The sequence below is a fragment of the Prionailurus viverrinus genome, chromosome E1 (assembly GCF_022837055.1).
Source record: "Prionailurus viverrinus isolate Anna chromosome E1, UM_Priviv_1.0, whole genome shotgun sequence".
Classification (NCBI taxonomy): Eukaryota; Metazoa; Chordata; class Mammalia; order Carnivora; family Felidae; genus Prionailurus; species Prionailurus viverrinus.
The window spans coordinates 22,631,783-23,202,227 of NC_062574.1; the positions used below are offsets into that span (position 1 = coordinate 22,631,783).

Below are 570,445 nucleotides of genomic sequence, written 5' to 3' on the forward strand. Positions count from 1 at the left end.
GGCAGCTCTCCCCACATCTGGACGGTATCATGCTTGGTCAGGCTGGCCTCCTTGACCTGTCCTGAATTTGTTCTCTCCATCTCCACTATTACACTTTGGACTGAGTCACCGTAGTTGCCTACAAAACCTCTTCACTTGCCTCTCTGTTTCCACTCTTGCCTCTTCCGATGTATCCTCCACACTGCCACTGGGGTGACGTTTTCCAACCAAAAATCTGGTCTGTCACTCTCCACCCTAAAACCCTACAATGTCTCCCATAATAAGCAGGACAAAAGTCAAACTCCTTATGATGGCCCACTCAGCCTTACTTACCTCTCCAGCCACTCCTCTCTCTCTCTCTCTCTCTCTCTCTCTCTCTCTCTCTCAATTTTCTCTCTCTCTTTTTAATGTTTATTTATTTTTGAGAGAGAGAGAGAGCACAAGTTGGGGAGGGACAGAGAGAGAGGGAGACACAGATTCTGAAGCAGGCTCCAGGCTCTGAGCTGTCAGCACAGAGTTTGATGTGGGGCTTGAGCTCGTGAACCGTGAGATCATGACCTGAGCCGAAGCCTGACGCTTAATCAACTGAGCCACCCAGACACCCCACTCCTCTCTCTTTAAGATTAAATTCTTCTGGCTTTTGCTTAGTTCTTCTAAGGTATGACCCTTCTTACATCGGTGCCTTTGTACGTGCAGACTTCTCTGCCTGGAACTTTGATGGGCAGAGTTGTGTCCCTCCTCCCCAAATTCATATGTGGAAGCCCTAACCCCCAAGGTGACTGTATTTGGAGAGAAGGCCTATATGAGAGTAATAAAGGTTAAATGAGGTCATCAGGGTAGGGCCCTAGTCTGATAGGACTGGTGTCCTCAGAAGGAAGAGATACCAGATATTATCTCTCTCTCTCTCCTCCTTTCCCCTCTCCTCACATGGAGAAGAAGCCATATGAAGACACAGTGAAAAGGTGGACATCTACAAGCCAGGAAGAGAAGCCTCACCAGAAACCAATGTTGGTGGCACCTTGATCTTAAACTTCTAGACTCCAGAACTGTGGAAAAATACATTTCACTTATTCAAGCCATCCCACCTGAGGTGTTTTTTTTTTTAAGTTTATTTATTTATTTTGAGAGAGAGTGAGAGACAGAGAGAGTGCAGGAGTGGGAGAGGAGCAAAAGGAGAGGGAGAGAGAGAATCCCAAGCAGGCTCCACCCTCAGTGCTGAGCCTGATGCAGGGCTCAATCTCATGACCTCCAGATCACGACCTGAGCCAAAATCAAGAGTCAGCCCTTAAGGTACTGGGCCACCCAGGCGCCTCCTGCCTGTGGTATTTTGTTATAGCAGCCTGAGCAGCTGAAGACAGGGACAATTCCTCATTCTTCAAGTCTTGCCTGAAATATACATGCATTCATTCAACAAATGTCTCTGCCAAACATTGTTCTAGGAACTCTACATATATTAACTCATTTAATCATTCACTCAGGAAGCTTTCTCTGAAACAATGCCATGTTTCCCTATTATGTGTTTTCTCAACATCCTGGTATTCTTTGTATTTAGGAATCACAGATCCATGGAATTATTTCATCCATTTATTCATTGAATATGGTTGAGCACCTACTATGTACGCACTGTGATAGCCACGTGAAATATGTAAGTGAACAAAATAGACAAAAATCCTTGCCCTCATGAGTGGTCTCTGCTTTCACTGTCATTCACAGTTCCTGCTACATAGTGGATGCTTACGAATTGACATGGAGTGAATTACTGAATCAGGATTTGAATCTAAGATTCCTAGGACCTAAAGTCAGAGAACCTCAGTTTTCTGCCAGTGGCAGGATCCTTTATCCCATTGCTTCATTACTACAAGAGCACTTGCCCCACAAAGGGGCCCAGGGTTTAGGACACCATGATGGCAGGGAATCCCTTCTTCCATTCATTCCTTCATTCATTTATTCAGTCAACAAACCTGCAACAGACAAATATGCATCAGAGCTGGGCCTTGGGTCCAGCAGGACAGTAGAACCTGTCCACAGTCATAGCTGTGTGTCCAAGGTTACCGATCAAAGAGCAGAATCTTCAGTGCGTTTCTCTGCCATGGTCAGGTAGGTTTGAAGATGTATGGGGGGAGGGGGCAGAATTGTGATAAGTGAAGAAAAGCATCAACAGGAAGACACTATTCATTCATTCATTCATTCATTCATTCATTCATTCAGGAAGCCCGCGTTGGGCACTCACTCTGGCAGCCTCTGTGCCAGGGTAACTCAAACTGCAATGAGATGCTGTCTTTACCCTGTGGGAGGGAGCTCACAGCCTAGGCTTGGAGACACTGGGAGGTGAGAGAGTTCTGAGTCCAAGTAGGAACAGACTCAAATTTGTCTCAGAAACCCTCAGTCAGATGAGAAGAAACAAGTCCTGCCCCAGGGGAGACCTGTTTTGTTCTTCCTTCTTGTCCCAGGAAGACCCTCTTTTGATGAGGGAGACTCAGCTGATCCCAGGAGAGGTCCCAGGTAGATGGGGGGGGGGGGTAATGGTCCTCGGGCTCAGGGAATTCCAGACTGACCTAGCTCTGACCAAGAAGAAGCCTATAGTCTAGTGGGGGACATTAAGAGCCCACCCTCTCTGTCTACTGGGAGGGTAGGCTGAATGCATCCACTCCACACGGATGGGGGACACAGGAGAAGGCATGCAAACCAAAACAAAGCACCCATTTCCACTAAACTTGAACTAGTAAGCCCCTCTGTCTTTCAGAAAAGGAGGGAGATTTCAACAATGAGTACTGGAGGGGTTGGGGAGTTGTGGGCAAGTGGAAGAGAGGGAGGAACTCTCCTCCCTCCAGAAGGGCATTTCTGGAAGTCTCCAGTTGGTCCTGGACCTGGGCAGCTGCTCTAAGTCTGCCAGCCCCTCAGCTGTCACTCTGCTCCCAAAATAGCAGTGATTGGGGGAAGGGAGGGGAGATTGTTTATCAGGGATGGAGGGGGAGAAGGGGCATTATAGCTGTGTCTCCCTCCCTTCTGGATCTTTCTCTGCTCTTTGTGGTATGAATGCCTGAGTCCAGGACTGCCCCTGAGTAGGACGCTGGGGCATAGGTTAGTCAGCACTTCCAGGTGACTAATGACTATCCACTCTGGGGAGGAGAAAGGCCCTGAGTATCAATGACAGACTCCAGGGACACCTGACCCTGTGGCCAAATATGGTCCGGAGCTACTGGCAGGGGCGATAAAACCTCTTGGGTGGGGGAGGGAGGCAGATTAAGGCTTGGTGGCCAGGGGGTGGCTCACAAGGGAGCTCAGCCGAACAGCATCACAGGAGGACAGACCAGGAGCACCGTCCTCTGAGAAAGTGAGCCCGCGTGGAGAGTTCCTCAGACCGGGGAGGGAGAAGAGGGACTGAGAAGAACTTTCAAGGCTTGCAGTGAGAATTCAGGCCTCCGGCGTGGTGGCTTCACCCGCCCAGCTGGGAGGGAAGGAGAGGGAGGCACGGGGGCTCTAAGATTCCTTCAGCCATGCTATTCTGCAAGCAGGTGCTATCATGTCCTTCTGAGCAATGGATTTGGGGGTGATAGGCATGGGTCCTTTCCAGGCGGAACCCTCACCTTCCATCCCAGTAGAAGGAGGCCCTGGAGCTCCAGACCTCAGGCCAGGAGTCTGGAGTGGGGGACTGGCCAGACTGAGCTGCTCCTGTCCTGACAGATGGCAGAGGCAGAAGCAGCGCAGCTGAAGGAGGAAGGGAACCGGCATTTCCAGCTCCAGGACTATAAGGCTGCAACAAAGAGCTACAGCCAGGCCCTGAAGCTGACCAAGGACAAGGCCCTGCTGGCCACGCTCTATCGGAATCGGGCAGCCTGTGGCCTGAAAACGGTCTGGAGCGGGCAGGGCGGGAGGCTGAGGGCCAGCACTCAGAGGCAGGGGTGAAGGCAGCCCCCCATCTTGCTGGGTATCAGACCCTTAAGCCCCCTTGTCCCAGCCCTTTCTGCTGGAGCCCTCAGGGCAGAGAAGGGCACCTCCCACTGCTTTCCTGGGCCCACTGCCTGACCCACTCCTTTGGGAGACAGAAATTCCTCCAGTTGGGAATCAGCCTAATGGGAACTGGCATCACGCCAGGGGCTTTTTCCATGTTATTTCGCAGCATCTTACTAACAGTCCCGTGAGTCAGTTGCTGTTGTCATGCCCATATAGCAGATAAAACAAACTCAGGGCCCGGGGGGCTTAGTAACTCACCAAGATCTCCCAGGTCATTAGTAGCAGAGCCTGGATTCAAACCCAAGTTTGCCTAATGTCAGAGCTCATCTGCTCTCCCATGCCCAGCCGGGGGTCCGCCCTTGGTTCCCTGACAGCCAGCAGCTCCCCAGCAAACCCTGTCTGGTTGTCTCTGCGTTGGGCCTGCATTAACCCCGGCTGCTTCCCCTTCTCCATTTCTCAGGAAAGCTATGTTCAGGCGGCGTCAGATGCCTCGAGAGGTGAGTTCCCTTTCCCCAACCACTCCCCCATCCCCAACTCCAGCATCCCTGTTTTGTCTAAGAGGCTCTTTGTCAATTGAAGAAATGACAGATTGTGGAAACTCCATCCTAGGCATTGTAGGCGGGGCTTCGGATGTCCAGAGAAGGCATCCCTAAATGGCATTTTTGCAACTTGAATTATATATTAAATCATAGGTTGAGGGAAATTAAAAATTTTTTTCAAAAAAAAATTTTTAATATTTGGTTTTGAGAGAGAGAGTCAGAGCGTGAGTGGTGGAGGGGCAGAGAGAGAGGGAGACACAGAATCCAAAGCAGACTCCAGGCTCCGAGCCATCAGCACAGAGCCCGACGCAGGGCTTGAACTCCTGGACCGCGAGATCATGACCTGAGCTGAAGTTGGACGTTCAGCCGACTGAGCCACCCAGGCGTCTCTTAAATTTTTTTTTAATGTTTATTTATTTTTGAGAGAGAGAGAAAAAGAGAGAGAGAGAGAGAGAGAGAGAGAGAGGTGCAAACCAGGAGGGGCAGAGAGGGCAGACAGAATCTTAAGCAGGATCCAAGCTCTGAGCTGTCAGCACAGAGCCCGATGTGGGGCTCAAACCCACGAACTGTGTGATCATGACCTGAGCCAAAGTTGGATGCCTAACTGACTGAGCCACCCAGGTGCCCCTTGGGAGATTCTTTTATTAAAAGATGTTTCCAGAAATCCTCGTGTCTTGGTAATGACACACCCTCCGTTGTAAATTAGGGTATGCTCATCCTGGGGCTCCCCAGTGGTTCTGGGCATCAGCCCATTCCACTCTGTGGGATCAGGCTTCCTGAGAGGAGGAGGGAGGCAGTAGCCCATTGCACAGAGACTAGGGAGAGAAGAACATTAAAACAAAGCAGGGGCGCCTGGGTGGCGCAGTCGGTTAAGCGTCCGACTTCAGCCAGGTCACGATCTCGCGGTCTGTGAGTTCGAGCCCCGCGTCGGGCTCTGGGCTGATGGCTCAGAGCCTGGAGCCTGTTTCAGATTCTGTGTCTCCCTCTCTCTCTGCCCCTCCCCTGTTCATGCTCTGTCTCTGTCCCAAAAATAAATAAACGTTGAAAAAAAAAAATTTAAAAAAAAAAAAAAATAAAACAAAGCAAACCTTTAAATGTAACTAATTTCAACTTGCGCTTAAGTCAATGTTGACTTAAGTGCATTGTCAAAATGGGAAGTCTTTTCTTGGCTGCAAGTGTTGGGTTTTGATCTGGGCACCATTCTTTTAGGAGAAACAGAGACAGTGTGAAGTGAGCTCAGAAGGAAGGGAACCAGCTGGAGATGGGCCTGGAAATACACCCTGTGAAGAGCAGTTGAGGGACGTGGCAACATTTAGCCCAGAGAAAGCAATTCCCAGGTGGGATGGAGAGCTGCCTTCAAACACCTAAAAGGCTGTCACAAGGAAGAAGGATCGGATTTCATCTCAGGGTTTCCAGGGCTGAACTTAGGATAAGAGGGCAAAGTTACAGGGAGATATATTTCAGGTCTGAAGAGGGGAGGGCTTTCTTGATGGAGCTGCCTGGCTGCCTTGAGAAGGAGGGAGCTCCCCATTGCTGGAGGTATGCAAGTATCCATTGGATGCGTGCTTGGCTGGGATCATGATGTAGCAGAGACTGAAATATCAGGAGCTAGACGCGATGACCCTTAACCTCCCTTGAGACTATGATTCTTACTGCCTCCCTCACAAAGAGGGAGCCTGGGGCCAGATAGTCCACATGGGTGGATAATCTCCAATGAAGACACAGTGGCCCTGGAATTGGGGACAGTGGCAGGGGAGGGAGGAAGGCGATCTGCAGCCCAGGACCCTGAGGCCCCATCTCCCTCATTAGCTATTGACATCAACTCCTCGGACATCAAGGCTCTCTATCGGCGGTGCCAGGCGCTGGAGCATCTGGGGAAGTTGGACCAGGCCTTCAAGGACGTGCAGCGCTGTGCCACCCTCGAGCCACGGAACCAAAACTTCCAGGAGACACTGAGGAGGCTCAACACCAGTATCCAGGAGAAGGTGAGCCGGACCCCTACCCACAAGCCTTGGCTGCCTCCCCCCACTCCTAGTGGATGAGTTAGGGAAGCAGGACACCAGAGCAGGTCTAACCCTACCTCCACACTCTTGGGTGGAGTGAATGCATGGCACAGGCAGGTGCCAGAGAACAGCCGAGCAGAGGCACCCATCTTTGAGTGATCGGAGATGCTTGTTCCAGGAGACAAGCCAGCCAGGACTAGAACACGGGTCTTTTAAATTCCAGATGGAGGCTTTAAAAAGAAATTGTAACTTAGTATGTATGCGACATGATCTTCTCTTTCTAGGAGGACAAAAGCAGTACTGAGGGTAAGGTACTGCTGGATGATAGAGCCAGTAGGGAAATCTTTTCTAGGAAAACGAAGTGGGATGGAGGAGAACTAGGATCAGAGATGAGAAATTCTACACCCTAGTCCTGGCTTAGTTGCCAATTTTCTAAGGGATCCCTTGGGGTGTCAGTTCCTCCTCTGTAAGAGCAGGAGAGTAACTGATCACTAAGCTCCTTGCTCCAAGACTCAACGACTCCTCTGTGTCTGGGGCAGCCCCATGGTGGGACCACAGTACACTTCCAGAGTGCAGACTCAGGGGCTGAGTAAACACAAAACTGAGGAGTGACCAGAGAGGGGGTGACAAATGAGAGACCCACTGGGAGGAAATGAGCCCCGATGGAAATAGGCAGGACTGTGGAGGAGCAAAGCAAAGTGGTGGGAGGTACGGAAGGAGCTGGCAAATGGTGGGAGTGGGGCAGTGGGGTGGTGGGTGATCAGTTAGGTCATTTTATGGTAGATTCAGAGCACTGGGGTTAGGGGTGGGGGTGTGAGGGATGAGACAGCCAAGCATAATGGTTAAAAAAAATTTTTTTAATGTTTATTTTTTTGAGGGAGAGAGACAGAGCATGATCAGGGGAGAGGCAGAGAGAGAGAGAGAGAGAGAGAGAGAGAGAGAGGCAGAATCTGAAGCAGTCTCCAGGCTCTGAGCTGTCAGCACAGAGTCTGATGTGGGGCTTGAACCCACAAACCACGAGATCATGACCTGAGCTGAAGTCGGCTGCTTAACTGACAGAGCCACCCAGGTGCCCCCAAATGTAGTGGTTTTAAATTGAGTGAAGAGGTGCTTGAAAACTGCTTCAGGTTTCTGATCTTAGAAATCGAGTTCTATTTTAGCCCATTTTTAAAGTATGTGATAGCTAATTATTTACTAGACTGCAAAATTTGGGTGATGATCCAAGCCCTCCAAGTTAGCATAGCAAACTTAACTAGACTGTAAGCTTTGTGGAGTGAGGACTTGATTTTGTTCACCATTCTATCCCCAGCATCTGCAACAGTATCTGGCATGTAGTAGTTATTCAGTAAGGTTTGTTGAATGAAGGAATGAATGAATGAATGAATGAAAGAAAAAGAAAGAAAGAAAGAGAAAAAGGAAGAAAGAAAGAAAAAGAAAGAAAGAAAGAGAAAAAGGAAGAAAGAAAGAAAGAAAGAAAGAAAGAAAAAGAAAGAAAGAAAGAAAGAAAGAAAGAAAGAAAGATAGTGTAGGGGCCCAGAGTAGATACCGTAATATTTACTGAGCCGCCTGGAACGTGGACCCCTGCCTACCTCCTTCCCCACTCCCTCCTTTCTCCTCAGCTTCGTGTGCAGTTCTCCACAGACTCAAGGGTACAGAAAATGTTCGAGATCCTCCTGGATGAAAACAGTGAAGCGGACAAGCTGGAGAAGGTGAGTGCGGGACAACAAGCCGGCCACCAGAGGGCGCACTCGGGACCCCTCCCCCCTCCCCCCCTCCCCCCCCTCCCCCCCCTCCCCCCCCCTCCTCCCCCGCCTCGGCCGATCTTCCGCTGCTGGCCCCACCGGATCTCAAGACAGTAACGCCTTGACCGGTCAGTCGCAGAGGAAGAGGAGGGCGTCTCCTTGAAGAACGTGGACACAAACGGGCCAAAGGTTAAGCACTTTAGAAAGCACCTGGCTATAAGGGCCAGGACTAGGGTGAGACCAATGAGGGCAGGGTTGGAGTTTTAAATTTTTGAGATTTTGTTCACTATGATTTTTTTTTTTTGCATTGCATTGCATTGATTTTGATATTTTAAAATATTGCATTAGATGTTACTCACCTTGATTGCCGAGGTTTTCGGTGTCCCTGTAAATGGTGCACCCAAGGCAAGTGCCTCACTTGCCATACCCAGGTTTCCACCCTGAGAGCTGTTGAAAACAACATGTTAAAATAATGTTCTAGTCCATTATAAAATATTGTAAAAGGTCATCCTGAAATATGAGAATAGTTGCTCGTAATACCATCCTCTTAGCCAAATTTGTTGCCTTTTTTTTTTTTTTTAATGTTCCCTTCTGGTTTTTCTTCAGGGGGAAAAAATTGAACATCTGAATGGTTTTTGTTATTTGTTTATTTGAGAGAGAGAGAGCTGAGTGTGAGTGGGGGAGAGGGGAAGAGACAGAGAAAATCTTTAAGCAGGCTCCATACCCAGCACAGGGTCCGAAGCGGGACTCAATCCCACGACCCTGGGATCACGACCTCAGCTGAAATTAAGAGTCAGATAGATGCTCAATCAACTGAGCCACCCAGGTGCCCCTGAATATTTTATAGTTATAAGAATTGGGCAGACAATGCGTGGAGAATTTTTGTTAGTTTTATGATCAATAAGTCCATGTAACATGCAAATACCTTTTATAACAAACTGATGTGAGGACTTAATGAGTTGCTACAGATAAATGCACTTGGCGAGTAAATGCACTTGGCGAGTACACAGCCCTTGACTGGTAGAGTGTTAGTGGTCCTGATGGTACTTGCCCGGGAGTCTCTAATCAGCCTCATACCCAGCGTCCCACTCCCTCTCTCTTTGCTCACCTTCTCCTTCTCTCTCATGAGTTCTTCCCCTAACTCCAGGGTTTCAGGTTTTGCTGAGGCCTCCTCCCCTGATCTGGGGCCATTTAAGGTATATGTATCCTCCTCAAGGTTTTAGGGTGGGAGGACACTGGAGAACTTTCTAGCTCAACTGCCTAATTTTGCGGTCTGGGACCCAGAGAGGTACCATGACTTGCCCAAGGTCACACAGCTAGCATACAGCAGAATCAGTCCTCATACCCAGGACCCTAGAGACCCCTCTCCTCCGCTGTCTGCCCACCAACCACCACCTCCCTGAGAACGCCTGTAACTTCAGATTGCCCAGAACAGGTAAACAAGCAAACCCAAAATGCTGAAACCATATTCAAGGGAAAAATTTTAAAAGAAAACAATTCACTTCTCTTAAAAGGTAAACCGTGGCATATTCATAATTTTCAGGGTTTATTTGGGCAAAATTGATTCAAGTGGGGTAGCAGCAAAACAGGAAGTGGTTAGGAGCATTGTACCTACAGGAGCCAGGGGAAAGGCTTCTAGAAAGACATGGGTGGAAAGAAAGCAATGCAATTATTTGATTGGCTATAGCTTAAGCAGTTACATTATTTGGGAAAGCCTAGTTGGCTGTGATTGACTGTTCTTAAGTTTCGATTTCTTAACCTTGAGACATTACAGGCTTCCATTTGGGTTTGCTTACATTAGCTACTAGGGCATTAATGCCACTCAGTCTAATGGCCTTCTTGTTTAAATCATTTAAGACTTCAATACCTTGGTTTAGTACTTATCCGTAAGCATACATACACGGTTTTGTTTAATGTAAGTGCAATCAGAGTGAACCTACTTCCTAATGTTTTTTCCAAGTTGCTGGGTGATCTCGTTTATGGCTTTGTGGCTACAGTATATCTCATCAAGTTGGGCTGTATGTCAGTTACTTTGTTTCTTCTGTTGTGTCATGTTCCTAGGCTAGGTATCTGGGAGCAGGATTGTAGGGGAAGAACCCAGTATAAAGATGTTTTGGAAACCAAGTCCTTAACCAGCCCCTGCACTTGGCCCCTGCCTGGGGCCTTGGCAGCCAAACCTCCCCCCCCCCCCCCATCGTGTCCTCCCTCCTCAGGCTGCCAACAACCTCATCGTCCTGGGGCGTGAAGAAGCAGGGGCTGAGAGGATCTTCCAGAACAACGGAGTGGCCCTGCTGCTGCAGCTTGTGGACACCAAGAGGCCCGAGCTGGTGCTAGCGGCTGTGCGGACCCTGTCGGGCATGTGCAGTGGCCACCGAGCTAGGGTGAGGGCCTGGGTGTGGCACAGGTGGCTGCCAGCCAGAAGATCTGGAGGGCGACATGTGGACAGTTAGTGGGTGGCATAAATAGACCCAGATGCCAAGTGGAGAGTGTCCCCCCACCTCCCGCCATCCTCAATTGTATGGTCCCGGATCAACAGAGATTGATCCTCTGCATTTCCCTTTGAGCTGGAAATGCATTTATGCAAAGATAAGGCTAGTGAAAGTTTATGAGGAAGAGCTGAATGCAAAGGTTATGACAGTTTACATTGTATCGTCCTAAGTCTTCCAAAGCCCATGTATATTTTACGCGTAAAGCACATCTCAACCTAGACTCACCACATTGCAAGTGCTCAACGGCCCCATGTGGCAAAGTGGCTACTATATTGGACCGCCCAGGCTTAAACCTCTGGAAAGGGGCCTGGCTTGTGTCAAGAGCCTGCCTAGACCATGGGCGCCGTGAGGTGTGGCTGCCTGGGCTTAATTCCCTACTGCAGGGGCATGGTGGGGATGGGTGTCACCCACTTCCTAACCTGCATGGCAGCTGGAAGAGAGGGGCAGGCAGCTGACTCATTCTTGCTGGGGGTATAGGCCACAGTGATTCTCCATGCCGTCCGGATAGACAGAATCTGTAGCCTCATGGCCGTGGAGAACGAGGAGATGTCTCTGGCCGTCTGCAACCTGCTCCAGGCTGTCATCGACTCTCTGTCAGGAGAGGACAAACGAGAACATCAAGGGAAGGAGGAAGCGCTGGTCTTAGGTAGGAGGCATTCTTCAGGTTTTTTTCCACAGGGGTGGGGGCCAGGGAGAGTCGGTTGCCACCTTAGACGGGTCATTCCCTGTAGGTGGAGGTGGCCTGGTTTTATTTTTATATTTATTTTCTAATTAAAAGAGTGTTAGAGGCATAGGAGCATCATTTTCAATAACTGAAAGGTGGAAGCAACTCAAGTGTCCATGTGCGGGTGAATGGATAAATAAAATGTGGTACGTCCACATAACGGAATAGTATTCAGCCTTAAAAAGGAAGGAAATTCTGACATGTGCTACAACATGGATGAACCTTGAGGACGTTATGCTAGGTGAAATAAGCCAGTGACAAAAAGATAAGTACTGTTTGATTCCACTTATGTGAGGTATCTAGAGTAGCCCAAATCATGGAGACGGAGTGCCTGGGTGGCTCGGTTGGTTAAACTTCTGACTTGGGCTCAGGTCATGATCTTGCAGTTTGCAGTTTGCATTTTGATCTTGCAGTTTGAGCCCCACGTCCAGACAATGCCTCCCTGCCTGCCTCCCTCCCTGCCTGCTTCCCTCCCTGCCTCCCTTCTTGACTACCTCCCTCCCTGCCTCCCTGCTTCCCTCCCTCCCTGTCTGCCTCCCTGTCTGCCTCCCTGCCTGCCTTCTTCCCTCCCTTCCTTCCTGCCTGCCTCCCTCCCTGCCTGCCTGCCTGCCTCCCTCCCTGCCTGCCTGCCTGCCTTCCTCCCTCCCTGCCTGCCTCCCTCCCTGCCTGCCTCCCTCCCTGCCTCCCTGTCTCCCTGTCTCCCTGCCTCCCTCCTGCCTCCCTCCCTGCCTGCCTTGCTCCCTCCCTGCCTCCCTGCCTCCCTGCCTCCCTCCCTGCCTGCTTCCCTCCCTGCTTGCCTCCCTCCCTCCCTGCCTGCCTCCCCTCCCTTCATCCCTGCCTCCCTGCCTCCCTGTCTCCCTGCCTCCCTGCCTGCCTCCCTCCCTGCCTGCCTTCCTCCCTCCCTGCCTGCCTCCCTCCCTGCCTCCCTATCTCCCTGCCTCCCTGCCTCCCTCCCTGCCTGCTTCCCTCCCTGTTTGCCTCCCTCCCTCCCTGCCTCCCTGCCTCCCTCCCTGCCTCCCTGCCTCCCTGTCTCCTTGCCTCCCTGCCTGCCTCCCTCCCTGCCTGCCTCCCTCCCTGCCTCCCTTCTTGACTACCTCCTTCCCTGCCTCCCTGCTTCCCTCCCTCCCTGTCTGCCTCCCTGTCTGCCTCCCTGCCTGCCTTCTTCCCTCCCTTCCTTCCTGCCTGCCTCCCTCCCTGCCTGCCTGCCTGCCTCCCTCCCTGCCTGCCTCCCTCCCTGCCTGCCTCCCTCCCTGCCTCCCTGTCTCCCTGTCTCCCTGCCTCCCTGCCTCCCTCCTGCCTCCCTCCCTGCCTGCCTTCCTCCCTCCCTGCCTCCCTGCCTCCCTGCCTCCCTCCCTGCCTGCTTCCCTCCCTGCTTGCCTCCCTCCCTCCCTGCCTGCCTCCCCTCCCTGCGTCCCTGCCTCCCTGCCTCCCTGTCTCCCTGCCTCCCTGCCTGCCTCCCTCCCTGCCTGCCTTCCTCCCTCCCTGCCTCCCTGCCTCTCTGCCTCCCTATCTCCCTACCTCCCTGCCTCCCTTCCTGCCTGCTTCCCTCCCTGTTTGCCTCCCTCCCTCCCTGCCTGCCTCCCTCCCTGCCTGCCTCCCTCCCTGCCTCCCTGCCTCCCTGTCTCCTTGCCTCCCTGCCTGCCTCCCTCCCTGCCTGCCTCCCTCCCTGCCTCCCTCCCTGCCTGCCTCCCTCCCTGCCTGCCTCCCTGCCTCCCTGCCTCCCTCCTGCCTCCCTCCCTGCCTGCCTTCCTCCCTCCCTGCCTCCCTGTCTCCCTGCCTCCCTGCCTGCCTCCCTCCCTGCCTGCCTCCCTCCCTGCCTGCCTTCCTCCCTCCCTGCCTCCCTGTCTCCCTGCCTCCCTGCCTCCCTGCCTGCCTCACTGCCTTCCTACCTCCCTGCCTCCCTGCCTGCCTCCCTCCCTGCCAGCCTTCCTCCCTCTCTGCCTCCCTGCCTCCTTGCCTCCCTCCCTGCCTGCCTGCCTCCCTCCCTGCCTGCCTTCCTCCCTGCCTCCCTCCCTCCCTGCCTGCCTTCCTGCCTGTTTGGGATCCAACCTAGAATGAGGACAAAAATCCCTAAGATGCAGGGAAGTCAGACAGGGCAAAAGCAAGAAAAAGCATTTATCTTTTAATCCCCCAGCAGGTGGGGAAGACCTGGCATCCCTTCTGAGGCTTGAATGCAGGCTCCCAGCATGCCTGAATCTACAGGGAGTAAGATGTCTGTAAGAAGTATAAATTTCTTGTCTGGAAAGCATTTTGTTAAATCAGTTTATAAAGAGCTACATGAAGTGTCCCTGGCTCTCTGCCAGTCATGCCTTGGAATAAAGAACTTTCTAAGAACCAGAGCTATTCAAGGATGGCATGGGCTGTTATAAAAGTCAGTGTGCGCAGTGGCTGGATGGCCACTGGGGGGTAATGTTTAGGGATTTGTCTCCTTTTTGGGGGGTGAGATGGGCAATTCTATACTCTCCTGGGAAATTCCAACATCCGGGATTCAGGGGATTCCATATTTCCAGAGTCCTTCTAGAAGCCTCTGCCGTTCTTGGTCCTATAGACCTGAGATTCCCTACTCTCTATTTACCCCATCCTCTCCTTCCTTAGATACCAAGAAGGACCTAAAGCAGATAACCAACCACCTGCTTGACATGCTGGTCAGTAAGAAGGTGTCTGGCCAGGGCAGGGACCAGGCCATGAACCTGCTCAATAAGAACGTCCCCAGGAAGGACCTCGCCATTCACGACAACTCACGCACCCTCTATGTGGTGGATAACGGTGAGGAGGTGGGAGGGTCTGGGGCTCACTCCAGCCTTTCACGTGGGCACCAGAGTACCTGGCACTGAGCAGACGGCAGAAGAGGTGTGGCCCTTGTCTGGGAGAAGTCTTCAGTCCCAACTGAAAAGCCAGGAAAAGGCATTAGCAGTTAGAACCCACCAGCAGGCTGGTGGGGATACCGATCAAGACTGGGCTCTTAATTTGGGGCCTGAACACACCCGAAAACAGCTGGGCAGAGTTACCTGACAAGCGGGGGCAATGCCAAAAGCAAACAGGACCCCACCAACCATAGGATAACGTTCCTGAAGCCCTTGGTTGGCAAAATACTTCATAGGCCTTCTGGAAGGGAGAATTGGCATCTACTGTCCCATATATAGGTTCTAGCAGATGGCCATTATATGTGTCAGCTCCCGGGCGGGGGGGTTACCCTTCTCCCAAGTCAACTTTAATTGTTCAGGAATCACACCATGGCTTTATCATCTACTGTGACGAACTCCCACAGGTTGGATGACATATAGACCATCCTTTGATCTACAAGGTTCAAATTAGCTTTCACCGGCTTGTCATGTATCCTCTTGTGATATTGTGCTTCCCTGTTTGGTTTGCACAGATCTCAGCAAAGTGCACTTTAACAAATGACTCTAGTGCTTAAACCTTCTCCCTCAACACTTCCCCTCCCCTTCCCAGTTCTGGTCTTTTCTGCATCCATTACAAAGGGTGAACAGCAGACCTCTTTCTCTCAGCGAGAGGACCTGCGTCCAACCACAAGCTAATGGGTAGGGCAGGTGGGAAGCAATATTTGTTATTCCAGGCACCAAAATAAGTAGCTCTTGGGTAAACAGAACATGGATGTACAAATCCTGTCACACTAGTGAAAAGATGCCTTGTTGAGGTTGTGTGTTGTACAAGCTGGTCTGGGAGACTTGCCTTGGGAACCATCAGGACATCCAGCCGAAAGTGAGCGTTTGGGTTCAGGGAAGGGCAATGATGGATGAGGAAGAGGTCCAGAGTGTCCTAGAGGAAGAGGAATGAGATGCTCAAAGCATGTGTGGGAATGGAAGGGAAGCATGGGGGATGGGCATTGGGGAGGTGGTGGGAAGTGAAGCCGGTGCATTCAGTGGCTCTCTTTGAGAGCCGGGCTGGGAGTTTGGGTTGGTTCATCAACTGCTTCCCATGACTCCCCAGCCCTGCCGGTGCTTTTGTGCAGGTGGTAAAGTATGCAGGGCAGAAAACATACTGCTGACATTTTTTTTAAGTTTATTTATTTTGAGAGAGAACGTGCATGCATGCACACACAGGGCAGAGAGAGAGAGAGAGAGAGAGAGAGAGTCCAAGCAGGCTCCACGCTCAGCACAGAGCCCAATCTGAGGCCTGATCTCACAACAGTGAGATCATGACCTGAGCTGAAATCCAGAGCCAGATGCTTAACCAACTGAGCCACCCAGGTGCCCTTGAGCACTTTTAATTCCCTCCTAACATCCAGAGTTTCACGCCTCCCAGCATCTACCTCTTCCCCCTTATCTGCACCAGCTAAGGTCTGACGAACTCCTAGCCACTCCTAAAACCTGGCTCCAAAGTCAAGCTCTCAGTTATCCCAGAGGCAGCATAACATAACTGTTAATATCGTGGGCGTTGAAATCAGACGTTGCTGGGAGAGCACCGTTACAATGTCACTTGCCAGCTGCAAGTTGCTTTTGGGCAACTTAGTTGACTTCTTCATGCCCTGGTTTTCTGCTCTGAAAAATGGGAATTATGATTTCTAACCAGTAGTTTTTTGTTAGGATTAAACGGGGTAATGTGTATGAAGCTCTCGGCATATAGCAAGTGCTCAAAATAATTTACAACTCTTTGTTGGAGCAAATCACCCCATCTGCAGTGTTAACCACTCTGTCTTTATCACACCTGCTGTCCTCATTACACCTTACTATAATCTTTATGTGACTGTTCCTTATTGCGTTTTGAACTTTTTGAGAAGAGGATTGTGTCCTTTATTTCAGTATTCAGTGCCTAAAAATTGTCCGTTGATTTATCCACTTATTCATTCATTTATTCAACAAATACGCAATGATCGAATTAACCTGATGGGTAATAGGAAGTCACTGAAGATTCTTCCACAGAAGAGAGAAGAGATAGCGATCATAAATAGCGAATGTAGCAATTACTAAATAAATAAAATGATGTGTCTGGATTGGCCCCAAATGGTTACCATACATCACCTCACTGAGTCCTCAAACTCTCTGTGGTAGGTAGCAGTGTTCCCATTTTACAGAAACTGAGACCTGGGGAAGAGAGAATATCAAATAGTATTTGAGGAAGGCTATACCATCGAATGTTAACACTGGTACTCAGTCCTCTGAGATCAACTACCACAGTGGGAGGTGGATTGCTTACCTAGGGGCAGAGTTAGGTGTAGAGCCCGGGCCTCTTGGCCCCATTTCAGTGCCCTTCACTCTGGATAAGCCATGTGCTGTGTAAAGGCAGGCTGGAGAGAAGCTGGCGTTAAGACAACCGAATGAGAGGGTGTGTTTGTGAGGAGAGACCCAGCAGGAAGCTGACACTTGCCATCATCTGCCCTGCAGGCCTGAGGAAGATCTTGAAGGTGGTGGGGCAGGTTCCAGATCTGCCATCCTGCCTGCCTCTGACTGACAACACCCGCATGCTGGCCTCTATCCTCATCAACAAGCTCTACGATGACCTGCGCTGTGACCCAGAGCGTGATCACTTCCGCAAGATCTGTGAGGAGTACATCACGTGAGTCTCCTGGACGCCCCGCGGGGTCAGGCTCTGTATTAGTTATCAATGGCTGTGTAACAAATCACCCCAACACGGAGCAGCTTAAAATAACATCAACTGTTTATTATCTTACAGTTTGACAGCAGTTTGGGAGTGGGTAGGCTGGGTGGGTCTGGCTGTGGGGCTCTCACAAACTTACAGTCACATGTCCTGGGCTGCAGTCATCTGAAGGCTTGACTGAGGCTGGAAGATCTGCTTCCAAGGTGGTGCACTCATATGGATGGCATGTTGGTGCCGCTTGTTGGCGGGAGGCCTCGGTTCCTCCCCGTGTGGACCTCCCTGTGTCATTACCACGTGGTAGCTGGTTTCCCCTAGAGTGAGTGATTCTAGAGGCCGAAGCGGCGATGTCTTCTATCACCTAGCTTCAGAAGTCACACACGATCACTTCCACCACATTCTATGCATGAGAAGCAAGTCATTAAGGATGGTCTACATTTAAGAGGGGGGGAATTTGGCTCTACCTTTTGCACAGAAGAGTGTCAAATATTTTGGGGCTTATTTTAAACCTACCACAAGCTCCTGTGGTTGAAGGAACAAATGTCCGCTCATCAAGGAGGGAGCGAGACTGGGCTCTGTCAGGTTTAAGCGCCGTGTGGCCTTGCAGAGACTAGACAGGAGCCTGGGACTCTCAACAGTGGAATTCCGGGTCTCCCCACTGTCACTCAACCATCATTGTGACTCAGATGCTCTCTCTGCGTCTCCGTTTTTTTTTTTTCTGTGTGCCCTCTCCCATTCCCTCCCACTGCTACGCGGTCTTTTAACCCTTTATTCCAATGATCCTCAGACTTGTAGATTATTCAGATTTCTGGGACCCTACTTGACTCAGTAGTCTGGGATGTGGCTCAGGAAGTTACATGTTTAAAAAGTATCCCAGGTGAGCCTTGGGAGAGCGGAGCCACTCTGCTTTTCCTTTCTCCCCTCCCGGGGTTGGCACAGTTCTCCTCTAAAGGGCTGGAGGAAATATTTTATATTTGCTGGGATGTGCAGCCCTCTAGTGTATACTTAAAAAAAAAAAAAACCCTTTAAACCACGAAAACCATGCTCAGCCTCCCGGACTTGGCCAAGCAGCCGAGGTTTGCCAGCTCCTGCTCAATCCTGTCGCTTCACCTGACCCCCAAATGTTTCCCTGAAAGCTCTTCAGGGCTTCTCTGGTCTTTCTCTACCTCAGCTTCAGCTTTGGCAGCTAACTTCTTGAGTCTCTCATGAGGTCCCAAATTGAGTTCCAGTAACTGTCACCCAGCCAGACCTTGTGAGGGCAGAGGATTTTGAAGGAGGGCCCCTCCCAGCCAGAGGCCTGTGGAATGTTGCCTCTGCACAGGCCTGCCCCTGGACCAGCCACCAGCCCCTGGACCAGTCATGGAGGTTGAGTGAGTCTCTGAGGCGCCTGAAGAGACCTCCCCTCGCCCCCCAGCACAAAGGGTGTAATCCCTACCCTGCTCTGTCAGGGGCCGGGGTGAGTGGAACCAGCACAGAGGGCAGACCTGACTGATTGTGAAAGGCTCTGGCTTCCCTGGCGCTGAGTGGAGACAGGAGGTACAGGATGCAGAATGTCAGAACCGGAGGGGCTCTCGGAGCTTCCAAAGCTGCCTTCTCTCCGACAGGGACTTGCTCAGGTCATCCAGCCTCGCAGAGGCAGATGTGGGACCAGAGCCCGGGTCTCCAACTCCTGCTTGATCTGAGGTTCTCCTGCCTAGTCCGGGTCGCCCTCTTTCTTTCATTTGTAACAGCTGCATTTCCACTGTGCCCGTCTGCCCTGATCCCTCCCATCAAACCAACCGTAGCAGATCACCAAAAGATCAGAGGACTTGTCATGAGTGACATCCCCATGCGGAGATTCTCCCACAGGGTAGATGGTCGTAGATTCCAAAAGCAAGGCAGAAGCCTCACCCACTGGGGGAAGGGACCGGGACCAGATGGGGGAGTCACCACCTCTGGCTACTGCGTGACTTGGTCACATCGCAGAGTGATGCAGCATGCCGGCCTCCACGGTAGGGCCTTTTGTGTTGTTGTGGCTGCTGTTCTGTCCCACTAGACGGCCCAGCTGCTGGGAAGCCTGTTGACTGACAGCTGTCACCCGCAACCTTTCCTGGGGACTTGCCTCAGCTGCGGACAGCCGCGTCACCCTTCCCAGGGTGGCCAGCATCCAATGACTTGTCCCTCCCCCCCCCCAACTAGAAACAGCCTGGGTGTGTGTCCCAGCTGTAGCACTCATTACAGGCGGAGGCTGTCTGGTGACTGAGTCGCAACCTAGTGTGTCCCAATGCTCAGTCTTGCTTCCTTCCCTTCTCCCCCATGAGCTGATCCCAAGAACTCCCCCTAATAAACTTCTCACATGTCAATCCCCATCCCTCTGAGTGTGCTTCTTGGGGGACACAGCCCATGTCACATCTGTTATATCACTTGTCCTCATCATAACTCTGATAAGTAGTAAGACGACTACTGTCCGTTTATGGGTCAGGAAGCTGAGCTTCCGTGGATTGCCCAAGGTCACCTGGCACACGAGTGGTGGATCCGGGTTGTGAATTCAAGTCTGTCTGCCCCTCAGATCCCACACTCTTCCCACCCACCTTCAGCCAGTTCTCTTAACTACCTTCCCTCTATTTTAGGAGCAAGTTTGACCCCCAGGACATGGACAAGAACGTGATTGCCATTCAGACAGTGTCGGGGATCCTGCAAGGCCCCTTTGACCTGGGCAATCAGCTGCTGGGACTGAAAGGTGTGATGGAGATGATGGTAGCCCTGTGTGGCTCGGAGCGTGAGGTAGACCAGCTGGTGGCCGTGGAGGCCCTCATCCATGCCTCCACCAAGCTCAGCCGCGCCACCTTCATCATCACCAATGGCGTATCGCTGCTCAAAGAGATCTACAAGACCACCAAAAACGAGAAGATCAAGATCCGCACACTGGTGGTGAGTGTTGGTAGCAGGCTTCGTGCCGGGGCACCAGGGGCACCAAGATGAGCGAGGGGTGGCCCCATCCGTGAGAAGACCGTGCAGTAGGGGGCGCTCAGCCCTATCCATGGGCCCCCGCAGAGCAGGGTGATAAGTAGGAGGCTGTGAGAATGGAGATTCAGGCGGGTGGGCGCTGCTATTTACCCCTGGGGACCTTTGCCTCCATGCTTTTCAACAACGCTGACACCGAGGAGCTTCTGTCCAACCAGTATTTTCAGAGCAAACTCTAAAAAGTCAGTTTGTTTCCTTAATCAGTTTCTAGGTGGCACAGATGACAGTCTTCACTTTTTCCAATTTCATTTAACAGAAAGTATTTTCGTGGGTCTTTTACTTTGCTTGTAAACAATTACAGTGAGGATCGGAGTCATTGATGTTTTGTGGTGGTTGTTTGTATCAGTTTTTAAAACAAGCTGGTTATAGCTTCTGCCACCGTGAGTTTTCTCTTACGGAAGGCCTGTTTTCCCAATAAGAGTGCAGTTTCTCCCTGAGGAAATTCTGCACGTCTGAGTTTGTTACATACAAGGTCTGTCTGCCAATATCTTTCACCATTGCAGTTTCTGATGAGATTAGTATTGTCTTGTGCTCATTTTGCAAGACAACAGACACAGAGCCATCTGTGGGGTCAAAATGGTGGTGGAAAGGGGCAGAGTAAAAACTCCAGCTTTTGGGAACATCTGCCCTATCCTGGAAGCCTCAGGGAAGGCATCTTGGAAGAGGTGACCCCTGAGCTGAGGTTTGTAGTATGCACAGAGGTTTATCGAGGCAAAGAAAAAGGGGCAAAGGGACGAGTTTGAGCAAGGCCTTGTCCCCAAGTGTCTCTGATTCTACCAGCGTGTCCCTTCCTCCCCAGGGGCTCTGTAAGCTCGGCTCTGCAGGCGGTACAGACTATGGCCTCAGGCAGTTTGCTGAAGGGTCGACAGAGAAGCTGGCCAAACAGTGTCGCAAGTAAGGGGGTCCCATTTCCCTGGGCCCGCCATCTCCTCTCTGGGGTGTGCTCTAGTGGGGCCACATTGTGAAACGCTCCTCACCTGCTACCCACTAACCTGAAATGGCTCCACCATCTTGACCGGAGCCATGGCACTCTTCCCCAGCGCTCTTCCTCCCCGATTTCCAGGTGGCTGTGCAATGCGTCCATAGATACCCGGACCCGGCGATGGGCAGTGGAGGGCCTGGCCTACCTCACGCTGGATGCTGACGTGAAAGACGACTTTGTCCAGGACATCCCTGCCCTGCAGGCCATGTTTGAGCTGGCCAAGGCAAGCGTGGCCCTGACCTCTGGCCTCAGGAAAGGTCTACTGGATTCAGGCTCACAGGGTCCTCCCCTGAGCCTGGGAAATTGGACTCCTGTGTCTTTATCCTGGCCCTGCCCCTACTGCCCACGTAAACCAGATTGGTTATTTCCCTCTGTCTGGCCCTCATTTTACCTGACCATAAAATGGGCTCATGATTCTTTGTGGCTGCCAGGCAGTGGGAAGATGAATAAGAGGACGGTGAGGTCCTGAGGGACTGAGAGCCAGTGGCTAACCCTTTCTGGGACCCTCCCTCCTTCCCAGCGCTGGGCCAATCCCTGGCTCTTTTCCACCACCAAAGGGAGAAGGAAGTTATCACCAGGGCCAGACCAGAGGAGTCTAGCCCCCACCCCATCCCATGGCAAAGCGTGTTGGACTGGGCTTTTGAAAGAGGCACAGAGTACCAAAAGGGTGCCCATTTGTGCTCCCAGGGGTGCTGTTGCAGGTGCAAGAGAATTTCTGCCCACCCTGCTTGAGTAGAGCTGGTTCCTCCTCCCTCTGTGCCGCCTGCTTGCCTCCAAGCTGGGCAGCACCAGCCATATTCCTCCCAAGCCAACTCACCAACCAGGCCAGGGGACCGTCTTGGAAGCAGAGATTTGTTCTAAAGTTTCCTTTCTGCCTTTCCCCTCCTTCCCGTCACCCGGTAACTCCAGACCACAGACAAGACTATCCTGTATTCTGTGGCCACCACCCTGGTGAACTGCACCAACAGCTATGATGTCAAGGAGGTAATCCCCGAGCTGGTGCAGCTCGCCAAGTTCTCCAAGCAGCATGTGCCTGAGGAGCACCCTAAGGTGAGGATAGGGATGATGCTGGAGGGTCACCAGGCCAGCTTAGAGGTGGAACCGAAGGACAGTGATGTCTGGGTGCTGTGTGTATGTGCTGGGGAGGATTTGGCACAGGACACAAATAATTTGAAGATGATCATGGCAAATCTCTCCCATTAGGTGACGCTCATTTCCCCCGTACTTAAAAAAAATTTTTTAATGTTTATTTTTGAGAGAGAGACAGAGAGAGAGAGAGAGTGCACGCGCGAGCACGAGCGGGGGAGGAGCAGAGAGAGAGGGAGCCACAAAATCTGAAACAAACTCCAGGCTCTGAGCTGTCAGCACAGAGCCTGACGTGGGGCTCGAAGTCACAAACCGCGAGATCATGACCTGAGCCTAAGCCGAAGCTCAACCGACTGAGCCACCCAGGCGCCCCTCCCCCTTACTTTTAATGTTCTATGGGGAGTGGGGAGTGAGGATCCAACCATTAGTCTGAAAAACCAAATGGAGCTACGATGAACATTTTGCAATTTATGTTGCTGGTTTCATGAACATCAGACCGTGTATTTCATGTTTCCAACAATTACAGAAATTTTGTTTCCTGGGATATCTGGCTTTGGGGATCTGGGTGTTAAGTAGAAATAATGGACAGGGGAGAGAGGCCCGTCAGCGGTAGCCCAGATGTTACAAAATCTCCTTGGGGCCCTCCCCAGTGATTCCCTGCACTCAAGGGTATGCTTTGTACATGGTTTGAATATGAACGTATAGATATTTTCAGCCAGTAAAAGATTTAGATTTTTGTAAATCTGTCAGCACAGAGCTCAATGTGGGGGTTGAACCCACAGACCGTGAGATCGTGACCAGGGCCGAAACCAAGAGTCGGACATTCAACTAAATGAGTCACTCAGGTGCCCCCTCCTTGCTTCCCTCTTATTGAGACCCTCATGATTATGCTGGGCCTACCCAGATAATCCAAGATTATCTCCCTGTCTCAAGATCCTTGATTTAATCACAGCTGCAGAGTCCTTTTTGCCATGTAAGGTAATATTCACAGGTTCTGGGGATTCGGATGTGGACATCTTTGGAGGTCATTATTCAGCCTGCCATAAGCAGTCAGAAATGCACCACCTTTAGTTCCAACGTAGATTGGCCTGGTGCCTGGGCTCTTTCCCCATTGCTACCCTTTTGTCTCCCCAGGACAAGAAGGACTTTATAGACATGCGTGTGAAGCGGCTTTTGAAGGCTGGTGTCACCTCTGCCCTGGCCTGCATGGTGAAAGCAGACAGTGCCATTCTCACCGACCAGACCAAAGAGCTGCTGGCCAGGTGGGGCTGCAGTGGGCCAGGGCTGGGGTCTGAGGGAGCTGGGGGTGAGAGGCTGGGCAGGGAGATAGAGATAGCAGGGAAGTCAATGAGGGAATGAGCCATTGGAGGGATCTGGAAAGGAGACGGAGGAGATCGACATTGAAGAGTGATGTGGCAGGGCAGGTCATCCCAGGTGGAGGTTTGCATTAGGAGGAAAGAGGTCACTGTCTATCCTGGTTAGCTGCCTCCAAGGCCCTGAGTGGGACCTGCTATTCCAAAGATGGGGAGGCAGACAGACTCACAGGTACAATACGATGCATCGGGTGCCATGATGGGGCAAATACAAAGGGTTGGTTGGAGAACAAGCAGTGGCACCCACCAGCCAGCTGGAGGGGAGGTGGGAGGGCAGCCAGGATAGGCCTCTTGGAGGATGTGGTAACTCAATGGAACCACGAGGTGAGAAAAGGAGCCACCTAAGTTCCAGGGAGGAAGAGTTCTAGGCAGAGGGGACGGAGGGAGAAGGAGTCAGTGAGATGAGATTCTCCTGCAGCATGTCTGGAGCATGGAGAGCACAGGAGGGAGCCATGCTAGTAGGACCAGAGAGGGGGATGAGGGTCAGATCACAGAGGTCCTGGGCTGCATCTGCACTGAAGAGTTTCTCCTGGTTGATGGGCAGCAGGGAGCCATTTGTTGCCTTCCCAAATAGGGATGGGGGCTCTTTGCTGCCTCACTTGGCTTTACTTTCTCCCCAGCTCCTTACATCCATGGCAGTATCTTGCCAAGCTGCCTAATGATGGGGCAGGTGCAGCACTTTCCAGGGCTTCACTGGGTCTGACTGGCTGGCCTGCTGATGCCTGGGAAAGGTTCACATGATGTGTCCTTTATCCTTGCCCTACAGGGTATTCCTGGCACTGTGTGATAACCCAAAAGACCGAGGAACCATTGTGGCTCAAGGTGGTGGCAAGGTAATTGGTGGGATAAGGTTCTTGCCATCCTAAAAGATGATCCACTGGGGAGGAGCAACGGTGTGTGTGTGTGTGTGTGTGTGTGTGTGTGTGTGCTCTTTGCCTGGTCCAAAAATAAAATATGCTTGCTCCAACCTAACCTCCTTGGAACACTGTCATTCAAGTATCTGTCCTGTCTGTGCTTATGGTCCCAAATCAACTTCTGCCTGATTTTACAGTGTGTCATGGGATTTACTGTGGAATCCCATTCATGCTCCTTGCTATGGGAAGGAAGCAAGGTACAGATACACAGACCGTGGATGTTGCTGTAGAAGACTTGTCTTTGGGTCCTTGCTTGTCCCCTTTTTAGCTGGATAACTTTGGGCAAATGACTGTCTCCCTGAGCCCCAGTTTCCTCATCTGTAAAATGGGAGGGGGGATCACACATTCACTCTGCAGAATGTCACAAGGATTACAGAAATACTCTTAAAGTATTGGTTCATAGTACGTGCTCAGTAAGTGTCTGCCGTGATGATTAGGTTTGACTTAGTCAGGAAGTAAAAAGTCAGTGTGTCGATCTGTTTATTTTTCCAAAAACAAACAGTATGGATGGGGAATGTGGGGAAAGACACCAAAGTGTGCTGGGAGGCAAGGGGAGCCATCCATGGTTACATATTTAATCGTTTTCTGTGATGCTCAAGGGTTGTTTATGTTGTAGAGTCTTCCTGAACTCCTTTTTTTTTTAAGTTTATTTATTTTGAGAGAAAGAGAGAGAGAGGCAGAGAGGGAAATCTCAGACAGCCTCTGCACTGTCAATGGGGCTTGATCTCATGAACCATGAGATCATGACCTGAGCCAAGACCAAGAGTCAGACACTTAACTGACTGAGTCAACCAGGCGCCCCTAGTTGTCCTGAACTTCTAATGGAATAGGCAGACAGCAGCTAGAGGAAGAGGATGGGGAGAGAGGTCTCTGGATGTCTGTGACCAAAGAGTGACCATGCCCTCTCTTGCAGGCACTGCTTCCCCTGGCTTTGGAGGGCACAGATGTGGGCAAGGTGAAGGCAGCCCATGCCCTGGCAAAGATCGCCGCCGTGTCCAATCCAGACATCGCCTTCCCAGGGGAGCGGGTGGGTGCTGGTGCCGGGGCAGCGGAGGGGTGGGGGAAGGGGGCATTGGGAGAAGTCTCCTTTGTTCCTAGGGGCCTTTGCACCCTACCCCAGGCCTGGGAGGGGGCATGGTGTTGTCACAGAGAGGACAATGAGTTGGAGGTGCATGGCTCTGCCTCTGACTAATGGGACTGTCCTCTTGGAAACTCAGTTATCTCATCTGCAAAGTAAGGAAAGTAATCCTGCCTCTCAGGGTCATTGTGAAGCCTGAGTCAGACAGTGGGCGGGAAAGGAATTTGGAAATTCTAAAGCCCAGGTTCTATTGATGTTTGGGTCTGGGGGAACGTGGTCTCCACCCAACTCACTCCTTGACCCCTCCACACAGGTGTATGAGGTGGTGCGTCCCCTCGTGAGTCTCCTGGACACACAGCGGGATGGGCTCCAGAACTACGAGGCTCTCCTGGGCCTCACCAATCTGTCTGGGCGAAGTGACAGACTCCGGTGAGTAGGGTGGGGAGAGAGCAGCGCGGAGAGATGTGCCCCTTGCAGGGTTTGGTGGAAATTTCGTGTACACACCCTGTGTACTTTCCTCTGAGGACAGGATTGAAGGCAATGGGCAGAAACAACAGTGGGAGGGTTTCGAGTTAGCACATAGTGAATGTAGGAAGGCAAAGGATATTATTTCTTTCTGATGGAAGTAGTAAAAAAAGATATCCAGATGGATGGGTGGGGGTAAAACAGATTCCTTCTTGGGAGCCAAGGAGACGGTAGAGAGCTTTGGGTTGAGATTCTTTCAGTTGGTTGCAAGTGGCAGAAAACTCAACTCAGAATGGTTTAAGCATAGAGGGGATTTAAGGACTCATGTAAATAAAAAGCCTGGGGTGACCAGAAGCAGGTGCAGCTTGATACAAGGGTTACAAAGCTTCCCCACCTCCCCACTTTTTCTTTACCACTTTCCCTACTTTTCCCACGTTCCTACTTCTGTCCACTTCTGCCTGTGTTGTCTTAATTATCAAATGGGCTCTTCCCCTCGATTGTGATCACAAGGGTTGCTCCAGACCTCACATCTTCTGGGCTTCATAGCCAGCAGGAGAGAGAGAAAGACTCTCTTCTGCACCAATAATACAGAAGAATCTCCAGCCTGGTGACATGTTTACCCCAGACCCCATTGCTATGGCCAGGGTGTTATGCTGTCATTTAGCTTATGCCCTTTGGTGCCTCTCCTGGAGCTGGGGGTGGGATCGATGTTGTCCAAACCCTGATGAGGGCGTGGGAGGGAACCACCAGCAGGGTGGAGTGGCCCTTGGATGGCCCAAAACTCCAAATGCTCACTCCAGAGGACTCAGTCGCCTCCCTTCCTCCACCTCTCAAACCCTAGGCAGAAGATCTTTAAGGAGAAGGCCATGCCAGACATTGAGAATTACATGTTTGAGAATCACGACCAGCTGAGGCAGGCGGCCACTGAATGCATGTGCAACATGGTATTGAACAAGGAGGTGAGGCGGACTCAGGATGGGAATGGGGCAGGTGAACCCAGGAACCCCTCAATCTCTCCCAGATTGCAGTCCTCTTCCCTGTAGGGACTCTGATTGGAATATATGAACCAAGGAGACAAAGAAAAACACACAAAGTAGTATTATTCCTAGCTGGGGCTTTGACCCCACAGTTTGGGCCAGCTAAGGTGGAAGGAACCATTTCCCTAAGTTATTTATGTCAGAATAATCTCATAACAGAGAAGAATACAAGACCAGGGTCTTTTAGAGATCAAAAGAGGCTAGACCACTTACATTTATTGAAGCTCCACATATATATAAAAAAATGAGAGAAAACACAGTTGTACAAACAACTTTAGAATATTTTAAATGTTAACAGTTTAATGAACTATTGCTGTTTCTATGGAAATTGCAATGCACTATAACTGTGTTCTTCACAGAGTAATTACAGGATTTATAAAAAATAAAATGAATTCAGAACATGCCAATGGCTTCATGGTCCAGTAATGGAGACCAATTATAACCATATGGTAAATGAATGCCTTCTTTCCATCCTGCCAGAGTACTGCTATGCCTGTAGGGATAACCTCATCAGAGGTAACAGTAGGGCCAAAGTCTGAGGCCCTTCATGAACATGAGGGCCAGGCCATGCGTGAGACCCCTGTTTTCCCTTGATTCTTAACTCAGGTCTTGGATCTTCCCACTGGTATACTAGGAAAACCCAACCCATGAAAGCCTGTTGAAGTAAAAAATAAATTTTTTTTCAATATATGAAATTTATTGTCAAATTGGTTTCCATACAACACCCAGTGCTCATCCCAAAAGGTGCCCTCCTCAATACCCATCACCCACCCTTCCCTCCCTCCCACCCCCCATCAACCCTCAGTTTGTTCTCAGTTTTTAAGAGTCTCTTATGCTTTGGCTCTCTCCCACTCTAACCTCCTTTTTTTTTTTCCTTCCCCTCCTCCATGGGTTTCTGTTAAGTTTCTCAGGATCCACATAAGAGTGAAAACATATGGTATCTGTCTTTCTCTGTATGGCTTATTTCACTTAGCATCACACTCTCCAGTTCCATCCACGTTGCTACAAAGGGCCATATTTCGTTCTTTCTCATTGCCATGTAGTACTCCATTGTGTATATAAACCACAATTTCTTTATCCATTCATCAGTTGATGGACATTTAGGCTCTTTCCATAATTTGACTATTGTTAAGAGTGCTGCTATAAACATTGGGGTACAAGTGCCCCTATGCATCAGTACTCCTGTATCCCTTGGGTAAATACCTAGCAGTGCTATTGCTGGGTCATAGGGTAGGTCTATTTTTAATTTTCTGAGGAACCTCCACACTGCTTTCCAGAGTGGCTGCACCAATTTGCATTCCCACCAACAGTGCAAGAGGGTTCCCGTTTCTCCACATCCTCTCCAGCATCTATAGTCTCCTGATTTGTTCATTTTGGCCACTCTGGCGTGAGGTGATACCTGAGTGTGGTTTTGATTTGTATTTCCCTGATAAGGAGTGACGTTGAGCATCTTTTCATGTGCCTGTTGGCCATCCGGATGTCTTCTTTAGAGAAGTGTCTATTCATGTTTTCTGCCCATTTCTTCACTGGGTTATTTGTTTTTCGGGTGTGGAGTTTGGTGAGCTCTTTATAGATTTTGGATACTAGCCCTTTGTCCGATATGTCATTTGCAAATATCTTTTCCCATTCCGTTGGTTGCCTTTTAGTTTTGTTGGTTGTTTCCGTTGCTGTGCAGAAGCTTTTTATCTTCATAAGGTCCCAGTAATTCATTTTTGCTTTTAATTCCCTTGCCTTTGGGGATGTGTCGAGTAAGAGATTGCTACGGCTGAGGTCAGAGAGGTCTTTTCCTGCTTTCTCCTCTAGGGTTTTGATGGTTTCCTGTCTCACATTCAGGTCCTTTATCCTTTTTGAGTTTATTTTTGTGAATGGTGTGAGAAAGTGGTCTAGTTTCAACCTTCTGCATGTTGCTGTCCAGTTCTCCCAGCACCATTTGTTAAAGAGACTGTCTTTTTTCCATTGGATGTTCTTTCCTGCTTTGTCAAAAATGAGTTGGCCATACGTTTGTGGGACTAGTTCTGGGGTTTCTATTCTATTCCATTGGTCTATGTGTCTGTTTTTGTGCCAATACCATGCTGTCTTGATGATGACAGCTTTGTAGTAGAGGCTAAAGTCTGGGATTGTGATGCCTCCTGCTTTGGTCGTCTTCTTCAAAATTACTTTGGCTATTCGGGGCCTTTTGTGGTTCCATATGAATTTTAGAATTGCTTGTTCTAGTTTCGAGAAGAATGCTGGTGCAATTTTGATTGAGATTGCATTGAATGTGTAGATGGCTTTAGGTAGTATTGACATTTTGACAATATTTATTCTTCCAATCCATGAGCAGGGAATGTCTTTCCATTTCTTTATATCTTCTTCAATTACCTTCATAAGCTTTCTATAGTTTTCAGCATACAGATCTTTTACATCTTTGGTTAGATTTATTCCTAGGTATTTTATGCTTCTTGGTGCAATTGTGAATGGGATCAGTTTCTTTATTTGTCTTTCTGTTGCTTCATTGTTAGTGTATAAGAATGCAACTGATTTGTGTACATTGATTTTGTATCCTGCAACTTTGCTGAATTCATGTATCAGTTCTAGCAGACTTTTGGTGGAGTCTATCGGATTTTCCATGTATAATATCATGTCATCTGCAAAAAGCGAAAGCTTGACTTCATCTTTGCCAATTTTGATGCTTTGATTTCCTTTTGTTGTCTGATTGCTGATGCTAGAACTTCCAACACTATGTTAAACAACAGCGGTGAGAGTGGGCATCCCTGTCGTGTTCCTGATCTCAGGGAAAAAGCTCTCAGTTTTTCCCCATTGAGGATGATGTTAGCTGTGTGCTTTTCATAAATGGCTTTTATGATGTTTAAGTATGTTCCTTCTATCCCGACTTTCTCAAGGGTTTTTATTAAGAAAGGGTGCTGGATTTTGTCAAAGGCCTTTTCTGCATCGATTGGCAGGATCATATGGTTCTTATCTTTTCTTTTATTAATGTGATGTATCACGTTGATTGATTTGTGAATGTTGAACCAGCCCTGCATCCCAGGAATGAATCCCACTTGATCATGGTGAATAATTCTTTTTATATGCTGTTGAATTCGATTTGCTAGGATCTTATTGAGAATTTTTGCATCCATATTCATCAGGGATATTGGCCTGTAGTTCTCTTTTTTTTACTGGGTCTCTGTCTGGTTTAGGAATCAAAGTAATACTGGCTTCATAGAATGAGTCTGGAAGTTTTCCTTCCCTTCCTATTTCTTGGAATAGCTTGAGAAGGATAAGTGTTATCTCTGCTTTAAACGTCTGGTAGAACTCCCCTGGGAAGCCATCTGGTCCTGGACTCTTATTTGTTGGGAGATTTTTGATAACCGATTCAACTTCTTCGCTGGTTATGGGTCTGTTCAAGCTTTCTATTTCCTCCTGATTGAGTTTTGGAAGAGTGTGGGTGTTCAGGAATTTGTCCATTTCTTCCAGGCTGTCCAATTTGTTGGCATATAATTTTTCATAGTATTCCCTGATAATTGTTTGTATCTCTGAGGGATTGGTTGTAATAATTCCATTTTCATTCATGATTTTATCCATTTGGGTCATCTCCCTTTTCTTTTTGAGAAGACTGGCTAGAGGTTTGTCAATTTTGTTTATTTTTTCAAAAAACCAACTCTTGGTTTCGTTGATCTGCTCTACAGTTTTTTTAGATTCTATATTGTTTATTTCTGCTCTGATCTTTATTATTTCTCTTCTTCTGCTGGGTTTAGGCTGCCTTTGCTGTTCTGCTTCTAGTTCCTTTAGGTGTGCTGTTAGATTTTGTATTTGGGATTTTTCTTGTTTCTTGAGATAGGCCTGGATTGCGATGTATTTTCCTCTCAGGACTGCCTTCGCTGCATCCCAAAGCGTTTGGATTGTTGTATTTTCATTTTCATTTGTTTGCATATATTTTTTAATTTCTTCTCTAATTGCCTGGTTGACCCACTCATTCTTTAGTAGGGTGTTCTTTAACCTCCATGCTTTTGGAGGTTTTCCAGACTTTTTCCTGTGGTTGATTTCAAGCTTCATAGCATTGTGGTCTGAAAGTATGCATGGTATAATTTCAATTCTTGTATACTTATGAAGGGCTGTTTTGTGACCCAGTATATGATCTATCTTGGAGAATGTTCCATTTGCACTCGAGAAGAAAGTATATTCTGTTGCTTTGGGATGCAGTTCTAAATATATCTGTCAAGTCCATCTGATTCAATGTATCATTCAGGGCCCTTGTTTCTTTATTGACCATATGTCTAGATGATCTATCCATTTCTGTAAGTGGAGTGTTCTGTAAGTGTATGTCTGTATGATTTATGCTTGTAGCGATGTCTCTGGTACTTTGTCTCACAGGATCCCCCTTAGGAACTCTTGTAGGGCTGGTTTAGTGGTGACGAATTCCTTCAGTTTTTGTTTGTTTGGGAAGACCTTTGTCTCTCCTTCTATTCTAAATGACAGACTTGCTGGATAAAGGATTCTCGGCTGCATATTTTTCCTGTTTAGCACACTGAAAATCTCGTGCCAATTCTTTCTGGCCTGCCAAGTTTCAAAAGAGAGATCAGTCACGAGTCTTATAGGTCTCCCTTTATATGTGAGGGCACGTTTACCCCTTGCTGCTTTCAGAATTTTCTCTTTATCCTTGTATTTTGCCAGTTTCACTATGATATGTCGTGCAGAAGATCGATTCAAGTTATGTCTGAAGGGAGTTCTCTGTGCCTCTTGGATTTCAATGCCTTTTTCCTTCCCCAGTTCAGGGAAGTTCTCAGCTATTATTTCTTCAAGTACCCCTTCAGCACCTTTCCCTCTCTCTTCCTCCTCTGGGATACCAATTATGCGTATATTATTTCTTTTTAGTGTATCACTTAATTCTCTAATTTTCCCCTCATACTCCTGGATTTTTTTATCTCTCTTTTTCTCAGCTTCCTCTTTTTCCATAACTTTATCTTCTAGTTCACCTATTCTCTCCTCTGCCTCTTCAATCCGAGCCGTCGTCGTTTCCATTTTGTTTTGCATTTCATTTAAAGCATTTTTCAGCTCCTCCTGACTGTTCCTTAGTCCCTTGATCTCTGTAGCAAGAGATTCTCTGCTGTCCTCTATACTGTTTTCAAGCCCAGCAATTAATTTTATGACTATTATTCTAAATTCACTTTCTGTTATATTATTTAAATCCTTTTTGATCAGTTCATTAACTGTTGTTATTTCTTGGAGATTCTTCTGAGGGGAATTCTTCCGTTTGGTCATTTTGGATAGTCCCTGGAGTGGTGCAGACCTGCAGGGCACTTCCCCTGTGCTGTGGTGTATAACTGGAGTTGGTGGGCGGGGCTGCAGTCCGACCTGATGTCTGCCCCCAGCCCACCGCTGGGGCCACAGTCAGACTGGTGTGTGCCTTCTCTTCCCCTCTCCTAGGGGCGGGATTCACTGTGGGGTGGCGTGGCCCGTCTGGGCTACTTGCACACTGCCAGGCTTGTGATGCTGGGGATCTGGCGTATTAGCTGGGGTGGGTAGGCAAGGTGCACGGGGGCAGGAGGGGCAGGCTTAGCTCGCTTCTCCTTAGGTGATCCACTTCAGGAGGGGCCCTGTGGCAGCGGGAGGGAGTCAGATCCGCTGCTGGAGGTTTGGCTCCGCAGAAGCACAGCGTAGGGTGTTTGCGCAGAGCGAGCAAGTTCCCTGGCAGGAACTGGTTCCCTTTGGGATTTTGGCTGGGGGATGGGCGAGGGAGATGGCGCTGGCGAGAGCCTTTGTTCCCCGCCAAACAGCTCTGTCCTCCCGGGGCTCAGCAGCTCTCCCTCCCTTTGTCCTCCAGCCTTCCCGCTTTCCAAGCAGAGCTGTTGTTCACTTATGACCTCCCAGATGCTAAGTCCCGCTTGCTGTCGGAACACACTCCGCCCGGCCCCTCTGCTTTTGCCAGCCAGACTCGGGGGCTCTGCTTGGCTGGCGGGCCGCCCCTCCACCCTGGCTCTCTCCCGCCAGTCCGTGCAGAGCGCGCCGCCTCTCTGCCCTTCCTACCCTCGTCCGTGGGCCTCTCGTCTGTGCTTGGCTCCGGAGACTCCGTTCTTCTAGTCTTCTGGTGGTTTTCTGGGTTAGTTAGGCAGGTGTAGGTGGAATCTAAGTGATCAGCAGGTCACGCGGTGAGCCCAGCGTCCTCCTACACGGCCATCTCAAAAAATAAATTTTTAAAAAGCTAAACGGGGGGGCGCCTGGGTGGCTCAGTTGGTTAAGCGTCTGACTTCGGCTCAGGTCATGATCTCGCAGTCCTTGAGTTCGAGCCCCACGTCGGGCTCTGTGATGGCAGCTCAGAGCTTGGAGCCTGTTTCAGATTCTGTGTCTCCCTCTCTCTCTGACCCTCCCCCGTTCATGCTCTGTCTCTCTCTGTCTCAAAAATAAATAAACGTTAAAAAAAAATTTAAAGCTAAACAGGATCCACCAGGGAGCTGGCCTAAGGCTGGCCTGGAGGGCTGGCAGCCATGTTGGAGAAAAGAGTGTATCCAAAGAAAGTCGGGGGAGGGAGAGTGGGGGAGAAGGAATAGGCTTCCCCTGGGAACATCAGCTGCTGTGACACCCCAAAATCAAAATATACAGTGCTCCCACCAAGAGAGAAATTCATTTCTCACTCACCTCATTTCTTGCTTACATTTGGATCTGCTGGCTTGCTTCTAAGCAATGACTTGGGATCAGGCTTCTTTGACCATCGAGAACTAGCCCCCCAACTGAAAAAGAACTGTCTCCCTCTCTGCCCTCTGGGAGTGGTCTCCATTTGAACAGGGAGTGAGCCTCTGGGAAAGGCACCTGTGGTACTCCACCATGGTGGCCTGAAGTGACACGTATCACTTCCTCTCACATTCCCTCACGAGCACTGGCTTATGGCCACATCGGTGGGGAATATAGCTGCTTCCAATCACCACTGTGCCCCACGAGAGGGGACTGCAGTGACTATCTCTGCCATACTCTCGCCTCTGAGGACCTCTGCCCCAGCTTCAGTGAGATGCGGGTCATAACCTGGGCAGCTGTGACTGACCTTAGACCCCTTTCAGAGCTCTACCTCTAGGAAACCTGACCCGACAAAATACCCTTAAATTTGACCAACTGGATTTTACTGTGGAGCAGACGGTGGGGGGGCCAGTGAGCTCTGAGACATATCAGGGCTCTGAGCCCCAGGAGGCTCTTCTGGCTTTAGGGCCCTTGGGAAGCTCATCCTTCACCCATTGAATGGTACAGCAGCTCTTGCTCTGTCCCCTGCCCTTGCCAAGCCCCTGTACCTTCCGGGACTGCAAAGCCATTTTATGGCAGACCCCGAAGGCCCATCTGTTGTGGGAGAAACATTCCAGGCTTCCCCAAAGGGAAGTGAAACACGACTCTTTGGGCAACACCTACCATCCAGGAGCCTGTGCCCTTTCCCCTGATGTGGATAGCCAAGTGCAAACAGAGATGGCGGCACACACTCTATGGGGGAATCCCTTAGTCTCTTTAACCTTTTAGCTGGAGGAGTTTATTGCCCCTTTCTCCAGTTAATCAGAGAAGACTTCCTGGGGGAGGTGGCATGGGTGAGCTGCTCAAAGGAAAGCTCCAAAGGATCTTAGGTCAGAGAACACGGCTTCCAATGCCTCTTTCCCTCTTCACGCTGGCAGGTGGGGGCGTTTTTTCGTTTTTTCTCTGAGCCCTGTACCTGCCTCCCACAGGTACAGGAGAGGTTCCTGGCCGATGGGAATGACCGGCTGAAGCTGGTGGTGCTGCTCTGTGGAGAGGACGATGAGAAGGTGCAGAACGCGGCCGCAGGGGCGCTGGCCATGCTGACAGCAGCACATAAGAAACTGTGCCTCAAGATGACCCAAGTGGTGAGAGCAGGCCCTGGGGGTGGAAAGGGGACTGTCTTGTGTGGTCCTCTATGGGGAGGCCGGCCTCTGTGGTAACACTTCCCAGGCCCCTGGGTACCTGTTCCTACAACCTAAGAAGGAGCGTCTATACCGTCTGGCCCCCTACCTCCATGGCTGGGACTCCCAGGTGTGCTAACTCAGGTCCCTCCCACTGTACCTCCACCCACTGCCTTTGGTGGTGCTTACAGCTCATTAGTTCAGAACGATGACAAGGATGGCCACAACACTAACTACTGTGGGGGAGCCCCTGAGCTCCCCGAGAGGAGCATGGATGTGGTTGGGGTGCCACAGGGAGCTGGCGGTTGGGCAAAGAGATGGCAGATTCTCTCACGTGAACGCGGTGATCAGATCCTTCGGTGGGACTGTGGCCATCTCAGCAAAGTGGTATAAACACAGCTGCAGACCCGGCCACACTAGGTGCAGATGTCTTTAGCCCACCACACAACCTAGTTTGTAGGCGTCATCTCCACTGAAGGCAAAAACTGTAAACGTCTTGGTTCAAATGTACTCAAGTCTGCTTTAAAGGAAGGCTCTTTTAGACAGTTTGTGGTGGTGGTGGTGGTGGTGGTGTGTGTGTGTGTGTTCCACAGGCGCTTATGCTGCCTGGCACCAGGGAAGGGTCTCTCAGCTGGATGGAGCTCATCCTGGTTGGTCCTTGGGCTTTAGCATTTCCCCATAAGGCAAGTTTCTCAGAACTGAGAGGTGTGTGAGTCACCTGGAGGGCTGGTGAAAACGCTTTCCCTAGATATTCTGCATCAGTAGATGAGAGATGGGGTGCCTCCAGCCTGAGGACCACACTTTGAAACCGCTGCCCCGAGGTGGCCTCTGCTGGAGTCACTGGTCACACAACATCTGTCAACAGGCTCCCACAGGGTGCTCTGCGACTCGCCCGCTTACTGTGCTGCAGACACTCCTCTAAATGTTTACATCGATTAAGTTGTTCCATCCTTCCAACAGCCCTGTGTGGTGGATATGGTTATTATTATCCCCATTTACCGGTGAGGAACACTGAGTGCAGAAAAGTAACCCACTCAAGATCACATCGCCGGGTAGTTGGGAAGGGATTGGAATCCTTCAAGATTGCTGACCCTCTCCCGGCCACTTCTTCCTTCCGAAATCTTGGCTTCATTTCTGTGCCCGGGGAGCACTGGCACCGGACCTGTTATCAGTTACCCATCAGCATTCAACCTTCCCCCTGAACTCTACCGCAGCTAGCTGAATTTTCCTTTCCTTTCCTTGTGGTGCGCTCGGTGCAGAGTTTACCAAAATCTGCTTAGAAGCCGAAGAGCCTGTCCTTTCCCCCTGTGCCCGTCTCCCCATCTGTGAGTGGTGCCTGTGGGAAGCTGCCCCCATTGACAAACGGAGGGTGAGGTAATAAGTATACGAGGAAGCAAAGGGGAAATCCTTGGACTACTGCATAAAATCATAATCCCCATCCACGCCTCCTTGTTGAGCATTTTACTGTGCTCCGGCCACCATGCTAAGCAATTTCTTGCACCATATCACTGCATCAGAACAATGTGAAGAAGTAGGTATATTAGATGACAGAGGGGCTCTCGAGACTTGGAAAGGTTCAGAACTTACCTAAGGTCACATTTGGTTAAGTGGTTGAGCTGGGACCTGAACATTGATCTCTCTGACTCCAAGACCCATACCAATAAGTCTCCTACTCTGCTGCTCATGTGTGTCTGTTGAAGGTTGTAAAGTCAAGCCTCCTGGTTCTATGCTTAGCTCCAACTCTGTCTTCTGGGCCGATCAGAATGGTCTGGAGTCCTGTCTTCCCCACGCACAGTAGTTGGGTTGCTTCACAACCGGGAGTGGAGGAGAGAGATAGAGGAGGGATGGTGGAGTGCAAGCCCAGGGCATGCCTGGTGGTCATATCTCTAAGGGCACTGGGTTAGCAAGGGGTGCCTGGGTGGCTCAGTTGGGTTAAGCATCCAACTTCAGCTCAGGTCATGATCTCACAGTTCATGGGTTCAAACCCTGCGTTGGGCTTTGTGTTGACGGCTCAGAGCCTGGAGCTTGTTTCAGATTCTTGCATCTCCCTCTCTCTCTGCACCTCACCTGCTCACTCTCTCCTTCAAAAATAAATAAACATATATAAAAAAAGAAAATATTGCATTCTTAGCAACTATAAGAATATTTGTGGTAAGTTATGCATTGTTCTGAAAAAATTAAGAAGCCTATGTAACGACCTGGTTCATGCAAATATGAGCCAGAGGAGAAAAGCAGACAAAAACTAAAATTTATGCCTGGGTGGCTCAGTCAGTTGAGCGTCCAACTTCAGCTCATGTCATGATCTCATAGCTCGTGAGTTCGAGCCCCACATCGTGGTCCATGCTGACAGCTCGGAGCCTGAAGCCTGCTTCGGATTCTGTGTCTCCCTCTCTCTCTGTCCCTAACCCACTCACATTCTGTTTCTGCCTCTCTCAAAAATGAATAAACATTAAAAAAAAAATAAGGGCACCTGGGTTGGCAAGAAGCAGTCATTGCCCATGTGCTCAAGGCTAGAATTCTCCTTTCTGAACACTCTCCATCCCCATTCTAATTAGGCATGCAGGGGGCCTGTCCCTTTGCTTCTCAGATGCTTAAGAAAATAAATGAATGGGTGGATGTTCATTCTCTACTATTCCCAGATGTGTGACCATAGCTAAGTTACTTCCACTTCCTAGACCTCAGTTCCCCTACTTATAAAATGAAATGGATTGGACTATGTCAAGTTCCTTTTAGTTTTCTAATTCTTGCCATGGCTCTGGTAAGGAGATGGGCATCAGCCACCTAGTCCCGAGGGGCTCAGATAGGCATAAACGGAGTCCCAACAGATAACCAGACATGTGCTTGTCCTTTCAGAGCCCAGAATCTGGGCCTTACCAGTGCCTTCGGTTTATCTTGTCCCAAATATCCAGTCTCTGTGCCTCCACTGATTCCTCCAATCCTTCTTTATCCACAACTCCCCTCCAGACAACTCAGTGGTTGGAGATCCTCCAGCGGCTTTGCCTGCACGACCGGCTGTCAGTCCAACACCGGGGCCTGGTCATTGCCTACAACCTGCTGGCAGCAGATGCTGAGCTGGCCAAGAAGCTGGTGGAGAGTGAACTGCTGGAGATCCTGACTGTAGTGGGCAAACAAGAGCCAGACGAGAAGAGGGCAGAAGTGGTTCAGACAGCCCGGGAATGTCTCATCAAGTGCATGGATTATGGCTTCATTAAACCAGTGTCTTAGACAGGGGCCCACAGGGCTGCTAGGGCTGGTTCTGTACTATGAAGAGTCCTAAGCTGAGAACTCCTGGGGTGTCAGTTCAGCTAGGGATCATAGCAGTGACAATGAAGTCTCCATATAAAAGAAAAGACTTGACTGTTTCTTGAGTTGTCAATCTTCCTCTTTTCCCTAGGGAAGTTTGGATGTTTCACTGGCTGTCTTGCTCCCTGTCTTTTACATCTGTCGTGTTCCAAAAATTCCTAGAATGATTTTCATCAGTGATTGGGAAGACAAGTTGGATAATTCTTTCTGTACCCATTCCCAAAGCCAAGATAATAGGCTGAATTCTTTGTATTTTGGAAAATGGATTGTGTGGTAAGGTAGGACCTAATGGGTGTGTGAATATAAAGGTTTAGTGCTGATCTATCTGGAAGTCGAGCTGTGCTGGTTTTCATAGCCTGTCTCGCATATGTTTGAGTAAGACTGCCTAGAATTGCATGTTTTAGCTGCAGTGCCCAGCCCCATGCCCAGTCCCATCACTCAGCTGTGATGGAAATACAGTTTATGTTCAACAGCCTGATATGCATTTTTGCAATTTGCTTGGGAAAACCATCCCAGCAAGATGGGCATAATGAGTACAAATAAGATAAACTCAGAGTACTTTAAGAAAAGAAAGTTGAGGGGCGCCTGGGTGGCGCAGTCGGTTAGGCGTCCGACTTCAGCCAGGTCACGATCTCGCAGTCCGTGAGTTCGAGCCCCGCGTCGGGCTCTGGGCTGATGGCTCAGAGCCTGGAGCCTGCTTCCGATTCTGTGTCTCCCTCTCTCTCTGCCCCTCCCCCGTTCATGCTCTGTCTCTCTCTGTCCCAAAAATAAATAAAAAAAAAAAAAAAAAAAAAAAAACGTTGAAAGAAAAGAAAGTTGATTGGCTCGTATAGCTTGTTTATCTAGGAAAAGTTTGACATTGTTAGATCCAGGGTTTAAATGTTGTCACCAACATTACTTTCTGTGTGGGTATCTTTCTCTCTCTCTCATACTCCCCCCCCCCCCCCCCATATCTTGGCTTTGATTTCCTCTGGGTTGACCTTATTTTCTGGCAGGCTCTCTCCATGTGGTAGGAAAGATATTCCCAGAAGCTCCAGACTTACATACTTATAGTTCCTAATTATGGGAGAGAAGAGAGAGGATCATTCTCAATGACCCAGCAAAACTCCCAGGGATGACTCTAATATGTCTAGCGTGCATCACATTTCCATTTATTGCATTAACAGAATAGAGAAGAAAAATGATATGGTTATCTGAATAGATGCAGGAAAAACATTTGATAAAATTAAACAATTTGTGATAAAAGTTTTCAATAAACTAAAAGTAGGAGACTTCCTTAATCGGACAAAGATCACAGAAACTCTACAGCCAGTGTCCTAGCTCATGATCTCCCTGAGATGAATGAGACAATACTTGCTATTACCAATTTTATTCAACCTTGTGCTGGAGGTTTTAACTAGGGTGATAAAGCAAAAAAGGGAAATAAAAAGCATAAAGATTGAACAATCAAGAAATAGAACTTTCAACTTACTCACACAGCAGGATTATACATGAATGCAACCTGAAAATATCTACAGGTAAGCTTTTAGAAATAATAAATTAATTTAGATACAAGGTCAATTTACAAGTCAATTGTGTTTCTGAATACCTGTACCAAGCAATGAGAAAATTGAAATTTAAAAGACAGTGCAATTTATAATAACATAAAACACATCATGGGGCTCCCGGTTGGCTCAGTCAGTTAAGCATCCGACTTCGGCTGAGCTCATGATCTCACCATTTGTGGGTTCGAGCCCCGCATCAGACTCTGTGCTGACAGCTCACAGCCTGGAGCCTTCTTCAGATTCTGTGTCTCTCTCTCTCTCTCCTCTGTCTCTCTGCCCCTCCCCCACTCATGCTCTGTCCTTCTCTCTCAAAAATAAATAAACATTAAAAAAACCCAACATATCAGATGCCTAGGAATGAATCATGGGAAAGATTTTGAAGGACTCTGTGCAGAAAACTTTAAAGTATTATTGAGAGAAAAAATGAAAGTCAACCTATGAGAGATATTACCATGATCATGGATTAGATGACTCAACATTATAGAGATGCAAATTCTCCCCAAATTTATATATATATATATATATATATATATATATATATTCTGTGAAATACCAATCAAAGTTTGAGTCTTTTGGGGAATGGAGACTGATAAATTGTTTTAAAAACATATATACTTACACACACACACACACACACACACACACAGAGTCAAGAATAGTAATGATTATCTTGAAGAAGAATAAAATTGGAGCCAACTACTTGAACAGTTACTTCATAAAAGAGGCCAATACATATATAGTAAGATGCTCAATCTTACCAGACATCAGGCAAATGGAAAATAAAATTATTATGAGAAACCACAGTAGACACATCACAATGGCTAATATTTAAAACACTGACAGGGACACCTGACTAGCTCAATCAGAAGAGCATGCAACTCTTGATTTCTAGGTTGTGGGTTCAAGTCCCACCTTGGGTGTAGAGATTATTTAAATAAATAAATAAACAAACTTTTAAAAATGTGCAAAAACAACCACCGGCAAAATCAAGCGCCAGTGAAACTGTGGAGTAACTGGAACTCTTATCCATTGTGGGTGGGCATGCAAATTGCTACAGCCACTTAGGAAAATGGCATTTGACAGTATCCTCTAAAAGCACAAGCACAGTCAGCATCTCATAAGTACGCAGCCAACAGAAAGATGTGCACCAAGAAAACGTGTATAACCATAACACTTTTCATAGCCCCCTAAGTGTAAGTAACCCCAATGTCCACAGAAAATGGATACATTGGCATACACCAATGCACACCAATGTAAGTGAACAAACTATTGCTGCCTACAATGTGATGGTAACTGACATAATACTCAGTGAAAGAAGCTGGACCTCCCAGAGTCTACTGTATAGGACATAATATGGGTTCAGAACCAGGCAAAACTAGCCTACGATCTTAAAAAGTCAATTTAGTGTTTACTTGCAGGGAGAAAGGAGTGGCTAGTGAGGGGGTGTGGCACAGAGAGTCTCTGGGTGTGTCCCAGGTCTGGGTGGGTGTGTCCCAGGTCTGGGTGGGTGTGTCCCAGGTCTGGGTATGTTCGCTTTCATCAACCTTATTATTTGTGCATTTTTCTGTATAACGCTGTGTTTTTAAAGAGTTTTAAAGAAGTGAATAATGTATTTCTGTTAGAGTGTGAGGATTACATAAAATAATGGATCCAAAGCACCTGGTTCTTTGTATATGAGTAGTCAGTATTAATTAATTAATTCCCTTCCTTTAGTCTGTTTGATAGTCCCTGCTCCTTATGGGCCAGTTGGAGTGTGATACCAGGATGAGCTCCCTCATTCGTGGATCTCTACTTCCACAGGTCACTTGCGGGGAATGGGGACATGGTTCCTATTTGCAAATCCTCCCAAGGAATGGCGGCCGTCTGTCCCCAGTGTGTTTAGGCAACGTAAGGGTTCTGGTCAGGAAAGCGGGCGGTGGTGAAATGGAGAAAGTTCTGTACACCGAGGTTCCGAGGCAGATTGGCCCGAGGGCGCCTGTGAGAGCAGCAGCTGGAGCCAGGGTTGGATTAAACCGCCCAGGAACCCCCACTATGTGTGTAGTCCCCAGGACACGCGGGTTCAATCATCTCTCCACGCGGCCTGCTCTGGAGCCCCTCGTCTTCTTGGGCATGTTGGAGTCCCGGCAGGGCGCGTGGCGCGGAACCTGGAACCACGCTAGTGCCCAGAGAATACGAGCTCGACTTTGTTTTCCCTGAACCCCAACACCAGCGCCTTTCACCATCGATAGCCAAATCCTAGCTCTCTGCCTTTGACTCGTATGCTTTAAGAATGTCAGCAATACGACAAAAAGGGGAAGGGTGTGCGTTTGCAGAATCAGAGGCGTGATTTCCTACCTCCTTCTCCTCCACGTCGCCCACACTCACTCCCTTCCCCGGGGAGGGGACAGGGCGCACACATCTGGGCAAGTCAAATAGGAACCCACCTGCTGGAAGCATCCTATGGGGGTGGGGGCGCAGGAGCCGGAGCGGGGAGGCCACTCGGGCCCACCCGCCATAGCCACCTGTTGTCCTTCCAGGCGCGGATGCCCGGATCGGGCAGATGCTGTTGTAGCTCGGTGCCCCCACCTCCGTGCCACCCTAGTCGGCGGCGTGCCCCAGGAATACAAGGAGCGGACACAGGCGGGGGGAGGCTGGAGCACGCTGGTGCCTCCTCGGAGACGCCTACGCGGTGGGAGGCGAGGGGGTAGGGAGGTTCTTCCAGCAGCTTGGCTCAGGTCCTTAAAGCCTCGCCTCTCCCCATCCCTCAGGGGTCTGGTCCGCTCCCGATCACCGTCAGCAGGACGCGGACCATTGCAGCGGGCGCTGGCCCGCGCGCTCCTCTCCGGGCCCGGCGTGGTCGCTTCTCGGCTCCAGCCTCTGCAGAGACTTCCCTAGAAAGACGAGCGTGGCGGTCTCAAGGCCGGGGTGACGTGGGCTGCGGGCGGGTGGGGCGGGTGGAGAGGGAGCGAAGCCAGACGCCACCAACCTGCGCGCACGGGGAAGCACAGAGCACACAGAGAGGAGGGGTCTCTGGGGCGCTAGAGAGGCAGTGGCAGCCTGGTGTGACAGCGAAGGCCCCTTTGCACGGACAGGTCCAAGGACGCTCAGTCGGACGCGAGTCTCCAGAGTTCCTGAACGTCCCTCTTCCCCCAGGTTCTGAGAGCAGGCAGAGGCGTGGAGAGGGAGTTCCCAAGGCACCAGCTGTGGTGCAGACATGCGGATAGCTTACACAGTACTCTCCTTTACGATTGAACAATCTATAAAGGGGACACAGAAAGGGAAACGCCCCAGTACAGTAAAACACTAAGCCACAAAGAGGCGAAGACGTCTATCACCTCCCTTGTCTATAGGGTTCTGCCAATAGACTGACCTTTGGGGTTCCAAGATGGGTGGGCTGCTTCCCTCTCGATATTGAAGTCCAAACCGGAAGCCATGGAAATACCAAGGTAATCGATTTCCTCATAGCCAGTACATTCTTTCATAAAATGTGAAAGATTTCAGAGGCAACAGCCACACCATAAGCCAAGATTCTGGGATCCAAGTGAGGTGGTTGCGCCTTGAGTCTCCAGTACAAGCAGGTTCCTGAGATTATTTTACAAAGCGTTGTGTTTCCAATGATTGCCTTTGATCCACCGTCTTGAAAGCATGTGCGCAGGGCGGGAGCTGGGCTAGCTCACAGAGCCTGTGTATCCCAACCCAAAGATCAAGGAGACTGCTGTGGGTACAGTCCCAGAGGTTGAGGCCTTCGTGAAAAAAGACTTCCTTGGCCCTCTATTTGTGGTGGGTATGGGAGCTAGAAAGGAATCCCCTAGGGCAGAACCTGAGGCAGAGGAAAAGTGGGCTAAGGCTGTCCGGGGGAGTCTGGGAAGGGAAACAGCTGCCTAGCACCGTCTTTAGGATTGATTGGACTGTTCAGAGGGAGTTGGTAGCTGTTTAAAAAAACAAAACAAAACAGGGATGCCTGGGTGACTCAGTCGGTTAGGCGTCCTACGTCGGCTCAGGTCATGATGTTGGGGTTGGTGGGTTCGAGCCCCACGTTGGGCTCTGTGCTGACAGCTCAGAGTCTGGAGCCTGCTTCAGATTCTGTGTCTCCCTCTCTCTCTCTCTGCCCCTCCCCTGCTTGTGCTCTCTCTCTCTCTCTCTCAAAAAAAAAAAAAAATTAAAAAAACAAAACAAAATAGGCACCTGGGTGGCTCAGCTGTTCAAACTTCTGACTCTTGATTTCTGCTGAGATCTCACAGGTTCCTGAGCCCCTCATTGGGCTCTGCGCTGACCACACGTAGAGCCTGCTAGGGATTGTCCCTTTCTCTCCCCCTTTTCCCCCCTCACGCTCTCTCTGTCTCTCTCAAAATAAATAAATAAACTTAAAAAAAAAAAAGCTTGTGGTACAGACCCCAGGACACCTATGCACCCACCCCAAAAGCATAGTTCCTGTGACATTCTGCCTTCCACTAAGTTTGGGGATTTCACACCAACAAATCTAAAGGGTTGTCAGGTTCTTGTTTTTGTCTTTAAGTTTGTTTATTTATTTTGAGAGAGAGCAAGCGTGCAGAGGAGGGGCAGAGAGAAAGAGAAACCCAAGCAGGCTCGAACCATCAGCACAGACCCACAAACCATGAGATGGGTCGGGGTGGAGGGGGGGGTGGTGAAATCAAGAGTAGGAAGCTCAAGGGACTGAGCCACCTGGAGGTCCCAGGTTCTTATGAAAGCCTCTGGCTGTAATGTAGATGGCAGTAGTTGGTGGATGAGTCATAACCCATGTGGTAGCCACATGGCCACCAGTGATGATGAAGTTACTGCAGCACGGTTTTTTACTCGACGTACAACAAGGAAGTATAAATACTCTTACACAAATACTCAGCACAAGGGGAACAGCACCCTGGAGTTTCTTGGGGGTGGAGTGTTCCCAGCACTCGAAGGCCAGCCCCCTGGCATGACAGCAGTTCCTGGGTAAGAAGTGTTAATTTAAAGGAAACACAAACTCCCAAACTCAAGAAACTAAGCAGAAGCCTAGGTTATTATCGCCCGGAGTGGCGTGGGGGAGAACAGAGAAAAGCTCTTCTTCCTTCTTCCGTCTTGAAAAAGCAACTTTGTAAGTGTCCAGCGCTGCCAGGAGAACAGGTGTGGCGAGATAGGAGGGAAGATGGCGGCGTAGGAGGACGCTGGGCTCACCGCGTGACCTGCTGATCACTTAGATTCCATCTACACCTGCCTAAATAACCCAGAAAACCGCCAGAGGATTAGCAGAACGGAGTCGCAGGAGCCAAACGCAGACGAGAGGCCCACGGAAGAGGGTAGGAAGGGCGGCGAGGCGGTGCGCGCTCCACGGACTGGCGGGAGGGAGCCGGGGCGGAGGGGCGGCTCGCCGGCCAAGCAGAGCCCCCGAGTCTGCCTTGCAAAAGAGGAGGGGCCGGGCGGACTGTGTTCCGACAGCAAGCGCGACTTAGCGTCTGGGAGGTCATAAGTGAACAGCTCTGCTCGGAAAGCGGGAAGGCTGGAGGACAAAGGGAGGGAGAGCTGCTGAGCCCCCGGACGACAGAGCTCAGTTTGGTGGGGAACAAAGGCACTCGCCAGCGCCATCTCCTCCGCCCATCCCCCAGCCAAAATCCCAAAGAGAACCAGTTCCTGTCAGGGAACTTGCTCGCTCCGCGCAAACACCCAACTCTGCGCTTCTGCGGAGCCAACCCTCCGGCGGCAGATCTGACTCCCTCCCGCTGCCACAGGGCCCCTCCTGAAGTGGATCACCTAAGGAGAAGCGAGCTAAGCCTGCCCCTCCTGCCCCCGTGCACCTTGCCTACCCACCCCAGCTAATACGCCAGATCCCCAGCATCACAAGCCTGGCAGTGTGCAAGTAGCCCAGACAGGCCACGCCACCCCACAGTGAATCCAGCCCCCAGGAGAGGGGAAGAGAAGGCACACACCAGTCTGACTGTGGCCCCAGCGGTGGGCTGGGGGCAGACATCAGGTCTGACTGCGGCTCCGCCCACCAACTCCAGTTATACACCACAGCACAGGGGAAGTGCCCTGCAGGTCCTCACCACACCAGGGACTATCCAAAATGACCAAGCGCAAGAATTCCCCTCAGAAGAATCTCCAGGAAATAACAACAGCTAATGAGCTGATCAAAAAGGATTTAAATAATATAACAGAAAGTGAATTTAGAATAATAGTCATAAAATTAATCGCTGGGCTTGAAAACAGTATACAGGACAGCAGAGAATCTCTTGCTACAGAGATCAAGGGACTAAGGAGCAGTCACGAGGAGCTGAAAAACGCTTTAAACGAAATGCATAACAAAATGGAAACCACCACGGCTCGGCTTGAAGAGGCAGAGGAGAGAATAGGTGAACTAGAAGATAAAGTTATGGAAAAAGAGGAAGCTGAGAAAAAGAGATAAAAAAATCCAGGAGTATGAGGGGAAAATTAGAGAACTAAGTGATACACTAAAAAGAAATAATATACGCATAATTGGTATCCCAGAAGAGGAAGAGAGAGGGAAAGGTGCTGAAGGGGTACTTGAAGAAATAATAGCTGAGAACTTCCCTGAACTGGGGAAGGAAAAAGGCATTGAAATCCAAGAGGCACAGAGAACTCCCTTCAGATGTAACTTGAATCGATCTTCTGCACGACATATCATAGTGAAACTGGCAAAATACAAAGATAAAGAGAAAATTCTGAAAGCAGCAAGGGGTAAACGTGCCCTCACATATAAAGGGAGATCTATAAGACTCGTGACTGATCTCTCTTTTGAAACTTGGCAGGCCAGAAAGAATTGGCACGAGATTTTCAGGGTGCTAGACAGAAAAAATATGCAGCCGAGAATCCTTTATCCAGCAAGTCTGTCATTTAGAATAGAAGGAGAGATAAAGGTTTTTTCAAACAAACAAAAACTGAAGGAATTTGTCACCACTAAACCAGCCCTACAAGAGATCCTAAGGGGGACCCTGTGAGACAAAGTACCAGAGACATCACTACAAGCATAAAACATACAGACATCACAATGACTCTAAACCTGTATCTTTCTATAATAACACTGAATGTAAATGGATTAAATGCACCAACCAAAAGACATAGGGTATCAGAATGGATAAAAAAACAAGAACCATCTATTTGCTGTCTACAAGAGACTCATTTTAGACCTGAGGACACCTTTAGATTGAGAGTGAGGGGATGGAGAACTATTTATCATGCGACTGGAAGCCAAAAGAAAGCTGGAGTAGCCATACTTATATCGGTCAAACTAGACTTTAAATTAAAGGCTGTAACAAGAGATGAAGAAGGACATTATATAATAGTTACAGGGTCTATCCATCAGGAAGAGCTAACAATTATAAATGTCTATGCGCTGAATACCGGAGCCCCCAAATATATAAAACAATTACTCATAAACATAAGCAACCTTATTGATAAGAATGTGGTAATTTCAGGGGACTTTAACACTCCACTTACAGAAATGGATAGATCATCTAGACACACGGTCAATAAAGAAACAAGGGCCCTGAATGAGACATTGGATCAGATGGACTTGACAGATATATTTAGAACTGCATCCCAAAGCAACAGAATATACTTTCTTCTCGAGTGCACATGGAACATTCTCCAAGATAGATCATATACTAGGTCACAAAACAGCCCTTCATAAGTTTACAAGAATTGAAATTATACCATGCATACTTTCAGACCACAATGCTATGAAGCTTGAAATCAACCACAGAAAAAAGTCTGGAAAACCTCCAAAAGCATGGAGGTTAAAGAACACCCTACTAAAGAATGAGTGGGTCAACCAGGCAATTAGAGAAGAAATTAAAAAATGTATGGAAACAAACGAAAATGAAAATACAACAATCCAAACGCTTTGGGACGCAGCGAAGGCAGTCCTGAGAGGAAAATACATTGCAATCCAGGCCTATCTCAAGAAACAAGAAAAATCCCAAATACAAAATCTAACAGCACACCTAAAGGAACTAGAAGCAGAACAGCAAAGGCAGCCTAAACCCAGCAGAAGAAGAGAAATAATAAAGATCAGAGCAGAAATAAACAATATAGAATCTAAAAAAAAAAACTGTAGAGCAGATCAACGAAACCAAGAGTTGGTTTTTTGAAAAAATAAACAAAATTGACAAACCTCTAGCCAGGCTTCTCAAAAAGAAAAAGGAGATGACCCAAGTAGATAAAATCATGAATGAAAATGGAATTATCACAACCAATCCCTCAGAGATACAAACAATTATCAGGGAATACTATGAAAAATTATATGCCAACAAATTGGACAACCTGGAAGAAATGGACAAATTCCTGAACACCCACACTCTTCCAAAACTCAATCAGGAGGAAATAGAAAGCTTGAACAGACCCATAACCAGCGAAGAAATTGAATCGGTTATCAAAAATCTCCCAACAAATAAGAGTCCAGAACCAGATGGCTTCCCAGGGGAGTTCTACCAGATGTTTAAAGCAGAGATAATACCCATCCTTCTCAAGCTATTCCAAGAAATAGAAAGGGAAGGAAAACTCCCAGACTCATTCTATGAAGCCAGTATTACTTTGATTCCTAAACCAGACAGAGACCCAGTAAAAAAAGAGAACTACAGGCCACTATCCCTGATGAATATGGATGCAAAAATTCTCAATAAGATACTAGCAATTCGAATTCAACGGCATATAAAAAGAATTATCGGGTCGGCGGCAAGATGGCGGCTTAGGAGGACGCTGGGCTCACCGCACGTCCTGCTGATCACTTAGATTCCATCTACATCTGCCTAAATAACCCAGAAAACCGCCAGAGGATTAGCAGAACGGAGTCGCCGGAGCCAAACGCAGACGAGAGGCCCAGGGAAGAGGGTAGGAAGGGCGGCGAGGCGGTGCGCGCTCCACGGACTGGCGGGAGGGAGCCGGGGCGGAGGGGCGGCTCGCCGGCCAAGCACAGCCACCGAGTCTGGCTTGCAAAAGCGGAGGGGCCTGACGGACTGTGTTCCCACAACAAGCGCGACTTAGCGTCTGGGAGGTCATAAGTTAACAGCTCTGCTCGGAAAGCGGGAAGGCTGGAGGACAAAGGGAGGGAGAGCTGCTGAGCCCCCTGACAACAGAGCTCAGTTTGGTGGGGAACAAAGGCGCTCGCCAGCGCCATCTCCCCCGCCCATCCCCCAGCCGAAATCCCAAAGAGAACCTGTTCCTGCCGGGGAACTTGCTCGCTCCGCGCAAACACCCAACTCTGCGCTTCGGCGGAGCCAAACCTCCGGCAGCGGATCTGACTCCCTCCCGCTGCCACAGGGCCCCTCCTGAAGTGGATCACCTAAGGTGAAGCGATCTAAGCCTGCCCCTCCTGCCCCCGAGCACCTTGCCTACCCACCCCAGCTAATACGCCAGATCCCCAGCATCACAAGCCTGGCACGGTGCAAGTAGCCCAGACGAGCCACACCACCCCACAGTGAATCCCGCCCCTAGGAGAGGGGAAGAGAAGGCACACACCAGTCTGACCGTGGCCCCAGCGGTGGGCTGGGGACAGACATCAGGTCTGACTGCGGCCCCGCCCACCAACTCTAGTTATACACTACAGCACAGGGGAAGTGCCCTGCAGGTCCGCACCACTCCAGGGACTATCCAAAATGACCAAGCGGAAGAACTCCCCTCAGAAGAATCTCCAGGAAATAACAACAGCTAATGAGCTGATGAAAAAGGATTTAAATAATATAACAGAAAGTGAATTTAGAAAAATAGTCATAAAATTAATCGCTGGGCTTGAAAACAGTATACAGGACAGCAGAGAATCTCTTGCTACAGAGATCAAGGGACTAAGGAACAGTCACGAGGAGCTGAAAAACGCTTTAAACGAAATGCATAACAAAATGGAAACCACCACAGCTCGGCTTGAAGAGGCAGAGGAGAGAATAGGTGAACTAGAAGATAAAGTTATGGAAAAAGAGGAAGCTGAGAAAAAGAGAGATAAAAAAATCCAGGAGTATGAGGGGAAAATTAGAGAACTAAGTGATACACTAAAAAGAAATAATATACGCATAATTGGTATCCCAGAGGAGGAAGAGAGAGGGAAAGGTGCTGAAGGGGTACTTGAAGAAATCATAGCTGAGAACTTCCCTGAACTGGGGAAGGAAAAAGGCATTGAAATCCAAGAGGCACAGAGAACTCCCTTCAGACGTAACTTGAATCGATCTTCTGCACGACATATCATAGTGAAACTGGCAAAATACAAGGATAAAGAGAAAATTCTGAAAGCAGCAAGGGGTAAACGTGCCCTCACATATAAAGGGAGACCTATAAGACTCGTGACTGATCTCTCTTTTGAAACTTGGCAGGCCAGAAAGAATTGGCACGAGATTTTCAGGGTGCTAGACAGAAAAAATATGCAGCCGAGAATCCTTTATCCAGCAAGTCTGTCATTTAGAATAGAAGGAGAGATAAAGGTCTTCCCAAACAAACAAAAACTGAAGGAATTTGTCACCACTAAACCAGCCCTACAAGAGATCCTAAGGGGGACCCTGTGAGACAAAGTCCCAGAGACATCACTACAAGCATAAAACATACAGACATCACAATGACTCTAAACCCGTATCTTTCTATAATAACACTGAATGTAAATGGATTAAATGCGCCAACCAAAAGACATAGGGTATCAGAATGGATAAAAAAACAAGACCCATCTATTTGCTGTCTACAAGAGACTCATTTTAGACCTGAGGACACCTTTAGATTGAGAGTGAGGGGATGGAGAACTATTTATCATGCGACTGGAAGCCAAAAGAAAGCTGGAGTAGCCATACTTATATCAGACAAACTAGACTTTAAATTAAAGGCTGTAACAAGAGATGAAGAAGGACATTATATAATAGTTACAGGGTCTATCCATCAGGAAGAGCTAACAATTATAAATGTCTATGCACCGAATACCGGAGCCCCCAAATATATAAAACAATTACTCATAAACATAAGCAACCTTATTGATAAGAATGTGGTAATTGCAGGGGACTTTAATACACCACTTACAGAAATGGATAGATCATCTAGAAACACGGTCAATAAAGAAACTAGGGCCCTGAATGAGACATTGGATCAGATGGACTTGACAGATATATTTAGAACTCTGCATCCCAAAGCAACAGAATATACTTTCTTCTCGAGTGCACATGGAACATTCTCCAAGACAGATCATATACTGGGTCACAAAACAGCCCTTCATAAGTTTACAAGAATTGAAATTATACCATGCTTACTTTCAGACCACAATGCTATGAAGCTTGAAATCAACCACAGAAAAAAGTCTGGAAAACCTCCAAAAGCATGGAGGTTAAAGAACACCCTACTAACGAATGAGTGGGTCAACCAGGCAATTAGAGAAGAATTTAAAAAATATATGGAAACAAATGAAAATGAAAATACAACAATCCAAACGCTTTGGGACGCAGCAAAGGCAGTCCTGAGAGGAAAATACATTGCAATCCAGGCCTATCTCAAGAAACAAGAAAAATCCCAAATACAAAATCTAACAGCACACCTAAAGGAACTAGAAGCAGAACAGCAAAGGCAGCCTAAGCCCAGCAGAAGAAGAGAAATAATAAAGATCAGGGCAGAAATAAACAATATAGAAACTAAAAAAACTGTAGAGCAGATCAACGAAACCAAGAGTTGGTTTTTTGAAAAAATAAACAAAATTGACAAACCTCTAGCCAGGCTTCTCAAAAAGAAAAGGGAGATGACCCAAATAGATAAAATCATGAATGAAAATGGAATTATTACAACCAATCCCTCAGAGATACAAACAATTATCAGGGAATACTATGAAAAATTATATGCCAACAAACTGGACAACCTGGAAGAAATGGACAAATTCCTGAACAACCACACTCTTCCAAAACTCAATCAGGAGGAAATAGAAAGCTTGAACAGACCCATAACCAGCGAAGAAATTGAATCGGTTATCAAAAATCTCCCAACAAATAAGAGTCCAGGACCAGATGGCTTCCCAGGGGAGTTCTACCAGACGTTTAAAGCAGAGATAATACCTATCCTTCTCAAGCTATTCCAAGAAATAGAAAGGGAAGGAAAACTTCCAGACTCATTCTATGAAGCCAGTATTACTTTGATTCCTAAACCAGACAGAGACCCAGTAAAAAAAGAGAACTACAGGCCACTATCCCTGATGAATATGGATGCAAAAATTCTCAATAAGGTACTAGCAAATCGAATTCAACAGCATATAAAAAGAATTATTCACCATGATCAAGTGGGATTCATTCCTGGGATGCAGGGCTGGTTCAACATTCGCAAATCAATCAACGTGATACATCACATTAACAAAAAAAAAGAGAAGAACCATATGATCCTGTCAATCGATGCAGAAAAGGCCTTCGACAAAATCCAGCACCCTTTCTTAATAAAAACCCTTGAGAAAGTCGGGATAGAAGGAACATACTTAAAGATCATAAAAGCCATTTATGAAAAGCCCACAGCTAACATCATCCTCAACGGGGAAAAACTGAGAGCTTTTTCCCTGAGATCAGGAACACGACAAGGATGCCCACTCTCACCGCTGCTGTTTAACATAGTGCTGGAAGTTCTAGCATCAGCAATCAGACAACAAAAGGAAATCAAAGGCATCAAAATTGGCAAAGATGAAGTCAAGCTTTCGCTTTTTGCAGATGACATGATATTATACATGGAAAATCCGATAGACTCCACCAAAAGTCTGCTAGAACTGATACAGGAATTCAGCAAAGTTGCAGGATACAAAATCAATGTACAGAAATCAGTTGCATTCTTATACACTAACAAGGAAGCAACAGAAAGACAAATAAAGAAACTGATCCCATTCACAATTGCACCAAGAAGCATAAAATACCTAGGAATAAATCTAACCAAAGATGTAAAGGATCTGTATGCTGAAAATTATAGAAAGCTTATGAAGGAAATTGAAGAAGATTTAAAGAAATGGAAAGACATCCCCTGCTCATGGATTGGAAAAATAAATATTGTCAAAATGTCAATACTACCCAAAGCTATCTACACATTCAATGCAATCCCAATCAAAATTGCACCAGCATTCTTCTCGAAACTAGAACAAGCAATCCTAAAATTCATATGGAACCACAAAAGGCCCCGAATAGCCAAAGGAATTTTGAAGAAGAAGACCAAAGCAGGAGGCATCACAATCCCAGACTTTAGCCTCTACTACAAAGCTGTCATCATCAAGACAGCATGGTATTGGCACCAAAACAGACACATAGACCAATGGAATAGAATAGAAACCCCAGAACTAGACCCACAAACGTATGGCCAACTCATCTTTGACAAAGCAGGAAAGAACATCCAATGGAAAAAAGACAGCCTCTTTAACAAATGGTGCTGGGAGAACTGGACAGCAACATGCAGAAGGTTGAAACTAGACCACTTTCTCACACCATTCACAAAAATAAACTCAAAATGGATAAAGGACCTAAATGTGAGACAGGAAACCATCAAAACCTTAGAGGAGAAAGCAGGAAAAGACCTCTCTGACCTCAGCCGTAGCAATCTCTTACTGGACACATCCCCAAAGGCAAGGGAATTAAAAGCAAAAGTGAATTACTGGGACCTTATGAAGATAAAAAGCTTCTGCACAGCCAAGGAAACAACCAACAAAACTAAAAGGCAACCAACGGAATGGGAAAAGATATTCGCAAATGACATATCGGACAAAGGGCTAGTATCCAAAATCTATAAAGAGCTCACCAAACTCCACACCCGAAAAACAAATAACCCAGTGAAGAAATGGGCAGAAAACATGAATAGACACTTCTCTAAAGAAGACATCCGGATGGCCAACAGGCACATGAAAAGATGTTCAGCGTCGCTCCTTATCAGGGAAATACAAATCAAAACCACACTCAGGTATCACCTCACGCCAGTCAGAGTGGCCAAAATGAACAAATCCGGAGACTATAGATGCTGGAGAGGATGTGGAGAAACGGGAACCCTCTTGCACTGTTGGTGGGAATGCAAATTGGTGCAGCCGCTCTGGAAAGCAGTGTGGAGGTTCCTCAGAAAATTAAAAATAGACCTACCCTATGACCCAGCAATAGCACTGCTAGGAATTTATCCAAGGGATACAGGAGCACTGATGCATAGGGCCACGTGTACCCCAATGTTCATAGCAGCACTCTCAACAATAGCCAAATTATGGAAAGAGCCTAAATGTCCATCAACTGATGAATGGATAAAGAAATTGTGGTTTATATACACAATGGAATATTACGTGGCAATGAGAAAAAATGAAATATGGCCTTTCGTAGCAACGTGGATGGAACTGGAGAGTGTGATGCTAAGTGAAATAAGCCATACAGAGAAAGACAGATACCATATGGTTTCACTCTTATGTGGATCCTGAGAAACTTCACAGGAACCCATGGGGGAGGGGAAGGAAAAAAAAAAAAAAGAGGTTAGAATGGGAGAGAGCCAAAGCAGAAGAGACTTAAAAACTGAGAACAAACTGAGGGTTGATGGGGGGTGGGAGGGAGGAGAGGGTGGGTGATGGGTATTGAGGAGGGCACCTTTTGGGATGAGCACTGGGTGTTGTATGGAAACCAATTTGTCAATAAATTTCATAAAAAAATTAAAAAATAAAAAAATAAAAAGAATTATCCACCACGATCAAGTGGGATTCATTCCTTGGATGCAGGGCTGGTTCAACATTCACAAATCAATCAACGTGATACATCACATTAACAAAAAAAAAGAGAAGAACCATATGATCCTGCCAATCGATGCAGAAAAGGCCTTTGACAAAATCCAGCACCCTTTCTTAATAAAAACCCTTGAGAAAGTCGGGATAGAAGGAACATACTTAAACATCATAAAAGCCATTTATGAAAAGCACACAGCTAACATCATCCTCAATGGGGAAAAACTGAGAGCTTTTTCCCTGAGATCAGGAACACGACAGGGATGCCCACTCTCACCGCTGTTGTTTAACATAGTGCTGGAAGTTCTAGCATCAGCAATCAGACAACAAAAGGAAATCAAAGGCATCAAAATTGGCAAAGATGGAGTCAAGCTTTCGCTTTTTGCAGATGACATGATATTATACATGGAAAATCCGATAGACTCCACCAAAAGTCTGCTAGAACTGATACATGAATTCAGCAAAGTTGCAGGATACAAAATCGATGTACAGAAATCAGTTGCATTCTTATACACTAACAATGAAGCAACAGAAAGACAAATAAAGAAACTGATCCCATTCACAATTGCACCAAGAAGCATAAAATACCTAGGAATAAATCTAACCAAAGATGTAAAGGATCTGTATGCTGAAAACTATAGAAAGCTTATGAAGGAAATTGAAGAAGATTTAAAGAAATGGAAAGACATTCCCTGCTCATGGATTGGAAGAATAAATATTGTCAAAATGTCAATACTACCCAAAGCTATCTACACATTCAATGCAATCCCAATCAAAATTGCACCAGCATTCTTCTTGAAACTAGAACAAGCAATTCTAAAATTCATATGGAACCACAAAAGGCCCCGAATAGCCAAAGTAGTTTTGAAGAAGAAGACCAAAGCAGGAGGCATCACAATCCCAGACTTTAGCCTCTACTACAAAGCTGTCATCATCAAGACAGCATGGTATTGGCACAAAAACAGACACATAGACCAATGGAATAGAATAGAAACCCCAGAACTAGACCCACAAATGTATGGCCAACTCATTTTTGACAAAGCAGGAAAGAACATCCAATGGAAAAAAGACAGTCTCTTTAACAAATGGTGCTTGGAGAACTGGACAGCAACATGCAGAAGGTTGAAACTAGACCACTTTCTCACACCATTCACAAAAATAAACTCAAAATGGATAAAGGACCTGAATGTGAGACAGGAAACCATCAAAACCCTAGAGGAGAAAGCAGGAAAAGACCTCTCTGACCTCAGCCGTAGCAATCTCTTACTCGACACATCCCCAAAGGCAAGGGAATTAAAAGCAAAAATGAATTACTGGGACCTTATGAAGATAAAAAGCTTCTGCACAGCAACGGAAACAACCAACAAAACTAAAAGGCAACCAACGGAATGGGAAAAGATATTTGCAAATGACATATCAGACAAAGGGCTAGTATCCAAAATCTATAAAGAGCTCACCAAACTCCACACCCGAAAAACAAATAACCCAGTGAAGAAATGGGCAGAAAACATGAATAGACACTTCTCTAAAGAAGACATCCGGATGGCCAACAGGCACATGAAAAGATGTTCAGCGTCGCTCCTTATCAGGGAAATACAAATCAAAACCACACTCAGATATCACCTCACGCCAGTCAGAGTGGCCAAAATGAACAAATCCGGAGACTATAGATGCTGGAGAGGATGTGGAGAAACGGGAACCCTCTTGCACTGTTGGTGGGAATGCAAATTGGTGCAGCCGCTCTGGAAAGCAGTGTGGAGGTTCCTCAGAAAATTAAAAATAGACCTACCCTATGACCCAGCAATAGCACTGCTAGGAATTTATCCAAGGGATACAGGAGCACTGATGCATAGGGCCACGTGTACCCCAATGTTCATAGCAGCACTCTCAACAATAGCCAAATTATGGAAAGAGCCTAAATGTCCATCAACTGATGAATGGATAAAGAAATTGTGGTTTATATACACAATGGAATATTACGTGGCAATGAGAAAAAATGAAATATGGCCTTTCGTAGCAACGTGGATGGAACTGGAGAGTGTGATGCTAAGTGAAATAAGCCATACAGAGAAAGACAGATACCATATGGTTTCACTCTTATGTGGATCCTGAGAAACTTCACAGGAACCCATGGGGGAGGGGAAGGAAAAAAAAAAAAAAGAGGTTAGAATGGGAGAGAGCCAAAGCAGAAGAGACTTAAAAACTGAGAACAAACTGAGGGTTGATGGGGGGTGGGAGGGAGGAGAGGGTGGGTGATGGGTATTGAGGAGGGCACCTTTTGGGATGAGCACTGGGTGTTGTATGGAAACCAATTTGTCAATAAATTTCATAAAAAAATTAAAAAATAAAAAAATAAAAAGAATTATCCACCACGATCAAGTGGGATTCATTCCTTGGATGCAGGGCTGGTTCAACATTCACAAATCAATCAACGTGATACATCACATTAACAAAAAAAAAGAGAAGAACCATATGATCCTGCCAATCGATGCAGAAAAGGCCTTTGACAAAATCCAGCACCCTTTCTTAATAAAAACCCTTGAGAAAGTCGGGATAGAAGGAACATACTTAAACATCATAAAAGCCATTTATGAAAAGCACACAGCTAACATCATCCTCAATGGGGAAAAACTGAGAGCTTTTTCCCTGAGATCAGGAACACGACAGGGATGCCCACTCTCACCGCTGTTGTTTAACATAGTGCTGGAAGTTCTAGCATCAGCAATCAGACAACAAAAGGAAATCAAAGGCATCAAAATTGGCAAAGATGGAGTCAAGCTTTCGCTTTTTGCAGATGACATGATATTATACATGGAAAATCCGATAGACTCCACCAAAAGTCTGCTAGAACTGATACATGAATTCAGCAAAGTTGCAGGATACAAAATCGATGTACAGAAATCAGTTGCATTCTTATACACTAACAATGAAGCAACAGAAAGACAAATAAAGAAACTGATCCCATTCACAATTGCACCAAGAAGCATAAAATACCTAGGAATAAATCTAACCAAAGATGTAAAGGATCTGTATGCTGAAAACTATAGAAAGCTTATGAAGGAAATTGAAGAAGATTTAAAGAAATGGAAAGACATTCCCTGCTCATGGATTGGAAGAATAAATATTGTCAAAATGTCAATACTACCCAAAGCTATCTACACATTCAATGCAATCCCAATCAAAATTGCACCAGCATTCTTCTTGAAACTAGAACAAGCAATTCTAAAATTCATATGGAACCACAAAAGGCCCCGAATAGCCAAAGTAGTTTTGAAGAAGAAGACCAAAGCAGGAGGCATCACAATCCCAGACTTTAGCCTCTACTACAAAGCTGTCATCATCAAGACAGCATGGTATTGGCACAAAAACAGACACATAGACCAATGGAATAGAATAGAAACCCCAGAACTAGACCCACAAATGTATGGCCAACTCATTTTTGACAAAGCAGGAAAGAACATCCAATGGAAAAAAGACAGTCTCTTTAACAAATGGTGCTTGGAGAACTGGACAGCAACATGCAGAAGGTTGAAACTAGACCACTTTCTCACACCATTCACAAAAATAAACTCAAAATGGATAAAGGACCTGAATGTGAGACAGGAAACCATCAAAACCCTAGAGGAGAAAGCAGGAAAAGACCTCTCTGACCTCAGCCGTAGCAATCTCTTACTCGACACATCCCCAAAGGCAAGGGAATTAAAAGCAAAAATGAATTACTGGGACCTTATGAAGATAAAAAGCTTCTGCACAGCAACGGAAACAACCAACAAAACTAAAAGGCAACCAACGGAATGGGAAAAGATATTTGCAAATGACATATCAGACAAAGGGCTAGTATCCAAAATCTATAAAGAGCTCACCAAACTCCACACCCGAAAAACAAATAACCCAGTGAAGAAATGGGCAGAAAACATGAATAGACACTTCTCTAAAGAAGACATCCGGATGGCCAACAGGCACATGAAAAGATGTTCAGCGTCGCTCCTTATCAGGGAAATACAAATCAAAACCACACTCAGATATCACCTCACGCCAGTCAGAGTGGCCAAAATGAACAAATCAGGAGACTATAGATGCTGGAGAGGATGTGGAGAAACGGGAACCCCCTTGCACTGTTGGTGGGAATGCAAATTGGTGCAGCCACTCTGGAAAGCAGTGTGGAGGTTCCTCAGAAAATTAAAAATAGACCTACCCTATGACCCAGCAATAGCACTGCTAGGAATTTATCCAAGGGATACAGGAGTACTGATGCATAGGGGCACTTGTACCCCAATGTTCATAGCAGCACTCTCAACAATAGCCAAATTATGGAAAGAGCCTAAATGTCCATCAACTGATGAATGGATAAAGAAATTGTGGTTTATATACACAATGGAATACTACGTGGCAATGAGAAAAATGAAATATGGCCTTTTGTAGCAACGTGGATGGAACTGGAGAGTGAGATGCTAAGTGAAATAAGCCATACAGAGAAAGACAGATACCATATGGTTTCACTCTTATGTGGATCCTGAGAAACTTAACAGGAACCCATGGGGGAGGGGAAGGAAAAAAAAAAAGAGGTTAGAGTGGGAGAGAGCCAAAGCATAAGAGACTGTTAAAAACTGAGAACAAACTGAGGGTTGATGGGGGGTGGGGGGGAGGGGAGGGTGGGTGATGGGTATTGAGGAGGGCACCTTTTGGGATGAGCACTGGGTGTTGTATGGAAACCAATTTGACAATAAATTTCATATATTAAATAAATAAATAAATAAATAAATAAATAAGAAAAAAAAAGAAAACAGGTGTGGCTACCAATGTTATCACAGTTGTCCATCATTGAGTTACACAACACAGCAGGATAGCAGACTTTCTAGCAGTTCGCCATTTACTTGATTTACTTTCAACCGACCTGGCACAGTCTCCAAGTCCAGGTGTTTAAACAATTCTCCTTTGCCAGAAGGGCATTTGGAAAGACAGCTTTACCCAGCTGAGTCATACCTGATTTTCTGCAGCTTTTAAAATTTTTAAAAAATGTTTATATAAGAGAGAGAGAGAGCGCACACGAGCGCACATGAGTGGGGAAGGGCAGAGAGAAGGAGACAAAGAATCTGCAGTAGGCTCCAGGCTCTGAGCTGCCAGCACAGAGCCTGACGCCGGGCTTGAACCCACGAACCTGAGATCGTGACCTGGGCCGAAGTCCGACGCTCAACTGACTGAGCCACCCAGGCGCCCCTCTGCAGCTTTTATAAAGGGATATTATCTACTGGATTCCACTCCTGAAATCATCATTGCAGTATATGCTAACTAACTTGGATGTAAATGAAAATAAATAAATAAATAAATAAATAAATAAATAAATAAATAAATAAATACTTTAAATTGCTTTGTGGTTTGTTTTTTTTTTTTTCAACGTTTATTTATTTTTGGGACAGAGAGAGACAAAGCATGAACGGGGGAGGGGCAGAGAGAGAGGGAGACACAGGCTCCAGGCTCTGAGCCATCAGCCCAGAGCCCGATGCGGGGCTCGAACTCATGGACCGCAAGATCGTGACCTGGCTGAAGTCGGACGCTTAACCGACTGCGCCACCCAGGCGCCCCTGCTTTGTGTTTTAAAAGAGCATATTTTTATCTCTGAATTTCAAAAGGCTCTATACATTTAATTAAGTCTCAAATGTATCTAATACATATTAACCATAAGCCATATGTGAAAATGTATTGTTCTGTAGGCATGTATTAGATATATATTAAAAAGAAAATGTCTTTATTTTTTAATCTAGTCAAACAAGTTAAAATGCCTATGCCTCTACATTCATCATCATCTTAAAGAAAATCTTCTTGTAGGATTGACTTTTAGTTATGTAAGTTTGAGGTAGTAACTTTTGAAAAAAGAACATGTTTCTCTACCATCATTATAAATGGAGTTAAAGATGCTCTGGATTAACAGAAGGAAGAGATAGCACAAGCAAGTGGGAGTTTTATTTTTATTTTTTTAATGTTTATTTATTTATTTTTGAGAGACAGTGAGAGAGAGAGAGAGAGAGAGAGAGAGAGAGAGAGCACAGGCAGGGGGAGGGGCAGAGAGAGAGGGAGACATAGAATCCAAAGCAGGCTCCAGGCTCTGAGCTGTCAGCATAGAGCCTGACGTGAGGCTTGAACTCACGAACCTCGAGATCATGACCTGAGCCAAAGTTGGACACTTAACCAACTGAACCACCCAGGTCCCCTATTTTTTTTTTAAAGGGACATTTTCTGCTTATTCACTGACTGTAATTTTCAGGGCCAAGCACTGCAGTTTGACTGGTTGCTTTGGAAAGAAACAAATGCCCAATCCAAGAAACTAAAAACCTAGAATATGCAAGAAGTTCAGAATGGCATTATTATTATTGGGACTGTTGAGTGTGTGGCCTTTTACATTCAAGAATATGGGACTAGGGGCACCTGGGTGGCTCAGTTAGTTAAGTGTCAAACTCTTGGTCTCAGCTCAGGTCACGGTCTCACAGTTGGTGAGTTCGAGCCCTGTATCGGGCTCTGGGCTGACAACACAGAGTGTGCCTGGGATTCTCTCTCTGCCCCTTCCCTGCTCACTCACTCTCTCCCTGTCAAAATAAATAAACTTTAAAAAATTTAAAAAAAAAGAATATGGGACTATAAAACATATCACATAGAGACCCAGTTTATATGGAAAAAGGCGCTCCATAATAGCAGACAACACGTTTCCTACTACTTTCCAGATAATTATATTATAATAAGAATGCTTATGAATTTAAAAAATCAGAGTTACTGTAGACGCACACAGCTGGTTGGTCAAATAGTTCTATGAGGCTTGGTTTAAAATTAGCTGTTTCCTGCCCCACCCCTCTTCCTGCTGCCCAATGGCGACCACTTCAATATTTCTTTTGTATATACCTCTGTTTCCAAATTGTGCAGTTTTCGGCTTCATATAGATATTATCTATTTGCTTCTGAAAGATTTAGTTCAATTACACTCCCTCCCTAGCTTCCTGTCCCCACCTCCTGCCAATATGGTTTCTATCACCATTTGGGGTTAGAAGAATATTCAGTGTTTACCTTGTTATGAATTCTCTATTCACAGCTGGGCTAGGTGATATACTGAGTCTCTTTTATTTCCTGTACAATTTTCTGCTTTGCTTGGAATTTACCATCATTTTGCTTTTTGTTTGTCTAGTTTTCTACACATGTAACACTAATATATCTCCAAATCCTCTGCCTCAAGTGAGGAAACATTTTGGTCTTGTTGTTAATCATGTGAAATGTAAATACATTAAGTATACCATCAATAAACATCAATTCAAATTTCATGTCTTCAGGACATATTGCCCTTGGATCCTGACTGGGGGCTTTCTAGGGCCACCGCTCAGCTGTCATCCTGGGCTCTCCCTTCCCCTGTGTCCCCTGTTGTGTTTTGTTTTTTTCTTTTTCTTTCCCCCAGAGTTAGATCCTCGTATTCCCGATGGAACTGCTTGCAGGAGTATATTGTGGGAACAGGTCCAGGGCAATGAATGCTTGGGGCACCAAAGTTTCCCTGCTCCACCGTGAACATGGCACAGGGTTTTATAACGACCTGTTATGAGGATTGGTGTAGCTTCCCTCTTTTCCGAGGCTAGATATTGGCAGCAGCGGGCTGGTTGTCTTGCATAGATATTTTTTGGCCCTGAAGAATGATTAGTAAAGATGATGTACGTCTTTTGCCAACCCTTGCTGTCAATCCAGAGATCCGGGAACTCCTAAAGCTCACCTCTGCCATCAGTCTGGTTGTTCAGATAACTAGTGATGGAGTTTCCTCCTCAGGCTCTATGAGCTGCTCAGTGCAGAGAACTCCCTGCTTGGAGTGCTGTGCCAATATCTGGAGTTGCAGATCTTCTCTCTTCGCGTCTCCTGCACTCAGCAGCCTTAGCCCTTCTTCACAAATACTGAGGTCTGCTGGTGTGCCTACTGGCATTTCATTTTTCACTCTCGCTTTAGGGCAATTTTCTTTCTTTCTTTTTTCTTTTTTAACGTTTATTTCTTTATTTTGAGGGGGGAGGACAGAGAGAGGAAGAGGGAGACAGAATCCCAAGCAGGCTTTGCACATCATCGCAGAGCCCGATGTGGAGCTGGAACTTCATGAACCATGAGATCATGGCCTGAGACAAAACCAAGAGTTGGATGCTTAACCAATGGAGCCACCCAGGCGCCCCCTGGGCAATTTTCAATAAGAGAGTAGAGACATCTTTGCAGTGGTATCTTAGAGTTGCCTCTTCCATAAGCAGCAAAAAGAAAGGTTAAAAAATCCACCATGATTTAATTGTTGACTTGCAAAAACAAAAAAAAAATTTTTTTTTAGAAAAAAAGACCAGATAGATTACATCATACTGCTAACAGTTTGTAGGTGATAAATCTATGTTACCCCCTCCTCCATTGTTTATCCAGAATTAAACAAAAAAATCGGAACATTGACAGCGTAGATTTGCCAGTGGCAGAAAATAAAATGAACTGGAAAATGTAAGTAACTGAGTGTTAAAACCTTTTGATTTTGAACTAATTTAGACAGAGAAAAGTTGTAAAAATAGTACCAAGCTCCTTATAGCTCTCACTCTGATCCCCTAATATGAACATCTTAAAAAATCATAGTAGAATAAGTAAGAATAGATATGCTATTATTAACATTGGTACATTATTATTAATTAAATTACAGACATTATTGAAATTTCACCAATTTTTCCACTAATATCCTGGTGTGTGTGTGTGTGTGTGTGTGTGTGTGCGTGTGTGTGTGCGTGTGTGTGTGTGTGTGTGTGTGTGTGTGTTTGTGTTTAAGAAAAGGAAAAAGTGAGACTCTGGAAAGGAGTGGTTTGCTTTTTTAATTTTAATTTTTTTCTCCAACTGGAGCTCATATTATCCGGATGATCCTTCTGCATCTATTCTCTATATCTTTTAACTTTCCTTTATATTTTCTATTTCTTTATCCTTCCCTGCTTGTTTCTGTAAGAGGTCCTGAATCTAATGCTGTAACTCAGGAATCAGTATTTTATCTCTGTCCATTCTGTGATTGATCTTATCTCCTAGGTTCTTTATTATATTGCCCACTATATTTTCCATACCTAATGGTTTCCCTTGGTTCTAATTTCCAGCCTCCTTTCATATGTCTTTTTATTTATTTATTAAAGTTTATTTCTTTATTTTGAGAGAGACAGAGACACGTGAGTAAGGCAGGGGCAGAGAGAGAGGGAGGGAGGGAGAGAGAGAGAGAGAGAGAGAGAAAGAGAGAGAGAATCCCAAGCAGGCTCTGCACCATAAGCTCACAGCCCGATGTGGGGCTCAAACTCACAGAACTGCGAGATTATGACCTGAGCTGAAACCAAGAGTTGGACACTTAACTGACTGAGCCACCCAGGCGCCCCTCATATGTCTTTTTAAATAATGTTTGTTTAGTTTTGAGGTGGGGGGGGGGAGAGAGAGAGAGAGAGAGAGAGAGAGAGAGAGAGAGAGAATGGGAGTGGGGAGGGGCAGGGAGAGATGAAGACAGAGGATCCGAAGTGGGGTCTGCACTGATAGCAGAGATCCCAATGCTGGGCTTGTACTCATGAACTCTGAGATCATGATCTGAGCCAAAGTTGGATGCTTAAGTGACTGAGCCACCCAGGCACCCCTCTCCTTTCATATTTTTAATGTCTTAACTCTTCCGGTATATTTATTACATTTATTTCAAAATCTTGGTCCATTCTTGGTCTGCTTCCTATGATATCTAACCCATTTTGTTGACTCCCTCATTAAGGAGTTTGGCACAAGGGTGTGTTGTGACTTTGGCGAGGGAGCTCAGGTTCCCCTGGAGGTACCAGACGGTCTGTGCTGGGGCAGCTCCAAGAGCCAGACCCTAGTTTACATCAACTGGATGAACTCAAAGAGAGTGAAGGAAACGAGCATTCGTGTGAACAGAACCAGACACCAGAAAATCACAGTTAAACACTTCAATTTAGTACCACTCCCCCAAGCACAGCCACTCTTCAGCTCAGGGCTCTGACCTTCAGTAGCCCAGAAAGAATCACATAGGGGAGGCACTTCCTATTTAGTACATCGTTCACTCTGAGGGTTTGGAGGAGGGGGAAGGTAATGAAGGGCTGAAGTTAGACACTCCCTAACCCATCATCCTGGCTGCCCTGATTTTATCACTGTGACTCCTGCATCATTGCTCCTGGAGAGCGTGTGTATGGGGTGGGTAGAGGAGGCAGAGTAGAATCCAAATCTCTCTCCTCTCTCTCTTTCTGTCCCTCTCTCTTATCTATCATCAATCATCTATCATCTATTTAATCTTTTTTCCCTCTAATTACCTTCTACTGTTATGACTCCTCTACCTCGGGGTTCAGCTACCTTTACACACACACACACACACACACACACACACACACGTAGGTTCAAAATAGTCTTCTCCCAGAGGTTGCTCACAGACTTTTCCTAGTTCATTCTAGGATCCATGATGCTTCTCTCTATAATTCCTCCAGGGTTGACCTTGATGGTTGGAGGCAGAAGCTGGTGCTAAATTACCATCTTGGCAGGAACTCTAGAAATCATATGATATTTTGAAGAGTTAAAAAAAATTCTCTTCAAACTCTAAAAGGCTAATGTTCCTAAAAACATTTTGGTAAGCTGATTTTTTTTTCTTTCTGTACTGCTTCATCTGAGTTCTTAATTTTTTATTAAATTAATCTGGGTTTTGTTCATGCTTTGAACATCACTCCATTTACTTTTTCAAAATTCTTTGTTTCTACTTGGATAACAAAATCCCTAACTCTTTATTTTTAAAAATAAAAATTACTGAGGCACCTGGGTGGCTCAGCTGGTTAATCATCTGACTTCGGCTCAGGTCATGATCTCATGAGTTCGAGCCCCAAGTTGGGCTCTGTGCTGACAGCTCAGATCCTGGAGCCTAGTTAAGATTCTGTGTCTCTCTTTCTCTCTGCCCCTCTACTGTTCATGCTCACTCACTCTCTCTCTGTCTCTCTTTCTCTCTCTCAAAAAATAAATAAACATTAAAAAATTACTTATGATCAAATTGGTAATTTTCCTTTAGGCCTAAAAGGATAAGAGATGGCGATAGAGTCAGCTGAGTTTCTTCTGATAAAATAAAAGACACAAGACCTTTTATACATAGAAGAGAGTTTCCAGTATGTGGTTTTTGTTTGTTTGTTTGTTTTGGCAATGAACTGAAATGATATGTGCTTAAATTAGAAGTTCCAACACACAAGGAAAAAATTTTAAAGCTGTGAAGTTTAGATGTTCCAACTGGGACTTTTTCTAAAGAATCTTTGAATATCCCTTAGGATACAAGGTGGTCGCAAATGTAACTTTTCATGAAGGGGGTCTCTATCAGACAAGGATATGATTGTGACTTCTCTGGCATTCAGTTTCATGTAGACTCTGAGAATAATTCACCCACCATGATACCCTGACACCCACTACCCTCTTCTTCCAGGCTGGTGGAGGTCACTGATGACTTAGGGTTTAGCCATTACTTTGACACTCCTTTGTGTCAAGGACAGCTCCTTTGACACTGTTGACTCACCTGACCTTGAAACATGCCCTCTTCCCTGGACTTCCTTGATACGGTGCGAGCTCCCTCTGTCTTTGTGTCTCTGTCTTGTCTCTGTCTGTCTCTGTCCCCTCACCCTTTTCCTCTCCCTCTTCTGCTCTATGTTCTGGGCGTTCATTCTAAGTCTTCTTTGCAGGCTATTTTGAAATTTTCACTTCATTTCCTTTTCCCATGATGGGAATATTTCTCAGCCCTTGTTTGAAAGAGGATATTCTCTTCTCATTTCTTACATGGTCTTCCTGGGTCATTTTTCCATCTCCATTTCTCCAGATTTTGTATCTGTATCTCCATCCTCGGCCTTCCTCTTGAACTCTACACTCATAAGTGTTTAAGTCTCTCTATCTCCTTTTACCACATCCACTCACTCACAGCATCCTGTTCATTTTTTTTTATTGTGGTAAAAAACAAAAATGAACCACATAACATAACATTTACCTTTTTTTTTTTTAAGTAGGCTCCATGCGAATATGGGGGCTTGAACTCGTGACCCTGAGATCATGAGTTGCATGTTCTACTGACTGGGCCAGCCAGTCACCCCAACATTTACCATTTTTGAACCTACAGTTCAGTAGTGGTGAGTATATTCACATCACTGTGAAACAGATCACAGCTTTTTCATCTTGTAAAACTGAAACTCTGTACCCTTAAAACAATGCCTCCACATTCCTCCCTCCCCCAGCCCCTGGCAACCAGCATTCTACTTTCTGGCTTTATGAATCTGACTACTGTAGATATCTTGCATAAGTGGGATCACACAGTATTTGTCTTTTTGTGACTAGCTTATTGCACTTTACAGTAATGTCCTCAAGGTTCATCATGTAACACAACTGTCTTCATTTTTAGAGGCCGAATAGAAATCCACTGTGTATGTAGACCACATTTTGTTTATCGGTTCAACCGTTGATGGACCCTTGGGTCACTTCCATTTCCTGGGTATTGTGAATAGTGCTGCTGTGATCATGTGTGTGCAAATATCTCTTCGAGGTCCTACTTTCAATTCTTACAGATAAATATCCAAAAGTGGGATTGCTGGATGATAGTACAGTTCTATTTTTAACTTTTTGAGGAAACTACACAATGCTTTCCATACGGCTGCACCATTTTACAATCCCATACAATGCAGAAGTGTTTCTCCTCATCCTCACCAACACTTGTTATTCCTGTTTTTTTGCTGCTGTTGTTTTTCTTATAGTGGTTATCCTAATTGGTGTGAGGTGGTACTTCATTGTGGGTTTGATTTACATTTCTCTGAAAATTAGTGATATTGAACATCTTTTCAATATGCTTGTTGGCCATTTGTATATCGTCTTTTTCCAAAGATGACATACACATCAAGTCCTTTGCCCATTTTTGAATTGGGTTATTTGGTTTTCTGGTGGTTGAGTCATAGAAGTTCTCTATACATTCTGGATATTAACCTTTTACCAGATGTATGATTTGCAAACATTTTCTCCCATTCTGTAGGCTGCCTTTTCACTCTCTTGATTGTGCCCTTTGACGTTTTAAAGTTTGATGCAATCCCATGTGTACATTTTTGCTTTCGTTTCTGTTCTGTTTATTTTGTTCCCTAAATATTTCCCACATCTGTGCAAATGGCTTCCCACTGCCACTACTCTAGTCCAGACCACCATCTCACTACTAAATGCTCAAATGCTTCCTGTGCCTTCAGTCTTCCTTCCCTACATCTTCCCCAACCCCAAGTTAATAATATGACACTTAAAAACCTTAAAACCTTACATGAAAAGGTTTCAGACCTAAAAACCTTCATAAATGCATAAACCATGACCTCAGAACCTGTTGGTCTGACAAACAACTGGACCTAATTAAATCAAGAACAGAGAACTCCAAATAAAAAGCTTCTGCATAGCGAAGGAAACAATCAGCAAAACTAAAAGGCAACTGACAGAATGGGAGAAGATATTTGCAAATGACACATCAGATAAAGGGTTAGTATCTAAAATCTACAAAGAACTTATCAAACTCAACAACCAAAAAACAAATAATCCAGTGAAGAAATGGGCAAAAGACATGAATAGACACTTCTCCAAAGAAGACATCCAGATGGCCAACTGACACATGAAAAAATGCTCAACGTCACTCATCATCAGGGAAATCCAAATCAAAACCACAATGAGATACCACCTGACACCTGTCAGATGGCTCACATTAACAACTCAGGCAACAACAGATGTTGGCGAGGATGTGGAGAAAGAGGATCTCTTTTGCATTGTTGGTGGGAACGCAAGCTGGTGCAGCCATTCTGGAAAACAGTATGGAGGTGCCTCAAAAAACTAAAAATAGAACTACCCTATGACCCAGCAATTGCACTACTAGGCATTTATCCAAGGGATACAGGTGTGCTGTTTCGAAGGGACACATGCACCCCCATGTTTATAGCAGCACTATCAACAATAGCCAAAGTATGGAAAGAGCCCAACTGTCCATCGATGGATGAATGGATAAAGAAAATGTGATATATATATATATATATATATACATATATACACAGTGGAGTATTACTCAGCAATCAAAAAGAATGAAATCTTGCCATTTGCAACTATGTGGATGGAACTGGAGGGTATTATGCTAAGTGAAATTAGTCAGTCAGAGAAAGACAAAAATCATATGACTTCACTCATATGAGGACTTTAAGAGATAAAACAGGTGAACACAAGGGAAGGGAAACAAAAATAATATAAAAATGGGGGGGGACAAAATAAAAGAGACTCATAAATATGGAGAACAAACTGAGGGTTGCTGGAGGGGTTGTGGGAGGGGGGGATGGGCTCAATGGGTAAGGGCCATTAAGGAATCTACTGAAATCATTGCTTCACTATATACTAACTAATTTGGATGTAAATTTTAAAAAATAAAAAATAAAGTTAAAAAATAAAAAAAAAGAACAGAGAACTCCATCTTTTTTTTTTTTATTTTTTAATTTAGAGAGAGAGCACGAGCAAGTTGGGGAGAGGGGCAGAGGGAGAGACAGAAAGAATACTGAGCAGGCTCCATGATCAGCATACAGCCCTACATGGGGAGATCCCACAGCCCTGAATTATGAACTGAAGTGAAATCAAGAGCTGGACACTTAATAAACTGAGCCATCCAGGTGTTCCAAGAGACTCCCATCTTGAAGAAATGAATTGTTTTTACACTAATGTTCACCAAATACTATTAGATCTCTGATGACAGAATCAGACCTGGCACATAGTAGCTATTGAATAGATTGCTGTTGAATGAATTAAGTGACTCAGAAAATGGTTTTTGAACATTCCTAACATTGTTGTCACTAAGTCAGTAATTATGTACTGAATCGTTATGTGCAGAGCCTCATGCTGTTTCTCTTCCCCAGAGCCTCTTGCAGTTTCTGTTCCCAAGAACCTTACAATCCATTCAACAAATATTTAGTGAGCACCTACTGTGTGCCAGTTCCTGTGGCAATGATGGGAGTATAGTATGGTATGATACAGATATGATACTTTGTTTCTGGAGCTTTTGATTCAGTAGGGAAGACACCCATAAAAGCAATTATGTAAATAATTATCCAACTAGAGTTGCTATAAGGGCTCTTAATGAAAAGCACTCTTAATGAAAAGCATTCCTGCTTAATGAAAAGCAGGAATCTGTGAGAACATAGGATTAGGGATAGTGGAGGTAGAAAGGAGCAGGTTGAGGGGATAAGATATATACACAGATACTAGTATAGCAAAAGAATGTGATCTGTGCCACAAGTCAAGCAGAGCACGAATGCGACTTAGAGAAAGTCCAATCCTATGATTGGGAAATGTGTTTAATATCCAAAGGAACCATTCTTTCATGGTGAATCCTGGGGCATGCAGCAAAGTTATGCAGCAAAGACAGCAGTCTAGGCAAGGAAAGAGATACATGTTTGCCAAACTTCCTCTAGATTCTCCCAGCATCACTTAGGGGCTTCTCAGAAATGCAGAATCTCAGAACTGACTCCAAAACTACTTAATCAGAATCTGCATTTTTAACAAAATTCCTCAGTGGTTCATACAGACTTTACAGATACCAGGATAAATGAAGACATCCTGTCAGGGGACTGTGACACATTTTGCACCTCCATCAACAAAAGGAAATTCTACAGTTGAGCACCATACCACCAAGGTCATTTGTCTTTTTTTTTTTTAATGTTTTTATTTATTTTTGAGACAGAGAGAGACAGAGTATGAGCAGGGGAGGGGCAGAGAGAGAGGGAGACCCAGAATCCGAAGCAGGCTCCAGGCTCCGAGCTGTCAGCACAGAGCCCCACGTGGGGCTCGAACCCGCGGACTGTGAGATCATGACCTGAGCCGAAGTCGGACGCTTAACCGACTGAGCCACCCAGGCACCCCATTTCTCTTATCTTTAATGGGTATGGCGCAACCAGGAAGTGCATTGGCTAGGTAGTCAGTTACCTTATTACTTTTTGCTTGTATGTGCCTCACTTTTAAAAATTTACGAGGGATGCTTGGGTGGCTCAGTTGGTTGAATGCCTGACTTCAGCTCCGGTCATGATCTCACAGTTGGTGAGTTCGAGCCCCGCGCCAGGCTTTGCGCTGACAGCTCAAAGCCTGGAGCCTACTTCAGATTCTGTCTGTCTGTCTGTCTGTCTCTCTCTCTCTCTGCCCCTCCCCCCACACACACACTCTCTCTCTCTCTCCCCTCTCAAAAATCAATAAACATTAAAAATCTTTTTAATTTACCTTAAAATGAGTATACCTTATTTTTGGCATGGTTTTAAGTTCATGGCAGAATTGATCAGAAAATACAGAGAGTTCCCATATACCTCCTATCACTACACACACACACATACAACCTCTCCTGCTGTGGGTATCCCGCACCACAGTGCACACTTGTTACACCCAATGAACCTACATGTATGTACACATCATGATCACCCAAAGTCCACAGTTTATATCGGGGTGCCCTCTTGGTGTTGTATAATTCATGGGTCTGGACAAATGTATAATGACCTGCGTCCACCATTATAGTATCGTACAGAGTAGTTTTGTAGCAGGATTCTCACACAGACAGTCATGACACCAAGGCTTTTTAATTTCCAGGAAGCAACTTTATTCGTGCTGGCACCGCTCAGTTGGGTTGGTAAGGGAACTGAGGCCCGGGCGTGGCATAGTTTTTATACATTTTCTTTTTTTTTTTTTTTTTGTCTCCCATATATGGTAACACACACAAACATGCAGTCTGTTTAAGTAGTCTCAGTTTACAAGGTCATGAGGGATGTTGTTATGCTGGCACGTAGCCAGGTTACCTTGAAGTTTTCTCTCCTTTGTTTTCCCTCTCTCCTTAGGGAGGGGACCCTACCACAGTTTCACTGACCTAAGAATCATCTGAGGTCATTTCTTGATCTAACAGGTACAGCACATACAGGAAGTCATTCTTTAGGTAAAGTCAGTTTCTATCTCAGAAAGAATCTGAAAGCGCCTCTAGCTGTTGCAGAGCCTGACCCTGTTTTGTTTTGTTTCAAAACATCAGAGTAGGGGCACCTGGCTGGCTAAGTGGAAGGCATGGCTCTTGATCTTGGGGTCAGGACTCAAACCCCATGTTGGGCATAAAGCTACTTAAAATAATAACAAACACCAAATGTGTGTATACACACACACACACACACACACACACACACATTTAAAAACCCTCAGAGTAAAATCAAGTATGTGAGCTCAGAGGCAGAGAGAGGGCCAGGGAAGGGAGAGCCCATTTCAGACTCAATGCCTTGTGTCTCCTTATAAGCTTGGTCCTTTTTGCTCGTCCACTTCCTTCCACTGGTGTTTCCAACTCAATACTGCCTTAGAATTATATTCTTCTCCCTGAAGCAGTTGGTAATTTAAGCCCCAGTCACCTCCAATCCAATCTTGGATCTAATCAATTTCACTTGCTTTGGCTTTTTAAAAATCAGTTTAAAAATGAATACTTCACTATTGAGTGAATCTCTTCACACTTGACCTGGTGCAAGTGGAATCAGCTGATAAAGTATTTTCTATGAATTTTCATTGCATTCTCTGCGAGGCGTGTCTGTACTATTTACAGTTGAAGAGGGAGAAACTCGAAGAAATCAGGTAATTTCCCCAAGGCTTCAGTGTCAGAAACAGTCTGAGTCCACAGACCATGGTTTTTCCACTGCACCAAGCCGTTAAGTGCTTGCAGATTGCATTTGAAAGAGCCCCTAGGTAGGCTTGTAAATCATGTATTGACTGAAGACACTAATTGACATAATGCCTTTCTTTCCCTTGCAGAGAGAGTGGTGTGGAAGACAAGTGATCAGACCCAAATGCTACCTAGCCATTCTAGGGCAAAACAACTGTGATGGTTAGTTACAAAGTAGATTTAAGAGAATACAGACAATACATAATTCAAGGCCTCAAACAGGAAACCAATATATATTGGGAAGCCTGGATGGCTCCGTCTGTTAAGCCTCTGACTCTTGATTGTAGCTTAGGCCATGATCTCATGGTTTGCGAGATCAAGCCCCGTGTACTGTTTGGGATTCTCTCTCCGCCTTCCCTCTGCCCCTACACTGTTGATGCTCGCTCTCTCTCAAAATAAATAAATAAACTTTTTTTTTTAAAAAAGGAAACTAATATACATGGTTCATGTTGATTAATGAATTCTGAGCCAATTTTCTACTAAAATCTCAACTGTAACAGACCATTAAAACTTACCTACAGGGATGAGCACTGGATGTCGTATGGAAACAATCTGCAATAAATTATATTTAATATAAAAAAACTTATTTACAAACTTTTCATTGGAGCTGAATCTAATTCCAGCTCAACTGTTTTTAAAGTTTTAACATGAGGATGAGCTGATACAATGCCAAAAGTGATCAAGTTTATACTTTAATACTAAGCCCCCTGGAAGTCTGGTCATAACTCTCTGAGACAATAGTAACCAATGTTTTTTCCCCAGTAAAAAAAGTAATAAAATTGGTATAGTCCTGATGTGAAGCATCTCTGCACCTTCATGGAAACATACAATGGCTACAAAATAATGTTTTTATTCAGAACTGGATGATGTGTGTGTGCGCGTGCGTGTGTGTGTGTGTGTGCATGTGTGTGTGTGCGTGTGTGTGTGTGTGTGTGTGTGTTTCAAAATTAACTGGGGTAGGGGCACCTGGGTAGCTCAGTCGGTTAAGCATCCGACTTGATTTCCATGGGGTCGTGATCCTGGGGTCATGGGATTGAGCCCCCTGTTAGGCTCTGTGCTGAGCATGGAACCTGCCTGTAGTTCTCTCTTTCTCCGTCTGACTTTGCCCCTCCCCCGCTCACACACGTGCGTCTTTCTCTCAAAAAAATTAATTAAAGTAAATATAAAAAACACAAAATTGGGGTGCCTGGGTGGCTCAGTCGGTTAAGAGGCCGACTTCGGCTCAGGTCATGATCTCGCGGTCCGTGAGTTCGAGCCCCGCATCCGGCTCTGTGCTGACAGCTCAGAGCCTGAAGCCTGTTTCAGATTCTGTGTCTCCCTCTCTCTGACCCTCCCCCGTTCATGCTCTGTCTCTCTCTGCCTCAAAGATAAATAAACATTTTTAAAAAATTTTTTTTAAAAAAGGAAAAAACACAAAATTAACTGGGGCATATTACTATCTCTTCTAAAAATGTGTTTTTGTAGTTTTGTGGAAGGTAGAAGGAATTGTGGAAATATTCAGATGAACACAAAAGTAGAGATAATAATACAGTGAACACCCTTGCACCCATCACTCAGCTTCAACAATTACCCTTTTTTCCAATCATCTTATTTCCACTCAGTTTCATTTTCTAGATGATCTTAAAGCAAATCCTAGACAGCATATTATTTTACTTATAAACATTTCAGCATATATCTCTATCAGATAAGGACCTTTAAAAAGGTATGAGCACCATGCCATTATCACATTTAACAAAATTGCTAATAATTTCTTATTATAATCTAATACCCAGTCAGCCACGGTCAGAGTTCCCTGATCGTCACAGGTTTTTGTTTGCTTGGTTGGTTTTTTACGTTTTGTTGTTGTTGAAGTCAGGATCCAAACAAGGTCCACACGATGCGTTTAGTTGACAGGTGACTTAAGTCTCTCATAATCAACACCATTAAGCCCCCTCTTTCCTCCCCTGTGATCTGTTAAAAAAAAAAATCCAGTTCACTTCTCCCATTGAACTTCTCACATTAACAGTTCAGGTGATTGCCTCTTTGTGGTGCCATTGAATTTCTTCCCGCGTGCCTGTGTTTTGTCTCAGACCCGGAAGATTGACCATTTAGGCTCGGTTATGTGTGTGTGCTGGGAGGAAGGGGTGAATCGCTAGGATACCTCATAAGTGGTGCTGCATATCTGCCAATGTACATAATGTCTCATCATAACATTCAGATTGGTGAGCAGGTTGGGTCTCCCTGGGCCAAAATCAAGGCATCAGGAGGACGGCAGTTCTCTCTGGAGGTCTAGAGGAGAATCCATTTTCCGGCTTTGCCAGCTCCTAGAGGCCTCCAGTGTTCCCTGGCTCTCAACCCCCTTCCATCTTCAAAACCAGCAGTGGCTGGTCAAGTCTTTGTCACCTTGCATCACTCTGACATGGATTCTTCTGTCTCCTTCCACTTGTAAGGCCCCTTGTGATTACAGTGAGCCCTCCCAGATAATGCAGGAGATTCTCTTTATTTTAAGGTCAGTTGGTTAGCAACCTTAATTGTCTCTACAATCTTCATTCCCCATGTCATGGAGCATAATCTCTAAGGTCCTGGGGATTAGGGTGCAGACATCTTTGGTAGGCTGTTATCCTGCCCACCATACTCATTCTCAGTGAGCTAAAGACCTGAGGGAGGGGACAGAGAGAACATTCTGAGCCACTTTCCCACACTTCCAAGAGCAAATGGAGCATTGGACTCATACCGACTGGGCACCTTTGGGGAAAGCATAATCACCCACTGGGACAGGAACATCAGGATGGTCTTGGAATTCAGGGTCAGTGCTGAGAACCCACAGAACTGAGATCCCCCCCCCCCACACACAGTCTTCTCTGCTGTGTGTGATTTGTATAAACACTTGTAAAGGATGCCTCATCTCTCCTCCAAGTACACTTGTTTCGGTGAGGTTTCCACCCCACTTTGTCAAATGGCAAACACCATTCTTAAAAAGTCTTAAGCATGTTTATATAAAATGTATCTTTAAAAATTTGTTGTTTATTGCAAAAAAGTAAAAAGGAAGAAGGTGGCAATGTATCTTTGCCCGAAGAGTGAATATTATAAACAAGTTGCTTGGGTTTGAAAGAAAGACTGTGGAAACACTGATGAGGCTCTGTGCTAAAACTCATGGCTGCTATGACTGTCAGTCCCCCTAGTAAAAGTCTGACCAGCCACAGTGTCACTGAGCATGGACCCCAGCATCAATCTCCCTGGGTCTCTCATGGAGAAGGCTGAATTGGGTTTATATGGACCAACCTCATGTGCTGGCAGATGTCGCCAACACATGACAGTGATACTCTGACTTTAATGCAGTATTTCTCTTTCCATGAGAGACTGCCTGAACCTTCTAAGGTGATATGTCTCTTCAATCCCTTCTAAGATGCTATGTCCCTTCTCATTAGGTTGCTCCCTGCTTAGCTCGTTGAAGGAAAAAAAAATATATAAAGTTTGCCTTAACCTAGTGTGTGTGTGTGTGTGTGTGTGTGTGTGTGTGACCAATAGTGGCTCTTGGCATTGCTTGCTCGAGCAAACCCGAGTTTTACTTTTAATCTTCAGTAAATACTAAGAATAAATCACATTCTGCCCTCGCCCACCTCCTACCCAAAAACAAACAAGCAAACATGCAAGCTTGCTAGAGGGGCAACATTTCATCAAAGCACGACTCCCTTTTCCCAGACCTTCCAGAAGCTTCCAGAGTGTAGGACGGGGAGGGGGCAGTAGAAAGGAAGATGCCGTGCTGTGGCAATTATGACCCCAAAGTGGGTGGAAGCTGAGGTCTTTTGCAGGAAAAGTTGAGGAGACCTGGATAATGTGGAGACCAAAGGGGATGGATGGAAAGGTGGAAAGGAAGGATCCAGTTATACAGCAGTGAAATGAATGATCTAGATACGTGGATACATCTTTCAAACGAAATGTTAAGGAGTTGGAAGCAAGTTCTGCAGAATATATACAATATGCTACTATCTGCGCGTGCTCGCTGTGTGAAACAATTTCACGTATGAGTGACATATGCACATGTAATAAAAGTACAGAGAATTGTATGAGTGTAGTAACTTCAAATCTAGAAAATCATCTTGGGTATCAGGTGAGTAGGGGACAGGTGGGATGAGGGAATGAGCAAGAGGTACACAAAACTATTGCTGATGTTTTCTCATTTAGCTGGGTGGTGAATACATGAGTGTTCAATGTATTATTATTTTCGTACTTTCCATACACCTTAGATATTTGACAATACGTTTAAAAATCAAAAAGCAGAACCCCAGAGATGACTACAGGTGGTGTCCTCTAGACTGTTCTCTTCGCTTTGGTTTTCTGGTAACTGGTCAGCATCCTTGTCTCCCTGGCCTGCCCCAGGTTCTACAGAGTCTCCTGCCAGGAGTGACCACATCCTTTCTGAGCATGGATTTGTTTGTTTTCGGTTTATTTATTTAGTTTAATAATCTACAATTATAAATTATAAAGTCCCAATGTGGGACTCAATCCCATGACCCTAAGATCAAGAGTCTCAGGCTCCTCCCACTGAGCCAGCCAGGCGCCCCAGCTGCACGGATTTGAACGCGCTTGGGCAATGAGGCAGACTCATCAGAAACCTGTAGTCCTACATTGACATTTTTCCAGCCCATTAGCTCAAAGCTGCGGACTCTCCCCGTGCCCAAGGGTCTGGTTGGAGCTCATCCCTGCACCGGTCTTGAGAAGTGAGCGCGACAGCGAGCGCCCAAGGGGCCAGACTGCCACAGCCCAGACCCTGCCTGCCCCAGGCACCATAGTTGGCCTCAGTTTCCTTAGCCCCACATCCACTGAGACCTGGAGCTCCCGGGGAGAAGGTAGGAGAGTGTTTGCTGGAAGGACTCCAGCGGTCCTTTGGGCTGGACTCGGGAGTTGGAAGTGAGGAGATGGGGAAACAAACATCTGTTTACCAGAAATTTAAGAGGCTCGAGGAAGACAGAAGGAGGTCACTCAGGAGAGGGGCAGTTGGGAGTCAAGACGGAACTGAATGCTCCAGGGGCCCCCAAATGCTACTTACGCCCCTGGGGGCGCGGACTCGGATCAGTTCCCAGGCAGCTGACTCCTCGTCCCCTTCCCCCGGCTGCGCCGTTCCTTGGATGCCCCGAAGGGCGGTGCGCGCGGCCGGGTCCCGTTCCCCCCGGGAGCGCGGCACGGAGCCAGACCCTTCGTGAGAGCGCCCAGAACACGTTCGTAATAAAATTAGGATGAACGCCCTAAAAACTGACGGTGTCGCGTAAGACCTGGGTGTGAAGTCTGCAGGAGCAGACGAATCCAAAAGACAATTTCTGTTTTCTTTCACCAAAATGCCATCGCCGGAGCCCTCCGGGGTCCCCCCAAACGGCGACACCCGCGGCCAGTCTCGGGTCCCGGTCATCACCCCTTTACAAATTAAAACACCAGCAGAAGGAGGCCGAATGCAACTTCTCGCCTTGGGGAGGAGGCGAGGGCGGGGACGGGGCGGGGGAAGCGAGAAAGCGGAAGCTTAATTTTCTGTTTCCCGCTAAACCACCTCCTCAGTACCCTAGGACAGAGCTCGAGGCTGGTCGGGGCTAGTCGAGCTGGAATCCTGGGGCTGCAGGCCTTTCGAGGAAACACCTGCGGAGCGCGCCGCCAGAGCCTGAGAGGTAGGGGGGAAGGGCTGGAGCGGGGTGGGGGAGGACTGGAGGGAGCGAGGTTGTTCCCGAAACTCCGTCCCTGTTGGCGGGGGGGACCTGCCAGCTTCAAAAAATTAATCAGAAAACAGAGAAGCAACAAAAAAGATCCCCCTTTCCCTCCCCCCAAACCCCACGTGTATCCACCAAAAGTAACCAAGGTTGTTGTCCTTGCAGAACCGGGTTCCCAGGTACGCAGAATTGGGACTGTTGGTTTGTCCCACTCTCTCCCGCGCGGGGCTCCTCCCCGTGAGGTATTGCCTAGTTCCCCTGGTGTAAAGCGGGCGCCTTGCAGTCAAAATCCTGGTTGCGGACTTGGGAGGTTCCGTCGCATTCTGCCGGAGGGAGGCGCTCTGCAGAGGAGAAACCTTGGCGGGTAAGGCGTCTCCCGCGCTCCTTTGCACAAATCCAGCAAGAGCTGGGCTTCTTTCCCTCCCCAGGTCTGCGCCCGTCTCCCGAGCTCCCCTGCGCTCCTTTCCCGCTCGGGAGCTTTTGCCCTGCAGTCGGTAGCAACTTCCAACGACAGGCGCACAGTGAGAGATCGGGGAGCCGGGAGGCTGGGAACGCCGAGCGAACAGGGGAGGAGCGGGAGGCGCGCAGCGTCACAGCCTAGGTCTTACCACGCTGAGCTTGATAAAATTTCCCACTGTTCAGGAGCACGAAGAACTTTAGAGGTAAGAACCACATCAGTTACCGGGGCTCCTGAAAGTGAAGCCAGCGAGGTTGTGGCCCGGGAACAAGATAGGGTCAGTGTTCATTGTATTACAAGAAGCTGCGTTCCCAGGATGCCTGTAAGCCCCTGGCTTGCAAGGTCAGTCTTCAAACAGTAACGGCGTGGGGCAGGGTAGGAGGACTCCCAGGGCAGTCCACAAAGCCCTGTATCCCCCAACAAGTGGCTAAAAGAACTCCCGTGGATTCTGTCCAGAGAGGCTAAGCTGCGGTGAATGACTCCATTCCCCATTTGCACATGACTGTCATAGGACGCAGAAGGGACTCCTTGCAGTGGAGTGCCTAAGAGAGGGGGATGCCTAACGGTGCCCCCCCGCCCACTGATGGCAGGTCTCAGAGCGAAGCCTCTACAAGGAGATGGCGGTTCTGGCTAATGTTGGCGAGGCTATGGCTGCCTTGAAAAGAGAAACTGGTTCCTCTTCAGTCTGCAGGGGGCAGAGGTGAGAGCTCCTATGGCCAGATGAGCCGCTAAGCGTGATAACGTTCCTGTGTCAGAAGTGTTCCTTAAAATGTCACAAGACTCCTCTTTTGTTTAAAGAAGAAGATGAAAAATCACTTTAAAAAATTAGAAGAAAAAAGAAGGGGACACCTGGGTGGCTCAGTCGCTTGAGCATCCTTTTTTGGCCCAGGTCATGATCTCACTGTTGGTGGGTTCGAGCCCTGCATCGGGCTCTGTGCTGACAGCTCAGAGCCTGGAGCCTGCTTCAGATTCTGTGTCTCCCTCTCTCTGGTCACGCTCTGTCTCTCTCCCTCTCAAAAATAATAAACATTTTAAAAAATTTAAAAAAAAGAAAATGGACAATCACAAGTTTTAGTACCTTTTGCGAATCAAAGAAGAGTGAAATGTGATGATAGCCTCCTGGTCGGAATACGAAATGCACAGGTGTTTATGCCTACCAGAAAACAGAAGTGGGGCACCTGGGTGGTTCAGTTGGTTAAGCCAACAACCCTTGATTTCGGCTCAGGTCATGATCCCAGGGTTGTGGAATCCAGCCCTGCAGCTGGCTCAGCGCTGAGCCTGGAACCTGATTGAAATTCTCTCTCTGCCCCTCTCCCCCGTGTGCTTTCTCTCTCTAAAATAAAATAAAACTAAACTTAAAAAAAAAAGAAAGAAAGAAAGAAAGAAAGAAAGAAAGAAAACAGTAATCAATTGCAGTATTATTGTCATAGCAACAGGACGTTAAGTTTACAACCATTCATAGTTATAGTATCCCTCAAGGCTAATGCACATGATCATAGGCCAGAGCAACAGTCTCTGAAGACCAGGCGTCTTAAGAGGATTCCTTTGCTAGGGGAAAAAAAAAATCAAGGGGAATTTTATGAAATGGAATACTTCCTGCTTTTATGCACCCGTAATGGAAGGGACAGCATTTTCTCTTATTTTGCTGAGGTAATTTTCACTGGCAATTAGGAGTCCCTGCTGTTTTCCATGCCAAACACTAGATTTCCACTGAGAAGGGAGTTGGCAGGCCTGAAAAGTGTAAATTCACAATTTGCAAGGGAAAAGACAGGGTGGGGTGGTGGTTACTAGCGAATGAATATGGGGCATGCCAAGGTGTCCTTTTGGAGTATGCACGATTTGGGGCTTCAATACCCTAGTCCTATCAAAGGTTTAGTTTCTATGAAAAAATATTAGTAATAACAGGCACATCAATTTCTACTGGTTTTTGAGCTAAGTATATTATAACAAAATATGTTTTACTTTGTTTTCACCATCATTCATACATGTAATTTTTTTAAGTTTATTTACTTATTGGAGAGAAGAGAGAGAGCATGGGGAGGAGCAGAGAGAGAGAGAGAGAGAGAGAGAGAGAGAATCCCAAGCAGGCTCTGCGCTGACAGGGCACTAACTGATCTCACTGAGAGATCTTGATCTGAGCTGAAATCAAGAGTTGGATATTTAACTGACTGAGCCACCCAGGTGCCCCTCAGATATGTAATTTTTAATAGCTTTATTGGGGTGTTGTTGACACGAAATAAACTACACATATATATTTTTAAGTAAAGCTCTACACCCAACGTGGGGCATGAACTCAGACCCCAAGAACAAAAACATGTTCTACTAACTAAGCAGTCCGGTGCCCCTCAACTGCACATATTTAAAGTGTACAAGCTGGGGCACCTGGGTGGTTCAGTCAGTTAAACATCTGACTCTTGATTTCAGCTCAGGTCACGATCTCACAGTTGGTGAGTTCTAGCCCCGTGTCGGGCTCTGGGTGACAGCATGGAACGTGCTTGGGATTCTCTCTCTCTCTCCCTCCTCCTCTCTCCCTCTCGCCCCCTCTCTCTGCCCCTCCCCCACTGTTATGTACATTCAGCACAGGTCTTTGTATGGAAATATGTTTTCATTTTTCATGGGTAAATACTTAGGTGTGAAATGGCTGAGTCATATGGTAAGTGTGTGAAACTATCAAAGTCTTTTCTAAAATGGTTGTATTTATGTTCCAGCCAGGAGTGTGCAAGAGTTCCCTTTTCTCCATATGCTTGCCGACACCTTGTATGGTTAGTCATTTTAGCTATTCTGATAAGTGAGTAGTGCTATCTCAGTGGAGTTTTATTTGCCATTTCCTAATAACATGATGTTGAACAATATTTCATGTACTTATTTGCTCTTCATATATCTTCTTTGGTGAAATATCTGTTCAAATCTTTTATCCATCAAAAAAATTTTTAAAAAAATTTTAATATTTTTATTTTATTTTTGAGAGAGAGAGACAGAGTGCGAGTCGGGGAGGGGCAGAGAGCGAGGGAAACAGAATGTGAAGCAGGCTCCAAGCTCTGAGCTGTCAATGCAGAGCCTGACGCGGGGCTTGAACTATTGGACTGCAAGATCATGACCTGAGCCCAAGTTGGATGCCCAACTGACTGAGCCACTCAGGTGCCCCTAAAAAAATGTTTTTAAATGTTTATTTCCTTTTGAGAGAGAGAGCGAGGGAGGGGGTAGAGAGAATCCCAAGCAGGCTCTGCTCTGAGAGCTGCAAGCCCGATAAGGGGCTCAAACTTACAAATGGTGAGATCGTGACCTGACCTGAGACCAAGAGTTGGATGCTTAACCAACTGAGCTACCCAGGCACCCCATTGTACTTTAAAAAATTTTTTTAATATAATTCATTTTCAAGTTAGCTAACATACAGTATATACAGTGTGCTCTTGGTTTCAGGGGTAGATTCCCGTAATTTGTTACTTATATACAAAACCCAGTGCTCATCCTAACAAGTGCCTATCTCAATGCCCATCATCCATTTTCTCCTCTCCCCCGCCACCCCCATTAATCCTCCATTTGTTCTCTGTATTGGGTTTGCTTCCCTCTGTTTGAAATTATTTTCCCCCTTCCGTTCCCCCATGGCCTTCTGTTAAGTTTCTCAAGTTCCACATATGAGTGAAAACATATGATATCTGTCTTTCTTTGACTGACTTACTTCACTTAGCATAATACCCTCCAGTCCCATCCACGTTGTTGCATCCATTCTCCATTTTTAAATCGGGTTGTTTTCTTATTATTGTCTTTCAAGAATTCTGTATCTAATCTAGATACAAGTGATCAGATATATCATTTGGAAATATTTTCTTCTGGTCAGGGGCTTGTATTTTCATTCTCTTAACAGGTGTCTTGCAAAAAGGTGTTCTTGAAGTCCAACATATTCATTTTTTCTTTTATGTACTGTACATTTAGTGACATCTCTAAAAAAATGTCTACCAAGCCCAAGGTAAAAATATTTTCTCCGATGTTGTCCTCCAGAGGTTTTGAGGTCAAGAGACTGAACATACAAATGGACACTGGCCAGACCATATATGAACACAGAACTCTTGACCCACAATGCTGGAGCAACTACCTCCAGAAGCTAAACCACAGCCCATGCAGCGAAAGTGCTCAGGACTTGGTTAACAACTCCCAGATTCCCTGGTGTGTGGCCCCACTTCTAACTCAGAAGGAACCAAAGAAAGCTAAACAGGCTTCCAAACCAGTCACACAAGATGTGCCATTTCTAGTAAGCTCACTTCCAGCTTCCCTAGAAAAACAACTTCAAATCAGGGCTTACCCGGGCGAGTGCCTCCCCCCTCCTCTCTCACTATAAAGCTTCCCCAGTCCCCTGCCTGCCTCTGAGTCTCTGCCATCGCAAGTGGCTGACTCCCTTGTCACAGTGCACTCTGAATAAATAGCCTCTCATTATTCCCATTTGGGCAGTCTTCATTTATTTCCACATAGTTTCACGTTTTACATTTAGACCTGTGACACATTTTAAATAAATTTTTGTAAACGGCACCAAATATGAATTGAGGTTCATTTCTGTTGTATGTGGATATCCAATTGTTCCAGTCCTCTTTGTTAAAAAAGTAATTACACTTTCTCCACTCGGCATCTTTGTTGTCCATATATATGTGGGTCTATTTCCAGACCCTTTCTTCCATGAATCTGTTTGTCTTTATACTGGTTCCACACTGTCTTGTTTACTATAACTGTATTATAAGGCTTGAAATCATTTAATGTTAGTATTTCCATTTTATTCTTCTTTTAGAGAGATTTAAGTTTAAAATATCTTATGTATTTCCAGTGTTCTTTCTTGCTTCGTGTATATTCATTTTCCAACTAGTATCATTTTCCTGCTGCCTGAAGGCTGGCTTTTGCATTTCTTACATTGGAGTTCTACTACAAATAAATCCTTTCAGCTTTTATCAGTTTGAGAAAGTTTTTATATCACCTTCTTTTTTGATTAATTTTTAAAATTGAAATGAAACTCATATAATAAAAATTAATCATTTATTTTATATTTTCTTTAAAATTTTGATGTTTATTTATTTTTGAGAGACAGAGCATGAGCGGGGGAGGGGCAGAGTGAGAGGGGGGACACAGAATCCAAAGCAGGGTCTAGGCTCTGAGCTCTTAGCACAGAGCCCGATGTGGGGCTTGAACTCATGAACTGCAAGATCATGACCTGAGCTGAAGTCAGATGCTTAACCGACTAGGCCACCCAGGTGCCCTAGAATTAATCATTTTAAAGTGAACAAATCAGCAGCATTTAGGACATTCACAGTATTGTACAACCGCCACCTCCGTCGACCTTCAAAATATTTTCATCACACCCAGATAAAACCTCATTGAACGACTATGCACCAGCCCCCTCTTCCTCTAGCACTTGGCAATCAACCCTCTTTCTGTTTCAATGACTTTATCCATTCTGTGTATTTCTCATAAATGAAATTTTACAATATGTGACTGTCTTAGTTCAGGCTGCTATGACAAAAATACCATAGACTGGGTGGCTTAAACAGTGAATATGTATTCATCACAATTCTGGAGGCTAGGAAGTCCAAGATCAAGGTATTGGCTGATCTGGTCTGGTGAGGAAAATTCCTGGTTTGCAGATAACTGCCATGGTGGAGAGAACAGAGAGAGAGGAAGCAAGCTCTCTTGTACTTCTTCTTATCATGGCACTAGACTCATCATTAGGGTTCCACCCTCATGGCCTAATTACCTCCACAGAGTTCACAGCAGCTAAGACCATCCCCATGGGGATTAGGGTTTCAACATATGAATTCTGGGGGGGATATAAATATACGGTCCATAGAGTGACCTTTTGTGTCTTGCTTCTTTCACTTAGGATAATGTTTTCAAGGTTCTCCCATGTTGAAGCATGTGTCAGTACTTAACTCCTTTTTATGGCTGAATACTATTCTATTGTATGGTTTGTAGCACATTTTGTTTATCCATTCATGTGTTGATGGCCACTTGAGTTGTTTCCACCTTTTGGCCTTTGTGAATAGTTCTGGTATGAACATTTATGACTTGTTTGAGCCTAAAGGATTTGCTGGATCAGATGCTAATTCTATGTTTAACTTTTGTTGTTTTTGTTGTTTTAGAGAGAGAGGGTGAATGGGGGAGGGGCAGAGTGAGATAGATAGATGATAGATAGATAGATAGATAGATAGATAGATAGATAGAAAGAAAGATAGATAGATATGTAGAGAATCTTAACCTCGATCCCCTGACCCTGGGATCATGACCTGAGCTGAAATCAAGAGTTGGACACTCAACCAACTGAGCCACGCAGGTGCCTCTACATTTAACTTTTTAAAGACTCTTCAAACTGCTTTTCACAATGACTGCTTCCTTTTTACATTCCAGCAGCAGTGTTATGTGATTCCTGTTTCTCTACCTCCTCACCAATACTTGTTATTTTCCTTCTATCATCATCATCATCATCATCATCATCTTCATCACCACCACCACCACCATCCTGATAGGTGTGAAGTGGTATCTCATTGTGGTTTGGGTTTGTGTGTGCCTAATGACTAATGGTGTTGAGCATCTTTTCATATGCTTATTGGCAATTTGTAAATCTTCTTTGGAGAAACATCTATTCAAGTCCTTTGTCCATTTAAAAAATTGGATTGTTTGTCTTTTTGTTGTTAACTTAATTTTTGAAAAACATTTTCACTGGGTATAGAACTCTAGGTTCATAGTTTGTTTTTCTTTCACTGGTTTAAAGACGTTTATCCATTATCTTGTTTTGTTTCTGAAAAAGAACAAAACAAAACAACAACAACAAAAAATCCTAATGTCATCCTTTGTCCTTCTGTGTGTATAATGTATCTTTTTCCTCTGGTTGCTTTTAAGATTTTTCTCATAATCATTGGTTTTGGTCAATTAAATGAAGATGCACTTTGGTATTGTTTTCTTTGTATTTTTAGTGCTTGGAGCTTGTTGAATATTGTGGATCTTGATCTTAATTTTTTACAAGTTACACCAAATTTGGAAAATTTTCAGCCATTTTTTATTTTAAAATGTTTTTCTTATTTTAGAGAGGAGAGTGATCTAGTCCCTGGTACTCTATTCTGTCTGGGAGTGGGAGTCTCATGTGTGTAGTTTTGAGACTCATAGTTTCATAAGACATAATAAGAAAATCAGTGGCCTCTTACCCTCTACTCTGCCCCCTTTTTCTGCTCTCTAGGCATCCTCTTGCCTCTTTGGCTTTTTTGTTCAGGATTACTTATATATTTCTAAACAACATGCTTATGTTTACACACCTCCCCCCCCCCCACCTTAAATGCTGTCTGTTTCTGGAGATAATGACCTCCCTCCTCCACATTTCACAACCCCTTTTCTCCCTACATCCTGCCAGTATGATTACGTCATCATTTCCGGTCAGAACAATATTCAGGGTTGATAATATTATGACTGTCATTTTGTTTATAGCTATGCCATGTAATCAGTTACAGGTATGGTTTTTGATACTAGTTTTCATTTTGTTCTTAGAGTTATTGTCTTATGTTTGTATTTACATGTTTTCCCAAGTCCCTATTACTAATTCAGCCCCAAACTCTCTACCTCTTCAGCTGACTAACACATGAAGCATCCCATTGGTTGTATAGTGTCCATCCACTGAAGCCTGAAGGCATCTTGTTCCCATTTTGGATAGTGATCCTCTAGGCCTGCCCCACAGCTGTCGTTCTGGGGTCCCATCCAGAGGATTGTGTTGGCTTCTTTTCTTTTAATTTAAATTTTAGTTAGTCAGCATACAGTGCAATATTGGTTTCAGGGGTAGAATTCATCACTTACATACAACATGCAGTGCTCATCACAGGTGCCCTGCTTAATCTCCATCACCCATCTAGCCCATCTCCTACTCATCTGCCTCCATCAACCCTCAGTTTGTTCTCTACAGTTAAGGGTCTCTTGTGGTTTGTTTCTCTCTCTTCTCTTCCCCTCCTTCCCATATGTTCTTCTGTTTTTTTCCTTAAATTCCACATCTGAGGGAAATCATAGGTATTTGTCTTTCAATGATTGACTTATTTCACTTAGCGTAATACATTCTAGCTCCATCTACGACATTGCAAATGGCAAGAGTTCATTCTTTTTGATGGCTGAGTAATATTCCATTACATATATGTATACATATATATTTAATTTTTTTTTTTACTGTTTATTCATTTTTTTGATAGAGACAGAGAGTGAGTGGGGGAGGGGAAGAGAGAGAGGGAGACAGAATCTGAAGCAAGCTCCAGGCTCTGAACTAACAGCACAGAGCCCGACATGGGGCTTGAACTCATGGACCATGAGATCATGACCTGAGCTGAAGTCGGACACAACCGACTGAGCCACCCAGACGCCCCTATATATATATATATATATATATATATATATATATATATATATATATCTTCTTAATCCGTTCATCAGCTGATGGACATTTGGGCTCTCTCCATAGTTTGGCTATTGTTGATCATATTGCTATAAACATTGGGGTGCATGTAGCCCTTCAAATCTGTATTTTTGTATCCTTTGGGTAAATACCTAATAGTGCAATTGCTGGATCATAGGGTAGTTCTATATTTAGTTTCTTGAGGAAACTCCCTACTGTTCTCCAGTGTGGCTGCACTAGTTTGCATTGCTACCAACAGTGCAAGAGGGTTCCCCTTTCTCCACATCCTCGCCAACACCTGTTGTATCTTGTTAATTTTAGTCATTCTGACAGGAGTGAGTTGCTATCTCATCATGGTTTTGATTTGTATTTCCCTGATGATGTTTCCCTGATGATGAGTGATGTTGAGCATCTTTTCATGTGTCTGTTAGCCATCTGTGTGTCTTCTTTGGAAAAAGGTCTATTCATGTCTTCTGCCCATTTCTTAACTGGGGTTGTTTGTATTTTGGGGGTTGGGTTTGATAAGTTCTTTACAGATTTTGAGTACTAACCGTTTATCAGGTATGTCATTTGTAAATTTCTTATCCCATTTGGTAGGCTGCCTTTTAGTTTTGTTGATTGTTTCCTTCGCTGTGCAGAAGCTTTTTATCTTGGTGAAATCCTGATAGTTCATGTTTGGTTTTGTTGCCCTTATCTCCAGCAATGTGTCTAGTAAGAAGATGCTACAGTTGTGGTCAAAGACGTTGCTGCCTGTGTTCTCCTCTAGAATTTTTATGTTTTCCTGTTTCACATTTAGGACTTTCATCCATTTTTAATTTATTTTTGTTTATGGTGTAAGAAGTTTCATTCTACTGCATGCTGCCATCCAATTTTCCCAGCACCATTTGTTGAAGAGATTGTCTTTTTTTTCCATTGGATATTCTTTGCTGCTTTCTCGAAGGTGAGTTGACCATATAGTTGTGGGTTCATTTCTGGGTTTTCTATTCTGTTCCATTAATCTATGTGTCTGTTTTTGTGCCAGTACCATACTGTCTTGATGACTATAGCTTTGCAGTACAGCTTGAAATCCAGAATCGTGATACCTCCAGCTTTAATTTTCTTTTTCAGGATTGCTTTGGCTATTTGGGGTCTTTTGTGGTTCCACAAATTTTAGGACTTTTTGTTCTAGCTCTATGAAAAATGCTGTTGGTATTTGGATAGGGACTACAATAAATGTGTAGATTACTTTGGGTAGTATAGACATTTTCACAATGTTTGTTCTTCCAATCCATTAGCATGGATTACTTTTCCATTTCTTTGTGTCCCCTTCAAATTCTTTCATTAGTGTTCTATAGTTTTCAGAGTATGGATTGTGTTTTCTTCTCTCTCTCGGGTTCTGTCTTTGGTTTCCTGCAACCTGTTTTTAAGGAAGGAAGCTGGATGAGGAGATAGCAGGACATCTTGGTTCACAAAGAACTGTCTTTTGATGGAGACCTGTGTAATTATATGTGAGTTGGTCTAGTCACTCCTTATTTTTACTCAACTGCTACCAAAGAGTTAAAGATAAGCAGCTGCAGAAATGTGCATCCCTCACACTGCCCTTCCATCATGAGGTGTGGTTATCAAGATGGTGTGTGCACACTTTCACTCAGCTTTACCTCTTCTGAGATTCCCTGTTGTCACTTAAAGTTTAGGAAATGCCAAAAGCCCACCTCAACCTGCCAGCTGGGTTGATCCAAACAGTCAATAATTTGTCCGTTTCTAATAAATTATGTATGTGTGTGTATATGTATATACTTACATATATGTATATACTTACACATATGTATATACTTACATATGTATATACTTATATATGTATATGTATATACTTACATATATGTAAAACTTACATATATATATGTAAGTTTTCATGAGATGAGAACTTTTTGAACGAGGGAAAGCTTAAAGATCTGTTCCATAGCAACAATCCAAGAATAGCCCAGTCTCAGTGAGAGGAGAAGGAGCACCGAGAAAATCAATACACATCAGCACACCCCTGGGACACCACTGACAGTGAAAACTTTCTGGTTGCATTGCAGCCCCCGTCCTCATGTATCTTTGCACAATTTCTACTTTTCTGCAGGTGATCTGGGAGACTTTGCCACTCAGAGATTATGGCACAAACAGTTACTAAAATCACAGCATCAAAATAGGCTCTTGATCATTTCTCAGTGGCAGTGGGCTTCCAGTAGACTTAGCTCCTCCCCTTGGCCTCTGCACTTATTTCATGCACGAAAGTGGCTTCAAACTCTGTGTGCATAAATGAAGTGACCAACTTCAGAAGAGTGGCCTCAAAGTGTCAGTTTTCCCACCTCCCCTATGCTTGTCCTCTTCTAATCGTTCTGTCTTCCTGTTTCTTATATTTCAGGGTAGGAAAAGGACCTGTGCTGAGAAGATGAGTCTCAAGGTTGATTTGGAAACAAACTTTGCTGAATGTGTCTTAAATGCAGGAAAGATCATCCTTGGGGATACACAAAGGAAAGAAATGAATCCTGAATTGCGGAAAAAACAGAGGGAAAACATCTTGAAAGCAATATGTGCTCTGCTGAATTCTGGTGGCGGAGTGGTCAAGGCTGAGATTGAGAACAAAGACTACAATTATGAAATCCATGGAGTAGGCCTGATGATGCCTTCAATTTTTAAAGACTATTTAGATGAGATGCAGCAGGGAGAACTCTTTTTGATTTTTGTGAGATCCTGGAACGCAGATGCCTCTGGTGTACGAATCGCTACCTTGTGCTCCAATTTGCACTATAGATACAGAGCATCTACTGATGTCATGGATTCTAAGGAAGCATTGGCATTCCTCAAAGGGAAAACTCAGACTCTTAGGAATACTGATTCCAGTTCATTAAGTCCACACAAAGTTCAGGTTGGTGTGCGAAACGAGTATAACATAAGGGCCTCAGCTGCTGCTGTATTCGCTAGAACTCAGCTTCAGTACCTAGAAAAGCTCAACTTTACTAATTCCCTCCACGTTGAATTTAAAATGTTCTCAACAGAGGAGTCACAGTGCTTTCACGAGAGTCTCCCCAGTTGTGTTTCTGCATTTGCAAACACTGAAGGAGGGTATATATTTTTTGGTGTGCATGATGAGACCCATGAAGTCATTGGATGTGAAAAGGAGAAAATAGATTTTGACATGTTGAAGGCTTGTATTGATTCCTGTATTAGGAATCTCCCTGTCCATCATTTCTGTACACAGAAGCATGAGATAAAATATGCTGTCAAATTCCTTGAAGTACACAATCAGGGGATCCTCCATGGATATGTCTGTGCAGTCAAGGTGGAACAATTTTGCTGTGCAGTGTTTTCCAAGATGCCCAGTTCCTGGCAGGTGAAGGACAATTGTGTGAAACAGCTGGACACGAAGCAATGGATAGCTTGGATGATGGAAGCCGACCCAGGTCAGGGAGCAGAATCCACAATGATTATAATGTTCATTTGGGGGGACAGAAGGGGAGAGGTGAGGAGGGAGGAACTAGGGTATTATTTCAAGATCTAGGCAAAGAAAAGTACTGTCTTAATTGCACATGCCTGATTTGTGATTTCCGATAGATACAGTTGGTAGGTCACTGCACTTCACTCCCTCTGCCTATCTTGAATACCCTGCATTCAGCAAAAAGATGTTGCCCTGGGCTAATAGACCTACTAGAGGTTGGTGCAGGGGGCTGTCTGACCTAGTAATTTTTATTTTCACTCCCTTTCTTGTGTTCATTTTGAAGTCTCTTCTTTACCTTTCTGAATATGAACTCCTTTAATTATTCAGGAAATTCTTTTTCACGTGCACATATGTGTCATCTTTAACCCAACCATCACTTTTCCCTGCCTTTCCGTTCTTGGTCCCTGGAATAAATATTCTCCCTTTCTCATCGCCCCTCTTCCATTCTGAACCCAAACACAACTAGTCCATGGCTAGCTCTCTCCTTTCCTACTTTTCCTTTTCAAAGTGAACATGTGCTACTCACCAAGAATGATAAGCCAGAGTAGTATTGGTGATGTACATCCCACTTGGAAAAAGAAAGTCCAAGATGAAATGAGACAAAATAAATTAATGGTAACATCTTCAAAAGTCCACAAAAATAAAGAACATTTCAGAGTCTTCTCAGAAATATGTATCCATTGAACTTTATTCCTTCTTTTTAAAAAATTTTTATTTATTTATTTTGAGAGGGATAGAGAGAGCACATGAGCGGGGGAGAGAGGTGAGGTGGGGAGGGGGAGAGAGAGAGAGAGAGAGAGAGAGAGAGAGAGAGAGAGAGAGAGAGAATCTCAAGCAGGCTCCATGCTCAGTGTGAAGCCTAATGTGGGGCTCAATCTCATGACCATGAGATCATGGCCTGAGTCGAAATCAAGAGTTGGATGCTTAACCAGCTGAGTCACCCAGCACCCCAAACCTTATATACTTTCTAATTGTATTTTTAAAATGTAAGCATTCTAAAAAATAAAACATGAGTTTCAATAGAATACAATTAAATGAAAACTATTGCTCCATGTAGTACCTCACCCTGCCCAAGATATCAATAAACTTTCTTGAGTTGACTCAGAATGTATACACAAGGATCTGTGGGCCAAGGCTTTGGGTTCTAAGACAAAGTGAAAGACTACAACATAGCTTAGCTATAATTTGGAGTCTGCATTTTTGCATATTGAACTGTTACTTCTTACTTCCTAAGATCTTTCCAGATTTTCTGAGATGGTCCTTGCATTGAGTTTGTCATCCACTACACCCCGCAGCAGGACTGTGTGCACTCATAAGAATTTTGAATGTCTGGAAGCACAGCAAAAACGTATCTTTCCAGGTAATTCATGTCTGGTTGCTTTGGAACATGTTGGTTGTTCATTCATATGAAAAAAACCCTGGACTCCTATTTATATTATAGAAAAAAAAATCAATTCCAGAAGGTTTAAGGACTTAAATGTCAGAAACAAACCGTTGAAACTTTAGTAGATGTACACAAATAATTTTGCATCATTGAGGTAGGACAGGATTTCCTACACTAGACCTAAAAATATTAACCTTAAACAAGAAGATTGATAAATTTCACCACACTAAAATTAAGAACTTATGTTACTCAAAAGATACCTTAAAGAGAGTGAAAGAATCCATGACAAACTTGAAGAAGATTATGAAATTCATGCAGTTGACAAAGAACTGGTATCAAGAATATACAAAGAATTTACAAAACTTGTTAAAAGCACAAACCACCTCGTAGACAAATACACAGTAGTTATAAAGATGTATTTCTCCGAAAAGGAAACACGCATGTCCAATAAACTTAGGAAGGGCTGTTCAAGCTATCAGGATGAGTGAAACGCACTTCAAAACCACAAGTAGATACCATCCTACACTATTTAATTGAAATAACAGATGTTGGAGACGTTCTGGGTAATCAGAATCTTTTTTTTTTTAGCGAGATACAGAAAGAACGTGAGGGGGGAGAAGAGCAAAGGGAGAGAGAGAATCCCAAGCAGGCTCCATGCTCAGCACGTAGCCCAGTGCGGGGCTCAGTCCCACCACCCTGGGATCATGACCCAAGCAGAAATCAAGAGTTGGATGCTCAACCAATTGAGACACTCCAGCCCCCTAATCAGAATTTTTGTACATTGCTGCTATGAATTAAATTGGGTTAGGGGCGCCTGGGTGGCGCAGTCGGTTAAGCATCTGACTTCAGCCAGGTCACGATCTCGCAGTCCGTGAGTTCGAGCCCCGCGTCAGGCTCTGGGATGATGGCTCAGAGCCTGGAGCCTGTTTCCCATTCTGTGTCTCCCTCTCTCTCTTCCCCTCCCCCGTTCATGCTCTGTCTCTCTCTGTCCTAAAAATAAATAAACGTTGAAAAAAAAATTTTTTTTAAATAAAAAATAAATTGGGTTAATCCCTTTAGACTAAATTGGTCATTTGGATATTATACCAGTCAGTAACTTTTTCTAGTTTCTAGGGAAGCATGTGTACATATGCATCAAGAGATGTCTAAAATTGGAGCGATCCCCGTGACTGCTCTAGGTTACTATTTGTATTGTAGTATATTCACCTAGTGGAATACTATTCAGCAGTGAAAATGAATGTACTACAAATATATGCAAGCATAAGGCTGAATCTGAGTGACATAAGTATATCTTGTCATGACTTTACTCATAGATTGACCCAATTCTTTTATTGATTGTGTAGTGTTTCCTAGTATTCCTAAACATAGATGTTACTAATTTTAGCTGCTTTTATTGTAAAATATACTCTATGTACAGAAAGTACGTTGGGTGTAGAGATTACTTAACTAAATTTAAACTTTAAAAAAGAATAATTAGTACGCAGCAAAACCTGTGTAACCACCACCTAGGTCAAAAAATAGAACTTTGCAAACTACCCTGCTACCACTTCTTTAACCAGTCCTTTCTTTGATGGAATTTTATATGACACCTAATTTTTTTCTATTTTCAACAATGCTACAATATACATTTTTCTAAAAATGCCTTGAGGTGTTCCTTAAAGATAAATTCCAAGTAGTAACAATTGCTGGTACCCTTCGGTGAACGTTGCCAAATCGTAATTCAAAACATAGACCAGAATCCACCAAATGGTATTATCATGGCATTTCTCTTCTAGAAGAAGCTTGGAATCATTTTGTTCCACCTAAAAGAAAAGGACATGTGGAGATTATTTTGATGGCAACCACATGAAATTGATAAATGACTTTGGGAAGAATTGTCATTTTTACAACAGTGAATTTCCTCATAGGTGAACATGGGATGTTTGGCCATTTATTAAATTCTTCTTTTACTATATTTCATCAAACCCAAGGAAACAATATTGTATTATTATTTTATTTACCACGAATAAAGAAAATATTGCCAATTAAATTAGAAGATGTATCTTGATTTCAGAGATATTAAAGTACACTTATAATCAGTGAAATAGGTTACATCTCTTGATTGTTTCGGTTGTATCTGTATTGTTGCTATATATGTCAAATTTTATTCCTAGAATGATAAGTCAGCCAGAGAAAGACAAATACCATATGACTTCACTCCTATGTGGAATTTAAGCAAGAAAGCAAACAAAGAAAAAAAAAAGAGGCAAACCAAAAAACAGACTCTTAACTATAGAGAAAAACTGGTGACTATGAGAGGGGAGGGGTGGGGGGTGGGTGGAATAGGTGATGGGCATTAAGAGTCACTTATCATGATAAGCATTGAGTAATGTATAGAATTGCGAAATCAATGTATTGCACACCCGAAACTAGTGTAATACTATATTCTAACTACCCTAAATTAAAAAGTTTAAATTTATTACTAGAAGGAGATCCTTATATGATAATAATTTCTGATTGTGAATTGCTGGCATTTAGGAAAGCTCTTAGCTTTAAAATATACATTATACCATTTCCAAACATTTTACTTAATAATCGTATTAATGTAAAACCAAAGGTAGTTTTGAACTAACCTTTCCTATGTTTATATATTATTCCTTTACTTAGTTGAAATCGTTGCTCAATAATTTGTAAATGATGTTAAATTAAAATAGGAGGAGGAGGAGCCCTTAGTTTAGTCCATTGTATAGAAAATAACTTTAGTATTTGTCTGAGCCCAGACCAATGGTACTGGCGTGTCCAGATTACTTCCTGGCTACTTGATGTACCACAGGTATCTTAAACTGAACGTTTCCAAAATCAGTCTTCCATGCTGACAATCTTCTACTTGTTCTGTATATTCTGAATATTAATCTGTATGAAGTATTCTTTTTCTGCCATTTCTTCCACATTGTGTCTATGAATTGGAGAGTCCATACTCCATCCAGCCAATCACAGAAATCTGGATTCATGCTTGTGTCTTCCATCTACCCTGAATTTAAAATTTAAATTTTGTGTTTATTTTTTTCCTGGGGAGAAGGTTCATAGATTTTGTTAGAGTTCCGATTTGGGCTTGTGATGCCAAAAGTTTCAAGAACCCTTTTTATACATATGAAACACCTAAATCTCTTTTTAAAAAATACTTATAAAAATTAATTTTTAAAATTTACATATATAAAATGGGCTTTTTTCTTAAAGAATTCTAAAGGTTTTTAAAGGTATAGATTCAAGTAACCACCACCAAAGTAAAGACACAGAATAGTTCCATCACCCAAAAAAGGCCCCTTCATTCTGCCCCTTTGTGGTCAGAATTCTCCAATCCCTAACCCTTAGCAGCTGTTGATCTATTTTTCATCCCTATAATTTTGCCTTTCACAAAATGTCATGTAGGACACCTCATATAGTTTATAACCAATGATAGGTGTTTCTTCCTGATTTATGGAGACCTAATTGGCATATAACATCATCTATATAAGGCGTACAGCATGGGTTTTTTCCCCCTATTTTTAAAAAAATCTTTCATTTTTTAAAGTAATCTCTACACCCCACACGAGGCTCAAACTCACACCCCCAAGATCGAGTTGCATGCTCCACCACCTGAGCCAGCTGGGAGCCCCCAAAATGATTTTTTTCAAACCTGTACATATTACACAATGATGACCACAATAAAGTTAGCTAACATACCCATCACTTCACATAATTACCATACGTGTGTGTGTGTGTGTGTGTGTGTGTGTGTGTGTGTGTGTGTTGAGAACATCTACGTTCTCTCTTAGCAACTTTCACATATATCACACAGTATTGTTAACCCTAGTCAGCGTTGCCAGGTGCTAAGATGGCACCATAAGGCCTTTTTCTCCATCCTCATTTCCTCCTTTGTGCCTTTCACTTTAGACATCACAACACAAACTTCTTGGAGGTGCTTGCATGAGTTTCTTGTCTTGTGCTTTACTCATGAGTCCCCTGTTGCCTATCTCTCCATTCTCGCATCCTTCAGAGGGCTAACTCACAGCCATCCCTTAAGCAGCTCCGGTGTCTCCTTCTTCAGAAAGACTTCCACATTTTCTTTTTTCCTGAGGGCTCCCTCTCCTTGATGATTGCATAATGCTCTGTGCACTTCTTGCCCATTGCATTTACCACTTTGTATAATTATTGTTTGTCTCTGTTATGCCAGTCACTTATCATCTCCATTGGACTGGGAATTGTTTTATTTCCTATCACTAATGCATCCTTATGCTGACACGTGGTTGGGCCCAAATGTGGATTGAATCTATTACGGATAATGATGATTCTAGCTTGTTTGCAGATTCTCGAATTTATTCCAATTCTTTTCCTGTTTAGTATTACCAGACAGAATGGTGTATACACCAGAAAGCGTCTACAAGGAGCTGTTCTCAACACATAAAGGACTCAAAAACTTAATAAATAAGGAAATGTGCTCTTTCTCTCAAGGAATATTGATATTCTCTCGAAGCTGGGCTGTGGACGTGGGTCTGCAAGAGAAGCAGGGAGTCATCTGCGATGCTCTTCTGCTTTCCCAGAACAACACCCCACGCCTCTACACTATCCTCAGCGAGTGGGACCCAAGCTGGAAGGGCTACTCTAGGAAAGTCGCCCGCGTCTTAAAACAGATGCTGGTGAACACAGGTGGCTACACTGGGAAATTGTGTATCACTCCCTTGATCTTCCTACTGAATCCTGATAATACAGCAACGACTCTTCATGATTTGGATTTGCAAATTTACCCCAACTCCTATAACCTTAGGACCACCCAGCACATGGAAGCTCTGTTACGGTCCCTTGTGATAGTCTTGCTCGGATTCCGATCTTTCTTAAGTGAAGAGATGGGCTCTGAGGTTTTCAGCCTCCTCACAGATAAACAGTATGAGTTGCTTTCAAAGAACATTCGCATGACTAGAGAACTGTTTGTTCATGGCTTACCTGGATCAGGGAAGACCATCCTGGCTCTTAGGATAATGGAGAAGATCAGGAATGTGTTTCACTGTCAACCAGATGATATTCTTTACATCTGTGAAAATCAGCCTCTGAAGAATTTTGTGAGGTATGCAGCCTAACTATAATGATTTTTTAAAAATAATTTTGGCTGGTGTGGTTTTAAGTTCGCATGTGAAAAGTCATATTGCAATGACTAGGTCCAGATGTGTTTAAGAGTATAATTGGCTTCCTTTGTTTGAGTGGGGTAACTTGACTGTGTTTCTCTACATTTTCAGCCAGAGACATGTCTGCCAGGCAGTGACCCGGAAAACCTTCATGAAAAATGACTTCCAAAAGATTAAGCACATCATCATCGATGAAGCTCAGAATTTTCGCACTGAGGATGGAGACTGGTATGAGAAGGCAAAAGCCATCACTCAGAGAAAAAAGGATTGCCCAGGAATTCTCTGGATCTTTCTAGACTACTTTCAGACTACCCACTTGAGCTGCAGTGGCCTCCCTGCTCTCACAGCCCAGTATCCAAGAGAAGAGCTCACCAGAGTGATCCGTAATGCAGATCCAATAGCCAAATACCTACAAGAAGTAATGCAGGAGGTCAGAGAAAATCCTCCATGTAACATCCCGCCTGCGTCCCTGGAGATGGTTCATAAAGCTGAATGGGCTCAGGGTATTCCGGGCTACGTGGAGATTATGGAGTACTTGGACATGGAAGATATGGTGTTCCAAGTAGCAAAGAAATGCCACTTTCTCTTTAGGAATGGTTATTCTCCCAAGGACGTTGCTGTGCTTTTCAGCAAAGCAAGTGAAGTGGAAATATATAAAGATAAGCTTCTAAGAGCAATGAGGAAAAGAAATACATCTCAGCTCGATGGGGAATCTGATCTTTTAGTACAGATCCAAGATGCATCGGATATCATGGCCAATCACATTGTGTTGGACAGTGTCCGTCGATTTTCAGGCCTGGAAAGAAACATCGTGTTTGGGTTCAACCTAACAGCTGAGCCAGATATTTTCCATAATCTTCTGCTCTGTCTGGCTTCCAGGGCAAAGAAACATCTCTATATTCTGAAGGTTCCTATTTGACAGGAAGATCCCAGGCTAAGAAACAATTAGGTAGCTCTCATCTCTAGTTAACCATGAAACTATTTGATCTAAACATTGAATTATAGAGTATTTTATGAGCACTCACTCTGAGCCATGTACTCTCCTAGGTGCTGGGGATCAGGGGTAGGGTATCAAACTAGGCAGACAAGATTTCTTCTTTAGGGCAGAGGTAAATCACAGACAAGTAAACAAATACAAGTACAAGACATTTCAGATAGGGGCACCTGGTTGGCTCAGTTAAGTCTCCAACTGTTGATTTTGGCTCAGGTCATGTTGTCATGGTTTGTGAGATGGAGCCCTCCTGTCAGGCTCCATGATGACAGAACAGAGCGTGCTTGGGATTCTCTCTCTCCCTCTCTCTGCCCCTACCTCATGTTTGCTCTCCCCCACTCCTCTCTTTCAAAATAAATAAATAAATATAAAAAAAGAAATTTCAGATAGTAATTAGGGTCATCAGAATAGTAATTAGAGGGCCCTGAGATGCAGACATGGTGTGTGTGTGTGTGTGTGTGTGTGTGTGTGTGTGTGTGTGTGTGAACACGTAGGCAGGTATAGAGGGAAGAGCTGGTTATTCATGGTGGCTGAGGAAGCACTCAATGAGGGAAGGAGTCACAGGAATATCTCTGAGCCATATGTGCCAGGCAGACTCAGATATTGTGACTTTTAAAAAAATATTTTCACTATTTTCAATACAGCAATGGTGCAGAAATGCTTGATATCATTCATGTACTGGGAGAGTATGAAGGACACAGAGAGGTCATGTGTCTGGCCTTTTATGGGCCAGGAATGGTTGTGGAATATTTCAAAATATAAGATCAGAAAGTACAAACTGCAATTTTTTAGAAACCACATTACATGATTCTTTTCCATTAAGTTTTTTTTTTTTAATGTTTATTTATTTTTCAGAGAGAGAGAGAGAGAGCACAGGCTAGGGGCAGAGAGAGAGCAACACACAGCATCTGAAGCAGGCTCCAGGGTCTGAACTGCCAGCACAGAGCCCAATGCAGGGCTTGAACTAGTGAACTGTGAGATTGTGACCTGAGCTGAGGTCCACTGCTTAACCAGCTGAGCCAACCAGGCATCCCTATGCCTTTCCATTTTTATTCTGTTAGTGATGGTAGTAATGCTGATCACTATCTTTGAAAACATTTTGTGTGCCTTTTGGTTATTTGGGATCTTGAGTCCTTAGCTCTGCTTTAATATTATTCCCGTGGAGAAAATAGGTTATTGCATGAACCTATTCCCCAGGGAGACACAATTCCCCAGAGAGACACATTGTATTTTATTTCTTTTTTTTTTTAATTTTTTTCAATGTTTATTTATTTTTGGGACAGAGAGAGACAGAGCATGAACGGGGGAGGGGCAGAGAGAGAGGGAGACACAGAATCAGAAACAGGCTCCAGGCTCTGAGCCATCAGCCTAGAGCCCGACGCGGGGCCCGAACTCACGGACCGCGAGATCGTGACATGGCTGAAGTCGGACGCTTAACCGACTGCGCCACCCAGGCGCCCCTGTATTTTATTTCTTAATTTTAAAATAAAAGGGCCTTAAGAAGATGAATGTACTGGACTTAAAAGGTCCATTTTGCTTTTAATTTAATCTAATAGCCAATGAAATTATAAAGTAAATATACAATATCTTTATTCTGCAGAATCTTGAGGATTTCAGCTAGTTTCTCAAAGGCTATTGCTATAGAAGAATTTAGGAAGTCTTTAAATTCAATGAAACAAGCCTTGAAAGACAAAGTGATGAAGCAGCCAAAAGAGACAAAGAGGGATCTTGCTAAGGACACAGATTGTGAAACAATACAGAATAAAAAATAAATTAGAAGCAACAAGAAATTGAAAACCCCGTTCCTGACATAGAGGAAGTCTTGAGATAATCACACAAATGGAGAGAAATTAGACAAATATTACTGTAGTTATCAAGGAGATCTATCTAGAGTGTGAGGATCCAGTAAGAATGGATGTGGAGTAGAAAAATCAATAAGTGGAACAATAAAATGTTCTAAGATATAATTTGGGAAAATTATAAAATATATCTTCAGATTGAAAGATTTCTTAACAATCAGCAGACAAATCCAATTGTCTGATCCTTCTGGCTTCTGATTTCTCTGGAGCAATATTCAAAGCAACAAGACAATGGGCATGCTGTATTTCAATTACATTTGATCTCTTTTATTGGCTTATTGGTTCTAACTCTTTGTATTGTTATTTTAGTGGTAGCTTTAGGGTTTACAGGATGTATCTTTAACTTATCACAGTCTTCTTTCAAGTGATATGATACCATTTCATGTGATGTATCAGAACTTTACAACACTATCCTTCCATTTCTCTCCAGGCTTTGTGCTTTGTCCAGATACATTGTACTTCTATAAAAACCATAATATGTTGATGTTATTTTGCCTTAAACAGCCACTTGTCCTTTAAAGAAGGTTAAATCGGGGCGCCTGGGTGGCGCAGTCGGTTGAGCGTCCGACTTCAGCCAGGTCACGATCTCGCGGTCCGTGAGTTCGAGCCCCGCGTCGGGCTCTGGGCTGATGGCTCAGAGCCTGGAGCTGTTCCCGATTCTGTGTCTCCCTCTCTCTCTGCCCCTCCCCCGTTCATGCTCTGTCTCTCTCTGTCCCAAAAATAAATAAACGTTGAAAAAAAAAATTAAAGAAGTTTAAATAATATGAAAAAAAATTCCTTATCCTTACCCATGCCATTACCATTCCTGGTGGTGTTCATTCCTTTGTGTCTTGCATCATATTCCTTCTGCTCAAAGGAATTTCTTTAACAGTTTTTATAGTGTAGGTGAGTTATTGATAAATTTGTTCAAATTGTGTACACATGGAAAAAGTACTTCACCTCTGCTTTTGAAACATAGCTTTGTTGGATAGAGGCCTAGGTTGGTAGTTTTGTCTTTCAGTAACTTACATATATTCCTTCATTGTCTTTCATCTTACATCATTTCCAAAAATACGCTGTAATCCGCATCTTTGTTCCTCTGTACACAATATGGTATTTTCTCTGACTTAAGATTTTCTCTTTAGTCTTGGTTTAAGCAATTTAATTATAATAATGTTTGGTAGTTAATAAATTTCTTGGTGAAGGAGCCAAAATGGCACATGGAAGTTTTTTTGTGTGTCTCACATCCATGAAATACAGCCAGACCAACACTAAACCATCCTACACACCTAGAAAACTGAGGATTAACACAATAATCTGCACAATCTGAACCACAGAATTCAGCAGGTATGTGGCGCAGAGAGGTGAACTGGGGGAAAGAGAAGCCACGGAGGGCAGGGAGCCACTTTTGCATGCAGAAAGAGGACAGAGATGGGGTGGGAGAAGAATACGGGAAAAGCACTCCCCTCCCTCCGAAAGCAGCTGGAGAGAAAGTGGAAAAGTGGAAACAACCGCAGGGACTGAACAAAAAAGGGAGAAAAGAGAGGGTTTAAATTCTATTAAGATACTAAAAACAGGGGTAGTGCAGAGCCTGAAACTCTGCCACTCAATACCTGGTGTTGCTGTCATGGGAAGGGCAAATCCCCAGGAGCAGAGAGCAAGGTCCTCAGGGTCATCAGGCCTCATGGAGGAGAGGTGGTTCTCCTGATGGAAGGACATATGGTAGATGTAGGGTAGCCAACCCACAGGCAAAGTTCCCAGTGGACCCCAGAGAACAACCACATTCAGTGGTGCTGGAACAAGGATGTTAAATGGCAAGTCTGGTGCCAGATGTGTGTTGTGATGTACCATAATCCCTGAATCGCTGCCACTCCACAATCACGTGAACTTTCTCTGGGGTGGGTTGGCACCCAGCCACAATCTCTGGGCATCAGCAGCAGCATGGTCTTGAGAATGTTCCCGGGGACAGGTGGGCACCTGGCCCTTGCTCAGTGAGACCCTCCCCCCAAAGGTCTGAGCGGGTCAAGACTGCAGTCCCTCAGAAGTGAGGGGATGGGAAACAGCTGCATCTGAGATAAAACTCAGGAGGGATGTGCTGCCTGGCAAGCTTATGGCTTAGTCATGGACAGTAAAAGTGGGGAGCGGATGGAAGCTGGAGACAAAGGAGGGATATGCGATTGCTGGTCAGAGCACAGAGTTCTAATAGTAGAGACTGGGAAGCTGGGTGATGCCATTTTCACCCCTCCCATGCATGTGCATACACACCCTTAGACTCCACAACAATCTACCCCAGTAAGCTAAGCAGCACCATCTGGTGGAGAATGGAGCCATTACAGTAAGCCCTGCCCATCTGGGCCAACCTCACTATTCAGGAACACCACAAGTCTCTCCATCCTTTCATTTTATTCTATTTCATTGTATTCATTATTTTTCAAATTTCTAATCATTTTCCTTTTTTCCTTTCTTTTCTCATCTTTCCCTTTTTTCTGTAATCAAGCTCCTTTCAACAACCAAACCAGAACACACCTAGGATATAGCATCCTTTATTTGATTTTTTTATGCGTTTTTAATTTTTTAATTTTAATTTTTTTAACTTATTAATTCCTTTTCTTCTTTCAAGATGACAAAATGAAGGAATTCAGCCCAAAAGAAAGAACAGGAAGAAATGACAGCCAGGGTCTTAACACAGATACAAGCAAGATGTCTGAACAAGAATTTAGAATTTTAATAATACTAGCTGGGGTTGAAAACAGATTAGAATTCCTTTCTTCGGAGATAAAACTGAGGATGAAATAAAAAATGCTATAAGTGAACTGTAATCTCGAATGGATGCCACAGTGGCAAGGACAGATGAGGCAGAGCAGTGAATCTGAGATATAGAGGACAAACTTATGGAGAACAATGAAGCATAAAAAAAGAGGGAGACTAAGGCAAAAGAGCACGATTTAGGAATTAGAGAAATCAGCAACTCATTAAAAAGGAACAACATCATAATCACAGGGGTCCCAGAAGATGAAGAAAGCAAAGGGTGTAGAAGGATTAAGTGAGTAAATCCTAGCAGAAAACTTTCCTAATCTGGGGAAGACACAGACATCAAAATCCAGAAAGCACAGAGGACTCCCATTAGATTCAACAAAAGCTGACCATCAACAAGGCATATCATAGTCAAATTCACAAAATACTCAGGCAAGGAAAGACTCATGAAAGCAGGAAGGGAAAAAAGCCTTTAACCTACAAGGGAAGACAGATCAGGTTTGCAGCAGACCTATCCACAGAAACATGGCAGGCCATAAATGAGTGGCAGGATATTGTCAATGTGCTGAATTGGAAAAATATGCAGGCAAGAATTCTTTATCCAGCAAGGCTGCCATTCAAACTAGAAGGAGAGATAAAAAGTTTCCCAGACAAACAGAAATTGAAGGAGTTCATAACCACTAAACCCACCCTGCAAGAGATTTTAAGGGGGACTCTTTAAGGGGAGAAAAGACAAGGAAGAAAGACCAAAAACCACAAGACTAGAAAGGACCAGAGAACACCACCAGAAACTCCACCTCTACAGGCAACATAATGGCAATAAATTCATATCTTCCAATACTCACTCTAAATGTCAATGGACTAAATGCTCCAATTAAAAGACATAGGGTAACAGAATGGATAAAAAATGCTGTTTACAAGAGACCTACTTTAGACCTAAAGATACCTTCAGATTGAAAGTAAGGGGATGATCATGCTAATGGTCACCAAAAGAAAGCCGAAGTAGCCATACTTACATCAGACAATCTAGACTTTAAAATAAAGACTGTATCAAGAAATGGAGAAGGGCATTATATCATAATTAGGGGTTCTATCCACCAAGAAGTACTAACAATTGAAAACATTTATGCGCCAAATGTGGTAGCACCCAAATACATAAATCAATTAATAACAAACATAAAGAAACTCATTGGTAATAATACCATAATAGTAGGGGACTTCAACACCCCACTCACAGCAATGGACAGGTCATCTAATCAAAACATCAACAAGGAAACAATGGCTTTGAATGACACACTGAACCATATGGACTTAACAGATATATTCAGAACATTTCATCCTAAAGCAGCATAATATACATTCTTCTCCAGTGCACATGGAACGTTGTCCAGAATAGACCACATACTGGGACACAAATCAGCCCTCAGCAAGTACAAAAAGATTGAGATCATACCGTGCATATTTTCAGGCTACAACACTATGAAATTCGAAATCAACCACAAGAAAAAATTGGGAAGGTAACAAATGCTTGGAGACTAAAGAACATCATACTAAAGAATGAATGGGCTAACCAAGAAGTTAAAGAGGAAATTAAAAAGTATATGGAATTCAATGAAAATAATAATTTTCACAACCCAAAACCTCTGGGATGCAGCAAAGACCATCATAAGAGGAAAGTATATAGCAATCCAGGCCTTTCTAAAGAAGGATGAAAGATCTCAGATACACAACCTAACCTTATGCCTTAAGGAGCTGGAAAAAGAACAGGAAATAAAACCTCAAACCAGCAGAAGACAGGAAATAATAAATATTAGAGCAGAAATCAGTGCTATTGAAACAAAAACAAAACCAGTAGAACAGAGAAAAAGCTGGTCCTTTGAAAGAAATAACAAAATTGATAAATTCCTAGCCACTTTGGTCAAAAAGAAAAAGGAAAGGACCCAAATAAATAAAATCAAGAATGAAAGAAGAGGGATCATAACCAACACAACAGAAATACAAACAATAAGAGAATATTAAGAGCAATTATACACCAATAAAATGGGCAATCTGGAAGAAATGGGCAAATTCCTAGAAACATATAAACTACCAAAACTTAAACAGGAAGAAATAGAAAATTTGGACTGATGCATAACCAGTAAAGAAATCAAGTTAGTAGTCAAAGACATCCCAAAAAACAAGAGTCCAAGGGCCAGATGGCTTTCCAGAGGAATTCTACCAAACATTTAAAGAAGAGTTAAAAACCTATTCTCTTGAAGCTGTTCCTAAAAACAGAAATGGAAGGAAAACTTCCAAACTCTTTCTATGAAGCCAGCATTACCTTGATTCCAAAGCCAGACAAAGACCCCCACTAAAAAGAACTATAGACCAATTTCCCTGATGAACATGGACACAAAAACCTCAACAGGACACTAGCCAACTGAATCAGTTAAGAAAATTATTCACCACGACCAAGTAGGATTTATACCTGGGATACAGGGCTGGTTCAATATCTGCAAAACAATAAATGTGATACAGCACATCAATAAAAGAAAGGACAAGAGCCACATGATCCTCTCAATACATGCAGAGAAAGCATTTGGCAAATACAACATCCTTTTGTGATAAAACCTTCAAAAAAGTAGGGATAGAAGGATCATACCTCAAGATCATAAAAGCCATATATGAAAGACCCACCACTAATATCATCCTCAATGGGGAAAAACTGAGAACTTTCCCCCTAAGGTCAGGAACAAGACAAGGATGTCCACTCTCGCCACTGTTATTCAATATAGTATTGGAAGTCTTAGCCTCAGCAATCAGACAACACAAAGAAATAACGGGCATCCAAATTGGCCAGGAGGAGGTCAAACTTTCACTCTTCGCAGATGACATGATACTGTATATGGAAAACCCAAAAGATTCCACCAAAAAGCTGCTATAACCGATCCATGAATTCAGCAAAGTGGCAGGATATAAAACCAATGCACAGAAATTGCTTGCATTCCTATACACCAATACGAAGCAACAGAAACAGAAATCAAGGAATCGATCCCATTTACAATTGTACCAAAAACCATAAAATACCTAGGAATATATATAACCAAAGAGGTGAAAAATCTATACACTGAAACCTATAGAAAGTTTATGAAAGAAACGGAAGAAGACACAAAAAATGGAAAAATATTCCATGCTCCTGGATAGGAAGAACAAATATTGTTAAAATGCCAATACTACCCAAAGCAATCTACATATTCAATGCAATACCTATCAAAAGAACACCAGCATTCTTCACAGAGCTAGAACAAACAATCCTAAAATTTGTATGGAAACAGAAAGACCCCAAATAGCCACAGCAATCTTGAAAAAGATTGGAAAGGGCTTGAAAAAGCTGGAGGCATTACAATCCCAGGCTTCAGTATGTATTACAAAGCTGTAGTCATCAAGACAGTATGATACTGGCACATAAACAGACACTCACATCAATGGAACAGAATAGAGAACCCGCATATGGACCCAGAAAGGTATGGCCAACTAATCTTTGACAAAGCAGGAAAGAATATCCAATGGAATAAAGGCAGTCTCTTCAGCAAGTGGTGCTGGGAAAACTGGACAGCGACATGTAGAATAATGAACCTCAACCACTTTCTTATACCACACACGAAAATAAACTCAAAATGGATGAAAGACCTAAACGTAAGACAGGAAGCCATCAAAATCCTCAAGGAGAGGGCAGGCAAAAACTTCTTTGACCTTGGCCACAGCAACTTCTTACTCAACATGTCTCCAGAGGCAAGGGAAACAAAAGCAAAAATGAACTATTGGGACCTTGGCTAAATAAAAAGCTTCTGCTTTACAAAGAAAAGCTTCCTATTTACAAAGGAAATAATCAGCAAAACTAAAAGGCAACTGAAGGAATGGGAGAAGATATTTGCAAATGACGTATCACATAAAGGGTTAGTATCCAAAATCTAGAAAGAACTTACCAAACTCAACAACCAAAAAACAAATAATCCAGCGAAGAAATGGGCAAAAGACATGAATAGACACTTCTCCAAAGAAGACACCCTGATGGTCAACCGACACATGAAAAAATGCTCAACATCACTCAGCATCAGGGAAATCCAAATCAAAACCACAATGAGATACCACCTGACACCTGTCAGAATGGCTCACATTAACAACTCAGGCAACAACAGATGTTGGCGAGGATGTGGAGCAAGAGGATCTCTTTTGCACTGCTGGTGGGAATGCAAACTGGTGCAGCCATTCTGGAAAACAGAATGGAGGTTCCTCAAAAAATTAAAGATAGAACTACCCTATGAGCCAGCAATTGCACTACTAGGTATTTATCCAGGGATACAGATATCCTGTTTCAAAGGGACACATGCACTCTAATGTGTATAGCAGCACTATCAACAATATCCAAAGTATGGAAAGACCCCAAATGTCCATCGATAGATGAATGGATCAAGAAAATGTGGTATAGGGGGCACCTGAGTGGCTTAGTCAATTGAGTGTCCGACTTTGGCTTAGGTCACAATCTCGTGGTTCATGAGTTCAAACCCCATGTCAGGCTCTGTACTGCCAGCTCAGAGCCTGGAGCCTTCTTTGGATTCTGTGTCTCCCTCTCTCTCTGCCCCTCTCCTGCTCGCACTCTGTCTCTCTCTCCCTCAAAATAAATAAAACATTGAAAAAATTAAAAAGAAAAGAAAATGTGGTGTATATATATATATATATATATATACACAATGGAGTATTAGTAATCCAAAAGTATGAAATCTTGCCATTTGCAACTATGTGGATGGAACTAAAGGGTATTATGCTAAATGAAAGTTGTCCGTCAGAGAAAGACAAATATCATATGACTTCACTCATATGAGGACTTTAAGATACAAAACAGATGAACATAAGGGAAGGGAAGCAAAAATAATATAAAAACACGATGGGACAAAACATAAGAGACTCTTAAATATAGAGAACAAACAGATAGTTGCTGGAGGGGTTGTGGGAAGGGCGATGGGGCTAAATGGGTAAGGGGCTTAAGGAATCTAGTCCTGAAATCATTGTTGCACCATGTGCTAACTGACTTGGATGTAAATTATAAAAAGTAAATAAATTATAGAAAAAAATAAAATATTACTATGTAGTCACACTCAAAAATAAGTAATGCACCTCTCTCTGGACCAAAAAAAAAAAAAAAACAACAAACAAACCAAAAAACAAAAAAACCCACAACAACCCATAAGGCATTTGCAGAAGGAGGAAAGAGGGGGTAAACTATAGTAACGAACAGTGGCTGACACTACCACAAGGCCAGGTAAGCCTTGTTGCAAACTCAGGGTTGAATCTCCAAGCCAGAAATTGTTGCTGGAAGGCTGAGGCCAATTCTGTCTGGTCCCCACTTGGTTAGACCTAGGCCTAGAACTTAAATAGCTATACTCAGGCTTTCTCGCTGTTGGCACTATTGGAAATTTGGGCTGGATAATTCTTTGCTGTGGGGGGCTTTCCTGGGGATTATAACATGTTTAGCCGCAACTTACCCACCCCCCAGTTACAATAAGCAGAAACATCTCTAGACATTGCCAAGTGTTCTCTGGGGGGCAAAAGCACTGCCACCATACCTCCTTTGACTAAAATAGTTTCCAGAAGTGTGGGCAGAATATGCAAGTCAAACAAGTAACATACTACAGTCAAGATTCAGAACGTTAAAGATCTTTTTAATCCAAAAGAGAAAAGACTTGGGATCATTTGCTAAAAGAAGAATGAAGTTTATAGTACTTATTTCATTAGAAGACTGGATGCAAAAAGAATATGAGCAGTAGGTTCAAACTGCTATGGAACAACAATTTTGAACCTAGACTTCTCTCCCCAAATTATCATTCAAGGTTGAAGGCACAATAAATACATCTTCAGACTTGCAACAACTGGGGATTTTTTTTTTTTTATCAGTCATGGCCCATATCTGAAAGGGATACTGAAGAATGTACCCAGCACAAGAAAAATGAACTAAGGAGAAGGTTGTGGTTTTAAGAAAGAAGGGTGAACAAGGAAATCCAACATGGCCGAGAGGTAGGGGGACCCGATGTTCCCTGGCCCCTCAAACACAGCAGTGTTGATTGAGGCCCAAGGACTTTGAATTCCAAGAGTCCAGGCTGCAGAGTGACAAAGACATCTCCAGGTGCCCACAGGGACAACCTGGTGGGCCATAGGTGCGTGATCACAAACTGGGAGAGATAAAACTGGCCATGGAGGCACAGATGGTAGGGATCCCCTTGTGTGGAGAGACAAAGGGAAGAGAAAGAGTGGCTGCGGAAGCATAGGACTGTATCTGGACAAGAGAAAAACCACATACTGGGATGGACAAAGATCCAGTCTCCAACTGCGGAGTTTTCTCTGGACTGGGGCTTGGTGCCCTGTTTGTGCACCAGGGGAAAGGGGAGCCAGCCCGGTCTTGGTAACTAGTTCAGGGGTGTAGTCCACAGTGGGAGAAAGCAATCCTCTCCCTCAAGTGCTGTGGGAAGAAGGTATATAACCACTTAAAGGACAAAGACCCCGCCTGAGCCCGCCAGCCAGAGGCCATATATCGGTGGTGGGGAGCAGCACTTCCCCAGAACCAGGGCGCACAGAGCAGGACCCTTTAGGACTTGGGGGTTTAAATTCCAGCTGACAGCCAGGGAGGTGCAGGAGTCGTGGGAGCGGAACAAACCACCTCATTCCCACTCCTGGCACTGCAAGGACAGCCTGAACAGAGTGGTTTGGGACAGCCGGTCCGGGGAGGAGAGACTGGGGTGTTGCCATTTTTCTCCCCATCACCAACAAGGTGGGGCTTCAGGGAACAGACAGTGGGCCCACAGTGGAGGTAGGACCTGCCTACACCAATCCACGCCCCTTCACACCTGGTAACTGGTATCTAGAGGAGTGGGATTGACATTGATGAACCAGACAGCCCCTCCTCCAGATCAGTGCTGCCATCGATTCCAAGTTACCCAGCAGTTTTGCATTTCCTGATTTAATTCTTGGACAATTCTTAATATATATTCATATATATATAATATATATATATGTATATATTTTTTTTCCTTCCTTTTCTCCTTATTTCTTCCCTCTGCTAGTCTGGTTACTCTGCTTGTTGGGTTGTACTCTGCTTGTTGGTTTGTTTAAGCAGACATATTTACTCTATTCTCTTTATACCTATTCTATAACCCCTTTATTTTCCTCTTTCTCTCTCTGGATTAAGTCATATAGTTTCTCTGGTCAATTTTTATTCTTTCCTTTTCTCCACTCCTGTCATTTCTCTCTTTGTATGGGATATAGCCTCTTCCATTAACAATGCCCCCACTCCATCATTCTGCTGTAGCTGGTGTTTTTGCTTTTTCTGTTTTTGGTTTGTTTTCTTTTCCAGAGCTACATCAACGAACAAATCAAAGTACACCTGGTGGATGGTCCAAAACATAACTACAAGGAGGGAGATAAAGCAACCAGTGTCACAACAACAGAGAGCAAGTAACACACTCCAAAAAATGCGTCCTGAAGAGCCAGGGCCTGGACAGTGTAAGAAAGAAGGTAACATATAAATCAGTAAAACATAAAGTTAATCTATGTGTATTATTTTCTAATTGCCAAATAATTCAATAGCCTTCATATACGCAAACTACATCTATTAGAATATATAATGAAAGGAAAAAATCCTATAGTAATTCCAAAAAAGGATCAATTAAAAATAACTGCAGGAGGAAATATACAAACTCCCTAGGAATAAAGCCATCATATGAAACTGAAGAACCCAAAAGAGAACTCGAACTGATGAAAAGCAGACTGTTTTTGGATAAGAAGACTCAAAACCATAAATATATCCATTTTCACCAAGTAATCTATAAATTCAATGTCATTCCAGTAAAATACTAATAGATCCTTCCCTGAAGCATCATAATGATTTTATAGTCATTGAAAGATAAAAAGCAAGAATATCCAGGAAAAATTCTAAAACAGAAGAAATCTAAGGGTAATCAGCATTACCAAATGTTAAAGCATATTATAAAGCTACAGTGATTAAAACAATGTGGTTCTGCTGTTTGGCAGGTCAATGGAAGAGACTAGAATGTCCAAAAATGAATTCAAATATGCGTGGGAATGTAGCAAATGCTAAAGGTGGTGTTTAGAAGAGCTGGGAAAGAATGGATTATTCAATAAATGATGTTAAATGACTTGGGGACCTATCTGAAAAACGCTAAGTTTGTGTCGTACTTCACACCAAAATAAATTTCAGATGGACTCCTACTTACCTATGGAATATGGAATCACAGATGTACATGGAGAAAAAGTAGGACATTTATCTTTAAATGTTAGTGTAGGGAAGGACTGAATAGGGCCATCAATCAGAAATAATCAGAGAACACGTTTGACTATTTTTGTAAACAAATATTGATTATTTTAGAGGCGCCTGGCTGGCTCAGTCAGAAGAGCATGTGATTCTTGATCTTGGGGCCATGAGTTCGAGCCCCACATTGGGTATAGAGATTAGAAATAAATACATTTTAAACAAATATATTGACTATTTTAAACAGAATTATCTTTGTAGCAAAAACACCACAACTAGGTCAAGAAACAAACAACTGGGAAGGTATTTGCAATGAAATTCAAAGACAAATAGTTAACTCCTTATTTTTAAAAAAGTGTCTTCAAATTAAAGAGAAAAATAAACTCTAAGCTCCTAAAAGGAAAACGGGCAAAGGATGTGAATGTGGAACACAGAAAAGAGATTTAAAACAATTCCGTGACATCTGGAAACTTCAGTCATGATATAAAAGTATCAATTAAAAACTACAAGACAGGGGAGCCTGGGTGTCCCAGTCAATTGAGCATCCAACGCTTGAGTTCAGCTCTGGCCACGATCACATGGTTCATGAGCCCACACTGAGCTCTGTGATGAGAGCGCAGAACCTGCTTGGGATTCTCTCTCTCTTCCTCTCTGTCTCTCACTGCCCCTCCCCCACTGGCACACGCGCGCACACATACACACACACACACACACACGCTTGCTCTCTCTCAAAAAACTAATAAAAAAACCACAAGCCATTACTCATTTTCACTCATTAGGTTGAAAAATCATTGAATTCAAACCTAATGGTTTTACTGTTTGACGGGGGAAAGCCTTATCACTCATTGCCATAAAGTAGTACAACTTCTATCAAGAATCTGGTAAAAGCTCAGAAAATTTTTAATGTTCAAATCCCTTTATCTAGCAATTCCTCTTTTAGGAATTTATTCTACATAATGTTCAAACATGTGTGAAATGATTTCTGTACAGTTAATTGAAGTTCGCTGTATTTCATTTCTTTTTTTTTTTAAGTAGGCTCCACGCCCAATGTGGGGCTTGACTTCAAAACCCTGAGATCTAGAGTCACATGCTCTAGCAACTGAGCCAGCTCAGCGCCCCAAGTTCACTTTATTTCTAATAGCAGAAGACGGCAAAATAATAGATACCTATCTTACAGGATCAACTTGATTAACTTATGGCATATCAACACACTATAATACTATGAAGCTATACAGAACCAGAGATCTCTATATGTATTAACAAGATCAATTCTATATTTCATGTTGAACAAAGCAACATGTTGAAAAATGCCTCCCTTTTGCCTATAGAATTGGTAAAGTATGTGCTTGTAAATGCATTAAATATCTTTTCAGGCATACTAAGAAATTGGTAATAGTGTTTGGCTCTAAGAAAGGACAAATGAGCATCAGTGAGACACAGTTGAGTAAACAACAGTTTTTGCATTGTGTGGCTTTTGGATGTTTTTTAAAAGTTTATTTATTTTGAGAGAGAGAGAGAGAGCACAAGTGGAGAAGGGGCAGATGGAGAGTGAGAATCCCAAGCAGGCTCCGCACCACCAGGGTAGAGTCAAATGTGGGGCTCGAACTCATGAACCCACGAGATTGTGACCTGAGCCAAAGGCAGCAGCTTAACTGACTGAGCCACCCAGGCGTCCGGCTTTTTTTCATACAAATGTAACAATTTTGGGTATATACTGATGTGATTTTGCCCTGTGTGTTTGTGTTTGTGTTTGTGTGTATGTCTGTGTTAATTTTTGATGTAACAGTATTCGGACTTACTTTCTTAGTTTTATATAGGGAGTGGGGAGGGATAAATTTGGAAAAATACAAAAAGTTAAAAAATAATATAATAAAGCTTTCCCAACTAGGATTTGTAAGTATTAACATTTTTTTCATAATTGCTTCAATCTTTAAAAAAAAATTTTAATGTTTATTTTTGAGACAGAGAGAGAACATGAACAGGGGAGGGTCAGAGAGAGAGGGAGACACAAAATCTGAAGCAGGCTCCAAGCTCCACGCTGTCAGCACAGAGCCGGACATGGGACTTGAACTCACGGACCGTGAGATCATGACCTGAGCCGAAGTCCGACGCTCAACTGACTGAGCCACAAGGCACCCCTCAATATTTATTTTTAATAAAAGAAATAAAATGCCTTCACAAACTTTGAATTCCTCTTTCTTCTCTTTTCCATCTAATTTCTCCCCTCTTTCCCCAGCAGCAAAAGCCATCGTGATTTCAGTGGGCATCCTTTGAAGCTGTTAATAGTTTTACATATGCACATGGTGGCGCCATTCACTCAGGAGTGGTGGAGGATGAAGGAAGGTGGAGGGCAAGGCTCTGGGAAATCATGTGACTGTGGCATTTAGGCTCTGTGGGAACAATAATAATTATAAAAATTGAAGAGGAGAGTGGCTTTTTCCTTTTCTATTTTTATTTTTAATTTAATTAATTCATTTCTGTCTTTATTTTTAATTAATTGATTTTTAAATTCACATCCCAGTTAGTTAGCATCTATGCAACAATGATTTCAGGAGTAGATTCCTTAATGTTCCTTACCCATATAGCCCATCCTCTCTCCCACAACCCCTCCAGCAACCCTCTGTTTGTTCTCTATATTTGAGTCTCTTATGCTTTGTCCCCCTTCCTGTTTTGGTATTATTTTTGCCTCCCTTCCCTTATGTTCATCTGTTTTGAATCTTAAAGTCCTCATATGAGTGAAATCATATGATATTTGTCTTTCTCTGACTAACTTCGCTTACCATAATACCCTCTAGTTCCATCCACGTAGTTAAAAATGGCAAGATTTCATTCTTTCTGATGGCTGAGTAAAACTCCATTGTATATAGATACCACATCTTTGTCCATTCATCCATCGATGGATTTTTGGGCTCTTTCCATACTTTGGCTATTGACGATAGTGTTGCTATACACATTGGGATGCATGTGCCCCTTCAAAACAGCATACCTGTATCCCTTGGATAAATACCTAGTAGTGCAATTGCTTGGTTGTAGAGTAGTTCTATTTTTAATTTTTATTTTTTTTAATTTTTTTTAACGTTTTATTTCTTTTTGAGACAGAGAGAGACACAGCATGAACGGGGAAGGGGCAGAGAGAGAGGGAGACACAGAATCGGAAGCAGGCTCCAGGCTCTGAGCCATCAGCCCAGAGCCCAACGCGGGGCTCGAACTCGCAGACCGCGAGATCGTGACCTGAGCTGAAGTCGGATGCTTAACCGACTGAGCCACCCAGGCGCCCCTCTATTTTTAATTTTTAAAGGACTCTCCATACTGTTTTCCAGAAACAATCAGCAATATGGATGAATTTGCATTCCCACCAGCAGTGCAAAAGAGATCCTCTTGCTCCACATCCTCGCCAACATCTGTTGTGGCCTGAGTTGTTAATGTGAGCCATTCTAACAGGTGTGAGGTGGTATCTTATCGTGGTTTTGATTTGGATTTCCCTGATGCTGAGTGATGTTGAGCATTTTTTCATGTGTCGGTTGACCATCAGGATGTCTTCTTTGGAGAAGTGTCTATTCATATCTTTTGCCCATTTCTTCGCTGGATTATTTGTTTTTTGGTTGTTGAGTTTGATAAGTTCTTTCTTGATTTTGGATACTAACCCTTTAAGTGATACGTCATTTGCAAATATCTTCTCCCATTCCTTCAGTTGCCTTTTAGTTTTGCTGATTGTTTCCTTTGTTGTGCAGAAGCTTTTTATTTAGCCAAGGTCCCAATAGTTCATTTTTGCTTTTGTTTCCCTTGCCTCTGGAGACATGTTGAGTAAGAAGTTGCTGTGGCCAAGGTCAAAGAGGTTTTTGCCTGCCTTCTCCTTGAGGATTTTGATGGCTTCCTGTCTTACGTTTAGGTCTTCCATCCATTTTGAGTTTATTTTTGTGTGTGGTGTAAGAAAGTGGTACAGGTTCATTTTTCTGCATATCGCTGTCCAGTTTTCCCAGTACCATTTGCTTAATAGACTGTCCTTATTGCATTGGATATTCTTTCCTGCTTTGTCAAAGATTAGTTGGCCATAGGTTTGTGGGTCCATTTCTGGGTTCTCTATTTTGTTCCCCTGATCTGAGTGTCTGTTTTTATGCCATTAAAATTTTTTTTAATGTTTATTTATTTTTGAGAGAAACAGAGTGCCAGCGGAGAGGGGCAGAGAGAGAGGGAAACACAGAAACCTAAGCAAGCTCTGGGCTCTGAGCTGTCAGCACAGAGCCCAACTTGGGGCTTGAACCCAGAATCATGACCTGAGCAGAAGTCTGTCCCTTAAGCAACTGAGCCACCCAGGAACCCCTGTTATTTATTTATTTATTTATTTATTTAACTCCAGATTAGTTGACATATAGTGCAATAATGGCTTCAGGAGTAGAATTTAGTGATTCATCACTTCCATATAAACCCAGTGTTCATCCCAACATCCCATTTATGCTCCTCGCCCCCCCTCCTCCCCTCCAGGAACCGGCAGTTTGTTCCCTGTATTTTACAGTCTCTTATGGTTTGCCTCCCTCTGTTTTTATCTTATTTTTGCTTCCCTTCCCCTTCTGTTTTGTTTCTTAAATTTTTCCTAGGAGTGAAATCATATAGTACTTGCCTTTCTCTGACTGACTTATTTGGCTTAGCATTATATACTCTAGTTCCACCCACGTTGAGGAAGCAATGTTATTTAAAAAGATGTGTGACTCTGGGGCATCTGGGTGTCTTAGATGAGCACTCCACTCTTGATCTCGGTCTTGGGCTTGTCAATTCGAGCCCCACGTTGAGTGAAGAGATTACTTAAAAAAAAAAAAAGATGCGTGTGACTATCTGAGAGGCAGCAGGAGATTTCTCCTTTTCTATTTGCTTCCCTGTATTTTCTATGTTGTGTATGGTAAGAATAAAGGCCAGTAAAAAAACAAAACAAAGAAAGAGTTGGCGAGGCTGGCGCTACCTTCCCTGTCTCAGTGTTCCTGACCTGCAGGCAGAGGTCCCGTGCGCATCCGCATTTGCCTGGTGGGTTTGGCCCTTCCCGCCCTTGGGCGGCTGGTGGAAATTTGCAGAGCCTGCAGTCTGTTAGCCAATGGACCTTCCAGGCTTGCCCTGCGAGTGAAGTGAGCCACACTGAGCTTTAGTACCAGTGTTATTTGTTTCACGAATCTGCCAAGTGTCAGGCTCCTGGCGGGGTGATTCTACACGGACCTTTCAAGCCCTCCTCGCATTCCCTCCCCTAAAAACTCAGATGTGTCTGTCTGGAGAAGGGATGATGAGATCTGCCTTGAATGCTCAGAGAGGAGGAAGGGGTGAGGAAGGGGCTGCTTCGAGGAGGCAGATTCGGGCACACACATCCCTCCGGGTGTAAGGAGCACCTTGGGGCCCTGTGAGATGATTAGTCCAGACCAGACTCCAATGGCTTCTCCCAGGGGATACAGCACTCCAACCACTTTGCTTGTCCCAGGTCCCCTTTTTGTGGTATTGTGGTAATCAAGTTTCTTCAGCTCAACACAGCCAAGACTTGTCACCAGAACCCACAGCCTTTGAAATGCACGGAAGTTATGTTTTAAAACGAGATCTGGGAGGAACGCCTGGGTGGCTCAGGCGACTAGGTGCCAGACTTTATTTTGGCTCAGGTCATGATCTATCTCACAGTTGGTGAGTTCTAGCCCCTGGTGGGGCTCTGCACTGATAGTGCGGAGACCGCTTGGGACTCTCTCTACTGTCTCTCTGCGCCTCTCCCGCGCGCGCTCTCTCTCTAAAGAAGTAAATAAACATAAAAATATAATAAAAAAAAAACAGAATCAGAGAGAAAGAAAGAGAGAGGGAGAGGGCTGGGGGATTGGGGACGGATAGACAGACAGAAAGAGATGCCTGAGGAACCCTCAGCTAGTGAAGTCTCCCTACCCTCAGTTGCAGACCTGTGAGAGAAGCTCCAGATGATGCCAATCCCAACTTTCAAGCCACCCCAAGCTGAAAGTGAATGAAGCAGAGACAAGTGTTCCCCTCTCTGGCCCGTCCACATTCCAGACCCTCTGGATCCATGACTATAAAGAATGGTTATTTATGCAACTTGAATTTCAGGATAATTGGTTATAAACCTATAGTGACTGGTACAATACCATGTATATTCTTCTCCGACCCTTTTTTCAGGTTGCCTTTTCCCATCATTATGTTCCTGAGATTCATATTCAGTAGGGAGGTGCACCTAACATTTTGAACCCAAGTAGCATCTCCCAGATCCATATTGTGTCACAGAATGTATACACGTTCTCCTTCTCTAAGGACTTTCTAAAGTCCTTTGGTATCTTTAGACTTTTACATTTCTTTCAATCATTATAGTTTTTACAATTTTTTGGTTACAGTGCTGCAAATATCTATACATCAGTTTAGATACAATGACATCTCCATGAGATTATGATTTCCAACCCATCAACATAATATAGGTCTCCATATTTATTTACATTTTCTGCAATGTCTTACAATGCAGTTATAGACAATTTTCTGTAAAGATCTTACAATCTTTTGCTAGATATTCCTGTGTCCTTAATTTTCAAAGCAGTTTTAGGTGGTATCTTTAAAAAATCGTTTTTTCCTACCTGTTTGATAATATAACTACAATTGCTTCCCACTCATAGATCTCTGGTTCCAACAAATTGACATGTTTTCTCATTGTACTATGATTTCTGCACTTTTTACCATAGCCAGTCAAATCATCTTCCTTTCAAAACTTTATGCCTTTTAAGAATTGATTCTTACCCAAATGGATTAGCTATGACCTCTAAAGAAACAGAAAATAGAAGTAATGATAGTAGTCACTTTAATTATGTTTTTGACCTTAAGGGGACATCTCTGGGTTTGTTCCACTATGGAAAATGTTTGCTGTATGTTTCGTTGTAAATCCTCTTTGTCCATTTCCAAAAGTTTGCTAATATTTCTTATTTGGTAAGAGTTTTTATCATGAATGTGTATTGAACATTTTTTTCCATGAAACCATTAAAAATTTTTTTCCACATAGTTAACTTCACACCAGCTACAAAAATCATGAAGTGAAGAAGCAGTCATGAAACTGCAAATTCAAAGCCACTGGAGTGATAAGCAGGTTTCCCAGAGGATGGTTAGAACAATGATCCACAATATCATGAATTCATATTTCAGTAGTAAACATGGCATGTATTTAAAATAACAAATATAGAACAGCAGTAGAGAAACTATAGCATAAACAGCATGAAGTATATATATTTGTTAAGACAGATGACATTTCTAGGCACAGTTTTAGGCAGTAAAGAGGACAGAGACACATAGGTTAGTGTGCATGGGTCTCCACAAAAATAGAATCTGCATAAATTGCATTGTTAGCCATACAATTATATGTCACTTACCAGTCAGTCCCTTGCATGTTTAATAAAACACAGCTACATGGTAATCCATATGTATCCTTTACATTTCAAAGGGACGCCAGGGTGGTGCAGTGGGTTGAGGGACCTACTTTGCTCATGTCATGATCTCAGGATCCTTGGGTTTGAACTCCCCCTCGGGCTCTTTACTGACACCTCAGAGCCTGAAGCTGCTTCAGATTCTGTCTCCCTCTCTCTCTGCCCCTTCCCCATTCACGCTCTGTCTCTGTCTCTCAAAAATAAATAAACGTTGAAAAAAATTGGCTTCAAAATTGTTCTTGAAAATCTTTTAAAAAATGAGAAAATAAAATTTACATGTTGAACTTAGAAACAGCTAAATGATTGTACAGGAAATCTAATTAACTAGCCCTGCGGAGTACTTTATGCTCTATGTGTGTATGTGTATATTTCTCTCTCAAATGAACAATGGATTTGTAGTTAATAGTTGTGCTTGTAAGAAAGCATCAAACAAACCTAAAGCTGCAAACACATAATGTTTTTTTAATGTCTATTTTGAGGGAGAGAGAGAGAGAGAAAGAGAGGGAGAGAGAGAGAATGAGCAGGGGAGGGGCAGAGAGAGAGGGATAGGGGATCCCAAGCAGGCTCTGTGCTGACAGAAGATTGCCTGATGCTGGGCTCAAAGTCAGGAACTGTGAGATCATGACCTGAGCCCAAGTCTGACACTTAACCTGGATGACTGAGCCACTCAAGTGCCCCAAGACATAATGTTAATGTAGGTGAAAATTCTCTTGTGTTTAATGAATGAGTACTGAACTTTATCAAAACCTTCTTCATCATCTACTCAAATGATCATATGATTTTTCTCTTTTGATTTCACATGAATTACACTGATTGATATTCTAATGCTAGAATCAACAGTAAATTCCTAATTTAAGCCATCCTGGTCATGATGTATTATCATTTTACATACTGATGGATTTGGTTTGCTAAACTTTTGTTTAGAATTTTCTCATTTAGGTGATGATGCTCTACAATTGTTTTTTTCATGCTTTACCTCTCCAATTGGTTATTAAGGTTCTAGTAGCCTCACAAAATCAATTAGGGAATGTTTTCTCTATTCTCTTCCAGAGTGGCAAGGTCATCAAAGGCAGAGGCTGGGGAACTGTTCCAGATTAAAGGAGAATTAAAAACAAGTAAACTAGGGGCGCCTGGGTGGCGCAGTCGGTTAAGCGTCCGACTTCAGCCAGGTCACGATCTCGCGGTCTGTGAGTTCGAGCCCCGCGTCGGGCTCTGGGCTGATGGCTCAGAGACTGGAGCCTGTTTCCGATTCTGTGTCTCCCTCTCTCTCTGCCCCTCCCCCGTTCATGCTCTGTCTCTCTCTGTCCCAAAAATAAATAAACGTTGAAAAAAAAATTTAACAACAACAAAAAAACAAAAAACAAGTAAACTAAATGTAATGCATGATCCTAGATTGAATCCTAGACCAGAATTTTTTTCTTTTGCCGTGCAGCATTTATTGGACAAGGATAAAATTCAAATAAGGTCTACAGATTACATAACAGCATTGTATCAGCATTAATTTCTGCTTTTTAATATTGTACTGTGAGTATCCTTAGTTTTAAGAATTACCTGCTGACATGTTAGAGGTGAAAGACTCTCATGTCTACAACTCATTTTCAAATGTTCCAAAAATTGGCAGTAGGAGGAGACACAGGGACAAGGAGAGAGAAGGCCATCAGGATAATCTATGGTCCATGGACTCTGGTCACAGTGACATCTAGTAACTTAATTTAAATGTTCACCTCTCACTATGTACAAACCTTTACAAGTTTTGTTATAGGTAGGACCTGATGTTCCTTGCAAGTTGGGAAATAAAAGAAGAAACCTTTCTTCATGAGATGCAGAGGTGTATGGAGGGGACAAAGCTTGGAAAGGTGTCATGTCAATCCAGGCTGTCCCCGCAGAGGTCTTAGTACAACAGTGCAGAGCAGAAAGAGATAGGAGACTACCAAAAGAGATCTGTAGAATGTGGAAGCATTTCTGGCATTCTCAGAACTCTTAATGGAGGGAAAGTAGATAAAAGACCAAACCTTCTGTATTTACGCACAATGAGAGCTCAGTCTTAGTTGGGCATGAGGGATCTCAGAGCTGCAGAATAATTTTTTCTGCTGCAAAGTAAAAGACAATAAACCAAATACTTTGTCCCTCTCTTCACTTTGTGTCAAATCTAGAGGAAAGAGAGAGTAAAAACAGGGTCAGGTAGATTCCCCAGTGTGTGAAGGGAAACCTCATCCTGGTTTTCAGAACTACATGAAATACATTGTAAATGTGATCCATGCCTTGAAGAGGGAAGCAGATACGAAGGGATGAGATTGTCACAGCCTTATACAAGGGAGAATAAAAGGAGGTTGTAGCAAAGTGGGATGTGGTAGACATGGGAATGCATCACGCAACCCCCCTTCAAGGAAAGACAGAGGGCCATCAGCACAGATTCACAGAGGGCCATCAGCACAGCCTCTAAATGCCACCTCCTGGAAGACTGGCCTCAGTTGGGGGTGAGCCGCATTGTCTGTGGTCATGAGCAACTCCTAGGCTCACAACTCTCACCTGGCTCCTGGAAAATGAGATATGTGACAACATAAAGGCCCAGCCATTCAGCTCAACGCAAGACAACTCTGTTGGGCACAATTCACTCCACGGCATCTGCCGAGTTGGCTGAGGTGGTGAGAGCTGCATCACAGTTCACCTTTTTTCTCTGCGCAATTCTGCTTCCTTCTGTTTTTTCTTTTCATTGTTTCCATCTGTCCTACACATCTTGCACCTGAAACTTGATCTCAGCATCTGTTTCTGGAGAATTCAGCCTGCAGCATGGGCAGACTCTGTAGCCACAGGAAAAAGAAATAGTGTGGCAGACATAGCGGATTATGGACATAGATATTTTCCTCCCTGGAGTGAGAGAGACAAGGAAGACAGGACCCTGGTTTAGCATGAAGGGAGGTGAGGAGAAGGTTGGCATAGGTTTGGATGTTGGTTCTGATGCTTTCAAAGAAATCCCAAATAGACAATGGCATAAAGAGAGCAGAAGCTTATTTCTCATAGAAAAGTTGAAAAATGGTGGGTTAGCGCTCCTCTGAGAAGTCATCAAAATCCAAGACTCCTTCCATCCTGTTGCTCTGCCTCACTCCACATGCTTCACGTTCTAATCAATTAGGCTATGTTGTGGTACAGGGGCACATCCTCTCCCAATCTCAATGGCTCACCTGTTGTTTCTTGCCTATAGCGCATGTCTACTGGGGGTTCCCATTGGCTTGGCTCCACATCCTCCTCATGTGGAGATCCAGGCTGCCAGAAGATCCCCTGGGATATCACCAGGGTTCCGCCAGAAGGAAACAAGAGCAAGGAGAAGTAGCACACATCCCTTCTATTGGCATTTAATTGGCCACAGCAAATTATATGACCAGGCTTGATTCCAATGGGCCAATAAATGTAATCCTGACCGAGGGAGGGGCAAAAAACATTTTGGAAATATATACAAAATATCACATATATGTGCCCACAAAGATTCACTTCTCTCTCTTTCCAATTCAAGATATAGCCCCACCACCACCACCTTTAAGGAAACAACTCAAAAATTACATCCTAATGGGATGTCCCATCATAGACAATGCCCAGATCCTGTGATAGTCGGGATAGGACTATCACTGGATGTCTATGAATTAGACATACAAATTAATATATATATTCTATACAATGTGGAACAGTAATGGGACAACCCCAACCTCTCCCCCCAATGTAGACAGGGGGAGAATGGGAAGGACAGAATAGTCACTGGTGCACAGAAATTCTTAAATCCTCAAGGGGAGACTTTGTAGGGACCCCTTTCCTAGTGTTGGGAGTGTTCCCTAATCAGTTTTACTCCCAGTAGGTGGTTCCTCCACGCATTTTTCCCTGTGGTACCTCGTTTCACCCTTATGGTTCCTTCTTTTCCATCACCTTCTTCAGCCACATTTAAAATGGGAATTGGGAGTCACACCCTCTTTGGATGCTGAGCAACTTTCTCCACACACCACTTGCCCACAGAATGGGTCTAATGGGTTCTTTTAAGTCTCAAAGAGTCAGGGTTTTTATTTTTTCAGCCAAGATTAGGGCTCTTTGGCAATTTAGCTCTGTCAACAATATTTTGTTGTTTGAATCTCTTTGACCTCATTCACTCCCTGTGCCAATACCTACATTGCTTTTTGAGTTACACTTCTCTCTGTAGATATAATTACATATATTACCTTGAACTTCACAGCTTTCCATAGGAGACCGTGCATTCAGGCTCTTTTCTCTGAGCCATTTGGTCCACTGAAAGGATTTGTTTGCTGTCAACTAAGTTGACTCAGAGGCTTCAGTCAGAGGCTTAATGGCCACTTCCATCTTTACCAACCCCAGAAGCGTCTCAGATTTCTTTATTAGTTGGAGATGAGACACATTTGCAACTGTCTACCTCCAAATGTCCATAAATGTCTATATTCTCTATTTTCTTTCCTTCTTGCTTGTAACAAAGTAAAACAAGTAAATGCTTTCCTAAGCACACTAGGGTTTTTTTCCATCTCTGTTAAGTTATTCAAGAGCAACCAAGGAGAATTACTAACACCTGTTTCCTGATCTCTTACCCAAAGTGCAGAGACCTACTTAACCCATTATCTTTATTCTAAGGTATTGAAGATGACTGTTTTATCAAATATTTAACTATTACATGACATAGGTTGCCATCTTCCCAGGCTGCAGTCATACTTTTTCACTGCACACAGCTTGGGCCTGGAAACGAAGCCACATATTTTAGTGTTTTGTTGTTGTTTTGCAGGATTCCCCCTAAGCACCAATTTCTGTATCAGTCTGAGCAAGCCAGGTTTTGCTGTAGTAACTAATTATCCCAAAAGTTTCAGTGATTTAAAACACCAAAAGGAAATTTGGCTGTATACTTCCTTTTTTTTTTTTTTTTATGCCCAAACTCATCAAATTCTATGCTTTAAACACGTGCAGTTTAACGTTTGTTAATTATCCCTCAAGACAGCTGTCTTTTAAAAGCAAACATATGAAGAAATAGACCGTGGGCTCCCTGTGGGTGACTCTCGCTGAAGGTGAGATCCTCCCTTTGAGATTGACGCACCCAGAACCCCCAAAGCCAAGTCCACCCCAATCCCCACCCAACGCATCGCCCTGGGCGTCGGGGACCTGACACTCGCGCCACCCGCAAGTCCTGTCCCTCCCCGCGCCCCCTGTGGTTCCACTGCCGGCTGGGTGGGGACGCAGGAGCCGCACCGCTGCGGAATCCCCGACCGCACCTGCTCCCTCGGCAGGCTGGGACCCCGCGGGCTGGGACTCGCGCAGCCGCACAGATTGGTGTGCGGGAGGGGAAGAACCGGCCGCACAGCAGCCGGGAGTGCTTTTAAATTCCCCGCGGAGAAACAGAGGCGGGGCCTGAGGTCCCGCCCTTTTCTGAAAGCTCAGATTCCGCCAAGTGCGGTAGCCCTAGGTCGCCTCCCCCTCGGAGTGGCTGCCACCGCAGGCGAGGGGCAGCCACGCAAACTGAGGGTCAGTCCCGGAAACTGAGGCTCAGATCAGGAAAGAGACCGGACGGCACCACGAGTGGCCACCCCGGGGAGGATGAAGGTAAGAATGATTCTTACAGGGGCACGTGGGTGGCTCAGAGGTTAAGCGTGGGACTGGGCTCGGTCAAGATCTCTGGGCTCAGGGTGGGTGGGTTCCAGCCCCGCCTGGGACTGTGCGCTGACTGTGCGGAGCCTGCTTGGATTTTCTCTCTCTCCCTCTCTCTCTGCGCCTCCCTCTCTCGTGCTCTCTCTCTCTCAAGATAAATAAAAAAAAATTTTTTTAAAGAATGATTCGTTACATTTTTATTATGAAATATTTCAGATGTACAAAAAGGCTACGGTCACCTGTGTACTATGACCCGTCCTAAAAAAGGATACATTACTACAGCTGAAGAGTCCTGTATATTCCCTCCACGCCTCTTTTCCACCCTCCCTCCCCTCCCCTCTGAAGACCATCTCCCCTCCTCTCCCTCCCTCTCCTTTCTCAATTCACAAGCCATCCTTCTTATTCAGGGGAGATAGTATCTGACCTAGTAGCCTAGTGTAGTTATTTTGGAAGTTCCAAAGCGATCCAAACGTCTGGCACGTGACTTCCTTGCTTCTTGAGTTCACCCCACGGAAAATCAAGGACAAGATACATAATCCATTTGTATGCTTCAACTCCATGAAACAGTTTTATCAAAGGGGACACCTTGGGGCTCCTGGGTGGCTCAGTGGGTTAAAGCATCAGACTTCAGTTCAGGTCATGATCTCACAGTTCGTGAGTTCCAGCCCCTAGTGGGTCTCTGTGCTGACAGCTCAGAGCCTGGAGCCTGCTTCCATTTCTGTGTTTCCCTCTCTCTCTGTCCCCCCCCCCCCATTCTCTGTCTCTCTGTGTCTCTCAAAAATGCATAAATATTTTAAAAAATTAAAAAGATTCTGTGTCTCCCTCTCTCTCTCTCTCTCTCTCTGCCCTTCCCCTGCTTGTGCTCTCTCTCAAAAATAAACATTGAATTTTTAAAAAAAAATTAAAAGAAACAAAACAAAAGGGATACCTTAATTAGAAGCATTACATCAAATTCTCTTGCATTTATTTTACCAAATGATACTAAAGTCTTCTAAATCTCCACCGAAGTATTAGTAAGACAGAGTTGGAGGGTTTGGGTAAAAATGGCTGAATATTTAGCTTCGATATGCAGGACTGAGAAGGACCAGGGTCTGTGCTCCCGGCTGCACAGCAAACCGACTTTCAGCCTGCCCACAGTGTTGCTTAACCTGTACAGGAATCCACAGAACACGGCCCAAACCACGGACCGACTGCACTGTCACAGGAGTGACGTGCAGGCACTAGAACCCTAGGATGACTTCTCGGAGGAAGTGTTCCCGGAGCTGCAGGAGAAGTAGGCAGAGATGGAAGAGATAAATGTGTGCTGAGGGGCAGGGGGAGGGGGCCACCTCAAGGGCTATGTCCAGGCGAAGTTTCCACGGCTAGAGGACGAGGCAGCACAGACAATAACCGCTGGTTCAACTGGCTGCCCATGCTTCATGGGGAGCTGTCTCCTGTCAACGACTTCCTGGGAGTCTCCCTGTGGGCAGTATGGGGGCAGGGGGGCATGTGCCCACAGTGGCTTCTGCAACTTCAGGCACCTGTGGCCCACCCAGCTCCCAGAACCTGTATGGGAGGGGACCCAGGCACAGACTAGCCTTGAGACCATCCCAAGACCAGTGCCTAAGTCTGAACTCCCAAACCAGCTGGAACTCCAAACCCCTGGACCCAAGATCAATCTGGATCTCCAATCCAGAGATCAGTCCCTGTGTACCTGTCCTGATACCACCCAGGAACTCTGGCCCCCCTCAAGGTCCCATACTGACCACTGTGCCTGAGAAAGAAACGGATAAGTGCATGGCTGCTTCTGAAACTGGCTGCCTTGATCTCCACCCCTAATAGGACAAATGTTCCTGGCCCTCCTGAGAGCTCCCTTAACTCCCCCACGCCACCCTCCCCAGCTCCAGGGCTCCAGGATGTAATCTGTTCAACACAGGGAACTTCTCTTACCATCCCTCTCCCAGTTCCGTACTGATGGTTTAAAAAAAGAGGATTAGTAAAGAAGACATTCTCAAATTTTTAAAGTGCTACTAATTTCTGGCCTAAAGTTCATTTAAATATATTGTCTCCTTATCAGCAATAAGATCATACTTCCAAAGTCAGATTTTCCTATTTCTCAATTCAAAAGTTTTTAGAGAGAGAAATGCTTTACATTAGATGGAATGTTGTTTAAATTTTATTCTTGTTTCTACATTTGTGTCTACATCATGTAGTAACATTTTGTTTCTGTATTTCTTGTTTCTACATCATGTTTATTCTATTCTGAGTGTAGTACTTACCTTTAAATATTTTTTCTCAATTTTAACTTTTTTCAAGTAGAAAACATTATAAAATTCAGGCTTCTGAAGATTAAATTAGCTAATGCATTTAATGTATTTGTGTAAGTTTCAGAGAGTCATGTTTATAGGGTGACCAGTGAGCTTATCTCCTTATTTTCTCCATGCCTGCTGAGTGTTTCTTAAAGGGTTGACATATTTAAAGGATTGGAGATTTTGGCTTAATTTCCTTTTTTTTTTCTTCCTGGAAATCTTAGAGTCCCCTCTATTAGATTCATATAAGCACTTAGTAATATGTCAAAACTGACCAATATAGGACCACAGGATTTGAGGATATTCATGCCTCTTTATTTTCTAATATCTTCTGAAGCTAGGCTATTTTCAAAGGAAACTACTTCCCTTAGCTTTCCTTAGCATATCCTTAGCACTTTGCAAGGAACAAACAGCTTTCTCAACTATAATACTTCATTTCAGAAATGTTGGGGTCCCCACTGGGGCATAGAATTCCCCAGGATTCCTGATTGCATTTATCAGTTCCCTAGCAGTATAGGAAAACTCAGTCCATCAGGTCTCAATATTCTTAAAGCAAGACACTCCCTCACTTTGATCAAATTAAATGTGGCAATACTGAAGGGGATAGAAATATACTCGGAAGAAACTATATACTGTATGATTCCAACCATTCTGGGAAAGGCAAAATAATGGAGATAGTGAAAAGATCAATGGTTGTTCACAGTTTGGGAGGAGGGAGTGCTATGGGGAAGAAGAGGTGGGATACAGGGATTTTTAGGACAGTGAAACTGTTCTGCATGATACTCTAATGGTGGATACGTGTCATTATACCTCTGTCAAAACCCCACAGAATGTCCAGCACAGAGAGCGGACCCTAATGTAAACTATGGACCTTACTTAGCAATAATGAATCAATATTGGCTCAGCCCTTATAAAAAATGTACCACACTAAGGCAAGGTGTTATTAATAGGGGAAACTGGAAGGGGAGCAAGGAGACATATGGGAACTCTTGGTACTTTCTGCTCAATACTTTCCTAGAACTACTTTGAAACATAATGTATTAATTTTGAAAGCTCCAGGTAGAGGGGCACCTGGGTGACTCAGTCAGTTAAGCATCCATCTGTGACTCAGGTCATGATCTCACAGATGGTGATTTCCAGCTTAGGGTGGGGCTCTGTGCTGACAGCTCAGTCTGGAGCTTGCTTCAGATTCTGTGTCTCCCTCTCTCTCTGCCCCTCCCTCACTCCTGCTCTCTCTCTCTCTCTCTGTGGAAAATAAAGCAAACTTTAAATGTTTTTAATAAATAAATATTTAAAAATATAGAAAAATTAAAATATAAAACTCCAGTTGGAAAAAGAACAGGAGATATGAAGAGACATTTCATCAAAGAAGATGTACATGGCAAATAAACACATGAAAAGACATTCAATATCACCAGCCATTGGGAAATGCAAATTAATGCCACAGTTGGCTATCACTGTGCACCTATACAAATGGCTAAGGTAAGCAGCATCAGCACTAACAGCTAGTGAAGGCACAGAGGAACCGGATCTCTCATACATCACTCATGGGAATGTGAAATGGTACAACCACTCGGGACAAGGCTCTTTGTTTGAAAACTGTGCATTTATTTATTTATTTATTTATGAGAGAAAGAGAGGAGTGCATGCGGAATGAGGGAGGGACAGAGAAAGAGAGACAGAGGGAGACAGTGAATCCAAAGCAGGCTCTGAGCTGTCAGCAGGGAGTCTGATGCAGGACACGAACTCACAAACTGCAAGATCATGACCTGAGCTGAAATCAGATGCTCAACTGACTAAGCCACCGAGGTGGCCCTAGAAAAGTTTCTGGAAAAATGAAATATGGGCTTACCATAGAACCCAGCAATGGCACTCCTGGGTATTTATCCCAGAGAAATGAAAATCTATGCCCACCCGAACCCTGTGCATAATTCTTTACAGCAGCTCTACCTGTAATAGATTCAAGCTAGAAGGAATCAAAGTGTCCCTCAATAGGTGAATAGTTCAACAAAGTCTGGTGCATCCATACCATGAAATACCACACAGAAGTAAAAAGGTGAGAAGTCACATACTTTATGAATCAGTTCATATAACATTCTTGAAATTGCACACTTCTAGAGACAGAAAAAAGATGAGTGGTTCAGGGTTTAGCGATGGTGGGACAGGGAGATGGATGTATATGAGTATCAAGGAGTAGCATAAGGGAGATCTTTGTGGTGGAATTGTTCTTGATGAGGGCAGTAGGTACCCAAATTCACAATAAACCTATACCATTGTACCAGTGGCAATTTCCTGGTGTGGCACATTGAACTATAACGACAGAAGATGTAACTATTGGAAGAATCTAAAAGGCACACAGGACCTCTCTCCACGATCTCTGAAACTTCCTGTGAATATGTAGTTATTTCCAAATAAAAAGTTCTTTTAAAGACAAGTATAAGCGGAAAGGATATATTTGCAACACAGAAATGATGGTATTAGCATCAGAATATACAAGGAATGCCTACAAATAAAAAGATTAAAACAAGCAATCCAATAGGAGCATGGGAAAAGATTTGAACAAACTGCAGAGGAAACACAACTGGCCAATGAATATAAGAGAAGATGCTCAGCCTCGGAGGAATTGGAGAAATGGAAGGGAAGACTGAGGAGTTGTCATTTTATTCCCTTCAGATTGGCAAACGTTTGTAAACCCGGCAACATGAAATGTTGACCAAGATGTAGGGAAGTTGGAACCCTGATTCATTACGGGTAGCAGTATAAAATGGTGCAACATTGTGGAGAGAAGTTGGAAGTAAACTCAACATGTACATAAGCTTTGACCCATCAGTTACACACTTTGGTTTATACTTTTCCTGTTGGTTTATACCTTAGTAAAAAAAAAAAAAAAAAACCCACACATGTCAATATTGTGCACGTAGAGACAAGAGCAGTCATTTTAGCACTGTGTGGAACACCAAATTTTGGAAATAGCTTAACCATCCATCAATAATATACAATATATATACAATAATATTTATTGGGGGAATATTAGGAATGCGTTTAAGAGAATAAACTAGGGGCGCCTGGGTGGCTCGGTCGGTTAAGCGTCCGACTTTGGCTCAGGTCATGATCTCACGGTCCGTGAGTTCAAGCCCCACGTCGGGCTCTGTGCTGACAGCTCGGAGCCTGGAGCCTGTTTCAGATTCTGTGTCTCCCTCTCTCTCTGCCCCTCCTCTGTTCATGCTCTGCCTCTCTGTGTCTCAAAAATAAACGTTAAAAAAAAAGAGAGAGAATAAACTATAACACACACATTGACATAGATGTGAGAAACAATATTGAGTTCAATCGAGTCTCAGAACTGTACATATGGAATTGTAGCTTTTTTTTGCTGGGGGAGAGAGAGAGTGGAGGAGAGGGGCAGAGGGAGAGAGAGCCTCTCTCTCTAAGGCAGGCTCCACACTGATCTTGGAGCCGAGGCTCAGTGCGGAGCCTTGTGGGCTCCACCTGGGGCTCACCAAGGGGTTCACCAAGGAGCTCGATCCCACAACCTGGGATCACGACCTGAGCCAAAATCAGGAGTTGGATGCACAACTGACCGAGCCACCCAGGCGCCCCAGATTATGCCATTTATCTCAGCCTAACGTGCACATGCGACAATGTTCATATCACTCCTGGATATGTGTATGTAAAACAGCGTGTTAAAAACGCGATAAAGGGGCGCCTGGGTGGCTCAGTCAGTGGAGCATCCGACTTTGGCTCAGGTCATGATCTCACAGTTCATGAGTTTGAGCCCCTCATCGGGCTCTGTGCTGGCAGCTCAGAGCCTGGAGCCTGCTTCGGATTCTGTGTCTCCCTCTCTCTCTGCCCCTTCCCAGTTCATGCTCTGTCTCTGTCTCTCAAAGGTGAATAAACGTTAAAAAAAATAATTTAAAAAAGGTGATAAAGACATGAAGTAAACTCAGAATATTCGTTACCTTTGAGAGGAGAGAAACATGAAACTGGAGATGGAAGGCAAAGAGAACCTCACATTTATCCACAATATTTTATTTTTCAAATTTTAAAAAGGCTTGAAGTAACTATGGTAAAATGCCAACAGTTGTCCATTTGGGGCAAGAGGGTAACAAAAGGCGGGTAATGAAAGAAGTGTTTGTTACAATACCTTTGTACTTACAGGAGTTTATCTTCCTTGCTCTTATGAAACATACACCACACAAACTCAAAGTGGGATTATCCCAGAATACAAGATGGTACAAGAAAACCATTAATAATATAAAATATCACATGAACAATTAATAGAAGTCAAAATTGTCTCACGTACAAAAATCTGTTTGATAATATTCAGAAGGTGTTCTAGAAAAGCATTATTTTAGAATAGTAACAGGAAATTTTTTTTTTTTTTTTTTTTACTTTGAGAAAGATTTGAGGCAACATCTGTCTACACACACAAACACACACACACCTCTGACCCTGGTGACAAGGGCTTGGGGTGTGGCAGCCAGAGTGAGTGTGTGTGTGTATGAATGAACATATGCAGGTTGGAAATGGTGATGTGAGGAGGGGTCCATGGTGAGGGGAAGTAGGGTTATGAGAGAGACTGAGAAAATACAATCCACAAAGAAACAAAAAACAGGCACAGGACAGAGGAGACCCACACCCTCATACTGGCTCTGACTGTTCCCCAGCATCTTGCTATGCTGTCTTGTATTTCACAAAGACCCAAGTCAGAAAAGTTATGGTCCAGGGAGCCAGGGTTGATAAGTCAGTTAAATGTACGACTTCAGCTGAGGACATGATCTCAGGGTTCGTGAGTTCCAGGCCCCCATAAGGGCTCTCTGCTGTCAGTTCTGAGCCTGCTTTGGATCCTCTGTCTCCCTCTCTCTCTGTCCCTCCCCCACCCATCCTCTCCCTGTCCCCTCCAAATAAATAAACATTTAAAAAATTTTTTTAATATATGAAATTTATTGTCAAATTGGTTTCCATACAACACCCAGTGCTCATCCCAAAAGATGCCCTCTCTTCAATGCCCATCACCTACCCTCCCCTTCCTCCCACCCCCCATCAACCCTCAGTTTGTTCTCAGTTTTTAAGAGTTTCCCATTTTTAAATTTTTAAAAATGTTTATTTACTTTTGAAAGAGAGACAGACAAAGCGGGAGCAGGGGAGGGGGAGAGAGAGAGGGAAAAACAGAATCTGAAGCAGCAGGCTCCAGGCTCTGAGTTGTCAGCACAAGCCCGATGTGGGGCTCAAACCCACAAACCGTGAGATCATGACCTGAACTGAAGTTGGACACTTAACCGACTGAGCCACCAAGGCGCCCCCACATGAAACTATTTTTTACTGTTTATTTTTTTGAGAGAGAGAAAGAGAGAGTGTGTGCAAGCAGTGGAGGGGCAGAGAGAGAGGGGGAGAGAGAGAGAATCTGCACTGTCAGCTCAGAGCCTGATACAGGGCTCCAATTCCAGACCATGAGATCATGATCTGAGCCCAAATCAAGAGTTTGCTGCTTAACCAACTGAGCCACCCAGGCACCGCCCCCCCCACATCAAACTATTATTAAGGAGGAACTCCTGGGAAGTGGAATTGGAGACGAAGAAGATAGGGAGAGAGGAATTATTGTTTTGTCAAATAAGCCTGAGTTACTCGGGAAATGTGTCATGCAATAAAGAAAAGCAATGCTGGGGGCACCTGGGTGGCTCAGTTGGGTGAGCATCTGACTTTGGCTCAGGTCATGATCTGACAGTGAGTTCCAGTCCCGCATCTGGCTCTCTGCTGTCAGCGCAGAACCTGCTTCTGATCCTCTGTCCTCCTGTCTCTCTGCCCCTACCCTGCTTGCCCTCTCTCTCTCAAAAATAAACATTAGAAAAAAAGAAGAAGAAAGAAAGAAGAGTGATGCTAGAGCCAGTTAGGGAATCAAGCAGTGCATCTCACTGACTTTCTCACTTAATTTTTCTAGTAGGCTCTGTAATTCCAACAGTCGTAGTTAAGTCCCGTTGAACTTTCTCCTGGATTTCCTTTTCTTGATTGGGCTCCTAATGCTGCTGATAATAGATTTGATTATGGTTTTTTTACTTACCACTCTGATCTGCCACTTCCTTCCACAACCCGCATAAGTTACAGTTCCTTTGAGCTCTGGTTTGCTTGGTTTCTTTTGGGTGTCCATTTTAGAGATTGCAAGAATATTATAACATGGATTTAGCAATCATTTTTTTAACACTGAGAAAAGGTGTTGTGCACTAGAGGGAATTGAGTTTGAGATGTCACGAGCCAGATAATTAATTCCCAATCTTAGCTGCTCATTGGAAACTTTCACACCTTTTAAAAAAAAATGCAGATTCAAGAGCTCCTCCCCCAGACATGTGGAATCCAACAATGAATCAATGAGTCAATAGTACTTTAAAGGTGATTCTACGGTCAGTGAGGCTTCGTTGTTTTGGTTTTTTTTTTTTTTAATGAAATTTTCTTTTACTAGACTCCCATTTCCTTTTTTAAAAAAAATTTAATGTTTATTTATTTTTGAGAGAGAGATACAGAGCATGAGTGTGGGAGGGTCAGAGAGAGGGAAACACAGAATCCTAAGCAGGCTCCAGGCTCTGAGCTGTCAGCACAGAGCCAGGGGTGGGGCCCAAACTCAGAAACCTTGATATTATGACCCTATCTGAGGTCTGATGCTCAACCAACTGAGCCACACAGGCGCCCCTCCCATTTCTTCTTTTTTTTTTTAAGTTTATTTTCAGAAAGAGAGAGAGCATGAGCAGGGCAGGGACAAACAGAGAGAGTGGAGAGAGAGAATCCCAAGTAGGTTGGGCACTGCGAGCACAGAGCCCAAGCAGGGCTCATTCCCACAAACTGTGATATAATGAACCCAGGTGAAATCGAGGGTAGGATGCTTAACCGACTGGGCCACCCAGGCACCCCCCCAGACTCCCATTTCCTATCTCTCATTACCACAGTCTACTGGCTCACTATTCATAGTGGATTGCTATAGAAATTACTAGTATTAGTAATGAGTATTAGATTGTCACAAAAACCCAATTTGTACCAAATCTGGCCAGTGTCATTACTTCATGATATTGCCTACATGTGGCAAGCAGAGGGGTAGTTATCTGATTGAGAAAAGTAATACAATACACAAATTAGCTTAGAGTCACAGCATTTCAAAAAATCATGCTTGAGAAGTATCCACTGAGAAAAACCCACGAGAGCCCAGGGGATGTCTTAATAGCTACTGCTCACAGAGGCTGCTAAGTGTTGTGCCAAAACCTGTCCCAATAAGCATTTCTAGTACCCCCTCAGCCCTAGGAAGAAACTAAGCTTCCGAAGGGTTAAGTAACATTGTTGATAAAGTAATTTCTCATAATCACCTAATCACCATCTGACCGTGTGGCCTGGCTCTGAGAATTTAGCGGCGGTTCAATAGCTACTGTCTGTTGACTCTTGGGTTTGTACCAAGCACATGAAACAAAGCATTTAATCTTTACAACAACCATCTGAGGGATATACTGTTGTTTTTTTCCATTTTATACAGAAAATTCGGTTAAGCTGCCCAGATTACATTTGGGTGCTTGAGTCTGAAATTTGAACCTTGTCATGTCTGACTCTGAAACCCACGCAAGTGCACTAGTTACATTTGGGGAAATAAAGATATGTAAGTGACCATCCTTACTCTCAAGGAGCTCCCAGTCTGATTGGAAGAGAAAGGTGTATACATCTATTTCAGGACAGAAAGAACAGACTTGGAGAAGGGGTCAATAGTTCTCAACCCTGGTAGCATATAAGAATCATCTGGACGACTTTTAATAAATACCGATGCTCAAGCCCATGCCTGGAGATGCTTATTTAATTGGTTGGGTGTTTGCCCTGATCGCTGGTATATTTTAAGGCCCCTTTGCCCCCGTACAAACGATTTTCAGGAGTAGCCAGGGCTGAGAACCACTGAGTTAGACCTTCTACTTTAAGCCAGAGTGAGTTATTGAAGTAGACTAAGAACTGATAGACTCTCAAAGTCAATATATAAAACAATTATTTTTATTTGTATTGTTTTATTTATAATATTTATTTTGGAGAGAGAGACAGAGAGAGCGTGAGCAAGGGAGGGACAGAGAGAGGGAGACACAGAATCTGAAGCAGGCTCCAGGTTCCAAGCTGCCAGCATAGAGACAGATGCAGGGCTTGAACTCACGAAGTGCAAGATCATGACCTGAGCCAAAGTCGGATGTTTAACCAACTGAGCCACCCAGGTGCCCCTAAAATAATTATTTTTAAAATGAATTATTTTATCAGATTATATAATGTATACATACAGTTTAAAAAGTTAAATCGTACTGAGGCTTATGACTAAAATATAGCAGTTCCCTGTTTTTTCCATTCCCCTAATCCCTCCTCACTTGACTCTTTAAATTAATTTTAGAGAATTCACACACCTCCCATTATCCAAATGTTAATGCAGTGGTGTCTTTTGCTTCATCAGAAAAGAATTACTTGCTGAACTTTATTTCTCCCACCCAAAGTACCCAAATATCCCCAAGAAATGGTAAAAGGGAGGAAATGTCAAGTAACGGAAGCAGGCAGAGGCAGGGAGGGGAGAAGTTCTTCTGTTCAGTCCATGGTCAGTAAAGCTGACCATTAGGTTTCAGACTGGCCTGTCTGATCCTCTCCCATCTCTTGGAAAGGTGATGGGCTTTATGTGAAATTATAGCCAAAGGAATATTTCCACACTTTCTTTTGCATTCATGCCTGCCCAGCATCAATAAAGTTTTCTGAAACCTTTCTAGAAATTAAAAGCAATCTGGAGGGGCACCTGGGTGTCCCAGTCGGTTAAGCGTCCAACTTCAGCTCAGGTCACAATCTCACTGTTTGTGGGTTCCAGCCCTGCATCAGGCTCTGCTGACAGCCTGATTCAGATTCTGTGTCTCCCTCTCTCTCTGCCCCTCCCCAGCTCATGCTCTGTCTCTCTCTGCCTCTCAAACACAAATAAAAGTTAAAAAGCAATCTGGAAGCTGGAATATTTCCAAAGCAACTTAAAAATCCTTACAAACAGGAAAGCAAGTTTGCATTGAAGAGCACGGCATTGGCTTAGCTGTTTGGGGAGCTGACCAGAGAAAGGGAACTGTGTTTTATTTCTACTTCACATACACTGGAAAGAAAACATGATAGGAGAGTATTACATAGATCTTGTTATGCCGACAGCTACTTCTCTGGCACAGCTTAGAATGACTTTGGCACTATCCTCAAAAAGTTTTTAAGCCAGAGAATGGCTGCAAAAGGAGAGACAAAATTTAGGTCAGGGGGATGGCGAACGTTTAATTTGAGGAGTTGGCCTTTTGAACAAAGACTTGATCGACAAGCTAGGATTTCAGCAGGTAGAGGGGCAGACAAGGCTTTGAAGGCAGAGAAGAGAAGCACAGCCAGAAGCCAGGAGTGGGTAGGGATGGCATGGGTGGTAGATTTGCCATCCAGGCTGTTGATTAAAATTAACACCAAATCATAATGGAAGAGCTCAGGGATGTGCAAAGGCCTCTTACAGACAGACCATTTCCCAGGCCAGCAGCAAAGGATAAGCAGTTTTGAGCCTAGGTGAACATATGAACAGGTAGAGGATGAACATGAGCAGTGTGTGTGTGTGTGTGTGTGTGTGTGTGTGTTGTGTGTGTGTTGGGAGGAGTAAGGGGAGGGTTGGTGGTCAACCTGGAAACTTTGGAAACTAGGAGAGAAGAAAAATAAATTTGCTTTATTTTGTAAACCTGACCTGAGTCCTTGTGGTGGAAATATCCCTATTTTAGAGATGACTGCACTAGTCGAATATTGCCTAGACTCTTCACACATTTGAATGGGATCCCCATTGCTGCAAAGCTATGCTCATAATTTGGCTTCCAATGTTGCCATTGAATATATAGATTAGCAAAAGCATCTGGCCCACTTACTACTACAGTACTCACTGTAAACTGACAGGGTGACATTTTCATGTGTGCGTTGGTCTTTTGTGAGCTTGACTGGCATCAAACCATCTCCAAGAGACCAATCCATGCTTCGTGCAAAGAGGAAATCAAGTTGTGGGCCCATGAAGCTCGAGACCCAGAGCCAGTATGAGGTACTCAACAAGGTGCTGCCCCTGAGATACCCAGTTAAAATAAGTAGCCTGGGGGGCATCCTCCCTCCCACTCCCAAAATGGGTCAGCAAGGCTGGGCTGCCTTAGACGCCTTGGGAGAGGAGTTATAACAAAGGACACATTAGGAGAGGAAGTCAGGGTGTGTCATGGAAAGCCTTGAAAATTGGTTTGGCTTCTAGCCTGCAGGGCCTCCTTGCAGATACGTTGGCAGGGAATGCCACACAGTCAGTTCCCCATTTAAGGAGAACCGCTGGTCCCTGAAAGATGGACTGGATAGGAAAACCAGAGGCAGGGGACCAATCGTCAGTCTGCCATAAGTGTATAGGAGGAGGAAAAGGACAGTAACAGCACACAGAGTGAAAGGTCACTCCCAAGAGACATTTCTTGGCTCCACACGGTACTTACTGTGCCTTGACTTTCTCACTTGCAATATGTGAGAAAGAGTAGCTGCCACCTCCCCCAGAGAAGAGACTCTGCTCTTTCTGGCACCTGTATTGTGAAAATAATTTTCGGAAAGCTGCCCTCTTTTCATAAAGCACATAGAGGTGTTTAATGGCTCATGAGGCAAAGCGGAGCTCATGTGCTTCTTCTGACAGTGCACATTCTGGACTCAGCCCAAACACAATCTTCCTCTCCAGGCCTGAAAACTGTTGAATACTGTCTAAGATGATGTGACTGCCCCAAACACCGGAGGCCTGGCTGAACACAACCTTCGTTGCTCCAGGGGTTACAAATAATCCCACTGCTTTAGGCAGTGCAGGCTCATAGCGTCCTCTGTCCTCCCTTTTCCTGCACAGAATGGCTATGTCTTTGGGCAGGTAGCCACATTGGAACAGGTGGTGACACCTTTCCGCCACGCGTTTCACAATTTGTTCCATAGTGAGGCCAGTCTCTGTGTCATCCACCCCAGGCAGACCCTGGGCACACACTGCTTCCTTGTAGGCAGTTTCCCTGAACAATGGCAGTGTGTCTGGGGACCTGCCAGAGGGCAGATTTGCTCTGATCCCTCCTCATTTCTTCTTTCGTGACCGTTGCTATTTCCAGAGCACAGTGGATCCCACTGGTGATTGTTTTTCGAGGAAACTGAGCAGATGAAGGGGGGACGCCATTAATATCTGCATGATGGACTTGGAAAGGGTCCAGAATAATCCAGAGAATCCCATGATGAAGGTTTCCACTCCCAGCTCCCCTCAACTTTGGAAGGGTGATGCTCCTGGCCTTCAAGTACTAGTCTCCACATTTACTGCAGAAATTCTCAGTCTCATCCATCACTATGTGTTTAACCTCTAGGAACTCCCCTTGTAAGAAGGTTTTCCGAGTCACAACTCTGCAGGTGGTTTGTTGGCTAGAGAATGAAAGAGAGAATAAGGTTTCAGGCATATATACAAAGGGAACACCATATGCATCACTATCTACATTGGAATTAGAGGCTGGTTCTCATTTGGAGACTGATTCATTGACTCAGTGGTGTCCTAAACACTACAAAACTACTCTACTTACAAGTTACCTGATAGAATACATAAATTGCAAACTCTACTCTTTGGGGTTATCTAATTAAATCTGCACATGAAAATTTTTGAAATGAACCCAGGTAGGAGATTTCATTTCTATTACTAGTCCATTTCTGCTGCTTGACAATCCCTAAAGACAGGCTATTACATTGACAGGAAATCTCAAAAGCAATTTCCACTTGTTACTATCATTGCTTAACTTTCTTCCTTTTTAGAGCAGGTGAGCAGGTCCCTGGAGGCATAATTTTCATGTGCAAAAGAGGTATGGGCTAGGATGAATTCCTATCTAAAGCAAATCCTATTTCCCCACTTACTGGTAGTACAAAACGAAAGCCTTTTTAGATTTTGGTAAGGAAAACATCAGGAAGTTGCTGAGTTCCATGACATGTCAAGTAAGATAGAAAATCTACAGGGCTATGCCTCTCTGGGACTGCTACTCTGTTTACTTAGCTCAATTTTCCTTTGTAGTATGTTTTAGCGTACTAGAGGAGGAGGAACAAATTAGAGGAGGCAAGAAACAGCCAATTTCGTTATATAGATAGATATAGATATAGGTGATTTTTTCAAAGTAAACTTGGTTGTTTCTTTCCTCTAATTTAGATCCAAATAACATCATTCCTATAGATTTCCTGATTTATATATGCAGTCCTTGGGGATTTACTCCCCCTATGCCTTAAATCACAGCTACTTACGTTCTTCTGTACCTGTTTCGACTGTGTAGACTTCTTGAAGGAAAGCACCGATTCTTAGTCCCCTCGTATTAGGGGTTCAATAAATAACTTGTTGAATTTGCCTTTTGACTGGGATATTTTTAAACTTACCCATACAGCATAGCCCTTAGCACAGTTTACAAGATCCTCCATAATTTGGAATCTCCTTCCTTTCTAACTTCATCAACTGCTACATACCTCTACTCCCTCCCTACTCCAGTAAGACCTACCATTCTGATTCTCTCATGTGCCTTTGCACTTGCTGTGTGCCCTTTGCCTAAAAAGCCCTCCACTTCTCCTACTGACTTCTTAAGAGTATGCCAAAGGATCCTTCACCCAGGACTATTTGCTGGCCAACCTCCAACCTAAGTTAAAATAAGCATATCCTTATTATCATATTAATTATGCAACATTCAATTTGCTTATTTTTTTCTTATCTCCCTTATCGGATCTTTAGGGCCCCATCTTCAATATGTTTTTCCCTGGTAACACTAAATGTACACATTCCTAGCATATAAGTGGGGCCCCAAAAGATTTATTGGGTACATGAGTAAACCAAACCAAAAATTAAAGTGAGTTTGCCCTCATTTGCTAGATTGTATAACAACCATTTTTTTTTTTTTTACTACACTGAAAGGTAAAGACTTAAATCAGAGGCAAATTTGCATGTTTTCTGCAGTTGTCGATTCAGAATAAGTCAAACAAATGAAAACAGTTTATAAACATAATGAAATGGGTATTTAAATTCAAGTTCCTGTTAGGTATAATGTCTAATTAACTGAAATACTCTATGACTTTGAAGCATTAAATATCAAGCAAAATGTATACTTAAAACAAAACAGGCTTATTTCCACTTTTCTTAAAGTTAAGGCCAGAGATTGTAGGGAAAAAAATGTTTCTAGTTAAAGAAATTTAAAGTGATATATATAGTTGGCTAATTTGTAATGAGATGTTTAAACCTGAGCATTACATAGTACCCATTTGTAGCTCAACTACCTGATCATTTGGAGATGTGTATAGGGTTTGGGCTCTCAGATTTATGCAGCTAAGGCCTCACAACGTCTTAAACTAGAAACGCAGATAACTCTTGAGATACTGTCGAAAAGACTGACTAAATATGTTTATCATGTTGAGTCAGTGGCACTCTTACATCACATAATCCTTTAAAGAGTCGCTTTCACAAACATAAAGGATCTCTTTTGGTTTGCAGTGCAACAAATGCTTAATTTTCTCCATGATCTTTATGGCTAGGGCTGTCTTCCTGGTTCCTGGAAAGCAGTGGATAAACAATTCTCGCGGCTCCTGAAGGCTTTCTGAAAGCAACTCACATTGCTCCTCTATGAGCAAGTTGAAAAATTCACAGCCCAGCTGGTCACTCAGAAGAGATCTGGAACACAGTGAGACTATGATAAAGGCCGGCAACAAGTCTTCCATTTCATCCTTGGCAGCAAGCCTGTAGGACTGGGGGTAGTGAACAGGGATTTCATTGGGGCTGCACTGTGTGCTGGACAGGTGCATCAACCTTGGGATAGCACACACTTTCCCTGTGTAACCACCAATGGTTCCCAGTTTCTGCTTTAACTGATGAAAAGTGTTTCGGCCATATTCAAGCCCTCCAATCCAACTGGGGCGTATTAAGATTGTATGGAGTACCGGGGGACTGTTAACTGCTATTAGAAGAGCATCGCACAGGACATCCTGCTCTTTCCTTAAGCCAACATCACTGGCCCAGCTTCTAGAAACTATCACAATCCCCTGAGAACAAGGATATATCTGTGTCTTCATTAACTCCTTGAGTCCTTTATGATCAGAGAAGAGCTTCTTACAGAGGGATACCGGTTTAAACTGTATCTCTTCCTGTGTCACTGAAAATGCAAGAAATAGAAATTACAAACTAAAATTTACAAAAGCATATTGTAAGTATTCCTGCAACATCATAGGAAGAAATGAATCTAGCCATGGAACTATGGGTTTCCTTGTCTACAAAGAAAGCACCCCCTCTTTATTTTGATGTAGCCCAATAATTTATTTTTGCCTTTGTTTCCCCTGGCTCAGGAGACATATCTAGAAAGACCTGGTAATCACAATACTGGGTATTTACCCAAAGAATATGAAAACACTAATTCAAAGGGATATAGGCACCCCTACGTTTATTGCAGCATTACTTACAATAGCCAAACTATGGAAGCAGCCCAAATGTCCATTGATAGTTGAATGGATAAAGATGTGAGAAATATATATATATATATGGAAATATATATATATACACACATGGAAATATATATATATGGAAATATATATATATAAATATATATATGGAAATATATATATATATGGAAATATACATATATATATGGAATATTTTTGGCCATAGAATGAAATCTTGCCATTTGCAATGACATGGATGGATCTAGAGAGTATTATGCTAAGTGAAATAAGTCAGTTAAAGAAATAAAAATACCATATGATTTCACTCATATGTGGAATTTAATAAACAAAACAAATGAACAAAGAGGGGAAAAGACACAAACCAAAAAACAGACTTTTAACTACAGAGAACAATCAGATGGTTATCCCAGGAAAGGTGGGTAGAGGCATGGATATGAATGGGATTAAGAGTACACTCATCTTGGGGTGCCTGGGTGGCTCAGTCAGTTGAGCACGAACTTTGGCTCAGGTCATGATCTCATAGCTTGTGAGTTCGAGCTCCGCATTGAGCTCTGTGCTGACAGCTCAGAGCCTGGAGCCTGCTTTAGATTCTGTCTCTCTCTCTTGCCCTTCCCTCGCTTGCATTTTTTAAAAAAATGTGTTTTTTAAACATTAAAAAAAGAATACACTTATCTTTTTAAAAATTTTTTTTAACATTTTTTGATTTTTTGAGAGACTGAGTGTGAGTGGGGAAGGGGCAGAGAGAGAGGGAGACACAGAATCTGAGGCAGGCTTCCGGCTGTCAGCACAGAGCCTGAGGCAGGGCTCGAACTCACAGACCACAAGATCATGACCTAAGCTGAAGTCCGATGCTTAACTGACTGAGCCACCCAGGCGCCCCAAGAGTACACTCATCTTTAAAAAAAATTTTTTTTCAACGTTTATTTATTTTTGGGACAGAGAGAGACAGAGCATGAACGGGGGAGGGGCAGAGACAGAGGGAGACACAGAATCAGAAACAGGCTCCAGGCTCTGAGCCATCAGCCCAGAGCCTGACGTGGGGCTCGAACTCACGGACCTCGAGATCGTGACCTGGCTGAAGTCGGACGCTTAACCGACTGCGCCACCCAGGCGCCCCAAGAGTACACTCATCTTGATGAGCACTGAGTAATATATGGAGCTGCTGAATCACTGTATTGTACACCTGAAACTAATGTAACACTGTAATTAGCTACTCTGGAATTAAAATTTTAAATTAACTCAATAATTTTTAAAAAGAGAAAGCACCCCCTCTTCACAGGCCAGGACTACAAATTTCCTATTTCTGGCAGCTCTTGTGCAGGAGAAGGCAATAGGGAGGAGTCTTCACAGAATAGAATAGCCTCCTGGTACCTTCTCCTCAACCCCAAGTGGTCCACTACTGTTAGGAAGGCATTTCTTCCGGCTAAGGGGTGTGTGTGTGTGTGTGTGTGTACCTGGTGCTTTAGGGATCCAAGAACTTTCCTTCAGGACATTGATTCTTAACCTGTGGCAGTTTTGCCCCCTGGGGGACATTTGACAATATCTGGAATATTTTTTGTCATAGCTGGAGAAGGTGTTACCGGCATCTAGTGAGTAGAGGGCAGAAATGCTGCTAAATATCCAACCAAGTCACAGGGCAGCCCCCCTCAACAAAAATTATCGAGCTCGAATATCAATAGTGCCAAGATTGAGAAGCTCTGCCTTAGGAAGAGTCCAGGTGACCCCATGGTTCACCTCTCTCTTTTATTTTTAATTTTTTTTTCACTGTTTATTTTTGAATGAGAGAGACAGAGAGTGAGCAGCAGAAAGAGAAGGAGACACAGAATCCGAAGCAGGCTCCAGGCTCTGAGCAGTCAGCACAGAGCCTGATAGGGGGCTCGAACTTACAGACTGTGAGATCATGACCTGAGCCAGTCAGATGCTTAACCTATTAAGCCACCCAGGCACTCCAGTTCACCTCTTTCTGATTGGAAAGCCAGGGGCCGCTGTGGTATAGACTTAAAGAATTTAAGAGAATTCCTATATTTTCTCAAATTTGGAGAACAAAAGCCATACGTGACTGGAAGCCCCAGAGCACGCAGAAATATAATGTGGATACAATAACTGAGAAACAAGAGTCCATTGTATATATTATTTCAGGACCATTATGTCTACATTTGACCTCCTTTAAGGACTAATTGCCTTGGACTAATTGCTACCAATTCCTCCCAATTTATTATTTTTTGTAAACTCTATGTTCAATGTGGGGCTCAAACTCATGACCCCAAGATCAAGAGTTTCACGCTCTACCAACTGAGCTAGGCAGGCACTCCCCAACTTTATTATTATTATTATTATTGTTACTATTTTAACTTTAATTTAATTTTGTCTTTTTAGGGTTCATGTCCAGCGTGGAGCCCAATGCAGGACTTGAATTCACAACCCTGAATCAAGACCTAGGCTGAGGTCAAGAGTCAGATGCTTAACCAACTGAGCCACCCAGACGCGCCCCCATCCTCCAACTCAGTTTTAGAAAACAAAGTCCCTTCAGCTATAATGAAGAAGGAATACCTGGAAACAGACATTGTTGTAGAGGTCTCTTAAATTCCAGGACTTTTTTGGGAGATGATGGGCTTCCTAGGGCTGATGGAGCTGGTGAACTCAGGTGAAAGCTGTAGTCAGTGGCCAGACTGGAAGTTGCTAAACAAACACACGGCAAGTTGTTTCAGATGAAAAAAGAAAACTCTTTTTCATTGCCCTTACTACTGTTGACGTGAGATGTGCAGCGTGCCTGAGCCACTCATGCTTTCTACGCCTCAAACAGTTCACATATGTTAGGAAATGAAGACTGGGGACTCTTGGAGTGTCACGCATCTTCTAAGTCACTGTGTGGCTCATTTTGGGCAAGTCATTTCCTCTCTCTCGTGCGAACGTGAGCTGGTGGCCCCTAACGTTTCCTTCTAACTCTGATATTCTGATTCTGGGTCACCCCTAAAAGGAAAGGCTGCTGGTGGCTGATCAGAAAAAGGTTAGCACAGTATTTTTTTTTTTATTTTGTTATAGTTTGTTTAAACCTCCATTCAAGGTTTGGTTGGATCAGAAAGCGGCAGGATCTCTAGATTGGGGTGTGTGTCTATGAGAAAAGTAAACTCAAACAAATTTAGGACAGAATGATTTAGCAAAATCACTCGAGTTTTGATCCCAGCTTCTCTTATCAAATTTGGAACATATTGACCATGAAGACAAACTGACCTGTAAGTCCTTTATGGATTGGTTAGAAATCACCAGGGCTGATTCTGAGCCAAATTGTAAGGGAGGTGAAAACACTATGAGTCCTTCTTCCCCTCCCTCATCCCCTGCTCAGCATCTCCTTTTACATCGGTTTTTCCCCACTTGGTAGTGCCCCAAGCCCACTGGTTGAAGACATTAGCTCTTAATGTTACAGAAACCATTCAAATTTGTCAACAAGCTTCCCTTAAAGGAATTAGTGGAGGGGCACCTGGGTAGCTCAGTTGGTTGGGCAACCAACTTTGGCTCAGGTCGTGATCAGCCGGCTGGTGGGTTTGAGCCCCACATCAGGCTCTGTGCTGACAGCTCAGAGCCTGGAGCCAGCTTTTGGATTCTATGTCTCCCTCTCTCTCTGCCCCTCCCCCACTCATGCTCTGCCTCTCTCTCTCTCTCTCTCTCTCAAGAATAGACAATTAAAAGAAATTTTTTAAAAAAAGAATTAGTGAAGTCATCCTTAAACAGTGTTTCTCCCAAATACTGACTTCAGAGTGACCCTGTTGATTAATGTTTTTGACTAGAAAACCAGCCTACAAAATTCTTTCAACAGGCAGTTACCGTGCATAAGGGAACTTTCACTAATTCATAGCTGATCAGATAAATTTCCAAAAGTGGACCAAAATCCAAGCATTTCTTGACCTCAAAGAGTTCATATTCTGGGTCTTTGGAGCTGAAAATATTTTTTTAGGATTGTATTTTTAAGTAATCTCCACACCCGCTGTGGGGCCCAAACTCACAAACCCAAGATCAAGAGTTACACACTCCACTGACTGCGCCAGCCAGGCACTCTGGAACTGAAAATATTTTCAAAAGAACCCTGTAATGGGAGAATATTTGTAAGCAAAATTGCTTTCTATCCTTCAACGAAATTACCTGACCAAATACCCATGGAAGGCACAGAAGGGGTTCCTCCCTGGCTGACTAGATTATGACTTCTCTTCTGCTTTACCTGACTAAATATCCAGCATCATGGCTACCCAGTGCTCCGCCGTCAGCCTTGTGACAGAATTGTCCCTCATGATCCAGGAATCCGGGCCTCTGTGAATACTACACAGCAGAAGGGCCCCATGTGAACCACACAGACATAGCCATACAGGACATCGTTTTGGTACACATTCAAGATTTTGGTTGTGAAATGCACCTTTGGCTTCTCACAGCAGAAGTGGAAGGTTGGCAATTTTTCTACACAGCTTTCTATTTCCTTTTTTAGTAAGTCAGGGTTCACTTTTTCTCTCTGACAGCCAAACACTTCTTTGCTCTTATCATCTACTCCAATAATTAGGTATCCCCCTAGGGTGTTGGCAAACGCAGAAACATAATGAGGCAGCATTTCTTTAATCCGAGGGACAATCTTTCTGGTGGTGAACCTTTTAAGCTCCACACGTGTTGACTCCGTAACATTGAGTTTCTCCTTATACAGGAGCCTGTCCTTTGGGGTTTTTTTTTATTTTTTTTTTAATTTTTTAATGTTTTTGAGAGAGAGAGACAGAGCATGAGCAGGGGAGGAACAGAGAGAGAAGGAGACACAGAATCTGAAACCGGCTCCAGGCTCTGAGCTGTCAGCACAGAGCCTGACACGGGGCTCGAACTCACAAACCATGAGATCACGACCTGAGCCGAAGCCGGACGTTCAAACGACTGAGCCACCCAGGCGCCCCAGGAGCCTGTCCTTTTGAAACAGTTCTGAGGCAGACACCCTCCTATCTTCCTCTTCCTGAATGTATCCTTAAGGAACTTTCTGAGAACTCCACTCCTTCACCCTTGATCTTCCTCTTTGGGCTCTAGACTGCTTCTCTCTGAGAAGCTCCAAGGCACTGCTAGCGCTCAGGTTGACAGTGGAAGTCACGGCTCTCTGGTAGAGATTGGAACGCAAGCTGCAAATCCTTAGGGGGAGGCTGGAGACATCTGGGCTCCAGGACTTTACAAAAATCAGGAGATTGTGCCCCTGCTGCATGTAGTCAAGGTATTTCTGTGAACCTGAAGGAAGGAGCTTCTGAAAAGAAGTTTCCAGGTCCTGCCCCAGCCCATGGCATCGTTAACTGTAGGTTTTATCATCAATCTCTGCTTTGATCACACCCCCTCCAGAATTTAACAGCGCACAGGTAGCTTGGATAATTTTCGCATTCTCCATTCTTTTCAGACAGCTACTGGCCATCTTCTTCCTGCTCTCTTCTCCAAAAGTCATCCTGCCCACGTGTACAACTGTCTTGGAATAGAGCATTTCCATGTCGGTCTGGACGCCATCCAGCCCAGCAGTCCCTCTGTGCTCCAAACAATAACATCAAGGGGTTCCAGGAAATAACTTGGACAGAAATGTGGTTTCTATATTAACAAGAATTCTGGAGATTACAATATTTTCTTTGAACTTACAGATTACTGGAGATACATTTTAACATTGGAAACACTCTTTGATATTACTATTTTCTAACAACATTGCAAGCTCCCAAGCCTTTCCAGCATGAACAGGTATAGGTAAAGATGAATGCTTAATATTTTGCCATAGCAGAAAGATTCCATTGCTGAAACTGTTAGTCGTTTTTCATTTAAAGTCAGGAAGCAACAACAGTGAGCCCAGAGATAAAGGGCACGGATTGGCACAGGAGCCAAAGCAAGTTATACAGAATATGCAGAGGCAGAAGTTGAGCCAAAAGTTGCTCCTATTTATAATTCAAAGGGAAAGGAAGGCAATAGAGAACTAAGGGAGAATAGTTCTGGGGTATATGTGATGTGGTCTTATAAAAACAAACATAAAAGTTGGTGTTCTTTATGCACTATTTTATACATTTAAAACATTTTACTCCTGGAAGAATGTCTATTGATACCAAATGCAGAAACCGTTATAGCTTCTCAAACCTTCTTCTAAAAATACGTTTCTTCATACACAGTGTGAAGTAGGAGCAGGAGTGTTCTTTCTCTTCTAAATAGTTCTACCCTGTGCTGGGGGAGCCTCCAAGGCTCAGAAGAAAATGTGAGCCTTTGGAACATAGTCCTTAAACTATGGTCGATTTCCCTTTTTGCTTCACGGACCAGAGAGCAGCCATCCAATTTGAACTCAGGGCTCTGAAGCAAATGTTTCATAAATGGCCTTGTTAGCTCTTATTAATTGCAAAACAAAATATTTACTAACCCAAATCAAAATTTTTCCTCTAGGAGAAGAAAACCATTTCTTCTGTGTGATCTCCTCCAAGTAGAGGCCATATGGGTGTTGTTTATGCCCAGCAAGAGGGGAGAAAAGCAGGCATCCGCAGGATGGGTACCCTCTTCTGCCATTTGTTTGCTCTTGGCTGCCTTCTCACTTCCTCCAGGCAAACCAGAATCAGCCTGATGAATTGTTTTTTTCATATGTGAGCATCTTCTGTAGGTAAATGTAAACGTATGGTTCTTAGAGAAATTTCTGTTCATATAATAGAATCACAGAAGCGTTGGAAGGAACTTTAAAAATCTTCCAGTCCAACCATTTATCTGATTCCTAAGTCTTCTCTATAATATTCTCGACTCCCAACAAATCTTTTCAGCAACTGCTTGAACACCTCCAGCAACAGTAACTCACTACCTCTCAAATTAGTCCCTTCTATTTTCTGACAGCTCTGTTAGAAATGGCTTCCTGATTTTCAGTTATAATTTGTCTCCCTATAATTTCCACCTGCTGGGACCCACAAAACAAACCTAATTGCTTTTGAACTAGCAAACCTATACTCTCGTGATTGCCAAGTCTCACTGCTATTACTTGGATGCTGATAACAACTATGATAGACAATGTTTTCTGAGATTCTAGCTCCATATGAACATCCTTTGTACATTTCCCCAAATTTCTCACCTCCAATTTATTTTTTTTAATTTTTTTTAATGTTTATTTATTTTGGGGACAGAGAGAGACAGAGCATGAACGGGGGAGGGGCAGAGAGAGAGGGAGACACAGAATCGGAAGCTGGCTCCAGGCTCTAAGCCATCAGCCCAGAGCCTGACGCGGGGCTCGAACTCAGGGACCACGAGATCGTGACCTGAGCTGAAGTCAGACGCTTAACCGACTGAGCCACCCAGGCGCCCCTCCAATTTATTTAAGATGTGTTTATTCACTAAGTATTTCATTTTATCAACAGAGGTAGTTAGGGCACAACCTTTGTACACACTACACACAAACTGACAAATACCAGTGTCCATCTACTCTCGGTTCATTCATAGAGATGGTTCAAAGACTATGGAGAACATAGTGACCGAGAGCAACAGTGCTGGCTGTCCCTCACCACTGAATGACCCTAGCTAAGTCTCCTAACTTTCACTCATTCTCTCATTCAATCAGCTATTGTTTGAGCATCTGAGATGTTGAAATCCTTGCTCTGGCCCTTTCTAGCTTTGAGACCTTAGTTATGCTAACCAAAGCCTCAGATTCCTTCTGTGTAAATTAGAGATAATAATAGTGTCTTCTTTGTATAACTCTTGTGAGAATGAAATGTAGCCTGGGGCTACATGTCACAATAAAAACTGCTATTTAGTGATTGGCTTCTTTGGGCCAGATATGCAACTCTGATGGTCTCAAATTGTCCTTATGACAACTTGTAAGACATGGATTATTTTCATCATCTTATAAATGAAGAAACTGAATTCAGGGAAGTAAAGCTCAAGGCTACACACCTAGTAAGTAACAGAGCTGGGATCTGAACCCCTGTCTCTTGCAAAACTCATTTACTATCATTCTGCCATGCAGCCTTACTGTTAGCCAGAATAAGATACACGTCCTGCTCACAATCTAGAGAGCAAAAACATGTATTAACTCATTGCAATTCAACAGATATAATAGCATCAGCTGAGCACTTTACCTGCTATGCATTCTCTGTGTGCTCATTCAGCTCTTATAACAGCTTGCAAATATAGTCACATGCATGACCATTATACCCTAGTGCCACTCTGGAGAGCTAATAACATATGAACAGTGTGCTCTGGGTGTTCTGAGGAGTGACAGTAACTATGCTCGTGAGTATAAGATTTCATAAATGAGATGGTACATGAATTGCAACCTGCAAGTAAGAATGCACCAGGTTGAGGGGCACCTGGGTGGCTCAATCAGTTGTGTCCAACTCTTGATTTGGGCTCAGGTCACAATCTCACAGTTTGTGGGATCGAGCCCCACGTTGGGCTCTGTGCTCACAGCAAGAAGCCTGCTTTGGATTCTCTCTCTCCACCTCTCTTTCTGCCCCTCCCCTACTCGTGCACTGTCTCTCAAAATGAATAAACATTAAAAAAAAAAAAAAAGGAATGCACCAGGTTGAGAGGGAGAGATGGGGAAAGAAAGGGAAACTAGGTAGAAGAATAGCACATGAAAAGACCCATTATCTTCACTGTCTAACGTCTCCTGTCCTGAAACTACAATGGAAATCCTTAATAGGTCTGGTACGGAGACACTCCATTTCTCTACATTCTTCCCTTTTATTTCTCGAACTTCAACCTAAAATGGAACCAGAGCGGGGCACCTGGGTGGCTCAGTCGGTTAAGTGTCTGACTTTGGCTCAGGTCATGATCTCACAGTTCATGAGTTCAGGCCTCACATCTGGCTTTCTGCTATCAGCACAGAGTCTGCTGTGGAGGTCACTTCAGAGTCTCTGTCTCCCTCTCTCTGCCCCTCCCCTGTTCTCTCTTTCTCTAAAAAATAAATGAACATACATACATACAAATAAATAAATAAATAAATAATAAAATAAAATAAAATAAAATGGAACCAGAGGAGAGAAAATGAAATCTCACACAAGGGCCCTCAGGAAAATAAAAAGACTGAGAGACTCATTTCTCATAAATGCCTGATTTACAGAAAACTGATACTTGATATATTTTTGAGAGAGAGAGAGACAAGAGACTGTGTGTACAGGGGCATACATGTGCAAACAGGGGAGGGGCAGAGGGAGAGGGAGGTAGAGAATCCCAAGCAGGCTCCACGATCAGCCCCACACTGGGCTCGATCTCCTAAGTTGTGAGATCATGACCTGAGCCCAATTCAAGAGTCAAGGCACTCAACATATTGAGCCACCCAGGTATCCCTGGAATTTTCTTAAATGATAGTGAGTTGGTCAGGGGTTAAGTTTTACTTATGGTTCCCAAAGGCACAAACAAGAAATAACCCAGGTCAGGTTGGTCTTGCAAAGGAAGCTGAATTGAAGTTTGTTTGTATCACCAGACTGGTTGGTCTGGTCTGGTTTGCCTGGTGAATTTTCAAATCTGGCCTCCCTTTGTTTTTTATTTTAACAGACTCTAAACTGAGGTCTCTCCTCCTTACATTCCCTACCCAAATATGCAGCCTATCCCAAACTTTCAAGGGACTCAATGTAACTTGCTAACGTTTGCAAGTCTTGAACTGCAACTCCTCTGCTCTTCCTAAATAAGCTCATCTTTTTGACAATTTTGCACTTGTCTCAGTCTTCCTTTTTATTTAGGTTGACACCTTCTACCCATCCCTTTCTGACACTCATCACATTCCTCACGCTGCTTTTCATATACCACCTCTCAATTTCCACTTCCACAATCCTAATTTAGGTTCTTCTTAGCTCTCACCTATGCCAATCACTTGCTATAGTTTCCCTTTCTTTCACTTCGCCCTCCTTTGATCTATTTAAAAACACATTTGCATACATAGTTGTCAAAAGTACAGCTCTGATCACTGATCTACTCCCACTCTGAAATCTTCAAGTCTCCCACTTTCTCCAGAGTAATCTACACAGCCAGTAAGCCACCATCTTTGATGAAGTCTTGATTTGTCTTTCAAATTTCCCACCACCTCCTTTCTTTAACACTAATAGCGGTCCTCAGACTTTGGTATGAATCAGAATTATCCCTGGGTCACCTTTCAGTAATACATCTGCCTGGGATCCAACGCTAGAATTTCTGATTAGATAGTCTGGGTTGTGCTCCAGGCTTTTTTGGGTTTTTGTTGTCTTTGGTGCTAGAGGACATACATATTAAGTATCCCCTGGTGTTTTCTAACTCACCGAATTTAGAAACACTACATTTTTTCGACTTTACTTACATTTCCAAGTTCCCCCATGCTTTCTCATTTAATTCGGGCGTCAAATTATTCCTTCTGCCAGAATCTCCTAATTTTCAAAACCCATTCATCTTTCCAGACTCAGATCAAATGCCACCTCTTCCAGGAAGTCTTTCCAGTTCTCCTGCGCATTTCTTTGATATTTAGCTGCACTTTTCTTGTGGAAAGCTGATCTAGGAAGCGTCCAAGCGCCCGATCAACGAAAGAGTTCACAGAATGGAAAGGGACACATTCCTCCCAGCCCCCAGCCCTCAGCCCTCCCGCGGGAATCGGACAAGTGCAGTAAATCCTATTGGATCACTATCTGAATCGATAATTCTTCCCGGAAATACCGGGCACAACTCTTTCAGATGCCCTCCCCGGTTGTAAAACAAAGGACCGGCAACTGGCAAAAGACGACCCAAAGTCCAAGGGCAGGGAGTTGAGAGGCAGGCAGGAATCGCTCAAAGGCTGAAAAAGCACTAGCCCGAAGACGAAGACTCCACACTAAGAAGCAACCGAAAAGGCGCTTCCGCCCTCCGTCCCGCTCCACGCCTCAGTGTCGCCTGGCCCTCCGATTGGCTGCTCCTCGCACCCGCCCGACAAAGGCTGTGACCCACGTGACTCAATGGCGGCCGGAGGATTGGTTGTCCGGCGGGGGCTGTTCTGGGCGGGGAGGTCTCGCGAGCTGCAGCAAAGCTAGGCTACCGGCAAGCGGGAAGCGGGACTGAGTTGTAGCCAGGAGCCGAAAGGCCGGGTGTCTGCTGCTGTCAGTCTCCGCCGGCCGGAGCAAACCTCCCGAGACAGGGCGTAGGAGCTTGAGGAGTTCGGAGAGCGGGCTGTGGACTCGTGCCTGGGTCTTTGGTTTGAGCCCTGGCTTCGGCCTTACTCGTATTTCCCTACAAGTACGGCCCCTCTCAGTCTTTCCTGAAGTCGGTGGGGTTTGGACTTTATTATTATTTTGTTGAGAGTCCATTGTATGGAAGCACCGGTTGACCTGCGCAGCGCGCCGTGGAGACCGCCATGAGGTAGAAGCTAGGGGAGGGAGGGCTTAGAGATGCGTGTATGGTTACCTGCGTGCAGTATTGGAGGTAAGTTGGCTTTTTAAATTGTGCTGATGACTTTGTAATCTAGGAGCTTAAGTTTAGGAGGGAGGGGCGCCCAGTGACCGAATTAAACGTTCATTTATTGAGCCTCGTCCTAAGTACCAGGCACTGTTCCGAGTGCGATGGATGCAAAGGCCAGGAAGACACTGGCCCGGTTCTTGAGGAAGTCCGTGCCATGGGGCCGATGGCAGAGATGGAAGGAGGGGTATGTGCATGGGTAAATAAGTAGCGTGTGATGGCGTGCTGTGGTGGGGAAAAGTGCTGTGTAAGTGAGACGAGAGGATGACAGAGTTAGAGACCACTTAGAGAAGGTGACGTTTGAGTAAGGTTACTATAATTAGAAGTTCTCCAGGTTGAAAGGGTTGGGGGAGGCACTCCAGATGGAGCAGAGTGTACTGAGGAAGAGAACTAGGAATGTGTGCGTGCTGTGAATGGCGGGAGCACACTTGGAGCTCCGCTCCCAAGTTTCGTGCTTTTAGACAAAGTTATTTAAGTTCTCTCAGCCTCTGTTTTCCTCGTTTTTAATGTGTACTTCACCGGTGTAGGAAGATGAACTAAAGACTCCAGCGTAGCCCCTATAAAACAGGCACTTTGTTAGTCCCCTCGCCACCCGCCCCTTTTTAATGGAGTTTAATTGCTGAATGGTTAACACAGACCAACAGCTGTCAATTTTTAACTAAGGAGTATCAATCTATTGACATTTATAGATGGCTGAAGGAAGCATGTGCTGTCTCCAGAACTGTTACATAGATACTGACAACACCATGCTGAAAGGCTGGGGAGGGTGACATTGTGATCCAAGTACTTTTCCACGTCAGTGACAACATACCACCAGAAGGTGTCATTTAGAATAAATGAAATGCAGTCAGCTTTCTTACTCAGAAATTGATTATCCAGGTTTTGAATTACTTACACTTTGCATTGCTTCTTTTTTTTTTTTAACAACATTTTTTAAAATTTTCTTTTTTTTTAAATTTTTGTATTTATTTTTGAGACAGAGAGAGACAGAACATGAGCAGGGAAGGGGCAGAGAGAGAGGGAGACATAGAATCTGAAGCAGGCTCCAGGCTCTGGGCTGTCAGCACAGAGCCCGACGTGGGGCTCGAACTCACAGACTCTGAGATCATGACCTGAGCCAAAGTCGGATGCTCAACTGACTGAGCCACCCAGGCGCCCCTTGCATTGCTTCTTTTATCTTTCCTATGGCCTGGAGAAAAATGAAATTAAGCCTCATATTTAACTGGTAGTGGAAAAATGTAAATCTGATCATCAAACCTCTGTTCTCTTTCCAGCTCTACTGTTAGTTAATTTGTTGTGAACCTTTGGCAAAACGTAGCCTCTCTGGATCTTGGAATTTTAAGATAGAAGATTCCAGTATAAAGATTTTATGACTATACTTCTTCTCTTTGTTAGGAGCAGAATTATAAATCAAACTGTATATTAAATGAGCTGGAGTTTATATGGAATGTAGTAGAAAATCTTTTCTAAAGCTTTTACTTTAGGACGATAAATCTCTTCACAGACATCCCTGAAATTTTATCATGCCTAGTGTTTGGGCTCATTAAAAAAAAATTTGGGGGGCGCCTGGGTGACTCAGTCATTTAAGCATCCAACCCTTGATTTTGGCTCCAGTCATGATCTCACAGTTGGTGGGATGGAGCCCTGCATCCGTCGGGCTCTGCACTGACAGCCTGGAGCCTGCTTGGGATTCTCTCTCCCTCTCTCAAAAATAAATAAACATTAAAAAAAATTTTTTTTAATCATAAATGCTTCTCCACTCTCCTGTATTTCGAAAGCAAAAAAGTTCCTCCAAGTTTGCATTTTTGTACAGCAGACTTGCTTAAAGCAAAACATAATGGAAAATAAAGTATTTGTTGAAAACCCATGGTTGAAACTTATCTATAAAGAAGCCTTTATTTTTTTCATAGGTTAACCTAAGTTTTCTTGGATGTGGAGAGTGTTGGGCTGCTCTTAGGTATAGAAGGATGTGAAATGGAATGATGCGATGATGAGTGAAGTATAGTCTGACCTGGTATTGCCACTGCTTCAGTGTTGGCCTTGACCAGGGTATGATCCCTTAATCTTCTCTCTGAGCTGATTCTGGTTGTGGTTTTTCCACATTGGTATGTTTTAATCTATTTGCATACTGATTTTATTATGTATAAGAATGTTTCTTTGATATTCTTTTGAATTGCTGATACTTTGCTGTTTTCCTTCTTAGGTTGAGGTGAAAAATCTGGCTTTTGATATCTTCGTGGAGGACTACAATCCTGAATCTGGTTCAGTTTCCTTATTATTATGATATTAAAAATGCTTAATTAACTATGGTGTTTGTTTTCATAAGAACTTTTACAAATATCTATTACGTTCTTCTTATGGTACACAAAAGTGTTAATATTTTCAAATCCGTAGGTTAATCCATTTCAAAATTTAATCAACTTTGTGCTATCAGAGAATGTGCTTTGAATTGCTAAATGAGTGAAAATATTGGAAAACACTTATCTCAGCAGAGGCACTTAAATTATTTTCATCCTTCCTCTACCCATATATTTTCACCAACCTGACCATCCAGTGACATGAATTTTACTACACAGAACTGAAGTGTTTCTGTAGTATTTCTAAGACGGTATTTCACACAAAGCTGAATTCTTGCTGTTGGAGTAGAGGATTTTTTTCTCCAAGTATTAGATTAGCAATAAAAAAAAAAAAACAAAAAAAAAAACCACACACACACACACACACACACACACACACACACAAACAAGATGTCAATACAAAAATACCTCAAAGTCAAAGGTGGTCTGAATGAAAAATTTAAACACCTCAGTAATCTTTACGTTTCCACATAATCATGACAACTTGGAACAGCTCTTTGCCAAAAACATTTATTCTTAAAATTTGTTTCAGCATTTCACAGAAACTTACTAATAGCCAGAATAATTTGTGCCCATTTTGCAGACTCTTAACAGCAAGAAGAAAGAGCTTATTAAAAGATTCTTTTGCACAAAGTTAGATCAGTATTTTAGTTCATCTCTTAATTAATTAGATTTGCTTTCACACTGAAATCTTCAGACAACAATATACACTCAACCCCTACTTTTCTTTGACCAGTTTCCCATCTGTATGGCTCATAAAGGAATCTTCTTTAAAAGTTGATAAACTATAACAGCTGTTACTTAACAAGTGGATCACAGTATATGGAAGGCGCTTTGTTCTTCTAAAGTGTTTCTAAGTATGTCTATAAAGAGCAGGTCTATGTTTCACATTGTTTGCAAACTGATAAAATATCTTCTTCATAGGCAGATAAATGCTTTCTTTTCTCAAGAAGGCTGCTACCTATTCACTACCCACTTTATGAGGTCTAACTTGGGTTTTTCCTGAGAGCTTCTATACCTCTTGTCTTCAAGGAAAAGCTTCTGTACTAACTATCCCCTTTTATCCACTTCCTGTACATTGACCTTCATGTCTCCTGTCAGTCCTGATTCTCATTCTAACCAGCTTGGTAAAGTCTAAGTAAGAATCTAGACAGCAAGTTAAAAGGTTAAGATCAATGGATACATCTTTTTAAAGAAATCCATATACAGTTGACCCTTGAACAACACAAATTTGAACTGTGTAAGTCTACTTATATTCGGATTTCTTACAGTACAGTACGGTAAAAAGTACAGTATAAAATTTTTTTTAACTTTTATTCATTTCTCAGAGACAGAGCATGAGCAGGGAAGGGGCAGAGAGAGAGGGAGACACAGAATCTGAAGCAGGCTCCAGGCTCTGAGCTGTCAGCACAGAGCCCGATGCGGGGCTGGAACTCACAAACTGCGAGATCATGACCTGAGCTGCAGTCGGATGCTCAACCGACTGAGCCACCCAGGCACCCCCAAAAAAGTACAGTATAAAGGTACTTTCTCTTAATCTTAGTATTTTCCCTATCTTATTTTACTGCAAGAATATGGTATATAATACATCTAACATACAAAATGTGTGTTAATTGACTATTCGTAAGGCTTCTGGTCAACAGTAGGCTATTAGTAGTTCAGTTTTGGGGGATTCAAAAGTTATATGTGGGGGGCCGGTGAACACATGTTCAGGGGTCAACTCTAGTTATTTAAAGGCCATATAATTATGAGTGGAGGATGAGAAGTATCAAACAATGCTACATACTGTGCTGAAAATCAGTCCTGTGGCCTTATAGTGCAGTAATTTTGTGGTGAGATAAAATGCTAATCCATTTCAGTTCTCAGGGGAGTACAGTTTAATTAGATGTTGTACTTCTGTTGGATAACCTGTTATGGGACAAGCTTGGTGACTCCTGACATAATTAAACACACAGCGATAACAAAACACATAGCCAGAGGTGGCAAGAACAGTATCATTCACCCGGGTTTTACGACACAGTGGGCACACAGTCTTCATTTTGGGTAACAGAGGAGAATCAGAATTGTAGTCCAGGTGTACAGGTGGTGGCGGAGTAGGTAGGGCAGTCAGCGATTTGACGGTTTCTTGATTTTCAGATGAGTACCACCACTCAAGGAATTGTAGAAAGAATACTCCCACAGAAAGGCCAGTAGAGAGGGATAAGGCAGCACCTCCCACAGCTTTCTTCAGAGCTGACTTTATCTTCTCACCAACACTGGTGGGAGAACAGAACGAGGAGACAAAAGGAGAAACTGCTTATGTAGGTATCATCACAGAATGGCTACTAAAATTATAGTTCTTACACTCTTCATCAGAATCACCGATTCAGTTTGGGGATTGAGTAGTTGCTAGATTGGCACTGTCTCCTTTAGTATCTGTTCTAAATGATTTCTTTTTTCTGACCTACAATCTTTTGGGAGTATAGGAGCTAAACTTTGTATTTAATGACTAGGGTCTTCTTTGTTTTTGTTTTAAGAAAGAAATTAGACTGATTATATAGAGTGTGTGTGTGTGTAAGGTAGTATATCCAGGAAAAGGAACAACGCTCTTAACAAAAAAATAACTTAGCAACATTGAGGAATATATATTTGAACTTGTAGGACACCACAAACACTAACTAGAAGCAGTATAGCATTGTGGTTAAGACACAGTCTTGAGAACTGTTGATCAGGCTTGGATCTCAGTTCTGCCACCTTCCAGCCATGTGGCCTTGGCAAGGGACTTCAGTATCAGGGCTCAGTTTCCTTAGCTGTTAAATGGAACAATGAATTTATTTCATTCGGTTGTGATGAGGATTGAGGTAACGTACGTAAAGCAAACACCTAGCACAGGGCCTGACGCACGCAGCAAGCGTGCACAAAAATGTAGCTAGTGTGATGAGGAAGTTTACCAGGATGGCCACTCTTGTTCTATGGAGACGAGAATTTTTCTGCGTTTACAAAATACCTCAAAGTGAACCGAGGAAGGTGGATTTAATAAAATTGGTTCTGATTTTAGAATATGTTAATGAAATATTTGGGGGAATGTTAAAGCCTTACCTCTTGGCTGGTTGCTGCATCATGCTGACTTCAGCTGGTCTGTGCTCCAGAGCTTGTATATCCTGAACTGTAAGTCGACCTAACCGAACACCAGCCAGCCTCAGCAGTGGTGAGTGATGCTGAGCCTTTCCTAGGATGTATCGAAGTTGTTGTACAAAAAACCAGCCTTCCCATGCCATGTTAACAAATGGGTAGGCTGCCAGGAAGGCTCTATAAAACTGTTTCCAACGGGAAGAAGGGGGATGAATAGAATATTCATCCTCTTCTCTCAGGCTAGAAACCAGCTTCTCTAGCTTCACTTTCAGGTAGGGAAGAAGAACCAGGAACATAATTGACTTCCAAAGCTGCTGCTTTGGGAGACCAGCACTGGCCAACCTCTGAAGCTTGTGTGTGTCCTCCATTACAATGCGCTTTAAGCCATAAAAATTTTCAGAGAATGAGGCACTGGTTTTGGACAAATAATGCTGCTGGAGCAGAAGATCTAGCAGGGTGAAGATTTCATCAAACCACCTCCAAAAGAAGCCATAGTGGGCAGGATTGGATTCTGCAAGAACCTAAAGCAAAGTAAATTAATAAAATGAAATTCATTCCATTTCACAATTATTATGCATTGTATTTGCATTTCCCCTTTTTTCTTCTAAATTCTATACTTTAGGCTTAAATGAGCACTTCTTTTGGGGTCTGCCCTATCCTCCCTGAAGTGCTGGGTTATTCAGTACAGGGCTCTACACATAACATGGACTCAATAACCGTTAAACCATAGGATGTGAATTATAATTATTGGTTTGGTTTTTACCCAGTCCCTAAAAACTCTCAGAGAATTGACACCTTACCTTGACCACATGCTGAAGAGCAGGTCTCACTGCTGTCATTAAACTCTCCTGTGCTACCACCTCAAAAATGGATGGCTGGTCATCCACCACAGAAGCAGTTGTGATGTGAGCCCCGTGCTCAGCCATAATTTCTCGTGTGCACTGGGTTTCACTTTGCCCACAAACTCTTTAGTAAGCATGAACTTGTTTTAGTTATCAAATAGGTGCTCAGTCTTAAAGGTAATCTTTCTGCAAGAGACCCAAAACTCCTCTTTCACGGAAGTGGGGGGAAAAGACCTCTTCTGGAGGCAGAAGGGAGGGGTCTCAAAAGGAGGTTAAGAACGAAGTTAAGGCAGACGCGGGTGGAAGTGGTGTGTGGGGTAGGGGTGACTTGTCAAATGCTGTACCTCACAGGGCAGAGCATGCCTATGGGGACAGGGATGGGCGAAGGAGTGATATCTTCTGGAGCTGCAGCCCTGGAGGCTGCGAATCAGGGACTCTTAACTCGTGAGGGCTCAAGAGCCAGCTAGCTCTGAGGGGTTAGAGGTGCCAGTGCGGAGTCGGTACACGAAGACCGGCTCCAGCCGTTGGCTGCGAAGTACCCCCGCCAGGGACCGTCCTTGTGCGCTGACCCCCGGCGAGGCGCGAAGGACCCACGATTCCACGTTTGTAGAGAGGCCCCCGCTTTATGACAGGAGGCGCACCCGGAAATAGAAGCCGCTGGGGACTGGGATGGGTGGCGGACGGGAGGCGCTCTAGCCCCGAACGTGGCCCGGAAACCGGAACGAGCAAACTCTATGACCCCACCGGAGCTTCCGCTTCCGCTTCCGCTCCCGCTGAAATTAAAGAAGTGACTTGGGGAGACCTGGCTTGGAGTTGGGTTCTCAGCTCGATTTACTTTTCTTAGCTAGGTTTGCATCGCATCCCCGATGGGAAGCCACACCTCTGAATCTCTCTGCAGAGGTCTTTTTGGAAAGGTGTTTGGGGCGCCGCGCGACGTCTGGCACCCAGAGCCAGGAGTTCGAGCCTGCTGCTGAGGCCTGTGTTCCCTTGGGCGATTTAGTTAAGGGTGGGGGGACGAATGGGAATGTGGACACACGGAAGTTCTTTCTGTGTGCGCCGGGCGTAGTGGTTAATTTATAGTCGGCCCTCCCAGGAGGGATTTGCAGCTGGAGATAGAAGTCTTTAGCCTTATTGCCGCTAATTTAAAAAAAAGAAAAGAAAAGAAAAAAGATGATTAGAATGAGAAAGGTTCTTGATGTTCCTCAGAACTTGGAACGGCCACTTTCCATTCTAGCCGGTAGATTAACTGTCTTGTAGGCGTAGTTACGTTCAAGTATAACTAGGCACTTGCCACACTTGATGAAAATGGTTCCTACTCTCCTATACGGTTGGATGTGTCACAGCGATGTGAATACAGGACTAAGAGGAATCCTGATGAGTTGTAACTAGAATCAACTGGAGACACTTGGAAGATGGTACTTTTCACTGTATACCAAACTTAGTGTAATTTACAATTAGCAAAGGGCTTTTACGTCATATGCAACTTACCCTCTCTTGAGTTGCTTATTCACGGTTAACCATTCCTCTTTCTTCAACCCCTCCCCACTTCTTTTTTTTTTTTTTAATTTTTTTTCAACGTTTATTTATTTTTGGGACAGAGAGAGACAGAGCACGAACGGGGGAGGGGCAGAGAGAGAGGGAGACACAGAATCGGAAACAGGCTCCAGGCTCTGAGCCATCAGCCCAGAGCCCGACGCGGGGCTCGAACTCACGGACCGCGAGATCGTGACCTGGCTGAAGTCGGACGCTTAACCGACTGCGCCACCCAGGCGCCCCAACCCCTCCCCACTTCTGTGCTAAATATATAGGAATAGAATGTATTCACTGCTTTAGAGGACCTTGTGGTATAAAGATAATTGGTTTACATAATGAGAACTCAAAAACAAGATTTGGGTTTAATTGTTTCAATAAAATATTGCAAGTTAACCTTAATTATAGTTCTAAAAGGTGTTTTTTACTCCACCAAATAACCTGCCAGCGAAAATCACATTGATACAAGATATTTTACCTTAGGGAATTTTAAGGACTAGAGATAATGTATCTGTATAAAGCACCCGACACGTATTAGGTGTTCTAACAACGGTAGCCCTTATTTGCAGGCTTCTCTTTTTTCTTTTCTTTTAAGTTTGTTTATTTTGAAAGAGAGGGAGGGAGAGAGAGAATCCCAAGTAGGCTCCACACTTTTAGCACAGAGCCTGAAGCAGGGCTCGATCTCACGAACCAAGAGATCATGTCGAGCCAAAATCAAGAGTCAGGTGCTTAACTGACTGAGCCACCCAGGCGACCCATATGCAAGCTTTTCTTAATTAAACAACAAAAAGACAAAGTTGAGACAGCATCTACTATGACAAGTGGGAAATTGGTTAAACATTTGTATCAATTTTAGGGGTCTTTGGTTACAAGCAAAAGAAATAGGCCACTATTTAAACTAAAAAATATATTGGAAATATATAGAGTAGTTAAAATGAGGAAAGCCAGCTCTAAAAGGACAGGAACTACAGTCCTATTGGATGTCTCTAGCAAGAATTAGTAAAGTCTCACCTAGGCAGCATTGTTAAAATGAATGAGCTTCAACAAATTTCTGTCACTGTACTTAGAATGCAAATTGTATTGCCCTACCTTAGTTCAGATGTCTTCTCCACTCTTTCAGGGAAGAGGGCAAGACATCTTGATTAACGGTCTTTGAAAATACCCCAAAAGTAAATTGAAATTGCACAAGGAAAAGGCAGTCAAAAATAGTGTCAATTATTACAGCCAACAAATAACCACCTCATCATAAATCCCACCCTCATGTTTATAATGTAATAATAGATAAGACACATAAAAAGTGCACTTATGTGAAGAGGTATTCAGAGCCATCAGAGAGGCTAATATGACGTGAGTTTAGAGGAAGAGATAACTATCAGCTGGGAGGAATACACACTGCTAACCAGTTTAAACAGAACACCCTTATTGGCCTGCATAACCAAAGGCAAGAACATTGTTTCTAACCTCATATTTTATCTCCACTTCCCTTTGCCAGTTGCTCTTTAATGCAGTGATGTAACCTGGTACATTCTGTACCTCGTATCATAACAGATGTCCACTGAGAAAGTTTTATGAATCAGGTGGACCTCAAAAGATAAGTACATTTGGGGCAAGTATTAGTAGTAGTGACAACTTTTGAGGCTAAGGGAGCAGCATGGAGTGGATAGGAGGAACAAATTGTTGCTTGCTTTAACTGTAGAGGCACAAATAGGAATAGTAGAGGGTATGTTGAAAATAGATTTAGACGGATTATGGAAGGTCTTAAATGCTAGTTTTAGTACTCTGCCTGTGGATGGTAATTTATTTAATAAATATTGAGTAACTTTAAAGTTTGTTTGTATTTATTTTGAGAGATACAGAGAACAAGAAGGGAGGGGCAGAGAGAGGAAGACAATAACAAGCAGGCTCCACGCACTGTCCGCACAGAGCCCGATGTGGGGCTCAAACTGACGAACAGTGAGATCGTGACCTGAGCCAAAATCAAGAGTCGGATGCTTAACCGACTGAGCCACCCAGGTGCCCGATATTGAGTAACTTTTATGTGTTAGGCATTATGTTGGGTGATGGGTATAAAGTAGTAATAAAAACAAATTGTATCTGCCTTCATGGAACTTACAGTCTAGTTGAGGAGGGAGATAATAAATAGATTAAGATACAATTTGTAAATAGAATGAGAGGGCTGGGATGGTGTGGTGGTGTGGGCTGGGAGTGCAGAACCTTCTAGAATGGGTAAACAGAGTGCCTTTCTGAGGAGATTGCAATTAAACCAAGACCTAAATTATGAGCCAGCCATGTGAGGAGTTGCGGGAGGAGGGGGTAGTATTAGGTAGAAGGAGCGGTATTTGTGAAGGCCCTAGGATGGGAAAGAGTTTAGCATATTTGAGGGCTGCAATAGCTAGCAAAAGGAAAAATGAAGAGTAACTGAAAGGCATAAAATGATGTTAGAGAGGTAGAGGCCAAACCACGCAAGGACTCCGGCCATGAGAAAGAGACTGGATTTTAGCCCAAGTGCAATGGGAATTCACGGAAGAATACCAGAATCACGATGAGATTTGTATTTTTAAGATGACCCTGTAATGGTTATGTGCTTATGTTTACTTTATGAAAATTCATCCGAGCTTTACATTTATAATGTGTGCACTTTTTATAAAATGTTTGTTATACTTCAAAAATAAGTGCAATTAAAACCTAAGGGCACTTGGGTGGCTCAGTCAGTTAAGCGTCCAACTTCAGCTCAAGTCATGATCTCACAGTTCACGAGTTCCAGCCCCACGTCGGGCTCTGTGCTGACAGCTCACAGCCTGAAGCCTGCTTCAGATTCTGGGTCTCCCTCTCTCTCTCTGTCCCTCGCCTGCTTGCACTCTGTCTCTGTCTCTCGAAAACAAGTAAACTTAAAAAAAAAAACAAAAAAACTGGCTGCTGTGTGGATAATGGTTGGGAGAAAAGTTGAGGTTTCTAGTATTCCAGGCAAGAGGTGATGGTGGCTTGTATTAATGAGGTGGAATAGAGGGGATTGGATGAATTAAAGATTTATTTTGAAGGTAGATTGGCAACTTGGAGATGGATTGGATGTGACAATTAAAGGAGAGAGAAATCAAGGATGACCCCAGGTTTCTGGCTTGAGGAATGTAGTGTAATTTATCGAGATAATCACGCAGCAAATACATACATAGTATGTGCAGCCATAGTTCTAAGTGCTTTACATATATTAATTCCCTTCATCCTTATAACAATATTTTGATTAAATATTACTATCTCCCCATTTTATAGATGAGAAAACTAAAGAGCATAGAGCTTCGGGGAGCTGGGGGAAGGATAGGTTTTGGACATATTAAGCATAAAGGAGCTGTTGAAAGGTTTTGAATAGAAGAGGCATATGAATCAAAGTCTCTAAGATTTTTCTGGTGGCTTCTTCGTTATGAATCCACCTCTGATTTCTGGGAATTGTAACTGGAACCAGGTTTTACAGCAACCCTCATCCCATGATTTGCTTAATTTGGGTGGGCCATAAATATACAATTTTCCATAAGTGTGGTTGGCAATTTGGTGGTGAAAAGTTGGGAAAAGGTCAAGGCTAGAGATAGAGATTTTGAAGTCCTATGGGTAGGAAAGATCATTGAACTCATGGTATTGCTAAAAATAGTGTAAAGAAAATGTATCAATATAGAACTTAAAAAAATCCTCACTATTCTCTCTTTCCAATATCCTATATATCTTCTCTTTTCAGCCACATTTTCTTATGGAGTTATTTGTAACTCCTGTTTTCATTTCCTCACCTCCATTATCCTCAAACTTCTGCAGCATGGCTTTTGCCTTCTGTCTCTACTGACGGTCCCAGCAATGATGACCTTTACATTGCTAAATCCTTGGACGCTTTTCAGTCCTTCCTCCTCCTCTCTCTAGCAAGTGATACTGTTGATCATTCATACATTTACACATTCAACAAATTTTGGAGAGGGGAGGGGGGCTAGGTCGCAGAGATAGAAGAGCGAATAGGTTAGTATGTTCCTACTTTCATAGAACTCTAAAAACATCCTAAAAAGTTATAGCCACCAGCTTTTCCTTCTCCTTTTCTACTTCGCAGTCTCCTTTGCATTTTGGTTTCCTCAGCTACTGCGCCAGGCACTCTCACTCTCCACATTTAAAAAAATTAAAGACTTACTATTTTTGAAACAGTTTTGGGTTCACAGCAAAATTAAGAAACAGGTACAGAGATTTCTAGGTCTCGGTTTCCAAAAGTAACTTACTATTGTGTAAGCACTCCTATTACAAGCCAGGTGCTTTACCTACTTTATCCCACTGAAACTTCCCAAGCCAGGAAGAGATAGATTGTTGGCTCCTTTTCACAGACAAGACTAAGGTTAAGGAGACATTAAGGAACTTTCCCAGTCATTCTCAAGGCAGGGGTTTGAATTCAGAAATTCAGATCCGATGCCATCTCATCCTGTTTTCCAACAGGATATTTCACCCTTTCTATGGGAGAGTTTTTAGAGAACTGTGCGAGGAAACAAATCCAGAGAACGACAGTTTGTTTAATACATCCCTCTGTATAGCCACTGAACTCCCTCTTGGGTCCAGTATCCAGTCTCCGAGGAAAGCCTGTCCGTCTCCAAGACGACAGAGCTCGCCGCCTTTCTGGCTCTGCCGCGCGCGGGGATGACGGTGCGCGGCGAGGTTCTCTGACGTCAGAGTTTCCTGTCCACCATCTTTGTCTCTGGCAAAGTGGGTTTTGCGCAGTGGCTTAGACCTGGAGAAGGAGTCGTGACGTGCAGGAAACCATTACAACACCACTCGGGCCGTGCTCTCTGGCTGCTGCCGCCACCCCCGCCCTTGCCTCCGGTGAGTTCAAGGCGGCTAACTTCGGGGTGCGTCCGTCACTGCTGGGGGGAGACCCCAGGTTGACTTGGACACTGGCGGGGGGAAGAGGAAATCCTAGGAGCGTGACCGTTGAGTATGAAGTGAGCCGTCGGGTGTGACCGTTGTGAGGAAGAGGGAGAAAGGGACTCCACCGCTCTGGCGGGGCGAGGGAATCCTCGGGTGTGGCCGCTGGGAGTTGGGGGGCACCTGAGGGAAGATACGTTCGAGGTCGGGGGGTTGGGGCCAGAGGCCAGGGGTGTGGCCGGTAGAGGCTGGAGGCCAAAGGGGAGAACCTTCCTTCCTCCCCGCTTGGCGTCTTTCACTCAGAGGTGGGACGTGTCCAGCTTAGCAGAAGGGGAAAGGGATTCCCCCACGCGTTTGTCCATTGATGGGCGAACCTCTCCCGTCTCCCGTAATGTGAGGATAAGCGACACCTCTCTCCCACCTTGTAATGGAGGAACATATCCCTAGAATCTTGACCACCTGGGGCAGAAGAGGAATTCCTGACACTTGGGGGGAAGGGAGGAGAAACGTTCAGACCCGATGTGAGAGTGGGGGAAGCAAGTAGGGATAAATCTTAGCCCCGAATTTTTTCTTTCTGGGCTTAGCAGGAATGATCTGGTTTGAGAAAGGCTGTAGATTAAGCCAGAGGTAAAGAAACTGGAACAGCCTGTTATTTCCATATTCTTTGAATCGAAAGAATTTATTCACGCTGTTTGTTTTAGGAGCAGTCTTCTATGGGGGTGGGGGGCGGCGGGGATGTTAATGATCTCACCTGGCTGTTTCATTATGGAGCTGAGCACTTAAAGTGTTGCTGCTTCATTAAACGGATTTTTAAAAGAAGTGCGTCTTAAATGCCAGAAACTGTTAATCATTGTGGTTTAAAAGAAGTAAAGCGCAGTAAGTTTAGAAAAGGCTGTGTGACCACGAAGGTGGTCTCAATGAGGAACAATTTAAGTGACTAATTACCTGCTTGGTATGCCTGTATTGCTTAGCCTCAGGGTACACTTATAAAATAATAATAGAAAGCAGCAGATGAAGGAGATGCAGCTGTACAAGAAAACGTGTAACACATTCCAATGATGACTAAGCGTGGTGGTAAGGTGAGAACTGTTTGCAGGTATCTTAACAGTTTAAACTCCCAGTGAAGCAAAAGGATAGCGTGTTCTGCGGACAGCCTCGCTGAAAGTTGGGTGGTAAAATTAACACAAAGCTAACATTCTGTGAATTAAGAGACCGACTCAAGAAAGCCCAGTTCTTCCATCTTTTTTCCCCTTAAACATCTATATTTTATTTTATTTTTTAATTTATTCAAAAAAAAGGTTTTTTTTTTTTTCCAACGTTTATTTATTTATTTTTGGGACAGAGAGAGAGACAGAGCATGAACGGGGGAGGGGCAGAGAGAGAGGGAGACACAGAATTGGAAACAGGCTCCAGGCTCTGAGCCATCAGCCCAGAGCCCGACGCGGGGCTCGAACTCACGGACCGTGAGATCGTGACCTGGCTGAAGTCGGACGCTTAACTGCGCCACCCAGGCACCCCCTTTTTTTTTTTTTTTTAAGTTATTTATGTATTTTGAGACAGAGAGAGGGAGACAGAGAATCCCAAGCAGCCTCCGCACTGGCGGAGCCTGATGTGGGGCTCAAACTCACAAACCGTGAGATCATGGCCTGAGCTGAAATCAAAAGTCGGAAGCTTAACCAACTGAGCCACCCAGGCACCCCACTATCCATATTTTAAAATACTACATTTTATGCACGGATATGACCCAAGCTGGACAAGGAGTGAATTAGACATGATGCGTTCTCCTTTTCTTCTTTCTTTACTTCTAGGCTTAAATTTTCCAGAGTTTTGGTATTTCAGTTAAGAATTGGATGTAAAGGGGGGCCTGGCAGGCTTCAGTAGGGCATGCTACTCTTGCCCCATGCTGGGTGTAGAGATTACTTAAATAAAATCTTAAAAAAAAGAATTGGATGTAAACCTTTTGAACTTCTTACTGTATAATATTAACACATTACTTTGTAGTCTGACATTTTTTTATGTTTATTTTTGAGAGAGAGAGTGGGGGAGGGGCGGGGGGGGCAGAGGGTCCAACGTGGCCTCCACGCTGACAGCAAGTCCGATATAGGACTCGAACTCACAAACCATGAGTGAGATCACGACCTGAGCCAAAGTCTGATGCTCAGCTAACTGAGCTATCCAGGTATACTGGTAGTCTGACATATTTAAATAGAAGTCACATCTTGTGTCTATTGTAATTAGATGTCTTATGATTTCTTATGAGCTAAATGATAATGGAAGACACTATTATCTTTGCATTGAAATTTCTGATTATTGAGATGTTGAAATATCTCAGCACCTTTCACACTTGTAATAAAAGATGGCTGAATGGCCTTTCTGCTCTATGATTAGGTTAACTCCTGCCAGTTTTTTTGCTGTGAGCACCAAACTGTAAAGCCCAGCTCTGTGTGAAAAGAAGGGACTTAGTGGCCTCACCAAGTCTAAGTTAGCCGCCATTTCCCAGAGAGCCATTTGAAATTGAGACCCTATTAATTTTTTTCTTGCCTTATTTTCTTTAGGGGGACTGTAAGGAGGGAGGAATAGAAGAGAAGGGTCTTGATCTTGAGGCACCTGGGTGGCTCAGTTGGTTAAGCGACCGACTTGGGCTCAGGTCATGATCATACAGTTCGTGAGTTCAAGCCCCGCGTCGGGCTCTTTGCTGACAGCTTGGAGCCTGGAGCCTGCTTCGGATTCTGTGTCTCCCTCTCTCTCTGCTCCTCCTCTGCTCGTGCTCTGTCTCTCAATAATAAATAAACGTTAAAAAAAAAAATTAAAAAAAAGAGAAGGGTCTTTCACAACCTATATTTGGGAGAAACTAGGTTATGTTAAATCCAGATATGTAATCCTGTGCAGGGAAGCTTTCTCTGAAATGCAGTGACACCACACTCCAGGCTAGGTCAAGTAAGAAAGGTTGTATGCTTTCCCTGTGATAGCTTCATTGTTTAGCAATATCCCTAGGCCAAACCGCAGGCCTTCAGAACAGTCAGTGACTTGTGGAGTTTGATCTGGTGGAAAGGTAGTGTGAGTTCAAACTCCATCATGCCTTTGCTTTTTCCTGGAGTTCTTCTGTAGGAACAAAAAGTTTTGTTTTTGTTTTTGTTTTTGTTTTTCGGGAAGAGCTTGGTTTTTGAGGCTCTTCAGCGAATATTTGATTTTTTTTTTTTCCCTATTTTTTTCAGCTCTATCTTGGCTTCTTTTTCTTTGGCTTCTAATGCAGGCCACGTTTTTCACCATGTTGTATTTTGGAGAATCTGCTTATGTTCATCCCTGGCTTGTGATTATCTCCTTTAAAAAATACATATGTAATTTTTTTGAAGTGTAATTCACATAACAAAATTAACCATTTTAAAGTGAATAGTGACAGTACAATCCCAGTGTTGTGCAACTACCACCTCTTTCCACTTGTTTTTGTTTAGACTGTTTTAATTTTTCTTGGAGTTTTCTTTTGGCTTAAGGCAGGAACTGACTTAATACAATGTGTCCCTGCCAGTATGGGTAAGAGATGTTTCATTACTGTTTTTTCCAACAGCAGGAACTAAGAGTGATAGGTTTTTCCTTTCTTTAAGAGCAGAGATTCTTAATTTAGGATCTAAGATTACTTGACTCTCTTCCCTGAAATTTTGTGGGTGGGTATGTTATTCTCTAGTTAAGAACACAGTGCTCACAACGAATAGGGAAATATATTCCTTGACAATGAAATTTAAGAGAGGTAGTTAAATGTGTGGGTCATTAATAAAGGTAGAACTTCAGACTAGGTTAGTTTTATGTTTAACAGACTGTGGTTAAAACTGTTAAAAATTTAATATGTGGGGCACCTGGGTGGCTTAGTTGGTTGAGCGTTGACTCTTGGTCTCAGCTCAGGTCGTGATCTCATGGGTCATGGGATCAAGCCCCACATCAGGCTCTGTGCTGACAGTGCAGAGCCTGCTTGGAATTCTCTCTTTCCCACTCTCTGTCCCTCCCCTGCTCATGGTCACACACTGTCTCTCAAAATAAATAAGGAAAACTCGAAAAGAAAAAAAAAGAATTTAATATGTTTGGTGTGCCTGGGTGACTCAGTGAGTTAAGCGGCCAACTTTTGATCTCAGCTCTTGATCTCAGGGTCATGAGTTCAAGACCCTTGGTAGGCTCCAGGCTGGGCAAGAAGGTTACTTAAAAAAAAATTTTTTTTTATATGTGTATATGAATATGAGATCTTGAGAAAACAACAATTTTTGTGCCCCTTTTCAAAGAAACTGGGCGGGGGGTGGGGGGGCACCTGGATGGCTCTGTCGGTTAAGCATCTGACTTTGGCTCCGGTCATGATTTGTGAGTTTAAGCCCCGCAGCAGGCTCTCTGCTGTTAGCATGAGTGCTCTCTGTCTGTCTCTCTTTCTCTCTCTCTCTCTCTCTCTCTCTCTCTCAAAAATAAATAAAATGTTAAAAAGCAAAAACAAGCAGTATGAAAAATTCCAAGCAGATTTTGTTTGTAAATCCTAAACAAGTTTTAAGTTTTGGTGATCTTATTGGACTTAATAGGCATAGTAACATCTTAAGCCATAATGGCCTTGAGCTATGGCTCTCCTGTTAGGCTCTAGTGATCGTTTCTGTATAGCCGTTTCTCTCTTTTTATGTGTAAGTTCTTACATGATAATTTCAGATTTATTCCAGGTCTTTTATGTGAAGGACTCCCTTTCTTCAATTTGCCCATTTCAAATTTAGTGTACATTGTAAATGGATTAAATGATTATAACATTCTTCAAATTTTTTCTAGAAAGGCATTATGAAAATACTGCAGAAGGCAAGCCCCTGTTACATGTTAATTTTTAATTATAACAACTACCAGGGCGCCTGGGTGGCTCAGTCAGTTAAGTGTCCGACTTCGGCTCAGGTCATGATCTTGTGGTCCATGAGTTCGAGCCCCGCGTCGGGCTCTGTGCTGACCGCTCAGAGCCTGGAGCCTGTTTCAGATTCTGTGTCTCTCTCTCTCTCTGACCCTCCCCGTTCATGCTCTGTCTCTCTCTGTCTCAAAAATAAATGTTAAAAAAAATTTTTTTTTTTAAACAACTATCAAAACGGGAATTTCTTTTTTTTTTCCAAAACAATTTTTTAAGTTTTATTTACTTATTTTGAGAAAGAGCACACGCAAGAAAACGTGAAAGCATGAGCAGAGGAGGGGCAGAGAGAGGTAAAGAGAATCCCAAGCAGGCTCCACACTGACAGACGCTCAACTGACTGAGCCACCCAGGTGCCCCTAAAATGGGAATTTCTGTATTCTATAATGTTTGTGAGTTCTAGCTCGCGTCTTTTAACAAGGGAATTCAGTGAAATTCTGGTACAACCTATAGCGCTCTTGCATAAGGATCAGGACTGTAAATAATAGCCACTTGGAAAGATCTCAGCTGAGTCTAATTTCCTTTAGGTTGTTCAAGTGGCACATTTTAGAGATCAAATTTGAGCCAGGCTGTTTTCATTATTTCATGTTTATTTGGCTCTTTTTCCTTTTCCTTAATTACATCCATTTGTTTAGTGCTTAGGTCTTTTCTCTCTGATCCATGTTTACTGTTGTTTGCCATATGTGGTATTACTCAAGTTTGCCAAATTTATGATCACTCATGTTGTGGCATGACAGTAATGAGCAGGTGCCAGGCATCAGTCCTAAATTTGGTAGTAAGTATTGTTGATGATGGTAAGGAAGAAGATACATGTTTTTGAGTGCAGAAGGGATATTATTAAAAGAAAATTTTAATACATTTAAAGATACCAAGTACTTTGGACGAAGTCTTGAGTTTCTCAAATCAGAAAACATTGTCTCATTATTTAGGGAGAAATGTGACCAGTCCATGCCATTTTTGTTTTACTAATAAAACCATGTGTCAGCTGGATTAATTTCCTGGGAATTGGAACAGAAGTATTAAACTTGAGGCTGAGATCCGTGATCTTTTAAGTTTTAACACCAGTTCTGATTCTTTTTTGTATGCAATGGTGACTGAATAAGTCTCTCTCTCTCTCTCTCTCTTTTTTTTTTCTGGCCTTATTTTTAACTGTAAAGTGATATTATTCTTTTGGAATACAAAAGAATTACTGAAGAATATTATAGATTGTTGGAAATATGAAAACTGTAATTTAAAAAATCCATGCATGAGGCATGTTTGCCTCTAGATATTTGTTGTGAAAGAATATTGTCCTATTAATTTAGTCTTTTTTTTCTTAGATTCCTTTTCTCAAGTGTAATAGTGAATAGGTTGGCACAACTGTTTTCTCTTTCTACGTTGACCTTAACATTGCTTCAGGATATGTGTTTTCAGGATATGTCCCTTGAGGTAGGGAGTAAATCGCATTTTCCTGAATGGAAAGTAATTGGGAGATCTTTCAAAACAAACTTTTTTTTATCTTAAATATTTGAGTGCCTAATTGAAGATGTATTTACAAAAAGGTCTAGCTTTAGATCTTCGAGGTGTTGAGATAATTATGGATAAAATTACAAAGTCATAATAGATTCATATTATCAGTCCATTCCATTTAGCCTGTTATTTTGCCCCAGTTAGTTTCTTGAGGCAACAGTTACATTCTTAATTGTCTTTGCATCTCTTGAATCACCAATAACGGTGGTAAGGAAGAAAATACTCAATTTTGAGTACAGAAATTATTATAAATGTTCTTAAAAGTAGTTGAATTCCTTGCTGGACATCAATAATTTGGATAAAGGAATTTTTTTCTCTTGTTGTAGGTGCACATTAAAGATCCAAAACCATGACTGACTCCAAGTACTTCACAACCAATAAAAAAGGTAAGTATGAAAACTTGATTAAAGAACTTTTGAGTTTGAGTTCCTTCAAAAATTGTGGTGTAAGATTGTCCCACCTAGAATGTTTCTGACCTCTTTAGACATGCATATTGTGGACTGTCTCATTGGGGATCTACTATTTGTACAGAAAAGTGTATTTGAATAAATTATTAAAGGATAGGCTTTTAAATATAGATAGAGCTGGGATGCACTTCATTTTGGCTTGGAGGTTCTGTTTTGGTGAAAGGATGAAATCCAATTTTAATTTGTCGAAGATGGGTAGGTCTGAGGAAGGCAGAAAGGGTAGCAGCAGCACATTTATTCTCTTTTAGTTTTTACTTGGAAATATTAAAGCAGGGGCACCTGGGTGGCTCAGTTGGTTGAGCGTCCGACTTCGGCTCAGGTCATGATCTCGCAGTTTGTGGGTTCAAGCCCCAAGTTTGTGGGCTCTGTGCTGATAGCTCGGAGCCTGGAGCCTACTTCAGATTCTGTGTCTCCTCCTCTCTCTGCCCCTCCCATGCTTATGCTCTGTCTCTGTCTCTCAATAATAAGTAAACGTTAAAAAAAAATTTTTTTTTAATATTAAAACAATACAGATCCCGTAAAAAGTAAAAAAGAAATTTCTCTTTCTCCTTATTCTTGTTCCTTAGGTGAACTCAGGGTGTATCCTTAGTCTTTTTCTGTGCATATAAATGCAAGTATTAATACATATGTTTAAAAAATTTTTCTTTTTTTTTTTTAATTTTTTTTTTTAACGTTTATTTATTTTTGAGACAGAGACAGAGCATGAATGGGGGAGGGGCAGAGAGAGAGGGAGACACAGAACTGGAAGCAGGCTCCAGGCTCTGAGCCATCAGCCCAGAGCCTGATGCGGGGCTCGAACTCACGGACTGTGAGATCGTGACCTGAGCTGAAGTCGGATGCTTAACCGACTGAGCCACCCAGGCGCCCCCAAAAATTTTTATCTTTAACAAACTTCATGCAAACAGTACATAGAAACTTGATATTTTCATATCCCTCCATATAGATCTACCTCATTCTTTTAATTTTTTTTTTAATGTTTATTTATTTTTGAGAGAGAGAGACAGAGCACCAGTGGGGGAGGGGCAGAGAGCGAGGGAGACACAGAATCCGAAGCAGTCTCCAGGCTCTGAGCTGTCAGTACAGAACGCGACACGGGGCTTGAACCCACAAGCTGTGAGATCATGACCTGAGCTGAAGTCGGACACTCAACTGACTGAGCCACCCAGGCACCCCAGATCTACCTCATTCTTTATCTGGGCTTTGTCTAAATATGTTCTTTATACTTAAAACAGGGAACCTTTAGAATCAATTCCATGATTTTTAGGTTATAGACTGTGGATTACTTGAATAACTTTGCATTTATTAACCTCATTGTCTTTGTAATCAGAAATGTAATGCTGATTTTTACATTTGTGGGGTAGGAACTAAGGATTCTTGGGAAAATCCAAACTCCTCATCTTTTGTAAAATTGTTCCTAAATAATAGTTCATTTCTAGTGTGATAGATGGCCCTCCTATCAAAAACAGACTGGTTTCATTCTTCTCAACCTGTTGTTGAGAAGCTGAGATTTACTTTTCTTCAGGATTAGGATTCTGTGCTTTGTATTTAGCAGTCTTTATATTTACTGAAGCATTCTAACCATGACACAACTATCATTCCTCTTATTCCTCAACAACTTTTCTCCTCAAATGGACCTTTTCTCCTTTCTTCCAGTGGATGAAATATAACTTCTCTGCCTCAGAATTTATCTTTCTTGTTTCCGTTGTAATTTACTGGCCTCGGCCTCCTGACTGTCTTCAGATTTAACTAAGTTTAGTCTTGAAGAACCAAGGGTCCTTCTATTTTGTTTGATTCATTGCGTGTATTTATTCCGAAAATATTTATTGAGTGTCCACTGTGGAGTTTCTTTTCTGCAAGAGACAGAGCGCAAGTAGGGAAAGGGCAGAGAGAGAGGGAGACACGGATCCGAAGCAGGCTCCAGGCTCTCTGAGCTGTCAGCACAGAGCCCAACGCAGGGCTCAAACTCATGAACCTTGAGATCATGACCTGAGCCGAAGTCTGATGCTTAACTGACTGAGCCACCCAAGCGCCCCATAACACTATGGAGTTTCTGATTAAATATCCTAATTTCTTTCAAGTCAGAATAGATGCAAAGGACACTGAATACCCTTTGGTTTCTAAACATCATTTCCAACTAAAAGGAATCAGGACTCTTTGGAAAAGGAATCAGGACTTTTTGGAGAAATAACTGATTCCAGGGTGCATCAAGGGAAAGTACAAGATGAACATGAACATCTTATGCCAGAAAGCAAAAAAAAAATTGATGGGACATATCAAGGAGCAGCATGGTTTGAAGGGGCTTCCACTTGCCAAATTTGAGATAATTTGAGCATTAAAAAAAGTGATCATTAGGGGCACCTGGGTGATTCAGTCAAGTGTCCAACTCTTGATTTCGGCTCAGGTCATGATCTCAAGGTTTGTGAGTTCAAGCCCTACATTGGGCTCTGCACTGACAGTGTGGATCATGCTTGAGATTCTCTGTCTCTGCCCCTCTCCTGCTCACTTGCTCACTCTCTGTCTCAAAAGTAAATATTAAAAAAAAAAATGACCATAGTAGTAGATTATAACCCACTGAATAACATATACATGCATAAATCATAGTTATAACTGATTTAGGCAAGAGTCATCAATGAATACTAAAACAACTACCAGGTGAAAGCTTGATGAGGAACAAGATATTTAAATAGTCTTGAAGTTTCCTTTCACAAATCACTAATCACAAAGGAAAAAATAGTAACTTTACAGGGTTAGGACTTGGTATTTACCAACTTAACCACGTATTTGATGGTAACATCACCTATAATGGGACGCATTAACATTATTTGCCTCTTGATGTCATTCACTGAGAAAAAAATACCATCCCCTAAGAATTATGCCTGTCAAAATGCATAACCTCAATGTAATCATGAGGGAACATCCATGATAAACCCCGTACCGAGGGCATTCTGTAAAATAACTGGCCTAAACCTTTAATAAATGTCATTATCATGAAAGACAAAGGCTAAGGAACTGTTTCAGGTTAAAGAAGACTAAAGAGATACTATAGTAAAATATAACATACTGATCATTGGATCCTGGCCTGAGGGGGGATGGTGGTAAAATTACTATGAAGGAGGTTATCAAAACTTTTGAGTTGAGTCCATAGATTAGATGATGGTGATGTGTCAATGTTAAATTTCCTGATTTTGATCATAGCATTATGGTTATATAAGATAATCATTTTTGGAAATTGTACATTGATGTACTTAGAGCTAAAGAGACAGGATGGCTGCAGTTTACTATTATTGTTTACTATTATTCAGGAAGAAACATGTAAATATATAGAACATATGATAAAGCAAATGTGGCACAATGTTAACAGTTGGGGACTCTTGCAACTTTTAAGATTGAAATGATTTTTTTTTTTTTTTTTTTTTCTATTGAGAGAGGGAGAGCGAGAATCCCAAGCAGGCTTTGCACTGTCAGCGCAGACTCGACCTGGGGCTTAATCTCACAAACCATGAGATCCTTACCTGAGCCGAAATCAAGAGCCAGATGCCTAACTGACTGAGCCTGGTGCCCCTGAAAAAAAGTTTTGTTTTTGTTTTGTTTTGTTTTTTAATTTTAAAATAGGAGGGCACACTGTGGTGGTCTAGAGTGAGCAAACAGCATATCTGCTTGATACGCTGTTTTCAGGAAAGTGCAAGCATATCTGGCCTCTTCTGGTCATTTGGAGTTATGTCAGGGTAAACAAACTCTTCTATTACAATACAGAGAACTACATAGTGAGTTTCTTAATTTTATCAACTGCTAGTCTGTGACTTTCAATCTTTCCTACACATTGGAATTTCTCAGGGAAGTGTAGAACAATACTGATATCTAGGACCCTCCACCTGAGATACCCTGACTTCATTGGTCTGGGCTATGGCCTGGGTGTGGGGATTTTTTAAGCACCCCACATTTTTCTCCTGTGTAGCCAAGATTGAGAACCATTGCTGGCTGTTAGCAGTGGTTGGTAGATTTGATTAGTGGGAGGAGGAAGAGAAAAATAGAAGAACTTGTATGTATGAGGTAATTTGTGCCCTCTTTGGCTCTCACCCAACTTCTTCCCTATCTTTATTTTCTATACTTCACAAAAACTATTAGCACTTTGTCATTCATTATCAGCTTTTTTTCTGATTGTCTTACCATTCTGAAATGGTATTTATTTCTTTTGTTAACATTTTGTGTGCTTTATGACCAAGGTATTGTCTATGTTGACATAAAAATGTATAATTAATAAACTCCCCTAACTCTTCAAACCTTCTTTTGTAATGAGTCCTGGTAACCTTTTTTTATTCAGGGATTTGTAAAAGTTTAAGACCTACAGATTGAATCACGGCTGGGTAAATACCACATTTTAAAAAATGGATAGACTGTGTTCCTTTTACTTCCTGCAACACCCACCAGAGCTGCCACTGGAACATATTCTTTAAGTTTATGCTAGGATTGGAATAGTTTCAGTTACATCCTGTTTTGATTCTTCAGCTCCTGCTGCTATTCACAGTTCAGACTTTTGAAACCCTGTGGCTTGTCCTTTACTGTTCCTAGAAGTAAATGATGGGAACCCTGAGAGCTGGATTTGGCAGCTGAGGACTTGATGGAGAGGAGCATGACTCTAAAGGGCCCAGCTTTCCTGACTGCTATTTTTGCAGTTGTTGATTAAATAAAGCTGATTTTTGTAACATTAATCTGTTTGCCTTGTTGGTAGTGGATTTTAATGTCACAAGCCTTTTTAGTGGTCAACTTTTATGTTTCTTACCAGTTTCATCCTTCCCATTGAGAGGCTTTAATAGATCACAGAATTTGCTGTCCCCACTGTTTCTGTACTGATGAATGAAGTCTGGTTAAAATGAACATCAAGCACAGTCCTAGAAATGGAGGAAAATGAGGCAGTGTTGTTGAAGAGTTTAAGAGTACAGATGGAAGGTTGAACGGGGAGTAGCCGGTTTCTCTTTCATAGGCTTGGTGGTATATTTTCTTCTTTCTTTTAAAACCGGTGGAAGATTGTTACCTTTTCTTTCAGCGCCAGTTTTCTGAAGATAGGTGAGCCTGGTCCTTAAGATAGTGATGATATCCCTGGCATTTCCCAGTGTGGGGCCTGAGTACTCATTCAGGATTGTGCCTTTAGAAATGGTTCTGGTTTGTACCATTCTTGAAGCTTCAAGATTATCATTTTTGTTAGATCAGTTGAATAGGATGGGGCCTTAAAGCCTGTCAGCTTCTTAAAGTGCTAATTAGAGCAGTGATTCTCAGCCCTGGTTGTGCATTAGAATCACTTGGAGAGGGGCACCTGGGTGGCTCAGTCGGTTGAGTGTCTGACTTTGGCCCAGGTCATGATCTCACGGTTCGTGAGTTCAAGCCCCACGTCAGGCTCTGTGCTGACAGCCTGGAGCCTGCTTTGGATTCTGTGTCTCCCTCTCTCTCTGCCCCTCCCTAGCTCATGCTCACTTGCTTGCTCTGTCAAAAATAAACTTAAAAAAAAAAAAAAAAAGAATCACTTGGAGAAACTTTAAAAAGTATGAACTAAGAGTTCTGTTTGACATGCTGATTTATTTGCCCCAGAATAGAGCCTGAGCATTGTTATTTTTATTTTTTTAGTGCTTATTTATTTGTGAGAGAGCGCATGTGTGCACACACGAGCGAGTAGGAGAGGGACAGAGGGAGAGGGAGACACGGTCTGGAGCAGGCTCCAGGCTCTGAGCTGTTGGCACAGAGCCTGATGTGGAGCTCAAACTCACAGACTGCGAGATATGACTTGAACTGAAGTTGGACGCCCAACCAACTGAGCCACGCAGGCAGCCCGTTATTATTTTTAAATACCTCCCAAGTAATTTAGTGTCTAGCCAAGGTTGAAAACCTCTGGATTCAGCAGTCAGGAGACACAGTTCTAAGGGCAGCTCTGTCACTGACTCACTCTGATCTTTGAGCCTTAGTTCTTTATCTGTGAAATTGAGAGTGGGTGAATGAGCTGATATCTAGTGTCTCTTTGGCTTGAAAACAGATTTGTGAACCTGTTCCTGTGCCTACATTTATTGTTTCCCTTGGGACCTTGAAATTCTGATGGAAGATCATCCCTCAGACGCCGTTCTCTCCCCTGTGTAGTAAGATACGAGATTTGCTTTTTCCCCACTCCCACACTTCTAAGATCCGGATTGCAGCTTCCTCTCTGGCATAACCTAAATGATGGTATCTTTATCAATGGTCAATTAATACTCTAGGGATTTGAATTGTACCTATCCTGTAATTTTTAAATCCTCTACTTCAGTTGCTGCCCTGTCTCTGGTCAGCTGTCCTGTTATTTATTACAGAGTGTAGTATTTTGCTCAAGTTTTCTGGTCCTAGGATCTTACCAATTTGTTCTCTTTTCTTGTAGGAGAAATCTTTGAATTGAAGGCTGAACTCAACAATGAAAAGAAAGAAAAGAGGAAGGAGGCTGTGAAGAAGGTGATTGCTGCCATGACTGTGGGGAAGGATGTTAGGTAAGGGTTATAACTCCTGCTGTCGGTCACTTTAGACCCATACCCTATTTTATGGCTTTTACTGCTTTTCATTTAACTGTTGTAAACAAAACCTGTAAGAATGGGTTTGTCCCACTGAAAATCACAAGGAAGTATAGTTGCTTTTACGTGAACTCTGTGACTTTTTTTTTGAAGAATGAAACCAGTTTGATTTTCTTGCGTCCAGATCTAGCATAAAACCTCCTGAGAGCTGGCACAGTTACAGATCTGTTGCTGAAGTAGTTTAGGAGATGATAAAAATGTACCGAGAAGCAGAAGCTCATATGTTCTTTAATTGGGTCGAGCCAATGTTCTTAACTCTACAACTCTAGAATCAGTTGCTGAATTCAAGATGAAAATCAACGTTAACAAAGTCTGTTTTCTCACCCTCCCTGCTCTCCCCGTAATTCAGCCAGACCATTTGGAAATAGGTGCAGATTATCCGCAAGCCCCTGAGGATTCCCAAAATCCTTTCGGGGGATTTATGAGGTCAAGGCTATTATAGTAATACTTAGGTATTATTTGCCTTTTCACTGTGTTGACATTTGCACTGCTGATGCCTTAGTGCGAATCAAGGTAGCAGTGCCAAACTGTGATAGTAGTCATTGTATTCTTCATCACCAATTACTTCCAGGAAAAAAGGGCTGTTTCACTTAGGGCTATTCTTCATTGAAGCATTAAAAATGTATTTTATTAAGCCTTGAAATATGAATCAGGTCTTTTTAATATACCATGCGATAAAATAGGAATTATGCATAAAGCACTTCTGCATAACATAGTGTGATTGGTTGACCTGGAAAAAAGCCGATTGTTTGAATTGGGAATACCATTTTTAAGTAAAAGAATGATTGGCAGACAAATTATAGTTAATCAGATCTTCAGTATTTGGGAGACATTTTATCAAAAATGAACAAAGTGAACCTGTCACTTCTAGAGAAAAAAATTGACAGATCCATTTTGAGCTTTAAAGTAAAAATTAGATTGTTGGAAAACTTGTGTCTCTCATTATGAGCTTGACAGCATCCCAATACTTAGAGACTTTTCTGATGAGATTGGTGGTGAAATGAATTAATGTATTATTTACTGTTCTCTGATGAAATGTGTCATTGGGAGGATCTGCATAACTCAACCAATATTTTCTAAATGACCAGTGCATAGATCATAGAAGTATCCATGGGTAAAAGATCCATTCACATTAAGTGATAAAAGATAGATCTTATTGCAAGCAAGTTTAAAAAGTTTGATATGGTTTCAGATTCCACATTGTAGCTGACTTTTAAGCTGATTAATGTGTGTGCTGAAAAAGACAAAAGAGAAAAAGCCTTTGTCTAGCTTTAATGTATCAAAGAATATCCAGTTATTTGAAAAAGCTGTTAAAATACTCCTCTCTTTTCCAGTTAATATATGTGTATGATTTGCTTCTTACACTTCAGTCAAAACAACATTCTACAGGGGTGCCTGGGTGGCTCAGGCGGTTAGGTGTGCAACTCTTGATTTTGGTCAGGTCATGGTCTCACAGTTTGTGAGTTTAACCCTCACATCGGGCTCTGTGCTGACAGTGTGTGGAACCTACTTGTTATTCTGTCTCCTTCTCTCTGCTTCTCCCCACTCACATTCTCTCACATTCTCTCAAAATAAATAAATTAACTTAACAACAACAACAAAAAAACCCAACATTCTACAACAGGTTGAATGCAGGAGCAAATATGAGGACATAGCTGTCATTGCTTAAACTAGACATTAAAGAGATTTGCAACATGTAAAACAATATCGTCTTAATTTTTTAAAAAATACAAATTTTTTTGCTTCAAAGTGATATGTTAATATGAAATGCATTTGTTATTTTAGAACTTTTTTTAGTGTTTTATTTTTGAAAGCGTATGCACATGCATGCAAGCTGAGGAGGGGCAGAGAGAGAGGGAGATAGAGGAGTCAGAGCAGGATCTGCAGTGAGAGTGGAGAGTCCAATGCAGGGCTCAAAACCATGAACCGTGAGATCATGACCTGAGCCAAAATCAAGAATTTGAACACTCAATTGACTGAGCTACCCTGGCGCCCCACATATCATAGTTTAAACAAAATGATAGTAGATATCTTTTGGCCTTCATTGTATTTACTATCTAGTTGAAGAGATCCAAAATCTGAAAACTTAGGGAGTAATAAAATACAATTTTATTATTAGGAACTAGAGTATACATTAAAGGCAATAAGAATTCTACAAAAGAGAGATACATGTAAATAGGAATAGTTGAAGAACACTTCTCGGAGGAGATGGGATTTGTGCCGTGCCTAGATAGCTCAAAGAGGCAGAATAAATAGAGCTGAGCTATTCACAGGTTATCATATTTCAGTCTCCCCTCCAAGTAACTTCAAGTTCAGTGCTGTGAGAAAGAAATATAATGTGAGCCCCATATATGATTTAAAATTTTCTGATAGCCAAGTTAAAATAAAACATAGATGAAATTCTAATAATATATTTTATTTAACAGTATATCGAGTATCATTCCAATATGAAATTTAAAAATAATAAAAATTATTGAGGTAATTTACATTATATTTTTCATACTAAGTCTTCAAGATCCAATGTGTATTTTATATATACATAAATATATATGTATGTGTATATGTGTGTGTGTATATATATACGTATATATATCTCGTATATATATATCTCGTGTATATATATATATATACATATATATATATCTCACATCATAGTTCAGACTAGCCACACTGCCAGTGAATAGCTACATGTGACCAGTGGCTACCATATTGGAAAAATCAACTTTCTAGCTTTATAGGTTGATACTTAACAGTTTTTACCTCTAGAACTTTGTTCTTGACCAAGATCTTTTTGATCTTGGGCAGGTTGTTGGAATTAAATTACTCAGGATCTTAAATTTACTGTTGGTTAATGTGTCACATTTGTCTGTCAGTTTTTAGTTGTTTTGCCCATGAGTTATTCTAAGAAATGGAAAGAACATTCATTTTGGGGGAATGTTAATTAGTGTTTGTTGAGTATCTACATGTGCTTGAAACTAGGTATGTATATTGATTAAACAGTTTGCCTTTCAGAGCAGAAGTCATTGGTTCGTTGGAGATAAGGTGGATTCTTTGACTTTGCTGTCCATCTTCCTTTCTGTAAATAACTATCTCTGCTTATTGTGTGTGTGTGTCCAGGAGCTGTACCATGTGACCAGTTATTTCAGCCATTCTCCTTTTTGTAGAAATATACTGACATTTGCTTTCTGTGTACTTGTAGTAAGATGTTCAGAAGTATTTAGAAGTTTTACAGTACTTTGATAAAGCTTTAAGGGGAAGTTTAATTGCTAATCTCATAAAATTATAGTTCACCTATATTTTAAAAATACAGCTTAGGGGCGCCTGGGTGGCGCAGTCGGTTAAGCATCTGACTTCAGCCAAGTCGCGGTCTCGCGGTCCGTGAGTTCGAGCCCCGCGTCAGGCTCTGGGCTGATGGCTCAGAGCCTGGAGCCTGTTTCCGATTCTGTGTCTCCCTCTCTCTCTGCCCCTCCCCCGTTCATGCTCTGTCTCTCTCTGTCCCAAAAATAAATAAATAAAAAACGTTTAAAAAAAAAATACAGCTTATATGTTAAAATCCAATAAGCTCACCTTCTAAACTAATGATGCCACTTTCCTTTGGCTTTACAGGAAAGTAGTAAATCATGAAATGACTTGAACTTGGAAAAAGTGTAAACTCCTTTTATATTTGAGGAGACTCATTTTCATTGTCTGAATACGTAATATTAAGAATAAAGAAATAGGGGGGCGCCTGGGTGGCACAGTCGGTTAAGCGTCCAACTTCAGCCAGGTCGCGGTCTCGCGGTCCGTGAGTTCGAGCCCCGCGTCAGGCTCTGGGCTGATGGCTCAGAGCCTGGAGCCTGTTTCCGATTCCGTGTCTCCCTCTCTCTCTGCCCCTCCCCCGTTCATGCTCTGTCTCTCTCTGTCCCCCCCCCCCCCAGAAAAAAAAAAAAAACATTAGAAATTCATCTCAGTGAGATAATTATTATTACCGTGGGGACATTTGTCCTTGCATCAGATCACTTTGTAAAATAAGGCCATTTCTTCAGGTTCTATCCATTGGCTTGACACCAACATCTTTTCATTTTTCTTTTCTCTTTTCTCCTCCCAGCTCTCTCTTTCCAGATGTAGTGAACTGTATGCAAACCGACAATCTGGAATTAAAGAAGCTCGTGTACCTTTATTTGATGAACTACGCCAAGAGTCAGCCAGACATGGCCATCATGGCTGTCAACAGCTTTGTGAAGGTAACATTTCCCCCAGGGACTCAAGACCAGTCTCTTCTGTCTCAAGTAACCTTTTCAGAAGTGTTTCTTGATATAGTTAACGTCTGCATTGCAAATAAGCAACCTCTGTTCCAAAAGAGGGCCTCTGGAGAAGTACTGGCACTGACTAGGAATGTTCATGTTTTTAAGCCTTCTTTATGCCAGCATTTGTCATCCAATTCAGACCATATGGAGAGCTTTCAGTTAGCTGGTCTTGGTGTCCTTGCCAGATGGAAGAAGAAAAGCAGGTGAAGAAGCCTTAATGTTTTACCTACCCAGGCTGACAAAGCTTAGGTATATCATTGCAGTTTCAGTAACCTGGGCTTTATCAAGTTTCCCTTTGTAAAAATTATGCTTATGTGTTAGAAGTAGTAGAAACCACAGGAGCTACTACCTCTGTTTTGTCTTACTTAATAGGTCTTAACACTGGATTAATTTTTTTATTATGGAAACTTTCAAACATAATGAAGTAGAGGAAATCGTATTATAAATTCCTACCCATCTTGTAGTTGCAGTAGTTAATAACCCATGACCAGTCATGTTTTATTTATTCTCCCATACATGCTTTCCTGACTCCTCTTCATTCTCCTACTAGATAATTTTAACGTAAATCCCAAACATGATAAAGATGAAAAATAATTTCATCCTTACATTTGTCAGAATAAGATCTCTTTTTTAAACATAACTACAATTTTCACATCTTAAAAAATTGACCATTAAGAAATTTCTTATTATTGAACATGCAGTCATAGTTTTCCTATCATTAGAGTTGATGGACATAATGAGGCTGTACCTATTAAAAAATACATATTTTAATATTTTATATATATATATGGTTTTTTGCTGTTTTTTTCCCCTTTGTTGGGAATTTAGTCTGCATTTAAAAAAAGACAGTATTTCTAAAATTAGCTTTTATTAAACTGCTCTGAAAAATAAACTATATGCTTTCTTTCTTATGGAATTTTTGTTCTTTACCTGTGTTTAGCTACATTGTACAAAATCAGAGAACATAACATTCTTTCTGTCTGGTGGTTCATAGGTGGACTACATCATTGGAAAGATAATTTAGTTTACTTGTTTTGTACTTTGGTGTATACAAGGTTTAGAATGTTTAAAGAAAATTTTTAGCATAGTGCAATTTAAGGAGTATTCTATTTGTACTGTATTTGGAAGCATTTGCTAATAAAGGAGAATGTAGGAGTGCCTGGCTGGCTCAGTTGGTAGAATATGCAACTCTTGAACTTGGGTCCATGAGTTCGAGCCCCATGTTGGGTGTAGAGTTCACTTAAAAATAAATAAGTAAATAAATCCCTCATTTGGGGGAAAAAAAAAAAAAAGGAGAATGTATGTTAATTGGGATCTTGGAGGGCTCTCTCTGCTGCTTAACTCCAGGAACTTGGGGCAGGCCCAAACCAGTTTCTCTCTCCTTTGCTTTCTTGGCTGTAGGCCCCAGAAAGTCCCAACCTCTTTTCTCTCTACTTGATATTTGCAGACTGGCTCTGGAGTGGAACACATCTTTTCAATTCCTCATTTTTTTCCTGTTGTTAAGGGAGGTCCACTAATAGCCATGGGGATGGTATTACCAGCTCACTAAGGTGCTGCCCTTCTGGGCATTTCTTCACTGTGTTTATGAAACAATTAAATGATTTTCTAAGCTAAACTCTTAAATAGGCAACTAAGATTTGTACTTAGGAAACAATAGCATGGGATGATTTTTGTTCTGATATAGAATGTAACTGGAAGCTTACATTAAGGAAATATTTTTTTGTGGTTTGTATAAACTAGACTATTTACTTTTAGTTACCATGTACACCTACAGTTGTCAATGATTTTTTTTTTTTTTTTTTTTTTTTTTTTTTTTTTAAAGGACTGTGAAGATCCTAATCCTCTCATTCGGGCCTTGGCAGTCAGGACCATGGGGTGCATCCGGGTGGACAAGATTACAGAATATCTGTGTGAGCCCCTCCGAAAGTGTTTGAAGGATGAAGATCCCTATGTTCGGAAAACAGCAGCAGTCTGTGTGGCAAAACTCCATGATATCAATGCCCAAATGGTAGAGGATCAGGGATTTCTGGATTCTCTGCGGGATCTCATAGCAGATTCAAATCCAATGGTAACAAACTTCTGCTTTTATAAAGAGAATAGTGCTTAAAATGGGTCCCTTTTAAAAAAGAATGTTTAAAACAAATCTTATGTTTGGGACATTGAAACCTAGGTTAGCTGTGGGAAGTATGAATTCTGTGTGTCCCTCAGATTATCTGTCTCACACTGTAGGTGTTTCTGAGGTGAAAACCAACTACTAAAATACTAGGGTCTTAAAGCAAACCTTTGCATCATACCTATCCCTGTATTTGCTCAGCAACCGGTTCTTTCATCATTTTTTTAAGAGGATTTTACCTTAAATTGATAGCAGTTTTTTAAAGATGATTTCTTCAGATGTTTGTGGTCTTTTCTAGCAGTGTGGCAATAGAAACAAAGTTATATTTATTGCTTAGTGATTTTTATGCATTCTTCTACAGGAAAATTCTAGGACAAGATTCTCTTTTGACAACTAACGTTTTAAACATTTGGTAGCTAGGAGTGCCTGGGTGGCTCAGTCGGTTGAGCGTCAGACTCTTGGTTTCAGCTCAGGTCATGATCTCACAGGTTGGTGAGCTCGAGCCCCACATCAGACTCTGTGCTGATGGTGCAGAGCCTGCTTGGGATTCTTTCTCTCCCTCTCTATCTGCCCCTCCCATGCTTATGCTTGTTTGTGCATGCATTCTCTCTCTCTCTCTCTCTCTCTCTCTCTCTCTCTCAATAAAATAAATAAATAAATAAATAAATAAATAAATAAATAAATAAATAAACTTAACCAAAAAAAAAAAAACTTTAAACATTTAGGAGCTGGAAAACAACTTAACACCTTAAAGTTTGGAGTACTTTTATTTCTCATATTAACATTTATAACTTTGTCCATATAATGAAGGGGAGAAAGTCCCAAGTGGTATGTTGACTCTGCTGGTAACTGGAGCTCATTTGAATTCAATGATTGGTCAAAGTATCATTGCTGAGAAGATGAAGGAATATGGCCACCTTTTCTCCCCTTTTTGCCTAATACAATATTTACTTAGAGGTGAATAATTGTGAGTTAATCAAATGAGTAACCTTTGAATACTTTTCTTGTTGTTGAACTTTCTGGAATTTGCCTTGAAATAGACATTGCCTCTCACTTGCAAATTACCCACTCAGATCTCTGCTTTGATATTTCATTTGGTTCATCTTATTCTTTGAATAGCCTTGGCTTCTGTTTATTCTCCTTCAAGTTTAGTATCAAGGTCAAAGGATGAAGCAAGCCCCACTTTTTTTTTAAGGTACTATGGTACTTACTATCATCAGGAATCTTTTTAGCCACCTTCTAGGTACAGAAGTGGGTGGAGATATGGATGTGCTTAAACTATGACTTCTGATAGGATGTCACCATCAGTAAGAAGATTCAGCCTTTCCTTTTTTCCACCTCAAGTAAGATCATGTGACTTCTCCCCCGCTTTTTTTTATTCCATACAGGAAGAAATTTATAGGGGCGTCTGGGTGCCTCAGTTGGTTGAGCGTCCAGCTCTTGATTTTGGCTCAGGTCATGTGATATCACGATTCGTGGGTTTGAGCCCCATGTTAGGCCCTGTGCTGACAGTTCAGAGCCTGCTTGGGATTCTCTCTGCCCCTGTCCTGCATGTGTGCTGTCTCTCTCTCAAATAAGTTTAAAAAAAAAAAAAAGGGAAGAAAGAAATTTACAAGGCATTAGTATCTATGTTATAGACTGTGTAGTTGGTCCTAAGTTGTATTTTAGTGTTGTTTCTGAGTCACTGTTACTCTGAACAGCTGTACTGGAAATTTTCTACCTGAGGACAAATGAGAAGATGAAAAGTATTTGGCTTCCATGCTCCCAATTTCAGGCATCCAGATGAATATGGTATTGTGCACTCATGGAAACTTGTTAAATAGTGGGACTAGGAATGTGGAGTGGAGTGAGGTGAAAATGAATTCTAACTTATTTAGGCAATTCCATTTTGGGGAGAAAAAGGCATTTTTACACTAATGTAAATTCTTCAAAGTAGAACCTACAAAATTAGATGATTAGGGATAGGGAGTAACTGATGGTTTAGTAAAGGTTTGCTTTTTCTTTTTTCTGCTCTTTTCTTTTTTTTGTACCCAAGCACTTAGAACTTAAAACTTTATCCAGATCAGTTGAGAGGGTGGAATGATTCTGGAACAAGCCTAATTTAACTTATTTTAAGTTTTCATTATGGAGGAAGGGCTGGTTTTGGCCAGATCCTACTCTCAAGTAACATGTATGCCATTTATTTATTTATTTATACTTTATATTATGGGAATTTTCAAACATATTCAAAATTAAAGTGACTAAATGAAAATGAGATAAGTGAAATGAATCCATTTACCATCATCAGATTCGGTAATTATCAGCATGTGCTAGGCTTGTTTTACCTGTTTTCCCCCATGCCATACCTACCTATATAAGTAATATAAACAGGCAACACATCAGTGGGTCTCTGTTTGAATTTAATATAACATTATATTAAACTATAATACTCTTAATAAAATTTCCTAATCTGTTTTTACTACAGCTTATCAGGAGGTGATTTCAGGGGATTTTCACAAGTTACCTTTGAGGAAACTTTTAGAGAAAATTTAAGGTCACCTGGTAGATTTTGAGAAACTTTCAGGAGCCACTTTTGTTTACTGTGTCTTTATTGTCGATTTTCCTAGAACAGGTGTCAGCATTAATTATCATTGGACCTATCGCTCTCTAAATAGAAAATCTTTTTGATTCTCGTCACATTTCTCAGTAGCAGAACTGTTCCCTTGATATTGTTCAATGGAGTGCTAGCAAGGCTCACAGGGTGCAAAATTTAAAATGGTACTCACATTCAGGTGCCAGCTCCATACCTGCAGAAGCCTGAAAGTGGAGTGTCTCCTTAAGCTTGTGCCTTCCTTGCCTTACTCTTGTTCTGGTCTTGTTTTACATACTCTTATTCAAATCATTTTTTGAGCTCTTCATGCTTGTTTTAGTGAAGAACTGAAAAGTTTGTGTTAAGATAGCCAACAGACACACATGCCTACCTTTGATCTCGAACCCATACTTTTCATCTCAATCGATGTCCTGCTTTTTGCCAAAAAGTATTACAACCGGCATTTAGACCACTGATTTTCCTTTTTTATCAGCTGGGTCAAATACTGTTGATAGGAAACAGGTGAGTACATGAATGTAAGGTTTAATAGCTCAAACATCTGAGAGATTCCAAAGGATTCTGATGACCATACGTTCTTAGGAAAAGGGAAATTTAAACTTAAATGCATTCTATGCCAGATACATGCTTTTACTTACGATTTATTGCTTCGTTCTCTTATCTTCCCAATGCAGTAGAGGTTATTCCATGTTGAGATCAAGAAGTGTACACTCAGGAAATTATCCCAGAGTCCTACAGCTAGTGCTAATATAGCCAGGATTCTAACCTAGTTCTGAGTCCCAATACCCGTTATTGGTAACTGTCTTCATAGAGGTATGTCTACAATAGAATTTAAATGTGTGTATTCACACGTACACATTTAGAACTGTTTTATTGTTTCAAAATGGTTAAAATTTTGAATATATGAAGGCCTTTAATTATCTGAGACCTGTTTTACTGTGGAAATCCTCTCAAGCTCCTTACTCTGATGCTTGAGTCCTCTTCTGCTCTGGAGGGTATTTTGTTGCATTGTTTCAGAAGTTGTTCCACACGGTGGCAGCACTGCACCAGGAAATACTAGAATCTCTTGCAAAAAAAAAAAAAATAATAATGTTTCCAGGGGGTTCTGCTTTAGTAATTTTCTTATAGCTCACTTCAGAAGGGCATCCTAAAGGTGAAAGCACCTGCAGAAATGACTTTGAAATCGGAGAGTAAAATGTTGATCAAGATCTGAATACTTTTGGGGTTATGTTGATTTGCAAGCTCATTCCTGGGAGTAGGGTACCTTGCTGCAAGTAATAGATTTGTTTTCATTTCTTGTCTTTCTGGGGGGGATCACACGCACTTCCTTTTCCTATAGTTATCCCATTTATAACAGTTAAAGCAGACTTTCAGTGAAATACTATTTGAAAGAGAAAAGACAGACTTTGAAGTAAAAAAATTCTCTTAAATTCTAGCTCAACGTCACTGAGTTTCTTCTTCTGTTGAATGAGGGGCGCCATTGTAGAAAGGTGTTAGGAGTATTTATTGAGCTGTGGTATAAAAAGTGCGTATTCAAGGGGCACCTGGGTGGCTCAGTTGCTTAAGCGTCCAACTTCAGCTCAGGTCATGATCTCACGGTTCATGAGTTTGAGCCCCGCGTCAGGCTCTGTGCAGACAGCTCAGAGCCTGGAGCCTACTTCAGATTCTGTGTCTCCCTCTCTCTTTGCCCCTCCCCTGCTCACGCTCTGTCTCTCTCCCTCTCAAAAATAAATAAACATTAAAAAAAAATTAAATAAAAAAAAAGCACATATTCAAGTGCTTGGCTTATGGGAGCTCATGAGAATGATGGCTGCTACTCCTGTAACTGTGAAATAGACATTAGACAGGGTTAACGTTATTGCTACAATATTAACTTAAAAGGTCCTGGTGCCGTTGATAGCTGTACAAACTCATATAGTACAGTCTTTTCTGAGAGAATTAGAGCCAAACTTATTTTCAGATGCAGATTTTATTCATTATTTTGAAAGCAAACCTGTATTCAGAATGAGCAACCACTTTGGAGCTACAGGAGAATAGCTCCCATGACTTCTTCACAGATGTCAGAATTTTTAAATTTAATTTAATTTAATTTAATTTTATTTTATTTTTATTACATTTTATTACGTTTTATTACGTTTTATTTTATTTTTGAGACGCAGAGAGACAGAGCACAAGTGGGGGAGGGACAGAGAGAGAAGAAGACACAGAATCCGAAGCAGGCTCCAGCCTTGAGCTGTCAGCACAGAGCCCAACATGTGGCTTGAACTCACAAATCGTGAGATCATGACCTGAGCCGAAGTCAGGTGCTCAACCGACTGAGCCACCCAGGCACGCCCACAGATGTCAGAATTTTTAGAATTTCCACCAAATGTATATTTACAAGAAAAAAATGCACTTTTGGGTGATAGTGATTGTTTTGTAGCTTTTTTTCCATACATTAGGATTTTCCCTCCTTTACTATGGTTTTTATTTTTTCCTCCAAGGCATTTGAGATACTCTGACTTCAGTTAGCATGTTCATGCTAGAGTCTGCCACTCCTGAGACTCCCAACAACCCCATCGCATGGTTTCTTTTGTTTGTGAACTCGGCTCTCCTGAGTCCCGTTGGCTTAGGACTTTGCCCCTTTAATGTCTTCTAAACCTTCTCCATTCTGCTTCCATCAGTCACCCTGAGAGCTGCCCTGGGAAGCCCCACTTCCCTGTGCTCTGTCCTCTCTGCCAAAGCACAAATTACTGAATAAGTAGGAAACCTATTTCTGTTTGATGAGTGTTCTGCACGAGCAGTATGTTCTCAGAATAGCCTCAGCTTGGCCCAGAATAGCCTTTAGCAAAGGTTCTGGTTAAAACTGCTAGCATCTTGGGGCACCTGGGTGGCTTGGTCAGTTGAGTGTCTGACTTTCAGTTTTGGCTCAGGTCGTGATCTCACAGTTTGGTGAGTTCGAGCCCCACATCAGGCTCTGTGTTGACAGTGTGGAGCCTGCTTGGGATTCTTTCTCTCCCCTTCTCTGTCCTCTTCCCCTGCTCACAATGTGTCTGTCTCTCTAAATAAATAAATAAACAAACCAGTTAGCTTCTTTTAATTAGAAATTATTCTAGAAAGCTATCTTATAAAGAGGCCTTATAAAAATTTTATAAAGAGGCTTTAACTGGGTTCATTCACATATACCATGCAAGTGAAAGACAAACAGAACCCACATTCCAAGGATCGACATAGGATGAGAAGCCTCCAGTGATCCAGTGCCAGCTCACAGGTCAAAAGGCAGTCACATCTTTTTGGTGACCATCACCAGCATGTAGAAGCAGCATGGTATTATGGCAGTGGATCTCAACTGGGAGCGATTTTGCTCCCCAGGGTACATTTGGCAATATCTAGGGCACTTTTCATTGTCACAGCTAACCGGAGGGATGTTGCTAGTATCGAGTGGGTAGAGTCCAGGGCTACTTCAGACATCCTGCAGTGTACAGGACAGCCCCCTAGAGCAACCAGTTATTCATCCCCAAATGTCAGTAGTGCTAAGTTTGCAAAAATTTGGATTATAGAAGTAATAGAAATAGCATATAACCACGTAGGGCCAGAGTGGCTGCTGTTTTGAGTCCTGGTGTGGCTGCTTAATAAAAATGTTGCCTTTAGCAAGTTATTTAAAATGAGCTTCAGTTTTCTTGTCTTTAAAAAGGTAATAATGCTTGTTTTACCCAATTATTTTGAATATGAAGGAATAATTTAAAAATTTAAATAATGCCAGGGGCACCAGGGTGGCTCATCGGCTCAGGTCTTGATCTCAAGTTTCGTGAGTTCGAGCCCCACATTAGGCTCTCTGCTGTCAGTGCAAAGCCCACTTGGGATCCTCTGTCTCCCTCTCTCTGCCCCTCCCCCACTTGTGCACACTCTCGTACTCTCACTCTCTCATTCTCTCCCAAAAATGAACACTAGGGGCACCTAGGTGGCTCAGTCAGTTAAGCATCAGACTGCAGTTCAGGTCAGGATCTCACAGTTTGGTTCCTGAGTTTGAGCCTTGTGTTGGGCTCTGTGCTGACAGCTCAGAGCCTAGAGCCTGCTTCAGATTCTGTGCCTCCCTCTCTCTCTGCCCCTTGCCTACTCATGCGTGCGTGCGCTCTCTCTCTCTCTCTCTCTCAAAAATAAACATTAAAGTTTTATTTAAAAAAAATCAAAAAATTTTAAATAATGCCTGATATATAGGAAATATTTAATGAAACTGTAGCTATTGAGGAACAGACCTAACATTGCATACTTTCTGATTATTATAATTTCTATTTAGGCCTTAGAAAGTTGTGGTTTGTTGTCAGTCAGTCTGAGATGGTACGTATTGAAAAACTCAAGTCTCTAGATCACTTTGTAAATTTGAGGATTTTTATCAGAATATAAATGATGCCCTTGTGGGCTATGTTGTCTTTCAAATATCAGTCTAGAGCACATAGAAAAACTTCATGACTTCACTTAATTTAGTATTTTCTGTGATTTCTGTTATCCCTAAATGTATATTAATAAGTAGAGTTTTAAAGTACAATTTCATACGTAAGTAAAATGAGAAATACATAATGTTCTTTGTGCTAAAAGTCCATAAAGGAGTTCCGGAGCTGGTAGAATTTTAGGTGCATGTGAGAGTGCCTGTAGGTGGTAGGCACTTAATAAGAGTAATGTGGGAGGTAATATGTTCAGTCTGTCTGGGTTCCCCATGTGAGTAATGTTATATTTGGTACCAAAAGAGGAGCGATTTCTGCAGGAATGGAGTAAGTAGAATCATTAGAGGCTGCTTTGATATAAGGCCGATTGCCCAGCTCTTGAATCTCCCACTGGTTGATCTGAGTGTTGTTCTGTCTCTGCTTATAGAGGAAGTAAATGATTTTTGTTTCCTGTGTAATAAACTCTGGAAATCTTTCTGTGATTCTCACTTCTTTTTAAATCAGTTTTCTATCAGTTGTTACTAACTTATAGGTTATTTTTTTATTCTTTTTACATTTTTTTAAGTTTATTTATTTTGAGGGAGGGAGAGAGAAACCCAAGCAGGCTCCATGAAGAGCCTGATCTCACAACTGTGAGATCATAACCTGAGCCCAAATCACGAGTAGGACCCTTAACCAACTGAGCCATTCAAGTACCCCTGAGTTGTTGTTGTTGTTGTTGTTGTTGTTGTTGTTCTTGTTGTTGTTGTTCTTCTTCTTCCTTTTTTTTTTAAATAAGCTCATTTAGGGGGGATAATTTTAGAATAACAGAATAGTTGCAAAGATAGTACAGAAAGTTCTCATATACTCTTCAGTCACTTTCACTTAATGGTAACACCTTACATAACCATGGCACATTTGTCAAAACTAAGAAATTAGCATTGGTACGTTATTATTAACTAAAGTACAGATTTTATTTGAATTTCACCTGTTTCAACACAAATGTCCTTTTGCTATTCTAGGATTCAATCCAAAATACCAAATTGTATTTAATCACTTCTTTTTATAAAGAGTTGACTCACTCTGTATGAAAGTGTCTCAAAAACAGAAAAGTGCTTTGTAATTATGAAATGGTATCTTTTCCTCTCCCCAGTACTGGATAGCATAGTGGTTAAGACTCAGACTCTTGAGCCAGACAGACTTGGGTTTGTATGCTGGTTCTATCATTTCTTGGCTCCCTGGACTTCTTTCCATCCTCATCTACATAGTAGAGGTGATAAATAAAATTTTTCTCGTAGGGTTGTTGTGAACATTAAGGAGAGAGAGCTTGCAGAGCCCTTAATCCTGAACCTGGCAGAGAGAGCCCTCCATAATATAACTGCCATTTATGGTCCATATTGTATAGTCACTGTGCTGCTGGAGATTAATAAGTTTAAAGGGGTTGATTTTTCAATTGCACATTTATTCTTAAAAGATTTAGTTCTTTTGTATATGTTATTTATTTAAAAGCAGACAGGGGCGCCTGGGTGGCGCAGTAGGTTAAGCGTCCGACTTCAGCCAGGTCACGATCTTGCGGTCCGTGAGTTCGAGCCCCGCGTCGGGCTCTGGGCTGATGGCTCAGAGCCTGGAGCCTGTTTCCGATTCTGTGTCTCCCTCTCTCTCTGCCCTTCCCCCGTTCATGCTCTGTCTCTCTCTGTCCCAAAAATAAATAAACGTTGAAAAAAAAAAATTAAAAAAAAAAAAAAAAATTAAAAGCAGACATTGTTTTTAGGGTAATTCTGGGGGCAGCTTACCCACAAACGAAGCTAGGTCTGTTTACAGTGTTACTTACTACACCATTGCAGAATTACTTTTAAAAGTTAATTTTTCCAGGAAATCCCTTTAAAGCAGTTCATCAACAACTTCTTGAAAAGTGGATCTGTTGTACATAGTAATACTGAAAGATCACAGCTCATTCCTTTCTCAGTGTTCCCTTCAGGATGATCTCAAGGCTTTTAATGTGGCAGGGGGTTACTTTGTTCTCATAGGGAGATAACTGGTATGGTCATACATTTTTGGTTTGTGTTGCAGCTTGCTCTAGTGTAATTTCAGGGTCTGTGGGCCCACTAACCCTGATTGTTAGGAGTGCCTTTTGTCTACTTGTAGATACCTATTTGTGATGTGAGAATATTTGCATTTTGTCAGACCATATCTTAAGCCACTTTAAGTAATGAATTCTATTGAGTCTTATTTGTGAATCTTAATTGTTACCATGTATACAGACTTCCTTGTCATCATAAGCTGTGTTGACTCAACCAGGCAGATGTGTTGACTCAAGTTCATTATTCATGGGAAGATGAAGGGGGAAAAATGGCACATTTTAGGATGTAATACAGTTGGCATATTATCTATTGGCATTGTGGACAGTGTGTTGGGTAAAAGTATGAGCTCTAAGTTTTACTTATGTGGTGCCACATAGTCATTGTGTCCTTAAGGAGATGATCAGGACTGAAACATGCTTGGAAGAAATACATGTTGCCTTGTGCTTTCACATGTCAGTTGAAGCAACTCTATAAAGGAGAAAGCAAGATGATGTATATTTCAGCATAATAGATTTTGGTCAGTTATTATCCTTTCACTTGATTTCAGTCTTTAGGGGCACCAACCAAAAGGGTTGTAAATTGAACAGGAAAACTGAAGTATAAACCTGGATAGAGAGTATGTGACCTTGAAGGTCATTGCTGGAAATGGAAGTCCTCTAAATAGTACTTGAGTTAATAGGGAGAAGTCATGGTACTGGAAAGTGATGTCTTTCTTGGGTTCTGAGGCTATGGAAATGAAAGTGCAGGATGAAAGTCATTCAAAGGGACAGGGACATGTGTGAGAGATTTCTCGTAAAGGAGCTTCTGTCTGTGACACTCCAGTCCCACAGGAGATCTGGATTTCCCTTCTAGATTTCTTTTTTTACAGGATCATTTTTATTTTAACCCTACCTGCAGCTCTAGCTTGTTCCTTTTAAAAAAAAAAAATGAGGTCAAATTTATGTCCTTATAATTGATGCATATCAGATAGGGGTAGCTTATAAATCATATTTTATAGCTGGATAGTAAATCCTGCCTCTTTAAGTGCTGTCAGGATATGATTATCTCTGAAATATATGAAGTAGAAGAATACATTTTTCTCCTTGTATAAATCTCCTTGTATAAAGGCATGTCACCTTTGCCTGGACATAATGCTTTGATTATATTATCCTCCCCCACCTCTGATGTTTCTTTCCATTTCTCCCAGCTGAAGTTCACAGCTCCTGGAAATTCTGCAAATGCTGAACGCAGAGTGATTATTACTCAGAAACTGGAAGCAGACACAAACCTTGAGTTCATATTCGAGCACTATCCCTTGCTAGCTGTGTCAACTAAACAAGTCACTAACTTCTCTAAATTGATTTATAAATTCATTTTTAAAGCCTGTTTCCTTATCTGTAATAGGTGGATTTTGATAGCTACTACCTCAGAGTTGCTGTGAGGATTAATGACACATAGTAAGTGCTCAAAACATTTCAGTAGTTACTGTCTTTTTTTCTCTGCGCAGCCTTCTCTATTAGGTATGGTATAAAGTAAGTTAAAACACAATTTGCTTACCTTAAAAAAAGCTCCGCTGGCTCCAAGAGTCCATAAGGAACTGTCACACTGAAGAGAAGTCTGTAGTTAAGGCAGAGAAAGATGTGTCTAGTATGGAGTGTGATTTTATATGTATCTATATGTTTTGTATATAAATGTGTATATGGATGTTTGTGTTTAATATCTGTATCTATAAAGTATACACATTACATTAGGGGGTGGGGTAGGGAGAAGTGTTTAGTTGCAGTCATCCCAAGAAACACCATAATTGGGAGGCAAGATGAATAAAAAAATTTTTTTACACTATGTATGTGTTCCTTTGTAACCTATATGCCAACTTTTTATAAATCCACTAATGTACTGAGAAAACTCATTTAAGGAACCCTATTTATAATTATATTTTTAAAGCAAAGCTTCTTTAGAAATTCCCTTCTAGGTTGTCTCGCTGGTTCAGTTGGCAGAGCATGCAACTCTTGATCTCATGGTTGTGAGTTCAAGCCCCATGTTGGGTGTAGAGATTACTTAAAAATAAAATCTTAAAAAAATACAAAGGAAAAAAAAAGAAACTCCTTTCTTTTTTGGGAACTGTAGTTTTTTTTAAGATTATAGTTAAAAGGCTGTTCTCTTCCTGGCAGTGTTTCTTAAGAGAAGTGCCAGTTTTCCAGGGGAGAAATATTATGCATGTTAGTCTTAGTTCAAATTCAAAGTGATAGTTCAAGTGAAAGAGACCTAACCTTTGGGTTTTTTTTGTTTTGTTTTGTTTTTTTTAATGTTTATTTATTTTTGAGACAGAGCATGAACGGGGGAGGGTCAGAGAGAGAGGGAGACACAGAATCTGAAACAGGCTCCAGGCTCTGAGCAGTCAGCACAGAGCCCGACACGGGGCTCGAACTCACAGACTGCAAGATCATGACCTGAGCCGAAGTCGGACGCTTAACCGACTGAGCCACCCAGGTGCCCCCTAACCTTTGTTTTAATACATGGGTATATTAAGGCAGTTACTCCAAGGGTTAGATTTTTTTTCTTTATTATGTTGAATTACTGTTTGGAGAAGTCTTTCTGGAAAGAGGAAGTAGATCTTAAATTCTAATCTGTTATTTTTAAAGTTTATTTTTACAAATAGACAATATATGTGCTGTGTAAATAGTACAAAATTCCAAACAAGCAGAGTATAAACATCAACAAGTGAATTGTCCTGTTACTGTAACCACCCAGCTGCTGTGCTGAAGTCAGTCTTTTTTCTCTGTCTACTTTAGAGTTGGTGTGACTAGCTTAAGTTTCCTTTAGAGTGGGAGAAATGTGGCTTAACGACCAGAAGACTACTACTCAGTCCCTACAGGCCCACCGTAGTATGTTTCTGAAATCATAACAGCCTGTGAAGATTAGGAGTTGAGAGTGGAAAGACAGAACAGAGGAACTTGGAGAAGTTTTAGAGGAACTGTGGAATTTTGTTACTGGGGATGCATTTTTCTCTAGTTGGCCATTGGCTCAGTGACTGTTCGGCAGTAATCTCTTTTCTCAATGCAGGCCTTTCTAAATGTAATCCTATAATCTGGTCTCTCTGGATCTTTTAATGAGATTTACTTTTCCCTATTTCCTTTTTTGTTTTAATGTGATAATGAGTGGAAATTGCCTTATTTTGCCACCAGAACATATACTTCATTAGCCGCATTATACACTTGGTTTAATTTCCAATTGCCTATGATAATGACAGGGGAATTCTAATTGTTCGTTCTGTTCAGCATCCTTCTGTTCTCTTTCCTCCATTGCTTTTTTTGATTCCCTAAATTCTGACCTTTTCTTTTTCTACATTTCCTATTAACAGACTTTATATTTAACATGTAATTTTTCTAACTTCAAAAGGATTTAATAGCAAAAATGGTGAATTGTGGTAGGACATCTTATCTTGGACAGCTGGTAACCAAGATTGGGCATGTGTTGTCAGTAACAATTTGAAAACAGGCATTTGGTCTTCTGATACGACATTTTGATCCTTTATAATATAATGTCAATCCAAGTGTAGAATACATGGGAAATCTCTTTTCCCTGCATGTACAGCACCTGAGATGATGGAGAGGATTAGTATTTCACTCTTCATGCCTTTTGTTTTTCCCTAAATCCCATGCTTGATGATGGCAGACAAAAATTAAATCAGAAAAGAACTTCATACCTGCTACCATGTGGTATGTGGGCTAGACAATTCTTCCTGATTTGTCTTAATAGCAGTAAAATCATATCATATCCATAATCATACTTACAAGTGAGCCTTTGATTTTTCATCTTGGGATTTTGTAATCACTAAATTATAGCTGAAGAGGATTCCATTCATGGCATCATACCTTTTATTTAATTATGAATGTTGTCAGACTTACGTTATGTGATTAAAAAATCATGTTGTCTAGACATTTATATTCTAGGATAAATGCTGGGATAGCCCGCAAACTACTCAGATAAGGTGGACGGTAAAATCAATAGCTGAGGGGCATAGTTCAGCGTCCGACTCTTGATCTCGGCTCAAGACATGATCTCACGGTTCATGGGTTTGAGCCCTGCATCGGCCTCTGCACTGATGGCATGGAGCCTGCTTGGGATTCTGTCTCTCCGCCTCTCCCCTTTTTCTTGCTGGCAAAAGGATACAACTCTTAGTTTCTTAAGCTTTTAACAAGGGACTTCAGTGAGAACTAAGAATGAGTTGACGTTTGAACAATTTTAATATATATGACTGAAGCTGCTATCTCTTATCTCATTGATACTTAGAGAATATTTGGATTCAGTCTTTACCTTGCTTGTTTTTAGTAACACCTGGGAGCCTCACTGAAAAATGGGGTTATAGGGGTGCCTGGCTGGCTCTGTTGGTAGAGCATGCAACTCTTGATCTCAGGATTGTGAGTTTGAGCCCCACGTTGGCCATACAGATTACTTTTTAAAAATGTGGTTTTAGGAGCGCCTGGGGTCTACATCAGTTGAGCATCCCACTTTGGCTCAGGTCATGATCTCGTGTTTCTTGAATTTGAGCCCTACATCGGGCTCTGTGCTAACAGCTCAGAGCCTAGAGCCTGCTTCAGATTCTGTGTGTCCCTCTGTCTATTCCCCTCACCTGTTTGCATTCTCTCTCTCTCAAAAATAAACATTAAAAAAAAAAATTTTTTTTAAAGTGTGGTTTTAAATTCACTTGTGTAGGGCCATAGTATAGTTTCTTGTGTGTTTTTATTTTTGTGTGTTCTTGCAATTTTTAAAATACTTTATTCACTGGCTGTAGACTTATTAGTTATATCAGGAATAATCTGTAATTTTGATAAAGGTTCACTTTTTCTTGAAACTAGTATGGATTCCCAGATCTGTAAGTCAGGATACAAGTGTACTTTCTTATATTTGGTAACAATTTTTCATATGTCATACTGCCTGAAAAGGTTACATTTGAGGCACCATATTTCTTTGAGTCTGAGATGGCATTGATTATAAGATGTGCTATTTTTTGTATTACCTAGAAAGAAATGTATTTCCTATTAAACTAACATGCTTTTGGTTATTAAATGCATCTTAGTTTCAGAGATGTTGATGTGAAAAACTGTGCAACTTAGCCTTGAAGAGTTATGGTAATAGTACCACCTTAAATTTGCATAAGACTTTATAGAAAGCACATATGTATATCATATATCATCTGATTGAGCCTCAAACTAAAACTAATCTGTGAGGTGGATTAAATTATCCCCAATTTTCAGATGAGGAACATCTCCAGACATGATCAATAGTGAACTAGGGTTTCAAGCTCATAATTTCTTACTCTGAGACTCATGATATGATTGACAGTATCACCTCCCCACTCCCCCTTACATGCATACCCATACAGCTCTATAATTAGCCTAGATTTTTCTGTCCGTTGCCTGCCTAATGTACATGTTTTGGGTTTAAACTTCATTGATCTTGTAACTGTTCATATGTCTTGATTGTATTGATAGTGTTGAATACTATTGAAATTGTTAATGTTCTAACAGTAAATCATGTGTGACTTGTGTGACTGTCTGCTAATACATGAATTGTTTTAATTCTGGGTTCCTGACCACTAAGAAGCTCTATATACCATCATTGGTGGTGTAATATGTTTTGAAAGCAGTCTATCTGTTTCTAGCTGACTGGGTAAAATGTTCAGGAATGGTTATGAGTTGAGATCTATGAAGTGGTCCAGAGAAGATTATTTATTTATAATTGTACTGTTCTTGGTAAATCAAGGTCATGTCTGTTTCTTTCCCAGGTGGTGGCTAATGCTGTAGCAGCATTATCTGAAATCAGTGAATCTCACCCAAACAGCAACCTACTCGATCTGAACCCACAGAACATTAATAAGCTGCTGACAGCCCTGAATGAATGCACTGAATGGGGCCAGATTTTCATCTTGGACTGCCTTTCTAATTACAACCCTAAAGATGACCGGGAAGCTCAGAGGTCAGTCTGTTTTCTTGGATAGTATCTGGGAGACTTGCCTGCTTGAATAAGTTCTGTCTATATTAGAAAAAGGGTCTCTTATGTTGGCAGAGATCAGTGGCTTGTGGGGCAGATACTGCTATCCTCATGGTATTTTGTCACTGGATTTAGGAACATTATAGGTGGTGGAGTGAACCATGCACAAATAACTCTTCCTAAGGGATGTGTATTTTTCTTTTATTTAAAAAAATTTTTCTTTTAATGTTTATTTTTTGAGAGACAGAGACAGAGTGTGAGCAGGGGAGGGGCAGAGATAGAGAGGGATTCACAGAATCTGAAGCAGGCTCCAGGCTCTGAGCTGTCAGCACAGAGGCTGGCATGGGGCTCGAACGCACAAGCTGTGAGATCATGACCTGAGATGAAGTCAGACGCTTAACTGACTGAGCCACCCAGGTGCCCCGAGATGTGTATTTTCCATTTCTTGTTTGAATACTGTAGTTACCCTCTGCTGAAATCTCCCTCATCATGGTTCCACATCTCCCATACAGCAGTTTCTGGCCATTTGGTACACAAAGGTTTTTGAGTGTCTCTCACCATAGTGACAAACTTTCCATTTTATGAGATACATAGTAAGTGGCTGGATACTAGTTACTAAGCTGAACTATACCTATCATTCAGTAATAGAGAAAATGTATTCAAGTCTGCAAAATATGTGATGTCTTCCATTAGATACAGAAATCACGTCAGTCTGAATTTAGAGAAGATTTTGGAAGGTGCACTTGGATTGTTGTGCTCAGCCCTTTACCAAGTTCACTGTTGTAAATTTTCTTTGACTATCACAAATTGACTACTAAATTTCGTACGCACCTACACACAGTTTACAGGATTGGCATTATCACCAATTTTTATTGAGTGTTTTGTGCATATAGGCACTATAGTAGGTAAAGTACTTCTGAAGAAATGGTGGCTCTTTGACATATTTTAATTATGTAGATAAGAAACTTCCTTGCCTGGATGAATCTCAAGCTACCATAATGTAAGTGCTCTTCACTTGTCTGGGAAATTGTTCCCTCTGGACCTGACTAAAACTCACCCTGATCGTTTCTTTCCATCCTCTAAAGTACAAGTATCTTATGGAAAGAACTTCATGTAAAATTTTATTTTTTGTTGATCATTGACATCTCACACTTCTTGTTCATTCACTTAGCAAGTATTTACTGAGGCTATGATGCCTGCCAGGCATTGTTATAGGCGCTGAGGATACACTGTCACCAGAATCGTAGCCCTCGTGGAACATTTATCCTGAAAGATGGTGCAGAAGTATATATAATATAATATAATATAATATAATATAATATAATATAATATAATATAATATAATATAATATAATTAATATATAAATCAGAGCCTGATAAGTACTAATGAGAAAGATAAAGTAGGGAGGAGATCTAAAAAAATGCTGGGCATTTGCGGATGAGGAATTGTGTTTTATCAAAGGGTGGTCAAGAAAGGCCTTGCTGAGAAGGTGGCTTTTGTGTAAAGACCCAAGAGCTGAGGGAGGTCAGAGAGTCAGCCAATTAGATATAGGAGGAAGGGAGAGGATCCCAACTTAATTACCTTGAATCCTTAACTGCATATAATCAGCTCACCTCTCATGTTGACCAAGAAGTATCAAAATTAGGTTAATTTCTGAAGAACCCTCAACAGATAATTAAATACTCAAGATTTAGTGAAGCCTTTAAGCATAGGTAGCAGGGGCTAGGAGAATGGGGGAAAGGTATGGGAGAATATTGCAGTGGTGTTCTGTAACTTACAAACTTTTTCAGAGATTTCCTTAATCATGAAGGCAAGGAGTTGAGTAGTTTTCCTGGTCAACTCCCTTCCTTCTGCATCATATAATGACACCTTCAGTCACAGATGGCTGGCATCTCTCACTATGAAGTAACTCTTAAAACTTAATTTGACATCCTATAAGTTGAGGAGAAATAGTCTGTGAGGCAGGAAGCCCTTATGGAATATGGGGAGACCGACGACCATAAAACAGGAAGGTAAGTGGTGTGAGCCTCAAGTATTTTGGGTATTGCTTAGTTTCCTTGCAGTTTGAGCATCCCTTATTGCTGGTTTCCTGAGGTCTTCTGATGTCTCTGCTCTGCCTGTAGTTTGCTGCAATATAGGATCCCAGTTCTGTTTACACATAGAGCTTTGACTTTCCTGATTCTCTAGTTTCTTGATCCTGGGGCTATGGTACTCTGACACATTACATCATGGACTGGATTGAACAAAGAAATTTTAATTCAAGATATTAATTTTCCTTTTTTCCCCTCAGCATCTGTGAGCGTGTGACTCCCCGGCTATCTCATGCCAACTCGGCAGTGGTGCTTTCAGCAGTAAAAGTCCTGATGAAGTTTCTGGAGTTGTTACCCAAGGACTCTGACTACTACAATATGCTGCTGAAGAAGTTGGCCCCTCCGCTTGTCACTTTGCTGTCTGGGGAGCCAGAGGTGCAGTACGTCGCCCTGAGGAATATCAATCTAATTGTCCAGAAAAGGTTGGGAAACCAAGAATTGGTGATTAAAGTGTTTGTGATTTTGAATTAAGCTCAATAATATCAATATTAGAGTGTTAAGTTTTATTGATTTTTATTTTTAAAAAGTGTTTATTTTTTTTTTAAGATCACACTTTTTAAAAAATTTTTTTTAACGTTTATTTATTTTTGAGACAGAGAGAGACAGAGTATGAATGGGGGAGGATCAGAGAGAGAGGGAGACACAGAATCCAAAACAGGCTCCAGGCTCTGAGCTGTCAGCACAGAGCCCGATGCGGGGCTCAAGCTCATGAGCAGTGAGATCGTGACCTGAGCCGAAGTCGGACGCTTAACCGACCGAGCCACCCAGGCACCCCTATTTATTTATTTTTGAGAGAGAGTATGTGTGCAGGGGGGAGGCAGAGAGAAAGGGAGAGAGAGAATCCCAAGCAGGCTCCACGCTGTCAACTCAGAGCCCAGCACAGGGCTTGATCCCATGAACCGTGAGGTCACGACCTGATCCGATATCAAGAGTCGTATGTCAACTGATTGAGCCACCCAGGCGCCCCTAAGTTGTTGCTGCTGCTGTTGTTGTTTTAATGTTTGTTTATTTTTGATAGAGCACAAGCGGGGCGGGGAGGGGCAGAGAGAGAGAGAGATGGAGACAGAATCTGAGGCAAGCTCCAGGCTCTGAGCTGTCAGTGCAGAGCCGGATATGGGCCTCAAACCCACAAACTGTGACATCATGACCTGGGCCAAAGTTGGATGCTTAACCAGCTGAGCCACCCAGGCACCCCCCCCCTCCCCCCCACTAAGTTCTTTTTAATGTATGGAAATGAAAATGTTGAATGGCAAGCAGCTTGTCCAGGGTGAGGAGGCTAATAGTTGTTTTTGGAGTGTCCCTGTGATACATAGTGCTGCTCTCCAACGTAGTTTGTTTTCTGAAGGGCCTCTTAATAGTATACCAGCTTGTGCCTGCTTCATACAGTTCAGGCTGTAGTTTAGAGCCAGATTGTTCTTCCAGCAGTTCTTAGCAGTATGTACCCTAACCCTTAAAAAATTTCTGCCAAAAGGGGAACTGGTTAGAGGGATGTACAGGAAGTTTGTGAGGTTTTGGGGATGGGGAGGAGTGAATAGAGAGCAGAGAGACACAGATTAGATATTAATACAGACTTAAAAGGACATGTCAATATATGCCTCGCCTTCCTTATCTTGTGTTTCTGTGTACCGCAGGCCTGAAATCTTGAAGCAGGAAATCAAAGTCTTCTTTGTGAAGTACAATGATCCCATCTATGTTAAACTAGAGAAATTGGACATCATGATTCGTTTGGCATCCCAAGCCAACATTGCTCAGGTCAGACGTAAAGCAGACTCAGGTTTATAAATCACGTAGATCTTAAGGTCTGGCCTTCAGAAAAAGCAAGGCCATGAAATTGCTTTTTGAGAATCCTTAATGATTTTCTACTTCCTGGATTTTTAACAGGTTCTGGCAGAATTAAAGGAATATGCCACAGAGGTGGATGTTGACTTTGTTCGCAAAGCTGTGCGGGCCATTGGGCGGTGTGCCATCAAAGTGGAGGCAAGTGTCTAGTGTAGTTGTGATCACATTACAGGATTCGGAGTGTTCTCTTCACTCCTTTCTTTAAAATGGGTTTCTTAAGTTTATTAAAATAATAAAGCACATAGGTAAAATTCCCAGAGGGAATCATTTTTATCTCTTTGTAGTTTCAATTATTTTGACTACTCCCATGTTTCTAAATAATATGCTAATGGTATTTATTGATTTACCAGTTATACACATTATCTGTTAACTTTGTGCTGTAAGTACCATTCTTCATGTACCCCACCGTTCCTACTTGAACCATCCTATTCTCCAATACTTGTATCATGAGGTTTTTTGCTCCTGTATTGATTATCTTTGTAAATTGAGATAATATGCCTTCATTTGTTTTTCTATTGACTAAAAGTTAGAAAACTCACCGTGCATATTATGACCAAATATTTGGGGCCAGTAGAATACAAATGATTGTATTTTCTTTCCTGTAGAGACTTTTATTTTTTCTGGAGTTTCTATAATGGCCTTTCTTTTTTTCTTGCATTATATGTCTTCATTGCATCCCTATCTTCTTCCATCCAAACTTTTCAAGCATAGTATCAAATGTGTGTAAGCCTTTTTTTGTCCTGATCCCTTGTCTCTTCAGTCCTCTGTCCTCTCACTTGCCCCAGTCTGGCTTACTGCTTTTTTGGCCTTTGCACAGCCATCATTCCATATAGCTTCTCTTCATAGCTCCTTGTTGTTATTAGTCTTCTTTAATAACGTTCCTTTTTGTGTGGTTGCCATAGCTTCTTGAGTCTCTGACAATATGAATTACAGTGTTTTGTTTCTGCAGTTTAAATTTAATTGTCTGGAGTATTGTATGGTGACCGTTGCAGGTCTATATATAATTTTTTAATTGAGGTGTATACCATGCTTATAGTAATTTACAGCCCATTTAAATTGTTTAAGAATGAGATAACAGAAAAGATCATTAGGACTTCTGTGAGCACAGGCAGGGCTGCTGACCAACAGGTTTCTGCTTTAGGGCAGGGAGTTGATTTTTACTTGGAAGTCCTCTGAAAGAGCCTCTCTGTGACCCGAGAGGGGGGATTGACTTTTAGCTTGGTTGCAGCCTTCCAGTAGGTGTTAATGGGCTATAGCTTATATTGCTCTCCATATTTTCATCATTCAGGAATTTGTTGAAATTAATGAAAACGTCTGTTTGCTATGATGTAGTGGATTCAGAACTCCGTATTTGTTCTTGCTACTTGACTCTATGCAGTTCTGCTTAGAGTCAGAGGATTGGACCATCTGATTTCTCAAGGATACTAAAATAATTTGCACAGTATGTCCAGTTCTTCATAGGAACAGAAGGAAACAGATGCTGTGTCAGAGAAGCATCTATGAAAGCCACGTTCCTAATTAGCCTTCCTTTTATTAAGACAGTGCTGCTTTGTGCAGTTACCATTGATAAATCATTTAACCAGAAGTTAATTACTTCTGGTTCTGATCGCTTAGTTCAGATATTTAATACACTCTGTTACTCCACTGAGAAATAGGAAGTCTATTTATTGGATCTTGATTCATCTCTTTTGTCACCATTCTTCACATTCTTTTCTTACTGAAGTATAGCCACCCACTTACTATTAGATAATTTTTGGAGATTTTGGTAGCATTAAGAGTCATTTTGTGCTTTTCATTGCCAGTCTGTCGTCACCTTATTCACTTCTTTTGCAAAGCTCTAGAGTCATACAAAATTATCTCTCATTCCAAAGTTAAAAGAGATTTTCTATCACTGAAATTACTAGAAAGTGTTCTCCATCTGTATTCCTAGAGGCTGTTAATGCCATGTATTGTGACTAATTGGAAAGTAGTCCATAATCTGGAAGAGATAAACTTCTGATGGCTTTCACTTCTTCCTTTGACTTGGGATGCCCAGGTAGGAATATGAGAGCATGTGAGGAATGAACTTTGGAAACGTAAGATCAGCCTTCTAGCAAGTGCTCTCTTATCTCAGGTTGCCTGGATTTGCTGGAGCACTTTTTCTAGACCTGATTCGGTCACGAAGGTTATCGGTTGGAAAGAGGTGCCTAGCCCAAACACACTTATTAGGGCCAGAGAAGAAATGATGGTCTGTTTCTAATAAAGTATTCACGGGAAGGGGGAAGAACCAGTGAGGGAATTATAATAGACTTTCTGTATAGCCTCTGAACCAAGCTGCTGCTTGCATTCAAGAATGCTGCTGCATTCTCTCAGGGCCTCTTACCTTTTTTAATGTGTAGTTGGTTTCAGAGATATGACAAATGAAAAATAAATGAATATTAGTTTAATGCTAAGCTGCGAGAGAAGGGCCTACCTAGCAAGTTTAGGGTGTCTTTAAGAGTTTGAGTTGTATTTTTATAACTGTAAAGATAAGTGTTTCTATGTTGCTGTAAGTATTCTGAAGTGAAAAAATATGTATAATTTTGTTATTAAGTTGGTTAGGTTAAAGATTAAGCAGTAAGCTGCTCAATCAATAAATAGCATTAGAGGGGCGCCTGGGTGGCGCAGTCGGTTAAGCGTCCGACTTCAGCCAGGTCACTATCTCGCGGTCCGGGAGTTCGAGCCCCGCGTCAGGCTCTGGGCTGATGGCTCGGAGCCTGGAGCCTGTTTCCGATTCCGTGTCTCCCTCTCTCTCTGCCCCTCCCCCGTTCATGCTCTGTCTCTCTCTGTCCCAAAAATAAATAAACGTTGAAAATAAATAAATAAATAAATAAATAAATAAATAAATAAATAAATAGCATTAGAAAGGCAGTCCAATAGTACTGTTTTTTTCCATAACTTTTGCCCATCTTTTGCCTGATTTTTTAGTAGATTTTACTTCACTCCTCCCCCAGCTTTATTGGGGTGTGATTGACAAAGTTATATGTATTTACAGGGTATACCTGTTTCTTCAAGGAAGAGATAAACCCCTGGTCTTTCTTAGTCAATTGATTTTATTTGTTTCAGAGAGATTAAGGCACTAAGTTCTCACTTCCCAGTCTTCTGTTCTGTGGTGTTTACTACAGATCAGGGTAAGATACTGATATGTGTCTCATCCCTTAATTTAAAAACAAATTATTTTTCCTGCTAGGAAAACCATATGTGTTTGCTACATAAAATTATATAAGCTAATTTAAATGAAAATAAAACACTGTTTTCTCCTACCCCTGTTCTACCCTCCCAGAGATGATATGGACATGATTTTAAATCTTTGTCTATATAGTCTTTCATACACCAGTGTACTTTTTACAAAAATGAGATGATTCTAAAAAGGCTATTTACTTTTGTGGTCTGCCTTTTTTATTGAATTAGGCATGGACATTTTTCTGTGTTATTAGCATTTTATATCCTTTTTAGTGGATTATAGACATGATGTGTGATTGCTTCTAATTTATTTAGCCTTTCTCTTATTGTAAGACCTTAAAGTTCCTGCTCTTTTTCCAAATAATGACATAAAGAGGACCTTATAACCAAGTTTCTGATCTCTAGTGGAGGTGAACATTGTTTCATTTATTAGCCATTTGGAATCACTTGTTCTTGTCCTGTGCACCTTTTTCCAATGAGTTATCTTTTCCACAATGATTTTTTAAAAATCTCTTATAATTAAAGATATTAATCCTTCACTTTGTAGCAGTTGTTTTCCCAATTTGTTTTCCTTTTGATTTCATTTGAAGTTGCGATTCACAGAAGTTTACGTTTGCTTGTGTAGTGAGTTCTGTTTTGTTGTCAGGGGTTCTTTAGTGGTACACCTAGAAGATTGTGCTTCACCTCAAACTGCTATAAAACCCACTGTTATTTTCTACTTTTATGGCAAAGATTTTATTTTTTACATTTAACAATATTTTCAATAATTAAAACAGAAAGAATTTTGGTGAAAAATATGAGGGTGAGGATCAAACACCACACCAGACCAAACCATCTTTTCCTTACTGGTAGGAAATGTTGTCTTATACTAAATTTTATAAGTGTATATTCTGTATTTCTCTGTTTCTGGACTTTTTTTATCTGAACAGTGATTGGATGTTTAATCTTGTTCTTCTGCCATACTGCTTTAATGGTAGGTGTTTTGTGTTTTCCTCTTTAATCAAAAACAATATGGTTGAGATGACAATTTGCTCAAAAATCACTGTTCCAGAGGCGCCTGGGTGGCTCAGTCAGTTAAGTGTCCAACTTTGGCTTAGGTCATGATCTTACAGTTTGTGGATTTGAGCCCTGCGTTGGGCTCTGTGCTGATGGTTCAGGGCCTGGAGCCTGCTTCAGATTCTGTGTCTCCCTCTCTCTCTGTTCCTCCGCTGCTCGCTCGCTCTCTCTCTCTCTCTCTCTCTCTCTCTCTCTCAGAAATAAAGATTAAAAAAAAATTACTGTTCCAGACTTAAATATTTCTCAGATATTGATGCATCATGGGAAATAGCCTTTTGTCTTTATTATAATAATGATACAAAGGGCTCACTAAATGTTAACTTCATATCAAACTCTGTGTTAAACACTTCATTTATGTTATTTATGATAATTTAAAAAATTTTTAATGTTTATTTTTGAGAGAGAGAGAGAGAGCATGAGTGGTGGAGGATCAGAGAGAGAGGGAGACACAGAATCTGAAGCAGGCCCCAGGCTCCGAGCTGTCAGCACAGAGCCCGACTCAGGGATCGAACCCATGAACCATGAGATCATGACCTGAGCCGAAGTCAGATACTTAACCAACTGAGCCACCCAGGCGCCCCAATGTTATTTATGATAATTTAGAACTTACAGCAGTCTATATCCTACATACTCTATAATTTATCACAACTTATATGTGATAAATTTTTCTAATTTTGCTGTTGCAGTAACCACACAGGAATTACTGGCTGAAAAGGAATAAAATAGAATCCAAAAATGGAAAAAATACATCAAAGATGGCAGAATCATTTCATGGTGCAACAGAATCACCATATAGCCTCAAGATGCAGTTTTGTTTTTATTAAATTGCTTGGAGTGGTTTAACTTCGTACCTTTAAAAGATTATATTCCAAAGTTTTCAGGCATACACTAAAGTGAAATTGATTAATGAGCTGTCGTGTACACATCATCCATTTTGAACAAGTATCAACATGTTGCTGTTTTTATCTTCTCCCTTACTCTTCAAGGGAATGAAGTGCTATTGTATTTTTGTTTTTTAAGTAGGCTTCACGCCCAGCACAGAGCCCAACCTTGAACTCACAACCCTGAGATCATGACCTGAGCTGAGATCAAGAGTCAGACACCTGAGGCACCTGGGTGGCTCAGTCGGTTAAGCATCCGACTTGGGCTCAGGTCATGATATTGTGGTTCGTGGGTTTGAGCTCTGCGTCAGGCTCTGTGCTGACAGCTCGGAACCTGGAGCCTGCTTCAGACCCTGTCTTCCTCCCCCTGTGCTCCTCCCCCACTCATGGTCTGTTTCTCTCTCTCAAAAATAAACAAACATTAAAAATAATAATAATAAAATAGGCCCCTAACCAACTGACCCACTCAGGTGCCCCAGTGCTACTGTATTTTTTTATTTTTTATTTTTTTATTCTTTCTTTATTTTTGAGAGAGAGACAGATTGCGAGTGGAGGAGGAACTGAGAGAGAGGGAGACACAGAATCCAAAGCAGGATCCAGGCTCTGAGCTGTCAGCACAGAGCCCACCATGGGGCTGAGTCCCAAAGATCAGGAAGCTGAGCCAAAGTCGGATGCCCAACCGACTAAGCCACCCAGGTGCCCCAAGTGCTATTGTATTTTAATGCAGATCCCAGATATGATCTTAAAAAGTAGTCCAATGTGTATATCTAATAGAGTATGTCCCTAAAAAAATACATTGTCATGATACCATTACTATACCCAACAACTAACAATAATCCTTTATCTCATTGAATACCCAGAACATGTTCAATTTTCCCTAGTTGTCTTTTTATAGTTGGCTTGTTCAAATCAAAATCTAAAGAAGATTCACATGTTGCATTTGGTTACTATGTTTCTTAAGTCTTACTTCCTTGAGGTGCCATGTATTGAAGTGATTATATCATTAGGTTTATACAGTTTTCCAGAGTCTGGATTTTGCTGGTGTAGTTTAGTGATGTTGTTTATCTCATTCTGTCATCCCCTGTAAATAATTAAATCTAGAGGGTTGGTAATGTTCATGTTCAGTGTTAGGCAAAAGTATCTCTTTTGATGCTGTGTACTTTGTATTGCATCTTATCAAGAGGCATCTAATGGAGTGACCCATCAGAGTGCATCATGAGATATGATAAATTAGGCTTTGATTTTTAGGGTCTCTTGTCCAAAACCTTTCCCTTTTTAAAAACTATGACCTAGGGATGCCTGGGTGGCTCAGCAGGTTAAGCATCCAACTTCGGCTCAGGTCATGATCTCACAGTTCGTGGGTTCGAGCCCCACGTCGGGCTCTGTGCTGTCAGTTCAGAGCCTGGAGCCTGCTTCGGATTCTGTGTCTCCCTCTCTCTCTGCCCCTCCCCCACTCATGCTCTGTCTCTATCAAAAAATAAATAAACGCTAAAAAAATTTTTTTTTTTTAATTTTTTTTTTCAACGTTTATTTATTTTTGGGACAGAGAGAGACAGAGCATGAATGGGGGAGGGGCAGAGAGAGAGGGAGACACAGAGTCGGAAACAGGCTCCAGGCTCTGAGCCATCAGCCCAGAGCCCGACGCGGGGCTCGAACTCACGGACCGCGAGATCGTGACCTGGCTGAAGTCGGACGCTTAACCGACTGCGCCACCCAGGCGCCCCAAAAAAATTTTAAAAAACTATGACCTAGAGTTTCAGTACATTAGTTTTATCACTTGTATTCTCCCATATTCCCTTCATTAATAAAAGGTTAATAGATCCAATTCTATTTTATAGATGAACTAAAGGCTGTGGAAAATTGCAGTTTATCTGAGGCCATAGACTTTCAGTTATATAGTTCAAAAGATGGCAAATTTTCCTTAAGAGTTTTTTGAGCCACAGATAACTTTGAAAATATAATGAAAGCTATGAATCCTCTCCCTGGAAAATATGCTTATATGCACATATACAATTTGGCAGTTTCATTTCAGGAAGTTTGTTTTATTGGTTGATTTTAATTTTAAGTAATCTGTACACTCAGCATGGGCCTTGAACTCATTACCCTGAGATCAAGAGTTGCATGCTCCTCTTCTAGCTGAGCCAGCCAGGCACCCCTCATTTCAAGAGGTTTAAAGCCATGAACTCCAGATAAAGATCTACCTTGGCTTATTCTTTCCTCCTACCTTGACATATTCTTTCTTCTCATTTCTATTCTCTTGGCTATCCAAGATGATACAACTATCATTTGATCCAACTCATTTGTCAAGTATATTTTTGCAATGAATAAAATTTGGGGTTTATCTGGAAATTCTGTGTATCTCCATCAGATAGCCTAGCCTGTAGTGTAGCTTGGTCAAATTAGGTGCCTGATCTTTTAGTTTAGCTTAGTTGGTGCACATGCATGTCACAAAGCTATTTTTATATTGAGGTTGCATTATTGGAGAGATCGTCTGACTTGTCATTTATTGTGTTCCTCTTCATAGCAATCTGCAGAGCGCTGTGTGAGCACATTGCTTGATCTCATCCAGACCAAAGTGAATTATGTGGTCCAAGAGGCAATTGTTGTCATCAGGGACATCTTTCGGAAATACCCCAACAAGTATGTACAAGTACTTCTACCCTCTTCTTCCAACCGTATAGGCAATGTGTAAGGCACTTTGAAATTGGCTAGGTATAAATTATTTGTAATGTAACTGGTCATAATAGGATATTTTGTTAAAAATCCTATTAAAATGGATACCTTATGAAAAATAACTTTTGTTTATTTAAAATTTTTTTAATGTTCATTTTTGAGAGACAGAGAGAGAGGGAGACCAAATCTGAAGCAGGCTCCAGGCTCAGCACAGAGCCCGACGCAGGGCTCAAACTCACAAACCGTGAGATCATGACCTGATCTGAAGTCAGACGCTTAACCGACTGAGCCACCCAGGCACCCTGAGCCTGTGCATTCTCTTAACCAAAAGCCTTTATAGTTTGGTGGTTTGGTTTAGGGTACCTTGTTGGTCATTTTTTTTTTTTTTTTAGCCTTCATTGTTAAATACACTTCTCAGTTGTGCCCTCAATAACTATAGTTGATTTTGTTACATCAGGTATGAAAGCATCATTGCCACTCTGTGTGAGAACTTAGACTCGCTGGATGAACCAGATGCTCGAGCAGCTATGATTTGGATTGTGGGAGAATATGCTGAGAGAATTGACAATGCAGATGAGTTACTGGAGAGCTTCCTGGAAGGTTTCCATGATGAAAGCACCCAGGTAAGGTCTCACCTGTGTCCTGTGTCAGATCTTTTGGGGAAATTTTCAGGGAAAGTAAAGGTTGAGCACTTAGGGGTGTGTGTGTGTGTGTGTGTGTGTGTGTGTGTGTGTGTGTGTGTGTGTGTGTGTGTTGAGAATTGGTGACCTTTTCAATTGTGCTGATTTCTTATGGAGCAAATCTGCCTTAGACCAGTGGTTCTCAAACTTTAGTGAACCTAGAGTTTGTTAAAGCACAGGTTAGGTTGCTGGCCCCACCCTTGGAGTTTCTGACTCAGTGGATCTGAGATGGGCTTAAGCATTCTCATTTCTTACCAGGTTCAGAGTGCTGCTGCTGCTAGTGGTCCAGAACCACACTTTAACAACTAATGGCTGAGAGCAGTAATTAGCACTTTTTAATTTTCTGTCACTGGAAGATGATGACCTATTCCTGTTTGTAATGGTTGTGGCTCATTCCAGCAGGTGTTTTCGCTTAGAGCTGCGGTGAGGGTTGGCATGTGCAGTTTGAAAAGATTCTCTGGATAGCTAGATTTCTTCCCATCTTCTGTCTCTCCTCTACCAAAATGGAGAGACCTGACCTTGGAACTGTGGGCACAGAGAAGCAGATAAATTATAAAACCCTTTTCCCCTGGCATTTGCACTCATTGCACATTGAAGGTCATGTATGTAATCCACCATAGTAATTTTAATAGACCTATACAAGGAACACATACAAGCCTATAGCTTTGTGTATGGTTCAGCAGCCCATATTTTTTTTTTACATTAAAAAAAATTGTTTTTAATGTTTGTTTATTTTTGAGAGAGAGAAACAGTGTGAGTGAGGGAGGGGCAGAGAGATGGGGAGACAGTCTGAAGCAGGCTCCAGGCTCTGAGCTGGCAGCACAGAGCCTGACACGGGGCTCCAACTCATGGACCACAAGATCATGACCAGAGCTTAACCAACTGAGCCACCGTGGCACCCTTCAGCAGCCCATTTTTAATTAGCTGTGATGTGGCATAGTTTTACTGTTTTTTGGCTCTTGCCCTAGTATGACAGATAATTCCCTAATTTCTCCCCAAGTTGTATCTTTTGGTGGAAATGAATATAAAGGATTTAATAAATAAGCAATTTTTTGTGCCAAAAATGCAATTTAGGGACAAGAGGCTAGTGAGTTTGGGTTGTTGTTTTTTTAATTATTTTTGAGAGAGAGAGAGAGAATGAGCAGGGAGAGGGGCAGAGAGAGAGAGGGAAAAAGAGAACCCCAAGTAGGCTCTGTACTGCCAGTGTGGAGCCTGATGCTGGGCTCAAATTCACAAACCTTGAGATCATGACCTGAGCCAAAACCAAGAGTCTGATGCTCCACTGGCTGAGCCACCCAGGCTTAGAAAGACCAGGTAGTAATTCGTAGATGGGTAAGCACTACTTTGGAAATAACGGTAGGGAGTAATGTAAATGCTTTTCACTTTATCTATTAAATTACATCCCCATAGGTGCAGCTCACTCTGCTTACTGCCATAGTGAAGCTGTTTCTCAAGAAACCATCAGAAACACAGGAGCTGGTACAGCAAGTCTTGAGTTTGGCAACACAGGTATGAAATCTAGAAAAAGCATGGGTTTGATTTGTCTGCTTTTATATTGAGGAAATCATGAAACTCTGAGAAGATTCAATTGGGGGGATTTGTTTATTTATTTTTACTTATTTATTCACTTATTATTTTAAGTAGGCCCTATGCCCAAGTTGGGGCTTGAACTCACAACCCCAAGGTCAAGAGTCACATGCCCCACTGACTAAGCCAGTGTGGCACCCCTCATTTGGGAAGATTTTAATTGGAAAGGGCGCAGTCTTTAGATCCTTTTAAAATATAAAAATAGTGCCTCTTATACATATAACATCGAATTATAGTTCGGTGGCTTTTAAATGAACTGGCTCCAGTTTCTGTTGAACTTAGATGGGCTTAACTTAGATATTTTACTTTTAATGAATGATCTACAGTGTGAAAATGACATTGAGTCTCACAGTACTGGGTGACTCACTTAAGTCTCACTCCTTCTGGGTGACTTAATTTCACCTTCTAAATGAAAGTATAATGATTTAATATTGGTAAATGCCTCAACAAAGGTCTCCGATATTGTTCTTTCTACCTTCTAGAATTGATTGCCTTTCTCTTTAAGTAATTTTAAAGTGCTTATGCTGCCTCCTTAATTATTCGATATTTTTGGTCCTCCTTAGGATGAGTTCTGATTTCAGAAATGTGGCAACTGGAGGCCACAGATTTATTGTCACCATTTTAGGTCCACAGAAATCAACACAATTATTTTATCTACTGTAACTAGTATAGCAATCATCAATTCATCATAATTTCGTTATGTTCTTAATTGAATTTGAGAACTGGCTGGCTATAGCAGGCCGTCAGAAGTTCAGGTGTGTGTCGACACATGGAATCGGATTTAGATACTCAGTTTACCATTTTTCTTATTCATCTCTGTATAGTGGTAGATAATCAAAATTTGAAATCTTTTCATAGTACTTTTATCTGTTATCTTTCCTATTATTAATTTTACATCCTTTAATATATATTTGTAAGCATTCTTTGAAATGTTTCTTTAAAAAAAAATTCCCTTTTAAACATCTTCCTTTGCCTGAAGCAAAGCAATTTCTATAACCATCAAGGCAGTGGTTATTTAATACCTGTATTGAATTGAGCATTCTAGACTTTTTTTTTTTAATTTCTTAATCTTTATTTTTGAGAGAGAGAAATAGAAAGCGTGAATGGGAGAGGGGCAGACAGAGAGAGAGAGAGGGAAACACAGAAGCTAAAGCAGGCTCCAGGCTCTAAGGTGTCAGCACAGAGCCCGATGCAGGGCTACATCTCAAGGATCTCAAGATCACGACCTGAGCCAAAGTCAGCCACTTAGCCAAAAAAGCCACCCCAGTGCCCGAGCCTTCTAGACTTCTTAGTGTAGACCCTTGATCACCCATTTGTATCTGTGTTAAGGTGGATTTACAACAAGTTTCTAAAGAGAATTTGGGCCTTGCTCTCTCCCTGCTTATCTCTAGATAGGGATAGTCTTAAAATCAAGCAAGTGTCCTTGGTAGGTTCCATTGTAGTCACCAGTTCTCAACCCTATCTCCATCTCCATGGTCTGTTGAAGGCCTATGGGTCTGTATTTCAAAGGCGTCACAAGAGAGCTGTATTTTGGATTCTTGTCAGATTATCTCCTGTTATTTATCAAAATTTGCCTGAGATAAAGTGTTTAGGGAGGACTGCTTAAATAATACAAGGACTCTCTGTTCTTACAGATAAAATTCGCCACTGAATCAAGCCAGACTGGTAGAGAGCTGGGTATCTAGACTGCATTGTACCTGACCCTTAATTAAGTTACATTTACTAAATTATACCGATACATTCATCTAATAGTAGGGTTGTCATGAGAAACTATCCTATTTGGATCTGTTGTCAAAGTCATTTGTTATTCCATTATATGTTTTTTTTTCTTTATGAGGTTCCATCAAACAAATTCCTAACCAGTTTTGGATTCTCCTAAGCATTGGTAGGTATGTAGTTAACTGACCCTCTGAATGGCTTATGTAACTAGATTTCATGCTCATATGAGTTGGAAACTTTAGAGTCAAATTTAAGGATCTCTTGTAGAAAATGTGTAGGTCATTGTGGCATGCATTTTTCTGTTTCTAGTTCTGATTTATGCTCTCTAGTCCTGGATGCATTTTTGTAAGCTTTGCTAAGTCCTTTTCTGGGACTAGGGCAGGGTATAAGTAGACCATCAGATATTCCTGATTGAGACTTTTTGTACAAGGACTAGTATAAAATCTTTAATAATAACCATTTTTGTTGTGCTTACTATGTACCAGGCATTCTTGTAAGGACTTTACACGTTAATTTAATCTCAGTAATGGTTGATACTGTTATTATTCCTATTTTATAGATGAGGAAACTGAGACATAGGCCCAGTTAGTATGTGGCAGAGTGAGGAGTCAAACCCAGGTAGCCTGGCTCCAGAGTCTTTGCTGTTATCTATCATGCTGTGCTGCTTCTCTAGCCTGAAGGTCAGGGATGACTTTGAGACTGCGTACTCCTTGCTTTCCCTCTCTGAAGCACTATTGTGCATAAGCCAGTACATGCAAGCGAACTTAGTGGTTTTAAGATCATTGTAGGTGATTATTTCATATTTGGTTGTAAATAATTATTAAGCAGTTTTTCTAGCCAACCCTTTTCTGTCCAGTTAATGAGATCTGAGGAGTTACCATAAAAGAAGAGCACATTGATATATAAGTCTTTTCCACTGTAAGTTTTTTTCTCTGTTTTGTGCCCCCCACCCCTACCCTCCAAGTTTGTGAAATACAAACCTAATAACTTGTTAGGTACCAATATTAGGAACCTAATAACTTATTAGGTACCAATTTCAGTTGAGGGCAGTGTGATCTGCTAAGTTGTGTTAATTAAGTTTATTTATTTTTAATTTTTTTTTAAGTTGATTTATTTTGAGAGAAGGACAAAGCCTGAGTCCAGGAGGGACAGAGACAGAGGGGGTGAGGGAGAATCCCAGGCAGGCTCTGCACTTCTAGTGCAGAGCCTGATGCTGGGATTGAACTCACAAAACGTGAGATCATGATCTGAGCCGAAGTCAGATGCTTAAACAACTGAGCCACCCAAGCATCCCTAAGTTGTGTTCCTTTGAATTGGGTGATGGGAGTTCTATTTCTGCTACATCCCTGGTTCGAGACGTGCCTGAGCAAATTTCTTTTTAATACTGTTCCTTTCCCATTTCAACAATAGAGTTAATTAATACTGGTTTTTTTGGTGTGTTTTTTTTAACCTGTGCTGATAATTCAGTGAAGTAATGTGAAATATTTATGCTTCTAACTTTATTTTTATTAAATAGAAACATTTTTTATGTTAATTTTTGAGAGGGAGAGAGGCAGAGTGCAAGTGGGGAGGGAGCAGAGAGAGGGAGACACAGAATTCGAAACAGGCTCCAGGCTCTGAGCTGTTAGCACAGAGCCCGATGTGGGGCTCGAACTCAAGAACCATGAGATCCGAAGCCGGCCGAAGTCAGCCTCTCAATCGACTGAGCCACCCAGGTGCCTCTGTGCTTCTAACTTTAAATAAAATGGTGGTTAATTAGAAATATTATTACAGGAAAAGGAAATGAACCCTTGAATCCAAGGCTTCATTTCAAAGGTTTGTCTTCTCTGCTTTGGTAGTTATAGAGCAATCAGTTAAGAATACACACAGAAGTGTCCAGACTTTAATAATTACCCTGTATAGTATGTTCAAGAAAAATTAAGATGAAGACTTCTCTATGAGCTAGAGAACACCATCATCAAAATCACCCATGCTGCTTGCTGGAAATGTAAATTCCTGGGCCTGATCCTGACATAATGAAAATTTCTGTGATGTGGCCCTAGAATCTGCCACTGAGTGACTTTCCTGGTATGTTATAATGTTGATGCATAGTACAGTTTACTGTTTTCGAGCATGCCTGGTAATTATTTTGGAAGCTCTTAAATTTTTAGAAATGTACTATTTTTCTGGGGCACCTGGGTGGCTCAGTCAGTTAAGCATCCAACTTTGGGTCAGGTCATGATCTCACGGTTCATGAGTTTGAGTCCCGCATCAGGCTCTGTATTTACAGCTCAGAGCCTGGAGCCGGCTTCAGATTCTGTCTCCCTCTCTCTCTGCCCCTCCCCCACTCATGCTTTGTCTCTGTCTCTGTCTCTCAAAAATAAATAAACATTAAAAAAAAAAAAAACAAAAGCAGTCACACTCCTGTTAATAAAAAATGTGGTATTCACACATACATACTCACACACACAATAGAATGTTACTCTGCCATGAGAAAGAAGGAAATCCTGTGGTTTGCAACAACATGGATGGACCCTACAGGCACTATGCTAAGGAAGATAAGTCAGGTAAAGAAAGCCAGTGCTGTTGGTTTCACTTATACGTGCAACATAAAAATGCCAAATTCATAGAAGCAGAGTAGGATGGTGGTTACCAGGAGCTGGGGGGTGATGGGGAATGGGGAGATAGTGGTCAAGGATACAAGCCTCCAGTTAGAAGATGGATAAGTTCTAGGGATCTAATGCTCATCATAATGATTATGGTTACTACTGTGTTATATACTTGAAAGTTGCTAAAAGAATAGATCCTAAATGTTCTCACTACAAGAAAGAAATGGTAATTAAGTGACATGGTGAATATATTAGTTAATGCTACACCAGTAATTATTTTGCAATATATAAGCATACCAAACAACACATTGTACATCTGAAATTTAAACAATGTTATATGTCAGTTTTATCTCAATAAAGATGACTAAAAAAAAAAAAAAAAGAAATGTACTGTTTTTCCAGATCCTGGCCAGGAACTAGGGGGGCTAACAGAAAAGCAGATCCAAAACCAAATTTTCCGAATCAAACATGGAATGGCACCTTAAAATCATAAAAAGTTTCGATTTTTATGTCACATGTCTTGACTGGGCCTGATTTTTTGTGGCCTCCATATAAATAGTGAGGCAGTGTTGACCAGCTTACAGTAAGCCTAACAAATCAGCCCTCAGAATAGCGATGTTCGAACAGTGAAGATCCTTGCCTGTTCTTTAGCTTCAGGCTTTGGAAAATTGGCACTCATTTCTCACAGGACCATATTTTTAAAGTGTGTGTCTATAAAGATTTACGGTGCATATACCCTTTAATCCAGGGATTCTATATGTAGCATTTTGCCTTATTGCCATGTTTTGAATTTGTGGAGTATAGGGGGACTCCAAACTTCTATCATAGATGTACATAGTTTTGTGAATCCCCACAGGAATTAATTAATTAATTAAATAATTAAATAATTTTGCATTTGGTTAAGTATGTACATAATGGAAAAGAGAAATAATTTGAAGTAAAAAGTAGTCAGTTTTCATCCATACATTATTAAATTGTATTATAGTTTAATACCTCAACAATATTACTAATCTATGAAGACAGAAGACTGAATTTTCCTGGGCAAGTGATGTGCAGTATTCATTTTAATTGTGTATAATAAAAAGCATAATTAGTATACAAATTTTAAATGGTGTGCTTTGGGGATTGAATATATAAATTAAGATTTAACTTTTATGCATCAACAAAAGCTGGGGTGGGGATTGCTTTCCTGACCTGATACGTCAAAAAACTGGTAGTCTATTCTTTTAAAAAATCAACTTGTTTTGGGTGCCTGGGTGGCTCAGTCAGTTAAAGCGTCAGACTTCAGCTCAAGTCATGATCTCACAGTTCGGTTCGTGAGTTCAAGCCTCACATCAGGCTCTCTGCTGTCAGTGGGGAGCCTGCTTTGGATCTTCTGTCTATTTCTCTGCCCCTCCCCAGCTCATGCGCGTGTGGGCACTCTCTCTTAAAAATAAACATTAAAAAAAGTCAGCTTATGTTTTGTGATGTTCAAACTTTGTTTCCAAGTAAAATAAGTAAGATTTCAGCCTATTTATAAACCAATTACTGGACTTCTCAAAAACAAAACAACTTATGTAAATTGAATATTATCACTGTTTCCCTTTTTTAACCCTGGCATTTCAAACACTACAAACATTTTTATATGCTATGTAACACAACCTATGAATGTGATCAAGATTCTTTTGAGTTATATTTACCATTTTGATATTCTGTTAACTAACTTGCCGTATTGCAGTGTTCCTTATGCTTTTTGAAATTTTTATGTGTTTGAGAGTGAGTGGGCGGGGGAGGGGCAGAGAGAGGGAGACACAGAATCTGAAGCAGGCTCCAGGCTCTGAGCGATTAGCACAGAGGCCAGTGTGGGGCTCAAACTCAAGAACCATGAGATCATGACCTGACCCAAAGTCGGACGCTTAACCAGCTGAGCCACCCAGGGGCGCACCCTTATGCTTTCTTGTTTTTAACCAGTGGTCCACTGTGGGCACAAATTAAACAATACATGACTAAGAAAAACCATAGGAAACCATGTAGTCAAAACCATCGAGGTCACTGCTAGTGTTTATTAAGTTGGGTGTTAAGTGCCTTAAGTGGCTAACTCATGAACCAATTTATCTGCTTACTTAGAAACTCACATGGTAGCCCTCAAATTGGCCTAGTTTTGAAGAAAATATTTTTGTATGTGTATTTTATTTATTTTATTTTATTTTTTTAATTTTTTTTCAACGTTTTTTGTTTAATTTTGGGACAGAGAGAGACAAAGCATGAACGGGGGAGGGGCAGAGAGAGAGGGAGACACAGAATCGGAAACAGGCTCCAGGCTCTGAGCCATCAGCCCAGAGCCCGACACGGGGCTTGAACTCACGGACCGCGAGATCGTGACCTGGCTGAAGTCGGACGCTTAACCGACTGTGCCACCTAGGCGCCCCTGTATGTGTATTTTAAATACAGATACTGAAACAGCGACTTACTGTTGTGGCACTAAAACAGCTGGAATGCCATCATATAGACATACTCTGAGAGGTAGATACCAGGATATTTATCGCTACTTTGTGACGTTCACATAAATGAATGCATGAATGGCAGGAAGGAGGGAGAAAGAGGCAACAACCTAAATGTCCATTGATAGGGCACTAGTAAATAATGTTGCAGTGCTGTGTATACTGGGGAAGTTTGCAGGTGTATATGCCAGTGTGGAAAATACCTTGCAGAGGGGCGCCTGGGTGGCGCAGTCGGTTAAGCGTCCGACTTCAGCCAGGTCACGATCTCGCGGTCCGTGAGTTCGAGCCCCGCGTCGGGCTCTGGGCTGATGGCTCAGAGCCTGGAGCCTGGTTCCGATTCTGTGTCTCCCTCTCTCTCTGCCCCTCCCCCGTTCATGCTCTGTCTCTCTCTGTCCCCCAAAAAATAAATAAACGTTGAAAAAAAACTAAAAAAAAAAAAAAATTTAAGAAAATACCTTGCAGAGGAGTATATATAATGTGAAATTGGTTTTATATAAAATGGATATATGTATGCTTAGGAGCTCTCTGGAAGGACACATAACCACACTGTTAAAATGGCTATCCTGGGGATGTAAAGTGGGGAAGGGTTGGATGTTTGGGGAGATTTAAAATTTTTATTTATTTTTATTAAAATATATACATATTTTTAAAGATTTTGTCCTTAACACACAAAAAAATAATTTTTTTAAAGATTTTGTTTTTACACACCTAGTGTGGGGCTTGAATGCACAACCCCGTCATCAAGAGTCATGTGCTCTACCAACTGAGTCAGTCAGGTGCCCCAGAGACTTATTTTTATATTACAAACTTTTTTTTTTTTTTTTTTTTTTTTGAGAGAGCAAGCATGAGTAGGGGAAAGGGGCAGAGGGAGAGAGAGAGAGAATCCCAAGCAGGCTTCATACCTCGTGGGGAGCCTGACAGGGGGTTCAATCCCATGACCCTGGGATTATGACCTGAGCAGAAATCGAGAGTCAGACGCTCAACTGGCAGCTACCCAGGCACTCCGATATGTTACAAACTTCTAATTGTGATATGGCATTGATGAATTTTTTTTTAGCCATGAGTATGAATAAAAATTATTTTAAAACTACCACAGAAAAAACAAGACCACTAAATTAAAAGGTCACCCCTTTGGGAAATGTTTAGTTCCATGCTCTCCTTAACAGTCATTTATTATTTTAGATAGTAGTACCTCTCATACTATATTGTAATAATTAGTATTCTAGACTTGTTAAAGTCAGGCACTATGTGTCTTATCTCTTTATTTCCAGGGCCTAGCCAGTGTCTCCATAGGAGATACTTAATAAATATTTGAATGAAGAAAGAAGGTATGGGTGAAATATTTTTAAAATCTATTTCGTGAATAATCCTGCTGATGTTTATAGCAGTTAAAAAACATTTTTGGGGGAGACACCCGAGTGGCTCAGTCGGTTAAGTGTCCAACTTTGGCTCAGGTCATGATATCATGGTTCGTGAGTTCGAGCCCTGCATCAGGCTCTGTGCTGACAGCTCAGAGCCTGGAGCCTGCTTCGGGTTCTGTGTCTCCCTCCCCCTCTATCTCTGCCCCTCCCCTGCTCACACGCATGTACCCTTGCTCACTCTCTCAAAAATAAACATTAAGAAACATTTTTTTAAAGAATTATTTTGATGTTCCAAGGCTGTCTCAAGGAGTTAATTTCTATCAAATTAAACTTTTATTTTCCATTCCCCATCTTCCCTTGAAATTTAGTCTTAGAACTAACCCATCTCGACTTATATTTAAATTCTTTGGAACATTAGAGATTACAGAATTATGACTGTATTAAAACTGTGTTGAGTTTAAATATCTTAACAGCCAATTTTATAAATCACTACAGCATTGCCTTAATATAAATATAACAGGTTGGGTTTCTGTATGGAGAAAACTTCCATTTAAACCTTCTTACCCTTGCCTTTCATTAGGATTCTGATAATCCTGACCTTCGAGACCGGGGCTATATTTATTGGCGCCTTCTCTCAACGGACCCTGTCACAGCCAAAGAAGTAGTCTTGTCTGAGAAGCCACTGATCTCTGAGGAGACAGATCTTATTGAGCCAACTCTGCTGGATGAGCTAATATGCCACATTGGATCTTTGGCCTCGGTATACCATAAGCCTCCCAATGCTTTTGTGGAAGGAAGTCATGGAATCCATCGCAAACACTTGCCAATACATCATGGGAGGTAAGCAGGTGAACTAGGTTTTGAGTGAGAAGTAACTCTTTTAGACAGAGTTGGTCTTCTTCCTGTTGTTATAGCCTAGAAAAGAACTTGGTATGCATTTTGCAAACTTACTATAATGCCCTGGGGTCTCCATCGGAATACCAGTGACCACATACATAATAGGTGAAGGGCTCTTCTGTGTTCTAATTTGGGAAGTAGGTAAGATAACAGCTTTAGAAAATGATGAAGACCTTTTTTTTTTTTTTTTTTTTAAACTTTTTAGTTTATTTATTGTGAGAGAGAGACATGAGTGGGAGACATAAGCATGAGTGGGAGAGGGTAGAGACAGAGGGAGAAAGAGAGAGAGAGTATCCCAAGCAGGTTCCGCACTGTCAGCAGAGAGTCCAATGTGGGGTCCGAACTCACGAAAAACTGCAAGATATGACCTGAGCCCAAATCAAGAGGTGGGCTCTTAACCAACTGAGCCACCCAGGGGCCCCATTGGTGAAGACCTTCTAAACTGATAAATTTGAAAGTTGTTTATGTCCCCAGATGAGGCTAGAAATCTTTTCAGGGCTGAAAATTTGGAAAAAAAGACTATACGTACCTTTAGCTATCTTATTGCTTTAGTGTAACTTTGGTAGAAGCTTATGGATAAAGTTAGCAGATACTGCTTTTGTGCTATAAAGCTATTAGTGAAATAATATTTACAGGATTGTTTTATAAGAGCAGCCTAGATTCCTTCCTCTACTGGCTTTGGGCTCTGTTCTTTTTCTGGCTCCTTAAGGTATAAGGTTAGGTTTGGGATTTTTCTTGCTTCTTGGGGTAGGCCTATACAGCTATAATCTTTCCTGTTAGAACAGCTTTTGCTGCATCCGCAAGATTTTGGTATGCAAAATGAAAACAACTGTGTTTTCATTTTCATTTGTCACCTTGTTTTTGATTTCCTTTTTGATTACTTGGTTAACCCATTCATTGTTTAGGAGCATGTTATGTAGCCTCCATGTATTTATGTTCTTTTCCAGCTTTTTTTCTTGTGATTGATTTCTAGTTTCATACCATTGTGGTCAGAAAAGATGCATATGATTTCAGTTTTTTTTTTAATTTAGGCCTAACGTGATATATTCTGGAGAACACTTGACAAAAATGTGTATTCTGCTGTTTTGGTATATTCTGAATGGAATGTTCTGCATATATCTGTTAAAAAGCATTCAGTCTAAAAGAGAGGTTAGAGTGGGAGAGAGCCAAAGCATAAGAGACTCTTAAAAACTGAGAACAAACTGAGGGTTGATGGGGGGTGGGAGGTAATGGGTATTGACGAGGGCATCTTTTGGGATGAGCGCTGGGTGTTGTATGGAAACCAGTTTGACAATAAATTTCATATATTAGGAAAAAAAAAAGCATTCGGTCCTATGTGTCATTCAAAGCTCCTGATTGATTTTCTACCTGGATGATATATCCACTGATGTAAGCAGGGTGTTGTTCCTTGCTGTTATTGAACTACTGTCAGTTCCTTCCTTAATGTGTGTTAATAGTTGCTTTACGTATTTAGGTGCTGCCACGTTGGGTGCATAAATATTTACAATTGTAATATCCTCTTGTTGGATAGTTTCCTTTATCATTAGCCAGTGCCCATTTTTGTCTCTTGTCATGATCTTTGTTTTAATGTCTATTTTGTCCATTGTAAGTATTGCTACCCCATCTTTATTTTTGCTTCCATTTGCATGGTAAATGTTTTTGCATCCCTTCATTTTCAGGCTGCACATCTTTAGGTCTGAAGTGAGTTCCTTATGGGCAGCATATAGGTGGCTCTTGCTTTTTTTGTCCTTTCAGTCACCCTGTGTTGTTTTGATTAGAGCATTTAGACAGAGTTGGATGCAGCAGTGCTGTTCTAAGAGGGAAAATTATAGCAATACCTTCCTGAGACTTAACTCAGGAAGCAAGTAAAATCTCTACCTAACCTTACACCTAAATGAGCTAGGAAAAAAAAAAAAGCACAAAGCTGGTAGAAGGAAGGAAATAGTAAAGATTAGAGCAAAAAGAAATAGAGACTTAAAAAAAAAACAACCAAAAAAGAATCGATCCAGGAAACTAGGAGATGGTTGTTTGAAAAAATCAATAAAATCGATAAACCTTCAGTCAGACTCATCAAGAAAAGGAAGAGAAAGGACTCAAATCAGGAATGAAGGAGAAATAACTGACACCACAGAAATAAAAAGCATTAGAAGAGAATAGTATGAAAAATTATATGCCAACAAATTAGACAATCTAGAAGAAATGTATTAGTTCCTAGAAACCTGTAACCTTCCAAAACTGAATGAGGAAGAAATAAAAAATTTAAACAGACCCCTTACTAGCAATGAAATTGAAACAGTAATCAAAAAATTCCCAACAAACAAAAATTCAGAACCAGATGGATTCACAGGTGAATTCTGCCAAATAGTTAATACTTATTCCTCTTAAACTATTCCAAAAAATAGAAGAAAAAGGAAAGTTTCCAAATTTGTTCTATAAGGCTAGCATTACCCTGATACCAAAACCAGAAGAAGACACTACAAAAAAAGAAAACTACAGGCCAGTATCTCTGATGAACATAGATGTAGACATCCTCAACAACCTACTAACAAACTGAATCCAACAATACATTAAAAAATGATTCATCTTGATCAAGCGGGAATTTTTCCAGGGATGCAAGGATAGTTCAGTATTTGTGAATACTGAATACAAATGAATTAACATAATGCATCACATTAACAAGAAAAAGGATAAAAACCATATGATCACCTCAGTAGATACAGAAGAAGCATTTGACAAGATACAATATCCATTCCTAATAAAAACTGTCAACAAAGTAGGTTTAGAGGAAACATACTTCAACATAAAGGCCGTATATGAAAAACCTGTGGCTAACATCATACTCAGTGGTGAAAAACAAAGCTTTTCCTCTAAGATTAGGAACAAGACAAGGATATCCATTCTCTCCACTTTCCTGGGTACAGCAGTCAGACAAGAAAATGAAATGAAAGGCATCCAAGTTAGGAAGAAGTAAAACTTTGAGTGTTTGCAACTGACATACTATATATAGAAAACACTAAAGACTCCACCAAAAAACTACTAGAATAAATGGACTCAGTAAAATTGTAGGATATAAAATTAATATATAGAAATCTGTTTCGTTTCTATACACTAATAAGTAAGTGGCAGAAAGTTAAGACAATATCATTTACAATTGTACCACACCATAATATACCTAGGCATAAACTTAACCAAGGAGGTGAAATACCTGTACTCTGGAAACTATAAAATGCTGATGAAAGAAATTAAGGACAACAAAAACATGGGAAGATATTCCATGCTTTTGGATTGGAAGAACCCATATTATTAAAATGTCCATACCACCCAAAGCAATCTACAGATTTAATGTAATCCCTATCAGAATACCAACTGCATTTTTCACAGAACTAGAACAAACAATCCTAAAATATGTATGGAACCACCAAAGACCCTGAATAGCCAAAGCAGTCTTGAAAAATAAGAACAAAGTTGGAGGTACACAATCCCATATTTCCAAATATACTACACAGCTGTAGTAATTAGATAGTGTGGCACTGGCGCAAAAATAGGCACATAGATCAATGGAACTGATTAGATGGTCCAGGAATAAACCCATGGTTTTGTGTTGGAAAACTGTATAGCTACATGCAAAAGAATGAAACGACCTCTTTCTTATACAAAAATAAACCCAAAATGGATTAAAAACCTAAATACGAGACCCGAAACCATAAAATTCCTAGAAGAAAACATAGGCAGTAATTTCTGTGACCGAAGGAAACATTTTTCTAGATCTGTCTCCTCAGGTGAGGGAAACAAAAGCAAAATTAAACCATGGGGACTACACCAAAATAAAAGTCTTCTGGACAGCAAAGGAAACCATCAACAAAACAAAAAGGGAACCTACTAAATGCGAGAAGATATTTGCAAATGATATATCCAATAAGAGGTTAATATCCAAAGTATTTAAGAACTTACACAACTCAACAGCAAAAAACACAATCCAATTTAAAAATGGACACAGGACTTTAAATAGACATTTCTACAAAGAAAAGATGGCCAACAAACACATGAAAAGATGCTCAACTTCACTTATTAGAGAAATGTGAATTAAAACCACAGTGAGAGGGGCACCCGGGTGGCTCAGTCAGTTAAACTTCCTGCTCTTGATTTCGGCTCAGGTCGTTATCTCACAGTTTGTGAGATTGAGCCCCACATTGAGCTCCATGCTAACAGCATGGAGCCTACTTGGGATTCTCTCTGTCTCTGTCTCTGTCTCTCTCTCTCAAAATAATATTAAAAAAAAATAATAAAACTACAATGAGATATTATTATATACCTTTCAGAATGGCTAAAATCAAAAACGTGTAAGAAATAACAAGTGTTGGTAGGATGTGGAGAAAAAGGAAATCTTGTGCATTGTTGGTGGGGATGCACACTGGTGCAGCCACTGTGGAAAACAGTGTGGAGGCTCCCCAGAAAGTTATAGAATTGCCATATGATCCATTAATTCCCTATTGGGTATTTACCGAAAGAAAACGAAAACAGTAATTCGAAAAGACACATGCACCCCTATGTTTATTGCAGCATTATTTACAATAGCCATGATATGGAAGCAACCTAAGTGTCCATCTATAGATGAATGGATAAAGAAGATGTGGTATATATACACTATGGAATAATATTCAGCCATAAAAAAGAATGAAATCTTGCAATTTGCAACAATATGGATGGACCTAGAAGGTATAATGCTAAGTAAAATAAATCACTCAGAGAAAGACAAATACCAATGATTTCACTCATATATGGAATTTAAGGAGCCAAACAAATGAACAAACCAAAAAGAAACAAGGAACAGACTCTTTTTTTTTTTTTTAACATTTATTTATTTTTGGGAGACTGAGAAAGAGAGCATGAGCAGGGGAGAGGCAGAGAGAGAGGGAGACACAGAATCTGAAGCAGGCTCCAGGCTCTGAGTTGTCAGCACAGAGCCCAACACGGGGCTCGAACCCACAAACCATGAGACCATGACCTGAGCCAAAGTCCGATTCTTAACCAACTGAGCCACTCAGGTGCCCAGAACAGACTCTTAAATATAGAGAATAATCTGGTGATTGCCAGAGGGGTGGTGGGTGGGGGGATGGGCAAAATAAAAATATACTTGATGAGCAATGGATTAATGTATAGAGTTGTTGAATCATTATATTGTACACCTAAAACTAATACAACACTGTATGTTAATTATGCTTGAATTAAAAGAATAATAATAGCCTAGATTCAGTGTAGACAGTTTCTCAGTTACCTGTACTCTTTTTTGCCAAATTGATCGTAATATCAAGGGAATTCTATTATGAACAGGTTCTCTGGTAGCATGGAACTCTTTCTTTTTACTGATCTCAAAATTTTAATTTTAATTTAATAAGTTTAATAAAGTCTTAGAATGGGTATCTTGGAATTTTTTCAGAAACTCTTTCCTTCCTTAATCATAATAAACCTTAAACCTAAGTTTGATCCCAGATTGACTAAAGTGATTAATGTGTGTCTTGTACCATTTTCTAATACATATTGTTGTTTAAGTGGTTCAGAGTAGCCAGAGTGTAGGATTTATTGTTTTACAAATTAGCGTAGTCAACATTTTCAGCTCTGTTTAAACAGACTGTGCACACAGATAAACAAAAAGGAAAGGTCAACATCCAAGCAAATCTTTAATTAATATTCATTAGTCTTTACTTGAGTTGACTCTTTGGTTTTAGGGCAGGTGCTATGATTTTCACCCAGAGGAGCTGTAGCTTCCTAAGGATTAGGCCTTGTAACAGTAGGGTGTTTTGCCTGTAGGCAAATATATTTAACCTTCTCTAGATGTGATCATTTGACTTTTAAGTTCATCCATCTCATCCGTCTCCTAGTCTGTTCTTTAATTTTGGGTAATAAATAGGGATTTTGTTTTTAACTTGCCTCTGTAACCATATTTATATGCCATTTAAGTTACCTGTCTCCTGATAACTTAAAAAAAAATTTTTTTTAATGTTTTTATTTATTTTTGAAGGAGAGAGACAGCATGAGCAGGGGAGGAGCAGAGAGAGAAGGAGACACAGAATCCGAAGCAGTCTCCAGCTCTGAGCTGTCAGCACAGAACCTGATGCGGGGCTCTACCTCATGAACTCATGAACTGTGAGATCATGACCTGAGCCAAAGTCGGACGCTTAACCGACTGAGCCACCCAGGGGCCCCTCTCCTGATAACTTTTGACCCTTGGATGGGGAAAGTGAAACAAATCAAGAAATAAAAACAACCCTTTCTAGAACACAAGAACCAATATTTAAACCATAAAAAGGAACACAATCTCTTACATAGGTCTTTATCTGATTAATAGTCTTTAATTTGTTACCTTCACAATTCCTTATGTGGTTGCTTTTTAGGTAATTTTTTTTTGTCCATTTGTGCTTGTATTGTTTTTTTTAAAGGAAACACAAATGCATAAAAATCCCTTTTGAAATAAATAGGGATGATATAGGGCGCCTGGGTGGTTTAGTTGGTTGAGCGTCTGACTTTGGCTCAGGTCATGATCTCACGGTTCTTGAGTTTGAGCCCTGCATCGGGCTCTGTGCTGACAGCTCAGGGCCTGGAGCCTGCTTCAAGTCCCATTTCTCCCTCTCTCTGCCCCTCCCTCACTCACACTTCACCTGTCTCTCTCTCTTTCAAAAATAAACATTAAAAACATTTTTTTAAATAGGGATGATATATTGCTGCAAATGGCATATCCATAATAGTACTGACATTACCTAGCTCTCTTCTGCATCATGCAGTTAAGAAGTGATATGCCTCTGACATGAAATACAGCTACACTGTAAAACCTTATCCTGCCTCTTCTAGAGATCTAAAAATGGTTACTAAACTAAAATCACTTGGAAAAGGGAAAAGTGCTTTTGAGTTGGGTATTGCTTATTAAACTTGGCTTCTCAGGGCTGTGGGAGAGATGTGAGATGGTAAATAGTAGTCTAATTTAGAAAAATTTCACCTTAAAAAATACTGCTTTGGTGACAGTTAAGCAGTTATTTCCCAGGAGTTCATGATGGGAAACATTTTCACGTTTATTTTCTTGTGTTTGTCATTTAGAATGCATAATGATTTACCATTTTCTTGTAGAAACCATAGGAGTGTTTACTTCTTTTCATCTAATGCACTTTACCTTCTCATGGAAGGAATTTATGTGCGTTGTTACCTATTCTGCCTTCTATTTAGAGGTACTGATAATATGACAGAACACTTCTTAAATGGCACATGTCATAAGATGATAGAATTTCATGTTCAGAAATATATTTTATAGAGATTTCATATATTTCTTGGCAGGTGTATATGAAATCGCTTCCCTTTTTGACTTCCTTATTAATTTTTGGCTATTTTTGCCTCTCTTCCCCCAGTCTAGATACTTTTTATCTTGGCTTCCTTGACACTTTTTGCTCCTAAGTCATCTTTCTTAGATTGGTTTTCTGTATTTTATCTTTGCCATTCTGTGTTCATTCTTTTCTCTGATTATTAATCTCGATGGTGTTGCAAGACTCATTCTGAACCTTCTCTGTTTGTGCTTCTCTTTATTCCCTTAGGAAACTGATCTAAACGTAGGTACCGCTGATCTATTACAAGGCTTTACGGTTTACACCATGTTTTCATTTCATCCTCCCTAAAATAGATCTTTGTGTTTTGATGACATTGTTATCATTTTACTGATGAGGAAAGTTTGTCTCAGAGAAGTTGTCACTTGCCCAAGATCACACAGCTGGTAATTATTGGAGCCAATACTTGATCTTCGTCTTCTTTTTTTTTTCAACATTTATTTATTTTTGGGACAGAGAGAGACAGAGCATGAACGGGGGAGGGGCAGAGAGAGAGGGAGACACAGAATCGGAAGCAGGCTCCAGGCTCCGAGCCATCAGCCCAGAGCCTGACGCGGGGCTCGAACTCACGGACCGCGAGATCGTGACCTGGCTGAAGTCGGACGCTTAACCGACTGCGCCACCCAGGCGCCCCGATCTTCGTCTTCTTAATCTAGACCGTCTACTCTTTACACCACACCCCGTGGTACTCTCTTACAGTCTCTTCTCCTAAGCTGTCTGTTAGACTTCTTGACTTATTTTTCTTACTTGAAACTTAACAATGGAACCACATTTATATTTCCCATCATCCCTTCAGATTTCTCTGTAATTATGAGGAACATCACTAGTTTTTTGCTTCTTAGTTTTTGTTTATTCTCCAAATTTGATTATTCATTCTTCTTTCATGTATGTTCAAGAAAATATTGTTAAAGGAATTTTTACAGTGTTTTTTTTTTCCTTTGTATTATGTAAATCTTAGAAAACATGCAAGGTAGGGTGGTATAGCAAACTCATGTCTCCTTGTCCCTCAGCCTCCACAGTTACCACTGTATTGCCAATCTTGGCAATTACCAAGATTGTGCATTACCCCCACAATTTTTTATTTTTTGAGGGAGCTGGAGTATTTTAAGTCAAATTCCAGACCTCCTATCATTTCACCCATAAGTACATTACTGGTAGCTCTAATAGATAAGGATTTTTTTTTTAATGACAATAAATTATCAAGCCTCACAAAGTACAATTAATATTGAATAAGCAGTCTGAACTACTTTCAGACTTTCTTAATTGTAATTCTCTATTGTCTTTTAAAATTTATCTAGGATTGACTTTATTGTTCCCTTAAATGTTTGGAAGAATTCACAGTGAAACCATCTCAGCCTAGAATTTTCTTCCTGGGATTTTCCCCACTTTTTAAATAGATAAATCATTTATAGTAATCTTAAAAAAAATTTTTTTTTAATGTTTATTTTGAGAGAGAGAGAGCATGCAATTGGGGGAGGGGCAGAGAGAGAGGGAGACACAGAATCCAAAACAGTTTCCAGGCTCTGAGCAGTCAACACAGAGCCTGATGCGGGTTCGAACTCATGAACCATGAGATCATGACCTGAGCTGAAGTTGGGCACTTTACCGACTGAGCCACTCGGGCACCCCTCATTTATAGTAATTTTAATGCTGTGCTAACCTTTAGTGTATAGCTCAACACATTTTTGCATTTGTATACAATCATAACCACCACCCTGATCAGATATTTCCAGCATCTTAGAAGATTTCTCATGCCCCTTTGCCATTAATACCCACTCTCCAGAGATAACCATTGTTTTAACTTATATCACTACAGTTTTGCTTCTTTTTTTTTTTTTTTAGGTTTATTTACTTTGAGAGCGAGAGACAGAGCAGGGCAGAGAGAGCATCCCAAGCAGGCTCTGTGGTGTCAGTGTGGAGTCCGACACAGGACTCAAACTCATGAACCATGAGATCATGACATGAGCTGAAATCAAGAGTCGGATGCTTAACTGACTGAGCCACCCTGGAGCCCTTGCTTATTCTTGAACATGATATAAGTCAGTTGTATGTATGTTGGGGCTCTTATGGATAACGCTGCTATGAACATTCTTAGTATGTCTTGATAGAGTTATGTACTTCTCCTGTATATACACCTAGGAATGGAATTGCTAGGTCATAGAAGATGACCCAGCGGCTATACGAGATACTGCCAGTTTTCCTGAGTGATCAGGAAATACACTCCTAGCAGTGTATAAGAGTTCTGGGTGATCCACATCCTCAGAAGCACTTGGGATTGTCAGTTATTTTAATTTTTGCCATTCTGGCAGATGTGTGGCAAGGCCTTGTTTTAGTTTTCATTTGCATTTTCCTGTTGAGTAGAGATGGCTTAAGTCCCTCTTCATGTTTATAGACATGATCCGCTTTTGGTAGAGGACCCTCTACTTTAGGTAGTAGATCCTCTTTTGTGACATGTCTGATCTTATTTTTTAATGAGTTCTCTTTGTAGGAATTCTTTATGTAATGATTGAATGACTTACAGGAATCTTTTATATGATTTGAATACATGTTTTTTGTCAGACACATGTATTGCAAACATCTTTCTGTAGTCTGTGAGACAAAGACTCGTTTTTTGTAAATGGTGTTGTTTGAAGAAAAGATGCTCTCAATTTTAATGAAGTCCAGGTCATCACTTTTTTTTTCCTTCTTATACTTAGTGTTTTCTATAGAAACATTTGTCCACTTCAAGGCCATCAAGGTCCTCTCCTCGGTTTTGCGCTTCACATTTATGTTTGCTATGTCTCTTTAATTTTTATTTTGTGAGATAATAGGAGTCAAGGCTCATTTTTTCTCACACAGCTATCCAGTTGACCCAACATCGCCTAGTCTCGGCGCTCGCCACTTTTTATTTTCGTGTGTGGTGGCTGTAGCAGTTTAGATTACTCTTCGCTGATCCCCATGCTTATTCTCCCATCTTCGGTCCATTTTCCATACAGCTGTTAGTGTTTCTATGATATTTTTAGTTCTTTGTTCAACAAATCAAAGTGATTCTGTATTGCCTATCACAAAAAATTAACTTCCCAGGCTAGTTTCCAAAGTTTTATCTCCCTCATTTTCTCTTTCCCAAAATCTTAATCCCAATCTCTTATCCTGCCAGTACAATTTTTTCACCACCTCTGTTGTCAGATTGCTCATTTCTGTGCCTTTGCACTAACCATTCCTTCCTTTTGGGAAGGTCTCTCTCTAGTAGTTCCCCATAACTGTTCTGTTCTTCAAAAGCCAGTCATAACATCATTCTCAGAAGCTTTTAGAATCAGCTGCACCTGGTTTTGTCTCTCTATCCTGTCAGTATGCAGGCACTCCTGTGGTACTCGGTTTTACCTGTTACACAGTAAGTGTGCTTTTCAGTCATTTTGTAAATGCTGCTTTTGTTGTTGTTTGAATGTAAGTTATTTGTGGGCAGGAAATATATTTTCCTTTTTTAAACATACTGCCCTGGAGGGCGCCTGGGTGACTCAGTCGGTTGAGTGTCTGACTCTTGATTTCGGCCCACATCATAATCGTATAGTTCATGGGTTCAATCCCCACATTGAGCTCTGTGCGCTGGCAGCACAGAGCCTACTTGGAACTCTCAGTCTCCCTCTTTCTCTGCCCCTACCCTGCTCGTGCTCTCTCTCTCAAATAAGCAAACTTAAAAAAAAAATGGGAAAACCCTGGGGTTCTCATTACGGTGCTACATCTTAGAGTAGGTGCTCAATTAAAATTGACTGATGAGGTTCTGTAGTATGCATTTAGTTTCATTTTAGCAGCTATATTTTGATAAAATAAGAATTGCTGTCATCTTTTCATGTGTATTAACGAATTATTATAAAATAAGAGGTTTTTTCCCCCCTCTTGTGTTTTATAGATTTGACGTTCATTCGTTGCCTTGTTATTATGTCCCAGGTGAAACTGACTTTTCTCTTTCCTCCTCTTTGTGTGTGTGACTGCAGCACTGATGCGGGTGACAGCCCTGTTGGCACCACCACTGCCACCAACCTGGAACAGCCTCAGGTTATCCCCTCTCAAGGTGACCTTCTAGGAGACCTTTTAAACCTTGACCTCGGTCCCCCCGTCAATGTGCCACAGGTGTCCTCCATGCAGATGGGAGCAGTGGATCTCTTGGGAGGAGGTCTAGATAGTCTGGTGAGTATCTTTCTTCTGTCTTTCTTTTGGTTATTTTTAATTCTTGATGTGCTAAAAAGCTTTAGGACTATTCAGCTTTTTAAAACTAGACCTTTCCTTGATGAGCAGAGCAACGTCCTTTGATAAAGGACAGAATTATTTGTCTTCAGAGAATTAATTGATACTAATTAATTGGTATGGGGCACATTTACAAATGCACAGGATGGTTTTGTTGTCCTGCCTCTAAATAGAACTTGTGATGTTTAGCCAACCTGTTGTTCAGCAATCTTAATATTTAGTATCCTTTCCAGAGCTTATTACTGTTCCTGCTTCTTAACTCTGGATAGCCCCTATAATTCCTTTTTCCCTGAACAGCATATAAATGATCTCAGAGAGATTATCTTGAGTCTTTCAAACCTTTGGCTTTTTCATATTTTATTGGCTTATGCCCTAATTCTGAAAGGCTTTGAGGCAGCCATTTGAGCCATTTGTGTAAAAAAACGTACCTGATTACAGTTGGGAAGTACTGCTTGATTGGTTCTTTTTGCCCACCCCGCCCTTCCTCCCACCCATACTTCCAATTTAATTAGCTTCCAGGATTCTAATAATAAAAGGCTCCAACGTCCAGAGTATCTGTGACTATGTGCTACCAGTGGGAACTAAAATTAGTTTTTCTTACTGTACAAGATAAATGAGAAATATTAAGGATAACCTTCTGTCTGTGTAGCAAAGACTAGAAAAATAACAGGTCACATCACATGGCTCCCTGGAAACTAGGTTTTTAACTGAGGTAGAATTAGAGGGACTCTTTTAGCCAGACATTTGCACATTTGTATGTAAAGACATTCAAACAAACTTATTTCCCAACATGAGAAATTGGAAGACATGCCATAGATAGGAAAATATATGTTCTCAGAGATTGCATAATGCATTATGTCTGGGATTTATGCCAGCCAGTACAGGTGCATTTAATTTTTGGCTGGCAGAGGATCTGAGAAAATAGGGTTACGGTCCTATCTCTGTGGATTGTGCATTTTACTAATGGACAGTCACTGCTTTCAGAGTCTGTACACTGACCAAGCTCTGGACTCCAGCTCATAGGGGTGCAAGTACCACTCCTTATTGTCTTTCTTGGCAAAGTAAGCATTTGCTTTTCATAATTCATATTTTTAATGAGGAGAGTTGACTGATTATGTAAAAATAGCTTCTTCGTGTGATCATTCTATATGGCTGTGTAGCCTCCCTGTAGATTCAGAAGAGTCTATGGAGTCTCATGAGACTGAACAGTGAATACTGAAATAATAACGGAGACTTCCAGGAATCCCACATAAACATTGAAATAGCTTTTCCTGTTCTGTTGACAAATCACCCACAGGTTATGTGTTATGTCCTTCTTAAGTGTATGCCTTACAGCCCTACTTATTAATTTACCTGATGGGTGACAACATAATGGACTCATTGAACCTAAGAATGACAAATTAAGCTTGAAGGATGGAGGGGAGAAAGAGGCCCTATATTTTAATGTTGTCTGGCTCTGGCTCAGGATTTTCTGTTCTTCTTGACCCACTTTAGTGGAGAAAGAAACAGACATGTTATGTGCTTATATATAAGCCACAGACATGTGGCTTATATTAGCAGTTGCTGGCCCTTAATGCCAGTGAGTTTTCTCCTTATATTTTGCTTAGCTATCCACAAGTATTACTTCAAATAGAAAAAAATGTTGCATTTTTTAGGTTGTAGTAGCTGAAGTCACACATGGGCCTTTTTTTTTTTTTTCTTGGTAAAGGATGTTCTTTTGGGGGTGGGGAGTATGTTTCTCCATTTGGATTTGTAAATCCATAGCCTTTGCTATGTAGGCCCAGTCATGTTCCTGTGTAACTCTATTATTTTACCTCTTGCTGACTTCAGTATTCAAAATGGTATATACTTGGTGTTATAGCCCTAGAAAGTCATGTGGTTTTCAACTTATTCTGTAATATAAATTTATCTCAGAAATTAAGGAGTAAAAGTTTTGCTTTGTCTGTATGGGGTTAAATATGTATTCACTTAGAGAATTAATATCCTTTTAAGAGACTGTCACAAAGAAGGCCTAAACCCAGCTGTGTGGAAGATGAATTTCCAAGACAGCCTATGCCATGATATTTTTTAAATGCTTTATTGTTCTTGTGTAAATTATCTAATTTAAAGGGAAAATAGTCCTCAGAGTTTTTACTTAATCTGTATAGATCTGTTTCTTGAATGAATCTTTTCCTTATGGTAATGCTTCTCAAACTATAATGTAAATCTGTATAAATCTTATAAATCTCCTAGAGATCTTGTATAAGGTAGATTCCGATTTAGTTGGTCTGGGGTAAGACCTAGAAGTCTGCATTTGTAACACGCTCCCTGGTCCATGAGTCAGATTTTGAATAGTGAAGCCATAGAATTTCTGTAACCACTTTGAACCACTTCAGTTTGGTGCTTGAACCACAGCTGTTGGTAAACCCAGATGCCTTTTGCTCTTGACTTTATTAGTAAACACACTCCTGGAAAGAGGGCTTCTCGAGAACTCTGCCCCAAATTGAGGGAGAGAAACTCTTGAAATTAACTTCTTAAAGGACCTTCTTTTACTGTCTCGGACACATAGTGTTGCTAGGAGTGGTAGAATTTGACCCAGTGTAAAATTAGGCCTAGGTTAGAGTTATGTGTTCACCTGGCAAGCAGCTCTTGTTACCTTAGCAAGGCCTCTACAGTGTTTCTGCCGCTTTTATCATTGCTGACTAATAGAACCCTACCCATAGGGGTCAGTGCTGTGCTGCTTATGAAGCATGACAGTTACTAACCTTTCATTTAGCTTTGGGGTTCTCAACTCCACCTGCATTAGTCCCACATTTAATATGGTACATATTAAAAAAATACTATCAGTCTTTGGGCTCAATCCTAGAGTAATTAAGGAGAATTTCTTGGAGTTAGGACCTAGACATTGGTAATTTTGGAAAGATGCCCAAGTTATTTTAATTTTGTATCCAAGGTTCAGAACATTGAGCCAAAGGAAGTTGCAAATGGAGTTAGGTAGAGATGTTAAAATTGATCTCTAAGCCAAGACAGTGGTTTTGATAGAAGATTTATATTCTGGTGGGCCTCTTCAGTACCTCCTACAAAAACAGACCTCTCTGACTTTACCTCTGTTCCTTCCCCCCATGACATTTTTCTGTTGTGATTTGCAATTAGGTGGTCAAGCCTACCAGAAATTGGCCAGGAGTTGAATTTGATCAATTTAGATTTAGTTATTCAGTCCCAACATTCTTTTTACTTTTACTCACTTTGCATAATTGGAGACTGGAAATTGTTTTTGTATTTTGGATTGTCTCCCATTTTTCTGTCCTTCTGTCTTATAACTTGATATTCACTAGAGAATGTTCTTCTCTTTTCATATTCTTGTGATCCTCCCATTAGATCTTGTTTTACCTTCTTTCATTATCGCGTTTATAAAATTTTGAGATTTAGGGAATAGAGGCTTTTTCTAGAATTGTTGTTAAGGAAATATTTATCTGTTTATCATTGTTATTATTCTTATTTGCCATAACACCTGAAGACTTCAGCCTTCTTCCATCAGTAACAGTGACTTCTAACAGCTGTGATTTTTAAACTGAAAAAAGAGTGAGTGGGGATATTGTTCTGATGTAGAGAAAATACACAGGGGTGCCAGGGTGTCGGTTGAGCATCCAACTTCAGCTTAGGTCATGATCTTGCAATTCATGAGTTCAAGCCCCACGTTGGGCTTGCTGCTGTCAGCGCAGAGCTCACTTTGGATCCTTTGTCCCCCCCACAGCCACCCCCGCCCTTCCCCAGCTTGCCCTCACTCTCTCTCTCAAAAAGAAACATTCAGAACACACACAGACCCCATGTCTCCTAGTTGATATTTATTTATTTATTTATTTATTTATTTATTTAGGAGGCAGGCATCTTTGAAAATCATTGATTTAGGCAGAGCTGCAGATTTAAAAAATGGAATGCTTTTTCATCATCGGACTCGAGTCAAAGTGGATTTCCTCCATACTCTTTTCAGTCTCCTTACTGAAATAACCCCATTTTAGTTTCTGCCTGCCTTAGCATATTCTCTTTTGCTTGAACTCTGCAGATAGTTTCCTCCTTCCGTTAATATAAACTTAACTGTCACCTTGATGTTGGATGAATTGTATTGAAACTTCCATAGTTGATGTAAAGCAGGATAGTATACTACCTAAATGTAGGCTTACAAAAGTAGTTACTTGAGTCTTTGTTTCTTAGTTTCAGAAATCGTGTATGGGTCTTTTGGTGCCTCTAATACGAAACCTAAGAAAGTGCTCATTCTGGGTAATGTGATTTTTCTGACAGTCCAAATCTTGGTTTGGTGTAGTGTGGGAGGTGACCTGACGCCCATGCTCATAACTCCTGCATACGTGTTATAAACGTACAGCATTCGCTGATAGGTCTGACATCTGTGAGATCACTAAAGTAATAATAATTGAGTCTTGATTTTTGTTGTTGTTGCCTTTACTTTCAGGCTGTCAGCATAGACCTTGGCTAAATTATAGCCTTTTATTCATCCAAGGTGCCGTGCACTATTCTATTTAGATAAATAGCGCTATTGTACATGAAGAACGGAAAGGAAGCATTATCCAGAGTGCCCTTTCTCTTTGCTGACAAAGGTTTTCCTGCCAGAGAAATGTCCTTTCAGTGTGCCCAGCTGGAGTATTGTGGGATAGAGGAGAAATGGCCTTTTCCTAACTCCAGTGTATGTTTTTCAAATCCTCCCACTCTATGTTGTTGTTTTTTTCCAGTATAATTAACATGCAGCGTTATATCAGTGTCAGGTGTACAATAGAGTGACTCAGCAATTCTCTACATTCCTCGGTGCTCACCATGATAAGTGTGCCCTCCCACCCTTTCTTTTATTTTTGCCTTTCAGAAATTTTAAGTCGGGAACTATTTTAGTGATAATTTTAGTTTTTTTTAGCCCACAGGACTAAACCACTACATACTAGCTTTGCATCTTCCTATTTCTTTCCTCTGGAAAATATTTGCAGTGATTAAAAAGCTTAAGTTTTAGAGTTGGTGCTGTTGTGGAGAGAGGTTTTTGAATTATAGCCCAGTTTTGCCTGGTAAATCTTCAGTGTGGCTTCTGTAACCCCATTGTCTTTTTTTTTTTTTTTTTTAAATATTTATTTATTTTTGGGAGACAGAGTGCAAGCAGGGGAGGGTCAGAGAGAGAGGTCGACACAGAATCTATCTGAAGCAGGCTCCAGGCTCTGAGCTGTCAGCACAGAGCCCGACACGGGGCTTGAACCCACAAAGTACGGGATCATGCCCTGGGCTGAAGTCGGACACCTAACCAACTGAGCCACCCAGGCGCCCCAATTCCACTGTCTTTTTATCAATGTGTAGATTTGACCAAGGCTGGCCTCAGGCAATTTGGGGGAATAATTACTCAATACTGAGTTCCTATTTCTGTTCTGGTTTCCTGTGCTGCAACTCTTATAATTTCTAAACCTCAGAATAACTCTGCAAGGAAATTGGTATTGAACCCCATTTTATAGAAAACTGAAGGTGTCATAGCAAGTAAGTCTCAGAGTCAAGATTTGAACCCAAGACTATCCTGTGATTCTTCTAGTTTGTTGTCATCTTCTAAAATAGAGTCTGGTCTCACCTAACTTCGGTACTTTTCAAACTGGAGTACATGGTCTATGGAGTACTCAGCAGAGTGCAGATGCATATATAGCTGCAGAATAAACTTGGCTCATCGTCTTGCAGTGTCATTCTTATTTGATGGTAAGGAATATAAACACAGACTAAACACCGCTGTGTAAAGGCTTAGACTGTAAAATTGCATGAATGTTTAAGATAAAACACAAGGCTTGTTTGCCCTATGCCTCTTCTCGCTGTACATCCCAGGTGTTGAGTTTGGGCTAGCGTACCACTAGGAGGCACATGAAAGCTTGAGAAAGACTGTAGAAGTGTATTCATTTGTGAAAACAGGGACCAAATAAGTTCATATATCTGTTTTGCAGCAAAAGGAACTAGATTGTTCATCTTACCCTCTTTGTAAGCAGAGCCACAAAATGCTGTCTTCTCATCTCTTTGCCAGTGAACTGTGATATAAACCACTAGTGCTATCAAAGCAAATAAATGATGCACAGGGCAGTCTGCTGAAAACTTGCTGTCAGAATTGCTCCGACAATAATACACTTCCTCTCTAGAAAGGATTTTGGCCTTAGGATGGGGACTGGGTCCTTTTTTTCCCTAATTGGTTCTGTTGCTGTGTGTCAGAAATGTCGATGCTGATAGGATGCTCTAGGCCAGTTGATGAAACAATTTTGTCAGGCTTCTGTCCATTTTGTGATAATTTTCTCCAATAAAATGATTCATTTCAAAATTGTCCTCCCAAGAAGTAATATTGCTAGTATTCCTGTTTATATGGTTTGTAGAACATTCATTCCCTGAATAAATATTTGAGTGCTGATTCTGTATCAGACTTCATTCTATGTACTGGGAACATAGTTGTGTCTAGCCCTTGCAAGCATACGTTCCGGTGTGGGGAAGAGAGATGACAAACAACTCTATAGGCAGGTAGTAAGGACGGCAAAGGAAAATGAGACAGGAGGAAGAGCTTCTCCTGTGGAGTTTTACTGTACTCCTCATTGGGTTCTGTTGGAGCTAAGAGACTGCTAGTGACACATTCTGTTCCTTGTCCCACCTCAGGAAGTGTTCTGTTACATCCCCCTTCTTTGCTGTTGATAATCAAAGCCCTTTTTTTCTGTCAAGCTAAAGAGTCATCTGATGATTTTGTGGGATCTCAACTAATTTTCACTATTTCACATTTGGTCCATTCTTAGCTGTCAAGTTTGTTTAATAGCTTTTGCATGGTTACAGATCCTTTTCACCAATTTTAGTTGTATTTTATGATACTTTTCTGAATAGCTTTTTGAAGATCAAATTAATATTTGCAGCCAAACAGCTGAAAATTACACTTTTACCTACTTTTACCTAGGAGATGTTGTGTGCCTTCTAAAATCTAAAACCCTAATAGGAAAAACATAGACTAATGTTTTTAACACCAATAGGATTTTGGTACAAATTTTATTATTTGTGATGGAAGTCACTGTATGCTATTTTTACATCATTCTGTTTTGACTCCTTAATAATAACAGAGCTATCAGTAAGCATTCCTTTAGACTCCCTTTAATTAAATCAGTTCTGAAAAGCATTAAATGAAAAAGGTAATAACTCTAGACAGAAGCAAAGAAATTTGTGAGCTTAAGATCTGCACTTCTAATTAAGAGAATGTCTTGAGACGCTCAGCACCACAGGTTTAGAAGAGGTCAGTATATTTTGGACTGGCCAGATACACATACCTGAAAGGAGCTAACCAAGATTGGCCATTGTGATCATTATTTGTGGAACTTTTTCTCTTTCTTTCTTTCTTTCTTTCTTTCTTTCTTTCTTTCTTTCTTTCTTTCATCTACTTGGTAGCCATCTCAGCTGATAACCCTTTTTTTTTTTAATATTTATTTATTTTTGAGAGAGAGAGAGAGAGAGAGAGAGACAGAGACAGAGTGTGAGCAGGGAAGGGGCAGAGAAGAGAGGGAGACAGAATCGGAAGCAGGCTCCAGGCTCCTAGTTGTTAGCACAGAGCCCGATGCGGGGCTCGAACCCATGAACCATGAGATCATGACCTGAGCCAAAGTCAGACACTCAAGTCACCCAGGGGCCCCTGATAACCCTTTTATAAAAAGACTTCTTTTCTTTTCTTGGAGTTGGGTAGACTTGTTGCCTTTAGAACCTTAGTCCTGAGTTCTCCCTCTGTATTTCTGCTATTTAGCATTTTGCCATTGGATGAGGGTGTTTTCTTTTGGTATCTAGCTGAACTAGAGTTGTGGGCAGACTCAGCTAAAACTTTTGGCTCAACCTGGTTCTGTTGCAGAGATCATGTAACAATGCTGAAATCCCTTTAGCCCATAAGTTACAGTAAATCACCATGAACTCATTGCTTTCCATCCAGTTAACATTGCAAGGATACATTATTATATAGTTCAGCATGAACTGAGCCCAGTTCAGCACTACTTTAGGGATGGTAAAGTGGCCAGTATTAGCAGTGGCCAAATGTTAATATTATTTTCAGTGCCATTTAATGACTACCGCCAACTATGATTTAGATGGGGGACGGGGGGAACCAAACCACTGTGGCTTGGTTCACTAACCATACCACCATTTGGACTTGGGTATCAGCTTCAGACCTTTCAGAAAATTCTCACTTTTCAACATTTGAAATATTGTTTTGCCAACATTGGCACTTCTCCTTTCTTCATCTTCATCTATCCTGGTTTAGCTGGCATTATTTCCTTCATGGAGAAAATGGCAACTGTAGTAAGACAATTCTGGGAACTGTGGGAAGTGGTTAGCTCCAAGAGACACTTAAAACACAGTATCTAGACACCTGAGATGGGGATTAAAGCCATGCCCTGCACACCTAACCCTTTCACTCGGCTCCCACCAGCTCACTGGATAACAGATATTACTAAATTTTTACAAGTCCTAGTTTGGCTGATTTTGTACCCAACCTGATAAGTATAGCCGGACTAAGATGAATCTAGTCTGACTCCAGATAATACCAACAACTGAACTGAAATGGTTGATGGCTAGTTGAGGCCAACATGAGAACTTTTCTGAGTTTTATTCAGTTTTCCAGCTTCTTTTTCTTAATATTTGCAATCATCCTGCTTGTCACTGTAGATAAGAGAGGCCACTCACTGGGTAATTGGCTCCCATCCTTGCTGACATCTCTTTATTAGTCACTCCTGCCCATGACTGTGCTATCACCTTTGTCATGTTTTCCAAGAAGAGGATGATAACCTCCCCTAGGAACTTTTTCAGTCAAAAGGAAAGATGCTGAATAAAGTCTGAGTAGGTTACAGTTTCGCTAGTCAGAAAACGTATTGAAGCTATCCTTTCCCTTTGCTCTCTGGACATAACAGTACTGTTAGGTGAACCTTTACATATTTGGCTATGTGTCTCTTGATACCCTTTGGGTCCTGTCTCTTAAGATCAGATTTCCTGATTCTGGGTTGAAGCTGTGTTGTATCTGATATATTGAACATAAACATGGGAGTATTGGAATTGCTTTTCAGTTTCTTTAATGGTTTTGAATAAAATTGACAAGCAGTGTGGTGGGGAGAGTACATTCAGATCTTATCTGGCTAAGATAATGTTCATATAACACTCAAAGATAATAAGAATGAAATCTAAGAAAATAAGGGCTGTAAATGGGCTTTATTTCCTTTGGAAATAATACCACCAGTGAGTGCCTTTTATCAATGTCTTTTATTGAATTTAGCATATTGGATAAAACCACTGTTTCTCTTCCAGTGTGTGGTTTCTTCCTTGCCAAGTGCCAACCAGGTCCATAAAGAATTCGCTCTTTTAAGCTTGGATTGTACACCTGGCCAGAGGGGAGGAGAATGGTTGAGGGGAAGAAGGGATAATAAGCCCATCAGAAAGTCAAACCAGATCAAAGCAGCAGGACAAATGAGACATTGTACATTCATCCCATCCTTCTTAAGAGTTTTTTTTTCTTTTCTGCTCAAGTTGTAACTTTCTTTTTATTCAGGAGTTAGCTCCAGAGTAATTTTGAATGGATCAATCTTTTCTGATTCCAAATATTAATTCTTTAAGGCATTGGTTTTCAACCTTGTCTGTACATTAGAATCACTAGGAGAGCCTTTCAAAATTCTGATGCCCAGGCTCCACCCCAGCACAATTAAATCACTACGTTGGGGGGCTGAAACTCGGGCATAGTGTTTTTTTAAATGCCTCCCCACTATACACACACAGGTGGTTGACTGAATTGTGTATCTAAGTTTGAAAGCCATAGTTGATATAACCCAACTGAAGTACTCCTGAAAAGTTTATATCTTATTCCATAAACCTCCTGTAATCAGCCTGCCTTTGCAAACTTATTTTCTGTGGCTGTTTTTTTGTTTTGTTTTGTTTTTTTATATACACATATCTACCCTGTGCTCAGTCTAATTGGACTACTCATTCTTTTTGATCCTACTATTATTCATGCTCTTTCAGCCTTTGTTCATGCTATTTGGGAAATAACCTCCCCCATTTTGCTTTTTATAATCCCACATTACCACCTCTTTGAAGCTTTTCATTATCCTTCAGCCAAAAGGAGGCTCTTCCCTTCAGTACTACCTTTTTTGCTTTAGTATATTCTGTATGGTTTTGCATTCATGTTCTATTTCTCCTGCCAGTTTGCAACGTCTGGGTTTTATTCATCTATGTATTCCCCTCACTGCCTGGCATCTTTACATTCCCCATAGTGCCTTGTATCCGGTTGACATTATAGGAGTGTTTGTTTGAATAAAAGGTGGTTTTCAGATGTCATGCTACAGATGTGTGCTATTCCAGAACCAGGGAGAAAACAGGTGTGTAATACCTTTTCTCTTTGCTTTAGACTTTCCCAGTTATTTGAATTCTTAGTTGTGGTGACCTTTTTATTTATTTACACATGTTAATTTTTGGCTTGTATTCAACCATTAAGTAATTTTCAGGAACCAGGTTCTAGAAATGGCTCTTTGAGGTTTGAAGTGCTCTGTAACTTAGTGCAGAGGATGCTTAGTAATGCTGGTTCTGAAGCACCTGCCTTTTCTGTCACGGTAGAAACAGAATTTTGTCGTATGTCTACATGTTTTTCAATGTAGAGTATTTTTTAGATTTTGGCAACACTGTTTCATGTATTTTTTCACTGCGAAGATAAATACTCTTTCTCAAATCCTGAAAACCAGTACAGTTTTGTTTTTTAACATAACCACACACAAAGATTTCCAAGTTTCTACCACTAAATGACAGATAATAAAGGAAACAGTGTTTTGTAGAGTAGACAAGGCATTTGGTGATTCAGAGAAGAACTTCAAATGTACAATGAGAACTAGGGAAGAGGCAAATGTGGAACCGTAGCCAAAAAAGGTGGTGTTTGCTTTTTAAACAGCGCTGGTGTGTGTGCATGTGCGTGTGTGTGCGTGCGTGTGCGTGTGTGTTTCTTCATGCCAGCTATTTTCAGCTTCTGTTCTTCTTTAATGCTTTTGTCGTGGAAGACTGACTTCAGGGTGAATTATGTCAGAGCCCTGAGGGGAGAAAAGGCCAGATTAAGACCATGTGGAATTATTTTCCTGTCACCTAGCTAATTAAGTCCATCTAATTCTCCAATAGTTAGCATCCTTTTAAATGATCTCCAAATAAATCACAGCATTTCTCCTTAGTAGTGTCAACTGTGAAAGAGATTTGAAGCATTGCATGCCTTCCTACTTCCTCCCCAGATAGGATATCTTCCTCTCCCAGCTGTTTTCTTTCTTAGGAAAGTTCTAAACTCTAAAAATCACTCTTGTTCCACCTATAATTTTTGAAGCTTGAAATTGCTCAATACTGGTTTGGTTCCCACTTTCTCAGTGGAACAGCAGGTTTTATAGATCAAAGCACATTTTAGTTTTTCTTTGCTTTTCTTTTTTTTTTCTCCCTTAAATTTCCTTTTAAGGAAAAAATAAAACACATTCAAAACATTACTCCTTGGAGATAGAGCTTCTTGGAATATGTAAATTCTTTAAGTCCTGTTTCGGTTTGTGCCTATGTACCCCAGTGGGAAGATTGGATCTGAAACATCGCTGAGATGTCCCAGCTCCATCTTCTTTCCAAGTTTTCTCAGAACTCCCACACACCGTCAATGCCACTACTCGGTTCCCCTAGGACATATTTTCTTTGCAATCTAGAATTTCTTTAGGCTTTGGGAGTCAAGTTGAATAGCATGTATTCCTAGCAACTTGGTAGAGCTATTTACAGATTCTAAATGGGCATCTAGTACTTAGCTAAATGAACTCTACCTCTCTCTCCTCTCTCTCCTTCTCTCTTTCAGCTTGGCAGTGACCTTGGCGGGGGCATTGGAGGAAGTCCGGCAGTAAGTGCCATCCGTTTTTTTCACCATGGGATGCGCTGCCCCCTGTTTGATGCCTTTCCTATGCACACATTCTCAGGCCAGCCACCGCTGCTATCTAGCATTGTACACCAGAACCTCTGTAGAAGCATATGAAGAGTAGAAAGTGGCGTAGGGTTACTTGGAATCTTCGGAGGTGTACACCACATGTGGTGTAGGGACATCTTTAGGGATTGGCGCTCTGGTGTCTACAGAGGTCTTTGTCTTCCTGACATTAAAGAGCTAAAGGAAATGGAACCTGCCATCTTGACTAGAGAATGTTCTTACTCTTTAGCGTCATCTACAAAGAACTTGAGAGAGTCAGCTGGACTCAGAGGGAGACTCTCCTCGTAAGTGACTGAGTTTGGGGGTATGAATATCCATCTCCCCCCAGAGAGTTTCCTACCAGATATTTATGCCTAAATGGGAAAGTAAGACTTGTCTGCACCCAAGTGGAACTAGAACTGCTTTCTAAGTTGGATGCTTCTTCTTTCTATAGAAACAGCCTCCCCCTTCGTTAGGGTGCCTGTAGGCCTTTTGCACAGAATCATGGAAGCTAAAATTGGAAACAAACAGAAAAGATCTTGGATCACTCTGTTCCTGATCCTACTGTTTTAGTCTCTCTTGATAGAACTTCTAAAGAGTGTTTGTATATCATCAGTGATGAAAAAATAACTGTGATGATTAAAAGGATAAAGAATATACTAATTCAGCTCCTAAGAATATTATAATTATGATGTATTCTTGTTGTTTTATCAATACTACTAAAATATAGAGCAACAGGTTAAGGGCTATTAATGTGTTCTTCCTGGTCCCCCCTGCCCCTTCCCTTTTTCCCTGCAGGTGGGACAGTCGTTCATCCCATCATCAGTGCCTGCAACCTTCGCTCCTTCACCTACTCCTGCTGTGGTCAGCAGTGGTTTGAACGACCTGTTTGAACTCTCCACAGGGATAGGCATGGCACCTGGTGGATATGTGGCTCCTAAGGCTGTAAGTAAAGCAATACTTTCGTAATGAACAAGACCTGAATAACTTGGCATTTTTTGTTACTTCCACTGATAATAAATCCGAAGTTTGGGCCCTTGTCCTAGAGGATTTAAGAGGAAGATAAAAAGTGGTCTAAAATTTGGCAGTAAGAAGCACTGTAGCATCCTCATTAGCCATTTTTATAATTAGACTTAAAATTAGAAGTATTGAATATTTGTGTTTTGTTCTTGTGTAGAAATGTTGTCTGGTTTGTCAATGCTGATGTCAGTCTAGTATAAATCCAGTTAACAATGCAACAGCAGGGTCAGGAAGGGTAGAATACACTAGAGGGGTACATATACACTAGAGGGGTAACGTTTTTACTCGTCATCCTTTCCATTCCCTGTTTCAGTTGGTATTACAGATGGATTCTACTACACTTGTTGCTCACATGCAGCCTTCCTGGGTTTTAGTGTACCTTTTTAGAGTGCTGATTTGGGTTTCTGTCATTGGTGCTTTTCTAGTCTCAGCCTTGCTTAATGTCATGCTCAGACTGAAATTCAAAAAGGGAAACTCACTGTAAGTGAAGCTTACTTCACCCTTTGGTGAAGTACCATCCAGCTAGGCTCAGTCTCTTATAATTGCCTTTCTGAGGGACAACCTGCCTTCTGTTTCCTAAATTCTCTACCTGCTCACCTGACTCGTGGAGGATCCTTGCTACAGAAATATAGACCAGTTGTCCATTCCAGGGTTCATAACTTGATCTACACAGCAGCTGAAGAGAGAAGCCAAAAATAGGATTTAAAACTGAACTGTAATGTTTTGGCGCAATACAGTAGCTTTGTTGTGAGGTTTCTGTGTTGGATATTATCCCATAGACTTTTTATTGTTGATTAAAAGATTATCTAATGCATTTTTTTACTAACATTAAAGTAATACATACAAATGACAAATGTAAATAATGCGGAAATAACAGATGGAAAATTAAGTCTTTCTGCCCCCACTTTCTCATAGATAGCCCCTATTAACTTTTGTGTGTTCTATAAGAACATACACCTGTGTCTGTGTCCTTTAACAGTACTAATGTCAGTGGAATATACTGTTTTCCATCTTGTTTTTTCTCTGCTGTATTCTTTTGAATGTCTGTATCCACTGTATTGATGTACCACAATTTATTTAATCGTTCCCCTGTTGATGGACATACAGGTTATTCCCTTAGTCCTACCTACTCCTCCCTCTTTCTTTGTCATTATAGCACTGCAGCAAACATCTTTGTGTATGTATAGTGTGGTATATATATATAAATATCAAAATAGACATTCTCTGGGGTGCCTGGTTGGCTCAGTCAATTGAGCATCTGACTCTTGATTTTAGCTTAGGTCGTGGTCTCACAGTTTGTGGGGGTGAGCCCTGTCCAGCTCTGTTTTGACAGTGGAGCTTGCTTAGGATTCTTTCTCGCCCTCTCTGTCTCTCTCTGCCCCACCCCACTTGCACTCTCTCCCTCTCTCTCAAAAAATAAATAAACATTAAAAAATAAAATAAGTATTCTCAACTTAACTTCTAATAGGAGACTTCAAATTACATTCCCAGCAGCACAATGCAAAGTGCCAGGTTGCTTATATTCTCCATTAAGGGTTATTGACTTTTAGGATTTTTGACCCTCTGATAGATGAAAAATATCTTATGGTTGTTTTGTTTTATTTTCTTCTTCTCCTTTATTTCTTTAGTGTGGCCGAATATGTTCCCAAGTTTATTCACTACCCACTGAAGCTTTGGTATTTAGTCTTTGGTGGTCAGAACAATTCATGAATTTTCTGATTTTTTTTTTTTTTTTTTTTTTTCTTAATTAACTCTTACAGTCCAGGGGTTTCTGGGGCCAGGGGTGGGTTATGGATGAATTATATAGAAAGGATAGACATTCAAATTATTTAAACAACATCTAAGTACTATTTACTGGAAGCTATAGCAAGAGTTAAAAATCTACATAAGACATGGTCTTTGTCCTTAAGATTACTGATAATAGTTTTGGTGATGATTAAAAGAAAAGTCTTCAAAGATACAGACATACTATTTTCATTAGTAGATTCAGTTTCTTCACTTTTAAGCCTGTTACCAAAAGTGCCAATAAAAAAAACCAAACACATTATACTCATTGGAGTTTTTCTTTTCCTTGTCTATACAGTTGGTAGCAGTACTCAAGCAGTAAAATGACCAAGTTGAACAGAAATGGAGAAGTAGCCAGGGTTACTCATATACTGTGTGTGTGTGTTTGGTTTGGTTCTTTAATTGAGGATGATCTCAAAATTCAGAAAATATGACATTATCCGGAGCCTTTTGGATCCAACTTGATATTTATGGTATAAAAAGCACCATAATTTCCTAAAGAAGCGAAATCTTAATTTAATCTTTATGTATTCAAAACAAAGAGCATGAAGATAAATCTTGTGTGGTTCCATTGAGCTTTATACTGTCTTTTAGGTCTGGCTGCCTGCAGTAAAAGCTAAAGGGTTGGAGATTTCTGGAACATTTACTCACCGCCAAGGACACATCTATATGGAAATGAACTTCACCAACAAAGCTCTGCAGCATATGACAGATTTTGCAATCCAGTTTAACAAGAATAGGTAAGAAGTCTGAGTCCTTGGCTCAATCACTAAACAGCATTGTGCCTTGTGTCCAACAAGAGAATGTTCCATTTAACAATACGTTAGATATGCATGTCAGAAGGGCGCCTGGGTGGCTCAGTTGGTTAAGCAGCTGACTGCCAGCTCAGGTCATGATCTCATGGTTCATGGGTTCAAGCCCCACATCAGGCTTTGTGCTGACAGCTTGGAGCCTGGAGCCTGCTTTGGATTCTATATCTCGCTCTTTTTGCCCCTTCCCTGCTCGTACTCTGTCTCTGTCTCTGTCTCTGTCTCTCTCTCTCTCAAAAATAAATAAACATTAAAAAAAAAAAACAACTCTCATGTAGGCAAATGTTGAGTGTAGAGTGAGTGCTGGCTCTTGTGTGTCTGTTCACTTGTCAGCTTCAACTCTGGAAGCCCTGAGGAATTTTCTTGAGAAATTTATTCATATGGAATAAGGAAATCAGAACTTACTGTCTTCTTAAAGGATTCTAGGACTAGAATGTTTTTAATAAACCATTTACCAAAAAAAAAAAAAAAAATTTAATTGATATCCATTTATTCATTCAACAAATAATTGTTTAGCATCTACGTGCCAGACATTCCTAGGTGCTGGTGCTAAAGTAGTGAACAAAACAAACATCTGTCCAAATCCCACATTTTGGTGCGAAAAATGAACATACTTTGATTTATGTAAGATATTTGATAGATAGTATACCTGTTAGCTGAATATATAGGCTGACAATCTGCTTTGCCTTAATAAGGAAGAGAACATGAAAATGTAAATCTGCTTTGCCTTAATAAGGGAGAGAACATGAAAATGTAAAATATTGATGTCCTGTAGTTCTGAAGCATCACTGTTCATTATTAAATATTGTGGTTCAGGAAACTGCCTGCTAGACTTTAATGGCAGATTCATAAATGCAAGATATTCAAACTTGTTTCTAACAAAGTAGTAATTGGACCCCATAAAGCAGATTTAATAAAATTTATTGATGACAGCTTGCATCGGTGACTGTCTTACTTACTTCTAAGCATTTGGAAATAACTTCTATACCCTAGATTTGAAAGTTGGCACATTAGAAATCACTTAAGTGTCTAGAGAGAAGACTTTCTCAGGTTAGTTCTGTTTCCAGCTATTTTCAGGGAGCTGGCCAGGTTAAAAGCCAAGGCTGATGGACAGATTTGTTGTAATGCAGTCTGCATAGCCTATCTTCATACTCATATCTATTTGTGTTTGCTTTTTTTTTAAGTCTGATATTGAGAAAACCTTATATCTTTGTTGATGGTTCTGCTTTTTTTTCTTTTTTTTTATAAAATTCCGTTAGTCCCTGTTTCTGTGAAGATAGTCTCTTGATTTCCTACTGTAACTTGTATCTGTTCTGCCCCCCACATTGCCTAATGTCAATAGTACTATCTCTCTTTGGATTTACTTTTGTACCTGAAGTATACTTAAAATTCTACTACTTGATTTGTCATCTTTGAAGTCCATTTATGACAGATGAGAGATGAGGCCAAGAGCTTATTTTTCTTTTTTCTACACACTTACTCCCCCCCCCCCTTTTTTTTTGTTTTAATCTTTATCCCCATCTTTGTTTTGGCTTGGATTTGTGCTTACTGCCAGTCCTTTTAAGTTGTCCTTTCTTGAGGACATGTCCTTTCTTGAGGTATGTTCCTCAAAGGGGGCTCATGTAAACAGCAGTCCTGTGAATTAGACAGTCTTTTGTGGTTAAAACTATGACCTTTATCCTTGAAAGTCCTTGACTCAAATTCTTTGTTTCACTCCCTTGTCTTTTGTCATTGAATGTTCCTGTGGAAAAGTCTATGGCCAGCCTCATTTTTCCCCATGTTAGTGTGTAAGTGATGACATCATTTTGTCTGGCTGCCCAAAATTTTGAGGTCCAATAATTTTATTAGGATATTCCCAATATTAACCAATCTTTGTCAGTTTTTCCTGGAATAAGGTGTGCCTATTCCATGTGTACATCCAAGTCCTTTACTTCAAGAAAATTTTTAGGGTTATATGTTTAAATTTTTATACTGTTCCATTGTTTAGATTTTCCTTTTGGGAGAACTATGTTTTTATTAACTCTTTTTTGTCTATCTTTTATAAATGCTTTTTTCCTAATTTTTTCTTCTGTATAAATATTATATATATATATATATGTGTGTGTGTGTGTATATATATATATATATATATTTCATGACTTTTTTTAATTCATAACCCGAATGCTATTATCGTACCAAAATTTTCTTTATATCATTAAATTCTTTAATATTATTAAACATCCAATCAGTGGGTTTTTATGGTGGTGTAATGTTCTTGCACAGTTTGCTTTGTCTGAACAGGGTTCCTAATAAGGTCCCCATACATGCCAATTGGTTGATTGTGTCTTGTCTCTCCAGACCTATAGGTTTCTCTTCTCTCTTTTTTTCTTGAATCTATTTGTAGAAGAAATTACATATTTTTATTTGTGGAGTTTTCCACAATCTAGGTTTTGCTGATACATCGGTAAATTGGAGGCAGATATATAGGCTTGATCAGATTTAGACTTGATCTTCTGGCAAGATTGCTACATGGGTGGCAGTGATTTTATTCTCTATGTCTCTTACTGTGTTTACCATGGTGTCTCTTGTTCTTTGTAACTCTCCCTAGCACTGTAATTGTATTTTTTCTGTAATTTTTTATAAGTGATGAAGTCGTCTCCATCTGGTTTCTTTTGCTTAGGATAATGCTTTGTGATGTATCAGTAGTCTGTCCATTTTATTGCTGAGTGGTATCCATTGAGGAGTGTACCACAATTTGTTTACCTTTTACCAGTTGGTGGAATTTAGGGTTGTTTCCAGTTTTATATTTTATGATTAAAGTTGCTTTGACTATTTCATATACAAGACTTTGGTGGATATATGTTTTCAGTTTTCCTGAGGAATTACCTAGCAGTGGTATTGCAGGGTCATATGGTAAGTGTGAGAATTTTAGCTATTCTATGTCCTTACCAATTTTAGCCATTCTTACAGATTTATAGTAACTTGCATATAATTTATTTCTTATTTTAATTTTCATTCCCCTGGCCCCATCGATTGAGTGTCTGACTCTTGATCTCAGTTCAGGTCTTGATCTCAGGGTCGTGAGTTCAAGCCCCACATTGGGCTCTGTGCTGGGCATGAAGCCTACTTTAAAAAAAAAAATTCTTTTTTTTTTTTTTTGCATTCCCCTAATGACTAATGATATTGAGCAGTTTTTTTCATCAGCGTATTGACCATTCTTCTTTAGTGAAATATCTGCTCAGATCTTTCTTTTTTAATTGTTTTATTATCAAGTAGTATAAGTTCTTTGTATATTCTAGATACAAGTCCTTTATCAGATATATGTCTTGCATATACTTTTTGTGGCTTTATTTTCTTAACTGTCTTTCAAAAAGCAGAAGTTTTTTATTGCTTATACTCTTTGTGTTTTTAAGAAATCTTTGTCTGATCCATGGTTACAAAGGTGGTTTCTTTCTGTGTTTTTTTTTTTCATAGAAATGTTCTAGATTTAGCTTCTACATTAACTTCTGTTATCCATTTTGAGATAATTTTTAATGGTGTAAAAGTAAGAGTCAAAGTAAACTTTGTTTTCCATAATAACCCTTGAAATCAGATACTATAAACTGTCTTTGTTCTTTTTCAAAACTGTTTTGGCTATTCTAGGTCCTTTGCCTGCTGGGATTTTGATTGAGAGTGCAGTAAATATGCAGATCAATTTGGCAGAGAATTGACTTCAAACAGTATTGAGTTCTAATCCATCAGCTTGTTTTATGTATTTACTTAGATCGTCTTTAATGTCTGTCTGCACTGTTTATAATTTCTCATGTATACCTCTTGCACATCTGTTGTCAGATTTAAGTATTTCATGGTTTTGATGTCGTAAATAGCATTCTTTTCATCTTAGTATTTGTTTCTTACTGGTATATAGAAGTAGAATTGATTTTTGTATATTGAAGTCATATCTTGCAACTTTGTTATAATTTTTTTTATTCTTTTCTGAGTTTTATTGACTCTCCTTTACCTTCTCCTGCTGTCTGGCCATCTCTTCCCCAGGTGCTTCCTTCACTGTTGTGTCCTCCTTTGGTAGCTGCAGTTGCTTTATTAAGTGTATTTTCCCCTTAACTTCCTGTATAAATGTTTCATAATTTCCATTGTTTCTGCGGCAAATCATTTTCAAGTATGTTTTGTTTGTCAATAAGGAAGTTTATACTGCTGTTTTTCCACTTTTATGTAATAGTGTCTTTGAATGTGTGCTGTGCTTACACCATTTTGATACTCCTTTTTTAATGAGTTGGAACTTGTAAGACTAGCTTAGCAGAAGACTCCTGTAGATGAGGAAGATAAGCCAGGGTCATTTTTTAGGCTTTGCTGCGCAGAGACTCTCCCTCTTTACTGCCGTGTGGCTACAACTCCTTTACCTCTCAGAACCTGACTTTATTAAAGAATACTTTTTATTTCAATCCTGAGCTCTACAGATTTCCTTATTGGTCTCTACCTCTGTCTTCTAAGGTATCTATTTCCCCTTTAGAAGGTAGTGCTTTTTTTTTTTTTTCTTAATGTTTATTCATTTTTGAGGAAGAGAGCATGAGCAGGGAAGGGGGAGAGAGAGAGAAAGGGACAGAGGATCTGAAGCAGGCTCTGCCCTGACAGCAGCAAGCCCAGTGTGGGACTCGAACTCACAAACCTGGAGATCATGACCTGAGCCAAAGTAGGAAGCTCAACCAGCTGAGCCACCCAAGTGCCCCTGAAGGTGTTGCTTTTTTGAGCTCTATCACCTCCAGGCCCCACTGGGAATTTTCCACCTTCTTTCTTCATCTCACCTCTGTGTTGTTTCCTGTTTGATCTTTGGCCTACTCACAGCACTTGGCACCAGAATGGGGGGGGAAGGGTTCTCTTCTGAGAATGGGTATTTCCCATCAGTATGTGAGGCCTGCTACCCACCACTAGTTGCCTCTGAACTCGTTGTGCGTTTGCACTGCACCTTTCTTTCTCTCACTGGTTCTGCTCATCTTGTGTGCTTTGGCCACACTTTAATATAATTGGGAATTTGTAGGTTTTCTCTAGCTTATAATTTTGCAGAAGATGAAGCTGTAGATTAGTAAGGAATTTTTCCCTCCTTTGTTTCTTCTATATCATTTCTAAGAAGAGCATTTAGAAGATTAGGCTGATGGCGTGTTTCTATCCTGATACTGCTTTCTTGACAGAGTTTGCTGACCATGAGAGCAAGATCATAAGAGCAGAATGGCTTTTTGATCTACAAATGTTACACCAAAATGAGTGATGTGTATTCTCAGGATCACTTTATTATTACATTTTGATATTCTAAAGCATAGTTTAGGAAAAAGAGAGTGTTTCTTCTGCCATCCTGTGACTCTTAAATAAAGCTCTGTATTTATTTTATATAATCTTAAGTGTTCTTTCCCCTAAGAATTATCTAAGAAAAGATATTTAAAAAAAAAAAAGAGAAACAGAGACTTATTAAATCTGTCCCTCTAGTTGTGTGAAAACATAAGAAACTAACAAAGTAATTCTGTACTTATGTTTTCTCCTTCCTCAAATCCATTTCATGGGAAACAAGGGGTATATTGTAATCAGTGTTAGAGGAAATTAGAATTGAGCACCTTGGTTCCTGCTATTCCTTCCATTTAATTTTTTTTTTTTTTTTTTTAATTATGTTTTCAGGGCATCTGGGTGGCTCAGTTGGTTAAGTGTCTGACTCTTGGTTTTGTCTCAGGTCATGACCTCATAATTCATGAGATTGAGCCCCACATCAGGCTCTGTGCTGACAGCATGGAGGCTGCTTGGGATTCTCTCTGCCCCTCCCCTGCTGTCTGTCTGTCTGTCTGTCTGTCTCTCTCTCTCTCTCTCTCTCAAAATAAATAAATAAATAAACTTAAAAATTAAAAATATGTTTTCTTGATATGGAGTAAAGAGCCACTGAAACCCAAAGATGTGACTAAATCCTGCCTCCTGGTTAACCTCTGGAATTTCTTCATTCTCTTTCCTAGCTTTGGTGTCATCCCCAGCACTCCTCTGGCCATCCATACACCACTGATGCCAAACCAGAGCATTGATGTCTCCCTGCCTCTCAACACCTTGGGCCCAGTCATGAAAATGGAGCCTCTGAATAACCTCCAGGTTAGAGTTTTACTTGACTCAGGGATGAACTTGATTATCTTCCCAATTTTATTTTCATTTATATATAACACAACTCCTCTCTCTTCCTTATATTAGGTTTGGTCATGGAATATTCAGGTTTGAAATAACTATGGAGAAGAGTTTTATTTTTTATTTAAAAGAAAAACACGTCAGAGCAGTGCCTGGCTGACTCAGTCAGTAGAACATGCAACTCTTGATCTTGGGGTCATGAGTTCAAGCTGCACATTGGGCATAGAGTTTATTTTGTTTTATTTTTTTTTAATTTTTTTTTTTTAACGTTTATTTATTTTTGAGACAGAGAGAGACAGAGCATGAATGGGGGAGGGTCAGAGAGAGGGAGACACAGAATCTGAAACAGGCTCCAGGCGCCGGGCTGTCAACACAGAGCCCGACGCGGGGCTCGAACTCACGGACCGCGAGATCGTGACTTGAGCCGAAGTTGGCCACCCAACCGACTGAGCTACCCAGGCACCCTTGGAGTTTAAACATAAAAACATATTTTTTTTTAAAAGTCCTACATTGACATAGGAAGTTATTCATTATTTTGCTCAACAAACATTTAGAAACTTTTTAAGATCTTATTTACAAACTTTTTTTCTTAAGACTTTTGTAGTGAATTTGTCATTTATATGAGAAAAAATTTCAGTAGAGATTTATATAGAGGTTATCTTTGAGCACACAACCCAAATATAGTTATCTGGATTTAAAGACACCCCCCACCCCCATTATCACATAACTATGCTAAGTAGCATCTCACAGAAGCTCAGAACTTTATCAGGTCTACAAGAGCCTCTCAATCTTGAAAATACTGAATTTTTTAGAATGCTTAAGTACTAGCTGAGAGTTTCATTCAGTTTTCATCTGTTTTGAATTTCTCTTTGAAATATAAGCCTTCTGGAGTTCAAGAAACATGAAGGCTCAGTAGTAAGCTTGTAAGCTAAAGTGTGGCACTGTTGAAGGGTTATTAATACAGATATAAGCCCTAGGTGTTGGGGATTTGTAAATTCCCACAAGGACAAGAGAGACAGTCTTGGGCCCACCGGAGATGGGGAACTCTAGCTGATCTCTGCACAGAGCTGATACCCTGGAAGGGGAACTCCCTCAGTGAAAGGGGACTGGGAAAAGTGTTTCCACTAAGGCAGGTGATGGAAAAGTATCGCTGGGTGCCCTCTTATGACAAATCCATGGCCCAGTATTTTGCTATACATGGCGTAATATACAGGCGTGTGGTCCAAATATAAAAGCTATTTGGTGAAGTGTTCTCCAAACCAATAAATGAATGTAACATTGGCCCAGGACTGGTGAAACCCAGGGTACCTGGCAGAAGCAAATACAAAGCAATCATTTTGCAAGAGCTCTAAACTTCAGGGCCATCAGGACTCCCACCTGAAAAGAAACTGTCTGTTGACAATGAGTTCACAAATTGAACCATAAAAAGAGGGAAAGGTGTACTGTGAGAGACAGAAGTCACAGCAAAGCAGAGGACAAGTATTCCTCTTCCACCAAGAACTTGAAATGAATAGTCTGGATGAGACTAAAAATATAAAATATGTTGGAAATGATGAAAGAAAAATATCAACCTTCCACTTCCCAGTCAGGACAGGTGAGATAGCATTGCTCAGTGTTTCTGGAAACACCAGTGTGGGACCTACTACTGAGACACCAGCAGCAGAATTACTTGGAGTTAAAACCCATGTTCTTCTGTAATTTAAATACCAGCGCACCAAGCCTGTTCGCAGGTTCACTACCTCAGTGCCACAGTTAGTTGATGCCTCTTTCTCAGCAAAGGGTATAATGATTCAGAGCAAAGATGAGTGAGTCATGATAGAACTTGGCTCAGACTAGAAGAACAAAACAAGACTTACTGTGCAGATGGAGCTGGCTGTTACTATGACGAGAGCAGTGTGTTAAGGGGCTTTTCCAGCACAGAATCCTGAAGTAAGGAACTAACCCAAATCTCCATCTGCTCCCTTTCCATTGAGACCTAACCTCCTGTTGGCCCATAGAGCCTCCAGCATAATATTTGAGGACAGTCGGCAAGAATGCTTTACTTTAGGAGTAAGATAGGGAATTTGGGTCACAGAAACGAGGGCAAATTTTCTGCTCTTAGAACAAAAAGGAAACAATAAAGAAATGAATGTCAGTTTACTTTCCTATTTGTATTTCCATTTTTCATTCAGTGAAATGAACATCTGGAATAACGAACCCTCATAAGAGCAGTTGATTCTTAGTCCAAATCCCTCCCTCAAAAGTGTTGATTAGGACTTATAAGTATTTGTTTTTGCAAACCTGAAGTTATAAGAAGCAAACATTTAAAAAGTTTCCATCTAAGTAGAGTATAACAAAGCATCTCAGCTTTCTCTAGGAGAAAAGAAAAAAACTTACATCTGTAGTCAAGTACTTATTGTTGGAGTTTTCTCCATGGTTCTCTTCCTTCACGGATGTCATAATTATTGCTGTTTTCTCATTAATTGGCATTTCCCGGTGGAGAAGATAAGTAAAAACTTAAAAGAGAAAAACTTTTTTCCCTATGAGCAGCTCTATTTAATGTCTGCTGGTGGGAGTTGAAAGTTATGGCTAGTTTTAAGGTGGGTGGGTTTCTGTAGATTTCAGCTTCCATTCTGCCCTTGTCCCAGTATGAACACAAAGAATCCAGTATTAACTCCAACAAATTTAGATCATGAAGATCTAGGATAAAGCCAGATAAAAATTGATTGACATTTAAACATTATATTTGCATAAGTGTTTAAATTCAAGAACTCATGTAGGAAAATTAGTACTTTTCTACACTTCAGACTATAAAATCGGAAAGAAAAAACGTTTGGGGTTGGAGGAAACGAAATTTTGAATGCAGTGTGGGTTTAACTATTTTGGCTGATTTGATATCAATATATAGGACAAATACACCCAGCTGCCAGAACTTAATGTAGCACTTAGTACAAAAACTTTTCATTGTAATGCTCATCAGACTGCTTACTTACAGCCTGTCTGAAACACTATTGAAAGGTTGAAAAGACACTGTTCCCTCCTAAAATGTAAAATAGATTATACCTTAGAGACAAGAATTAAATACCTAGTAGAGGTGTAGAGGTGTGAGCCTAGAAAATGTCTCCTACTGCACTGATGTTGTTAAAACCTTCATGAATCCAACTTATAAGTATTACACAAAGTAAAGTTTAGCTTGCCTTCTGGGATCTTTTGAGTTTATTTATATCATACAATTATATTCTTTGAAAAAGAGACTTGGGGCGCGTGGGTGGCTCAGTCGGTTGGGTGTCCGACTTCGGCTCTGGTCATGATCTCACAGTCTGTGGGTTCAAGCCCCGCATCGGGCTCTGTGCTGACAGCTCAGAGCCTGGAGCCTGTTTCCAATCCTGTGTCTCCCTCTCTCTCTGCCCCTCCCCCACACTCACTTTGTCTCACTCTGTCTCTCAAAAATAAATAAATATATTAAAAAAATTTAAAAAAAAAAAAAAAGAAAAAGAGACTTGATTCCCTCTATTTAAATGAAACCAAAACACTAGCAAATGTCTAAATGAATTATTTCTAAATGAATCTTCTCTGACATCCTTGACCTTCATTTCATCTGTGTTAGTTGCTTAGAAACATTTTCCCAATATACGTCTTCAAACTTGACACCTGGCAGGCTACTGCTTCAAGTCAGTGTCTGCAAAAAGACAATAGACTTACAGCGTCACATGTATTCATTCTGGTCTTTGCACAGATGCTGCAGAGTTCTCACAGGTGCTTGGCTTCCCTTCCCACTGGGCTATAAACTCTTATGGGATCATTGGTAGCACCATTCTTTCAAGTTTTAATTTTGTCAGGGTTATAAAAACAGTTTAAAGAGTCAGCTGGTTCTATAGTTAATTAAGAAAAACCCAGTCTCCAGCCTTCTCGCCCCGACATGACCCCCAATTTCTCTTTCCACAGAGTCCATCCCTCTCGCCTCTTTCAGTTGATACCTTTTGCATTTACTTCTCTATGTCTGAATAACATGCTTGTATTGTGACTTCTGAATTTTTCCATTTTAGGTGTTCCTGTACATCTTTCCCCACTCACTGACATTATCTTCATGCCAATTTCCTCTCCTTCTATTTTCCCTCCTATTCTGCTAGCTCAGAATTTGCTTTAATCAGAGCCCAGTGTTTACATTATTATTGCTGTACTTCAGAGCAGAGCTATAAAGGATAATTATTTTTTTCTCCATAAAACTTTTTATAAGTAGTTAGTTGCATGCTTACCTGTTAATACCTGTCTCTTCTTGTTTGCTTAATTTTTAAGTTTATGTATTTTGAGAGAGCCTGTGCATGAGCAGGGGAGGGGCAGAGAGAGAGGGGGAGAGAGAGAATCCCAAGTAGGCTCTGTGCAAAGCAGATCCAGCGTGGGGCTTGATCCCACAAACCTTGAGATCATGACCTGAGCCAAAATCAGGAGTCAGATACTCAACTGACTGAGCCAACCAGGTGCCCCAGTTTTTTGTGTTTTTAACTATAATTCAGTCCCAACTTCCAATGAAGTCAGAGCCTTCAAACACAGTTTATCACTTTTCACTTTATTGAGGGTCCCCTCTGGAGTTTTCTGACTTGCTCCATTCTGGACTGGTTTTCTTTTATGTGTGAAACATGGCTGTGATCCTGGGAACTCCCTTCATCACTATTCCACAGTTCATTGCCTTCACCTCTCTTCTATGTTGGGTCTCCTTACTGTATTTTTCTTTTCTTTGTTTACTCCCTCATTTTGATGGAAAACATCCTCCAGTAGCTTCTGAGAATGGTACATGGAGAATAAAGGTTTTAAAGTTTCACGTGTTTTACGGTGTTTTTATACTTTTTGACAATTACTGTATAACATTCTAGGTTACAAATCACTTTCCTCCTAGTGTGATGCCATTCTAATGCTGCGCTGTTGTTTCTTATTGACAACTTGTATTATTCTTTATCCGTCATGTTCTGAAAGTTAACAGTGATGTGCCTGAAGAGGTATGAGTCCCTTTTCACCCATTGTACCAGGTACTCATTGGACTTTTTCGAAGTGGAAACTTGAAGCCCAAATTCTGGGTGGTTTTTTGTTTGTTTGTTTGTTTTTTAACTTTTATAGATCTCCCATTATTTGCTTGCCATTTAGATGTTGACCCTTCAGGGAAAATCCCTGTTTTTCCCTCCTATTTTCCATCTCTTTCTCATTTTGCTTTACTTTCTAAAAACTTTTTTTTTTTTTAATTTTTTTTTTTCAACTTTTATTTATTTTTTTTGGGACAGAGAGAGACAGAGCATGAATGGGGGAGGGGCAGAGAGAGAGGGAGATACAGACTCGGAAACAGGCTCCAGGCTCTGAGCCATCAGCCCAGAGCCTGACGCAGGGCTCGAACTCACGGACCACGAGATCTTGACCTGGCTGAAATCGGACGCTTAACCGACTGCGCCACCCAGGCGCCCCAACTTTCTAAAAACTTTTTATGGAAAATTGTTAACATTGCAAAAAAGTAAACAGAATAGTGTAATGATATGTATGCCATACCTGTCATTCAGTAATTATCAATCCACAGTTAATATTGTTTCATCTATACCCCTATCCCCAGCCCTACTCCATATTATTTTGAGAAAATATCGACATAGCATTTCATCTGTAAATATTTCAGTATATAACTTTAAAAAGAAGAGTCTCTTTTTAAAAAATATAACCACAGTAACTTGTTCACATTAAAAAATTAACAAGAATTCCTTAACATCAAATACCCAGTGTTCAGGTTTCTAATTATCTCAGCACCTTAACCTTTTTGTTTTTCTCGTTACTGTTTGTTTGAATCAGTAAAGTGCACATATTATGATGGCTTGATATCTCATAACTCTCTTTAATGTGTACTTATTTTGAGAGAGAGAGAGAGAGCAAACAGGGTAGGGGCAGAGAGTGAGGGAGACACAGAATCCGAAGCAGGCTCCAGGCTCTGAGCTGTCAGCACAGAGCCTGACACGGGGCTCAAACTTACAAGCCATGAGATCATGACTTGAGCCGAAGTTGGATGCTTAACCACCCAGTCCATCCCAAGCCACCCAGGCCCTCCTCTCATAACTCTCTTTAGCTACAGTGTTCAGTAAGGTAGCCACTAACCACATGTGGCTTTTTAAATTGAAATAAAATTAAATAAAATACAATTTTCATTTCCTCAGATGGATTAGCCACATTTCAAATGCACGTGTGGCTAGTGGTTACTAGGTTGGGCATTGCAAAAGCAGAACTTTCCCATCTTTGCAGAAAGTTTTCTTGGTCAGTGCTGATCTGTGGGTTCCCTCTCTTTTTCTTTTATCTTTGGTTTTCAGCAGTTTAACCATTACGTACCTAAGTGTTTTCCTTATATTTATCTGGTTAGGGGTTAATTGATTGTCTTGGGTCTGTAAGTTGATTGTTTCTCCCAAATTTGCCGTCATTTCTTCAAAGTTTTCCTGCCCCATTGTGTGTCTCCTCCCTCTGGCACTCCAGCTATACAAATGTTAGACCACTTAATATCGTCCCTCAGATCATTGAGGCTGTTCTTTTTATCATTTTTCTCTGTTCTTCAGATTGAATAATTCCTATTGATCTGTTTTCAAGTCTATTGACTCTTTCTTCTGTAGGCTACAATCTTCTATTACTTCATGCAGTATAATTTTCTTCTCAGATAACATACTTTTTAATTCTAGGATTTCCATTTGGTTCTTGGCTAAAATTCCCCATTCGTCCACTCAGAAGTACAACTGGAGAAGCCTGTTTCACACCATACCCTCCTTCATCCCATCTCTACCCTTTGGCCATCCCTTGGGCCTAAGGGTATGCTTACTGACCCTCAGCAAAAGTGATAGAAGTCTCTCAAACAGGCCCTGGAAACAGTGTTGGGTCTGTCTGCCAGGAAATTCTGTGTGTTCTATCTGCGCATATCTCTTTGGTCCTGAGAATTCTTCTATCTATTGGTTGCAGGGAGGCCACAGGAGGATCAGAGTATGGCTTTCTAAACCAGGAGATCCAGGGCTGGACCACCAGTTTATTCATCACTGAGGGCAGCTGGAATCCTCTATGTCAGTACTTCCATATCTTTTTTCTTGGGCTGGCTTAATTCTTCCAGAAATTATCTTTGACTCTCTTGTCTAGAATATAAAGGCTTTCTGCCAGCATTCTGGAAGCTAAATTAGGAAAGATGGCTGAAGAGTCTCAGCATTCATTATGCATAAATTCGCTGAATTCATCACCCCTATTAAAGAATTAATCTTTAGTTTTTTGCAAGGGTTGAGAGCCTAAGGTAGCTTAGAATGGTGGTGGGGATGTCAGACTCCCAACAGCACCTTAAGCCTGTTTCTTTTAACACCGTCTATCCACAGTCCCCTCCATACATTTCTAGAGGTGTTGCCAGTCCTGAGCCTTTGAGAATTCTGTGGTGGTGTTGCTAATGCATGTATTTAACCACTGAGATTTTATTGCTCCCCAGTCTTTATAATTTATACCTTTAATTTTTTTTCTTTAATTATGACAGAACTTCTTCCAGGAGAAAGAAAATTTGTAATTTTCAGTCTGTTGTCTTTACCTGAAAGTCTGATAACAAACACCTTTATAAAAATTCTTCTTTCTATAGTAGTTACAATTAGGAGCCTTGGAGGTAAACCTATATATGGTTTTTGTTATCAACCTATTGCTTTTAAACCCTACATAAGCATTGTTTGATAGCAGAATGAATACTAATTAGGGAAAATGTCTCTGGTTTTTTTTCTTTGAGTGTCTCTTCTAAAACAACTTCTATTCATTTTACCCTTGGAGTGATTAGGGGAGAATGTGCTGAAGATCCTAGCTCTAGAGAACACAATCTTACAGTCCTATTTATTCATATCTTTAAGATCTTTGTCAGCCAAAAGGGGTTTTTTTTTGTTGTTTTTTTTTTTTGCGCCAGTGTATGGCCCTGAGAAAATTCTGTCCCTTGCTACTCCTACATTGCAGTTCCAGCCTGTGAGACAATCAGTTGCAGATGGTGCCTGTCCCTGATATTTCATGGCTTACATATGTCAGTTCACACTCAGAAAGCCCATAGCTGTAGCTATTGTACCAAAAAAACTGGTAAATGCTTCCAAATGGAAGACCTTTTCAGCAGCTTCCATCAAATGAAGCTAACCAGCTTGGCATTTGCTGATTTTTCTTGACTGTCGTGCAAGCCAAACAAGTTCAGTGTTAAAAAACTTCTTTGGTCTTCCAGGATCCACAATTGAGGACTCTGCACGCTGATTGCTTTTATGGGACTACATGCTGCTTAAATAGCTGTTGAGTCCTTGAACTGGTGGATTTTATGGGAACTATAAGAGGTTCCCAGGCCGGACAGATAGATCCAATGCTGAAAATAATCTCTGTAGACAGGACGGAACCTGAAATGTTCCATTAACAATATGTAGGTCATGGAGTCTTGGTTATGAAAGATGAAAACATTTTACTACCAAAGAGAAGAGAAAATTACTTTCTGTGATTGCTGCTTCAATTTTTTTTTCTAATCTTTATTTATTTTTGAGAGAGACAGAGTGCGAGCGGGGGAGGAACAGAGAGAGAGGAAGACACAGAATCCGAAGCAGGCTCCAGGCTCTGAGCTGTCAGCACAGAGCCCAACACGGGTGTCAAACTCACAAACCGTGAGATCATGACCTGAGCCAAAGTCGGATGCTTAACTGACTGAGTCACCCAGGTGCCCCTTTGCTGCTTCAAATTTGATTCATTTTTCATGTCTCATCTGAGAAATTAGACTATCTTACATACTAGATATTGCTTTTTTACTAGGTTATCCTTACTGAGAATACTCCTTATCCTTTTCATCAAGATAATCATGTACCTTGACTCTACTAGGCAATATCTTTTGTCTTTCTATAATAATCAGCACTCAACAACTGGCTTATGGGACTCTCTTTTAGGATATACTTATTAATAGCAACTGCCCTTCTTGAATAACCACCCATAAGCAGTAACCAGGAATTCTGTACCCAGATAAGCAGAGGTGGTCCAATGCATCATAAATCTGGCATCAGTGGCAGGACACAGTTGTTCCTGAGATTCAGAATTCAGTTCTGAAAACACCCAAGCTTGTGACCTAGTTCCTCATAAAGAAGGGTCTCTCATCAGGTTACTCAAGTAGCTGAAGCCCATGCTGCAGATCTTCAGCAAAAAATGAATTTCATAAGGTAGTTCTAAAGTGGTAATAAAAATGATTTGTGGGTTTTCATCTATTAAAATCCCAGCCATCTTTATATCATGATGGTAAGTTAGGAGTTGATGATGAAAAATGGAATCAATTTTGTGGCTTTGGTTTGATAAATAATTAGAAAGTAGATTTAACAATGTGATCTTTATGCAGTAGGGAACTTTGAATTCTGAGTAAAAAGTAGGCACCTCTTTCTAGTCCCTATGTTCTCATTATGGCTGATAATTTATGCAAAGCCATACAGTACGTTGTGGGTTGGAATTAAAGAGAGTTTACTCTGATTTTTCTGAGCTGGATTGAAGCCCACTCAAGAGCCATATCCTGCCCTCATTCATATTTACTCTCTTATATTTTGCCGTAACATCATGTTCATTGAGATAAAAGAATTTGCTTTATTTACAGTTTTTATGTAGGAGTTAAGCATTGGCTTCATGGTATTGAGGTCCATGTACCTTGAAAATAAAACTTCAGACTCTATTTCTGATGGAGTTTACCCTATATTAGCAGTAATGGTATCTCAACATCTACATGAATACTAGTAGTGATTTACTACCCTAGACTGGCCCATTCCATCTTAAGTTAGAAAGTTATTTATATTGACTAAAACATGTCTTCCTTTAAATTCTGTCTGTAGATCCTAGTTCTTCAGCTTGTGGTTTTATAGAACAAGTTTCTGTCTGAATCAAGGTTCATAGGGCCTGAAAATCTGTCAGTCTGAACTCATTTCCCTTTCAGTCCACTTCAGGAAAGCCTAAATTTATGGAAGGACATTTATTTGTGTGCACTGCAAGTAGATGCCAGTTTTATTCTTCTAATTTTAAGTAGAAAAATTGGTTAGAAATAGAGACACTGGTGAATGTACTTAGAATCAGTTACAGTTTGGAGACCAAGGGAAATAGTATTTAACCATTTTTGAAAAGTGTGTGAATAATGGTGGTCCTTGGTTTGGTAACGTTCCTTTCCAGAAGCCATTAAAGGAGTTGGAAGGCTGAAAGCACAAAACTTCTCAATTCCATAGCTCATGCCTTCACAATAATTTCTGTCCTTCTATGTGTGACCTGTTTCCCCAGTAAAACTGCTCAGAGCCAGCATCTGTGCATGGCGGCCTGTCCATGTGTCCAGTCATCTTGAAAACTATATGCCCTCCTTTTGTCCATGTTAAGATTAGATAATATACCGGGGCAGAACATATGCACACCTGTGAACCCCTTTGATTTCTGACTTGCTGCTAACTAATCTGAGACTGTATGTTTATTATCTAGAACCTAGTTTCATTCTAGATCAGTTTTACCCCAAGATTTAAAACTGAGTAATGTTCGGGGCTCCTGCGTGGCTCAATGAGTTGAGCATCCGACTTCAGCTCAGGTCATGATCTCACAATCCGTGGTTTAGAGCGCCACATGGGGCTCTGTGCTGACAGCTCAGAGCCTGGAGCCTGCTTTGAATTCTGTGTCTCCCTTTCTCTCTCTGCTCCTCCCCCACTCATATTCTCTCTCTCTCTCTCTCTCTCTCTCTCTCTCTCTCTCTCTCTCTCTCAATAAGGTAGATAAACATTAAAAAAATTTTTTTTAATGAGTAATGTTCATTCATTGAGGTCTGTGCATTTCCATTGGGTCTTCTGTCTTATGACATATCAGACTGGGGTGTGGAATATCTAATCACTTTAACTGGTGGTTTACTAGTCCTGTTTTCACCATTTTGTGATTCAGTACAATATGTATTAAATGTATTTTTAAAATTTAACAGTAAGCCCTACATAGCAAGCAGTTCATGCTGTTACAAGCAAATAGTATTCCGAGATGCGACAGCTACAACCAAGGTCACATCAGCTAGACCTAGCAAACAAAGGAGGGAGAGAGATGGGTGCCTAGAACCTATATAGATCTGGCAGAATCTGTTTAAGGTAAGACTTTAGGATTTGGGGAACTGTCAGGCAGGCTGAAAGGCCTGTGAGAATGTTGCTAGCTGTTTCTGGCAACTGAAACTGTATAGAGTCATTCTGTTGTAGACTGCTGGAGGAAGAGAGAATTTGGGGTTTGTGGGGTTTCTGGATAGTAACCAGATTGGTCAGTATAGTATGGCAGGTGAGTTCTGTGTTGGCAGGAAGAGATCACGTACACATTTGCTGTAAGTTTCTGATTTATTTTGCCTGACATCTAAAACTTCTTTAAAATAAGGAAGCTAAGGAAGCTAGGGAGCACCTGGGTGGTTCAGTCGATTGAGTGTCCTGAATTCAACTCAGGTCATGATCTCATGGTTCGTCAAGTTCAAGCCCCGCATCAGTCTCTGCTGTCAGCATGGAGCCCTCTTTGGATCTTCTGTCCCCCTGTCTCTCTGCGCCTCCCTCCCCCCACCTCAAAAATAAATAAGCTTTAAAAAAAAAAAACGAGGAAGCTACCAGAGCTTCAGTGTATCTTAGCATTATTTTCCCTTATCCAGGTTCCTTGTGCACAGCTGCCCTCTCCAGTGACCTTCTCCATATAGGTGTGGTCCTATCAGAGTTTCAATAGCGGCTTAATTTTTGCTATATCATTGCCCTGTTCTACTCAGGTATACATCGCCTGTCTGAAAGAACTTGTGTTGATATTTTTTTCTAAGCAGAAAAGCCAAAAGCCCAGCAGTTGTCTCTAGGGCCCTGTGTGATCTAGCCCTGCCTTTCCTCATTGACTGCGTCTGAGACTCCTTTCAATTTTAATCAGAGGACTACGAGTACAAATTCATTTTCTTCCAAGTAGGCAAAGCAAACATTAGAAGCTATTGCTTCTTTACTCTGTTCATCAATATTTGAAAGGGCAAAATCACAGCACATTAATGGACCCCAATTCCAAGGTTGGAGATAACTAGGAAAATAGAACGTATTTCTATTAAAATATTTGGAGAACGTTTTCTGTTGCTAACCTATGTCTGTGTGCCACTTTAAAATAAATTGCCACTACGCAACTATTTATTAAACTGTTATCCTAATTGCCTAAGACTATTTTGGATAATATTTTCAGAGTAACTTTGGAGGCTCAAGGGTGCTCTGTAAGTGTCTTAGAGCCTCAGAGAAAACCAAAATCATTTGGATGCCTGGTAAGAATTAGAGCTGAGCAATTCCCTTTTTACTGTAAGACCAGAAAGAAGCCTGTCTTTTTCATAATTGTGATAGACACAAAGCTAGAAGGAGACAAATTTTAAGAGCGGAAAATGATTATCTTTTGCCAGTGGATATTCATTGTATCTCATTGCTCAATTCTTTGCGAGGTAACAATTTATTCAAATACTCAAAACAGTCTAGGGGTGGTTAGGGGTGGCTCAGTTGAGCATCGGACTCCTTAGTTTAGCTCAGGTCATGAACTCACGATCTATCCGTACCACTTTACAGTCAATCTATCTTTCTTTCTTTCCTTTCTTTCTTTTCTTTTCTTTCTTTTCTTTCTTTTCTTTTCTTTCTTTCTTTCTTTCTTTCTTTCTTTCTTTCTTTCTTTCTTTCTTTCCTCTTTTTTTTAAAATTTATTTTGAGAGGCAGAGAGAGGGAGGGAGAGAGAGAGAATCCCAAGCAGGCTGCACACCCAGTGTGAGCCTGACCCAGGCCTCAATCTCATGACCACGAGATTATGACCTGAGCCAAAATCAAGAGTCAGACACTCCACTGACAGAGCCACCCAGGCGCCCCACATGCCACTTTACAATCTTAACCTTCTCTTTGGTGTTCTAGAGATATTAAGTTGGCCTGCATTCTAATTCGTGGCATAAACTCTTTGGGAGTTTTTTTTGAGATGGAAATTAAGCAGATCTCATGACAGGATGGGGACCATAGGAGGAGTCAGGGTCCTTTTTGTTTCTTTTTACCTCCTCTCAAAACGGCCTAAGAGAGCTTGGCTCTTAGGATCTCCTTGCCTTTCTAAAACCCAGTGATTATAATGCTCTTATAGTAGAGGGTTTACAGTTTAAGAGATCATCTGGGGGTCTGTTCAGAGCTTTCCTTTCCCTTCTAAGAGCTCTTTGGTCATGGAACCTTCAAATGCTGAAGTGCCATGTTGTTGCCCAGGAGTAAATTACAGACATGGAGCCACTGCTTATATCAGGAGGAGGGGAACCTGTCGAATTTTCTCTGTACAGAGTCCCACTGTCCACGCACTCTTAACAATGAGAAAATCCTAACTGTTTGAGAGTGAACAAGTCTGGCTTTTATCTACGATAGGCAGCAGGTTGGTACCGTTCGAGGGCTTCTCGGCTGCTGTGTAATCCCATCTGATTTGTTGGTGGAGTGAGAAAGAATATATAGAGATTCCAACAAGATTGGAATCTCAGTCTTGGAAGTAAACGAAAGATGCTGGTCAAGTTCAAATATGATTAGCATCAGAAGGAAAGTAAATTGACACTTTCGGTGGCAGGTTTCGTGATTACTTCTGCTCTGTTTTTAGCTGTAATTTCTTTTAAACTTTAAACTTCAATTTCTCAGGATTCTCAACTTATTGGTCCACAGGATTTGAAATGGAAGACCATATTTTATACTACAGATGGTAGATATTTGGGGGGTATTGACCAGAGATGCAGAAATACAGGTGGGAAGTCCAGCAGCTAGCAGATTGAGTCTCAGATGACATACATCACACAGTTGGAGTATGTGCCATTAAAAACCTGTCACTCAGAGCCATTCCCTCAGGATCTGTTGACTAGGTGGTGTGGCACTTAAAACACATCTGAATCATCATTCCTCAGAGAACTGGAGATGGTTGGCGTCACTGCCTGGTCCTAGCTTGGACCAGCCTGCAAATACTCTTTCCAAAATCTAAATGGAGAGGAGGAATGAAAGAAAAAAAAATATTCTTCAGAGACTTGGAAAGGTCACAAGTGACGTCATGAAAGAGTAGATGATATACTCTTCAGAGGTGAGCTGTGTGCCACTTGCCTGGGTTTTTCTTGTGGCCCTGCCTCCTGCGGTTATCTCTGGTGAGAGGCTGCATTTACCAGAGTTCAGACTGAGTTCATCTCGTACCTTTTTATAGTACTTTTGAGTACACTGGAACGAGGTTAGAATATTAATTTAGCCTGCTTGTCTCCAGCTGTGCACCATAAAGAGGCTTCAGCTACCGCAGCAGGCTTCCTATACTATGGAAGGAAACTAATTGCTACTTAGAGGCCGAAGCTGACAGGCTGCACTTTCCCCGGCAGCCACTGAAAGTAACTTTTGAAAATCATTATTATTATTAAACATTTATAGCCCGCTTTTGTGTTTTCCAACTGCCTCATAATCATTTCTTTTTGCTCCTCCTATTGATGTCCCTGAAAGGCAAGTTGATATTGTTATGGTCACACGCTGCACGTGACAGGGCAGAGGCACAGAAGATTAGGTAATCTGCTCTTTGGTGCCATCTGTGATCTGCTTTAGGCGTCCTCAGAGCAGCTTGAGGTATGCACTCTGTTCCTTTGTCCGTTGAATCCATTTCCTCACTGCTTGCTTTTTACATAGCGTATGAGTATTCATGGCTTTTATACTTTTTTGACTGACACTTACAGTAAGAAATACGGTTTCTGTACACACACACACACACACACACACTGCATACGTAATACCAAAACAGTTTTGGGAAACTGTTCATAAGATGCACTATAATATTTTCCATCCTGTTTTATTTTTTAATTTATTTTAGATAAATTTTTATTTTGAGAGAGAAAGCCAGTGTGTGAGCGGAGGAGGGGCAGAGAGGGAGAGAGAGAGAGAGAGAGAGAGAGAGAGAGAGAGAGAGAGAGAGAGAATCGATCTCAGGCAGGCTCCATGCTCAGTGCAGAGACTGACATGGGGCTCGATCTCACAACTGTGAATCGTGACCTGAGCTTAAATCAAGAGTCTAACATTTAACTGACTGAGCCATCCAGGCACCCCTGTTTTATTATTTTATACAAGTTTCAACCCACTATCTTAATCTTAAGAAGCATCATTTGGTCATGATCCACAATTTTTAAGCACACTGCTAGGAGGTACTTGAAGTGAAGAATACACATGGGACATTTTCTGGAGCATCAGTTTTACTCAAAAGTAAAGGGAGAAAACACATTTTCATATTAAAACATACAGATGCATTATGGAATAGTGTGGAACTTCAGAGAAATTTTGTTCTTATGATGGGCTACTTCATCATCTACCCCCAATCCTGACCCTTCCTTCCACTTCCACCCTGGTATATATGTCCATACTTTCCTCTTCTGTTAAGGGAAGTACAATATAAAAAACTTGAGAAGTACTGTCCTTTTGGAAACTTTAGACCAAGTTTATATCTTGTCTAAACCTAAATGGTTTTCAGGTACTTTGAGTAGTACATTTTACAGTTGGTATTCTTATTGAGTACTCACTCTGTACCAGTCACTGTTCTAGAAACTGAGAACAGTTTCGTAAATAAGACAAAACCCCTCCTCTCATAGCATTTCCATTCTGCTGCAGGGCGGGGTATGTGTGGCATGGGGACAGGCAGTGAGTAAACCAACAAATAAGTAAAATAGTATGTCAGATGAAGGCATTGGAGAAAAATAAAGCAGAGATTGAGATAGGCAGTCCTGGGGTGGTGTAATTACACCTTGGTGGTGTAATTTTATAAATACATTGATCGTGGAAGACCTACGTGGAAAGATAATATTTGATTAAAGCAAAGACCTAAAGGAGGCGGGAATAAGCCATGCAGATTTTTGGAGGAAGAGAATTCCAGACAGAAGATACGGCAAATGCACAAAGCCATAAGATAGGAGAGTGCCTGTTCTGTGCCAGAGAAAACAGCAGGCCCCTGTGGCTGACATGGAGCTAGCAAGGAGAGAGTCACAGCACATAATATCAGAGAGGTAATAGGCATCAGATTATAGGCATTTGTAACTTTGGTTTTTATTCTTAGTGAGATGGGAAGTCATTGGAGGTTTGAGCAGAGAGGTATTTATGAGCTGACCCACATTTTAAGAACTCTCTGGCTGCTGTGTTGAGACTAGACTGGGGTGTTACAGGGGGTGGAGGAGGCAGGTGCAGAAACAGGGAGACTATTAGAAGGCTTTGTGGTATTTCTATTTACTGTTTAGGGATGGGGAGGGGAGATCAAGAAATTGGTTTTAGACATGTTCAGTTTGAGATAATTAGTTATCCAAGTAAAGATACTAAGGCAGTTGGGATATATATGTTGTAACTGATTTCCCATACACAAGCTAGGTATTGATATTAAAGCTCTCGGAAAGTAGTTCTTCAGCTTGTCAGGATTATGCCTTCCTATTCTGTATATGTTGGGATGGTGAATTTCAAAATAAGAAAGCTCTCTAAAGCAATCAGTATTATCCTCTTTAAGGTTCTACTTAAGAGTAGCTGCCATCCGGATTGGAACTGAGCTGGCTTCATACTGTGTTTTTCCTTTGATTCTTTTTGGCCTCAATGCCTAAAGAGTGATTGGCATGTCATCCTTGGAGAATCTAGTATTTGGGTTGTGATTTACTCCCTATGTTATTCTTAGCATATAGATGTTTTTCTAGCTCAGTGATTTCAAACAAAAAGAGCTTTTATCTATCATCCACCTGTCCCTGCCTCACTGAGTACCAGTATACCTAACAATAGATGTTAATGGGATTATGTTAGGCATACAGATGATAATAGAGGTAGAAAAAGTTGGGAAATGAATGTTTCATTCCATTTGCTCAACATCTTCCCCTTAATTTCATGCAACAAATATTTATTGAACCGTGGGCATGTCAATGATAGAGCCCCTGCCCTCAAGGAGCTCATTATATTATGAGGGAGGCAGATGTAAACTGTTATGTTATGGTGGAAGTGTATGCACTGGGTGTGTGGAGAGGGATTAGAGTTTTCCTGAGAAATCTTAAACTTGAACTGAATCTGCAGATTAAATAGGTATTGGGACACCTGGGTGGCTCAGTTGGTTAAGCATCCCACTTTGCTCAGGTCATGATCTCACGGTTCTTGAGTTTGAGCCCTTAATCAGGTTAGTACAGGCCCCACTTCTCTTTCTCCCTCTCTGCCCCTCCCTCATTTGCACCCTCTCTCAAAACAACAACAACAACAAAAGATATTTTTCAGACAGCTGAAGCTTCAGGGGAATATATTAAGCAGGAAGAACAATATGTAAAAAGGCACAGAGCTATGAGTTTCAGTGTTTGGAGAACAAGAAGTAATTTTGATATGGTTGAAGTTAAGGAAATAGGCTGGAGAGGAGGTAGGCAGGGGTCAGATCCAAGAGAACCATATACTCTTGAATGGATGCAGTAGCCGAGAGTAAAACTGGGAGCTACCAAATACAGAGTCTGAAAAGCTAATGTAAGAGGGGAAGTGCCTCCTCCAGAGTGACCTGTGCTGTGGATCCCATAAAGAGAGATTTTACTAAGGGCACAGTAGCAAGAAGAATCATTAAGCTAACAGTTTGTTAATATGCCTTTTTTTTTTTTAAATCTCTTCTGATCTCTTTTTAGCATAGCAGTAGTACTACATTTGAGCATGTGTAAGTTTTCACTTGAGTCTAGTATGGTTATCCTTTATATGAAAATTCTGAATAAAAAGGCAAAAAAGAGGATGAAAGAAGAGGGAATTTTTCTTTCACAGACACTTGTTAGCTTACTTACTGTAAGCCAGGCACCATTCTAAGTGCTTCATCAGTACTCACTCACTATTCTCTTAACAATCCATGCATTCAGCACCATTATCTTCATCTGCGGACAGGACACTGAGCTGAGTACTCCTTGCCCAAAGTCACAACAGCTAGTAAATGTGACAGAGTCAGAATTTGAAATCAGGTGGTCAGGTCTGGTTCCCAAGTCCACGTTCTGAACCACCACTGTGTCTGCTGCCTCTGATCTGGGTGTCCCAGCTTCTCAGAATTATTCTAGAGCAGAAGTCCCAGGATAGTATTCAGGGTGTCCTGAAATCCCTGAAATTGTATGTCAAAATGTTGCGTGTATGTTTTTCAGGAAGAGGGTCCGTGACTTTTATCTGTTGTCAAGGGGGTCCCCGAGGTGGAATGGTTTAGCACTACTGACCTAGAGGAGCTTTTCATGTCTTTTCCATTGTTAAAAGGCTCCAATTAGAAGGATTCCCTCAGAAGAATAAGATACTTGCAAGCTTATTCAGACTCCTTAGGTGACACTGTTTGAAATTAATTGCTTCTCTGCTTGGTCTTCCTAGGAACTTTTTCCAAACTAGACCACGTCAGGCTTCAGATTTAGATTGTTATTTACATAGGATGAAGCCTTGGCTTCTGTTTTGAAAAATCTCTCCAGATGATTCTAATATGTCTGGTTAAGAACCACTAATGTTATCCCCTGGAGGACAAAGATGATATTTTCTGTATTCTTCCTTCTATTTCAAATGCTTGGGATATAGTAAACACTAATAAATGTTTGAATGAGTGGCACATTGTGAAATATGACTGCTTTATATTCAAAGATGATAGTAATGATAATCACTCACATTTCTCATAAGACTTTTCTATAACCCACACTAGCCCACCTCAGTTTTCCCTTCTAAATAAATACCATTTACAGAGCCCGGCACTACCTCAGGATCTTCTTGATGCCCTTATTTGAAGTAAGAGTTCTCTCATTGCTGAGTACCGGATGATTTAGAAAATACCTCTTTCCCAGCAGCCCACAACTGGTATAAATCTTTTCAAGTGGTACTCTAGTACATGTAAATGTCTGTGGTCCTCTTTCCTGAGGTTAGTTACTCTGCTTACATTTACTAGACTCTAGCTTTTTTAGAATCCTGCTGTCTCAGCATTTGGGGCATCAGATTATGTGATATAGGTCAGAAACTCCTAGGGGATTGGTAATTGAAAAGCACAGTTACAAAGAAAGTAATTTGATGGATTCTTCTGGGAGAAAGAGAAGAGAAAGACAGTGTCAAGTAGACATAACCAAATTATGGAGAGGAAGTAAAGGTATTATTTAAGCTGGGGGAGTTGAGTTGATGATAAACGTAAAAGAACTGGAAAAACTTGAAAAGAGGATATTTGTATCTCGTGGCCAAAGGTTTGATAAAGAGCTAGATACGCTGTTGAAGTTTGGACATTTGCCCCAAAGGGGTGAAGGAGGGGTGCTAGATAAGCCCCCCCCCCCTTTTTTTTAACTTTATTTGTTTAGAGCAAAAGGAAAGAGAAATAGGCATGGTTACTGATTATAGGACTTACCCAGAGAACTGTTTTCCTGCCGTGCCAAGAGCATAGATGGGAAAGTTACTAGTGACTGAAACCAGTGGGAAGTGGTGGTTTAGAGCAGTTCTCCTCCTCCTCTCCCATCTTACAGTATGTGGTTTTTGTCATCTGCTGCAGTGGAACCTGCCTGTTTCTGAATATATACACCAATCAGTGTCACCCCTGAATAAAAGTACTTATTGTAGCTTTTTAGAAATATAAACAGCATGCTCTGAATTGAACAACAGGCTGTGGTAGAATTCACAGCCTCCCTAAATCAGGAGCTTGTATTGTGACAGGAAAACTCATTTCTTTGCTTGCTGTATTTTCCTTCTTCTAGTCCTCAGATTTAGCAGTGTTTGACCAGCAAGCTTTTTCCAACCATAGGGCTTAAGAAAGAAGATTTTATAAAAGAAAAACTTTAAAACTTGTATCTAGAAAGGTGATGGGGGATGGGTAGTGCTGTCTGGCACCAGTTACTTTGGAAAGAGGAAAAAGTAAAGGTTTGGAGTCAAATTTGCTTTTGAGCCTGCTATGTCTGTGCACTAGCAGTGTGACCCTGGATGTTACTTAATCTTTCGGAACCTCAGCTCCTCATCTGTCAGATGAGCGGGGAGTGACACCTACTTTGGGATAATAACAATGAGGATTAGAAATAATATCATTAATAGTACTTAGTAAGTGGGAGCAGAAGCTACTACTGTTAATAACCATGGAAACAAACAATAACTGAATAGTTTATTCTGGGTGCAGAACTTAATGCCTTCAATTTATCCCTCCAGGGCTCCTTCTGGAAAGAGGTAGAGTTGCGGGTTGTCCAGGGCTCTGACAGTGGAATGAGTAAGGGATGTGCTTTGCAGTGTATGGGCTGGTATGTCTTGATTTGGGAAGTCCTGCACTGTCTGTAAGAGGAAGGAAATAGAGTGATATATTTCTAGACACATACTGTTCTTTCCCTCCTACCTGGCTTCCTATGATGTCCTGATTTTCCCTCGATACTTTCTTGGCAGGTGGCTGTGAAAAACAATATTGATGTCTTCTACTTCAGCTGCCTCATCCCACTCAATGTGCTTTTTGTAGAAGATGGCAAAATGGGTAAGTACGTCCTCCTGTCCTTCTGCCAAATATACCTTTGCCCTTCCTCTGAATGTCAGACAGAGTATAGCCCAGAAGTTTTTTTAAGATTGGAAAAAAAAAAAAAAGGTGGGGGGGGGGAGGGTAAGCCTGTTTTAAAGGCCTAATGCTTACTAATTATATTTATTCTCCTGAGTCACAGTTGATCTTGCCTTGCTGTTGTTCTCTCTATCATAGTGCCGGTTTTCTGAATAATCCGGTCACTCCAGCACAGAGTAAGTGGTTTGGTGACAAGGAGATGTGGATTTGAATCTCACCTTCGATGTTCGTTAGCTGTGTGGTTGTGGCAAGGTGCTTAACTTTCCTGAGTTTCAGTTTCCAAGTTTGCAAAGCGGAAGTAGTTATTGTAAAGACTTGATGAGATAATATATGCAGATTTAGCACTTAGCCCTATACTAAGTTCTTACTGTCTCAAAATAAGAATTCAGTAATTTGCAATAAACCATTAGTACTCCTCATGTGGTTGTTGACATTTCTGTCTTCCCTTACTTAAGAAACCACCACCTAATAACACTCACTTATACTGGTACATATTAATTGTATTGGTACTTAATTGATTTGATTCTTAAAATGGCTCTTTGGGTAGGCAGGACAGATGTAATTACGTATGATGAGATTAAGGGTCAGAAAGATCACAAGACTTACCCAAAGTCATGAAACAGGAGAACAGTGGAGCCAGTGCTGAATCCTGGATGTAGACTTTTTCCAGTGATGTGAGATTGATCGGTGTGGAGTATTTGCACAGCTGAGGACTGGCTCTGGGTCTTGGCCACTCCTGGCTGTGTTGTAAGAGCCAGCACTCCTGAAGAGAAGTGGTTAAGGCATCAGAAATCGGAATATTGGCAGACTACACATCCTCCCCTTCCCTCTGCTTCCCCACACAGAGCGCCAGGTCTTCCTCGCAACATGGAAGGATATTCCCAACGAAAATGAACTTCAGTTTCAGATTAAGGAATGTCATTTAAATGCTGGTGAGTAATGACTCTGAATTTCTTGTGCAGCTTAGTAAATCAAATTAGGTACTTGAAAAATTTGTTTTTAATTACCTCTGCTTTCCACATCTACTTGTTTCTGGTGGCTATATGCTAGGTATTTGACTTTGTAAACTTCTCTTTAAAAACTTGAGATGTTTTTGTGCAGGGTACTACGTTATTCACAAGCTAACAGATTTCACAAACTAGAATGGGCCCATCCACCCAGTTCTTTAGCAGTTGAACATGTGTTAGTCATGTCTCTTGCACATCCCCCTGTAAGCCTCAAGTAATTGAAGTGGCATTTGAGGATATACACTCTCCCAAGGATTAAAAGGACTGTTTCTCCTTTTGTATCAACCTTCAGTATTGGAAGAAAGGTGACTTTCTAAGATCCTTGTGCAGAATCTTGTGATTGTAATTAAACAAAAATACATCATAATTGATTAAATTAGCTTTTTTTCTTGAGTTGTATCAACTTTCATATGATGATACTAACCTCTGTAATCACCATTAAAAAGCCCCAGGTCCTTCTGTAGTTAATTTTATTACTGCAATAGAACATCAAAGCAGGAACCCAAAGAGGAGAAACCATACAGCTGTATTATTCCCTAGGTCTTGATAGTGCTTGTCTCACGGAAGTTTCCTGAGGAGTTGGAAGGGGCCCTGAGCTTTGCAGTGTCCTGCCTTGGTCCCAGGCGCTCTTTTTTTTTTTTTTTTTTTTTTAATGTTTATTTATTTTGAGAGAGAGAGAGAGAGAGAGAGAGAGAACAAATGAGCAGGGGAGGTACAGAGAGAGGGAGAGAGAGAGAATCCCAAGCAGGCTCCGCGCTACCAGCACAGAGCCTGATGCAGGGCTCAAACTCATGAACTGTGAGATCGTGACCTGAGCCGAAACCAAGAGTCGGATGCTTAATCGACGGAGCCACCCAGACGCCCTGGCAGTCGCTCTTTTTTGAGGTTAGCACAAAGCTTTCTAAGTTTGAATGAAAATGAGCCTTGGTGCTTGGTACCTTCTCCTCCTCCTTTTATCTATTTCCTCCTCATTTGTCAGTGGTTTGCACATGGGGTTTTCAGTGGCTGTCCCACCATAGCTGCAGCACAGCAGTGGGAGAAAGGGGCAGTATGGGAGTACAGAGAAGGGTGAGAAACTCACTGTCTTCTCTCATTCCTACCTTTTCTTTTTAACTTTTGTCTTTTGGGGCTCTATGATACATGTATTCATCCTCTGTGTTCAGACAGATCTTCTCTTATGGGGCTGCTCCTGAACCTTTGAAGAAGTGTCTAAGGAGATAGTCTTCTATAATTTCCATTGTAATAACTATGTAGTTCATTCTCTTCAGGAACACCACAACATCTGCCTCCTTCCTAATGTAGTCTTGATCTAGGTTTCTCACCCTGACTGGTTATGTATGTATTAAACAAAACTAAAGTTTTTGCTACATTTTCATAAAAGTCATAATCCAGAGGCACCTGGGTGGCTCAGTTGGTCAAGCGTCTGACTTCAGTTCAGGTCACGATCTCTCCATTCCCAAATTCGAGCCCCACATCAGGCTCTGTGCAGACAGCTCAGAGTCCGGAGCCTGCTTCGGATTCTGTGTCTCCCTCCTCCTCTGCTCCTCTCTTGTTCATGCTCTGTCTCTCAAAAATAAATAAATGTTAAAAAAAATTGTTTTAAAAATCATAATCCAGTTGAGGTGCTTTTGGTGCCATATTCTAGGTAGATGACGGTGTTACCTGTCCTCTCTGAGGCTCACGGTCAGCTACCACAAGCCTCATTTCATGAGTGTAGGAGCTTGGGTAGCCTTCCGTGGCAGAAGCTGTGCTGCAGGAAGCTGTCAGGTGCAGAATCCACAGTGGCTCATGGTGAGAACCAAAGCAGATCATGTTAGAGAAGCACTCCTACCCAGCTTAGAAGACACCCTTCGTTCAAGTCCCTCTTGCGGTAGTTGGTCCTATGGCAGCATTTCATATATTATTGTCCTGAGAACATTTGTGTCTCAAAGAAAAAAGGGGGTTCTGTGGTGCATGATGGGCAGTGCATGATGGGCCTCTACTAGAAGTTGCCATTGCATGTGAGCACACATAAAAGCTGAGGAGCCCACCATTGTGGAAACCTGTTTAACTCAAGGTTAGCTGAATTTATTGACCATGGAATTTAAAATCACAACACGCTTATTAACATCCTGTGGAATACCAGTGTTCCTTTTTTTTTTTTTTTTGAGATTTAATTTTAATCTCTACACCCAGTATAGAGGCTCGAACTCACAACCCCGAGATCAAGAGTCACCTGCTCCACAGACCGAGCCAGCCAGACGCCCCAACACCAGTGTTCCTTGAGCATGATCTGGGAAACACTGGCCTATAGGGAACAAAGAAAGGCCAGAGTAATTGGAAAGGTTTGGTTTCAGACATCCAGTACGAAAGGGAAATGGTTTTTCAAAAAAAAAAAAAAGAGGGGCGCCTGGGTGGCGCAGTCGGTTAAGCGTCCGACTTCAGCCAGGTCACGATCTCGCGGTCCGGGAGTTCGAGCCCCGCGTCGGGCTCTGGGCTGATGGCTCAGAGCCTGGAGCCTGTTTCCGATTCTGTGTCTCCCTCTCTCTCTGCCCCTCCCCCGTTCATGCTCTGTCTGTCTCTGTCCCAAAAATAAATAAACGTTGAAAAAAAAAATTTTTTTTTTTTAAAAAAAAAGAAAAAGAAGTTTGGATGACTGATGGTTTTAGTCTGGCCTGCCAAAATAAAAGATCCCCCTACATCCAGATTGGAGTTCTGAACCCTTACTGCACCTTAGTGTACATTTATGATCTTGCCAAGGAAGAGATGTCTGGCCTTTCTCCCAGTGGGGCTGTGTCCTCTGCTGTAGCCTGGCACAATTTCTCAGAGCAAATTCAGTTTTGATCAATTCTGCCATGGCTTCATGCCAGTTCCTCACTGCCTTGGGTGCTCCAAATACCAGCGGATTGGTTTTTCAGTGACATACTGCCTTATGGCAGCACAGCATATGGAGTGGAAGGAAAAACAGCTACTTTTGTTTTCTTCAGGAGGCCAAGGCCATCATTTTCCCACACTAAATCACTGCTAATCTGCAAGACCACTTCCTGCAACTAATCCTTTCTAGCTTTTCCTCTGCATCCACCCCAAAATCTGGAGTGGCCTGGCCTTTACATTTCCCTCCAGTCCTGAGGGCTCTATTAACAGTATGTTTCCAGGTTTAGTGCCTTCTGATTCAACACCCTGGGTCTAGCTGGGAGCTAAAAATACCATCCTTTCCAGCTGATCTGCCCTAATCACAATAGCACCAACACTTTAAATAGCTTTTCTGTGCCAGAGTAGACATTTGACAGATGGAACTAACACTCTGAGGGCTACAGGAAGTCACAGGCTTAAAGGACTTAGCAACCTGGCCTTCAGTCTTCACTTTTGCTCTTCCATTTCTTTCCATAGAAAATAAACAGGAAACCCTCTTCCCTTCCTAAGCCTTAAAAATTATAATCAGATCTTAATAGAAAGGTATATATGATAAGGGGCTTGTGGGACCACTAGTTGTGTAAATACTAGAAAATGTTAAATCACGAAGGCACTAATGTATGGGTTTCCCTGCTTCCTAGCACTTGTCATCTCTCCTGGTGTCAAGAGTTTGCATGAATCTGTTCTGCAGCTTACCATTAGCTACATGTCAGGGTTAGTGTATGTCTGGGATCACTATCTTAATTGCACAAGAACTAGTTGCAATGCTTCGAGAAAGGAACCTTTCTGGCAAGCAGTCTACAAACCTGTTTTTTTTAATTGTTTATTATATTTTTAAAAGCTCAGCGGCATATTGTATCTGTATTCACTAGTTAGGCACTACAGTAGGGGACAGATCTTTCTTCTGGTGGGATACTTAGGTAGGGGTGAGTTCTGTTTCTCTGTTTTGTTGTCACTCTCCCTGTCCTTTGGAACATGTCAGAAATGGAAATGCTTCACTGGCCATCACTTAAGTAGAGTTTGGTTGCTCAAATGGTAAAATGTGTTTTTTTCAGCAGTCGTAGTAGTTTGGGACTCAGTTGGCCCCAAATGTAAATTTCCCCTTCCCACTCTCAAATATAAGTACCATCTCCACTCTTCCTGGTGCTGGAAGAGATGTGACCTTAGCTAAAGTAGGAAAATGAAGACCATATCCACACCTCCTCAGATTTTAGGCCCCAGACTCAGCCAACTTTGGGGAAGAAGATAAATGAACAAGAAGAAACCACATCTGAAAGCAAGTATAAACCTATTTGATATCTTTTTTAGTCTGTCCTTTAGGGCAGATCTCCTTGTCTTTACAACTCCTCCTAACATTCTCAGACTCTCAGAGTGGTGGTAAGATTACATCTTATTTCCCAGAAGTTCAGGTGTGTTAACACACACACACACACACACACACACACACACACACACACACACACACACACACACACACACACACAAATGATACCTTGTCAAGAAATGTATCCCAGTCTGGCTGGGAAGCCTCCTCTCATCTGGCTCCCATTGCTATTCTTTTTTTTTTTTTTTTTTTTTTTTTTTTAACATGTATTTATTTTTGAGAGACAGAGAGAGACAGAGCATGAGCCAGGGAGGGGCAGAGAGAGAGGAGACACAGAATCCAAAGCAGGCTGCAGGCTCTGAGAAAGCTGTTAGCACAGAGCCTGATGCGGGGCTCAAACCCACAAACTGTGAGATCATGACCTGAGCCGAAGTCGGATGCTCAACCGACTGAGCCACCCAGGCGCCCCTCCCGTTGCTATTCTTAATAAGTACATTTAGTACAGTCCGATTATTCTTTCCTCTATCTGTCTTCAAGCTCAAACCTAATATGTAAGATTTATAAAACTTGACTCACGCATACCTATGTTCTAAACCCCTCCCTGCAGTTGGTCTTCTGGTAGAAATTATAAAATTATATACAGCCATTCAGTAGGAGCAGAGCCAGGTTTCTGGCCAGAATGTTTCCTAAATGTATTAACGTTACCTTCATTCAACTTGTTTATTCTGCCTGGCTGTTTGCCACATTTTTTAATTCTGGAAGGCTGAGTGTGTTTGTGTATTTGTGTGCTTCCATTTCTTACCCTGTCATCTCTTACGTAAGTGGTGAAATCATGAGAAGTCTGTAGGAACCTGGGCCTTGCTATATATACAGTCTAGAACACATTTTTGCCCATGCAGCAAAGTGCCTCTTCAGTAAAAGCTCCTGTGTGTGTTTTCTGTTTCCTTGGAAATGGGCAAGAGCCTTGAAAGTTAGGAATAGCTTTTACAACTTAAAACAAGCCCCCCTGTCTTAAAACAGGACATTTCTGTCAAAATACATTAGCCAAACTCCAGCTGGTGATGTTGCCTAGCAACTCAGTGTAAGCTGCAAGAGCCCTTCATTATGGGAACCAAGGTGGCAGAACTGCCTGACCCTCAAGAAGGTGATTAAAAAGCACGTTGAGGCCCCCTCCTCCAACATTATTGCACATAATTACCATGAGATACACTTTTTAGCTCCCCAGAGGTAGCCGGTTCTTAAGTTATAACTGCTCTGCTTGGTGTTAGTGAAAACTTGGAGGTAAAAGGGGAAGAGTTAAGTAACAACTAAATATGGTGCAAATGTTTAATGAATGGGCTTTAATGCCTCCTTCGCTGAGCTCTCATTGGTTTGAATGTGGGAGAAAGACATGAGAGTAAGAACTACTTCCAAGATTAGCCCACATCTAAGTAGGTGGTTTTTAATGCCTATGGCAGTGTGTGTGTGTGTGTGTGTGTGTGTGTGTGTGTGTGTGTGTGTGTGTGTGTAAATCGGCCTCTCTAGCACCAGTCAGAGGCTCATTCACCAGTATTGATGGCAAGTACCCATTGTGCCCCAGGTACCATGGGACAATGATGAGAAACTCCAGGATCCCTGTGCTCAGAGAGCTTCTTCTCTAGGGAGAGCAGAGAGGCCAGCCATCATTGCATTTTTTTCCTAGAGAGCACAACAGAATAGGACAAATGTTTATGTGGAGAATTCCTGAAGTCAGCATGAGTAATTTGAATTCTCATCAGAAACAAACGTAATAAACTCTCAACAAAGAAGCAGCATTTATTCGTCTCTGTTCTTAGGAGTTTCTTTCTCTGATGCTTCACCATCTCTCCTTTTGGCAGTCAGAGAACAAGGAGACTGAAATGACCTTTAATTCTGGACCTTCATGTCTCTGGGATGTGGCAGTCACAGGAAAGACCACAAACACCAACCAGGTCTTACCCTGGGCCGGGGGCCACAGACGCCTCTGCTGTGCTGAGCAGCCACAGTCCCGGGTATAGGGCCAGGCGGCCGTCCTCTTAGCATGACTTCAGTCTTTCTCACAGTCTTTGGTTGAGACTTTTTCTTTATTAATTTGGAGGCATGGTATTATGATATAATTGGAGGCTTGAGAAATCATTTGCCGGCTTAAAAAAAAAAAAATTCTGAAACATCCAGGTTAATACATTTGACTTGCAGGATTTCTACAACTCTGGGCCCTTTTCTGATCCTGGCAGTTGAGGCCAGAGTGGCTCACAGTGAAGTAGTAGCGATTTGGGAAGTAAGTGTGGATTTGATCCTCAGTCTTTGTATCCCTGTAGATCTGGGATCAGTGTTCCAGAAGTGGATACCAACATGGCAGGCACTATAGCAGTACCTTTACACCTGCTGTCTTTGTCCTCTTCAGAGCGTTTTTAATCTGTTTAGCCCCTAGTTTCAGATTACCAACTCTCTGACCCACCATAATCTCCACAGGTAATCTTTACACTAATGTTTAGGTGCACCTTACTCTGTTTTTCTCTCCTGGAATCTGTTAGGCACTTCGAGAGCCTCTTCCTCACGCACTGCTGTTGTGGGTGAAGGGCTTTCTGAAATGTGTGGCTGCGTGAGTATGACCGTGCTTCTCAGGAGACTATACGTGTGGCTCATGAGGATGTCAGAAAAGTTAGCATGCGTTTGTTATTTTAACTGAAGGTTAACATTTTGAATTTTTAATCTGTGTTTCTAGACACTGTTTCCAGCAAATTGCAAAACAACAACGTTTATACTATCGCCAAGAGGAATGTGGAAGGGCAGGACATGCTGTACCAATCCCTGAAGCTCACTAATGGCATTTGGATTTTGGCTGAGCTACGTATCCAGCCAGGAAACCCAAATTATACGGTAAGGCCTTTCTCAAAATAGGTGAGATGGGTTCAAGGAGGGAGGTAAGAGCCCTTTCATTTCTTCTTAGCACCACGGAAAGACCTGGAGGAGGCACTGCAGACCCCAGACATCCAAAACAAGCAGTCAGTCAAGAAGCCCCCATTCACCTCGTTGGAGGACCTTGTCTCTTCAGTGTCTGTCTGCCCCATCCAGTAGGCACGGTGGCTCTGGCAGCAGGGAGTGTGTGGACTTGCTCTGGAACGTGCAGGGTTCCTCATGATACTTCTCTAGCATTTCTGTGCATGTGGTGCTGTCACAAGCTGCTAAGAGGGCTGTTTACATAGCTCATTTCAAGAACCTTCTTTCCTGCCCTTGGAGTTCATGACTTAAGACTATCAGAGTCATAGACACATGAGCCTTATAAGCCTTTGTTTTCACAGCACCGTGTGTCCTGAAATGCCCCCTGAGAAAGGTGAGGCGAAACTGGGGCACACCTTTGGAAGACTGCAAGGGGACTTTAGTTTGGAAAACTCCTTTGGTTCCATAACTGGACTAAAATTAAAATTCTGGCAGTATTTTTAGAGCAAGAGTGATTGCCTTGAACAACAAAGACTGACCCCTCAGGCACTGGACATTGTTTGCTGTTATGACATGTGGTCTCCCAACAGGATGCTGCTTGTCATCTGCATTTTGTAAAAGGAAAGCTCCTGGGATGGGGAAAATATCTTAATCTTATGTTGTCTTTGAGGTTTCTGTAGGCTGTTTTGAAGGAAGGGACAGGAAAGTGACAGAAGAGAATATGGTTCAATACTGAAGAAGTTGAATAGGAGATTAAGAGGCCATTTTAGCCACTGAGTGAGAAAAGTCTGTGACTGCACTCCTTAATTTTAACAGCCAAGTCTGTTTTCATTAGCATACATCAAGGGAATAGCACCACCCGGAACTGAGAATTCTTGTGTTTTCCCTACTAGTTCCCTCCTTTGAAGCAGCTGGAAGCACACGTGTGTTACTGTCTGTGTGTGTGTGTGTGTGTGTGCACGCGCGTGCATGCACGCACGCATGCACACCTCAGTTCTATCAAGCTAGATTTTTGTGAGTGGGAAACTTCAGGCTTCCTCCATGAACTAGACACTCCTTCCACCCACCTTCTCCTCCACCAGTCTCATCTTTTTTGGAAAGAAACTACCCCATCGTTTACTTTGAGTTCCCTAAGAAAGGAAAAAACCCTTCTGTGCTGTTGCTGAAAGGGCAGGTCTAAACTGTCGAATCGGGTCTTGTAAAATAACTCTATTTTCTTCCTTAGAAATGTGCTCTTAAGAGAGGGGCGCCTGGGTGGCTCAGTTGGTTAAGCGTCTGACTTGATTTCAGCTCAGGTCATGATCTCCTGGTTCGTGGGATTAAGTCCCACATGGGGCTGTGTGCTGACATTGCAGAGCCTGCTTGGGATTCTGTCTCTTCCCGTCTCTGTCTGCCCCTCCCCTGCTCTCACTCAGTCTCTCAAAACAAATAACTAACCATTGAAAAATAATAATGTGCTCAGAGAGAGAGTGTGTGTTTTGTTTATCTATTTTATTGTGTACAGGCTTTCATCTCAGCTATGTTAAAGAAGCGTGGTTACTCCTTGTTTGCAGATAAGGAAACCAAAGTTAAGAGTGTTTATCAACTTGTCCAATGTAATTTGTTGGTAGTTGTGTTATGCTTAGAATTCAGGTTATATCTTGACTCTTACACCATCTTCACTGTGAGGATAGTGAGAATTTGGAGAAGGACCTCTTAATGTCACTGTCTTAAACATTGCTTGTTTAAAATTTTCTAACTTTTTTATTTTGAAATAAGTTGAGACTGACAAACTGTGAAAACGGTACCGGGTTCCCACATGTCTTTCACCCAGTTTTCCCTATTGGTAACATCTTATATGCCCATAGTACATTCTCAAATAGGTTATTGATATTGGTACAATACTATTAACTAAACTTAGCCCTTGCTCAGATTTCACCAGGTCATACATTATTCTGTTACTGTTGATGGGGGTGGTTGGCAAGTGTACAGCACTGTGCACTCTTACTACATGTGTGTAGATTGGTATAGTCATCACCACAGGCAGGACATCGAACTGTTGCGTCACTGCAAAGAAGTTCCGTTCTTGCTCTCCCTTTATAGCCAGATTCTCATCCAGCCCTGTGCCCTGGCAACCACTGATGTTCTCTCCATTACTGTAATTTTGTCATTTTGAGAGTGTACTATAAATTTAAATTCTTAAAATATGAAATCTTTTGACGTTTTTGTTTGTTTGTTTGTTTGTTTGTTTTGCTTTTCGGTTAGCATAATACCCTTGACATTCATCCAGGTTGTTAATGTGTAACAGTAGTTTGTTCGTTATGACTGAGTAGTAGTCCACCATATGGATGTACCACTGCTTATCCATTCACCTGTTGAAGGACATTTCCTCCCCTATTTTTTCATTTTAACAGTTTTTATTTAAAGTCATATATAAGATTATTTTATTCCTACATCTTCCCAATTATTTCTTTTTTATATTTGCCCTTTTCCTTTCCTACTTGCAAGATTTGGCTTTATGTTCAAGGATCTTCTTGCAGTCTTTGCAGTTTTAGTCTAGTAATAACCACCTTGCCAGGCTGGATGCCCACATGGACAGTTGTGCCTTTCGCCCTCTCTCGCTGTACTCGTTCAGTGTAGATGACGTATTTCTTCCTGTAAACCTGGACTACGTTGCCAATTTGCTGACCTCTGTAGTGCCCTCGCACAACCTGTACTTACTTCCTCATCCTTTTGGATGGGTGTGGATCGAACATTGTACTTCTGTCTCAGCTGTTTGGAAAGAGGGGAAGACAAAATCTTCCTGCAAATGCGGGAGGGTGCATTGACATGCCTTTTACGGTTCTTCCTCTGGTCAGAAGTCACAAAGGGATTGAACTTCGTTTAGGCCACTGGAGCTTCAGCAGTGGCCACAGAAGGGAAGAGCCTCCTATATATATTTTTTAATTTTTAAGATACAGATTTATGTGTGGTTGTAAGAAATAATCCAGTGGGATTTTGTCCTCATTGTGCCTTTTTATAGCCACACCCACCTCCCTTCTTTCCTTGTATTTATAAATGGTAAATTTGTTTATACTTCCTTGCCCTCTTTCCTGTTTTCCATCCATCTGGTGTCTAGGTTCCTTCTGCCCACAGAACAATCCAAATTTTCCATCACAACATGTGACACAGACCTAATCCATTCCCCTAAATGGTGCTGCAGACTTCAAAGTCCCTGGGGTCTGTTTTCTTCCTTCCATCACCCTAACATCTATTACACTATTGATCTGTCTCAGCAAGGTATTAAGGAGGAAGAAAATCTGGTTGAGCCAGTACTAATGCTAGAGGACCGGTGGTCCCTAAGCCTCCTAAGAGGTGGATAAATCACTCCCTCCCCCTACCCCTTACTGTATTTCATTAGGAAAGATGTTTATCCTGTAAGGATGAGGCCCTGTCACTCTAAGCAGCTACATCTTATCAGGAAAGGTAACTTGTCCCTGGTGAAAAAGTATGTGTTCCAGACTGTAAACCAGAAGTAGATGCGTTAAATCCTTGGCTTACTTAGGCATAAGAGGCGATTCTTCTTCCCTCAGTGGGTCTGGATGTGTGACATTCCAGAGTGGTTGGTAGTAAAGATGTGTCACATAAGTAGGCCAGCAGTTCAAAAGTTAAAACCCTGGTAAGGTCTCTTTTCCCTTAGTAACCATGCAAAACAAGACCCAGAGTCGCACCTTTATTTTATAAGTCAAATTATTTGGTTTTATTAATTGTTTTTTTTATGTATGTTTCCCTTGTACTTCATCCTGTACTTCAGGATTTAGGAAAATCTTTTTTTTTTTTTTTTTTTTTTTTTAATTCATTCTAGCTTGTCTTAGTTGGAAAGCAAAAGATAAGTTTAAGCCTAAACCTGACCCTTTGTTAGAGGTTGGCATGGTTTGGAGAGGGGAGTATGATATAAGGAGAGAAAGATTGATTCTTCCTCATCCAACCCCCTCTGCAAAGAGCAGCTGAAACTTAGAGTCCAGGCCTGATCTGTCCATGACTACTCCCCTCTCCCCAGTGCTAGCTTGGCAGATCGGGCTTTTGTAGAGGAAGGCAACATTTCCTTACCAGTCATCAACAACAACAACAAAAAAAGAGTCTCCAAATGGTACATCTTACAAAGGTGTGGAAAAAATATTTTGGGGGAGAGGAACCACCCCTCTGTAGTCTGAGAGTTAACTCCCTTAGGCTGGTCGTCCTCTTTTTAGCTTCCTCTCCTCCTCTTCTGAACCCACATACTTTCCCACGAGAATTTTCCACGACACTGGCAGTGGAGAGGCTGTGGAGGAGGAGGTAGAGAATTGCCTCTATAGTCAGGGAAATGCCTAGAGCTGCAACTTTGACCAAAGTAGGGAGCTGTTTTCTATGCATAATGACATTCTTAAATTAGTCGGGGTTGTTTTTTGGTTTTTGGTTGTTTTTTGTTTTTGTTTTTGTTTTTACATTTGTCAGAATTGCCTTCCTGATTAATGTCAAACAGCAACTTTGAAAGTGCCTTAGAGACCGAATATTAAAGCTGTAAATAAATAGAGCCTCTTTTGATGTTCTTTTGTTTGGCTGGTTTTGGGGTTTTACCTTTTTTTTTTTTTTTTTTTTTTTAAAGTAATCTCTGTGCCCAAGGTGGGCCTCAAACTCACAACCCTGAGATCAAGGTGCTGACTGAGTCAGCCAGGTGCCCTGGTTTTTGCATTTTTTTAATTTGCATTTTTAAACTTTTGAGGATGTACGTTTTTTTCAAGAAATTCAGGGTTGCAACAACATGGATGGAACTAGAGTGTATTAGCCTGAGCAAAATAAGTCGGAGAAAGACAAATACTATCTGATTTCACTCACATATGAAATTTAAGAAACAAAACAGGTGAACCTAGGGGAAGGGAAGGAAAAATAAGATAAAAACAGAGAGGGAGGCAAACCATAAGAGACTTGTAAATACAGAGAACAAACAGGGTTGCTGGAGGGGAGGTGGATGGGGGATGATGGGTTGACTGGGTGATGGGCATTAAGGAGGGCACTTGTTGGGATGAGCATTGGGTGTTATATGTAAGTGATGAATCACTGGACTCTACTCCTGAAACTAATACTACACTGTATGTCAACTAACTTGAGTTTAAATTAAAAAAAAAAACAAAAAGAAATTCAGGGTTGACCAATATCTTCCTGATATTTTTGCTAAATATATTGTCACCTTTTGTACTGTGTGAAATTGCCCAGTGTCTCTGAGAATAAAGAGGTAAAGGAATGTAAAATCTCATAGTGCTATATGATTAAAGACAGGTTTTGCTTACATACCCTAATAGATGAAAACAATGGTGTCGGTAATGCAAAAAGCAAATGTTCAGTTTTCTGGTTCTAAATGTAATTTGCATGCTTCTGTTATATTACTGTTAATAATATTTTGGTTACTCTGATACAGTCAAGGATTTAAAATCTGAGAGGGAGGGAGAGAGAATCTTCAGCAGGCCCCATGCTCAGCACAGAGCCCGACATGGGGCTCGATCCCATGACCTGAGCCGAAACCAACAGTCAGACGCTCAACCTACTGAGTCACCCAGATGCCTTAATCTGGGTTTAAGTTTTGTGCTTATTGACCCACAAAATGAAAATCTCAGTGTTCAACATTGAAATTGTTTTATTAAAGTTTTCGTTTTAATTTGATGATTGTGAGACTAGAAGAAGAGAAGTGGTAGACGAGTAGCATCAGGAGTGTCTTTGCCTGTTTAGGGAGGCAGCAAATGAGGAAACTGGTGCCGTAAATTGCTGTTTGGTTATACTAAGTCAGTGTCTCTTGGTGTTCACATTTGCCTTCCATAACAGTGTTTTTGCTGTTCTCGGTGTAATACAAAAAGGACTAGTACCTTGGATGTCCCTCTCTTATGCTTTTATTTTGCTTGATCGTACATCTTGAATTGGAACTGAGATAACCATCCTTGTCTGAGTGAGAAACTGGGGCAGGCAGCCAAAATGACCCCAACAAGTTAGACTTTCACCCTTCCCTTTTCATTTGGTAATAATCCCTGTGACCCTTAGCAGAGCGTTGGAGTAGCTGTTCCCCCACAGTCAGAGGTTTTGATGTTTTTAGTATGGATGATTCCTAACCTCACAGACCCACAGAGTATGTAGGTGGAAACACAGCACAAGTTGACAATGATTAAATTGAAATTTTAAAACCCACAGAACTTAACAGAACCTCTCTTGGTTTGGCCTCTCAGTGAAAGAGGCTCTTCTCTCTTTGCATCAGAAAGAGATTTCCTGGGGCGCCTGGGTGGCTCAGTCAGTTAAGCGGCCGACTTTGGCTCAGGTCATGATCTCACGGTCCGTGGGTTCGAGCCCCACGTCGGGCTCTGTGCTGAAAGCTCAGAGCCTGGAGCCTGTTTCAGATTCTGTGTCTCCCTCTCTCTGACCCTCCCCCGTTCATGCTCTGTCTCTCTCTGTCTCAAAAATAAATAAATGTTAAAAAAAAAAAATTAAAAAAAAAGAGAGAGATTTCCTTGAGCTGAGTACTGGCTACCTTTCAAGCCAATGCCAACCTCCATGCTAATCCTCTTCTCCTTTTCTTCCTAACAGCTGTCGCTGAAGTGTAGAGCTCCTGAAGTCTCTCAGTACATCTATCAGGTCTACGACAGCATTTTGAAAAACTAATAGACTGGTCCGGCGCCCTCCGGCCATCCTGTGATTGGTGCAAGCCAAGAACTCTTAACTGGAAGAAATTGTATTGCCGTGTAGAATCTGAACCCAAACACACTGAGGCCACCCACCAAGGTAGTGACTAGTCTAACCTGTGCTAACATTAGGGCACAACCTGTTGGATAGTTGTAGCTTCCTGTGAACATTTGTAACCACTGCTTCGATCACTTCCCTCCTCTTGCCACTCGCCGCCGCTATCTGTCCTTACTTGTGAGCTTCTCCATAGTGTGCCAGTGGCTGGCATTTTTGAGTGTAGTTTGATATTTTGTAATTGAGAGCTCATTTCAAAAGCAGAAAAAGACAAAAAATATTAAAGCAAGGAAAAGTGTCACTGAAACATAAACTGCACTTTATTGTTTTATATTTTTGTACATATGAGAAATGGAGGGCATAGTGTACCTGGTAGAAAGTGTTAAAACACCTGACTGCCATTAACCACACAGTCCTGGAGGAAGAAATGCAGTTATTTGCACCCCCTGTTAGGGCTTCTCTTATCTGTGGCAACCTTGCCCCTGCTCATTTGGGTTTTCACTTTCTTCTCTCTCCAAAGTCCCTCCCTTTATGATTCCCCCCCCCCGCCCCCCCACACTCCTTATTATCATCTCATCTGATTGCTCTGCAGTTGGGAATGGTGGTCTTCCTTGAATGGTGTTTCAGGGTGTGGGAAATAGGGCCTGTTGGCACTAAAGCTGAGAGACGTTAGAGCGTCCTACATTCCTTTCCCTCGATCTAACCCGTTAACACTGATCAAGGAATTTGAGTAGAGATGGGGATCAGGAACCAAACTGTGCTTCCCCCTCTCCCTGCCCTGGATTTAATTTAATTCTCAGCTCCAATTCAGATCTAAAATCCTAGTTTTAGAGTTGAAACAGACTTTAAATAATAACTTATCCAACCCTGTTTTTCCTAAAATGGAAAAAGACAAAGATGTAGACTGCCTGAGGCCTTTTAGCTGTTGAGTCGCAGAGCGGGAGGACTGGGTCTCCTAAATCCCCATCAGTGTTGTTGGAGACTGCAAGAGCCGCTCGCTCATTTTTCTTTCCTCAACGCCTTTCTCTTACCTTTCCTGTCCTGCTTCTTCGTGGCTCTTCTCCTACTCCATGCTGATTTTGGCCCTCCATTCACTGGCATCAGGTGGCAGCAGAGTGTCTCTTCAGTTACCGGAAGGTAAATCCAGATGCCAGAATGAGAGGGTAGCTGAGTGTTCCCACACGTGCTCCTAGAGCCACAGTTCTTGAGGCCAGCAGGGTGGGTGCAGAGATGAAGTGAGCTTAGAGAGGTCGTGGACTCACTCTGTCCTTTAACAGTCTGATCTGCCCTTTACTTATGTTAATTAGGCCCCACAGGCAGTTGACACCACCTCAGAGGGTCAGTCAGTTCTTGTCATCTCTCCCAAGACTGGGAGATATGAAATCCCCTAACACGTTGGGCGTGTTTTGTCCAAGAGTGCTTTGTGCCCAAAGCACCAACTCTTTAGCTGTGTTCACACTATTACATCTGTGGGCACTTGTCACACTGCCTGGTGCCCAGTGCTCAGGGTGCGGGAACAAGACCGCTCTTCTCCGATGCCCTGTTCAAGTCAGAGGCACTTTGGGGCCCAAAGGCCTCATGTTGAACTCAGACCTCAGAGTGAGTCCAAGGGGAGAAATCCTAGAAAACAGCAGAAACTACCCTACAGCCCTGTCATGTCTGAAGTGACCCTGATTCATACGAGGTACAAAGCTTTGGGGGGGTGGGTCCCCCAAAGCAATTTCCTAAACCTTGAGACTCTCCAAGAGAAGAATTACTGGGGTCGGGGGCCCTTGTCCTGCACTCACCACCCAAGGCACGTGGAGGATAGGAAGTAGCACAGGGGACGTATGTGGGAGGTGGGTAGGTTGGCTGTGTGTCAGGTGGAAAAGCAGGTCGATTAGTTTCCTTGTTGGGAGATCATGGAGTCGGATGGACACAGGCAGTGAAGAAGGTTCACACTACAAATACCAAGTTCTTATCTCAGAGCAAACCGTGGTTGCACAGGGAAATGTACGTGTCAGCTAAATAGACAGCACACAGTTTTATACCAGAGTATGTCCCTCTGCCTCTGAAACGAGGCTTCTCTCACCTTCCCCGGCAGTGGTGGGTAACAGCTGCTGTTCTCAGCTCACCTGACTGAGCCAATCCCGGAATCCTTCGCTCCTTGGGGAGGCTGCCTCCTGTCGCAGCCCCGAGCGTTCAGGGAGGGATCCTGCTCCGTGGAAGAGGACCTCTCTCCTGAAGAGACAGACTGTCGCCTCCACTGCAGCTTCCCTTTTGGCCCGTGTCAAGCTCGGCTGAATCGGGGAAACGGAGTGGAGCTTGCCCTCCATTCTCCTCTCCTCTGCCTCCGTATGTCTTTGTAACATCAGCTGGTATCCTACAGAGGGCAGGGAAGCACACACACACCCAGAACTCTTGCTGGTCAGAGATTCCCTGAGTGTCTGTCCTCGCCCGAGCCTGTTTCGTGTGTCTGTGTTGTGGAGAGCAGTTGGGAGTGGGAGGGGAAATGTTGCCCTAAGAATGCTTATCATTCTTTGGTTATTGGGATCTGTTCTTGGGGAGGGTGGGGGTGGGGGGAAGCTTGACCTTGTGTCTTCGTCAATAAACTCATTTACACAAAATGAAGTTTGTGGTGTGGACTTTGTTCCCAGAACCGACCCTCTAGGATGCAACACTGCTGGCCAGGAGAGGGATGGAGCACTAATAAGCATACTGTTAGAACTTTTCTTTTGGCTGCCTAACCGTCCCAGGGATTTAGCCAGATGAAATTAAGACTACGTAAGGAAGAAGCCTGTATCTCACGGAGGCTCCTGTTAACCAAGCCCCCTGTCACCACCAGCACCATGGGCAGGAAGTGCTCACAGGAGCTAGTCTGTATCCCCTGGCAGGTTCTCTGCTAGGGCCCCAGGCAGATGGTCCCAGGGACAGCCAGACAGCCAGCCAAGGCACAGGGGCAGAAGCGGCACAGCAGAGCTACTCACCAGCTTCCTGTCACCCAGGACGACTCATCTCGATGTATAAGCGCCGCTGGGACCCTGAACTCAGGGCCGGCGTGTTCCCAAGTGAAAAGAATTCATGCTTCAAAGCAAGCTTCCCCAGGAGTTCAAGTCCAGTCACGGGCATTTGCGTCGCAGGGAGCACAAGACCCAGGTGTTGTCAAGATAGAGGCCCTAGATCGTGATGAGCAACAACCTCTGAAGTCTTCTAACCTGAAGCTCAGTAAAGAGGCTGAGGGATCCAGCGCCAAGGTGCCCTGAGCCTGTCACCACTAGAGCGAATGTAGAGAAGCTGCTTAGCACTTAGGCATTGGGACTTGGATGTCCCAACTCCATGAGTGAACTGCCTTTGGCAGCCAGCAACTTTTGGGTTGTCACCTTGTTGCTGGCTTGCAGTTAGCCCAAGCTGTAACAGGAATAACACTTGGGAAGCAGTGGGGTCAGGATGGTCTTTGTTGATGTTCAAGGCCAAAGAAATGAAGAGGGATGGGCTATGCTGAGATCTATCTGGATTTACCAACTAAGAATGATACCAGGTTGGGCAAAGAAAATCTTTAGGGCAGAGGGTTTCAACTCTTCGCCCCCGCCCCCGCCAAAACTCTATTTTTAAGTAATCTCTCTACCCAACATGGGGCTCGAACCCACAACCCTGAGACCAAGAGTTGCATGCTGCACCGACTGAGCAAGCCAGGTGTCCCCAGAGGCTCTCAAGTCTGGTGTGCACATTGACACCACGTCATGATTCTGCTCAGCCAGGCTGGCGTGCGGCCCTGGGGAAATCTGCATTTTTAAAGGACTCCAGTGTTTCTAATGTGCAGCTCCAGAAAGACACACCTGTTTGTCTACTTTTAAAGGGATACAGGTGGCAAACGGTAAAGCACTGGGACGGCAGTGGGGGGAGGGGGGGAGTCGGTAATCAGGGAAACAGGTGAAGGGGATTAAGAGGTGCAAACTTCAGGTTTATAAAAAGCCATGAGGACGAACCGCATAGGGCGTTGTAGTCGATAACGTAAAAAATTTGCATGGTAGCTACACATACTGTGGTGTCATCTCATAATGTATGTAATTGCAAAATCACTGTGTTGTACACCTGAAACAAATATGTTGCATGTCAGCTATACTTCAGTTTTATTTATTTATTTATTTTTAATGTTTATTTATTTTTGAGACAGAGACAGAGCATGAACAGGGGAGGGTCAGAGAGAGGGAGACAGAATTTGAAACAGGCTCCAGGCTCTGAGCTGTCAGCACAGAGCCCGACGCGGGGCTCAAACTCACGGACCACAAGATCATGACCTGAGCCGAAGTTGGCCGCTTAACCAACTGAGCCACCCAGGCGCCCCTATACTTCAGTTTTTAAAAATAAGAGAAAAGTGAAGTTGCCAAATAAAATGCCAGTTACCCGGAATCATACTGGGAAAAAAAAAATTGTAAAGTACTTTCATGCAGATGACACCTGCCTACCCCATGAACCTGGCATTATCCCCATTTTTCAGGTGAGGTGCGACAGAGAGTGGAACAGTTCCACTGAAAGTTCTGTAATAGGCCCTCCAGCCCCTCTACACTCAGCCACCAGGCCAATGGCCGGCCTTGCTAAAACCCCAAGCTACCAGGATATGGAACAATAAGCAGGGCTTGCCGGCCCCAGACTTTGACCTTCGATCGTACCATCCTTCTCAGCCTCCAGAATGGCAACTAGGAAATTCTGAGATATCAGGTACATTGTTTCTGAAGCTAAGAAACAGTTGAGGACTCCCAGAATTGAGTCTTCCTACTCCCACCTCATGCATTGATGCTTTTTCTGCTTTTGCTTGGACCCAGATTTCTTTTCCCCGCCACCCCCAGCTCCAGGAGGCAAGAGCCTGTTTATTTTAATACCTGGTGTGGCACTTGGGAAAGATCACACCTCCCCCGTTGTTACCCATTTCTATCTCCTGAGCACTAATCCTAGAATCCCAACCAGCCCCCAGACATGTTATTAGCAACAAGGATGTTTCTTGAAAAGTTTCCGAGTTGGCTGCAAACTTACCATCTCAGTTTTCTCATTTAGCTTTTGCCCTGCCATTCTTGATGCTGCCAACAAGGGGAAGGCTGATTTGGGGGTTGATAGGACGCAGATGGACTTAATCTCCAGAAGAATTGCTTTGAAACGGGACTGTCCCAGCACTCTGGGACCGAGAGAACGGCTCAGGAAACAGGACTGCCCCTGCACTCTGGGACCCAGAGAACGGCTCAGGGCCTTCTCCCACTATATGGGTATTAGAGGAGAATGTTCAAATCCAGCCTTGGGCTTCCCCTCCCTTGTTTCATTCACTTTCCACTTAAGGTCTTAGGCTCCAGGGTCTGGCCAAACAGCCTCTGAAAGCTCAGTGGGGGTTTCAGCTTTGATGGAGGGTTTGGGGGCCTGTGGACTAGGCAGCTCCAAGTCTCTGTTTTTTTGTCCCCCTCGGGTGCCTGGGCCTCAGATGCTGCAAGTGGACCCACGCATCTGCTCCCCCAGAGTCTGTGCTTGCGTCTCAGGTGACCCCACAGGAGGCCCAAGGTCAGACCCAAGGACAGAGCCTCTCAAATTTTTTCACCAAGGTAACTGTAATGATAGAGGGGAGTGAGCAGGCCTCTACAGTGTAAGAAGTTCTTAGCCCAAAGTGACTCTCAATAAACTGAAATGACGTAGGGGCACCCGGGTGGTTCAGTCAATTAAGCGTCCAACTCTTGGTTATGACTCAAGTCACGACCTCATGGTTCGATTCATGGGTTCGAGCCCCGCATAAGTCTCCCCGCTGACAGCATGGAGCCTGCTCAGGATTCTCTCTCTCTCCCTCTCTCTCTGCCCCTCCCCACTCATGCTCTCTCTCTCAAATAAATAAACTTAAAAAAAATGACTTAGGAGAATCTTAAACGCAGGCATATTTTGCATTTTATATTAATACTATGGCTTCTTGTTTTTTATAATTAAAATGTTTTAAATGACCTACCACCGAAGGCAAGTGTGAGGCTCCATGATGGACCTTTGGCTTTGTGTTCCCCTAGTAGGAGAAGCTTCTGAGAAGCCTGGTGCCAGGTTATGAGTATGAGCACTGCACAATTTCTCTTTCTAGTCTACCTTGGGCTAAGATAGAACCAGAATGGAGGTGTTGGCCAGTAGACACAAAGCCTGAGATCTTTGGTCATAGTAAGCATTAACGATTTTGAGATACAACGCGGGGAATGGACAATGCCCCGGACAATTAAGTTAGTAAAAGTGTCACTCTAGGTGACACTGTTAGGACCCCATGGGTCAGTAAAATCTGATTTCTCCCTGGGAATTCTTCCCGAAGGAAGCCGTATCCTTCTCAACCCTGTATTTGTTTCTAGCTGCTGCCCTGGCCCTTCTCATACACCACCCCAAATCCCTAGAAGCCCACCTAGAATAAAAGGAAATGCTTTTCCAAGGTGATGTTCAACCTCCCATACGAATGGCTGTATGTCTTTTAAAAAGGCAAGAAAAGAGGGCACCTGGATGGCTCAGTCAGTTAAGTGTCTGACTTTGGCTCAGGTCATGATCTCACAGTTCGGTTCATGAGTTTGAGCTCCACATTGGGCTCTCTGCTGTCAGTGCGGAGCCGCTTCGGATCCTCTGTCTCTCTCTCTCTCAAAAATAAATAAACATTAACAAGAATGAAAAGGCAAGAAAAAATAAAGGCTACATGTTGAAACTTCCTACAGGTCAGGCACTGCTGTTAAGAACGCTACACTCTTGTAAGTCCTTTATGCTGAAAGGACAACTGATCGCATCTCCGCTGCTTTACAAATAAAGCAATAGCTGGGGCGCCTGGGTGGCTTAGTCGGTTAAGCGTCCCTTGGTTTCAACTCAGGTCATGATCTCACGGTTCATGAGTTCGAGCCTTGCATCAGGCTCTGTGCTGACAGTGAGGAGCCTGCTTGGGATTCTCCCTCTCTCCCTCAAAAATAAATAAACTTATTACAAATAACGCAATAGGATTAGGATAGTTCAAGTTACTTGCCTTCAGTTACCATCATGGTCACATAGTCAGTGGAGGGCCAGGATTTAAATCCAGATCTGTCCGATTCTGAGGCCCAGGCTCATAACCGCTACACTTTCTGTCTGGATAGAAGAGAGAGGAGGAGCAATTGGGAACATGCCCAAAATGCAGAGCCCAGAGGGAGGAGGAAACTGGCTCCATGAGGAATCTGGAACGCAGGAGTAATAAGTCTAGAAAGTCGGAGGGGGGCATGCTGGGTCCCAGGGATAAAAACACGGGTGAGCTCTCTGGGCTTCCCCTTCCTCTTCTGCCCTGCAGGCAAGTACAATGTGACTCTGGCCAGGTGGTCACTGCCCTGATTCAAGACCCTTCATTACCTTACCATCCAGCACAGGGCTAGGTCCAAATTCCTTACCCAGCAATCACCACCGCCTTTGAGACCTCACCTCAAGCCCCCTCTCTGCCTCCTCTCGCCAAGCTGCCAGCCCCCTGGGCTCCCTTCTCAAAGCTCTGTACTTGATCCCATCTTCTCTCATCTGTAGCCCTCCTCTCCCACAACCTCCTCTCACCCTGATGCCCCAAATCCATTTCTTTCAAGGCTCCTTCCTTGAAACTTGCCTCCTCTGACACCTCCACTGACTCCCCTATTTGGTCCCCTCCCTGCGCCCTCCCTCCAGAACCCTGGCTTTTCACACAGCACATAATTAGTGCTGCTGAGCCAGCTTCTCCCCCTCAGGCGGGGAGGGCCACCCAACTAGAGATCCCCATCTTCTATTCCAAATTTTGCCCTTCAGTAAGACAAGTCACTCCACCCCTCTCAGTCCCCAACTATCCCATCTGTAGAACTGACCTCAGATGGGGCACCTGGGTGGCTCAGTCAGTTAAGCAACTGACTTCAGCTCAGGTCATGATCTCACGGTTCGTGGGTTTGAGCCCCGTGTCAGGCTCTGTACCAACAGCTCAGAGCCTGGAGCCTGCTTCAGATTCTGTGTCTCCCTCTCTCTCTGTTCCTCCCCTGCTCGTTCTCTGTCTCTCAAAAATAAATAAACGTTAAGAAAAAAAAATTTTTTTTAAAGAATCGACCTCACAGAATTGTGAGGATTAAGTTTGAGGACGCAGGTAAAACTTAGAGCCCGTTGTCTGGCACACAGGATGCACTCCACAAATGCTAGCTATGATGAATGACACTGTGGCCGCTGGTTTTAGAAAAAATATATAGGTGATTCTGCCTGCGTGCAACCCCTGCAAATGCTGGCATCTCCCGGTGTGGAGAAGAGAGGGGAGCAGTGGGTTGAGGGGAGTGGAGGTCATTCACTGGCAGGAGATACGCTGTGCTCTGCCGCCAGCCTGGTGTGCCCTTCTTGCACTGCTGTGGTGAAGGGCGAGAGTGACCACCCTGCACTCTGTCCTCCAGCGGGACAAGGTGCAGGGCACACAGGTGCGCCCGCCCTGCAGCAGACTGTGGCGTGGGAAGGGTCAGAGGGGGACCTAGAGAGAGCAGCTGGGGTGGATGCGGGGGGGGGGGGGGGGGGGGCGGGAATTGGAGAGAAGGAAGCAAAAGGCTCTAGGGCCTCTCTGGCGCCTTCCTCCCACCCCTCCAGGGGAGAAATAAAAACCTGCCAGGGGGAGTCGGGGTGGGGGGGGGTGCAAGTCTAGAGGCGCAGGGTTCAAGAATTCGTCCAGGGCCGCGCGAGCGAATCTGTCAGGCTCAGGGACCCAGCGGAACGCCAGCCCGACCCCCCCCCCCACCCCCCTCCCCGCGGCCTCGCGCTCCCCTCCGCCTCCCTCCAGCCGGCGCGAGCGGGCGGCGCGCTCCGGAGGGAGAGCTAGGCTGGAGGTTTCCTGCCCCCTCGGCGCCCGCACCTGCCCTCCGCGCCCGCCGCTGAGCCCGCGCCGACTGGGCAGCCGGGGGCGCCCCCACCCCTCTCCCCCCGGGCCGGGGAGCCGGGGGGCAGCGCCGGAGCCCGGGGGGAGCGCGGCCCCGCCGGCCGGCCGGCCAGGGCCGGGGGCAGCTAGGACGGCCCCGGGTAAGCGGCGGGAGGAGGGGAGGCGGGCGGGGCAGGGCCGGGGGGCGGGTGGGAGCGGGGCGGCCGGGCCCGGGGGCCGGGGCGAGGAGGGTGGAGGGGGACTGCGGGCTGGCGGGGAAGCGGCGCGGGGCGGCCACGTGAGAGCGGGAGCTGGTGGGGTGGGGGGGGGGGGTTGCCTGCAAGGTGCTGGAGGCGGAGAGCAGGCAGGGCTCCGGCATCCCCCCCAGACTCCCACCAATCAGGTCATGGGGAGCCCAGCGTCCTCTGCCGCCCCCACCCGCCCACTCCCACATGAACGTGTGGGGACAGACAGCGGGCAGACGTGTGACTCTGCCCATGGGACCGCAAAGCCAGGGCCGCCAGTCTGGAGCAGGACTCCTGTGTCCAGGCCTAGGGGAGGGGACGAGAAGCAGGCTTTGGCCCCTGTGTGTGTCCCCGGTCTCTTGCCGGGGCGCTGTCTGCAGACTCACTGCGGAGCGCAGGCCTTGGGGAGGGAGCCCTCAGGGAGCTGGGCCCTGATGCTCCGGACAGCCCTCTTCAGTCCCCACCCAACTAGGGATGTTGGGTTAATAGGCACTTAGACCCAGGACCCCTGCCTGGGAAGAGGGAGGGGACACTAGTCACCTCTGAGTCAGAGACAGGGCCACAGTTGGGCCTGGTGAGTTCCAGGAGGGTGGCCCCAGCCTAGGGGCCTCTCTTGCATCCCCTCCCTGGCTCCAGCACTATGCCCCGTTTATTTCCCAGCAATTCTCCAGAAAGGGTTGATTTCTGTGCAGGGAGCGTGGCGTTCGGGAGAATCTGCAGGTAGGACACATCCTAGATACCTCTAAGTTGCCACACCCAGAGAGTGGTCAGGGATTCTTCTTGCATTCCTTGTCCTCTCTGCCTCCCCCAGTATGCCCCCCTCCTCACCTGCTTGTGCTGGTTATGTAATTAACCCAGCTGAGGCTCTCTGCCAAGCTGACAGTGTCCAGGGAAGCCTGAGGGGCCCAGGGCCTGGACGGATTTGGGGGGAGGAGGGACTGGTACGTACCTCAGTGGGAAGCCCATAGAAGTAGATAAACACCTGTTGGGCAAAGGACACCACATGGGACAGAAAGGAGATCAGGATCCTCGTTTGGTTGATAGCTCAGCTGGCTGTATGGTTTTCACTTCCCTGAGTCTCTGGTTTTTGGTTTTGGTTTTACCTTCAATAAAACAGGGAGAAGAGTCTCTCTCCCTCCCTCTCTTTCTCATACACACACACACCATACAACATGTATGTGAACAACAGCACAACAGTGGATAGTGACCCATCCTGGGGTTGCTAGGAGGTCCCACTGAGATCTTAGTAAACCTCAGGTGAATGAAGGACCCCCGTACATAACTGTGGCCGCTGTTAGTTGAACACCTGCTGTTCCTGGCACTGGGTTTTACTTTCATGACCTCACAACACCCTATGAAGTTTCTTGCCCAAGGACACATTTTAGGTGGCAAAGCTGGGAACCAAACCTTGGCGGGTCTCACCCCAAATCCTGCCTTCTGTTTACTGTCTGTACACATACCCAATAGATTGGATTTTCAGACTGAGGGACATTCAGCTGTGAACTGCGCATATATGGAAAGAACATATATCCACAGAGAGGACATGCACATAACCTGAAAAGCATGGCCTTGTCGGAATCCAGCAAATCCGTCTGCCCTGAGCCCACATAGTAGGCACTGGTGTCACCCTCCCGTGAACAGTCCCTGGACAGGAGGTCTCAGGTGTGGACCAGCCTCCCTGGTCACCATCCCCAACAGAAGGAGAAGGCAGCTGGTTAGGAGGTTTGCTTGGATTATCCCAGAAGTAGGGCCTGTTAACCCCACTTTATATGTGTGCAGACTGGGCAGGTGATTTGCCCTCTGACCACAGCTAGGAAACATCATAGCCGGGGTTTACCCCTAAGCTCCGAAGTCACCGAAACTGAGCATAGCAAGGTCCAACCCTGTAGCAATCCTTTCCTGGGCACCTGCTATGTGCCAGGCCCTCTGAGTTTGGGAGGATGCCAGAGAATGAGACATAGCCCTTGGCCGGTAGGGATTGACCAGCTAGAAGCACTAAACTCGGAGGAGGTCGGAGGTATTGCAACTTTGTGGAGGGGAGGCTGTTGCTGTCAGCTGTGTGCCCTTGGGCATGCTTCTCGCTCCCTCTTGAGTCTTCTGGAAAGGGGGATGGTTACCCATCCCTGAGGGCTACTGTTCTGACTATGGATAACCATGTGGCTGTGCTAACACTAAGTGTTCAACAAGTAGTATGCTCCAGAGCACACAGCAGTCATCTGGGCCAGGGTTCCCAACAGGATGTAAAACGTCCTGCCCAACAAAGGACTCTCTCCACAAAATGCTGTGAGTGTCTCTGATGAGACACGCTTGGCCTTGGCTCATTCTGGGCTCTATGGGAAAGTGGGGATTGGAGCAAGTCTAGGGTGCGTCCCACTCTGCCCTGCAGCCTGGCCTGGCTGGGGGGGTCGGAAGTGGCCACATGTCTGATCATAACACAAGAAAGAGTGATTCCCACTGGTGGGCGGGTGGCAGGAAAAAAAATGGAGAAGGGAGGGTGGAGAGGCTCTGGGTAGATGGAGCTAGGTGTTCTGGGAAAGGGAAGGCTTTCTGAGAGGCAGTAACAGCTTCAGCCAAGTTCCTGGGCTGGGGAAGTACAGGACAGGTTCCAGGGAAAAGCGGGCCCACCAAGCCCACCTCTTGTCCCCACAGTCCAGGTGGAGGCCGCAGAGGGCCCGGGGCAAAACAGGGGCAGCAATGGTGGGTCCTGACGGTGGCTGAGCCCCCAGCCCCTGGAATATGCAGCCCGGGGGAGCCCCAGGCAGCGGCGAGGACGCGGTGGCGGAGCGGGGCGGGAGGCATGGTCTCCACCTACCGGGTGGCCGTGCTGGGGGCGCGAGGCGTGGGCAAAAGTGCCATCGTGCGCCAGTTCCTGTACAACGAGTTCAGCGAGGTCTGCGTGCCCACCACCGCCCGCCGCCTCTACCTGCCTGCTGTCGTCATGAACGGCCACGTGCACGACCTCCAGATCCTCGACTTCCCACCCATCAGCACCTTCCCTGTCAACACACTGCAGGTAGGAGGGCCGGCTGGTGTGGCCAGCCGGGGAGTGGAGGGGTGGGGGAGGCGCTGGACTCCCGCCTTTTCCAGGCTCTGGCCCTGTCCCCATCCTTCAGGCTCTGAGGGCTCCATGCAGCACCACAGGCCACCCTGTCTCGAACCATCATGTGTGTGCGGCTTTATTCAGTGCATCTTTAATGAGTGTATAACGTGTGGTGGGCACCAGGGCAGAATGGCGGGCAAAACAGATGTGCAGTTTGCTCTCCAGGAACTAACTCACCGTCGGGTGAGAAGGCAAACCGGCAATTATTACATAGTACAGTAAATGCCGTGGTCGGCATCAGCTCAGTGAGATTGGGCAGGTAAAGGGCAGTGGAGAAAAAGGCAGGAACACTAGGTGCTATTAATACTCTGGGTTGTGCCCACCGTGGCCTCAGACCCTTCTCATCTAGGACAGCGGAAGAAAAAGCCAGGGCCTGGGAAAGGTATGTTCTCCAAGACTGGAGGCCCCAACCGGTCCTTTGCCTACAGGCCGTTCTTTATGTGATGCCCCGCCCCCTGGCCTCAGGACTGGCTCACTGGGCACCCTTCCTGCAGGGGGTGGATTCAGATGCCCCCAGTGTCCTGGCTTATAGTGCCCCTTTCCCCAGCCTGCAGGGACCAGGCCCCCCTTCCGTCTCTCTACCTCTGGCTTGAGAGGGGATAGGGTGTTAGTGGAGGCTTAGCTCTAAGACATATCTGCTCACCGAAGGAAGCCCCTGACCAGAGCGTTCAGAAGTTTCTCTGGAAGGAGAGGCAGGGGCCACAGCTTGGCCAGTTGTGACTACAAATACAGCAATCTCTGGGGCAGGGGCTAGGTCTCAGCACTGTCTCAGCAACTCCGGGCAGGAGGACCTTGGCCCAAGCCCAAGGGTACCTGTCTGTCCCACCCCAGGTGTGGGGGATTAACACCAAAGACAAAAACCTGATCCACACATGGGCCTCTTGGAAAAAGTGAGATCAGGGCAGCGCGTCTGGGGTCAGGGCCTTCTGGTTCTCCTCCACGGTGGACTTGAACAGCGGCCCAAGTGGATACTCAGATCTTGTGCCAGTTTTGCACATTGAGCGGCTTCTTTTTTCACATTTTGTTGTAGATTTAATTTTAATTTAATATCGACTTTGGAATGGGTAACACATAGTTTAAAAGTCCAAACTTTGTGGAGTGCCTGACCGGGTCAGTCAGTTGCGTATCCACCTCTTGATTTCGGCTCAGGTCATGATCCCAAGGTCATGGGATCAAGCCCTGCATCGGACTCCATGCTCAGCCTGGAGCCTGCTTAAGATTCTCTCTCTCTTTCCCTCTGGTCCTCTTACCTGCTCATGCCCTCTCTCTCTTAAAAAAAAAAAAAAAAAAAAAAAAAAAAAAAAAGTCCAAACTTTTTTTTAAAAAAGTTCAAACTGTAAAGAGGTACATACAGAGAAATCTCAATCTCGCCCCTGCCTTCTTCACCCTGATTCTTGCCCCACTCTCTATGGCCATTGTCAATTGGTTTTTTACTCCCACTTCCAGTGTTTCTATAGATAAATAAGAAAATGTATTCTTATTCCTTTCTTACAGAAAAAAAAAATTGGTCTACACCTTGTCTTTTTGCTTTACGTTTTAACCTGGAGATCTTCCCCGTGTGTTAGTACCTGAATGTCAGTAGCATGGCCACACTGTGCCCTATCGGAGAGATGTACAATGGAGTCCCCTCTTGTTGGACAAGTGGGTTGTTTCTAGTCTTTTGCTGTCTTAAGCAATGCCACACAAATAGCCTTGTTCGTAGTCTCTCTGCACACAAGGAGGTGTTTCTGTGGAAACGAGCCCCCAAAATGGCATTGCCAGGTCAAAGGATGAATGCAGCTATATTTGGAAGGTATTGCCAGATTTCCCTCCCCTTCTAGAAAGTTGCACATTTTGTGTTGCGGGGACTGTATGTGAATGCTAGTTTCCCTAAAGCCTTGCCATCAGGATGTATTGTCCACCTTCTGGAGTTTTGACAGTCTAATGGATGAGATGAGATATTCTCAGAATAGTTTTTATTTGCATCTCTGGTTGTGACCAAAGTTGAGCATCTTTTCATATGTGTAAGGGCTTTTGCGTTTCTTTTTTGACAACTAGTAATGCCTTTGTCCATCTTTCTGTTGGATTGTTGGCCTCTTTCTTCCTGATTGATCCTGAGTTTTAGACTCTCTAGGCTATCCAGGCTTCACACAAGAAAGGGACCCTGAGCAAAGAAATATAGAGAAAGGACCCTGCATGCCCAGAGATCAATATAAAATCCCAGTGGCCACTGTCTGAAAAGAAAAGAGAAATACATTCTTCCCCAATGACAGATGAGATCCAGCCCAGAAGAGAGTGGCATTTTCTGAGCCTCAGTCGTTCCTTCTGTAGTCCCTCTCCTCCTATCAGAGGAGGAAGCTGAGGTTAGAGCAACAAATGCATGGTCAGCAGCCAGGTGTCCTTAGAACTGGACTCAGTTTTCAGTGCTCTTTCTTTGTTGACACAGCCCCAAGATGATTTCTTACAGTCTGGAACCCCGCACAGAGCTAGCTGGAAGGAAAGGTCAGTTTTCTTGCTCCCTCCCTTCAATCAGGAGTGAAGGCACAACCCAGACAATCAGGAGACTTCCTCTTCTCCCTTTTAGGCACCCCCCCCCCCAGAGCAGTGGGCGGGAGGGCAGGCTGGAGGCCCTCTGGAAGAGGCAGCGTGTTGGGGGAGAGGTGGGCTATCACCCTCAAAGGCCAGCAACTGTTCCCTCTCCCCAGCGAAGGGCTGGAAGAAGGTGGGAGCCTCTCTGCCCGTCTCCCCGTCCCTCCTATTTCCCGCTGATAACCAACCCTTGCATGAGATGAGGGAGGAACTGTGTGCACATGGGGGTCCCAGGCTCCCAGGGGGCACCGTGTCCAGCTGAGTGCAGTCTTCCCTGGCCTGAGAAGCCAGCTCCTGGTTCCCTGTGGTTTTAGATTTGTCCTCAGCATCTTCCCCCTGCACCAGAGTTAAAACTCAGCACAAAGAAAAGATGCCACATCATCTCCCTGGGGAAATCCACTGCAGCAGCTTCTAAGCCTTTGAGTTGGGAAGTGCTTTTCTGGAGCTGGACTTAACTCTCTACCCCTGCCTCTTTTCTTCCTGCTCTGAGGTGGAGAACCAGCTGTAGTCCTGCAAGCCTGGCCCCTGCCCCAGTGAAGCTCATAAGCTGGCACCACGGGGACATGTCTGCACTTCCTCCGAGTCTTTTGCCAGGGCCCTCAAGGCAGAAGACCCTGGGTCTCTTTGTCCTCAGAGGCCTCCCCTCCCCCAGCTTCAGGGACCCCCTTCTTGTTCACACACCAGCTGCCTTCAACTGCTCTTGCATTTGCCATCTGCTGGAAGGTTAATCAGCTCATTAGTCTCCTAAGGAACCTTCCCTTTAGTACACTTCAGCCTTTCCAGGAGCCTACTCCTCTTGAGCTGCGGCCCCTCCTTGAGAATTTGCGACAAGCATTCAGGATGCTCTGACTCCCCGGAGCCGCCTTTGGGCCCTGCTCCACATCAGCCCCCACTGTGCATCCAGTCTCAGTCTTTTTCTCCTCAACCCTGAGGGCAGCGTGGAGCACACAGAAAGGACAATTCGGGTAGCAATCCAAGGGCAGTGTTATAGGCGGGCATTGCATTGATTGCAGCATGGAACACTTAGGGTTCAAGACTGCAGAGGGCTCACCAGTCTAGGCAGTGCAATTAAAGAGCCTGCTGAGAGCCAACACAGCTGGGAGGCACTCAGCAGGGAGGAGAAGGAGGTGTGTAAAAATGTGGAAGACCTGGGTAGGACCCTCTCAAGAGCTCACAACAGAAGCAGGGAACTGGGGATGGAAACAGCTCTAACCAAGGTATAACTAAAGGATTCTCAGAACACAGGAGATGTTCTGGGCGCTTGGTCAGTTAAGCGTCTGACTCTTAACTTCGGCTCATGTCAAGATCTCACAGTTTGTGAGTTCGAGCCCCCCATTGGGCTCTGCACTGGTGCCATGGAGCCTGCTTGGGATTCTCCCTCGCTGTCCCTCCCCTGCCCATGCTCTCTCTCTCAAAAATAAATAAACATTAAAAAAAGAGGAAGAAGAAGAACACAGGAGATGAAAGGCATAGTCTTCTGCTTGCAGGAAGGCTTCCTGGAGGAAGAGGAAGCATTTAAGCTGAGCCTTGGAAGATGCAGGATTTCACAGGATCCATCAACTAGCTCAGAGGGCTGGGCTCTTAGGGGCACTTAGTAAATGTACTGGAACAAAAGTCCGAATGGATGGATGGATGGATGGATGGACAGAAGTTGGGCGATAAAAATGGGACAAGGCTGATCTCAGCTCCAGATGTGCACAGGACAGTGAGGGCATTGGCTCTGGAGGTCAGATAGTGTGACCTTCCCTATCCTGGCTTGGAGGTGGGGGAGCCCCAATACCGAGCTTGTCCATTTTCCTGGGCCAGGCTTCCTGGGATGGGTGGGTGTGGAAGGTCTGGGGTGCAGTGGCAGGTGAGAGTGCTGTCAGTGTTTGGCTAGAGGTGGCTGGGGGCAAGGGGAGGTCTCCGAGTGGCCCTGACCTTGGCACTGGCTGGGGGTGTTGCAGGAGTGGGCAGATGCCTGTTGCAGGGGACTCCGGAGCGTCCATGCCTACATCCTGGTCTACGACATCTGCTGCTTTGACAGCTTTGAGTACGTCAAGACCATCCGCCAGCAGATCCTAGAGACGAGGTGAGGGGCTGGGATACCAATGCTGGCTACTTCCTGTTTAAGGGTGCAACAGTGGGGTGCGCGCAGAGTTGCTAGATGAAATATCCTCTGGTTCCCGCACATTCTCCCTCTCTCTCTCTCTCTCTCTCTCTCTCTCTCTGTCTCTCTCTCTCTCTCTCTCTCTCTCTCACACACACACACACACACACACACACACACACACACACACTATGTTATGTCCCCATTTCTAACAACTCACTTTGGGATTCTTACCAGGGGGTGGCTAGTCTAGTGCAGTGCTTAAGAGCAGGGGCTCTGGAGAGGAAAAAAAAAGTGTCAGGGTCACTCTTCTGCATGACTTTAAGCCACTTAACAGGTTAGACTCAGGTTCCTCATCTGTAAAATGGGGATAACAATAGTACCTACCTTTCAGATCAGTTGCTCTGATTGGACAATATAAGGTATCCCGAGGGCTTAGCGCTGCAGGCGGAACACAAGTATGGTAGTAGCAGTATTGACCAGGCACAGCCTGCCCTTCTCGAAGTCCAGTCGTTGTGAGACCGGACTGTGGAGTTCTGAGATTCCCCCCTCACCCCCGCAGGGTGATCGGCACCTCGGAGACGCCCATCATCATCGTGGGCAACAAGCGGGACCTGCAGCGCGGGCGCGTGATCCCGCGCTGGAACGTGTCACACTTGGTGCGCAAGACCTGGAAGTGCGGCTACGTGGAGTGCTCGGCCAAGTACAACTGGCACATCCTGCTGCTCTTCAGCGAGCTGCTCAAGAGCGTCGGCTGCGCCCGCTGCAAGCACGTGCACGCCGCCCTGCGCTTCCAGGGCGCGCTGCGCCGCAACCGCTGCGCCATCATGTGACAACGCGCCCGCCCGCGGCCGCATCCCGACGGGCGGGGACCTCCCCGGGGACTGCCGGGCTCGGGCGCGGAGGGGCGGGGTAGGACTCTGACGGTCCGGGCCTGCGACGGCCCCGCAGCCGCGCGCCTCCCGGTGAGGGGCGGAGGACGAGAGAGCCTCCGGTAACTGCCCAGTCCAAGCCCTCTCCTGGGCCAGCGGTCTTCCTGGGCCCGCTGCCCTTAGTGCTGGAGTTAGCGCAGTGCCGGGCCAGGCCCCCAAGGGGCGCCTCAGCCTTTGGGGATTGGCGGTGAGCGCGGGGTATGGGGGTGGGGGTGGGGAGGTGCTGCCTTGGCCGGGGCCCCCACCCGTCTTCTCCAGAGAGTGTGTCTGTCATTGCCCTGCGTCGTCTACTCCTGTGTCTGTCTGCCCAAGCGTCTGTTGTCCCTTAGCTGTCTTATCCACCCTCCGGTCCACCTTCCCGCCCCCGGCTCCGTTCACAGGGCTCTCACTTCGTTCACCCCCTTGTCGCAGATCCTGGCAGCTTCTCTGTGAGGCCAGCCTTTGGACCGTCAGCACCACGGGCACAGGGCAGAGAGATGCGGGTGGCCCAAGGACCATAGTCAGGGTCCGAGGGTTGAGGTCAAGGGTCAGTCAGGGGGAGAAGGCTGAGTTCTCCCCCTTCCAGGGAGATCTCCCCGCCCAGCAGCCCCCAGAGACACAACAACCTACCTTCCAGCCTTAACTCGATGGTCCATCCCTGCTGGGTGCCCCTCATCCCCTTCCTGACCCCAAAGCCAGATCACCCCCTGGGTTAAAACTTTTTGTTTTCCTTGACAGTGTGGAGAGGGAATCCCCCAAAGGATAAATTTATTTCCATGATGCCAGATTCCAGCCCTCTCTTCCCCCTTGCGTTGGGTGGTCTGCGAGATTGGGGGATGTTGGGTTTGGGGGGCTGGTGGTGGGCAAGGTGGTGCCCTGTGAGGGGGAGGGGTTAGGTTGTGCTAGTGAAGACTCTTATCTCCCCATCCCACTCCAATCTGACTGCCCCAGACCCTACCTGCCTTGAATCTCAGATTTCTCTGATAAATCTGGGGAGGGGCAGAGCCAGGATAAGAATTATGGAGACCCCTGTCCTTGGGGGAGATATGCCCACATACCCACCCCTAGATGGAGGCCCTCAGGATCTGATGCCCCCTTGTCCCAACACCAATTGGCCCTATGCCCTGACTCACTCCACCCCATTTTCTCCGGCCACCTGGCCGGTTTCTACCTCTCGTCACCGGAGCTGATCACTGTCAGTTTTGTACCGATTTAGAAATAACAAAATCCATTGAAGATACTAGGAGCGGCCTGAGGGATTACTGGGGTACTCGGAGGGTGGGACCAATGGCGTGTGTCCCCTGCCCCCAGCTGAGTGCTCCTTGAGGCTGAGCCCTGAGCCCTGGTGTGGTGAGAAGATAGGAAGGTCCCTTGTTAGAAGACGGGCAGATAGAACAACCCAGCCTTGATGTAGCCAAGCTGCAGTGTCTAGACCAGAAAAATCAGGTAGCCCAGAGTGGTGATGGAACGGAGTCTGGGGGAGGGGTCATGGGTGGGGAATTTATCCAGATCTAGTGTGAGAGGGAATCTGATTCTCCCTTCTACTTCCCCAGCTGATTCTCCCTCCACCCATGGGGTGTATCCGCAGCCCTGCAGTGACTGCCCTGACCTGGGGCAGTCCCATATTCCTGGGTTCTAGTCCCTGCTCTGCTGCATGACTTTGGGCAAGTGACCCGCTCTCTCTGAGCCTCCCTCTGAAACAGAGGAGGTGGCTCCCCTTCCCCACGCCTTGGGAGTGGCTGGGAGGGTAAGGAAGAGGGCCTGCCCCCTTTTATCCCCTGCATCCCTGCCCCCTGGTTCACCAGGGGGCTGGGGTGAGGGATGGCAGCATCTCACCTGCCCCATCACTGTCACCCCTAGCTGAGGCACCTGAGGTGGGTGTGGGGAACCCAGGCCTCTGGCTACCCCTTGTGGGAGCCATTGGAATGTATTGCCTGGCCAACCCCCCTCACCCCCTCCACTGCACCCCAGGTATTTGATTTTGATTCCCTGCACTCCCATTCTGAGTCTCTGTCCCCACCCACCCAGGGTTTCCCACCACAGGGTCTGGAAGTTTGTGTGTGTGTGATGCCCATTGCGCTGTGATTGGAAGTCAGATTAAAAATCAGGGAGTGTTTTCCCTCGTTTCTGTACAATGTGTTGGCTCAGTTCCTGCCCTGAGAGGGAAAGGGTTCCCTAGAGGGCCTGCCTGCTGAGATCTGCTGTGGAAGGACTGCCAGGGTAATGAGGTGGCTCTGAGTCCCAGAGCCTGGAGCAACCAGGAGAATTAAGAGGAAGAGTTTGGGACTCATCTTCTCTCCCTAGCCCCCTAGCCCTCCAACTGATCAAAACCATCCTGAGGGAAAGCGAAAGGTCTCACCCTCCGCCCCACTCTCGGGAAAACTTTCATAACTGGACTCAATCCCAGCTCCTGCTGCTGTGTCTTTGTTCCCACTCGTGACCAAGCTTCTGCAGCCCTTTTGTGGCTGTGAATGGGATAAGAACAATCTCAACCATCCCTCTTGACTAAGTGATCTCAGTTCCCAAACCCCAGAGCAAAGTTTTGAAGTCCTGAAGTGCTCTGCCCCTGTCCATGGTGCTGACACACAAGCAGCTTCCTGGAGAGATTGGCTGTCTGGCTAGGTTGACTAAACCTCAAGAGAGGAAGCGGCTCTCACCCCCAGTTCCCTGCGCCTCATCCCCTTCCACTCCAGTGGGTAACACTTGAAGCTTTACCTTCCTGCACCACCACAATGCTAGAGTGGGGGAGTCAAGAAGCTGGGGGCTCAGGAACAGACCCACAAGTGTTTAATAACTTATAAGAGTTGTGGAAATGGTAGGCATGGCCAGAGGCCAGGAGTTTGGGGAGCTGTTCTAGGGGAAGGCAAGAAGACATTGGGTGGCCCCAGTGCCCCTGGAGTTGGAGTGGTCCCTTTGGTCAACAAGCAGACTGAGTCTATATTTGTCTTCTGACCCCACCCATATCCTCACCCCCCCCCCCCCCCACCGTGACAAAGGCCCTGGATTGAGGTGAGGGACCTAACTTTCTGTTCAAAACTGGGGTCCAGCAGCTACATGGCATCCTTTTCACTTCCCTCCTTCCCCAGAACCACAGCTTCAGGTCTGAGAAGGCCCCTCCTCAGACCCAGGACTCCTCCTCAGGTTGGAGTGGGTCTTGATCAATCTGCTGGAGACCCTCACCCTCCAAAGCCTGGAGGCTGCTCTTCAGTGGAGCAGCTGGTTCTTTCCACTTCTTTCCTTCTTCCTCCTCCCCTGCTGAGGCGCCATCCACTGGGTGGGACCCCACTCCCTTGCTGTCCAGCACTGCTCTCACCAGCCTGCCTCTGGGGAGTGCCCTGGCTGAACCCAGGTGGAGGTAGGCTAGTGGCTTCGGGATGCGTGAAGGCTGCTTCTCGGGCCTGTGGTCTCTCCGGGGCCGGATCCTGGGCCTCAGCTTCAGCTTGTAGATGGATGGAACTCTCTGGGGCTTTCGGAGTGTTCTCTTGGCCTTGCCCAGACATACCTTGGTTTTGTCAGAATTGGGGTCCGAGGATGAAGGTGAGGGGGCTTCCAGGCTGGCAGACACAGTAGGGGCTGAGCAGTCCTGCCCTCCGTGAGCCGGGACCTTCACTCTGGTGACCTTGGCACTCAGGCTTGCCTTTACCTTTGGCTCACTCTTAAGGGCTCCCAGTTTCCCTTTAGGGCTTCCTGGGCCTGTGGTAGCAGCTAGTTTAGGGGAACCTGTAGGGGTTGCCTTCCAGGCTCCCAGGTCCACTTTAAGGAGGGCTGGGGGACCCTGAGCCAGTTCTTGGATGACTTTGTCATAAGGACCCCCAGGCTCAGGCCATCGCCCACATAGGCTGGGGACATAGACTCCACTTCGAGGGATGACCCCAGACCCTGTGCCCTGGGGGCAGGCAACTCCCACCTCTAGCAGCTTCATGTTGGTCAAAAGCTCTTCCTCGAGTGTGTGGTACATGGCCTGATCCTTGGTCCCACCCAGGAGCAGGGGAGGATATAGCCCCTCCCACTGGTGTGGGCCCAAGCCCCGAGGCTCCCCAGCCTTTGCTGTCACCTGGATGTCCAGCTTCAGGTCGCCTTGCTTCGCATCCACAAAGGAGTCCTCATGTCTCCACCCAGCCGGGTCCCCAGTGACAGCCCTTACTGGGATGGATCCGCTCCCCAATTCTGTCATGGTACCTACACTTCCAGGACCTGGGAAGCTACTTCCTGGAGTTGGGGGGCGGGCAGGGGGCAATCGGACAGGGATCTTGGTGGGCCCTTTAACAGGGGTTGGAGAGCGGACAGCTGCTGGCTCCCTGAGCTGGGCAGAAGCACCCTCAGCCTCACCCCTGGGTGGTGGCTTGAGGCTCACGGGCTTGGCTGGGCTGGAGGAACGAGGCAGTGGGGATGGTCCTCTCACTGGTGTCTTTTTGGCTGTGGCTTCAGGGGCTCGGAATCTCTGGGAGGTGGGGGCTCTGGCATGAGTTCCCTGGCTGTCTATCCCGTCATGAACCCAAGATGTGGGAGTCCTTCCTCTGGGGTGTTCAGGGGAGTATCTCTCTTCCTTTTTCCCTGAGGAGGTGCCCTGTGGGTCTTGGCTCCTACGGGGGGATGAGGATTGGGGGCCAGGTGGGCTGTCCCGAGCTGGCAACTGCCTCCGAGATGGGGTAGGTGACCTCTCCTGGCACCTGAAAGGGAGAATCACAAGGTTGACAGGATCATCTAGTCCATTCCCCTGGCTCTGGGAAGGGAGGACCTTTCCCCAGCCAGAACACCAAGGGGACCAGACTTCATGTTGAATGACACCGATGCTCTCTCCCTCTGTGCCTGCCCAAGTCTTCCTTATGACTTATGCTCCCTCATTCCCTGTGTAGCAGATAGAAAGAAACCTGGTTTGGACCCCGAATTACTTCAGGTCCCACAACTAAAGGTCACCAGTCTTGGGGGAGGGAGTGTCTATCTATTCTACTGTGAAGTGGCAGAAGGACCTTGAGAAATCTGTTCCCTTTATGGGCCTCAGCTTCTTCATCTGTGAAATGGGAGAGCATATGAAAAAGCTACATGATTCCAATGGTGCCGACTGGATGCCTTTTTGGTTCTGAACACCTGGGATAAGGACACTGCCAGGACACCTGCTTCCCTTATCTTGGGGTGGGGTGGCCCCCTGAGAATATGGACTCTGTAGGGGAAAGAGACCCTGCTCTGTCCTTCTCCCTTGTACCTCAGGAGTGATGCTGCCTCTCTGGGGAGTCCCGCCTCTGCTCCTCTTTTACTGTGGGCTCTAGGGGAGGAGGAGGTGAGGGCCCTCAGCTTTCGGCCTGAAGAGGTGTATGTCTTCCAGTCCACGGGGGGCAGCGGGCTCTGGGAACGGCTGATAGTCATCGTAGGTTGAGGCAGCGAGGGCCCATCCTGCACCCTCACTTCATGCTGCACCGGTGGGACAGAGGGCTTCTGGAAACTGCCCGTCTTGTGTGCTACCAACACAGGCCCCCAGAGAGAAGAGAGGAAGAAGGGGTTAAATTCCTGCTGATGGAGCCCACTGTTCTCCTCCCCCAACTGTCCTACCTCCCCCCGCCCACAACCCACATTAGAGACAGTGGGACCTACAGTACCAGTGCCGGTGCCAGAGCTTCCTTTTAGGGGTTCAGGGGATGAAATCCGGTCAGAAGGCCCAGCTGGGGGACTTGTTTAAAGCTGCATTTATACTGCAAGTTCAAATCTTTTACTTAGATTGCATGTTTATATGGGGTAGCTTGAGGTGCTAATAGAAATTATGGAAGGACTGAAGACCCCTCCAAGTCATACTCGGTGCTTTGGAGGCTGACCCACGCTCTGCCTAGAGGCACCCCGACCAAATGCTGATTCTGTGTGTTTGGCGTCATCTTGTGGGTATAATTGGTATTGCAATTTGGCTGCCCAGCTTCCTTCCCATGTCTGAAGGCATCCCACCAGTATCTTTATCTTTTTCTTCTTTCTTCTTCTTCTCCTCCTCCTCCTTCTTCTCCTTCTCCTCCTTCTCCTACTCCTCCTTCTCCTTTCCTTCTCTCTTTCTTCTTTCTTCCTTTCCTTCCTCTTTCCTCTTTCTTTCTTTCTTCTTCTTTTTCTCTTTCTCCTCCTTCTCCTTCCACCAGTACCTTCTATAGGATCTTCCTTTCTCCATCCCCTGCATACTTCCTGGCCCTGGAGATCAGACCTACCTCCCACCTCTGCTCCCAGCCTCCCGACCCAGAGCCACAGGGACTCTCGGAGGACTCACAGAGGGACGTGCACCGGCAGGGGTCATGTTTGTCCAGATAATGGCCGAGTGTGTCCCAGCCGCCCCCCACACGCACCATCACATGGTTCCGGAGGATCTGTAGAGGACAAGGATGAGGTTGAGGACAGGATGGAGGGTTTTCCCTCTTCCTGGAGCGGCCCACAGTTTTCCAGCATACGCTCCCATCCATGTACATATGCACACGCAGGTACTCCGCACAGTTGTGTATTTTGCAGCCTGCCTCTCCACAACTAGCATTGGATAGCATGTGTTGTTAAGGGTGGTGACCAGGCTGACAGAGAGTTGCCCCACAGCTGGACAAGGGATCTCCCAAGCACTGGGCAGCCTGGCCCCAGAACACTCTCCTCTCCCCCTTCACCTGCACATGCCTATGTCAGAAACGTGGCCCTGGCTTTGCTCTATAGTGTGTGTGTGTGTCGAGGAATCCCTGGGAATCCCGGTCTTACCCCATTCTGGGGCAAGTCACAGTCTCTCCAGGCTTCCATTTTTCAACTCAGTTCTCAACTGAGGAACACAATCCCTTGTCCTTACCTACTTCACAGAGCTATATTGGCCCAGGGTCGGGTGAGAGCCCCAGGGAGCTGGCTCTGCCCCCAGGCATGACCCGTGATCAAGGAAAGGGCGTGCATACCTATGAGCTGCTGGCCAAGCCTCTGGGTACGATCTGTTTCTGGTAAGGCATTGCCAGGTATGAGGGTGTGGGTATGGGAGGTACGTTTCAGACTTGTACTACTGCTCACTCCGCAGAATGTACCAAGCCAGGCACGTGAAGGGTGGACTATGGGGCCCATGTGGCTGGGCCATGCACTGAACACAAACTTGGGGTTCTCAGGCCCCCTGCTCTGACAAGGCATGTGGATGGAGTGGAGGCAAAGGAAATTCAGCAGTACCCTTCACACTTCACTTCTGCCTGGACACCCCTCTGCACTCAGCTAAGGTGGAGCAGACGGGGACAGGGTTCTGGCTGCCGTAATGGGAGGAGGGGATAGGATTGCCAACTCTGCCAACAATCTTCGGAATTCTGCAAGGGAGAGAAAGAAAGCCCTAAGGCCCGATAAATTGGAGTGAATGATGAGTTCCTGTCCTTGCCCTCAGTCCTGGGTATGTTCCCATGAAAGGAAACTCTATTCTGCGGATCCTGGGGGACACCCCCACCCCTGTCCCAGACTTACCCGGATGAAGATGAGAGTGTTGGAGTCCCCCACGCGGTACTTCCCCTCAGACACCTTGACCATGGAGAACTGAACTGGGCACGTGCAGTGGCTGACGAGGCTCTGTACCTGTGGGTAGTGACGATGGGCTCAGCCCTCCCTCTGCACAGGTGCCCAAGCTCCCTACTCCCCACCCTGGGTCAAGCCCCAGGAGAGGGAGCTGGTCTGTCCCCAGAGCCAGCACCTTGGCTTCTGCTGAGGTCAGGGCTGGGGGCTGAGAAGCAAGTGCAGAAGACTTTTAATGACCCAGTGAAAACAAGACCTATAGTCCAGTCACCTATAGTCCAGTGGTCTGTGGGTCAGCTGACACAGGCAGTGGAATGTAATGGTGAAGAAGATGGACATTGGAATTTGACAGGCTTCGGCTGGAGTCCTGTCTCCACTGCACCATAGGCCTTGGGCAAGTTAAGGAGCCTCCCTGAGCTCGATTCCTGGATAGCAGAAATGGGTTCATCCCTGTAAGAGCTAGCTCCTATGAAGCGCCCCCTCTGTGCCGGACACTGTTCCCAGCACTTCATACGCACTGGCTCATTTAATATTCAGCAGTCATATAAGGTACTATTACACCTCCACGCTACAGAATTGAGGCACAGAGAGGTTAAATAATTTGCCCCAAGTCACACAGCCGGGGAGCAGTGGAACTAAGATTTGAACCAAGGTGTCAGAAAGTTCTTAAAAGCCGTCCCGCAGAGACTCAGAGAGGTCTAGAGCGCCGGATTGTAATAAAAACGTAATAAGCGATTTAGGTGCTACTATATGCGATGAGGATTGAGGCTCAGAGTGGAACAGGACTTAAAGCCGCGCTGTGAATTCAGACAGTGTGGGGGCTCGAGCTCGAGAAGGGCGTGGGTCGGATCCGGCAGGCGGGGCTGGGGGAGGGGGCGTGGCAGAGGGAGGCGGGGCCTGGAGGGCGTGCCCCAGCCCCTCACCATCTGGTCCAGGTTGCGGAAGTGGCAGGGCCGACGCGCAGGGGGCTCGGGCGGCGGGGGGTCCGGCGGGGGCAGGGCCAGCTCCTGCCGCAGCTCCTCGTCGATCTCCTCCTCCAGCCGCACCAGGGTCGGCGCCGCCACACCGAAGCGCCAGGCTCGGCGGCCCAGCTCCAGCAAGCACAGCACCACGTTCTTCACGTTCTTGCGTAGCACCAGGTCCTCGGTCTCGAACATCACCACCTCTGGCAAGCGGAGGTGGGGGAAGGGAGCAGGCAGCTGGGAGAGCCCTGGGGCCATCCCTGGCCCCAGGTGGAGGCCCGAGGGGGTGACTCGGATGGCAGGATCTTGGAGTCAGGCCAGCCCCCTAGGAGGGGTCTGAGAAGAACTGCACAGGCACTGAGTGCAGACTAGGTGGCCCGTCTCACAAGAGAGGCTGGGGTGGGAAGGAGGTGACACAGCCAAGCCTGGAGCCTGGAGCCCAGCTGTGGGTTAACTCCACCTTGCCCTTCTTCCTATTCAGTTTGACAAAATGGGTAGGAGCAAGGAGCACTTCTGCTTCCCACCCACGCAGCCCACCTCCAATATCCAGCAGACATCTGGAACTCAACCTTCAGCCCACATCTAACCAGGCAGGGCTGAGTGCAGGCTCTGGAGCCTGACTGTCAGGGTTGGCGTCCCAATTCTCCCACCCAGCAGCTGTGTATTCTTGGGCTAGAACCTGAGCCTCAGTCTCCTCCTCTGTCAGATGGGGTGTAGACTATACCATGGGGTTGTTGTAAAGACAGTTAAGTGTCTGCAGACGAAATCTGGCTACATGGGAACTGCTCAGTGAGACACTAACTTTTCTCAGCCCTCCAATCCTGAGCCGCCCTGCCTTGCCACCAGCCAGCAGCTGGCCTGACTCTTCCCTCTGTCTCACCCCACTCTGCCTTTGACCTGGAGGATGGCCCAATATCCAGCTTCATCCCACTGCCGGATCCAAGGCCTAGGAGATGAGGGATCCTGGCAGGTTACTCCTCTGCGACTCACAAGCCTCAGCACGACTGCCTCTCCCTAATGTCCACTTGCCTGCCCCCCTTTTCCTCCCCCACCTCCCTGCCAGCCCTGTGCCCTTACCCACACTGGCTTCTGCCAGTCATCCGAACACAGCATCTCTGTGCCTGTGCCCCTGCGGTCCCCTGCCTAGAATTCCCTTTCCTCCAAACTTCTATTTGTTCCCCAAGACTCAGCTCAAGTCTCCCTCCTCTGAGTGGCCTTTCTTGGCCCCCACTTTCCACCTCATCAGGTAGCTGTTTCCTCTCCTGGTTGCCCAGCACACACATCTCTGTTTTGGGCTTTTATCACATTGGACTGTAATCTGTGTATCTATGCATCTGTCTCTCTAAGACCATGAGCTCTTTGGACACTGAGTCTTAGTCCTCTTGGTCCTTTGTGCTGGGCACAAAGATAGGGACTAACTATATATTTGTTGAATGAATGAATCATTCAACACGTTTATTTTTTGAAGATTTACTATGAGATGGGGAAACTGAGGCACGAGAAGGGATGAGCTGGCCCAAATGAGGAAAGAGGACCCTGGCTCCTGACTCCAGCTGCAGCCCGAGCCTCAGAGAGTAGGTGGATGCCTGGCAAGATAAGGGTCTGGGGAGAGGGTGCAGGGTGGTTACCTTGGATGCCCATCTCCTTTCGACACCAATGGATGAAGTTGGAGACATTGTCCCGGGCCTGGAAGGTGCCCGGCTGGGCAGCCCCGTTGCAGGAAACCCCAGCCCGAGGCAGGGGCATCCTTTGGGCTCGAGCAGGTGCTTCAGCCAGGAAGGCCAGGGCAGCCTCCGTGATGGCGTTGGCGTGCCGGCACAGCACCAGGCCTGTCTCCAGGACCTGCAGGAAGTTGGCCGCGTCGATGTCCAGCCCATAGAGATCCCGAAGCCACTCGGCCAGATCCTCCTTCATGGCTTCCAGGTAGTGCTCGCTGGACTTAAAGGGCCGGATGCTACGCACTGGTGGCCCAACAGTCCCAGGCCTCCTCCCACGTCCCCTAGGCTTGGACATGGTTGGACCCTCAACAGGGAGGAGGTGGGTGCCTCCTCTCTGCCGCTGTTGTGTCTTCACTACTACCTGCTGGGTCGTGGCTGACCCTGACTCAGGGGTTCCCCCGTCTACCTTCCAAGAGCCCAGAACTTCCGGCTCTGCTACTTGCTGCTGGCTTCAGCCTGGTCCCCCGCCCCCCCACATTCCTCAGTCCCTGCCGGAACTTTCCCTACTTGGTGGCCCTGCCATGACCTCACTCTTGGGCTGCCCAGTTCTCTCAGAGTTTGCCACCTCCCGGGACAGGTGGAGGTGAGGACACTGCTCTCTCCCCCCAGGACTAGACAGGTCCACTGGCTGCCTCCCACCCCCCAGCGGCTGGCGGAGCCCAGCTGTCCGGCTGTCCGCCTCTCCACTCTGCTTTCCCCTCCTCTCCTTGGAGACAGCGGCTGCTACAAACACTCCTTGTTAACCCTTCCTGGCAGCCAGCCGAGGACTGCCCTGCAGAGCCCGCCCTGGGATCCAATGGAGCAGGGAGGAGAGGCTGGGGCGGGCTTCTCTCCCTTGTTGGAAGCATGGGGGATTCTGGGAATTGGAGAAAAGTAGGGCCAGGGGTTGCCGAGGCCCTCGGTGTTAGTGAGCACTGTAAGGTGGGGATGAAAGAGACAGTGATAGGAGCTAAAGACAGGACTCGGCCCTGGCCCCTTTCCTTTATCCTCCTGGGACCTTCATATGCTACCTAACCTCTCTGCGCCTTAGTTTCCTCTACTGTAAAATGGGAATGTCTACCTCTGTTGGGTTTTGTGAGGATTAAAGGAATTATGTAGGTGGAAAGTTTCAGGACACACGCATACACAGGACTGGGTGGGTCCCGGCTCTCGCTGATTCTCCCAGCAGCCCCGTCTATGCCCGGTGATCTCCACTTTCTCTGAGAACCTGCTCCATCCTCCCCTCCCACCACTGATTCTTCTAGAGCAGGTTGGGGCTGTCAACCGCAGTACCTCACCCTGGCCACAGCAGCACATCCCTTCAATAAATATCAAGTACCTCCTATGTGCCAGGCACTATTATAGGCCTGAAGACAGAGCAGTAAATGAGGTAGGTGCCTGACCTCATGGAGGCTACATACATGTTAGTGGGGGATGGATGACAGGTGACAAACAAATAAATCAAGAGTAAGTCCGATGGTGATAAATACCAGGGAGAAAAATAAAGCACTAAGGGAGATGGAGCAGTGGGTGGAATTTTATGGGAGGTGGTCAAGGGAGGGCCTCACTGACATGATGTTCAAAGGGTAAGAGGCTCCAACCTCTTAAATATAAAATATTGTTATATATTTAATATGTATAATATATATTTTAAAAAATATATTATAAATCTTGTTATATATACATATATGGGAATATATGTATGTATGTATATATATACGTGTATATACATGTGTATATATATTATATATATATATATATTCCCACTTGGGTAACCCTTACATACCACCTTATTGGATATTTCTTCTTGCAACTTACCTTTATTGCTCAACTAAAATGAACATGGAATCTCCGTGTTATACCTGGTCATTACAAGTTAATGTGCTATATGTGCCATTAATTTACATACTAAAATCTTAAAAAGTAAAAAAATTATAGCTTTACTTTGGACACTCAACCTCATCTTGTTCTCCAGATTTCTGGGAATGGCAGGAAATAATGCTTGCCGATAAAATGTAGCTCCTTCTCTTCCGGTTTTAAGAAGTTTCTTCTGGATAGAGATCCAATTTTGAGTTCACACATCAGTGCAGTTTCTCCCCTTTCAGGGGGCCTTCCCAGCTTGGCATCTGAGTCCAGGAGGCATGCTTATGTCCCTGGTGGAGTGGGATTACCTCTCTGTTCTCGTGCTTTCCCTGCTGACTCTATTACTACTCTGTGATCAATTTCCAATGGGGTTTTATGCCGATATTGTTTGTTTTGACAATCCTGCTTTTTATGAAGGTCCCACAAAACCCAGAATATCCCTGAGAAAGTGAATGAACACCCTAAGGATGACAAAGGACCTCTGGGCAAGTTGAAGTGGGTGAGGCGGGATGAGGTGAGTGACCAGACATGAGGGACACCCTGTCATGGTTGTTCGTGGGATGCTCCCAAAAAGCCACGGCACAGACTCAGTGGTTTGGATGTGCCTGGCCAGGGACATTAAATCTTAGTGACTCAAGAAGGTTGTTCATGGCGCCAGTGACCAGAGGTGTCCCCTGCAGTGGCTTCTGAACTGTATTATTCCTGTGGTGTACTCTCAGCTGTGCTCGCCCTCACCAGCCTTCTATAGTTCCTGTCCGATTGCCAAATTGGCCACTCTGTGAGCTCCTGCTGCTCTGTCTCTTTAAATTAGCCAGAGTAGGGGTGTCTGGGTGGCTCAGTCAGGTGAGCAGTTAAGTGTCTGACTTTGGCTAGAGTTATGATTTCCCAGTTCGTGGGTTCAAGCCCCCTGTCGGGCTCTGTGCTGACAGCTCAGGGCCTGGAGCCTGCTTTGGATTCTGTGTCTCCCTCTCTCTCTGCCCCTCCGCCACTCATGCTCTGTCTCTCTCTCTCTCTCACTCAAAAAATAAACATTAAAAATAAATAAATAAATTAGCCAGAGTGAGCTTTTGAATTTTGCAATGAGGAATCCTCGTGGCTCTAAGCTCTTTTAGGAAACGTAAGGAGAACAGGTTTGTTGGGAGACAGTTCTCCATGGGTCTTTTGCATTTCTGCCTGTCCCACAAATAGAGGCACGGACTTTTCAAGGATGTTTATATAATGAACAACCTTTGGAAGATAGTGACCGTGTCTCTCTCTGGAGCAGAGAGCAGGTTTGCTTGCTGCCCATTAGAAAAGACTTGTGTTCCAGGGCCCCTGGGAGGCTCAGTTGGTTAAGCGTCTGACTCTTGATTTCAGCTCAGGTCATGAACTCTTGGTTGTGAGACTGAGACCCGTGTCAGGCTCCCGTGGAGCCTACTTAAGATTCTCTGTCTCCCTCTGCCCCTTTCTCCCTCAAAAAAAGTTAATAAAAAGATTTGTGTTCCTAAGCTCAGAGTTTCTCTTGTAATGCAAGCCAGTGCACATGCAGGCATTCACTGACACCCATCCCTGTGACACCCATGTCAGCAAGAGGTGCTGACACACATATGCTGATGTTGCTGTGCCATGAGGAATCAAGTCCTTGTCTCTGACCCAGGAGCCTCGTGTTTTTTGGCACACCCATGACACTCGGGCAAGTTAACTCGTTAGCATTTGAGAGCAAAACTTCAGACCCTCCACAGTTCTTGACAGAATTGTCCCCATGTGACTAGGACATTCCTGGGAGCCGTTCTGTTCTCTTGTCCTCCGTCCCACCCACCTGCCTCCACCAAACTGGGAGATGCCCGAGGGAGTGACCCCATTCTCCTCCACCCTCAGACTTGAAGGGAAACCAAATCATTCTTCCCCGTCAGACTGAGGCTCTCCAGAGCTGGGTTTGCATCCTCTGACCCCTCTGCATACTCCTGTCTCTGCCAACACATGCCGCTGTGAAGGCCAGGAAAACTCATTTCCAGGCTCCATGATTTTGTCCCCTCCCCCAGCTCCAGTTCTCACACACACCTACACCACATTCTGGAGCTACACCCAGCTCTTGCCTGGGCCCTGCTTCCTACTGGACTTGGAGGCGTGTCCTCTGCTTCTTGGAGCTAAGGCAATGAGCTGGAAGTAAGTTGAGGGGGGAGCCAGAGTGAGGAAGGATAAAGACAGAAAAGGGAGGAGAGAACATAATGATACAAATAAACATAATGCTTTGAATGCTTTCTGTAGGCCAGGTAAAGTCTGGTACTGTGTGACTATCTCTGATTTACAGATGAAGAGACTGAGGGTCAGAGACAACATGCTGAAGGTCAGATAGATCTTACGCTTATGTGGTTGAGCTGGGATTTGAACCCAGCCTGCGGCAGGCCAAAGCCACTCCTTTCTCTCTTATAATGCCTTGCCAAGAGGGGAAGGTAGGGGACGCCAAGGTTTCAGTGCTCTTGGAGGCTCTAGAAAAGGCAGCTATTCCTTGGTGGGACCCTTTGGGCAGGTAAAATTCTAGCCCCACCCCCTGTGATCCAACAGAGGCCCTGGAGATCAAAGTTCTATGTGTCCTGGGACTTTCCTCTCATCACAGTCCCTGATCAGGGGAAGAGGTCAGCCCAGCCTTGGCAAGAATGGATAAAAACGGTGAGTGGGGCTGGAGGCAGGGTGGGGACTGAGGACAGGGCCATTGACTCCTGTTAAGTGTGGATGCAAACCCAGTGTGGACCAACTCACCCATCACCATAGCAACACCAGAGTAGAAGCCTTTTCTCAGTTACTTGTACAAACCCTCTCCTCTCTCTTTCCTGAATATTCTCGACATCTGCTTCCTCATCTTCACCTGCTGTTTTCGGGACCTTTGTCTTCTCTGCCCGAACCACGGTGATGATGCCTAAGTGGGTCTCCCTTGTCCTGCAGAGAGGCCATCTTAAAACACAGCTCTGAGCATGTCCCTCCATCAGAATGTCCAGTGGCTCCACCCTGGAACGACAAAGTCCAAACTCCACAGCCTGTCACCCAACGTCCCAACTTTCCTGTCTAACATCGTTTCCTATTCCCATTTCAAAAAGTTCCAGCACCCCTTTCTGGCTGCGGGCTAAGTCTGGCCTTTTATGACCAAAAAGTTCCTTAGTGTGTTTTCCTAAAGAAAAGTGCAGTGGTCCCTGGCTTTCCAGCTTCAGCAACATCAAGAACTGGCAGAATCTTTGAAACAACTTTTTTGGGGAAAGATTTCAGAAGGCTTGGATGAAATTCAGGGGCCCCTCTGTTACCTACCTCGTCCCTGCCTGAGATGGTTGTGAAGAAGAAGGGGCACAATGTATGGAGAGTTTAGCACAGTGATTGCATACTGTGAGTCGTAATGAGTTGGTGCTCATTACATGTGAGCTGGAACACTAATTTTATCATTCTCCTTTGTCCCCAACCTCTTTAAACAGGACAGGCAGGGGTCAATTGCAATTTCCTTGACCTTTTCAGGGCAAACCATGGTTGTATCCTCCCTGCCCTCCTCCCCCTGCTTTTTGTTAGAAGTCTAGCTCCCCAGATCCAGCGGATAGCAGGGCACACGGTGGTGCCAGGGGAAGAGAGGGAGGCTGCTGAGTAGTGGACACCTCCCAGTAGAGGCCAGGTTACTTTCAATGCCCCCCACCCCGGGTGGGGGAAGTTCCTGCCTGCCAAGACTACTGTGATGAGTTATGAAGTCTGTGCTCTCAACAAGGGAAGGACAGTGGTGGCTGAAATCCAGCTGGCAATTGGGGTCAAGCCCGGAAGGAGGCTTTTCCTAATTGGCTCACTCCCAGCACCACTCCTTTTCTTAACTGGCCTGTCCATGTTGTTGTTGTAGGTGCTGGTGCTGATGGTGTGTGTATATAGTGGGGTTTTTAGTCTGCCCAGAGGGGGCACTTTTTTCAATTATTTTCCTCATCGCAGCTGGGCTTCCTTAAGGCAAGGCCCACTTTGAAGAAGGAAATCCTACCCAGAAAACAAAATCTAAACAACTCTCTAGAAAAGCTACACTTCAATGTTTATTGACAGCCTACACAGAGATCAGTTCCCACCCTAGAGACAATGAGAAGGAAGGTGGTGATGAGCCAGCACAGCGTCCGGGTTCGGGTTCGCAGCCCTCGTTGCTGCGCCTTGATGATTGCCTCCCAGCAAGCCCTGGGCTGGGCACTTTACAGAGATGCGACCTGATACCTGCCTCACGATGGGCACCACTTTTGACAGATGGGGACACAGAGCTTGACATGACTTGCCCCGAATCCTCAGCAAGGAAGAGTAGAAACCTAGGAAATGGCGGGGGGTGGGGGGACAGCCCTGCAGGCCTTGTCTCGCCCGGGAAAATCCTGCACACTCCGTAACACTCTCTTCGAAATCCTAGCCTGGTGCGTCTTGTGCACACCGTCCTTCAGGCGCCTGTCTTTTTGGGGGGTCGGGTTGTGGACAACAGTCAGGGTACCCGGCTCTTCCCCGGGGACAGCGCGGGCCCGCGCTGACCTCCTCCCTCCCGCAGGAGTGAAGACTCCCTTGTGGAAGAAGGAACTGGTAGAGCCGCAGGCCAGAGAGGCTGCGGCGGCGGAGGAAGAGGAGGAGGGGTTGGAGGAAGAGGAGGACGACGACAACGACGAGGAGGAGAGGTCGCGGGAGCAGACGGCGGCCGAGGGCGAGGCGCAGTGCCGGGAGGCGGAGGGCGGCGAGGGTCTTGAGCGGGGCTCCGTGTCCTACTGCCCGCTGCGCCAGGAGTCCAGCACCCAGCAGGTGGCGCTGCTGCGGCGCGCGGACAGCGGCTTCTGGGGCTGGCTCAGCCCCTTCGTGCTGCTCGGCGGCCTGGCGGCTCCGGCGGACAGGTGAGGGCGCGCCCTGGCCGGGGCGGGCCGCACGCGCGAAGCCGCGGTGGGCGGGGACCGTGCGGGGCACTGAGCGTCCCGGGCCCCGCGCAGGAAGCGGAGCCTCCCGGAGCTGCAGTGCGTGCTGGAGACGCGGCGCCGGCCGCCGCGCGCCGGGGGCTGTGCGCGCTGCGAGATCCTTTTCTGCAAGAAGTGCAGGAACCTGCACAGCCACCCGGCCTACGTGGCGCACTGCCTTCTGGAACACCCGGATCTGCGTGAGGCGCGGGCTTCGGGGGGCGCGGGGGCCGCCGGGGGCCCCTGAGCGCCCCCACTGCCAGCCTTTGTGCCCTCCGTCCTCGCCTGACCCCAGCCTCCCCGCCACCTTCTCCTCTCCTCTGACACGAGGCGTTCTCCAGCACATTCCACAGAACAGCCCCTTCCCAGAGCCGCCCTGCCCGGAGCGCCTCCTCTGAGCCGGCAAGTGGGCCCACCTGTCACCGAGCGTCCACCCAAGGCTGAGCCCAGCATCACCTGGAGCTCCATGCCTCCGTTAGCGCCTCCCGAGGGCTTCCGCCCCGGGGGGCACACAGTGCCTACCGCCCACCTGACTCACGTCCCCTGGCACAGCCTCACATTCATCTCTTGGGTATTTCAGGTCCGTCTGACCCAGTGGGCAGAGGCATTGCCTAGAGAAACTAACCCCTGGGTTCCCTCACCGCTGAGAAACCTGCCCCTGCCCCTCATTCAATAAAGCCTCTAATCAAACTGTCAGTGCCTTGAGGTGGGGGCCAGGCGGCTCCCTTGAGGGTGATAAAGACCCTCATTTCCCCTCCCCAGGGTTCAAGCCAGAGGGAAAAGGGCAGGCCAAGAGCCTCCTCCCTCTATCCCCGCCAGGACTGGGCGGAACAAAGCACTTGCATCCAAGGGCAGTCAAAGGCCATTTCCCCCCACTGCACAGAGAAGAAAATGAAGGCGCAGGGCCAGAAATGCCCGTGGGGAGCTGAGGGCTGAATCCTGCCAGATCTTTCTCCCCTTCTGCTGGAAGCCTGGTCTTGCCAAGGTCAGTGTGTGTGCAAATGAAGCACTGGCAGGTGTGGAGGGGGGAGGACAAGAGACCCAGATGCTAAGACGGAGACTGCCTGAGGCAGAAGACAGAGAGGCTGGGGAGCTGGTTCCTTCTCCAGGAATCCCAGCTATTCTTGGCCAGCCAGCAGGAGCTCCTGGAATGCTGCGTGTGTGGCCCGAAGAATGGGGCCATTGTGAGTACCAGGCCTCCCCCAGCCTGCAGAGACCCCAGCGCCTGCAGCAGAGCAGCCCTCCAGAGAGGCCCCTGTCCTCTCCTTGCCACCCATGACTCTCCATCTGGCCTGGGGGGTAAGGGAGGGCAGGGACATGTTGCTTTTTCAGGCCCCCTCTCCGCATCGCAACTACTCACACACAAGTCTTGGCTTGGATGAAAGAACATGGTTCCAGCTTCTCCAGCATTCGTGCCCCACCTGTTCTTCACTGGCAACCATCCCAAGGAAGATTGATGCCCGCCTCCAGGCCCAGAAGCTGGGGGGGGGGGCACCTCTTTATTCCAGCCTCCCCACCCCCCACCAAAAGTCAGGCCCAGCAGGCCTGCATCAGTCTCCCTCTTGCTCTGGGTCCTAACCACCCCCTTCCCTCCCACCCAAGGCTCTCTGAGGTTGGAAATCCTTGTACCCAACCCACCCAAGCTTCCTGGAGGTGAGTCCTCTCATTTAAGACAATTCTCCAAGAACTGAGCCAGGAGGTCCTGAGGGGAAAGAGAGGTTGCCAAGTGGTCGCAACCTCTCCATGGAGTTTTACATCCTCCCCGGTTGCCCAGTGCCACAGCCTCATGGACAGGAAGTGCACCTTTAGCAGAAGGAACAAAATCCCCAAGGCTTAGGGAGGAAAGTCCTTTGGGGAAAGGTTTGAGACCCTTTTCGGCTTCTGCTTGGATTGATCCCACAAAGTTCAATGTCTTGAGAGCACATTCTTCAGGGAACAGATGCAGACGTGGTCTGGTCTTCTGCAGGGAGGCTCAGAGGCTTCCAAGACAGGGCTTGCCCCTGGGGCAGGGGACACACGTTGGCCATAGGGCATCAATTCACTAAGAGGTGGGGGCATCTTCAAAATAGGGCACCCCCCGAGTTGGCGTGCCAGCAGCCCATCCAGGGCAGCTCTGTGGCCCAGCGGCCCGAGTCCGTCACCTGCAGTTTGGTCTGGTCAAGGCGCCAGTAGCGGTCATCCCTGAAGAAGATGATAGAACCGTCGGGCCGGGGCAGGGCGCCACTGACCTCCTCAGGGACACCGTCCCAGTCCTGCAGGCCTCGGGGGTAGTAGGGCTCCACCTGCAGTCCACCTCGGGCCAGCACGTAGTAGCGGGCACCCTTGAAGAGTATCAGTCGACCCAGAGGAGGGAAGAAGAGGGCCGCATCTGGGTGGCGGGGCAGGCCTCCTGCCCGGCACAGCTGTGGTGAACTCCACACTGGCTTAGGGCCCCGGAACCTCCAGCATCGGCTCCCTGTAGGGCATCGGGAGAGCCAGGGTGAGCGGGTGGCTCTCACCCTTTGGTCCTCCACCTCACCTGTGTCCTCCCATTCCCCTGCTCCCCCTCATCCTAGAGCCCAAGGTGGTTAGTATTTGTGATAATCAAAATGGATCACACAGCACTAATAATTCGTTACACCCAGTACGGAGGGACTGTTGTGGCTTAGATCTCCAGCAGGTGTCAACAGAGGGCAGAGGGCACTGTGGGAACCCATCCCTGGGAGGCAGGAAGCAGGCCCCTCCCTGGGTAGGGAGTGGACTATCAGGAAGGCCAGTCACCATCTTTTCTACAGAGTTCTATGAAGGCAGGGATTTCTGTTTTGTTCACTACTGTAGCTGTAACACCTCCGACAGTGTCTAATGCATACAAGACATTCAATATTTGTTGGATGAATGAAACTACTCAATATACTGCACACTCCTCAGACATCATGCTGTTTGAATTCTCCTTCCCCAAGAAACCTGAGGGATTATTTTCCTCATTCAAGAAATTCAAGTCCAAGAGTTAAGTGACAGGCCCAACCTCACACAGCCAGGATGCCAAGGAGGTAGGACTTTCTGCTGGATCGCAGAGCTTGGGAGTGGTTCTCTGTTCCCCTTCTAGACTCTTCTCTGCAGCTCTCCCACCCTCTCTCTCTGGGACAACCTCCACACCCACGCCCCCCCAACCCATCACTGAAGGAACCTCCTAGTAGAGGTCCCTGGGGTCACAGGTTCAGATTGGAATTGAGACTCCTCCCTTCTGTTGACCTTGGACAGAACACCTCCCTTCTCTAGGCCTCAATTTTCTCATCTGCCCCAGGGCTGGTACCTTTGAAGAAGTAGAAGTCCCCATCATCCAGTGACACTGCAGCAGCCTCAATGTGGGGGGGCAGCCCTGCCCACCTCTCCTGTAGTGGGTGTGGCTCAGAGACATTGCCATTCGGTGTCACCTCCCAGAAGTGGCTTCCTTGAAAAACGTACAGTCGCTGTTGCCCATCTGTCCGGAGACAAGAGAGTTGAGGAGTGACCATTGGCCTTCCGCCTTCCTTCCAGGGAAGGTGCTTCCCAGGCAGAGGAGAGAAGATGTGGCCTGCTCAGCTGGGACAGAGGGAAGTGCACAGGATGAAGCAGGGTTTTGCTTGGCGTGGGCTTGCTACCCTGCAGGATGCTTGTGGCTTGGGATTTCTGGATTTTATTATTCATAACCCCACCTTGTATTCCAGCTCTGGAGACCCCTGGAGATGTGAGGGAGGAAGGAAAAAGGAAGTGAGGCACATGTGGGACCATCTTACCTACAGTGATGGCATCGAAGGAAGCATGGCAATATTTAGGACCCTGAATTTCAGGGCGCCTTCCCTGTGTTCTGTGGGGGTCCCAGGCCTCGAAGTCAGTGAACAGCTTTCCTGGGAGCTGGATGGCCACTGAGCCCCCCTGGGGCTTCCCTTCACAGGGAAGGAGAGAAGAGGGAGAGAACACACACGGGTTGGGGCGGGTGTTGAGGGCTCAAGACCTCCCCTTTGGCTCCTTTCATCCTTATCTGGTATGAGAGGCAGGGAAGGAGAGTGGGGGTGGGGGTGGGTTAAGAATGGTCCTTGGTTGTTGGTATTAACCACAGCACTAAACTCAAAAGTCCTCTCTTCTGCTCAACAGTCTGGGAGAGAGGGACCCGTTGGAGTGGGGGACCAAACAAGAGTTTGGCACTAAGAAGGGCAGAAGCTTCTCTTCCCTGAGTCCTGGGCAACACAGATGGCATGAGGACATGGTTCGGGGGCCCAGGCTGTGATAGTTACAGCAATTATAATAATTACAACACTATTTCACTTAGGAGACTGAGGCAGAGTCCAACAAGCTTAGAATTTGGCACCAGCTCCTGCGTCCGGGTCTACAGCTTTCTAGCTGTGTGACCTTGGACAAGTGTTCTAACCTCTCTGAGCCCCATTCTCCTCCTCAGTGTACAAAAGGATACTTATGTCGTGAGTGTATTGCATGTTAAGTGACTGGCCAGTAATATACATCCATGAAATAGCAGCTGTTTGTGTAGGTTTCTTAGGGTACAAGAGAAGTTCATGGCCACTAGTACTACCGCCCTGTGAGGTAAGCAGTTATTATCTCGCAGAAGGTGAAACTGAGGGCTCCCAGGGGGTAAATGCTCTGCCCAAGAGCAGCTGCTTAGCACGAATGGCATGGGCTCTCGGCCCTGCCCACGCACCGTGCACTCTGAGGGAGGACGGCCCTGGTTGGGCGGCAGCACTGGTCAGTTCATCCTGGGGAGCAGACCTCGTCTGAGTCTACCTCCAGGCAGAGGCCCAGGCTTGGAGGGAAGTGGGCACCAGCGTCAGCGACGCTGGAGGCTGGGGGGGGGGGGGGGGGGGGGAGCAAGCGGAGCGGGAGCGAGGGCTGGCATGGGGGAAGACGCGGGACCCCTGGCTGGGTCTGGGTGACTGGGCAGGGATGCGAGAGGAACTGCCAAGACCGGGGCTGGGCAGGAATCCGGAATTGCATGGAAGGGAAGGCCGTGCGGCGCGGGATCTAGTCGGGATCGAGAGGCCAGGCATGGGGGACAGCAGGAGGGCGAAGGTTTTGGGATTTGAGGGGAGCCTGCGGCTTCCGGATCGGGAGGGACCGGTGGCGGGGAGGCCGGCTTGCAGCGCGGGCGTCCAGGCCCCGGAGGCGGGGCGGCGGGGGCTCACCATACAGGTCCTGCACCGCCAGCACGTCGTCCCAGCTGAGCAGCGCGTCGCGGCCCAGCCTCTTGTAGTAGGGCGCCATGAGCGCGCGCGGCGCGGGCGAGTGGGCCAGGCCGAGCGTGTGGCCGATCTCGTGCGCCAGCACCACGAACAGGTTGCGCCCGCGGCGGCGACTCAGGGACCAGCGCTCGTCGCGGTCGAAGTGCGCTTCGCCACGGCTGGGCAGGAAGGCGTGCGCCAGGGCGCCCCCTGCAGGCGGCGCAGAGGGTCAGGGGGAGCCACCCGCCCGCGACACCCCCAAATTCCACCGGCCCGCGCAGGGGCCAAAGGGTGGGTGTGGCTGCCTTCTGCTGCATAATTCCCCTCCTAACGACGTCTGTCAGAGGCTGAACTGTGGAGCAGTGAACTGATGGCGAGGCTATGGGGTGGAGGCGCCTAAGAGGCAGCGTGGTATACACACAGCATGAGACCAAACTGCCTGGTCTTCTATCCTGGTTTCACTATTTTCTAGCTGTGTGACCTTGGGCAAGTAGCACCCCCTCTGATCTGAAATGGGAATGATGATAATGAGCTTCTTCCTCACGGGGTTATGCTGAGGATTAAAGAGGGATGTGGTATATGTGTGTGTTACGTATAATATTTAGTGCCTCGCCCGTAATAAATGCTGCATAGGAATTATTTTCAAAAAGATATGGGAGTAGGTGTAGTGGTTATCCCAGAGGTGGGCATGATGAGACCTTACGGATGTTGGTACTGTTTCTTGATCTGGGTGCTGGATATGTGTATGGGTGTGTATAGTATCTTTAATACTATATATATATATTTTTTTAATATATATATATTTATATATATATTTATATATATATATTTATATATATATATTATATATATATTTTTTTATATATATATAAGTATATATATTTTTGTGTTCTTGCCTTCTTCTGCTGGGGCCCCTTTGTGGGTCTCTACCTGCCAGGTTGTAGTAGGAGTGAGCAGAGGGAGTGAGCTGGATCAGTGATGTTCAAGCTTGTGACATGCCCCAGAGGGAGCTTATCAGTCATGCAGTTCCCAGGACCTCACGGTTCACAGTTCACTTTCTGCAGGGGCAGGGGTCAGTGAACTGCGCAGTGATGATGTTGGCCTAGAAGCCTGCTGAGGGTGCTTCCAGCGTTGCCGCCTTGGGGCCCAGGCCAACGGGGAATGCTTGCCATTAAAGGAGAACCGCAGGGAGTGTGGGGAATGGGCCGTGTGTACGAGGAATACATGCCTCCTGTTTTGAATATGCCTTTCCATTCAATTCTCCCAGTAATCCTGGGAGACAGATGGCAGGTTTCAGAGGGAGAAGGCCTAAACTCAAGAAGACAAAGCACCTGCTCTAAATCAGAGAGCTTTCTCCCAGTCCAGAACCCTCTTAGCCACCGGACCCCACCTGGGTGTGGGCATAAACATCTCATGTAGATATCATGGGTGAAGTGACTCACATGTAAGAATACGTATGTGTTACATGTGGATTCCTGAAAAGCTTAGATTTCTCCCAGTCCTGCCCTGGGTACCACCAGCAGGGCCTGGATGTTGGCTTAGCTCTGAGTGGGCTTGTTGGAAAGCAGAGGAGTGTAAGTGAGGTGTGGGCCCTATTGCCCAGGCCACGCAAGGTCTCAAGTCCCCACCATGAAGGGATCTGATCAGGTCTCCTTCCCTCATTAGCAGGAGGAGATGCACAGGGAGCCTGCGTTCAGGTTCTGAAGGCCAGTGTTGGGCAGAATAGGAGGAGAGCAGTTTAAACTGCCTTTAGGTTGGGGGCAAACAGGAGAACTGTCTGGGCTGTGGGAATGGGAAGCACTTCCGTGACAGGTAGGGGGTAGAATGCCTCTTGCCCTGTGGCAGTGACTGTGGTAGTGGGTGCAGGGAGGGTAGGAATGGGGTAGCGGTGGCCTCTGGGTGTTTTCAGGGTGTTGGTCTGGAGAATATCCATGTTTGGAGGACAGGAGAGGCATGGGGCTCTCTAGAAGCAGAGGATGGATGACGGGACCTCAGAAGATTCTCCCAGAAAATACTCTGGAATTTGCAAAGCACTTTCCATGCAGAAGCTCATCTGGCTGTCCTTTCAGCCATGTGGCACACAACTGGACAGAAACCATTGTTCCCATTCTATAGATGAGGAGCCTGAGAGCTCTTTAAAAGGGAATGCAGCTTGGTCAAGGCCAAAGCGAGAGTTTAGGCTCCATTGCCCTCCCCAGACAGCCTTTTCTACCGGGTTCCCCTCCTGCCATGGGAGAGAGAGCCTCTGTGTCAGCACCTGGGCCATCAAAGGCGTTGCCCAGTCCGTCATTGTGGTCCCCTTGGAAGAAGGTGAGGCGGATGTCAGCGGGGACTGTGGCTGGGGCCTCCCAGAACTCCAGCGCCGAGACATTGCTCCACAGCTGGAAGGCAGCTCGAACAGCCCCGCGAACTGCTGGCTCGGGTAGGTGCTGTGGCCAGTTCACCAGGCGGTAGGAGAGGTGCTGCTTGTACCACTTGCTGCCTGCCAGCCAGAGAGGCCACATCAGTCAGTCATACCTGCCTGCAGAACCTGGTGCTGGTCCCCGGGGACCCGTATGATGGGGAGACAGGCCCTCGTCCAGGGAGTCCTGGATGTGAAGGCAAGAAAGGCACAGCCCTTGCCCTGGGAAGATCCCATCTGGCTGGGGAGACACTGCTCTCCTGCACACAGGACTACCTTTGTCCTGGAGAGTCCCCGGTCTAGTGACTTAGTCGGGGGAGGTCCCCGGGGAAAATATGATCTCTGCCCAGGAAGAGCCCCCAAAACCTGAAGGACTCTCTGGTCTGGGGTCTTTTTCTTCCCCACAGCCTGGGCTGAGCCTGAAAACAAGTCTGCACCTCTTGCTGGCGGCAAATACCTACCCCGGCCTACTGTGTCAGGGGCTGGAGGAAAGATGGGGCCACCGGGGCCACAGCTGTGACCCCCTCTCACCCCTTCTTCCTCTCTACTCTTCAGGCCTACCTGCCCCTCCCGTTCCAGTGCCTCAGGTCTGCTGCCAGAGAAGCTACCAAGACCCATTTATTAGCATCTTTCCCTGACCCCTAGCCCCCACCCCCCACTTCCTCAGGGACTCTCAAGAGCTCGGAGGTGAAAACAAATAAGAACAAAGGGTGTGTTTTGTCACTCACTGACAGAAATTTTTCCATCTCCACTTAGTTATGAGTTTCTATTCCTTTGCCCAGAATTGTAATTCCTCCCTTAGGCCTAAGACTCTGGACTCTTGCCCAAGCCTCAGGTCAACTGAGTCCCACTACAGCTCACCACACACCCAGGACCAGGGTGCTTAGAAGGTCCAGAACCCGAGTTTTTCACAGACTATTTCTGAGCCTTGTAAGCTCAGGGGCTGAGATGGTGACCCCAGGTGGTGGAAGATTCACAGCTCAGAGGCAGACCTCATGGGCCCAGGGAGTGCACAGGTATCATGCTATTTTGGGGGCCCCAGTTTCCCAAATGGACCAGAATTCCTGATGTACGGGTGACAAGGAGGTGGCCAGGCCAGTGAGCACAGCCCTCTCTTTCCTTGGAGGAACAATTGAAGATTCAGACCTGCTGCCCTTCTGTCTTGGGGAAGTCCTTGCCCAAACTGGGGAAGAGGGCTAAAGTCATGGAAGGTTGGCCATCTCCTTACCAACCTCTCTGCTGTGTTCTCGGGAAACTGAGACCAGGGGGAAGGGACCTGTCCAGGGTCACAGAATGAGTGAGTAGCCAAGCTAGGCCCTGAGCCCAGGCCCTGACATCTGACACTGTGCACTTTCCACTATACTACACAGGTAAGCAGGCACATTTGCTAAGACTCGGGGCTTGTACATTTGTGTAAACATGGCTCCTTTCAGTCAAAACAGGGGCTCTGCATGAGCTGAAATTCTCCAGATGGAAGGGAGGGTGGTAGAGAGCAGAGGAGCTGAATGCCCTTTCCCTCCCCCGCACACCCCTTCATCCCCCATGGAAGTGGGGGAGGGGCGGGTCTTTCCATTCAAGGCAATGCTGCCTCCCTGGGCCTGTTTGGCCTGGCGGCCACCCAACCCCTCCCAGCCAGTGACCCAGCCTCTGGGAGGGAAGAGGGAGGGATTCTTAGGAAGGGAGGGAGAAAAGAAAGGCAGAGGGAAGGTCTGGGGTGCAGAGGTGCCTCAGAGGGCTCTGGACTGGCTGGCGCTGGGCACTTCCACACCTCGCTGTGGATGACTGACCCCCAGACTCTCCCCGCCCACCTTCAAGCTTCTAGAAGTGTGAGGCAGCTCCTTCTGCCTCTTTGCCAATGGTGGGGGAGGGGGGGCTTACTCCCTGGACAAGAAAGGGAGAGGGTGGGCACTTCTCTCACTGTAGGTAGCCAGGGAAGGTGACAGCTCACAGGATAAAAATCCTCTGAATCTGTGTGTGTGTGTGTGTGTGTGTGTGTGTGTGCGCATCTGTTTTGGGGAGGATGGGGAGGACAAACAGGAACAGGACTGAGAGAAGAAAATGGCTAATTTTTCTTGGGAGGGGTTGTTGGTGTGCCCGCCAGGAAGGAAGGAATGCCCTGGCCAGCAGCCTGAGCCCTCTGTCCATCCTAGAGCAGGCTGGCCGCCTCCGGCCCCATCCTGAACTCCGGGCCAGGCAAGGCTGGATTCTGTAGCAACTTCTAGGCCACAGAAGCACCTGGCAGTGCATCCCCCACACCCTTGCTCCAAAATCCAAAAGGGAAGAGGAAAAGTGAAGGACACCAGGAGTGCAGACACCTCGTTGGGGGAGGACCCTGGAGTCCTGACGTCCAACAGTCAATGGATACTGAGGAAAGAGCATGGGTTGGAATCCTAGTACTTCTACTTATAACCTTACATAGCAAATTATGGAATCTCTCCAAACCTTAGTTTCCTTATTTGCACAGTGCAATTTATAAGACTTGTTTCTGGTAAAAATGAAATGGCAAATGAAATGGCAACATATAGCTGCTGGGCGTATGGTAGGTGCTCAGTAAATATCCATTCACTTCTCCTTCCTTTTCCACCCCAGATTCACCCCTGTGTCCCCCAAACCCACCAGATTCACCCCTATGTCCCCCAACTCCCATCAGATCCACCCCTATGCCTCCCCAGCCCCCACCAGATTCACCCTTGTATCCCCTCCACCTCCACCAGATTCACCCCTGTGCCCCACCCCCCAACCTCCACCAGCTCCAACCCCCCACCGGCTCCATGAAGGACCAAGGGGGATTGAAAATCTCCCCTGCAGGCACAGAGCGGACCAGACATTCAGAAGGAGGTTGCCAGATTTAGCAATTAAAAATATGGAACACCTAGTTAAATTTGAATGTCAGATAAACAACAAATAATTCTTTTAATAAAAAGTGAGAACAAAACAATTATTTTTTTGTCCATCTGACATTCAAATTTAACTGGACATCCTATATTTTGTCCGGCAACCGTACCCTTGAACCCAACTTTGTCAGCATAGCATTCTCCACAGAATAGACAGTCATGGGCCTGGAAATCCACATCATTTTTAAAGCACCTACCCATGTTCTGGGGTTTTCACATGTGGAATCTCACTCAGTCCTCCCAATGACAAGAAGGCTTGGCCACACCCTGGCTATGTGGCCCTGGGGAAGTTCCCCAAGCTCATTGTCCCTTAGTTTGCCTAACTGTAAAATGAGGATAAATGGCACCCATTTCATAGGGTTGTTATGGGATTAAGTGAGTTAATCCATTTAGAACCATGCTTGGCGCATCATAAATGCTCAGTAAGGGTCAACTGTTATTATTACATTTTCTTTCCTAAGGAAAACATAGGAAGTGTTCAGTGCCTACCAAGCATACAGCTCCTTTCTAGGGAACCTCTTCCCCTAGGGGATAAAGGATGTCAAGCTTCTTCCGGTCACGCTGTGAGCAAGAGGGACAGTCCCTGCCTAACTTGGCCACTGCTGTCTGGACCAGGGGTCAGTGTCAGACAGTGGCATGGGGCCAGGCTGGCAGGACAAGGCCACCTGCCTGGGAGATGCCTTAGCTTGAATCTCTGTCCCAGATGGAGGCTCCAAATTAAACAGCGACAAATGGACTCCATTGGATTCAGATACTCCCTTGAGAAGGCATGAGAAAATGTCGCCAGAAGGAAGTCTCCCTACTGCTCCTGGATGCCCAGGAGGCATCGTCCCAGTTCTCTGGGAGACCACCTTTAACCTGGTGGTGGCATGCTGAGACTGTGTCTGGGGCTGCCCCCACCCTCCACTGCAAGCCCCTTCCCCTGGGTGGTCAGGGCCCATCTCTACTCTGCAGGCAGAAAGGGCCTGGGTCTTGGGTGAGGAAATGGAGCAGTGACACACTGCTGAACCCAGAGCCCCAGCTCCAGGAAGGCTGCGCCTCCGTTCCACCTTGCCTGTCCAGAAACACAGTGGGGTGCAGAACAGGTCAACACCAAGGATGTCTGGAGCCCAGAGTCTGGCCCCCATCGCTGCCATCCTCCAGTAGCTAAGGGGAGCCGCCCACGACTTCCTTCTGGATTAGCTAAGAAATAAAAACGACCTATGTGCCTCCTGATCTGCTCATAACAGATATCATCGGCGAAAGTGGTTAATGCAAATTAACAAAGGCAATGACCCAAAGTGCTCATGGTAAACTCAATTGTAGATGAAAGCCTGACTGAACAAGCCTATCTTGTTGGAAATCTTAAGAACTGCCAACATCGATCAGAGAAAATTAGTACAAACAAGATGTTAAAGCCACACACAGTAAAACCTGTTATTGATGAAGAATTGCTAGAAGTAATCAAATCTTCATAAATCTTAGATCTGTAACTTTTGACCCTGGAAGATTGCATTTGGACAAAAAGGAGAAAGAGGAGGAGAAGGAAAGATAAAAGCCAAACTACAAAAGGAAAATCACAATAGCAGAAACTGTGGTGTGTAAAATGAGCTGTGATGAAATGTCCAGAAGAGGCAAATCTGTTCTACTAGGAAGAGAAAGTGGATTTCCTGTGGCCAGGGGCTGTGGGGAGGGGATAGGAGGTAGGGGGGAGGGGAGGGGGAGGAGGAGTGACTGCTACTGAGCATGGGGTTTCTCTTTGAGGTGATGAACATGTTCTGGAATTAGATGGTGGTAATGGTTGCACAATTCTGCGAATACACTAAAACCCACTGAATTGTACTTGTTAAACGGGTAAATTTTATGGTATGTGAATTATATTTCAATAAAGCTGTTAAAATGTGCTGTAGACAAAATAAAACTGATCAATAAGTCACGTCTTTGTTGAAGAATTCTTGTGAAAAAGGCATGGAATCTGACGAAAATAACTTTGGGACACTATAAAGCAAAATGTTGGCAACAGTCAAACTGCCCCGCATCACAAACTGATGGAGGGCTTGATGGGATTTGCTCTGGAAAATATGTGCCCAATGAAAATTCATCGATGTGGGTGTAATTCTGATTTAAATGTCTGAGTTCACAAACACGGCCCTCTAGTTGAGGGGTCCTGCTCACCCACTGCTTACCCACTGCTCACCCCTCTCTCGCCCTAAGGAAGAGTTTACAAAGCCCCTTGGAGGCTGAACTGGGTTTTTCTCCGGTCACGGGGCTTCCGGGTATTGAGGAATCCCAGCTCAGCTAGATTTAAACAGGGCTCACTCACCTTGCTTTGCAAAGCGTTTCTTCCGCCTCATTCTAGCCAGGCGTCCAGCAAACAAGGCACTGATCCTCTTCGTCCAGGCCGCCTGACTGTCTGTGTCTGCAACCCCACAGCGGGGCCGTGTCATCTGGCGCAAGGTGGCAGTATCCAGCACACCACTGATGGGCAGCTGGGACACCCACTGGAACTCTCTGTCAGGAGGAATTGAGATAAAGGGTCACAGAGCAAGGGTGGGGGGTGGAGGTGAGGGCAGGGAGCTTTCCCTGGGGACAGAGAAGGGAGGGAGCCATGGAGTGTGACCCTTGGACACAGGTGGGAGGCCAGCCTCCCAGGAAGATGAAGGAGGCTACCCAAGCTTTGCCCTCCAGCACCCCCAAGTTCCCCACATCCCTCCATCCTACCTGAGGGCATTGCTGAATCTTGTCGAGGTGAGGTCTTGGGGAACCTGGTCCTTGAGATATCCGTACTTCTCCAGGAATGCCTGGGGGAGAGAGGAGTGTCAGCCTTCCCATGGTGTGGCATCCTTTCCCCTCCCTTGGTCTCTGAGACTCGGTGGCACATATAGCATGCCCAATCTCACCTTCATCCCAACAAAGGGGAAGGAGTCCTGGGACCAAAGTCAGAAGGATATAGACTCAGTTCCTGGCCACCACTGACTAACTTGACGGTCTTGGGCAAGTCACTCAATATTTCTGAACATTAGTGTCCTTCATTCTCAAACTGGCCAAGCAGTCCCCACCCAGCATATTTCACCGCATGGTCAGCAATCACAGCAGGGCATGCGGCACAGTGGAGTTAGGGGCTCTGGAGTCACGTCGGCCTGGGTTTTAATCTCAGTTAGCAAGCTATTTCTGTAAATCACAGGTTTCTTATCTGTAAAAGGGGCTTAGAAATAGTACATAACTTACAGGCTTTTTGGTGAGGCTTAATCACAATAGTGAATACAAAGTACTCAACACAGTGCCTGTCACCTAGGAGGGGTCCATACAGAGTAGCTATTATAAATATAAATATACACTGTTCATATGCCTCAACTCTGCTCCTGAAGCATCTCTCCTCTCTAGGGAGCTGCCCCGTATTATTATTATTATTTTTTGAGAGGTGGGGAGGGGCAAGGGAGAGAGGGAGAGAGAGAATCCCAGGCAGGCTCCATTCTCAGCATAGAGCCCGATGCAGGGCTATACCCCATGACCCTGGGATCATGACCTGAGCCCATATCAAGAGTTGGATGCTCCACCGACTGAGCCACCCAGATGCTCAGGGAGTTGCCCTGTATTGATCAGAAGTTGGGCTGGTCACCTGTGGGCTTTGTCATGCCTGGATTGGGAATTAATTCCCTTTCTAATTCTGGCTTCTTCCTAAACAATCCCATCCCCCCCCCCCATATATATTTAAGGCCCTGTGAACAACAAATGCACTTGCTCTCAATTCTACGGTTTGTCTAAAAATTTGGCTCCTTAGGAAAGTCGTTTTGGGGGGTGCCTGGCTGGTACAGGTAGAGAAGCATGCTACTCTTGATCTCAGGGTTGTGGGTTTGAGTCTCTCGCTGGGTGTAGAGATGATTTACATACATCTTTTTGAATTAGAAACCTACAACATGGGGCGCCTGGGTGGCTCAGTCGGTTAAGCACTGGACTTTGGCTCAGGTCATGATCTCGTGGATCGTGGGCTCGAATCCCACATCGGGCACTCTGCTGTCAGCACAGAGCCTGCTTCAGATCTTCTGTTCCCCTCTCTCTCTGCCCCTCCCCCGCTTGTGCAGGCGCTCTCTCTCAAAAATAAATAAACACTAAAAAAAAAAAAAAAGGAACCTGCAACACTCTGTTTTCATGCATTCATTTGCTAATTCATACAATGTACTAGGTACCCTGCAATGGTCAGCGAGATACCCCTAAAGGAGCTTATACACTTGTGGATAGAAACAGACAATAGAAACCCAGATAACAAGCAAAGGGGGCACTTTTGGTGCTATAAAGAAAAGAAACTGGGCGATGTGATGGAGAATAACTTAAATAGAAACTTTCCACCAGGAGGAAGAAGGACCAGGTCAGAGAAGGACCACCAGGTCAGAGAAGGACCATCTGAAGAGCTGATAGTTGATGTGAGCCCTAAAGAATGAGAAGTCGCTGGCCATGCAATGAGGTAGGAAAGGGTATTCAGGCAGAGGAACAGCCAATGCAGAGCCCTGAGCTAGGAACGATGTTGCTGTGTCCAAGGAGCGGAAGGAAGGCTGGAACACAGAAGTGTGAAGAAGCAGGATGTGGGATGAGGCCACAGGGAGAGGCAGGACTGTCACCAAGGTAGGAAATGGGAGTTTTATTTGGGTCTTGATGATGGGTTAATTGTGGGGAATGAAAGAAAGAGAGGAATCCTGGGGGCGCCTGGGTGGCTCAGTCGGTTGAGCGTCCGACTTTGGCTCAGGTCATGATCTCATGGTTCATGAGTTCGAGCCCTGCGTTGGGCTCTGTGTTGACTGCTCAGAGCCTGGAGCCTGCTTCGGATTCTGTGTCCCCCTCTCTCTCCGCCCCACCCCTGCTTGCGCTCTGTCTCTCTTTCAAAAATGAATAAACATAAAAAAGTTTTTTTTTTTTAAAAGAAAGAGAGGAATCCAGGATGGCTCTTCAAGTTTTGCCTTGGATGGCGATGCTATAGACTGTACGAGGAAACCAAGGTGGGGAACAGATGGGGGTGGTTGGGACAAAGATGAACACTCAGATGTCAGGCGGCCCTGGTTGTATGATCCTGAAGCTCAGGGGAGAAGCTAGAATCTTCCAGCATGTAGATGATGTGACCACTATGATACCACAGATGGATGTGATCCTCTGGGGAAATTAGTGTAACTGGAGAACATCTTGTGGCCCAAATGCCTGTTACCCACTGCCTGTCCTCACACACCTGGAAGTTGCTCTCCTCGCAGCCACGTGTTTGGAGGCCAGTGGAGAGAAGCGTGTGACTCACTGTCCTTACCTATCACCAGCCCTACCCTTCTGGGAAACGATGCACTTGGCTCCCTGCTTGCCCTTGTCACTGCTAAAGCCTCATCAATGGATTAAAAGAAATGTCACCTCAGCTGCTTAATTCTTATGCAGACACACATTGTGTCTCCAATTTTACCCTCCTTGCTGTGTTACCTATATGGAAATAATTTTCTGTCTTCCTTGTTCTCTCACTCACTTTGCTATATTTCTTTTTTTTTTTTTTAGGTTTATTTATTCTGAGAGAGAGAGAGAGAGAGAAAGTGAGCAGGGGAGGAGGGACAGAGAGAGAGGGAGAGAGAACATCCCAAGCAGACTGTGTGCTGTCAGCACAGAGCCCAATGTGGGGCTCAATTTCACAAACTGCAAGGTCATGACCTGAGCTGAAATCAAGAGTTGGATGCTTAACGGACTGAGCCACCCAGGTGCTCCTCTTTGCTGTATTTCTTTTTTTATTGTTATTAATTTTTTAAATATTTATTTTATTTTTAAGAGAGAGAGTGTGCATGTGCTCTCATGAGCGGGGGAGGGGGAGGGGCAGAGAGAGAGGGAGACACAGAATCTGAAGCAGGCTCTAGGCTCCGAGCTATCAGCACAGAGCCTGATGGGGCTTGAACTCATGAACCTCGAGATCATGACCTGAGCCAAAGTTGGCACTTAACTGACTGAGCCACCCAGGCGCTCCTGCTGTATTTCTTAAATCAATTCCAATCACAGCTGCTGTTTCAAGGAAAAAGTGCAAACAGAGAATGAAATGAGACACTAAGAGCCAGGATGGGCAAGTTCCTAAGCCTTTGCAAGTAACCAGCCTCTGTTTTGTGAATTTCATTATACCCGCCTTCAGCGACCTCCACATCCTCTTCTCAATAAAGGGTTCCCATAAGGAACCCTTATTCTAGACAAAAGAATACTCCCCACTTGATTATTTTTCTGCACTAATTTATTAGAATTTCAGTACTATTTTCTTTTTTCTCTTTCCAAATGTATACTATTTGGGGATGCATAATGGATTAAAGGGGTTCTAGTGGCTTAATCTGGAGACTATGTATTGCCTAAAATAGTGTGGCATCATGGACTAGCCACCAGGCTTGGAATCAAGCATCTGTTCCTGACCCTGACTTTGGGTGGCCAGGGACAAACTACTTAACATCTCTGAGCCTCTGCTTCTTTACCCACAATGTGAAAACAAGAATAGCCTCAAAGGATTCTCAGAAGGATGAAGTAAAGCAACGGACATCTAGCGTGCATAGTAAATACTCAATGAACAGTTGATCTAGTTGATTTACCTTAGTAGAAACCTAACAGACTTTTGGAATGTAACCCATCTAACAAGATGGGAAACAAACGCTCTGAACAAGGCAGTTACACCTCTGTTCTCCATTCAGGTGCTCTATCTTAGACTTGCCTCACCCCAGCCAGGTACCTTGTACTCTTCCTTGCCTCCTCCCTTTCCCTTGGTGAGGATGGATAGAGTGGCTTTAAAAACATTTTTTTTATGTTTATTTTTTATATATAGAGAGAGACAGAGTACGAGTGGGGAGGGGCAGACAGAGAGGGAGACAGAAACTGAAGCAGGCTCCAGGCTCTGAGCTGTCAGCACAGAGCCCGATGCGGGGCTCGAACCCACAAACCATGAGATCATGACCTGAGCTGAAGTTCAATGCTTAACCGACTGAGCCACCCAGGTGCCCCAGGTGCCCAGCCAGGCTTTCTAAAGGAAGCCAGGAAATCAATGTCCCTTAGAAGCAGATTTGCCGAGTGACTTGGGAGAGGCTGGGTCACAGGCTAACAAGCTGGCACTCCCTGTGCTCCTCCCCGAAAACCCGCCCAGCCCTTATCAGAAAGTTGGCTCTGGTTCTGGAACTATGAGGCCTTGGACAGTGCAGGAGAAGGGAGGGGGTACTGACTAGCGGCGTCTCCTGTTTCCTGGCTGGGCTGCCGCGCCTGGTACTTTGGCAGGCACAGTGGTGTGGAGGGCAGGATGGGGGTGGAGGCCTTTTTTTTTTTTTTAGGGGTCCTTCAGAGAGGAAATCCTGGGCCTCTCTTCCTGACTGGTCTCTGGGACCCTGCGGGTTGCAAGCCAGAGCTGAATTCCCAGGAGGCTGTGTGAGCACGTGACCAGGCCAAGAGACACCAAAGGAATGAGAAAAATAAATTTTAAGAATTTGACATTCTATATTTCCATAAAAGCACTAAAATATTATAATAGCAATGATCAGAACTTAAGGATTCCCTTATACTTATTTTATTTTTAATATGAGCATTAATTTTTTAATGTTTATTTACGAGAGAGAGAGGGGGAGGGAGAGCGAGTACACAAGGGAGGGAGGAGGGGCAGAGGGGGGTGGCTCCAGGTTCTGAGCTGCCAGCACAGAGTTTGACATGGGGCTCAAACTCACGAACCCTGAGCCCACGACCTGAGCCCACGTTGTACACTTAACTAACTGAGCCACCCAGGCGCCCCATGAACATTAATATTTTTAATATGAACATTTTAAAATTACATATAGGAAGGGGCCCCTTCATGTCCTCAGTGCTGAGGGCTCTAAAGTCCTGCAGAGAGGAGGCAGAGCCACATCCCTGGGTGTTGTCCCCTAACTCTCTTCTGTGAGCCCATTTGCCAAGCCTCAGTTTTTGCCTGCCAAGGTGACAGAAATGCCCTGTCTGCATGGGATAAAGAGCAGGGGTGTGGGGCAGGTGACAGTGTGGCCAAGGGATCCCAGGAAGAGACACAGGACTAGGAGGTGGAGCTCCTGTTCTCATTCCAGCTTGATCACTAACACCTTGGAGGTGTCATTTCCCTTCTGGGCTGTCATTTTCCTAGGGCTTTTCCTGGGATCTCTTAGGGACCCCCTGAGCTCCACTTGGGGTCACCCCCATGGAGGCTGTGTCCTGGCAGCTCCTCTCAGCCTTGCAGTTCCAGACACCACGTTTTCTCTTTTCCCTGTTCTCCACCCATCCTCTCTCCTGCAGATCCCAACGCTTGAACGGAGCAGAGAGGAAGGCGGAGGACTGTGCCCTTCCGTGATTCACCCTGCCCAGACCTAGAAGCTTGTGACAACCTGCCTCACCCACTTGCTCAGGGCTGGGGCCGCTTCCCTGGGGAGTCGTCTCTAAGAAGTCCTGGGAGGGGCTGTGGTGTCTGGGTAAAATGAAAATGATTCTCCCTGGGACCCAGGAAACTGAGTGGAATTGGAACTCTGGGGTTCTAGCCTTGTGTCTGTCCTGACTTGCCGTGGGAGGGTGTGTAGAGCCCAGCCCCTTTAGTGCTTGAGGGATGGGGAAATTCTGGTCATTTTGTATCAAGGCAAGACTAGCAATGAGGTGTAGCAAAATGAATTAAGGCCTGAGTCGAGAATTCTGAGTCACTGGCCTGGCAGGGCAACAGCACTGGGCTGTGTCTTGAGTTTTATTCCTTTGCTACTAAGAACTGTGTGTCCTTAGGCAAGTTCTGTGCCTCTCTGGGCCTCAGTTTCTTCTTCTATAGAATGAGAGAGTTGAATTAGAGCTAAAATGTACTCCACCTTAATCTACCATCACGACCTTGCCTCTGTAACTGATTAGCTACGTGAACTATGACAAAGTTACTTAACCTCTCTGTGACTCAAAGTGTGACATGGGGGTAAGAATGCTTTAGGTTTCTCACAGGAGTGTGGTAAAAATCCAGTAAGTAGATGCCTTGGGAGAGCTTTATGGTAGTTGCCCCATTAAAAACGTTGTGTTCCCTGCTATAGTCACAGAGAGTTATTGCTAGAAAGGAACTGTGTTAGGTAAGTCTAGGAAGGGCAGGGCCCAGTCTTACATCTAAAGAGTGGCCGTGATACCCTCAGTATCAAAGAACTGCAGGAGCAAAACTGAGACCAAGACTTTTTAAATTGCAAAATGGCAAGCTCATGCAGAAACCATGTTGCTTTACCTGTGACTTATTTCATCTCGTATCACCTTTCATTGTGATTTCATTCTTTCCAGAGTGACTCTGTGATTGTCTTTGTCATTCAATACATCTTGAGCACTATTAACCAAGTCAAGATGCAAGGGATGATAGTTGGTGTTCTGCCTTGGCAGAAATAAAAATATTTTCTTGTAATCAGGAACACAGTGAGTCCTTGACTAGTGCAGAACTTTTAAGGGGTTTCCACCTTTGAGTTTCAGAATCACCTTGCAAGAACATAGGCAGGATGGGTGTTGCTAATCCCATGTTAAAGATGGGGAAAGAAAGTCTCAGGAGAGCAAGCAGTGCCTTACTAAAGGATCCTAAGTGAGTTCAGATCCTCTCTACCTATCCCTGGATGTCTTATTTGACATTCAAACAAGTGACTCAGAAGCTTTAAAACTGAAGGCAAAGCTTCCAACCTGCTCTCTCCACTGGGGAGACAATTCTTAAATGAGAAAAAGGCAAAGCTGGGGATGGTTCTAGCTCGATTCCTCCCACCTCTTCTGCAAGCAGGTTCAGGGGCAGAGCAGAGGAAAGAAGATGTTTAGGTGGTGGACTCTGGCTTTCAATAGAAGCTGGGATCACATCTCCCATCACACCCCAAACAGGTCTTCTGACAAGCTACAGGTATTCATTCATCAGGACTCAAGCATGTTCCTTCCCAAAGACAAACATGTTTCCGGGATGCTTTGCCTTTGTTCTCTGGCTCCTGGAATCTACAGAAGGCCCCAGGGCAGTCGGACCAGCTCAGACCCTTTCCCTTTATTTTGGGCAAAGTCTCCCCTTCCCTCTGACTCCCTGCCTCTCCCCCCCCCCCCTTTCCCTTGTCCCTAGTCTCATATTCACAAAGTTCTGTCTGGGAGTAGCTTTGATATCTCTTGCTGTATTCCCCGCTTCTTTCATTTTGCATCCTTAAGGAAGTTGGAAAAAATTAGCTGGTCAGTCTCCACCCAGACCCCTCTTGTACTTCTTCTAATGCCAAATAATCATACTGAATGGTCCTCACTAGGATTGCAGGGCTAAATTTAGGGCATGAAATCATGCTCTAACCAGAGTTGTCTACCTATCTTGCTGCTATGTTCCTACTTCCACCACCCAGCTTTTGCTAGATTTCTTGGTTTTCTACTGTTTTGACTACTGCTTTTCCACCAACTCATGGTTCTCTGGGACCCTTGAGAGCCTCTATTTACCCTGCACCCATGAGTCACTGAGCTGAGCTGAGGAATGGCTTCCACGCCCGGGCTTCTGGGCTTCTGACTCACAAAAAGCCAAATGAATAGCTCTGGGGTATGAGAAACAGACACTGCATCTGGGGGTGGAGACTCCACAGAAGCTCCAATGTTTCCCTGGAGAAATGAACTAGCCAGCCCCTTATTGTACTGACACAATGGGAGTAGCTATGCAGATATGCATAGACCACCAAGGGGAAGGCAGGTCTTGGACATACCACCTGGGTGTTTTAAAGAAGGTCCAAGCACAGCACAGTAGGTAGATCCCTTGGGACAGTCTGTGTCACCCAAAAACAGAGTAGGGCCTGATTGGGATCAGGAGGGGGTCCGAGGTGATGAGGTCATTCATTAACTCTCAATCCTGCAACTCAGCAGTGGAGGCCCTTCCTGCTCACTAGTGTCTCGTAAGCAGCCCTAGTTTTCCCAAGTGGGCAACAATGAACTTGTTCATAATGTAGCTTTGTGAGAGGTCAGTCTCCTCCTAGGCAAAGCCCACTTTGGAAAACCCTCGACTTTATTACTTTGTATGCATACAAGGGACACATACAGCCATGCACACAGGACGCAGGGATAAACACGGAGACATGGGAATGGGAATGCAGACACATGCACACAGACAGACATGGACACACAGGCAGATGAAATGGACACACACTCACGCACCCATACAGGCACTGGCACACAAACACACCAAAGCCAAAGAATGTTAGCTCTGGGAGAGTCATTTAAGAAATTTTACTCCCTCATTTTAACAAAGGAGGAAACTGTAGCCTGGAGAAGTGAGGGGACTAGCTCAAGATCACACAGCTGGTTTTTATTCTTTCTTTCCTTCTCTGTCCTGAATTCTGAACTTTGCCCACAAGCTCAGCAGGAGTGCTGTGCTTTGCTTGGGGGTCTAGCTCTGTACCGTAGTCAGGGAATTATACCTGAGCAAAGAGCCAGGGTGATCACGGGGCTCACTTTGTGTGGTTCCCTTCTGTGGATGGTTGTATTTCCCCAAGTGACCACAACAATAAGAACATTCCCATGCTCTTCTTACAATGACTTCAACACTCCTGCCACCAGTCTGTGTTCCTTCCCCTTGATCTGGAGCTTGTGACTGCTCCAGCCGATCGATGGGGTGCAGCAGAAGCAATGCTGTGCAACTTCCTAGTCTCAGTCATAAAGAGAATAGGACTTCTGCCCTCTCTCTGTCTCTCAGCACACTCATCCTGGAGACCCAGCCACCACATTTGGGCCCAAACCAGCCCACATGGAGAAACCATGTGGATGGGCCCATAGGAGAAAATCGTGGCCCCCAGTTGACAGCCAGCGAGCCGTCAGATGATCCCATCCTCAGACATTGTAGAGCAGAGACAAGCTGCTCTTATGTGCCCTGTTTGAAATTCTGACCCACAGTATCTATGAACATAATAAATGTTTGTTTGACTTTACTAAGTTCTGGGGTCATTTATAATGTAGCCATAGTAACTGCAACACCATCTCTTAGGAATTATAGCCCTGTGCTGCCTCTTGTCTGATGCTGAAAATAGTTGCCTCACATATTTTGCCCTGTGTTATTGTTCTAGGAGAGCTAAGTCACCAACCCAGGACTTTAATCTGTTCTCTAAAATAATGATAAAGATAAATAATAACAGCAACAATATTGAAAGCAACTTCCTTTTATAGACTGCTTTCTATGGACTGGGCATTGTGTTGATTATTTTATATACATTATCTCAACGAAGCCGCATAGCAGTCTTACGAAATAGGCATTTATTATTAACCTCCTCTGTACAGAGAAGAAAACTTCATAGAGATTAAATGATTCACTTATGGTTTGCACACAGGTCTGTCTGACACTGAAGCTGATGCAATTGACCATATACAGAAGCTCATACAGACACACTCACACCCCCCAATCTGCATTATATATACATACATATGTACATGCCTAGGCATATAAAGATGCATACACACCCATTACACTTTTCCAGGATTTTTTATACACTTAAAATTTTTCTTGTTCTCCGAGGTAAAAATCCCCTTCCCCCAATTTATGTTAAATAGACTGCAAGAGACCCAATCTGCTTAGTATTATGCTTCCCAAGCACACCCCAAGATAAAATTCTCTCCATCTGGGGCCACCACAGGCATGGGCGGCAGAGATATTGTCTCTGTTCTCCTGCCAAGGATTGTCTGGGACCCAGACTTTGGGGGAGGTGGGGCGGGACTCTTAATAGGACTTGGCTTGGTAGACAGAAGCCTTCTCCCGGGACCATGAGAACTGTGCACTTGATGTTGTAAGTTTCAAAATTCAGTGAAACACAGTGATTCCCAAACATGCAAAAGCAGAGAGCACAGAACAAGAGACCAGTGCTTGGAAGGGGAGCAGGTGAAGGAGTTTGACACAGGACCCCCTTGTTGAAATAAGGTAATTTCCAAATATTCCAGAATAGTGATGGGAGCTGGCTGATGGGATGAAGAGCCATTCAATGGGGGCCTCTTCATTCTGTAGGTTTACTAGATTCATTCAGAGGAATGGGAGGTACTGAGAATTTCTTGGCTGGCAGTTTCAGAACAGGAAAGAAGCTTTTAGGGAGCAAGAGTCTCAGGGCAGAGCACTGGGCTCAAGAACTTAGAACTTCTCCTTGGGGCGCCTGGGTGGCTCAGTCCGTTAAGCGATGGACTCTTGGTTTTGGTTCAGGTCATGATCTTGGGTTCATGAGATCAAGCCCCAAGTGGACTCTGCCTAAAATCTCTCTCTCTCCCTCTGCCCCTCCCCCTCCCTCGCTTGTGTTAGGCACGTTCTCTCTCTCAAAAAAAAAAAAAATTAGAACTTCTTAAAATAGTGGAGACCCCAGTTCTAATCTTGCGAATACAGACAGAGATGGATACTGATGTATTATTACAATCACCTTTATCTGGAAAATAGATACCCCAAGTGGAGCCCCACCCCTGCCTTCAAAAAGTTCCCCTTGTGCAATCTACAGCAAGCAGCTGAATTCCAAAAGGAGGAAAGTGAAATGGGAAGTGTTTAAGGTTCACCTCCAACTCTCTGCCCCCTTTGTCAAATTCGGTCCTGAAGCACTGTTCCAAAGCTCCTTAGAAGCAATCCTTGAGACTATATATAATATTCTTACCCATTTTACAGGTTATGAAACTAGTCCCGAGCTTGGGCGCTGACAAGCCGCTGGCTCAGTGGCAGCACCAGCTCAGGAAGCCAGTGTTGCCTCCTGTGTCCCTGGCCAGTCGGCGGTACTCTCTCCACCTCACCAATCTGGGGGGCTCTGCAGCCTCTGGGAAGGCTAGGGGCATCGGATGAATGAATGGCCAAGTCTCCCCAGCCTAGGCGGTGAGGGGCAGTAGGTCCGTGTCAAACTAGGGTGCAGAGGCCACTTCTCTCTCTGTTGTTGCCCGCCTGTCCCATCTTGTCGCTCCCTCCTTCCCCCGTCCGGGAAAATCAATGCAGATCCGCGTGCCTGGGTGGTCCAAGCCCTGGCACGGGGGAGAATGTTCCCCAGACTCTTTGTGTGCAAGTGTGTAGAGCGCGGACACCGGGAGGGTAGTGCAGATTGCCGGCTCAGATGGGACGGCTGGGTGACCTGACTGCAAAGTTCTGGGGGGGGGGGGGGGGGTCTCTAGCCCGCGGCTCCCTTTCCGCCCTGCACACATCCTTTACCTCCGCTTCCCTGCGCAGCTCCTGGCCTCCGCGCTCGGCGAGCTGGGCGTCCAGGCCGCCCCACAGCAGCAGCGGCAGGGCGCGCAGCAGGAGGCCGACACGCGCCGCCATCTCGCCGCCGCCCCCGCCACGGGGCGCGGGCACGTGGGGAGCAGCTGAGCGCGCGGCTGCCCGAGGCGGTCAGTGGTGCCCGGGACCCCGCGGATGCTCCAGCTCTGCGCCGCCCCCGCGGCGGAGGAGGGAGGGCCTAGGGGTGCGCCGGAGCCCCGGCTCTGTGCGCCGGGCCGCCCCTCTGGCCGCTTCGCGGGGATCCGGCCCCAAGTGGTGCAGACCAGGCAGTGCCTGCCGGCGGGTCGCCGGCGGGGGACCTGGAAGGCAAGGGAGGAAGGGAGGGAGGAGGGGCGGGGGCCGGGCACTCCGGCCCCACCCACTCCGCTCCGCCGCTGGAACGCGCCGCAGTCCCGGAGCCTCTTCCTCCGGCTGCAGAGCCTGGCCCGGTGCCCGCCGCCGCCCTGCCCACCCGTTCTCTCTCCAGCCACCTTCAATTGATCCGAACTCTCCGGGGAGGGCGGGGGAAGAGGGGTCTTCTGGAGACTGTAGCTACCCTAAGACTTCGATCAAGCGGGGGCGGGGCGGTGGTGTCCTGGCCTACCAGAGGGTCACTGATTATTTCAGTCAGGCTGGCAGGGAGCGAGATTCTGGGCTAGGAGAGAAGGAGCCCTGGGCTGGGATCAGAATAATTGGGTTTGAGTTCCAGATCTGATTCTTTGCTAGTCGTGTGAATCCTGCCTCAACTAACTTGCTGTCTGCGTGGTCATGGGCAAGTCACTCACCCTCTCTGAACATATTTTTCTCATCAGTAAATGGCGATAATGAGAATACCAATGTCATGTGGTTGTAGGGAGCATTTAATGAGTAAATAAGATCTGTAAGTAACTGAGCACTGCCTGACATCATTTAGTACCCGATAAATAAATAGCAGAGTGCAGCTTTGTGACTTTTGGCAAAGGATTTAACTACTTTCGAGTGCCAGTTTCCTCATCAATAAAATGAGAGCAAAGTGATGTTTAGTTCCCAGAGTCGCGTGAAGATTTTAAAAAACAAGAGTAAAGTGCTTTGCGCTTTACATTTCACATAGTCTGTATTGAAGGTGGAGCGAAGCGATTTGTGGAGAGCCTTCGCTAAACTCGCACTAAACACAAATAAACTGTCTTTATTATCTGCCTGAGTAACAGCGAGCAGGTTGCTGCTCTTCTAGTCTCAATTTGCTAATCTGTGAAATGCAAATGGCCCAATGTTACCCACCACCAAGGGGACTGTTGTAGCGATTCCAGGAGTTGATATGTGTAATTTGGAATGTCTAAAGTGCTAAGCAAATGTAATGACTTCTTATCCTAAGACTTAAAGCCTTAGTAGTACACAGAAGGTTTTTGTGTTACTTCAAAAAAAGGTGGCACTCTCCATCAGAGTTTTAAAATTTTAAAAAGGCACCTCTTTCAGTGGACTTAGAGAGGTTCCGTGAGCTAAAAAATTGGAACAGGCCACGCCCACTTCCCCACCCAACCAATGAAAAGGGGGCAGTCCTCTCAGGCGAGCCAATTAGAAACAGGTGCACCTTTGCGCAGGCCAGTGAATAAAAGGCGGCCTTTGCCAACCCTCCGCCAGGGCCTCGATTTCGGGCATAGAGTTATAACGTATGTTTTATCCTGTAGGTGCCTCTTCTCCACTGATGCCGTTGTGTACATTCATAAGGAGCGTCCTTGCCTGTCACGAAGGCCCAGAGGTGATCGTCAAGGCCTGGGCCTTCCCCTCAGAGAGTTTTCAGTCTAGCGGGGCAGCCTGGAAGGAAGGCTCTCAGATCAGGACAACTGTGACACAGCCTACAGGTTTAAGCAGAGTCCCGTGGTGAGCTTACAGGATGGAGATTCTGAAGGCGAGTAGGGCAGGGTTGCTAGATTTAGCAAATAAAAATACAGGATGTCCTGTTAAATTTGAGTATCGGGTTAACGACAAGTAATCTTTTTTAGGGTAAGTATGTGCCAGTGCAATGTTTGGGACATCTTATACTAAAACATTCACCAGGATCTGAAATTCAAGTTTAACTTGGTGGCCCCTACTTTATCCGGTAACCCCAGAGTGTGTGTGTATGTGTGTGTGTTGTCTGAAGGTTGCAGGTATGATGTGGTATATAGTGCCCTTGACCAATAGGTGGATTATTTTTCAGTTTTTATTTAAATTCCAGTTAGTTAACATACAGTATAATATTAGTTTCAGGTGTACAATTTAGTGGTTTAACACATACAATACCCAGTGCTCATCACAAGTGCACTCCTTAATTGTCTCACCTATTTCACCCATCCTCCCACGTACCTCCTCTCTGGTAACCATCAGTTTGTTCTCTATAGTTAAAAGTCTACTTCTTGGTTTGCCTCTCTCTCTCTTTTCCCCTTTGCTCATTCATTTTGTCTCTTAAATTCCACATATGAGTGAACTCATACGGTATTTGTCTTTTTCTGACTTATTTCACTCAGTACTCTCTAGCTCCATCCATGTCATTGCAAATGGTAAGACTTCATTCTTTTTTATGGCTGAGTAATATTCCATTGCATATAACCACCTCTAAAGAAGAGGTGGTTGTTTATCAATTAACGGACACTGGGCTGTTTCCATAATTTGGCTATTGTGGATAATGCTTCTATAAACATCGGGGTGCATGTATCCCTTTGAATTGTATTTTTGTATTCTTTGGGTAAATACCTAGTAGTGTGATTGCTGGATCATAGGATAGTTCTATTTTTAACTTTTTAAAAGTATTTTTAAAAAAGATATTATTTAAAAACATTTTAAATGTTTATTTTTGAGAGAGAGAGAGAGCACATGAGTAGGGGAGGGGCAGAGAGAGAGGGAGACATAGAATCCAAAGCAGGCCCCAGGCTCTGAGCTGTCAGCACAGAGCCCGACACGGGGCTCGAATCCACAAACCATAAGATCATGACCTGAGCCAAAGTCGGCCACTTAACAAACAGCCACCTAGGCACCCCCAAAATATTTTATTTTTAAGTAATCTCTACACCCAATGTGGGGCTCAAACTCACAGTCCCAAGATCAAGAGTCTCATGCTCTACTGACTGAGCCAGCCAGGTGCCCCTATTTTCAACTTTTTGAGGAACCTCAATACTGTTTGCCTGCGTGGCTGCACCAATTTGCATTCCCACCAACAGTGGATGGGGATTCCAGTTTCTTCCCATCAATGAGTGGATTTTGAAAGGCCAGATACTACTCTGTTTTGGAGCAGCGAGCTCTGAGGAACACCAGTTGGTAAGGACATTGTGGGCCAAGTTGGAGTCTATCCCAGGTTTTCCAGTTCTTTCTCCAGGCAGAATTTCTCCATCCCTCCCTCCAGTACATCCCAGAGGGTCTCCATTTCAGCTGCACTGGGAGGGGAGGGGAGGGAAGGGTAGGAAGCAATGCTTCCCTGGAGGGCTGAGTGACTGGGAGGATTCAGCCACTCAGAGAGCTGGCCCTCTGGCCTTTCTCTGCATCTCAGGCTAGCCATCGTCCCTGGACCTTGAAAACTAGCACCACTGCTTTGTTTGAACGTTGACTTCCTCCACTTCCCTCTTGTATTCTTGGCTAGATTATTTCATCCCATCCTCACTTGTCCCAGTCTGCCTGTTTGTGGTCACTTGGAGATGCCATCCAGACTTGAAAGTGCCTGCAAGAATTTATGCACAACAGAGCCTTGTTTGCCCACTTATTCTGGGCTTCAACCATATCTTGGGACAGGATGTCTCCATTTCCCAGAAAGACAGCATGTTTCCATAGTTAGAGTCTGGGTAAGCAGGAATTTCAGTTCCCTTCTGCCTCCAAAGCTTACTCCTAAGCCCCAGAGCACCAGATTCTCTGATCTTCTTCAGGAATCCAAGGGCCTATGCAGCTCCACAACTTACCTGCCGTATGTTTTTACTTTCCAGGACACATCCTGAGCCAAATCACTTTGATGGGGTGGAGGAGGGTGGTCTGCTATGTAGAGGGACACTGAGGAAGAAAGGAAAATGGGAAAGGGAGGATAGTTTATTGGAAGAAGCTCAGTCCACAGCAAGGGCATCAGAAGAGTGATGGGGATACTCTTCTGGGGGAGAATAGTTATGGATCAGCCACATGCAAAACAATACTGTGATGACAAGTCCCTATGTGAATCTAATACCTTCATTTTCTCCTTCGGTGGGAGTGGGGGTGGGGATGGGAATGAAGAGTTGGAACAAATAATAGTGGTTGATACTTGTTCAGAAATTAACATGTGCCCTGTGTGTGCTATGTGCTTTATGCAAATCATGTCACTGAATCTTTGCAGCTTCCTCGGGAGAAAGCTACCATTATAAGCATCCTTATTAAAAATTTTTTTAAATGTTTATTTGTTTTTGAAAGAGAGAGAGCGGGGGTGGGGGGAGAAAGAGAGAGAGAGAGAGAGAGAGAGAGAGAGAAAACGTGAGCGGGGGAGGGGCAGAGAGAGGGAGACACAGGATCTGAGGTGGGCTCCAGGCTCCGAACTGTCCGCACAGAGCCCAAAGTGGGGCTTGAACCCATGAACTGTGAGATCATGACCCGAGCCACAGTTGGACACTCAACCGATTGAGCCACCCTACAAGCATCCTTATTTTAAAGATGAGAAAACTAGGGGTGCCTGAGTGGCTCAGTCAGTTAAGTGTCCGACTCTTGATTTTGGCTTAGGTCATGATCTCACGATTGTGAGATCAAGCCCTGTGTCAGGCTCAGTGTGGAATCTGCTTAAGATTCTCTCTCTCTCTCTCTCTCTCTCTCTCTACCTCTAACCCTTCCCTGTTAGTGCTCTCTCTCTCTCCCTCTCTCTCCAAAAAAAAAAAAAAAAAAAAAGTTTATATAATTTGTCCAAGGTCATGAATCTGGTAATGGAGCCAGGGTTCAAACTCAGATAGCTCTTAAACACTATGCTGTCTCATTTCAAGTCGAAGGATCAGTGGGTCACCTGCATGGAGAAACTTGTTAAAAATTCAGATTCCTGGGGTGCTTGGGAGGCTCAGTCAGTTAAGCGCTGACTTCAGCTCAGGTCATGATCTCGCGGTTTGTGAGTTCAAGCCCCACACTGGGCTCTGTGCTGACAGCTCAGAGCCTGGAGCCTGCTTCAGATTCTGAGTCACCCTCTCTCTCTGCTCCTCCCCCGCTCACGCTGTCTCTCTCAAAAATAAATAAACTTCAAAAAAAGTATAAAAAAATTCAGATTCCTGAGCTCTACTCCAGGCTTACTGAATCACTAAATACTAGATACCAATGTTCAAGGGGAAGATAGGACTAGGTTTCCCAAAGGCCTGTCTCTCTCCTTCCCTGCCTCTCCATTGTGGTTGAGCAAGTTCCTGGCCCAGCTAGGCTGGCAGTCCTCTCCTTTCCTCCTCTTCAAAGAGAGCTGCTTCCTCTCCCTCTCTCTCTGCACCGGGGCTCACTTCAGGTCCAAAGTGCTTCCTGACTCTCCCAGAGTGGACAGACTTCTCTGAAACTCATGCCAGAGCTCGGGTCTGTTGCATGCTCCAGGGAGCGGCTGGCAGCTGCCTGGGCCATTCCTTCTTCTCTGACAGAAGGCAACAGCTGGCCAATGAGTCGTCTTCCTGACCAGGACCCCTTGAATCAGGCAGGATATATGGATGTGGACAAGGCCCCTTCTGGGCCTCAGTTTCTCTCTTCATAATATGAGGAACAATTAGCTTTGTCTGTGCTCCTTCCTCCTTCCCAGGAAGTGTGCGGAGCACAAAGTAGATTTTATCAAAAGGAATTCTGGGCTCTGGAGAAAGACACTAACAGAACGACCAACCTCCCCAAATCACAATAATAGGAACAAGAAGAAGAATGAGGACATGGGATCAGCTTGGGAGACCTGAAGAGGAGGCATGCCCCAGAGTTGTGAGGATGTTAGCTGTGATAATTTGGATTCATTATTGACCATAACCTCTGTGCATTCTTAGCTGTGATTCAATTTTAGAAGCCCTGAAGTCCTAGCAACCACTTCTCCCTCTGGAAGAGAAATTTCCTCTCTGACATGTGGATGTGGTCTCATGAGTCTGGGTCACACTCACAAGTGTACCTGTCTATCTACCTCCCAGTACACACACACACACACACACACACACACACACACACACACACATGCTCCAGAGGACTGGAAAAAGCAAGAGATATGGAGTGAGACAAAATTGGGTTTGAATCTTGACTTTTTCATACTCTGTTATCCCTTGCAAGTCAAATAACCTCTCTGATTTTCCGCTATTTTAAAATGGGACAACAATGGGGCACCTGGGTGGCTCAGTCGGTTAAGCATCTGACTCTAGGTTTTGGCTCAGGTTATGATCTCACGGTTTGTGAGTTCAAGTCCCGCACTGGGGCTCTGTGCTGACAGTGCGGAGCCTTCTTGGGATTCTCTCTCTCTCTCTCTCTCTCTCTCTCTCTCTCTTTCTCTCTCTCTGACCCTCTCCACTCTGTCTCTCTCAAAGTAAATAAACTGTACAAAATGTTTAAAAAATTAAAAAAATAAAATGGGACAACAATAAGTCCTAACTTTTCTGTTATCCTGATTTGCTATAGGGAGCAAGCTAGACAATAACTTATAATCCCGTCAAGTGCTGGATTCTGGGTGCACAGACACCAGCATACATGCATGTATATACTCCACACAGGTTCACACTGGGGTACACTCACATCCAGATGACATACACAAGCCTGCCCCGGAACAATCACACAAGCACCTCCTTGCCAGCCACAGCTCTCTGGCTCAGAGCAGGCCCGTCTTTCCTAACCCTCATCATGATTTGCAGGGCGGCAGCCTCTTCTGGTTTGTTTTTTACTCACACCAGGACCCAGGGGACTTACAAGGAGCACAATAAAAGCCTAGCCAATCTGGCATTGTGCCCCACTTCCCTTCCACATAAAGGCTGTCTAACCACCAGGCATCTGGCCTGAAAGGCTGGCCAGGACCTGCTCAGCATCTGTTGCTTTGCTTAAAAGACCTACTAACAGGAAAGTGTCTGGTTCCTTTCCACCCCAAACAGGAAGTGCCTGCCACTGTCCAGAGGATGGGGTAGCTGGTCATTTACAAGAAATCAACCCTTGCCTTGCAGAGCCTTGGGGTAATCTTCATGGGATGCTTGCTCTCTAGGAACGCTGGAAGAGCAGGATTCCAGGGACACCTCCTGGGATAGCGGTGGGAAGGTGGTGATGATGGCTAGGACTACTTACTGCCTGTGACACCTGGCACAGAACAGGCTGTCGATCTCTGAACAACACTCACGAACACTTACTCTGTGTCCAAGTTCTAGAGAAGGTCTTTGAGCTTGAAGAACTTACAGACAAGTCAGAAAGACAAGTCATGCCATCCCCCCACCCCATTTATTTATTCGTTCATTAAACACAAGGTTGTCTTCCTTCCCTTAAAAAAATTGTTTGTTTTTTTGTTTTGTTTTTTTTTTAGTGCCTACTGTTTCAGGCACTGTGTGGGGCACTGTGGAGTTCAGAGGGGAACCAGGCAACCCAGCTAGAGAACAAATCAGCCTGTTATCAGGTAGGCAAGCCTGGGATAATGTGGTGCAACTGAGAGTTCCATAGGGTTTCAAAAGAGACAAAAGATCATTGTTTTTTTTCTCTGGTGGGAGCAGTAGTCTTACTGCTTTCTCTCTTGCCCCCTACGGTCCACTCTCATGACAGCAGCCAGAGCAACCACAGTAAAACAGGTCAGACTGTCCTATGGTGGCTCTGCTAAGTGGCTCCCTCTCCTGGCTTCCCTTCTCACTCTAGGAAAGTTCACAGTCTACAGGGGCCTACAAGACCTTACACAGGTGGTGGAAGGTTGGAAAGCCAAAGAGGGGTGGAGGCAACTCCAAAATTAATCAACATCACTAAGATTCTACCAGCTATAGGACGGAGGGATGAAGGGAGGATTGGGGCTACAGGATCCCAGGAGCCAAGACCATGAATAGAAATGATCTCTGGGGGCACCTGGGTGACTCAGTTGGTTGAATGTCTGACTCTTGATTTTGGCCCAGGCTCGTGGGTTGGAGCCCCGTGTCGGTTTCCTCGCTGGGTGTGAAGGCTGCTTAAGATTTTCTCTCTTCCTTTCTCTCTGCCTCTCTCCTCGACACACACTCTCTCTCTCTCTCTCTCTCTCTCTCTCTCTAATAATAATAATAATAATATTATTATTATAAAGAAATGATCTCTCGAGAAGACAGTTGCTGCCCGAGACACCCCTGTAGCAGAGAAGGAGGGGTAGACATAACCCTGGCTCTTCCCTTTTTTCTACTATCTGATTTCCCACCAGAATGCCCAGGGGCTGATTCTAGCTGGAAGCTACTGCCTGAGGGACTCTCTGAAACTGGAATGTAGCTTAGAGGGGTTAGCTCTCCAAGTGAGGATCTGAGGAATGCATCAGGGGCAAACAGGCCCAGTACTAAGACCTTCCCTGGTACATTCTGCTAAAGCTGGTGTGTGCAATGTATCTGCTGTCTTCTATGACTATGCAGAGTGAGTCCAGGATAGTGGATACAGAGGGAGCAAGATCCTGTAGCTTGAAGAATGACTGCGTGAAGGTCGAAGGTGGTTACAGACAATCATCCCCAGGCAAAAGCCTGGAAGACGGGGGGCACAGAACTCAATCTGTGAGTCAGTTTGTGGTAGAGAAGCGGCCTTGGAAAGAAGCTCCAGAGAAATACAGACTTGGAAGGAGTTCTCGGTTTCACGTTTGAGACACCAGGGACACTGTAAAAAGAACCTTGCGCTTAGTCCAAAGGCCTGGATATGAGCTCTGTTTCTGTCCCTAATTTTCTGTGTGAACTTGGTAGAGTTTCACCTCCCTGAGCTCCAGTGTTCTCATCGACAAAATGTGGATAACAGCAAGACCTATTTCACAGGGATGTCCAGAATGTTAAAAGAAATAATGAATATAAAAAACTAAATGTCACTCCTTTGATTAGATCCCTCAGAAGTGTCCTATTGTTTGTTTGTTTAAAGGATTTTATTTTATTTTAAAGGGTTCTACTTTTTTATAGAAGTTTATTATTTTGAGAGAGAGAGAGAGACAATGCAGGTGGGGGAGGGGTAGAGAGAGAAGGAGAAAGAGAGAATCCCCATGGCTCAGCACCATCAGTACAGAGCCCAAGGTTGGACTTGAACCCGTGAAACTGCGAGATCGTGACCTGAACTGAAACCAAGAGTCAGACACTTAACTGACTGAGCCACCCAGGCACCCCCCCCCATCATTGTTTTTAATTTAATATCCAAGCTTCTGCAAAGCACACAAGACTCTTCAAGATGTGGCTTCTGTCTACTTCTTTCACCCACTTATCATTTATCACCACTCTCTACCCGTGCAACTCCACAGACCAGACAGACAGAACCATTTGCAATTCCCAGAATTTTGCTTTCTCATAGTCTTTGCAAATACAGTCCTTTCCGCCCACAGCATGCTATTCCTGATACACATCCCTTGTCTAATTCCTGTTCTTTCTTCAAGGCTCAGTTTAGGAGGCATCTCCTCCAGGAAGCCTTCCTTAATACCCCATCTGCCCTTCATGTGGGCTGGGCCATTACTCTCTTTTCAGAGGACACTCTGCATTGTCCAATTCTAGCACGTGCAGTGGTTATTGGAATTAAAGATTTGTACCGTTCCTCTTTATGAGACTGCAGTTCCTGGGGGGGGGGGGGCAGTGGCCATTGTGCTTCCTATTTCCCAACCTGCAGGGCTTGACATCTAGTAGACCTCAGGAGTGGCAGCTGAGTGAAGAAGAATGAATGCATGCATGAATGAATGGATGGAGATACAAACTTAAAGTGTCAGTGATGAGCAACACTTTTTGAATTTCCATCTTAAAAAAAAAAGAACACCCAACTGCAAGTAAAATTTTAAAAAGTGGAAGAACAATCTAGAAGTTTCCCCCATTTCTCACCCAATTCTCTCCTGCTATTGCACATGCCCATCATCTCCTCCTCTGGGTTGCCTTCCTCATCGTATATGCTGAATGACTGAATCATTTTTAGTCATGAAGGACTTTTTATTCCTTTAACCCTGCTTGTTTGGCGCAATCCAGAGAGCTCTGTGACCCTCTATATCAAAAGTGGAGTGTACAATTACTGCTAGTATAATTAAGAGAGATGACCTCATGTCTTTTTCTTTTCTGGCCTGAGGTGTTATTCTGAACTTACCCCTCTATTTCCACCCCCAACTGGCTCCTCTTCCTGTTCCCTATCACAGTGAATGATACCACCATCTGACCACTTGTCCAAGTGGAAAACTCAGAATTCATGCCCAGATTTTTACTCTCCCTTAGCTGCTCCCTCCTAAGTTGGTCACTAGATCTTGTCCTGTCTATCATGTAAGTAAGTATCTCTGGGATCTCTTAACTTACCTTCATCTCCACAACTACAACCTAAGTCTAGGCCACTGTGATTTCTCACCAGAATTATTGCATTGGTCACCTAATTGGTCTCCCTGCTTTTAGGCACCTCTCACCTCCATACATTCTTTTTTTAAAATTAATTAATTTATTGTTTAATTTACATCCAGGTTAGTTAGCATATAGTACAACTGATTTCAGGAGTGGATTCCCTAATGCCCCTTACCCATTTAGCATCCCCCCTCCCCCCGCCACAACCCTCCAGCAACCCTCTGTTCTCTATATTTAAGAGTCTCTTATGTTTTGCCCCCCTCCCTGTTTTTATATTATTTTTGCTTCCCTTCCCTATGTTCATCTGTTTAGTATCTTAAATTCCTCATATAAGTGAGGTCATATGGTATTTTTCTTTCTCTGACTGGCTAATTTCACTTAGCGTAATACCTACCAGTTCCGTCCACGTAGTTGCAAATGGCAAGATTTCATTCTTTTTGATTGCTGAGTAACATTCCATTGTGTGTGTGTGTGTGTGTGTGTGTGTACACCCCCCCCCCCCCCACATCTTCTTTATCCATTCATAGGTCAATGGACATTTGGGCTCTTTCCATACTTTGGCTATTGTCAATAGCGCTGCTATAAACATTCACCTCTATACGTTCTTCATACTGCAGCCTGAAAATGCAACTGGGACCTTCCTTTAAAATCCTCTGGCTCCCCACTGCCTTCAAGATAAAGCACAAACCCTAACATACCATATTTTACAAGGTATCAGCTATTTAGCCCTCTACTTTCTGGCCTCACCTATCATCCTCATTCATCCCTGGAAGGTAAACTCCAAACGTATGGAATTACTTGTTTTACAACTAGTGTAAGGCACTTTACCCCACTTCTCATCATCTATGGCTTGACTCAGATGTTGCGTAGCCTGCAGGGAAAATGTTCTTTCACCTCATATTTAATACTCTAAAACTCAAATCCCTACTAGGCAGTACAGCGTAATGGTTAAACCCACAGGCATTGGTGTCTGGTTACTAGGATTCGAATTCCACGTTGGCCATTTACTAGTTGTGCGACCTAGGGCAAGTGAATAATCACGTCTGTAACGTCAGGATACTATTTCATCAGTGTGTTGTGAGAATTAAATGAGATGATGTAAGGTGCCTGATAGAGTTAGCCAATTATAACAGCCCCGAATAGTAAGGCTCTACCTCCCACCCCGCCACATTCTCAGGACCAGGTGTGTGTGTGCTTTCGTTTTAATGCACACGTTTGTTCCAGTATCAGCCTTGTAGTCCGTGTTTTACTTGACAAGGTAGTTAGACCTGGAGGCGCTCACGACTTTCCGTCCCCGAGCTCGGCGACACAGAATGCCCCGAGGTGGCTCCGGCTGCCTGCAACCAAAGAGAAGCGAACTAGGGCATACCATTCGAAATCTTAGGTGAAGAAAGGCTTTCTCTAACCAAATAGTCTGTGTTTATAAAGTCTCCCCTCTTTCGCTTCCTAACCTCGAATTCTGTCGGGTGCAATCAAAGTGAGAAACGGCACTATAGGTGGGAGGGAGAGGCAAGGTCTAACTTCCTCCCCCATGCTATTCGCGGCATTGGTACTTTCTCTTCTCAATTCCCTCTCAATAATGGTACCGTTCGCGGAGGGGAGGACGGAGAGGCATTGTGAAGTCCTCAGGGCTAGGAGACTGGTACTCGTACAGAACCACCCCTCGCGCCCTGGCGCTGTGGTACCGCCCACTGCCCTCTGATTGGCTGCCGAGGCCCCGCAGTCGGGCTCAGCCCGCCGCGCCGCCCTCAGTACAGCTCCGGCCGCCGCGCCGCCTGGCTCTCGTATTCCTTGTTCTCGGCGGGCTCTGGGGGCTCCGCGCTGCGGCCGTTAGTCATGTCGGGTAGGTGACTCCTTCAGCGAGCAGCGGCAGCGGCGAGAAGGGGCCTGGCGGGGTTGGGACGTCTTCCCGCCCACCGGAGGGCCCCGAGGGAGAGCCTCCGGCCCTGAGGGAGGCTTGGGGTGGGGGGGTGGCCGCGGCCGCCGCCATGTTGGACTGAAGGGACGCACGCTCCCAACGCTCTCCGTCTGCAAATCACGGCGGGAGCGCTTCGGGCCCCTCTTTTTTGACCCTGTCCTTGGAAGCTGAGGAGACGTGCCCCTCCCGGGGAGGGTGTGTGAGTTGGGGGGGCGGAGGCCGTCTACGCCATCACAGGGGCGGGGGGAGCCCGTGATTAGAGCATCCGCCTGAGAGAATCGGTGCTTCTGGTTCTCCGCTCCGCCTCAGATCTTTCAGCGAGGCCTCGGGCCAGTCGTCTCGCCGCCTCGTACCTCAGTTTCCCCATCTGTGAAGTGGAGCTGGGCCTTCCTGACTCACCCATTCATCAGGTGGGGGTCTTGACGCTCTGGGAGCCCTTTCAAAGGACGTTGCCTTGCACGACATCCTCCTTCTCGTCATTCCCTCTACCGTAACCACTCGGATTCGAACGGGGGTGTTTGCATATAATTCAGCTTCCTCCTCACCCTGCTGTCGTTCTTCTCCCTTCTCCAGTTGTTTATCTCCTGCAAGAGCCTGAAAGTGAGCCTTTTCTAATCTGGATAGACTCCTGTAGGTACATGTGGCATTTACCTTAACACATGCAGACCAGAGGAAAGGCAGTCTTACACGAAGCATTTAAATTGATAGAGCACCCCGCCTCCCCCCCCCCCCCCCCCCCCCCCGCCCCCATCGTTGTGTGGAAGAGAAAGAAAAAGGCACTGATCTCTTCGGGATAGTCCGTTGAGATCCTGCTATAAAGTCTGGAACACGAATGTTCTCTAAGATGTAGCAGTCTTGGCTCACCACACAAGGTCCTCTGTTAGGGTACCTTACAGGCTGCAAAGACCCAGCCATCCACTTGCTAGAAACCATCAGGAGAGCTCACGTTTCACATGGAAAAGCAGAACATTTCTTTGAAGCCATCTGATTGGGATGAAAGTGACTGCTGGCGCAGTCTTTTACATTGATTGTCTAAGGGAGAGCCTTAAAACATACACGAAATCCCCCAGTAACACAGTTTTGCAAAAGGATGGAAACGTGTGACAAAAAGCGAGTAGGTGGAGATGAGACCAAATTTGCAAGAATGGTTGGACAGGATAAGAAACATTCCTTAGATTGACATTGACATTAAGCCTGAATATTGAGCTTTTGTGGAAAGGGGCGCCTATCTGATGGAAGAGGCTGTTAACTGCACAGGATTCTTGCCTCTTTCAATTTCTATTTAATCCTTGCTCAAACAAGAATTTCTTACTGCAAAGTAAGTATGTCTTTTACCAGGTGCAGAATTTGGGATGAAATCTGGTAAAGCTCCACAGAAGTATGTAGAAGTATACCCTTAGGAGATGTGTAACCCATGTATGATTGAAAAATAAAAAGATTCTCCTACCCTCATGGGGAAATTTACCATTTCAATGAACATTAAAAACTAATGGTGTGTCTTGATTTTTAACATTTTTATTGGTATAAAACAATGACATTTTTATAGGACTGGGTAGCTTTTGTGGAAAATTAAATTTTAGAGGTTACTTACCATCTGTAAAATCCAGGATTTAAGTGTGTCATATTAGTGTGTGAGCTAGTTTATCCATTAGTACTGATCTTCAAAGTACCAAGACACTAGACATTTGTCACTGTGTAATTTAAGTTTTTTTAAATACAAGATTGGCTTTCACATGTGAAAACTTTATAATAATTGTTTTTAAGTCCATTAAAGCTAGAATCTTTAAGTTCTACTTAGTGTTCTATGCTGTTTATACATTTTGTAAAACATGTACAAAAATACTTTTGACTTTGTATAAAAATGAGAATAATGCTTTTGACTTGTTTTTTGGTGAACGTTTCAGTTAATAAATTTAACAGTAAATTCCCCCTAACCAGCTAATTGTTTTAAGTTTAGTTAAATCCTTTAAACATTTCAAACTCAACCACTCCAGATGCCTGACAGGACAGACCTATAAATTAAATAAAAGTGCTTACATAGTTAATAAATAAGTCAAAATTGTAAATACTGTAAGTCTGACTCTCAGACATTCGGATATTGTTTACAAGTGTGAATTATCTGACATCTTCAAGTTAGAATCGAATCTAATATCACTTATACAAAAATTACAAAGTTAGCGTACTTATTTTGGTATATGGCAGACCAAAATAAATTGAAAATCCTCTATCTACAAACACTTAAAGATGCAAGAATTTACAAAAAAAGAAAGGGCAAGACTAGCTGCCAGAAATGAAGTAGAAGCCGGATATGGCTAACTTGATGGTTGCCCTGAAGAGGAGGAGGGTGTAGGTCTCATCATTTAGAGACTTGGGTTTTATTACCCAAGTGACTAAGGGTAGGAGATGGAGCCTTGAGACTATTAGAGCCAAGTAATGGGAACTGAGACCTTACATATAACGTATATGTTTGAAAGACTTCAGTGAAAGGATTAACTAGAAAAAAACTTTTTATCATCATAACGGATAGCAAAGTTTGGGCCCTGAATGAAAAAAGTCTGTCCTGATAGCTTGTAACCTGGGAACTGCTTCATACAATTTGGGTGTACGTTTAAGCTAGGTATGGGACTCCAGGAAAACTTAAGCCAAGAAATTAACAAAAATTGGTTCTGGGCTGGTAATAACTTTGGGGGTCCTCGTAGAAACAAACGAAAAGCTTTTTTTTGGTGGAAACTTCACAGCATAGGTCACAGGAATCTTCTATAAAAAATAAGCCTTGCAAAAGATGAATTCACAGTAAAAAATTGTAGAACTTGAAACAGTTCACCAAAATGATGGTTTGTGACAAATGGAATTAGAACCCCTACAGGTAATCTGAAAGCAAATATGCTTAAAATTATTAAAAACCTAAAGGAGTCAACTTTAAGACCAAGACGTTCTGAAGAAAGGCCATGCTGATACGAAAAGAACCAAGTGTATCTTCTGGAAATAGAAATAATGCATAAGTTGAATTGCAGATCTAGCAGAAGAAATAATTAGTGAAGTGGAAGACCTCTAATTACCCACAATTCAGTTCAGAAGGAAGAGATGAAAAACAATATTAAGAAACAGATTGAGAAGTCCTGTCATTTAATATGCGTATAATGTGTCTGCTAAGAACATGGCGAGGAATCACTATTATAGTTGGGAATTTTCCAAGATTGGTGAATATTTTGGGTCAAAAAGCAGTAGTCCCAAGCATGGAACATAAAAACCAATTAATAACGATATATGTTGATGTGAAATTGCAGATTATGAAATATCAATAAATAGGAAAATGGTAGTAGACTTAAAAGTTTTAAGAAGCCAGAAAATGAACTGATCCAAGGACTAGTGAATCCAGAAAAGGGAAACAGGATGCAAAAAACAGTACAAGAAGCAAACACAGTAAATAAAAAGCAAATATTGATGGTATGGAACATCAAAGATTAAAATGATTACATTTGGACGTTAAAAAATGGAAGCAAAAGTGAAGTCTGTGATTGCCATTATAGTATTAAGATTCTAGTAGAGGTTGGAGATTGTGAATTTTGTCCAGAATGTATGTTAAAAATTGAACATTAAATTATGAACGGTAACTTATTGAGAGAACAAATTGAATGTAATGTTTAACTTTTAAAGCAGTAGGGGAAAAAGGAGTAAAGAAAATCCAGTAGGAGGCAGGAAAGGAGTTAAAGGAGAAAGAAAACCCCAGTAGATAGAAAAATCCAATATAGGTGTGTAGGAATAAATAGTAAAAGTATGAAAACACCAGTTGAAAGAAAGATTTCACATTGGGGGAAAGAAAGATCTGTTATGGTCAGAAATGATACACCTAAAACACGAATGTTGGAGGTATAGAGACAGAAAAAGATTAACCAGGCAAACACCCACCAAAAGCAAGATGCTGTTTAGTTATGTTACCAGTCAAAATAAAGTTTGGACATTTTTAATTATGCTCTTCATGCAGTGTTAAAACGGAATTTATCAGGAATATATAAATTTGTACTTTTATGTGGCTAACAATATAACCTCAAAATATAGAAAGCAAAAAAAACCCCTAACAAATCTATGGTCAGATGGAAGTTTTCTAGCATACCTTTCTCTGTAATAGATTAGGCAGACCAAATGTTAAGAAGGGTATGAATGATACAATGAACAAATATCTAGACTTAGAGAATTTATTCAACATTTAGCTAATACACAGTTCTTTTCAAGCACATGAGGGCCATTTATGCAAGTAAAGTATTTACCAAGGGGAAAAACAAACAGCAAATCCTAATAAGTACCAAGAATAATAACAGAAAATACTTTTTTAGCCACAATGGAATATAATTAGACAAAAACAAAGAGAATCAAAACCCTATACATTTGGAAATGAAAGCATTTCTAAATAATTCATGGATTTAGACAGGGCTCAAGTGTCAAGTACTCAGTAGTGGTTTGAAATGCTATAAAGAAACTCATTTTCTCTGATGAGTGTAAAACATCTGTACTTTCTCACTCAAGTATTTATACTAAAGGCTGTGTTTATTGGTCAATATGTTAATATCTTCCAGAGTTTTAAAGTCAGCCAGCTAAAGAAGTCAGATTTGTAGTTTCAGAGGAATGAAATGATTGGGTTAAAATTATAGACTCATTAGATTTGAACCAGGGTCACATGACCTATATGCTGTGTACTTCTATAATTTTGCTTGAGCCAAAGGCTAATAAACAGGTCTGTCATTGAGAGAACCCACATCCATGCCTTAGGATATAATTGAAGCTAAAGCTTCATTTATGCCTGGAGTAACTTCAGTTTTACTCATATTTCCACCACCTTCATAATCCTTTCCAGTTTCTGACTTGGTTGAAGCTAATTTCTCATTTGGTAGATGCATCTAATCTCTTTATGGTCCATTTAGATTCTGTGTCCTTTTCACATTTTATTTGGTCATTAGCTAGAAGTCTGATAATTTTATTATGGGTGTGGTAGTGATGCAGTTTTTTTCTTTTTCATCTCAGCCTTCTGTCTTTTATATTCATAGAAGTAGTTAAGATTTCATTCAATATTCTTGAAATGAAAATATTAACTATTAATATTTAAAAGCAATAAATATTTTAAAAGTAATTTGTTCAGCCTGATTGCAGATCTCTACTACAGAAAAGTGGCAGATCTGATGTCACCTTAAACTGCCATTGGCAATGTTTTCATATTGTAGCTTAATGTGAATTGGATGAAAAAGTCACTGATTTGATTTCTGATGGTTTTCAGAACTGTTTGACAGCAAATGATTTTGTTTCATATCAGATGAGGTTGTGCCTAATGGTCAGCAGTTTCAGACAGTCATTTTTTGCAGCTGAAAGAGTATTTCATATAATATTACTCTTATTCATCGCTAATAAACTTAGGTCATTAATTTGACACTGAGTAGAAACCTAAAGGAGAGAGCCTCTTCAAAAGTTTATGATATAATTGACATTTTGAAGTATGAATAAAAAGCTCATAGTTCAAAAAAATTTTTTTTGCCGTACTTAATTCATGCCTTCCTTGGTATCTTTTGTTGCCAAAAAGGAAGCTGGAAGTAGGTATTGCTGAGTTGGTATACTGATTGGCCAAGTCCCTGAAAGCTTGGTAAAGTTGAGGATAAACAACTAACTTAGCTGCTTTTGTCGGAGATCTGTTTGTTGCTGCTGACAGCCAGAGCAGTCTAGTACAGGGGAAAGGTATATATGTTGGGCTGGTGAGGGTATGCAAGTCAGTGTAATCCTGGGGATTTATCTCGTCAGAGTGTATGTCTTCCCCTGCCCCGAGTAGATGTCTTTTTGTACACAAAGATTGCTTGAGCTTTGAGTTTTTGTTAAAAGGATGGATTTTTCACTGATTTACATTTGTTTGCTTGGTTCTTGTGACCGTCAGGACACATTTGTAGAGTAGTCATTTTCAAAGATGTAAACAAATCTTTCCACAGTATTTTTAACTAGTTTTCCTTCTGTAGTTAATATTTATGACATTTTCTTATCACATTTCATCTATAAGAGCTAAACTCAGCCTTTGAGGGAAGCATAATTTTAAATAAGATTTAAAATTCTTTTTATGTGTTTTAGATTCTGGAAGTTACGGGCAGTCTGGGGGTGAGCAGCAAAGGTAAAGTATACGTATATTTTAATAATACCATGTAAGAGTAGAACTGAGAAAAAAAAGATGAATTTAGTTAGGGTTTCCTTTTGAGATTTGGTATCTGGATTTCTAAAAGAGTTAAATATTAGCTTGTCAAGGAAAAGAGTCGGACTGTGTACATACATACTAAAACAATTTTTCCTTTTTTTTTTTTTAAAAAGCCTGCTTGAATCAGTAAATTCAGATACCCCCTAGAAATTAAGACAAATCTCATAGGTATTTTAAAGATTGTTTTCTTTAGGAAATTTAAAAAAAGTAGTTTCTTAAGTCCTTAAAAGGATTTAAACAATTCAACCAATATTACAAGTTTTTACAGAAAGCATTTCAGTTTTTGGTTGTATAAAATGCTAATATTTTTTTCAGAGCAGATTTTCTTGAAGCACTATAATAGAAATGCTTAGCATTTTAAAAAGACTTCTTACCATGCTCACAGTAAAAAGAAAAGTCTGTTTTTATGTGACCATATACATGCAGTAGGGTTCTTTTACGTGCCAGGAACACAGTCTTCATCTTGCACTATAAATGTTTTGCAACTCAATGTGAGATACTCAGAATAGCATCTCAGGTATCTTCTGTCGTCAGGTTTTAAGCTCCATGAAAACAAAACTAGTTTGACTTTTTTATTCTCCTAAGATAGTGCTAACCTTATAATAGGCAACTAGGAAATGTTTATTCACTGAAATGTATTTTATAAAGTAAAATTGTGTTAGTACTTGATAGTTCTAGAATAATAAGGTGGTTTTTTTTTTTTTTTGCAAATATTTTATCTTATTTTGGCAGGCATATATTCAGAAAGTTTGTTTCTGACTTGTTAGGGTTTACATGCTATAAAATTGAAGAAAATTCAGTTCTGAGGAAGGTACATTTATTCAGTCAACGAACTATATGCTAGGCTGTGCAATGACACAATATAATTTCATTCAGTGATAAGACTCAGAAGATACACATGTCTACCGAGGCACAAAAATTGGACTTTTAGTGCCTATGGTGCCTTTTCTAGGAAGATAAAGGCAGATTTAAGGCACATGGTAGGAAGAAATTAACCTGTAAAAACATAGCTAATTTGATGAAAGCACTAACTTAAAAAGTCCTCATTTTTCTGCTTCAGATATTATGGGTTTTGCTTCCATGTAGTCACTCCCACACGCAGGTATAATTCTCTTGAGATTTTCTAGCTCTAGTGAAGTTTTATTTGTGGGATATTGTTAGAGTGAAACTTTTGGTGCTTGTTTGGCATTCAGGAGGTCTGGGAGTGACTTCATTTATGTCTTTACACTCTTTGGTCACCACCTTTAAATTTAGACTCTTGGAGGCAGATTGACAATTTCAGAAGAAAAGCTTGTATGGAGTTGAAAGTTGAAAATGAAGATAGGGCTTTTTTTTGGTTTTGTTTTTAAGCTTTTAAAATTCTAGCACATCTCTTTCAAATAGTACATTTTTCTTTTACAGTTATTCTTCCTATGGAAATCAAGGCAACCAAGGTTATGGACAAGCACCACAAGTAGGTTAAAATATAAATTAATGTGTTTCATAAATAATTTTTCTTATCTTAAGTAGGTGATGAAACTTGTATTTACCTAAATTTCAGAGCTATTCTGGCTATGGACAAACTACTGATACCTCATATGGACAGAACTATGGCGGCTACTCCAGCTATGGACAAAGCCAATCAGGTTAGACTTGTTTGTTAAATTTGCTATTTTAGAAATTTAAAAATCAGATCATTTACTAAATGGTATATCCATCCAACCTTAGGTTATTCACAGTCCTACAGTGGTTATGAGAATCAAAAGCAGAGCTCATATGGCCAGCAGTCTTATAATAACCAGGGACAGCAAAACACGGAATCATCAGGAGGGTAAGGAAACAGTAAAGGCACTGAGATTATGTCGGGCAGTGGAAATAACACTTTGGGTATTAAATAGACTTCGCCATCAAATTCCTAGCTTTAAACATTTTTTCAGAAAAGTTTTGATGAAGTATGAATTTCATAGTTTTGTGTTATAAATGTGGAAATTGTCACCAATGTCATTTGATTCTTATGATGTGGTTATTTGTAAAATTACTGTTGAGGTGTATGTAAATGCACATGATTTAAATGTTAAAAAGGAAAATTTTGACCTCTGCTTTATACTTGAGATTAAATAAAAACCTAGCTATAAAAGGACACTTCTCAGTGCTTACTTTTATTTCCATTTTATTTTTTAGCCATTTTAATGTATTACCTTTATTACCTTTTTAGGGACAAAAATATTTAAAAAGTGCCAAAACCTATCCACATATTTCAGATACTCTAAATATATTTTATTAATATAGGTAGGTAAATACATACCAGCAAGTTTACAGGTTTAAGTATTTTTTTGGGGGGGGTTTGGTTTTATAGTTTTTAAGTTTCAGATGAGAGGAGGCTGTTCTTATTACTAATTTTAGTGATAGCAACTTAATTTTTTTTTATTGTGCTTTACATTTTCTAAAATGCTTTTGCATTCCTTAATTTATCCTTAACCACTATGACATAGTGTCAGTAATTATCCCCATTTTGCAGAGGTAAAGAGAAGTTATTAAGATTATGTAACCTGTTAAGTTACATAGCTGAAAAATGAGGCAAAAACTGAGCTTACTAGTATTCTCTGTGCAGTGAAAAAAAGTATTCTAAGTGAAATTCAGTTAAGTAAAAACATTGGGGAAAGATTTATGAGGTTGCATTGTCAGTGTTATAGATATGAAAGTGTTTTGAAAAGTAGAAAAATAGAGTAGAAGGAAGATCTCTTCAACCCCTGTTGGTTAGTTTTAAATTTAGAAGAATCCTTTTATAAGGATGCATTTTTGGAAGCATAACATGTAAATGCAAACCAAAGAAACGTGTTAGATTTGGTCTGACCACCATTTTAATGGGAAGTGCTAGGTGCACCAGGGTGGCTCAGTCAGATAAGTGTCTTGAATTTGGCTCAGTTCATGATCTCACGGTTTGGGGGGTCAAGCCCCACGTCGGGTGCTTTGCTCACAGCATGGAGGCTGCTTGGGATTCTCTCTCTCCTCTCTGCCTTTCCCGTTCACTCTCTCTCAAAATCAATAAATTTAAAAAAAAAAGATGAAGCACTAGGGTTCTGACTGTTGATGTGATGTGCTTTGGGTACAGAGTTGGGGGAACATACTGATCTTTATTAGATTCTTCTCATCTGATGCAGAATAACATGTGACTATTAAGTTATGAGATTTTTTGTTCCCTTTTTGTAAAAGTAAACATTAGAACTCAAATCCAATTTAAACGTTCCTTTTAACATCCCCATCCTGAGAACAGGTAATTAATAGTCCTGTTGCTCAGAACATACCTAGAAATTTCTTTTTGAATTGCCAGAGATAATAAGAAAGTAGTCTCATTATTTGGTAGACTATTTTCAGGTGTAAAAAAAAAAAAATGGCATCACAAAGCAAGTTCCTTCCTCTAAAAATCTGAAAGCTATCATTGAAGATATTTAGGAGAATGTAATAGAGGTTGTAATGATAATTATAAGAGAATAGTCCCCCCCCCCCCCCGCCCCATCGCTTCTCGGCCTTTTGGCTAAGATCAAGTGAAGAGGATAGTCCCCCAAATATTATGAGATAACGTTGTTAAATGACAGAGCTTTTTAGTGTAACTGTTAAAAGGACTCAGCACTTGTGATATATTTGTTAGAGACATATTACTGTACTTTGTGGCACCTTTAATTTTTTTAAATTCAAGGAGATGGTAAGAGGCATAGTGATTTTTTGCTTTACCAGTGTTTTCAGAGGTGCATGTGGTTTTCCTCATAATGTGGGATTTCTTCAGTGATAGTGCAGTTGGTTTGAAGGCCATTCCACTGGTGATAAGGAGATTTTGTAGATAAAAGAACTAAATCCTTTGCATCAGAAAGTAGTATTAAATATGGTTGAGGTCTAGCTGGTCAGGTCCCTTCTGTCAGTCTCAGTCAACTTGCTACAGTGAACATAATCCTTCTATAAATTTCCAATTCTTGATTTCTGTTTAGCCAAGGTGGAAGAGCACCTCCGTATGACCAGTCAGACTATGGTCAACAAGATTCGTATGACCAGCAGTCAGGCTATGATCAACATCAAGGTTCATATGATGAGCAGTCAAATTATGGTCAGCAGCATGATTCCTATAATCAAAACCAGCAGTCCTATCATTCACAAAGAGAGAATTACAGCCACCACACACAAGGTATGATATATTATTTTTCTTTTTTCCTCTCAGAATTACATTGAGTTCTGGATTAAAAGACCTACAGGGTTTTAGTTGTTTGTATACATTCAGAGTGACCTTGAATATATGTTCTTCTTTCTTATGGCCATTAAAACTAGTTTATTGGATTTCCATTTCTGAATTTCTCAGAAACTCCCAAATGGTCATATGACTTTTTGATGATTGATTACCTGAATTTCCTTTGCTGTGTCAGTTAACTTTGATCATTTGACAGTGTTGCTGCTACCATTGTTTTGGTAGTGGTGGTATACCTGATATAGAGAAACTACCTATCAGGTATACCTGATATAGAGAAACTAATCACCAGTAATTAACCTTCTCTCACCTCATCTAAGAAGGACCAGCCCTTCTTTCACTTGTTTTCCTGTAGCACTTAGACTATACCACTGATATTTAGGAATTTGTCCCATGTTTCAAGGGCACAAATCCTGTCTTACTCATTTGTACCTTCATTACCTACTATAGAGCCTGGTTCATAGTAAGTGCTTAATAAATATTTGTTGAATAATTGAATAAATAAGCAAATGAGTAAAAGTGGAAGCTTATTCACTGAATATCTTCAGTGAACATATTCACTGAATATGTCTCAGTTTTAAAATCGTTATTTCTTGTCCCTGCTTGATTTACATTTAAGTATTTTTGAGGTGAAGAAATAACTTTTTAAGATTAGGGTTATGCTTTTCATCTAATTTATTAAGATTCTGTACCTAATGTTGCACTTTAGCTATTCCTCATCACCATCACATCAAATGGTGATATCCATGTCACCATTTTGTTATCTGACTACGTAGCAGGACGGAATTTGACACAGATACAGTTCCCAAACACATTTAATTCCAGATGTTTTTTTGATGGCTTGCATTTGAATTCTGTATATATGTGCCATATTCCAAAGAATATAATGTATAACCTAAAAAGCCATTCATGATTATGTTATGGGAAGCCTTTGTCAGAAATGACCCATGGTTATTTATTCATGTGTATATTATTATTATTTTTTTTTTGTAGATGACCGTCGTGATGTGAGTAGGTATGGAGAAGATAATAGAGGATATGGCGGGTCACAGGGAGGAGGTAGAGGGCGTGGGGGATATGACAAGGATGGAAGAGGTCCTATGACAGGATCAAGGTAAGTATTTAGGTATAGGTGCCTACATTCCTTCTCTCTTTAATTTTTAAAAATTTTTGTGGCTTTACTTATTAGCTGGTTTGATTCCAGCATCTGATTTAAGAGGCTTAAGTAGATTATGTTTTAGAGAAGAAGGCAGAAATTCAAAATTGATTTTCAGTCTTCAGATGTCACATAAATTACCTGAGGATAGGCTGTGTTAGTAGTTCGTTTATGTGGTGTATATTAAACACCAGTGGAGAACATTCCCATTTTGGTTGTGATTAAACCACTTAATATGTTTTTCCTGCCAGAGCTATAGAGTCTAAACTCCTTTAAATGATGACTCTGGGAAATCCAAGTATAATATATGTAAAAAATAAAAGGTAAGTTAATTTTAGATTGGAGTGCAGAGAAGCTGTTCCTTAATCTTGAATCCCCTTGGGAAGAGAAAATATTAGGTGATAGAATATAAATGTGGGGTTGGCAAATGAGAAAGATTTTTGTAATTAAACTATTTGGTCTCCCTTCTTTAGTAAATAATTATTGGAATAATTAGTGCAGCATTCCCTGTCATTATGTATTTTGTTCAGACTAAGCTGTGGAAAAGAAGACTTGTAAATTCAGCTTTTCTTTTCCAGCTTCCCTTTTCCCTATTGCTAGTTTTACTAGGTTTTGGTATTTAATTTTGGTATATGTTATGAAGTTGGCTTTAAAATTACTTTTAAATATATCTATAAATTTGGCACTTTGGCCCTAAAAACAAGAATGAAAAAATAACTGACATTTGTTGAGGACACTCAGGTGAGGTTTTCAGGTTGCAAATTCATGTGTAAAGTACACAGGCCTTAAAAGATAACTGTGTTCCTTGGGAATTGAAATTGTTAGTAGCCTGTTAACTGACACTTAATAATATATCAGTACCAGTTCACTCTTTTGCGTCTTAGGGACTGTCTGTCGCCTCAGCTGACCTGAGAGACATACAGCACTGTTATTTCTTCAAGTGAGCCAGGAGTTTGGTCACTGACTTGTATTTCTCTGTGTTTAGTATTCAGTGTATTGATATTATGGAAAAACTAAAGCCTAAACTTACTTGGTAAACATTTATAAGACTGAATATTAAGTCTTTTGATTGATAACCAAAGTCAGTTTACAATATACAAATATGTTATTGTGTGCTCTTCATTATCAAAGTGAGCAGCCTGCCATCATGTGGATGTAAGTGAACAGTGTTAAGTGACATGGTGCTTACTTTCTACCTAATAGCCTCCCTTTCACCTCAAACAGAATCCCAAACAAGATAACCAACAGGTATATTTAATTTTCCAGCTAATATGTTTTAGATAATTGGCTTCTTTGGAATGCTACATGTTTTGCAGGATATCATAGGTTTAATTTTCTTCATAAGGAAGCTGTATGCTATAAATTATTAAACTATGACAGTGTCTGAAAATGGTAGAATCCCACTTTTCAGGAGGAGGCAGGTAGGGAAATCTTTAAAAATACATTTTCATCTTTGAGAGATGACTCATCTTAGAATCAGAGATTTGAAAGGGCCTTGAATGAACCTCTTAATAGAAAAGGGAAGCTCCATACCATAACCAACTTGAGAGTCCTATTTTTAATCACCTTTATAATTTCCTTGGCAACATATTTCAGTATAATTTTTCATCCAGACTTGATCATGAACTAAGTTTTTGATTTTCAAATTGTATTTAGGCTTAGAATCTCTTCATACAGTATCTTATGTAGAAGCCCACTATATCTTAGGTAAAATGATACTGATCTAGTTTATGGTAGGATTGGGGGAGGGGGTCTTGTCCAGTTGTTACCTATACCCTCCCCCCCCCCCCCCCCCCAAGCCAGTAGATGGCATGTTCATGAAGGGCCTTTTTTAGAAATCCACGTGGATGATGATTATTTTTTGTATTGGGTTGGTAAATTTTTTATATGAAAGGCCACGTAGTAAATATTTTAGGCTGTTTGGGCCATATGGTTTCTGTTGTAACTGCTTACCTCTGCCCTTGTAGCACCAAAGCTGCCATAGACAATATATAAATAAACATGGTTGTGTTCCAGTAAAACTTCATGTACGGATATGGAAATTTGAAGTTCATGTGATTTTCATGTGTTACAATATCTTGCTCAAGATGTGCTTTTTAGCTTATTTATAGGGATAAAGTATTTTGAATTAGAGTAAAAATGCCCAGTTTCAGGATTTTTTTTTTCACACTTGGTTTTATATTTAAGTACCAAAAATATCCAAACATTTTTTGTTAGTCGTCATCAACACTCCCATTTGTGTTTCTAATCATCTTAAAAAATTACATCAAGGTTGAAAATACAATCCTTTCAGGGCTGTTTGAAGAATATCTGGCATTAGTTAGGTTTATATTTAAAGAAGAAGGGGCATGGTTTGTGGGTGAGTGTGGGATATGTTGTAAAGGATGGGGTATTCTTAGACTCAGGTTGTATGATTGCTTGGCTAGAGGAAGAATACAAACCAAAAAAGGTGTCAGCTTTCCAAATATGAAAGAAAATGTGTGAAAATTATAGGGACTATAGGAAACAGTGTTTTTCTTGAAAAAGCAGTTGCAGCAAAAAAAAAAGAATGAATATCTAATTGTCATTTAAAATTGATCACTTAGTGGACTAGAAGCTTAAGGCTGTAAGATCTCTATGTGTTTTTAACTTCAGCATTGTGATGAATGCATTGCAAAATTGCCAGAACTTTATAGATTGCCATTTTTCATGATTAAGTCATCAAATTAAGTAACTCTTTTCAGGCTTTAATATCTTAAGCTTAAAAAAAGTCATCTTGAATTTTGAGTGTCTTACAGGAATTTTTGATTAGTTCCCTTTAAAATGTTCAGGTGATAGTCTAGAATAGCACTGCCCAATAGAAATGTAATATGGGTCACAAATGTGAGCCACATATGTAATTTTTTTAAGTTTATTTATTTTGAGAGAGAGAGAATCTCAAGCCAGCTCTGCACTATCAGCGCAGAGCCTGGCATGGGGCTTGATCTCACGGATCATGATATCATGACCTGACCTGAAATCAGGAGTTGGACGCTTAACTGACTGAGCCATCCAGGTGCCCTGTGTAATTTAAAATTTTTTAGTAGGCATGTTAAAAGAATGTAAGCAGGTGTAATTAATTTTAATAATATATTTTACTTAATCTAACATACCCAAAATATTTTATCATGTAATCAGTACAAAAATTATGGAGGTTATACATTGCTTTTTTCATACTAAGACTTTGAAATCCATTTTGTATTTTTATATTTAGAGTGCATCTAAATGTTTATTTTTTTTATATTTACATTTCAGTTTAGACTGTCCACATTTCAAATGATTATTAGCCACAGGTGGCTATTGAATACTGTATTGGACAGCGTAGCATTAGAATGATAGATATATTGGCTTTCTGAAATGTGGGTAAATGTTGAATCCAGAGAGCCTTTTTACCACATAATGCAAGATATGGGAGGAAATAAAACATAAATATATCTAGTGTTGAGAATGGTATTTAAATCCATCCAATCATTTACATTTGGAATTAGTGTTAGTCTTCTTCACACCTAAAAAATTGTATTTTGGATTTACTACTATGAAAGTATAAGCAAAGTGATTGTTTTTTTTGTTTGTTTATTTTTAACTGATCTTTTAAAAATTTTAGCTAAGTCCCTTTTTCTCTCTAGATAATGGATTTTCTGGGAACAGAATTTTCTGTATTGTCCTTTTACTTTTTGGCTGTTTAAGTCTTTGAATAGATATATTTAGATTTTTTTTTTCATGTTTATTTTTGAGAGAGAGACACACAGAGTGTGAGTGGGGGAGGGGCAGACAGAAAGGGAAACACAGAATCTGAAGCAGGCTTCAGGCTCTGAGCTGTCAGCACAGAGCCTGAGGTGGGGCTTGAACTCATGGACTGCGAGATCATGATCTGAGTCAAAGTCGGACGTTTGACTGAGCCACCCGGGCGCCCCTAGATTTTTTTTAAATTAAAGATTTGGAGTAGAGATTCTGTTAAAGAACTTTTTCTTGACTAGCATCTGAAATTAAATGACCATTTTCTCTAAATATGTAATACCGTAACAATGGAAGAACCCTCAGAGTCTACCTTAGGGTAGGCTGCTCATTGTGGTTTTGAACTGGGGACAATTTCTGTAGTTGAGTCAAGAATATACAGTTGGTTTTCTTATGCAGGGGGCTCAGCCATAAATTTGAGTGTCTAAACTCTACATTAAATACCTCTACTACTTCACCTTAATATATCTTTACTTTAGGAATTCTTTATGTGTACAAGTTTGCTGCTTTTTCTGGGAAGAAAAATTGTGGTAACATCTTGGCTTAGATTTTCACATAACTTCATTGGCCTAATTGGTTAGTGAAGCCTTAACTTATTATATGGAAAAGGGACTTGAAACTTGACTACAGGTTTGAAAGATTCTTAACCACAGGCCCATCTTCTAGTGCTATTTGAGGTTTATTTAGTATATTTAATATAATAAATTTCTTTATAAGGGATTGTAATAGAATATGTTAATATGGAATTTCTTAATAAGTGAAGAGAAAAATGATTGAAACATTTGAACTTGAAAGAAAGCTTCACCTAGAGTTCTAGATCATCTAGACTGGTGCTTCTCAAACTTTACATGTGAATTCCTTGGGGATCTTATTAAAATGCAGATTATAATTCAGTAGGTATGAGGTGAGGCCTGAGATGCTGCTCTTCTAAGATGTTCCCAGGCTCTGCCTGTACTGTTCTTCCCTGGAACACCCTTTGAGTAGCAGCAAGGATGTAAAAACTCTTATTTTGTGAAGGAGGATACTGAAGCCTAGGAGAATTACGGATTTGTCTAATTTTTCAAGATTGATCAGTGATAGTAAAGACTATATCCTGAGTCTCTTAGTTTGAAGACTAGTACTTTCTCAAACGGATTATGGTGTTTTCATATTTATGGCCATTGTGTTGAAATCTTAAGCAGCTGCTGTATTTTCAAAGGAAATGCTCAGTATATGTGACTTAAGTTAAAATGTCATTCTCTGGAGAAACAGGAAATAATAAACCTATTCAAATATCACTTTTTTAATGTTTTTATTTAGTTTTGAGAGAGAGAGGAGGTCAGAGGGTCTGAAGCAGGCTCTGTTGACAGCAGAGAGCCTGATGCAGGGCTCAAACTCACAAACCATGAGATCATGACCTGAGTTGAAGTCAGTTGCTTGACTGACCGGGCCACCCAGGTGCCCAAATGTCATTTGTTTTATAGCACTTCTATTTTGCAGTGATATTGCTTTTTTTTATTGTTCAAAGTTATGTTGCTGGCCAGAATAGAAATGACAGGAATTAGCTGATGTATACAGTTGCAAAATTTCTTTCCACTGTGGCCAGATGAACAGTTTGGTATTTGGTTAACATGACTGCAAAATAATTAAAAGGGGTCTCTTCTAGCACTTACTTGAAAATTTCCTATTTAAAGAATCTACTTTATCTTGGGGACTTTAACCTCCTGACAGGAATATGGGCTTGATATTTTCACTAGTTCATTCCTCACTTTTTAAAATTTTTTTTGAGTTCTCATGATCATCTTTGAAGAAACCAGAGATATTTTGGTGTCTAATAATAAGATTTTTGGCTGTTTATTCTCTGTTGGCTCTCCTTTCTTAAAAGAGTTAAGTGGTGATACACAGGTCGTTTAGAAGTGTAGGGAGAGCTTGGGTACTGTTCTGAAAGAGGGGTCTTTAGAGACTCAGTGGGAAGCTATATGTATATAAAAGACTTGAGCTTTATATTGTCTGTATAGCCTTGAAATAGCCTTATTTTTTTTTATGGTTTTCCTGGAAAAAAAGTAAAATTAATAGCAGATCAAGATGCATGTGTCTATACTAAGCTGGTTGCAAGGGGATATTTTTTACATCAAGGTAGCAGAAGAGATTTATAAAAGAAGAATGCTTTCTCATTTAGTTGGGGTGATTTTTTCAGGATGGCTCAGAAAAGCCATCTACCTAGAGACTAGAAGGGGCCGTGTTGGTATTACAGGAGGGGCTTTCAGCAGTGAAGAGACATTAGTGTATTGGGTTAATTTTTTGGATTATAGTAGAAGATTAATTGTAGTAGAATATTAGATATCACCATCTGAAAACTGGGTGTTTTTATTTCCATGACAGCACATGAATTCTAGAGGGTTACTTCAGTCAAGAGAAAAGCTTTTAATGTATGAGTATTTAGACAGTGTCTTGATTTTTTTATATAAATTTATACACAGAAGGACTATTGACTTATCTGGTAGCGGAAATATGCCAGATAGAGTCATTTTCTTGTAGGTAGCTGGGATATTGGAGTATGTTGCATTCTGTCTCTGAACTGGTCTACCGATTGGTGTTACAGAGCATTTGGCAGCATGAATCTCAGTAGCTCTGATATGAGGAGATCTAGTATATTATATTGGGTATAGGAGGGCCGTTTTAAGTTATGCTTTCTTTTAGTGCTCATTTTATCAGATTTCTGAATGATTTGAGATTTTTAAAGACTACTTTCAGGCTCACTTTTGTGTATATTTATACCTTTTTTTAATCTCATAAAACCCGTAATTTGGTTTCACAGTAGAACATACTAAAGTTTTTACCTCACCTATTCTGCTATCAAAATCTTAACCTAGCTTTATATTGTTCTTCCAGTCTTTTTCCTTTATTCTCATATTTTAAAAAATATCCCCTTGGAAAGAATGTTTGCTCTAGTTTATCATTCTTCATTCTGTGCCTCCAGCATTTAAATTATGATATGAATAGAATCCCTTTGGCGTGGGGTTGGGAAGATTTTAAAAGTAGATTAGATACATTCTGTAGTAAACTTGAAAAGGAACCCTTGTGGAAATAGATTCTTGGGAAAACACTTAGGTGAAAACATTTTGGAGTCTTTGAAATAGAATTTACTGGAAAGTTAGAGGTGCTACTGTTTCCCTAGGTGCTCTACTTATGACAGTTAAGTGTAGATTGAGCCCAGGGCTCAGCACATTAGAGACTTAAGGAAGAAATCATTTCTTCAATTTTTCCTCTGCAGTGGTGGTGACCGCGGTGGCTTCAAAAATTTTGGTGGTAAGTGCTGAGTATCCCAAAATGTTTCAGTGGAAATGCTATATAAATCTAAAAGCCACCAATATCCCGCAGACGCAGTCTAAGCCCTTTCTTACTCTGTTGAGGCTGGTGTGTGTTGTGTGCTTTAAAAAAATTAAATATATATACATATATATATGTCAAAGAAAACATTAAAAAGTCAAAGTTGATCTCAAACAGTCCAGTGGGTTTCTACGCAGTGAATTTGCATGAAAGAGTCTGTGGTGACCAATGAATGAGACTTTCAGTGGATTTTGACAATACATTTTTTAATAAAGGTAGCTGACATGGTGTTTTTAAATTATTAGGGTTTTCCAATCAGCCTTCACAACCAGAGCTTAACAAAAGTGATAACTAGCATAATGCCAAAGTGGCGGGTACTGTCTGGGACAAGTTTAAGGAAATAGTGACTTTCATCTTGATTTCTTAAACTTAATAAAACTTAATTTATATATTTACTTTGTAAATCTGTGATGGTTGACTTTCAAGGATTTTGGAAGTTTTGACTTTTCATGCCTTGGTTTTTATTACAATTTTTTCATGATTTCTAATGAGTTGCTTTAAATAGCTTTTTTTTTCTTTTTCTTTTCTTCTCCCTTAGGTCACAGGGATTATGGACCCAGACCAGATGCTGGTAAGGTTTATGGTAGTTTGTGACTTTGCCATTAAGAGACTGTTAGTTTTCCAATTTTTCAAGGAAAAAAAGTTGGAGGAGTTAAGACAGGAGGAAGATTTAATTTGACAGTGCTTCCGGAATTGGGGAGCTTCACTTCTAAAAATATACCAGAAAGAAAACTTCAGGGAAATTGATTGGAAAGTTTGCTGGGGAAAATTGCTGTGTTTGTGGTTTCCCATGTTCTGCTTTTTCTTTTGTGAAGAAAAAACTTGATTTTTTATTGCTAATTAACATTTATTTAAATACTACATGTCAGACGAGAGAGTTGGTATCATTGGGGAATTAGAAGTAGAAAAACTATGTTTAAGAAAATACTGCATTGGATTGGTAGTCTGCCTAGTGGGCTTAAGAAACCGAAGTTCCTACCTGAGAGAATTGTCTTACTCTAGGCAGAAGTCCCTCATTTCATGTAGCTTTTATTTTTGAATGAAATTCAAGGCCACCTGCAGCCTTTTGGGAGTTATGATTTAGTTATTAAAAATCTATTTGAGGCAAAAACTTTTAATATATATTGAAATCAGAACTTTTGTTTTTATTAAGATGCCAAAGTATTTTATATGGAAGGCAATTTCTGAATTATCCCTTGATGGACGAATTTTTGTACTCCTTTCTTACTTTGTTGTATTAATTCAAAAGTGTGCGTGTAAGGTAAGGTGTGTGTCAAGGTGCCCTTACGCTCTGGTATCTACAAAGTTTATTGCAATGGACAAGAAACCAGCAGTTGTGGTTGCCTTGCTTGGAACTCCAAAGTGTCAGATTTGGAGAATTTTCTACTAGAGAGCCTTACAAGTATTAATGAGCTATAAAGAGTTAAAGCTCTCCAAAGAAAGGAATGCTGATTTATACTAACTTTCTTCATCTCTTCGTGAACTTTAGCCCTGTATCTGAATCTAAAGAGCAAGATTTCTAAGATCTCGCTTAATTGGTCTGTATTTCACATAGTGTGGACTTGATCCACTTTAACTGCAGTTTAGTTGTAAGAATTGACCTGCTACCAAAAAACTGGTGACCACTTTGCCTGTTGATACAAGATTTTTTTGTATATTGGTTCTTTTTCCTTTTGGTCATAGAAACAGTTGAATATTGGACAATTAGTTATTGCTCTTGATTACTAAACAGGATGCAGTAAAACCAAGGATATGTAAAATTAACCATAATTTTTTTCCCCTTAGATTCAGAATCTGATAATTCAGATAACAACACAATCTTTGTGCAAGGACTTGGGGAGGGTGTGTCTACAGATCAAGTAGGGGAGTTCTTTAAGCAAATAGGAATTATTAAGGTGAGTAGAAAGTATAGCTTATGTTGAAAATCTCATAATTATTAACAAATTCTAGTTAAGATACATAGATTACGTTGTAAGCCCAAGGTTTGTTTCTTAAAATTCCCTTATACACATGCTCACCCATGTCTGTAGGCCTTTTGCTAAATTTGCTAAATACACGAAAATTTTATTCCTTGTGTTTGTCTTTCCACAGCCTGCCACAGCTTTAGCTTTCAATCTTGGGCTCTAAAAATAGTCTCTGCCTAGGTCCTAAAATTGTGAGAACGAAATGAGATTGTGAGAACATTTTATGGATTCTGAAATGCCAATATATGCGAACTGAGCTGTACATTAGCCCAGTATATAATGCTTTATTCCATAACTGTGTTATTCATTGTTTACTTGTGTCTTGTGTACTGTTTGTTTCATGCATGTAATTTTCATGTTTTCAACTAGAAAGCAGCAGTTAGAATAGTGTTAGTAGATTGTAGCAATTGCCTGAAATCCGTTTGCAATTGTTCTTGTTTGGTTTCTGTGTAATACTCATGTTTTTTCTTTCTTTGGGAGTTAAAATTTCTTAAGAAATTTTTTGCTCATGACATGTAAAACATTCACACAGTTCTGAAGAGTAAACATTCTTTGTCTTCCACTCCCATCCCAGCCAGCTTCAGTGTGTATACATTAGTGGCAGTCTGTTAAATTTGCCTGGTGTACATTCTTTATGACCTTTTTTTTAATGTTTTATAAGGTATATATTTACCTGAAGCATTATCTACATTTTTTTGTGTGGGTTTAAAGAAATTATACATAGATAAAACAGTATATTATGTATTGTTTTCATAGCTTGGGTTTTACTTAATGTATCTTAAGAGAATTTTCCTTTTCAGAACCTATAGATAACCTCATTTTAATATTAGGTACATAGTATTTGTAGTATGTATATGTGAATTCCTTTTTAAAAAATCTTTATCTGGTTTATGATCACTTTTTCTTAAAACACTAATACCAACTTGTTTGTTTCTCAGACAAATAAGAAGACTGGAAAACCAATGATAAATCTGTATACAGACAAGGACACAGGGAAGCCCAAAGGAGAGGCAACAGTGTCATTCGATGACCCTCCTTCAGCTAAGGCAGCCATTGACTGGTTTGATGGTATATACCTCATTCATACAGTTTCAATATGCAGTTTGGATAAATGTTGTCCAGTCTTGAAGTCAAACTATATTCTGGTAGACTGGTTATTTTCATGTTTACTTTTGTGGGTATTCTATTAAAAAAACAGGCCAGAGTTTTTATATACCTTTAGAAATGAGGTAGATGAGCTCTCTCCTTGTTTGTCTCAAATATTTCCTTATTATCATGCCTCGTGCTTGAAGCCACTCTGATGGAGATTTAGAGGGTTGGCCTGCTTAAATCTGTTCTTTGTAAATTTAGATTAATTTCCCTTCAAATATAAAGTTAATACATATTTGGAAGAAATAGTAAGACATTTTTCCCCTGAAAATAAACTATGGGAAAGTAGAAGAAAGCAGTAAAGCATCCAGTCCTTTCTATTCAGAGATAACCGTTGATAATATTTAAAAAAGAATTTTTTTTTTTAATGTTTGTTTATTTTTTTAGAGAGGGGGGGACAGAGAGCAAACAGGAGAGGGACAGAGAGAGAGAGGGAGACACAGAATCCAAAGCAAGCTCCAGGCTCTGAGCTGTCAGCACAAAGCCTGACACAGGGCTGGAACTCATGAAATGTGAGAACATGACCTGAGCCAAAGTCAGATGCTCAGGTGCCCTGATAATATATATTTTTTTTAATTTTTAAAAACATTTATTTATTTTTGAGAGACAGAGACAGAGCATGAGCAGGGGAGGGGCAGAGAGAGAGGGAGACACAGAATCCAAAGCAGGCTCCAGACTCTCAGATGTCAGATGTCAGATGTCAGCACCCCCCTGACACGGGACTGAAACTCACAAACGGCGAGATTGTGACCTCAGCCGAAATCGGACGGTTAACCAACTGAGCCACCCAGGCACCCCTGGCTAATATTTTTTACTTACATTTCCTTCCACTCTTAAAATGTATTTTAAAAATAGTTTATCATTATATTCCAAATGTACTTTTGTTTCATGCTTCTTTCACTTAACATTTTAATAGTCATTTCCCCATGTTATTAGAAATTCATTGTTTTGTACCCTAATAAGAAGTAACACTGCATGTTAACTGTGGTTTATAGTCTAGGCATAATTCTAAAAGCTTTACATGATCCTCAGTTTGATCCTCACAGTAACCCTATGAGACAAACCCTGTATTATTATTTTATAGATGTGGAAACTAAAGCACAAAGAAGCTCTATAATTTCCAGGATCATAGCATAATTGACAGAGTCAGGATTCAAACTGAGGCAGTCTGGCTCCACTGTCTCTAAAGGACTTAACCGTGCTAATTAGATTGACAGACACCTGAGGTCCCTTCCACTTCTGAGATTATTGTACCTGTGTCTTTCAAAAACATAATTGCATTTCCTCTTCAAAAATGAGATTGGATTCTCTGTCGTCACCTTAATATTGTTTACCTTTTTGCATTAATCTGTCAGGACTAGCACCTTGCTATTGAAGGCTAGGTCCATTTTTCCTCACTTTTCTGTGTTTGCCGTAGTTTTGGTGAATTAAAAAGCAATCTCTTTTGCTCATACATATTCAAAAATTATTGTGCCTGTTGCCCACAGGGCATATGAGCCTCTTAAACCTAACTCCATAGTTCAGGTCATTCATTCTACAGCTTTGAAAATACTGATCTGTGAGTGGCTTCTTATATTACACTGTCTGATACTGTGAAAAGTTGCCAGCCGCAATGATGAGTGCTTTGGTCAGGGAGCTAAGGCTCCTGCAATTCTGACCATTTTATAAAATCCTTGGGTACCTTTTCCTTATATGTCAGTTCTCTTGTTTAATACAAAGTAAAAAGATTAATTCCTGTCTCTAAGGCTGTGAGGCTGCAGAATATATGTATGTGTGCATGTGTGTAATTACATATGTATGCAGTTTTTTGCATGTATTATTTTTAAAGCTAATTCTTGCATATGGTAAAAAAGTTTCAAACTGTACCAGAAGTGTATAGTGAAAAATGAGCTTTCTTTCCACCTTTGATCCCCAGTGATCTTTCCCCTGCTGAGAGTGAGGCATAATAGGCAGTGAATATATAGCGTATGTGTATTTGTAAAGGTATGTGTACACATGTATATGTGTACACCCACACACTAATTCCCTTTAAAAAGTAGAAGTGGTAGTTGGGACGCCTGTGTGTGGCTCAGTCGGTTGAGCGTCTGACTTCGGCTCAGGTCATGATTGCATGATTTGTGAGTTCGAACCCTGCATCGGGCTCTGTGCTGATAGCTCAGAGCCTGGAGCCTGCCTCAGATTCTGTGTCTCCCTCTCTCTCTGCCCCTCCCCCACTTGTGCTCTGTCTCTGTCTCTCAAAAATGAATAAATGTAAAAAAAAAAAAAAATTAAAAAAAAAAGAAGTGGTAGCATACTACACACATGGTTTTGCATTTGGCTCTTTCCATAAAAAAAATATTAGATGTGGGTTTTTTACTCAGTAAAAAGTAACTGGGTCCCAGTGACCGATCTGCTCTATTCAATAGATGATAATCATGTTTTAACACTGTTACCTTGATTCTTTGGAATACTAGTGTGTTTGAATTTCTGTGAGGATATGTCTGTTATTACTCTGAGACTAAAAGTTTCCAAGACAGTTTTATATTTTTGTTGAGAGGTAAGATGTGGAGTAGCACTTCTTTAAAATTATGTTCTTTTTTCTTAGGAAAAGAATTCCATGGCAACATCATTAAAGTGTCCTTTGCTACCAGAAGACCTGAATTCATGAGAGGAGGTGGAAGTGGAGGTGGGCGGCGAGGTAAGATACTTGTTGCTCACAGGCCTGGATATTGTACAGAGGGTTTGAATTTGAGTCCATGGTCTGTCTCTATTGTGTGAATTACTACTTCTTTCTCTCCCTAAGTTTTTTTACTTAAATCTTTTTTTTTTTAATTTTTAAAAATTTCATTTTAGTTTTTTATTATTTTTTTAAATATTTATTTTTGAGAGAGAGAGAGAGAGAGAGAGCACAAGCGGGGGAGGGGCAGAGAGAGAGGGAGACACAGCTTCAGCCTCCAGGCTCCCAGCACAGAGCCCGTCGTGAGGTTTGAACCCATGAGCTGTGAGATCATGATCTGAGCCCAAGTCGGACATTTAGCCGACTGAGCCACCCAGGCACCCCTTAGTTTGTAATTCTTTTAAAAGAAATTTTTATTTATTAGAGAGGGTGCAGGCACACGGGAGAAGGGGAGAGAGAGAGAGAATCCCAAACAGGCTTGCTTCATGCTCAGCACAGGGCTCAATCCCACGACCCTGGGATCATGACCTGAGCTGAAATGAGGACTTGGACACTCCAACCAACTGAGCCACCCAGGCACTCCATCTTTTTCCTTATATCTTAAAGTGAGAGTGGGTACTGAAAGGAGATTGGGTAAATAAGGTGTCATAATAGCTAAGAAAGTAGTTGAAAGAAGGTTCTAGAAATCCCTTTGGAAAGCTGTGTAGCAGTTTTTTATTCACCTGGAGATCAGGAGACAGTTGCTTAAATGATACTTAATTAGGTAATCTGACCAGTTTATAAATTCCCTGATACAGTTGCCGTCACCTTAATTCATTTCTATTGTGTTTAATTTCTTAAATTTCGAATATGTTTTCTCTGCCTTTATCACTGAGATTCTCGGACTAAGGAGGGTATTATAGAAAGTGGACTTTGAAGTTTTTTAGTGCATTAAATAATGCACTGTATTATGTGCTTGCGGTCTTTTCCCACATTTCTTGGATTTACTAAGTAAAGCCTCAAATGAAAAGAATCAGGGTCCTACCATAAGGGGTTCATTTTGGGGGTGGCCGCCCAGTTATTGATGGGTACTTGCTCTGGCTTTTCCTCTGTTTCATTAATGTCTACTGCTAGTTTTTCTCCCCTACTCCTCTTTCCCCTAGGCCGTGGAGGATACAGAGGTCGTGGAGGCTTTCAGGGGAGAGGTGGAGACCCCAAAAGTGGGGACTGGGTTTGCCCTAATCCGTAAGTATCTCATTTATTTTGTCAGTAATAGGGTTGGGATTGGGGTCAAAGGATGCAAGAGGGGGTTCTGAATCAATTGGAAACTATTGAACATTTTTATTTTCCTCCTTTCTCAGATCATGTGGAAATATGAACTTTGCTCGAAGGAATTCCTGCAACCAGTGTAATGAGCCCAGACCAGAGGATTCTCGTCCCTCAGGAGGAGGTGGGTCAGCTTTTTAACAGCAATTCCATGGCATTTATCTTCTGACTAGCATTAAGGGTGCTTTACATTATTCTGCTGGCCTTGCTGATTTGCATTTTTACCTTGCAGATTTCCGAGGAAGAGGCTATGGTGGAGAGAGGGGCTATAGAGGTCGTGGGGGAAGAGGTGGAGACCGAGGCGGCTATGGTGTAGACAGAAGTGGAGGTGGCTATGGAGGAGACAGAAGTGGTGGCGGCGGCTACGGAGGAGATAGAAGTGGGGGTGGCTATGGTGGAGACAGAAGTGGGGGCGGCTATGGTGGGGACCGAGGCGGCGGTTATGGTGGGGACCGAGGCGGCGGCTATGGAGGAGACCGAGGCGGAGGCTATGGGGGAGACCGAGGCGGAGGCTATGGAGGAGACCGAGGAGGTGGCTACGGCGGAGACCGAGGTGGCTATGGTGGAGACCGAGGCGGCTATGGTGGAGACCGAGGCGGCTATGGAGGAGATCGAAGTGGGGGGGGCTATGGAGGAGACCGTGGTGGCGGTGGCTATGGTGGAGACCGAAGTGGAGGCTATGGAGGAGACAGGAGTGGTGGTGGCTATGGAGGAGACCGAGGTGGCTATGGAGGCAAAATGGGAGGAAGGTGAGTATTACAATGTACTTGTTAATCTTTTTATTTTACTGCTCCTAGGGTTTAGGATCCGAGCCCTTTTTGTCACATTTTCTTAATGTCCAGTTGTTTGGAACTTGAATTTTTCATTGGAAACTCTCAATTGGGATGGAGAAGATTCATTTAGTTTTCCTGCTTAGAAATTTCTAAAACTCGTTTTGGAAATTGTTTCATAAATCTATATTTGTATGAGGGTGTGTATATGGCTGTGGTATTTTCTCATGGCTAAAGTTAATTGAGATTGAGAGGTAATTTGAAACTGTATGTAAATCAGAGGTTCTTAATGTTAAGTGAGGGGAGCACACCTTTCATAGGGGCATTTTCTGAGACACGTGTGACACGTGCCACCCTGTAGTTGTTTCTCTGGAGAGTCTGGTAATCCCTTTTCCAGATGAAAATTCCTGATGGTACTGATGGGAGTGTGTTGTGCACATGAATGGTGTAGAGAAAAGTTGATGAAAAACAACTTCGATTATCATACTAAGCATCTGTATGCCAGATGCAGTATAGGGTAGTGAGAATTAGTATAGCATATGGTTAAGAGCATGAAGTTCAGAGATAAGAAGTCTCTGGTTTCAAATTCTGGCTTCACCACTTACTAGCTGTGTGATGTTAGGCAAGTTACTTAACCCTTTGGAGCATTAGCATTCCCATCTATAAAATGGGGCCAGTAATACCTCCTTCATGGAGTTGTATTAGATCATGTAATGACAGTTCCTGGCCCACAGTAAGTGCTATATAATTGTTAGATAGTAGTAATTATCTATTGAACATGTCTTACTGTATAGCAAATCCTGTGGAAGTGTCTTTCTATTCTTTAGTTTAGTCCTCAGCTCCATGAGGTAGATGTATTTCCCATTTTGTGAAGTAGGAAACGTTGTGTAACTTTTCCAAGGTCACATAGTAAGTGGCAGACCCAGAATTCTTACATGAAAATGTGTGCTTTCCTTTTTCTGTTATGCCACTCGTCTTTTAAGAGTGCTTGACAGCGGTTTAGAGTCCTTACTGTAGATGGAAAGTTTTTAAGACTCAGTGATAGCAAAATCTTCCAGGAACTTTGTGGGTCTTAAAGCTGATAAATTAGATATTTATTAAGCACTTCTAGGAGTAGAGAAATAAATTAGGTATGGTGTCATTCTTACAGAAATTGTCAAGCTGATGCCAGTCACCAGCACCCTGAGGAAGTGTCTGATGCTCCCCCTTGGTAGAAAATTAGAATTTAGTCTGGCTCTTTATTTTTCATTCCTAGAAACGACTACAGAAATGATCAGCGCAACCGACCATACTGATGACTGTTTTGAATGTTCCTTTGTCTCTGACATGATCCATAGTGAAATTGCCAGAGTTTTGCCTGCTGCTTTCCTCGTGGCCTCTTCTTGGGTAGTGAAATTAAGTGACATTTGGATTTTTATTTGGGTGGGAGGGCTGGGACAGTTTTTCTTTTAGAAATGTCCATTGAAATTTCCCCATTTAGTTTTCCACCTCTCCTTTCCAACCCTTGAAGCTAAGTGCATTGTAAAATATTGCCAAAATGGAAAGTGTTTTGTATTACTGCAATAAAGGCTGCTTGTTTTGTGGACTTTTGTACATTAGTGCATTGTTCTATCACACTCAGGATTCAGTTACAGCAGACTGTAACCTTAAAGAATTAGGAAATTCATTCTGTTTCATTAACTTAAAACGTTACTTTCAACAATACTGAGCTCCTGCTCTGTTTAGAGTAGTAATTTGCAAGAATGACTGCATGTCAGAATTACCCGAGGAGGTTATCAAGATTAGATTTCTAGGCCTCACCCCAGGTCCACTTGGTCAAAACTTGTTAAGTGTGGAGAGCTAGACCTAGGAATCTATATCAGGCTCACCAGATGGTTTTGATACAGTCACTTTAATGGCAGTTTACAGCTGTGAGCCATTTATTTAGGGCAGTGTTCTAGATGCTGGGAATGTGGAAGTCTAAGGGTTATGTAGGAAGAGTAAGGATTTGATGACAAGCCAGGGTGAAGATACCAGTGTGCTGGGTATGTTACTTGGCATTCATTAAAGAGCTATTTCTCCTACACTTATCAGGGGTAAGGCATTGCACCAGATGCTAGTTATGTTGCCCCTCAAGCAAACAGACAATATACAGTCTGACAAGTACTCCAATAAGAATTAAGTACAAGGTACTTTGAAGGCTGGTTGGAAGGACATGATCCAGTCATGTACAGTCGAGAAGGCTTGGTAAGTCTTGAGGGAAGAGTAGGAGTTGGCTAAGTAAGAAGGCTGGGTGAGGAAAGGTATTCCCAGCAGAAAACTAATGACATGAACAAATCAGGAGTTAAGAGAGTGAAGAACAGGCTCTGCATTTGAGAATTGTATATAGTACATTGTGGTTAGAGGGAGGAGTTCAAGGATGACCCTGCAAAAGGTAAGACTGGAGAGGTAAACATGCTTGGTGAGAAGATCCTTCTTGCATTTCATTTTTCCCCTGCCTCCAAATAGGGAGTCATTAAAAGATTTTAACCAGGGCAGTAGCCTGACCTGAGTGGCATCAACTGAAAGATGATGATGGCTGCCTTGTGGAGAGGCTGGACTGGAGACAGAATGGTAAGCCAGGTGAGAGATGATATTGGTTTGAGCTCAGATAGTGACTGGACAAGGAGGAGATAACTAAATTGATTTGAGAAATGAGGGAGGGACACTGAACAGGATTTGGCTGGATGTCAGAAATTATGGGGAGAGAAGTCAGGTTTCTAGCCTGGTGATTGGGTAGATGTGCTATTCATTTAAATAGAAAACACTGGGAAAGGAACAGGTTTGGGAGCAAGATTAGGGGAAATGAGTAGGTAGCTGGGTTGTGCAAATCTGCAGCTTAGAAAGTTGGCATTCAACATTATGCATGCTGATTTTTTTTTTTCTGTACTGACTTCTGCTTCCTTTGCTGCTTCTCTGCCTGACCTTCAGATGTAGGAGGTTTCTCAGAGCTTGTTCTGAATCACCTTTTCCTTTTCAACTTACACTCATTTTCATCCTGGAAGAACTCATTCAGGCTGTGGCTTTAAATACCATCTAATACACTGATGATTACCAAATTTAAGCCTCTAGTCTTGACCTCTTGCCTTCCTTCACTCTGGATTATATTCAGCTTCCTACTTGACCTTTTTATTAAGATGTACTGAACAGAACTTTTCTCTTTTCCTTTCTTTTCTGTTTTCGTAACTCTGACGGGACTAAACAGAACTTTTGATTCCCTTTCCAGATCACTTTCTCTCCTATACGTTCTTTTTCCTGTAAAGTCTATTTTTCCCATAGTAGCCAAATGATACCGTAAAGATGTGAATCAGACTATGTCATGCCTTTTTAAAGGCTTTCAATGACTTTTATTTTTATTTTAGGGAAGCTTCATACCCAACGTGGGGCTTAAACTTATGACCCTTAGATTGAGAGTCACGTGCTCTGATGAATGAGCCAGCCAGGTGCCCCATTGACTTTTGTTACATGTAGGCTATAAATTCCTTACCCTGACTTGCGGAATGCTTATGAACTGGCCTCTGTCTCCCTCTCCAACCTTACTGTGTAACATTTATCCATACTAACCTTGCTTTAACCACATTGGTGTTAATTCTTCATGGTACCAATATGCTTTTGCTGTAGTATCTTTATATGCTTTGTTTCGGATTCACCTTCCTCAAATATTCAGATGGCTGATTCCTTTTCATTGCAATGTTGGGTCAGATTCCACCCTCCTCCCTGGCCTTCTATCTAAAATACTGCCTCTCCTCAGTGACTCCTATCACCTCTTATGATGTCATCACAGTATCTATCATTATTTGAAATGATCTTTTTGTGGTTGTCAGTTTCTCTCTTCATTAGAATATAAGCTCCAGGGGGCGCTTGGGTGGCTCAGTCGGTTAAGTGGCCGACTTCAGCTCAGGTCACGATCTCACGGTCCGTGAGTTCGAGCCCCGTGTCGGGCTCTGGGCTGATGGCTCAGAGCCTGGAGCCTGCTTCTGATTCTGTGTCTCCCTCTCTCTCTGCCCCTCCCCCATTCATGCTCTGTCTCTCTCTGTCTCAAAAATAAATAAAACGTTAAAAAAAAAAAAAAAAAAAAAAGAATATAAGCTCCAGGAGAGTAGGGAACCTTGTCTGTTGTTGACTGTTCTACCCCAGTGCTTAGAACAGTGTCAGGCACAGAGTAAGTAACTCAATGAATATTGGCTAAATGAATGAATCTATTATAGGTACAGATTTGAGATTAATGAGCCACTAATATATAAATGGTAATTAAAGTGCTGAGTGGATATAATAAGACTGTCTAGAGTAGTTCTTCACCATCCAAGCTCTATATTAGAATTAGCAAGGATGTTTTTTTTTTTTTTTTTTTTAAATTTTTTTTTTCAACGTTTATTTATTTTTGGGACAGAGAGAGACAGAGCATGAACGGGGGAGGGGCAGAGAGAGAGGGAGACACAGAATCGGAAACAGGCTCCAGGCTCTGAGCCATCAGTCCAGAGCCCGACGCGGGGCTCGAACTCACGGACCGCGAGATCGTGACCTGGCTGAAGTCGGACGCTTAACTGACTGCGCCACCCAGGCGCCCCAAGGATGTTTTTTTTAAGCACAAGGATGCTGGGTTCTATTCCAAAACAATGAAATCTCTTCGGCCTGGCCATTTAATAAGAGCCTCAGTTGATTTTAATGGTTTGGGGAGACAGTATATATAGAGAGCAGAGCCTAGGATAGGACCCTGAGAAATACTAATACTTAAGAGATCATAGAAGAGGATCCTGAAATAGAGACTAGAAATGGCCAGTGAGGTGTTGGTGGAACCCAAAGGAAGCATGGATTTTAAAGAGGGAGAAGCTAGTGGTGTCAAGTGCTCAAGCCAGGCCAAGTCATACAGAGTGCATATAGAAAGCACTCGTATTTAGCAATATGGAGGCTCTAAATTACCTTAGCACAGGGTGTCTCAACCTTGGGACTACTGACATTTGGGTTGGAGAAGTCTTTGGTATGGGGGGTTGCCCTTTTTGTTGCAGGATGTTTAGCAGCATCCCTGGCTTCTACCACGAGACTCCAGGAGCGGCCCCCAGTTGTGACAATCAGAATGTCTGACACTGCCAAATGTCCTTTGGGGACACAGTTTGGGGTGCATGATTGCCCCTTTTGAGGACCACTGCCTTAGCAAAAGCCATTTTGGTAGAGCATTGGATTCTGAACCCAAACTGAAGTGGGATGATGACTAATAGATATTGGAGAAATGGAGACCGGTAATGTGGACAACTAAAAATCTTGATTATGAAGGGTGGTTAGAGATGGGGTTGAGGTAAGACGAAGTATCTGGACAGGGATATGGGTTCGTGGGAGGTTATTTTTTAAGATGGGTGAGAAATAAGCATGTTTATACACTATGTGCAAGGAAATGGGGATAATTGATGTTCAAATCCCTTGAAGGAATGGTGACCAGAACACTGGTGAAGGATTTACAGTAGAACAGGAGAATGCCTCTTGTGTTGTTTCTGGAGGTAAGGATAGTTGCAGATGCTGATAATGATGGTAACAGATGATTAACATTTATTGGGGGCTTCCTATGTGCCAGGCACTGTTAACAAGCACTCTGTGTTAACTAATTCTCACAACAATGCTGTGAACCAAGGAGGTATAGGAAACACTTCAGAGAAGAGATAAATGGTGTGATTTTGATTGCTGCTTGAAAGGGGCTTCAGAGGGTACAGTGAGGAACAGAGGCACTGAGAGGCTAAGCAACTTGCCCAGGATCACATCTCTAGTAAGTGGCAGAGTCTGGATTCTAATCCAGGGGTTTAGCCTTAGAGCCTGTGCTCTTTACTGTGCACAAGGATGCTTGTAACAGAGGTGGCAGGAAGTTGAAGTAATTCCATGTGATGTCTTTTTATCCCCTGAGTATAGTAAAATATAATAGTCTGCTGAGGGTTGGGGAATATGATAGTTTGAAGAGACTGTAGTAAATGTGAGGATAGTAGAGATAGCAGAGAAGACTTAAGATAACCATTGTAGGAAATAGGAAAGTATTGTGACTAGGAACCTGTAAAGTTGCCAGACAATGATGAGAGCCCAGTTAACATAGGAGGCAAGTGTTTTATGGGTAGTCTATGGATGTGTGATTTTTCTCTATCTTAAAATTTTTTAAATATATTTTTATTTACGTATTTTAGGTGTTTTTATTTATTTTTGAGAGAGAGCGTGTCTATAGCCATAACACCCTGAATGCACCTGATCTTGTCTGATCTTGGAAGCTAAGCAGAGTCGGGCCTCATTAGTACTTGGATGGGAGAGAGAGAGGACGTAACAGGGGAGGGGCAGAGAGAGAGGGAGGCAGAGGATCTGAGGCCAACAGCAGGCTCGAACTCACAAAACTGAGCCAAAGTCAGGTGCTTAACTGACTGAGCCACCCAGGTGCCCCAGATTTTCCCCCATATTTAATTAGCAACCTGGTTATAGGAACAGAGGCAGTTTGATTCAGGGTTAGAGATTTTACTAGTCAGATACTAGTAATCTGAATAAAAATTTCAGATTTGTTTCATACCTGTTGGAGGTATGAGAAGAGTAGAGATAGTGGTTGATGGATGGAGTCTAGGCTGAGTAGGAAGAAAAAAACAAGTTAATGGAGAATGTAGGGATGTCAAGAATGGTGTTACTGATGAGATTCAGAGAACTGATATTGAGGATAATCTGGATAGAAGGTTTGGGTCAGAAAGTAGATATTCAGGATTTGGGAGATGGAGCAATTCCTGGGGATGATAAGGGCTGGGTGTGGCCATGGAAGTGGATGGCTAAAGTGAGTGGAAGGGAAAGGCCTTTGTATTTGAGATCAAGAACTGAGGAGCTGGGTGTTGGGTGGTTGTTACATCATGGTGATAGGAAGACCCAGGTTCAGGCAACGAATAAGAAAACAGAAGTGAACCAGAGGATGGTATAACTAGAGAGCCAAGACACTTGAGTTTTATATAAAGGCACAGGACAATGATGACATTGGAAGGAATGGAGAAGGATGAGCAACACCTAGGATTTTGGGAAGAGGTCATGGCATTCAGGAGAGAGAGCTAGATTTCAGTTATGGCACAGAGATGGATGAGAATGTTGGAAGAAGAGGTGGAGCGTGTTTATTGCTTTTTTTTTTTTTTTTTTTTTCTGCCTTCAGAATTAGAGGGTATATTCAGAGGTTTCATTAGAAAGACGGAAAAGAGGAGGGAACATACATTTTGGATGGTGTCCAAAGAGCAATAGCAACAGATCCTGGCGACTGAGAGAAGTGGGCATTTCAGGCCTCAGAGAGAAACTGGCCACAGCTAGGATTAAGCGTGTTTGTCAGAGTATTGCATCTAGGTAGTTTTGGTACTTATTGGGAAGGCTTTGCTACATTGGTGGTGTACCGGATGGTGGGTCCTCTCTGCAGGGCTTTATGCTCAAGGCTGTCTTAAGTCTTCTGATGAGGATTGTGAAATTAGGATTGAGGTACTGCTGAGCAGAGACTATTACCTGGTTGAGTAACAAGATATCCTCTAGAAAGCCAGAAATATGGAGGAGTAGGAGGAGGGGTTAGAGATCTGTGGGCAGGATTTTATAGTAGTTGAGAGCCTAAATTAGGTAATAAGTGCTTGTTTGTACCCACAGGCTGTTAAGGTGCACGGAAATTTGTGTTAGGTTACTCATTGGGCCAAAGGTGCAGAGTGGGTAAGAGAAAGGAAGATCCATTTTTGCCATCTTTGGTCTGTGTGTTTTTACTTACAACTCTGTAAGGCAAAACGTGCATCTGAAAGTACTGGGGTAGGTAGGGAGATAACATCTGAATGAAACATACCATGTTTTATTCAGAATAACCAGACCACTCTAGAACCTGGAGTGTGGGGAATGGAAAGGAGCATCTGTTTTACTTCGACCTTTCTCTGGTTGATGGGAAGAACTTGACCTCACATTAGGTCACTTCAATAAGATTCGGGAGGATATAGGGGTGGCAGGACATTTTTAACCTCCACTGGTCACAGGCACACATGATAACACTGAAGAGAGGAGAAGAGAGAAACACTCAATTTGAGTGCTTACTGTGTGATGCTAAGCACTCTATTGGGCTTTATATTATTGTTTTGCTCCTCATAGGAGCTCTCTCAAGTAGTATGGATTATTCTCATTTTATTATAGGCGAAGAAATAGATTAACTTGTCCAAAGTCAAAGATCAAGTAAGTGATGGACCCTGGACCCTAGGATTCAATTTCAGATTTGTCTGACTCCAAAGTCTGAACTTTTCGTTTTTTTGTTTTTTTGTTTGGTTTTTTTTTTTTTTTTACGTTAATTTATTTATTTTGAGAGAGAGGGAGAAAGAATCCCAAGCAGGTTCTGCGCTGACAGATCCCGGGATCATGACGTGAACTGAAATCAAGTTGGATGCTTAACCAACTGAGCCGCCCACTCACTCCTGGGCTTTTCCTTTTGTAGGTTGTTGGGATTGGTGTGGCAGGTCCTGTTGGTAAAGGGAAACTGAAGCCTTTAGTACAAATAAGGGAGAAACTGAAGCAGTTTTCAAGAGTAGAGAGAGTCTGTCACAGGGAATGGCTCTGAGGAAGGCAGAAAGCAAGTGTAGGAGAAGAGAGAAGATGGCTGGTCTTGATTACAGCCTCATTATCTCCTAACCACTGGGAAATGGTTAGGGGGCAATTTAGTAAGAGGAAATGGCCCAAGAGTCCAGCTTTGCAGGATTTTCTATTTTTCCTGTTTGCAGCCCATTCTAGGCAGAAGCTCATCAAATTCTGGGTATAGACAAGGGCTTGATTTAGGGAGGCAGACTGGCCATTGGAACAGCTCTGTCTCTGTCTTCTCTTTCCCTTTTTGAGAAGGACATGTGACTGAGTGAATTAATACTCAGGGCGCCTGGGTGGCTCAGTCGGTTGAGCGTCTGAGATCATTTGGCTCAGATCATGATCTCACAGTTCATGGGTTCGAGCTCCGGGTCGGGCTCTGTGCTGACAGCTCAGAGCCTGGAGCCTGCTTTGGATTTTGTCTCTCCTCTCTCTGCCCCTCCCTGGCTGATGCTCTGTCTCAAAAATAAATAAACGGTTGAAACAAATGAAAAATAAATAACACTTAACCAAGAGTGTGGAGACAGGAGTTTCAGTGCAGCCTCTGACAAAAGGAACAGCAGTGGTAGGTAGAGTGACACTCATTTATTCATGGAAGATAAGTATAGGTTGTTTTCCCAGGGGAACCTGAGAAGTAACATCAGGAAGAGAATGGGGGCTAGGCCCAAAGAACTGACCTATTTAGAGGTTTTAGCAAGGATCTGGAGCTGCTTCCTGATCCCTGGCACCCAGGGCCCTGTGGCCTGTGCCTTGTGTTTTGGTTTAGAGAAACATGTTGGGAAGGTAGAAGTGAGATAGAAGGCAGACTCTCTCTGGGCACTCAGCTTTTTCTGTTGGTCTGATGTGGCTCTGGACTTTGCAATAAACAAAGGGTTCAGCTGTGCTAGTTGAAAGTCTTGGATATTTAACTCTTCTGGGTTCTCAGGGTCTTTCCGGAACCTTGTAGGCTCTGCCTCCTCATTGGTCTTAGGTGCTTCATATACAAAGATAACCTTTTTCTTGAGCTTGTTTTGGATCCAAGGATCATTGGAGGCCAGGAGAGTTAATGTTTCTTGTAGCTGCATTGAAACAAAGGTCCTATGGCTGGTTTACTTCAGGCTAAGGCTGGGAGGGGAGGGGGTGTCCCAGTGAGGGGGTGCTCTGGCCACAGGCCACTGGGGTCCCATGGAATGAAGTCAAGGTATAGTGTGTGAGAGCTTATTCCCTTTCCTCCCTCCTGACAAAGAGCAAGTGGTAAGGATGGATGGGAGAGGCTTGGAGGAAGGGTAGAGAAGAGGAAGAGGTGGGCAGGAATGCCTTACACTGTTCTTCACAGCCTGGCTCTTTTCCGCATCTAGCATGTCCAACAGCAAGTGGAACACTTGTGGGCTGTGGATCCCCAGGACGCCCTGGCAGAGGCAGAATGTGCCTAAGTAGTCAGCCTAGGAAGATGCCCCGTCTGTGCTCTTTTCCATTCTAGTCTCCATGATGACCCTGTCATCTGGCCTGGAGAGAGGGGGAGCTGTGGCTTCCCAGCTGAGGTGTATCCCTTTCCTTCCCTTTTGGGGCCACCACATTGGGTTCCAGTACATACTGTTCACCAGAAAGAGTCAAGACAATTTCTGCAATACCTAAGCAATGCCTCTCATACCCATCTCCTGTCCCTTATCCCACCTACTTCAATCCTGAAGAAAAGGTCATTGCTGAATTCATGGTAGGGCTGGAATTCTAGTATAAACCACCAAACCTCCCCAAACTTTACAGTCCTTTCTTCCCTGAAGTAATTGCCCTCAATTGCCTACTCCCCTTGCCATCAATACATCTGGTCAGAGAAGCAGGGCTGGCCTTACCAAAGAGATGACTGCTTCCTGGCGCGCAGTGGCATTTGAGTTCATTAGTTGCCTGTGTGGAAGGAAGTGAATGTGTTATCCAGTTAGAGGGTAGGAGGAGGAGGGCTGGTTGTTTCTTCTGACAGCCCAGAGTGAATCGAGCACAAGACCAGAGAGTGATGCTGATTACATCAATTTCTCCCTCTTGTTTCTTGGGTTAGGAAAGGGGCTGGGAAGGGAAAGGCAGATACTACAATTTGCCAAGAGGTACCAAATGACAATTAGGACTTGCATCTGTCCAGAATTCTACCTTTTTATTTTTTTATTTTTATTTTTTAATGTTTATTTATTTTTGGGACAGAGACAGAGCATGAGTGGGGGAGGGTCAGAGAGAGAGGGAGACACAGAATCTGAAGCAGGCTCCAGGCTCTGAGCTGTCAGCACAGAGCCCGACGCAGGGCTCAAACTCACAGACCATGAGATCATGACCTGAGCTGAAGTTGGAAGCTCAACCGACTGAGCCACTCAGGTGCCCCCAGAACTCTACCTTTTACAGGTCCCTTTCATGTCCTCATCTTAATTTGAGCTTTTATGTTTTATATTTTATAGCAGCCCTGAGTGGTAGGTATTAGCAGTACCCTTTTGCCAATGAAAATCCCAGGGGTCAAAGTAACTTGGCCAGGGGCACAGGCAAGAGAACTGGGATCAGATTCTCAGCTCTCTCTGACCCTGTGCCCCTTTCTGCCAGCCTGAGCCACTCACGCCTCCACCAGGTTCATCATCGTAGGCTTCATCTTCAGTTCTTCCACAGTTTCAGCCACAGCCTGCCTCATAGCCTGAAGAAGGATTAAGGTGGGACAGTAGAGAAAAGGAATGCAGGAGTGTGCCTTTAAGTGCTCACAAACCTTTACCTTGTGCTATATATGGTCCTTGCCTTGAGGTCTGGTAGGGGAAGTGTGCGGGTGAGTAGACATGTACACTACTGTGGTAAGTGTTACAAATGAGCTAAGTATAGGGTGAAAATAGGGCCTCCTCAGTCTGGGTACCAGCAAGATGTTCTGGAGGAAGCAATGCCTCAGCTGCAGCCTGAAAGGTGGATGGGAGTTAACCAGTAGAAGGGTGGGGGTGGGAGATTTTGGGGCAGAAAGGAGGGCATGTACAAAAGCTTAGAGGCAAGAGAGCACAGAGAGGTTAGGAAACAAAAAGGAGTTCAGCGTAGCTAGGTGACCACACCGAGACTCTTCAGAGTGGGGCACTCTGAGGAGTTACACTTAGATAGCAGGTATAAACCAGGACAGGGTGATCTTAAGCATAGCTGGTGTGTGGCCGTGAGTGGGAGTGGGGAAAGCTGAAGCTAGAGAGGTGAGCAGGCCTTGGGTGGTGAAGGGCAATGTGAGCCATTCTGAGGGCACTGGGGAGCTACTGAAAAATTTTATGCAGAGGTGAGACACAATCTGATTTACATTTCAGAAAAATGGCTTTGGAAGTTCTGTGGCTGGTTCTGTAACAAGGTACAATAGAGATAAAAGCAAAGGAACACAGAGGAATGCAGGGTTGATTCTGGTGGAGGTGATTAGGGAAAGCTTTCCATAGGAGGTGTTTGGACTGGCCTTGCAGAAGCAATGGTATTATAACAGGCAGAAGGAGGGAGGGAGTGAATAATAGCATGAGACAGTTTTCACCTTGCAGAGGGAGGGAGAGTTGACTTGTCATTGTGCTGAGAGAACTGCCTCCCTTGCAAAGGCAAGGTGGCTTGAAAACATGGGCTGCATTAGGGGAACAGGGAATGCGTTAGAGTGAATGTGATACATTTTGGGGCAGTGTGATGGGAGCCAAGTCAGGGAGGTCTTCAGAGAAGGGAGAGGAGACGGGTTTGGGTTGCCTGGGCTTGGGAGCTTTGGTCTCACAAGGAAAGGTTCATTGTAAGTCTTCCTCCAGAGCAGGTCAAATGTGAATCCCTCCAGCCCTTGTGCCTGGATCTTTTCCAGTCCAATGGTCTTGAGCATCTGGGTGGCTTCAAAGCGGTGCTAAGGGCAGAGGTGGGGAGGTATGAAGGATAGACTCTTCATCATCCCTCTTCATCATTCCCATCCTATTGCTGGAGAAGGAAGGGTGCTAGGTAGCCTTAGACCTTACCTCCAGGACACTAGAAGAGCACAGCTGGTCTAGGATGGCCCTGATGACTGTGGCTGAGTGTACATGCATCATCTTGACCAGCATCCTAAGTGCCTGTGGGGGGCAGGCAGGTGGGATGGGGTGTACAGGGCCAAGAGGCATCTGGATGACCAGGTAGGCTTGAGGGCTGAGCCTAAAACTCACAGGGAACAGTTGGGGTCCATTCTCCTGCCTCTTGGCCTCTTGAGTGAGAGCATGAGTTCATGTGTGCACATTTGTGCACATTTTTTTTTAATGTTTTTATTTATTTTTGAGACAGAGACAGAGCATGAGCAGGGAAGGGGCAGAGAGAGAGGGAGACACAGAATGTGAAGCAGGCTCCAGGCTCCAAGCTGTCAGCACAGAGCCCGACACGGGGCTCGAACTCATGAACCATGAGATCATGACCTGAGCCGAAGTCGGACGCTTAACCGACTGAGCCACCCAGGAGCCCCACATCTGTGCACATTTAAAATGAACACTATTTCAAATCAAACATACACAGACATGTGCATGTACGCTTATGTCTACGTGACCCCATACTCATGTATATACATATTCACAGACACACAGAGGACCCCACAGTGTTCCCTGCTGAAGCTTCTTTGGTTGAGTATGACGGGGTCCAAACTGTACCAAAGTCAGCACTGGCCTTTGGTTCCCCAGCACTCCCCAGGGAGTCCAGCCTTCTGCCCCTCACACCTTCATCCGCTGGGTTTTGGACCCTTGGCTTAGGCATTGCAGCAAGAACTCTTGGGCTATTTTGCTGCAGGGCCTCAGGAAACCCAAGCACAAGGCTGCCTCCACAGCTGCTTCATTCGATGACTTCTTTATCAGCATCTGCAGAACAGGCACCAACTTCTCTTCATCCCCGACTTGAGTTCTCTGAGGGAGACAAGAAGTGAAATAGGCAGGGGAATTATATCTTCATCCAGACATTGTTAAGAGGGCAGTTCACTCTTACTTCCAGAGCATTCTTCTTCCTCCCTAAAATGAATCTCATGTCATCAGATTAATTTACCCATGTCCCCTTATTTTTGCTGTCATCCACATGCTCCTAGGTCATATCCCTTCATTTCTCTATGACATCCATCCTGGATGGATGGATGTCATTCTCTTTAACACTTCTGCTGTCTTAATTCCTGATATTTAAAAAATATACATGCCATTGATCCCACTCCTGCTATCCAATAACCTTGTCCTTCATTCTGTGTCAGCCCCTAATTCTCAGGTTTTTATCATTACCCATTACTACGGCTTCTCCATGATCTCCATTTTATGGATCCCATTCTCTGACCATCACCGCTTATCTTTCCAGCTAACTTCCTGATGCCAGTAATTGTTGGACTGCACAAGGATTAACAATTCACTGAGCACCTTTTTATTGCTCATTTTCTTCACTCTCTACCCAGCTTAAACTTCATGGTCCTTACTATAGTCACTTCTCTGCCTCACTCAACTCCTTTACCTCTTCTTGCTTCATTGTAGTCAACTTCCCACTTTGTGCCTGTACTTTCTGGAGAAAAGCCCACAGTCATGATGGCTGATCTTGCTTTAAACATATGAACACAAACCTCACGTAGACCCTTAGTCCTACCTAGTAACCATACTGTTTTTCCTTGGGCAAGTCTTTTTCCCTCTCCTGATTCACACCCTGTCCTTTTGGAACCTCTAACACTTCTTCCTCTGTTCTTATTCTCAGCTGATGACCTTGCTTCTTTACTGAGCAAATAAAAGCAACTAGAAAAGAAGTTCCAAAGACACCTAACCACCATTTCTATCCAACTTTCAACACCTGCACCTTTATGTTCTTCCCTTCCTCTTACTACTGGGTACTCTGACCATCTATCTAAAGTCAATCTCTCTACTTGTGTGTTAGATTTCATCTCTTCTCACTAAATCAAGAACATTTGTGCACAACTCTTTCTTCTCCCTTCAAAATTATCATTTTTCTGACTACTGGATCATTATCCCTTAGAATAGAAACATGCTGTTATTTTTCTTTTTTCTAAAATCCACCCCCAGTACCAACTACAGCCCTTTCCAACAACACTTGGAAAATTGTCCATTCTTGCCATCTCTAATTTCTTTCCTCCCGTTCACTCTTAAACTCATTATGTCAGATCTATACCCACCCCCACCAAAATTGTTCTTGTTAAGATATTCAAGGATTCCTGCATAGTTAATCTGTGTATTGATTCTCAGTCCTTATATTATTTGATACAGTTGATTTGTTTCCTTGATATATGTTTTTCACTTGATTTTCAGAATCTCAAGACTCTTGAGTTGTCTTCCTACCTATTGGCCACCTATCATTATTTCCTGGTTCTTCCTCTTCTCCCTGAGCTCTTAATATTGGGATGACCCTAGACTTGATTCTTGGTTCTACTGACCTCATCTAATTGAATGACATTAAATGCTGTCTGTATGCCAACAACTTATAAATTCCTTTCTCTAGTTCAGACTTCTAAACTCCAAATTGTACATACAACTGTTTACCTGCTGTCTCCCTTGGAGGTCCAATAGACATCTCAAACATAACTTGTCCAAAACAGGACTTCCGATACTACCTTCAAACCTGTTCCACCTGCAGCTTTCTCCATCTTAGTCGATAACAACTCCATCCTTCAGCTGCTAGGCCAAAACCTTGGCTTCATCCTTGTTTCCTCACTGTCTTTTATAGTTCACATTCTACCTGTCAGAATTTTACTAGCCCCACTGCAACCACCGTGGTCCACGCCACCATTATATCTCACCAGGATTGCTTTAGTAGCCCCTAATTGGTCTTTCTGCTTACACCTGACACCCCACCCCCACCTCCCCATATTTCTCAGAACAGCAGTCATAGTGAACCTTTTGAAATGTAAGCTATATCATGTCACTGCTTTGCTCAAAATGTGTAATGGCTTCTTACTTCACTCAGAGTGAAAAGCCCAAATACTAAAGTCGTCCAGAAAGCAATGACCTAGTATGATCTAGTCTAGTGGATCTAGTAGATCTAGATCTAGTATAATTGAGTCTCCTGTTTACTACTTTGACATATCTTCATTTCCTACTGCTTTCTCTATTCTCACTCCGCTTCAGCCACACTGGCCTCCTTGCTGTCCCTTGACCATCCAAGCACGCTCCTGCCTCAGGGTCTCTGCATTGATTGGTCCTTCTGCCGGGAATGCCTTCTTTCAGATAACCTGCAAGGCTAATGCCTTGACCCTCTTTATGTCTTTGTTCAGATGACCCCTTCTAAATGAGGCCTTCCCTCCCTCTGGGTTTAAAACTACGACCTGTTCCTGTCCCCATTTGGCATTCCTGATCATCCTCACCCTGCTATGTAATTTTTCCACTGCACTGGTTACCTGTAACATACTATATAATTAAGTTTATTGGTTATTAAATATCTCCTCAACTAGAAGGTAAGCTCTACAAGAGCAGGGGATCTTAGCCTGTTTAGTTCACTGATGTATCTCAAGGGCCTAGGACAGTGCCTGGCATGTGATAGCTGTTTAATATATATTTGTTGAGTAAATGGATGGATGATGAATTCTACTTCACGTGGAACAGTGATGGGATCAAAGTAAGAGGATCCTAAAAGGGGAAAATTTTTGATTAGTGTCAGCAGACTCTTGATCCCTTTCCCCTCTTGAGAGAGGTTTTTTTCTTTAGTAGGTTTTTAAGGATGATAATGATTACCACTTAAAAAGCACAGGCGTTGAACTAGATGCTTCACCTACATTATTGCATTTAGTCTTCCCAACATTGCTATAATTACTACCTTCATTTTATTTATTGGTTTAATCCATTATTGGTTTTTAGTTTTAGAAAGAGGGTGAGAGTGCAAGCTAGGGAGAGGGGCAGAGGGAGAGAGGGAGAATCCCAAGCAGGCTCCACACTCAGCACAGAGCAGGACACAGGGCTCCATCCCACGACCCCAGGATCATGATCTGAGCCAAAATCAAGAGTCAGATGCTCAACTGACTGAGCCACCCAGGCGCCCCTAATCCATTAATTTTTATGTTGGTTTCAGGTGTACAATATAGTGATTCAGCAATTCTGTACATTACTCAGTGCTCACCACGATGAGTGTAGTTACTGTCAAGAGTTTAGAAATGGACAAACTGCGGCTCTGAAAGCTGGCTTGTCAGAGCTCGTGTGACCACGAAGTGGCTATGCCAGTGCTTCTGTGCAGGGGAGCTATTCCACAGGGAACTCCACAAAGACAGTGTCTTCTCCCATCAAGGCTAGGAGCCGGGTTACCTTCTCCCTGACCTAGCCCCAGCCAACACCATCAATTACCTTGCCCCAGTTACTGACTCTCCTCCCAGTCACCTTGTCTTTGGGGATAGCAGCCTGGGAGTTGAGAGCCACTCGTAGCCGTGTCAGAGAATCCATCCTTTCCTCCTCATTTTGCCCCTTCAACTGTGTGATGAGAACCTGGATCACGTGCTTATTCAGGCAACCTTGGACAGGGAGGGTCCTCAGGTCAGGGCAGAGCCTCAGGGACTGTTCTTCTCTGCCAGGATTCATTTGACTCGACTGTGCCCTCAAGACAGAAGTTCTAAGTACTAGATCCTGAGGTGTTACCCATCTTCTCAGGACACTCATGCATGGCTGCAGTTCCAGGGGCCCTCTCTCTCCCTCCAGTCTCTTCTCTCTTTTCACCCCACTTTCCTCTCTCTGCCCACAGTGCTAGGCTGAAGTGACTTTCCTTACTCAAAGGGGAAAGGAGCTCCTCTGCTTCCTTTCTCACCTTTCCCTACTTCTCCCCACCCCCCCACCCGCCCCAGGGAGAGGACATACTCACCCAGGAGGGCCAGGCTTCGACAGGCCTCAGACTTCACTTTCTCTGAACCGGTTTGGGCCTGATTTAAGAGGCAGGTGGTGGAAACATGCCATAAGTTGATGGAATGTCAGAGCTTTCAGAATCATCTCAACTTTTCATTTACAAATTAGGAGACCAAGTCTGGAGAGTGACCTGTCTATGCTCAAACATAGAGTACAGGCAGGGCGGTGCAATGGAAGGAACACAACTTGGGAGTAAGACTTTTGTTCAAATCCCTATCTGGTATCTAGTAGCCATGTGGACTTGGGCAAGTCACCTGGCCTCTCAGAGCTTCCATTTATCTTTAGAAAAGTGCAGATACTACCACCTATTACTAGTTTGTAAGATTTAAATGAGAATATGGACAAGAAAGCATGTTCCCCATTATAAATTGGCATATAAACACGGGGGATTAAATCAGTTAAGGTAGAGAATGAACTCAGTCCAAGTTCTTTCCTGGCTTTTCAGTTGAGGGTCTTTCTGTTAGACAAAGGGGACCTTCACATTCCTCCATCCCCATCAAGCTGTCCTTCAGAGAAGCCAAGGGCATGAGATAGTGCATGCTGCACACTGGCAGCTCTCCTCACTGCATCTGACCCAGCATCGTTGCACCCTGGCAAGCCTTGTCTGTGCCCATGTGCTCGTGCTCTACACACCACAGACCCTGTTCCTCCTCTCATGAGCTTCATGTGGCCTCAGACTCACCACCTGCCATAGTGCCTCCATGACAAACTGCTCACTGACGCCCAGGCACCCCAGAGCCTGCAGGAACAGGGGTGGAGGAAAGGGAAGAGCCCTCAGGCAGCACCCCTGTGAGTTACTGTCCTTTGGATACAGCTGGAGTTTTGCCTTGGAATACCTCCTCCCTCCCTCACTTCTTCCCCCAAGCATCTTTCTCCTCCCCAGCTCAGCTAGCTCCTGTGACTATGCTCCACCACCCTTGCCACCTCTTACCTGTGCTGCATAGAATTGCTCAGGCTCTCTGGGAGATTCCAGGCTTTTTGTGAGTTCCTGCCCATCCAAGGGAGCCAGTGGAAAGGAAGAAAGGGATAAATATAGTTGTAGAACTTCAAACAGGTGCTCATCCAATCCAGTCCCTTTTCCTTTCCTCCCTCCATTTTGCAGGCAGGGACTGAGGGCTGAAGGATAATGTTGAGCCCAAGGTAAGGACACCCACAAAGGGAGTCTCTCCATTCTCCCTCCCACCATGGTCCCTGACCTTTAATCTTTGCCACTTCAGGGGGTCCCCAGCAGGGTCTGAGGGCTTGGATCCCATCTGAGATTGTATAGTCAGCTTGCTCATAGGGAGATGGAATTTTTGGATGGGGGTGCCCTCTTTGAGTTGCCTGTGTGAGAAATTGCACAGGCTGGCCTTGGACCCCTTGTTCCCTCCCTCCTACTTCACAAACTCTCCTCTGCCCTTGATCCTCAGCCCAGCTCAGAGATGGGACCAGAGGAAGACGGATGAGCCTCCTCCTACCCCAGGGTCCTCTCTGGGATCTATAAGCTGGGCTTGCCCCACCCCCTCTCCCACTCCTACCTTCTCCTTCTTCTCTTTCCCAGAAAGTGTGGAAGGTGTGGAGAATAGGAAAGGTCAAAACACACCTAGGGTGATCTCTCATTTTCCGCAGCATCTTCTTGGCCTCCCGTTCTTGTCGCTTATCATATAGGGTGTGCCAGTGTGTGTAGACCTCAGGCTTCTTGAAGTAGCAGTAAGGCACTGAAAGTGGCTTGCTTGGGTGCTGCCTCCAGCACTCTGGGCTAGGGGGAAACTCCTCCTTTGGCATCTGGGGGGTGTGAGTGGCACAACAGTGGCAGGGGGGTGTTCCTCAGCCAGGAAAAGGACCAGGATAAGAAGGGACTAGGTGGGATGCCTGGGTGGCTCAGTCAGTTAAGCATCCCGACTCTTGATTTCAGCTCAGGTCATGATCTCATGGTTCGTGGGATCAAGCCGCATGTAGGCCTCTGTGCTGACAGTCAGGGGTCTGCTTGGGATTCTCTCCCTCTCTCACTGCCCCTCCCCTTCTCGTTCTCTTAAAATATATAAACATTAAAAAAAAAAAAAAAGGGACTAGGTAAGAGAGACACCCTTCAGTCTCTCATCTGAGCTAGAGTCCGGGACTTCTACCCCTACCCTGTGTGACTTGGGCAAGTTACTTCACCCACCAAGATCTCAGTCTTCTCATCTGCAGAGTGGAGCTAATAATCCTTGTTCTCTCTGTACCCATTGTTGCAAAGGACAAATGGGATAAAGATTGTGAAGCCATTGTTGATCTGTAAACCAGTCTTAGTACACAGTTTGGTTATTTGAGGATCTCAGAGCACTTTGAGAAGGCCATCAGGGGAAGGAGATGGGAAAGGCAAGGGGCGAGGCAGATGTGGAGTAAAGAGGGGAAAAGACAGGCTACTGCTCCTTCATTCAGGCACGCAGCAGGTACTTACTGAGCACCTGCTAAGTGCCAAGCATTGTCCTAGGTGCTGGGGAGGCAGGTGTTACCCTGCTCTCATGGAATTTAACAGTGTCATTGGAAAAGCAGAATTTCTTTAAATACTCTATCTCTTAGGGGCGCCTGGGTGGCTCAGTTAGTTAAGTGCCTGATTCTTAGTTTTGGCTCAGATCACGATCTTAGGGTTCATGAGATCGAGCCCCGTGTTGGACTCCACGCTGACAGCATGGAGCCTGCTTGGGATTCTCTCTCTTTCTCCCTCTCTATGCCCTTCCCCCACTCATGCACAGGTTCTCTCACAAAATAAATAAACTTAAAAAGATCTATCTCTTAAATGGTTGTGAAACTGTAGCTCTGATTGTAGTGAAGGGTTGTGTGTAGGTCAGGGGCTTTCTCTGCAGATTTGGCTTGGATTCATTCCTGTTTCTTCTCCAGTCTTCCTCAGAGTCAGTTCTTTGAGCAACAAAGAAGAGGGGCTTCAGCCAGTGGTTTTCAGTTTGGTGATTGAGAAGATCATACTGAAGATTGTCAAATCTTTGCCATTTTTTCAGAAAGTGTAGTATTGATTCACAATGAGCAGGGTTGTCAGATTTAGTGAAAACCAAGCAAATGAAAAACAGGACGTCCAGTTAAATTTAGATTTCAGGTATTGGATACCCTATTTGGGACATATTTATACTAAAAAAGTATTCATTGTTTATCTGAAATGCAAATTTAGTTGGGCATCCTGTATTTTATTTGGCAACTATAACTATGAGGATCCCTGTGTTAATGAATAATGATGACTCATTATTAAGCACTGCCTGCATAGCCCAGGCCTTACAGATAATATGTTGTAGCAACTCTACAAATGGAGCAGGACAGGGAGCCTGTGACAGAGGAAGCTCCTGAGACTCAGGGAGGGAAAGTGACTTGTCCAAGGTCACACAGAGTTAGTGGAAGCCCCAGGGGTGAGTGTGTAAGGGTTCTGTGAACTGACCTTAATGAAAAGGGACGATCTGCTGACGCTCCTACTTCAACAAAGTTCCCAGGGTGGCAAAAGTTAGGGGTCTTACCTGGTAGCGGGACAAGGGCAGGCGAACGGGAGCCATGGCTTTTCTGAGTTCTGTGGTACAAATGGTGGGCTAGGAATCACCCTTTTAGGCATTCACTTATTCAGCATTTAGTGAACACTGTGTATTAGAATTATTGGGGGGAACTTTAACCTGCTTCAGCCCTATGCTAGACTAATTGAATTTGATTCTCTGGGGATAGGGCTTAGGTATTTTAGAGAGTTCCCCAGAGGATTGTTTTTTCCTTTAATATTTATTTATTTATTTTGAGAGGAAGAGAGCACAAGTTGCAGAGGGGGAGAGAGAGAGGGAGGGAGGGAGGGAGGGAGAGAGAGAGAGAGAGAGAGAGAGAGAGAGAGAATATCCCAACAGTGCAGAGCCTGATGTAGGGCTCAAACTCATGAACTGTGAGATCATGAACTGAGCCGAAACCAAGAGTTGGAGCTTAACTGACTGAGCCACCCAGGTACCCCTCCCCAGAGGATTCTAATGTACAGCTGATGGTGAAAAACAGCGGTCTTATTCAGTGGTTCTCAACCTTGAGTGTGCCATAGAATCATCTGGGGAGCTTGTTAAAATCGATTTCTGGCACTCAGTCTGAGTATAGATTCAGTATATCTGGAGTGGGGGCTGGGAATTTGCATTTCTAACAAGATACTGGTGCTGTTTGTCCTGGGAACACACTTTGAGAACCACTGGTCTAGCTGGTGAGACAACTGTTTACTAGTAACTAACAAAGGGAGAAAAATGTGAAGATACAGGCACAGGTGGTACAGATGAAGGCCCCCCTACTCTGGCTGTGGGGATCAGGGAAGGTTTTCCAGAGGCGATCATACACAGGCTCAGTCTTTAATCCACATAGGGGGTAGCCAGATAGATAAGGGGGAAGAGTGTTAGGTTCAGGGAACAAATTCTTTCAAAGACTGGGAGGTGGGGAATTGGGCAGAGAGCAGGGTGCAGAGAGGTAAGCAGAAGCTGGGAGGACACACAGATGTCCCATCTTCGAGGGCCCTGGTGACTTACTTTGAAGGCTGTGGGGAGCCATCAAAGTGTCCAATGGCCTGCCCTGACCCTTCCTGTGGATTTGTTGAACTCACCAGACCTGTGTCTGGGAGAGGGAGCCAGAGAGCTTTTCTTTTCAGGCCCCACCTTGACTCTGTTCCTGTCTGTATTCCAGCCTCACCTTTGGTCCTCTCTGGGTACTCCAGCCATGGGTACTTGAACATCGACGTGGCGATGTCAAGGATGTCAGCTGATATTTCGTAGGCCATCGTCTTCTTCTCCTGGCGGGGCCAGAGGGAGCCCAGACAGGGCAGTACAGGGCTGTTGAGAATGTGGGGGAACAGCTGGGGGAGACCTGTCCTCTGTGGCACAAGAGGGATTGGTGAGGAGACGGGGCTTCTGTGGGTAGAAGCTTCTGAATGTTTTGAGCAACCAGGTCTCCTAGGTAAATGGAAGACTCCAGTTCCATTCTCCAGCTCCGCCCCCAACCCCTCTCCGGTTCCATTCTCCAGCTCCGCCCCCAACCCTTGGCATCTAAGGGCTGTGGCCTTGAGCCAGTCGCTTTACCTCTAGGAGCTTCAGTTTCCTCATCTGAAAAGCTGGAAAGTCATGTCCATCTGGGAGTCAGAGGGGCTGAGGTGAGGCATAAATGCGAAGGAGAGTCAAAGCATTTGGTGAACTGTCAAGCTCATATCAGCCCATGTGAGGGGCAGGGGTGGTTCTTAGGATTAGTCACCAGGAAAATGGCAGGAACGGGAAAGCCCCTTTTATATACACACCTCCCTCCTTGGCAGCAAGAGACTGGGCTTTTGTCTGTGTCATGACGAGCTGCCTTCCAGACCTCCTACTTTTGCATATGTTGTTCGCTCTACCTGCAAGTCCTTTCCTTTCCTACCTGCTAAACTGTTTCTCCAATCTTTCCAATTTCATTTAAAGGTTATCTCATCTCTGAAGTCTCTTTTGTCTGCCTGGGTCCCCCTCCTCACCTCCTTCAGTGGTATCCTTCCCCTCCACCACCGCCACCCCAGTGTGACCACAGCCTTTTGAACAATTGCTTCCTTTTAGGTGTGTATCATACATTTAATCTGCCTAAAGGTAAAGACTGTGGCTTGTGGCTCATTCACCTCTCCACTCTCCACCCCTCCGCAACCCCCCCCATGCCTGGCATAGTGCCTGGCACACAGCAGGGAGCTGGCTGTGGCAAGAAAACATGAGCCGCCAGGCCATCAGACTCAACATCACCACCAGTAACCCCATGAGACTCCACATGACCACCAGTAAGCTGACATGTACCCTGATGTGCTGCACTAAGACAGAGGCACCCATGCGGTATCCCTGCTCAAAATGTTTAACCTGGATCTAATTATGAGGAAACGATCAGGCAGATCCAAACTATGAAATATTCTACAAAGATTTGATCTGAACTCCTAAGAAAGAAATACTTGAAGACAAAAAAAGTGTGTTAAAAGTCACTAAAAGACATGGCCACTAAATTCAGTGTCAAATATTGAAAATCAAACCAGGAGCCTGCTTGGTAACTGCGACGAGAATTTTAATGGAAAGCTGATTTCTCACATTTGCCAGTCAGCCCTTCGCAGCGAAGGGGCTGCGAGGGGAGATTTGGCCACAGGAAGCCCAGTCTTTCTCCCTTCTTTGCCTCCAGAGACATGCTGACTTCCTTTCTGATGGCAGAGCTGCAGCCTGAAGCTCAGAGCCAAGAGACTTTCTGCGCACAAGGCAGAGCCTCAGGAACTCTTGGAAGCTTTAGATGGAGGAGGCTTTTATAACTGCTGCTTAGTGGTGGAATATGCACCCTCCCAGGAGGGAGTGGGAGTAGGGATGGGTGGGGACTTTCCCAAGCTAGTCAGGACATAAACAAGAAGCAGCAGGAAACTTTGCACAAGTTCAGGTTCTAGGCGCCCTCCATCCTAGTTCATCTCCAAAGAGTTGATGTAGTCCCGCACCCATTTCTTCTGTGGGTTGGCACACACCTGGCGCTTCCTCCGGGTGACAAAGCTGTGGGAGAAGAGAACAGGATGAAACCTGGTCAGCACCCGGACAGCCAGGTTTGGGGATAATGGTACTGGGGTGGAGCATTCTTGAAGCTCCATGAGATTGGATTTGTAGCTTTTAAGGAAAGGATGTTTCCTCTTCTCTTGGGTCATATGGCTCCAAGCCAGAAGCAGATCTGTGTGCATTTTAACTCCCACACAAACATATGCAGCCTGGAGAGCTAAGGGGATATGGAGTCTGAGGGGTCCAGGGTTGAGCTGGTCAACCACTAGCCTTTTCTCTGAACTTCTTTGTCTCAGACCCTGTGCTGGGTGCTCTAGATGTAGAGCAAAGAGGTGTCTTCTAGGAACTGAGTGACGGTTGAGTAGGTGAGACATAAGAAGTGGTAAACATGTGATTTTTCTTTAGATAACAGTGTCTGGCACAGGGTAGATACTCAACAAATGAGTACATCTCCGCATGTGGGGGTGAATGAAAGGACATGAACCTGAGTCTGGATTTTACCACTTAACTTGGCAAATAACTTAAGGCCTCTGAATCTATTTGTTTACCTCTAAAATACATAGAGAGGGGCACCTGGGTGGCACAGTCAGTTAAGCGTCAGACTCTTGATACTGGCTCAGGTCATGATCTCACAGTTTATGAGATTGAACCCTGAGTTGGGTTCTGTGCTGATAGCGCAGAGCCTGCTTGGGATTCTCTCTCTCCCTCCCCGCCGCCAAATAAATAAATAAACTTAAAAATATATAAGTAGAGATAATTCCTACTTTGCACTGTTGTTGTGAAACTTAGTATGTGGGAGTTTTGGAATACCACACATGTATTATTATTGGAATGTTATGGGACCTCTTCTTTAGGATGGATCAGACCACCATGACACCAAAGGTCCTTGTACTGGGCATCGTGCTCACAGAGGTTGAAGGTCCCCAGATATTGCCAGTGTCAAAGCACTTCTACCAGTTAACTGGCCAGAATGCAGAGGCCTCTGAGAGCGAGAGGCCTTATCTCTACAGGTGTTGATAGCATGCGAGAGGCCTTATCTCTACAGGTGTTGACAGCATGCGTTGGAGGTATCAAAGCCTGTGGGGCTGGGGCTTGGTCCAGCTGCCTGTCTCATCTGTTTGCTGGGATACTGGTTCTATGGGGAGCAGGGGAGGGGTGCAGGGGTGGAAACCATGGCCTGGATAGCGGTGCTGTGCCAATTAACATGTTCCTTTTGGGCCAGCCCTGTCTACTTGGACCTTTCTCCAAACATTATGAGGCCAAATGTTTTCAAAGTGAAGGCTTAGGTTGTCTGGTGAGAACGAGGATTTCTTGGTTTCTTTTTAGGTTCTGTTCTGAATAGTGCTTGCTCTCAAGGAAGCTGCCTTTCCTTTTCTGAGACTCAGAGCCCCTTGACCATCTCTCTTCCTTCCGCTCTAGTGTGCAGAGGGAGGGGGTGGGGAGACAGAATATTGTGGGCTCTCGTGCCTCCTAGTGTTTGTTTTCTGATTTGGGTGCTGAGGGAGCCAGACCAAGACCCTGCCGTTGTTCAGCCAGAAGTCATACAGGAAATCCTGTAGACTTGCTATCCTCTGGCCTCAGCCCCCTTAGCCTGTGGCCAGGAAATCAAAAGGGCAGGAAACAAATATCTGGGGTGAGGGTTTGTTTCTCAGGCCTCCGTTTCCTCCTAAAGAATGTGAGACTGAAGAACAACTCCTCCTGGCCAACCTTCTCTCCCTGCCCCATTTTGGGGACCCCCTACTTGCCTGATTTCCCTCCTGCCTTTCTGCTTGTTCTCTTGGGAGCAACCACCTTCACCTGCCCCTTGAGAACAGGTGTTCTCAAAATTGCTGCCCTTTTCTGTGTGTGTGTTTAATGTTTTTATTTATTTTTGAGAGAGAGTGGGGGAGGGACAGAGAGAGAGGGAGACAGAGGATCTGAGGTGGGCTCTGTGCTGACAGTGGAGAGCCCAATGCAAGGCTCGAACTCACGAACTGTGAGCACATGACCTGAGCTGGCATCCGACACTTAACCGACTGAGCCACCCAGGTGCCCTGTTTTTTTTTTTTTTTTTTAATGTTTATTTATTTCGAGAGAGAGAGAGCAAACATGAGTAGGGGAGGGGCAGAGAGGGAGGGAGAGAGAGGGAATCCCAAAGCAGGCTCTGCACCATCATCACAGAGTCCAATATGGGGCCTGAACGCCACAAACCTTGAGATCATGATTTGAGTTGAAGTCAAGAGTCAGACGCTTAACCAACTGAGCCACCCTGGTGCCCCTCTATGTTTTTTCTGCCCCAAGTCGCTGGGCCTAGGGCTTAATGGATGTTTATTGAATGAGTTAGTGAACGAATTGCATTCACTCATCAAGTTTTACTTGTCACTTCTATGTATATAATCATATATTTGGAGGAGGAAGAGCAGTTAACACATATCAGGTACAACTGTGTGCCAGGGAATATTCTAATATCGTTTTTCATTTCATTATTCTCACTTTGACCCAGTGAGGGAAGAACTATTTCACTCCACTTTGCAGATGAAGAAATGGAGGCTCAGAGAGGTTAACTGATGGATGCAAGCTCCTGCAACTGCCTAGGGGCAGAGCTGGGACTCTAACAAAGACTGACTAGCTCTGGAGCCAGTGCTCACCAAGACTCTGCTATAGATTGCCACTCTAGTATCAAGAGACCCTTTCCTCCTATATAAAAAAATTCCGGGGTGACTGGGTGGCTCAGTCGGTTGAGTGTCCGACTTCAGCTCAGGTCATAATTTCAAGGTTCATGGGTTCAGGCCCCATGTGTCTCCATCTTTCTCTGCCCCTCCCCCACTTGCACTCTGTCTCTCTCTCTCAAAAATAAACATTTTTTAAAAATTAAAAAAAAAAAAAAGCCCTATCTCTAGCGCCAGCACTGTTTCCTAGCTCCCAACCCCCCTTCTCACACTCCGTGCTGGACATTGCCACAGGGTTTTTGTGCTGCCACCTTGGCTCTTTCCTCTTTAAACAGCTCTTCCTTGAGACTTCAGGGGGCTCCACATTTCTCCAGCCATCTGGGTCAAAACCTTCATGTCACCCTTAACCCCCCTGTCATCCTTGCTCCTGACCTTACATCACCTGGTGGGGCTTGGCAACTCGGCCCTTGTCTCCTTCCCTTCCCTTCATGTCCCGTTCAGCCTCAGTACCGCTCGTGTGGATGAGCATAACAACTTCTTATCTGGACCTGACTTTCCAGCTCACTTCACACTCGATCTGATGCTTTGGCGTAATTGTGCTGACACTCAAGGTCCCAGTGCTTTCCTACACAGGGATGCTGCGTCAACCAAAGGAGAGTCTTGGCGACATTCGCTCTGCCTAGTGTACCCAGTCCCTCAGGCTTTTCTCAAACAGCACCTTCTGCAGCAAACTTGTCCCTTCTTCCAACCCCAAGGTTGGATGTGCTCCTGCTCTCCTTTTGTAATGTTTTTATTCAGGGTTGCTCTAGTCATTTTGCATCTGTCTTTGCCTCAGATTAGACTGAGTCCCATGAGGGCAGCGATGGTGCTTTATTAATCTCTAGCTGCCCATAACAGGTGCTCAAAGAAGGATTGTTTTCTTTTGAAAAATATTTGCCTTCAGAAATAAAATTAGTAGTGCTAAATATTACCACTGACTTCAAAGGATCCACCAGAACTAAAGGCAATGCTGAATACCTATAGCTTTGCAAGTGTCCCAGGAGTTTTTGGATTAAAAACTTCACCGTTATATAGGAAAGTTCTTGATTGCCCCATTTGCATTCTTTAAGTCTCTATTATCTTAAATCTCTCTTTTTTTTACCTTATGTATTTATGTTGAGAGAGAGAGAGAGAAGGTACAAGTGGGGGAGGGGCAGAGAGAGAGGGAGAGAGAGAATCCCAAGCAGACTTTGCACGGTCAGCACAGAGCCTGACGTGGGGCTCAAACTTACGAACTGTGATATCATGACTGGAGCCGAAATCAAGAGTCAGACACTTAACTGACTGAGCCACCCAGGCGCCCCTCATCTTAAATTTCAAAAGCATCTATTGACCTTTCTATAGTAGAAAGAGGAGGCTCCAAAGACAGTCTCTATCCCTCACTTACTTAGCAACCTTGGGCAAGTCCCCAAACCTCCCTGGGTCTCAGTTTCATTGTCTGAAACATGGAGAAAATTATGCATACCTAACAGAGTTGTTACCATGAAATTGAGAGAGAACACACAAAGACATTTGATACACAGCAGGCACTTCTAGGTAGGCACTTCTAGGGATTAACTTCTAGCAGGCACTTCTAGGGATTAATTTTTTTAAATGTATTAGTTTTCATTTAAAGGAAAATCTCGCGGCGCCTGGGTGGCTCAGTCGGTTGAGCGTCTGACTTCAGCCCAGGTCATGATCTCGTGGTCCGTGAGTTCGAGCCCTGTGTCGGGCTCTGTGCTGACAGCTCGGAGCCTGGAGCCTGTTTCAGATTCTGTGTCTCCCTCTCTCTCTGACCCTGCCCTGTTCATGCTCTGTCTCTCTCTGTCTCAAAAATAAATAAACATTAAAAAAAATTTTTTTTAAAGTTAAAAAAAAGGAAAATCTCATGTCATTATTTCTTCACCAGCTGATAATTTTTTTTTAAATACACTCTAACTAGGATCCTGACCTAGATCCTCCTCCCTAGATCCTCTGAGGTTGTAGGTGGACTTGATTGGGTGTGAGATATTGGGGAATGTGGGGTTCTTAATTGGAGAGGGATGGCCACATTGATCTTTTCTCCACGCAGGAACATTGTAGATCACGTTAAAGTAAAAGTCACGTCTCTAAGGATCAGAGACCTGATCCAGGGCATCAGAGTGGGGAGGACCCCCTGGGGACCCCTTGTCTAATTCTGTGTGATAGCGGGGTGGGGGGTCTGAAGCCTCAGAGGGAGGAGCTATGGCTATTTGGGCAGCTGGAGGATGGGTGGGAGCGGATAGGGCATCCTCTTAGAGGGCTCCTGTGGGGGACTGGCTGTGGGACAAAAGGTGTCCCTTCCTCACCCCCCACTCCCCCCAGAGGGTCCACAGGGCTGAGACTCACACGACTGCTGGCATGGAACACTTGCTGCTGGTATAGAAATACTCCTGGAGGTGGGTGAGCGGCAGTGGGTGGGAGAGGTAGGCAAAGCAGCAGGGGGTGGTGTCCGAGGCATCTGGGAGGAGAAAGAAAGGAGACCCTTGTGTTCATTGCTGTTGCACATGGGGTATTGTGCTGGGTACGTTATCTTGGATAGACTTTTACCCTCCTTGGGCTGAAACTGAGGCTCGGAGAGCTACGGTCACTTGGCCATGGGCACATAGTAGCAGAGGGGGGATTCCAACAGAGAACTGAGAAGATCTCTGCAATCCCTTATCTAATCCTTGAGTCTTGCTTGGACCCCTCCCTCTGCACCATAACCCCCTGCCTTCAGTTCTGTGGACATGCTGGGCTTCCTCCTGGCTTGTCTTGGGAACTTTGCCTTATTCTTGCCCTCCTGGGATCCTCGATGGATTCACAAGTTGCTTTCTTTGAGAGCTACGGTGGGGTAGAGGGAGGTTTCCAAAACTCACACTTCATGGCTCAGCCTCAACCCCTAAGAGGGGCCTGAACATATGTATTGCATCCTAGGAGCTTCTGGCTGAGGCATGGTAAAAAGGGCTCTGAACAGAGAAGGAGGAGTTTTTCTTGGTCCGTTAATTCAGGATGACCCTGGAAAGGGTCAGTTGCCATTTCCCAGTAGAGTAGGAGTGTTTAAGGGCCAGGTAGAACTGGATTTGAACACCAGTTTCCCCACTTCCTAGCTGTGTGACCTCAGGCAAGTTACTTAACTCCTCTGGGCCTCTGTTTCCCCATCTGTAAGTCAAGCTCAGCCACTCAAATAGTAGCCTCAAATATTAAATGATGTGGTATATAGAACAATCAGCCTAATAATTGATCCGTACAAGATTTTTAAAAAATCCTCTCCGAAGTCCCACTTTTTCCATCTATGAAATGGGGACAATATGACTGTCCCAGGAAGGTTTTACTAATGCTTAGAAGTTTCTTAGAAACCCTGCTGGTGATAGGCATGAGTTAGCTGTGTTTTGAGGTCAGTTTAGGCTACCTCTGACTGCTTATACCTCTGGCATCAGTCCACACTCAGCACCCGAAGGTCTTGGATGTAGACCTTGAGGACAGAAAAGTTGAGCAGAGGGTCCCTGCCATGAAGTGGCTTAGAGATCTATCAGGGACAATAGATCCTTTACTGTGTAAAGCAGTATATAGGGATGTAAATCATAGGGTTCAGACAGCATAAATACTGCAGTTGAAAAGAGGGAAAAGTCTGGGCCAATCTGAAGGTCTGGCCCCCGGGGCTGCAGTGGTCAGGACTTGACTTACATGGGGATGCAGAGGCAGGAGCGCAGAAAGCGGCAGTGAGGAGGACTGCAAAGGCAGCTGTGGAGACCTTCATGGTTCCTTCTGGGTGGAGGCTGCGGGAGATCCACCTGCTGTCTCAGAATCCTCTGCAGGGATTCTCTGCAGCTCAGACTGGCCCTTTATAGTCAGGCCAGTAGAGGGGGCACCACCCCACGGGGAGTTTCCAAAACAGTAGCCACACACTGGTTGATATCATAAGTGAAATTGCACAAAACGGAAAAGAAAACTGAAATAGGCTCCGGAAATTTGAGGCTCGCTCTCTCTTCTCCTCACTGTCTCTGATCCAGAGTGAGCTCATCGGTTCCTCCAGAACCGCCCTCCAGGGCAAACCTCTATTTGCTGTCCAGAAGAGCTAGTATAGGCATTTGTGGTGGAAAACCTCTTTTTTGATGGCATCCTCAGCTTCCTCTTCTAGGGTAGGGATCCTCATCAGAGGTCAGGACGAGGGGTCAGAAGAGGGCAGTTAGGACGGATTTGAAACAACTGGGTGTTTATTTGGTTGCTTTCAAAGTTAATTGCTCTTGCATTACAGATCTGTATTTCCCCTCTCATCCATGGAAGGGTGTTATTTATAAAGTGCTTGATTGGGAAGGGGAGGGTTCTCTGACATATAGCCCCAAAGGAAGCTAGCCACTATTCTAAAGGCTTTACAGGTGTCAACTCATTTACTCTCATTGTGCCCATTTCCCCCATTTTACAGATGAAGACATTCATCTGTAAATTCTGGGATCCCATCTCGTTCCTAAGGTCTTCTTCGGTACAAAAGTTACAGAATTTGAAAGCTGCAGAGGACCCTAGGGATTATTTCTTCCATGTTCTTCAATTGCAGAGGGGAGGAGAAGTAACTTGCTAAGAACACACAGCCAATGAACGATGGGATCAGAACCTGGGTGCCCTGGTTCCTGCTTCAGTGCTCTGCCTACTCAGTACTGCTTACGTGAAAATCTTGGTGGTTGGAGGGGGGGGCATTCTTGAACTGAATCCATGAAGTGGTCTTGATTAGAGACAGGGTCCTTACTCCATTCCAAAGACTTGGGTAGAGTAAATCTTCATCAATTCCTAATTTGGATAATTCAGAATAGTGACAAGTTGACATCTGAATTATCTAAGAGAAAATTGTCTATAAACAATGACAAAAGCAAACACATTTTAAAAAAGTGTAACTTAAGAAATGCAACCTTCTAGAATGTTTTCTTGCTAGCTCTTGTGACATATGTAACTTGGTATCTGAGGGTGACTGAATCACCCAAAAGGGAACGACCTTACCTCGTTTTTTCCTCACAGTGACTTTGAGGAAGGGTGGTTATTCTCATTTTATAGAAGAGGTCATTAAGGTCCTCAAAGTCACATGGCTGATTAGTGGGATTGAACCTGGGTGCTTCTGATGACCAGACTCCAGTCTTTTCCACTGACTCATATCAGGCCACTAACAGTTACTGCATCCCAAGTTGGTGCCAGGTGCTACTCTAAGCTTGTCATAGGAAGCCTCTCCTTCCTTCCTCATGACTCATGAACTAGGTTATAATAGAAACACAGCTTTGAAAAATGTGGCCATCTCATTTATTTTTTTTTATTTTTTTTTTATTTTTTATTTTTTAATATATGAAATTTATTGACAAATTGGTTTCCATACAACACCCAGTGCTCATCCCAAAAGGTGCCCTCCTCAATACCCATCACCCACCCTCTCCTCCCTCCCACCCCCCATCAACCCTCAGTTTGTTCTCAGTTTTTAACAGTCTCTTATGCTTTGGCTCTCTCCCACTCTAACCTCTTTTTTTTTTTTTTTCCTTCCCCTCCCCCATGGGTTCCTGTTAAGTTTCTCAGGATCCACATAAGAGTGAAACCATATGGTATCTGTCTTTCTCTGTATGGCTTATTTCACTTAGCATCACACTCTCCAGTTCCATCCACGTTGCTACAAAAGGCCATATTTCATTTTTTCTCATTGTGTGGCCATCTCATTTAAAGAAACCCATTGCAAGTACTTTGGAAACATTCATCTATCTACATACAAATGGTCTGCCTGTTTGTTTGTTTTTTTTAATTTTTTTAACGTTTATTTATTTTTGAGACAGAGAGAGACAGAGCATGGACAGGGAGGAGCAGAGAGAGAGGGAGACACAGAATGTGAAACAGGCTCCAGGCTCTGAGCTGTCAGCACAGAGCCCGACGCAGGGCTCGAACTCACGGACCGTGAGATCATGACCTGAGCCAAAGTCGGACGCTTAACCGACCAAGCCACCCAGGCGCCCCTAGTCTGCCTGTTTTAATTGTTCCCCTCACATAGTTCCCTTAGTTACCAAACATGTGGGGGGGGGGGTGCTGTGTAGCCTGGTGGCCAAGAGCAGGGGCTTTGATATTTTTCCCATTTTTTAGACAGTCTTTGGCAAATTACGTTATCTCTCTGGTTTTAGTTTCCTCATCTATAAACCAGGGAGGATAATTATGGTCCCTTCCACAGCTGTTGAGACAGTTAAGTTCCCATAAATGTGCTCATGCTTGTAAAGCTCTTAGTACAATGCCTGACACATTAAGTACTTAATAACATTAGCTATTATTATCAGGTTATTATTAAGAGTAAGAAAATGGCAGTCCCTTTGGGATATTCTATACTTTAGGCTTTTTAAAGTGTAGACCAGGCTCCCAAGTGATATGATTAGTGAGCTTTATCACAGAAACTGTGTATTTTGAAGCAGATGGGTCAATGGAGGCTTAGAGAGGTTAAGTGACGTGCTTAAGGTCACATAGTCTGAAGTGGTAGAACTCGACATTGAACCCAAGTCTTAGACTTTCTATCACACTGCACTATTTCTAGTGAAATCCTAAAACTTCTGCTAAGGTTCAGTTTTTCCATGTGAGTTCCATTTCTGTTTCCTTTTTCTGATCTCAGTTTCCCTCTTTGAGGAAGAAAGCAAAGTATTTTCCTGGATACCAAATATGCTGAGTTGGGACACTAGCTGAGGTAAAAAGTGAGGGGAAACCAGAGATGGACTAATATGATCCTCATCTTTATATCCTGATGACCCTTTCTGGTTGTGTGTGTGCGCGCGCGCGCGTGTGTGTGTGTGTGTGTGTGTGTGTGTAAAAGGTAGTGGGAATGGGTGGGTGGGTGGGTAGGGTGTTGTGTTGCTGAGCAGGAATAGGCAATGTGTGTGTCAGGAGTATGTTTCTTTCCTTTTGGTGGTTCCAGTGGATTGTGGGGACCAGAGAGGGGGAAGACCTTAATTACAATTCTATTTCTACCCCTCACTACCTCCTGTGCAAAATCACATCTGGACTCATGGAATCAGTATATTCTTTGGTTCTGAGGTACTGACTCCATGAGGAAATCAAAGTGCCTACGGAAAGTAAATGGTGTGGTACCTGGTGCAGGGTGCGTATTCAATGAATGGCAACTATCCTTATGATTCACCCAGTATTTTATGTTCCTGAAAACTAGGGACGCCTGTCTGTGTAACCCACACACGGGTGGTTGAGAGGATCAAGGAGAGTAATGACTGTGGACGTGCTTAGGAGACTGTAAGGTGAGATACAAACATCACGAAGCCCTCTCTGCCCTTCCCCCACCTTCCGCCGGTATGTCTGGTCTACACCTGCTCAGTCAGTCCTTCACCTGTAAACTGTTCCTGTGAACTGCTGTGAGCCAGGCACTGTTGTAGATGCTGCAGACAGCATGGTGAGCAAGTCAAACACCTGCCCTCTGGAGTGTGTGTGTGTGTGTGTGTGTCTGTGTGTGTGAAAATAACAAGTAAAAATATCCTCCTTTATTGTAAGTCACCTTGGCACTGGTCTTTTCTTAACTCCCTGGACATAGTAACATCTTATGATTTTTGATTTCTAGTCATTTTTTGTATTCTCCCCCTGCTTTCCACCAAACTCTAGGACGTGATAGACGCTGAATTCATGCTGGTTTAGTCTTAATAACTTCTTGTAGCATCTTAAGTGAGTACCTGTGCTCTTTAGAGTCGGATTGCTAGATTCACACACAGTGCTATTGCTAATCAGGGCCGACCTCGAGCAGATTGCTTACCTTCTCTGGGCCTCAGTTTCTTCATGTGTGAAGTGAAAGATTGGTTCCAACCTGTGTTGGGCGGTGGAGCCCTTTAAGAATCTGGTGAGTGGGGCGCCGGGGTGGCTCAGTCGGTTAAGTGTCGACTTCAGCTCAGGTCATGATCTCATGGTTCATGGGTTGGAGCCCTGCCTCAGGCTCTGTGCTGACGGCTCAGAGCCCGGAGCCTGCTTCGTATTCTGTCTCCCTCTCTCTCTGCCCCTCCCCCACTCGTGTGAATGTGTGTGTGTGTATGTGTGCTCTCTCTCTCTCTCAAAAATGAATAAACATAAACATTAGGGGCGCCTGGGTGGCTCAGTCGGTTGTGTCCGACTTCAGCTCAGGTCATGATCTCATGGTTCATGGGTTTGAGCCCCGCATCGGGCTCTGTGCTGACAGCTCAGAGCCTGGAGTCTGCTTTGGATTCTGTCTCCCTCCCTCTCTCTGCCCCTCCCCAGCCCACGCTCTGTCTCTCTCCTAAAAATAAACAAACATTAAAAAAAAATGAATCAACATTTAAAAAAATGTTCAAAGAATCTGGTGAGAGCTGTGAATGCTTTCCATAAACATGTGGAGGCCTACGCAGACACACACACCTGATTTTGCATGAATGAGGTTCACAGACCCAGCAGGCTCATTGACGGGGCTCTCGAGTCCATGGAGCTGGTTGTCATCAGCCCCCACTCCTCCTGCATGTGAGCACATTCCTCGCTACAGCTAGACAGACACACGCTGTCTTCCGCCTAGCAAGCCCTCCCTCCCCCTCCTGGCCCAGTCTCCCTTTTCCTCTTTCATTCCCTCTTTCCCTGAGCTCAGCTGGCTGCTTGCCCAGCTTCACACGGTGACGGTGACGTTAGGAAACCAAAGGCAGGCAAAGAAAGTGAAACCTCATTCCCTCTGGATTCCAAAGTTTTTCTCAGACCTGGAATTCCCCTCACAACACAACCATGTGTCGGGGGGGGGGGGGCGCGGGGGGGCAGGCGCAGCTCTGGTTTTTCTAGCTGCTTTAAAAAAAAAAAATGTCCAAAGCAGGGAATCCCAGGGAAGCCTGAGGCCAAGTCATTTCCTTTGATTATTTCCATCTGCAAATTGGAGAGTTGCTCCCTGGCTGCATCCCTCCTGTGTCCTTGTTTACAAATACAAATCCCAGTTTCCTCACAGGAGCCAGGTAGCTGCTCCCTCAGCCCTGTCTCCACAGGGCGCTTCCTGGGGGAGCTGCTCCGGCAGTGCTGTTGGAGGGTCTGTAGGGCAACACGGAGGACTTACCCAGCTGCAGGTTGGATTCCAGCCCCTATCCAGGACTCTTTCTGCTGCACCTTGCCCTTGCTTTGGGTCTGGCTCTGGTTGGTTCTGTGTGATTCTATTCTACGCCTCCCCCCCTCTCCCCGTCACCTCCTGTGCATTTCACCAGGTCAGGGGTACTAACCGTGACAACTGTTTTATAGTTTCAACCACATTCAGGCTGGAGGGCTGCAGCTTGGCCTCCCCCCGTGCTTCTCACCTCCACCACACAGAACAGTGTCTGTGTGCACCCGCTTGTTTTCCGTGAGCCGGAGACCGAGTGTGGTGTGATCGTTGATGTGCTCATCGCCTCAGGTCACTGGAGGAGCCCACCGCAAGATGCCTCGGGGATGGGGCAGCCCGGGGAGTGGGGCCCAGGGAGAAACATTGGTTCTTACAGAGTTGCTGAGTGACAGGTGATCTCAGGTCCTACTCCTCCTGATGCTTTCAAGTCGGCTTTTTGTTTTTGTCTTCCTCTGCTCGTTTGTCAGAAGCGGCCACTTTCTTTGCGCCTACTCCCAGAGTATAACTGCCCCCTCTTTTCCACTGTCCCCACCTCCAGGGGAAAGCCTGGTGGAGAAGGACAAACCTGGGGTAGAAGTCAGACAGATCACCTCCTCTCTGTATGGCTTTGGACAAGCTATTAACTGCTCTACAACCTTGGTTTCCTCTCTGGAAGTGGGGCAAAGAATGCCCAGCTCCAGGGACACCTCAGAGGATTAAACGTGCCAATCAGTAAACTGTCCAGCACCGTTCCTGGTACAAGAAGAACGGGGGTAACCGTTCCTTCTGTTTCTTCCTCCAAATGTCCAGTCTCCAGTGCTTCTCCCCTCCACGTCTCCCCCTCCCAGTAGGGGTGTTCAGCTCAGTTCAGCGTTAAGGGACATGGGGGTGGGTGAGGGGGAGTTGACGGTGTTTTCCATTAGTCATTAGGCACCGTGCTGGACACTGTAGGCATTATTTCACTTATTAGGAAGAAAACGTGTAGAAAACGGTGATGACTCAGGCCTGCCCTAAGCTTTCCCACCTTCTGTGCATTGGACTTCAGAGACTTCGCCTCCACAGTCTGTCCCTCACTGGAACTCTTTCTTGCGCCGGGCTTGGCTGTGGAGTGAGATACGCCCCACTCCCCTCCTTTTCCCTTGCTGGCTGTGTCCGCAGCCATCATGCAGACCCTTTGTTCAAAGAGTGTCACAGACAGGCTTACAAAGGAAGTGACACAAGTTTCAGAATCTTACAGGACTCTTGTGGTTGTGGTCTGAATTCTGCCCCTTTTTTGAGCTGGCCTTGGGAAGCCCCTTCTTGCCTGCTGCATCCATTCTCAGGGATGGGGGTCCCCAGTCTCTTGCTTCTCCTGTGTGCCACTTCCCCCAGTCCCTGACCGGCCCCCCTCAGAACAGATGCCTGCAGAACATTCAGGTTACTATACGGACCTGAGAACTTCCTGAGGCATTGGCATTTTTGAGGACCTCCAGCCTGGGTGAGGAAGTTCCCTTGGGGAATTTCCTTGAAATGGAATTTGGAAATTCTGCACCTTAGTCATTCCTTGTAGAAGCAGTTTTCAGCAGTGAAAACAGAAGGGACTGGGAATTAGGACCTTGAGTGTTAGTCCTAGCTCACTTGAAACCTAGTGAGATTTTTGGGAATCATTTGCCCTTTGTGGGCCTCAGTTTCCTCATGTAGGAAATGGAAGACTTTCTCAGTTAAAAGATACAAGGCTAAAGGAATTCTAGTGTACCGGAGGAGATTTGGGGGTGGGTGTCCTGTTGCCCCTAATTCATTTCACATCACTCCTCTCGCAGTGAAGCTGAAGGGTTATCGTGCCTTCTCTCCCTCCCATTCTTCCAAGGCCCGGTACTCAATACTTAGTTCATAAAGTCCTTCCTGAGGCAGAGCTGCATTTATCCACTTCTGTTCCACCCTACCGTTCCTCCACCATCCATCTGTTGTTCATCCACTCATTCATCTTGGTGTCTGTGCAATTTAAGATTCATTGTTTATAAATACAGAAAACAACTTTGACTAATGTAAGCAGGAAGGTAATATACTGGGGGGGAAGTTGAGTAGCTTGTGGAGTGGATAAGACATTGGAGAACCTGACTTGGAACAAGAGTGGTAAGAAACCAGAGAAGCTCTGGGTGTTGGGGCAGCAGGTAATACCTGCCAGTCTCATCAGGGTACCACTGTTGAAATCATCGTACTCCAGCCATTCTTCCTACCCACTTCTCAACCTACTAAGGATTCACAGTCCTGGGGAGGCAGATGACCAGCCAGGCTTGTGTCATTTGCTTGCTTTTTGGCTGGGGGAGGATAGGGCACCTGGTCTTCAGTATCATTGAGACTGTATACCGTGGGGGAGAAGCAGTTCTGCTAAAGGTGATATTTGGAAGGCGTAATGGATGCTGTGTAGAAAAATTAAAACATAAAACAAATAATCAAAGAAACAAACTAAACCAATACTCCATCTACCCACTCACCCATCTATTCACCCATCCATCTACTCATCCATCCACCTACCTATCCATCACTCTTCTCCCATCTCCCCATCCATCCACCCATCCATCCTTTCAGCCACCTTTATTGAGCATTCCCGAGGTCATGCCAGGCACTTAGATATACTACAAAGCCACCCATCTGAAACACCCCAAGAGTCTCCTTAAAAAGACTTCTCTGTGGAGCTGAAACAAAGCTAAGGATCTAGGGAAAGGAATTTATGTATATCCATGTATCACAGGGTCCCAAACAACATTGCTAGGGACAGGGTGACTCAGTCTAGATGTGGGCAGATAAGGGATGGTTTTTGTGGGTGCCTCATCCTGCCAGGAGATTGCTTATCATGGGGGCAGAACAGACTGTGGCCAGATTAGACACCAGAGAACCTGGATCAACCTCTAGTCTCTGCTCCTCTGGAGCAGTGGGCAAGTCATACCTCCTTTTCCTTATCTATGAAGTGGGAGGAATTAATGTAAGAGTCCCTACCTTGCCTAACTCAGAGCACTGCTGTGGAGGTAAAATGAATTAATGGATGCGAAAGGACTTTCTAAGTACAAAGACAGAGAACGGTTTTCACCATGCTTGCTTCTATTTCCAGAGTGGCTGATGATAACACCCACGGCTCATGTGTTATCTTCACTGTGTTCATGCCCTCACTGTCCACCACCAAGCGGTAGCCATGGAGAGGGTCTGTTGAGTTTTTCAGTTCCTTAGGCTGGTGGATGAATGTCCACCCCAGAGAAGTGGAAGATCAAGGCTCCATGGGCCCCAAGTAGGCTGGAAAGAGCAGCTGGTGAGTGTGTATGTGTGGGAACAGGTCCTGGTTTCCTGTGGGTGGGAATGAAATGACAAGTGGAAGCCCAAACCATGTGGGTGGCCCAATTATTTTCGGCTCACAATAGGAAGGAGCTGGGTTCTCCAAGTGTGGCGGAGTCAGTGCAGGAGGCTACAGCTGAAACCAGAGGGTGAAGCATGCATGGTCTGAGGGAATTGGCTCCAGACTGACAGGGTTCCAGGCCGTGACCCTGGGTGAGGCATGTCAGCTCTCTGAGCCTGTTTTCTCATCTGTGAAATGGGTGGCTTGCCCGCAGGGAGCTGCCTGTTGGGCGGGCCTGCCTGTCTGCCCCTCAGCCAATCTCTTCCAGCTAAAGACCTTTCCTCATTTGAAAAGCACTCCCTGTGCTGCCTTTCATTGGCGCTGGATGACACGTTGCTGCAACCTCAATGGAGGGAGGGCAGTTTGGCAAAATCTATTAAAAACCCAAAAACACATATTGTATTTAATAAGCCCTAGCAATCCTACATCTAGGAATTTATCTTACACATATACTCACATGTTTAAGGGACTGATTAAGTAATCCTGGCACTTCCATATAATGGAGTATCAGGCAGCTACTAAAAAGAGTGAAGCTGGTCCCTACATGCAGCTATGGAATGATCTGTAAGATACACTAAGAAGCAAGGGACAGAATGGCTTGTGTAGTGTGTTACACATATAAAAAAAAAATAGAGTCAACTATGCTTATAAATGCATAGATTCTCTTTTGAAGGCTCCTAAGAAATTGGTAACAGTTACTTTCCTTCCTGGCTAGGAAGGGTAGTGGGAGGAGGGACAGGAGTAGGAGGGAGACCTTATTTTCATTGTATATTTTTTTGTATCTTTAGAATTTTATATCACGTTCATTTCTGATGTATTTATAGAGAGTCATCTGGCAGGCTGTGCCCAGATGTCTGGGGGAGAATTACCATGGAGTGTCCTTTCCAGTCTTAGTCTCTTTTATCCCTCAGTCCAGTGAGAGAACCAGTCCGTGGGGTTCTCTGAGATGGGTTGACTCCCCCAGGGGCTCATCTTGGCACCTCCCTTACCCCACCCCTAATGACACCCCTCACCCCATCAGGGAAGTGGGTTTTAGAATCACATTTTGACACTTAGGTGCCTTCCCCAAAGAAGAGTGACATTTGATCATTATCTCCTCTGACAGAGGGTGTTTCATAGTGGAAACTCACGAGCCTTGGAGTTGCTCAAGCTTCGGTCCAAATTCCAGCTTCTGCTGCTTACACTGTGAAAGCTCAAGAGATTGCCACGATCTTGCTAGATGGTTCCCTCCTCTGCTACTGAACTCAAGGTGGGGCAGGGGGCACCACGAGATGAAGTCATTGTATACAATGTCTGGCACGTTATGAGTGCTCAGGAAATGGTAGCAGTTGTGTCTCACTGTCACTGAGGTCATTTCAGCCAGCTGGGCCCCTTACCATGAAGGAGGGAAGAAATAGTAGTGATTGGAACCGCACCCAGCTGGGCAAACACTGATGGCCCCTCTGGGCTTGGCCCCTTGCCCAGTAATGGTGGAAAAGGCACCGTGCCAGGGGTGCCTGTCAATCAGATGGTCTGGGAGGGCCTCAAGTTTGCAGTTAGAGAGAGAGAGAGAGAGAGAGAGAGAAAGAGAGAGAGAACCTCTCTGCAGGTCTGGGGTCTGGAGACAGTGAGGGTAGCCCCAAGGTGACTGTTTTGCAGGATGGATTTGGCACTGGGGTTCTCTGTGGAGGCTCTCTTGTCAGAGAAGGGGCTGACTTGGGGAGGAACAAAGGTCCTGGAGGATGGGATCTGGGACCAGTAGGGACCCTGGAAGCAGGGGTTCTTATCTTCTGTCTCCAGAGATGACCTGACAGTGTGGGGATCGTTCTCTCCTGCCACATAGGAGTTGTCCGAGAAATGGATTCACCTCCTAGCTGTGGAAACACAGTTCCTTCTCCCAGGATGAGCAGTGGTGAGGAGCTGAATTCTCGCCTGGTTGTTGATTCACTCAGCGACTGTTATTGAACTTTGCTAGGCCTTGGTTTCCTTGTTTGTGAAATGGGGATAATAATATTACCCACTTCACTGTGAGGATTCAAAGAAACATGTGAGGTGTCACCAACAATGCTGTTTTAGTAGAGCTGGCTGGTCTAAAATGAGGGCAAAAATCTTAGTGAGGGAATGACTCTTTGGCTTCGGGGAAAGAATGTTCAGATGCATGTTTCATTATAAAAGGAGAGATGTGGGAGACCCCCTACTTCACCCCACCCTCCCCTGCATTGCTTAGAGAGGGCTAAATTGTTCTGCACAAGAAGGAAATAGGATTGGGAGTTGCTCCTGGTCAGTGTGAGAGCCGTTGTGGGGTTTTGAGGGAGAAGAGGGGAGATGTGCAGGGCCCCAGCCTTGGGAAGAAAAATCAGGCCAGAGGGAGATGAAGTCTTTCTGGCAGGGAATGGCCAAGGAATTTTAAGGCAGGGATCTTTATGGCTAATATCCTAGTTCAAATTCTCACCTAAATTATTCTGTGCTACATTCATGCTACATCATATTCTGAACCCATCCTATTTCCAAATGTCCAGTAAACATCTTTTGATATCCAATAGCTTTACATCAGTGCTGTTCTGGGAGAATGAAGGAACGAGGGCGCCGGCCCATGTAGGGAGAAACAGCAGGTGAGGAAATGGAGGGTCAGTGGAGGTGGAAGTTGGAGAAAGGGGTGCCAGGTTAGAACATGAGACTTCGGTTCTCCTTGGAGCGTGGATGGGGTCTGACTCATGACTGCTTGCAGCATCTGAGGTGGGGGATGGAACAAACGTTTCTGATATTCTGGTGAGGCTCCGGATGGTCCCATAGTAGAGGCTGCCAAATGGATGCTTAAAGAAGGTGGAGGACATGCTGGGATGCAGGCACATGTGGGCTAGATGGGGCCAAGGCAGCAAGGGAGGAGCCACGGGCCCTGCCACACCCAGAGAACAGACCACAGGTTCCCCCAGCTGTGGCACTGTGGCAGTCAGGAGGGCTCAGGGGCAAGGCAACACGAGCCATACCTCAGAACAACATCAACTGAAGCCGGCAGGACGGGAACCACGTTCCTCACCCTCAGCCAGGGACACGAGGCAGCTTAAGTGCACCCTGAAGCCATCTTGGGAGGTAAGCAACAGCTCCGGTGAGAAGTCTGCTACTCCACACTGGCTGTGAATATTTCCCTGAAGTGCCACTGCTTTATTCCAGGGGAGATGGTTTCCCTTAATTGTCATTGTTGGTTTCGTCCACCATTCCAGTGTGATCATTTACTGAAAATAAAGAGAACAGCTTTTTCAGTGTCTGTAAGTTGTAACCCGCACATTTTGACACGGCCACGTGATTGATGCTGAAGAAGCACCCCCTGCCGCCACATAGACCCACACCGCCCAGCGAGAAACCACCCTTTTTTTTTTTTTTTTTTTACAGGCTCTGGCTGCTTTCTAGCCTCAGCACTGCAGACATTCAGACCACTAGGGTCTCTCTTCAAAGCCCCAGTTAACACTTCTGAAAACAAGGGGGACTCTCCTTTTTGTGTCCTGCAGCTGTCCTTAGGTTGCCTCAAACCCCTTGAGGAGACTTGATTTCCCCCCAGGGACCAGGCAGGAAATACTCAGAAAGTAGGGTGTGGAACTGTTTTCTCAAGAAGAGAAAGAAGAGAAATGGCAAACACGGAGGCTGAGGCTGAGGCTGAGTCGCAGTGAGGAAGGGCTGGAGCCCGGCGTTTGCTCTTTATTGTTCTGTAGTACTGGTCCTTCTATACCTCTGGTAAGTGGGCATAATATTAGATGATTCTTCCCACAAGGCTCTTTGGGAGGTTTAAGTGAGTTGACAAAGAATTTAACAGTGCCCCGCACACTGGAAGCACTCCATACAACTATTGTGATTATTTTGATTATTCCCTCCCACCTTTTTCTTTTGGTCCATTCTTTTCCCCTCTGCCCTCCACTTTCTCTATGAGTGCCGTTTTCTATGAGTGCTGTTTGTGAGGAAATGGGAACTCTCCAGTTGGAAGTGAGGGGCTTGCATATGGAGGTAGAGAGCCTCGTGAGTAACACATCAGGGGCAGCCAAGTCAAAGCATCGTGGACTTTCTACCTCCCTCACCTCCTCTGCTCCTTGAAAACCAGCTCGACCTGTCTGATCCCGGGAAGATGGCTTAACTTTTCTGAGCCTGTTTCCTTGTGGGTATTATGGGGATGGTTCTGTACTACAAACTGTGGCTGGGATAATTAATTGGCAAGCTCTGTGTAACGGGCCCTGCAGAATGCCTGGACATGGCAAGCGCTCAATACGTGTAGCTGCTTCAGCTAAAATCAGTATTGAAGCTTGACTGGTCAGGCCAGCAGCCTGGGAGTCACTCTTGACTTTTCTTTCTCTTGCACCTTTCTTAGGTTAGGATTCCCCAGAAGTGACCATGAAATAAGGGTTTTAGTGCACGTAGTTTATTGGGAGGTGATCCCAGGAAGTTCCAGTAGGAAAAGTGATAGCCAGGGAGGACTCTCAGGCAGAGCGGCACGTGCTTGCAATAGAGGGGTTGGCCAGGTGTTGCATGGCCTATATTAAAAAAGATGAGCTGCACCAGTAAGATTCCTCTGTTGGGGCCTTGGCAGTCAGGAATCAGAGAGACTGGGCAGTGGGGGGCATGGTACCCCTAGAAGCTGATCCCGGAGTGTAGATTCTAGAAAGATAGCCCACAGGGCCCACAGGGAGGGCTGGGTCAGGCACGGACAGGTCCCATCTGGGGGCCTGGACTCAGACACAGATTTGGATTCTGGCTTGTTCACTTGCTAGTTGTGTGAGCCAGAGCAAGTTGCTTATACTGCCTGAACTCTGCGTGGTTTCCTCATATGGCTGTAAGATGCACCTGGCCTGCAAGGTGGAAAGTAGGATCAAGGTGGCATGTGTAGAGTGCCACTGATACATAAAATATAGCCAGTAGGTGTTTTTCCCCTTTTCATTTCTATCTGCCCCCACCTCTTGCTGCTTGGAGCTGGACAGTGACAGGGTTGCAGGGTCAGAAATGAGTTTGGGAACAGATGTTCCTCAGGAAGTGACAGGGAGAACTCCAGCTAGAAAAGGGGAAGCGGAAGCCCTTTCATGACTCAGAACTTCCACTTTCAGGGTCCAAGGCAGGGTTGAGAGGAGAGTTTCCTGCCGTTGTGAGCTGTAGGCAGACAAGCCCAGAGTTTGTCACTCAGTGGGGGATTTCTGGAGAGGAAAATTCCCCCCAAGAGGCTGGCAGGGAGTCTGATCTGCAAGTAGGTGAGAAAGGAGGGGGTGGGCACTCTACCAGTCCTACAGCTACAGACTGCCTGCTGAGCCCAGGAAGGAGGCGGCTAGAGGTCCCACTCTGGTTCAGCCTCAGGATTGTGTGTGGGATGTCTGTGGTCAGACCAGAGTCACAGGGAAGCCACAGTGGGAACACCCTCAAGCTGACTCCTGCCTCTTTCATAGGTTTCCATGCCAGGGACACGGGGTAAGAAAAACATAATGATGATTATGCAAGTAAAACACTAACATAGAAAAGATACACATCATTATAACAGATTCGATTAATGCAGAAGTACCCAGAGTTGTAGCTGGAATCTTCTAAGTCTACAAAGTCAGGTTTATAGGAAAGAAAACTTTGCTCCTATAACTTAATTTGATGTGTTTGCATCCTGCCCTTCTGATGGTCTGATGGGAAACTTTAACCTCAGCCTTTCTGGGGTGTGCCTGGGTGTTTGGAGGGCCCCTATGATGATCTGTCCCCACAGGTTACTGCTGAGCCTTCCTACCTGGGGTTACTATGGCCTATGGGTCTGATGACATTCTGAGAGTTTGGGGTCACACTTGAGGACATGGAGACCTTCCCCAGGGCTGCTTTGCCCCACCTGCCTGGACATTGTCCACAGCTCTTTGTTTGGGGTCTCCCTGCTCCCTGGCCATCCTGCTGGGATACCTGCCTCTCTCCAAACCAAACCAGGACTCTCTGGCTTGGAAGAAATCCACACTCCTTACTAAGTCTGGTGAAGACATTAAAAAAGATTACTTTGAATCCTCTTTGTCCTTTCTGTAGAGGACTTAGGCTTTTAGAACACACAAGGCAAAGAGACTCATAGTTTTAGTCACTGCCCTATGTCATGTCTCCCCTGAGACAGGTGGAGGAACTGCGTGGTGTAGATCATCTGTCTGAATGACAAAAGGGAAGAGGTGATAAAAATAGGAAAATACCTGAAAAATGTCCAACCAGAGAATGAAACTTGGAAGGCTGTCTTCCAGCAGCCCTCCCTTATCCAGAGGAAATGTCTGTGAGTAGTTTGATCTGCATTTCTGCGCATGCGTATTTGGTAATCAGAATTAGTCTCTCGGAGTGCAATGCCCTCTATGTAGACCTAGTGGTATTTCTCTACCTCCTCCCCAGTGCCCGCCCATGATACCCTTTAAAAAATGCCATGTTAGGGGGGCCCGTGGGTGGCTCATTTGGTTAAGCGTTTGACTTTGGCTCAGGTCACAATCTCATGGTTTGTGGGTTCAAGCCCCACATTGGGCTCTGTGCTGACAGCTCAGAACCTGAAGCCTGCTTCAGATTCTGTGTCTCCCTCTCTCTCTACCCCTCCCCCACTTGCGCTCTGTCTCTGTCTCTCTCAAAAATAAAACATTAAAAAAATTTTTTTAAATCCATGCTAGGGAGCAGTAGAGTATAGCCCAATAGTCAGGTCTGGTTGCATCAGCTCCTTCTGCACAATCATGGCTTTTTCCTGATAGATACATTGTTTTCAAAGGAGCAGCATAAAATTGCTGTCTCTGCTTTGCCAATGCTCTCAGTCTTCCAAACCTAAAGTCCTTATTTAAACAACAACAACAACAACAACAACAACAACAACTATTGAGGGATAACTTCTATAAAGTGTACACAACTTATAGCTTGATGGGTTTTTAACAAACATGTATATCCTCACGTAGCTATCACCCAGATGCAGATAAAGAACATGTTTGGCTCCCCAGAAGTTTTCTTCATGTTCTCTTGTGAATATCCTCCAAAGGTAACCACTGTCTGACCTCTAGGACTGTCCTGACTATCCCTGAACTTCATATAAATGGACATATATAGTATGTGCTCTTACAGGTATGACTCTTTTGCTCCAAATCATGTCTGTGCAATTCACTCACACTGTGTTTACTGGTGGTTTGCTCTTTTTCATTGCTGTGTAATATTCCACCACATGGGCTACACCACAGTTACTAAAGCTGAACGCAAGCTTCTTTGATTTCAAGTTTCCCTTCCAGTCTGTGCTGAAGACAAAACTTCACAACACAGTTTGTTTGACTTGAGCCCTGCTCTCTGCTCCTCTGCTCACTCTTCTGGGAGTGAAAGGGGCAGGGTTTCCAGTTTCTCTACCTGGCTACATTAGACATTTCTCCTTCTGAGGAGGTGTTCATTGGCTCTGCCTTCTTTCCTGAGGCTATCTAACAAGGGGCAGGTTTACTGGGGAGGAGCTGTAGCAAGGTAAGCACTGCTGCGGAGTTTCTTTGGGACTCCTGATTGGTCAAGGAGGTTGGAGAGAGAGGATCTGGAGGAAATCTTGGGAGGGGCTCTGGACTTTCACAGTGCTGTGGTATTGGGGTTATACCAAGTTTAATCAGATCTTCTAAGGGCTGGGGTCTTGGTTATATATAAGGATACCCGAAGACAGGAGTCCCCCTGGTTCTTAGCTCAGTTCAAAGCAGGGCAAGCTGGATTCACTTGGAAAGGACATGGAAAGGACTAGTAGGGGAAGCAGGCCTGGGCTGCTGGACTGGAGAATAGGATTTCACTTGGGAGGTCCCTGTCCCTAGGAGGCCCTAGCCAGAGGGTACCTGACAGGCTGGGTGGCCTTCTGGGGACATTAGGGAGCTTCTGACGGTCCTAGAGCGGCAGACAACTATTTCTGGACCCCATTTACCAGTGGGACATACCCTACTGATACCTTCTAGAAGATACTGGGGAGGGAGGAGTTTGTCTGCAGAGGCTGGGATAACTGGACTGTGGTGGGTATGGATACCTCTCCTCTCCAAAACTTTCTGCTTCTAGGCTTCTTCATTCAAGTGTCCAATTCAAGCCTGACCTCTCCAGGCAGTCCCCCACAATCCATACGTACTCTTACCTATTTTTCAAAACTTTCCTTTTCTCAGGATGGTATGAATGAACAACACAGCAAATGTATTAGCTTCCTAAACTTGCTTATATTTCAAAACTGAATGATTGGCCCCAAAATTGAAGCACCAATAGATGGATGACTGGTACATGACAAGTTGATATGACCCTGGTGAGGGATGGGTGGGAGGGCTCCTTATCATGACCACAGTTTCTTGATAACCGCCCCCCCCCCACATTCTCCCACGCAATCCCCCTGTAGCCCAGATTACATGATGACACTTTAGCCTAGGTCACTATTTGCCTGAGTAAATGACTTAGCCTTGTCAATCCCAACTCAGCCTTTTCTCTGATTAATCTTCCTGTATATATTTGGGAAAGGTGGTTTGCTCAATATCTGCTCTTGTGTCAGCTCCAAAAGAGGCTGCATCTCTGTCCTTTCAGCAATATGAAGGGTCGTCAATCATTTTGCTGCTAGTCAAGGCTGTGATTCTTGTCCTCCTCCTCTCTCTTGAGGATCCTGTTACCTCCACTTTGGCATCAGTGGAAGGGCTTATTGATTTTTGGTTGAAAGAGGCAGAGATCCAATTCATATGAGCTTAATCAAAAAGGAGACTTAATGATTCATGTAACTGGAAAGTGCATGAAAGCTTCAGGTCTAGCTTGATCCAGAAGCTTAAACAATGTCATCAAGGGTTTCTCGCATTCCACTTTTCATCTCTCCTTCTGTGTGTTGCCCAATTTTCTACTCCTGAAGATGGGCTTCCTTTATGCAGAGGTGGGACAAAGCCTAGGCTGTTCAAGCTTTTCATCATCCTAGCTCAGCCAACCCCAGTAAAGAGTGTGCTTCTTTCTTCAAGTGTTTGTTACCAATCTTAGCTAGGGACTTGGTCTGGCCCTGTGTGGGTTGTGTACTCACCTCTTGGTCAAATCTTTATGGTTGGGTGTGGGAGATGTAGTGGAGACAGACAATCCCATTAATACCACGCAGTGGGTAGACAAAACTGCCCACATTTACTGTGAGGTGTGAATATGGGGTAGGGCACACTTCTATCTACTACCCTGACCCTCTATTTCCCCTAATACTACTGTAACCAAACTAATGTGAGATCACTCCTTGGTGAGTCACAGATGAAAACTACACCAGGTAGACTTGTTGCACAAAGTAAATTTTATTTGTAGCAAATCAGAAAGTCGAAGAGTAACTTCCAAAGCTGTGACTCTCCAAGCAAGGGCGAATGGGTTCCTTTGATTTAGGAATGAACATTGAAATAGAGGAGCCTTGTCATTGCATGTGGACGTAGGGCATGAGGTGGCGCACGTGCCTTAAGGACACGTGTCTATACATTCATTACGTGTTATGTAAATGAGGCCTATGCTCCTCCTTGGGCAGAGATTTTAGTATTCTAATTAGGTGAAGGTAACCGTGGGCCACTTCTGACTTCTGAGTATAAGTCTGCCTGACAAATTGTGTGATCTTTGATATTTGAGCTTGGCCTGAAGGGGTCAATGGCTTAGTCTTTGTTTTCCCTGAAAAGGTTTTCAGAATGAGCAGTTGCACTTGACCTCAAACCCACACCACAAAAATTAGGAACTCAACCCATGCCTGTTGCCAACTCCAACTTTTTAAAAAATTATTTTAAAACTTTTTGAACATTTATTATTTTTGAGAGAAAGAGACAGAGAGCAAGCAGGGGAGGGGTAGAGAGAGAGGGAGACACAGAATCGGAAGCAGGCTTCAGGTTTTGAGCTGTCAGCACAGAGCCTGACAAGGGGTTTGAACTCACAGACTGTGAGATCCTGACCTGAGCTGAAGTCAGCTGCTTAACTGACTGAGCCACCCAGGCAGCCCTACCAACTCCCAACCTTTAATGCCCCTCCAAAACCTGCCTGCTTGTGTATGGTCTCTTGTGCTCTCTGCTGCATTTAAAAAATATTTTCTGGAGTTTCTAGCTTTTATTTGTAGGACGATCAGCTTCTTGGATGTGTTTGGTGCACATTTGGTGTGTTTGGTGTGTCTGTTCTGCCTTGGTGTGGACTGAAAGCCTCAGCTCCCTGGAAAAGGGGAGAAATCAGGGAGGTGGAAAGGCGTGGGCACCAGGAGGAGCCATCTCAGCAGCTGGGTTTATGCATTATGCACCAGCTAATCTTGCTTCATAGACACAACCACGTGTCTCAGTGTGCCCTTGAAGGAAATCAGAGTCTAGTCATTGTCGTTCTCAACCACTGGGTGGCTCTGTCCACTAATTTTCCTAACACCAAGTCAGGCTAGAGTTGCTTTGCAGTGGCTGCAAACCCTTACCCTCCAGGACCCAGCTTAAAATGCCATCTCCATGGTGGCTCTTCCTGTCCTGACTCACTGCCAGAAGGACTCATCACATTGACTTCTGAACACACCTTCTGCCCAGCCAGCCCAAGGCCTTTGTGTGAATTTTCATGAATAGACATTTAGTGAAGGCTACTAGGTGCAAAGGGTAAATCCAAAGTGGTGGCTCACGCCTCCAAGGCAGCCTTTTTCAACTGACTGCAAAGATATGTGTTGGATGTAATGGATTAACTTCTCTCCTTTGCATCTAGGGTGGTACTAGGGTGGTGCTAGTCATCCTTGGGAGAATTGAGAAAATAGTCTCACAAATCATCTGTGTTCTGTGGTTCAGATGAGAAACTCTATGTTATAGAGTCTGTGGGGGGAAGGCTCCTTTTCTGGGAAGAACATGAGGGAGAGAGAAAGGGAAGCTCTGCGTATGTGCTTTAGGGTGAAAGCAACTGTCCTCACAAACCACTTCTTGGTCCTGCCATTCACAACATGGTTCCTTTTCCACCAACTCTTCCTCTGCCACAAGGGGCAGTGTGGGAACTGAGAGCCGTCATCTTTCCTTTACCAGCGAGAACCTTCTGGATGCAAGCATTTTTTCTCTGGCAGAGGAGCCCTAAAGTACTGACCCTGCTATGAGCCAGATGTGAGACTGGACCCTTTGTGTATGTTAACTGGTGTGATTTGCATAATAACCTGAAATTGTGGGTGTTTTGGTCTCGGTTTTACAGCACAAAACCGATGCTCAGAGCGGTTGAATACTTTGTACATCAACACACAGACACGCTCTAAATTCTCACATTAAAAAAAATTCTCCCTTGAGCCCATACCTGTTTCTGGCTCCAACCCTGAATTTTGTTTCCTTTCACAAAAAAGTTCTTAGTAGAGTTCCTTATGGAGCATCCTAGTCCCTGCTTCTACAGCCCCATTCTCTCACCCCCTTTGGTAGGGCTTCTGTCACTGCTCATCCAGGTCACCGGATATTCCTGAGTTGAACACAGTGGCCATCTCTCTATTCTTCTTTTATCTCTTGGTACCACTCATCATGTTTGACCACTCACTCTTTCTTGAATTATTTTCTTCTCTTGGCTGCCAGATGCCCACACTCTCCTGGATTTCCTGCTATCTTACTGGCTTCTCCTCCCTCCCATTTATGTGAGACTCCTGCTCTGTTCTACCTCTAAATGTCTGAGGGCCCTGGAGCCCACTGCTCATCACCTTCCTACATGACCCCATCTGGTCCCATGGCTTTATATCTCCAGCTTGGCCTTTCCCTGATGTTCAGACTTACACAACCAGTCCCCTGCTCAGCGTGGCCACATGGATGGATAACTAACAAGTGTCTAAAAATTGTCATGTCCCTATCCTGATTCCACTCCTAACTTGCTTTTCCCCCAGACTTCCTCATTTCTAGAAATTGTGCCAACATCCACCTAGTTGCTCAAGCCCTAATCTTTCTCAGTATTTCTTTTTAATTCTGTCCCCCAAGCAGTTCTCTAATTTGCTCATTTTCCTCTACCTCCACCACTTCCTGCCTGGCCCCAGCCACCGTCATCTGTAGCCTGGGCTGCTGTGGGGCTGTGCTGACTGGTTTCCCTTGCCTCCAGTAATCCTTGTCTGCATAGCAGCCAGTTTTCTTTAAATAGGTGGATCAGATGATGCTACTTGGCTGCTTAGAAGCATGGCCAACGGCTTCCCACCTCCCAGTGTAAATTGCACACTCCTTAATCTGGCTGACAAAGTACTCCTGACATGCTCTGCTTTCCTCGTTCCTCATCCCACTCTCCTGGCTGTATGCTCCAGACATAACTGCTCTCACGGACCAAGCTAGTTCCTGCCCAGCGTTTTGCACTGGTTCTGTCCCCTGCCCAGGAAGTTTTCTTCCTCACGCGGCTGATTCACTTTAGTCATTTAGCTGTTGGGTTACACACATAACCTCCTCGGAGAGGCCTTTCCTCACCACCGAGTCTGAAGTAGCCAACCTGGCGTGTCCCTGGATCTTGAGAACTGCTTGGATCTTTCCACCCCCCACCCCAAGTTCTACTGTCTAGGGGAATCCAAAGTTTTTGCAAGACTTCTGTGACTCTCCAAGGACTTACTTCACGCTTCTCAGTCTTTAATTCCTTGTTCTGGGGCCCTGGCCCTTTCTCACATCTATGTTAATCTTGATGGGGAGTTATCCCCCTTTGTAATTTCCTCCCAAACCACTCACATCAAATATTCTGAGAGCTACATAATTGATGGGACTCTTGAGAGTGCCAAGGAGGAGAGGGGCCCCACTGTTCATTGCTCTGGATCCAGCCCCTCCTCCCAGGGCCCTCTCCCCACCACTCTCTGGCTCTCAAAGGTAAAACAGTCCCTCCCCTTGGTTTACTCCTTCCCCTGAAGACTTGGCCCCAGTCTGTAGTCCTGTCCTGGGGGAGTTTCCTGCCTTACCTGGGCTTACCGACACATTCTCTTAACAGAGGTTGTTTCCTCCATGAAAGGGATTCTTGTTCTTGCTGCTAAGAGAATAACAACATTTCCATTTTATTATAGTGCTTGTTCCAGACCCTGTAGTTGGGGATTGTCACAACAGCCCTATAAGGTATCAGTTCCACTTTGCAGATGAGGAATCTCAGCTCAACGAATTAGAGGCTGATTAACACCAGGCTCCGGAGAGATTCAGTATCCCTCCCTGCATCTGCCTGTTGCTTCCTCAAAATCTTGACAGGAGTCAAGGGGTAGGTGGATGGAGGCCAGGCTCTCAGGAGCCCAGATCATGGAAAAGGAGGCCCTCAGGCCTTGAGCTGTGGCTCTTTTTGTGGGATGGATCCATTTTTCCCTACACTTACACAATCCTCAACCTCACCTAGATCAGAAGTTTCTTCTGTTTAAAATGTGGCTCTCAGTTCTAACGCCAGATCTGCCAATGACTTGTAGTGCAGCCTTGGGCAAGTCACTGTTCCTCCTCTGAACTTTAGTTCACTTATCTCACAGTGAGAGAAAGCTCCTTTGTGTCCTACGTCCTATGGTATTAAAGAAAAGTCAGATCCTGGAATAATAAGACTCATCTACTGAACACTTGCTGTGTGCTATGTATTCTTTTAATCCTCTCAGCATCTGGAGGGAGGTCCTGTAATTGACCTATTTTTACAAACATCGAAACTGAGGCTTAGAAGGATTTAGTTGTCCCAAGGTCTGCCCCAAGTGGCAGAATTGGGTTTTGAACCTAGACTTACCTTTCTGAACTTGGAGCCAAAGCTTTTAAACCATTGCATCAATTAGGTCCTGCTAATACTAGTTCAGGCTGCTGATGACTCTCAGTGGTCACTCACACACATGCATACACATATGTACTCTCTTGTGGGGAAACATGTGTACATCTGGCCTATCTTTGGCGGCGTCTCTGAAGGCCAAATACCATTTCTTTTTGTTTTTTTAATTTTTAAATTATTTAAATTAAAAACATTTTAAATTATTTTATTTTTTATTTAAATCCAAGTTAGTTAATATATAGTGTAATAATGATTTCAGGAATAGAATATAAAGATTTCAGGAATATGTAGCGATTCATTACTTACATATAACACCCAGTGCTCATCTCCACAAGTGCCATCCTTAATGTTCATCACCCATTTAGCCCATCCTCCCACCCAGCATCCCGCCAGCAACCCTCAGTTTGTTCTCTGTATTTAAGAGTCTATTATAGTTTGCCTCCCTCTCTGTTTTTATTTTATTTTTGCTTCCCTTCCCCTATGTTCATCTGTTTTGTTTCTTAAATTCCACATGAATGAAATCATATGATATTTGTCTTTCTCTGAGTTATTTCACTTAGCATAATACCCTCCAGTTGCATTCACATTGTTGCAAATGTCAAGATTTCATTCTTTTTGATCGTTGAGTAATATTCCATTGTGTATATATATACCACATCTTCTTTATCCATTCACCAGTCAATGGACATTTGGGCTCTTTCCATACTTTGGCTATTGTCAATAGTGCTGCTGTAATCATTGGGGTGCATGTGCCCCTTCAAATCAGCACTCCTGTATCCTTTGGATAAATACATAGTAGTGTAATTGCTGAGTCATAGGTAGTTCTATTTTTAATTTTTGAGGAACCTCCATACTGTTTTCCAGAGTAGCTGCCCCAGTTTGCATTCCCACCAGCAGTGCAAAAGGGTTCTTTTTTCTCTGCATCCTTGTCAACATCTGTTGTTTCCTGATTGTTTCCTTGCCAACATCTGTCATTTCTAGTTGTTAATGTTAGCCATTCTGACAGGTGTGAGGTGGTATCTCACTGTGGTTTTTATTTGTATTTCCCTGATGATGAGTGATGTTGAGCATCTTTTCATGTGTCATCTGGATGTCTTCTTTTGGAATCCTTTTATGCCTTTTGCCCATTTCTTTACGGGATCATTTGTCTTTTGGGTGTGGAGTTTGATAAGTTCTTTATAGATTTTGGATACTAACCCTTTATCTAACATGTCGTTTGCAAATATCTTCTCCCACTCTGTTGGTTGCCTTTTAGTTTTGCTGATTGTTTCCTTTGCTGTGCAGAAGCTTTTTATTTTGATGAGGTCCCAGTAGTTCATTTTTGCTTTTGTTTCCCTTGCCTCTGGAGACATGTCAAGTAAGAAGTTGCTATGGCCGAGGTAAAAGAGGTTGTTGCCTGTTTTTTCCTCTAGGAGTTTGATGGCTTCCTGCCTTATGTTTAGGTCTTACATCCATTTTGAGTTTATTTTTGTGTATGGTGTAAAAGTGTTCCAGGTTCATTCTTCTGCATGTCACTGTCCAGTTTTCCCAACACCATTTGCTGAAGAGACTATCTTTTTTCCACTGGATATTTTTTCCTGCTTTGTCAAAGATTAGTTGGACATAGGTTTGTGGGCCCATTTCTGGGTTCTCTATTCTGTTCTATTGATATATGTGTCTTTGTGTGTGTGTGTGTGTGTGTGTGTGTGTGTGTGTGCCAGTACCATACTGTCTTGATGATTACAACTTTGTAATGCAGCTTGAAGTCTGGAATTATGATGCCTCCAGGCTTGGTTTTCTTTTTCAACATTGCTTTGGCTATTTGGGGTCTTTTCTGGTTCCATACAAATTTTAGAATTGTTTGTTCTGTGAAGAATGCTGGTGTTATTTTGATAGGGATTGCACTGAATATGTAGATTGTTTTGGGTAGTATCAACATTTTAACAATATTTGTTCTTCCAATCCATGAGAATGGAATGTTTTTCCATTTTTTGGTGTCTTCTTTAATTTCTTTCATCAGCTTTCTGTAGTTTTCAGTGTATGGATTTTTCACCTCCTTGGTTAGGTTTATTCCTAGGTATTTTATGATTTTTGGTGCAATTGTAAATGGGATTGATTCATTGATTTGTCTTTCTGCTGCTTCATTATTGGTGTATAGCAATGCAACCAACTTCTGTGCATTGATTTTATATCCTGTGACTTTGCTGAATTCATGTTTCAGTTCTAGCTGTTTTTGCTGAAGTCTTTTGGGTTTTCCACATAGAATATCATGTCATCTGTGAAGAGTGAAAGTTTGACTTCCTCCTTGCCAATTTGGATGCCTTTTATTTCTTTTTGTTGTCTGATTGCCGAGGCTAGGACTTCCAATGCTATGTTGAACAACAGTAGTGAGAGTGGACATCCCTGTCGTATTCCTGACTTCAGGATTCCCTGTTTTTCCCCATTGAGGATGATATTAGCTGTGGGTCTTTCATATATGGCCTTTATGATCTTGAAGTATGTTCCTTTTATCTGTACTTTCTTGAGGGTTTTTGTCAAGAAAGGATACTGTATTTTGTCAAATGCGTTTTCTGCATCTGTCAAGAGGATCATGTAGTTCTTATTCTTTCTTTTATAAATGTGATGTATCACATTGATTGATTTACAGATATTGAACCAGCTCTGCATCCCAGGAATAAATCCCACTCGGTCGTGGTGAATAATTGTTTAAATGTGTTGTTGGATCTTGTTTGCTAGTATCTTGTTAAGAATTTTTGCATCCATGTTCATCAGGGAAATTGGTCTGTATTTCTCCTTTTTAGTGGGGTCTTTGTCTGGTTTTGGAATCAAGGTAATGCTGGCCTCATAGAAAGAGTTTGGAAGTTTTCCTTCCATTTCTATTTTTTTGGAACAGCTTCAAGAGAACAGGAGTTAACTCTTCCTTAAGTGTTTGGTAGAATTCCCCTGGAAAGCCATCTGGCCCTGGACTCTTGTTTTTTGGGAGATTTTTGATTACTGATTCAATTTCTTTACTGGTTATAGGTCTGGTCAGATTTTCTATTTCTTCCTGTTTCAGTTTTGGTAGTGTATATGTTTCTAGGAATTTGTCCATTTCTTCCAGATTACCCATTTTATTGGCATATAATTGCTCATAATATTCTCTTATTATAGTTTTTATTTCTGCGGTGTTGGTTGTGATCTCTCCTCTTTCATTCTTGACTATTTATTTGGGTCCTTTCTTTTTTCTTTTTGATCAAACTGGCTAGTGGTTTATCAATTTTGTTAATTCTTTCAAAGAACCAGCTTCTGGTTTCTTTGATCTGTTCTACTGTTTTGTTTTGTTTTTGTTTTTTGTTTTTTTTTGGTTTCGATAGCATTAATTTCTGCTCTAATCTTTATTATTTCCTATCTTCTGCTGCTTTTGGCTTTTTATTTGCTGTTCTTTTTCCAGCTCTTTAAGGTATAAGGTTAGGTTGTGTACCTGAGCTCTTTCTTCCTTCTTTAGGAAGGCCTGGAAGGCTATATACTTTCCTCTTATGATTGCCTTTGCTGCGTCCCAGAGGTTTTGGGTTGTAATGTTATCATTTTCATTGGCTTCCATATATTTTTAATTTCCTCTTTAACTTAGTGGTTGGCCCATTCATTCTTTAGTAGGATGTTCTTTAGTCTCCAAGTATTTGTTGTCTTTCCAAATTTTTTCTTGTGGTTGATTTCGAGTTTCATAGCATTGTGGTCTGGAAATATGCACAGTATGATCTCGATCTTTTTGTACTTGCTAAGGGCTGATTTGTGTCCCAGCGTGTGGTCGATTCTGGAGAACGTTCCATGTACACTGAAGAAGAATGCATATCCCACTGCTTTAGGAGGAAATGTTCTGAATATATCTGTTAAGTCCATCTGGTCCAGTGTGTCATTCAAAGCTATTGTTTCATTGTTGATTTTTTGATTAGATGATCTGCCCATTGCTGTGAGTGGGGTGTTGAAGTGCCCTACTATTTTGGTATTACTATCAATGAGTTTCTTTATGTTTGTGATTAATTGATTTATATATTTGGGTGCTTCCACATTTGACACATAAATGTTTACAATTGTTAGGTGTTCTTGGTGGATAGACCCCTTAATTATGATATGACCCCTTCTTCATCTCTTGATACAGTCTTTATTTTAAAGTCTAGATTGTCTGATATAAGTATGGTTACTCTGGCTTTCTTTTGTTGACCATTAGCATGATAGATGGTTCTCCATCCCCTTACTTTCAATCCGAAGGTGTCTTTAGGTCTAAAGTGGGTCTCTTGTAAACAGCATATAGATGGATCTTGTTTTCTTATCCATTTTTTTACCCTATTTTTTTTTGATTGGAGCATTGAGTCCATTGACATTTAGAGTGAGTACTGAAAGATATGAATTTATTGCCATTATGTTGCTTGTAGAGTTGGAGTTTCTGGTGGTTTTCTCTGGTCCTTTCTAATCTTTGTTGCTTTTGGTCTTTCTTTCTTTCTTTCTTTCTTCTTTCCTTCCTTCTTTCTTCATCTTTTCTCCCCTCAGAGAGTCCCCCTTAAAATTTCTTGCAGGGATGGTTTAGTGGTCACAAACTCCTTTAATTTTTGTTTGTCTGGGAAAATTTTGTCTCTCCTTCTATTTTGAATGACAGCCTTGCTGGATAAAGAATTCTTGGCTGCATATTTTTCTGATTCAGCACATTGAATATATCCTGCCACTCCTTTCTGGCCTGCCAAGTTTCTGTGGATAGGTCTGCTGCAAACCTGATCTGTCTTCCCTTGTAGGTTAAGGACATTTTTTTCCCTTGATGCTTTCATGATTCTCTCCTCACCTGAGTATTTTGTGAATTTGAATATGACATGCTTTGTTGATGATTGGTTTTTGTTGAATCTAATGGGAGTCTTTCCCTAGGTTAGGAAAGTTTTCTGCTATGATTTGCTCACATAACCCTTCTACCTCTATTTCTCTCTCTTCCTTTTCTGGGACCCCTATGATTCTGATGTTCCTTTTTAAGGAGTCACTGATTTCTCTAATTCTTAAATCATGCTCTTTTGCCTTAATCTCCCTCTTTTTTTATGCTTCATTATTCTCCATAAGTTTGTCCTCTATATCACTGATTCTCTGTTCTGCCTCATCCATCCTTGCCGCTGCCACATCCATTCGAGATTGCAGCTCAGTTACATTTTTTATTTCATCCTGACCAGATTTTACTTCTTTTTTCTCCATAGAAAGGGATTGTAATCTATTTTTGACTCCAGCTAGTATTCTTATTATCGTGATTCTAAATTCTGGTTCAGACATCTTGCTCATATCTGTGTTAGTTACGTCCTTGGCTGTCGTTTCTTCCTGCTCTTTCTTTTGGGGTTAACTCCTTCATTTCATCATTTTGAAGAGAGAAAAGGAATTAATGTGGTAGAAAAAATTAAAATTAAAAAAATATTGAAGTTAAAAAATTAAAAACAAACACCCACAAAAAAAAATCAAATAAATGATGCTAGATCCTAGGTGTGTTTTGGTCTGGGTGTTGAAAGTGGCTTGATAGATTAGAGAAAAAAGGGATAAAAAGAAAAAAAAAGGAAATCATTTGAAAATTTGAAAAATGAATACACTGAAGTAGACTAAAATGAAATGATGGAAGTAAAATAGAATTTGAAAAAATGTACACAAAAGTAAAAAATATAGTAGAAAAAAAGAAAAATATTTTTAATAAAGTTTGACAATAAGAATGAATTTTTTCTCTTTATGTATTCAAGAAAAAGAAGAAATTAAAAAGAGAAAAAGAAAGAAAGAAAGAAAGAAAATTGAATAGTTGGACCAGCTAACAGACTGAAATACGACTGAAATTGTTTCGTTTTCCCCTGAAGTCAAACTGTGAAGCGCTTTATAGTCCATAAACTAAGCAGGCGGTGAGACTTGTGTTCTTGAAGAGTGAGGTTGGCCGCTCTTGAAGAGCGAGTTGGGCAGGGCTTAGTGTAATGACTCGGTTCTCCACTAGATGGCGCTGCTAGCCTACTGGGGTGGATTGTTGTGGCGCTTGTAGGTGCATATGTGCATGTGTGGGAGCAGTGAAAATGGCGCTAGTCTCTAGTATTGGAATTCTGTTCTCCCCTATCAGCAATCGTGCACTGTCCTTTGTCTTTGGCATCTGTCCACTCCCCACTTCCACACTGTCCATGACCAAGCCCCAGGCAGCACCTCCCTTCCAAGTTTTGTCTCAGATGTGGCTGCCTTCCCCAGCCCCCCTTCTGAGGGACTGTGGCTTTGACCTGTTCTGCTCCTCTGCAGAGGGTCTCACTGAGCAATGGCTGGGTGCTGACCGCACCCAGGAATGTTTGCGGGACCGTGCTGCTGCTGATGCCCATCAGCAGACTATAGCCAGGTGCCAGCCCACCCCAGAAAACGTTTGCAAGACAGTGTAGCAGCAGCGCCTCAGGGATTATGGAAAATCACAACACACATCTGGCACCAGGCTTCATCCCCAATGACCTTGTTCCAACATCAGCAAATGTGGCCATTCTCTGGGGTCTACTGGGCCCAGGTGGCCTCACAGCCTCTACCAAATGTCCTTTCAGTGGTGGAACTGCTTCTCCCTGTGTGGCCCAAGAACCTCCTGGACCCCACTCTGCTCCTGGGGATTCTCCCTTCCCACCAGAACACCACCAGGTATCAAGCTGCAGAGTTTCAGACTCTGTGCTCCCCCTGTTTACAGTCTTAATGGAATTTAAACCCCCTCCTTTCTCCTTTCTCCCTTCTTAGTTCAGTCTCTGTGGCTGTTTCCAATTTTCCACTTTCTCTCCAGCTGCTTTTGGGGAGTGTTGCTTTTCCCATAATCTCCCCCGCCCCCATCTCCTTCCTCTCTCCACATGCAAAAGCAGCTCCCTGCCCTCTGCAGCTTCTCTCTCCCCAAGTTCATCTCTCCACGCTGTGTACCTCCTGAATTCTGTGGTTCAGGTTGTGCAGATTGTTGTGTTAATCCTCGGATCAGTTTTCTTGGTGTGCAGGATGGTTTAGTGTTGGTCTGGCTGTATTTCATGGATGTGAGATACACAAAAAACTTCCATGTTGTTCCACCATCTTGAAAGATCTTTAATTTATTTTAAATTTATTTTTAAATTTACATACAAGTTAGTTAGCATATAGTGCAACAATGATTTCAGGAGTAGATTCCTTAATGCCCCTTACCCATTTAGTTCATACCCCCTTCCACAAACCCTCCAGTAACCCTCTGTTTGTTCTGTATATTTAAGAGTCTCTTATGTTTTGTCCCCCTCCCTGTTTTTATATTATTTTTGCTTCACTTCTCTTACGTTCATCTGTTTTGTATCTTAAATTCCTCATATGAGTGAAGTCATGATATTTGTCTTTCTCTGACTAATTTCATTTAGCATAATACCCTCTAGTTCCATCCGCATAGTTGCAAACGGAAAGATTTCATTCTTTTTGATTGCTGAGTAATACTCTATTGTATTATCAAGAAAGGATACCACATCTTCTTTATCCATTCATCTGTTGATGGACGTTTGAGCTCTTTCCATACTTTGGCTATTGTTGATAGCGCTGCTATAAACATTGGGGTTCATGTGCCCCTTTGAAACAGCACACCTGTATCCCTTGGGTCAATACCTAGTAGTGCAATTGCTGGTTCATAAGGAAGTTCTATTTTTAATTTTTTGAGGAACCTCCATACTGTTTTCCAGAGTGGCTGCACCAGTTTGCATTCCCACCAGCAGTGCAAAAGAGATCCTCTTTCTCCACATCCTCACCAACATCTATTGTTGCCTGAGTTGTTAATGTTAGCTATTCTGACAGGTTTGAGGTGATATCTCATTGTGATTTTGAATAGTATTTCCCCAATGATGAGTGATGTTGAGCATTTTTTCATTAACCAGCTAGTATTCTTATTATCATGGTTCTAAGTTCTAGTTCAGACATCTTACTTATATCTGTGTTGATTAAATCTCTGGCTGTCACTTCTTCCTGTTTTTTTGGGGGGGGTGATGGAGAATTCCATCCTTTTGTATTTTGGAGGAAGAAAAAAATTAATAAAATTAAAAGTAAAAATTAAAAAATTAAAAACAAAACAAAAATCAAATAAAAGAAGCTAGATCCTAGATGTGCTTTGGTCTGCTTGTTGAAAGAAGCTTGATAAAATAGAGAAAAAAGGGAAAGGAAAGAAAAAAAAAGGTAAGAAAAAATTTAAAAGTTAAAAAAATTTATAGAATAAAATAAAATAAAGTTAAATAGAATAAAAATAAAATGATTAAATAAAGTAAAAAAGTAAACATAAAGTGTCCTTTCTGTATCCAAGAAACAGCAAGAAAAGAAAGAAAAAAGAAAACAATGCAAGAAAAAACAGAAGAAAGAAAACAAATAAGTTAACCAGCAAACAGAATGAAGCCTGAATGAAGTTACATCCAGTTTCCCCTAGAACTGAAACTATGAAGACTTTTATAGTCTGTACACTAAGCAGGTGGAGTGACTTGTGCTGGTCTTCTAGGGGATGTGCTTGGAGGGCACAGTTGGACTGGGCTAAGTGTAATGGCCCTGTTCTCCAGTAGGTGGCGCTGCTTAGCCAACTAGTGGGTGGATCTGTGTGCGAGTTTATACGTGCTGGTGTGGAAGAGATGGAAATGGCTCCATCCAGCTCTCCAGTCTCTGGCGCAGGAACTTTGCTCTCTCACCCACCTGTAATCAAGCACCCTCCTTTGTTTCAGGCCTCCGTCCACTCGTTGCCTCTACCCTGTCCATGTCCAAGCTGTCCACCTGCCAGGCGGCCCCTCCCTCCAGCTTTATCTCAGATGGGTTGTGTTTCTTATTTTATTTAAAAAAATTTTTTTACATTTACTTATTTATTTTTGAGAGACAGAGAGAGAGAGAGAGAGCATAAGTGGGGGATGGGCAGAGAGAGAAGGAGACACAGAATCTGAAGTAGGCTCCAGGCTCCGAGCTGTCAGTACAGGGCTGGACGCGGGGCTCAAACTCACAAACCATGAGATCATGACCTGAGCCGAAGTCTGACACTCAACCGACTGAGCCACCCAGGCGCCCCCAGATGGGGTTGTGTTTCAAAATCCCACATTTCAGAGACCCCCAGGGCTTGGACCCACCCTGATTCTCTGGGGGAGGATCTCGCTGAGCAATGGGGGGGGGGGGGCTGCCATCTTGCCCCAGAAAACATTCATGCTATAGACAATGGCAGAAGTTCAGGGATTATGGCAAATTACAACACACCTGGAGCCAGGCCAAATACCATTTCTTACAGGCCAGCCAAATCCAGCCCCAGGACATCTGGTCATCTGGTTCAAATGCTCATGGTGCAGCAAATGGCTGTACAGAGAAGGGACATGTGGCCAGAACTCTCACCTCCACATAAAATTCTCGTTGTACTACCCAGAATTGTTTCCTCATGTTTTGCCTTCCTGTCCTACCCATTGGTTCCTCCATGTTGCTGTGTGTGGTCTTCTCCTGTTTTCAGCTGAAGGCCTTTCTCTGATATAGCAGTGAAAACCACCCACTGTTCCAGGCCTTATTTTCCATTCCCTCCCAATTGATCACCCACGTCCCATAAGGCTGACAGTCAAGTAAGCTGGTTAGGTGTAGGTTTATGTGGATGAGGTCTTTGCTTTAGGATGACCAGGGCTAGAAGACCCTTGTGTGTCCTGATGAGGAGGGCCTTTGTGTGTGTGTGCATGTGTCTAAAGCCAGGCATCTATTTACCTTGAAAAGATGAGGAATAGCCCTCTTTGAAAACAACTGAATGTACCTAAGAAAAGTATGTCCAGTTCTGAACTGTTAGGAGTTTCTGGCAAGCTTTGTATTATGTGCTGGGGTGGGAATTTGACTTTGTATATAGATTTTCAATTAGGCTTTTAGACTGACATCTCAACTCTGAACTGTGATGGATCAAAAAAAAAAAAAAACAAGAAAAAAAGAAAAAGAAAAAAGAAGAGAGAGAGACAGAGACAGAGACAGAGAGACACACACAGAGAAACAACAAACAACATTTCCTTTCTGGCTTGCCAGGATCCTGGCCCTGGCCTGTGCTTCAGCTCCATCCTGTCCTTTAGGCTTGTGAACTCTGGTTCCCTGGTTTTTGACCCTGGTGCTGGCTAAGGACTTTGAAACTTCCTGCTGCCTTGGGTGTACATGCTGAATTTGTTCTGGTTCCTGTGTCAATCCAAGCCCTGACATCCCTCCATGTCCACTTTGGCCTCTGCAAGCAAAGATCTGGGCCTGACTATGTTGTATTTGTTAGTGATTCTGTTGTCCCTGGTTTGTGAGCTACTAGAGGGAGAAATCTGATCATGTTCAGTTGTAATGCCTCAGCTCTGATAGCAAGGAGGGTGAAGAGAAATTTCCGGGTCAAGGAGCAGGAACCTCCAGGTCAGGAGGTTCTAAAACATGTACCACTTCCTCGCTGTGGAGGGACAAGGGCAGGAAGCCTGTGGGTCAGAGTCTTGGACCCTTACCTGTCTCTGAGGCCCCGGCTGGTGACTGGTGGGCCATTGTATAAGTTAAAGTGCTTTTGGCACCAGTAATGGAAACCAAGATCCGCTAAGTCTAGCTAATGTCAAGAAAAGGGGGTATGGATCCTCAGATGTCCACAATGGATGAATGGATACACAAAATGTGGTACATACACACAATGAAACATTATTCAGCCTTAAAAAGGAATGAAGCCCTGATGGGGCTGCAGCATGAGTAAACTGGAGATACTGAGATCTATACTTCTCTTTTGTGTTGGGGATCTAACAAAACCTCTGCAACAGGGACAAAAATTATTAGCATGTGAATATTCCCACTCTGGTTGCTAAAAAAGAAATGTTTTAAGAGAAAAGAAGAAGAAAAAGAAATCTAGTAAAGGGATAAGCATGGACAGGAAAAGTCAGGAGTTCTATCAGGCATTTCATGAGTAAGGGGCCAGAGATGTGGCAGGTCGGAAGCTGGCCATAATTATTTAGGATGGCTGGTGTGCAGGTGGGAGGGGAGGCCCCAAAGGCAGAGCCAAGAGAAAGATGTGAAATACATATTTCTGTGTATTGAGAATGTATTTATCCCCACCTCCCTTAACTTTGGCATTTCCTCTGGAGATTGAGAAAGTGTTTGAAATACTTTTAATTACTTTTTGCATCAGGGGCCAGCTTCTCTCAATACCACTGTCATCCAGACCACATGGCCACCTGCAGTTTCACAGGGTTGCATTTTTCTTTCCGGAACCTGGACTCCCACCGAGGCTTCAGAGCTTCAGAGCTGGGGTTGGCCTTCCTATGTTCTAATACTTTTAACCTGGGCCAAGTTCCTGGGAGGCAGCAAAGGTAGATTGGGATCCTTGATATACTCTTGGACCCATTTGTTGTTGGGGTTGGCGCAGACCTCTCGATTCTTTTTGGTGACAAAACTGTGGAGGCAGAGTTAGAATGTCAGCGAGCATGGAGTAGGGTGGGGGTCCAGTCCACACTCCCCCATTTTTAGCTCACTGGGGGCTCACCTCATACTCTTTACTGCATCCCTAGGCCTCCCCCATCTGAATTCCCTCAGTAGGCCTCCCTCTCTGGCTTCTAGACCTGGCTTCATTGTCCCTGTTTCAACCTGTTCCCTGCTCAACCAAGATACTTAGGCATGGGTACCATTATGGCTGTCATTTATCAGTCCACAAAACTATAAGTAGCAACATCAAGAATTAAACTCAGGCCTGGGGCTCATGCGTGGTTCAGTAGGTTAAGTGTCCAACTTTGGCTCAGGTCATGACCTTGTGTGGTTCATGAGTTCGAGCCCCACATCAGGCTCACTACTGTCAGCGCAGAGCCCACTTCAGATCCTCTGTCTCCCTCTCTTTCTGTCCTCTCCCACTCTATCCCTCTTCCTCTCTCTCCCAAAAATAAGTAAGTATTAAAAAAATAAACAACCGAGGACTTCCCTGTGAGATTCAAAGCCCAAGCCCTTAAGCACGACTCTCCTGCTTCTAGCATGGAGACTTCTTGGTTCTGTGCATCTCATTCTGGCCCCAGTTCCCCTTCCCCCTCCACAGAAATGTCTGCAGGGGATGCTTACATGATTGCTGGCAGGTAACAGTTGAGGGCCTTTCTGTATCCCACCACCAATTTCTTTGGCAATACTTTCTCATGATACTTCAGGCAGCAGGTGGGAGAATGGTTCACCGACTCAGGAATTTCTGAGAGAATCACATTGAAAGCTGAACCAGGTAGGCATAGAAGGAGCCCGTGGTTGCCTACCTTCATCTCCCACCCATTGCATTCCATGCTTCTGATGGCAAAACCATCTGTTAGCAGGGACTGATGATAGCTTTATGGGTAACAGAAAACATGAAAAAAGGAAGGGGGGGTGGACATACATCTAGAACCTTCAGCTTCTGAACTGAGTTTCAGCAAATGCAAGTGACTTGGTTATTCATGTTTGCTGGTGAGCCAGGGCTTGATTTGGCCAACACATATTGAGCTCTAAGGGGGCAAAACCCTGAGGAAGACACCGTCATTACTCTGGAGCGTCTCACTGTCTAGTCAGAGTGAAAAGGGAAAGTGAAATGAATTGTGGAAAACAGAATGAGGGGTACCTACCCCAGCCTGGGTGGCTGAGGAAGAAGTCCCACAGCATGTAGTGCATGGCTTGCTTCTTGAAAGATGAGTGGGATTGAAGCAGATGAAAAGGTTGTGGGATCTGGAAAAGAGAAAGGCATGAAGGCGTGGGGGAAGCCGAGTGTCTGGGGAATGCTGAGCCGCTACAGATGGCAGCAATGCAATGTGAGAAGAAAGAAGAGGAGACAGAATTGGAGAGGGAAGGGGAGACTAGCACACCTTCTGAGCTGTGGACTCTATCCTAGAAGCATTAGAGGGGCCGAAGTCAGTGAGGAGGGTGAGATGAGCAGTGAGCCAGAGAAGTTAGGGTGGGAAGAAAAGTGTTCTGTTTAGGCTTCGGGTCAGACATCTGGAATCGTTATCTTGACCAAATGATTTGAAGTATGGGCAAATTAAAAAAATCTCTCTAGGTCTCATCCATTAAATTAGGGTAAAAATATGCTTATATGTCCTAGGATCATCGTGAGGGTTAGTTGAGAAAATGCTGGTAAAACCCTTAATTCAGAACATAGTAAGGCTCAGTCAGTGCTTGTTACAATTAAGAGTAGATGGTAGTAATTGACCATTTTTCTTGCCTGGAAATGCCACTCCCCCCCCCCCCTTTGATGCTGTCAGAATGCTGGCCTTGGTTGGTTGTTAGTGCTGTGTTTCTCTTGAGCTCCCCTGACTACTCATCAGTTGGGACATCAAACAAGAGGGCAGGTAGAGACCTCTCCCAGCCCCCAAAACTGCAGACTGCAGATCCCTTTGCCGCCTGACCCTTTCCTTCCAGCTGGTGGCCAAGATTGAAATATCTCAAGAGTACCATTTGGCTGATCCATGCTTTGGGTGGGCCATTTTCTGAAACCTTTTTGAAGACTGAAACCATCGTAGTGGTCTCTTTGACCTTCCCTAAGGGCAATGTTACCTCCTACCACCCACCAGATGCAGCTCTGCACATAGTGACGTCCATGACCCTGGTTCTCAAAGCAAAGATGACAAAGTCCAGGGGGCATCTTGAGAGCATGTGGGCAGAATATGTGGTGTGTGTGACCATTGTTCCCCTGAGAGTTTATATGCCAGAGTCCGACCAGACCACATGCTAAAGGTAGCCTTAGGGAGAAAAAAAGGGGCTGGGGCACATGGAAGTTGGTATGTGGAAAGTCTGAGTGGCTTGGTCTCTTTCTTGTTGCCAGGTCCTCACACATGATGGTTGAGGCAGGGATAGAGAGTGGGAAAAACAAACCTTGTTCTCCATAGGTCCCAAGCATCCTGTGGCTCCCAAAACCTTTCAACCCCTTTCTCTTTTCTATAGCCTTTATTTAAACCCAGGCTGGGGAATGGGGACAGAGGCCATGAAATCCTGCACTGCACACCTGGGCATCCCATTGGGCCTTCCTTTGGCTGCCTTGATAGTCCCAGAAATCTGTGCCAGACACTACAAGGAAGAGTATCTAGGTTCAGACTCCCCACCCCTGGGCTTGGCCCCAAACATCACTTCAGCCCCCTTCCCAGTACCTTTTGTCCTGCTCTCTCAGAGCACCTGTAGCTTTTCTTATCCAGCTATCTTCTTCTCCTTTTGTTGTTCACGTTTATTCTCGTATCTCCTATTACTTCCTTGGCTCCTCCTAAATGATCACTCACTATTCTCCATCTTTGGGATTCCTGACATGACCTTGACCCAGCTTCCTGGAACTGCCTGATGATCCCAGAAGGGATCTAGATACCAGCCCAGCTCTCCTTGCAAAGGAGAGAGTTTGAGGAGTGTGCCTACAGGAGGGGAGAGGGCCCACGGCTGATGACGGAGACCTGACAGGACTCTTGATGTCATCTCACTGCCAGCTGCCCTTTCTCATTCCAGCCCTGCAGGGACAGGTGGACTCACTTGACTGGCCGTACAAAGCCGGAGTGGTGATGAGGATGAGGAGAAAGAGGGCAGCCACAGAGAACTTCATCCTCTCCGGGGGACCCTTTAGCTTCAGGGGAGGCTGGTTGTCCACTCTGACTTCACAGCTGCTCTCTGTACTCTGACCACTTCAGAGTGGGTGGAGGAGAGAAGAGGTGCCTCCCTCTGTTTGCCAAAAGGAAGGGTGGGGCTTGGCGCAGAGTTGAATTAATAAGTTTTTTTTAATGTTTATCTATTTTTGAGAGAGAGAGAGAGAGAGAGAGAGAGAGAGAGAGCAGGGGAGGAGTGGAGAGAGGAGGGGGCAGAGAATCCCAAACAGGCTCTGCACTGATAGCCATGAGCCCAATGGGGGGGGGAGGGGGCTCAAATTCATGAATCATGAGATCATGATCTGAACAAAAGTCAGACCTTCAACCAATCTGAGCCACCCAGGTGCCCTGAATTAATAAGATTTAAATTCACCAGGAGAGGAGTAGAGGAAGGGAACATGTGGTTCACGTGTGCTGTGTGTCAGCCACCTTATATAGGCGCTGTTTGACTTAATTCTCCCATAGTGAAGCGGAGATTATTATTCTATTTTATAAATGAGGCCACTTGAGGCTTAGAGAGGTTAAATTCTCCCAGGTCACAGAGATGAGAGGCAGTTCTGCAAACCAGATCCGTGTGATTTCACCACATTACCTGCCACCATCTCTATTTTGGGGAAAGGGGGAGGAAAGGGGGTGGAACCACCCCAGTACCCCCAGGTGATCGGTCTTTGGGAGGGTGAAAATAAAGCAGGATTAGAGAGATCACAGACTGGAGCGAGGATAGGGTTTAGGCCTCTGAAAAGGATGCCTCCCATCCCCAGTCTAAGGACACATGGCTCAACTCACAACTTTTCCCGTCACAGATTGTGTTAGTAATACTGAGAAAAAACAATGTGCGATCCTTGAGTCCTCATTTATTGCTGAGGTCTTTGGCTTATTCGTTTATGTTCTTTTATCTCTTTGGACCTTGGACTCTGAACCACCTTTAGATCTAGTTGGCCAGCCCTCCTGCTTGCCTGCGATATGGGTTTATCCAACCGGCTACCGCGGCCAATCACGGCAAGCAGAGGGCGCTCCAACCCCACGCACGTGATAATCTCTTCGGTGTTTCTGAGCTTCTCGGCCAGGGGCCTTGACTAGGGCTGACCTGCCCCTCCGCGTCTTCTCTCTTCAGACTGCTTCAGGACCCCATTCCAGGGATTGAAGGTAGAATTCAGAGAAGACATGGAAGATATAGGGGATTTTGGCAGGCGCTTTAGAGGCATAGTGGGGTGCATTTCAGTAAATGAAAGTAGACTGAGGCAGGGGCATATGAAGATCCTTATGGGGCTTGCTGTTTTGCATGACTGCTCATGAATAGGGAAAAACTATATAATGCATTTCGTCCTGGTGGGTTCAAGGCAGTGGCGGTGACACTATGGCTTTTTAGGACGGTAGTATGTATGTATTTGGGTACCCCCTTGACCATTGTTTTTGGAGGTGAGGAGGTCTGAGGAAGCCTGGTTGTACCTTTAGCATATAAGTATCTTCTTGGCCCTGGTGTGTGGAAGACGGTGGCCTGGGAAGGGTGGGCACTATACCTACACTGGCCATGCTCTTACTCTGAGGAAGAGGATCTCCTCCTTGAACCCCGAAGATGGGTCTGAGAGCTTTTGGGGGCAGCTGGGTATTATTCATGGAGCATAGCATCCTCTTGATTCCTGTATCTTTCTATCCAGCCATCAGTCCATCCATTTCCTGAGTACCTGGTATGGGCCAGGCTTTCTGTTAGGCCTTGGTGGAGGACACAAAAATGGGCATAACAATATAGTACAACCTGATGTATGCCAGTGGAGGGGGAAGGGTTGGATAAAATCATTCTTATCCCAGATAGCTGGGAACAAGGGCCTTGGGAGCAGCACAGAACAAAGGACTTTGAAATTTGGCTGCTACGAAGACTTTATGAAGATTTACCTGCAAAATCAGGTGATAATTCTTAGCATTACACTTGTGTAGCTTATATAAATAAGATAATACACTCAGACTGTTTAGCAGACTGCTTGAAAGGTAGAAAGTGGTAAGGCAATGGTATCTGTTGTCATCATGATGATTATTATGTAAAGGTGGCCTTAGCTTCCCGCCACCCCCATCACAGGCCTGACCTGTTTTTTTGCATCTAGGGCTGACCACATTTCTGTAGAGCAAAGCCTGTTGCCAAGAGTGCCACCCAGCTGGGCTCCAAAGAGTAGATCTGGTAGAAATGAATGAGGACAGGGAGGGCATAAATTCTAGGTCTTTAATTCAAGGCAGGACAGCTCCCAGAAGGTGTCGGGCTGAGCATTGGGACTGAGAGGGGGGCCTTGGCCTCTTCTTCAGATGGCCAGCTCATTTCTCCTCCAGGTCCTTGATGTAGTCCTGGACCCAGACGTCACTGGGGTTGGCACATATGGAATGGCCCTTTTTGGTGATGAAGCTATGGAGTGAAAGGGAGAAGGGTTACAGACTCAGGCATCAAGCAGTGAAGTGTGAGCCGGTCAGTCTCCCAGATTCCTCACCCATCTAGGCTGTTTCTCCTTTCTTTGTCAGAGGCAGCTCAAGACCAGTCTCCTCTCTGAGACATGCTCTCCAGCCCCTCGGGGACCCTGGACCCATCTCCATGCTTCTCCTGCCCCTGGAAGTGCCCTTCTGCCTTCGCTTCCCCTCCCCTGATGCCTCCCCATGCATGGGCTCAGCTTCCTCCTGGTTCCCCAGAGGCTCAGCCAGGCCAGAAAGCCCCCAGGTTTCCCCTCCGCTGCCTGTCACTGCACCTGAGAGGTGCTCTGGGGAGTCCCCACTCCCGTTCCTCCCTATCCCCCAGGGCTTGCAGGCTTCCTGTCCCCTGGCATATGGTGTGTGGGTGCCACCTACACCACTCCGGGCCTGGAGCACTGGCTGCTGGTCTCATAATAACCCGTGATCCGATGACGCGCGATTGCCTGGGCAATGTAGTTGAAGCAGCACTCGGCCGGGTGGTAAGGTCCTCCTGAGGAGAGAGCAGGGAGGGAAGTGGACACTGGGTTCTCTGCTAAAGGCCAGAGCTGCTGGCTGCTTCTGCACTATAGAGGGTGGAAGAGGGAAAGGAGGAGGAGGTGGCCTCACAGAATTTGGAGGGAGGGTTGTGCAGACACTCGGTCCTCCAGCTCCTCTTTCCCTCCTCCTGCATCCACAATCACCCTCCTTCCTGTTCTTCAACCTCTCCTAGAAAGACTGGCTGATGACCTTCAACTCCAGATTGAAGATTAGCAAAGCCCAAATCTTCTCAGTGAGTACACACCATCCCTGTGGGGCAGGCTCGCACAGGTATTCCAAAGAGGGGGGATATTTGGAAGAAATGCCAATAGAGACAGGGACACACGCCAGCTGGGAGTGCAGACCCAGCCCTTCCCAATCTGGGAGATTGGGAAAATGGGGTTTTGCCTGTGTCCCAATTAAACCCCTGTCCTGCAAAGAAGGAAGCCAACACCAAGGCCCAAGGACACCAAGGAAGTCAGGATACCCAGGTCCCAACCTCTCTTGCCTTTGCTGGCCATATGCCCATGGTAACTTTGTTCCCCTCTCTGTTTCCTCCTCTGTCAATGAGCCTGTTGGACTGGATTGGTGGTTTTTACACTGAGTTTCTGGGGGTCTTGGGGCTTTGGGGACTATTTCAGAGGTACTGATGCATTTGGGAGTAGAGTTTTAGAGATAGTATCCCATTCAGCCCTTTTTTGCTGTGTCTGAGTAAGCTTTTGCTGGAAGAAAGGTTCCCTGGTCTAAAAAATGTTAGACATCACTGGATTAGGTGAACTTTTCAGTTACTTTCTGATTTCTAAAACTTCATGGCTCTTATAGCAGGTGCAAGAGAATGACTGGAAATAATCCGTTCCTTCAAGCTTCAATTATGGAGGTAGCAGGAAGGTTACTTCAGAACGAGGGCCCTGGAGAAACAAGTAGGCACTGCAGTCATGGAGTGGAGTGTTGGGGGTGTGCATGTTATGTGCTCAGCCTGGACAGAACCCTGCGTGTGTTGGCAGTGGCCTCTGAGGTTGCAGAGGGGCAGCTGGATGCTTGGGTGGGAAGGGAACAGCTGGGTCTTTTATCCAGTTCCATTCCAGGTAGCATCCTATGTCTCCAAAGAATGGAATAAGGGATCCACTGGTTCCTGAGACCAGTCTCAACCTATTCCTCTGAGAGGAATCTTCTCAGAGAGGCAAGTCGAACTGTCCAGATTACCACTAACTTTAGACTGGCTTTATTTCAACAACCCCCTCTGTTTCTTCCCAGTTTCTGAGAAGAAGCTGAGGTAAAGATGAAGGGTGAGGCATGGTTTTGGTTGTGTGTAAAGGCAGCTCATCCTAAGAAATAAGCTGGAAAAAGGTGACCGAGGTGAGACCCCCCCACTGTTGTGGTCGCCCTCAGCCCATACCTAAGCAAGGCCACACCTTTGGGTAGGGCTGACCCTGGAAGCCGGCAGCCCCAATCTCAGAGGGCAAGCAGACAAATGGCTCCTCTTTACCCCTGGGGATAATGTCCCCCAAATGAGGTGGGCTACTCTTACTTAATGGCAAAGAGAGATGAACTGAGGGAGTGGAGAGGCAGGTTCACTCCATGGCCTTGGCAGGAGGGGGGACTAATCCCGGGAGGGTGAGGACAAAACCAATTTCAGAAGATCCCAGACCTCCTCCTTGTCTCTCCAGCAACTTTACTCCTGCTTCTTTCCTCACAGGGGCAAGGATGGAAGGAAGACAAGGTATTGCACTCACGTGAAGAGGATTTAGCCGTGGACACCAGGGCACCGGTGATGAGGAGGAGGAGGAAGAGGGAGATGGCAGCCATGGAGACTTTCATCCTCCTGGATTGAGGGAGCTGCTGCAGGAGGAGAACTTGCCTGGTAGAGGCTTCTGAAGCTCCTGGGCTGAGGTGGTGCTGAGAAATGACCTTCAAGGCAAAGTATTTCTTAAAATAAGGGAACCAAGATTACAAAGGGAAGTAGGAAGCAGTGATGCCTCAGCAATTTCATATCCTGAACATTTGTTGAGGGTGGAGTGAGGGAAGCATGGAGAGCCAAGATTTCAGGGAGGAAATTGCCTTCTATTCCCAGTGGCAATACATTTAACTCCTTTGATATAAGCCCTTCCTTTGGTATAGGCTACAGCACAGGGCCTGGGGGTACTGTTGCGCACTTAGTTCAAGATCTAAAGGCTGGGATGTGGCCTGTGACCATTTGGGGAGGTTCAGAATCTGTTTGTCTGGAGATCAGAGGTGATTTAGGGTACCAGGATGAGGTCAGGAGCTCCCCATGTCCAGTCTCACTCATCTGGACTAGGAACTCCTCACTTAAACATTTAACCAGAACCTCCAGCTCCCAGACTCATTGCTACCCTCTCACCGTACCCTGGGGTGAGGAAACACTGTGATGCTCAGTAGATAATTTATTTAACAAACATTACATAACAGCTACACACACCAGCCACTGTCCCAAATGTTTTATGAATAATAGCCCATTTTATCTTAAATAAGCAATGGAGGAAACTGAGGCACAGAGAGCATAAGTAATTTGCCCAAGCTTTGACAGTTGATAAGTGGAATATGGGTTCAGACCCAGGTAGTCTGGTTCCCAAGTCTGTGTTCTTAACCACTATGCTGTGGAGAAACCTGGGGACCCCAACTGAGCTGTCTCTGAAAGTGACCTGGCTTTTCTACAAAGCCTCTAGTCTTAGCTCTTTCTGATCTCGAGTGTATCCCTTTAGGACCTTCTCCTGGCTTCTGACTTTTGTCACAGAGAAGCTTGATGAGTACCTAGAAAATTCTGTGTTCAGGGTTGGCCAGTAGGCTTCACTGATTAGCAGTGGGCTGGAGTTCTGCGTTGCATAGTATTCCAAGGCCATGTCCACACACCTCAGAAGAAGTGCTGTGACTAACACATGCAGCTCACGTGCTATGTATTTGCCATCCTTAGATTGGTCTAAACTGGCCATTTACTGAGGAGGAATTCAGGCTCAAGAAAGGGCCAGGGACTTGCTCATATTTATAGGATGAGTGGGGTGCAGAATAGATCCACCTCTGCAGACTCAGTCCAATGGCCTTTACCATGTTCAGCTTAGGGGCCATTTTGCTTACTGTTGCATTTAGAAGGCTGTTTACATCTCTTCTCCTTTCCTGGACTCATCAGGGCAGGGAACATCTGTTATTTATCTTTGCCCATTCATAAAGAGCCTAACACAATTTGTAAATACATGTTTTAGAAGAACCATGAATAAAGTACTTGAGCTGGTCTAAGTATGTGCATCTCACAGGAAATGGCTGAATTCTCATGCTGAGGTGCCAAGACAGCCATTTATTAGACATGTTCTGTATTTGTTATCATCAATAACAAAACTATTTAAACTCTTCAAATCAAACAATCTAAGGAAATAAGTTGTTTCTGGGGAGAACATGAGTTGGAAGGAAACAGTGTTTACTTTGTTTTCATGGCGACTTAGCCCACTTGCCAAGTTGTTGCTAGGAACCTTACAGGAAATCTCTTGATTTTTCAAGAAGTTATTAAGTTCCTACCTACATTAGTCTGTATATACTAATTGCTAATAAATAACCCCTAAATCTCAGGGGATTAATTAAATGAAGGTATATTTCTTGCTCATGTCACAGTCCAATGTGTGTGAGCAGTGGAATGAGGGTGTGTGTGTTGGAGAAAGCTGTTTCTATTTATGCATGTATTCAGGGACTAAGGCTTCTTCTGTCTGTAATTTCCCCAAGTTTCAACAGTAGGTCTAATTTTGCTACCATAGTGGAAAGCAGAAGAACTGGGAGGTTTTTATGTAACAGTTGTGGGAATGATATAAATTGCTTTCACTTATACTCCATGGCCAGAATGAAGTCACCTGGCTCCAATTTAATGACAAAAGTATGGAAAAAATATATCGTCTGTGTGTCCAGGAGGACAGTGGGATGGATTTCATGACTGCATCACTTCTTTGCCACAATATCAAATTCTAGGTACTGGGCTATACTTGCAGTGTGGGAATGAAGATGACCCTGACCTCAGAGGAGTCATAGCTTAAAGAGGGACTCAAAAAAGTAAACGAAAACTGAAATGCAGTGGGATGAATGTAACTTGGTAGCAACATAGAGGTCCTAAATGTTCTGTTGCCCACTGGTAAGTATGCAGTACCTGTTTAAAAAATATTGAAAATAGTTCCCAAAGCAAGACATATACATTGATTTAAAAAATCAAATAATCCAGAAAGGTGTGTGGAACATAAATTCTCTGAGTTCTTGCTTGTCTGAAGAAGTCATTATTCATCCCTCATACTTGATTGATATTTTCTGCTGGGTATAGAATTCTATACTGAGAGTATGAGAATTTTTTCTGGAGTGGAACTTTATTTGTGGTGACCTGATTTTTCCTCTCTCTAGATTTTTTTTTAGGTTAATAGTCTTTTTACTGGAAAAAAAAGACTAGCATTTATAATTTGGAATGGACGTAAATTGTAATTTCTTGAACAGCAATGATGATGATTGTGCTGAATTCTATAGCCACAGCCCACTTTGCTGGCTCCAAATCATGGTTCAAAAGATTTCAAAAACAGAGTCCAAAGGTGCTTCCCTGGTAAAGGTTTCTTTTAAAAATTTGTGTGAATGGTGACAGCCTGACACCCATTTTGCTCTAGCACAATGTGGTCAATACTAAAGCAACACATGCAGCATGTCACCAGGATGTGTTTCATCATCACCATGGGTCAGGGCCCATGGAAGTACAAGAGGGCCATCCTACTAAGTGGCGCTATGTCTAGACAGTTTATCCTTCACCCATATTTCTGCACAGCATCCTGAAGTGAACCAATTTTAAATGTTTGTTTTCAGTGAACCAGCTATGACAATTTATACTAACATATTGAACTAGAACTTATTTGAATAGATTTATAAATTTTCCTTCCTTCCTTCCTTCTTTCCTTCCTTCTTTCCTTCCTTCCTTCCTTCCTTCCTTCCTTCCTTCCTTCCTTCTTCCCTCCCACTCTCCTTTCCCTTAACTTAGGCTTCCTGTTCAGCATGGAGCCCAATTCAGGGCTTGAACTCATGGCCCTAAGATCAGGACCTGAGCTGAGATCCAGAGTTGGATGCTTAATCGACTGAACCACCCAGACACCCTCATTTTTCATTTTTAACACAAATGCCTGACTCTGCTCAGTTGTCAAGCAGCATGTATGAAAAACTGGCCAACCCAATGTATTAATCATTAACAAATGGAAGTGCAAGGGCTCCTCCAAGTACTTTCATATTGTTAAGGTAGTACAAGTATTTATATTGTAAAACTGATGGGTAGATTGATCTTCAAAGGACAGGACCACCAACCAATACATGCAGATTTTGTGTGTGTGGACAGAAGGTACCTTTGATATTCAGTTTTGCTGTATGGAAACAGAACAAATAAATTAATTTTTTTTTTGGCAAGAGGTAAGTAAAAGATTCATTTTCTTCTAGAGGGAGAAAAGAAGTTGAAAGTAGATCTTCATTTGCAGTCCTCATCTGTATAAATTATTTATTTATTTATATATTTTTAATGTTTATTCTTGAGAGAGAGTGCAAGTAGGGGAGGGGCAGAGAGGGGAACAGAGGATCAGATACTGGGTTCTGTGCTGAAAGCAGAGTCCAATGCAGAGCTTGAACCCACGAACTGTGAGATTATGACCTGAGGCGAAGTTGGATGCTTAACCGACTGAGCCACCCAGGCACCCTTTTTATTTTTTTATTTTATAGAGAGGGTGCAAGTGGGGGAGAGAGGCAGAGGGAGAGAATCTTAAGCAGGCTCCATACTTAGCATGGAGCCCAACTCGGGGCTCAATCCCAAGACTCTGGGATCATGATCTGAGCCAAAAACAAAGTCAGATGCTCAACCAACTGAGCCGCCCAGGTGCCCCGTACAAAATCTTCATAGTTGTTTGTCCATCTCCATTAGTATCTGGCTCTCTGATCATTTCACTGAATTCTTCATCTGTTAGTGTTTCTCTTAAGTTTGTCATGACATGACATAGTTCTGCCACACTGCTGTAACTATTGGCATCCTTGTCAAAGACTCGGAATACCTCATGAATTTCTTCTTTACTGTATGTATCTTTCTAACCATCAGAGTAAAAAATCCTGGGAAGTCAAGGGTGCTGTTACCATCAGCATCCATCTCATTGATCATATCCTGCAATTTGGGTTCTGTTGGGCTCTGACCCAATGACCTCATGGTGGTTCTAAGTTCCTTTGTTGTGATGGTGCCATCACCGTCTTTGTCAAATAGGGAGAAAGCTTCCTTGAACTCAGCAATCTGTTCTTTGATCAGCTGATCAACCATGGTGAGAGCGGAGGGTGGAAGAGCAGAGAGAGCCAGGGTGGCTGCCCCAGTGCAGGGGCTCTGACAGCAGGGGACGCCCCACTGCTGCTGCTAAGGTGTGGTGTGCACTCAATACTGAGTAAACCGGCTGTGCCTGTGAGGCTGCCAGCACCACTGCCCCACTCTCTAGGAGATTTTAGGATTTCTTATTTATCCTTTTTTTTTAAATTTTATTACTTTTTGACACAAGAAGATGATCCAGGCTCATCTTATACTTTGCCCTAGCTCTGGGAACCTGCCATTTCTCCAATGAGCCCTGGATCCCATTAGTGAAGGATGGTTTTGAAAACCCAGGATCTGGGTGCTTACAGTGCTCATTGCTATGGGAAGGGCATTACTTTTAGGTCTGAGCTCTTAGTGGACAAACTAGGAAATATATTGAAGTATGTATGTGTAAATGTGTGTATAAACTTGTATCTATTTCTATTATATCAATTTCACACATTTGTAGCAATTTCTACGTCATTGGTCTAGGTAAATGAAAAGCCAAAAATTTATACCAATACATTCAATTCCAAGTCAACACACAGGGTTTATTTTAATCTTCCCTTTTTAAGTTTCTCTCCCTACTTTAGTAGTGAGAAATCTGGCTCCCATTAACCTCACTATGTTTACTTTGAACTGTCCCCTGTATGTAACAAATCTTCTGGCCATACTGGCTGTGTCTTTTGTCCTGGTCATATAGGCCTCAAGCATGTGGGTCATGCCCTCTGCCCCTGCCCTAGCTGAGTCCTCAGGTGAGCCCCCTAGTTCACAGTAAGAGAATGAATACATGAAGAAAAAAAAAAAAGAGAGAGAGAAAAGGGAATGAGCTATATATTACTTCTAAAATTTACACTGTGGTTCTAAAAGTAAAATAGTAAAAATATAGATGTTTCCATTTGCTATTTTATGCCTTGATGATTTCTATGCAGCTTTAAGTTTTTTTTTCAACTTTTAAGCACATTTTTTCTAGCTGCTATGCACAACTCCTAAGGTTTTTACTTTAAAAAATTCAACATTGGCTGTCAGACTTTTTTTTTTTAGCCATGTTTAAACTTTCCCCAGTTGTATATTTCTTAAAAAAAAATTTTTTTAGAGGCGCCTGGGTGGCTCAGGCGGTTAAGTGTCTGACTTCAGCTCAGGTCGTGATCTCGCGGCTTGTGAGTTCCAGCCCTGCATCAGGCTCTGTGCTGACAGCTCAGAGCCTGGAGTCTGCTTCAGATTCTGTGTCTCCTCCTCTCTCTGCCCCTCCCATGATCATGCTCTGTCTCTCTCTGTCTCTCAGTAATAAATAAATGTTAAAAAAATTTCAAAAAATTTAACGTTTATTTATATTTTAGAGAGACAGAGCACCAGTGGCAGGTGGGGGGGCAGAGCAAGAGGGAGACACAGAACCTGAAGCAGGCTCCAAGCTCTTAGCACAGAGCCTGATGTGGGGCTCGAACTCACAGACCGCAAGATCATGACCAGAGCCGAAGTTGGATGCTTAACTGACTGAGCCACCCAGGTGCCCCTACTTGTTTTATAATTAGACAGCTCTGATGAGTTTCATCATAAAAAAACAAATCAAATATCGACACAAGAACTGGCCCATTTTGTTGTTTGTTCTTTTTTTTTTTTTAAGCTTATTTATTTATTTTGAGAGGGAGAGGCAGATAGGGAGAGAGAATTCCAAGAAGGCTCCAAGATGTCAGCACAAAGCCTGATGCGGAGCTCGATCTCATGAAACCGTGAGATCATGACCTGAATGGAAATCAGCAGTTGGACGCTTAACCGACTGAGCCACCCAGGTGTCCCTGTTGTTTGGTCTTGAGAAGACCATAAAGATTTATTTTTTCAACTCTTTGAAATTATTTTTTGGTTACTAACAAAACATGTACTTTTTATAAAAGTTGCAAACAGTGCTCAAGTGACAAAGTCAGAAGAGAGAATTCCTCTTCAAATTCCCATTCCTCCCTATAGCATCAGCATTACCTGGGAACTTGTTAGAAACACTGATTTGGGGGTGGGGCATTCCATCCTCCTGAATTAGAATTTCTGGGAATAGGATGAGGAAACTGTGTTTTAACAAGCCCTCCAGATTATTATTTTGCATGCTAAAGTTTCAGAAGGCCTGATGTGTAGTATAGCTTTGTAACTGGTGTGCTTATACAGTTGACCCTTGAACAACGTGAATTTGAACTGTGCAGATCTACTTACATGTGGGTTTTTTTTGGTACTGTACATATTATACATTAAATACGGTTCGGTACTGTACATATTTTCTATTTCTTATGATTTTTTTAAACAACATTTTCTCTAGCTTACTTTATTATAAGAATACAGTATATGATACATATAACAAACAAAATATGTGTGAATCAACAGTTTATGTTCTCAGTCAGGCTTCGGGTCAGCAGTAGGCTATTGGTAGGAAAGTTTTGTAGAGTCAGAAGTTATACTTGGATGTTTGACTGCATGGAGGTCAGTGTCTCAAGACCTGCATTGTTCAAAGCGTCAGCCTTTGGGCTGCCTGTATGGGGCCTGAGGAGGTCTGAGCCCCAGGCTCATTGCTCCCAATATCAACAGTCTCATCATTTTAATCCAGTGTTGCATAAAGCTCGGAGATTTAGTGATGATGAATTATATATATGATTCTTGCACACAGATGTCATTGTTTATTCTTATTTTCAATCTTCTCTATATACTGAAATATTTTTGAAGGGCAGGAATCTAGCTTGTTTTGTTCTCATGGTTTTCCTGATGACTACCACAACGTCGAACATGAAGTAGCCACTTAGTCATTGTTTGAGTGACAATAAACATCTGTTTCAGGAATCCAGAGAAAAGGAGATGGGTGCTCTTGCTGGGATAGTGAGGGAGGGTTTTATGGTGACATCTACACTGAACCTTGCAGGCTGCACTGAGTTTAGCTGGGAAGAGTTGAGAGGAGGGGCAGAGGTGCCACAAGAAAGCAAGGAAGCAAAAAAGGAACATGCTGTTTTTGAGGACTTGTGAAAATAGAGTATGCGAGTTTTATGTAATTGGCCTAGACATAGCATGCCATCGTCCCCTCCAAGACCCCAAAGACCAGAATGACCAGATGCTCAGTTAGAAAGGAACATCTCAGTGTCTATCCCTCATTTCTTTTCAGCTGCCATTGTCATGACCCAAAGCCTTGACTAGGAGACACTTAGTCCTCTGCCATCTGTACTGCTCTGTGGGTCTATGCTCTCCATTTCATTCTACTGAGCTGACGACTTGGCCAGCTAGAGAACCCGATGACATCACACACACTCCTCCTGGGTGTAGCACAGTTTCAACCCAACAACTTTTTGAGATTTTTCAATGAGGATTCACTGAAGCCAAAAAGTTGCTGTTGTGATCATTCAGTCATTGATTCTAGGGCTCAGTGGGCTGGTGTTAACTCAAAGGTGCTGAATCCAAACAGAATACAGTGAAGTGAAGAGAGCAACAGGAGAGATCATAAATGAGTCAAAATATAAGCTGGAACCCTGAGCATCTGTGTTTGCCTCTTCCACCTCCCCAAGTCCCATGGAAATGGCAGAAGAAATATGAAAATGAAAATAAGTTTGTAGTAGCAGAGGAAATCAGAAAAGGTAACATCAGCTGACCGTAAGATGAGACATTTCTGTTCTATATAAAGGACATGTGTCAGCTTGATGGCAAAATAAGGAGGCTGAAAAACTTGTTTCATCATACAGGTGAAGGAGATCATTGACAGAACATCTTCTCAGTGGCACCCTAGGTAACACAAAGGGCAGAGTCAGTGGATGTTGGGAAAAGAAACTACGACTTTGCCAGTCCCCGTTTCAGGACAGATGGGTGTGGGATTTGCCCCAGGATAAAGCTACAAGTACAGTTCTCTAAGTAAAGAAGGATATCTGCTTTGGGAGTCTTCCAGAGAGGACGATGGGCCCAAGAGAGAACTGGGCAGTACCCAGGACAACCTCTGGTCAAAGACAAGAAAGAAGTCCCACTGCCCCACCCCCTAGAAACAAAGCTCTCTGACAACCTCAGTGAAGGCCTGACCAGTCCCACTTCCTCCTCACCCACCCAAGCCAAGGCCCCCCATCATTGGAATCTGCATTAACAACCAGGGAACTAGGGATTTCCACTTAGGTTGAGAAAAGAGAAAGGCATCCCTGAAGGTGTGAAATTTACCAAGGCACAGGTCCACCAACTAACCTGCCTACCTTTCTTCCTGCAGCTCCTAAAATGGTACCTTGAAGTGAGGTCCTTCCTAGGACCACCTGCATAAGAATCACCTGGAATGCTTGGTTAAATTGGGTACATCTATGCCCTACCTCTTATTCTCCAGTCATCTTCTGTCCACCCCTACTCCCAAATGATGGAGTAAAAGAAACTTTTCTACACTGAAGTCAAACCTTTAAAATGAGCTATTTTAGCAGAGAGGATAAGGAAAGACATAGTGTGAATGTGTATTTGATTGCTTTAGAGTGATAATAACTCCCAGCTTTAATCATTATCTCAGGGGCACCTGGGTGGCTCAGTCAGTTAAGCATCTGACTCTTGGTTTCAGCTCAGGTCATGATCTCATAGTTTATCAGTACGAGTCCCGCATTGGGCTCTGCAGCAACAGTGTGGAGGCTGCTTGGGATTCTCTGTCTTCCTCTCTCTCTCTGCCCTTCACATGCTTGCTCTCTCTCTCTCTCTCAGAAAAATAAATAAACTTAAAAAAATCATTGTCTCAGGTTTCTTCTTCTAATAGTGTTTATTATTACAAAGGATATTTGGTTATCGATTAGTTTTTTTTCCCTATAGCTTTTTATGGCAAATCACCCAAAAAGTAAGCATAGGTTTTAAACTTTTTTGGAATCAAAAACTGTTTTGTTGTTGTTTAGAATTCAGTGTTTTCTTCTGAATTTTGAGACAGTTGACCTAGATTTACTAATTACAAATATAAACATATATGCTTTAATGGATATGAATGTAAAATTGATATTCACTCCAACTTTGAATGTTTGTCTTAATGTCCTTTACCTTTAAAGAGGAAATCTTTTAGGAAGTTATATCTACTGAGAGAAAACATCCAAAATGTAGAAATAAGGCAGGAAAAGGATGACTGCAGACAGCTCTTCCAATGTCATTTGGAACATTGTCCAAAAGGCCCACCCCAGGGTTCCTAAATCTGCAGGGTGAATGTCCTCTTGAGTGATGTTCTACTTACTATTGACGGGGCCCCAGACTTTGTGAAATTACATTAACATGCAAATATTTATCTAGCACAGATGTAAATGATTTTTGTCTAGTAGATAAGATAATCACCCAAATCACAGTTGTATTGTCTTACAGGATATTACCCTGTTTTTCCCTGACTTAACATTTTAGAATGCCATCCCCAGTTAATGATATAAGTCTCTGTTCCACAGATGACCTTTGGCTCCATTTTATGGTTCCCTCATTAAATAGGTTAAGTACATTTTGGACACATATTCAATCTATGTTTGAATGAGTTTGAATGTTTTTAGCTTTTAAAAAATTCTCTTATGTTTCATTTCAAAAAAGAACGCAGAATCCAGTTTTCAGCAATTCCTATAGTTTGTTTTTCCTCTTAAATTTCAAGGAAAGCTACATTGGATACTCTTTATTAATGCATTGCTTTTTATAACCAGAGCAGAAAGAACAGTAATGGTTGCTTTTTAAAAAAATAGGCCAAGAAAATCCCAGGAGGTAGTTGGGACAGGAGAAGTGGAAATAGGGGTGGCTGGCACCTAGTATCCCTTCTCCTCAAGCAAGCTTCCTTTTTCTCAGGTCTGTATCATTAGTTCGACTTCAGGGACCTCACGCAATTCTGAACTCCCAAATCAAAGGGGTTGGCACAGACACGCTGCCCCTTCTTGGTGAGGAAGCTGGGGAGCAAGGTGGAGAAAAATTACAAACTAAGGGGGGTTCAGCAAATAGGGATGGGGAGCCCCATCCTCCCTGGCCCTGGGATCCCTCACTCAGCCCAGCCTGTCCTTTTCTTTCTCTGCTGCAGGGGCTCAGGGCACTTCCTCTCTGAGACCCTGCGTCTGCTGAGGTGCCTTAGTGACTCATGGGAGTCTCCTTGGGCAGCCTTTCTTCTGTTCTCTCCTTCTGTCTCCAGCCTCCCTCTTCAGGAACATCTCATACCTGATGCCCTGCAGGATCCTAATTAGGACACGTGCCTATCATGACCTGGCAGGATCCATAGGGTGGGTGGGACTTTTCTAGATACCTGTCCATCAGGCCCTCCCCTCCCAAGACATGGCTGGTGAGCTTGGTGCTTACATGACACCTGGCTGGGAGCACCCGCTGCTTGTTTCATAGTAATCTTCCATGAATCCACATCGGATTTTCCGTGGAGTGTAGTGGGTGCAGCAGTCAGAGGGACGGTGAAAGCCTGCAGCAAGGGGAAAGGGTCATTTAGGGACTGGGTCTCTTTTTGAGGAAGACTAGATCCTTTTCCCCTTTCCTCCAAAGTCCTGGGGAGGGTGAGAAGGCACAGGACTTCAAAGGGAACATTCTCTTCCTCGGCCAGCACTTGCTTCCCTCTCCTCAGGGCTGAGCTATGTGTCTGGGGGCACCCAGGCAGGGCCACAGCAGGGCCATGATCATTTCTGAAAGAAGAGGAAACTTCTGATGCCTGCAGGAGGCATTCGAGAGCACCTGCTGTCCCAGGGGATCCAACTCAGGAGACAGCTGGGCGGAATAGAGGTCACCCCTAAAATTCTATCCCGATCTTCCTTGGGATGTTCGCCACCTTCAGGATCTTTCCCCCCTTTCCCCCAACCCCCACCTCATAAATGAGGTGTTTTGAAGCCACCGGGAAGACCTGTGCAGCTGCTGCTTTTAAACATAAGCTATAATATAACATATACTTTTACCTTGCAGATGTATCGAGGTTTCATGCGGACGTATTGCCACCATGGGTTCTATTTGGGAGAAACAAGGGAAGAGAAGTCACACAGGTAGCATTGCCTCAGTATCTCCACCAGTCTCATTCCTCAGCCCCATCCCCTGGTAGGGAGGTGATGATGCTGGACCACTGGACACTGTCTGGGTTCTAGGTCTGCCTCAGGGCCCATTGTCTCTCTTAGGGCCCTGAGATGTTTCAGAAAACTCTTGAAATTGTTTGGGATGTGAAATCATCCTGTTGACTTTGAAATACAAAAAGCAAACCGAGGGGCGCCTGGGTGGCTCAGTCGGTTAAGCGGCCGACTTCGGCTCAGGTCATGATCTCGCGGTCTGTGAGTTCGAGCCCCACGCTGGGCTCTGTGCTGACAGCTCAGAGCCTGGAGCCTGTTTCAGATTCTGTGTCTCCCTCTCTCTGACCCTCCCCCGTTCATGCTCTGTCTCTCTCTGTCTCAAAAATAAATAAACGTTTAAAAAAATTTCAAAAAGCAAACCGTAAATCCCAAATGAATAAATCAGTTGAATTAGCTACATAATGTGATACAGCCCACAATACTTTCTGTACATTTCCGGAATCCACAGGGCTCAGGAAACAGAAACATTTTTTATTAACTGATTTGGTGGCACAGTGCCACCCAGGGTGAAGAGAAGCTATTTATAATCTTTATTTATTCCATTAGCATAAATATTTGTATGTGTTTGCTGCAAAAGTACTACTATGTTTGAAGTACACTTCCCCAGCTCTGCCAGGGATGTTAAGTAATGTCCAGGTATATGTTGCCTTTTAAAAAATGATACTTATTGCATTGCAAATGTGAAATATACATAATAAACATTTATAATTTTAAGCATTTTTAAAAGTGTACAGTTCAGTGGCATTAAGCATATTCACATATTGTGCAACCATGACCGCAATCCATCCACAGAATGGTTTTCATCTTGCAAAACTGAAACTCCTTACTATGAAGCAATAACTCCCATTTTTCCTCCCCCTGAGCCCCAGGCCACTACCATTCTTTCTGTTCCTGAATTTGACTACTTTGAGTACCTCGTATGAGTGGAGTCATACAGTATTTGTCCTTTTGTGACTGGTATATCTCACTTAACATAATGTCTTCAATGTTCATCCATTTTTTAGCCTTTATACGGCTGAATAATGTTTTGTTGTATGTATATACCCCATTAAAAAAATCTCTTCATTTGTTGACGGACACTTGGGCTGCTCTTACCTTTTGACTGTAATGAATAATGCTGTTATTAGCATGGGTTTACACATATCTCTTCATGTACCTGCTTCCAGTTCTTTTGGGTATAATTTCAGAGTGGGATTGTTACATCATATTCTATTACTACTTAATTTATTTTTAATTTAAAAGTTTATTTATTTTGAGGAGAGAGCATGTGAGGAGGGAGGTGCAGAGAGAGAGAGAGAGAGAGAGAGAGAGAGAGAGGGAGAGAAAGAGAGAGGGAGAGAAAGACCGAGAAAGACAGAGACAGACAGACAGACAATCCCAAGCAAGTTTCATGCTGTCAGTGCAGAGCCCGACTGGGGGCTCAATCTCATGAACCGTGAGATCATGACCTGAGCCAAAACCAACAATTGGATAGTCAACCAACTGAGCCACCCAGGTGCCCCTATATTACCTTTTTAAAAATGGAATAGTTCTGCATTCCAAAACACATCCAGCGCCAAAGTTTTTGATTAGGGATTGTGGACCTGCATTTTGCTAACTAGTCAAACCCAACCACACTTTTAGCTTATTTCTTATATAGTTACATATGAATTCTATTTAAGGAGGTATGCACTGAGGCATGCATGAATTCTATTTAAGGAGGTATACTTGATATGTTTGCTATGAGGTGTGTGGTGCTTGCAAAATAAAATCTTCAGTGGCCTTGTCTTTCCATAGCAGCCTCCTAACTAGCTCGGACCCTCATTCTACCACCTAATAGTTGTGTAATCTTGAGCAAGTTGTCTAAATTTCTTATGCCTCAGTTTTCTCAACTGCAAAATCAGAATGATGATAATAATATATGCAAAACTATACAAGTTGTCGATAGTCTACCCCACAGGGTTGTTAGGGGGATCTAATGTATTAAGTCCATAAGACACTTAGAACAGTGCCTGCTTGCATATAGGAAGCACTAGATACTTATTTGTTAAATACATAGAATGGTTAGGTGACTTGGGTGAGTCACTTTCCTGGCTTGTCCCATTTCCTCTTCAAAATGATAGTTTTACACTAGATGGTATGTAATCCTTCTAACATTGTAGAATTCTATGCTTCTTTCTACAAATTTACAATTTCACTACACTTCTTTTGATTTAGCACTTAACCACCCTAGTTCAGCTAAGAGAAGGTATCAAATAATTCTGGTCATGAAAAGGGAGAGGATTATTTCCCTTAGGGGGACCAGTCATTTGTACAGTTTTTCCCAGAGACCAAAGGCTGCAGAGGGAGGTCCACACCCTACTGCTGCTGCTTTTAAACAAGTGGCAAATTCACATCTGCATCTGGGACAGGGAGCAGTCACAGGAGGACAAAGGTGTCCTTTTGTGTCTCCTCTCCAGATTGCAAGTTACCATGGAGCTTATCACCAGTGAGAAGGCTCACTGAACTCACCATGAAGGGCCTGGACCTGGGCTCCAAAGGCAGTAGCAACAATGAGGAAGGGGAGGGCAGCTGCGAAGACCTTCATTTTCCCAGTGGAAGGTGAAGCTGGTCTGGGGACTCGTGGCACTGTGCTCTCTGATACCCTGGGATCCCAGTTCTGCTCTTGTATTTATAAGAGAGGAGGATCAGGAAGTCACAGGGCAGAGGGTCAGAATTCTATTCTTTGGTTATACAATAGACAACATGCTATTTCTGAAAAACGGAACAAGGCTGAGAATGCAATAGGAAGTAGAGGGCAAAAGTGCCTTCATGCTTTCCCAACTGCCCAGTGGATACAGGCACAGAGAGTGACTATTTCATGAAGGACTCTTCCTCCAGGAAATTCATTTCATCCTTGATGTTGCAGTGTTTTCCTCAGGAGTTAAGTACCTTCAAGTGCACAAATAGTTGGTAAACTGGTCATGAGATTCCTTATGCAGACTCCTGATCCTTGACCCTTCTCTTTGTTTCATGCCCCATATCCAAGCCATTCATAAACACAGTTGATTCTACTTTCAAAAACATATCCAGAATCTCATTATTCCTCAGCACCTCCTCTCTCTCCACCTGGTCCAGGCTACCCTTGTCTCTCACAGAGATTCTTGCAAAAGCTTCCAACTTGTCTCTTTAATGACTTTGTGCCCTTCAGGTCATTCTCAGCAATGCAGCTGTAGTGACCCTGTTAAAGTGTCAATCAACTCTGGTATCCTGTTTAAAACCCTCCAATGGCTTAAAAAAAAAGTATTTACTTTTGAGAGAGAGAGAGAGAGAGAGAGAGAGAGAGGCAGAGAGAGGGGGAGACAGAATCCTATGCAGGCTTCTCACTGTCAGCACAGAGCCCAATGTGGGGCTCAAACCCAAGAACTGTGAGGTCATGAACTGAGCCCAGACCAAGAGTTAGACACTTAACTGACTGAGTCATCCCGGTGCCTCCTGTTTTTTAAAAAAGTGTTTATACTTTATTTATTTAGTTTTTAATGTTATTTTTGAGAGAGAGAGCCTCCAATGGCTTTTTAATCCCGCTCAGTGTAAACCCCAATCCTTTTAATAATCTGCAAGCTCCTGTGTGATATGTAGTTTGTAGTCGTGACCCAGTGTGAGAAGTGAGATGATTCATTTTCAGAAATACCAAATAAGAGCTGTTCTGTCTTGTTAAAATAGGTTTATAACCTATTGGAAATATGTACGAACCCAACCCCCCACCCCCAACAATGGAGCCCCACACCCTTAGACACTTCACTTCCTGGTTCTTCTTCCCCTCTCCATTTCACAGGCTTATTTTCGTGGGCTTTGCAATGAGCATGTGCCAAAGAACTGAAGTCTCTGTGTCACCTCAAGGAATGTGCATTTGTTCCAATCAGACTACTTTTTGCCTTACATGGGCATAGGCAACTTTGGGTAAGGATGTAGCCTCTGTATACTCAGCCAATGAGGAACCAGGGGAGGGACTTGCCTCTGTATACTCAGCCAATGAGGAACTAGGAGAGGGACTTGCATGCTAGGAGATAAATTGCCTGCTGTAACCGACCCTGGTGTGCCTATCCATCAGACACCGGCTCTTGCAAGAACGTTGATTAAAGCCTTGCTTCACTGTGCTCTGAGTCTCTGTGTCCCTCCTTTGATTGGGTCAGTGGGCTTATTTCTCACACCCAGGCAGCCCCGGGTTGGCACACAAGCATTGGCTCTTTTGGATGATGAAACTGAGAGGTGAGAGGCAGAGGATTAGGAGTGAAACCTCCCTTCAGCTATCCTCCTCATGGAATCCTGTAAACTTCTAGATTAGGGCCAGTCTCCTTTCTGAGGGATTGTCCTCTATTCCCCAGGACCCCAGACAGTGTCTTCTTCAGTGATTCGTGTGCCCCTCAGCTGACTCCCCTCTTCATCTTCTCCCTCCCAGACTCAGGCCCTCTCTACCCACTGGGATAGGCACCCACACCCATCTCCCTGTGGGTCCAGCCCAGGCCAGAAGGCCACAGCCTCTCCCTGTGTCTGTATACTTGGCAGGTGTTCAGAAGTCTACGCCTCCCCCTGGAAAGTACCCACTCAAGCCTTGCTGGCTTCTTATCACCACTGAAGGTTAACTGCTTCAAGGCAGAAAGGACAGGTCTTAAAAGAACGTGTCACAGACCATGTGGGATTTTCTGAGAGACAGAAGAGAGACCATAGGTGCAACCTTTGCTTCTGCCCAGAGAAGGGTGGTGTGAGGCTGGGCCATGTCCACTAGGAGACCTGGACCTTCTTCTCTGTTTGTGACAGGATGGGGATGGAGGAAAGAGGAGGCAGCAGCATACCATGGGGAGGGGATGGCCTGGCCCCCTTCTGGATGCCTATTCCTCCTTCTATTTTTAAGTTTATCTTTTTCTTTTTTGTTAAGTTTGTTTATTTTTGAGAGACAGAGAGAGAGAGAGAGAGAGAGAGAACCAGAGGGGGAGGTGCAGAGCGGGTGGTGGAAAGATCTGAACTGGGCTCTGTGCTGACAGCAGAGAGCCCCATGTGGGGCTCGAGCTCATGAGAATTGTGAGATCATGATCCGAGCCGAAGTCGGATGCTCAACCGACTGAGCCACCCAGGAGCCCCTAAATTAGTCTTTTTCTAATACCTCTCTTCTTCTGTACTAACCCCTCCTGTCCACTCCTTCCCTCAAACCCTCCCAAAGGCTGGACTATGCCTCTGTGGGCACCCAGGGCAGGCCACAACAGGGCAGACCTGTCCTCCATGCACAAGGAAGCAGTCACTACCATTTCCCAATCCCTCCAGGCCTCAGGAAGATGCTGGATTGGGAAGGGGAGGTTTGTCTGTATCCACCCAGCACAGCAAAGCATTCACCGTGAAGCAGGAAGACCAGGTTTGTCTTTGTTTCTGCTTCTGAAAGCTGTGTGGCCCTAGAGAGGACACTTACCCTTGGTGGGCCTCTGTCCTTGAAACTGTGAATCACACCAGACGGGGCATTGCATTGAGTATCAGGTGTTGGTCCATGTCTATTGACATAACTAATTGCTAAAATTCCCAACCTTTGCACAATACAAGCAGATGTTACCAGTATTACCCTGTTACAGACAAAGGTCCTGATGAGCCTTTGGAAGTGTAAATGGCTCATGGAAGGTCACAAGCTGGTCAGTGACAGAGCATCCAGAATGGAAGCTCCCTGAAAGCATGTTTGGAAAACGGGTGGCACAGAAGAGGCTCTGAACGAAATCATTGACCAGGTGTATAAACAAATGAATGATTGCTTGATCAATGAATAAGCCAGGAACCTAAATCTGTCTGACTCTAAAGCCTATAATTGTCTTCTTATGTCTTATCTATACAGTAGTAGTTATTTTAACAATAGTTGCCATTTATTAATTCCTTACTATGGGCAGGGATATAACTAGGGTTTGTTTATTTTTGAGAGAGAGACAGAGTGCGAGCGGGGAAGGGGCAGAGAGAGAGAGAGAGAGGGAGACACAGAATCTTTAGCAGGCTCCAGGCTCCTAGCTGTCAGCACGGAGCCCAACGCGGGGCTTGAACCCACGAACTGTGAGATCCTGATGTAAGCCAAACCCAAGAGTCGAATGTGTAACCGACTGTGCCACCCCAGTGCCCTGAGATAATATTTTAAAAAGATATTTTAAAAATGAATTTGCCAAAGAATCCACAGCGAATACAAAATCAGTTTTGAATAAAGACAGGATTATTAACAGTGCTGTGCTACAGCACACTGGAACCTGAGGCAAAAGAAAAATTAGTGGGAGCTTCCTGTTAGAATATTCACCCACCCATCCATCCATTAACAGACTGAGACACCCAGGCTCAGTATTAACTAAGTGCCCACTGTGTGTTCAGCCTTCTGCTTGGCACCAAGAATACCACGGAGGGCCAAAAGATCATGTCCCTGTTCTCCTGGAGACCTATGTTAAATAAATAATCACACAAATAGACATATACTTACACATTGTAATAAGCAACACTTTGAAAGGAATATATTGCTTCTCTAAGAAGAGAACTTATGAACTTAGAGCTAAAAAATGAGCAACGTTAACTAGGTTGAAAAGCAAGGAAAAGAGAAATACAAGTAAGGGAAATAGCTTATGCAAAGGTCCTGAGGTGCAAAGTCCTAGCATATGTCACGGACTGAGTATGGCTGGGGAAAGGAGTACCTGATGGGGCTGGAGAGGCAGACTGGTGTTAGATTGCACAGGGCAAATAGGCCATGTTGTGGATATGAGGTTTATTCTGAGGCCAGTGGGAAGATTTTGGTGTGTTTTAGGCAGAGAAAGCATGATGGGTTTTACACTTTGGTGAGCTCACTCTGATAGTCTGTGAAGAATGGGTTCGGGGTGAACAAACCAGTGACAAGGCCATTGCTGTCACAGTCCTCCAGTGGGAAATGATCAGGGCTGGGCTCAGTTGCATCCATGGGAATAGACAGGACAGGGTCTCTTAATGATGGGGGATACTGGGTGGGACCTCTACCTCATTGCCAAAATCAGGTGGGGGTTGGGGACCAGATAGATACTTCTTATGCGATGAGGAGGTCTGGAGGAGGAGTGGTTCCACATTCCTGGAGAGGCAAGATCCATGTCTCTGTTCCCTCAGAGCTCATCATGCAGATACCCAATGGGAACAGCCACTCTCAGCTGCGGCTTTGTACTCCACAAATCTAAGTGCCTTTTCTCCCTCCTGTGACTCTGCTGTCCTCTGTCCCGGGTGGGCCAGGTGGCAATGGGCTGTCTGTAGGATTACAAGTCTCAGGTTTCTTTTAGCATCCCTGACTGCCTTCCTGCCTACCCAAGACCTATTCCCTATTTGGCCCTGAAACATCAGACCTTTACCTGTGCCCAAGAGCTTACTGCCCCATTCTCCCCTGCCCTCCCTTCCATCCTTGCTGGAAAGCTTGGGTGGCCCCAAATCCCAGAAGTCACTAGCTGTTCCACACCTCATGTCTGATTCCTGAGTTTTGGTTTTGGCCTTTCAAAACCTGTTAAAGCCTTGGTTAGTCATTCACACTTTAGTATGAAAAGAGACCCTGAGAGCTGATTTTAGGATGGCACCTGAGGAGAATACAATTGAGGACACTGAGCAACTAAGGACTGGGGGGCAGTGGGGATCCCCTAAAGAGGCCTAATGAGGGAAGCTGAGAGACACAGAGACAGATTCTACTGGTTTCCTGATTTTCCCCTTTACCAGATTGGCAACTTCCCTCCTCTTTCCAAAAGACATGTGGAAAAATATGGTAAATATCACTCATATGGGCACAATACCACCTTGATACAGATCACAAAGAAGGTTCATTGTAACTTTTTAACCTTTGAACTCACATTGAAAGTATCAAAGTTGGGAGGGGGTGGAAAGGGGTAGAAAAAGGTTTCAAGAGGCTGTGTGGTAATGCAGTAAATTCTACTTCTCACAGGGCAGGCTGGAAGTGTTTTTTTCTCTACACCTAATGTTAGAAAGAGGAGCTTCAACCAGGTGACTCAGCAGTTTGGGGGATGCAGTGAACAGCTGTCTGACTCGGGTCTAGAAAATCTGAAGGAAGAGAGATGGTCTGGCCAGCTGCTTTGAGGGTGGTACAGAGGGAGAGCTGTTGCATTGGATGGTTTGCTCGGGGCAAGGAGTGTGGGTTTCCCATGGGCCAGGCAGGCATAAGCCTTGAGCCAGAGGAGGGGCCAGTGAAGGTCATCTGAGGTCCTGTCCAAGGGGACCACCTGGAAGGAAGAACAGCCGTCTGCAGAGAGAAGGAGTTAACACTGTCTTTCTCAGGGCTGACAGGTACCAGCCATAAGTGGGTGGGTGGTGGGCATTGTAAGAGAAAGGGTCAGCTTCAAATTCTGCCAAGTCCAGAGCATCACAGCTAGATGTCCGGGAGAGACCAATCAAGTAGGAACTTTCTAGTTCCCCTCACTTCATTTCTATTGAGTTAAAATTTACCCTTTTAAATCCAGTGGTTTTTATTCACAGGGTTGTGAAACCATCACCACTATCTAGTTCCTGGACATTTTAATTGCCACTCTTGGGAATAAAAACTTGTTCTCTACCGACTTAGGTCTGGTGATCAGGAGTCTGTGACCTAATTGACAAAAGACAGATTATCAGGGGGAAAAGTTTATTGCACCCATGGGAGTGCTGTATCTAGAGAGAAGCTCCCCCACACAGCTAGGGGTAAATGTTTATATACCAGCTGAAGGGGAGGGGAAGGTTAGCGCTTCTAGGGATGGAAGGTTCTGATGAGGCTCATTTACACAGGTTTTAAAAAATTTTTATTAAAAATTTTTTTAAGTTTACTTATTCTTGAGAGAGAGCAAGCAGGAGAGGGGCAGAGAGAGAGAGAGAGAGAGAGAGAGAATCCCAAGCAGGCTCTGAGCTGTCAGTGCAGAGCCCATTGTGAGGCTTGAACTCATAAACTGTGAGATCATGACCTGAGCCAAAACCAAGAGTCAGATGCATAATGGACTGAGCCACCCAGTGCCCCTCCACAGTTTTTTTTTTTTTAATGACCTTGGAGGTGGGGTTGGTGGCAGCTGACTCTGATAAAGGTCCGCTTTAGTCAGTAAGGGACATTCAGTTAAGATTCTTCCCGCATCTGTTGTAGCTCAGATGTTTTCACTTTGAAATAGTCTATACCATTTCTGGTGGATCACTGGTCCCTCCCCCCCCCCCCAAATAAACCCTAGGCCCATTAGCACTCACCTGCATTTTCCCCTCCCCGCAGCTCCTGGCAACCACTAATCTAACTTTCTGTCTCCAGAGATTTGCCTGTTCTGGGCATCTGATATAAAAGGGGCCATACAAGGCCTCACCTTTTCTATCTTCCAGCAGGAGAAGCACAAGGGCTGGGTGGGGAAAACCCTCCGGCCCCAACTACAGGCTTTCTGCCTGCAAGGTGCTCACTGAGGTGAGATTGATGTGGAACTTTCTTTACATGGGATTGTAAATTTTATTCATTTATTTATATTGACACTGTGTTTTGTGACTTAAGAGACTGCAGAATGGTTGGTCTTATTTGAGAGCAACTAGGAAAATCATGGGGACTGCCGTGAGTTTTATCTAGGAGCTGAGGACAGACTAGCCTTTGGAATTCAAGACTGAGCAAGAGACTGCTGTGTAGTTGCTCCCCAAAGTTGTCCCCATTCAAGGTATCCGTGACACATGCACAGGGGCTCTGATCTATGTATATCATGGGACATTTGTCTCTTCCTGGGAGAGTGACTGATGCCAAATGCTTCCCAGTGGTTCGCAGGTACCTCCTCGTGGGCTGCTCCTGGGAAGCCCCTTCAAGGTCCCTGAGACCCTTCTTTGGGCTCACGTGGGCCTCAGCACCACCTAAACACCCTTAAGCAGACCTGTCCGCTTCTCACCAACATTTCCTTACCGCCCCTCCCTTCCCCCTATATTTGCCACAGCACTTCCTGTCTTTGGATCCCTGGAGGCTCAAAGAGGAACAAGATTCCCAGACTCACCAGCCCCATCCCTGCCTGGGGAATTGGTGTTTCCTGACTTTTCGATAATTGTGTCCTTCCAGTTACATAAACCTCAAGATACGTGGTCAGATTATTGCTTTTGCTTTACTGCAAAGCTGTAGAGCAAAAACCAAACCCCAGGATCTAGAGAGGAGCGATGAGTTTGAATCTTAGACTCTGGGCCTTTCCCCTTGACAACGAGGCAAGATTCACAGGGGGAGGAGGACTCTTATAGACTAGACTCCCCTGCCTCCCGAGTTAGAAAGAGTATGGTGACTCTCTGGACATACAGAGGGCAATACTGCACAGTCCCTGCACCTGGTTTAACTTTAGTTGGGGTTGGAATTTACAAAATGTCCTTGAATGCCATATTGGCAGTGAGGGACAGGTGACAAGGGAATAGCATCCCTCCAGAATGTCGATTCCAAAGCTCAAAACTAACATTACTAACTTGTTTTGCTACAAGTGTCGTTGAACCTCTCTGAATGAGCTTCCACAACCTGTAAAAAGGAGCTTGAAGATTTCTCTCCAATTTGGTAGTTTTGTCTTGGAATAAATGTGTAGGCCTAGGATGGGGTTGCTCCTGCCTGCTGTGCCACCTCTGCAAACCAACTAGCCTGTTCCTGGAAATGCTGTGCTAATGCAGAATGCCCACCAAGCCTGTCCCACGCCAAGCCAACTGTGGTAAGATAACTACTTCCCCATGCACCAAGCCTTTCCCTGTACTTCCCCCAGAGCCTCTCTCCCTGAACGTTGTTGGGAGAACAGCCTGAGAAGGAGCCTTTCCATTGCCTTATTCACAGGAGGCTCCACTCTGCTCACAGTGCTTCTTAGCCCTGTCTCAGCCCTCTCGAGCCTCACACAAGGAGCCAAGAAGCTGCCGGATGTGAAAGAACAATTCTGTGGCTCCAACTACTGATTTTGGAGACCATAACACAGTTTAAGTTATAGTAGTGATGAGAGAAATAATTTTTTAAGGACACAAAGAATCTTCTTTACTTCAACTTTTTATTTTATTTATTTATTTATTTTTAAAGTTTATTTTGAGAGAGACAGAGCACGAGTATGGGAAAGGAGAGAGAGAGAGAGAGAGAGAGGAGAGAGAGGGAGAGAATCCCTGAAGGGGGCTCGAACCCACGAACTGTGAGATCATGACCTGAGCCAAAATGAACCCAAGAGCTGAATGCTCAACTGACTGAATCATCCAGGCACCCCTATTTTATTTTTTAAATGTTTATTTATTTATTTTGAGAGAGAGAGAGAGAGAGAGAGCAAGGGAGGGGCAGAGGGAGAGGGAGAGAGAATCTCAAGCAGGCTCTGAGCTGTCAGCACAGAGCCCAATGTGGGGCTCTATGTTACCAACCATGAGATCATGACCTGAGCCAAAATCAAGAGTTGGACACTTAACCAACTGAGCCACCCAGGCGCCCCTTAACTTTTTATTTTAAAATGAATTTAGACTTACATAGAAATGGCAAAAACAGTACAGAGAGTTCCTGTGCAACCTTCCCCCAGCTCCACCCAGTGACATCTTACCAAACTTTAGTACAACCACCAGAACTAGGAGATTGATGGTAGAATGGTATTATTAACTAAAGAGATCTTATGAACATGTCAGCACTTCTTACATGCACTCGTGGTTTTTTCTTGGTGTGTACTTCTATGAATTTTGTCACATGCATAAATTCATACAAGCACCATCACAATTGGGGTATAACCCCATCATGCCCTCGCCCGTCCTTAACCCCTGTGATCTGTTCTCCCACCACTGGGATTTGTCCCCTCGAGATAAATAAATGGAATCATATGATATGTAACCTCTGATACTGGCTTTTCCCCCTCCACTTAGCCTAAAATTGTTGAGTTCCATCCAAGTTATTGTGAATATCAATAGTTAGCTTCTTGTTTTGGCTGAGTAGTATCCCATGGTGTAGATGTGATGCAGTCCTAGCATTCATCCATTGAAGGACATTTGGGTTTTTTCCAGTTTGGGGATATTACAAGTAAAAGCTGCTATGAATATTTGTGAATGGTTTCCTTTGTTTTTAAGACTAATTGTAGCTACACCAAAAGCCTTTTCTCTTCCTATATGAATAAATTAGCCTAAAGTTTCCCATTGAAAAGAGTGCCAAAAAATCAGAAAAATAAACCTTCCCTCCTCTGCTAATAGTATTTAATATATTAAGTATAATATATATATTATATATATTATATATATAATAATAACTATATAAAGCCCAAAATCTTTAAGAAATTTTATAAGCTTTTGATTTTCTGTTATGAATCAGACATTAAATTCTCATGAAGCAAAATTTAAGGTAAACCTGAAACTGAAAACCTATTTTTTTCTCTCAAGATTGTGATTCATAGTTTATGTTGACAACAAGGTGCTGGGGTAGCATTCGTCACTGATTGATTGACTGGTGAATTGATTGGTTGATTGATTAAATTTACAAACAGTTATTGTGTACCTATTAAAGCCCAGGACAAGACAGAATACAGAGGTGAGCAAAAAAGAAACATGTTCTCATGGTAGTAGATAGTAACGAAACAACTACCCAAATAAATCTCTACAAATGTGGTAAGTGATCTGAAGGAAATCCCAGGATACTCTTTAAGAGAACAACTGGAAATCCTAAACTAATCCAGTTTAGGCATCGGTTTGGGCATCAGGGGAGGTGTCTACCTAGGAATTGCCACTTAAGATAACATCTTCAGAGTGAGAATAAGCTAGGGACCAAGGTTCCTCCAAGAGGAATCTTGAGAAAACTTGTGAAAGATTTTGAAATGAACTACCCCCTCCCCCAAAAAGATTACTAGATATCCTCTCTGGGGTACTCTTTTGAGTTATCTGATTCTATATGGAATCATCCCTTTCATTGTCTTTGAATTATTTTTTGACCCTTTAAGTTAGAGAAAACTAACAGCAATGCAAAAAAATGATTACCTACAGAAATGTAAATGAATTTTTCGGGTGGAATTTAATTGATTATTGCCCTGTGGATATTAACCAAATTTGCATCTCTTTGTACATTTATTTCAGCTTTTCTGATAACTAATAAATGTGTGTGTTTGAATTCTCCATCGCATTAATTTCTGTGTATGGTGTAAGGAAGAGCCCAACTTTATTCTTTCACATACGGGTGAAAGAATAAACCCAGTTATACCAGCACGTTTTGCTGAAAAGACTAATCTTTCTCCATTGAATTGTTTTGGCACCAGGGTCAAAAATCAGTTGACAATACATATAAGGGTTTATTTCTCGACTTTCAATTCCATTTTATTCATCTGTGTTTTTGTCCTCATCCCAGGACCACACTGTCTTGGTTACTGTAGCTTTGTTGTAAATTTTGAGATCAAGAATTGTGAGTGCTCCAGCTTTTTTTTTTTTCAAGATTTGTTTTCCTGGTATTCTTGGTCTCTTGTATTTCCATATGAATTTTATGATCAGCTTGTTAATCTGTTCAAAAAAGCTAGCTGGGATTTTGATAGAAATTACATTGATCTGTAGATCATTTGAGGAAGTATTATTATCTTAACAATAGTAAGTGTCCTAGTCCATGAACATGAGATATTTTTCCATTTATTTGGCTCTTTAATTTCTTTCAATGATATTTTGTAGTTTTCAATGTACAGTGTTGCATTTCTTTTGTTGAATTTATTCTTAAGTATTTTATTCTTTTCGAAACTATTATAAATGTAATTATTTTCTTAATTTCCTTTTTGGTTGTTCATTGCTAGTGTACAGAAATACAATTGATTTTTGTATATTGATCTTGTAGCCTGCAACTTGGCTGAATTCATCTATTAGTTCTAGTAATTTTGTGTGTGTGTGTGGAATTCTTTGCATTTTGTGTGTGAAAGGTCCTTTTTGAATCCTCTGAACTGGAATAGTTGTAATGTTTTACTCTTACCTTTATTAATTAATGAATGTCTAAGTTTATTTGGACTGCTAAAATGAAATACCACAGACTGGGTAGCTTATGCACAATTGAAATTTATTGTTTGCAGTTCTGGAGCATGGAAGTCTGAGGTCAATGTGCCATCATGATTGGATGAGGTTCTTCTTCTGGGTTGCAGACTTCTTCTATCCTCACGTGGTGGAAAGAGCTGGGGATAATTAAAAACTTTACATTCCTATTGTGTAAGGTAGGCAACCAAAGTGTTTCAAGCAGGGGAGTGATATGTTCTATTATGGTCTATAAAAAGATCACTCTGCAGAGAAAGGACTGGAAAGGGTACAGTCAAGAGGTGATGCCATATGTCAGGTGAGAGGTGGTGCAGAAAGAACAAATGGGTGAATTTGATATATGCGTTTTGGAAAAACAGGCAACTTGGGGATTGATTACATGTTGATGAGGGATAGAGAAGTTGACTCCCAGGTCCCATCACAAATGTCAGGGTGGATGGAGATGACTTTGATAGAAATATGTAGGGAGCCATAACACCTGAGCTACAAAAAGTATTATCATGGTATTGAGGTTTTCACCTTCTTCCTATTACTAAAGAAAGACACAAAACTTGCCCTCCACCTCATATCTCCTCTAAGAACCTTTTCTTTGCTCAGCTAAACACACTTCCCTGCACAGAGGAGAAGTGATAAACTTATTTTTGTGTTCTAGGGGGGAGATATACATCTTATTCAATTCACAAAGCAAACCTGGAGATGTTATTATTGTAGGTATGGAATCTGAAGGTCAACGAGGACAAGTAGCTTGTTGGGGTCACATGGAGTCCATGGCCAAGTTCACATATGAAATCAAAATGTCTGACTCCAATGCTCACACTGGGAATGTTCTGGCTAAAATCATTAACTTTGTAACCTTGGGCAAATCTGTTTACCTTTCTTAGTCTTGTTTTTCACACCTGTAAAATGTGCCAAATAACCCCTATCTTACAAGATGTCTTGATGAGTAAAGCAGTATTTGTAAAGGATTAATATAAAATTCCTCTGTGTTTGGATTTCCAAAAAGCAAGAATAGACTATTGGCAAAGCTGCCTCTTTCTTTGCCTTTTGTCATTGACATTTCCATTGCTCATGCTTGTTTTCCCTTTCCTGTCTCGCTACAAGTGTGTGCCCACTCTCCTTGCCCCAGGGGCACTCGTTCTGATGTATTCAATGTGTACCTTTGTTGAGATGTGTATTCTTGAACACTAAATAATGCTTTGTGGGATTTTAATGTACGTGGATGATGAAGTGTGATAATCTCAATCTGTCCTCTTTTAAACAACTCAGCAGTGGCTGGATAGAAATCCAGTGCGTTGAATTTTACTGCTTCCCACTTTCCATTGGATGCATACCCTTTCTGTTCTGCATTGTTTCCAATTTCTTTTTTTTTTTAATTTTTTTAATGTTTGTTATTTATTTTTGAGAGAGAGAGACAGATAGACACGGCATGATCAGGGGAGGAGCAGATAGAGGGAGACACAGAATCCGAAGCAGACTCCAGACTCACAGAGCCCGACGTGGGACTCGAACTCATGAACCGTGAGATCATGACTGGAGCCGAAGTCAGACGCTTAACCAACTGAGCCACCCAGGTGCCCCTCCAATTTCTTTTTTTTTTTTAAGTTTATTTGTTTATTTTGAGTAAGAGAGAGAGCAGGGGAGGGGCAGAGAGAGAGAGAGAGGGAGAAAGAGAGAGAGAGAATCCCAAGCAGGCTTCCTGACACAGGACTCAATCTCATGACCTAGCTGAAATCCAACGCTTAACCGACTGAACAACCTAGGGTACCCCTGTTTAGTACAATTCCTAGGGATAAACTCTGGCCTGTGCCTGAGATGACCTTAATGCTATCCTCAGCTTTACCAAATCTTAGGTTTCTTTCTGCCTGTAATCCCCTGACCTCTCCTTCTTAGAGCATTTACTTTAGAAAACTTGAAACTGTAAAATCATTCTCTGCCTCTTTGAAATATATAAAAATCTTCTCCCAGGATCTTGTCAGTTTTACTATCCTGGTAGGACCAAGTCTCAAGGACTTAGAAACCATTGCTTTGAAAGGTAATCATCAAGGAAGACAGCACCCCTGTAATCCTAGTCTCTGTGGGAGCCTAACTTCAAGAGGTGTCAATTAGCAAACACTGACTAATCACAGAGAAGCACCTTTACAAATTCAGGAACAACTCCATGCGCTGGGTGCATCCCACAGATCCATTTCCTGCTAAGGTCCTTCACTACTTTTCTTAGCTCACCCCAGTGCTTCAGAATCCTCCTGCCCTTTGTTTCAGTTGGGCTTGAGTTCATTCTCTCTCCCCTATTGTAACAGTTTTGAATAAAGTCTTTTTTTTTTTAATTTTTTAATGTTTATTTTTTTTGAGAGAGAGAGTGAGAGAGTGAGAGAGCATGAGTGGGGGAGGGGAAGAGAGAGAGACACACACAGAATCTGAAGCAGGCTCCAGGCTCTGAGCTCTCAGCACAGAGCCCGACACGGGGCTCAAACTCATGAAGGGAGCTGAAGTCAGACGCTTAAGTTTTTTTTTAGTTTTTTTAAATGTTTATTTATTTTTTGCTGAGAGAGAGAGAGAGAGAGAGAGAGAGAGAATAAAGTCTTGATTACTTGTTTAACTTTGTCTAGGGCAAGTCTTTACTTTGACACTGCAAGTCCCAGTGGTGGGAAAGGGTAGGACAAAGGCATCTGCCCATAGCTGCTCACTGACCCATCTCCAGGACTCCCACCCTCCTCTGGCTCCTGCTGTCCCCACCTGCCGCCCAGAGCCCGGTGCCTCCACCCCTGGTTCCTCCTGTGTGTGTCCAGGGTTCTGGCCTCCTCTGCTATGTTTGATCTGTTCATGGCACTCTGTTCATTTTCCATCTTCAAGAAATTTGATGAAAACCCTAGACTATTCATCTTTCTTCCTGCCATACTCTTTGGTTTCTTCAAAATTATTATTTCAGTGGGGTTTGGATAGGAGAAACTCTAAATTGAGGAGTTCTTGTCTGCCACTTTGAGCTGAAACATGCTATTGATTTCCAAACTGGCTCCAAGTGTTCTTTCCCTTTGTAAAGAGATCTTTGAACCCAAATTCCTGCCAAGCTAACAAGAGCCTATCAAAAATATCAGAAAAAGCAAACAATTACCCACCACTACTGGTAATGAAATAAACTAACAGCAAAAGAAAATAATGGAAAATTTGGTTTGCACCGCTTTTCTCAAAAAAAAAAAAATGTTGATGTATGAACTTCCATAAAGCAAAAAGGAGTCCAAAACCCTCAGTGAAATCCCAATTCCTCATCTGATGGTGAGATACTAGAGCCACCTGCAGGTCATTTACCCATGTACTCATTTCTTCCTTCCTTATTGTTGAGTAAGGGGGTGGAAAGACACATTGTGCAGCAATACATCATGCAGGCACAAAGCTAGGTTATGGAGGAAAAACTTATAGCGCCCCCCCAACCCCTTTGTCCCATGGAGAAGCATTATTGGACCAGTCACACCACTGGATGCACCATGGAGAGTGTTCCTGGAAAGATATTCTGCTCCTGAGTTTCTTCACCAATTGATAAGGAAGTTAGGAGGGGGCAGGGAGAACCAGCTGTTTATACATAATCGGAGCTGTCTGGACTGCTCTTGCTGGGGAGAAAAACATCTGGAGCTTAGATGCTGGTTGTCTAAGGACACTTGCATACCAACATAGGTATCATCTTATCCTAGAAAGTAAATATTTTAAGCTTTGTGGGCCATGCAAAGTCTCTGTCACATCTGTCCAGCTGTGTACTTATACAACAAAAGCAGCCACAGGCAATATGTAAATAGATGGGCATGGCTGTGTTCCAATAAAACTGTATTTGCAAAAATAAGCAGCAGGCTGATGGCCCCTGACTCATTACCTAGTATCTTGGTAAAATCCAGCTCATTTTTTAGAGTAAAAGTGGGGGTGGAGACATGCTGCCTAGGTCATCATCAAAGGGTTTGCCACTCCTAGTCCACCCATCCAGTACTCCTTTGTCTCATGGGACTGATGGTCTTGTGAAGGAGAAAAACATTAAAGAAATTATCATGTATAATAAATATGTAATTAAAAAGTATGATAAGAGCTATGAAGGATTAGTTGTGGGATTTTATGAAACAGTGTGACTGGAGACCAAACTTACAGTAGGGGCTAATGAAGTCTACCCTAAGGAAGAATCATTTAACCAGTCCTAAATGATGGGTGAGGGCTGGCCAACTAAGGGTGGGTGGAATGGAAGAGGGAATAACATATACAAAAGCTGTGGGGCAACACTGAGGATAGTGCATTTGAGGTAACAAAAGAAAGTCAGTGTGGCTGGAGCACCAAGACAAGGTAGAAAGTGGTGCAGGATAAGCCTCAGGAGACAGGCAGGGCCCCATTGTGGGGATATCTGGCAGGATATGTCATAAGGGTTTTGGATTTTATTCCAGTTATAATGGGAAGCTCTTAGAGGATTTTCAGGTGGTTGCAGTGGAGAATGAGGGGATGGGGGAAGAATGGCAGTGGAGAGCTCAAGTGGAGTATATTGTGGTCATCAGGGCAAGAGATAAAGATGACTTCTGTTGGTGTGACTTTGTTCATGTCTGCAGGTGAAGTTTGTGTAGGAATCTATTTGCAGTTACTTTGATTTTTTAAATGAATATCATTTCAGTGGAACAACAAATTAAAAAATTGGTTTCCCATAAGCCTTTTGCTTTACTCATCCTACTTATGAAGTTAGAATTTAATAGGTCCTTGATTAATGCTTAATCAAGTGGTATAGACTGCCCTCAAACAATCAGTCCCATTTACCAACTTTGTTGATTAATTTTTTGTGAACAATTTAAGCTACTTTTATTAATTTAATATATTGAATTAAAAAATTTTTAATGTTTACTTATTTTTGAGAGTGAGAGAGGAGCAGAGAGAGAGAGGGAGACACAGAATTAGAAGCAGGGTCCAGGCTCTGAGTTGTCAGCACAGAGCCCGACGCGGGGCTTGAAGTCACGAACCGTGAGATTATGACCTGAGCCAAAGTCAGACGCTTAACCGACTGAGCCACCCAGGCACCCCAATTTAATATGTCAAATTTTTAAAAGTACTCAACATGCCTGATCTAACACTCAGAATCTTCCAAAGCACTTCACTCCTGTAAGTAACACATTAAAATTAGAAATGAAGAAAAATCAAGTTGTGTTAAACATTCCAGTATTCTCCACTAACTCAACCAAATTATTTCACCTCCCACCTCAAAATCACAAGTACAAAATAAATTATTTAATTACACATTTTATATTGGAATCACAAGGATAATCTGTAATGGACCCCAATATACCACATTAAAGGTATATTATGTACACTTTAACTTCCAAATAATATGGATGATTCCAATGATTATAAATGTATTTCTAATCTTTGCAATATTGAGTATTAATATTGTGCTTGACTTTCATATTTCTACCTATGTTTAATGATAACTATTCTGTGGCTTGTCCACTAGGGTAAGATTACTGGGCTATTTATGGTCTTCACCAGATCACTGACCCAGAAGTGGGGGTTGCTTATGGCCAAAAAGGACTTGAGACCTGGGCTTGCACACTTCACGGGTGACTCCACCCCATCATGACTGGGCACATGGAGCTCTATTTTCATAGTCAAATGACAACAGGAGACTTGGAGTTCACTTCCTTTAAAATGGGTTAGTGGCTTCTAGGGTTTTTTTAAATTATTTATTTATTTATTTATTTTAACACTTATTCATTTTCAAGAGACAGAGCATGAGCAGGGGAGGGGCAGAGAGAGAGGGAGACACAGAATCTGAAGCAGACTTCGGGCTCTGAGCTGTGAGCACAGAGCCTGATGCAGGACTTGAACTCATGAACTGTGAGATCATGACCTGAGCCGAAGTTAGATGCTCAACCAATTGAGCCACCCAGGCGCCCCATTCTAGGTTCTAATTATACCCTCAAATGATTCTTCTGTGTTATGATGTAGACAGAAGCCAGTGCTTTTACTGACAATGTAGCAAATATTCCTCATAGCTAGGCTAGGTTTTGTCATTTCTTTAGTTCTTTAGGACATTTACTACTGTCTTCTTTGGCACTAAAGATGCTTTAAATTTTTTTTGTTTATTTTTTTGAGAGAAAGAGAGTGAGAGCATGTGAGTGGGGCAGAGAGAGAAGGAGAGAGAGAATCCCAAGCAGGCTCCACGCTGTCAGCACAGAGCCCAAGCAGGGCTCAATCTCACAAACCATGAGAACATGACCTGAGCCAAAACCAAGAGTTGGATGCTCAACTGACTGAATGTCTGGCCATCAGTCCTTTAGATAATCAATCTGTAATTCTTTTCTCTGATCTGTGTGGATGGAATTTTGTATCCCCTGCTAAGGCAGTGTCTGGCTTTCTTCAGCAATTTCTTTCTGTATAATTGAATTCTGAATTTTTGTGATCTTTCTGACTGGCCACCACTCTCAGATGCCTGATTGGATTCTGTATACCTGCCAAACCCTCATCTGCTTCTGAGGTACATCATGAGGTCATGCCAACGAGGGCTTGGATTGGGGTGGTGATGAGGGAGCCAAAGTAGATGGATTTGAGAAGGATTTTGCAGAGCAAAGAGATTTGTTCGCAGATTGGAATGGGGGTGGTGGTGATGAGGGTGAGGGGTTTTAAGGCTTTCTCTTTCCAGCTTTAGTAACTTGGAGAATGGAGATTCTATTTCCTGAAGAGGGAGACATGAAAAAGGAGCACATCGCGTGGCAGTTGTAGTTCCACATTTACGGGACACTCTCTATCCATCTCAGCTCCCTGCAGAGCCAAGCATCCCAGATAACTAAAGAGCCACACCTGAATGGCAGCAAGAGTGAACTGCCCTTGTGCTCTATTTTCTGGAACCTCTTCTGTGAAGGTCATTAGCTGTTATCCCCCAGCTGAGAAGAAGTGCTCTTCAAGAGGGAGTTGTTCCAAAAATTCTCATGGCAGCCCTCCCCTCTTTAGGCTTGTTTCTGAGCTTGAGTGACCCCATCCATCTATCCATCCATCCATCCATCCATCCATTTGTTCAACAGTGCTTACTCTGTACCAAGTCCTTTCTAGTCACTGAGGATAGAACAAAATCTCTGCCCTCCTGAAGCTTACATTCCAATTATAAGAAGACAGATAAACATAAATAAGTAAATATATAGTAAAATTCAAGTTGGTAAGTGCCATAGAGGTAAAGACAAAAAGTGGGGAAGGAGGATTGAGGAATTGTGTGTGTGTGTGTGTGTGTGTGTGTGAGAGAGAGAGAGAGAGAGACAGAGAGAGAGAGAGACAGAGAGAGAGAGAGAAAGAGAGAGAGATGCTATATAATATTGGATGTTCAAAGAAGGGTTTCCTGATAAGGTGGCATTTGAACATGACCTGAAGGAAGCTGACCAGATGTGGAGCATGAGTATTCTAGCAGTGGGAACAGGCACAAAACCCTGGGGCCTGGATCTTGCCTGTTATGTTTGGTAGGACCACAAGGAAGGCATTGAAGTGGAGTGGAGGAAGCTAGGGAGAAAGTAAGAGATGAGGTCAGGTAGTGTGGGGGCTAGTGGGCAAATCATGCAGGATCTTGTAGACCTTGTAAAGACTTTGATTTTGACTCTGAGATAGAAAACCATTGTGGCGGGCTGGAGTTTGAGCAGAAGAACAGAGTGACCTGACATGTTTGTGAAAAGTTTCATTGGATGTTCTGTTGAGATTACAAGCATGGAGACTCTTCGGAGGCAAAGAGTCTTTCTTGGTGAAAGATGGTGAGTGGTGGAATAGCAGTGGAGGTGGCAGTGAGTGCTCAGGTTTTGGATGTATGAAGTACAAGATACGTGAGGTGGGAAAGAAAAAGCAGATTCACAGATTACTACAGGATTTTGTTCAGAGCCATTGGAAGGATGGAGCTTCCATTGACTATGATGGAAAGACAAAGGAGGAGCAGATCTGGGGACATTCTGGAGTTCAGTTTGGACCAGACAATTTTGAGAAGATGTTAGACAGCTAAGTGGAGATATCTGGGCTGGAGAAGTATAATTTTGGAACTTGGCAGCATATAGGGGAATATGGAAGCTACGAGTCTGGCTGAGATCACCTAAAGAGAGAAGACCAAGGAGGGTTAGGAGGACTATACTCTAAACAGACTTTATAGTAAAATAGGAGTAATGAGCTTGACACCACAGGGAAGTGGGCATGGTTAAATGATGTGTATGTAGAGCACTTGGCACAATTCTTGGCACGTAAGCTCCTTCCTTCCCTCCTATAGGCAGACAGGTTCACTTCACTGGGGGCCAGATGGCTGTGGTTACTTGGAGGACTATGAGTCCCAGGTCTTTGTGTTTCCACTGCTCCATCTACAGCCTATTTGACTGGTGTGGTCCTCCTGCAACAGAGCGTCACTGTCCCTTTACCCATGCACTCTTTCCCATCCTTCCCAGAGACCTCAAGCCCTCCTCACCTCCTCACTGATTCTTGTCCCTTTGGCTTTGGGATTTGATCTCCCTCAAAGCTTTGATCACATTTTAGTGTGAGTAGAGGTGCAGAGAACTGGTTTCCAGATGGGAATTGAGTGAGAGGAAGCCCAGGTGCATTAGGGCTCTAAGGGTTGGAATTTGGAAGAGCGAGAAGAAGTAAAGTGAGGAAATGGGCCTTGAAAAGAGAATGTGAGGACACCTAAGATAGACTGTTAATTTCCTACCTGACAGAATAGGGGCCCCCCACATCCTATACCACTAAACTCACGGATGTACAGAGATCTCTGACCTATGGTGTCAAACAGTATCCTTCTTCCATAGGAGCTTAGGATTGAGGCAGAAAGCCATGGTATGTCTTCTCCAAGACCTGAGTTTGGGGGGGCATGACCTGGACTACAGCAGCATCCCTGAGCCCCTTCTCTGATCTGTGTCCAGTGTAGTGTGGCCAGGCTGGCATTAGCCTTGGCATCCCCAAGAGCAGAGCTGAGTACCTCCCACCTACCTCCCTTTTCCTCCTTGTACCACACAGAGCTCTGCCACACCAGGCAGGGGTAAGGGCCAATAGAGCAAATGAAGAGATTGCAGGACCTCAGGGTTTGGGGTGAGTGGCTTTGGGAGTGGAGGAGAACGGGTTGCTATTTAAACTAGGTCTGCAGGGGTGGTGAGAGAAGTAAATACTTAAATGGCAGAGGTGTGGGGAAGAGCTCTGAAGGAAAGGTGAGCTGCAGCCCCCGGCATGGATGGTGGGAATGACGAGGTGTGTTAGGTGTGCACCTCAACTATTTACACAAAAACAAACCGTTTGTATTTTCATGCTCTTCCTGTTATGTAAAGCCCTGAACTAGAGTTCCCTTGTTTTTCGTGCTTCTGATTCTAACTCTGTCCCCATCATCCTGCTGTTTAAATTAGTCTTGGGGGCACCTGGGTGACTCAGTCAGTTAAGTAGCCAACTTCAGCTCAGGTCTTGATCTCTCAGTTAACGTGTTCAAGCCCCATGCCCGGCTCTGTGTTGACAGCTTAGAGCCTGGAGCCTGCTGCAGATTCTGTGTCTCTCTCTCTCTCTCCCTACCCCTCCCCTGCTTGCGCTCTGTCTTTCTCTCTCTTTCAAAAAAAAAAAAAAACAACATTAAACTAAAAAAAAAAAAAATTAGTCCCAGAGAATCTAGAACAGCACCTGATACATAGTAAATACCATAGAAGTGTCTGTAAAATAAAAGAAATAACCAGCTGTCTGCGAGAGAACCAGTTCGAACCACCAGGCTTCTTTTCTGTTGCACACTTTTATTTCAACAGCTGGCTGCCTGCAAAGGGAAGACAGATGCTCTCTGGGGGCCACGGTGTCATCAGGTCCCAGAGGGTGGTGTCAAAGAGAAGCTTCAGGAAACAGGGGGATTCATCAGAGAGAACAGCAAGAAAGAGCTTCAGTTTGGGCCAGGACAACTCCCAGGGACCATCTGGCTGGGAGAGTCGGGAGGGAAGAAGGGGGCTCTGTGCATCCTCTCAAGCTCTCTAGGCCATGTTGGCCCCGTTGCTGTTGTCTAGGTTGCTGATGTACTCCTGCACCCAGGCATCGCTGGGGTTGGCGCAGATCTGTCGCCCCCTTCGGGTATGGAAACTGTGGAATAAGATGGAGAAAGAGGAGAAACTGAGTCAGCAGGCCGAGAGGAGCCCATTCTCCTCCCAGCATGAGCTTCCCCACCCCTTTCTCTGCTGGATGCCGCCTCTCGCAGAGAGAGAGAGAGAGAGAGAGAGAGACCCTCCCCCCACCCCCCGTGCTCCCCAGGGAGTCAGTGAAGACCCCTCCCGTAGCCCTGCTTTCCTTCTTTCCTCTTCTTTCTCAAACCCTCTCTAGGCCCCGGAACTAGCTCCCACCACCCCCCTGGGATGACCACCTCAGGCTGGAAAGTTCTCAGGCTGCTGTTCAGCAGCTGCTTCTGGTGCTTCCCACCACTTCCTAGAGAGTCCTGCCCGTCTGCTTCCCTCTCCCAGGCCCTGCTGGTTCTCACATTTGCACCCCCTTCCACCCTCGGGGTGGCAGAACTTACATGATCCCTGGGCTGGAGCACTGTTTATGGGTTCTAGAATAATCTGCCACAAACCGGATAGGGATTTTCCGCAAGGTGTATTTGAAACAGCACGCAATGGGCTTTAATTGAACTGGTTCTGCAAGGTAGAGGGCCATGTGATGCTGGAAGCTTCTCCACAAGGCAGCTTAGATCTGTATCTCTATTGCCCAGAGCATCAGAGGAAGAGACCAGACTAGAGCACCTGGTAGAGGGGCGGGAGTGGGGGACTAGAGTATGTCCTCTCCTTGGCCTCTCTTCCTCTTCCCCCCTGTTAAATTATCCTTCTGTAGGGCCACCTGGCTTGCTTGGTTGGTAGGGCGTGTGACCCTTGATCTCAGCATCGTGAATTTGAGTCCCATGTTGGACATAGATACTACTTAAAAACAAATTTATCTTCCTCAAAAACCTCTCTTCCCTCCCTACTTCCTTCCCTACTTCCTGTCCCTCCTGACCTCTTCTCTCAGACTCTCTCCTAGGGTTGGGATGACTCTGGTCAAAGCATTTCCAATTTCTTTCTTTCTTTTTAAAAAAATGTTTATTTTTGAGAGAGGAGGGAGGGGGAGAGAGAGAGAGAGAGCACGCAGTGGAGGAGGGGCAGAGAGAGGGAGACAGAGGATCTGAAGCCAGCTCTGTGCTGACAGCAGACAGCCTGATCTGGGGCTCCAACTCACAAACGGTAGGATCTTGACCTGAGCCAAAGTCGGACACTTAACGGCCACCCAGGCTGCGCAAAGTGTTTCCAATTTCTGACAGTCTTCAGGATTTGGGAATAAGAAATCAGAATTCCTGGGAATTCTTAAATCGTAAATTAGTCAATTTTTTTTAATTGAGACTTAATTGATAATAAAACATTGTATTCATTTTAGATGCACTGTATATTTTCCATAACACTTCATTTTCATGTTTTTAAATAATACATGACCATATACTAAACAATGAATCACTTTTCTGTGATCAGGTTGTACTGAAAATTTCAGAGCTTTTCTCTAAAAAAACAAAAAAAATTAAATGTAAAGTAATAAATGGTGTCTCTAAATGTTATGATAAAATTATACATTCAATAACATGTCAAATGTCCTCTAGCAGATATAATCGATAATTGAAAATATGAAAAAAGAATATTAACACAAAATAAATGTCATGAAAAATTATTTAAAAATTGAAAAAAAACACTACTGCTTTTTAATATTTAAGGTATTTAAAAGGGGGTGGGCACCTGGGTGGCTCAGTTGTTTAAGCATCTGACTTTGGCTCAGGCCATGGACTCACTTTCATGAGTTCGAGTCCCACATTGGGCTCCGTGCTGACAGCTCAGAGCATGGAGACTGCTTTGGATTCTGTGTCTCCTTCTCTCTTTGTCCCTCCCTCCCCCCTCTCAGAAATAAACATTAAAAAAATTTTTTTTTAATATTTAAAAGTTATCATTCAAAGATGAAATTTTAAAAAACAGAAATCATTAATGGTCCTATTTGTAGTCTTTATCTTTGTTTTGTAACAAATATTGCAAACGTAGAAACACTTTTTTCCATTTTGTATTGCTGTTGGCCAAATTGTTCAAAGTATGTCCAAATGCATCTTCAAGCTGGGTGGTCGTGTCTATAATTTTTCATACAAGTTTGTTTCCGTTTTAAACAATGGGCATTTCTTGTCTGTACTGACTGGTTTTTCCAAAGTGATATTACTTTAGATAATTTAGAGTTTGCATACGAATTAGCAAACATTTCTGGTTTCATGTCCCAGGATTCCACAACGTTTACATATTTTTTCTTTGTATTTCTCCTGCCAAAGCATTTGTAAAGAACTAGAGCCTACAGCAATTGTCTGCCAAACGCCAGATAATGTCAACATTATTGTTCAAATAACAATATATTCACATCCTATAGCAAGAATCACAGTTGAAATTTGCCCATTGAAGGGCTTATTTTGCTTTCAAATTTTTTTTTTAAAACCACAGTTATATGATTTGCCCTAAGTATATTTGGTATGCAAATGCATTAGCATTCACATAGCAGCAGACAGGGCCATGAACGCATACTTGTGAGGTGGCTATGACTTCAGCCTGTTGGGTCCTGACTGCTTCTACCCTACAGGCTCCTGTCCGGGTTTCCCAAAATGCTGATCTTAATTTTGAATTCTGTTTGTCGCATTTCCCATTCTTGCTCTAGATGTCAGTAGATTCCGTTAAATCAGTTAACACTTCTATGTTGATTGTTAAGCTTTAATTCATGCAGGAGAATTATAATACTTTCCCCCATTTTCCCAATTTCTCAACTGAGTTTTCTTGGGGCTTGGGATTTGGAAAAACATAACTTCCTAAGAAATACTGGGAAGGAGTTGCCATATGAAATTGCTAGTGGATGCCCAGGGTGGGGCACAACAGGGCAGGACTGGTCCCCTCCCTCCGAGAGGGTCCTCCTTCATGGGCCTCGGAGAATGATAGAAGGGAGAGGTTTGCAATGTTATGAGGAGCAGAGCCTTGGCTACAAAGCAGGAAAGCTACACTTGTCCTTGTTTCTGTTCCTGAAAGCTGTGTGACTCCAAACAGGGCTCACCCTTTCTGAATGTGTATCCTTAAAATAGCAAATATCGATGGGGCAAGCACTTTGTATTGATATATAGTGGTGATTGTTACAATAAAGGCCTTATTACCCTTGCATAACAGATCAAGAATCTGAGGCTCAGGAGGCCTGAATGAGGCAGAGAAGGTCACAGAAGGTCACAGACTGACCAGTGCAGAGCTTCCAGACTGAGACTCCCTGGGAGGAGAGATGGTGTGTGCCTCTGTCCATCACCGTAGCAATGAGAACTGGATTTAGGGGAAAGCATTAAGGAGCTCTATAGCTAGCTGAAGTCAAAATTCCTGGAAAACTGGCCATCATGCCTTGGACTAGTAGGGAAGCCAAAACAGAGTCCTAGGACTAAGTGTATTTCCATCTCTGATTCTGGTTGAAATTCAGCTCTGGAGAGCAGTTTCCTGGGAAATGTCCCCTCAGGGCCCTTCTGTGGCCAGCCCTCTGCAGGGAGGCAACCATTCCAGTTTAGGGTGGAAAGACCAGTGAACTGGGGGATAGGACACCTGGGGTCTAGCCCTGCCTTAAAAAAAATTTTTTTTAACATTTATTTTTGAGAGACAGAGAGAAACAGAGCATGAATGGGGGACACAGACTCCGAAGCAGGCTCCAGGCTCTGAGCTGTCAGCACAGAGCCCGACATGGGGCTCAAACTCACAGACCATGAGAGCATGACCTGAGCCAAAGTCGACATTTAACCAACTGAGCCACCCAGCTGCCCCTAACCCTGCCTTTTTCAGTCACCTGCTGACTTAGAGTATCCCACAGATATTTATTAAGAGCTTACTTCATGCGAGGGGTAGCTCTATGCTGTGAACAGAACTAGACAAATCTTAAAGGGAGAGGGGGAAGGCTGATATGGGGCTCAAATGCCCCCACAGGCCAGGCTGACAGCAGGTCGATATGACTCCGGCAATGGGGACTCCCAAGACCTGGGAGCTCATCCCCTGTCTAAAGGGACAGCACCCACCATCTCAGTTTCAGTGTAAGGTTAGCTTGTGGAAACTTGGGCTCATGTCTGGTGGGTCTTTCATATTTGCAAAAGAAATGGGAAATATAGATTTTTAAGTGCTTCCAATTTTTAAATGTTGGCAACTGATCAACATGTTGTAAAACCCCATCTATGCTATGAAGACAGGTTGATTCTTTCCAGCTTCCTCTCTCCCAGCCTATGCTGATGCGTGGACTCCCTACAGGAGGGGGCAAAGCAGGTAGCTTGGAAGGTGCTGGATCAGCTTCTCTCTGCTGGGTACCCAAGGGTCAGGGAGGCTGAATTCAGAGGCAGGTTTTCCTCTCCCCAGAGGAAGCAGAAGTGTCCAACCAGGAATGGGGAGATACCCTTGGTAAAGATGCTGTCTGTTTTTCAGGGACCCGTAGGCAGCCTATTCTGGACCATCTCTGTCTTCTCCCCACAGCTCCCTGCCCTCCAACCACTGTGCTGTCTGTTAGAGGAATGAGGGTAACAGGCCTCACCTTCATCAGCCTCAGAGTGGAGGGCGGCGACAATGAGGAGGAGAAAAGCCAGCATAGCCAGGCTGCCCCTCATCCTTCTGGTGGCTCACCAGCTGCAGAAGCAAGATGGGGCCGAAGACTCCTGGGTTCTCTGACTCTTTGAAATTTGGGCTCCGACTGTCCTTTATAAAAGGTTGCTGGTCAGGAAGTCATGAGATAGAAAAATCTGAGATTGCATGTAAGTTTTGTTTCTTTGGAATTATGACATGTGATGACATATCTAAATATGAGAACTGAGTCAACTTATTCAAAGAGAAGTAGAGGCAGACAATGACCTCAGGTTTCACATTTGGCTTACATCTTGTGGGTGGGGTAGGGGAAGACCAGAGACGAGGGCTTTGGGGTAGAAACTATCCTTCTTTCCTGCTCCTCCCCAGGGAGCCTGGTGAAGCCTGCTCTTCAGGTCCTTAATTAAATACTGGTGTGTTGGGGGATGTCCGTGGGAGGAAGTCAGACAAAGAAAGTAGTAGGAGATGGACTTACAAGTGAGGAAGAGAATAAAGCAGAGTGAGGTCATAGAGAGAGCCAGGGTCTGAGTGGTGGTTGCTTGGTAAGCCTGGCTAGGAGCTTATTCAGAGGAGGTGTCATTACAGCTGAGACCTGCTTGTTGAGAAGGAGACTTGCACAAATCAGGAGCCCACATGTCTTGGGGAAAGGGAACAGCAAGGACAAAGCCCCAAGGTGGGATAGGTTTGTGCATCACAGAGGGGGAGGGCAGGTGGAAGAGCAGGTGACAAGAGTAAGGGAGTAAGGGTGAGTGATTGGAGATGAGGTCCATTGTCCAGGTCCTTTTGGTCCTGTCTCTCCACAGTTTACATCTCATTTCACTACTGTCCCATCCACATAGGCACTGCAGGCAATGACAGAGCAAGCCAGCATGGCTCATATTCCCAAGAGCCTTCAGTCGCTATATCCTGGAGAGCAGGTGGGTGGGTTCAACAGGAATATGTAAAGACTTCAGTCTCCCTCCTTTAGGTGGATGCAGAGGATTTCAGCTGCCTGCTTTCTCCTGACATATGAAGAGTATTAGTGGGGGTCTGATCTCCCCATTTCTTGTAAGTTAAGAGAGGTGGAGGTACCTAGAGGGATGCCTCTGGTGGCTGTCTCTCCTCCCTATGGGCTACTGTGTGTGCACAGGAGAGGGCAGGTGGCAGACAGTGGCCTTTGCCCCCTTGGTTAGCAGAACATCAGATGGGAGGGATGGGGGGGACACACATGGACAGGAGGGTGGAAGAAGCTGATTTGTACCATGTTTGGGTCACCATTCTGAGTTACTGGTGACACTGACTCATGTGCCTTCTATGCTCTGGTAAGCAATGTGCACCCTTCTCTTGGACCTTCAGTCCTGCTTGACTGACTCTGCTTTCCCTATTCAAAGGAGAAGAGCTGGACTGGGGAGGGGGACTTGGGGAGGATTAAGTCTCCAAGGTTTTACTTTTTTTGGTAAAGTTGTTTTTGTTTTACATGCTGGAGCACACAACACTGGTGTGGCCCACGATACACTGTACCTTAGTTTCCTGAATTACTGTTTCCCCAGCTGGTCCTGGGGCACTTTTGTTGAATGCCAAAAATCAGAGCCTCTGTCCACAGCTCTTTTCAGCCCACTCTTCCTCAGATGTTCATTGATTGCTACTGGAGAAGGCAGTGGGGTTCATTTAGCTGGACTTGGCCCAGCTGAACCCATGCTGACTTGCAGTAAGCACTTCCTTTTTAAAGTGCCAACAAAGGGTTTCTTCCCAAGAACTGCATAGGTGTAGAATCTTGCCCAGAACAAAAGTGGCTGACCACTCTCAAGTCCATCCATCTTTCCACCTCCATTTTGGGAAAGTTGCTTGCCATTTGCTTGTCACCAATGTTTTACAAGCTCTCTGCCTCCCAAGGATCCACAAAGGTGATCAGTCTCTATCCTCTTTTATCTACTTCATGCAAGCCAAGGAATGAAATGTCATACAATCTACCCAGCCGTCTTGGGCTTTTGATTTATTCTCATCTATGTGAGGGAGGGGCAAATAAAAACTAGAGACTAAGAGTTCTGTTTTGTATCTTCCACCTGTTCAGCTAACACTCTTTGTTCAAAATTAATTCATTCATTGACTCATTCATGTATTCTGTAAATAATTATTGAATGCATACTATGAGTTGAGCATTGTCTAGGAATCAGAAAAATTTTTAATTAATTTTTTTGAAGTTTATTTATTTATTCTGAGAGACAGAGTGAGCGGGGGAGGGGCAGAGAGAGAGGGGGAGAGAGAATCCCAAGCAAGCTCCACACTGTCAGTGCAGAGCTTGACATGGGGATCAATCTCATGAACCATGAGATCATGACCTGAGCTGAAATCAAGAGTCAGATGCCTAACAGACTGAGCCACCCAGGCACCCCTAGATTTATGGGGTCTTCTGTACAGGGTCTTCTGCAAATGGAAGCAAGCAATGGGCTTTTGACACTTTTCTCTTAAAACAAAGGCTTTCATCATGATTCATTGTTAAAAATGCCACAATATGGAGAAATTTAGAAAATAGTTAAGCAAAACTAAGTAAGCAGAAATCCCCTGTGATCCCACAGTCACATTTTTAGATGTCTCTTTGTCTTTTCCTCTACATGCTGTCTCCCTAGCTGACATCACATCAAATAAACCAATTTCATGGCCCGTGCTTTGACACATTGTGAACCATTTCATTTCATTATAAAATTGTATGTGTAAACTAATTTCTAACAAAAATGGTGTGTGCTTTTTATAGAATTTTGAAGAAAAGAAAAGAAAAAAATACCCTCAGTTGTAACACTATGAACATTTTAATGTGTAGCTTTCTGGTCATTTTCCTATACATCATCATACACATTACATACATATACAATGAAAAATGGGGTCATGCTTAAAATTTTCTTTCCTGTAACCTGGTTTTGATAATTTTATAATTATTTTTACTTAATATTGGGTAGCACAAAATATGGCTTGAGAATAAAGAGACACAATACAACATCACTGCACCTGGCATCCCGTGGGCCCCTCTGCATTTCTATGCCCTTCGAAGGAAGATCACTTCCTTTGAGTGATCTCTCTCCCAAACATTGTTTATACTGCATTCTGGCTTTTCTTATGGTTTCACTATGCATATTTGAATCTTAAACAATGTATTTTTAGTTTTGTCTGTTTTTGAACTTCATATAAGTAGAATCATTATATGCATTCACACACAGCTTTTTCTCTCTCTCTACCTTATGCTCCTGAGATTCACCCATGCTACTATGTGTAGCTATCATACATTTACTTTCACTCTTGGGAATAATTCAGTGTATGGGGATACACAGTGTGTTTTTCATTTGCTTCCTTTTATGTTTGCCAATGTCACCATGGCCGCCATGTTTCCTGGCATAAGTGTGTGAGAGTACATATGGGAGTTATGGGGGAGTGGGGGCGCTGGGTCTTTGGCTATGCACACCCTTACTGTACCCAATGGCAATAGTACTTTTCTTTTCTTTTTAATTTTTTTAATGTTTATTTTTGAGAGAGAGATAAAGTGTAAGCAGGGGAGGTACAGAGACAGAGGGAGACACAGAATCCAAAGCAGGCTCCAGGCTCTGAGCTGTCAGCACAGAAACTGTGCTAGAAACTATGAACTGCGAGATCATGACCTGAGCCGAAGTCAGACACTCAACCAACTGAGCCACCCAGGTGCCCTGGCAACAGTACTTTTCAACATGATAGGACTGGTCCACAATGGTAGCAGCAGTGTGTACCTGTCAGTCACTCCATAGCCTCCCCAATATGGATACTTTCACATCTAATGAAATTTGGAGGGAAGGACACAGGAGGAAGGAAGGAAGGAAGGAAGGAAGGTAAACTTCATTCTTTCTAAACTCAGAACCTAGAACTGGGTACTCTGAGCCAATACATATTGCTGGTCTGATGAATTTCTTACATTTTCTACCTAGACTCTGCTCATTACAGCCACTGAAATCCTCTGTGTGACTGAAGGAGGAAAGGTGAGGGGCAGTAAGACAGAGCCAGGTGACCTCCCAAAACATTTAGTAAGTAACAAAATTGGAAATTGAAAAGGAATTATAACCATAATGTAGCACGCATAAATTTAAAACAAACATAATCAGAGCGCCAGACCATGTCTGGAAGCAGCTTCTGATGTTTCCTGGCTCAGGTCCCTGTGCCCAAATCTGTTCACATATGTAGTGCTTTCCTTGCTGGGTCCAGACTCCTTGGGGATTGAATTCCAGTAGCTGATGGGTTTCTGGATCCACACATTGCTGAGGTTGGCACAGACCTTTCCAGTCTCTTAGATGGAGGAAGCAATGGTGAGAGGGAGAAGTATATAAAAAAGGAACAATTCCACAACAGTCTGAGAGATTGCATCTCTCTCTGCTCCATGTCTCTTTCTGTTCTGGAGATCTCAGAGCCAGTCTCTTTCAGAGCTAGGCATATTCCCCCAGCCCTCGAGGTCCCTAGACCTTTTTTAATTGTTCACAGAAGCTGACTTCCTTCCTCTCAGCTCTTCCTTGATTCCCCGTGGGCCCTGGGCCAATCAGAAACACCTCAGGGATCCTTCCCTGTGTCCTGCACTCCTGGCAGGGCCCACCTGTCTGTGTCTCTGTCCATTCTATGTCCTGCAAGGACATTCTATGTCTCCCTGAGATGGGCAGGAGGACTGGCCCAAACATGGCCCCAGGCTGGGAGCATGAGCTGCTGGTCTCTAACAGGACATATGTGAGGGGCCCAGTGAAAAATGTACAGAAGCAGCAAGGGTTTATCAGTAATGTTTCCAAATGACCAATTTTTTACTTTGCTGACTTTTTTCTTTGGTCTGTTTTCTGTTCATTGTTTACCACCAGTCTTATTTTCTTCCTTCTACTTACTTTGGGTTTAATCTGCTCAAATTTTCCTAGCTTCTTAAGGTGAAGCGTTATTAATTTATTTCACACCCTTCTTTGTTGTACAAGGAAACATTTAAAGCTATAAATTCTCTTCTTGGTTCTGCTTTAGCTTCACAATGCCAATTTTTAATATGTTTTCATTACCATTTAGTTCAAAATGTTTTCTTGTTTCCCTTGTGATTTCATCTTTGGTGCATAAACAATTTAGAACTGCATTCTTTATTTCCAAATATTTGGCATTTTCTATATATCTTGTTATTGATTTTTTTAAAAGTAGGCTCCATGCCCAATGTGGAGCCCAACATAGGGCTTGAATTCATGACCCCAAGATCAAGACCTGAGCTGAGATCAACATTCAGATGCTTAACCGACTGAGCCACCCAGGTAACCTGATTGTTATTGATTGCTAATTAAATTCCAGTATGCTCAGAGAATATACTCCCACTTCTGTTAGCAAACTTCAGGCTTTTTTCAAAATAAAGTGCCATATTTGTTGTATTTGTGTTAACTATTTAAAATGTGTAGGGGCGCCTGGGTGGCGCAGTCGGTTAAGCGTCCGACTTCAGCCAGGTCACGATCTCGCGGTCCGTGAGTTCGAGCCCCGCGTCAGGCTCTGGGCGGATGGCTCAGAGCCTGGAGCCTGTTTCCGATTCTGTGTCTCCCTCTCTCTCTGCCCCTCCCCCGTTCATGCTCTGTCTCTCTCTGTCCCAAAATAAATAAATAAACGTTGAAAAAAAAATTAAAATGTGTAAAACTATGCTAACATTTTTGTTACATTCTTACTTCTTTTTTGTGTGTCACTGATGAAGTGTTTCAGTGTTGTGCCCCAACTCTGTTTTCCCTAAGCCCTGTGGTTTTTATTGCATGATTTTGCAGAGTGCAGTGGTTTTTAAGAATGTACATGTCATGTTCTTGCAGAACTGACTGTATCACAATTTGTTTATACACCCACCACCCTATGGACATTTGAGTTCTATTTTTTTGTTTATTTATTTACTTATTTATTTGAGAGAGACAGAGACAGTGAAAGTGTGAAAGGAGCAGAGAGAGAGAGAGGGAGAGAGACAGAATCCCTAGCAAGCTCTGCACTGCCAGCACAGAGCCTGACCGAGGGCTTGAACCCACGAAACCATGAGATCATGACCTGAGCCAAGGTCAGATGCTTAACTGACTTGAGTCGCCCAGCACACCAAGTTCTGTTTTGAATAAAGTTTGGGGATAGGCTCCATACCCAACATGGGGCTTAAACTCAAGACCCTAAGATCAAGAGTTGCATGCTCCACCAACTGAGCCAGTCAGGCACCCCTGTTTGGGGATATTTGAAATAAACTGTCATAATGACTTGTGTACAAGTCTTTGGACATGGAGATGAAAATTGTGGGAAATCAGAGGGAGCAAATGTAAAGGTCTTGATGTGGATAGAGCCTTGACCATATCTTCAGGTAGGAGAACTTGGTCAGGAGCTCACTCTTCATTTGTACTCCAAGTCCCTAGTTACTTTTGTATTCAGTGCCACCAAGACTTGCTCTGGATGGACATTTATTTTCAATTCTAATAGACTCGCTAGGAAGGATAATGGGGAAAAGGAAAACGTTAACTTTTTTTAGAAGCAAAATTATAGAATTCAATACACATAGGTATGTAATATGTCTGTTATTTTCTTTGTATGAAGAATATGAATCCTTATGTAAATGGTGTATATCTTTTCTAAAATTGAAGAAATAGTTGTAGATTCCCTGTATACAAAATAGAGTCCTGTTGTAATCTTATGAGTAATTATTCTCCTTTATTTTCCAGCATTAGGCAGTGTCACTGCCATGTGTTGCCTTGGAATTTTCTGTGTCATTTAACTGGGTGTTGATTGGGATTCATCCTGTTACAAAGTTGTTGTTTCATTCAAAAAAGACCATGCTGTATACACCCCTCCTGTGGTCATATCCCCTGATGATGGCAGGAATATCCCTATTCCTCTCCCCGGCCTTCTAGCCTATTGAAGCAGGATATCGGAGAGAGGGGACAGGAGAGAATCATTGCCCAGGGCAATGACTACTATACTTGCACTGCTCCCCTAAATGCGGATGAGAGAACTCCTAGGGGAATATTTGTAGAGATTAGAGGTGCCATCTAGGAAAGAGGAGTCTTCTCGCTATTCAGTTAGAGTCTACATAGAAAATGTATTTGTTGCTGTGTCCTGAGTGTATCTGAGTAGGGGAAGGGAGACAGATAGATGGCAAGCAGGGAAGACTGCCTGCACTCTGACTTTTGGCTTGAGAAGCATTAGCAAAGTGAAGATGCAGTATCAGGTAAAGGGACTTGAATCATCTTGTTTTTGCACACCCAAGAGGATGATGTCCTGGGTAGCTGGAATCAGAGGGGACGTTAGGTTAAGTTTGTTCCAGGTGCAACAACACCTTGGGAGATAGGGGTCTGATGGTTAAGAACACGGGACGTGAACATTCCATCACGGGTAACTAATAGCCATGGAGAAGTTAACCTAACCTCCCTGAACTTCTGTTTCCTCATCTATGATTTGGCTCAAGAACAGAATAAGCATCACATTGGTATTGTGAGGACAAAATGAGTCAGTGCATGAAAGTTCTTAATTCATATTAAATTCAATAGAAGTAAGCTACTATTCTTAAGAAAGCTTGGTTTCTTTAAAAATGCAAAGATGCATATGAAAGAATGTCTTGCCCTTTTGTTCATGTCAAGCGCTGATTTTACTTTAGAGAATATAATTTATGGCTTAATTTATAACATGTTTCAGCTCTGGCTGTTTCTGGTTGATATCGCCATTGTAAGGTGAGGTGTCATTACAGTGGCATGTTTTATTATTTTTTCAGTCTTTTATCACTTCTCCAATTTGCTTAAACTTCCCCTTTCATCCCTCCCAATCAGTATTATTGCTGTTCAAGAAAACAAGCAGCACAATAGCTAGAAGTCCAAGGCTTACTTTTAAACAAACAAAAGCCTGTTTGTTATTCACAAGGTTATACCATAGTGCAAAGACCAAATACTTATTGAGAAATGAGTATTTAAAAACTCTTGTTTGTATAAACCACAATTTCTTTATCCATTCATCAGTTGATGGACATTTAGGCTCTTTCCATAATTTGGCTATTGTTGAGAGTGCTGCTATGAACATTGGGGTACACGTGGCCCTATGCATCAGCGCTCCTGTATCCCTTGGATAAATTCCTAGCAGTGCTATTGCTGGGTCATAGGGTAGGTCTATTTTTAATTTTCTGAGGAACCTCCACACTGCTTTCCAGAGCGGCTGCACCAATTTGCATTCCCACCAACAGTGCAAAAGGGTTCCCGTTTCTCCACATCCTCTCCAGCATCTATAGTCTCCGGATTTGTTCAATGAGAAAAAATGAAATATGGCCTTTCGTAGCAACGTGGATGGAACTGGAGAGTGTGATGCTGAGTGAAATAAGCCATACAGAGAAAGACAGATACCATATGGTTTCACTCTTATGTGGATCCTGAGAAACTTCACAGGAACCCATGGGGGAGGGGAAGGAAAAAAAAAAAAAAAAGAGGTTAGAATGGGAGAGAGCCAAAGCATAAGAGACTTAAAAACTGAGAACAAACTGAGGGTTGATGGGGGGTGGGAGGGAGGAGAGGGTGGGTGATGGGTATTGAGGAGGGCACCTTTTGGGATGAGCACTGGGTGTTGTATGGAAACCAATTTGTCAATAAATTTCATAAAAAAAAAAAATAAAAAAAAAATAAAAACTCTTGTTTGTTGATGGATTTGCTCAAATATCTAGAGGGAAGATTTAGTAAAACCATTCAACATCACCTTGCGTCACCATGCACTATGTGACTTCTCAGAGAAAACATTCAATAGAAAACATAATTCAAAATAAAAATAAAGATGAAATAATTTAAATAAACAAAAATTTAAGTAGGGAAGGCTCCAGAGTTTGGTTAGTGGGACATGGGTTTTAGACCCATGAAAGAGGGGTTCCAAGTGCCATTCTTCTGGCTTAGGTCCCTGCTTCTCAATCTACTGATTGATTTGGCTCTTTCTTTCTAGACCCCTCAGATTCAGGACTAGGTTCATGATGGGCCCAGGCATCACTGGGGTTGGCACAGGCCAGCTGGTCTCTTTTAGTTTGGAAGTTAAATGGACGGAGGAGTCAGAAAGATTGAGGAGGATAGATATAGCCAGCAGGGAAATTTCTGAGCCCACAGTGGCCCTTCCATCCCTCTTTCTGACTTGACATCTCAGGGTCGGTCACTTTCTCAGCAATCAGCTCTTATACTTCAAGGCATCCAATTTCCTTGAATATCTCATGAGGATCTCCTCCTACACTTTCTCTCCTACTATTAGTTCCTTTCCCCTCTTCTCCTGCACTTGGTCAGCTTCTCCTGGTTCCATGTTGGCCCTGGACTGGCTCAGAAAACACCTGAGGGTCTCTTCTGTACTTGTGGTGGGCCAGAGATCTAGATACTCCTACAGTGGTGCCAAGTCTACCTCCTTCTACCAATGCATCTACCTCTTCTCTCCAGGGCTTCCCCAGTTTGTCACCAGGAGTGAGCAGGAGGAATCCCCTTACGTGTCACTGGGCTTAGAGCACTGGCTGTCGGTCTCATGAGAGTCAGCTACAAACTTTTGAGAGCACCTCAGCTCAACACCAACTGTTGGACAAGGCATAGCAAGAGACTCAAATTATTTATTTATTTATTTATTTGCTTGTTTTTATTTCAAATCTATTTTTTTATTTTTAATTTATTTTTGAGAGAGAGAGAGAGACCATGAGCAGGAGAGGGACAGAGAGAGAGGGGGACAGAGGAACTGAAGTGGACTCTGTGCTGACAGCAGAGAGCCCAAGGTGGGGCTTGAACTCACAAATGGTGAGATCATGAACTGAGCCAAAGTTGGATGCTTAACTGACTGAGCCCCCCCCCACCCCGTGCCTCTATTTATTGATTTTTGAGAGAGAGAGAGAGAGAGAGAGAGAGAAAGGGAGTGGGGCAGGAGCAGAGAAAGGGAGAGAGAGAATTCCAAGTAGGTTCCTCACTGTCAGTGCAGAGCCTGATGCCCCCATCAAAACTATAAACCATAAGATCATGACCTGAGCTGAAATCAAGAGTCAGACGCTTAACCACCTGAGCCAACCAGGCGTCCCAAGACTGAGTCATTTGAAAGCCAAAGAAAATCAACTTCTTATCCCTGACCCTAACCCCCCAAAAGGTCAGAAGGAACTAGGAGCACCTGTGTGGCTCAGTTGGTTAAACATCCGACTTCAGCTCAGGCCATGATCTCACAGTTGGGGAGTTCAAGCCCCCATGTCAGGCTCTGTGCTGACAGCTCAGATCCTGCTTTAGATTCTCTGTTCCTTGTCTCTCTGCCCACCCCCCCCCCCCCGCCCCTCTCTCAAAAATAAATAAATAAACATTGAAAAAAGAAGGAACTAGAAATATCTAGCATTTCTTAAAGTTGGGGAACTCAAATGGGGCATGTGCTTTTTTCCTAGAAATTTCCCCTGTCTCTATCTCTCTGTTTTGGTTTTTATTCTTAAGGGAACTTAAAATGTCTTATCTGTCTTTCTGCCTTCTTTAGAATGGAAATTCATCTAGCCCGGGATGTCACAATAGAACAGAGATCAACCTGGGATATCTCTTATGTCACCAAAACAAGTGGGCTTTTGAGAAGAGCTGACATGACTCTAAACTTACTTACACCAATGGGAAATAAATAGACCTGGAGTGTGCCTCTTGCCAACAGTTATTCAGTGAATTTGGCTTCAATTATTTTATATGTAAAGTGGAACTTACCTCCTCTGCTCTCTCTCTTTCTCTCAACTACTTGGTAGAATATGATATCCTGGACCTTTTTGGAAGAGAGAACAGGGGTGTTCAAAACCCCTGTTGAATTCTCTATTATCACTTGAGTGATCTTTGTCATCAGGACATTTTTGATGTAGTCTTACCTGCGCCCAGAGAGGGTAACATCTGAAAAGGGCAGAATGGATAATAGACTGACATGGTATTGAGAAGTTCTGGGAGCAAAGGGTCATGGTGAGTCTCAAATGCCTCCATGATGCTGGGCAGGCAGGAGATTCTGAGATCAAGCATTGGCACAGATAAGACAAGATTTGGGTACTTGCAGCTGGCCCCAGTTTCAAGCCATTATCACTTCTCTTTATAGAAAGCCCCATGGCATCAGAAGATGGAAACTGGGGGTAAAGGGAGGGGCAGATTTTAATGATAGTGTTGGTGTCATGCTGTGAGTTGCACAAACCAGAGGTTGTCAACACCCTTTGGTTAATGCACGGGTTCAGAGTATCTGCAAAAATAGTTCAACTTCTCCATCAGTTGGTGCACTTCTCAGAAAATTGTTTGCTACTTCATCAAGAACGTTCTGAAGAAATTGTTTCTCTAGTTGGTGGGTGGCCAAGAGCTGATCTCATCACAGGTCTCCTTGCAAAAATAGATATATCTGTAAACTGTGGGCTGGTTGTTACTCTCTCATAGAGCAGAAGGTACTGATGCTATTTTACAACTCTGGCCACACAGATGTGATATAAATTATGATGCCACAGACTATATAACAATAAATAACCCTCACCTCTGGGCTGGAAGGTCCATTTTCAGGATGGCTTCATCCATCACCTGTCTGGCACCTGGGCTGGGCTTGTTGAAAGATAGGGTCAGCATGGACCATCAACAGAAGCTGTCTGCATGTGGCCCTTCCTGGGGCAATCTGTCGGCTCAAAGATGACTGTTTCTGGTGAACAAGGTGGAAGGTGCATGACCCTCTATAACCTAACCACAGAAGAAGTCACATATTGCATCTCCTCTGCTGTAATGGAAGCAGTCACAAGCCTGTCCAGACTCAATGAGAGGGGACCTAGATCCCGCCTCTCATGAGAAGAATGTCAGAGAAATTGTGGCCATGTTTTAAAGCCACTACGATATCAGAGCACGTTGGTGGCTCAGTGGGTTGAGTGTCCGACTCCTGATTTTGGCTCAGGTCATGATCTCACGGTTTGTGAGTTTGAGCCCCACGTGAGGCTCTGCACTGACAATGCGGAGTCTGTTTGGGATTCTCTCTCTCCCTCTCTCTCTGCCTCACCCTTGCTCACGTTCTCTCTCTCCCTGTACCTTTTTTTTTTTTAAGTTTATTTATTTTGAGAGAGAAAGACAGAGAGAGCACCCAAGCAGGGGAGGGCAGAGAGAGAGGGTGAGAGAGACAGAATCCCAAGCAGGCTCTGGACTGTCAGCACAGAGCCCCATGTGGGACTCAAACCCATGAGCTGTGAGATCATGACCTCAGCCTAAACGAAGAGTCCAACGCTTAACCGACTGAGTCACCCAGGTGCCCCTCTCTAATAAACAAATACACATTAAAAAAATTTAAAACCACTACGATATCATTTTATCTGTAAATATTTGTATTAGCTCCTTATTGTTGCTGTAACAAATTACCACACACTCGGTAATTTAAAACAATTTAAAACAACTCAAATTTATTCTTGTACCATTCTGGATGTCAGAAGTCTGAAATGGGTCTCACTGGGTTAAAACTAAGGTATTTGCAGGGCTGCATTCCTTTTTGGGGGCTCTCAGGGAGTATCTATTTTCTTACTTTTTTTGGCTTCTAGAAGTTGCCCACATTCTTTGGATGTAGCTGGCAATGACTCAGGTCTTTTTCACATTGTGTCACTCTGACACTGACACTCCTGCTTCCCTTATAAGGATCCCTGTGATTACATTGGGTCCATTCAGATAATCCAGGATAGTCTCCCCATCTCAGAGTCAGTGGATAGCAGTCTTGATTCCTGCAGGCTGTGTAACATAAATTCAGTTTCCGGGGATTAAGACATGGATATCTTTGTGGGGGTGGGGGGAAGGTGACATTATCTTACCTACCTCCCTATTTCAGTCTATATATTTAAAAATAAGGATCAGGGTACCTGGCTGGCTCAGTCAGAGGAGCTTGCAATTCTTAATCTTAGGGTCATGAGTTCGAGACTGACATGGAGTGTAGATATTACTTAAATAAATAAAATTAAAAACATAAAAATAACGATGTAAAAAACCACAGTCACAATACCATTGCTTATTTACCATCCATATATCCTCTTCATTGAAATACTCATTCATGCTTTTCCCCATTTTCTAATTGTATTGTTTGTTTGTTTACTGTTGAGTTTTGAGAGTTCTTTATATATTCCAAATACAAGTCCTTTGCCAGATCTGTGGTTTGTGGATATTTTCTCTCACTCCATACCTTGTCTTTCACCTTGTTGACAGGACCCTTGGAAGAGCTACTCTAAAATTTTTATGAAGTCTAATTTATCAAATTTTCCTTTTATGGGTCATACTTTTTGTGTCAAACCTAAAAACTCCTTGCCTAGTCTTAGGTCCTGAAGATTTTCTCCTACATTTTTTTTCTAAAAGCTTTATAGTTTTATGTTTTACATCTATTTTGAGTTAATTTTTGTGTAAGTTATTAAGCTGAAGTCAAGACTTTTTTTTTTTTTTGGTCTATGGATGTTCAGTTGCTCCAGCACCATTTGTTAAGAGGCTATTCATCCTCCATTATTTTTTCCATAAATATTTGACAGAACTTGCTTATGCAGCCAGCTAGGTATGAGGTTTTTTCCCCAAAAGAATTTAATTACTGATTTAATTCCATAATAGAAAAAAGACTATTCATATTTTCCATATCTTCTTGTTATATAGCCTTCTTGTATCAGTCAATTATATTTCTGAGAAGGGAGAAAAGGGACTACATTTCAAAGCAACAGCAAAATTTAGCAAGCATGTGCTAGCCTGAGCTGGGGAAGTGACTTGGGTTTGGATTTTCAGGGTGCTTGATCAAAGAAGCTGGAACACCAGACTGGATAAGGAGGAGCTTATTGACTTGGGAGTACTCCTTGGATACAGGTTATAACTACCTGGCAAGGATCCCAGGGATTAATAAAAATTTGCTGCCAGGAAAGCTCTGGAAGCCTGGAGAAAGCAATGGATCATGCTGACTGAAGTTAAAATACCTGACTTGCCATGACAGATGGAGGAGAAAGGTTCATAGAGGTGAGCATGCTGGAATGGATATATTGTGTGAGGCTGGAAGACCCACCAGATTGTGTTTCATGGTAAATCCCAGAGACCACACTATCCACCGAAACCATCAGGATTCACTGTTAAGAGGGCACTAGCAACTCTAAAAAGCTCTGTGGTATCTCTCCTCTGCAGGCTAGGGCTGATGGGAGGAGTGGCTGCATTAAACTTGGCCCATTGATAGCAACTGGGATGATGTCGTCCCTCTTTGAATCTTCGAAAGTATATCTTTGATCAGTTTTGTAAAAATTTTAGCCATTATTAGTCTTCTCTCTCTCATCTCATTTTGGGATTCCAATTTACCAGATGACAGATACCTTCCTCTAGCCTCTATGTCTTCATATTCTCTCTTTTGTATTTTCTATTCTCCTGTTTCTCCTTGCTTCATTTTGATAGGTTTTAACTTTATTAACATCTCTTCTGTTGTATTTAATCTGCTCTGAATTTTTATTTCAATTATTGCATTTTTCAGTTCTGGAATTTGCTTTTGACTTTTGCAAATCTGCAGTCATAGTCATTACAGTTTTTAGTGCCTTGCCAAAAAGTTCAAGCTTTGTTTGTCAAGCTTTTTGTTCACTAACATCTGGAATCGTGTTTTTAAAACTTTCAGAGTTTCAGATTTTGAGACCACCCAGGCACCCAGGTGTCCAAAGAAGGCCCTCTGTCTGTTTAGAGGCTGGTTCACTTTTTTTTTTAAGTGTTTATTTTTGAGAGAGAGAGAGAGAGCACGTGAACAGGGGAAGTGCAGAGAGAGAGGGGGACAGAAGATCCCAAACATGCTCCCCATTGACAGCAGAGAGCCCCACGCAGGGCTTGAACCCACCAACTATGAGATCATGACCTGAGCTAAAGTCAGATGCTTAGCTGACTGAGCCACCCAGGCCCCCCAAGAGCTGGTTCACTTCTAATTTACTCTTACTTCTAAGGCATCAGCCCAAGCAGAGAATGGTTTCCTAAGGTCTCTTCACTGGGGCAGCCCTGGACTCTTCATTTTCCTCGAAAATGAAAATGTAAAAGTGTAAAAGGTTCAGATTACCTCCCCTGCAACCTCTCCTCAATTGCAAACATCTTTAGTCTAGAGGAGATCTCTAATGCCAGGGTCACATCTATGGATTTCCGTCTTTTCTGGGATCTTAGACCAACAATTCCTTACTTCTTGCTTGCCTAGCTTAGGCTCATTCTTATTAGGGAATTGTGCATTCCTGATAACTCTGTTTCAGGTAGAACAAGGGCACGTTAAGAGAGGGTTAATTACAGGCTAATTAAGAATGTGGTACTTGCTCTGGTCTGCAGGCTTGATTCCAATGTTACTAGCTGTGTGACTTCAGGTGACTTTCTTAAACGTACTGAGACTGTTTCCTCATATGTCAAAGGGAGATAATCAGTATATACAACACAATGATATTTTGAAGACTAGACAATGCATGTAAATTCCTTGGTACAGGATGTGATGTGGCTCATAGTGAGTCCTCGAAAACTGTTAGTTTTTATTCTTAAGAAAGCGGAACTTAAGAAAATGCATAAATATGCATGATTGAATGCCTTGATTTGTTGTTCATACAAGTGGCGGTTTCCCTGGTGCATATAAATCTGCATTTGTTTTGAATACTTTGCTTATTCTTCAGCCTATGAGGAATGTGTCAGCAGCCTAAAGCCTGGTATCATTAGAATGACACCCTTTTTCTCTTGTCTTCCCTTCCTGCTCAGATGTCCCTAAATATTCCCTCTCATTCTTTCCAACCAATGAAACTGCTTTGTCAGGAAAACCAAACCAAAGCATATAATAGTCAAAAGTCCAAGATTCACCTAAGAAAGCAAAAATAATCTTTATTATTCTGACATGTGTAACAGAGTACAGCGCTCATTAAATCTCAATATGCATCTATTGATGGATTTGGTCCAGTGTCTACTCAGAGACAGAAGAACAGTTTTTCACTATCACACTGAATATGGCAACCACTGTATGACTGACTGGGAAGAGACTTGGGGATAAGAGGGTGTCATATGATTGCTCGGAGAAAAACACCAAATAATAAAACAATTTATAATATTTAAATAGCTTAACTAAATAAAAGTTTTCAGAATGCGGTTAGGAGAAGGGAGAGGGAATTTCTGGAGTTGTGGCAGCAGCTCTCCGGTTCAGGTCCCTGCTGCTCAATCTACCCACACCTCTAACGGGTTTCTTCTGGACCATTTGGATTCTCCTCCAGGCCCCTGATGTATTCCTGGACCTAGGCACTGCTGGGGTTGACACAGAAATACTGTGTCAATTTGTTTGGCAACAAATCTATGGAGAAGGCAGAAGTATTATATAGAGAATGAGTAAGGACATTCTTGACCACCTGTGGGCACTTCATCTTCATCCCTGTGGGCAGCTTAGGGCTGGTCCACCTTATCAAGCATCATGTCCCAAACCTCAAGGATTCCTGGTTCTCCCCTGAGTGATTTATGGAGATAACTCAGGCCACTTCCTTTCTGCTGTTTCTTTCTTCTCTCCTCTCTCTTTCTGGGCATGACCTCCTTGGCTCCCTGCAGACCCAATCCCATGTCAGGAAACAGCTCAATGGCCTCTCTGTGTGTCCTGCATGCACAAAAGGCCCCCAGAAGACTAGGCCTTCTTAGGACAACTCCTTATCTACCAGCTGGAGCACTCCCTGCTCTGACTCCTGTGAACACTCCCAACCCCCACATCTTGTGTCTCCCCAGGGCTAGGCGGGAAGACTGATACTTCCACGATACCATGTTTGGGGCACTGGTCACTGGTCTTAAAATAGGCAACCACAGTGTTGTGGGAGATCTTCAGGGACATACAGGCAAAGCAGCAGGGGGATGTGGTGTAAACCTTATCTGTGAGGGAACAAGAATAGCAAAAGTTGCTCTGGAGCCCAGGCAAGTCTGAGAGGGTCTGGAAGAGGTGAAGAGAGATAGCATAGCTCAGAGTTGAGGCATGGGAGGAAAGGAAACTGGAAATAATTTGGCTTTTTAATTAATTTGTTTGTTTCTCATTACATTCCCTAGTCTTGTCTCTGGATTTGTCTAGTTTGGTCTCTATCTTAATCTGCAGGGAACCAGCCTATAGAGCGTCTACTCCCTTCTCCTAACTTTCTTTAGGGTAAAAAAATTTTTTTTTAATCCATTAAATCATATGGAAACTGAGTGAAAGTTGGAACAATTTTTATAACTCTTGGGAATTGCTGAGGTGATTCTAAAATTTACCAGCACCAATAAGATCTCAATAGACCTAGATTCTACCTTATGTTAATAATCCAATAAACTAGACCTCAGTGATCTCATCTGAGAAATAGGATAACCTCTCCTAACTTCCATTCTGCAGCCTTGATCAATGGACTCCTTTTGAACCCTTCTGAGGAAAACAACCACATCATTTTGAAAGCCCACTTGAGGCTCTCAAATGTCACATGCTGGTTCTCAGGCCACAGCACTAGGAAGGTGTGGATCGACTTCTGGCCAACATATGGGGAGCAACTGTTGAAGGCAAGTGGACAACAGACTCACTTTGTGCATAAGAGCAGGGGGCCATGGTGCAGAGGAGGACAAAGATGGCAGGCACGAGGCCCCTCATGGTGTTGGACAGGCAGAGCATTGTGGGCAGAGCTGAGATGGGGCTTGGGAACTCACTACTGCCAGACTCCTTCTGGGATTTGACCTATGTCTATTCCTTTTTATAGTCAGCCTTGGGCCATGGGAACACAGAAATTGGAGGTGGTGCCTAAGCAAGACATTTTAAGTACAGTGTTGTCATGTGAGTTCTACAACCCAAGGTTTCCTATAGTTATAAGAGAGGTTTAAGGTGCAAACAAGAGTGGTTCAATTACTAATTTAATTGGGGTGCTCAAGAGGAAGTTGTTTATCCAGATGGGGGACTAGCTTCCTTCCATAAAGCAGAGTGTTTTTTTAAATGTTTATTTATTTTTGAGAAACAGAGAGAGAGCATGGGGGTGGGCAGAGAGACAGAGAGAGAGAGACACGGAATCTGAAGCAGGCTTCAGGCTCAGAGCTGTCAACACAGATGCCCATGTGGGACTCTAACCCATGAGCCTTGAGATCATGACCTGGGCCGATGTTGGGTGCCCAACTGACTGAGCCACCCAGGTGCCCCATAAAGCAGAGTGTTCTGATGGACTTCCACAGTGATTCTCCATGTAAATGTGACAGGTGTAATAATGTCATTCAGTGTCAAGCAGTATAAACCAAGCTTAACTACACCCTAAGGAAAGAACATAATTGGAAATCCTGGAGGTACAAGAATAGTAAAAGTAAGGATTAGTTTTTCAGTAATTGGTCTATTTATCAAATACTCCTCATAGACCTGCAATGAAGTCCGGATTTTATACTGGATGAGGGTCAGCAGTCTTACAAATGTCCATACTCTTTCAACCAGAAGCAACTTCTCAGACTCTATCCTAAAGAAATGAACTCATCAATGGGAAAAATTTTAGGGACAATGTTATTTGGTGCAGCTTACCTATAATCAAATAATTAACACCAAACTATATATTCCACGGTGTTGGAATAATGAAGTTAATCCACTGATGGACTGTTAGCCAGCCACATAAACAAATAGAATGACAAAAATACTTGATGTTTACTATTAAATATTAAAAAGATAGATGCAAAATGTTAAATGTAAATTTGTTTTAAAAGTCCTAGGAAGAGGAGTGCCTGGGTGGCTCAGTTGATTAAGCATCCAACTTTGGCTTGGGTCATGATCTCATGGTTTGTGAATTCAAGCCCCACATGGGGCTCTCTGCTGTTAGAGCAGAGCCCGCTTTGGATCCTGTCCTCTGTCTCCCTCTCTCTCTACCCCTCCCCCACCACTACTCTCTCTCTCTCTCTTTCTCTCTCTCTCTCTCTTTCTCTCTCAAAAATAAATAAACATTTTTTTAAAATCCTGGGAAGAAAAAAAAATCAGAAATAAAACCTTCTGTCCATGCCTGTCTGCTCCGCAGCCCATGTCCATGGAATGTCTCTCCTCTACATGACCTGCTTCTCTCTGGGAAAGAGGAATGATTTTGACATTATATAAGGAGAGGAACACTAGCTGTTGGTGTCACCATAATTGTCAACAAATCTGGGACAGATCTGGAGAGAAAGAAGAAAAACTGCAGGACCAGTGTGATGTCTACGATCAGCGTGAGGGAGCAGCAATCAAGAGTCTGAGAAAAGTGAGTCAACTTCTTCCACCCTCTGAGGGGCCCAGCGGGAAGTTGGAGAGATGTCACTGCTCAGAGCTGCTGAGTGGGACACAAAAGGAACCAAGGAAGCAAGGCATTTCTTGTTTGCCTTGAATTTTTGTTTTGAATCTCTGTCTTATTCTCAGTCTCTAGCTCCCTCTTGAGGATAGCTATTGGAACCATGAGCCCTTTCTCCACCTCTTTTAGGGAAACTTCTATTGGAACCATGAGCCCTTTCTCCACCTCTTTTAGGGAAACTTCATCTGGTCTACAGAAATATTTCCCAGAAGACCTCATCCTCTTCTTCTTTTTTTTTTTAATGTTTATTTATTTTTGAGAGAGATAGACAAAGAGCAAGCTGCAAGTGGGGGAGGAGCAGAGAGATAGGGAGACACAGAATTTGAAGCAGGCTGCAGGCTCTGAGCTGTCAGCACAGAGCCCGATGCAGGGCTTGAACCCACGAACCGTGAGATCATGACCTGAGCTGAAGTCTGGTGCTTAACCGACTGAGTCACCCAGGTGCCCCCAGACCTCATCTTCTGTAAGTCAGCAAAGGGTGGAGTTTCTTGGGAGAACTGAGGGAAATCTGCCACTAGACCTGGCATCTGCATCTTGTTAGAGACTGAGCTAAGCCTCAATTTTCCCAGCTACAAATGGGTTCTAACCTTCCTCTGCCTCTTGGATCCAGATACAGGATAGATAAAACCCCTTGGGAAACACCCTAGAACATTTTGAAACCTTTTGTGATGTTCTTTGCTTTCATTTAGGAACCCCAGCTATAGGACTTAAGTGATATGGTTTAGACATCTGTCCAGACCATTGGAACACAACCCTAATAGCAAAAAGGGTAAAGGTTGAGAGTCTTGTGGTGCAGATAAGACTGTGAGCTGAGGAGATGGTCAATAAGGGCAGCTGTGGAGACTTTAAAGATGATGGGCACAGAGGAATGTGGGCAAAGCCAAGACAAGACTGGGCACTTGCTGCTGTCTATATCCTTCTGGGGTCCAAGCCATGTCCTTGTCCCTTCATAGGCAACTCTGGAGCATGGGAAGCCAGGGGTTGGGGATGGACAGAGAAGTTGTTGTATGGTGTCATGTTATGAGTCACATATGACATATGTCACTATGAATCACATATGCTAGGACACCTGGTGTCACATGAAGGCTCAGGGTACACAAGAATAGCTCAGTCACTTGCCTGTTAAACTAACTGTGTAGAAAGGTTTAGGACAGTGACAAGAGGTGAGATGTCGTGTGTTAGAGCTCTATGTGCATGGAGAGATCTACAGATTAATGATTCCTCCCACAGAGCAGATCTGATGCTCAGCCACAGCTCTTTTGACCATACAGACTGACATCTATGGTGATGCTTTAGCATCCTGGGCACACAAGTCACACTTAAACCACACCCTGGGTGAAAAGGACCATGACATCACGTTGATCAGAGCGCTTCTAAGAAAATTATTAACCAATGAAGGGGAAACCAGGAGTTGTCACCAGGGGACCAGGCTTAGCTGGTTCCTTCTACTAAGGGCAGATCTGTCTACAAACTGCACCTCTCGCCTTTTGCGTCCACAAAGCAGACACGTCTGATGCTCTTCAGTGGTGCTTTGATTGCACTGATGTGATGTATATAATGATATCATGGAGTGTTATGTAGCTTGATCTATATTTGATCCAGGTCCAGATGGACAGAATGGAATCAGGGAAGCCGGGGCCACAGGCACGGCAAGAGTGAGAAAACCTGCTTTTTCTTCACTGTTTCATTCACCAAGCACTCTCAGATCTCTATAATATACCATCACTGGGTTTGACAACAGGGAGTAAAAATGAACACACATTAGATAATGGGGTATCTATACAGATCAGGAGCCTTAAGTGTCCTTACTTTTTGGCCCTGAAAGTCAACATCTAGGAAAATATCCTATAGAAATAACTTCACTTATGGAGAAGGTTTTATGGGTTAGATGTTTAGTACAGCTTATTTACAAAATAATTTAAAATTTAAAAAATGGAATCTGTCCAAATGTGCTTCAATAGTGCATGATAATATTAATGCACTGGGCTCATGGTTGAATAAATTAGGCAGCTCTTAAAAAATACTGTAATGATTTGGGAAAGTCTTATGATGTTAAGTATAAATAATAAAAATAAAAAATTACATTCATATCATGATTACAACATTGCCCCTCACCTCCCAGACACACAGTAAAAAAAGTAAAGAAACAAGTTAGCAAACTGAATTATCATAAACCTAGAAAAAAATTGCACTTGAAAGAAATAAACCAAAATGTTAATAGTGGTTAGGTTTGGGTAATAACATATTTCCTATTTTCCGGGAAAGAAATCTTACTCAAATTATGCCTCAGAATTCACATGTGCCACAGTAAGACAGGAAGAATATATAGGCAAACACCCACATCCTTACTGGCACTTGCCTTGCCATCTACTTAGCTTTCAGAAATAAAATAAGTTTTAATCTTTTCTGTATTTTATATATTTTCAAATTAGCTTTTGCTAGGGTGCCTGGCTGGCTCAGTTGGAAGAGCATGCGACTCTTGATCTCGGGTCATGAGTTCAAACCCCACATTGGGTGTAGAGATTACTTGAAAAATAAAATCTTTAAAATAAATTATCTTTTGCTACTTTGGGGGTGATCTACAGTTCACATTACAAATCAAGTACAAACACCCAATTTGAATTAAAAACATTAGTAATGTTGCTTTTTCCTTACTCCTATGAGACTCCCTTCTACAAATGTGGAGAAGACTTTGTGCAGACTTGATCTCTGAGCAGCAGCAGCCATTTTGTAACCATGAAGTGATAAGCTCCACCCCCCCCCAAAGAAAAGCCAACAAAATTTGGGGGGAAATAAGAAAAGAGTCCCTGATGATGTCATTAAGCTGCCAGACAAACCCTGGAAATGCCATCTTGACTTTACATTGAAGAAACAGGAAATGTTCTAGGATTTTTGAGGAACAAGGACTTCCTTTGAAAATTTCTTCACTTTCTTGGGGCACCTGGATGGCTCAGTTGGTTAAGCATCTGACTTTGGCTCAGGTCATGTTCTCATGGTTCATGGGTTTGAGCCCTGCATTGGGGTCTATGCTGATGGCTCAGAGTCTGGAGCCTGCTTCCAATTCTGTGTCTCCCTCTCTCTCTCTGCTCATCCCCCACTCACACTGTCTCTCTCTCTCTCTCTCTCCCTCTCTCAAAAATAAACATTAAAAAAGAAAATGTCTTCACTTTCTCAGTTACAAGAGATGAATACGCCATCACTGATTTAATTGTAGGTCCCTTTTATTTTCACTTTTTTTGCTTTTAGGGTCCTTTTTAAAATTGTTACAAATAAGCTGTGACAAACACCATTATGCATACAATGTTCTTCATCTTTGTGTTTATATCTGTAGGATAGATAATGGCAGAGTACTTTGCTGGTCAAAGGGTAACAACCTTTGAGTTGTTGAGTTGTTGAGTTTAAGGCTCATCATTCACTTAGCCCCCCAGTTAGCCCAACTAACCCAGGGCCTAGCTGTTTTGTGTGAGCCTCAGCCTTTTGATAGTGATGCTGTGAGCTACAAATACCTGGGGTAGGTACTGCTTGTGGTGAGCCCCTCAGACATTTCCCCGACTGGAGCCAATGTTGTGACTGGATCAGCCCTTGTGGTTCTTACGATTGTAACAACCACAGGGAAATTTTAAAATACAAGGTTTATTACTCATAGGGGTACACGGTATGTCTGAGGGTCACCCAGTGAGGTTACTGGTAGAGAGAGAATAGAGTGTAGACCTGGTGTTCTGCTTCTTTTGGTGTTAGGGGTGGGATGCCTGGTGCTTTGTGGGTTCACTATTGGTAAATGTAAAACATAAGAGCAGGAATTAGAGTGCAGGAAGGGAAAAGCAGAGTGGCTCAAGTGGCCAGTGATATCGGTTACTCAGGCCTCTCTGAAGGGAGAAATTTATGGACGGGGCAGCCTGGCTCTTTATCTAGTGGTGTCACAGGCAGTGAGTCTTTGAAATGGGTGCCTCAGCAATCAAAAGCTTACATTACAATCAAAAGAACACTTAGGTTACCATCAAAAGAGCTAATTTCCAGGCACTTATACTACCTGATATTGCAGAGATTTGTACACGTTTGATGATCCAGCCAAAGTCTGAAAGGCCAGCCTCAATCTTGCCCCTTGGTAGCTGAGGCTTCCCCAATTCTGCTTGTCTCCACCTGGGGTGTGTTTTAGCATGGGGTGTGTTTTTCAAGACTCCATGGCATTGTCACCTGTGTCACATCGATGCCATTTGAACAGCTGGGGTGCATATCAGAAGGCCCTTTGGGTGAAATGCTTGATGGATGGATCTGCTCTTGTGAGAAGGCGCCAGCTAACTGGGTCACACCAGCATCTCACCTCCTCTCACTGTGGGAACCATTTCCTCCTCAAGTAGGCAACCAAACCGTTGTTGCAAATAACCTGAACCCTTGAGGCCACCCAGAGCTCTCCTGGCTTTATGCAACTCACGCATGACACCAACACCAACGATTTAAAATCCACCCCACCCACCTTGGTTTCCTCAACTTTCTATCTTTTAATGCCCTGAGGCTGCTTATAAAGAGAAGACATGGCTTAGACCCCAGAAGGAGGCAGTGGCTGCAAGTCCCCAGTGTCAGCTCTGCTTGGCCACTGCTTGATCTCACACTCTGCTGCCCAGCGACATGGAGGTCCCCAATGCTGCCCTGGCTGTCCTGCTTCTCACCGCGACACTCTGTTCCCAGACCTGCTCTTCCTTTTGTGAGTCTGTCTTCCCTTCTCCCTCTTGCCCTGCCCTCCTGCTATCTGCCTGTGGCTTGGACCACAAGGCCAAAGTCTTGTGGCTTAGCCGCTCCAAGTAGAGAACTTCAGAAAGATCTCAGAGACTATTTCCTGAGAAGGATTTTCTTTCCCATGAGGTTTTAGCAATTCTGTTGTCCAGCTCTGGGAGAGAGTGGGAGGAAGTCCCTTTCTAAGGGTAGAAAAATGGACGCCCAACTGGGATTTCGACAAGAGGTAGAATCTGTGTCCAACTGGTTCCCAGGGGTGTGGCCTTGGCTCTCCTCATGAATTCCAGATGCAACTACCCAGGGAGAGGCAGAAAAGGAGTAGTTTGTTTAGAAAACTCAATTCCCTACAGAGAGACAGAGAGACCCCCAAGCCAAGATAGACACTGAAAGAGAGACACAGAAATAAAAATGTCCAGGAAAAGATCTCTTCCTTCTGGATCTCTTTGTACCCACATTGCCACTCCAGAGAAATACTGTCTTCTTCCAGTTCTTCCTGACCCTCAGGGAGTGGCTGGCTTGTCCTTTCTTCTGAAGAGTGACTTAGGGTCTTTCTGTTCTGTCTCTCTCAGTTGGTGCCGACACCCCCACCTCCTGCTGCTTCGTCTATATCTCCCGGCAGATTCCACGCAAATTTGTGGTCGACTATTATGAGACCAGCAGCCAATGCTCCAAGCCCGGTGTCATGTAAGGCCCAGTCTTCCTGCTCAGCCTAAGGAAGGAGATGGGAGGTCTGGGGTGAGGCACCCCTTGAAGGATTCAGCCTTCTGAGACCCATCAGAGCACAGTATGCCAAGGGAGGCCACTGCCATGTTTTCTCACCTGGTCTGGTGCCTGTAGGGAGTCCTGGAAGACCTGTCCCTGGACAGAGGGAAGAGAGAGTTGAGGTGACAGTAAGAGGTTGGCTTTCTGAGTGGACTCCCACTGGAGACCTAGAGAAGGTCATGATCCCCAAGATTGAGGGCACATTTTGTGAGCATATGGATAGACCCTGAGAGGTCTGAGGCAGAGGAGGATGGAGGGATCACAGTGGATCCAGGATTCCCCTGCTAGATTCTTCAGTATGTAATCCTTCCACCCTTCTCCACAGCTTCCAAACCAAAAGAGGCCGGGAGATCTGTGCTGACCCCAGGGAGGCCTGGGTCCAGGAATACATCACCAACCTGGAGCTGAATGCCTGAGTGGCCTAGAAGCTACAAGAAAGGTGTTACATCTATGTGCAGACTGGGGGGCAGTCACCTGAGCCAAGGCAATGACCTTGGAATTCTGGAGGCACTTCTCCTATGGGTCACACCCCCACCCCCAGCCACACGCTACAGCCCTTTTTAACTTTAATTTTAGTTTTTGTATCTTATTTAACTTTTGTAATTTATTTCCATTGTTGAATTGTGTGATGTAACAAATATTTCTGCTGACATCTCACAACATCCTCTCCACCTCCCCACGACCCTCCCTTTTCTGTTCTCACACTCAATATGTGGATCAGTCAGCAGGATTGGCACTGTCTTGTAGCTGTTGTATCATATATATCAAACAACAAATGTTTACGGAGTGGTTTTGCCCATCACGGCTCTTCAAAATATTGAAGGTCCTTATATAAAAGGTAAACCAGCATTTTCCTTGTGATGACTCCATTGATTGTGGTTTCCCAACTAATCAGAGCCACGGGTTGAGAAGAATACTGGGGGTGGGGGGGAGTTTCAAGACCTCTGAAGAGGGACAGAAACCACAAGAAAGGGACAGAGTGCCATACCGTGGTGCCAGACACTTCCTGGAGATACTTTCCTGGAAAGTTGAAACTGACTCATTGTTTTATCACCAAATCATAATTGATGCAATCTAGGAAATCTTTCTACTTAAATGAATACCAAGATGACGCACACTGTGGTATATATTGGTGCATGTGAGTTCATTTTCACAAGTGAAGCTTTCTTCAGAATGATGGTTGATGTCCATTGAGGGCTTAGCAAGTGCTGGGGGATTGGGAGCTTATGTCAGTGACACTCTGGCAAACCTGCCTGCAAGGGCTACCTACCTGCCAGCTGGCTGAGAGCCCTGATCAGCTTCTCTGTTGTTCCACACTCTACTTTCTGGGAGAATATTCTCCATAGCCATATCTGGGGGGAGGCTTGGTGGCTACAGTGGTCAGAATTATAAATAAAACTACAGAATGAATAATTTTTTAGTGTATGTCCCATGCAACCAATATTTGGGATATACTTATAAAAATTATTCATTGTATATCTGAAATTCAAATTTACCTGGGGATCTTGTGTTTTATCTGGGAACCCCACTTAGGGTGAATACTTTTATAGAGGTTGTCTATTTCTTGCTGGATATGGATGCCTAAGGGTTGGATTAAGTTCAAAGCAGTGCTTTTCAACCTGGATTTCATGTTAGAATCACTGGGGAAAGCTTTCTAAAACTGCAGTGTTATGAATTTAGTTCAGGTTTAGTTAGGTGGGGCTGGGCATCAGTGATTTTAAAACTCCCCTGGTGATGTTAACACACAGTCAGTTTGAGAACCACTGTTGGGGTGTAGTCATCAGCTGTTTGGGCCAGCCTTTGGGGTTTCAGAGTCAACATGGCTCCTTTCTAATTTTTCAAGCCTTCTGATCCGGTTTGGGTCACTTCCACTGGATGGTTATTTGGATGCAGAGAATCTGTCAGTCAAGGTCACTGCTAGAAGTGGGTTCAGAATGCCTCTCTTGCAGCACAGCGCTAGTCTTCCCTTTTAGAGACACACCCTCTCCCCTGTGTCACTGACTTCTATCTCCACATTGCCCTCTGCTGCTGAAACAGTGCCATCCATGGGTATGACCAACTCCCCGCCTCTGGCTGCATCCTAGCTCTTTCTTCATGAAGAATGTGATTGTTCATTTTGTCCACAAGATAAATATTTAAAAGGAGGAGGGGTTCTGCAAAGAGGATGGATCTGACTGTTTCTGGGCCCTGTTTTTTCATCCTTCCTAATCTCCCATCTTCCCATTTCTGCTTGTACTAACATCACCTTGCAGTGGAGAACTCTGCTTTTCTAGTCAGCAAGCTCCAGGTCACTGGTGTGCAATCAGCTTGGTGTGCAGCAGCAAGCCAGAAAAGGGCTTCTCTTAAGGAAACTATTTTTTCCCCCTCTCTGCTATCAGACACACCAATTTCAAAGTGAGCAAATCTCTTTCTCAATAGACTTTACTGATTTATGCAAGAGTTAGTCAGTCTCCAACATCCTGAATTTTCCTGTTTGATGCAACCGTGCTAAGAAGATGGACATACTAAGAATACATAATAAGCCATGGGGGTAACCAGCTGGAGGTGTCCTCACTGACTTCGACCTCAGCTTCTTCCCTCAGCCAATTATACGTTCGTTGTGGGGTGTGTGCTACTTATGGCACTGCACCAGTTAGGGATACTTTGAGTTATAGTACCAGAAAGGCTGACTCAATCTGACCTAAGGGATAAAGGGAACCTGTTAGCTCACGTAACTGAAGCTTCAAGAAGTAGATTAGCTTCAGGCAAAGCTTGATCCAAAGCTTTGGATACATGGTCCTCAAGTATGATGATTAACCATGTTTCTTTCTGCATTTCTGATTTCCCTTCAATTTTAGAGCTTCATCCTAGGATGAAGCTGTAAATTGAATCACTTTGCTTGTAGGCACTTTCAGGTTTTACAAGTTACCCCCTTGAAACCCCTTCATTGGGCTTTGAGAGGAGGAAAGGGGATGACCTTACCTTCACAAAGGTGGAACCCACTAGGCTAGCCATTCTATTTCCTTTCTGTCTCCCCTGAGAGTTAGCAAATGATATTGTTCATCAGGGAACTATGCACACAGAGGACCCCTGAAAGAGAGAGACAGAGACAGAGAGAGAAGGAGAGAAGGGGAAGGAGGAGGGGGGAAAGAAAGAAGTATTGGGAGCAGCTGTGTTTCTACCACATGGACTGAGTTTCCCACCGGATTCCTAGAAATAAGATAGCTAAAGAGTATGTACATTTAAACATTTGGTAGGAACTGTGCCATTGCTCTTTGAAAACCCTATAAAAAATTCCACTTTTTGATACTAAAAAAAATAGATCATTTAAAACAAAATGAAGTAAGTATGCCTTATCCAAAAAATTAATATATGCTTGCATTTCTCGTATGTATGTTGAATTTCTCCCTCTTAAATTTTACAACAGAGACCATGGCTGAGTCTACCTTTCTTATACTTAAAAACATCATCTAGGCCAGAAGTCAGCAAACTTTGTTTACAAAGGGTCAGATAGTAAATGTTTATGGTTTTGCAGGCATACAGTCTCTATTGCAAGCATCAACCCTGCCACCGTAGTGGAAAAGACACTATGTAATAGAATAAAACTTTATTTACAGAGACAGGCATCGTGATGGATTTGTTCTGAGGACTATAGCTTGCTAACACTAATCTACATAATCTAAATAATTTGGCATTCACAATAGAAGTCTTGTTTTGTATATTGGTTGATTATTTTTTCCATCTCTAATGTTAGCCACTGCTTTTGTAGAGCATGGATTCTAGGAAACTTATATCCAGGTAACATGTCTATTACTATATGCACTTTATTAAGAAAAGAGTGGTGGGGCGCCTGGGTGGCTCAGTCGGTTGAGCATCCGACTTTGACTCAGGTCACGATCTTGCGGTCCATGAGTTCGAGCCCCGCGAGTTCGAGCCCCGCGTCGGGCTCTGGGCTGTTGGCTCCGAGGCTGGAGCCTGCTTCCGATTCTGTGTCTCCCTCTCTCTCTGCCCCTCCCCCGTTCATGCTCTGTCTCTCTCTGTCTCAAAAATAAATAAAAGTTAAAAAAAATTAAAAAAAAACAAAAAGAAAAGAGTGGTAAATCCTTGTTGATGAATTCTTTGGTTTTTGGTCCTCTGTGCATGTAAAATCACTTGAAGTTTCGCTAAAAGTATGGATCTGTAGATCCAAACCCAAGGAATTCTACTGTGAGCATTTTTTAAACTTAAAAAAAATTTTAAGAATGTGTATGTACTTTTGAGAGAGAGACAGAGAGACAGACAGAGGTGAGTGGGAAAGGGGCAGAGAGAGAGAGAGGGAGACACAGAATCTGAAGCAGGCTCCCGGCTCTGAGCTGTCAGCACAGAGCCCGACACTGGGCTCAAACCCCCGAACCACGAGATCATGACTTGAACTGAAGTGGGATGCTTACCTGACTGAGTCACCCAGGTGCCCCCTATTGTGAACATTTTAAACAACCATCCCTGGTGGTTCTGGGATGCTCTGAGAAATGCTGGCACAGGTTTGCATCTTATTTATTAGCTGAATGACGATGGCCAAGTTGTTTTAACTCTCTGAGCTGACATTTCGTCTTCTGTCAAATGGAAACCTTGGTGAAATTGTTAGGATTTATAGGACAGTGCATAATTCTTAAGAAATCTTGGTTCATGAGAAAAATAAACTTAAATGCATGAATTTTTATTAAGAATGAATATGCTTAGTACATATACATTATGTGCATAATATTTTATAGAATAATCATTGTTTTCTAACATAATGTTTTATTTTTAACTTTCAGGAAAATGTAGATACTGGTATAATTGTCATTTCCTTCCTGCTGAGTTCTCCTCTTCAGATTTTCCTACTCTTTGCCCCCATAATTTTTCCAACCAGAGAGCCTGACTTTGTCACAAAACAAAACCAATAGAATCACCCGAAAGACTGGTTTGCTTTTAAGAAATTCCATTATTTCACACGGCTGAACACGGAAGTGGTAAATAACATTCTATAAATATTTGTTGGTTGATGGTTTTGAAACAGTTTCCCCCTTGAAAAAGCTAAACATAAGCACTCACCTATACCCTATGTGTCAACCACTGTGTGATTGGAGGTGGGGTGTGTGTGTGTGTGTGTGTGTGAAAGAGTATGGTAGGATCTCTCCCTGCACGTGGCCAAGAATGCATGGAAACACATTACAAAAATCAGTCTAAATAAATTTAAATTGACATCAAGAAGAGGCCCAGAACCAGCACTTAGCACAGTAGCTTCAGGAGTTGAAGGAACATTCCCTGGGCTCAGGTCCCTGCTACCTAATCTGCCCACAGATGTAACCAGTTTCTTGTTGCTTCCAGGTCACTCAGGGTTCAGTGCCAAGGTCAATGATGTACTTGGCACTAGGACTTGATGGAGCTAGCACCAACCTCTGGCCTCTTTGGCTGGGAAGCTGTGAAGAAGGATAGAATTATAAAAATTGAGGAATCAGCAGGAGATTTCCTGGTCCCTCATTGATCCCGCTGACCCTCGCTCTGTGTTGGCAAGCTGAGAGTCTGCCTACTTTCTTGGGACTATTTCTCCAACCTCAGATTCCTAGACCTTTCCCCAATGACTTAGGGGGTTTCCTCAGGAATTCTCTCCCCTGTCATTTCCTACTCTTTCTTCTCTGACTAGGGCAGCTCTTCCCTGGCTCCCAGGTCCCAGACCAGATTAGAGAACACTCCCGTGGCCTCTCCTTGTGTTCTGCCACTGGATAGGACCTCAGAGCTCCGGGTTTCCTAGAATGGAATCTGCTGATGCCTTCGCAGGCTGTTTCTTATGCAAAGTCCTACTGGCTCCATTCCTGCATGTCCTGCCTCTCCCCATGGGCAAGAGGACCAGCCCTTATGTGGCTCTGGCTACTGGTCTCATAATAGCCACCTATCATTTTGGTAGGGATCTGCCAGGGGACATAGAAAAAGCAACAGATGCTTGAGGGCCTTTGACTACGGTGAGGAAAGGAGCAGCCTGAGCCCGAGTCATTTTTCATTGGAATAAGTGAGCCATCTCCTTCTGCCCAATGATAAAGTCAGAAGAAAGAAGATGGAGTTAGCATTGTTCAATAGTAAGAATCCTCTCTCTCTCTTTTCTGAGGTTTCATCTTGTTCTTTCATTTGGAACATGTTCTTCTGTTTCCTTACTTTGCTTGACTCTGTGTTTGTTTCTACGTATTAGATGAAACAGCCACCTCTCTGAGTCTTGAGGAAATGGCCTCGTGTAAGACAGGAAACATCATCCAACCTCGCCCCAGCTCTTGGTATCTCTTGAAACTTTGTGACTCTCCAAGCATCCAGTTTTATTTTTGATAGTTCTTGGTTGCTGAAGGCATGCCAACACCTGTCAGTGTCCCAAAGGAGAAAATCCCTGTAAACCCCTAGGTTTTTTTGCTTTTTTTTTTGCAGACATAATTCCCTTATAATTAATACTTCCTAGAAAATGGAGTTTGATGTTACTTACAATTATGTCAACATTCATAGAAGCTGAACATCACAGGCATATGGGTGGGTGTACTATCATCACAAAATGCCTCTACTTCCCAAGTAGTTTTAAATTTTAGCTATGGAGGTCAGTTACCTCAGGCCAAAGTACCAGGGCAAGGAAACAGGGTTTTACAGAGAGAGGGTGTGTGTGTCTGTCGCTGTTTGTGCAGTACCCTGAGTGTGGTAGCCTCTTCTCCCCAATTGGTAGTCTCTGCTGCTATAGTCCCATGAGACCAGAAATGCACCACAAAAACTGGGATGCCAGTGTGTTGCTGTGGAGCCAGGTAAAGGGAGAGGGCAAAAATGGTGCCTCCATCTGGGAGGATATCCTGATAGACCCTGCAGTCTGGGTGCTTCGCTGGGTTTTCCAGTTTGCTCAACACTTTGGGTCTGGTGAATTCGAGGCCTGTTGGTTTTCAAAGCCAGGTGTTTGAGGCTCATCTCTCTGGTGCAAGTCTTAACAGTTGGGGTGCCTGATGTGGAGTAGGGTCTCTTAGCTCCTCAGGGAGAAGCTCCTGACTGAGCATCACAGTGCAGGGGTGGGAAGTGGGTGAGGGGTGGGAAGTTTATTGTGAGATCATGTCTCAGTCTCTCCAACCCACCTCCATGTGACTTTTCTCATTTGCCCATGTAACATGGCTGCTTAGCTAGTTTTCTGGTCTTTTTAGAGGAAATTGTCCCCTGTGTAGCTGAACACTCGGTGTATCTATGGGAGGAGGTGAGTTCAGGATTTTCTTGTGGTGCCATCTTGGACTGACAGACTCCTCTACCAACTGTTTTTCCTCTAGTCTGAGGTTTGGTCTCTCTCTCTGCAGCTAATGGAACAGTCTGCCACTTGTTCCAGTTCTATTGGGGAAACTTAACCTTGCTGGAAGAGATTTTTCCAACAAAAGACTGTCTTTGTAAATCACCTATAAGGAAGTACTGGGATGAGTTTGCTACTCAATTGATCACTGGGAAGCAATTGAAGCTGGATTCTGCCTCCTGTTGAAAACCCACTCAGTCTTCCTCTTCCCAAAACAAGACAAGTCCCCATCCTGCCCTCCAGGTACATAGACTAGGATGCTAAAACTCCTTTGGAAAGAAGAGCTGCCTGAATAGATAGCCCAGGGCATTTTGAAAACTCCTTGGGAAATTTTCTATTTTGTTTGGGTACTGCTATCCATAGGACTTTGGCAATATGGTCTGACCCCAGCAGAGAGAAGGACTGCAACAGGAAATAGCAGCAGGAGGGTCATGAAAGGCAGGCTGGGAACAGAGGGCCATGGTGAGGAGGACAGAGGGGGCCCAAGAATGTGGGCCAGAACAAGGCTGTCTGTTGCCAGCCTTCTTCTGGAGTCCCCCCCACCCCACCGCCCCTGCCGGGTGAGCTCTGGACCCTGGGGAGATGGAAACTGAGGGTGACGAGAGAGGAAATTTTTAAGTATAGTGATGGCTTATTGAATTGTATATACAAGAGGGGTCTTGGGTAACCACAAGGCTCAGGGTATTTGCAAGAATTGTTTGAGTGCTCAATTGACTGGGGCTGTTTATAGGGAAGTGGTTTCTACAGCAAGAGGAGGTGAGATGTTGGTGTCATCCCAGGACCACACTTAGCTGGGTCCTTCTCACTAGAGCTCTGTAGTCATAGTTTCCCCGGCAGAGCAAAAACTTCTGTGTTACTCCATAGTTGTTCTAAATTGATAGATGTGACACACAATGATGCCATGAGTCCTGACCAGCACACCCAATTTAAATCATACCCAGGTGGACAGAGCTCCATGAACAAAACCTGGGCTTCAGGAGCAATTGAACATGTAGGCAGTCTTTCCAACACTGCTCATTCCAGAGATATTCCACAAGGGCCCCTAAATGCACAAGGCAAATGGCATAAAGACGTGTTGGATGTGGGCACTGATACACACAAGGAATCTTAAAATGACCTTAGCCTTTGACCTTGATAATCTATGTCTAGGAGTCTGTTTCCTATGTAAATGAATTCAAATATGGAAAAATATTTGTACATTAGAACATTTGGTCTCCAGCATATTGATAGCAATTCAAATTTGGGCCAAGTTTAAGTCACCTGCAATATGGAAATAATGACAAAAATCATTGTATCTTCACTTGATTTACTGTTAGGAAGGCTTTACAAATAGTGCAATGTCAGGGGCTCCTGGGTGGCTCAGTCGGTTAAGCGGCCGACTTCAGCTCAGGTCTTGATCTCATGGTCCGTGAGTTCGAGCCCTGCGTCCGGCTCTGTGCTGACAGCTTGGAGCCTGGAACCTGTTTCGGATTCTGTGTCTCCCTCTCTTTGACCCTCCCGTGTTCATGCTCTGCCTCTCTCTGTCTCAAAAATAAATAAACGTTAAAAAAATTAAAAAAATTTTTTTTCAAATAGTGCAATGTCATGGGAAATGCTTATGTTATGATGAGGTAAAAAAAATGCAAATTGGCTTGTTTTCATCAGGACCCATTCAGTGTGTTGGGATGTGGTCAATCCCATATATTTTTTGGGAATGCTGTTTCCAGGAAGGAAGAGAAATAAAAGAAGTATAAGGTGTCCCCTATCATCTATGCCTTTGTCCATCCAATATTAAATGATTCTCTTCTCTGCCTCACTATGGGCAAGCTCAGTAATGGTGGCTCATTTTTCTGAGAGTACTCTCCTTTTCCCCATCCCAAGTCTGCTGTTTATATGAAGCAGCGTGGGTGATGCTTGTGGTAGGGCCAGCTCTACCCCACTTAGTATGTCCTGGAGTGGACATGCAGCATGGGTTTTTGGTGGTTGGTTTTGTACCCTGAAGAGCTTAATGCTCTTTAGCCTCCTATTTGAGGAATGGTCATTTATAAGGCAACAGGAAGCACACAAGTCAGTGTCTTCTTAAAAATAAAGTAATTCATGGGGCGCCTGAGTGGCTCAGTTGGCTAGGTGTCTGACTCTTGATTTTGGCTCAGGTCATAATCTCATGGTTCATGGGATTGAGCCCTGCATCCTACTCTGCACTGACAGCACAGGGCCTTCTTGGGATTCTCTCTTTCCTTCTCTCTCTGCCGCTCCCATGCTCTCTGTCTTGCTCTCAAAAATAAATAAATAAACTTAAAAAAATAAAATAATACAGGAAGGTAGAAGATAACAGTTCCTAACCCAGAAAGCAAAGGATATAAAGCCCTCATCACATATAAAGTGTTAGCGCCTTTCATATATCAGGAAAAAAGTGCACTGGAAAAAGGCAAACATATTACAGTGAACACATGTTTTTTTTCTGAACAGCATCTATTTACAACCCTCCTGATAGCAGAAACCCACTTTACCTTCTTCTGTATAACGCCAGACTTTAAGATTACATGACATTCATCTAACTCACCGATCCAGTTATGTGCCTTGATTAGCTTAAGCGAATCAATGGAACACATCCCCGTGGCCACAGAGATTGGTTAGAAATTGTGTTTCTGATGTGAGGGTCAATCAAATCCGAAACAACTTAGGGATTTTCTTCAATGGGGACCCAGCCTCTCTTCCCTGTGGACAACGAGCAAGATTCATGTAACGCTGGAAGCTACTGGCAGCCATCCTGGGACTCTGACATGGATGAGAGATCAGAGAAGAAAATAGGACGGTGGGAGGCCACAGGGCTGCTTGTATGCAGCCTTGCCTGGAGCCAGTACCCTTCAGTCTTGGGTCCGTAAGCCTCATTTATTCAAGCCTCTTTAAGTTAGGTTTGTTTGCTTGTTTTCCTCCTTCAAACTACCAGCACCTTCACAAATGCAGAGACCTGTGTCTATGCAGAGATAAAGGGTCTGTTAAAAGTAACAGCTCCCAATTGAAGTGTGGGATCGACTAAACTGAGGTAGGAATTTGCCAAGGACCTCGTTAAATGGAAGTGGTTTTTAAACATTGTGTGCATGGGAATTATCTGGAGCCTCGTGAAAACAGATTGCTGGGCTCCACCCCCTACAGACAGGAGAGGGGAGTGCTCAGGATTTGAATTAAAAAAATATATTTATTTATTTTTGAGAGCACACAAGTGGGGGAAGGGCAAAGAGAAGAGTAAGGGTACAGAGGATCTGAAGTGGGCTCTGTGCTTATAGCAATGACCTCGATGTGGGGCTCAAACTCACGAATCGCGAGATCATGACCTGAGTCAAAGTCACACACTCAACTGACTGAGCCACCCAGGTGCCCCAGAATTTGCATTTTTAATATTTTCCCAAGTTGATATTCATGCTGTTGTCTGGGCACCACCGTTTGAGAATCACCCTTACATGGTTGAACAGAGCACTATCATCTCTTGGTGCTAAGGCTCTGTGCCACCTAATAAGTTTGCAACATTAAGGAATTTGATAGGAAAGAGTTAAATATTGGACTATAATAGCTACTTCTTGCATCCATCAGTGAACTCCCTTGAGAGTTTAGGCTACATTGAAATTGCCTTATCTGAAACCAGAAAAGGACAAAATTCAGCTTTGCTAAGAAAAGCTTTTCCAACCTGATGACTGAGAGCCAATAATCTGGAATCTCTAAGTGCTAGAAATGCAGAGTTTTCTACTTAAAGCTAAAGTTGGTGCAAGCAGAGGCAGGGAGATGAGAAACAGAATAAGAAAGAACCTATTTCTGCACCTCTAACTCCCCTTCCCCACCTTCTTCTATGAAATATTTCTCCTCCTTACTTAAGGAAGACAGTCTGCTCTATGTGAAGGTACAGGGAAGACGTGGCTTGGGGTGAGGCATCAGCTATCTGTCACTTCTCCACATTGCCCCACCTCTGCTGAGGCCAGAGGTGTCATGGTGACTGCAGTGCTGAGGCCTGTGCTATGAAGCACACATTCCCACCCTCAGTTAACATGCAAAAATATCGCTGGACAAGTTCTCTGCTTCTGGTTATCCAACCCATGGAATTGATCAGAAGCAGAGAGATCAGAAACCTACCATCATTAGAAGGGTATTACATCATCAAGGAAACCACAAGACCAGCCAGAAATGACCGTTGATTGCTCAACCCCTAAGGCAACCCCAGGCTCCTAGCTCACACAGACAGGAATAGGCAGTCCTCAGAAAAGGGTTCCTCCCCAGTGCACTTCTCAGATGAGTCCAGGGAAGTTAACCTAAGAGGCTGACCAAGGATCTCAGTCACATCTCAGTCTCTGAAATGCCCCATAAGCTTGTTAACAATGCAATTGCCATTCTTCTTCCCACCAGGCCCCCCATGGGGGTCATTGTTCTGTTTACTCTGTTCACAAAATTTGTATTTACGGCAATGTTGGACATGGTTAAGCTTTTCATTTGGCTTTGGGTTTCTGGACCTTAAGAAATCATTCAGTGTAAATAAGCAGATATTGTTTGTCCCAGGATGCTGGGACACCAATAGAGAAGAAACAGTGATAGCTTCATCGCTTCTTTGGGAACAAAGTCTCTCATTATGATAGTACTTCACACTTGTTATGGGTGTCGGTGGTAATGGTGTTACAGGAACAGGGCCCCTCATAGTGGAAGGGGATTGTAAGACGTTGCCTGAGAGGAGCTTTGTGTGTGGTATGAGAGCTTTGTGTGTGGTATTGTATTTGGTATGAAAGTCTTGGGCAAAGGACTTGTTGGTTCCATTGCCCTCATTATATAAAAGCCATTATGGCATCAAAACTGTTATGACTTGTCACCATGAGCTCTGTCTTCTCTGTGGCAACTCAGAATCACCAGCTATTCCAATGGACAGAATATCACCTATCAAAGAATAGGGTCAAATGAGGCAGGAGAGATAAGCAATGCATACTCACTGAAAAATAAAAGGGAAGGGCAGAAAATAAAAAGGAGAAGTGTCCATTCTTAAAAACTAAATAATCTTCATTTCCTCTAAGAAACCACAGTTAGCTACTTGACATGTAGCTTTCCAAATATTTGCCGTCATAAATACGTATGTATATATTACTTAAAATTTTTTAATGTTTATTATTTTTGAGAGAGAGAGAGACAGCACAAGACAACACCACGTAGTTGCAGGGGAAGGACAGAGAGAGAGGGACAGACAGAATTCGAAGCAGGTTCCAGGCTCTGAGCTGTCAGCACAGAGCCCGATGCAGGGCTTGGACTCACGAGCCGTGAGATCATGACTTGAGCTGAAGTTGGCCACTTAACGGATTGAGCCACCCAAGCACCCCTATATGGCTTTTAAAAATAAAACAAAAATAGGGTGTCTAAGTGACTCGGTTGAGCATCCAACTCTTGATCTTCGCTCAGGTTATGATCCCAGGGTTGTGGGATTGAGCCCTGCATTGGACTCTGGGCTGCATGTGGAACATGCTTAAGATTCTCCCTCTCTCTCTCCCTCTGCCCCTCTCCCCAGATCCTGCTCTCACTCTCTCTCAAAATAAAAAATAAAATAAAAATAAAACAAAAGTAATATTATTCTATACATACAGTTCTAAATCATGCATATAGAGTATATATACATATATTAGATGTAAACACACTTTTTGCACATAGAATTATGCATATTTTCCAGAGATGTGAATGTGTATTATTCTTTTTGCTGACTGAAGAATTTTCCCTTGATGGGCATCTCAATTGTCTACTGATTTACTCCTTAGCTCATGATTGTTTCCATTAGTTTGCTGTTTACAAACCATGCTGAAAAGAATATCCTTGTGCCTGCATATTCCTGTCCTTTAGTAGTGCTGCTACAAAACCCATTCCTAGAAATAGAATTAGGGCAAATGGTATCTAGGTCAAATAGTATGTGCATTTTAATGTTTGCTTAATAGGATCATTTAATTGTACTCTAAAGAGTCTGATCACTATAATTCTAAACCAATTTTGGAAACAAAAATTAGATTATTTTAAACACAATGAAATCATCATGGCTCATAAAAATTAATACATGTTTGGTTTTCATACAAGCCTTTTGAATTTCTCTTCTGCAGAAAGGGCTCTAGCTCAGTGTACATTTGTTATAGTTATAACTATAAATGGGGCAACCCATCTATTAAGTACCTCAGCTTTCATGCTAAACCTATAAGCAGGTTTGTAGTATAAGCCTACATGCTCCACATGCAGGTTGGTTGTCTTTTCCTTCTCTAACATTAGCCATTTACTTTGTGGAGCATGGATTTTACAGAAATAGTGTACAATATCCCTGTTACTCTCTGCAAATAATACACTGCATTTGGAAAAGCGTAGTGAGAACCACTGAAAGGGTCAGTAGGATGATGAGGTTGGTAGAGATATAAATTCCCAGGTCCATATCTGAAATGGATTCTGATATGAGTGTCTTTTAAAAGAATTTTTTTCATGTTTATTTATTTATTATTATTATTATTTTAACTTTATTTTTTATTTTTTAAAATTTACATCCAAATTAGCATATAGTGAAGCAATGATTTCAGGAGTAGATTCCTTAATGCTCCTTGCCCATTTAGTTCATCCCCCCCTCCCACAACTTCTCCAGCAATCCTGTTTGTTCTCCATATTTATGAGTCTCTTCTGTTTTGTCCCCCTCCCTGTTTTTATATTATTTTTTTCCCCTCCCTTATGTTCATCTGTTTGGTCTCTTAAAGTCTTCATATGAGTGAAGTCATATAATTTTTTCTTTCTCTGACTAATTTCACTTGGCATAATACCCTTCAGTTCCATCCACGTAGTTGCAAATGGCAAGATTTCATTCTTTTTGATTGCCGAGTAGTACTCCATTGTATATATATATATACATCTTCTTTATCCATTCATCCATCGATGGACATTTGGGCTCTTTCCATACTTTGGCTATTGTTGATAGTGCTGCTATAAACATGGGGGTGCATGTGTCCCTTCAAAACAGCACACCTGTATCCCTTGGATAAATGCCTAGTAGTGCAATTGCTGGGTCGTAGGGTAGTTCTATTTTTAGTTTTTTGAGGAACCTCCGTACTGTTTTCCAGAGTGGTTGCACCAGCTTGCATTCTCACCAGTAGTGCAAAAGAGATCCTCTTTCTCCACATCCTTGCCAACATCTGTTGTTGCCTGAGTTGTTAATGTGAGCCATTCTGACAGGTGTCAGGTGTCAGGAGAATTTTATTGTGGTTTTGATTTGTATTTCCCTGATGATGAGTGATGTTGAGCATTTTTTCATGTGTCGATTGGCCACCTGGATGTCTTCTTCAGAGAAGTGTCTATTGATGTCTTTTGCCCATTTCTTCCCTGGATTATTTGTTTTTTGGGTGTTGAGTTTGATAAGTTCTTTGTAGATTTTGGATACTAACCCTTTATCTGATATGTCATTTGCAAATATCTTCTCCCATTCTGTCGATTGCCTTTTAGTTTTGCTGATTATTTCCTTTGCTGTGCAGAAGCTTTTTATTTTGATGAGGTCCCAGTAGTTTATTTTTGTTTTGTTTCCCTTGCCTCCAGAGACATGTTTAGTAAGAAGTTGTTGCGGGCAAGATCAAAGAGGTTTTTTGAGAGAGAGAGAGAGACAGAGTGTGAGTGGGGTATGGGCAGAGAGGGAGAGAGACACAGAATCTGAGACAGACTCCAGGCTCTGAGCTGTCAGCACAGACCCCAATGTGGGGCTCAAACACATGAACGACGAGATCATGACCTAAGCCAAAGTCGGACACTTAACTGACTGAGCCACCCAGGTGCCCCATGATATGAGTATGTTAAACAATCATTGCTTATGATTTGAGTACAGATGGATGGTGTTTTGGGACATAACTTTGCTAGTGTTTAAGAGTGAGTCTATAGTTATATCAAGGTCTAGTTTTGGAACTCAGTTGTTCCATTTACTTTGCTGTGTGATTTTGGCCAAACTGCTTAACCTTTCTGAGCCCAGCTGGAGTTTACTCTTGTATCAAATGAGGATATTAACAGTACTTAAACCGTAGTGTCATTGTGGGGATCAAATGGACACTGCATAAAAGCATTCAACCTAGAATAGTCTCAAATATGTTAGTAATTGTTATTAAGAAACCTTGATTTAGGGGCACTTGGGTGGCTCAGTTGGTTAAGCACCCAACTCTTGATTTTGGCTCCTGTCATGATCTCACAGTGACATTGAGCTCTGCATCGGGCTCTGTGCTAATAGCACAGAGCCTGCTTGGGATTCACTCTCTCCATCTCTCTCTCTCTCTGTCTCTCTGTCTCTCAAAAATAAATAAATAAATAAATTCTAAAAAACTTTTTTTAAAAACCTTGATTTCTATGCATTATGCACTATGAATACTTTTGCCATAATATCTATTGCCATAATGAATTTTTCTGTAGTATGTATATTATGATTTGATTTAGGAAACATTCTTAATTCTAACAATCTGGAGATGTGGCTCCAGTGTAAAGCAGAGTATCTCTGTGCTCACTCCCCTTCCATCTTTTCCAATTTCCCTTCATTTCACATCTGCCTCGTTTTTGTCTTTTGACCAGTGATTCCAACTTCCCAGATAAACCAAACCAAATTCAATGTCAGTTTTCTTTCCAAAGACCATCTTTATTATTTCTCCAGGCTGAACACATCCCTGAACAATACACATATGTCAGTCTGGTGGCTTTGGTGCCACTTCTGCCTAGAATAAACTATGACAGTCACCGAAGGGGGGATGCTGAAGATATCTTGGGATCTCTCAGAGAAAACAGTCCCAAACAGAGTATGACATTGAAAATAAATAATAAAAATTAAATAATATAAATAAGTTGAAATTTAAGTTAAAAGAGTTCCAGAGTGTGGCTGTTTGGCAACAACCAGGCCACATGAGAGTTAGATGTGGAGGTTACAGCAGTGTTTCCAAGGCTTGGACCTCTGCTCCCTGGTCAGCCAACTGAGTTTCACTGGGTTCTCAAAGCTTCCAGGCCATTCAGGCACTCAGCTCCAAGTCAGTCACATATTCCTGGACCCAGGCTTCACTGGGGTCAGCACAGACCTGCCGGCCTCTTCTGGTTTGAAAGCTGTGGAGGGGGATAGAAGGATTATATACTGAGGGATCCAGCAGGAGAATCTTGGGCCCAGTGTGGTCCCTCATCCCACTCTCTGTCCTGGGCAGCTCAGGGCATGACCACTTTCTCAGGAACCCTCTGCCTATCTTAGTCCAGAGATCTTCTCTCACTGACTCAGCACCCCCACCCCCAGGGGATTCCAATGACCACCTCCTTTTTCCCCTCCCTTCCTTCTGGGCTGGATCAACCCTCCCTGACTTTGCAAGCCCCTCAGGGGCAAGTCACACTCCTGAGACCTGGGTCCTACATACTTATTGGCTGCAGAGGGCTGAGCCATTCCAGGATGGCACCTCTGGCCAGTCTATGCCCTTGGGTGCTGCCCCTACTCCAGACCCTCCCTGTCCCCCCAGAGGTGGGCAGGAGGACTGGCACTTACATAACCCCTGGCTTGGAGCATTGGCTGCTGGTCTCAAAATAGTCGGCTATGAACTTGCGTGGAATCTGCTTGGAGACATAGGAGAAGCAGCAGGCAGTTGGGGTGTCAGCTCCAACTGTGGGGGAAGAGAGAGAACAAGCCTGGATCACGGTTCCGAAGGGAAAGTGAGATCTGAGATTGGATCCCTTGAGATCGGAGGAAAACAGCTTTGCTCAGGGTGTGGGCTGGGGGACAGGGTCACTGGAAGGCACTAGGCATCTTTGCCTAGAAATACTCCTGCCTCTGTCCTGGTTTCTGTCTGTATCCTTCTTTCTCCTTGACTCTTTGTTGTGGGCTCTGTTTCTCGATGTGATCCAGACATCCAAACAGACTGCCCTCTTATCTCATCTCCCTCCAGAAATTTTGCCTGGTTCAAGAAGTTATCCCCCAGCTAAAGAGAAACTTTGGACATCTCTCATATGATGTCCAAGGGACAGAACTCCAGGGGGACCTAGGGTGAATGAAGGGAAGAATGACCCCCACCCTGGGAGGTCACCAGATTGGATCTTGCCTCTTGCAAACTTATTTGTCTAGGTCCCTATTTTGCCATCTGTAAAATGGAACTGGAACTCCCCTACCCCACAGCTAAGACCCCTTTAATGAAGATGAAAATAAAAGTCTTGAAGAGAAAGGCATGATGTTTGGTAGCCCTTTGAGAAGTTCTCTATTTTCTCTTGGGGGCTCTTAAGGTCACAAGACAGAAATAGATGTAGTCCCACTGTGAGGACCAAGAATGGGGACAGCTGTAGCAGCAACACAGACTTACATGGTGCAGAGAAGACCTGACTGCAGAGGGCCATGGTGCAGAGGAGGATGGCGAGGGAAGCCCCGGGGACCTTCATGATGCTTAGTAGAGGATGGGGTGTGGCTTGTTTGTCTGCAGAGATGGACCTGGGTGCTCACTGCTGCCTGCGTCCTTCTGGAGGGTGAAGCCATCTCCCCCGTTCTTTATAGGCAGCCCTGTTGAAAGGGGAAATGGAATCCGGGGGTGGAGAGGGAAATTTTTAAGCACAGTGGTGTTGTCACGCTGAGTGTTGCACAAGTCAGGGTCCCGGGAGACCACAGGGGTTCAGGATATCCAAGAATAGCTTCTCTGAGCTATAAGTTTCAGCCTGCAACTCATGACCTGTTCTGGTTTCTTGTGAGGAAATGGTTCCTCTCACCCCCCAACAACCATGAGCAGGAGGAGAGGGCTGTGTGTTGACCCAAGCTATTCTTAGCAGGTCCCTTCCCATAAGAACTGATCTATATGTGAACTCTCCAACCCTATCTTTCCCACACAGTTGAAACTTCTGTGCTTCCTCAGCTGCTCTAACTGCACGGTGCGGCAGAGGGAGGCACCTGTCTCTCTTGGATGCAGGGAACTGAATTGAGGAATTCTCGCTAGGGAACTAGGAAGCATGAGGTCTTTCTCCAACGCCTGCAAAGTCATCAGTCACTGAGTGACTAGAGGCACTGGGTTAACACTAGAAGAGGATCAGAAAGCTATATTAGATGTGGGTGTTAATATGTCAGGAGCCTAAAAAAATTTAGACCCTGTAACCTAGAAAATGTATTTCTAGAAAGAGTTCTAAAAAAAACCAAACCCAAACACGGAGGCATTTTGAAACATAAAGATATCTGGCTAAGCATCATTTATGATTCTAAAAGAAGAAAACCTAAATTTTCCTCTATTAGGGAATGATAAAGTAAAAGCTAGATTGTTTTCTTATTAAGTCCTTAAGCTGAATGAAGTGAAATAACGTAAATATAACATCAGAAAAATTGTACAAGATGAAGAGTTATGCAAATATATGTATATATGTATATCCACACGTATATGACAAATATTTTAACTATATATATATATATGTTATATATGTAAACACTAGGCATGGAAAAAATAAAAAGATTGAGAATAAATGCCCCAAAGTATCAATAGTAGTTATATTTGTGTCTATGGTCCATAGGTGATTAATTTTTTTTTGTTTTCCCCTTTTTCTGGAATTTTTTTTCATTTCTTTTAAAAAGAATGAGTGTATTACCTTCTTGGTCAGCCTACCAATTTATGAACACATTTTTTTTTTAATTTTTTTTTTTTTCAACGTTTATTTATTTTTGGGACAGAGAGAGACAGAGCATGAACGGGGGAGGGGCAGAGAGAGAGGGAGACACAGAATCGGAAACAGGCTCCAGTCTCTGAGCCATCAGCCCAGAGCCTGACGCGGGGCTCGAACTCACGGACCGCGAGATCGTGACCTGGCTGAAGTCGGACACCCAACCGACTGCGCCACCCAGGCGCCCCCACATTTTGTTTTAAAACATTTACAACATCACCATTTGGAAAGTAAGTTGTTATCGATCGTCTAATTTCAAAGAAAATTTTGATACACTAAAGTTTCTGTCCAATGGCCTTTGTTAAAGTGAAGTCTTGATTTCCATATCTCTGAACTATTTTAAGGAATCTGTGTGATATTTACATAAATAATGTCAAATTCAAACAGCTTTCTTATTCTTTCCAATTCATAATGTTAGTCATGTGAAAGGGTCGACTTTCTCAACCAGATCTCTATATTTTTTCTATCTTTTATTATTTTATTATAATTAATAAACGTAATTCAAATTTTATAATGAGAAATATTGTTATTTTTTTAATTAAAGTAATTTTTTTTTAGAGAGAGAGAGAGAGCGCTGGGAGGAGGGAGTTATGAAGGCTTCACAGAAGAGATGGAACTTTGCTTGGGTCTTTAAAGGTGCACAGGATTTAAACATATATGAATGAGGTGGCAATAGAAGCCAGCTAGTGCAGTCACAGGTGTGGGCTTGCTGGTTCAGAGGGAAGAGTGGTTCAGTGTAGCTGCTGTGTGGTGGAGCAAATATGGACAATGAAGCTAAACTGGGGTCAAACCAGGAGGGCTTTGAAATCCCCCAAAAGGGACTAGAACAGGGGGGAAAGAGGATATAAGCAAAGCAAGATCACATCATAGGAATTCTGTCCTTCCTGTGTCTGTAAAGTTCCTGTTCTTAAAACACATGGTCTCTCTTTTTATCCTATCGCTACTATTGCTAATGCTCGTCCTGAGAAAGGCAAAGGCAAGATCAAGGACAATGGCAGGTTTCCCCGGGGCTTCAGCTTCTAAGTGCCTTCACTTGTTACTGTCAATTCCAAAAAAGGAGTCTATCACTTGTCTCATTGGAAACTCTAGACCACAGACAGTGCCTCTGCCTCACCCCACCCCATCTACCCCAGTCCTCAGTCGAAACCCTGAATTGCACTCCTCCATTCACTTCTTGGGGAACCCCCTTCAAACTTGTGATTCAGTTTCTGAGCATTGGATTCTATGAGTTGGGAGGGCCAGAAAAAGGAAATGGAAACTGCTGAATCAACCACTTTCCTGATAACGGGCCTTACTATCCACCTCTATAATTATAGCACTCACCCCATTGCATTATACTTATTTATGTAATTTTCTCTCCAAACATTTAGACCATGTCCTGCTAATTTTAAACCGAATTCATGTCACATCTTGTTGGTTAATTTAAACCAAATGTTAGCCCATGATAATTATAACATGATGAATTATCTGTCTATTCCTTATATTTTTGTTCTTTTTAATAGAGGTACTTTACTGAATACAAAATTTTCTCTTAGTGTTGATATATTTGTAAGATTTTCCATATCAACCCCCAAATCAGAAAATAACCATTCGTCATATGTGCCTTTACTGGATTGGAAAATAATATACTTGTATACAAAGTATGTGCTTAATACGCATATGTTGAACAAATAATATAAGGGGGCCTTTGGATGGTTGAATTTGTTGAAAGGGTCTTAGAAATTTCCTAGGGGGTAATTTGATGTCTCCAGGTGAAATGACTTTCCTGAGATCACACAGATGGAATTGGTCAGTTTTATATTTCACTGTTATTTAGCAAGGTATCTCCAACGATAACCACAATGCCTGACACATACTGGAGTTTAATAAATATTTGGTGAATAAATGAATAATTTGGTGAATGAAAGATTTGACTGACAGTGTGTGCTATGTCCAAAGTCCCACTATGGGGTTGAAATACTAAAGGAAGGAAATAATCGGAAATGTCATGGTGTGGAGGTATTGATCGTTGGTGGAACACCCAAAATTTCTGAGATGGTGGGGACAGAAAGTAGCTAGCAGTCAGCATGGTGGATCCTTTAATCTGGAGGGGCTTACCTTGTGTCCTAGATTTCTGGCTCATTCTAGTCTCTTGGAGGCCCTACCCCAGTTCAGCAGAGCTTCCCAGCCAAAGGTACAGGGAATCCTGGCTGAACAATTCATGTTCTGTAACATCACTGCCATGTCCTGTTCTGCTTACCTCCTCACTGCTTCCCATGCCCTGGCCCTGCTGCATTGGTTTCCTTCCAGTTTCTGGCTCTGTGGCTCTGCTTCCCTGGGCATCAGTCTCAGCTTGCTCTCTTCGGCAGCAGGGGCTCCATGGGTGGGTTCACTGGTAAGATGAATTGTTTGACCCAGTCTTGGCTCCCTTTTTTCAGGTGTGGCCCCACCTTTCATGTAGGCAGAAGCTATATCCCCGGGGACCCCTTCTAGCATCCCAGAGAGACGTCTCATTGATGTAGCCCCTTGTTTCTGCAGCCAGACCCTTTGCGGTCTTGAGATCTTCTTGTCATTTTTTTCTGGCCATTTTGTGTGTACAGTAGATCAAGGCATACCTCTTGGTATTGGATTTGATCCATCCCCATCCCTCTACTCCCCCTTCTATATTGTCCACTCAGTAAAAAGTATCCTCACCTCCTGAACTTCCAAGCCGGAAACCTGGGAATCACCTTTGCCTCCTCCCTCCTCCCCATTTGCATCTGTTCAATCACTAACTCTTATATTGGAAATGAAGTATATCTGCTTCTCACTGTTCCTACTGCCACTGTCTTAGGTCAGGCCCTCATCATTTCTTGCCATGACAGCTGCAAGAGTGTCCTGTCAACTGTTTTTTCTTCCAGTTTTGCCTCTCTTTAATCTGTCCCATCATGTGGCATCTGAAGTGATTTTCCTAAAGCTCAAATCGTCTCTATGTATCTCTGTTGAAAGTACTTCAAATACACTGCATTATTTCCAGCATGAAACAGAAGCTTCTCCTCTGTGACCTGACCCCTGCCTCCCTCTTTGGTCTGTGTCTTGCCACCTTCAGATTTCCTGAAAACTTAGGCTCCACCCTCTGAACTGCATGCAATTCCTTAAAAGTGCAGGCCTCTCCTCTGCTTTCTATGAATGAGGTGTCACCTTGTCCTGGGAAGTCACAGGACAGAGTGAAATCCTGTAAGTATGGGTACATCCCATCGCAGCTGTGGAGATTAACAGTTACAGCAAATAAGGAAAGCCACTATTTAATTAATTCCCTTGATTTGATAAGGAAAAGAGGAACCCATGGATTCCACTGTTCATAGACATGCAGAATGTAAAACTGAAAGACATTTTACATCATAATAACAGAACTTTGGTTTTTAAGCTTTTAAGGTAAATTTATAATAAGCACATTTCCCTTATGCTCTGGAGGCAGACCTCCTTGGTATCATTTCTAAATCTGACATGTATTATCTGTGTGTTCTTCTGTAGGTTACTTACCTCTCTGTGCTTCGTGTATGAAAGGGGATAATAATAGTATCTATTTCAGAGGACCCCTGAAAGACTTAGAATATGACTGACTCATGTGTTATGTGTTAGTTACTATTATCATTCTCTGAAATATTTTAGTTAATCTATTTCATATAATAAAAAAAAAGCACAGGTCTCTTGTTCTTTGCCTGATGAACCCCCGCCCTACACTCTTTGCCTGGGTAATCATCCTTCAGATCTCAGCTAGATTTATAATAGAGAAAAGTTAGAACCACCTGAATGGGCTGACCTAAGTAACAGAATGGTCAATTATAAAAATGTTAATAAAATTTTGGTATATACATGCAATGAAATATCATGCATGCTAATTTTGAATAACTTTTGTGTTTTTAATAACATGGAAGAATAAAAGTGGGGTGCCTGGGTGGCCTTGGTTGACCATCTGACTCCTAATTTCAGCTCAGGTCATGATCACAGGGTTATGGGATCAAGCCCCACATTGGGCTCTACTCTGGGCATGAGGCCTTCTTAAGATTCTCTCTCTCTCTCTCTCTCTCTCTCTCTCTCTCTCTCCCTCTCTCTCTCTCCCCCTCTCTCCTGCTGCAGCTCTCTTTCTAAAAAAAAAAGAATATAGAGTAACAAAAATCAGATATATTAGTTCAAGAAAGAATATTAAGTAATAATAGTAAAATACAAAATCATGTTCAGAATGCTGGGTACTTTCAATTTTCTTATTTATGCCTTCTTATATTCTTAGTGACTATGTATATTTCCTATTAAAAAAGAGCAAACCAATTTAAATTAAAAACAAAACAAAACTCAGGCATTGCTTTTTTTGACATTTTACCACCACTGTCCGAAGCATGTATTCCCAATGCCTGAAACAGTGTCCGTAATATAGTTGGTATTCAATACAGTTTTATTGAATTATTTTCTTCTCTTGTTGGATATTCTTTGTGACCAAACTAAAAAGAGCTTGAAACAGGTATATAAGCACTATTTGAAGGAAGAAAGATGCTTTCTAAGGAATACTAAAAGTTTTCCAGACACTGGTGAGGTTTTAACTTTTTCTCAGGAATTTAACATCCTCTAAAGTCACTGACCTTCACCCTTGACAGCAAAGAGCAGGCTATGGTGGGTGATGAAGGCCCATTTCCTCTTTAAGAGGAGTGAGGCTGCTGGGTTATAGTGTGGAGTGTGACTGTCCTTGATGAACTGTTTCAACCAGCTTCCTGTCCTACAGATTCCATCCTGAACCCTGCACTCTGGATAACTTTGTACTTGTTTCTTCAATCTACAATACAGTTTCTGCTCCATTTCCCCCAAGTGACTTGGCTACCATATTGGCAATACTGAAGGATTTACCCGTATTGGGTTGTTATCTTGGCAAAGTGACCATCCAGCTCACCTTGGCTTTCCAGTCTCAATATTCACTCACAAGAACTTCTCGAGTTTCAGACATTCCACATCCTCGTGGCTTGTACTCTTGGCCCTGACACCCAAAGGTATCTCCAGTGCTCATGCATCTCAGTACTTTCCTTCTAGAGGGGCACAGAATGTTGGGATTGACTTCTTCTGTTTCCTGCTCATCAGCAGCTTTGTAATCTCTTCTGAGAGTCTGGTACCTTCTGAGACTTCCTACAAGTGTGATCTCAGAGGGTCACACCTGCAAAGGAAGTTTGGTTATCTCTGGATCAAGAATTGGAAAACTTTGGATCTTGACACACATCCTGTATGGCCTTGATTAAATCTTTTAATTTTTCTGGGTTTGTATTCCTAATCTGTACAATGACAAAACAGACTGGGATCAAATAAAACCATGGATGTGGATATGCTGGGGAAAATCAAAAGCATCAGGACCTTTGCAAAGTCATATTACTACTGTGGCTAGTGGTCTTGCTTGTGGCCTGGGGAGGCTGGGAGGACAAAATGACAAAACAGATGTGAAAGTGCCCCAAATGGAATTATTAGCACAGTGCCATTCAAGGGTATAGAAGGAGAAACCACTAGGTTACCATGAGTGAGAGGAAGTGTAGGGCTTCCCCATTTAGGAGCAAGGGGGTAGCCCACAGAATGTATATGGAGCTCCTGGAACCATGGTTAACTCCTGCTGCCCCTTCTCACAACCCTGAGTTGGAAAGAGTTGAGTCCTAGAGTAGTATCCTTTATGGTAAAACTACTGCGTATGTGGGTTGAGCACAGAAGAAAGAAGAGAATTACACCCCATCAAGAATGGGGAATCACATTTTGGATACAGTTTTTCAGAATTCCCAGTTCCTTCTTACTTCATTTAGCTAAATGCAGTTCACATGCTGAGTCCATGTTACTTGTCACATCCCCTCCCACTAAAACTGGTAGTTTGGGCTGCCTCTGAACACTTACTAAGCAAGTGTTTATTGAACACCTACTGTGTATACAGAGATAAGCATAACATGGTCTCTGCATCAAGGAGCTCCCTTTTTAGTGAGGGAGACAACCAAATTAGATATGTTATAGGTGACATGATGGAGGTAGTTCTGAAGGAACACTGAAGGAAATACGGGATTCAGTTGTAAGAGAGGTCAGGAAAGGTTATCGAAAGAAGATGAGCACTTCTCTTTGTTGTGTATTCAAGAGGGATTTTTTCTCATTCCCTATTGACTATTACTTAGAAATAGCCTCAATGTATAAGCCCCAGAGGCCATTGATTCAGCTAAACATATTGACACAAGCCTTTGTACTTTTGGTGTGGAATTTCGCTGGGTATGAACACAGCATTATTGTTGAGACCTTCATGAACAAAACATTTTACTTTCAGGAGCCAAATATCAAACCAAGGCTAAGAAGCAAAAGTCAACAGTCAAATTCATTGTGTGGCTCAATGCAGACTGATTACCCCTCCTTATCTATTACCATTCTCCTGCTGTTCCAGAGAAGACACCTTCATAATCCTTCCACAGCTTGAAGATCAGCATGCCCCACTCATTTAGACAGAGGACTCCATGTCAGGGGCTCCTTCTTAGTGCACAGTGGGGTTTAAAATTTTTCTGATGTTTATTTAATTCTGAGAGACAGAAAGAGACAGAGCATGAGTAGTGGAGGGCAGAGCCAGAGGGAGACACGGAATCTGAAGCAGGTTCCGGCTCTGCACTGACAGGCTGACAGCAGTGAGCCTGATGTGGGCTCGAACCCACAAACCTTGAGATTGTGACCTGAGCCAAAGTTGGACTCTTAACAACTGAGTCACCCGGGTGCCCCAGTGCACAGTGGGGTTTAGACTTGATTGGAAACCATTCATTTACAGCCAAGGGATGGCCTTATCCATCCTTTGGACTCTCTGACATTTTGTTTCTACCTCTGATGTGACACTTAGCTTATTTCATCTCATGGCATAGTTATTTCTGTCACTGTAAACATCATCACTAGACTAAGAACTCTTTGAGGGAAGATCTAGGGATTCATTCAGTTCTGTCTGCCCTGACACATAGCAGATGACTAGTCAATTTAGTTGAATGGAAATTCCATGAGTAACAAAATCTTTAGTTTCTGGGGAACATAAGGCACATCCTCCTTCCCTTAAAGAAAGGTGCTTGATGCATGGACATAAAACTCCATCAACAAGGAGAGATTGCGAGAGATACTAGCATATGTGGGGATCACAGAACCTTAGAGTTGGGGATGGAGGTCTTGATGGAGATCAGAACATTTGAAGAAAGATTTGCACTAGGAAGAGGACAGAAGGGATGGAAGCGAGAAGTACAGTTTGTGTGTGTGTAGGTGGTGGTGGTGGGGGGGTGATGAGGCAGGATGACATTGTACTTTATTTAGTGACTCTGAAGTACTCCAAGATGTTGCTCTGACCCCTCCTATCCCACACTTCTACAACATGCAGGAGACCTGGCTCTCTCCTTTTACTCTTCATTCTTCTTTCTCAGGGCAGAGGCAGGTAGCCAGGTGGGGCTGGGGGTGAGCAGATGGGTCAGCATGGTTGAGCTGACCATGGATAAAGACCTTGATTCAACCACCCTAATTGTCCCTACTTATCTCACTCAATGCATTACTGTATTCCTGGTCTTTGTAAACTTCAGGTGGTCACCTGCAGGTCAACAGCAGCTTCCCAACAAGGCAAGGATTTACATGGATGCAAGAAATTCCCTATGGATGCTTGGGGAACACCCATGTGCTTACATTACACATTTTATCCTTAACATGGATAAGCTCATTGCTAGGTATATCCAATCTCATTTTTACACTAGAGGAACATTCTTTATCTGGGTCTTCCAAACTTGATTCTTCCTGAACTTTTTTCCTTTTCTATTGTCAGTCCAAGCAAACATACCGAAATCTTTATTTCTTTTCTGTTTCCTTCTTGTTCTAGGACAGACTGACCCAAACCCCTTTTCTGATTTCAGCCTAATAAGATGGGTCTTTGTGTGTGGCATGGCCCCTAGTGGTCAACATTTTCTCTCATTGTGGTCACATTTTATATTTGTCCTGGAGGCAAAACAGTGGAAATAAAATGGATTTTAGAATCAGATGAATCACAGTTCACATCTTGGTACTGCCACTTAACAGCTATGAAGCCTGGATATAGTGAATTCTGCTCTGTGATCCTCATTGCCCCAGGTGAATAATTACATTCCTGCTCAGGGTTATTGTAGGGTTAGTGTCATGTGTATGTGACAGCTTGGCCAGTGCCTGGCCCATAGTAAATCTCCAAAAAGTAGAACCTATAAATGTTTCTGAGTTGCTCTGCTGGGTCCTTCTGCGCACTCAATGCTGGACTCTTTATGCTCAGGGAAACATACAGGACACTAAAGTCACTCAGCTCAGCAGAAGGAGGCCCAGGAATAGTACATGGAGTCCTGGCTGCCCTTTCGTTCTTAAGGCCAGGCTTGCAGAAGCCCTGGAAAGACTGTCATGAAGCCTCCAGTTTCTGAAGGTGCCAACCACCAAGAGCAGCATGGTTCTCATCTACAAGCCTCTTCTGGTAGGTGTGAATGTTTCATCCTTCCTCTTGGGTTTGCAATTCTCTCCACAGTCTTGATTGCTGTCTTTGGTGTACCACTTCCCTCTATGGTACAGCCCACTTCTTCTCCCTTCCTCCCCCCACTCCTCCGTGATAACATAACACTGGGGAAGAGAAGTTGTGAAGAGCTCCTCACTCTCAGCTAGCTTCAGTTTCCTTATTGGCACCATGACATCATCTCTACCCTGGAAATTCCATTGCCTGCCTGTGCCTACCACTCTGTCCCAGGCCTCAGAGTTCCTATAAAGAGGGGTTCCCAACTCAGTATCAGCACAGAGCACAGTTGGGTTCTGAAGCTTCTGGGCTCTGCAGTCTCAGCTCCAGGAAAGCCTCTCCTCTGCCGAGACCATGAAACTCTGTGTGACTGTCCTTTCTCTCCTTGTGCTAGTGGCTGCCTTCTGCTCCCCGACGCTCTCAGCACCAAGTAAGTCTACTCTTCCAGCCATTACTTCTAGAGTCATGATGTAGGTAGTGCTGACTTTTCTAGTTAGGGCTGATCTAACAGTGGCATCTAGAGATTGGACAAAAGGGAGCTGGGAAGGTTTCCAAGTAGCCTGCTATTAAATGTAGAATCTAGTAAACAGTCAGTAATAGTCAATTTCCTGTTTTCTTAAGAAATAGTAACCAGTAGACTAATTTAAGTAAGTTCCTGTCTCTTTCTGTGCCTCGGTTTCCCCATCTGTAAAATGAAGGAAGTTATACACATGCCCCAAGACTCAATCCAGCTCCAATCTTCTAGAATTCTTTCATGACATTCTCTTACAATCTTCTATTTAGAATAAGACTCCAACTTACGGTGGGTGGGATTGGATACAAGGTACCATATTTTGGGATCTGGTAGCTCTACAGAGATGGCCACCGAATATTTATGATTAGAAGCCAAAATTAACAGGTCCTTGTAGAACTTCTATCTTACCCCTGCCTTTCTTTCCAGTGGGCTCAGACCCTCCCACCGCCTGCTGCTTCTCTTACGCCCTGCGGAAGCTCCCTCGAAACTTTGTAGTGGATTACTTTGAGACCAGCAGCCTCTGCTCCCAGCCAGCTGTGGTGTGAGTATCAACCCTGGGGCTGCTCTGAGAAGCAAGGGTGAAGGCAGGATTAGAAAGGGAACTTGTTGGGGGAGGAGGCAGTTCTCAGGGCTGAATGAAGCTCTCCCAGAAGTCAGTGAAGATCAAGTCATGAAGTCACATGTTGAGTTGTGGAGGGGCTAGGTGGGAGCCAAGGGAGAGGAAGGGAGTTTCTGGAGGAGGAAGGCCAGGAAACTAGGAAAAGTAAAAAAGATGGCAGGAAATGTGGGCTGATTTTTTAAACCATGCTTAGAAAAACATGTGGAAAAGTCCCGTTAAGGGCAATAGAGAATGAATGGGGAGATGTATCCATATTAATTGCAAAACTCATTTGTTCCTAATCTGGGCAACCCAGAAAATGGAGCTAAATCCAGAGTAGAAGTAAAAGGAGTCTAGTTCTAGCACCACTCTAGGAAGGGTTTCCCATCTATTAGAGCTGTCCAACATGAACCATGGTCAAGCAAAGGAAGTTGTCTACTACAGGCAAGGTCCCATGGGATTCTAATCTGTCCATTCTTTGTTCCATAGATTCCAAACCAAAAGGGGCAGACAAGTCTGTGCTAACCCCAGTGACTCCTGGGTCCAGGAATACATGGATGACCTGGAACTGAACTGAGCGCTCCAGTCCAGGTGCAAGAGGTATCCAGGGAAGGTCACCTGAGTCGGACGTTTCTCAGTGAGACACATCTTCTCCACGCTCATGCTCTTCTCAGTAGTCCGTTCCTTCTCTTAATTTAATCTTATCACGTGCTGTATTATTGTATTTGGAGTCGTTTCTATTATTTGTTTTGCCAAAGGATACTTGTCCCCTATGGGGATGGTCCACCATTACTCTTTCTCTGGTATTGTAGACATATGGATAATGCAGCTGATTCCATGTGTTTTCAAAATAAAATTTCTTTAAAAATAGACAATTTCTTTGCATTTTACTTTGATTTGGGGTGAAGGATATTGCCTGGTATTATGAATAGGGACAAACTAGTTTCCAAACACAGTAAGAATGAGCAATTACTGAATGCTTAATTGGGCTAAAATGTCTAAAGACATGACCTCATTCAACACTCTCATTTATTTATTTATTTATTTAAATGTTCATTTTTGAGAGAGAGAAAGAGAGAGCGTGCGCAAGTGGGGGAGGGGCAGACAAAGAAGGAGACAAAGAATCTGAAGCAGGCTCCAGGCTCTGAGGTGTCAGCACAGAGCCTGACAGGGGACTCAAACTCATGAACAGTAAGATCATGGCCTGAGCTGAAGTCATATGCTTAACCGACTGAGCCACCCAGGCGCCCCTATTTATTTATTTACTTTCTAATTTACATCCAAGTTAGTTAGCATACAGTGCAATAATGATTCCAGTAATTCATCCCCTATGTATAACAACACCCAGTGTTCATCCCAATAAGTGTCCTCTTTAGTGCCCCTTACCCATTTAGCCCATCCCCCCCACCCACAACCCCTCCATCAACCCTGAGTTTGTTCTTTGTATTTAAGAGTCTCTTATGCTATGTTTGTCCCCCTCCCTGTTTTTATATTATTTTTGCTTCTCTTCCCTTATGTTCATCTGTTTTGTATCTTAAATTCCACATATGGTAAATTCATATGGTATCTGTCTTTCTCTTACTGACTAATTTCGCTTAGCATAATACCCTCTAGTTTCATCCACGGAGTTGCAAATGGCAAGATTTCATTCTTTTTGATTGCCGAGTAATACTCCATTGTGTGTGTGTGTGTGTGTGTGTGTGTGTGTACCACATCTTCTTTATCCATTCATCCATTGATGGTCATTTGGGCTCTTTCTGTATGTACTTTGGCTATTGTTGATAGTGCTGCTATAAACATTGGGGTGCATGTGGCCCTTCGAAACAGCATACCTGTATCCCTTGGATAAATACCTAGTAGTGCAATTTCTGGGTCATAGGGTAGTTCTATTTTTAATTTTTTGAGGAACCTCCATACTGTTTTCCAGAGTGGCTGCACCAGCTTGCATTCTCACCAGTAGTGCAAAAGAGATCCTCTTTCTCCACATCCTTGCCAACATCTGTTGTTGCCTGAGTTGTTAATGTTAGCCATTCTGACAGGTGTCAGGTGGTATCTCATTATGGTTTTGATTTGTATTTCCTTGATGATGAGTGATGTTGAGCATTTGTTCATGTGTTGGTTGGCATCTGGATGTATTCTTTGGAGAAGTGTCTATTGATGTCTTTTGCCCATTTCTTCACTGGATTATTTATTTTTTGGGTGTTGAATTTGATCAGTTCTTTATAGATTTTGGATACTAACCTTTTATCTGATATGTCATTTGCAAATATCTTCTCCCCTTCCGTTGGTTGCATTTTAGTTTTGCTGATCGTTTCCTTCACTGTGCAGAAGGTTCTTATTTTGATGAGGTCCCAGTAGTTCATTTTTGCTTTTGTTTCCCTTGCCTCTGGAGATGTGTTGAGTAAGAAGTTGCTGTGGCTGAGCTCTAAGAGGTTTTTGCCTGCTTTCTCCTTGAGGATTTTGATGGCTTCCTGTCTTACATTCAGGTCTTTCATCAATTTTGAGTTTATTTTTGTGTATGGTGTAAGAAAGTGGTCCAGGTTCATTTTTCTGCATGTTGGTGTCCAGTTTTCCAAACACCAGTTGCTGAAAAGACTGTCTTTATTCCATTGGATATTCTTTCCTGCTTTGTCAAAGATTAGTTGGCCATACGTTTGTGGGTCCATTTCTGGGTTCTCTATTCTGTTTCATTGATCTGTGTGTCTGTTTTTGTGCCAGTACCATACTGTCTTGATGATTACAGCTTTGTAATACATTTTGAAGTCTGGAATTGTGATGCCTCCAGTTTTGGTTTTCTTTTTCAGGATTGCTTTGGCTTGTCTTTTCTGGTTCCATACAAATTTTAGGATTGTGTGTTCTAGCTCTGTGAAGAATTCTGGTGTTATTTGCATAGGTATTACATTGAATATGTAGATTTCTTTGGGTAGTATTGACATTTTAATAATCATTCTTCCAATCCATGAGCATGGAATATTGTTCCTTATTGTGTGTGGGTCTTCTTTAATTTCTTTCATAAGCTTTCTACAGTTTTCAGTGTATAGATTTTTCACCTCTTTGGTTAGGTTTATTCCTAGCTATTTTATGGGTTTTGTTGCAACTGTAAATGGGATCAATTCTTTGATTTCTCTTTCTGTTGCTTCATTATTGGTGTACAGAAATGCAACCGATTTCTGTGCATTGATTTTATATCCCGTGACTTTGCTGAATTCATGGATCAGTTCTAGCAGTTTTTCGGTGGAATCTTTTGGGTATTCCATACAGAGTATCATGTCATCTGTGAAGAGTGAAAGTTTGACTTCCTCCTTGCTGATTTGGATGCCTTTTATTCCTTTGTGTTGTCTGATTGCTGAGGCTAGGACTTTCAATACTATGTTGAACAACAGTGGTGAGAGTGAACATACCTGTTGTGTTCCTGACCTTAAGGGGATAGCTCTCAGTTTTTCCCCTTTGAGGGTGATATTAGTGGTGGGTGTTTCATATAAAACTTTTATGATTTTGGGGTTTGACCCTTCTATCCCTACTTTCTTAAGGGTTTTTATCAAGAAACGATGTTGTATTTTGTCAAATGTTTTCTCTGAATCTGTTGAGAAGATCATGTGTTTCTTGTCCTTTCTTTTATTGATGTGATGTATCGCATTGATTGTTTTGTGGATATTGAACCAGTTCTGCATCCCAGGAATAAATCCCACTTGGTCATAGTTAAAAGAATAATCCTCTTAATATATTGTTAGATTTGGTTGGCTAGTATCTTGCTGAGGATTTTTGCATCCATGTTCATCAGTGAAATTGGTCTATAGACCTTTTTAGTGGGGTCTTTGTCTGGTTTTGGAATCAAGGTAATGCTGGCTTCATAGAATGAGTTTGGAAGCTTTCCTTCCATTTCTATTGTTTGAACACCTTCAAAAGAATAGGTGTTAACTCTTCTTTTAAGTGTTTGGTGGAATTCCCCTGTACAGCCATCTGGTCCTGGACTCTTGTTTTTTGAGAGAATTTTATTACTAATTCGATTCCTTTACTGTTTATGGGTCTGTTCAAATATTTTATTTCTTCTTATTTCAGTTTTGGTAGTTTATATGTTTCTAGGAATTTGTCCATTTCTTTCAGATTGCCCAGTTTATTGGCATATAATTGCTCATAATTGTCTCTTATTATTGTTTGTATTTCTGCAGTGTTGGTTGTGATCTCTCCTCTTTAATTCTTGATTTTATTTATTTGGGTCCTTTTTCTTTTTGAGCGAGCTGGCTAGGGGTTTATCAATTTTGTTAGTTCTTTCAAGGAACCAGCTCCTGGTTTCATTGATCTGTTCTAGTGTGTGTGTGTGTGTGTGTGTGTGTGTGTGTGTGGTTTTTTCTCTTTTTGTTTTTGTTTTTGTTTTTGTTTGTTTTGGTATTTTTTTAATTTTTTTTCAACGTTTATTTATTTTTGGGACAGAGAGAGACAGAGCATGAACGGGGGAGGGGCAGAGAGAGAGGGAGACACAGAATCGGAAACAGGCTCCAGGCTCTGAGCCATCAGCCCAGAGCCCGACGCGGGGCTCGAACTCACAGACCGCGAGATCGTGACCTGGCTGAAGTCGGACGCTTAACCGACTGCGCCACCCAGGCGCCCCTTGTTTTGGTATTGATAGCATTGATTTCTGCTCTAATCTTTATTATTTCCCATCTTCTGCTGGTTTGGGGTTTTACTTGCTGTTCTTTTTCCAGCTCTTTAAGGTATAAGGTTAGGTTGTGTATTTGAGACCTTTCTTCCTTCTTTAGAAAGGCCTGGATTCCCTCTTATGATCACCTTTGCTGCGTCCTAGAGGTTTTGGGCTGTGGTGTTATCATTTTCATTGGCTTCCATGTACTTCTTAATTTCTTCTTTAACTTCTTGGTTAGACCATTCATTCTTTAGTAGGATGTCCTTTAGTCTCCAAGTATTTGTTGTCTTTCCAAATTTTTTCTTGTGGTTGATTTTGAGTTTCATAGCATTATAGTCTGAAAATATGCATGGTATGATCAATCTTTTTGTACTTGTTGAGGATTGATTTGTGTCCTAGTATGTGATCTATTCTAGAGAATGTTCCATGTGCACTCGAGAAGAATGTGTATTCTGCTGCTTTAGGATGAAATGTTCTGAATATATCTGTTAAGTCCATCTGGTCCAGTGTGTCATTCAAAGCCATTGTTTCCTTGTTGATTTTCTGTTTAGATGATGTGTCCATTGCTTTTTAGTGGGGTGTTGAAGTCTCCTACTATTATGGTACTATTATCAGAGTTTCTTTATGTTTGTGATTAACTGGTTTATATATTTGGGTGTTCCACATTGGGGGCATAAACGTTTACAATTTTTAAATCTTTTTGGTGGATAGGCCCCTTAATTATGATATAATTTCCTTCTTCATCTCTTGTTACAATCTTTATTTTAAAATTCAGATTGCCTGATATAAGGATGGCTACTCCAGCTTTCTTTTGGCAACCATTAGCATGATAGATGGTTCTCCATCCCCTTACTTTCAATCTGAAGGTGACTTTAGATTTAAAATGGGTCTTCTGTCCTACTAAAGAATGAATGGGTCAACCAGACAATTAGAGAAGAGATTAAAAAAAATATATGGAAACAAACGAAAATGAAAATACAACAATCCAAACGCTTTGGGATGCAGCGAAGGCAGTCCTGAGAGGAAAATACATTGCAATCCAGGCCTATCTCAAGAAACAAGAAAAATACCAAATACAAAATCTAACAGCACACCTAAAGGAAATAGAAGCAGAACAGCAAAGACACCCCAAACCCAGCAGAAGAAGAGAAATAATAAAGATCAGAGCAGAAATAAACAATATAGAATAAAAAAACTATGGAGCAGATCAATGAAACCAAGAGTTGTTTTTTTGAAAAAATAAACAAAATTGATAAACCTCTAGACAGGCTTCTCAAAAAGAAAAGGGAGATGACCCAAATAGATAAAATCATGAATGAAAATGGAATTATTACAACCAATCCCTCAGAGATACAAACAATTATCAGGGAATACTATGAAAAATTATATGCCAACAAACTGGACAACCTGGAAGAAATGGATAAATTCCTAAACACCCACACACTTCCAAAACTCAAACTGGAGGAAATAGAAAGCTTGAACAGACCCATAACCAGCGAAGAAATTGAATCAGTCATCAAAAATCTCCCAACAAATAAGAGTCTAGGACCAGATGGCTTCTCTGGGGAATTCTACCAGACATTTAAAGCAGAGATAATACCTATCCTTCTCAAGCTATTTCAAAAAATAGAAATGGAAGGAAAACTTCCAGACTCATTCTATGAAGCTAGTATTACTTTGATTCCTAAACCAGACAGAGACCCAGTAAAAAAAAGAGAACTACAGGCCAATATCCCTGATTAATATGGATGCAAAAATTCTCAATAAGATACTAGCAAATTGAATTCAACAGCATATAAAAAGAATTATTCACCATGATCAAGTGGATTCATTCCTGGGATGCAGGGCTGGTTCAACATTCACAAATCAATCAACGTGATACATCACATTAATAAAAGAAAAGAACCATATGATCCTGTCAATCGATGCAGAAAAAGCATTTGACAAAATTCAGCATCCTTTCTTAATAAAAACCCTGAGAAAGTCGGGAGAGAAGGAACATACTTAAACATCATAAAAGCCATTTATGAAAAGCCCACAGCTAACATCATCCTCAATGGGGAAAAACAGAGCTTTCCCCCTGAGATCAGGAACACAACAGGGATTTCCACTCTCACTGCTGTTGTTTAACATAGTGTTGGAAGTGCTAGCATCAGCAATCAGACAACAAAAGGAGATCAAAGGCATCAAAATTGGCAAAGATGAAGTCAAGCTTTCACTTTTTGCAGATGACATGATATTATACATGGAAAATCCGATAGACTCCACCAAAAGTCTGCTAGAACTGATACATGAATTCAGCAAAGTCGCAGGATACAAAATCAATGTACAGAAATCAGTTGTATTCTTATACACTAATAATGAAGCAACAGAAAGACAAATAAAGAAACTGATCCCATTCATAATTGCACCAAGAAGCATAAAATACCTAGGAATAAATCTAACCAAAGATGTAAAGGATCTGTATGCTGAAAACTATAGAAAGCTTATGAAGGAAATTGAAGAAGATATAAAGAAATGGAAAAACATTCCAGGCTCATGGATTGGAAGAATAAATATTGTCAAAATGTCAATACTACCCAGAGCCATCTACACATTCAATGCAATCCCAATCAAAATTGCACCAGCATTCTTCTCGAAGCTAGAACAAGCAATCATAAAATTCATATGGAACCACAAAAGGCCCCAAATAGCCAAAGTAATTTTGAAGAAGAAGACCAAAGCAGGAGGCATCACAATCCCAGACTTTAGCCTCTACTACAAAGCTGTAATCATCAAGACAGCATGGTATTGGTACAAAAACAGACACATAGACCAATGGAATAGAATAGAAACCCCAGAACTAGTCCCACAAACGTATGGCCAACTAATCTTTGACAAAGCAGGAAAGAATATCCAATGGAACAAAGACAGTCTTTTTAACAAATGGTGCTGGGAGAACTGGACAGCAACATGAGAAGAATGAAACTAGACCACTTTCTCACACCATTCACAAAAACAAACTCAAAATGGATAAAGGACCTGAATGTGAGACAGGAAGCCATCAAAACCCTAGAGGAGAAAGCAGGAAAAGACCTCTCTGACCTCAGCCGCAGCAATTTCTTACTTGACACATCCACAAAGGCAAGGGAATTAAAAGCAAAAATGAACTATTGGGACCTCATGAAGATAAAAAGCTTCTGCACAGCAAAGGAAACAATCAACAAAACTAAAAGGCAACCAACGGAATGGGAAAAGATATTTGCAAATGACATATTGGACAAAGGGCTAGTATCCAAAATCTATAAAGAGCTCACCAAACTCCACACCCGAAAAACAAATAATCCAGTGAAGAAATGGGCAGAAAACATGAATAGACACTTCTCTAAAGAAGACATCCAGATGGCCAACAGGCACATGAAAAGATATTCAACGTCGCTCCTCATCAGGGAAATACAAATCAAAACCACACTCAAATATCACTTCACGCCAGTCAGAGTGGCCAAAATGAACAAATCAGGAGACTATAGACGCTGGAGAGGATGTGGAGAAATGGGAACCCTCTTGCACTGTTGGTGGGAATGCAAATTGGTGCAGCCACTCTGGAAAACAGTCTGGAGGTTCCTCAAAAAATTAAAAATAGACCTACCCTATGACCTAGCAGTAGCACTGCTAGGAATTTACCCAAGGGATACAGGAGTACTGATGCATAGGGGCACTTGTACCCCAATGTTTATAGCAGCACTCTCAACAATAGCCAAATTATGGAAAGAGCCTAAATGTCCATCAACTGATGAATGGATAAAGAAATTGTGGTTTATATACACAATGGAGTACTACGTGGCAATGAGAAAGAATGAAATATGGCCCTTTGTAGCAATGTGGATGGAACTGGAGAGTGTGATGCTAAGTGAAATAAGCCATACAGAGAAAGACAGATACCATATGTTTTCACTCTTATGTGGATCCTGAGAAACTTAACAGAAACCAATGGGGGAGGGGAAAGAAAAAAAAAAAAAAAAACAAGGTTAGAGTGGGAGAGAGCCAAAGCATAAGAGACTCTTAAAAACTGAGAACAAACTGAGGGTTGATGGGGGGTGGGAGGGAGGGGAGGGTAGATGATGGGTATTGAAGGCATCTTTTGGGATGAGCACTGGGTGTTGTATGGAAACCAATTTGACAATAAATTTCATATATTAAAAAAATTTTTTTTAATAAAAATAAAAAAATAAAATGGGTCTTTTGTAACAAGCATATAGATGGATCTTGTTTTCTTTCCATTCTGTTACCCTATATCTTTTGATTGGAGCATTTAATCCATTGAAATTTAGAGTAAGTACGGAAAGATATTAATTTATTGCCATTGTGTTGCCTGTAGAGTTGGAGTTTCTTGTGGTTGTTCTCTCATCCTTTCTGGTCTTTTTTGCTTTTGTTGCTTTGGTCTTTTTTATTTTGTTTCACCTTTTCTCCCCTCAGAGAGTCCCCCTTAAAATTTCTTACAGGGCTGGTTTAGTGGTCACAAACACCTTTAGTTTTTGTTTGGGAAAATTTTTATCACTCCTTCTATTTGAATGACAGCCTTGCTGGATAAAGAATTCTTGGCTACATATTTTTCCAATTCAGCACACTGAATATATCCTGCCACTCCTTCCTGGCCTGACAAGTTTCTGTGGATAGGTCTGCTGTGAAACTGATCCATCTTCCTTTGTAGGTTAAGGACTTTTTTCCCTTGATACTCTCAAGCTTCTTCCCTTGTCTGTGTATTTTGTGAATCTGACTATAATATGCCTTGTTGATGGTAAGTTTTTGTCAAATCTAATGGGAGTTCTCTGTGCATCCTGCATTTTGATGTCTGTGTCTTCCCCCAGGTTAGGAAAGTTTTCTGCCATGATTTGCTCACCTAAACCTTCTACCCCTTTTTCTCTCTCTTCATCTTCTGGGACCCCTATGATTCAGATGTTATTTCTTTTTAATGAGTTGTTGAATTTTCTTACATAGTGCTCTTTTGCCTTAGTCTCCCTCTCTTTCTACTTCATTATTCTCCATAAGTTTGTTCTCTATATCGCTGATTCGCTGCGTTACTTCATCCATCCTTGCCACTGTGGTAGACATTCAAGATTGCATCTCAATTATAGTATTTTAAATTTCGTCCTGACTAGATATTACTTCTTTTGTCTCTGCAGAAGGGAACTGTGCTTTTTTCAACCCCAGGTAGTATTCTTATTATCATGATTCTAAATTCTGGTTCAGACATCTTGCTTGTATATGTGTGGATTAAGTCCCTGGCTGTCATTTGTTTCTGTTCTTTCTTTTGGGATGAATTCCTTCATTTCATCATTTTGGAGGAAGAAGAATTAATAAGATAAAAAATAAAAATTAACAAATTAAAAACAACACAAAAAAATCAGATAAAGGATGCTAGATCCTAGATATGTTTTGGTCTGGTTGTTGAAAGAAGCTTTATGGAATAGAGAGAAAATAGAAAGAAAAGAGAAGGAAAAAAAAGAATAAAAAGGGAAAACGTTTGAAAAAAATGAATACAATGAAATAGAATGAAATGATGAAAGTAAAATGAATTAAAAATTTACAAAAAAGTAAAAAGTATAGTAGAAAAAATTGAAGAAAAATCTTTTTAATAAAAACACAAAATAAAGATAAAAATTTCACTTTCTGTATTTTAGAATAAGAAAAGAAAAAGAAAATAATTGAATAGATGGACCAGTGAACAGAATGAAATATGATTGAAATTATACCCAGTTTACCCTAGAAGTCAAGTTATGGGGCACTTTATAGTCTGTAAAGTAAGCAGATGGAGAGACTTGTGGTGTTCCTTAGAGCGTAGCTGATGGGGTTTGGAGTAACGACTCCATTCTCCACTAAATGGCGCTGCTCAGCTTACTGGGGTGGATCGTTTTGGTGCGTGTACGTGTGTATCTCATGCATGGGAGAGGTGAAAATGGAGTCACCCAGCTACCCAGTCTCTTGGATCATACTCTGTGCTCTTGCCCACCAGCAATCAAGCACCCCTCCTTTATCTCTGACTTCCATCCACTCCCCACTTCTACATTGTCTGTGACCAAGCCATCAGCCTGCCAGGAGGCACCTCCCTCCTGAGATTTATCTCAAATGGGACTATGTTTCCAAACCCCTCACTTCTGAGGGCCCTGCAGCTTTGACCCACTCAGACCCTCTGGGGGAAGGCCTAAGCAATGGCTGGGTGCTGGCCCACCCCCAAGAACATTCATGTGACCGTGCTGCTGCAGATGCCCAGAGACTGTGGCCAGGTGCCAGCCCGCCCCAGAAAAAGTTCATGCAATCGTGTAGCAGCAGCGTTTCAGGGATTATGCAAATCACAACACACATCTGGGGCCAGGCTTCACCACTCTTAACATCCTTGTTCCAACACCAGCAAACGTGGCTGTTCTCTAGAGTCCACTGGGACCTTTGCTTGTGGGAGGGGGCCATACAGCCTCTACCAAATGTCCTCTCAGCAGGGGAACTGCCTCTCCCCATGTGGCCTGTGGACCCCTTGGACCTTGCTATCTGCTCCTGGGGATTCACCCTTCCCACCCAAGCTCCACCAGGTATCAAGCTGCAGACTTTCAGACTCTGCGCTCCCCTGTTTACAGAGTCTTAATGGTATTTACACCCTCTCCTTTCTCTTTTCCCTTTCTTCCTTTCTTGTTAAGTCCCTTTTGGGTGTTTCCACTCTTTCTCTTTCTCTCCAGCTGTTTTTTGGGGGAGTGCTTTTCCTGTACTCTCCCCCCTGTCTACATCCTCTTTCCGCAAGCAAAAACAGCTCCCTACCTTCCATAGCTTCTCTCCCCCCCCCCCACTTCACCTCTCTGTATTGTGTACCTGTTGAATTCTGTGGTTCAGGTTATGCAGATTGTTGTGTTAATCCTCATAATTTTCTAGATGTGCAAGATGGTTTGGTGTTGATCTAGCTGCATTTCAGGCATGAGAGAAGCAAAAAACTTCCATGCTGTTCTGCTATCTTGACCCCTAGCTTTCAATGGGATTGAACACTCTTATCAAGTAGGGACTGGTTATCTCCAATTTTATAGATGAGGAAATGGAGGCACCAGGGTGACATGACTTGCTGAGGCTCATAGGTCTGCTTGGGGAGCATTATGAAAGGATGATCAGAAAAGATAGCTGTGACGCTACAGGTTATCATTCCAGAATTTTGTAGGGAAGTTGTAAATAGCAGCACAACATAGAGGGAGGAAGCAGTTCAGAGTCAGAAAAGTAGGCCTGTGTAACTTATATACATAATATTAGGAAAGTCATCTTACTTATTGGACCTTAATTGTCACACCCTTAAAGTGTAAGCTTCAAAGGCTGTTCTGACGTGACGTTACCCATCACGGGGCCTGACATCTGAGAGATTCTTTCCTCCTCTGACTCTTGGTGTTTTCACTTAAGATGGGCATACTGTCTATCCTCCTAGGGTCATCATGTGGATTAGGTTAGTCACTCAGTTCTCTAAAACCCAAAGCAAAGTGAAGTGTTATTGTGTGGACAGAAGAATCATTCTGGAGGGTTGTGGTAATAACCTAGAGTCACATACTGTCTCCTGAATTCTTCAGTCAGAACTTCCTCTTACATGGGTCAGAGAAAACATGACCCTGAAATAGAATTACATGCACAATCAAACCTTTATCTTAGTCTATTATCTAAAACCTTGATTTTAGTCTATTAACGTTTGGGGGAGCCTCTCAGACTATCTGGTCCAACTCATTTTATGGGAACTGAGAGCGAGGGATTGAGAAGTGACTTGCTGAAGACCACTCAGCAAATGTATGACAGAGCAGGACTCCAGTCAATGCCAAATCCAAGGTTAGTCCCTTTACCTACCCTGCTTCTTGTGACATGCCTTTGTGGTCCCCAAAAGTATGACCCATTCTGTAAGTAGAATGAAGAGGTGGCTACCTTGAAAATCAGTTGAATGTTCTATGTCCAATGCAAAAGCAGAACTTGGACGATATGTCTCTCTCAGGCCAACAGACAGCTCCCTTCCTTGCCCTGCAGTTAGCCATTCCCATCATCCCAGAGCCTGACTGGTCTTGGCTTCTGCTTTTCATCTGCTACATCTGAGCTGTCCAACATATTAGCCAGACGCCCCAAGTGGTTATTTAAATTTCAATCAAATTTAATTAAAATTAAATACGATTTTTTTTTTTATTTTAGAGAGAAAGCACATGAGCAGGAGAGAGGGGCAGAGGAGAGAGACAGAGAAAGAGAGAGAATCTTAAGCAGGCTGCATGCTCAGTGTGGGGCCCAATGTGGGACTTGATCTGGGATCATGACCTGAGTTGAAACCAAAGAGTCTGACTCTCAACTGACTGAGCCACCCAGGTGCCCCTAAAATTAAGTACAATTTAAAATTCATTTCCTCAGTTGCACTAATCACATTTCAAGTGCTCACTAGCTATGTTTGTTTTGTGGCTGCCATGTTGGACAGTGTAGATATAAAGCATTTCCATCATGATAGAAATTTCCATTGGACGACACTGTCCTAAAGGCATATTGCCTAAATTAGTAAAGGGAGAGGGAGTTGGAAGTAGGCCAGAAGGTAGGATGTGGTCTTTGGTGAAAGATACACAACTCTATTCTGAGGTAAAGGCTTGGGAGAGAAAATGGATAATCCCCAGGCCTGAGACAAGGTACAGATCGCCATGGTAGGCTGAATAATGGCCCCCAAGGTATCTACATCATAATCCCCAGAACCCGTGAAGATTGCCTTATACAGAGAAAAAGACTTTGCAGATGTGATCAAGTAAAGGATGCTGAGGTTGAGAGATTTACCTGGATTATCTGGCTAGACCCTAAATGTAGTCATAAGTATCTTTGTAAGAGAGGGCAGAGAGAGATTTGACTAAAGAGATGAAGGCAATGTGATGACCACTGCTATGCTGCTGGCTTTGAAGAAGGAGGAAGAGCCCACAAGCCAAGGAACACAAGAGTGCAGTTCTAGAACCTGGAAAAAACAAGGAAATGGTTTTTCCCCTAGAACCCCAAGACCAAGGGCAGCCCTGTTTATAACCTTGATTTCAGCTCAATGAAACAGATTTGGATTTCTGAACTCCAGAACTTTTTTTCAAAGTTTATTTCTTTATTTTGAGAGAGAGAAAGAGAGAGAGAGAGAGCACACATGGGTGTGCAATCAGTGGAGAGGCAGAGAGAGAGGGAGAGAGAGAGAATCCCAAGCAGGCTTTGCATTGGCACTTCTAGGCTTGAACTCACAAATCATGAGATCATGACCTGAGCTGAAACCAAGAGTCAGACACTTAACCAACTGAGCCACCCAGGCACCCCTGAACTCCAGAACTTTAAGAGAATAAATGTGTATTGTTTTAGGGCACCAAGTTTGCATTAACGTGTTATAGCAGCAATAGAAAACTAATACAATCACCAACTGAAGAGTCACCCACAGTGACTGCCCCTCCAGCTGACTGTGGAAGGGAACGGAACATTCTGAAAGGTGAGACAAATTTCCTTGCAGGAGAAACCCAGGGTGAAGTGGACATATTCCAAGGTGATGGGCTATAATGAGGCGAGGCATCTCAAGAGAGTGTCTGATCCCACAGCTAAGTATGAAGGTTGAAGCTTCACCAAGGGTATAAACCCACCAGCCAGGTTAAGAGGAAGCTTGACTCTTCTTGTGACACCATGGCCCTCTGAGTGGGGAGGGATGGTCTTGGATTCCTATCTGGAGGAGTACATCCTCTCATTTGTCAAAGGAAGCCCACAGTAGAGCCACAACTTAACTCTGGTCTCACAATTAGAGAGGGTAGGGTTAGGGCCACAATCTGGGTCTCCTTCCTCACAATGGAGCCTTTTCCCCAACACCTCCCTGCCCCTGAGCAAATTGGAAGGGAGGAACTCAGCTCCACAGAAACCCCAGAACCAGGGAAGGCTGCAGGAGACCTGGATACCCTGAAAAAATGCTTCACCCAGGAATTACAAACACAGCACAGAATCCTCTCAGTGGGGCAATGTGGAACTTCACCTGTTGCACAATAAGAGACTTGTTTTTTCCTTTCTCCTTTCTTCAGAAAACTTCCTTTTCTTAACCTGAGGCCAGGGAGTTATTATCTGCTTGCCTGAGTTTCCACTTGTTTCTCCAGGTTTCTGGGTGGTGGCCAGGACCAGAACAGATGAAACAGGACAGGAGATGAGAGCTACTGTTTGTGGAGAAACTTCTGAAAAAAAAAACACAGCCCTGTGTTTTTCTACTGTCTTGTAGTGTCTGTGTCCCCCATTTCCCTCTCCAGATTGGGGAGTGGCAAGTCTGTTTCTTTATGTTCTGGCTCATGCAAATTTTCTGTTCTCTCCCCATCTTATTCCAACCCACAGTCTTCTATAAGGCTCCCATGATGTAGACATTTTCCTCCTAGGAGGGCAGGAGCTGACCCAGTAGAAGCCAAGATGAGGATACAAGGTGAGCCACAAATAGTGGAAGAAACCACAGTTCTTCCTGATGGCTGAGACCAGTGACTACATGGTGGTTTGGGGCTGCTTTCCACACACACCCTTCACAGACCAGAGGGACTGATCTTCTCTCTCTTTTCTACTTGCTTCTACCTATTCTCCCTTCTAAACGCCTCTCCTCTTGGGTTCACACTAAGTCTAGGCAGACAGGAAAATGGAAAAAGATGTGGGGATTGAGAGACAAATTTGTGAAAGCATTTTTCTACATTTTAAATAGTTTCACTTTTAGATATATGATAATCGTGTGAAATAGATACATTCAGAATAAAAGAGAAGCTCACTTTTTTTTTCAGGGAAAGATAGGCATGATCCCAACAGGATTGTCTGGGGACTCCCCTCTTCTATCAAAACACTTCCAATGGGAAGAATGGCACAGTTGCAGGGAAATCTTTTCTCTGGGTTCAATTAGCTTCCTCAGAACCTCAGCACGTGTGCCCCTTGGCTCCTCAAGGAGATCTTAGTTATTTACAGTGACTCTTGATTCATCTCCTCAGGGAGTCCTCTCTTCCCTCCTAGAGGCTGGAAGGTGAGGGGCACCAGTGCTTACCAAGCTCCTCATCCTGTCAGGCACTCTACTGCATGGGTTTCACACAGTCTTCTTTAATCCTTGCAAAAATTCAAATAGATATTATCCCCAATGTTAAAGATGAGAAGACTGAGGCTCTGTGTGAGGGCACTGGTTTGATCTTATTCTTCTCATTTGTAATCTCTGCAGGCCAACTGTATTTCTGTTAGCTCTTCTTTTCTAGAACCTTCCTGCACATGCCTACTTAGCTTGGAATCATTAAACCTCTTCCTTCCATCTCGTCTTTCCATATCTCCTCTATTTGGGAGGTTGAAGAGCTTACCTTCTTCTCCCCTTTTAGTCTTTGAAAGAGCAAATCCTTGAATCTTCCAGCCTGACCATGGAGG

General features: G+C 43.6%; 18 protein-coding genes, 4 long non-coding RNA genes, 1 other non-coding gene and 3 pseudogenes across 57 annotated transcripts; 14 read left to right on the forward strand and 12 right to left on the reverse strand.

Annotated features, from left to right (window-relative positions):
* The first annotated feature begins 3,275 nt into the window (after window positions 1-3,275).
* UNC45B (unc-45 myosin chaperone B) lies at window positions 3,276-38,636 on the forward strand. The gene is made up of 20 exons (XM_047832968.1): window positions 3,276-3,313; window positions 3,664-3,831; window positions 4,394-4,430; window positions 6,282-6,457; window positions 8,095-8,184; window positions 10,431-10,598; window positions 11,184-11,352; window positions 14,026-14,196; window positions 16,776-16,947; window positions 19,596-19,896; window positions 20,789-20,883; window positions 21,053-21,200; window positions 21,881-22,021; window positions 23,192-23,319; window positions 24,197-24,263; window positions 25,258-25,371; window positions 25,736-25,851; window positions 26,729-26,846; window positions 34,601-34,756; window positions 37,757-38,636. The coding sequence occupies exons 2-20, from the start codon at window positions 3,664-3,666 to the stop codon at window positions 38,015-38,017; spliced, it is 2,796 nt and encodes a 931-aa protein (XP_047688924.1). The 5' UTR covers window positions 3,276-3,313; the 3' UTR covers window positions 38,018-38,636.
* A 38,905-nt stretch (window positions 38,637-77,541) lies between these two features.
* On the forward strand, window positions 77,542-114,430 carry LOC125151770 (schlafen family member 5-like). 18 transcript variants are annotated; one of them, XM_047833200.1, is made up of 7 exons: window positions 77,544-77,658; window positions 77,863-78,061; window positions 87,352-87,495; window positions 88,945-89,983; window positions 91,253-91,378; window positions 95,762-96,482; window positions 96,652-97,784. In XM_047833200.1, the coding sequence occupies exons 4-7, from the start codon at window positions 88,972-88,974 to the stop codon at window positions 97,457-97,459; spliced, it is 2,667 nt and encodes an 888-aa protein (XP_047689156.1). In that variant the 5' UTR covers window positions 77,544-77,658; window positions 77,863-78,061; window positions 87,352-87,495; window positions 88,945-88,971; the 3' UTR covers window positions 97,460-97,784. The 18 variants fall into 18 exon arrangements, 17 of the variants coding, with proteins under 17 accessions (XP_047689159.1, XP_047689156.1, XP_047689162.1 ...); XM_047833206.1 differs by having other exon boundaries at window positions 87,394-87,495; XM_047833207.1 differs by having other exon boundaries at window positions 87,397-87,495.
* Window positions 114,431-135,986: 21,556 nt separating this feature from the next.
* SLFN14 (schlafen family member 14) lies at window positions 135,987-150,127 on the reverse strand. Its single transcript, XM_047833390.1, is given in 8 exon segments — window positions 135,987-136,857; window positions 136,859-137,198; window positions 139,225-139,939; window positions 142,794-142,922; window positions 144,457-144,543; window positions 144,546-144,931; window positions 145,172-145,768; window positions 150,048-150,127. Coding segments are annotated over 8 exon segments (2,937 nt in total). The 3' UTR covers window positions 135,987-136,254.
* Window positions 150,128-150,902: 775 nt separating this feature from the next.
* Window positions 150,903-153,945, forward strand: LOC125151372 (uncharacterized). Its single transcript, XR_007146739.1, has 2 exons — window positions 150,903-151,607; window positions 153,844-153,945. It is a non-coding gene; the product is annotated as an uncharacterized LOC125151372 (long non-coding RNA).
* LOC125152242 (Z30 small nucleolar RNA) lies at window positions 153,623-153,719 on the forward strand. Its single transcript, XR_007147098.1, has one exon. It is a non-coding gene; the product is annotated as a Z30 small nucleolar RNA (small nucleolar RNA).
* Window positions 153,946-154,532: 587 nt separating the features above from the next.
* On the reverse strand, window positions 154,533-163,422 carry PEX12 (peroxisomal biogenesis factor 12). Of its 2 annotated transcripts, none has more exons than XM_047832229.1 (3): window positions 163,254-163,422; window positions 157,076-157,629; window positions 154,533-156,252 (listed from the first exon to the last, which is right to left on the reverse strand). In XM_047832229.1, exons 1-3 carry the CDS (start codon window positions 163,257-163,259, stop codon window positions 155,853-155,855), a joined length of 960 nt encoding a protein of 319 aa, XP_047688185.1. In that variant the 5' UTR covers window positions 163,260-163,422; the 3' UTR covers window positions 154,533-155,852. The 2 variants fall into 2 exon arrangements, with proteins under 2 accessions (XP_047688185.1, XP_047688184.1); XM_047832228.1 differs by lacking the exon at window positions 163,254-163,422 and adding an exon at window positions 157,909-158,769.
* A 741-nt stretch (window positions 163,423-164,163) lies between these two features.
* AP2B1 (adaptor related protein complex 2 subunit beta 1) lies at window positions 164,164-293,222 on the forward strand. Of its 3 annotated transcripts, none has more exons than XM_047832225.1 (22): window positions 164,164-164,316; window positions 171,103-171,162; window positions 177,638-177,743; window positions 181,912-182,047; window positions 183,933-184,178; window positions 199,059-199,249; window positions 201,556-201,777; window positions 202,987-203,107; window positions 203,237-203,332; window positions 210,857-210,972; window positions 211,463-211,628; window positions 213,096-213,194; window positions 222,001-222,260; window positions 233,656-233,848; window positions 245,757-245,798; window positions 246,657-246,803; window positions 249,258-249,403; window positions 255,439-255,568; window positions 275,953-276,037; window positions 276,961-277,047; window positions 284,061-284,215; window positions 290,840-293,222. In XM_047832225.1, exons 2-22 carry the CDS (start codon window positions 171,126-171,128, stop codon window positions 290,912-290,914), a joined length of 2,856 nt encoding a protein of 951 aa, XP_047688181.1. In that variant the 5' UTR covers window positions 164,164-164,316; window positions 171,103-171,125; the 3' UTR covers window positions 290,915-293,222. The 3 variants fall into 3 exon arrangements, with proteins under 3 accessions (XP_047688181.1, XP_047688183.1, XP_047688182.1); XM_047832226.1 differs by lacking the exon at window positions 164,164-164,316 and adding an exon at window positions 164,417-164,435; XM_047832227.1 differs by lacking the exon at window positions 245,757-245,798.
* LOC125151806 (60S ribosomal protein L26-like) lies at window positions 286,705-288,646 on the reverse strand (annotated as a pseudogene).
* A 6,566-nt stretch (window positions 293,223-299,788) lies between the features above and the next one.
* RASL10B (RAS like family 10 member B) lies at window positions 299,789-310,811 on the forward strand. Of its 2 annotated transcripts, none has more exons than XM_047831588.1 (4): window positions 299,789-299,980; window positions 302,714-303,077; window positions 307,679-307,803; window positions 308,384-310,811. In XM_047831588.1, the coding sequence occupies exons 2-4, from the start codon at window positions 302,862-302,864 to the stop codon at window positions 308,652-308,654; spliced, it is 612 nt and encodes a 203-aa protein (XP_047687544.1). In that variant the 5' UTR covers window positions 299,789-299,980; window positions 302,714-302,861; the 3' UTR covers window positions 308,655-310,811. The 2 variants fall into 2 exon arrangements, with proteins under 2 accessions (XP_047687544.1, XP_047687543.1); XM_047831587.1 differs by lacking the exon at window positions 299,789-299,980 and adding an exon at window positions 300,242-300,784.
* Window positions 310,812-311,780: 969 nt separating this feature from the next.
* GAS2L2 (growth arrest specific 2 like 2) lies at window positions 311,781-319,183 on the reverse strand. The gene is made up of 6 exons (XM_047833478.1): window positions 318,799-319,183; window positions 317,132-317,373; window positions 316,164-316,271; window positions 314,971-315,067; window positions 313,936-314,188; window positions 311,781-313,402 (listed from the first exon to the last, which is right to left on the reverse strand). The coding sequence occupies exons 1-6, from the start codon at window positions 319,181-319,183 to the stop codon at window positions 311,851-311,853; spliced, it is 2,637 nt and encodes an 878-aa protein (XP_047689434.1). The 3' UTR covers window positions 311,781-311,850.
* A 4,120-nt stretch (window positions 319,184-323,303) lies between these two features.
* CE1H17orf50 (chromosome E1 C17orf50 homolog) lies at window positions 323,304-325,884 on the forward strand. Its single transcript, XM_047833483.1, has 3 exons — window positions 323,304-323,379; window positions 325,247-325,580; window positions 325,674-325,884. Exons 1-3 carry the CDS (start codon window positions 323,367-323,369, stop codon window positions 325,882-325,884), a joined length of 558 nt encoding a protein of 185 aa, XP_047689439.1. The 5' UTR covers window positions 323,304-323,366.
* MMP28 (matrix metallopeptidase 28) lies at window positions 324,751-350,587 on the reverse strand. Of its 5 annotated transcripts, XM_047833479.1 has the most exons (8): window positions 350,220-350,587; window positions 338,822-338,901; window positions 338,424-338,611; window positions 333,084-333,308; window positions 330,791-331,036; window positions 329,393-329,542; window positions 328,930-329,097; window positions 324,751-328,092 (listed from the first exon to the last, which is right to left on the reverse strand). In XM_047833479.1, exons 1-8 carry the CDS (start codon window positions 350,328-350,330, stop codon window positions 327,698-327,700), a joined length of 1,563 nt encoding a protein of 520 aa, XP_047689435.1. In that variant the 5' UTR covers window positions 350,331-350,587; the 3' UTR covers window positions 324,751-327,697. The 5 variants fall into 5 exon arrangements, 4 of the variants coding, with proteins under 4 accessions (XP_047689435.1, XP_047689437.1, XP_047689436.1 ...); XM_047833481.1 differs by lacking the exon at window positions 333,084-333,308; XM_047833480.1 differs by lacking the exon at window positions 329,393-329,542.
* An 11,815-nt stretch (window positions 350,588-362,402) lies between these two features.
* Window positions 362,403-390,740, forward strand: TAF15 (TATA-box binding protein associated factor 15). 3 transcript variants are annotated; one of them, XM_047832402.1, is made up of 17 exons: window positions 362,403-362,522; window positions 368,700-368,739; window positions 370,222-370,273; window positions 370,361-370,445; window positions 370,528-370,630; window positions 372,783-372,976; window positions 374,027-374,147; window positions 375,393-375,437; window positions 381,196-381,230; window positions 381,850-381,882; window positions 383,097-383,206; window positions 384,214-384,343; window positions 387,009-387,101; window positions 388,223-388,304; window positions 388,421-388,509; window positions 388,618-389,134; window positions 390,411-390,740. In XM_047832402.1, the coding sequence occupies exons 1-17, from the start codon at window positions 362,516-362,518 to the stop codon at window positions 390,448-390,450; spliced, it is 1,776 nt and encodes a 591-aa protein (XP_047688358.1). In that variant the 5' UTR covers window positions 362,403-362,515; the 3' UTR covers window positions 390,451-390,740. The 3 variants fall into 3 exon arrangements, with proteins under 3 accessions (XP_047688358.1, XP_047688360.1, XP_047688361.1); XM_047832404.1 differs by lacking the exon at window positions 375,393-375,437; XM_047832405.1 differs by lacking the exon at window positions 375,393-375,437 and having other exon boundaries at window positions 374,027-374,048.
* Window positions 372,315-372,478, forward strand: LOC125152277 (uncharacterized; annotated as a pseudogene).
* A 7,618-nt stretch (window positions 390,741-398,358) lies between the features above and the next one.
* Window positions 398,359-411,426, reverse strand: HEATR9 (HEAT repeat containing 9). 3 transcript variants are annotated; one of them, XM_047832407.1, is made up of 15 exons: window positions 411,214-411,426; window positions 410,034-410,083; window positions 408,137-408,318; window positions 407,751-407,877; window positions 407,486-407,542; window positions 407,237-407,293; window positions 406,514-406,571; window positions 406,039-406,169; window positions 402,418-402,600; window positions 401,698-401,790; window positions 401,469-401,588; window positions 400,324-400,397; window positions 399,583-399,634; window positions 399,055-399,141; window positions 398,359-398,811 (listed from the first exon to the last, which is right to left on the reverse strand). In XM_047832407.1, exons 1-15 carry the CDS (start codon window positions 411,299-411,301, stop codon window positions 398,431-398,433), a joined length of 1,740 nt encoding a protein of 579 aa, XP_047688363.1. In that variant the 5' UTR covers window positions 411,302-411,426; the 3' UTR covers window positions 398,359-398,430. The 3 variants fall into 3 exon arrangements, with proteins under 3 accessions (XP_047688363.1, XP_047688362.1, XP_047688364.1); XM_047832406.1 differs by having other exon boundaries at window positions 406,006-406,169; XM_047832408.1 differs by lacking the exon at window positions 407,237-407,293 and having other exon boundaries at window positions 406,006-406,169.
* A 1,137-nt stretch (window positions 411,427-412,563) lies between these two features.
* Window positions 412,564-424,857, reverse strand: CCL5 (C-C motif chemokine ligand 5). Of its 4 annotated transcripts, none has more exons than XM_047833380.1 (4): window positions 424,755-424,857; window positions 420,375-420,496; window positions 418,082-418,193; window positions 412,564-413,048 (listed from the first exon to the last, which is right to left on the reverse strand). In XM_047833380.1, the coding sequence occupies exons 2-4, from the start codon at window positions 420,421-420,423 to the stop codon at window positions 412,961-412,963; spliced, it is 249 nt and encodes an 82-aa protein (XP_047689336.1). In that variant the 5' UTR covers window positions 420,424-420,496; window positions 424,755-424,857; the 3' UTR covers window positions 412,564-412,960. The 4 variants fall into 4 exon arrangements, with proteins under 4 accessions (XP_047689336.1, XP_047689340.1, XP_047689337.1 ...); XM_047833384.1 differs by lacking the exon at window positions 424,755-424,857 and adding an exon at window positions 424,085-424,165; XM_047833381.1 differs by lacking the exon at window positions 424,755-424,857 and adding an exon at window positions 423,471-423,619.
* LOC125151885 (uncharacterized) lies at window positions 422,326-423,529 on the forward strand. Its single transcript, XR_007146974.1, has 3 exons — window positions 422,326-422,402; window positions 422,880-422,964; window positions 423,446-423,529. It is a non-coding gene; the product is annotated as an uncharacterized LOC125151885 (long non-coding RNA).
* A 6,227-nt stretch (window positions 424,858-431,084) lies between the features above and the next one.
* Window positions 431,085-461,164, forward strand: LOC125151884 (uncharacterized). The gene is made up of 2 exons (XR_007146973.1): window positions 431,085-431,208; window positions 460,957-461,164. It is a non-coding gene; the product is annotated as an uncharacterized LOC125151884 (long non-coding RNA).
* LOC125151882 (C-C motif chemokine 16-like) lies at window positions 452,992-461,129 on the reverse strand. Of its 2 annotated transcripts, none has more exons than XM_047833377.1 (3): window positions 460,994-461,078; window positions 453,778-453,898; window positions 452,992-453,124 (listed from the first exon to the last, which is right to left on the reverse strand). In XM_047833377.1, exons 1-3 carry the CDS (start codon window positions 461,076-461,078, stop codon window positions 452,992-452,994), a joined length of 339 nt encoding a protein of 112 aa, XP_047689333.1. The 2 variants fall into 2 exon arrangements, with proteins under 2 accessions (XP_047689333.1, XP_047689334.1); XM_047833378.1 differs by lacking the exons at window positions 452,992-453,124; window positions 453,778-453,898 and adding exons at window positions 458,495-458,685; window positions 459,120-459,234 and having other exon boundaries at window positions 460,994-461,129.
* A 442-nt stretch (window positions 461,165-461,606) lies between the features above and the next one.
* Window positions 461,607-466,703, reverse strand: LOC125151881 (calmodulin-A-like; annotated as a pseudogene).
* A 1,944-nt stretch (window positions 466,704-468,647) lies between these two features.
* LOC125151132 (C-C motif chemokine 23-like) lies at window positions 468,648-475,287 on the reverse strand. 2 transcript variants are annotated; one of them, XM_047831613.1, is made up of 4 exons: window positions 475,113-475,287; window positions 472,461-472,508; window positions 471,865-471,976; window positions 468,648-469,335 (listed from the first exon to the last, which is right to left on the reverse strand). In XM_047831613.1, the coding sequence occupies exons 1-4, from the start codon at window positions 475,186-475,188 to the stop codon at window positions 469,197-469,199; spliced, it is 375 nt and encodes a 124-aa protein (XP_047687569.1). In that variant the 5' UTR covers window positions 475,189-475,287; the 3' UTR covers window positions 468,648-469,196. The 2 variants fall into 2 exon arrangements, with proteins under 2 accessions (XP_047687569.1, XP_047687570.1); XM_047831614.1 differs by lacking the exon at window positions 468,648-469,335 and adding an exon at window positions 471,135-471,464 and having other exon boundaries at window positions 475,113-475,275.
* Window positions 475,288-496,277: 20,990 nt separating this feature from the next.
* On the reverse strand, window positions 496,278-501,580 carry LOC125151796 (C-C motif chemokine 4-like). The gene is made up of 3 exons (XM_047833260.1): window positions 501,108-501,580; window positions 497,044-497,161; window positions 496,278-496,613 (listed from the first exon to the last, which is right to left on the reverse strand). Exons 1-3 carry the CDS (start codon window positions 501,178-501,180, stop codon window positions 496,508-496,510), a joined length of 297 nt encoding a protein of 98 aa, XP_047689216.1. The 5' UTR covers window positions 501,181-501,580; the 3' UTR covers window positions 496,278-496,507.
* A 23,201-nt stretch (window positions 501,581-524,781) lies between these two features.
* LOC125152171 (C-C motif chemokine 3-like) lies at window positions 524,782-526,680 on the forward strand. The gene is made up of 3 exons (XM_047834012.1): window positions 524,782-525,087; window positions 525,686-525,800; window positions 526,204-526,680. Exons 1-3 carry the CDS (start codon window positions 525,012-525,014, stop codon window positions 526,292-526,294), a joined length of 282 nt encoding a protein of 93 aa, XP_047689968.1. The 5' UTR covers window positions 524,782-525,011; the 3' UTR covers window positions 526,295-526,680.
* A 6,303-nt stretch (window positions 526,681-532,983) lies between these two features.
* LOC125152173 (uncharacterized) lies at window positions 532,984-533,493 on the forward strand. Its single transcript, XR_007147070.1, has 2 exons — window positions 532,984-533,085; window positions 533,183-533,493. It is a non-coding gene; the product is annotated as an uncharacterized LOC125152173 (long non-coding RNA).
* Window positions 533,494-541,777: 8,284 nt separating this feature from the next.
* LOC125152170 (C-C motif chemokine 3) lies at window positions 541,778-543,671 on the reverse strand. Its single transcript, XM_047834011.1, has 3 exons — window positions 543,483-543,671; window positions 542,678-542,792; window positions 541,778-542,253 (listed from the first exon to the last, which is right to left on the reverse strand). Exons 1-3 carry the CDS (start codon window positions 543,556-543,558, stop codon window positions 542,163-542,165), a joined length of 282 nt encoding a protein of 93 aa, XP_047689967.1. The 5' UTR covers window positions 543,559-543,671; the 3' UTR covers window positions 541,778-542,162.
* A 9,752-nt stretch (window positions 543,672-553,423) lies between these two features.
* LOC125152172 (C-C motif chemokine 4) lies at window positions 553,424-555,288 on the forward strand. The gene is made up of 3 exons (XM_047834014.1): window positions 553,424-553,736; window positions 554,247-554,361; window positions 554,908-555,288. Exons 1-3 carry the CDS (start codon window positions 553,661-553,663, stop codon window positions 554,993-554,995), a joined length of 279 nt encoding a protein of 92 aa, XP_047689970.1. The 5' UTR covers window positions 553,424-553,660; the 3' UTR covers window positions 554,996-555,288.
* Window positions 555,289-570,445: the final 15,157 nt, after the last annotated feature.

What these genes read in the sequence shown, in the direction of transcription:
- UNC45B (XM_047832968.1), top strand. Translation starts at nt 3,664, where the DNA reads ATGGCAGAGGCAGAAGCAGCGCAGCTGAAGGAGGAAGGGAACCGGCAT. An exon ending in ACCAAAGAGCTGCTGGCCAG is followed by an intron (nt 23,320 to 24,196) that starts GTGGGGCTGCAG and finishes CTTGCCCTACAG; the next exon opens with GGTATTCCTGGCACTGTGTG. An exon ending in GGGCGAAGTGACAGACTCCG is followed by an intron (nt 25,852 to 26,728) that starts GTGAGTAGGGTG and finishes CTCAAACCCTAG; the next exon opens with GCAGAAGATCTTTAAGGAGA.
- LOC125151770 (XM_047833203.1), top strand. Translation starts at nt 88,972, where the DNA reads ATGAGTCTCAAGGTTGATTTGGAAACAAACTTTGCTGAATGTGTCTTA. An exon ending in GATGATGGAAGCCGACCCAG is followed by an intron (nt 89,984 to 91,252) that starts GTCAGGGAGCAG and finishes TTACTTCCTAAG; the next exon opens with ATCTTTCCAGATTTTCTGAG. An exon ending in GCAAAAACGTATCTTTCCAG is followed by an intron (nt 91,379 to 95,761) that starts GTAATTCATGTC and finishes TTTCCTGTTTAG; the next exon opens with TATTACCAGACAGAATGGTG.
- PEX12 (XM_047832228.1), bottom strand. Translation starts at nt 158,034, where the DNA reads ATGGCTGAGCACGGGGCTCACATCACAACTGCTTCTGTGGTGGATGAC. An exon ending in CTCTTCAGCATGTGGTCAAG is followed by an intron (nt 157,630 to 157,908) that starts GTAAGGTGTCAA and finishes ACTTTGCTTTAG; the next exon opens with GTTCTTGCAGAATCCAATCC. An exon ending in ATGCAGCAACCAGCCAAGAG is followed by an intron (nt 156,253 to 157,075) that starts GTAAGGCTTTAA and finishes TTCTCCCACCAG; the next exon opens with TGTTGGTGAGAAGATAAAGT.
- AP2B1 (XM_047832225.1), top strand. Translation starts at nt 171,126, where the DNA reads ATGACTGACTCCAAGTACTTCACAACCAATAAAAAAG. An exon ending in CTTCACAACCAATAAAAAAG is followed by an intron (nt 171,163 to 177,637) that starts GTAAGTATGAAA and finishes CTTTTCTTGTAG; the next exon opens with GAGAAATCTTTGAATTGAAG. An exon ending in GGAATGTCATTTAAATGCTG is followed by an intron (nt 277,048 to 284,060) that starts GTGAGTAATGAC and finishes CTGTGTTTCTAG; the next exon opens with ACACTGTTTCCAGCAAATTG.
- RASL10B (XM_047831587.1), top strand. Translation starts at nt 300,705, where the DNA reads ATGCCCCGTTTATTTCCCAGCAATTCTCCAGAAAGGGTTGATTTCTGT. An exon ending in GCGTTCGGGAGAATCTGCAG is followed by an intron (nt 300,785 to 302,713) that starts GTAGGACACATC and finishes TTGTCCCCACAG; the next exon opens with TCCAGGTGGAGGCCGCAGAG. An exon ending in TCCCTGTCAACACACTGCAG is followed by an intron (nt 303,078 to 307,678) that starts GTAGGAGGGCCG and finishes GGGGTGTTGCAG; the next exon opens with GAGTGGGCAGATGCCTGTTG.
- GAS2L2 (XM_047833478.1), bottom strand. Translation starts at nt 319,183, where the DNA reads ATGTCCAAGCCTAGGGGACGTGGGAGGAGGCCTGGGACTGTTGGGCCA. An exon ending in AAAGGAGATGGGCATCCAAG is followed by an intron (nt 317,374 to 318,798) that starts GTAACCACCCTG and finishes TCCGCTTGCCAG; the next exon opens with AGGTGGTGATGTTCGAGACC. An exon ending in ACACTCTCATCTTCATCCGG is followed by an intron (nt 315,068 to 316,163) that starts GTAAGTCTGGGA and finishes TGTCCTCTACAG; the next exon opens with ATCCTCCGGAACCATGTGAT.
- CE1H17orf50 (XM_047833483.1), top strand. An exon ending in CTGGCGGCTCCGGCGGACAG is followed by an intron (nt 325,581 to 325,673) that starts GTGAGGGCGCGC and finishes GGCCCCGCGCAG; the next exon opens with GAAGCGGAGCCTCCCGGAGC.
- MMP28 (XM_047833479.1), bottom strand. Translation starts at nt 350,330, where the DNA reads ATGGCGGCGCGTGTCGGCCTCCTGCTGCGCGCCCTGCCGCTGCTGCTG. An exon ending in AGCTGCGCAGGGAAGCGGAG is followed by an intron (nt 338,902 to 350,219) that starts GTAAAGGATGTG and finishes TCTCTCCCCCAG; the next exon opens with GCATTCCTGGAGAAGTACGG. An exon ending in CAACGCCTTTGATGGCCCAG is followed by an intron (nt 331,037 to 333,083) that starts GTGCTGACACAG and finishes CGCCGCCTGCAG; the next exon opens with GGGGCGCCCTGGCGCACGCC.
- TAF15 (XM_047832402.1), top strand. An exon ending in TGGCTTCAAAAATTTTGGTG is followed by an intron (nt 381,231 to 381,849) that starts GTAAGTGCTGAG and finishes CTTCTCCCTTAG; the next exon opens with GTCACAGGGATTATGGACCC. An exon ending in GGAGGCAAAATGGGAGGAAG is followed by an intron (nt 389,135 to 390,410) that starts GTGAGTATTACA and finishes TTTCATTCCTAG; the next exon opens with AAACGACTACAGAAATGATC.
- HEATR9 (XM_047832406.1), bottom strand. Translation starts at nt 411,301, where the DNA reads ATGGCCTACGAAATATCAGCTGACATCCTTGACATCGCCACGTCGATG. An exon ending in GTACCCAGAGAGGACCAAAG is followed by an intron (nt 410,084 to 411,213) that starts GTGAGGCTGGAA and finishes TTTGTACCACAG; the next exon opens with AACTCAGAAAAGCCATGGCT. An exon ending in AAAATGAGAGATCACCCTAG is followed by an intron (nt 407,878 to 408,136) that starts GTGTGTTTTGAC and finishes TTTCTCACACAG; the next exon opens with GCAACTCAAAGAGGGCACCC.
- CCL5 (XM_047833379.1), bottom strand. Translation starts at nt 419,471, where the DNA reads ATGAAGGTCTCCACAGCTGCCTTTGCAGTCCTCCTCACTGCCGCTTTC. An exon ending in TCCTGCCTCTGCATCCCCAT is followed by an intron (nt 418,194 to 419,398) that starts GTAAGTCAAGTC and finishes TTCTCCTCCCAG; the next exon opens with ATGCCTCGGACACCACCCCC. An exon ending in TGTTCCATGCCAGCAGTCGT is followed by an intron (nt 413,049 to 418,081) that starts GTGAGTCTCAGC and finishes CTTCTCCCACAG; the next exon opens with CTTTGTCACCCGGAGGAAGC.
- LOC125151882 (XM_047833377.1), bottom strand. Translation starts at nt 461,078, where the DNA reads ATGAAAGTCTCCATGGCTGCCATCTCCCTCTTCCTCCTCCTCCTCATC. An exon ending in CACGGCTAAATCCTCTTCAC is followed by an intron (nt 453,899 to 460,993) that starts GTGAGTGCAATA and finishes TGATTCTCTCAG; the next exon opens with AAATTCCTGAGTCGGTGAAC. An exon ending in TGTTACCTGCCAGCAATCAT is followed by an intron (nt 453,125 to 453,777) that starts GTAAGCATCCCC and finishes CTGCCTCCACAG; the next exon opens with TTTTGTCACCAAAAAGAATC.
- LOC125151132 (XM_047831613.1), bottom strand. Translation starts at nt 475,188, where the DNA reads ATGAAGGTCTTCGCAGCTGCCCTCCCCTTCCTCATTGTTGCTACTGCC. An exon ending in CCAGGTCCAGGCCCTTCATG is followed by an intron (nt 472,509 to 475,112) that starts GTGAGTTCAGTG and finishes TCTCCCAAATAG; the next exon opens with AACCCATGGTGGCAATACGT. An exon ending in TGCTCCCAGCCAGGTGTCAT is followed by an intron (nt 469,336 to 471,864) that starts GTAAGCACCAAG and finishes TGTGTTACCTAG; the next exon opens with GGTGCCACTGAGAAGATGTT.
- LOC125151796 (XM_047833260.1), bottom strand. Translation starts at nt 501,180, where the DNA reads ATGAGGGGCAGCCTGGCTATGCTGGCTTTTCTCCTCCTCATTGTCGCC. An exon ending in CCACTCTGAGGCTGATGAAG is followed by an intron (nt 497,162 to 501,107) that starts GTGAGGCCTGTT and finishes TCTACCTTGCAG; the next exon opens with AACCAGTTCAATTAAAGCCC. An exon ending in TGCTCCAGCCCAGGGATCAT is followed by an intron (nt 496,614 to 497,043) that starts GTAAGTTCTGCC and finishes CTTATTCCACAG; the next exon opens with TTTCCATACCCGAAGGGGGC.
- LOC125152171 (XM_047834012.1), top strand. Translation starts at nt 525,012, where the DNA reads ATGGAGGTCCCCAATGCTGCCCTGGCTGTCCTGCTTCTCACCGCGACA. An exon ending in CCAGACCTGCTCTTCCTTTT is followed by an intron (nt 525,088 to 525,685) that starts GTGAGTCTGTCT and finishes TGTCTCTCTCAG; the next exon opens with TTGGTGCCGACACCCCCACC. An exon ending in TGCTCCAAGCCCGGTGTCAT is followed by an intron (nt 525,801 to 526,203) that starts GTAAGGCCCAGT and finishes CCTTCTCCACAG; the next exon opens with CTTCCAAACCAAAAGAGGCC.
- LOC125152170 (XM_047834011.1), bottom strand. Translation starts at nt 543,558, where the DNA reads ATGAAGGTCCCCGGGGCTTCCCTCGCCATCCTCCTCTGCACCATGGCC. An exon ending in TCAGGTCTTCTCTGCACCAT is followed by an intron (nt 542,793 to 543,482) that starts GTAAGTCTGTGT and finishes CTTCCCCCACAG; the next exon opens with TTGGAGCTGACACCCCAACT. An exon ending in TGCTCCAAGCCAGGGGTTAT is followed by an intron (nt 542,254 to 542,677) that starts GTAAGTGCCAGT and finishes CCCCCTCCACAG; the next exon opens with CTTTCAAACCAGAAGAGGCC.
- LOC125152172 (XM_047834014.1), top strand. Translation starts at nt 553,661, where the DNA reads ATGAAACTCTGTGTGACTGTCCTTTCTCTCCTTGTGCTAGTGGCTGCC. An exon ending in CCCGACGCTCTCAGCACCAA is followed by an intron (nt 553,737 to 554,246) that starts GTAAGTCTACTC and finishes CTTTCTTTCCAG; the next exon opens with TGGGCTCAGACCCTCCCACC. An exon ending in TGCTCCCAGCCAGCTGTGGT is followed by an intron (nt 554,362 to 554,907) that starts GTGAGTATCAAC and finishes TTTGTTCCATAG; the next exon opens with ATTCCAAACCAAAAGGGGCA.